Source organism: Homo sapiens, chromosome 6 (genome assembly GCF_000001405.40).
Source record: "Homo sapiens chromosome 6, GRCh38.p14 Primary Assembly".
NCBI classification, from domain to species: domain Eukaryota; kingdom Metazoa; phylum Chordata; class Mammalia; order Primates; family Hominidae; genus Homo; species Homo sapiens.
In genome coordinates, this window is record NC_000006.12 from 38,669,200 (window position 1) to 39,179,509 (window position 510,310).

The window sequence follows — 510,310 nt, forward strand, 5'->3', positions numbered from 1 at the left end:
ATATTTAAAGAGTGGGAGAAAAAAATCATATTTTGGAGATAAATGTACTTCTCTGCTGACACTAGTGACTTTAAAAAGGAGTCTGTACCACAGTGCCTCTCAAAACTTATTGTGCACACAGATCACCTGGGGATTCTTTGAAAATACAGATTCTGATTCAGAGGTCTGAGATGAAGCTTGAAATTCTTAATTTTTCACCAGCAACCAGGTGATGCTGATGCTGCCGGTACAGGGGCCACCCTTGGAGTAGTGAGGCTGTTCAAAATACTGATGACTCTACTGTGCTGGTTTTCAACGTGCACTGGCTATATTTTCTTAAATAAACACAGGGCAGTACTTGTGCCAAATTATGTCATAGGTTTATGGTACAATTTTAGACTACAGTTTTAAAATGCAAAATGAATATTAGCAACAAAGAAAGTTCCTTCAGAATCAGCTAAGAGAAGGCAGTGTAGATAAAAATATAATGCTAACTTCCTTCATGGGCTTTTACTTACCTGTGTCAACTTAACAACAACAACAAAAGAAACAAAAAACTGGGGCCAGGCACCTGGTGGCTCACGCCTATAATCCCAGCACTTTGGGAGGCCAAGGCGGGTGGATCACGAGGTCAGGAGATCGAGACCATCCTGGCTAACAGAGTGAAACCCGTTTCTATTAAAAATAGAAAAATTAGCCAGCCAGGCATGGTGGCGGGCACCTGTAGTTCCAGCTACTTGGGAGGCTGAGACAGGGGAATGGCGTGAACCCAGGAGGCGGAGCTTGCAGTGAGCCGAGGTTGCGCCACTGCACTCCAGCCTGGGCGACAGAGTGAGACTCCATCTCAAAAAAAAAAAAAAAAAAAAAAAAGAACACAACTAAACATTATCCTTAAATGATTAAAGAAATTTTGCATGTCACTAAATGGAACTTGATCGTTTGGAATTATAAGTCATTTTAACCATACAGAGCTTTGAATAACTTAATATATAAAAGTATCTTCTAAGGCCAGGTGCGCTGGCTCACACCTGTAATCCCAGCACTTTGGGAGGCTGAGGTGGGCAGATCACCTGAGGTCAGGAGTTCGAGACCAGCCTGGCCAACATGGGGAAACCCCGTCTCTACTAAAAATACAAAAATTAACTGGGCGTGGTGGTGCACACCTGTAGTCCCTGCTACTTGGGAGGCCCAGGCAGGAGAGTCACTTGAACCCAGGAGTTGGAGGTTGCAGTGAGCAGAGATCACACCACTGCACTCCAGCCTGGCAACAGAGCGAAACTCTGTCTCAAAAAATAAAAAAAAAAAGTACCTTCTAATCTTTAATATGTTACCATCCTGAATAGAAGTTTGGGTAGCAGAGATGTTGTTAAAATACCTCATTTTACTCAAAAGGTAAAAATGTAAATGTTAGCAAATTAAGCAATATCACTTAATTATTCCGTGTTATAAAAGTGACACTTGTTCATTTTAGAGAATTTGGAAAATACAGAAAAATATAATGAAGGAAATAAAATCATTGGTAATCCCAGCAGCCAGCAATAATCAAAATTTGGTATATTTCCTTCTAGTGATTTCTATGTGTACATGTATCTTTTCTAACAAAAGCATAATGTACATAAACTTGCTTTTTCCACTGGATATCTCATAACCATTTCTCTACATCTTTAAGCATTCTTTAAAGACACAATTTAGTGGTGTTAAAGTAGAATAGATAATATTCTATCATTGTGGGTACTATAAAAGTTAATGATTTCCCAAGTTTTGGACATTTGTTTATTTTTTGCTATTATGAAAAGTGATACAAGCAATAAATTTTCAAGGATACAATATTTTCTAGGATACAGAATTCCCAGAATATCACATTATTTCCAGATAAGATGTGAACATTTTAAGTCTTTATAAAATAACTCGTGAAACTTACTGTAAAATTGAAGTGGTTTGGATGAAGTCTATAAAAGTGCCTATTTCATTACAACTAGAGCAATCCTAGGTACTGGCATTAAACAATCTTCTGTAATATTTTCTTATATATATATTTTTAGAGACAGAGTCTCCCTCTGTCACCCAGACGGTAGTGCAGTGGCAATCATAGCTCACTGCAGCCTTGACCTCCTGGGCTCAAGCAATCCTCCCACCTCAGCTCCCAAGTAGCTCAGACCACAGATGCACACCACCACACTCGGCTAATTGTATTATGTTTTCTAGAGATGGGGACCTCCCTATGTTTCCCAGGCTGGTCTTGAACTTTTGAGCTCAAGCAACCCACCCGCCTTGGCCTCCCAAACTGTTGTGATTACAGGCATGAGCCACCGCACTCAGCCTTTGCTAATATTGATAGGACTCAAATCGATGCATTTACAGTAGAAATTCTCTTAACCAATTTCCACTTAACCTGTTATTGGATTAACCGCACTCACCATTTCCTCAATAAAGAACTGATGCCCTGTCAGGCTGAGTAACTATAACCAGTTGGCCACTCTGTGCATTTCTACTTCCTCAGATGAGTTACTTGTCAAGTCGATTGTGTCTACTGCCAATGTGCTCAATCCAATCATCCTTGTAATTTTAAATATATAATTTAATTAAATATTATATAAGGCAATAAAATATGAGTTCATGTAAAAAGAAAATGAGTTTATGTAAAATATGAGTTTTTGTAAAACAAAGTTATATAAAAGAAGAACACTCAAAGGCAAATACCTAAAATAAATTCCTGAATTAGAGGCAGGAAAAAAGCATCTGTAAATAAGGAGGAAAGCATAAAATTAGGAATTCTGTACTCAGATTTCTTTATAAATGCTTTAAATTCACACTCTAAGGAAACTTGAATTGGAAATCTTAGACCAGTGGTTCTCAACAGAGCAGTACTGACCCCTAGGGGTTACTTCGGAGACTTGTGGGACATTTTTGGTTGGGTTTCACTATTGGTATTTAGTGGATGGTGAGCAGGGATGTTAGACATCCTGTAATGACCTGTATAACTTTGGAAAGTCCCACTGAGTATTCATATAGGTAAAAAGCCTACTTTTCCCCTCAAGGAGATGGAGCATAACTCCCCCCAGCCAGTGTGGGCTTTACATAATGAGTTTCTTCCTCATCACTACCACTGCCAGGTGATTAAGGTTAACATAGTAAGATCAGGGACATGTCATGTTGATAGTATGTCCCCTTGATGTGACAAGAGCACTTTGTCTCTGTGGTATTCCTCCAAAAAACAATAATCCCAGTTTTATCATGACAAAAAAAATCAGAAGATCCCAATTGAAAAACGTTTTGCAAAATACCTAGTGAGTACTCCTCAAAGCTGTCAAAGTCATCAAAAACAAGGAAAGTCTGAAAAACTGTCACAGTCTGGAGTAGCCTAAGGATACATGGTGACTAAATGGAATGTGGTTTCCTGAATGTCACCTGTAAGGAAACAGCAGGTAAAAATGAAGGAAATTGGAATAAGTATGGACTTCAGTTAATAATATCAATATAGTTTCATTAATTGTGATAAATGTCCCACACTAATGTAAGATTTTTAAAATAGGGGAAACTAGGTATGTGGTGTATGTGAATTCTGCACTATCTTTGCAACATTTCTGCAAATCTAAAACTATTCTAAATTTTAAAAAAGAATTAAAGCCTGCTTTTTATTATCTGAACTTACAACTTGTATCTTACTTATTTGCATTTATAATTTTAATATTTGCTAGGGAAAAAACTATTCTATAAACAAAAAAGTTACTCTTTTATTCGAAACTTTAGCAAGAATTGATCACCATTTTGGGAAATATTTCCAACATAACATCATGTTTTTGAGTCATCAGTAAAATGCACCTGTTATGAATATGTATTTAAATTTGTAAAATTATAGCTCTTCATGAATCATAAATTCAGTCTTTATTTAAAATATCAAAGAGTGTCAACAATACTCTGATGTTTTCTTCTTCCATATGTAAGGGCAAGCACCTGACTACTCCATTGTCTTCTAGTCTATGTGGGCACTGACATACTAAAATGCACAATTTTATTGCAACCTGATTATATTTCTCCTTCATATTACCATAAAGGTATTGACTGATGTTTCTTCATGTCGTGCCAATAAGTAGGTTATATCATGTGAATGTCATTTCAGGATAGTGGATGTGATAGATATTATGTTACAATGTTATTATAAACAGGGTCAGCTAAGTCTAATATGATTGAGAACCACAATCTCAGACCTAAGCTCTGAGGGCAAGAAATGTTTCATTTCTTACAGTACTCTGCACCTAATATCTAATTCTCAATATCTAATTTGACTCTGGGTGCGGTTTCTGTTTACACCTACCCAGAAGCCCCTATTTGCTCCTCCATTCTGGCAGTCTCAATTCTGATTCACTGTCCACCCTCATGCAGCCAGCTTGGGTAAATACGATCCATCTAAGTCAGAGTGTTCCCACCCCCTTGGCCAGTGATTAGACAGGTAAGTGACCCAGTACTGGTTGAGATATGACGGGAATTTTGCTGAGGAGCTTAGGGAAAGGTTTTTCACTCCTTATCAAAGACACATGAGGAATAAAATGATATTTTCTTTCACTGGACATTTCTATTAGTCCGTTCTCATGCTGCTATAAGGACATGCCCGAGACTGGGTAATTTATAAAGGAATGAGGTTTAATTGACTCACAGTTCTGCAAGGGTGGGAAGGTTTCAGGAAACTTACAATAACGGCGGAAGGGGAAGCAAACACATCATTCTTCACAGGGTGGCAGGAAGGAGAAAGGGGAAGCCCCTTATCAAACCATCAGATCCCGTGAGAACTCACTATCACGAGAATAGCATGGGGGAAACCACACCCATGATTCAATTACCTCCCACTGGGTCCTTCCAATGACATGTGGGGATTATGGGAACTTCAATTCAAGGTGAGATTTGGGTGGGAACACAGCCAAATCCTATCAACATTGTTGGTCTACACATGATACCTAGAATCATGGTAGGCATCTTTGATCATATTATTGGTCCAGTGAGAAAAAATGCTAAAAATGACAGGATGGGAAAGATGGAAATAATCTGGGGTTCTTGTTATCTCTGAACCCTCTACCAACCCATTTTATTATTATTTTTGAGACGAAGTTTCGCTCTTGTTGCCCAGGCTGGAGTACAATGGCGTGATCTCAGCTCACCCCCCAGGTTCAAGTGATTATCCTGCCTCAGCCTCCCAAGCAGCTGGGATTACAAGTGCCCACCACCATGCCTGGCAAATTTTGTATTTTCAGTAGAGACAGGGTTTCATCTTGCTGGTCAGGCTGGTCTCAAACTCCTGACATCAAGTGATCCACCTGCCTCAGCCTCCCAAAGTGCTGGGATAACAGGCGTGAGCCACTGCGCCTGGTCAACCAATCCATTTTACAATCTCTTAAGTGCTGGCTTTTTTTCTTATTGCCAATAGCAAGCATCCTTACTAACACTCTTCATAATCAGTTGGATGGCTGAGGATTATTTATATATACTGTACTATGGACTGAATGTTTGTGTCCTGCGGCTCCCTTCCATACATATGTTTAAGCCTAATTTTCAGTGTGATGGTATTCGGAGGTGGGGCCTTTGGGAGGTAATGTCATGAGGGTAGAACCCTCATGAATGGAATTAGTGCCCTTTTAAGAGATGATTTATCTTGGATGTGTGAGAACACAGTGAGAAGGTGCCTGTCTACAAGTCAGGAAGTGGGTCCTCACCAGACACTGGATCTGCTGGTGCCTTGATCTTGGGACTTCCCAGCCTCCAGAACTGTGAGACATAAATGTTTGTTGTTTAAGCCACCCGGTCTATGGTATTTTTATTAAAATTGCCTCAACTAAGACACACTCTATGCAATCATGGTCAAAATACTGTGTGGGAAAGCCTCAAGTGATTCCCTTTCAGCCATCTGCTCTTCATTCAAACCACCTGTATTATAATCATTCTAGCCTTAGCTATGTAGGGCTCATAGGAGACTGACTTGTTTTACATTGACCATGATCATGGAAAATAAGAAAACTTACTTCTTGTGACCTACTTTGTACTTTCGTACAACTTCTCAGGTAAGTGAATTTGGAAGTGAATTGTTCTTTTCCCTAACAAGGCGTAGTGTTACCATATACAGTTGTCCCTCGGTGTATGTGGAGGATTGGTTCCAGGACTGCCCATGGATACCAAAATCTGTGCATACTTAAGTCCCACAGTTGGCATATGAAAAGTCAGCCCCCTTTGTACTGTATTTTCAACCCACATTTGCTTGAAAAAAATCCCTGTATAAATAAACCAGTGGAGTTCAAACCTATGTTGTTCAAGGGCCAACTGTACATTTAAAAAAAATGCATATAGGAATGAATTTAAAGAATGAGCAAGGGCTATCTTTTGGCAAGTTTTACTCAGCAAGTGGAGAAGGCTTCTTTCCTTGGAAATAAAGCTTAAATTACTGAATTTGTGAATGTATTAGCCCTCCCGTTTGTCAGTTCTAGCACTCAACATGTGAAATTGGTCTTCATAAGTTCCTTACCTTTTGATATTCTTCTGTTTGCACTTTATCTACCACAATCCTTTATTCCGTATTCACTTTCTTCTTCCCACCTTTCCCACACTCCCTTATCCATAGACACTACCTGCTTTACGGGCTGTACAGAATCACAATTGTTCTCTCTTCAGAATGAGCCTACAAGCCTTTTCAAATCCTTTCAGTACTCACTAAGGGGAGTTGTTTTTTTTTTTTTTTAAAGAAAGAACATGATGGACAAAGGTTTACAAATTAAACATAGTCTTATTTGAAGTTTCATTTTATTTCAGTCTATAAGTATTGCTATTTGTTTAAAGCACTCACATAAATCCATTTCACCCAAAAAGGAAACATAAAGTGCTTCTAGCAGTACAAGCACGGTTGGCATGGCCTTTCCAAAGGTCTTCCACTAGAGTCTAGAGAAATCTAAATATAGTCATCCACAAACTGGATGTTTTTATTTTCTGAGCCATTAGAGATTTTCAAAATCACTTTGATTTTTAAAAACTCATCAAATGTGAATCATGGCGGGGAAGACCACTGAGCTGATTTCTGATAACTAAGTTATCACTGAACATAATTTATCATATATGGCTACTGGCATCATGAAGACCTTGGGATAGGGAAGACTCTTTATGAGAAATATAAACATCACTTGTGTAGGAATCACCAGGTGTCCCTAGAGCAGTTTTGTACTAAAGACTTCTAGTGTTTACTCCCTCACCACGGTACTCCAGCCCAAGAGCCAAGAGCACAATGGTCAAACTCACTGAAGGTTTTTACAACAGGAAACCAGTGGAGGTATTGTGAGGTACTACAACTTTGAGGCACAATCTAAATACTAAAAATGATTATGAAATCTTGAGTTGAGCTGATTGATGCCCTCTTAAATCCATTAATAATCCATGAAAGTGATTTCACATGCCTAGCCTGCTTTCTTTCTCACATGACAGCTGGGAGTATTAAATGAGATAAAGTTGCAGCCTAGCCCAGTGTCTGGGTACCATATCATTTCCTTCCTCCTCCCCTTTCCCAAATAAATAAGGTTAGTCCTTGAACTTTAAATGTACTTTATAATAAGAAGAAATCACTTTTTCTATCAGTATCCTTGTCAGCATGATTTGAATTGCTCTCAAGAGTACCTACTCTTTTGTAAAATAAACACTTTGTACTTTACTGAAAGAACACTAGTGTTCTTTCCTTTCCGTTGTGAAAAAAGTTGTTTCTGAGGAATTGAAACCCCAGAAGATAACTACAACAAAAACATGTTAATTTTTTTTTAAAAATGATGATTCAAAGGCAGATTTGAAGGGAAGTAATATTTAGGTGGCAGAAGAAGGCAAATGCAGCCTCTGAAGGGAACTGTTCTAATTATTACCTAAAAAATAAAGTTACACAACTATATTCAAGGACATGAGATAAAGCACTGCTTGAAAACCAGAATGACTGAACAGTTAGGTGAAAAGGAACAGCTGAAATAGGAAGGGGAAATGGACTGAAGAATAATTTGAATCGGGACAGTGATCCATCAGTCCTAGATGCTTCTGGTATGTAAATATCTTGAATCACATTGTTTCCTTTCTTCTGAAATCTCAAAGGAGAATTCTCACAGCACTACATTAAGGTTGCCATTTTGTTAGGATTCAAAATTTCAATCCAGTAGCCATCAGGATCTTGAATAAATGCCAGGCCTTTCATTTTACCTGTAAAATGAAAATTTTCATTATTGAAAAGACTAAAAAAGAAAACACCATAAAAATGTTTTTCTTTCTTTGAGACAAGGTCTTGCTCTGAATGTCAGGCTGGAGTGCATGGGATGATCATGGCCCAAGGCAGGCTTGACCTCCTGAGCTCAGCCTGCCAAGTAGCTGGGGCGACAGGCACGCACCACCTTGCCTGGCTAATTTTTTGATTTTGTAGAGGCGGGATCTCAATGTACTGCCCAGGCTGCTATCAAACTCCTGGCCTCAAGCAATCCTCCTGCCTTGCCTCCCAAAGTGGTGGGATTACAAGCACAAACCACTGCACCTGGCCTTAAAAACTTTTATTAATTAAAGATTTACTTTGCATTTTAATGAAGTACATTATTTTGTTTACAGTTTTAAATTTTAAAAATTCTTATTGTCAGAAAAGTATGAAAAGTCATACTTTTCATAATGACTAAAATGTTATCTTGCACACATTGCAAATACCAGCCCTCCTGAAATAAACTGTGGGACTGGCTGCATCTTTTAGGTATCAGGCATTTGCCTCACCTTCATGATACCACACTACCAGTTCAGTAGTTACAGAAATTGTCTTATTTTAAAGAAGAAAAAGAAAATAGGGAGGTGCTGAAGGGAGCTGGTAGCATGGCTTACCCCCACAACCAAAAGACCCAGATGCTTGGGTCATACAAACCCTTTTAAATACTATCCTAGGCAACCCAAGCTCTGCGAGAGTCTTTCTCCCAGGAATTCAAAACTGAGATTGAGAGTCTAGTATGTCAGAGCTGTTTGCTTAAATGGAAAAATATGACCTCAGAAATTTATTTGGGGACCATTATGTTGAATTGGTTTGACTCTTATCTCTGCCTCCTTTCTCCAAGATCAATCCTAGAGGAACATAGATGGAAAATGCAGGAAAAAGAAAGAAAGAGAGAAAGAGAAAGAGAAAGAGAAAGAGAGAAAGAGAGAAGGAAGGAAGGAGGGAGGGAGAGAGAGGAAGGAAGGAAGGAAGGAAAAGAAAAGGAAAAGAAAAGAAAAGAAAAGAAAAGGAAAGAAAGAAAGAAACCCGGCTGGTGACAGCTGGGGAGAATGGGTGAGGATGGGGCCGGGTGACTGTTTTAACTTGGGCTGTGTGGGAGGTGGTAGTTCTGGCCTGGACCAGAAGGCAGTGCATAATGGCTGCGAGAGAACAGAGTTTTGCTCTTGCTCCTCCCTCACTGCTGTGTGCATCGGCACCTGCCCTCTCGCTTGTTCAGATGTCCTTACCAGTAAACAAGGGCAGTGCAGGAGCCTTGTGCTTGTGAGAAACTGAGAAAAACTGGTAGGGCCGAATGATCTCCCCAGCCCTCTCTCCACGCCCAGGGCTAGGGAATAACACTATCGGAAGTGTCTCCTACTAATACTCTTCCCTGAGGGATGAAGTGGGAAGATCCAACCTGAAGAGGTGTTTTGTGGAAGGTGAAATAAATTTAAGTCTCATTTCTAGGTGCCTAGGAATCTCTGGCCTAGGCTTATCCAGCCCATTGTCCTGAGATCATGTGGGTTGTTAAGGACAGGGATCTGGCCATTCTCCTATTCACACTGCTTGATGTGTTAGAATAGCGAACAGTTGCAGGGGAAAAAAGCTCAGAGGCAAAAAATAATAATTTGAGAAACATAACCATAAAACACCCCCAAAGCAATGGACTGTAGATTCAAACAGAAGAAATATTAGAATAATGGACCAAGAGCTATTTTTGTTTTTTTTCTGGAGACAGGGTCTTGCTCTGTCGTTTATACTGAAATGAAGTACAGTGGATCATAGCTCACTGCAGCCTCCAACTCCTGGGCCCAAGCAATCCTCCCACCTCAGCCTCCCGAGTAGCTAGGCATACAGACTACAGGCATGTGCCACCATGCCCAGATAATTTAAAAAAAAACCTTTTTGTAGAAACAAGGTCTTCCTATGTCACCCAGGCTGGAATGCAATGGCACAATCATAGCTCACTGCAGCCTTGAACTGCTGGCCTCAAGTGATCCTCCCGAACCTCCCAATCCTCTGCCTCGGCCTCCCAAAGTGCTGCAATTACAGGCATGAGCCACCATGCCCAGACCCAAGGACTATTTAGACATGTAAAAGTAATGACCGGCCGGGTGTGGTGGTTCACATCTGTAATCCCAATACTTTGGGAGGCTGAGGCAGAAGGATCACTTGAGGCCAGGAGTTTGAGACCAGCCTGAGATACATAGTAAGACCCTGTCTCTACAAAAAATAAAAAATTAGCCATACATGGTGGCATTTGCCTGTAGTCCCAGCTACTCAGGAGGCTGAGGTGGATTATTGTTTGATCCCAGGAGTTTGAGGTTGCAGTGAGCTATGATCACACCACTGCACTCTAGCCTGGGCAACAGAGCAAGACTCTGTCTCAAAAAAAAAAAAAAGTAATAAACAATATGAAATATTACCAATATGAAAAAAAGAACAAGAACATATTAAGCAAACTAAGCGAAAATTAGAGATCAAAATTATAACAGGTGTTTAAGAACAAAATAGATGAATTAAATATCAGAACAGATACATTTGGGAGAAAATTAGCTAATTGGTATTCCAGTTTGAGGAAATCTCCCAGAATGCAGGCAGTGACAAAGAAATAATATAAAAAGCTTCTAGAATAAAACAGAAGAATATACAAAGGAACATGAATTGACAGATTTTTCAACAGCAACATCATATGCAAAAAGAAAATAGAAGAGTATTTTCAAGACTGAAGGAAATTAAACCTAGGCTTTTCCATAAAACTGTCCTTCAGACATAAAGGCATCATCCTCAGTTACACAGAATCTCAAAAGTTTTGCCTTAAAAACCCTTTAAAGGGCTGGGTGCGGTGGCTCATAGCTGTAATCCCAGCACTTTGGGAGGCTGAGGCAGGCGGATCACCTGAGGTTGGGATTTTGAGACCAGCCTGACCAACATGGAGAAACCCCGTCTCTACTAAAAATACAAAATTAGCCAGGCACGGTGGTGCATGCCTGTAATCCCAGCTACTCGGGAGGCTGAGGCAAGAGAATCACTTGAACCCAGGAGGCAGAGGTTGCGGTGAGCCAAGACCGTGCCATTGCACTCCAACCTGGGCAACAAGAGCGAAACTCCGTCTCAAAAAACAAAAACAAAACCCCTTTAAAGACCATTTTGGTTGAGGTATTTAAATAAAAGAACAGAAAAATCCAAAAGATGCTAAAAAGGCTGGGCATAGTGGCTCACGCCTGTAATCCCAGTGCTTTGGGAGGCCAAGGTGAAAGAATCGCTTGAGCTCAGGAGTTTGAGACAAACCTGGGCAACATAGCAGGAACTCATCTCTACAAAAAAATAAAACAATTAGCTGGGTGTGGTGGCATGTGCCTGTGGTCCTAGCTACTTAGGAGGAGGCTGAGGCAGAGGATTGTTTGAGCCCAGGAGTTTCAAGGCTATAGTGAGCTATGACAGTGCCATTGCAGCACCCCAGCCTGGATGAGAGTGAGATCCTGTCTCAAAGGAGACACTACAAGAGATATATGAAGAAAAAGTGATCAAACACCGTGATATATTTATTATTATCTTTAAAAAATAAAATCAATACTATCCCACTCTAGGTAATAGTGACACAATGAGGACAGAGTGAAGCAAATTCCTTTCTTATTGGGGAGAAGATTTGGATATTAAATATATATATATTTTTGTGACGGAGTCTCACTCTGTCGCCCAGGCTGGAGTGCAGTGGTGCGATCTTGGCTCACTGCAACCTCCACCTCCCAGGTTCAAGCAATTCTCCTGCCTCAGCCTCCTGAGTAGGCGGACTATAGGCGCCCACCACCATGCCTGGCTAATTTTTTCTATTTTTGGTAGAGACAGGGTTTCACCATGTTAGCCCAGATGGTCTGGATCTCCTGACCTCGTGATCCGCCCGCCTTGGCCTCCCAAAGTGTTGGGATGACAGGTGTGAGCCACCACGCCCAGCACTGGATATTAAGTATTTTAATTTTTTTAAAAAAGGATTGAAATTAAACAGTGAAATATTTCAAATGTTTAGATTGAGACTCTGAAATATTTAATATTTCAATTTTAATTTGAAATAGTTCAGAAAGAGATCTAAGTAAAATAATAACAATACATGTAAACCCAGCAAAATCCATACGTAGGCTATTTCAAAAAACCTACCTAAAACTTAAGGACATACAAAGGTTATAAAAGATGAAAAAGAAATACCATGTGATTATAAACTAAAGAGAGCTGGTGTCATTATATGAGCATCAGATAAAATGGACTTTAAGGAACTTATTTTTGGGCGGAAAGATATACACTGAAATAGTGAAAGCTGGTGGCCAATGAAAGAAAGTGGTGGGGTCGGGCAGTGGGAGAGGAAGCGTAGGGTTTTGATGGCTGTCCAGGTCCTGTGTCTAGTGCCTTGGAAAGCCACCCTAGTTGCTGTCTTTCAGTTCCCTAAAATACCCAGATATTCTTCCAATCATTTCTCTTTTTTAAAACTCTGGTTGAAGTGGAGACTTCTGTTACTTGTAGCCAAAAGGGTTTTACTACAACAGTGGCCTCTGTAGGTGGTTAGTAAATATCAACTAAAGACAGGCCTGAACACAGTAAGTAGTAGACTCACCATCATCAGGTTTCTTCACAAATTTGACTCCCAGTTCTTCAAACCTTTTACAAGCACTGTATACATCAGGAACAGCAATTCCAATATGACCTTACGTGATACCCCCCGAAAAAAGCAGAGAGAAGGAAGAAATAATTATAACAGGGTGTCCAAGTACCACAAGTAGATTCCAAAACTTGTTTATTTCAAAACATAAGGCACTTGGGAACAGACTTAGGTAGGTTCAAAATCTATAATACATTAAAGAACAAATATAGATCTAATGGGCTGGGTATAAGTAGTTAATTAGTTGCCTTGAATTATAAATTATTTAAAATTAATCAATATCAGCTCATATACAGTCTAATCAGTTAAGAATAATCGACACCAAAAAACAGTAATCATTTACTAATACTTAATAGGTTTGTGGTTGGCATTGACTATAGCAGCCAGCTGAAGCCTGCAATACTGTCATCTTGATTGAGAGACTGGAGATCAAGGCAGAAGTGTATGTGCTAGCAGAAACTGGGATTAGTATTAACTACAGCTTTTTTAAAAAAAAAAGTCTACTGGAAATTAATTCTGAGACTTAAAAGTAAATCATGGTGAGATGGTAAGTGTAATTTTAGATCGAGACTCTGAAATTAAACAACTCCTAAATAAGATTATTTGTGGAAAATAAAAATAATCATATCTCTAATAAATTGATCATACTTAATTAGGACATTAATGTTTTAGGTTTATTAAAATCATAATTATATACATAATACAAAATCACACAAATCTACATATATCACATAAAAACAGGCAAACTTACCGAATCCTCGAGGGTCTGAATTGCCATTGTGGTAACTCTGGGTCTCATCATCTTCAGTGCCCCAATTGCTACAAAAGGAAGGAAAACATAGCTACAATGTCCTAGGGAATAGATATTCTGAAAAGCAAGTAACATCTTTGAAATCTTACCACGTTTATATGCTACTTTACATAATTGGCCTAACCCCTGCTACAAAAATATTAAGTTTTCAACTATAGAAAGGACAAATGGCCAAAGTATGATTTTAACGAGACTAAAGAGACAGTAAATACAGGTACTGGACAAGAACAATAATAAGAATAATAATAATGCTCATTTATTGTGCTAAGTACTTTATATTTCATTTAAACCCTTAAAACAGCTCCATGGGCTAGGTGTGAACATCTCCATTCTATTGATGAAACTGCCACTTACTTGTTTAGAGTCACAGACTCATATCTAAGCCTGCCTGATTCCAAAGCTTTATTTTGAATCAAGGGACACACGAAATCACACACTCTGAAATCAATCTCTTTTAAAGTATGCAGATAAACAATGTAAAGAAATTGCCTACATTTTTAAGTGCTCAAGTTATAAAAATACCAAATTTGAATGTTAATTATTACAAAATGGTTTGAAGAATTTTTAAAGGAACACATGATATCACATTTCTGGATCCAAAATGTAGCAAAATAATAAAAGAACAAAATTTTGGATGCTGAAAGACTAATTATAGTACCTAAAAATTAGTTAGAGACAAACAGGCAAATATCTTACAATTTCAGGGTCTTATATTCTCTTATCTAAAAGACAAATGGAGGCCGGGCGTGGTGGGTCACGCCTGTAATCCCAGCACTTTGGGCGGCCGAGGCAGACAGATCACGAGGTCAGGAGATCGAGACCATCCTGGCTAACATGGTGAAACCCCGTCTCTACAAAAAATACAAAAAATTAGCTGGGCGTAGTGGCGGGCGCCTGTAGTCCCAGCTACTTGGGAGGCTGAGGCAGGAGAATGGAGTGAATCCGGGAGGCAGAGCTTGCAGTGAGCCGAGATCGCGCCACTGCACTCCAGCCTGGGCAACAGAGCAAGACTCTGTCTCAAAAAATAAATAAATAAATAAATAAAAATAAAAGACAAATGGGCCAGGCGTGGTGGCTCATGCTTATAATCCCAGCAGTCTGGGAGGCCGAGGCGGGCGGATCACTTGAGGCCAGGAGTTTGAGACCAGCCTGGGCAACATAGTGAGACCTTGCCTCTATGCCTCTACCAAAAACAAACAAACAAAAACTAGCTGGGTGTGGTGGCACACATGTGTAGTCCAAGGTGCTCAGGAGGCTGAGGCAGGAAGACTACCTAGAAGTTAGAGGCTTCAGAGAGCCTGTCTCTAAAAAAAACACATCTCATTTGCCCAAGAACAATACAAAGATCAAAAGATGCATGAAAAACACTTCAATATATTATTAAAAATGTGAAGTCATAGGCAGATCTGGTTTGAATTATACTGGTCAGTAAACAAAACAAAAAAGATTTTTAAAAACTACCTTAAAAAATCTATAATATATATAAATATAGAAACTCATACTCACTGTGTCAGCTCAAGTGTAGCTTTTCTGGAGAGCGCCCAGGCTATTTTTTCATCTTTTTCTTTAGGGATGTCATTTTTATCCTCATAAGCCAAGAAGTAGAGTGAAAACTTCATAATGGGAAAATCACATTTTTGGATTAGCCTGCAATGAAAAAACAACAAGCCTGAATCATTAACAACAGGAAAGGCTAATTCATACTATAATCAACATAACTTAATATTCAAGTTTTACTAAAAAGAAGAGCTATATGTAGTAAGCCTATTTTAATGGAATAAGCAGGAGGAAAAATCAGTGAAAAAATATCATGAAAAATGCATCTGTAAATATTTGAAATACAAAAATGAAAACTTCTGTAATTCATCAATTCTGTAAATATAGTAACATTTAGCTGAAATTATGGTACTTGTTAATAAATAGAAACGGCTATCTCCAAAAGAGAACTGTGTTTATTTGTACTGAAAAATATAAAGAACCTTGTTGCTATTTCATATATATACACACATACAAACACATATATAAATATGTCATTCAGTTAAATAAACACATTTATTGAGTTCTTACTATGCCAAAACATCTAGGAAAGGAAATTAAGGATAGGTGGTAAGAAAGAAGGAGGAAGGACAGACTAGTATCACAGAAGACGTGAATGTCAACAGTAAGGTGGCTAACAGTATCAGATACTGTAGAAAGGTCAAACAGTATTAAGACTAAGAAAAGGTCATGAGATATGGAAAGGTCCCATGAGAGCAATGTCAGCAGAGTGGGGAAGCATCAGCTGGATTACACTGTACTGGGGAGAGAGAATGGCAGGTGAGCAGGTAAAACAGTAGCAAGCATGGCAGTGACAATGGGGAGGTAGGCGAAGGAGCAGAGGGCAAGAAATATTCTGGAACAAAGAAGACTTACGCTTCTCTGAGGGGAAAGAGACAGTAGAAGAGACTGATGGGAGAGAGAGTGAATGAATTATGAATCCTGAGGTTTTAAGAAAGATAACTGAAGTCCTGAACCTTAAATGACTTTAAATGGTATAGGATTATTTGGCAAGGAGTAAGGTGGCATGAGAATGCATATATGATTTTCTTTAGATTATTCAAAGATGACTTTGTTCATAATCAATAAGAGCAAATGGCTGTTATTGCCATATAGCAAATGGAAAGTTTCTAGAGTTCTGCTTCCAATCTTTTATTTCATTATCACTGCTATATAATAGACCTTGGCCCACTTAGATCCTTGCATTGACTTATCACAAATAAGATTTACTCTAACATGTTTATAATAAAGTATCAAACACCTCAAATACTCCAATCATGAAAAACAATCTCTGCACCTACTAAAGCAGACTACACAACCCTCATGGACCAATCAGTTGGGACTGAAGGAAATGAAACTGTTGCAACTTGCTTTTCTCAGCTGTTCAAATCTTCCAGCTTACTGTCAACTTGTACCCTATTTGGGGGCTCTGCACAGGAAGTCTACATTAGAGCCCATCAGACAATGGATACAGGTTCCAGCCCTGCCATATGCCAACTGTGGGATTTGGAGCTAGTAACTTCATCTCATTAAGCTTTGGTTTCTCCGTCTGTGAAATGGGGATAAAAGCTACCTCCTAAGACTGGTGTGAAGACTGAACAAAATAACATTTGAAGTGCCTGGCAAAAGTGTTCAATAAATCTGTTTTCATTTTGTCCTTTAAATATGTCATAAATATATTCATAATACCTTTTTCTAGAAAAAAATCACAAGAAACTGGACAGCAGTTATCTCTGGGGAGAAGAACTTGGGGAGGGAAGCTATTACTTTTCATTTTGTATTTTTCTGAACTGGTCAAATTTTCTAAATATAGACATATATTACTTAAATTTTTCTCTCAATGTGAATGGAAGTTATCTAGGCACTAAATTTAAAGATTATTTTATTATTCATGTATCTATATGCTCAAAAGCAAAATGCTCACATAACTTAGGGAAACAAATCAACAATATGACAAAATTATTTCTCAATATACCTCAGTAAAGCTGGAGAAAAAAAGAAAAATAAACATGCTTTAGAAAAATAAGTATGCTTTAGGATTGCAAGATCAGTGGATATGACCTGTTGAGCAAAAGAAAACACAGCCTAGAAAAATAGAACAGATGGTCAGTTTTAAGTAAACCCATTGGTTTTCTGAGTAGTAAGTTCTTATTATCTATAACTTTTCTGAAGTAAACAAGAGGCTAAAAGTGGCCAGAACATCAAAAGGGGTCTGAACACATTAAGGATTTAGCTGGGAGCGCTCAGAGAAGGCAGACTGGAGAAAATGCAACTATTTGTGTCTTGTTTTGCCCTTTCAGGCTGGCTGGGATAGAGAAGAAAAAGAACTTACGAGAGAAGCCCTGTCCAGCCAGGCCTAATCACAGACTCCTGGCCAAAAGAACTTCTGTTACTTCTGAAACAAACTTTAAGATGGGTCTGAAAACACTCTCTAGATTTGCAAAGCTATATATTTAAACATTAAGGTGCCAATAAGTACTTGACTTACGTCATTCCAAGAACTCTAGTATAAAAATCCAGTGACTTCTTAGGATCCTTCACTCGTAGCATGGTCTGCTGCAATAGAAAATCCTATGGAAAAATATTTATATTAAACATCTTTCACTTTTACCATTTATTACCAACATTAATTGTGCTTTCTGTAACAAGATACAAACACAATTGTTAACCTACCACCTACAACTTGCAAGGGCTCTCTGCTCAGTGGTATCTTCTGGTTGCAGGCCCCTGTGTGATGCAAGTCCAAAGTGTCAGAAAGTTTCCACTGCAGGAATGACCTTCAACCAATGGTCGATAAAAAACCTGGCATCCCTGTCCCTTGGTGGGACAATTCAGAGGCAGGTACCACAAAGTCCCTCAAAGAATCCCCAGCAGGATTGAACCTCAGTTGCCCACAGTGGTAATCCACTCGTATACACCTATGATCACCCTCTCTCCCTAACTCTGCAGAGCTCTCTGTGACCACTTCTCAAAAACTTAAAACCACACCATTCTCTCTAGTCTGCTTTGGGGCTACCCAAACTAAGACACTGATTTTACACATAAAGAGGTTGATCACTACAATATTTGTTGAATGAAGGCATAAATGCCCTTCTAGAACCATTTACTGGTGACCACGCAAATTAGCAAAGAGTTACTCACAAGATCCTAGACTCCTAAATAACTAAAAGGGTAAAAAGTTACTGTTGCTAACACCTTTGGGAAATTCAACTTACTTATCAGGAAACAGAAGGCTTGACTGAGAAAAGGGTAGAAGGTATGTAAATTCATGGAGTTAAGATTATTAATAGCATTAATAATTCTACTTAGGACTTAACTAGGTGTAATAACTCTATATGGTATTACTGTCGATATTCATACCCCATGTTGTAGATGAGAAGCTGACACTGAGTAATTAACTGTTTAAGGCCTCTAAGTTTTGGTCTCCCTTTACCATTGGTATGTACCTTCCAGACCATAAGTCTGTGAACCTCACTGGTGCTTCCTAACAGATTTTTTTTTTTTTTCTGTTAAACCCATGGCTTGACAAAACAGGCCTGAAAATTCTGACCACTTACTTTGGAGCCACATGCCATCTTTCTCCTATATAACTCACATCATATAAAATACAAATATAGTTCATTCAGCCTCATTAGGAAATTATATTTTTCTCTTTTGCTAAATTTTAAGTAAATGAAACATACTCTTTTAGGCATTAAAATTCTCATTTAAAACAAAACTAGCCTAAAAACTACTTTATCTTATTAAAACTGATCTTAATAAATATAATAATTAAATTCTTTATTCGCAGCTTATAATCACATGCCAGGCAGGTTACATGTTTCTAGAACATTTGGGTTGCTTTTCTCAGTCAGATGCTACAGTCCTAAAGGTCTCGATTTTATCAAGCAGCTGAGAAAGAGAAAAGTAGCTCTGCACATCCAAGTGCTGGCCTGGTACTCACAGCTGGGCCTTGGTTTTCTCCTGTTGAACATATATAAAGTCACTCTGTGGCTGCCATGATGTGATACCAAAATAAAAAAAAAAAATTTAAAGCAGCAAGACCATGTCCACTTCATATTCCGGTCTAAGTATACATTAAAACAAGGCACTATGAACACTACCAAAATAACAAACATCCTTCTTTCCCAGCTAATATGAGTGGTAGCTGCTTCTCTATTGATTACAATGTTTGCTTGAGGAAGCCACCTGCAGGACAAAGTCTTATGTATGATCTGTCAGGCCCGACCACACACAATCACACAGACTTTAGCTGGCAGGCCTCATGGGGGAGATCTGTCCTCCCAGCACTGGTTCTCAGTCTCAGGAGGGAGCACTGCAGTCCCTGGAGGGAGGTGCAAGCAAGGACTAAATTCTAAAGATGTCCTTCCTTATTCTCTCAAACACTAACCTAGGTGCTGCTGTGAGAGACTCTGAGAGGAAATTAAGGTCACTCATCAGTGGACTTTAAAATGGGATTAGCCTGGATTACTGAGGTGGATTCAATGTAATCACACAAGACCTTAAAAGCAGGAGAGAGAGAGAGCGAGCGTGCGCGCGCAAAGAAAGTAGAAGAGGAGTGTGGCATAAAGGGAAGTGGGACAGATTCCAAGTGTGAGAAGGGGCCAACCTGCAGGTGCTGGCTCTGAGACATGGGGCACATGTGCCAGGAGTTAAAGGCAGCTGCCCTCTGCTCCCACCCCACCATACCCATCCACGCCTGACAGCCAGCAAGGAAGCTGGGACCCCTGTCCGACAGTGGAAAGAAACTGAATTCAGGGAACAATCTAAATGGATTTAGATGCAGATTCTTCCCCAGAGCCTCTGAGTAAGGAACACAGTCCTGTCAATACAGTGGGACAGACCCAAGTCGGACCTCTAGCCTATGGAATTATGAGATAATATATTTCCAACCAAGCTGCACCCAACATTATTTGTTGCTCAGTTTTTTTAAAAAAGGATAAAATCTAAAAACTATCTTTTAAAATCTGCTTTGTAGTGACCCTGTTTATGTTTTGTTTCTTCAACATCTTTCTAGTACCAACATTAGTATTGGTACTTTACCAACGACTTTATCATTACTTCTGTTCACACTATACAGGCTATACTCAAATCCATATATCTTAGGCACAGCATGTATTTTTTGTTGTAGATGCCATGCCAAGTACTTGCCAAAGTTAGACAACCTTAACTATTCTATCCCATAGTCTATCATATCCTTATCTTACAATCTTTCTGGAAAACAACTGGAATATCAAGAGTCCTCAAGAATTCATATTCTTGGCCAGGTGCAGTGGCTCACGCCTGTAATCCCAGCACTTTGGGGGGCTGAGACGGGCGGATCACGAGGTCAGGAGCTCGAGAAACAGACTGATCAACATGGTGAAACCCCGTCTCTACTAAAAATACAAAAAATCAGCCAGTAGTGGTGGTGCACGAATTAATATTCTTTTCTTTTTTTTTGAGATAGAGTCTCCCTCTGTTTCCAGGCTAGAGTGCAGCAGTGAGATCTTGGCTCACTGCAACCCGCCTCCCGGGTTCAAGCGATTCTCCTGCCTCAGCCTCCCGAGTAGCTGGGACTACAGGCGCCCGCCACCCAGCCCGGCTAATTTTTGTATTTTTAGTAGAGACAGAGTTTCACCATGTTGGCCAGGATGGTCTCGATCTCTTGACCTCGTGATCCGCCTGCCTTGGCCTAAGAATTCATATTCTTTGACCAAGATGTTCTCTTTCTAAAATTCTAAGGAAATAATTACTCTGACAAAGATTTATGTACAAAGGCATCCATCACAACACTTACACAATAACTATGTGCCAGATGCTGTTCTAAGAGATTCAAAGAAACTAATACATGTAATCTTCACAACAAGCCCATGAGATACATATTATTATCATCCCCATTTTACTGCTGAGAAAGTAAGTGGCAGAGAAAAAATTCTGGCCCAAGCAATCTGATTCCAAAGTCCTTGCTTTTAAACCACTAACTGCCTCTAACAAAGGAATAGTTAGATAGTATGACACAGGCATAAAAGAATATTATGAAAAACATTTAAAATGCTGCGTCGAGGTATATTAAATGGCATGGAGATATATACAGATGGTATACTAAGTCTAATGGCATGGGAATATATAAAATGGTATATTAGCTTTTAAAAACATTATATATATATACACACACACATGCATATGAAAACAAATACCACTTAATATGCTATTGAGATTAATTATATCTTAAAATTAATGTTACAGACTTTAACTTTATTATTAAGAGAACTATGTACTGTATCTGCCTAAACACATACACATAAAGAATATTAAAATTCACTTTAAAAAGTCTATACGTGGCAAAAAAAGTAAGATATATTCAACGTTAGTGAATTTATTGATAAAATAGAGGCTTATAAATCCTTTGCTACAAATTGTTAAATGGATATAAAAACAAGAAGGGCTTATTTTTAAGAAAATGATCAAGTTATTCTATGCTCAGATAACAGTTTTATTTTTATCACCAAAATAGTCTGTTAACTCCATGTGCCTCTTGTGAACACTTGCATGATCTTGAGAAAAAGTTCCTGTTTTAAAAAGTTAAGTTCCTAAAAATTATTGCTTTATTGGTATGGTTCTAAAATATCGTTTAAAATACATGTATCTCCTGTTTTAAAAAGTAAGACTTATGCTATGCTCATGTCTTGTCTCACCTGATAGTCCTTAATTTTGTCTTTCCCTTATCATGCTTTAAATTTAGAACAATAAAAATAAGGTGTCTTTTATGCCTAAACTATCTTTGGTTTTACAGGGATGGCTACTGGGTGACAAAGATTTGCTCCTGTGCCTTATCAAAAGGTGGACAATAGAAATAATAAGGTTTTTTTCGGGGGGAGGGGAAGTGTCATTCTCCAAATTTAATTAAGAAAACTACTGTAAGAAAACTTTTTTTTTTTTTAAGATGGAGTCTCGCTCTGTCACCCAGGCTGGAGTGCAGTGGCGCAATCTTGGCTCACTGCAAGCTCCGCCTCCCGAGCTTCAAGCGATTCTCCTGCCTCAGCCTCCTGAGTAGCTGGGACTACAGGCACCAGCCACCACGCCCAGCTAATTTTTATATTTTTAGTAGAGAAAGGGTTTCACCACATTGGCCAGGCTGATCTCAAACTCCTGAACTTGTGGTCCACCCGCCTTGACCTCCCAAAGTGCTGGGATTACAGGTGTGAGCCACCGCAACCGCCAAGAAAACTTTAAAGGTACAATCAAGGATGTTTCTAGTGCATGTCCTACCTGCCTACAATACAATCCTTACAAAACTGTAAAAGTGAGGCAAGGATGTGAACCAAAGGATTAAGGCCCCTTTAAGCACCAGTAAATGGATTTTTTTTTTTTTGGTATAAGGGATGAGAATTGAGTAGAGCTTCATTTTTAACCTAAGGATGTCCAATTGCTTCAGCACCATTTGTTGAGGCTATCCTCCCTCTGGTGAACTGCTTTTTCATCTTTGTCAAAAAGCTGTTGGGCATACTAGTGTGGGTATATTTTGGGGTTCTCTATTTTGTTTCAATGTTCTATCTCTCTGCCAATACCACAGAGTAGTGATTACTGTAGCTATGTAAGTCTTAAAATCAGGTAGAAAAATTCTTCCCACTTTATTCTTTTCCAAAATGGTTTGTTATTCTAGTTTTTTTGCCTTTCAATCTAGAATAACCCTGTCTCTGTCTAAAAAAGTTTGATAAGGAGTGTGTTAAACATGTATATTGATTTGGGGAGAATTGATATCCTTACTGTGCTGAGTCTTCCAATCATGAACACAATAAATCTCTCCATTTATTTAGATCTATGACTTTTTGCATCGCCATTGCTGTTTTCAGCATATGTGTCCTGTAAATGTTTATTAGATTTATATCTAAGTATTTCATTTTATTGGGCAATTGTAAATGGTAATGTATTTTTTAATTTTTGGTGCCTGTGTGTTCTTTGCTAGTATATAGAAACGCGATTGATTTCTGTATGTTTATTTTGTACCCTGCAACCTTGCTGAACTCATTTATGAATTCTGGGAGTTTTCTGTAAATTACTTATTATTCCCTATGTAGACAATCATGTCATCTTCAAATAAGGACAGTTTGATTTCTTCCTTTCCAACCTATATGTCTCTTATTTCCTTTTCTTGCTTTACTGCACTGTCTAGAACTTTCAGCACTTTGTCAAATAAGAGTGGTAACAGCAGACATCCTTGTCTTATTACCAAAATTAGGGAGAAAGCATCACCACTGAGTGTAATATTAGCTCTAACTTTTCAAGAGAAGCTCTTTATCAAGTTAAAGAAATGCCCCCATTCCTATTTTTTTCTGAACTTAAAAAAAATAATGAATGAGTGTTGAATTTTGTCAAATGCCTTTTCTGTACCAACTGATATGATCATGTGATTCTTCTTTACCCTCTTAATATGGTGGATTATACTGACTGATTTTTGTATACTGAACCAGGCTTGCATCCTAGATATAAACCTCACTTGGTTAAGGTGTATAATTCTTTCTATATATACTGTTGAATTCTGTTTACTAACATTTTGTCAAGGGTTTTTACATTTATATTCATTGGAGATATTGGTCTGTAGTTTTCTTGTACTGTCTTCATTTGTTTTTGGTATCAGGGTAATATTAGCTTTATCAAATGAATTGGGAAGTGTTCTCCCGTCTTCAGTTTTCTGGAAGGGGTTGTGTATAATTGATGTTAATTCTTCTTTTACATTTGGCAGAATTCTCCAGTGAAATCACCTGGGTCTGGACAAATCTTCTTTGGAAGTTTGTTAATCATAAATTCAATTGCCTTAAGTTATAGGACTCATCATATTAGTTCATATTGGATGAGGAATTGGTCCAATTCAAGTTGTCAAATTTATGTATACAAAGTTGTTTTTAGTATTCCCTTATCTTTCTTATGTCAGAAAGGTCTGTAGTGTATCCCCTATTTCATTCCTGATATTGGTAGTTTGTGCTTCTTTGTTTTCATTGTCAGTCTTGCTACAGGTTTGTCTATTCTACTGGTCTTTTCAAAGAACCAGCTCTGTTTTACTGATTTTCTGTTCTTAATTTCATTAATTTCTGCTTCTCTAATTCCTTCCTTCTGCTTCCTTTGGGTTTACTTTGCTTTTCATTTTCTAGTTTCTTAGGAGGAAGCTTACGTTATTAATTTGAGACTTTTCCTCTTTTATAATGTATGCAGTCAGTGCTATACATTTCCCCCTTTGCACTGTTTAGCTATGATCCCTTTTTCATTTTCATTCAGCTCTCTCTCTCTCTCTCTCTCTCTCTCTATATATATATATATATATATTTGTTTTGTTTTGTTTTGTTTTGAGACAGAGTCTAGCTCTGTCACCCAGGCTGGAGTGCAGTGGAGCGATCTCGGCTCACTGCAAGCTCCGCCTCCCGGGTTCACGCCATTCTCCTGCTTCAGCCTCCCGAGTAGCTGGGACTACAGGTGCCCGCCACCACGCCTGGCTAATTTTTTGTGTTTTTAGTAGAGACGGGGTTTCACCATGTTAGCCAGGATGGTCTCGATCTCCTGACCTCGTGATCCGCCTGCCTCAGCCTCCCAAAGTGCTGGGATTACAGGCGTGAGCCACTGCACCCGGCCTCAGCTCAAAATATTTTTAAAAAGTTCCCAAGACTTCCTTTGTAATCCATGGATTATTTATTTAGAAGTGTGCTGTTTATTTTCCCAGTGCTTGAAGATGTTCTTATTATGTTTCTGCTACTGATTTCTAGTTTAATTCCACTGTTGCTGAAGAATACATCATTCCATTCTTTTAAATTTGCTGAAGTTGGCTTTAGGACCCAGGGCATGGTCTACTTTGGTATATTTTCTACAGACACTTGGAAAAAAAAAGGGGAATTCTGTTGTTGTTCGGTAGAACATTCTATAAATACTAATTAGATCTTATTTGTTGATGGTATTGCTGAGTTCTTCTGTTTCCTTGTTAATTTTCTGTCTAGTTCTATCAATTGTTGAAAGAGGAGCGTTGGCTGGGCTTGGTGGCTCATGCTTGTAATCCCAGCACTTTGGGAGGCCGAGGTGGCTGGATTGCTTGAGCCCCAGAGTTCAAGACCAGCCTAGGCAAGATAGTGAGACCCCATTTCTACAAAAAATAGAAAAATTAGCTGGGTGTGGTAGTGTACACATGTAGCCCCAGCTCCTTGGGAGGCTGAGGTAGGAGGAGCCCTTGAACCCGGGAAGCAGAGATTGTAGTGAGCTGAGACGGCACCACTGCACTCCAGCCTGGGTGACAGGAGTGACACCCTATCTCAAAAAAAAAAAGAGCAGTGTTGAGGTCTCCAACTATAATTTTAGATTTTTCTATTTCTCCTTTCAGTTATATCAGTTTTGCTTCATGTGTTCCCTAGCTCTGCTGTTTAGTAACATATATTTATGATTACTGTGTCATCTTGGTCAATCACAACTCTTTTATCACTGTATAATGTACTTCTTATGTCTGGTAATTTTCTTTGCCCCAAAGTCTACTTTATCTGATATCAAGATAGCCACTCCTGCTTTCTTTTGATGAATATCTGCATGAATTATCTTTTCTACCCTTTTACTTTTACCTTGTCTCTATCATATTGGAAGTGAGTTTCATGTAGACAGCATACAGCTGGGGCATGTTTTTTAATCCATTCTATCAATCATTGTCTCTTAATGTATTTGTATCTAATGTAAGTACTGAAATGTTAGGGCTTAAGTTGGCCATTTTATTCATGTTTGTTTTCTGTTTGTTCTTCCTTTTTTAATGTTTTCTGTCTTCTTTTTGCCTTTCTCTGGGTCACTGGAACTTTTTAAAATTCAATTTTCATTTATCTGTAGTGTTTTTGCATGTATCTCTTTGTATAGCTTTTTAAATGGTGGCTCTAGGTGTTACTATATATGTATATACATATGGCATATATATACATATACGCATACACATATATACAGACATACATGTATATATGTATATACATATACCCATGTATATGTATACACACACACACATAACTTATCAGTCATTTGGTGACATCATTTTATTAGTTTGAACAAGGTACAGAAACCTCACCTCTCTTTACATTCCTGTACCTTCTCCCGCTTATAATTATCTTAAATATTTCCACTGCTGGGTTGGGGTGGAATTTTAGGTTCCTCATGTGTCTCCATTGATATGGCAAGAGGGGAAAGCCTGGCAGGATGAAAGTCCTGGCTCCCTACCCAGCCTTCCCCCACATCACCTTGGCAGGGGAAGGCTGGGCAGCTCATTACATCTGGTTGGGTGAAAATCTAGGCTCCCCACTCAGCTTTTGCTGGCATGGGTGGGACTGAGGCCACAGTTTTCTCTATGGAGTTTAGTTGGAGTAGAGCAGTTATTGTCTAAAAGTTTTCTTTCTTGCCAGGAAATGCTGCCCATTTCCAGGTCCTGTGGCTAGAGAGCAGGCTTTCATTAGGCTTTTTTTTGGTCTGTGTCCATCAGCATTTCCAGGTTACTAGCTTCTTCAGCTTCAAGTCTGGGCAATATGAGGCAAAAAGAAAACTTAGGAAACTCATTGCCTTGTTGTTCCTAGGGTCTCAAGGTCCCTAGCCAGTCTACCTTCTTCTCACCACCTTTCAGAGTCTTCCAATGTTTGTCTTATATATCATGTCCAGAGTTTTTAGTTGTACTTAGCAGGAGGAATAAGGAAAAGTATGTCTACTTCATCTTGTCAGAAGCAGAGTCTCTAAATGAATTTTATACAACTGCCTCCCACAATGGGATATGAGTGTATTTGGTTACAATATGTCTATTTTCAGGATGAATCAAAACTGGTCAAAAAGCTACAACAATGATAAAAACGTTGTTTGACTTTGTGTTTTCTCCCTACAAAATCTCAAATTTGCTTCTAGTGATGAAGATACTTATTTCTCTAGAAGTATTACTAGAGAGCTTTGTAAGAGGTTACATCTTAAAGTTAAAATCTCCATTGCCTCTTATCTTAGTCCATTTAGGCTGCTGTAACAAAAATTCCATAAACTGGGTGGCTTATAAACAACAGACATTTATTTCTCACAGGTTTGGAGGCTAGGAAGTCCAAGATCAAGGCACTTGGAGATTTAGTGTCTGTCCTCATAGATGGTACCTTTGCACTGTGACCTCACATGGCAGAAGGGCTTGATCATTCTTTACAGTCTCTTTTATAGGATGCTAATCCTAATCATGAAGACTTTGTCCTCATGACCTACCTAATCACTTTCTGAAAGGCCCCACCTCCTAATACCTGCCTCAGGGATTAGGATTTCAACACATGAATTTTGAGGGGACACAAACATTCAGACCATAGCACCTTTATTACCCTCAGTCTGCAGAAAGGAGAAGTTCCACACTTGCATTAGCCATATTTTCAGAAATTAAAAAATTTCTCTGGTTTAAAAAATGTTGTCTTTCGACCTTAATAAGACTGAGACCAATTCCCTTTAGAGACTATCTACTTTGTCTCTCAAATAACTTTCAAAAGTGTTATATTGCCCCCAACAGAAAGCCTTCTTCTTTTTTTTTTTTTTTTGAGATGGAGTCTCACTCTGTTGCCCAGGCTGGAGTGCAATGGCACGATCTCGGCTCACTGCAACCTCTGCCTCCCAGGCTATTCTCCTGCCTCAGCCCCCTGAGTAGCTGGGATTACAGGCACGCGCCACCATGTCTGGCTAATTTTTTTGTATTTTTAGTAGACACAGGGTTTCACCATGTTGGTTAGGCTGGTCTCGAACTCCTGACCTCATGATCCACCCACCTTGGTCTCCCAAAGTGCTGGGATTACAGACGTGAGCCACCGGGCCTGGCCCAGAAAGTCTTCTTAAGGCTCAACTAAACATCCAGACTTATAAGACAACCATAGCCATAGGCCATACATGGTGCCAGTTTACTCAAAACGGTATCTGTTAGGAAAACACAGATTGCCAACAAAGAAGTATCAGGTGTTCCTCTTCAGTGGGAGTCCTTACAGGAGTCGACACAGATCAGGTACAGGGAGAAGATTCACACTGGATATGAATGAGAATCACCCTAGGGCAGAAGGCCCCATGTACCACAGGAGCCAGTATCTCTAGTAGCAACTCCATAGGCAGAACTTCTAGAATTTCCACAAGGGACAGTTATAAGAGTCACTACAATCAGGGAAGTCCAAAGCTATGGCTTCCTTTCAAGTATTTACAATTCTCCCTCTCCAGATGCAATTTACCAATTGGGTTATTTTTACCATAAGCAACAAACACAATTTTTCATTGTTTTCTGGGAAACTAGGGAGTTAACGAAAAGTCAAATTTTCATAAAAGGGGAAAGGGTTTGTTAACTCTTTATTACTAGGTGTCACATCTCCCACAAAACAAAAGTGAACAAAGTGGTTTTCACCAGACTTTTAAAAATGAGCTTTTCAACTGCCTTCAGTGTATCTTGAGGAAAGCAAGAAGTCCTCACTACTTCCTGCCTAGACAATTATCTCTTTGCTTTTCATAGGCTTATCTACATGCAATTTGGAGTGATCTTTCCATAAAGAAAACCCTGTCATGTCATTTTTGGCTTAAAAATCAATACTTCAGTGGTTCCTCAACACATTTGAGAGACAGTCCCAAAAGCAACCACATATGTAGCTGCATACTTCTCTAACACCAACGGTTATCACCACTCCCCTAAACCGGTCATCTCAAACATTTTCTATTTCATACCCTTATCACTTAAATAGCAACCATTACAGGGTGAGAAAAACAAATGAATATAATGGGAATTCTCATCTTTTCTTTGAGTACCCTAATGATTGTTTTGGTCACCCTTCCCTCAAGTCCCACTGCTTATAACTTCATTCACTGTGTTACCCGTAGGTCCCTGCCTCAGTTCTCTGATGTCATTATGCCTTTATATATATTATGATTCTCTATGCCTTGAATAGTCAGCCATTTATCTGGCCATTGTCCTTCTTCCTTCCTCCTTTCCATTCCCTATTCTCCTTTCTACTGCATTCAATTCCACCAATCTACCTGATTGGAGAGGGACCCCATCATATATATATATATTCATATATTTATAGATATATTTATATATTAATATATATTAATTTTTTATATTTTTATATATTCATATATTTATATATGGAACGATGTGAAAATGGACATTGGCAGTGGTGGTAGAAATAATGGCAACACTGAGGACATTGTCTACTGTATTAGTGGAGACAGATACAGATAGTAAAAAAGAAAAGATCTCCAGATCACTACTTGGAAGGAGAACCTGACCTTTTTTTTTTTTTTTTTTTTGAGACGGAGTCTCTCTCTGTTGCCAGGAGAATCTGACCTTTTAAAGAAAGTTAGCCCAGAGAGATTGCCCAAAATGTGACATAGCCATACATTCTCTGGACTTCCTTTATAATGAAGATGCAAATGATCAAAAAACAAGTCGACTTTGTGCCATTGCTGCTGTCTTCTTTACAAACGAGACCCTCATATCACTTATCTCACCTTCTGGAAGAGCTTTTTAAGTGGCCTAATCACCTCCAGACTTGGATCCCTCCAATCTACTTTATAGAATACTTCAAAACCCTGACTCATTCCCCACTATGTATATAAAATCTAACTTCCTTAGATGTGACACTCAAAGCTGTCTCCACAATCTGGCCCCAACCTACCATGTTAGCCTCTTCCACCACTGCTTAGATAACCTGAACTGCAACCAATAACATTTAACTAACTCTCCAGTACCTGCCCTGCATTGCAATTCTACCATCCTAAAACTGTTGTGGGAAGTCAGGGACCCCGAATGGAGGGACCAGCTGGAGCTGTGGCAGAGGAACATAAATTGTGAAGATTTCATTTTAATATGGACATTTATCAGTTCCCAAATAATACTTTTATAATTTCTTATGCCTGTCTTTAATCTCTTAATCCTGTTATCTTCGTAAGCTGAGGATGTACATCACCTCAGGACCACTGAGATAATTGTGTTAACTGTACAAATTGATTGTAAAACTGTGTTTGAACAATATGAAATCGGCGCACCTTGAAAAACAACAGAAAAACAGCGATTTTAGGGAACAAGGGAAGACAACCATAAGGTCTGACTGCCTGAGGGGTCGGACAAAAAGAGCCATATTTTTCTTCTTGCAGAGAGCCTATAAACGGACGTGCAAGTAGGAGAGATATTGCTAAATTATTTTCCTAGCAAGGAATATTAATATTAATACCCTGGGAAAGGAACGCATTCCTGGGGGGAGGTCTATAAACGCCCGCTCTGGGAATGTCTGTCTTATGAGGTTGAGATAAGGACTGAGATACGCCCTCGTCTCCTGCAGTACCCTCAGGCTTACTAGGGTGGGGAAAAAACTTCACCCTAGTAAATTTGTGGTCAGACCGCTTCTCTGCTCTCGAACCCTGTTTTCTGTTGTTTAAGATGTTTATCAAGACAATACGTGCACTGCTGAACATAGACCCTTATCAGTAGTTCTGCTTTTGCCCTTTGCCTTGTGATCTTTGTTGGACCCTTATCAGTAGTTCTGCTTTTGCCCTTTGCCTTGTGATCTTTGTTAGACCCTTATTAGTAGTTCTGCTTTTTGCCCTTTGAAGCATGTGATCTTTGTACCTACTCCCTGTTCTTACACCCCCTCCCCTTTTGAAACCCTTAATAAAAACTTGCTGGTCTAAGACTCAGGTGGGCATCACAGTCCTACTGATATGTGATGTCACCCCCCGGCAGCCCAGCTGTAAAATTCCTCTCTTTGTACTCTTTATTTCTCAGCTGGCCAATACTTATGGAAAATAGAAAGAACCTACGTTGAAATATTGGGGTGGGTTCCCCCCGTATCAAAACACATTTTTGCTAAGATGTTTCCTTCATCAGAATGCCTTCCCATGTACTCTGCTGGAATCCTACCCAATCTATCAAGGCATAGGCCCATCACCACCATCTTTTTGATGTGTGCCCTGATCCCCACAGCTGAAATACAACCTTGAATTGTATCACTCTTCATAGTTTAGAGAACATAATACATGTCATTTTATCCTCATAGCAGCTCTCTGAGATATCTTTATGCTCCTTCTACAAACTGAGCCCAAGTGCCCTGGCAAGGTCACTGCAGCCAACAACAGAAGTGGGGATTCAAATGCAGGTCTTCAGGCTCCAAATACCCTGTGCATACCCCATTCCACTAATGCTACCTTTAAAAACCTCTACCTCCCAGGGTGCTCTCAGGGTGATTTATATTTCAATAGCACACTAACCCCAGGTCCATTGTATATTAGAGTTGATATAAGTTGGTGAAGGGAGGGAACCTCATCTTGTTTATCCCAGTATCCCCAAAGTACTTACCATCTTCTTTACATATAGCATAAATGTATCAAGTGATCAAACTGAATTTAATTCATTGAGGGTTTTTTTTTTTTTTTGGACAAAGTCTCACTCTGTCACCCAAGCTGGAATGCAGTGGCATGATCTCGGCTCCCTGCAACCTCCACCTCATGGGTTCAAGTGATTTTCCTGCCTCAGCCTCCCAAGTAGCTGGGATTACAGGTGCCCGCCACCATGCCCAGCTAATTTTTGTATTTTTAGTAGAGCAGAGTTTTGCCATGTTGGCCAGGCTGGTCTCGAACTGCTAACCTCAGGTGATCTGCCCACCTCGCTCTCCCAAAGTGCTGGGATTACAGGCATGAGCCACTGCACCCAGCCTTCATTGAGGTTTTTTATTTTCCTTTATGGCAAATTCCAAAATTACTGCTGGAGTCAGCACCCCAGAAGCAGAACAGGGTGGAGGTTGGAAGTGTGGGGTCCTCCCTGGGCAAATCACTCAACACCTCTATGTGCCTGAGTGTCCTTATTTGTAAAATGAAGATCATAATTATGCCTTCTTCATAGGGTTGTTGTTAGGATTAAATTAAACAATGTACTTAAAATACCAAGCCAGGGCCTGGCACACTCAATATATACCAGCTATTATTATGTATTCCATTTTATGTCTCCCATGGCCAAAAATTACTGATCTCAAAATTAATTACTCCGAATCATCAAGAGAAATTTAGATACTGTGGAATGTAAATTAAGCTGCAAGGACATTTACTTAGTATATTTTATAAAGATATCCCTGGAATCCTTTTTATTTGAAAACCCCATTACATAAAACCCCTAGTTATCTGGGAAAATACTTTACACTGAGTGACTCAATTTACATTATATGAAAAAACCAGGTATTAATATTAAGGGATATACAAGTGAGATGGGCATGACGGAATTTTTTTACCTTCCCCCTTAATTTTGCAATGACTAACATTTTTCCTAAGCCAAGTACCAGGTGCTAGTCAAAAGTTTTAGCAATGAGATGTGTCTGACTCTTTGCCCTGAAGGTAAAGAACAAGCAGGGACCAGAGTCATGGACCACTTATCTACCCCTTTTAAAGGTCTGCACGAAGCACATATTCAATCTTCAAGGAATTTACAAATGATGTAGTCAAATAAATAAATACAAAGGTGTTTACAGACACTGATGACTTCACTGGAATAAACAGCGGTTACTGTGCCTGAATTTTTTTTTTTTTTTTTTTTTAGACAGAGTCTCACTCTGTCGCCCAGGCTGGAGTGCAGTGGCACGATCTCAGCTCACTGCAAGCTCCGCCTCCCGGGTTCATGCCATTCTCCTGCCTCAGCCTCCCGAGTAGCTGGGACTACAGGCACCCGCCACCACGCCCAGCTCATTTTTTTGTATTTTTAGTAGAGACGGGGTTTCACCGTGTTAGGATGGTCTCTACCTCTTGACCTCGTGATCCGCCCGCCTTGGCCTCCCAAAGTGCTGGGATTACAGGCGTGAGCCACCGCGCCCGCCAACTGTGTCTGATCTTAACAAGGCAACCGAAACACCACACCTGAGTGAGTTACACTGATTCTTACCCAGTAAAGACATGTTCGGTAAGTGAAAGCCTTTGTATGCAACAGGTCATTTCTCTTACTGGGTCATTACTGTAAAACGAGAGGGTAAGAGAAGGAATTTCTAAGATTCCTTTCAGATCCAAACTCTATGATTCTGTAATCTCTCCTGGGCCCCACGAAGATGAGGAAGGCAAGAAGGGCTGTTGTGACCCACAGCAAAGGCCAAGCAAGCAAAAGTGAAATTCTGGGCGCGGTTAAACTTAGAGCGATCAAATTAGTTTGCAGGAGTTAAGACTGCAGTCAGGGTGGTAAGGAAAAACGAGGCTGGGCAGGACTGGTACAGGACAGGCATCTTTGAACCTATTTCTGGGAGTTCTGAAACTACTGTTCTCGTGGGCCTTGGCGACTGATTTGGGAAAGCTGACCCTGGGTTGGCCTGGCTTCCAGCCACCGTCGCAACATAAACAAGCCAATTCAAAACAGGGTCGCAGTCTTTGAAACTAGCTGAGGCAACAGATCCCCTCCACACTTCGCGGGCCCCACGATCGCCCCATCAAACACCATTATCCCTCTTCCCATCACACTCCCGTCCGCCCGAGGCCGGCGGACCTGCAGCGGCGGCGGGATGGGGTTGGATAGAATGCGGCCCGGTCCCGGCCCAGCGGAGCTGGGGGAGCCGTTCCCTTCGGTCCTGTGCCCACCTTGGTACTGGGGTCCGCGTCGGAGCAGCAACTGAGGGCGGCCTCGTCCGTGAGGCCGCCGGACGGGGGCTGCGGTTCTGCCATGGCTGCGCTGCAGTATCACAGACGACGGGACCCAAGGAACGGAGGAGTCACCCACACTACGCCTCGGCCCTGTGCCGCCTTAACTAGGAATGGCGCGATGGCGCCGCGGGCGGGAGACCGCTGACTTCCAGCCAATCGCTGCGCGGAGAGCAAGTTGACTCTCTGCTGATTGGGTCCCAGTGAGTCAGCGCCTCCACCCACAGGACTATGCCTCAGACTACAACTCCCAAGGAGCCTTGCGCATAAAGGAGGCAAACTCATACAAAAAAAAAAAAAAAAATGCAGGCTGGGCAGAGTGGTTTCTCTGTTACTTAATGAGCTAATTTTGTTTGTTTAACTAAAGTTTGGTAACCATTCATACCTCAGGGCTGCAATTTGGTAGAAAATTGGAATCTGATGGAAACTGAAAACTGTAAGTTGTTCTTTTAAAATTGTAAGGATTCAGAGGTTTCTCAGTTTACGCAGCGCAGAGTAATTAAAACAATTGTTGAGTCGAAAACCTATGTTCAAGTCTTGGTTCCGCTATATATTAGCGCTAGAAACTTGCAATAATTACTGACCCTCTCTGAGCTTCCTAACAGGATTTGTTGAGAATTAAATAAGTTTTCTTTTCCTTTTTCTTTTTTCTTTTCTTTCTTTCTTTCTTTTTTTTTTTTTTTTAATTTTTTTAACAGTGTCTCGCTCTGTCGCCCAGGCTGGAGTGCAGTGGTGTGCTCTCAGCTTACTGCAGTCACTGCTGCCTCGACTTCCGGGGCTCTAGCTGTCCTCTGGCCTCAGCCTCCCGATTAGCTGAGACTACAGGCTGCAAAACCAAGACCAGTTAATTTTTGTATTTTTTTGAGATGGGGGTTTCACCATGTTGCCCAGGCTGGTCTCAACTCCTGGGCTGAAGTGACCCTCCCGCCTCAGCCTCCCAAAGTGCTGGGATTACAGGTGTAGCCACTGTGCCCAGCCTAAATGAGATTTAAGTCATGGTTTGCCTACTTAGGTTCCAAATGTCCATAACTTGCAGTACTTTTTACATTAATATATATTTTGTGTTCACTGGAAGGCTTAGTCATCACTGTGTCTTCAATGATTGGCTCATAATAGTAGATGCTCATTAAATACTTCCTGTTGTTAAAAGAATAAATGGGAATGACTGGTGCTCACCTAACCAAAATGAGGTTGGGCAGGGATGTATATGGCACTAGCCACCTGGCCACCACCAAGATGTCCCCGTCTCTCATCTCAGCTTTTTTCTGCATCGCAGCTTCAGTTTGTCAGACACCAGCTCCATAAGACTAGAAATTTGGCAGCTGTTCTCTCACTAGGAGTGGGAGTAAACTCTCCCTCTGGATTTTATCCAGCCAGCCTGGATTTTATCAAATTGGAAAATCCAAGAAGGAGCTGTGATTGGCCTGGCCTAGGACCTGTGCTTACTCCTGTGATTGAAGCACTGCGATTGGCAACCTGGATTAGGACCACCTGATTGGAGTTTGGGGAGGATCTGTTAGTTCCCTAAAAGAAGAGCGATGATGTTCTTATGAGAAGGGAGGATTGCCAGGCAAACTGAACCATGGATGTCCACTGCAAAATGATAGGCAGGATAAGGATTTCAGCAGAAATGTTGTGCATACCTCATACTAACTTACTGAGGATATTTCATCAAAACACAGTCTATTAGAACTGCAGGACTTCTATATGGAACTAGACCTTAAACCTTTTAAACTCGGGAATTGGAGCAATACACAAACTCTCCATATACTGTGTGTTACCACTGAATTATTGAAAAGACCCCCAAATTGTCTTCTTTTGCATTAATTTTCTTTTTTAGATGGAGTCTTCCTCTGTCGCCCAGGCTGGAATGCAGTGGTGTGATCTTGGCTCACTGCAACCTCCACCTCCTGGGTTCAAGCGATTCTCCTGCCTGAGCCTCCCAAGTAGCTGGGATTACAGGCACCTGCCACCATGCTGGCTAATTTTTGTATTTTTAGTAGAGACACGGTTTCACCATGTTGGCCAGGCTGGTCTCAAACTCCTGACCTCAGGTGATCCGCCCACCTCGGCCTCCCAAAGTGCTGGGATTACAGGCATGAGCCACTGTTCCCAGCCCTTTTGCACTAATCTTTCTGGTGAGCTTCTCAGACTATGTGAGATATAAAGCATGTAAATGAATAGGAAGACTCAATATCATAAAATATCAATTCATTTACTAATTAATCTGTTCATGTAATGAAATTCCAATAAAAATCCCAACAGAGTCCTTTCTTTCTTTCTTTCTTTCTTTCTTTCTTTCTTTCTTTCTTTCTTTCTTTCTTTCTTTCTTCTTTCTTTATTTGTTTCTTTCTTTATTTCTTTCTTTCTTTCTTCTTTCTTTCTTTTCTTTCTTCTTTCTTTCTTTCAAGATAGGGTCTCACTCTGTTGCCCAGTGTGGAGTGCAGTGGTGCTGTCTCAGCTCACTGCAGCCTCAACCTCTCAGGCTCCAGCAATCCACCCACCCACCCACCTCAGCCTCACAAATAGCTAAGACTATAGGCATGCACCACCAAAACCAGATAATTTATTTTATTTTAGTTTTTGTAGAGACAGCATCTCACTATGTTGCCCAGGCTGGTCTTGAACTCCTGAGCTCAAGTGATCCTCGCACTTTGGCCTCCCCAAAGTGTGATTACAGGTATGAACCACTGTGCCTGGCCCAGGGGTTTTCAATTAAAATGAACAAGCAGATTCTACATTCTATTTTTAGGGCCCCAAATAGGAAAGATATACTGAATAATAATTAAGTAGGGGAACATTCTCTACCGGATAACAAGACTTTGTACAAGCTACAGTAATTAAGACAGGATGAAAAAAAAAAAAAAGACAGTATGGTAGGGAGGCTGGCATAGATCAACAAATGGAAACTGTAGTAGACCACTCTAAGATAACCCCAATGATCCCCACCTCCGGGTCTTCACAGTCTTGTCTGCTTCCCTAACCTTGAGTATGGGCTGGATTTGGTGGCTCACTTCTGATACAAAGAGCATGATAGACATGATAAAGTGTCACTTCATGTCATTTCTGAGATTAGAGAATGAAATGTTGTGATTCTTATCTTGGGAGCTCTGTCACTTTCTTTGATCTCTCACTTGGAGGGTAAGCAAGTTGTCACGTTGTGAGCAACTCTAAGGAGAGATGCATGTGGCAAGGAACCAATGTCTCTGGTCAACAGCCAGTGAAGGCCAGACACCTGCCATCAGCTACACAGTAAAATTGCAAGTGGGTCCTTTTTCAGTAGAGCTTCAAAATGACTGCTGCTTTGGCCAACCTCTTAGTCACTGTCTTGTGAGAGACCCTGATCCAGAACTACCTAGCTGGACCATTCCCAGATTCTTAAACCACAGAAACTGTGAGATAATAAATGTTTATTGTTTTCAGCTGCTAAGTTTTGGAATAAGTTGTTGTGCATTAATAGGCAACCAATATACACACATACCATGTTTGTGTCTCTGTGTGTGTGTATATATATATAAATTTGGTATGTGTTATCTTACTGCTAGTGGGGAAAAGATTATTTTTTCAATGAATGGGGTAAGGACAATTGATTATGTATGTGATAAAAAAAGATCTCTATTTCATACCATAAAGGAAAACGTAAGTCCAAGAGGATTATAGACATAAATGTGAAAAGGCAAAACTTAAAACCTTGAAGAATAAAATATTAGAAAATGCCTTTGTGAATTCATGGTAGAAATTTCTTAATGAAGGCTGGGCGCGGTGGCTCACTAGCACTTTGGAAGGCTGAGACAGGTGGATTGCCTGAGTTCAGGAGTTTGAGACCAGCCTGGGCAACACAGTGAAACCTCGTCTCTGCTAAAATTCAAAAAATTAGCCAGGCGTGGTGGCGTGTGCTTGTAGTCCCAGCTACTCGGGAGGCTGAGGCAGGAGAATTGTTTGAACCTGGGAGGCAGGGGTTGCAGTGAGCCGAGATCGTGCCACTGCACTCCAGCCTGGGTGACAGAGCAAGACTCCATCTCCAAAAAAAAAGAAAGAAAGAAAGAAAGAAGTTTCTTAATGAGATATAAAAGCACGAAGTATAAAAGAAAGCTAAAACACACCCTAAAAGGTAAAAAGTTAAACCATAGACCAGGAGAAAGTATGGGCAACACACATAGCCAACAAAGGTTCAGTATCCAGAATATGTAAAAACTGTTAGAAATCAATGAGAAAGAGACACATAACTCGATAGAAAAAAATGGCCAAAAAGAAGAATAGGCAATTTACAAAAGAGAGAATAGAAATAGCATATATTCATATGAAAAATTGCTCCAAGTCTGCCCTACGTAGTGAAACCCCACCTCTACTAAAAGTACAAAAATTAGCCAGGTGTGGTGGCACATGCCTGTAATCCCAGCTACTTAGGAGGCTAAGGTAGGAGAATCACTTGAACCTGGGAGGTGGAGGTTGCAGTGAGGTGAGATCACGTTACTTGGGCGACAGAATGAGACCCTGTCTCAAAAAAAGGAAAGAAAGGAAAGGAAGGGAGGAAAGAAAGGAAAGGAAGGGAGGAAAGAAAGGAAAGGAAGGGAGGAAAGAAAGAAAGAGGAAGGAAGGAAGGAGGGAGGGAGGGAAGGAAGGAAGGAAGAAAGAGAGAGAGAAAGAAAGAAAGGAAGAAAGAAAGAAAGAAGGAAAGAAAGAAAGAAAGAAAGAAAGAAAGAAAGAAAGAAAGAAAGAAAGAAAGAGAGAGAGTCCGGGAGTGGGGGCTCACGCCTGTAATCCCAGCAGTTTGGGAGGCTGAGGCAGGAGGATCACGAGGTCGGGAGTTTGAGACCAGCCTGACCAACATGGTGAAACCCCGTCTGTACTAAAAATACAAAAATTAACCAGGTGTGGTGGCATGTGCCTGTAATCCCAACTACTTAGGAGGCTGAGGCAGGAGAATCACTTGAACCCGGGAGGCAGAGGTTGCAGTGAGCTGAGATCACGCCACTGCACTCCAGCCTGGGTGACAGAGTGAGACTCTGTCTCAAAAAAAGTAAAAGAAAAAAAAATTGCTCCAATTTTCTGGTAAATAGGTAAATGCAATTTAATATAGAAATGAGTTTTCTTTTATGCTCTTGAGATTGACAGAAATTAAAAAATTAAAAACCTGTCAATATCAAGTGTTGGTGTGGATGTAGAACAGCTGAAATGCATAAACACTTGCTGGTGGACACACTTTGGAAAGTAATTTGGCAGTATCTAATGAAGTTGAAGAGAGTACATCCTGGGATCCACTGCTAAGTATATATCCTAGAGGGTTATTGTGTCTGCACTCCATGAGACATATATAACAGACATGGTTTGAATGGCAAAAAAAATAAAAGAAGAAAAAAGGATAAAGCCTTAATGTCCAACCGTAGGAAAATAGATAGATTGTGTTATTTTCATTGAGTGGACTACTATACATAAGTAAAAATGAATGAACCAGAGCTACTATTCCAACAGGGATAAATCTCATAATAGAAATGAAAAAAATTACAAGTTGCAGAAGAATACACATAGCACAATACCATTTTTGCAAAGCTTAAAAATATGCAGAATGACATAACGTATTGCCTAGGACTAAATACACATCTAGTAATGGTACAGGAAGTGCCTGGGAATAAACAAATTCAGGAACATGATTTCCTCTAAGGGGCAGCAGAGGAAGACATAGGGGAGGGATATACTGTGGATTTCACTGTGTTGACAATGTTTTATAACTTAAGCTGGATGTTGGGCAAATGGAGAGTTGTATTATTCTTTATGACTCTCTGTATATTTTAAATATTTCACCGCACATTTTTTTTAAAACTAAAAAGTAACAAGCACCACATAGAGAAACAAAAGGGAAGACAGTGATAGTGGGGAAGGAATAGTTTAGAAATAGTCCCTGTTTGAGAAGACACAAATTCCAAAGAGTTTAGAAGTGCTTTGTCAAACTAAAAAACAGAAAGAGGTTCTCTAAAAGAAAAAGGTATTTATTTGAACGTAGGGCATCGCAATGGGAATTTGCGTGCCATAGTAAACTATGTGCATATTCAGGGAGATAAAGGAAAACAAAAGTTTTTAAATGAAAAATGAGGAAGATTACATAATTGTTTTGAGACTATTATCCTTGACTACAATGATCAACAGTAAGGGTGATGATGTCCGTCTAAGGATGGACAGAGTTCCTGGGCGGATGTCCTTGCAGAAGTATTTCTTTGCATAAAGTTTTGATGGCCTTTGTACAAGGTTGTAGTTTCACAGAATCTTCTGTGATAGTTTTGTCGTCAGTCATACAAGCCTGAGACCCTTCTTTTCAGAGCCCTCCTCAACTCTGTGTTTCAGGATTTTTATAAAACACTTCACACTGACATGAAAACTTTCACATTCTCCTTTTTGGTAGAAGGGGTGTATTAATTTTCCCAGGGACGATGTAACACATTACCACAAACTCAGTGACTTAAAACAACAGAAACTTATTCTTTCACAATTCTGGAGGCAAGAAGTGTGAAATCAAGGTGTTAGCTGGGTCATTCCCCCTTACAGGCTCTACGGAAAATCCTTCCTTGCCTCTTCTAGCTTTTGGTGGCTCCTGGAGTTCCTTGGTTTGTGGAAATGTGTCTCTAATCTCTGCCTTCAACTTCACGTGGCCTTCCTCCCTGTCTTCATGTCTATAATCTCTCTCCACTTTCTTTGATAAGGACTCTAGTCATAGATTTAGGACCCACCCTAAATCAGGATGATTTCTGTTGGTAGAAGAGCTGAGGCAGGACTGGCTTGTCTGTCATAATATAAAAGAGTCTTGGAAGATGTCCGGGTTCGAGGCTCTAAAACCCTTCGTGGCCTTTGGGACACCAAGCTCTGTGCCAAAGGGTGGAAAGCTGCCCTGCCACACCACAAATCTAAGCCCAGGGCATAAAACCCCTTGTGGCTTGGATGGAATCTGGGGCTTAGGGCATAAAACCCCTCGTAGCCTCTGGAATGTGCACAGACTTGTTGGTTGCTCTCCCAGGCTCGTAAACATGTTCTCCATTATCTCAAGCAGCAGAGTATATTCTATATGTGTCAAAGAAAATGCTAAACCATCACAGCTATGCTTCATGCACCGCTACCTTTCTACCCCCACGTCCTCACGCCCTCACCTGTTTACCCCCATGTCCTCACGCCCTCACCTGTTTACCCCCACATCCACATGTCCTCACCACCTGCTTCTTTGTTTGATCACCAATAAATAGTGTAGGATCCCAGAGCTCAGGGCTTTTTCAGCCTCCATACCAGCATTGGCCCCCGGACCCACCTTATGCACTCTTAACTTGTCTTTTCTCATTCCTTTGTATGGGCAAAGCCCAGGACCCCGGACTGGGGAGAAATGGAGGGACAGTTTTAGGAAGTGTTTGTGTAAGCAATTTTAGAATGAAGTCAGAAGAAAAAAAAAGAACTACATATAACTTTCTAAATTGCTGTGTTGTTTTTCTAGTAGAATGCTTGCCTTTGTATAATGATGATTGCTTGATTGTTAAACAGTAATCAGGTTATTAAAGCAATAATGAAGGACTGAGCCAGTCACCATGAGGTTTGGCTGCCAGTGAGAGTTAACAGCGTTTGATGTGCTTTCCCCTGCAGAGAGCCTATAGACGGACATGCAGGATGGGAGGTGACACATCACCCATATTCCTTTCTCAGGAAGGCATAAGTATTAAGGCCCTGGGAGAGGAATGCATCCCTTATGGAGAGCCTATAAATGGATGCATGAGGGATGTCTGTTTGGAAGTGAAAGCTTCAGTGGTTGAGATAAGGGCGTAAAGCTCTTCTTCTCCCACCACTCTCCTAGGCCTGCCCAGGGGCCCCTCCCCCAGGGAGAATTGTGGTCAGACTGGTCGTCTGGTTTCATGTCCCGTTCTTACTTGCCTACTGCGCAACCATCTTAAACATAGTTTATAGTTAAAGCCTGATCCTATTAAATTGCTGATGCATGCAACTAGCAGTTGGAACTCACAGTTCCGTATATCCGTACATCTTTACTGTGGACCTCACCCTATAATCATGTGATCCTCTCACCCCATGATCAGACCACCCTCTGCTCACTGCCCTTGCTCCCCCTCCCACATGTAAACTGATAATAAATGCTGGCTATTCCAGTGCTTGGATGACATTGCAGCTCCACATTGCGGTGATCCCCCTGGACCCAGCTTTCACAAACTCATCTCTGTTTGACCCACCTGGGATAAGAAAGAGAATCCATGTTGCTGGCGGGGCTGGTTCCCACTAGACCTTTGACTCCGCTGGACTTTGTAGCCCCCACGGCCTGGTGTTGGGTCTGATCACCCCAACAATTTCACCTTGAGATTTTTTACTTCATTACATCTTCAAAGATTTTTTTTTTCCAAATAAGGTCACATTCACAGGTCATGGTAATTAGGACTTAGACATATTGCCGAGTGCGGTGGCTCATGCCTGTAATCCCAGCACTTTGGGAGGCCAAGGTCGGCAGATCACCTGAGGTCAGTAGTTCAAGACCAGCCTGACCAACATGGTGAAACCCTGTCTCTACAAAAATACAAAAATTAGCCAGGCGTGATGTTGTGCACCTGTAGTCCCAGCTACTCAGGAGGCTGAGGCAGAAGAATCACTTGAACCAGGGAAACAGAGGTTGCAGTGAGCTGAGGTGGTGCTATTGCACTCCAGCCTGAGCAACAGAGTGAGACCTCCGTCTCAAAAAAAAAAAAAAAAAGACTTGGACATATTTTGTGGGGGGTACACAATTCAACCCATTACAAGGGACGTATACATGGCTTTTCTTTTTCATTGGTAATAATTTAAGATTAGGAAATCTGAGAATATGTTTAAAATACTTTTATGATTACATTTATTTTCCTTAATGAACATCATCTTATTAGTTGTGTAAACCAAAAATAAAATTGTAACCCCCTGCACCCTGCCGCCCCAACCATCTGAATGGACCCTTCCCCTCAGCCAAGGGTATGAAAAGGGTTATTGTGTCTGCACTCCATGAGACATGTATAAGAGACATGGTTTGAATAGCAAAAAAAAAAAAAGGAAGAAAAAATTGATAAAGGCTAAATGTCCAACCATAGGAAAATAGATAGGTTGAAAACTAGTGCAGGCCATGATGGAAGGAGGGGTTGGACATGCCTCATTATACCCTCATCCCTCTTGGAATTACTGGTAAGACACTCTTTAAGTCTGATAAGAAACATTTACAATCTATTTTCTCTGAAGCCTGCTACCTGGACCCTTCAACTGCATGATAAAACCTTGATCTCCACAACCCCTTATTGTAATCCACACATTTCTTTCTATTGATAATAACTCTTTCAACCAATTGCTAATCAGAAGATTTTTAAATCTACCTGTGGCCTGGAAGGCCCACCCCCATGTATTATGTCTCCCTAAAATGTATAAAAGCAAGGTGTAACCTGGCCACCTTGGGCACATGTCATCAGAACCTCCTGAGGCTATGTCATGGGTCCATCCTTAACGTTAGCAAAATATTTGCAAAATAAACTTTCTGAATTGATTGCAACCTGTCTCAGATACTTTTGGGTTCACAGTTGCTTAGGTTCTTATTGTCAGGTTTTTCAGGTTTCTGCACTGGCAGAGATTTTTGTTTGCAAGTAGAATGGACCACACTAAACAAGATATAAATGTGCCATTACAGCCACAAACTGATAATCCTTCAAGAAAAGCTCAAAGGAATGAGCTGTGGATAGTTATTTAATATTATATATGTTTTACTTGAATAACTGGTTACTTAAATTGTTATTTGATAATATGACCATGTGGTACTTTAGGATAATTATAACATAGCAAATATTGCTAATCTGTGCACCTTAATTGCATATTCCCTACAACACCTAGACATTTCCAATTGGTTGTTTTGACATTTTTATTTCGGTCAATAGTATCATCTTCCTCTCAATTGATGAGGCTTGAAACCAAACTCGTCATAGAGTTAGACATTTTTCGAACTGGAAGGGAACTTAGAGATTATCTCAACTCCCCCATTTCTTTTTACAAATAAGGACATCCAGTAATAGAGCAGTTTCACAATCTGAGGCTTAGTCGACTAAACGGTTATTTGTTGAGTAGCACAGTAACAGGACTCAGTTTCCCTGATTACCGGTTCAGTATTTTTCTTCACTACACACACTAATACTAAACTACTACAAATAACAGCTAGCATTGATTTAGCCATTACCATGTACTACTGTGCTAAGTGTTTTTATATGTGTTCCCTCATTGTATTTTCGGGGACACTTAATACTCAGGATCGTGGGCACTTAATGTCTTATATAAGTGCTGCATGGGGTTTACCTTCTGTTAAGCCTCAAGAGAACTCTGTGGAAGGTACAGTTTTCCTGTATCTCAGGCATTCTCAGGGTTGCTATCATTTGGCAGTATTCCATGAAGCTAGTTTTCTGCCAGAGTTAATGAAACTATTGCATGGATCACGGTGCTACAAACCTAATACAGCAACACATGTCTTTAGAACCAAAGCTCTGTCCATATTTAGTATTATTTCTTAGGAATATATTTTCAAAAGAGGCATTTGTAGGTTAAGGCATATGAATGAATATATTTAAGGCTCTTTATTAAGGAATATGGTATTCTGGTTTGTTTCTTACTACATGAGAATAGAGAGACAGCATAGGGACAGGAAAAGAAGGCAAGTATAAAACCTGCCCCAGCTCCATCAGTGCCAAAAGTAAACAATGAGATTCGATGGACAAGAGGTAGAGCACTTGTCCTCAACACTACCTCAACAAATGGCAGGAGTATCATATGGGAGGCCGGTTCCCCCAACCCCAAGTCCCAATGGGCAACCCCGTGGACCCAGATGCAGGCAGTGGACTGGGAGGCAGGTAAAGAATCTAGGGCTAAGTGCTCAGTATCTTTTGTATCGAGCAGTAAACAAGCTAGTCCCTCTCCCCAGGAAGTGAGCAATTGTGCCTTTTCGTGCCGTGGTTGCTGTGGCCTGCTGAGTTGCCTAAAGATTGGTTAAGGAAGTGGCTCAGAGTTAGAGGGTAGGTAGGTCTTGCATTTCGGCACAGTCAGCAAGGATATTCAGGAACTCCCTTGCTCCCATAAGCTTATATTGTATAATCACTGAGTAATGTCTATTAATATGGATGGACCATGGTTTATTTAATTTGTGATTTTTTATATTCATTCTTGTTTTTTTTTTCAGTTGACAGACCTTTCAGTCCTCATTCCACATTGATCTGCTCTACATTCAAAGACTGACTTTCACACCTGTAAGACAAAATAGTTTATGTAAGAAGCTATATTTGCTCATTCTGCTTGCCAGCAGAATGTCAGAGAATTCTTTGGCAGCTACATTTCACAAATCCCCTAACTCAGTGACTAAGTGCAGCCCCTGGAAGAATGCCCCTGAAGATGATAACATCTCTTGCATGAATCTTTTCTTGCAAAAGTTCCAGGATCCTAACTCATGCCTCTTCCTGTACATAATAAGATAATAGCTGATAGGATTAATGATTATGCCTCTACAATCTATAACCAGATGTACCCTTGAACCCCACCCTTGATGAGATTTTGCTCTAATGTAACTGCTGAGCTCATTTGATGTAACTGCTGAGCACATCTGATGCCACTTCCCATCACATGCCACCACCTGTACCTAAGCTTTGGAGCAGTCTCACAGAAAGTCTCTGAAAGACTCTCCGGATTGCAATCCTTAGTAAGACATCTGAATAAAACTAATATTAATTATTTAAATGACTGATTTTTTTTTCTTTGGTTAACACACCCAACTAAAAACGGACCGCTCACATCATGTCAGGCAGTCACAGCAAAAGCAGAACCGTACTAGAGAGGGGAGGGGGTGGACTTGGGAGAGAAGTCAGTTTTCCCCCAGAATCTTTCTCTCTCATCAGTCACAGGTTTCTGAACACACTGACTCACCAGGAAACACTTTTTAGGTTCTCAAGGAAAACACTAAGTAACTTCAGAAACTGTAAAGGTCATAGAAAACATTATTTTATATATTTCCGTATTACCACGTATACGCGGGAATCCTCCCAAGCCCCTGGCACCGCACTCCAAATGTCCATCTCCAGGAACCCGCCCTTCAGTGCCTGGGGTCCCCTAAACAATGTTTCAGTCCTCGGGCTCGGTGGGTGCATCCTTTATTGGGGAGCGCGGGGGCTGCCCGTGCCCCTCCAGTCGCTCCCCGTAGGGAGCTGCGCACTGCGGAGCCCTCGCCCCCGAGCGAGCCTGTCTCGGACTCCCAACCGTCAGCCTCGTTCCGGGCCGCGGAGGCCGGAGCAGCTCCCCCGGGGCAGCGCAACCGCTGGGGCCGGCCTCAGTGGGCTGAGTGGTCGGGGCATCGGGGCCCAGAGAGCGGCTGGTGAGTACTTGGTCGGAGCGCGCTGTGAGCGCCCGGCCCCTGTCCGGGAGGCCCTGATGCAGCCGGGTTCCCCGCCCACTTTCCTTCTTTTTAGGGGACTGGAATCCACGCTACAGTTCAGTCCTCCACCTCTGTTAGTTGAACCCAGGGAACCCCTGCTTCAAAACCCCAGCTGAGTCACTACCCTTTGTCAGTCTCTACACTGGACATCTAAGTGACTTCACACCCACTCCCCGTTTTGAGACTAGAAAACCAAATACCGCACGTTCTCACCTATGAGTAGGAGCTAAGCTATTGCTACGCAAAGGCATCCAGAGGGGTATAGTGGACTTCGGAGACTCAGAAGGGGAAGGGTGGGAGGGGGGTGAGGGATGAAACAACTACATATCGCTTGCAATGTATGCTACCTGGATGACCCTGAAGTCTCAGACTTCACCACTATCCAATGCATCCATGTAAAAAAACCACCTGTACCCGAAAAGCTATTAAAATAAATAAATAAATAAATAAATATATATATATATATATATATATATATATATATATTTTTTTTTTTTTTTTGAGACGGAGTCTCACTCTGCCGCCCAGGCTGGAGTGCAGTGGTGCGATCTCGGCTCACTGCAATTTCTGCCTCCCTGGTTCAAGCCATTCTCCTGCCTCAGCCTCCCGAGTAGCTGGGGCTACAGGCACCCGCCATCACGCCCGGCTAATTTTTTTTGGTATTTTCAGTGGAGACGGGGTTTCACAGTGTTAGCCAAGATGGTCTCGATCTCCTGACCTTGTGATCCGCCCACCTCGGCCTCCCAAAGTGCTGGGATTACAGGCATGAGCCACCACGCCCGGCCATATACCTATATATTTTTAAAAATTCAAAAATAAAACAAAAAAAATGCCTCTCCCTCCGGCTTATTTCCCGTTCCTCTACCCTTCTCATTCCCCTCTAGCCCAAAAGTCTCATCACTGAATTTACCACTTTTCCCAAGATAGTTGTGCCTCTTTTTGCTTCTCTGCTTTTGTACGCCACTGTTCCCACCTTCTGCCTATAATGTTTCTCTCTCCCATCCTCTCCTGACAACTCTTCTTTAGACCCGACTCGGGTGGTACCTTCTCCGTCAAGTTTTCTTTCTTTCTTTTTTTGTTTTTCAGAAGTTTTGCTGCCTGCTAAGCTCTCTTAGCCCTTCGTTAATTCACCTGTCATTGACATTGACCATCTTGTGTTGTATTCAATAGTCTGTCACACCAATTTGATTGTGCATTTTGCTTTGGAGAAGTCCTTAGTCTTTTATGTAGCCACAGTGGCCAGACATGCAGAAGACGTTCAATATTGCTGAATGAACTAATGCATTTGGGATAGGGTTACAGAAATGGGTGCAAGAGAAAAGGGTGTGGTTGAATTGGCTGTACCCAGCACACAGGTATGCAACTTGCTCACTTACTGTAGTATTCCTAGGAGGGGAGGAGTTCAACACCTGGAAATGCTCCTGAAAATAACCAGGATGCATTTCTTGTTGACTTTGCAGAAGTTCACTGAATCCTTAAAATTTAACTTAAGAAGGGATGGTGGGAATTGAAAATGATTGCATCCAGCCTGGGCAGCATAGTGAGATCCCATCTCTACAGAAAAACCAAAACCCAAACCAAAAAAGAACAGCCAAGTGTGATTGTGTACGCCTTTAGTCCTAGCTACTTGGGAGGCTGAGGTAGGAGGATCGCTTGAGCCCAGGAGGTGAGGACTGCAATGAGCTGTGCTCACATGACTGTACTCCAGCCTGCACAACAGAGCAAGTTGTCTGTGAAGGAGAGAAGGACCCAGAGAAAGTGAACAAGTGTTGATGCCACATTCACTCTGTGTGCTTTGCATCAGCAGAATGTGAATGCTTGGGGGTAGATTCGTAGGGAATTTCAGGTCTTATTTATTTATTTTTTAAGATAGGTTCTCACTCTGTCACCCAGACTGGAGTGCAGTGGCGCCATCTTGGCTCACTGCAGCCTTGACCTCCTGGGCTCAAGCTATCTTCCCTCCTCAGCCCTCGAAGTAGCTGGGACTACAGGTGCACGCCACCACGCCCGGCTAATTTTTTGCATTTGTTGTCAAGACTGGGTTTCTCCATGTTGCCCAGGCTAGTCTCAAACTCCTGAGCTTGAGCTCAGGAGTTTGTATGTTACAGTATATGATATGCACAGATGTAATACAACTAAAATGTACACATGATTTTTTTTTTTTTTTTAGAAAAGAACCATACAGAAAGTTAGGAAATTGGAAAGTAAAAATTCTTCTTCTACTTCCCTTCTTCAATTTCTTTCACTCAGAGTGATTCTTATTAATAATTTATTGTGTATTCTCCCTAGAAAGCTTATAATGTACTTTATCAAATCTAAACTATTACTGATTACAATTTTTTTGCAATTCTGTACATGCAAATTAGGTATTTTATGTAACTGCATAAAGAAAAAAATGCTGAGAAACAAAAAAATGCTGCATATTAAACCTTCTTAAAGTATGCATCTTAGAATTGATGAAATACCGTATATACACATATACACACTTTAAAAATTTTATGCGAGTGGTGTTATTATGCAATGTGTCTTGCTTTTTATGTAACGATGTGTCTTGGAGAGTTTTACATATCTGCATATATAGCTCTACCTCATTCTTTGTATCGCTAATGATGCATTAAAATTTTATTGAACAAGGGTAGTACAGAACAATTAGTGGGCCCTTCATTAAGGGACATCTTGGTTGTTTCCAAGGTGTGGGTATGTGTCTGTGTGTTTTCTTGCTTGTTTTTGCTATTACAAACATGTTGTAGTGAACCACCAACCTTGTGTGTATGTGTGTCTGTATATATATTGTATATCTATCTATATATAGTTGGTAAGATTTTTTCATTTTTGCTACAGTTTTTAGGAATTCCTCTATATAAAGTAGTTGCATACATCTTCTAACCTAAAATTAAATAATTGCATCACTCTTATAAGTTGATAAGTTGATCTTTTAGTATTTAGAGTTTGTTACCTGCCAAGCAATATTTGACACTCAAAAACCATGTAGAAAATGCATCTCAAATTACAGTATTTCATTAGAGGGAAAGTTATATGATTTCCTTAAGGAAAATCTCTCCAAAATGGCAGTGGTCATGTATTTATATATTTATTTTGGGAATCTTAGCTATATGATCTATTTTAACAAAATTTAAACTATAACAAATTATTTATAATTTATTTTTTTCTGAGTCACAATAGGGATTAATCCCTGATTATCAATTTTCAGTGTTCACAGACACTTGTATTCGCAGAAACAGAGTCTGTATGTCAGTGTTCACAGTCACAAAAGTCTGCTTGTATAAAAACCACATTTATTATTTATCTTAACAGATTCTGAATCCTTGCTGTTTGTGGTCTTTTGGAAGAATGAATATGATATGATGTCGTTCTAAACTTTTTTTCCCAACCAAATTTTCCCTGCTTTGACCTGTTCATAGCTTTTTATAGTTTACCTCTTTACTTCTCTGTTTAAATTTCTTCCCTCTGCTTCTTGTTGACTCCTACTTATCCTTTAAGGCCAACTAATGTTCAAATCCTCCATGAAATCCTCTTTGTCTATTTTGTCCACGTTTCTCTCTTCCTTCTTTAAATTCCTTTTTCAGCAGAACATCACAATTTAACATTCTTGATTGATTCATATAGGTTACTTTATCTCCTAAATGAGACTGAATTCTTCAGGAATTCTTGTCTGGGCTGGATTTCAGGCAAGACATCTAGGGGGTGCTACATTAGCTGTGGTTGCTGAGCACTTGTGGCTTGAAGTAGTCTTTTTTTCTGACTTTTATTTTGGATTCAGAGGATACATGTGAAGATTTCTTACAAAGGTTTATTGCATGATGCTGAGGTTTGGAGTATGATTAAACCTGTCACCCAGATAGTGAGCATAGTACCCAATAGGTAGTTTTCCAACCCTAACCCCCATCCTTCCCTTCCCCTTCTTGTACCCCCAGTGTCTCTTGTTTCCATCTTTATGTCCATGTATCCCCAGTGTTTAGTCCCTACTTATAAGTGTGAACATGAGGTATTTGGTTTTCTGTTTCTGTGTTAGTTCACTTAGGATAATGGCCTCTAGCTGCATACATGTTGCTTCAGAGGACATGTGTTTTTTTTATGGCTGCATAGTATTCCATGGTATATATTTCTTCATCCAATCCACTGTGAAGTTGTATTCTTAAGACAAGAGGCAGGGCTTCTCCAGAGACCTGGAGGGGGTGTAGCTAATGCAGCTGATCATTACAGCTCATTCCCTCTAGCATCAGAGGAATGCCTGGGCTGCTGTTTCACAGATAGACGCCTATTCTGCCCAGCATTAGAGTTGCCACCAAAGATTTTTACTGCGAATGGGCTAACCATTAAGCTGCAGCCCTAAAACCCTACCAAGCTCAAAAATGCACCCTGACATTGTGTTTCAAAATGGTGGCACAGAAGCAAGCTGGCTGTTTCTTCTCCCTTACCACCAGAAAATGGAAACAAATACACAATGTTAAGATTATCACCAACAATATCCCAAAACTCAGATATAAGGATGAGATCATTTCCAGTACCACAGAGAAGTGAAAAAACCTCTAAGCAGATGGTAAGAGAATTGGACTTTCATAGCATGACACTCCTTACCTCAGTCTGCCTGGCACCAGGCAAATGGAAAATTTCTCCCAGTCTTACGGTTTCTCTAATGGGAAAAGTGAGATTGAAGTGGACAACCAACTTTCCTACCATCCTGGGTTTCATGGCAGGAGACCTGTTCTTGCCTCAAACCACAGGAAGTATCAGCAGTGCTAAAGGGAGAAATATCCCTGAGGACAGCCAGAGATGAAGGAGGGAGATAGGACTACCATCCCCATTCCTGGAAACTCTGCTCTGTAACTTGGCCAAAGAAGACACCAAATCAGAGTTGCTGTTTGGCAGTACCATGCTGTGGGAAGCTCATCCCACAGTTCCCTTAAGCATGAACCCCTAGCCAGCATTCCCACACTGCTGGGATAATCCTTTTAGGACTTCCCCCATTTTGGATGGGCAGCAATCTGATTGTTTACTAGAACCGAGGCAAACCCAGGCTTAAGCCGACATCTAGTGCTGGAAATGAGTCAGTGACCTAGTGAAAAACAAAAGAAAATCTACAGGTAAATTGTAAAGACTCTCTAAGCAGACATATCCAATAAAAACCAAAACCAGCCAGACAGAGAAGACTGGAGTAAATAATTAATCCTTCAACACAAAGACATACACATACATTCACAGGAAAAAATAGCAAACAGAGGATCATGACCTCTTCAAAAGGACAAAGCAAGAAACCAGTGACTAACCCTAATAAGAAGGCAATATGTGAACCCTCTCACCAAGAATTCAAAATAGCACTGAGGAAGCTCAGTGATCTCCAAGATAACACACAAAAAAAATTCAGAAATTTATCAGAGAAGGTTAACAAAGAGATTGAGATTAAAAAACCCAGAAATTTTGGAATTAAGAAAGAGATTTGCTGAGCTAAAAAACTTATTAGAGGTTCTCAACAGCAGATCAAGCAAAGAAAGAATCACTGAACTCAGACAGGTTGTTTGAAAATGTGCAGAGGAGACAAAAGGAAAAAGAATGAAGATGAACAAACTTATAGAAAATTACCTCAAACGACCAGATTTAAGAATTATTGAGTTTGTGACCAGTCTGAGCAACAGAGTGAAACCCTGTCTCTAAAAATAAAAAATAAAAAAATTAGGCATGTATCGTGGTGCATTCCTGTTGTCCCAGCAACTCAGAAGGCTGAGGTGGGAAGATCACTTGAGCCCAGGAGCTTGAGTACTGGTACTGTTTGGCAGTACCATGAGACCAGTCTCAGCAACATAATGAGACCTTGTCTCTATGAAAAATAAAAATAATAAACAAACAAACAAACAAATAAATAAATTAGCCAGGCTGGTGGCATGCACCTGTAGTCTTAGCTACTTGGGAGGCTGAGGTGGGAGGGTCACAAGCCTGGGAGGTCAAAGCTGCAGTGAGCTATGATCACGCCACTGCACCCTAGCCCAGGTGGCAGCGTGAGGCCCTGTCACAAAAGAGAAAGAGAGAGAGAGAGAGGAGAGAGAAAGAGAGAAGGGGGTGGGGAGAGGGAAGGCTAAAAAAACCCTGCTGATAATTTGGGAACAATGGTTCATGTTGACACATTCTAGGGGACAGTGGGTGGGTAAACTGGTTAACTAGCAGCTAAAAGATAGGTCAGTTTGTCCTTGAGTAGGCCAACTAAGTGTATCAAACAAACAATTATAGCTGTTTATGAGTTCTCTGGAAAACTTGGAGAGAGCAGTTGTGGGGCATAGGTGACAGGCTGGCTCTGTGTAGTATCTACTGTTGACCCATCATAAGAAGCTCCATCTTGCTTAGGCCAGGTCTGCATCTGTGTCCTCAGAATTTCTCACTAGAAACCTCTTTTTCTGTCTTCTTACGTGTTTGGGAATGTATCCTTTTGTTCTCCAAGTATTTACTATTATTCTGGTTTCTGGATTTTAACCACATCCTGAAAACATATTTATTTGGTTGGAGGCATCATTATTGTCCTACAATATGGTTTTTGTCTGTAACTGACATCTCCTTTTCCACTGGCGTCCCCTAATTTCCATGGTTATGTGCTCATAACTTCTACACTTCTTCATTATTAGAGCTTTTCTGTTTAGGCAGGCTAGATTTATGCTCTCTATAGTACCATTGCCTCAATAAATAGTCACAATCACTTTTCAGTGTGAACTTTCTGTTTGGACTTGGGGTTATTTATTTTGGCTGCTAAGAGGATGTTTTATGCTTTTATGGTAGATGAGATGGCAGACAGTAGAATGTCTGATTAATGAACTGTATTGCATTACATAGTTCCTTGAAGCAAGGAACCTTTAGAGTTCACGAAGTTCTTTGCTTGGTCTCTTGCACAGTGAGTACCTCGGCAGTGATCTACAGTCTGTCCTCTAATTCAGTGGCTCTCATCTTTTTTTTTTAGCCCTAAGGCACCTCCTCAGGTGCCCTCCAATGAATTGCTGGGGTTACTATGGCAGGGATGGGATGTGTGTGGAGGGACAGTCCCCTAGAGCCATAACATAATCAGGAGGAGCACTTAAAGTCTGAAAAAGCTCCCAGGTGGGTGGGGGTGTGTGTGTGTGTGTGTGTGCTGTCCTCACTAAAAATATCACCTCTCCAGCCCCATAAACTAAGCTTCCTTAGATAATATGGCAAGGGAGAACTTAATGATTTTGCTACTTGTCTAGCTAAAAGGGGAGTAATAAAAACGTACAACACTCAATTTACTGTAGTTTTAAACGAACCTATGTTATAATTCTAGGTTTCGAAGTATAAAGCATTCCGCACGACGGGGGATGGAGAAGGATGCTGAAGATGGCGCCCCTTCTGAGGGAGCAGAGGCTCCTCCCTCTACGGAAGAGGCTGCCCCTCCCCGTTCAGAAGAGGAAGAGGCCCCGCGCCCTCCGACAGTGGAGGCCCCGGCAGAAGATGGTTTCTCTCCTTCCGCAGAAGATGCTGTTTCTTCTGTGGTGGATTATCGGGATCTCATTCCTTCTGAAGAAGGGATAGTTCTTCCAGATGATCATGAAGCGGATCTGAATAGAGTTCGACAGAGGCTTGCACCGCGACCGGTTCAGTCAGTGATTTCGGAAGTGCTGTCCTTGCCGTCTTCCCGGAGGTCCTCCAGATACCGCCGGAGTATGAGTGGCCTTCCCAATCTACAGGAAACATTAAAAGAGAGACAGGTTTGCTTCTAATACGATTTTTCATGTGTGCCACTTTTCCTTATCAAATACGAAATACTTTTACTTTACAAAGTATGAAACAGTTTGATATTTTTTCTTCAGAATTGCAATTTTTGAACTTGGTTTTCATTCCTTAGGCAAGATTTAGAGAGGCAAGGGAAAGCCGAAGACTGAAAATTGACCCTTCATACAAATATATATTTGAAATTCTAGCAGAAAATCTTGGCCTGGACATAGTAACTGTTGAAGAATTAATTTTGGATTGCCCATCTGTAAGTTTAAGTCTTATCATTATATTTTAATTGCCCTTTGAGTAAGTGATTAACTTAAGAAAATAGAGTTGTCATAAACAGCAACAACAACAACAAAAATCATTCAGAAAGACAAAGTTGGGGCAGGGCACAGTGGCTCATGCCTGTAATCCCAGCACTTTGGGAGGCTGAGGTTTGGGGATTGCTTGAGGCCAGGAGTTTGAGACTAGCTTGGGCAACATAGCAAAACTCCTGTCTCTGCAAAAAATACAAAAATTAGCTGGGCATGGTGGTCCGTACCTGTGGTCCCAGCTACTCAGGAGGCTGAGGTGGGAGGATCTCTTGAGCCTGGGAGGTGGAGGATGCAGTGAGTACTCCAGCCTGGCTGACAGAGTGAGATGCTGTCTAAAAAACAAAAAAGAAAGAAAAAAGAAAAAGACAAAAGTTGGAATTTTACTGACTAGAGGAGAAGGTTTAGTTTATATAATTATAGCCAGTTGAATGGTATTTCTTTTTAAATTTAATTAATTAATTAATTAATTAATTAATTAATTTTTTGAGACAGAGTCTTGCTCTGTCACCAGGCTGGAGTGGAGTGGCACCATCTCGGCTCACTAACCTTGCCTTCCGGATTCTCCTGCCTCAGGCTCCCGAGTAGCTGGGATTTCAGGCACGCACCACCACGCCCAGCTAAATTTTTTTTTGTATTTTTAGTAGAGATGGGGTTTCACCATGTTGGCCAGGATGGTCTTGATCTCTTGACCTCGTGATCTGCCCACCTTGGCCTCCCAAAGTGCTGGGATTACAGGCGTGAGCCACCGCACCTGGCCCAGTTGAATGGTATTTCTAATCAGGTTTACTGTTGTGGAGGAAGAAGAGAAAAGTTAGCAACTAGAATTTTGGCTAAACTTCTAATTCAGAATGATGTCAGAAGTTAGAGGCATAGTTGAGTGGTGACGGTAGGTAATATTTTACAAGTACAGGTTATATGAACTACATATGCAAATCACTTGTAGAGAAAAGCTGCATAAATAAGTCAGGAAACAGTGACTATTGTATGAGTATACGGTAGTAGAAATAGTGATGTGATTGCAGGTCAGGTTACTATATGTCTCAGTGTGCCAGGGACAGTTCTGGATTATACCTATTTTCCTGGCATGATTAACAGTACCTCCTGACACTACTAACAGTTTTGGATGATAAATTGATGCGGTCACCCTAATTATAGTAATGTATGATACACTTGTGTCATAGCTTCCCTCGCGATAGCTCTGGTTCTAAGATAATTTTCAATAAAACTACCACTAGGTTCTTGGGCTTTTTCTGAACCCTAGGAGTGGACTGGGCTGGTATGCCAGAAAGACCAGTGAGCAGGTGCAGACTGCTGGTGAGCTGATTGTCTCACTGAATGCACTGGTGAGAGAGTTGGGGTGAGGTGGGGTTGTGGTGAGGTTGTCACCATGGGGGCCATATCCCCTGCTTTTATAGGGGTCATCAAACATGGGCAAAACTCTTTAGCTTGCTCTAGGAGCCAGGGTTCTATGGAACCGTGCCTAAAAGAGCTACTCCCGGCCGGGCGCAGTAGCTCACACCTGTAATCCAAGCACTTTGGGAAGCTGAGGCGGGCAGATCGCCTGAGATCAGAAGTTCAAGACCAGCCTAACCAAAATGGTGAAACCCTGTCTCTACTAAAAATACAAAAATTAGCTGGGTGTGGTGGCATGTGCCTGTAGTCCCAGCTACTCAGGAGGCTAAGGCAGGAGGATCGCTTGAACCTGGGAGGCAGAGGTTGCAGTGAGCCGAGACTGTACCACTGCACTCCATCCTGGGCGATAGAGTGAGACTCCAACTCATATAATAATAATAATAATAATAATAATAATAATAAAGAGCTACTCCCTTGCTTGATACAGTGCATTGCTAAATTCTGCAAAATTGTCTGCGCTTCATGTCGTCCAGTATCCTTATAAGAATGTGGTCCTGGCAGTTCTCTGACAGTATGAATGGGATTGCTCATTTTCTTGGTCCTGTTGTGTAGCTGTAACAGTGAGATGGGGATGTGATTGATGCAAAGACTTCAATAGCTCTAAGCTATTATAATGACAAAGTATAGAGAATGCATGGAGATGTGTACGTAAAACAAGAGGTGTCACAGCAAGCAACCGGAAGTAGGTTGTGGTTTCCCAGGTCACCAAAGTTCCCCGCTGGAATTTACTGCTGTGGTCAAGGCTGGCTTCATGGATATATTGGCTGTGTAGTTACAGAGGCCCCTGTGCTTAGAATGTCACTATGCTTGGTTTGATGATCTTTTGTCACCATTTTGAAGTTCTTGATAATTTTTTGGTAAATGTCTCCCATTTTCATTTTGCACTATGTTCATCAAATTCTGTAGCTGGTCCTGACTGTGGACAATGCCAACCAAATAGTAAGAGGATTTTCTTTGCCATTCACAAGTTGGGTTTGTTTGTTTAATGGTTTCCTTTCCCCAGTGACTATTCTAGTTTCTGTGGTGACTTTGGCTACATGTCTTTCTAGCCTCTCTAAGCAATTGGTGCAAAACAACCTTATACACATCCCTGAGATGGTGACAATGAGAGGAAGGGAAGGCCAATTTCTAAAAAGTCATTTCTTAGTAGGCCCAGGCTTTAGGCCTGTCCCGAGGATCAGTCCTGCATTTGGCTAGGGAGGAAGCCAGATGAGTGATCAATTTTGTTTCACCTGAAAATTGCTGGGCCACAGATTTGGATAACACCACAACTGGAATCCCTAGACCTTCTGCAAAGAGTATAGGCATAGGCATTGCGGCCTGATCACTGCCTTCATGAAAGGGTAACTGCTAGAACTAAGATGTGGGGGGGAGATGGGCATCTGCAGAACTGGTAGTCCAACTTTAAGTATTTGCCATCTGTATTTCTGGGTTGGTATTCTCTGTTTGGAGGAATTCTTACTGGCTAGCATGCTAGTCAGGAAGTAGAAGTGCTATGTGCCTACAAACCCTTCTATTTGCTATTCCTGGGGTATGTCTCAGACTTTGGGTCCATGTGGTTAGATTCTACCTTTAAGGCCATTATGGTCCAGGACTGACACTGCTTAGGCTGCAAGGAATGGGAAATGTAGGCATTAAGGAAGAATCAAGCTGCAAAAGGTATTTCCTTAAGAGTTGCTTGTGAGTGAGCAAAGCCATGGTGGAGGGAAAATCGTGTACCCAGTAGGGAAACCAGTGTCAAAACCTGAAAGATTAGAATGTTTATTTGGTTGAGGGGAAAAGGCAAGGATATATGATAGGTTGGATCAAGGTTGGTGACCAGGTGAGTAAAGAGATGGAACAAGGAACAAGGGGTGGCATGATTTGGTGTGGTGCGGTTTAGGAAATTGGGGGTATATGGAAAAGTATTCTTTAGTTTTTTTTTTTTTTTTTTTTTTTTGAGACAGAGTCTTCCTCTGTTACCCAGCCTGGAGTGCAGTGGCACGATCTCAGCTCACTGTAATCTCCACCTCCCAGGCTCAAGCGATTCTCCTGCTTCAGCCTCCTGAGCTGCTGGGACTACGGGTGCGTGCCACCACACCCGGCTAATTTTTGTATTTTTAGTAGAGACGGGGTTTCACCATCTTGGCCAGGCTGGTCTCGAACTCCTGACCTCAAGTGATCCACCAGCCTTGACCTCCCAAAGGGCTGGGATTACAGGTGTGGGCCACCGTGCTGGGCCTGGAAAAGTATTCTTTTAATGTGAAGCCTGGCATGCAATCCAGGATGAAAGCAGCTCAGTAAAGGCACCACAAAAAAGTGGACAACAGAGGGTATGATGGTTACTTTGTTTGCCTCTGGATCCATTCTCCCTTTGTCTCTGCCCTGCTCTGTGGCATAGAAAGCTGAACTCTATGGAATCTATCACCTGGGCTCCCTTGTTCTCTGGTTTACACTTGGTTCAGCCACTGGGAGGCACAGCAGGAAATGGGAGGGCAGAAGGGGAGAGAAGCTCCCCACTTGGCCCTGTTCCTGACTGTGGTTCTCTGCTCCCATAGTTATAGCTCCCTGAGCAGCCTGCATCTCCAGTTCTCAACCTGGCCCTAGTCATTCTATTTCCTCTAGCTCTCAACTCTTCAGTCCTTGGGGGATCACGGTTCTCCGTTGTTGCTAGTCCCATTGTTGCTGCTAGTGCTGCAGCTTCTCTTAATCCTCCTCTGGCCTCTAGAAATAGTCTTTTATTGTATAAATAAAATAGCCTTTTTATTTATAAAGTTTTTTCAAACACCCCTTTGGGTGTGACTCCTTTTCTTGCTAGGACCTTGACCAATGCAGATGTTTCTGCAACATTGGCACTTTTACCCCTTCCCACTTTCCTGCCCCCTTCATTCAGCACTGCTCAAGATAGTCTCTTTTCTGGCTTACTGGCAATGTTTTCCAGTGACTGGGTGGCAGGGTTGTGGTACATGGAAGGAGCACAAATTTGGACACCCAAAGCTGAGGTCCAATCCCAGGTTCTGTGCTGTGCGTGTGTGTTTTGGGTCCTTAAGTTAATTTTTTTTTCTTTTGAGACAGACTGTCGCTCTGTTGCCCAGTCTAGAGTGCAGTGGTATGATTACAGCTCACTGCAGCCTCAACCTCCCAGACTCGGGCCATCCTCCGACTTTAGCCTCCCAAGTAGCTGGGACCATTGGCACATACCTCTATGCCCAGCTAATTTTTTTGGTATTTTTATAGAGAGGAGATTTCGCCATGTTTCTCAGGCTGGTCTTGAACTCTTGGGCTCAAGCAGTCTGCCCACCTGGGCCTCTCAAAGTGCTGGGATTACAGAGGTGAGCCACCGAGCCTGGCCTACTTAAAGTCTTTTTACCTTAATTTTCTCTTCTGCAAGAAGGGTATAATAATGCCACTTTACCTAGTTGATACTCAGATTAACTGTTGGTAAAATGTTATGTAATATAAGTGAATTTTTAATGCACAGTCATGATTTTGGCCCATGATCTCACATTTACTTTGCTAGTCTCATGAGTACAATGTATCTAAAATGCAAGGATTCATTGCATTTGATATTTTGATGTCTTTTTATCCTAGTCATGTGCACTGCTTTTGAGAATTTGTATGATTTCAAAGCTAAAGGGTCAGCAAGAAAGTACTGATGGAGCTGTGCAAGAACTATGTGGACAGCTTTTGTCCCTTTTAGGTGGCAATTATGTGAGACCCAAGTATATACGGGAGGTGGAAGAGTAGAGAACAAAGGGCTAGAGTTACGCACATCTTGGTGGCTCTGTTTTATCTCCCAGGGTGGTGGTTCTCAAATGTGGTCCCAGGACCAGTTGCATCAGCATCACCTGGAACTTGATAGGAATGCAAATCATTTTGTGTTTTTAAAAAGCCCTCTATGTGATTCTCTGATGCACACTAACATTTGAGAACACTGTCCTAGGAGGAGTGGCTTTGCTACACTTGGGATACTTCCGCTAGGCAGTCAGTAAATTAAGAGATACTCATGGCCAGGTGTGGTGGCTAATACCTATAATCCCGGCATTTTGGGAGGCCAAGGCAGGAGCATCACTTGAGGTCAGTTCAAGACCAGCCTGGCCAACATGGCGAAACCCCATCTTTACTAAAAATACAAAAATTAGCTGGGCGTGGTGGCAGAAGCCTGTAATCTCAGCTACTCGGGAGACTGATGCCGGAGAATCTCTTGAACCTGGGAGGTAGAGGTTGCAGTGAGCCGAGATCGCGCTACTGCACTCCAGCCTGGGTGACAGAGCGAAACTCCGTCTCAAAACAAACAAACAAACAAACAAACAAACAAACAAACAAACTCTCACTACCCAAGAGAAAGCCTTCTGTATGGGAATAAGTGGGATTAGGTGAATGGGTATATGACTTTGTATTTCCCATAGGATATTTCAGGGCTTTCGTTTATGTTATCTATTTAGTTTTCTATTTACTAAGATATTACACTGACTCCTAAGTAATTGAATAAAAACTTCATGCTCATAAATATGGAAGAATCTCAGTATGATAATGTGTTTTTACTTCAGTTTGGTACAATACAGGTCAAATTACAATAGCTAAAAACATAATTGCTCAAATAATTGGTCAACAACACAGTTAATCAATAGGCAAGTTTTCTGTTCCCCAAGTGAGCTTTTAAGAATAGTTTATCTTAATAATACTTCTTTTTTAAAAATATTTACCTCAAGTTGGACTCACCTATTTAACCCCTATATGATTCTGTGGGGCAGGGTCAGGTAAGTGGCTGCCCAAAACTATATATGTAGGTCATTAATGTAGGTTCAGAAATATAATTCAACCATTACTATATTGCACAGTAATTTTGGAGTTAAATTAGTTTGGGTTCTAATCTTGCCTTTATGTACCTTTGAATAAACTCTTTGAGCTTCATCTTCTTCATCTGCAAAATACTAAGAATTTTTCCTTAGTCGTTTGATTATCATTTTCTCTTTTATTTAACAGCTGGAAGCATTTACTAATTTTTTTGCGAAAGATGGTTGTAAGACACTGAAATTTTTGTACCAAGAAGGAGATGTACCTGGTATTGGTAAGAATTTTCTGAGGGCAGTGTGCCAGTAATTAGTTCATGCACGTTAAAGTGCAGCATATTTTTTCTCTTATACATAGATAATCCTTTATTTATAAAGAAAATGTTACCAGAAGTTTATGTATAAGAAATATAGTGTCTCAAGAACAATACATTCTCAGCCCAAATACATATTTCAGGCCTTGCTATAATGTCTTCAGGAGAAAACATCCTTGTAGAAATCACTGGCCTCTGCTGGGAATACACATTTTCATTAGAATTTAATTGCATTTTCCCCGAAACAGGTGGAGCCATTTTGTCCAGATGATTAGAAGTGGTGGTGAAACCACTCCAGAGCCCTGCAGCTACCCCCTGTGGTCCTATCTCAGCATCTTGTGCCTGCTGCAGCTGTCACTTGGAATAGCTGGTTTTCCCTACTGTGCATATTATGCCTGAACTAATTAACATGCTACCAGCTTGTTAAAACTTTGTTTTAATAACTAGATATGTGGGTTTCCCTTTTGGTCTGAGACTACTCATCATCAGAGTCCTGTGGATTTACCTTCAACACATCCCTCCCGTTGCTTCTTTCTCACTTGGTTCCTCTGCTGCCTTAGGCTAGGCCTTCCCTGGTGTTCCAGATTGAAAACCAGTATCTCTGTAATCAGATTCTCCCTCTGAAATTCGTACTGTGTATTCCTGCCAAGTATATCTTTTATTGTTCTGCTGTTTATTGGATTGGGTCCACATCTCATTTATTCAAGGCCTGCTGTCATCTGGACACGCAGTACTTGTCTAGTCTGATCTCCTACTCTTCCAGATGTGAATTTGCTGCTCCTTTTAAGCCCCTCTTCATTGTTTTCTGCATACTAGAGTTATTTCTTTTCCCTTTCTCTCCTCACCTGGCTTTTTCAGATTGCCTTTCTTCTCTCCACTCAGCATCCCCTACCCGGCTCCTTCAGAACACCTCCAGCAGAGCCCTTCCCAGGGTGTTCCAACCCATAGCCATCACTGTTCTCCAGATCCCTATCTCATTTACAGTATCCATGTAAATATAGTACTTGATTGTGTTCTTCTACCTTCCTCTAATTGTTTAATATATGTCTTGTTTCTTCGATAAAATATGTAAACTCGCAAATAGTGACTAGGTTGGCTTTGTGGATTTTCTGTCTCTCACAGTTCCTATTGTAGGAGGATTATTGTGTGGTCTATATTTTTATAACTTGTTAAAAATTAAAACAATAGCTGAAAATTATAGAAAGATAAAATATCTATAATTAGAAGCAAAATACAGTTCCACTCAGTTGGAGAAAGCACTGTTAACTCCTTAATGAATATTTCTCTATAACTGGTTTATATACATATTTTACAAAAATGGGATCCAATTCTACATATTATTCTATAGTGGCTGTTTAATTTTGATAATATTGTCTTCTTTATGCCAATAAATACATTTATCCAATCAAAATGTTAACATCTGCATTTTATTTCATTAGGCTGATATAACTGTAATTTTCCAAACTGATCTCTCAGTAGAATTTAGGTTGTTTACAACTTTTTGCTCCCTGAAACAATGCCTGAGTGAATATTACTGAATACAAATCTATGTGGATTAGGAATAAATTTTAGGAGAAATTCTCAGAAGGGAAATTGCCAGAGCAAAGGGTACACATATTTTTAATCATTATTTTTGCTACTTACAAAAGTACATTTATCAGTTTGGTAAATATTCATCTACATTTCTTTGTTGTTGCTGTTGTTTTTGTTGAAGCAGAGTCTCACTCTGTCACCCAGGCTGGAGTGCAATGGTGCCATCTTGGCTCACTGCAGCCTCCGCCTCCCGGGTTCAAGTGATTTTCCTGCTTCAGCCTCCTGAGTAGCTGGGATTACAGGTGCACACCACTGCGCCCAGCTAATGTTTTGTATTTTTAGTAGAGACAGGGTTTCACCATGTTGGCCAGGCTGGTCTTGAACTCCTGGCCTCAGGTGATCCACCTGCCTCGGCCTTCCAAAGTGCTGAGATTATAGGTGTGAGCCACCACACCCAGCCTACATTTCTTTCTTATGTGCATGTGTTAACATGTAAATGCTTATTATCAGTTAAAAATGTGGTTATATAATACATTTTATTCTTGACTTGGTGTTTGCATTTGACAGGGTAGCCTAGACATTTTTCTGTGTCATTACGTAAAGATTTACCTCATTCAAAAAATTCGTTATAGTATAACATTCCATTATACAGCTGCATTGTGATTTTTAGAAATCATTCCCTATTGATGGTCACATCTCTCCTCTTCATCAGGAAAACTTAAGCTTGTCTTATGTCTTATCAGACAGAACTGTGTCACATGGCTATCCTGGGGGCCAGGGAGGCTGAGAGAGCAGTTTTCTTTCTAGGGATGAACACAATGGGACAAAGTCAGGTTTTCTTAGCAAAGAAAAAGGGGAGGGTAGTAAATCCCTGTGGAGCCTCTATGAATGGGCATTTGGGCTCTTATATTGCTACGTACCATGTATCAGGGTTCTTTGGCTGCAAGCAACAGAAATAGGTCTGGCTTATATGAGTGGAAAGCAGTGTTTCGGGAGGCGGAAGGTGGATAACAAAATTTAGAACTAGTTGAACAATCAGGTCTCGGGAAGGACAAGAATAGAGCATTTCCACAGATTTCAGGGCAGTTTCTTTAGGATTCATCAGTAGACTTCCATCTCTCAAATCCCTTTTTTTCTTTATGTGTATTCATTCAAGGTTTATATTCTTGTAGAGTCTAATTAGTCTAGTTCTTACATGCCCACCTTTACAGAGCCCTGGCACTCGTATCCTCCAGAATCACAGGGCAGGAGGAATCTCCCAACCCCCGTGAAAAAGAAAGGCTGGGCAGACAAAACATTTCTGTGGCTTTGTGATGTGGATTTTCTATTTCTTTCCTTTTTTATTTTTTTTTGAGATGGGTCTCACTAGGTTGCCCAGGCTGGAGTGCAGTGGCATGATCATGGCTTATTGCACTCTTGATCTCCCAGGCTCAAGTGATTCTCCTGCCTCAACCTCCTGAGTAGTTAGGACTACAGGCACATGCCACCACATCTGGCTAATTTTTAAAAATTATTTTGTATTGACAAGGTCTTACTGTGTTGCCCAGGTTGGTCTCAAACTTCTGGGTTCAAGCAATCCTCCTGCCTTAGCCTCCCAAAGTGCTGGGATTATAGGTGTGAGATGCTGCACCTGGCCAATTTTCTATTTCTTTTATTACATTTTAAATTGGCTATTGCTGCAAATAGAAGGCTGTTGATTTTTGCAAATTAATATTGTGACCAACTATCTAACATAATTCTCATATTTTTAATAGTTTTTCTAATTAAAAAAGATTGATAATTAAATGTTTAATTTTCATGGAAATTAGTTCAAGGAGGGATTTAATAGAAGGTGGATACAATGAGTGTATTTGGTACAGGAACTGGACCTTCTTGGGGGAGTCAGTGAAGGCTTCCTGAGATGGTGGCATTTCAGCTGAGATCTGAAAGATGAGTAGGAATTTGTAGGTAAAAGGTTGGGGATGGGATAGGAGAACAGGTTGTATAAGGCCCTGAGGCCAGGCCAAAAGGAACAGAAGTACAGAGTTCAGGGAAAGGTACCCAGAGGAGGCTGCAATTTAAGATACAATTATTAGCTGGGCACGGTGGCTCACGCCTGTAATCCCAGCACTTTGAGAGGCTGAGCCGGGCAGATCACTTGAGGTCAGGAATTTGAGACTAGCCTGGCCAACATGGTAAAACCCTGTCTCTACTAAAACTACAAGAATTAGCCAGGCATGATGGCGCGTGCTTGTAATCCCAGCTACTTGGGAGGCTGAGGCACGAGAATCGCTTGAACCCGGGAGGTGGAGGTTGCAGTGAACTGAGATTGTGCCACAGCACTGCAGCCTGGGAGACAGAGCTAAAAAAAAAGACTCCATCTAAAAAGAAAAAGAAAAAAAAAAGATGCGATTATTGGCCAGGCATAGTGGCTCCATCTAAAAAAAAAAAAAATGATGCAATTATTGGCCAGGCATGGTGGCTCACACCTGTAATCCCAGCACTTTGGGAGGCTGAGGTGGGCAGATCACCTGAGGTCAGGAGTTTGAGACCAGCCTGGCCAACAGTGAAACCCCGTCTCTAAGAAAAAATAAATACAAAAATTAGCTGGATGTGGTGGCACACGCATGTAGTCCCAGCTACTTGGGAGGCTGAGGCAGGAGAATGGCTTGAAGGGAGGTGGAGGTTGCAGTGAGCTGAGATTGCACTACTGCACTCCAGCCTGGGCAACAGAGCAAGACTCTGTCTCAAAAAAAAAAAAAAAGATGTAATTATTGGCATCTTCTAGTAGACCCCCCCCCAAAAAAATTATTCTATGACCGTATTGAAAACTTCTTACAATAAAGTAAAACAGGAAACAATAGTGTAAGAGCCACAGTAACTTATCTCATTTGATTAGTTGTGTGATTATACGCTAAGTTCTTGACTTTTGTTTTCAGAATGTGGTCGAACTATTGCTGGAGCAACTAAAGGGGCAAAAATGATGAAATTGTATATAGACAATGCAGCCCCGGATAAACTAAAAGGACTGTGCATATTTTTTGTTCGTTGCCGTAATGATGTTGCTATAAATGTTAAAACTATTCAAGAGGTATGTTTAAAAATTTCCCCAAATACATAGTTAAACATTGAATATATTTTTGTAGTCACACTTATGCTTTACTTTGCTTTCCCTTTTTAAATATAGGACTGAATTGAGTTCCAAGAAAATAAATGTATTCATATATTAAAAAAAACTGAGAAATTGACTGTAATAGAGCTTAGTTATATTGATATTTTAGATACTGCTTTCAATTTCATGAAAATTTCATTTCTTGATGGTGTGCAAATAACACATTTAATTTTGTTGATGCAAAGTATTAGTTACTTTATTTAACTTCCTCTTCACTCAATATTTTAACTCTTTTATAGTTTTAAAAGAAGAAGGGAGAGTTGTCCTAGAGCCTGGACATTGCTAAGCTAGTTCTGGGAAGGCAGGATGATGGAATGGGAAAAGCAAGAATTTTAGCCAGAGAGACCGAAATTTGCCTCTTAGCTTCACCACTGACTAATCACTTAAATGTGTCCTCTGGAAAGTTGCTCATCCTTTCTGCGACTTAGATCTCTACGTTCTTAAATTGGGAATAATAATACACACCTGGCAAGATTGTAGTGACACTAAATGATAATATAAATAAATTCTTATTATATTGCCTGACATACAGTAGGCTCTCGACAAATATTAGTTCTCTTTGTTATTCTTAGAGAGTCTTAATACCTTTTACAATGGGAAAGGGAACTGAAGTCTAATCTTGTTCCTTTTCTGTTATGATAAAAGATTGCTTGAAGAGAGCTTGTTTAGCTTGGTTTAAGATTTTAGGTTGGCAGTTATTTTTCCCTGACCCCTTGTAAATATTTCATGGTATTTCTTGTGGATGATGAGAGCACTCCTGTTAGTGTAATTCATAGGTAATCTGTCTTTTTTTCTTTCTGTTTGCTTTTGCTTGTTGTCTTCAAAGTCCTGTAGTTTCACCACAATGCCTCTATGTATGGATGTTTCCTCAATCTGCCTTCCATTTCATTAATTCTTTCTTCAACTTATCCATGATTTCATCCATTCATTTTTATAATTTAGCTTTTGTTTTAGTTCAGTTATGTGTGCATATAAAGAGAGAAAAAGTCCTTTTATGAAATAGTATAAGTCTTTCATAACCGAAAAACTGACTTCTATGCTATTCTCCAGAAGCAACTATTAAACCCTTTTAATGGATTCTTTTATTTACCTGTATATCTCTAAATAATATGCTCAGACTGCTCCTTTTGTCAGTTTAGACATTATCTGTGGCCAGTCGCAGTGGCTTACCCTGTACTCCCGGCACTTTGGGAAGCAGAGGCAGGCAGATCGCCTGAGCTCAGGAGTTCGAGACCACCCTGGGCAACAGAGTGAAACCCTGTCTCTACTAAAATACAAAAAATCAGCTGGGTGTGGTTGTGCACTCCTGGGGTCCCAGCTACTTGGGAGGCTGAGAGAAGAGAATTGCTTGAGTCCCCAAGGCAGAGGTTGCAGTGAGCTGAGATCACGCCACTGCACTTCAGCTTGGGCTACAGAGTGAGAGAAAAAAAAAAAGACATTTTCTGTGGACTTTTCTCTCTGGAAGGTGATAATTTCGCTCTTTTTCTGCCTTCTGACCCTTGTTTCTCCATCCCTCTATTCTTCCAACGTAGTTATATTCTAGTTAACTTAGCTAAATATTTGTTTACATCATTAGAACTAAGTAAATGTAATCACAGATGAGCCATGTGGTGTAACAGTGGTTCTTAAAGTCAAACCTATTTTCATCAGAATACTAAGATGCTAGTTGCCCTTTTCACCAATGTTGACATTTGACTGATGGCGCAGAAGCAATGGTGGGAAAAACTACTGATACCTTAACACGAATCAAGACGACACCAAACTGTATGAGTAGTAATTTTATACTTCATTGCCACACACTCACAGTTAAAAAACCAGAAATCATTTTTTTTTGTGACCCTAGACAAGTTTTTTAATCTTAATTTTCTGGCTTGGGATTTCTAAGTCACTTAAGATGTATCAATTGAAAGGTCACGCATGGGTGGTGGGCTTTTGATTTCTGGGCTTTTGGTTTCTTACGGCTGGTAATTTATTCCACCAAACTTCTAGGCAAGGGCTTTTCACCAGAAAAAAAAAAAATCATGGACAGGGCAACTTTCAACGGAGGATTTTCTTTACGCAGGTTTGGTTCCACGTCCCTCACCTTGAATAGGCTCCAGGCTATTGTTCCTTTCCTATGCAGAAATTAAAGCATCAAATGAAACATCACTTTGATGAGCAAATATGGGAATAATTAAATTGGGGGCAGAATATAAGTTTGTTGACTTTAGAACTCTAAGGTTCATAACCACTTAAGATTCCCTAATAGTTTATAAAATGTATTAGTTGTCTATGTTTATTGCAATATAAAACAGGTTATGATTTTTCAGTTCTTTAGTGGGATTAGCATGTAAAATAACATTTAAACTCCACCCTTTCAGGAAGCGCTCTTTACTGTTCTGGATGCGTCGAAAGGACTCTTAAATGGAATTAGGGATATGTTGGCAAATATATTTCTACCAGCTGTTCTTGCAACAAACAACTGGGGTGCTTTAAACCAGTCCAAGCAGGGAGAATCTGAAAAACATATTTTCACTGAAACCATCAACAGATATCTTTCATTTTTAGATGGTAAGTATAAAATTTAATGTTTAGCAAATTGCAAAAAAGAAGCAAATTAACTAAGATATTTCATAAACAGAGAAAAAGTTTCTATCTTAAAAGATGTTAATCCAAGTAATTATGAGACTTAGAGGCAAGAAATGAAATCATTAGAACTCATTTTTGAGGATCTTTGGTGGAGTAAGATATATTTTCTTTTTAATTTTACGTTATAGCAGGAGGAATCTCTTTCTATAATATTAATGAAAATTTTCACCATATTAAAATATATACTTTATTATGAACTCTTAAAAATCTATACTTTTATTTTTTCATATTGTTAAAATGTACAATTTTATCAGTAAATTATGAAGTCATAATCTAATGATTAATTAGAATTATATTTCTGTAAAGTATTAGATCTTTAACATTTCAGTAATTAGAGCTTAAAAGTACACATTGACTTTTAACACATTGACATTAAATACTTCTTACTATTAAATATTATTTAATATTTTTATTAATATATTTAAAATATTTAATATATAAATTAGTATTAAATGTCTTTTTTTTCCTTTTTAGGTGCTAGAATAAGTATTGAGGGAACAGTGAAGTTAAAGACAATAGACAATGTTAATTTTTCCAAACTGCACACCTTTGAAGAAGTAACTGCTGCAGCCAGCAACTCAGAAACTGTTCATCAGCTGGAGGAAGTGCTGATGGTATGGTACAAACAGATCGAACAGGTGAATTGACTCAAACAATTGCATCTGGACTAGTAGTTTTCATGTGCATCCTAGCCATTGTATTTTGTCTCTAACAGCAAAGGGAAGAGGTGTCTCCTTTGACTTTCTTCCAGAATCTAGTTTGAAACTCAGCCAATTTTTGGGTCTAGAGCAAAATCATTCTTCTTTGTGGACCATTTGAAATCAATTTTAAGATATTTCTCACTTCAAGGAAGAAACCATAACAATATGGGTTGAGAATGAAAGAATGAAGAATCAGGAATAGCCAACATTTATCCCCAATAATGTTTAAATTGTTGATACTCTCCATAAAAGAGAGAGGGAGAGGACACAGTGAAGAGCCAGAGTGCTAGACACTAAATAAGTACCTCTTGTTCGATCAGTGGAGTTGTCTGTGCTGTCAAAGAAGTTCAGACTAGGCTGTTTCACATCAGCATCACAGTGGCAAGCCTGCAGCTCTATGGTCAAATTTTTTCTGGCAGTAAGGAAAGTAGTGATAGGAATACAACATATGTCAAAATTATGAGAGGCTCCAACTTACACTATAAACACTGTGAAAGAAAATCGGATATTACATAATTGCCCTAAACAGAAAGAGGATTCTAGGAACCGCCCCCCAGATCTCTAGTTCATCAGCACAGGACAGCAGAACTAAACAAGAAAATCTTCAGTTATGTGAGGATCAAGGGGAAAAAATCTTGACCAGGCAGGAGGTACAGAAAAGCGTTTCCAGTTTTACCTTTCTAGAACTATGTTAGGAGGAGGGCTGTGCAGTTAGAGTGGCAAAAATTGGAGGACTCCCCTAGGGTCTAGAGTGCTGGCCACAGCATTTGCTTCCAGGTGTCACTAGATTATTGAAATGGGTAATTGCCCACTGGATAACTCTTGCAGCCACCGTGCCCAGCCAAGACTTCCTATTTTTTTTTGAAAAATCTTTGGTTACACTTGGAATTGTCAGATTTTTAATTGTTGCCAATATGTTGAGTGTGAAATGATATCTTGGTTTACTTGGTATTACCCTAAATACTATTGAGGTTGAGCATATTTAATGGCTATTTTGGTTTCCTCTGTGTAGAATTGCTTGTTTATATCATTTACCTGTATCATTTACCCATATCATTGCCTGTTCATATCATTTGCCTATATCATCCCTTTATTTTTTTGGATGGCTTGATGTTATCATACTACATTTTTGGAGGTTAAATAATATTTTCCTGATATTAATCCTATGTTGGTCCCCATTGTGTCATGTTTCATTTGGTATAGTGCCTTTAGTCATGTGGAAATTTAAGTTTTTAATGTAGATAAATATATTAATTACAAATGTTAATCCAGCCTCAACCTAGCTATCCCCAGTGACTATAAATATAAACTCTGTGCTTTTTGTATTTTACTTATTAAATGCTTTCCTACTCCAGTGTTACAAAGGCATTCTCTTAAATTCTTTATTTATTTTAAATAGTGAATATAACACAAAAATGAATATGATGAAAGGAACAAACTGTAAAATGAACACCTGTGTAACCTTTGCACAAGTTAAGAAATAGAACATGGCTAGGCATGGTGGCTCATGCTTGTAATCCCAGCACTTTGGGAGCCCAAGGCAAGAGGATCGCTTGAGCCCAGGAGTTCAGGACCAGCCTGGGGAACGCAGTGAGACCCAGCCTCAAAATAAATAAATAAAGAAAAGAAAAAACATAGACCATTACCAGCGCCTTAAAATGTCCTTGCGTTTCTCTTCCCAGTTTTAAACAGCTTTTCTTCCCCCTAGTGGTAACTATTATCTTGATAATTATGCTTTTCAATTCCATGTTTTTCTTTCTAGTTTTACCCTGTCTCCTACATTTTCTTTTAGAAATGTTACCATTTTATTTTTAACATTTAGGTGTTTAATCCATCTGGAATTGTGCGTGTGTGTATGATGGGAGGCAGAAATCTAATTTTGTGTTTTTCATGTACCTGTAGTTAGCCAATTGTCTCGATTTAAGATTCTCTGTTAAATTGTTTAATAGTCCATTTTTTTCTAACATATTTGTAATATAACCTCTGTCATATATAAAGTTGTTAGACCCTTTTGTTTGTCTCACTGGTGTATTTATTTATTTTTTATACTATGCTGTACTGCTTTAATTCTGTAGCGTTTTACTAAACCAACATTTGGCATGCCAAGTCTTTTCTCTGTTTTTCCTCAAAATTACATTGACTGTTGCAGGCTAATTGTTTTTCAAAATTAATTTTAAGACTAATTTTTAAAGTATCATGAAAAACCCTATTGAGATTTTGATTAGAATTTCATTGAATGTGTACATGAATTTAGAGAAAACTGCCATCTTTGTATAATTGAATTTTCCATCCATGAACATGATATACCTCCCCATTTAGGTAGGTCTTCTGTGTGTGTAAAATAAGTTTTAAAATTCTCTCCAAAAAGGTTTTGCATATCTTTCATTAGATTAATTTCTAGTTATCTTATCACTGTTTTTCTTTGCTGTTGTAAATTGTATCTTTTTGGAAATTAAATTTTCAGATTGCAAGATAGCTTGTAAAGAAGTGATACTAATTTTTATGTATAGATCTAGCAACTTTACTGAATTGCTCACGTTTATTAATTGTAAAAAGTTTGTCTTTAGTCTTTTTGTTTTTTTTTCTTTTCTTTTTTTGAGACAGGGTCTCATTCTGTCACCCAAGCTGGAGTGCAGTGGCATGATCATAGCTCACTGCAGCCTCCAGCTTCTGGGCTTAAGTGATCCTCCCCGCTCAGCCTCCTGAGTAGCTGGGACTACAGGCATGCACCACCACATCCGACTAATTTAAAAAATTTCTGTGGAGAAGGGGTCTTGCCTTGTTGCCCAGGCTGATCTTGAACTCCTGGGCTCAAGCAGTCCTCCACTTCAGCCTTCCAAAGTGCTGAAATTACAGGTGGGATCCACTGCTCCCAACCTTAGATATGCTAGTTTAAAAATGTAGCAAACTATATCATCTGTGATTATGCCATTTTTGGTTTTTTATTTCCAATTCTTAATGCCTTCTGTTTCTTTAGTTACCTTGTTCTGGGATATCTATTACCAGGTGGAATAGAAGTGGGTGGTGATTGTGGCAAACTTATCATGTCCTTGGTTTTAAAGTGATATTTTCTAAAATGTCACCTTTGGCCAGGTATGGTTACTCATGCCTGTAATCCCAACACTTTGGGAAACTGAGGCAGGAGGATCGCTTCAGCCCAGGAGTTTGAGACCAGCTGGGCAACATAGTGACATGCTATCTCTACAAAAAATTAAGAATTAGCTGTCTGTGGTAGCACTTGCCCGTAGTCCTAGCTACTCAGTAGGATGAGGCGGGAGGATTGCTTCAGCCCAGGAGGTTAAGGCTGCAGTGCACTGTGATTGTGCCACTGCACTCTAGCGTAGGCAGCAGAGCGAGACCCTGCCTCAAAACAACAAACATACAAACAAAAAAACCCCAAAACCAAAAAACTACCTCCCCCCCGACCAAAAAAAAAAACCCAAAATAAATAAGAGAAACTGTCACCTTTAAATATTATGTTTGCTGGAGAATTTTAGTAGATAGTATCTATCATATTGAAGACATTCTCCTCTAGTCTTCATTTACTGAGAGTTTTTAAACATTATTTGGTATTGAACATTATTTATACTTTCAGCTGCCTTCAAAAAGATGCAATCAGATTTTAACAAAGAAGAATGTAACATTTCTATATTTTATAAATTTTTTTGACTGCAGGTACTTATTGAGAGTGAGCAGATGAGAAAAGAAGCTGGTGATTCAGGTCCACTCACTGAATTGGAACACTGGAAACGCATGTCAGCCAAGTTCAACTATATCATTGAGCAGATTAAAGGGCCAAGTTGTAAGGCTGTCATAAATGTGCTAAATGTTGCACACTCCAAACTGCTAAAGGTAAAAGGCTTTTTATTTAAAGTTTGGTATACTTCAGAACAAGCAACTAGAAAATTATCCTATTGAACTACTTCTTAGTATAATATACTGGAATCGTGTTTAGAAGTGTTAGCCTTTGAGTAAGGCTTTTACATATATCACAGTTATTTCCAGAAGAGGAAATGAAGATTTATTTCTCAGGATTTCGCAGACCAATTTTGACCATACTACTATGGGGTGATTTTTAGGAAAGTGATCATCTTTTATTTTTAAATTGTTTTTGAAATTGTAAATCAATGAAGAAATCAATATAGGCTCACTGAGGTAAACAACTGCATATAGAGTCAAAAGTAAAGTACATCTCATCCCCATGATTCTACCTCCTTTCCTAGAGGTCATCTTTATTTACAGTTTGGCTTGATTCTAGATTCTTTTCTTTTCTTTCTTTTTGAAACAGGGTCTCGTTCTGTCACTCGGGTGGGGTGCAATGGTGTGTTCACAGCTCACTGCAGCCTCCACCTCCCAGGCTCAAGCGATTATCTTGCCTCAGCCTCCTGAGTAGCTGGGACTAACAGGCATGCCCCACCACCACGCCCGGCTAATTTTTGTATTTGTTGTAGAGATGGGGTTTCACCAAGTTGCTCTGGGTGGTCTCAAACTCCTGAGCTCAAGTGATCCGCCCACCTCAGCCTCCCAAAGTGCTGGGATTACAGGCGTGAGCAACCGCACCTGGCTTCTTTTTCTTTCTTTCTTTAAATGTATTTCTTTCTTTGCACAGAAAAATAAACTAATACTTTTTTGGTAATAGATTTAAGCAGTACGAATAAAACAAGTCTCTCTTAATCACATACCCTTAGCCCCACCACCCACAACTCTGTGTCCTGAATAGTAAGCACAGAAAGACAACTGCACTTTTCTATTTTATTTTTTCCTCAACATCTTCTGTGGTATGTATGTGTGAGTTTACTATGCACAAATGACATAGTTTAGTTTTGTGTTTCTAACTTTTAAATTAAATAAATGTCATAGCATAATATTTTTCAACTTCCCTTCCCCACCCCTGATAGTATATCTTGGAGAGTTATGCCTGTTAGATCGAGCTTGAGCGGTATGGTTTTCCAAAAAAATGTTGTTGTTGTGCTTTTTTTTTTTTTTTTTTTTTTTTTTTAAAGACAGAATCTTACTCTGTCACCCAGGCTGGAGTGCAAAGGCATGATCACGGCTCACTGCAGCCTCAACCTTCCAGGCTTAAGCCATCCTCCCACCTCAGCCTCCTGAGTAGCTGGGACTACTGTCATATGCCACCATGCCCGACTAATTAAATAATTTTTTAAAAATGTTGTCCAGGCTAGTCTTAAACTCCTGGGCTCAAGCGATTCTTCCACCTCAGCCTCCCAAAGTGCTGGGATTACAGGTGTAAGTCACTGTGCCTTGCCCAAAATGTTAATGTAGCATATTAGGTTTTATCTGATCATTTCCCTGTTTGTGGACCAATTTTCCCCTTTCTTTTTTTGCAAGTCTGAGTTATAATTCACATACTATTTATTTTATCCATTTAAAGTGAACAATTCAGATATTTTTAGTGTATTCATAGTTGCACAAATATCACCACGATCCAATTTTGGAACATTTTCATCACCTCAAAGAGAAACTCTATATCCTTCAGCTCTCACCTTCCCATTTCCAACATTCCCCCTTCCCCCCAGCCCTCTGTCTAGATTTGCCTATTCTGGACATTTTATATAAATGGAATCATAGATTCTTTGCCTTTCGTTACTGGTTTCTTTCACTTAGCATAATGTTTTCAAGTTTCGTCCATGTTGTAGCCTGTATCAGTATGTCATTCCTTTTTATGGCTGAATCATATTCTGTTGTATGAATATACCACATTTTGTTGATCAGTTTATGGACATTTGGGTTGTCCCTGTTTTTTTGGCAATTATGCATAACGCTGCTATGAACATTCATGTACTGTACAACTTTTTGTGTTGATATATATTGTCATTTGTCTTGGTTATTATACCTGGGGTGGAATTTCTGGGTCACATGTTAACTCTATGCTTAACTTTTTAAGGAAAATGGTTCCTTTTCTATGTGTTTATAAATATTGCTGCAGTTGAAGCTTTTATATGTCCATATGCAAATATTTCCTTAGGTTGGACACTCCACAACTTTTCAGTACTAATTATCAGTTAAGTTATTATTATTATTATTTTTTTGCCAGGCATGGTGGCCTACATCTGTAGTGTGAGCTACTTGGGAGGCTGAGGCAAGAGGATTGCTTGAACTCAAGAATTTTGAGCTGTAGTGCACTATGTTGATTGGCTGTCCACATTATGTTTGGCATCAATATAGTAGTGATGTCCCAGGAGTGGGGTGATGAGGGTGCCTAAGGAGAGGTGAACTGATCAGGGTCAGAAACAGAGCAGATCAAAACTCTTGTGCTGATCAATAGTGGGATCATGCCTATGCATAGCCACTGCACTCCAGGCTGGGCAATGTAGCGAGACCCTATCTCATTAAAAAAACTAAAAAAAAATTTTTGGGGGGCCAACCTGACATATGGAGAATGGCTTGTTTTATTTTGTTCTTTCCTTGTTAGTAGTGAAGTTGTTCAGTTTTTGCTGCTTACTGGCTATTCATATTTCTTTTGTGAATTTTCTTTTTGTATCTTTCCCTTATTTAGAAAAATTCAGACATTGTTTTGTACTGATTTATAGGAGTTCTTTATTTTTTATTTTTTTTGAGACAGGCTTCTCTTCGTCACTTAGGCTGGAGTGCAGTGGCACTATCATGATTCACTGCACGCTCGACCTCCCGGGCTCAAGTGATCCTCCTGCCTCAGCCTCCTGAGTAGCTGAGACTACAGGCATGTGCCAATGTGCCTAACTAATTTTTAAACAATTTTTTTTATAGAGATAGGATCTTACTGTGTTGCCCAGGCTGGTCTCAAACTCCTGGGCTCAAGGAATCCTCCTGCCTCACACTCCCAAAGTGTTGGGATTACAGACGTGAGCCACTGTGCCTGGCCACTTGGAGTCCTTTATATAATATGGATATTAATCACTCGTTATATTTGTTGGATGAAGTAATTCACTATGACTCCTGGGCATCTCTGCACATTTTCACTATATATGAAAAGAATGCAAGGCCCATACTGCTCTTTATCTGAACATCTCTCAGAGTTGTGTTTGCAGTGAGCAACCTTGAGGGGTCAGTTCACGTGTCCCCCAGACAAAGAGCAGAATTACTTACCGCTTACTGTAAAAAGGATAAATTCCCCTAAACTCAGTATTCCTCACCTGTAACACAACCTACTGCAGGTGCAAGCATCAGTGTGTGGATATTTAGGGTCATGGGGGAACAAATGCAACTTAATGCTCATGCCATTTGCTGTGATGTAATAAAATCCTTGTCTCTGAACCCAAATCTCATGTTTTCTCCCTTCATCCATAAAACAATAAAAGGCTAATGCATTAACTTCTAAGCAGGGTAAAATCCCAGACCCCCATATGCACTTTGACAATTACAATGCAAACTTTTTCCTAGTCTGTGGCTTGTATTTTTTAAAACTTCAACACTTGAAATCATTTTAGACTTATGGAAGAGTCAACCAGGATAGTACAGAGAGTTCCTGCCTGCTCTTCATCTAGCTTCCCCTAATGTTAACATCTTAAAACTATTGTACAATGATCAAAATGAAGGGGTAACATTAGTACGATACTATTAATGATGCTACACACAATTTATACTTCTCCAGGTTTTCCACTTATGTATTTTTATCTGTTCTGGGATCCAATCCAGGATCCTATTTACATTTGACTGTCATGTCTCTTTAGCCTCCTCCAATGGAACAGTTCCTTAGTCTGTAGTTATACTTCATGAGCTTGATACTTTTGAATAGTAATGGTCAGTTATTTAGGAGAATGTCTCTCAATTTGGGTTTGTCTGATGGTTTCTCGTGAATACATTGAGGTTATGCATCTTTGGTAAGAATGCCAGAGTTGATGTGCTCTTCCCAGTACGACTTACCAGGCGGTCCATTATATTGATGTGCCTTATTACTGTTTTAAAATTGATCATTTAGTTAGGGTGGAATTTGCCAGGTCTCTGTACTGTACACGTATCGTATTTTGTGGAAAATAACCTTAAACTACATGAATAGCTTTCATAGGTGGGTCTTGACTGCGGCCGTCATTACTGTGTTATGCCAATGGTGGTTTTCTAGTTCCCTCATTCCTTCCACGTTTATTAATCAGAATTCTTATGTAAGAAAATGTTGTCTCTTCTCTCACTGTAGTTATGTATTTGATCGTTTATTTTCATTAATATAGCCTCATGGGTATTTATTTCATGCTTTTGGTTATAATCGAATACTATCATTATTTAGTTTGTTGCTCAAATTGTTTCCTCTTTGGCCATCGGGAAATCTTTCAGGTTGGCTTGTGTGTTTCCTTCTGATTCCCTTACTCTGTTTGGACCACTTCTTTACTCTCTAACACTAGATAAATGCTTAAGGCTCATTTTGTATTTGTTCTGCCCTAGTCCTGGGATCAGCACTTCTCCAAGGATCCTGGGTTTATTTTATTGGAGAGTAGTATTTAGGAACCAAAATCTGGTTGCCAGATGTGCTTATTTGTTGCTTGTATTTTAATTTTTTTTTAAAATGGAATCATTTATAATGAATTTTTTTATATTTAGATGAATTAATTTTTTCAGCCTTTTATTGCTTTTGTCTTTCATGTATTGTTTAAAAATACCTTCTTAAGAAGAATAAATTGGTTGGGCGTGGTGGCTCACGCCTGTAATCCCAGCACTTTGGGAGGCCGAGGTGGGTGGATCACCTGAGGTCAGGAGTTCGAGACCAGCCTGGCCGGTATGGCAAAATCCCGTCTCTACTAAAAATACAAAAATTAGCCAGGAGTGGTGGTGCATGCCTGTAATCCCAGCTATTCGGGAGGCTGAGGAAGGAGAATCACTTGAACCCGGGAGGTAGAGGTTGCAGTGAGCTGAGATTGTGCCACTGCACTCCAGCCTGTGTGTTGGGAGTGAGACTCCATCTCAAAAAAGAAAAAAAAAGAAGAATAAATTAAGGTTAACCTAAATTTAAAATAGAATTGCCCTTTTCTTCTATTTCTAGGGTTTTATTTCTTTATACTTTATTCTTCAGTTAACTTGGAATTTATTTGTGTGAATCATGTAAGATTTAATAATAATGATAATAATAGCAGCTAACATTTATTGTGTGCTTACTATGTGCCAAGCGTTGTGTTCAGTATCTTACCTATAACATTTCATTTAATCCTCACATCAGCTGGATCAGGTGGATCTTATTATTATCTTCCCCATTTTGTATATAGAACAGTGAGAGATTAAGTTTCTTGTTCAAGGTCACAGAGTTAGTTGGAGGGGAAGCAGGATATAAGGTCATGCACTTACCTCTTGAGCTAGCATTCTTTTTCCCAAATGGCTGGCTAATTTTCTGGGCACTGTTTGTCATTTTCTTTTTTTCTTTTTCTTTTTTTTTTTTTTTTTTTTGAGGCAAAATCTCACTCTGTTGCTCAAGCTGGAGTGCAGAGGTGCGATCTTGGCTCACTGCAACCTCCACCTCCCAGGTTCAAGCAATTCTCCTGCCTCAGCCTCCTGAGTAGCTGGGACTACAGGCACATGCCACCATACCCAGCTAATTTTTGTATGTTTAGTAGAGACAAGGTTTCACTATGTTGGCCAAGCTGGTCTTGAACTCCTGACCTCGTGATCTGCCCGCCTTGGCTGCCCAAAGTGCTGGGATTACTGGCGTGAGCCACCGCGCTCAGCCACTGTTTGTCATTTTCTTGTAATCATCATAACTTTTGTACATCTACTCTTTGTTCTTCTTTTCCAGATTTGTCTTAACAATTCCTATGTTTTCATCCTTTGGTACACATTTTGAAATAAGTTTATACAGTTTTTTTCTCCAAAATACCAAATTTTGAGACTTAGTTTTATATATTTTTGAAATGTATGTAAATGGAGTCATATCATATATTCTGCAATCAACTTTTACTCAACATTATTTGTGAGAATTCATCATGTTAATGTGTGCATTATTATTCATTTGCTACCTTTGTTTTTATTGCTGTATCATATTCTGTTGCATGAATGCACCACAATTTATTTATCTATTATCCCAGAATCGACATTTGGATTGTTTCTAGTTTGGGGTTATTGCAAGCAATGATTCAAAGGACATTCTTATTCATGTCTCCTGGTGCACATGTGTGAGAATTTCTCTAAGGCATATTCCTAGGAGAAAATTTATGAATTTGTGGATCAAAGGCATATACAATTTAAGCTCTTGGAGAGAGGTCTCTAATGATCTGCCATAGTGACCTTCAGACATTTTGTATTAAAAATATTAATCTCTAGTCTTTAGAAAGGATACAAAGCAAATGTGGTAGCAAATCTATGAATGACATTGAGGAGGGAGGGAAAGAAATATATTGGATGACAATGTAAAGATCCAAGAAGGTCTTCAGTGGTAAGAGTGGGGGTGCCATACTGATATCCCAACCTCTTTGTTGGATGGGTTTGTTGACAAACTGTTTGGCTCCCATTGTTTTTCAAAATGGTTTTGTTCAGAGCATATTATTTCTGTTTTTGCTGAGTAGACCTCTCCATTTCATGCTCTCTTCATCTCTGACCAATTCTCAAGCAGGCACTTGATTTTATCATCCCTAGTATGTAAGAGTGGTCAGTTAATAATAAGATAACAGCTCACGCCTGTAATCCCAGCACTTTGCGAGGCTGAGGCAGGAGAATGGCGTGAACCCAGGAGGTGGAGCTTGCAGTGAGCTGAGATCGTGCCACTGCACTCCAGCCTGGGTGACAGAGCAAGACTCCGTCTCAAAATAATAATAATAATAATAATAATAATAATAATAATATAACATTTATTGAGAATAGGTTAAAAATCCTGAAAGAATTTGAAGGAGAGAAATTGATCAACTTTGGATAAAGACTTAACAGTTTTAGTTGAATCCATTGATAGAATGATATTACTGATGCAAGTCAACTTGATCCTAGGCTGCTTTATGAGAGGTATAGTTTCCAGGAAAAAGGAAGGTGATGTTTTGGCTTTTCTCAGCATTGACCAGATCACACTGAAGGCTTCCTTTCATTCCTGAGGCATATGTATTTAGAGTGATGTTGTGTGTGTCCCAAGTAGAAAGGCCAAGAGGTTGAAGCTATTAAGACCATGTCCTTGGAACCAACCCAAAAGCTCATCAATGATAGACTGGATAAAGAAAATGTGGCACATATACACCATGGAGTACTATATGGCTATAAAAGGGAGTGAGATCATGTCCTTTACAGGGACACGGATGAAGCTGGAAGCCATCATCCTCAGCAAACTAACATAGGAACAGAAAACCGAACACCACATGTACTCACTCATAAGTGGGAGTTGAACAATGAGAACACATGGACACAGGGAGGGGAACATCACACACTGGAGCCTGTCAGGGGGTCAGCGGGGAAAGGGGAGGGAGAGCATCAGGACAAATAGCTAATGCATGCAGGGCTTAAAACCTAGATGAGGGGTTGATAGGGGCAGCAAACCACCATGGCACATATATACTATGTAACAAACCTACGCATTCTTCACTTATATCCTGGAACTTAAAGTAAAAAAAAAAAAAAAAAGACAATGTCTAATTAAATGACTAAAGGCACACAGATTGCTCATCTTTGAATAAAAGACTTAGTGATGATATGGTAAATGTCTTCAAACATTTGAAGGGTTGCTGTGTGTTCACTAGGCTCCATTATGCAAAACTATACAGATGAGCAGAGATTACAGGAAGAACTTTCTCATAATCAGTTATTTAAGCAGGTACTATTTGATGACCACTTACAAGAAACTGTTGATTTCAGATTGACTTCACTTTGCTAGTAAGGTTTTGTTTTGAATAATGTTCTTTTTTATTTTTTATTTTTTTTGAGACAAAGTCTCACTCTGTTGTCCAGGCTGGAGTGCAGTGGCGCGATCTCTGGCTCACTGCAAGCTCCGCCTCCCGGGTTCATGCCATTCTCCTGCCTCAGCCTCCTGAGTAGCTGGGCCTACAGGCGCCCGCCGCCACGCCCAGCTAATTTTTTGTACTTTTAGTAGAGACGGGGTTTCACCGTGTTAGCTAGGATGGTCTCGATCTCCTGACCTTGTGATCCGCCCACCTTGGCTTCCCAAAGTGCTGGGATTACAGGCGTAAGCCACCACGCCCTGCCATAATGTTCTGTTTTAATAACTTGACCCATTCTTGAAGACCCAGAGTAATATAATGTCACAAATAATTAACCTGAAAAAGTCATTCCTGTTAGAAGCAGGTCCAGTTCAAGCCTACAGACAGGATTTTAATTACAAACAGAATGAGTCTTCAGTTTTAGTAATTCATTTAAGGTGCTTGTTGTAACTTTGTCTCAAGTATTATAAGAAAAACATATATTAATCACACTTAAATATCTACCATTTTAGTATATGTATGATTAGGGAAGACTGAATTTCCCGAGTAAACTTTAGCACACTGATATATTTGGATGTTTCATAGAATTCTTATACCTTTTTTTCTTAGAATTGGCGTGATTTGGATGCAAGAATCACTGATACAGCAAATGAATCCAAAGATAATGTCAGATATTTGTATACTTTGGAAAAAGTGTGTCAACCTCTCTATAACCATGACCTAGTAAGTATGCTTTTAAAGTACAATTTTAAACTGAGGGCAGTGGCTCGCATCTGTGATTCTAGCTACTCAGAAGGCTGAGGTGGAAGGATCGCTTGAGCCCAGGAGTGCAAGGCTGCAGTGAGCTATGGTTGTGCCACTGCATTCCAGCTTGAGTGACAGAGCAAGAAGACCCCATCTATATAAAAAAAAATAGTACAATTTAAGAAACTGACTTGTATAATTAATGCATTAAAAATCTTTAATATGTGTATATTGGGGAAAAACATCCTGCCAAAAGTTATTTAAAATATACATTTTCCTCTTATGTGTTTATGAAGAATGATAAACTATATTTAATATTTTAACCCATATTTAAATATATAGTGAATCATTAATATAGTATGTGCAAGACAAATATTAATATATTACTTATACTTTGCTGCATAACAAATAACCTCAGAACTGAGTGGCTTAAAAACAATGAGCATTCATCATGTCAGAGTTTCTGTGGCTCAGGAATCCAAGCAAGGCATAGCTAAGAGCTTCTGCTTCAAAGTCTCTCATGAGGTTGCCCACAGGCTAAGTGGGGGAGGCTGACTGGGGAGAGTCTTCTTCTCAGTTCACTCATGTGGTTATTGGAAGGCCCCAGTCCCTTGCCACGTGGGCCTCTCCACCTGGCAACTTGCTTCCCTTGGAGTGAGTGTTCCAAGAGTGAGCAAGAGAATGAGAGAACACCCAAGTTGGAATCTACCTTCTTTTAATAACCTAATCTCTGAAGTGACAGCCCATCATTTCTGTTGTATTCTATTGGCTAGAAGCAAGTGAATCTGGTTCACTCTGGGTGGGTAGGGGAGTATACAAGGGTGTGAGTACTATGTGGGTGAGCATCACTGGGGCCATCTTTGGGGCTGCCTATCAAGGTAGATATTTCCCCATTTACAGATTAGGAAACCAAAACTCATCATGGTGAGGTGACTTTGCCAGCATCACTCAGCTAATCAGGGATGCAGGACAGAACCCATCTTCTAATTTCTAGCCTACTCTTCTCATAATATTTCCATAGAGATCCTTTAAAGAACATGTTAGCACTACCATTTGCTTTTATTTTTTAGAAGTTTATATTAACTTCAAATTTATAATCTGGTATTTCATAATATTTCATATAAAATATGAAAATTAAAAAAATCTCTATCCTTTATTTAATAGAAGGAGAAGTCAAGGAAGCTAGTAGTTATTGAGAACTTAGAGCAGGATTTCCCCATTTTTCCTGGATATTACTTCTTTTGTAAATCATTTGTAGGCAGGAGGGCTGCCCAGACAGCTGCATTTTTAAAGATGTTCCCAGGCTTGAGAATCCTTGAACTTTTGTTATAGGCATTGTGCTACATGCTTTAAATATGTTTTCATTCTCTATGCACAATGACCCTCATTTCAAAGATTAGGAAACCGAGTTTGAACATTTCTATGATGATCCGTGATGGGACCAAATTGGAATCTAGCTATCTGTAGCATTATGGGTTGTATTATTTTTCCACTTTACTATGTTGCTTCTTCAAGGTATTCTCTAAGTTGAAATGCTTCCTCTTTCCTTCCTCCCCCCACCCCACCACCCCGGGATGGAGTCTCTCTCTGTCACCCAGGCTGGAGTGCAGTGGTGCTATCTCTGCTCACTGCAACCTCCGCCTCCCGGGTTCAAGCAATTCTCCTGATTCAGCCTCCTGAGTAGCTGGGATTACAGGTGCATGCCACCATGCCCGGCTAATTTTTGTATTTTTAGTAGAGACAAGGTTTCGCCACATTGGCCAGGCTGCTCTCAAACTCCCGACCTCAAGTGATCTGCCCGCCTCCACCTCCCAAAGTGCTGGGATTACAGGCGTGAGCCATCGGGCCCAACACTTTCAAATTAATTTAATTTGTGTCTGATATCTGTGTCAGTATTCTTCACTCTAATTTTTTAAGAAGTAGTCAAATCTTCCATATAGGTGGCAGCACTGGCCACATGGTTTTGTTGACCAACCTTCTTGGGTCAATGTAGGTTTCATCCCAGAGGCAGGGAGAAGGAAAGAGGTTATGGCCTATATCACTTAGACTTGGAGAAGAAGGAGGTGTAAAGGCAGTTTATAATCTTTCCAAGAGAGTGTTAGTAGTCAAGAAGTTTAATATGAAAGGGGAGGGAAAAATGTCAGTTGAGAGTCTTGGACAAGTGCATTTCTTACTGCCATGAGGAATCCATTATCCATCAGGGAGCACCATGAGAGGGGACAGGAAGACTTTAGAAGCAGAGTCTTTTAATTGAGTCCATAAAGAGATTGTCGATTTTATTTAAAACTTATTAGTATTATTTGCAAAGAGATGACTTTTTGAAAAATTACAGCTTTATTTTAGATTCGGGGGTACATGTGCAGGTTTGTTACATGGGTATATGACATGATGCTGAGGTTTGGGGTATGGATGCTGTCACCCAGGTAGTGAGTACAGTACACAATAGGAAGTTTTTCAGCTCACACCTCTCTCCCTTCCTCCCCACCAAGAATTATGACTTTCTTAAACTTCATTCTTCTCATTTTTACCCCTGCTACTAGTAGCTGGACTTGTGTTGTGAACCTTTGTAAAATTTGTTTAATATAAGAACATTTATACTATTTCTTAGGTATTTCTGTGCACGTGACCCCAAGTAAAGAAAATCAAATTGTATATGGTGTTGGAGAAGTAAGGCCTTTGCTTGGCTTACTTGGCAGCTCAATGACTTAATTCCCCAACTTTACAATGTGAGCAATTAAAATTTCTGTCCAAGAAAAATTAAAATTATTACATGTCACAAGCATTTCAGATTGCTCACAAGATTTGAAGATGCAAATATGAAATACACATAATACCTAAAGCCTACTCCAGGGCTACCGCAAGTAGCTCTTGATGTGAAAAAATAATAGATGAAGTGAATATGGCACAACGTTCACGTTTGTCAAATCTAATGATGGGAGTAGGTGGTCATTATATTTTTCTCTGTACTTTTCTATATATTTAAAGCTTTTTATTATAAAAAGTAAACTTGAAAGAAAGAATACTCTTCATTGCTATCAAGACTCCAAATTTTAAGGTATACTGATTTCAACTTCTTGATTCAAAAGACTTGTTTTAATTCATATAATTTAAAAATCATTTAGTTCTGATGTTTTTTTCATCCTAGTAATTTTAAAAAGCTTTGTTCAATTACTCTAACCATGGATGTGCCTTATTATTGTTATTTTGTTGTTGTTGAGCTTTTTATATTCTCTGATGTAGGAAGGTTTCAAGCATCACCTTTTGAAATGACAGAAGTACTAATAGCATTGAGTCATATAATTGCTTCCCACTCATACACCCACTATATCTGTACTTTCAACAATTCCTTTTTCCCCCTCATTTTCTTTATTCTGATTAAAAGTAACCAGCAATTGCTGTTTAGTTTATAACTGTCATTTGGGTAGGAAAAGTGCAGGGGATTCATGCTTCCATTTCTGGTTCATAAGTTTTATGTATGTTTCATTTTTTTAATCACCCTGGTATTGTGCTTTAGGCATATCTTACTATTATATGTTTGACATATGAGATATCTGAGCACTGTATATAGATGGACAAGAACAGTGCACTCAAGGAGCTACTATTGTAAATAATGATGTTTAAAGTTCAGATGAAGGACGTTTTCCTGAAGGACCCATTTGATGCCATCCCTGAGCCCTCTTTATTGGAGTTTAGTGGTACTTTGTAGACATGACTTAGGAAGGGTGGAAGGGACTCTTTCTAGGCATATTTTTATTAGGATCTTTTTGATCTACAGATACCATATATAATATGAATTCTGGCCTAGAAGGTTAACTATAAAGTAATGGTGTTAATTTCCATAAGCCACATAAAACTGATTTAATTATTCCATAGTTATACCCCACACCTAGGACATACCGTACAGTAATCGGTAGTTGTTTTTCTTGGCTGTATTTCTTCCATCACCATTAAAAACACATTTTATATATTTTATCTTGTCTTATCAATTAAAAGGAAAGTTCCTTGAAGGGAGGGATGCCATTGGCTTTGTCTGTTCTCCTGTAGTGATTTGCATCACGGTTAGAAGCAGGGTCTCAAAATCTCCACTATGTAACTTACAGCTGTTGGATCTTAGGCAAGGGACTTAACTTCTCTACCTCTCTGTTTTCTCATTTGCAAAATGGGAATAATGATAATACTTTATTTTATAGATTCTAAGACTTTTTTTCACATTTTAATATCCCTGAACTCAGGACATACTTTAGTCAGTTAGGTTTTGTGAATCATTGTGGATGTGACTTGATACTACCTTAAATTATTAGTTCTCTCCTTGAGGGTGTTTTTTTTGTTTTGTTTTGTTTTTGATTTTGGTGCCATTCGTATGAATTCAGACTGCAGTTGAGTACCTGTGCATACATTCTCAAAGAAGTTTGATTTCTTTCCTCCTCCTGGTAGCATGTACATTTTGTTTCTCTCTTTTTCTCCATGGTTGGTTTATTTCATGTTTACCTTAACAGGGAGGACCCACTGGTGGCCTAGTATTATGTAGGAGTTAGATTCCTCATCTTGGGTGTCTTTTTTCTTTCTTAATAGCACAGAAAATAATGGTGCAATCTTACAATCCGTGATGTTTTATATCTGATGTAATCAAACCTACCTTCAAGGGTTGTTGTCAGCATATCTTAGAATAATATGCTAACGCTCTTAGCCTAGTGCCTGGAATATAGTAAGCAGTCAGTTTATGTTCAGGATTGTTTTATATCCTTGTTGTACTTGTTCTGCTTTGCTCTACCTTTTTCTACTTGTTTTACTTGTTTGTGTTTATCTCTTCTGCTCTGTTGTGAGCTACTCATGAATAGGTTTGGATTTCTTCCAATATCTTCAGAGCCTAATGGCACTTGGTAGGATTGCTAAAACACGAACTGAGTTGCATAAAAGAAAATGAATGCTAGTCTGATTTCTATTTTAGCTGGGCTTATGACCTTAAGAAAGTCACTTTACCCCTCAAGGTATCAGTTTCTTCACCTTTAAAAAGAGCAGAATGAACTATTAACCTTAAAATGGCTCTCACCTCTAAAATTTAATTTTAGATAAACTTTTAAGTTCAGATTTACAGAAAAGTTGCAATGATAGCACAGAATTCTCTTTACCCAGTTTCTCCTGTTAACATCCTGTATTACCTTAGTTTGTTTGTCAAAACTAATGTCCTGTTATCTGTTCCAGGGTCTAGTCTAGAATACTGCATTGGATTTAGTAAAATTTGACTTTAAGCTAAAAATGCTATACTATTTTGTGTACCTTTAGAGTTTTGAGTATTATAGAATATTGGTTATTAAAACTATATGCATATGATGGAATTCACTTAATTTGTTTCAATGTTAGGTTTCCATGGCACATGGAATACAAAATTTGATTAATGCCATCAGAATGATTCACGGTGTGTCAAGGTATTATAATACCTCAGAGAGAATGACCTCATTGTTTATCAAGGTAAGTTTCTGTGGGAGGAAATTACATGTCATCCTGTGAAAAAGTTAGCAAATCTTTCCTTCTGAGCCCTAGGAAGGGAATTTGGAAGCCTAAGTGCCTCTCAGAGTTTTAATACTTCCAGTGGACAAGAAGAGAAAGGCGTTGACTGGACTCAGTTGTACTTAATTGAAGGGAGTAATTGGTACTTTTCTGTTTATCAGATGTAAGCCCCAATACTTAAAGAAAATGTGCCTGGTGGTTTTTTAATTTATTCATTTCAAATAGTTTTGATTCTACCCAAGAGATAGGAGTGTGTCTACTATTAACAGTGCTTCTTTAGCTACTCCCATGAACACTATAGTTTGTGTAAAATTTTCCTGTGTAGCGCCGCATGGTTAATTATTTAAAATAATTTTTTAAAAATGATTAAACAATATATATTTAAATTTGCTAGCCAATGTCATTCTTTTTTTTATTATACATTAAGTTTTAGGGTACATGTGCATAATGTGCAGGTTAGTTACATATGTATACATGTGCCATGTTGGTGTGCTGCACCCATTAACTCGTCATTTAACATTAGGGATATCTCCTAATGCTATCCCTCCCCCCTCCCTCCACCCCATGACAGGCCCCAGTGTGTGATGTTCCCCTTCCTGTGTCCGTGTGTTCTCATTGTTCAATTCCCACCTCTAAGTGAGAACATGCGGTGTTTGTTTTTTTGTCCTTGCGATAGTTTGCTGAGAATGATGGTTTCCAGCTTCATCCATGTCCCTACAAAGGACATGAATTCATCGTTTTTTATGGCTGCATAGTATTCCATGGTGTGTATGTGCCACATTTTCTTAATCCCGTCTATCATTGTTGGACATTTGGCTTGGTTCCAAGTCTTTGCTATTGTGAATAGTGCCGCAATAAACATACGTGTGCATGTGTCTTTATAGCAGCATGATTTATAATCCTTTGGGTATATACCCAGTAATGGGATTGCTGGGTCAGATGGTATTTCTAGTTCTAGATCCCTGAGGAATCGCCACACTGACTTCCACAATGGTTGAACTAGTTTACAGTCCCACCAACAGTGTAAAAGTGTTCCTATTTCTCCACATCCTCTCCAGCACCTGTTGTTTCCTGACTTTTTAATGATCGCCATTCTAACTGGTGTGAGATGGTATCTCATTGTGGTTTTGATTTGCATTTCTCTGATGGCCAGTGATGATGAGCATTTTTTCATGTATCTTTTGGCTGCATAAATGTCTTCTTTTGAGAAGTGTCTGTTCATATCCTTTGCCCACTTTTTGATGGGGTTGTTTGTTTTTTTCTTGTAAATTTGTTTGAGTTCATTGTAGATTCTGGATATTAGCCCTTTGTCAGATGAGTAGATTGCAAAAATTTTCTCCCATTCTGTAGGTTGCCTGTTCACTCTGATGGTAGTTTCTTTTGCTGTGCAGAAGCTCTTTAGTTCAATTAGATCCCATTTGTCAATTTTGGCTTCTGTTGCCATTGCTTTTGGTGTTTTAGACATGAAGTCCTTGCCCATACCTATGCTCTGAATGGTATTGCCTAGGTTTTCTTCTAGGGTTTTTATGGTTTTAGGTCTAACATTTAAGTCTTTAATCCATCTTGAATTAATTTTTGTATAAGGTGTAAGGAAGGGATCCATTTTCAGCTTTCTACATATGGCTAGCCAGTTTTCCCAGTGCCATTTATTAAATAGGGAATCGTTTCCCCATTTCTTGTTTTTGTCAGGTTTGTCAAAGATCAGATAGTTGTAGATATGCGGCATTATTTCTGAGGGCTCTGTTCTGTTCCATTGGTCTATATCTCTGTTTTGGTGCCAGTACATGCTGTTTTGGTTACTGTAGCCTTGTAGTATAGTTTGAAGTCAGGTAGCGTGATGCCTCTAGCTTTGTTCTTTTGGCTTAGGATTGACTTGGCAATTTTTTGCCAGGGCTCTTTTTTGGTGCCATATGAACTTTAAAGTAGTTTTTTCCAATTCTATGAAGAAAGTCATAGGTAGCTTGATGGGGATGGCACTGAATCTATAAATTACCTTGGGCAGTATGGCCATTTTCACGATATTGATTCTTCCTACCCATGAGCATGGAATGTTCTTCCATTTGTTTATATCTTCTTTTATTTCCTTGAGCAGTGGTTTGTAGTTCTCCTCGAAGAGGTCCTTCACATCCCTTGTAAGTTGGATTCCTAGGTATTTTATTCTCTTTGAAGCAATTGTGAATGGGAGTTCACTCATGATTTGGCTCTCTGTTTGTCTGTTATTGGTGTATAAGAATGCTTGTGATTTTTGCACATTGATTTTGTATCCTGAGACTTTGCTGAAGTTGCTTATCAGCTTAAGGAGATTTTGGGCTGAGACGATGGGGTTTTCTAGATATACAATCATGTCATCTGCAAACAGGGACAATTTGACTTCCTCTTTTCCTAATTGAATGCCCTTTATTTCCTTCTCCTGCCCGATTGCCCTGGCCAGAACTTCCAACACTATGTTGAATAGGAGTGGTGAGAGAGGGCATCCCTGTCTTGTGCCAGTTTTCAAAGGGAATGCTTCCAGTTTTTGTCTATTCAGTATGATATTGGCTGTGGGTTTGTCATAAATAGCTCTTATTATTTTGAGATACATCCCATCAATACCTAATTTATTGAGAGTTTTTATCATGAAGGGTTGTTGAATTTTGTCAAAGGCCTTATCTGCATCTGTTGAGATAATCATGTGGTTTTTGTCTTTGGTTCTGTTTATATGCTGGATTATGTTTATTGATTTGTGTACGTTGAACCAGCCTTGCATCCCAGGGATGAAGCCCACTTGATCATGGTGGATAAGCTTTTTGATGTGCTGCTGGATTCGGTTTGCCAGTATTTTATTGAGGATTTTTGCATCCATGTTCATCAGGGATATTGGTCTTTTTTAAAATAATTTGAGAAATTACTCAAGCAACACATGAGACCAGGCATGGTGGTTCAGGCTGTAATCCCAGCGCTTTGGGAGGCTGAGGTGGGAGGATCGCTGGAGCTCACGAGTTTGAGACCAACCTGGGCAACATAGAGAGACCTTGGCTCTACAAAAAAAAATTTTTTTAAGTTAGCTGGGCATGGTGGTGTGTGCCTGTAGTCCTAGCTATTCCAGAGGCTGAGGCAGGAGGATCCCTTGAGCCTGGGAGTTCAAGAATGCAGTAAGCTGTGATAACACCATGGCACTCCAGCCTAGGCAAGAGAGAAAGACCCTGTCTCAAAAAACAAACAAACAAACAAACAAACAAACAAACCACCACCAACGAAAAAACCCACATGAATAGAATTTATTTGTAAATTATTCAAGCATAACGAAATATATAAAGTCATAGTCACATTTTAAGTTTTTTTAAAAAGCAAAGTATAGGCTTAATCACTATGTCCTAAATACGACAAGACTCTCAGAATCCTTCCTCTTTACCTGTCTCTCTCATTCTTGCCATATATGTCCCACATTGAGATCATTTTTAGTTCTGACAATGATTCTTTGCTTGGCTTCTGAATCTTCTGGTAGGCCCACCTTTGCACTTTCTAGTGAAATCTAGTTTGAGCAAAGAACCCTGCTAAGTCAGTTTAGCAAGAACCCCCCATTCTTGATATCTGATGACTCTAGATATCTGATCAGGTTTTCATTCCCCCCAACCCCCCAGGTGTTGTCTGATCACTTTGGCCTGTCTTCAGCAAGAATCCTGTTAGGTCAGTTTAACCAAAATCCCCCTTACCTCTGATGTTTCCTCTTAATAATTTTCCACCCACTGACTCCCATCCTGCCCCTTGGCTATACATTCCTGCTTGCCCATGCTGTGTTCAGAGTTGAGCCCAATCTCTCTTTCCTGCTACAAGATCCCATTGCAGTGGTCCCTATACCTATCACAATGGTCCTGAATAAAGTCTCTTGCTTTGCAAGTATCACTGAATAATTTTTTAACAGTTCCATATTATTCTTAACATTTTTTTCAACATTGTGAATCAACAAGTATTCAGACTAAAATCCAAGTATTGCTAATTTATTTATCACCACTGTTTTGTGATTCCCACATCTTTTTCCTTCTTGGATTCATTATTTCTTTTGCTGAAAAAATTCTTTCAGAGAGGTTTCAGGGTGGTGAACTTCCTGGATTTCTACATGTCTGAAAATCACTTTCATTTTGTCTGATCACTCAAATGCTAGTGTGACTTGGATTTTAAATTCGACATCATTGTCTCCTGGGAAGTTGAAGATATTGCTCAATCATTGTCTAGTATTCAGTATTGTTGAGGAGAAGCTTGGTGCTAATATGATTCTTGTTTCCTTTGTAGGTAACTAGTTTTATTCTCCCAGGAAGCTTTTAGGATTTTTTTTCTTTATCTTTGAATTTCTAAAATCTCAAACTTTTTTTTTTTACATTTATCTTGTTCTACACTTGCTGAGTTGTCTCAATCCAAAGACTTTCCTTTCTCTTTATTCCTGAGAAACAGTCCTCTTTTGCCTGGGATTATTTCTAGCTCACTGATATGGTTTGGATATTTGTCCCCTCCAAATCTCATGTTGAAATGTGATCCTCAGTGTTGGAGATGGGGCCTGGCAGGAAGTGTCTGGGCCATGGGGGTGGATCCCTCATGAATGGTTTGGTGCCCTCCTTGTGGTAATGACTTCATGCAACAGCTGATTGTTTAAAAGATCCTGGCATCTCTCTCTTGCTTGCTCTCATATGAGGCCAGTTCCCACTTTGCTTTCTACCATGATTGTAAGCTTCCTGGGGTCGTCATCAGAAGCAGATGCCGGTGCTATGCTTCGTGTACAGCCTACAGAGCTGTGAGCCAAATAAACCTCTTTTCTCTATAAATTACCCATTCTCAGGTATTCCTTGATAGCAATGTAAATGGACTAACACACCTACCCATTCAATTTATTCTCTCCCCTTGCATCTAACTTCCATTTCTCTTAATTTTTTTCTTCCATCTTTGCCCTTTTCTGGCTCACTCATTTGCTCTTCATTTTTTTTTTGGATTGTATTTTATTTATTTATTATTATTATTTTAAATTTTATTATTATTATACTTTCAGTTTTAGGGTACATGTGCACAATGTGCAGGTTTGTTACATATGTATACATGTGCCATGTTGGTGTGCTGCACCCATTAACTCGTCATTTAGCATTAGGTATATCTCCTAATGCTATCCCTCCCCCCTCCCCCCACCCCACAACAGTCCCCAGAGTGTGATGTTCCCCTTCCTGTGTCCATGTGTTCTCATTGTTCAGTTCCCACCTATGAGTGTTGCTCTTCATTTTTGTACCAATTGATGGTCAGTTCATCAATAGAATTTGTTTTAAAATTCTGACAATGAAAATTCCAATTTCAAGTTCTCTAGTTTTTTTTTAATGTTATTATTATTATTTTTTATTTTTAGAGACAGGGTCTCATTCTGTTTCCCAGGCTGGCTTTGAACTTCTGGGCTCAAGTTACCCTCCCACCTTGGCCTCCCAAAGTACTGGGATTACAGGCATGAGCCACTGCACTTGGCCCATAGGTTTATTCTTTATCATATTTTTATGCTTGTGGTTTGAAATTTATATATAAATGTTATTTCTCTTTTTACATATAATTATTTTGTACCTATATTTATTTCAGGTAACAAATCAAATGGTAACAGCATGTAAAGCATATATTACTGATGGAGGATTAAACCATGTATGGGATCAGGAAACGCCAGTTGTACTAAAGAAAATTCAGGTTTGTAGAAGTACTTTTATTTTCATAAACTAAATCTTTTCCCATCCTGCCCAATTTTACTTTGTTTATTCACAAAATATGTTAACTGAAAAAACTTCCTACAGAGTAGTGTTGAGAATATAAAAAGAATACAATTCTTATTATCTATTTCCCTTTATATTTAGTGCTTCTCTGAGGGTAAAATTTAATTCTCATCTCCTCCATGGCTGCCTGTGTTAGACTCCTGTGTGCCATTTCATACGCTCTGGCCCCTACATCTCATTCCAGCCTGTTACAATTAAAATTTTTGCCTTTTTTTGCATTGGTTAGGATTACCATGTATCCTTAAATAGACATGGTAGTAGTTGCCATCCTAATTTTGATCCTGGTTTAGAAGACAATGTTTCTAACGTTTCCCCCATTTAGTTGGATGCTTTTGTAAGATTTAAATATATCTTTGATCAGATTAGTTTAGTACCAAGAGATATTTTTTAAAGTTATGAATGGGATTTGGAAAATTTTCTTCTGCATATATTTATTGAGATGCTTATAGAATTTTGCTCCTCAGTCTGTTAATGTGATAGATGACATTTTTAGACTTTCTAAAATTAAACTGTCCTAACGTTTCTGGGTAAACTCAACTTGGTCGTGGTGTAATTATCTTTTTAAAAAACACTCAAATTCAGTTTGCTACAGTTTTGTTTAGGATTTTTGGAAGCTGTATTGGTGAGAGAGAGAACCTGTAATTTTCCTTTCTTATGCTGACCTTGTCTGTGTTTTGGCATCAATGTCTCAGAATAAATGGAGGGTGGGGGGAAGTATTTTCTATTTTCTGAAAAAGTTTGTATAAAATTAAAGTGACCTGTTCATTGAAAGTTTGAAAGAAATGGCCACAGCAGGAAGGCTCCATCTGGAAGTGGTTATTGGTCATCTCTGTGTGCAGGTTCCCTGGTCTTCGTAGTGCCAAGGTGTGTGGCTTGAACAGGGAGGTCAAGTTTGAAAAGTGGCCCAGTGCCCTCCACCCAGGATGGGAACCATTATTCCCACAGGCCTGGTGCTGACCTGCCATCCTGGCCAGGGCACTGCTATCACCCTTGCTCTGACCTCTGAACTGGAGGATAAGAAGAGGAAGAATTGCAGTTAGTGTTTCTCATGCTGAAAACAGTTGATCCCAAGGACTGGAAGAATCAGGATCATTATGCAGTTCTTGGACTTAGCCATGTAAGATACAAAGCTACACAGAGACAGATCAAAGCAGCTCATAAAGTAGTGGTTTTAAAACATCATGGAAAGCAGCCAGTGAACCAATAAAAGAAAGGGATAATGACTACTTCACTTGCATCACTGAAATTATAAAATGTATGACCCAGTGAAAAGAGGAGCATTTAACAGTGTAGATCATACATTTGGAAACTCAGTTCCTTCTAAAAGTGAAGCAAGGGATAGTTTCTTTGAAGTGTTTTTCCCACTATTCGAAAATAATTCCAGATGGTCCAAAAAAAGTTTCTAAACCTGGTGTTATGAATTCATCATTTTATTCCTTCTGGTATAGTTTTTATGCTTGGACAGAGTTTTCTTATTTAAATACAGAAGAAAAAAAAGCAGAATATTGTGACAAGAGAGGGATTGAAAAGAAGAACAGAGCAACAAGAGCTCAAAGAAAGAAAGAAGAAATGAATTGAAAACATTAGTTGATAATACACATAGCTGTGATACAAGGATAAAAAAATTCAAAGAACAGAAAGCCAAGGCCAGGCATAGTGGCTCATGTCTGTGATTCTTGCACTTTGGGAGACCAAGACGGGTGGATCCCTTGAGCCCAGGAGTTCGAGACCAGCCTGGGCAACATGATGAAACCCTGTCTCTACAAAAAACTTAGCCAGGTGTGTTGGTGCGCACCTGTAGTCCCAGCAACTTGGGAGGCTGAGGTAGGATAATTGCTTGAGCCTGGGAGGCTGAGGCTGAGTGAGGTGAGCCGTGATCACACCACTGCACTCCAGCTTGGGTGAGAGCAAGACTCTGTTTCAACATTAAAAAAAGAAGAGAAAGCCGAGAAAGAAGCAAGATGGAAGAAGCGAGAGGCTAAAGAAAAACAAAGACAAGCTGAATTAGAAGCTGCTTGAATAGCTAAGGAGAAAGAAGAGGAAGTTAAATAAGGAGCATTGTTGGCAAAGAAGGGAAAAGATATCCAGAAAAGAGTTGTTAAAAGGAAAAGACAAACCTTCAAAATTCAAGGAAGACCTGAAATCACTTTTTCTGACAATAAGTGGAGCAGCTTAAAAAGGTGGAAGAAGTGGAAAAACTTTGTGATAGGCTTCAACTAGCAAGTTTATAGCACTTCAGTGAAATACCTCATCTACAAAAACACTAGGAATGGCTGCTCTCCTAAAAACGGAAGAAATAAATGAGCCAATTAGAACAGAGAAAGAGGAAGGGGAGGCTTGTGTGTGACAAGCATCTAAGAATGCAGAGAAATCAACTGTCGAAGGTGGAAATGGCAGTAAAAATTGGTCAGAGGAGCATTGGTCTGCAGTTACTAATTAAAGCCATAGGCCCCTTTTCTGCATGAACAAATTCAATATGGGAAGTTATTACCAATTATATGAACACACATTCTTTTTTTGGAGTCAAGAGAACTTTTTGGCAAAGAAAATTGAGCCTCTAAAAACTTGACCCTCACAAAAAAAAGATGACAAAAAAGGCTTTGGATAACCTTTAAAAGAACATGGAATAGTCTCTCAAGTACATGAAGTAGGCCTCCTTCAGATGTACCTGAAGATGAGGAAAAATAGAGGGAGCAGTGCCTGGCAGGACAAAAGAGGACCTCAGGAAACAATATAAGGAAGTTGTTGAGGTGGTAAAGGCAATGAAATGCCCAGGAGCAACTGCTGAATGCAAATGGAGCCGAGAAATGACTTATGGACAGTCTTTGTTGTGTATGCATTTAAAAACTAAAACTGATAATTGGAGATGCTAAGCACCTTTTCAAATGCCTGCTGGCTATTTGTATGTTTTTTTTTTGAGAAATGTCTTTTGAGGTCCTTTGTCCATTTTTTAAATGTTTTTTTTTGAGACGGAGTCTCGCTCTGTTGCCCAGGCTGGAGTGCAGTGGCACAGTCTTGGCTCACTGCAACCTCTGCCTCCCAGGTTCAAGCAATTCTCCGGTTTCAGCCTCCTGAGTAGCTGGGATTACAGATGCCTGCCACCATGCCCAGGTAATTTTTGTATTTTCAGTAGAGACAAGGGTTTCACCATGTTGGCCAGGCTGGTCTTGAACTCCTGACCTCAAGTGATCCTCCTGCCTCAGCCTCCCAAAGTGTTGGGATCACAGGCGTAAGCCACTGCGCCTGGCCTCATTTGCTCATTTTAAAATCAGGTTATTTATTTTCTTCCTATTGAGTTGTTTGAGTTCCTTATATATTTTGGGAATAAACCTCTATTAGATATATGGTTTGCAAATACTGTCTTCCAGTCTAGAGGTTGTCTCTTCACTCTGTTTTCTTTTCTGTGCAAAAGCTTTATAGTTTGATACAATCTCATTTGTTTTTTTTGTTTTTGTTGCCTGTACTTTTGGGGTCACGTCCAAAAAATCATTGCCAAGTAGCTTTTCCCCGACATTTTCCTCTAGTAATTTTACAGTTTCAGGTCTTATCTTTACATGTTTAATCCACTTTAGGTTGACTTTTGTATGTCATATGAAACGATGGTTCAATTTTATTGTTTTGCATGTGGATATCCAGTTTTCCTAAGACCATTTATTGAAGAGACTGCCCTTTCCTCATTGTGTGTTCTTGGCACCTTTGTCAAAGATCAGTTGACCATAATGCATGGATTTATTTCTGGGTTCTCCATTCTGTTTCATTGGTCTATGTGTCTGTTTCTATGCCAGTACTATGCTGTTTTGATTACTATAGCTTGGTAGTATATAAAAATATACTACAGTATAAAATCAGGCAGTGTGATGCCTCCAGCTTTGCAAATTAAAAACCACAATGAAATATCAGCTCACACTTGTTAGAATGCCTACTACAGAAAAAGACAAATGATAGCAAGTGTTGGTGAGGATGTGCATGCTCTTGGTAGGAATGTAAATTAGTGTAGCCATTATGAAACATAGTATAGAGGTTCCCCCCAATATTAAAAATAGAACTACCATATGATCCAGCAATCTCATTTCTGGGTAAATATTTAAAGGAAATGATATAACTGTCTCAAAGAGATATCTGCATTCTTATATTCATTGCAACATTATTCACAATAGCCAAGATGTGGAAACAACCTAAGTGCCTGTTGACAGATGAATGGATAAAGAAAATGGGGTATATAGGGTATGTATGTATATATGTATGTGTTTGTATGTGTGTGTGTGTGTGTTTGTGTATGGATACATATATATAATGGAATATTATTCAGTCTTTACAAAGAAGGAAATATTGTCATTTTTGACAACATGGCTGAACTTTATTTCATTATGCTAAGTGAAATAAGCCAGGCACAAAGACAAATACTGCCTTTTTTCACCTCTATGTGGAATCTAAAAAAGTCAAACTCTTAGAAGTGGAGAGTAGAATGGTGGTTACCAGGGGCTGGAGAGGGATGGCACAATGACGAGATATTGGTGAAAGAGTACAAATTTTCAGTTATGCAGGATGAATAAATTCTGGAGATGTAATGTACTGTATGATGACTATAGTACACAATACTGTTTTGTTTTTGTTTTTTGAGACAAGGTCTGGCTCTGTTGCTCAGGCTGGAGTGCATTGGTGCCATCTCAGCTCAATGCAACCTCCGCCTCCTGGGCTCAAGCCATCCTCCCACCTCAGCCTCCCTAGTCACTGGGACTACAGGCATGCACCATGTATTGTATACTTGACATTTGCTAAGAAAGTAGGTCACACCCCCAACCCCAAAAAGTAATTCACACCCCCCACCCCAAAAAATAACTATGTGAAGTGAGGATGTGCTAATTAGCTTGATTTTGGAACATTTCACAATGTATACATCTTTCAAAACATCATGTTGTATACCTTAAATATATATAATTTTTATTTGTCAATTATACCTCAATAAAACTGGAAAAAAATAAAACTGGAAATACTGAACAAAAAGCAAGTCTGATAGAAATCATCTGTTAAGCATCTAGGATCGACATTTTCTTTGTGAAAAGATTTTTAATTTCCTGCTTCTCTTTTTGTATAATTAAAAATTTTTAATTATGATAAAAATAGCATAAAATTTACTATTTTAACCATACAGTTCAGTGGCATTAACTACATTCACAGTGTTTTGCAACCATCACTGCTATCCATTTCAGAACTTTTTCATCATTCTAAACTGAAACTCTGTAGCCATTAAATAATTCCCCAAACTCAGGCCAGACGCGGTGGCTCACGCCTGTAATCCCAGCACTTTGGGAGGCTGAGGCGGGCAGATCACCTGAGGTTAGGAGTTCAAGACCAGCCTGGCCAACATGGTGAAACACCGTCTCTACTAAAAATACAAAAATTAGCTGGGTGTGGTGGCAGGCTCCTGTAGTCCCAGCTACTCAGGAGGCTGAGGCAGGAGAATCACTTGAACCTGGGAGGCGTAGATTGCAGTGAGCCGAGATGGCACCATTGCACTCCAGCCTGGGCAACAAGAACAAAACTCCATCTCAGGAAAAAAAAAAAAATTCCCCAAACTCTCTGCCCTAGCCCCTAGTAACTTGTATTTACTGTCTCTCTTTATGAATTTGCCTATTCTAGGTACCTCAAATAAGTGGAATTAAACAATATTTGTTCTTTTGTGTCTGGTTTATTTCACTTTGTGCAATATTTTCATCTACGTTCTAGCATGTATCAGAATTTGATTCCCTTTATAGCTGAGTAATATATTCCATTGTATGTATAGTCCATATATTTTTATCCATTCCTCTGCTGATGCACATTTGGTTTGTTACTACCTTTTGGCTATTGTGAATAATGCGGCTATGAACATTTGGTGTGTAAGTATCTGTTTGAGTCCCTGCTTTCAATTCTGCTGGGTGTATTCCTAGAAGGGAAATTGTTGGGTCTTATGGTAATTCTATGTTTAACTTTTTGAGTTCCTGCCAAACAATTTTCCACAGTGGCTGCACCATTTTACATTTCCACCAGCAATGCAGGAGGGTTCCAATTTCTTCATCTCCTTGCCAACACTTTTTATTTTCTATTATTTTGATAAGAGCCATTCTAATGTGTATGGAGTGAAGTGACATCTCATTGTTGTTTTGATTTGCTTTCCCTAGTGGCTAGTGATGGCTGAGCATCTTTTCATATGCTTATTGGCCCTTTGTATATCTTTGGAGAAATATTTACTCAGGCCCTTTCTCCATTTTTGAATTGGGTTGTTTGGGTTTTTTGTTGTTGTTGTTGTTGAGTTGTAGGATTTCTTTATATATTCTGGATATTAATTCCTTATCATATATATGCTTTGCAAATACACTATTGCTTATTTGTCTATTTATTTATTTTGCTTGTTCGTTTTGAGACAAAGCCTCACTCTGTCACCCAGGCTGGAGTGCAGTAGCCTGATCAAGTTCACTGCCTCCTTGACCTCCTGGGCTCAAGGGCTCCTCCTACCTCTGCCTCCTAAGTAGCTGGGACCATGGGTGCATGCCATCATGCTTGGGTAATTTTTTTATTTTTGTAGAGACAAGGTTTTGCTATGTTGCCCAGGTGGTCTCAAACTCCTGAGCTTAAGCCATCATCTGCCTTGGCCTCCCAAAGTGCTGGGATTACAGGCATGAGCCACCACACCCGGCCTGTTTATTAAAAAAAAAACTATTTGACTATACTTTCTGTTTCTTCTTGAGTCAGTTTTAGTAAGTTGATATTCTTGGGGAATTTCCCCAATTTGTCTAAAATTTGTAATTTATTGACTTATTGTTGATAATATTATCTTACTAAACTTTGTCTTACTATATAAGATGTCTCCTTATTTACTAATATTATTTATCTTCTTTCTGTTTTCCTAATCATTCTTGCTCCCCTCATACCCAGATTCAAAACAACTTATCATCTTCCTAGGAGTTTCTCATTTCTGTTGTTTTTATTGCTACTTGCAGGATTCCATGTTTTCCTCTAGAGCTTCTCTTGTTATTTTTGGGAATAGGAGTCAGAAATTACTCCCCCCAAATTTGCCAATTGGCAGGAACCATAACTCTTTACATAGAATTTAGCAATGTAGTCTCATTATTCTTTTAAGGTCCTAAAGATTACTAGCCATTTACTGACTGAATTAGAAATGGGAACTTGGTTTTCTGAATTCTAGTTCAATGTTTCTATTACATCTGAAATGTTTTCAGGAAACTTTCAGTGTATACTTTTTAGGAATAATTTTTGGATGAGTTGGAGGAAACAATGAGAATTGTTACTCAGAATCTTATCTGAGAACTGTTATTCAGAGCCAACTCATTTAAAAAAATTTTTTTATTATACTTTAAGTTCTGGGATACATGTGCAGAATGTGCAGGTTTGTTACATAGGTATACACGTGCCATGGTGGTTTGCTGCACCTGCCAACCCGTCATCTACATTAGGTATTTCTTCTAATGCTATCCCTCCCCTAGCCTCCCAAGCCAGCTCATTTTTGTTGAATGAGTGAAAAATAATCAGAGACCTCAAAGAGAGCAATGATAATTGTTTTGGAGATTGTGATAGAGGAAAGAATGAGGCCAATTATTCTCAGATCTGAATATTTATAGGAATCACTATAGGAGAGCTAGTTAAAAATATAGATTTCTAAGTCCCACTTGCAGAAATTCTGATTTAGTGGCTGCAGTGGGCAGAATAACGGCCCCCAAAGATGTCTGTGTGCTTATCCTCAGAACCTATCCATAGGTTATGTTACATATGGCAAGGGGTGATTAAGGTTGCAGATGGAATTAAAGTGCTGATCAGCTGATATGGGGATTACCCAAGTGGGCCCAATGTTTAAGGGTTCTTATGTGGGCAAGAGGAGGCAGAAGAGTCAGAATCTGAGAAATGGTGTTATGATAAAGATTTGACTGGGTATTGATGGTTTCAAAAAAGTTTAACATTAACAAAAAAGATTTGGTGTTTAGGAAATGTTAGCTTGACATAATAGTTAATTCCTACTCTACCCAGCAATCTTATTCTCTTTTTTATTTCTATTATGTTCACAAACCAGACCAGTATATCTGTAGTCAAATATTAGGATTTCAGCAATGTACTCATCAAAGACTTTATGACCCTCTTTTGGAAAAATGATTGTCAGATGATAGCTTCGTATGACAGAAACTTCATATTTTATATACCTGCGCATAAAGAATGCTGATTCTAAGATGGATGCGAACTGAATAGAGATGTCTTGATAGATAATTTCTGGACCTCTTGGGAGTTCTAATTGTCATGAAAATGTAAAAACAAATAGTATATGGTATGCTTTGATGTAGGATAAGAGTTAAAGGAAAACAATGAGGATGAATAAAAGTGAGGTTGAAATGAGGATGAAAATATGGTATAAATAAAAAAAAACTATACAGATTTTCACAGTTTGATCAGTTCTGTGTGAGGGTAGAGTTTTTGAATTTTCGATTCCTGAACAAATGTCTCACTTTCTTTTCCCTATTTCTTTTACTTTTCTCATAGGACTGCATTTTTCTATTCAAGGAATATCAGGCATCTTTTCATAAAACAAGGAAACTGATTTCAGAATCCTCAGGGGAAAAATCTTTTGAGGTTTCAGAAATGTATATATTTGGAAAATTTGAAGCTTTTTGCAAAAGACTGGAGAAGGTAAGCATTATGCAGTCATCGTACCCCACTCCACACCACACCTTTTTGGTGATTTTGTACTTTATGTAGTGCCATTGAGAATTATTGTTCCTGATCTCTTGTCCACTATTGTTATGACTTGTCTAATATTACTTATAGGTCACTGCATTTTATTATAACTTATTTTTTCATTCCTGGTTACTGCCTTCTGCCAGTAACACAAACGCTATGGTCAACTTTCACATCTCTCAAGACCTCAGTTTACCTCTACCTATGAAACTTCAACTTAAAAGGCTCTGCTTTTAACTGTTATATTAGGCTGAGAAAAAGTATGAGATGAAATACCTGCAATGCCTGATAGAAGTCAGTAGTTGTGGAATCTCCGGATGTATAAGCATGTCCTCTTTCTGAGCCAGTGTATATGGTGTATACAAAAACATTGTGCGGGTGATATCTTTTCTGGACAGACATAGGTTTGATTAATTTATTAGGACTGGTTGGGAAGGAGTGACATTTTTTTGGGGGATATAGGCCAGCCCATATCAGAGACTTCTTGGAGTCATCCTTTGAAAAGTCTGTAAAGATCTCATTTAGGTATTCTTCCCCCAACTTCGCTAATTCCCTGGATCCTGCTAGTATTTAGAATCTTGTTCATCATTTGTTGGAAAGTAATGCGGAACATTACATAGGTTGAAGACCTAGACATGTTTGGAAGCCTATTTTTATTAGTAACTTCCTGATCAAGCCAGGACAGGAAAGTATGAGTAATGAACAGAACCAAGTTGCTGAGTGGGATCCTTCATACATACTTCTTTGAAGCTGTTTTTTAAATTTGTTTCTTTAACAGCTTTATTGAGACATAATTAATATACTATTTACCCACTTACAACTGTACAAGTCAATGTTTTCTAGTGTATTAACAGGGTTGTGCAATCATTACCACAATCTAATTTTAGAACATTTTCACTCCCACTAAAAGAAACCTTATGTCCATTATCAGTCACACCCCATTCTCTCCTCTCCCCAGTTTTAAGCAACCACTAATCTACTTTCTGTCTCTATAGATGTACCTCTTCTGGACACTTTATATAAATGAAATCATACAATATGTGGTCTTTTGTGGCTACTTTCACTTAGCATAATGTTTTCAAAGCTCATCTATATTATACCATTTTTCAGAACTTCATTCCATTCATCATTGAAGAATATTCCATTGTACGGATAATATCAGTTTATTTTTCTACTCATCAGTTGATGAACATTGGGATTATTTCCTCTTTTTGGCTATTATGAATAATGTTGCTATGAACATTTGTGTACAAGAGTTTGTGTGGGCATATGTTGTCATTTCTCTTGGGTATATGTGCAGAAGTAGAATTGCTAGGTCATATGGCAAATCCATGTTTAACTTTTTGTTGATAACCCCAACTATTTGCCAAAGTAGCTGCATCATTTTGCATTCTAACAGCAAAGTATGAGGTTTATGATTTCTTTTTTTTTTTTTTTTTGAGACGGAGTTTTGCTCTTTCGCCCAGGCCAGAGTGCAGTGGCGTGATCTCGGCTCACTGCAAGCTCCACCTCCCGGGTTCACGACATTCTCCTGCCTCAGCCTCCCGAGTAGCTGGGACTACAGGTGCCCGCCACTACGCCCGGCTAATTTTTTGTATTTTTAGTAGAGACAGGGTTTCACCGTGTTAACCAGGATGGTCTCGATCCTCTGACCTTGTGATCCACCCACCTCGACCTCCCAAAGTGCTGGGATTACAGGCATGAGCCACCACGCCCAGCTGAGGTTTATGATTTCTTCATATCCTTGCCAACATTTGTTATTATCTGTCCTTTTGAATTTAGCCATTCTACTGGGTATGAAGTGGTATCTCATTGAAGTTTTGATTTGCATTTCCCTGAGGGCTAATGATGTGGAGCATATTTTGATGTACTTTTGCCCATTTGTATATCTTCTTTTAAAAAACATCTATTCAGATTCTTTGCATATATTTAACTGAGTTATTTGTCTTTTTATTGTTGAGTTGTAGGAGTTCTTTATATATGCTGGGTATAACTTCCTTATCAGATATATGATTTACACGTATTTTCTCTTATTTTTGGGTTATCTTTTCACTTTCTTGATGGTGTCCTTTGAAGTACGATAGTTTTTAATTTTAATGAAGTTCAATTTATCATGTTTTTCTTTTGTTTTCTTTGTGTTTTTAATGTCATATCTAAGGAAGTGTTGTGTGGGGCTGTTTTATGCACAATAGATTTTTTTAAACATTTTTATTTATTAAATTAAAAAAATTGAGATGGGGTCCTGTTTGTGTTACTCAGGCTGGAGTGCAGTGGCATGATCATAGCTCACTTCAGCCTTGAACTCCTCAGCCTTCTGAGTAGCTGGGACTACAAGCATATACCACCATGCCTAGCTAATTAAACTTTTTTTTTTTTTTTTTTTTTTTTTTTGTAGAGATGGGGTCTTGCTATGTTGATGAGCTGGTCTTGAACTCCTGGCCTCAAGCAGTCCTCCTTCCTCAGCCTCCCAAAGTGCTGGAATTATAGGCATGAGCCACTGTGCTCAGCCAATAGGGATTTTTTTGGGGGCAAATGTTCAGTTAGGCTACTAGCACAAGTCAAATTAATAAATAGGTCTCATTGGTCAGGACAAAGATGCTTAATGTTCTGACTCCACTAGAGCAAAAACCTGGAGGTGGGTCTCAGTTACCCCTACCCCTATTTTCCTGGAGCCAGAACCCTTGCCCACCTGGGTGTCGCTTTGAAATTTGTAGTTTCAGGACTAAACCTTATTAGTGGTAAAGATCTTTGGGGGTGGGTCTAATGCTGAGTAGAATGGTCATCCATCTGTGAAATAGCAGCCCAGGAATTCCTCTGATGCTAGAGGAAGTGGTCTGTAATGACCAGCTGCATCAGCTGCACCCACTCTGGTCTCTGGAGAAGCCCTGCCTCTAGTTTGAAGAATACAACTTCAAGCCACAAGTGCTCAGCAACCAGAGCTAAGGTAGCACCCCCTAGAGGCCTTACCTGAAATGCATCCTGATTGCTAGGTTATCCCAGCTCCTCTGTGCTAAGAACGACAGACCGGCATCTTTCCCATTGGATAATTGGTGGATATTGGTGTCCAGACTCTCAAAGGTGGGGCTGGCGAACTTAACCCTGAAGTATGTCCAGGATTTTACATAATCCACAAGAGGTGGTTACTGAGCTGCCCAGGTGGGCTTCCTCTGATGAGTGGGGTACGGAAGGGGCAACTGTTTGACTACCCTTGTGAACTCTTGCATAGATGAAGAGGAGAGCCACAAGTGTGCACTAAGAGCCTATTAGGGAAGGCCGAGATTCGAAGTTGGAATGACCAAGTGGCAAAGTCGAAGGGCAGACAAGACTGATGTTGGGGTTGGAGAGCTGAGATTTCAGAGTTAGACAGATATGTTGGGGCCCTTCGAGGAGTAAGTGAAGAAGGCTCTAGTGTGTCAGTGTTAGGATGCCTGAAACACATCTTTTTATGGCAGGTATAGACTTGATGGTGCACTGAATCCTAAATAGCAAGAACGAAATGTGTGCAACAGTCTTTGCTTCTTCCTCTTCCTGCCATGTAAATTTTGGTGAATATTGGTGTTTCCCAGAGCTCTATCTTCAGTTTTGTTTTCTTCTCACCCTGAACATTTGTGGGAGAGAAGAGAAAAGGTGGAGAGCTGGTATTGCTGGGGGAGATTTGAGGATCTGGAGCTAGTAGGTGAGGTAGGGTCTCCACTCATGGTGATGCTGAGATGAGGGAATCACAGCAAGTCGAGAACTGGAAAGGGTGCAAGGTTGGTGAGCCGGAGGAGAGACTCTGCATTGGTGGTGAGTACTGAGAGATTGAACATTGATAGAGAGATGTTGAAAAAGCCAGGGCCAGGACAAACTAGCAGGAGCATGGTCTTGGTTGATTCCCACAGCTGGCTTTATGTTGCTCTGTGTGGTATGGGGACAGAGGGTACACTGGCTAAGTTTGAAGGGCAAGCATGGGACTGACCACCATGTCTGCCTCAGATGACCCCTCATCCAACCAATCAACAAAATAGAGGACATGTTAGTGACAGGAATTTTGTCCTAGTCTCTGGCTGTTGGAGCCAGGTGGTAGAGTAATGAGGTAAGGGGTAAAGGAAACAGTCTTAGCAGGTTAGAATAACAGAGCAAGCCAGTAGTAGTTTGCTTTTGCTCTTTAAAGTAGGTGAGTGGAGTATATGTGTTAGGAGGAGACCCAGATAGTTCCTGTGTTTATATAGAGCATGCGCAGCATGCTGTAAATCCCAGTGGCCTGTATTTCCTCCATGTTTGGAGTGGCTTCTAGGATGATAATGGTTTTTGGAAGTGTATGGAAATAGTGGAGTAAGAGCAACAGTTGCTTTGAAAATAGTCCTTCTGGGTGGCCATACACAGGGATTCATATGAATTCTGCTGGCTATGTAGGAGGATCAGTGGTGGTGTCTTCATGGTGTGTGTGGTATTTGGAAGATTCTCTGAAAATAGGTTTATTCCCTTTCTGGCCATTGGACCAGCCCTGGAGAGCATTGAGCATTGTTCTCTAAAGCAGAAGTCAAAATGGGGAAGCGTAAGGAAGGAGTAGCCTGTGGACATGAATTTTTTGTTTGTTTGTTTTGGTGAAGTAGGTGGTGTCAGGTTGAGACAAAGACAGCCATTTCTGAAATGAAGTCCACTGTGAGGGTTTCCCAGGTCTCATCAGGGGTCAGGAATGATTGCTGCCATTATTCAAGCTTCTTGGACCAGTCTTTTACCAGAACACAGGCGGATATGTGCTAATGTTAATTGTCAGAACTATAGTGAGGGCCAAACAGCATGGTGGAGCTTTTGAGTCCAGTAATCCAGTGAAATGATTTTCAGAAAATCCTCAAGAGACCACAGGATGAAGCTATTTAGTCAAGCTCCCCGCCACCCTTGAAAGACAAGCTGATTGAACTCTGAAAAAGGTTGTGAACTCTCTCTGGATATGATAGAACATCTTCTGTCTTAGTCTAAGAGTAAGAATGACGGGTGACAGAGATTTGTCTTCTGTTTTATCTCCTCTGGTTGGTTTTAGCGAAATTATTCTAGGCCCTGTTTAATGGTTTGTGTTTTATATCAATGATTCATTAAGAGCTTATTTTAGGGAAGTTGCCTGCTATCTCATTTAAAAAAGCAAAATAACATTTCTCTTTTTAAGATTACAGAAATGATAACTGTTGTGCAAACATATTCAACCTTGAGTAATTCTACCATAGAAGGAATAGATATTATGGCAATAAAATTCAGAAATATATACCAAGGGGTTAAGAAAAAGCAATATGACATTCTGGATCCAAGAAGGACAGAATTTGACACAGATTTCTTAGATTTCATGACAAAAATCAATGGTTTAGAGGTAAGTAATTATACCTACTTTTACTTAGTAAAGCTGAAAAGTAGTCAGTAGTACTATCTGGTACTTTTTGTAAATATTCACATGTAGTAAGTGTTTCTATATTTATGATTTAAGTTCCTCTTTCACATTGACCAAACATATTTGCAGTGTGAGTAACTTTTAAACTACTCCACTAAAGGATTTTTTTTTGAATGAATAGTGAGCATATCCAATAAAAGACATCAGAGAGTAACTAGAAGCCCAAAGGGCTTTTATAGCTAGGATTCTTTTTTTTTTTTTTTTGTGAGATGGAGTCTCACTCCATTGCCCGGGCTAGAGTGCAGTGGAGCGATCTTGGTTCACTGCAACCTCCACCTCCCGAGTTCAAGTGATTCTCCTGCCCCAGCCTCCCAAGTAACTGGGATTACAGGTGTGTGCCACCACGCCTGGTTAATTTTTGTATTTTTAGTAGAGACAGGGTTTCGCCATGTTGGCCAGGCTGGTCTTGAACTCCTGACTTCAGGTGATTCACCCACCTCGGCCTCCCAAAGTGCTGAGATTACAGGCATGAGCCACTGCACCCAGCCTCATTTTTAATATACATTAAAATTTGTATTTGCTTCTTGTGCCTAGGAGCACAAGAGAGCATTTGTAAACATTATTCTTTATCAAGTGTGATGAGATTTGAGAACAGATTAGGAAGATGGATCACTCTTCCTGTGGCCTTATGCTTTATGCCTGCATTCTCTCTGCAGCTATAGAGGGCAGCTCTGAAGAGGCATTCATATCCTGTGTGTCATAGATTAAGAGACACCAGATGGATGAAGGGTAGTCAGAAAGTATGTCAGATGAGACTGTAAGATGTTTTTCTCTCACCTTTTGGGCTATATGACCTCAGTTACTCTCTACTGTTAACTGAAACTACTGTTAACCTACGTTTAGCCCAAGGGAATGGTTTCCTCTTGCTGCAGAATTTCCTGGAGACACAAGCAGGGAGAAGAATATACTTTGTACACTTTTTAAGTCTGATATCCTTGCCATGAAAGTGAGAAAAATCAGATGTTTTTCTCAAGTATTTAAAAAATTCTTTAAAAACTACATTACACGTAACCTGGGCAATATAAATACATAAGAAAGATCCTAAAATTCTACCATTCTAACGATAACACTTTTTGTGTTTTGGCATAGATTTCCTTTCAGTTTTTGAAACTTAGACTCTTTGATATGAAGATATATTATATTTTAATTATTACTTTTAGTGTTTGGCTGGTTAGGTAGGGTGGAGTTTACTTCCAAAATGCTTCGAAAGTTAAATCTTTATGGCAATGGGAATTTTTGAAAAACTTGTTATCTCTTAAATTATTTTTATGATTTATTAAGAAAGATTATATGTTATAAAGGCTTTATTGTGGACTTAGATTCAAATTTTAGCTTTCAGTAAATTACAGCAATATTAACCTTTTAATAGTTAAATAATTTACTTGAGGCATCAGTGTTTTAATTTTAATTTTTCTTCGTTTTCCAATGTTTGATTTATGGGTGTGGTATATATTAATAGACCATACCAATATGATCTATACATACAAATAATTTGCAAAGAATGGTTCAGTTCCATCTTTTGGGTACCGGGAGTTTGGAGTTCACTGTTAGGGATGGTGGGAATATTTATTTATTTTTATTTTTATAGAGACGGGTTCTTGCTATGTTGCCCAAGCTGGTCTTGAACTGCTGTCCTCAAGCTATCCTCCCATCTCCCCCCACAAAAGGCTGAGATTACAGGCATGAGCCACCACTCTGGGCCAATGGTGGGACTCTTGAAAGAACATTTTCTACTTCTTGTACGTCCTTAGCAGTGGCAAAGAGGTTTCTGAGAGCAGCAATGTCAGAAAATGACATCTGCTGGCCCTGGTGTCTATAGCGTCACTACACTACTCTACCTGAAGTTCTATATATCCCAAAGAAAAATGCTTGTAAGGGACCTTCACTCCTTTTGTAAATTCTCTAGATCAGAAATATCCAATTGGTAATGACCTGCAAAGGCAAACCACATGTCACTTTAATTTTTCTAGTAGCCATTGAATAAAAGTAAAAAGAAGCAGGTGAAATTAATTTTAATAAAGACTCTATTCAACCCAATATGTTAAATATTTTAATGTCATTAATATGAAATCTTTAATGAGATATATTGCATTCTCTTTTTTGTACTAAGTCTTTGAAATCTGGCATGTATTTTACATTTATAGACATCTTGCTTCTAAGTAGTGACATTTCAAGTGCTCAGTAGCCACATGTGGCCAAAGTCCATCATACTGGACGATGCAGTTCTTGATGCTTAGATGGTAGATGTGTTTGAGGCTTGAGGCTATCTTAATTCTGTAGGAAAAGCATTAACTGTTGTTAAACAAAACCAATCTCTTTAACACCAAAAATCATTTAAATATTAATATTTTATTTTAGGTACAAATACAGGCATTTATGAACAGTAGTTTTGGGAAAATCTTATCTTCTCAGCAGGCTCTTCAGCTACTTCAAAGGTATTCATAACACTTTAAGCAGAGTAGTTTCTGGGGGGAATAACTTTAAATCTAAAAATACAATTTCAAATTAGGATGTTGTTGGAAATCTGTCCTACATAAACCTTAAAACTTACAAACATAAACTTTTCAATTACCACTAAATAGACTGGTAAAGATTTGAAATAAAGAATGATATGTTCTAATTGCATTGTTTTGGTAGCAGAAAGTCTTTCAACAAGAAAATGAAATTATTTCTCATGTTTCCCCTCCCTGCCCCCAGCCATGTCATATGTTTGGGGTTAATTTTATAGGTATTGTTGGAAAGGGAACAAATAATGTTTACTTCTACATACTGAAAGAATTTCTGAAAGTGAGATTATCTAAGAATAATAGATTCCAAAACTTTCCATTTTCCCTCCTGAGGGCTCCTGCACCTTAAAAGAAATTGTGTATACTTAAGGTGTATAACATGATATTTTTAAATATGTAGTGAAATGGTTGCTACAACCAAGCCAGATAACACATTCATCATCTCACCGAGTTATCTGTCCCCCACATTTTTTTGTGGTATGAACAGCTGAAATCTTCTCTCCTTTAGCTTCCTTTCCCTCTATCCTAACAGCACTACTCTCTCAAAGGGCGAGGAATCCCAGATTAGAGGGCTGAGCGGGACTAGAAGCCTTTCCCTTTCAGCACAGGGAGGGCTCAAGACCTGTGTCAGGGACGCTTGTGGAACTCTTCCCTGAGAGCCAGCGGATCTAGTGTTGGGTCTGGCTTTGCATGGTTCCACGGCTGTAATGATGGAGACCTGGTGAGACCATTGTAAAAAAAGTCAAAACAGAAATAACATAATTTTGACATGTGACAGTACTGCACAGATGGCAGGTACCATTTTCTTGGCGACTTCTGTCTCTGTCTCTCTATTTCTCTCTGTCTCTCTCTTTCTGTCTCTCTCTCTCTCTTTTTACCTGTAGTATGCTGATGTCAATTCATTTTATTACCAGAATGTTGTAGTTTTTAGTATTTCCTGTGTGTCATTCAGTCTCTGAATGGAAGTGACATTTAGCTGACAAAGTTGTTTTTGTGATTATGGTTAAATGGTTATATGGAATTATATGGAATTAACACTGGCAGAGGGAGAGTCAATGTGTTCTCTTCCATCTTTGCTAAGCCATCTCCTCACTCATCTTGTAATCTGTTTGTCATTTTCTCAGGGTGTCTTACTTGAATCCCCAGACTTGTCTAGGTCTCTCTTAGTTATAGGCATTTCTGACCCATTTGTAATTTAAATAATTATTTTTGTTACTCTTGGCAGATGTCTGTCTTTTCCATAAGATAATTGTGGGTTCCAAGAGAACCAGGACTGTACCTCCTATCTCGTTCATTGCTTTGTCCTAGGACAACGAATGAGGGCTGGTATGAATATTTGTCAAATGAATGAATGGATGGTTAGTATGACAGCAAGTCTTAAGTATATTTCTCATTTACTTTTTAACCATTCAGCTTTGATTACTTTTAGGTTTCAGAAGCTGAACATTCCCTGTCTGGGATTAGAAATAAACCACACAATAGAGCGTATTCTTCAGTACTATGTGGCTGAACTTGATGCTACTAAGAAGGCAAGTGTCATGTTTATAAATAAAATGGTACATTAGCACAAAAAGAAAAAAAATCTGAAAATATTTGCCATCATTGTCTCATGCCAAGCTTTTCAGAGTGATTCTTTCTCTGCTAAGGAGCATTGACGCTCCCTTCTGTGTGGGAAGGTGCTTGACAGTGTATATTGCTGGACAGCCAGATTTACTCCTCTTTGCTGTGATCTTACCAGTTATCCCACCATTATTTATTGAGTAGGAAGTCCTTTTCTCATTGTTTGTTTTTGTCATTGCTGAGTATGTACCCAAAGGAATACAAATCATTCTGTCATAAAGACACATGCACGCATATGTTCATTGCAGCACTATTCACAATAGCAGAGATATGGAATCAACCCAAATGCCCATCAATGGTAGACTGGGTAAAGAAAAGGTGGTAGATACACCATGGAATGTTATGCATCCAAAAAAAAAATGAATGAGATCATGTCCTTTGCAGGAACATGGACGAAGCTAGAGGCTATTATCCTAAGCCAACTAGTGCAGGAACAGAAAACCGAATACCACATGTTCTCACTTATAAGTGGGAGCTAAACATTGAGTACACATGGACACAAAGAAGGGAACAGTAGACACTGGGGCCTACTGGAGGGTGGGAGAAGGGAGAGGATCAGGAAAAGCAACTAATGGACACTAAGCTTAACACCTGGGTGATGAAAAAATCTGTACAACTAATCCTCATGACACGAGTTTACCTATATAACAAACAAACAAACAAACATGTAACCCTGAACTTAAAATAAAAGTTAAAAAAAAACTATCATATTGCCCCCGTTTTCTGGTGTGTGTATAGCAAAGCCCGTTTAAGTTAGTATTTTTGCCTATAGAAATATGGGCTCTAGATACTATTATGACAGATATTAATATGTAGCTATGTGCTCCGTTTGAATACCTCCTTGAAATTTGGGATAAGGGCAGAAAAAAAATACATGTAATAGGAAATAAAGGTGAAGAGAAAATTAAGTGTCGTATATGGTCAACATCATTGTTTCAAAATCTCAGGTTACCTTGGATGTGCATTTACATATTTATTGACTACCTACTGTATATAAAACATGAATAATGATAAAACAATACAAATATAGCTGTATATATTTTTTGCCTTCTCCCTTGTATTGAATTCAAACATTAACATCAGATTTTTAATTACAGCTTTATCATTCTCAGAAAGATGACCCCCCTCTTGCTCGCAACATGCCCCCTATAGCAGGAAAAATACTCTGGGTGAGGCAGCTCTATCGCCGGATAAGTGAGCCCATCAATTATTTCTTTGTAAGCCAAGAATTAAATTTTAATATGTGGATTTTGGTGGTTTTAATATAACAAATATATCATATCCTATAATATTTGTGTGCATTAAAGTAGCCAACAACGAGCCAATTCTTTTACCAGGCAAGGAAAATTTAGTTTATAAATATACTTGAGAGAGACAAAGTCAATTCCTTCAGGTTTAGTAGATAAGCCAGTCTAATTACAGTTATCTCAAAGTCAGTGAATCTTATAATTTTATGTCTTTTAATAACACAGGACACTTTGTAAAGCCTTTTAAAAAGTAAAAATAAAAAATTTGAAAACAATAAAGTACAGGCCTAGCACAGAAGCTTACTTCTGTGTATGGGCAGATAGGTCACTGATACATACTCAGTGAAGGTGAAGATAAAGCCAAAGAGTGTATTCCTGTATGAAGAACTGCCACTGAGAGCGGAATATAATACAGTTGATTCATTCTCTATGTCCTTCAGATTATTAGATTTCTGAAAAACAGGACAGTCTTGGGCCCTGTTGGCATTCTGAAATTGCCAGTTTGTCTTTTCTTTGTCCTTATTATTTTCTTAAATTTTATTTAAGAGACAGAGTCACAAGGTGGAGTTGGTTTGCTTGATCTCGTGCCCTTTGCTGAAATATAGAACAATATAACTACAAAACAGTAGTTTTGCAAGTAATTGTATTATTTCAGCATTATTAAATATGAAGATTCTGTTGTTTCTCTTTTGCTGCCATCATTTGTGTCATTGTTCTGAATATCAAAAAAAAATTAAAACCCTGAGTCCCTACTCGGGGGACTCAGTTGCTGATTGACTTTGTGGTGAGAGGGCAGAGATTGCCCTGTTTGACATGTGAATCGAAACCTAAATCTTTTGATTTTTAAATAAAGAAATTTTATTTATTTTTTAAATATTTATTTATTTATTTATTTATTATGGAGTTTTGCTCTCTCGCCCAGGCTGGAGTGCAGTGGCGCAGTCTCGGCTCACTGCAACCTCCGCATCCTGGGTTCAAGCAATTCTCCTGCCTCAGCCTCTGGAGTAGCTGGGATTACAGGCACCCACTACCATGCCTGGCTAATTTTTTTGTATTTTTAGAGAGACAGCGTTTCACTATGTTGGCGAGGCAGGTCTCCAACTCCTGACTTCAGGTAATCCACCTGCCTTGGCCTCCCAAAGTGCTGGGATTACAGGCGTGAGCTACGGCACCCGGCCAAGAAATTTTATTTTTATCGTTTGATACATGGTTACCTTTTTTTGCGTGCTGGAATTTAGGAATTTGCCCTGTTATTCATGGTTCAAGGAACATCAGTCAATTATATCTTGTCCAGAACAGTGGGATGGGATCAGAAAAGGAGGTAGAGACACTGAATGCCTGGGGCAGGCTGTGGGGCTGGAGGCCTCTCTCTTTCTAAACCCTTTGTTTCCTTTTCCAGTCTTCCCTCTATATACTGATAACGTTTCCCTACTTCTGCTTCTTGCTGATATGGCCTTCCCCATCTCTGTTTTACTGTGAGGCAGAATCTAAACTGGTAGCATAATTATTTGATATCATTTTACATATAAGTACTTTCATTATTTGGATATAAAAACATTCAGCAGTCTTTTAAAGTAAATCTTTTCCCTTAAAAAAACAGAAAAACTCAGACATTTTATCAAGTCCGGACGGTAAAGCTGTCATCCGTCAGTATAACAAGATCTCCTATGTGCTGGTGGAATTCGAGGTGGTCTATCACACAGCCTGGATCAGAGAGATTTCACAGTTGCATTACGGTGTGTATAACACTGCCATGAGCCTACAAAGTAGGGATTAGGTGATTTTGAATGAGTTCATAGTTCTGGAGAACTTTTTCCATCCCTTCCACATAATCTTAGGATAGTTACAATTTAGATTTAGGGATGCTACAGTGGTTTATTTGTTTACAGTTGTTAATAATATTCTGATTTTATAAGTGAAAATGATCATGACCTTGAAGATGACATACTTAACTTAGGACTTTCTACCAAAAACCAGTATTTGAAAGTAAAAATATCTTTAGGGATATTTCTCCAGACTTTATGAAAGTGTTCATATTCAGTTGTATCATGATATAGATTCAAATCTCAGTCCCATTCTGGAGAGAAAAAATTGCATCCTGCCTTCTTTCCTCTCTCCCTGCTTCCCTTCCTTCCTGTGTCTCTCCTTTACTTTCTCCCTTTTTTATTACTGAATTTAATTTCAGGTTTGAGCTCCAGTAAATGAAGCGTTTTAGTGCACTGTGTCTGCGTGCCTCTGAGGGGAGGGCTTATGTGTTGCCAAGGCTTTGGGCGGAGTTAAATGTGAGACGGGATGGTTCTTAGCCATTATCCAGCCCTCCTGGATGTTGTTTTTGTGTGGGCTCAATGGTTGGTCAGTTCAGATTCCTGCTTTGTCTCATCTTAACCTTAAACTCTTAGTTATAATCTCAACCCTAAACTCTTATACGTGACCTTGGTGGACCCCTTACTGGGTCCCTTGGTAGAAAGGTTTCTCCCTCCCAAACCAGCGTCTCCACCTCAGCAGAGCACAGCATTGCAGGCGCAGGAAGCACAAGTTCTGCAGGTGGGTTGCTGGAACGGTGGTGAGAGGAGTCACTCCTACTTCTGCCTCTTGGTTCCAGAACTCATGTATTTTAGCTGTGTGGGGACACAGCACTTATTTACAGGCCATTGATTCACAGCATACCTGCATCCTAGAGGACAGTGCCCCAACCCCCGCAGGGTGTCGTCCCTAACAGGAACCGTAGGTAAGCCTTTAATAAGCCACTTTTATCAGGCCAGCTGTTTCTGGGTGCTGTGCTATATGGTAGGACCCTGTGGACTCTAAAGAAAGCCTGTTTATGGAGCAGAACTCTCAAAGGAGCTTCGAGAGGAGCTTAAAACTCAGACTATGGAAAAAGGCAAAAGAGAATTTTTAACAACTGAAGCATATACTGGTTTTGTTTTGGTTCTACAATGCCGCGCACTTAATTTTCTTTTTCTCCTGGTGGTTTTTCTACCCCCAATACCCTTTCTCTTATCTGCACATATTCAAAAACAAGCTCTACAGTCACCTGTTTCATACAGCCTTTCCTTATTCTTCCTGGCAGAAAATAATAATTCCTCCAGAGCCCACCATATACTTTATCTGTAGCTCTTTCTCAGGACACTTACTGCTTTATAGATCTACCTTGTGTCCCCTACACCTTCCAAGGTTACCCTCTATGTCTGTTTCATCTGATATCCTTTAAAAAATGGTCATAGCTAACATTTATACAGTGCTCACCATGTGCCAGGCTTTGTCTCAGCACATTACATGTATTATGCAAATTACTTTAATCCTAACAGCAAACCTACAAGGAACTATTATTAGCCTTGTTTTACAGATGAGAAAACTGAGACACTGACACATTAAGTGGCTTGCCCAAGATCACACAGCTCATTCAAATTCAGATAGTCTGGCTTCCAAATCCGTTCTCTTAACCATTTAAAATACTGTACTGTTTCTAACAGTGTCAAGAATGATGCCAGGCATGCTTGGGGGCTCTTAAAATATTTTAAAAATGTCCAATAAGTAGACATTAGACAATCTTGATGAGTAATAATTTTATCAAGTTTTCAGAAGAGTTTGTTCCCCTTGAGAACATCAGTTGGCCTCTATTGGGTGCACTATACTCATTGCAGTGGATTGATGTCCAGGAGAAGTGATCACATACAAACAATATGAAGTAGAATTCTTTCATACTTTCAATATGAAGTAGAATTCTTTCGTGTTTTTTCACAAGTAAAACAAACAGTCAGTAGAATTCTTTAACTTCTTTCATTTCATTTCAGAAATGAATTGCTCTGGAAGGCTTCCTTTGTCCTAGTGATGTGACTGTACTTGGCCACATAGGAGCTTCTAGTAATAATTGGATATGTAGCATCAGCCTCCTTTAGTTGGTTGCTCAGTAAAGTTTCTCTGATGGTGGTTCACATACGATGAAATGCTTGTCTTGTCCTGGAGCAGACTTCCTGACTGTCATTATTGGTCTGTTTTAGTTGTCTTGACCTTTTTGTCTTTTCAAGCAAGCTCAGTACAGTTTTAAGGAAGACAGATTTAAATGTTCAAAAGTTCTTTTGGAATTTCCTTGGTAGGATAAGTGATTTATTTATTTATTTATTTTTATTTTACTTTAAGTTCTGGGATTTCTGCACCTGTCCACCTGTCATCTAGATTTTAAGCCCCGCATGCATTAGGTACTTTGTCCTAATACTTTCCCTCCCCTTGCTCCCCACCCCCCGACAGGCCCTGGTGTGTGCCGTTCCCCTCCCTGTGTCCATGTGTTCTCATTGTTCAACTCCCACTTATGAGTGAGAACATGCAGTGCTTGGTTTTCTGTTAGGATAAGTGATTTCTAATCCATCTTAAAAAGATTCTAAGCGAGTTGGATAAAATTTTAAGTTGAAATTGTCATTTAGCTTGAAAACCTGCATCATTAAGGGCCATATCAAGACTAATTTTATCTGATGAGTAAAAGTCAACTAACTTCAAAGAGATATACAAACTATTTTATTTTACTAGAAGTTTGATGTGGCCACATTCAACAAAACAATGTGAGGTTTGGAAGATTTGGTAATTGTGATAAAATTCTCATGTTAGTAGTGTTTGTTAATACAAGATGTAATTCAAACTAGCACATGCTTGTCTATAATAAGTGTTTTATTATTATGCCTGTAGAAGTTCTTCATGTTAAGCTAACAAATAATCTAAGGCTACCCAGTAAGAACTGCTTGGGCTTATGTATTTCAATTCATAATAAAATAGATATCTGAAAATGCTTGTTTATATGAATGATGTTTATGTGAGATGTAGTGTAAAACATCTTCCCTCCTTTCCAGGATTTCACAACTCAATGGTATTTAATAAATATTTCTTACTGATTTTGAGCCTATTTATCAGAAATACAGGATGGAGATTTAATTTAAATAAGCCTCTTTAAAGAAGACAGTTTGGGGTCTGAGTGGGAAAGAGTTTGAAATGAGGTGGGGCATCTTTTGTGATTCTAACCATCTTCTGGTTCTTTCTCAGGGGTGAAGTCATAATCCATAAGATAAACTGACATAGACCTATTCAACCCACTCAGAAAAATATTGCAATTCATAGCACAAAGCACCATTCTTGGTCAATGTTTCTCTCCCTGGATCTGATTTTGTGGCTTTGCAGACACTCTTCATTCATTTATCTTAGTTTTGAGTATTCACTATGTGCCAGACGCTGTGCCTTAGCACCTGGGGCATCCAAAACATTTCCTTTGCCCTCAAGAAGTTAGTAATCCAGGGGGCAAGACAGAAATATAAACACAGCTGGAAGCAGAAAGGAAATTCAGAATGAGTAATGTCAATCATTATTTATTTGTAGCTTTACAAGCCACGCTTTTTGTGCGACATCCAGAAACAGGGAAGTTGCTGGTTAATTTCGATCCCAAAATTTTGGAAGTTGTTCGGGAAACTAAGTGTATGATAAAAATGAAGTTGGATGTACCAGAACAGGCAAAGAGATTGCTAAAATTGGAAAGTAAATTGAAAGCAGACAAACTGTATTTGCAGGTAAGATAGATTATGTTTTCTAATTATTTTTGAAGGAGTTTTTTGGTAAAAAAAATATGTATATATATATATATATCCCTGCAGTTATGCTTCATGGCATTGAGGGAAAATTTGTTAATATGTTGATTCTTGATAGAATTAAAATACTGACTTGCAAACCAAAGAAAAGATTGGAAATGGAAAGCAAAAAGTGAGAAGATTATCAGAAATCAGATTTAGGTTTCTGGATAATGACTGACGAAATAGCAAGTTTCAAAAACTATTCTTAATATAATTTTATAGATCTTGTGCATTAAATTTTATAATATACTTATCCTAGAATATTTATAAGATATAAATTAATAAAGTGGGGTGACTATACAATACAAGTAGAGGTGATTCTCAACATTGTGGGGCAAAAAGGAGCATTATTTCAATTAAAGTTCACTAGTGCGGCAAAGTAAAATCTAACAAAATGAAAATGGTAGGCAAAAACTGACATTAACATGTACTGCCGGGTGCAGTGGCTCATGCCTGTAATCCCAGCACTTTGGGAGGCCGAGGTGGGTGGATAACTTGAGGTCAGGAGTTCAAGACCAGTCTGGCTAACATGACGAAACTGGGTGTGGTGGTGCACGCTTGTAATCCCAGCTACTTAGGAGGCTGAGGCAGGAGAATTGCCTAAACCCGGGAGGTGGAGGTTGCAGTGAGCCGAGATTGCTCCACTGCACTCCAGCCTGGGTGACAGAGTAAGACTCCATCTCAAAAAAAAAAAAAAAAAAAAAAAGTGCCATCAAAGGTTGATGATTGATTCAATCTTTGATTCAAAGGTCGAATCAAAGTATATTCAGATCCTAACACATTGTTTCTAAAATGTTTGACAAGAGTTAAGTAACATGAGAAATTCTTTAGAAAGCCAGTTAAAACAGCAAGCTGCATTAACTCCTCTTCTTTGCTTTTCTTGGCAGGCTGTGGACATGTATTTTGGAATGCAGGAAAATATATAAATGCAAGGACATTTTTTTTCCAGTACAATTAGTAATAGCAAAAGACTGGAGTCTAACTCCAACAATACAGAACTGATTAAATATGAGTTATAAGATAACTATACAGACATTAATGGAACAGCTGATTATTCAATGAGAAAATGAACTCTATTCCTGTGGTACAACATTTATAATTTTATAATCAATAATATAATAAATAAATTTCAGACTTTTCCTGTTTTTTTTTTTGTTGTTGTTGGAGTCTTGCTCTGTTGCCAGGCTGGAGTGCAGAGGCATGATCTCAGCTCACTGCAACCTCCGCCTCCTGGGTTCAAGCGATTCTCCTGCTTCAGCCTCCCGAATAGCTGGGACTACAGGTGTGTGCCACCATGCCCAGCTAATTTTTGTATTTTTAGTAGAGACGGGGTTTCACCATGTTGGCCAGGATGGTCTCGATCTCTTGACCTTGTGACCCACCCACCTCAGCAACCCAAAGTGCTGGGATTACAGGCCTGAGCCACTGCGCCCGGCCTATTGTTTGTCATTTTTATGATAGCCCTCCTGGTGAGTGTGAGGTGGTATCTCCTTTTGATTTTGTTTCATTTCCCTAATGGCTGGTGATTTTTGAGCATCTTTTCATATGCTTACTAACCTTTTGCATACTTTCGTTCAGCAGCATCTATTCAGATCCTTTGCTCATTTTTAAATTGAGTATTTGTCTATTTTTTTAGTTATAAAGTTCATTTTAGGTTTTAAATACTATCCCTTATCAGATATATGATTTGCAAATTTTTTCTCCCATTCTTTGGGTTGTATTTTCATTTTCTTGATGGTGTTCTTTGAAGCACAAACATTTTAAATTTTGCTGAAGTCCAATTTATCTACTTTGTCTTTTGTGTTTTTGGTGTCATAGCTAAGAAACCTTTTTTGAATCCAAAGTCATGAAGATTTGTGGCGTGTTGTCTTCCAACAGTTTAATAGTTTAGCTCTTACCAAAATAGTATTTAATTGTCTTTTTTTTGAAAAAAACTGGAGTAACGTTGGTATTGTGGAAACTGGATTTGGCATCAAAAGCCATGCATGAGCTTTTTTACTGGCTAGCTGTGACTTTGGAGGATTAGGTTTAAATGTACTGTTATAAATCGAAGCTAATATAGTTTGCATTACATCTTGCAAGATTTTAGCTAGTATTGAACAATATCAAGAAAGTCAAAGTTCTTTAGCCAGTGTCAAGTAGAAATAAAACTTCAACTACAAGTAATGTATAAAGGGGAAAGAGGAATCAAGAGCTTTGAAACTATTAGGTAAAAATTGAAACAGTTTGAAACAGTTTAAGATTATTAATTTGGAGATAAAGTAACTCGAATCTGCATTTCCCACACCACAGTGTAGTAAATTACAAAATAGTAAAAAATTGATCATCATGGATCATCTCTAAAACAACATCTAAGAGATAACATAAAAGCTTATTCTGTTTGTGTGGAAAAGCTAAATTTATTTTGACTCGAGAAAGCAAGTGTGGCATCAGTGATAAGATGAGGATGTTTTAATGTGTCAGAAGATAAGGAACAAAAGAGGAAATGTGTAATGACAGATATCACAAAAAGATAATAATTCAAACTACTTAATATACATCTAGAAAGACAAGTGATAAATATGAAAAATGAAGATGTAGAAATTGCTACTGACTTGTTTAAAGGAGATGCTCAGGTAATTTACAGGTACAGAGAAAGTGTGGTAAATCAGCATAAGTTTAAATGGGCAGCTGTCATGATGACAGGACTACGAGGAAACTGGGATTATGAAACCTTCCTGGAATGAATCAAAATGTGACTGCTACTTTAAAATGAATTAAAATAAAACATGCCATTTCAACTTCCTACAGGGTCTTCTGCAATATTATGATGAGTTATGTCAGGAAGTGCCTTCTGTGTTTGTCAATCTGATGACCCCAAAAATGAAAAAGGTTGGTATTGCTGAAGGTTTGTATTGATTTTCCTGTTATTTAAAATTAGATTTCGGTTCTATAAACTATGGATTTTGGAACATCTATTCTTCTTTAGACCCTCCATCTTTCTAGTTCAATTTTATAGCTCTGTTTTTTTTTTTTCTGCAGAATTTCTTGTCTAAGTTTCGTTGCCTTTGAAAAAACAACTAAATCTAAATCATGAGCATTTTTTCTGAAAATTCATGATTGTTTCCTGGACAGCCAAAGATGGTTAAAAATAAAAAGTCATCTTTATTAGGTGTAATAGAGGGAAAATACATGTAAGAAAATATAACATATAATATTTGTAGGTGATAAATCCTCTTCTATAAGTGCAGATGCTCCTGTTGATAATAGAAGCAGTTGTGTTTTTACCGTTTCTAGGTGGAATCTGTGTTGAGGCAAGGACTCACAGTGTTAACATGGTCGTCTTTAACACTGGAAAGCTTCTTTCAAGAAGTCGAATTAGTTTTGGATATGTTCAATCAACTTTTAAAGAAGGTATGATCTATACATTTAAAAAGCTATCAACATATATACTCAGGATATAAGTAATAGTTTGATTATTATGAAAGCTCTTTAAAGGGTATGACTTTTAACTAAAAGGACATCCGTTAGGTTTAAAATATCATGTTTTGGGCTGGGCACAGTGGCTCACACCTGTAATCCCAGCACTTTGGGAGGCCAAGGCGGATGGATCACGAGGTCAGGAGTTTGAGACCAGCCTGGCCAACATGGTGAAACCCCGTCTCTACTAAAAATACAAAAATTAGCTGGACATGGTGGCGGGCACCTGTAATCCCAGCTACTCGGGAGTCTGAGGCAAGAGAATCGTTTGAACCAGGGAAGCGGAGGTTGCAGTGAGCCGAGATCATGCCATTGCACTCCAACCTGGGCGACAGGGCAAGACTCCGTCTAAAAAAAAAAAAAACAAAACAAAAAACTTTATATTTCTTTTACTGGATTGGGGTCTTCATTTAAGTTTGCTTTATTCTTATCCCTGAATTACCTTGCATTTAATATGTTGAAATGATGGTTCAACTTCACACTGTAGCTTAGAATATGGGGTAATTATAGACTGTCAAAAGTGGCAGAGGAGAGTGCTTAAATATTAATATTAATGTATTTAATATTAACTAGATGAGATGATCATCAAATTGAAGATTGTCTATTGATTTCTGACATATTGGCTACATAGAACAAGCCTGTCATTTTAGATGTGCTGGTCTGTGTGTCATGGCAGCATGGTGTAGTAAACAAACTCAGAGGCTTTGGAGTTAGATAAACCTGGGTAGGATTCTCTGCCTGTTACTAGCTATGTGTTCCTTCCCAGGTTGCTTTACTTCTCAGAGCCTTGGTGTCTTTAGTTGTAAAACTGGGATATCAGTGCCTCCTGTGCTGGAATCAGGATTAAAGGAGATAACACAAATAAGGTTATGGCACATGTTATTGCTCAAGAAAAATTTAGTTTTATGTCAAGCTTTCTTTGCAGATGTCCTCCTAAAATGTTCACCAAATTATGCTTGGCTCAAGATGCAAGTTTCTAGACTTAGCCTTCTAAATTAATTTATAACTCAAGCCTCTTTTGGATGAAAACCTAGCTCTAAAGGAAAGAAGAGTTTTTTTTTCTTACATTTTTCTTCCTTGTAGATCAGTGACTTGTGTGAAATGCATATTGATACAGTTCTGAAGGAGATAGCCAAAACTGTGTTGATTTCTCTGCCTGAAAGTGGTGCTACCAAAGTAGAAGATATGTTGACCCTCAATGAGGTATGCATTTGTTCATTAAATTAGAATCACAAAAATATTGGCCTATAAACCTAAAATGTGAAATTTCAGTCTAAAAGTAGAAACCTGGGTCAGTAGCATTTAGACTTTTTTTTTTTGTTTTTTGTGAACATTCTCTGCTCCAAGGACTTTCATGCCTTCAATAGCAAGAGCCCTGGCCACAACCTAGACTAACATTTTGTTGATATCCTCAGCCTAATGCTGGCGTTTCCTGGGGCTCTGTAAGTGGTTCACAGCTCTCTTCCACTGTGCATGGCTACCAGGGCCATATCATTTTTCTCATGGCTTTAACTCCAACATACTTTCCCTCTAAGTCACTCAGAAACCTGGGAATCATCTAGACTTCTTTCCTCACCCCTTCATTTCCTATATCCAGCCAGTCCTGAGAGGCTTAGCCAGGACTTTTTTTTTTGAGAGGAAGTTTCACTCTTGTCACCCAGGCTGGAATACAATGGTGTGATCTTGGCTCACTGCAACCTCTGCCTCCCGGGTTCAAGTGATTCTCCTGCTTCAGCCTCCCAAGTAGCTGGGATTACAGGCCTGTACCAGCACACCCGGCTAATTTTTGTGTTTTTAGTAGAGATGGGGTTTTGCCATGTTGGCCAGACTGGTCTCGAACTCCCGACCTCAGGTGATCCACAGCTTTAGCCTCCCAAAGTGCTGGGATTACAGGCCTGAGCCACAACTCCCAGCCTAGGATTTTTTTCTTACTTAGATTTTGCTTGAGTTTCAGCCTGTTCTTTCCCTTTCTAGGTCAGGTCGTTACTGCTCATTTTGACTTTAGCAATTCATTTGGTGATCCAACTGGTCTCGCTGCTTCCATGTTTACCCTGACACATCCATCCACATTGCCATCAAATCTGATTGTGAAATGCCCCAGCTTAAATCCTTCTTGGCAGTGGCACATAGTCCTTGCAGGATAAAATGTAACCTCTTCAGCATTGTTATGTTGAAACTATTTAGATACCTGTTTATCCTCCATTGACTCAAAAGCACAAAGACAGGAACCCTGTCTAAACATTTTCAAGGACCAGCACATAATGCAACCTCTCTTATAAATTCAAGACATACATTTATGTTTTGAACTGAACTCTTTCTTTTTTTGAGACAGGGTCTTGCTCTGTCACTCAGGTTGTTCTGCAGTGGTGTGGTCATGGCTCACTGGAGCCTTGACCTCCTGGGCTCAAGTGATCTTCCCATTTCAGCCTCCCAAGTAGCTGAGATTACAGGTGCATACCACCACAACTTGCTAATTAAAAACATTTTTTTTGTAGAGACAGGGTTTCACCATGTTACCCAGGCTGGTCTTGAACTCCTGAACTCAAGCGATCCACCCACTTTGGCCTCCCAAAGTGCTGGGATTACAGGTGTGAGCCACCATGCCCAGCCTTAAAATTATTTGTTCTCAGTTTTGGGGTCTTGACTATAACTGAGACAACACTAAACAACCCATTACATTAAATTAGTTAATTAATTTAGTTTTTTGAGATGAGGTCTGCCACCCAGCCTGGAGTGCAGTGGCAAGATCATGGCTCACTGCAGACTAGAATTCCTGGGTTTATGTGATTCTCCTACCTCATCCTCCCAAAGTGCTGGGATTATAAGTGTGAGCCACCTTGCCTGTGAGATGACCCGTTTTAACATCCTGTTCTTGGTGTGTTCAAGTTTAAGATGATTATATCTTCTGGATTGGGTGTTCCTCTATCATTATTAAGTTTTTTATCCTTAAGTTATTTTGTTTGATATTGATGTAATTATACCAGCTTTTTTCAGGTTACTATTTTTCAGATGTGTCTTTTTCCATTTTATGACTTTCGTCCTTTTTGGATTCTCCTATTTTAGATTTTGTTCTTGTAAAGAACATTTAACTGTGTTTTATTTTTAATCTATTCTGAAAGTCTGTTTTTAAAAAACTGGTAATTTTGACCTATTTACATTAATTGTAACTATTAATTAATATTTTTGGAAATACTTCTACTCCCTGCCCTCTTTTTAAAATTTATTAACTTATCTATTTCTAGATGTTATTTTATATTCTTTTTCAAATATATGTGATCTTTTTCTCATGTCTTTATTCTATTTTTCTTTAGACATTAAAAAATATTTTATATTTTACAACATAATTTCACTATCTGAAAAAAATGGGGGAGTCTAATTCTGCTCTGTGCTGTTTCTACCAACTCTTGCCCAGAGTGGCTTGTTTCTTCCTGTTTTTTACAGTTTTGGATTGGGAGCTAATGCACACACATCTATTTGTGGGAATGCTGGACAGCCTTGGTTGAGAACCTGTTTCTTTTTATTTATTTCTATGTGATGCCTAGGAGTTTTACCAAGTTGGGACAACTTTATGTTGGTTTCTCAGAGGATAGAATTTCTAAAGCTTCATAGATTGTATAAACTCAAGCCCCAAACCTATGTAAGGGTAAACTAGTTGTAAATTCCCAAGGGAGAATTTGCTCCCCGCCAGCCCAGAGCCTCAACCAAGGTAGCTGACTTTCCTTTCTCGTCCACTCTTTCCCTGAGGGCCTAGCCCTTGATTTACCTGATATTAAGCAAGGGTGGGGATGGGGTAGGTCTCATTTCTAGCCTCTCACCCTTGTGAGGGATCCAAGGCCTTAATTTTTTTTTTTTTTGGTTATGAAAAAACAAAGCCCATAGAAGCTATGGTTTCAGGTTGCTTTTTATTTTAGTTTCTATGCTTTAAAAAAATTGAGATGTAACATATACTCAGAAAAGTGCACAAATTTTAAGTGCACCATTCAATGAACGTTTACATATGATACACCCTTGTAACTGTCTCCATGATCAAGATATGGAACACTTTCTGTATCCCAAGTGATTCCTTTGTGCTTTACTCCAGCCAGTTACACTTCCTTCCCACCCCTAAAAGTAATCACCATTTGACTTCTATCACTGTATATTAGTTTCGCCTGTTTTTGAACTTCATGTAAATGGAATGGTGCAGAATATATTCTCTATTTCTGACTTCTTTTGCTCAGTGTTATATGTATGAGATTCATCTTTGCAGTTGTGACACATTCGTTCTTTCATTTCAACTTCTCATTGCTGTATAGTATTACATAATACGGATTTAGTACAGTTTATTTGTTCATTCTACTCTTGAGGGCATTTAGATTGTTTATAGCTTTTGGTTATATACTAAGAATTCTTGTAAATTTTTTTTTGTGGACTTAAGCACTAATTTGGTGGATATATACCCCAAAGGGAAATTGTTGAGTCATAGATTATGAATATATTTAGCTTTAATAGAAATTGTCTTTTTAGAGTTTGTCTCTGAACTAGGAGCCAGACAAGTTCACGCATTACATTTGATTGAAATATCTCTTTAAGTTTTAAAAATCATTTCCCACTCCCCACTCTTTGTTTTGGCTGACAACTTTTTTATTGTGATAAAATATACTAACATAGCATTTACCATTTTAACCATTTTAAGTGTACAATTTAGTGGCATTAGGTACATTCCCAATGTTGTATAACCATCACAATGATCTATTTCCAAAACTTTTTCATCATCTCAAACTAAAACTCTCTACCAATTATACAGTAATTCTCCAGTGGTAGTGCTAAGACTCAAGAGTGTAAGTTGCTGGGCACGGTGGCTCACGCCCGTAATCCCAGCACTTTGGGAGGCCGAGGCAGGTGGATCACGAGGTCAGGAGATCGAGACCATCCTGGCAAACACGGTGAAACCCCGTCTCTACTAAAAATACAAAAAAATTAGCCAGGTGTGGTGGCGGGTGCCTGTAGTCCCAGCTACTTGGGAGGCTGAGGCAGGAGAATGGCGTGAACCCAGGAGGCGGAGCTTGCAGTGAGCTGAGATCTCACCACTGCACTCCAGCCTGGGCGACAGAGCGAGACTGTGTCTCAGAAAAAAAAAAAAAAGAGTGTAAGTCAAGATGCAGGAGGCAGAATTCTGAAGAGCATGCTTGTCAAGCAGTATGCCCAGTCACTTGCCCTGGAGTGATCTAAGATCTAGTAACAGTTGGGCTGTCTTCTCACAAACCTACCAGCAAGTGGCGTTATAGTGAAGCCAGAGTATGATTTGTAATGACAGGGCAAGTTGGATCACACTCCTGACTGCAATCAGTTTTGGAAACACAATATATGTAACATTAATTTTTTGAGACAAAGTTGGTTTGGGCCAAACTGTGGTTTCAGATCGTATTTGGGAATCAGGGCTATTTGCAGTCAGGGCAGTGTTCCTTGTCTTGGCGCATCCAAGGGTGGTTTAGGACAGATTATGCGAATTATTAAAAAGCTTTCTTCTGTTAGTTTCCAGTTGTTCTTTCTGTCCTGTGATCCTAGGGCTGATAGTACTTTCCTCCTTGGCCAGCTGGGTCCCTTTTAGGATTTACCAATGGGTGTGCTAGAAGGATGCTGGAGGAGAGAGAAGGGACTTGCTCTTTCCTGATTTGCCTCCTGTTCCTGACACTACTGCACCCACAACAACTCTTCACTCTGCCAACAGCACTTAGTCACAGCCCTGGCTTTCCCAGCCCTTCCAGAGCCAGCCCCGTGTGCCTTTCACGGTACCAGCATCATGAGGTCCCTCTCTGAGCTCCTGAGATAGCAGTGCTGGCTGGGCAGCCCCCTCACTTCTCTGCTCCAGGTTCTAATAACTCCATCCTCATCCCAAGTCCTAGGGATGCTAGCTTCTTCCTGCTGTAACTGTTATATCTCTGTGTGCCGTCAGTGTCCCTGTAAGCATTTTGGGTCCTTTTAAGGGAGGAGACCACCCCTCATATTGTCTTATGCCCAATTTCTGCCTCCAAAGAAAGAAGTAAAAACTAAAAGGCAGAAATGAAATCCACAGGCAGACAGCATGCACCACACCCTGGGCCTGGTAGTTAAAGATCGACCCCTGACCTAACTGGTTATGTTATCTATAGATTCCAGACATTGTATGGAAAAGCATTGTGAAAATCCCTGTCCTGTTCTGTTTCGTTCTGATTACCGGTGCATGCAGCCCGCAGTCACGTACCCACTGCTTGTTCAGTCAATCACAATCCTCTCATGGGGACCTGCTTAGAGTTGTAAGCCCTTAAAAGGGACAGCAATTGCTCACTCGGGGAGCTCGGTTTTTGGAGACATGAGCCCGCCGATGCTCCCAGTTGAATAAAGCCCTTTCCCTCCACAACTCGGTGTCTGAGGGGTTCTTGTCTGCGGCTTGTCCTGTACACTTTAACTGTGTTTAACCCATCCTCCATATTAAATTCTCTAATTTTATTTGTTACAATAGCTGGTGTGTCTTCCGTTTTCCTGACTGGAGCCTAACTGATAACTTCTGTCTCGATAGATCTACCAATGGAATAGAAAATCAAGGAAATGTTATGATCCAAGTTAAACACTGTTAAATAATTAATGAGTATTAGCAATTCTGTCAACAAAATCAACTTGGGGCTGGACGCGGTGACTCATGCCTGTAATCCCAGCACTTTGGGAGGCCAAGGCAGGTGGATCACTTGAGCTTAGGAGTTTGACTCCAGCCTAGCCAACATGGCAAAGCCCCATCTCTACTAAAAGTATAAAAATTAGTCGGGGGGCGGTGGTGGTGCATGCCTGTAATCCCAGTGAAAGGAGAGGCCAGCTAGGCTTCTTAAGTCGAGTAAAGGCTCAGAAAGCTGTGAAACTCACTCATTTCCTGCCTCAAGCCTTACTTTAGTCCTAGATAAATAATAGTGAAGATATATGCTTAAAATATTCCTAACACCAGGGTTTGTGCATGTTTTCTTCCCTAAGAAAGCTATAAACAGTGAAAATTTTGCTGTAAGCTTCCCTGTGTCCTCTCTCCCTCTCTCCCTTTCCCCTCCCCTGAAACTAAAAGGAATTTTAATTGCCCGTTTGTTTGTGACCAGCAGACCTTATCTATGCTTCCAATTCCAATTCCTTGTAAAAATACTGTGAGATCCTGTCTCCTTTACTACGCCGCTGCAAAGTCATAAAGTAGATGAAACCTAAGTTGCAATTCAGGTTTTCCTCAAGATCTAAGACATGTTAATTGTCTTTGTTTCTCACTCTAGTAACATCTCCCCGCTGCACATATTTCCCACCTTAAAAAGTTTAAAAAGTGATCAAAGAAGGTAACGCTGGCTACCGGCTGAAGACCCCTTCCACGCTGTGGAAGCTTTGTACTGTCACTCTGCTCAATCAAGCCTACAGCTTTTTTTCTCTTAGTCGGTGTCTCCATCACTCGCAGCTGCCACGCCAATTCTTCGGCTTGGCTAAGGCAAAAACCTTTAGCATTACACCAGCTACTTGGGAGGCTGAAGCAGGAGAATCGCTTGAACCTGGGAGGCGGAGGTTGCAGTGAGCCGAGACCGTGTCCACTCCAGCCTGGGCCACAGAGCGAGACTCCGTCTCAAAAAAAAAAAAAAATCAACTTTGCTCTATAGAGACAAAAGCACATTAGTGGTTGCCAGAGCTGTGGAGATGGGGAAATGGGGTGACTGCTAATGGGTATAGGGATGCTTTCTGAGGTGATGAGAATATTATGGAATTAGATAGTGGTCATGGTTGCACAAGTCTGTGAATATACTAAAAACCAGTAAGTTACACACTTCACAAGGTTAATTTTGTAGAATGTGGATTATATCTTAATTAAAACAAAATTTAAAAATCAATATAACTGTCTCCTAGTCCCTGGCGTACCCCTAAGGCACTTCTTTAGTATTCAGTCTGTTTCTTACTGAGTTTTAAGAATGGTCTTAGTCCTCAAGGAGTAGCGAGTCTTCTCAAGAAGAGATGGAGTCCTTATTAGGACAGGATGCTTTACTTTGTGTGGCCTCAACTGTTCATGACGTGTTATAGAGGTAGTATTTGCAGTGACATTATTTTGCCACTTGTTGAACATAAGAGGAAGGTGGCTGAGCCATTGGGTTGCCAGCTGACACAGGACATCTGTGCAGTGGAATGTGTATGTCTAAGTTTCTTACCCTTGGTATTGATGGCAGTGTGGGTCGTTGTGATTATCTGAAGTGGCCCAATTCAGCAAGGATTAATGAAGTTTGTTTTGCACGTGTTCTTTGATCAGAGTTCAGACACAGGGTTGGAGTTGAGGCACAGGGATTGTGTATGGGACAGTATCAGTGAAGATCCCAGCAGGGTGAGATACCGCAGGAGTCCCAGTGGTGGGAAGTCATCACCACCACTAGGGCTGAAGGGACCAGGGAAGAAAATTGTGCTTTCAGAGCCCAGTAAAAGCTGAAGCCATGTGGCAGGGCTCTACCAGAGATGCAGCCTCCAAGCAAGGAGGGAATGGGAAAGAAATACCCCACCTTCTCTCTCCTATAGCTCTCCTGTCTTCTCTTGGTGCCTCCTCTTGGGTTAAACCCAACTGGAAGTCAGAGAATGAGGGAGTCCCACAACGTAGGGCGTGGCAGAGAAAAGTAGAGAATGGTTGGCAGGACATGGAGTGTCTGGCAATATGGCTTTGATGGAGTGACAGGGATTATTCATAATTAAAATCATGTAAATAATTTCCACAATCAGAGCTCTTGGCACATTGCTGACTGCTGCTGCATCCATTTTTCCTTCCTTTGGGTTCTATGGAGAAAGTTTCCACCTCTCTTCAAAACTGAGGTCCTCCAAATGGGCTGTTGATTCCATGCCTACCTGTCTTCTCGGTGACCTTGTTCCGCCAGTTTTCCTTTCTCCTGTATCCTCAGCGTTGTCCTCTCCACTGGGTCCTTCTCTCCAGCAGTATCATATGCTCTCATGCTTTCCTTGCCGACAGACACTTTCCCACTTCTTCCTTTGCTTCTCATTTACAACCAGACTTCTCCAAATGCTCGCACATGCTATCTTCACTTTCCCATCTCCTATTAATTTTTGTTTCCCCAATTTCTGGCTCAAATTATTTCTGGCACAAATTATTATTTTTTAGCAGCCTTATTGAGATAAAATTCACATACCCTACAATTCACCCATTTAAAGTGTACATCTCAATGCTTTTCAGTATATTTACAGAGTTGCACAACCATCACTGCAATCAATTTAGAACATCTTCATCACCCAAAAGAAACTTCGTCCTCATTAGTCATTCTCCATTTCCTCTCAACCCTCCCAGCCCCAAGGCAACCCCAAATTTCCTTTCTGCTTCTATAGACATGCCTATTCTGGACATTTCATACAAATGGAATCATACAATATATGTTCTTTTGTGACTAGCTTCTTTCTCTTAGTGGAGTGTTTTCAAAATTTATTCATAGTAGCCTATATATCAGAACTTAATTTCTTTTTTTTCTTTTTAAAGAAACAACAATGTCTTGCCCTGTCACCCAGACTGGAATGCAGTAGTGTGAATATGGCTTACTGCAGCCTCTAATTCCAAGGCTCAAGCGATTCCCCTGTCTCACAAAACTTCATTTCTTTTTATTGCTGAATAATATTCCATTGTATGGTTATGCCACATTTTATCTATCCATTCACCAGTTGATGGACATTTGGGTTGTTTCCACTTTTTGGCTACTGTAAAGAATGCTGCTGCGAACATAAGTGTCTATTTTTTTTTTTTGTGGACTTAAGTTTTCATTTCTCTTGGGTATGTATACCTAGGAATGGAATTACTGGCTCCCAACTCCATGTTATACTCTTTGAAGAACTGCCAGGATGCTTTCCAAAGTGACTGTATCATTTTTCATTCCCACCAGCATGTATGAGGGTTCCAATTGCTCTACATCCATGCCAACACTTGCTATTATTTGTCTTTTTGGTGACAGCTGTCCTGGTGAGTGTGAAGTGGTATCTCAGGGTGGTTTTGACAAATGTTTCCCTATTAGCTAGTGATGTTGAGCATCTTTCATGTGCTTATTTTTATGTTTTTGAGACAGGGTCTCACTCTGTCCCTCAGGCTGGAGTGCAGTGGCGCCATCTTGGCTCACTGCAACCTCTGCCTCCTGGGTTCAAGCGATTCTCCTGCCTCAGCCTACCAAGTAGCTGGAATTACAGGTATGTGCCACCATGCCCGGTTAATGTTTGTATTTTTAGTAGAGAGGGGGTTTCGCCATGTTGGCCAGGCTGGGCTCAAACCCCTGACCTCGAATGATCTGCCTCCCCCTCAAGTGCCTCCCAAAGTGCTGGGATTACAGACGTGAGCCACCGTGCCCTGCCTCCTGTGCTTATTAACCTTTTGTATGCTTTCCTTCAGAAGTAGGTATTCAGATCATTTGCTCATTTTAAAATTGGATATTTGTCTTTTTATTTTTGAGTTGTAATAATGTTTTATAGATACTAGTTCCTTATCAGATATATGATTTACAGTTTTTTTTCTCCCAGTCTTTGGGTTTTCTTTTCAATTTCTTTATGGTGTTCTTTGATGCACAAAAGTTTTTAATTTTGATGAAGTCTAATTTATCAATTTTTTTCTTTTGTTGTTCTGCTTTTGGTGTCACATCTAAGATAACTTTGCGTAATCCAAGGTCATGAAGATTTATGCCTATATTTTCCTCTAAGAGTTTTTTTTAGTTTTAGTTCTGAAATTTTACGTCTATAATCCATTTTGAGCTAATCTGTTTGTATGGTGTAAGGAGAAGGTTCCGTTTCATTCTCTTGCAAGTGGATATTCAGTTGTCCCAGTACCAGTTGTTAATCCCATTAACTTTACTATTATATGGTATTGGAAACGTATGGAAAAATTTGTATGACATTCTCCCATTTGTTTTGTGGGTATATTCTTTTCAAAAGATTACTGTATGTTATTTTGTCGAGGTTTCTGGATATATCATGGGGATGCCAAGATAAACATGTGTGTTCATTCTGCCAAGTTAATTAGTGTGTCTGGTTCCTGAGGGGATTTCAAAGCTGGGATGTATAAACACATATGTCCAATCTGCCATGATCAGCTGGAATTGTCTACTTGCTTAACACTTATTTTCCCTGTTAGACTGAAGTGGCTTCCAGCCTCCGTTACCATTCCAGTGTTTAGCACTGCATTGAATAAATTGAAAAGGACAAACTGAATGAATGATGGAGCAAGGTCAGAAGAGTCGGTGGGTGTGGAGAGGATCACAGAATATCCTTGGATAGAAGGAGGGACACCATGTCTCCTGGGACTAAAAAATGATGAGAATGCATTCAGATACAGATTAGACAGTCAAGAAAGGAACACATAACACATGGGGGCAAAACATGGGGAATATGGGACTTCCCAAGGCTTTTCTGGAGAGAAGTTTGCATGGACAGACTTGGGATCCTCTGCAGTTGTGTTCTTGAAGGCCCAAAGTGGCTGCTCCTATGTACATTTTTTTTTTTGAGACAGGGTCTTGCTCTGTTGCCCAGGCTGGAATGCAGTGAACATGGCTCACTGCTGCCTCCTGGGCTCAAGCAATCCTCTTGCCTCAACCTCCTGAGTAGGTGGGACCACAGGCACGCACCACCATGCCTGGCAAAATTCTAAAAAATTTATTGTAGAGATGGGGTCTCGCCATGTTGCCCAGGCTGGTCTCAAATTCCTGGGCTCAAGCAATCCTCCATCCTCAGCCTCCAAAAGGGTTAGGATTACAGGTATGAGCCACTGCACCCGGCCCTGATTTACTTTTACGTTTTTTTTTTAGAGATGAGGTCTTGTGCTGTCACCCAGGCTGGAGTGCAGTGGCGCGATCATGGCTCCTGCAGCCTTGAACTCCTGGGCATGAGCAATCCTCTTGCTTCAGCCTCCTGAGTAGCTGGGATTATAGGCACAAGACACTGCATCCAACTACTTTTCTTTGTCCTAAAATGAGTGTATTTTGTGGGCATGTCAAAAGACTTATTGAACTTTATAAACTAGTTTTCTTTTCTGAATTTGACTAGTTCTCAACTTCTTCCTAAAGCATTTGCTAGTAGAAGAGTTTAGAAAGACAAAGTGCAGGCATTTTGAATCAGACAAAACTGGTTTCAAATAGTTTTTCCAACTACTGTGTGACCTGGGAAAATTTCTTACTCTTTCTGAGCCTCAGTTTTCTCTGCTGTGAAATGGGGACCATAATATTACTCACCCCATTACTCATCCCAAGATCAGTGTTTAACTAAATGAGTTAATATGTGTAAAGCTCTTAAATTGATGCCTGTTATACAACACCATGCTCAATTAAAAACTTTATCTAATTTAACTCTCCAAACCAATACTCTGGATTGTCTTCTTTTGAAACCACATCTCAGTTTCAACTTCTGGCATCATCTTCTCTCCACCCCTTCAGCCTTCTTTCTTTTCACCTATGTGAATATCAAGGTAGATTTCTATGTGTGATTGAGTCAGGGATAGGTCAAAGATGGACTTTTTCATCTTTCTGCTGTTCTTTGGGCCTTAGCAGCTATGCTTTTAGCCATTGACAATTTTGAATCTGAAGCATTATGCCATTTTCAGCTATCTCTAGCTTTTTTTTTCAAGTGAAGTTAATTATAGTTTTATAAATTAAAGTCATAGGACTAATTTTCACAGTGTTACTTTTAAGTATCTGGAAAATAATAGTCATTTCTTTATTTAACAGACATACACAAAAGAATGGGCTGACATTCTAAACCACAAAAGTAAGCATGTGGAAGAAGCTGTCAGAGAACTTATATCAATATTTGAGCAGATTTATGAAGTGAAATACACTGGGAAAGTAGGAAAACAGTCAGGTAACTTTTCTCGTTACTGTGTTTGAATTACAAGATCTACAGATTCGTTCTTATGTAAGCACCTTCTGCTTAGCAGGTACTGAATTCCAGACCCTCCCTTCCCCAGAAGCAAAGAAGGTGTTCAGCATAAATCACATTGTTTGTACCAACAGTTTAAGCCCAGAGAGTTCTTTTTGTTAGTTCGGGAATGGTGGGAACCCCTCTCAAATCCAAGTTCCCAACCCCGGTCCAGCGTTGCAAGTTGGCCTTCCTATGGATAGCAGTCTCAGGCCTGCTATGCTAACTCTATTTTTTTTTTTTTTTCTGGTGCAGCATTCTTATCAAGTCACTTTGACTATTTGATTTATTTTACTTTTTTTTTTTTTGAGAAACATAAACCAGGAAAAGGTAAATTCTATAATTTTCTTGAATCTGGAAAACTTAATCTGGGTGAAACCATGTTTTAAGACTTTTTTTTTTTCTTTTCCTAGATCCTTCTCTGTGTAGAGTAAGCTATGAATTCCTACTTACAACTATCTTTGGGGTTTGGGTACAGATAAATGGTACCCAGTTGAAGAGTGCACTCTCAAGGAAGAAAACATGATATGGAAGCATGTATTCTCCACCATCCATTCCCCCTCCCATGATTAAAGGATGCCCTAAAAGGCTCCTAACTTTTGATTCTGCCCACACCCTCATAACCTTCATTCAGTTGGCTTGACTGGGACTAAGAGAAACTTCCTTACTTCATCACATCTGTTCAGGCAAATTTGTATGACAAGGTGCCTGCATTATTTAAAGTGGATGAAATAATTTTTACCCTATTGAATTTCCTGTTATCTCAATAGGTTCTAATAGTTTCAGTTTTATTAATAAGCCCGAGAGAGAAGCTGTTGAATTTGAATCCCCTTTATCAGGGGCAGGGAATTTTAAGAAAAGATTCCCTAGTAGGGGAGTGTTTTGCTTCCTAGATTATGGTTTAAGAACACGGGACTTTTAGCTTTGCTCAGATTATTGTCCTGTCCTAGATATAACAAATCTTTGGATAAATTGGAAGAGAAAGACATATTTCATTTTAAAGTTTTGTTTTCAAGCTCTAAATAAGAACTGATTAGGTAAAACTTTGTAGTTGGAGGTTTTACTTGTTAGTATTGTAAGGGGATGTGCCTGTCAGTCACGATCCCTGTTTACTACGCACCTGCTCTTCTCCCCAGCTGCTGCTCAGGGAAGTAGTGTGAGGCTGGCTTCGAGCAAGGCTAGCCATTGACTGCACCAGTAGTAGGTCACTGACACAGAGTGTGCCACCCAGACTCTCGAAGGAGACCTGAGAGATGGCACTGCCTTACAGGGATGAAGTTAATTAGCTAATTACCAACATATTTGAAGTAGGGAATCTGTGGGAAGCTGGCTTTTTGGAGTGAGAGAACATTCCAGTCAAGCAGAGATCCCATGAAAGTGACATAGCAAGAAGAGAGAGAGAGAGAGAGAGAGAGAGAGAGAAAGAGAAAACTGTGCCTGGAACAGTGGTTCTTAATGGGACTGGAAGGGATTTTGCCCCCAAGGGAATATTTGGCAAGGTCTGGAGACATTTCAGTTGTCACACAGTGTGTGTGTGTGTTGGGGGTGGCCGGGGGGGAGGGGGTGGGTGTTGCTACTGGCTTCTGGTGGATAAGGGCCAGGGATGCTGTTAAACATCCTACAGGACAGCCCCCAGCAACAAAGAATTGACCCACCCAAGATGTCAGTAGTGCTGAGGATGAGAAAGCCTCAGCCTAGAATGAGTATGCACATCACATCTTTCCTCTTAGAGTTTTTCCACTTAGTTTAATTAGTTTCATCACAAGCGTCAAAAACACAAAAATATTATTTCAGTCAAGTTGGAAAACTCAAAAGATAGACAGATAATTTACAAAGATAATAGGTAAAACTCTCTTAAAACTTTTCTGAATTCTAGATTGTATATTTACAGAGTGTATTTCTTAGTAGAATGACAATTCTATTGAGGTGGATAATTTAAATTGAATTCAAGGATGACTCCTAGAGGAACAAATGCGAAAAGCATTTTTCAAAAAACAGTTTTAAAAGTAAGAGCTTTTTAAAAAGGAACTTCCTAAGAGGATTTGGCCATGTAGAATACAGACAATGCTAAAAAGTCAAATGTTATATTTTTGTTTTGTCTTTTGTCTATAGAACAGCGGAAACACGTTGTTTTTGGAAGTGAAACAGGAGAGGGTGAAAACAATGACTATGAAGCTAATATTGTGAATGAGTTTGATACTCATGATAAAGAAGATGAATTTAAAAAGGTATTTATTGTGGAACAACTTCATGCAATTCACAGAATTATGGTTTATAGGATTATAGATAACCCCATATGGTGCTTTTTCCAGGCAGTTCTGCAACCAATCTAATTTCTAACAAAATACAGAAAGTATAATTTTCAATTTTATACTGTAGGATCAGGCAATCCTTTAAGTTTTCCCCAGTATCACAGCTTTTGATGTGATTCTGTCAATTACAGTTTATGTAGTCACCTCTCCTCATTGTGATTGACCATGTTTTCTCATATAGTAAATGTGACGTCAGGGATTGGAGCAGCTGATCCGTTTGACTCAGAATGGAGAACTTTGTTCTCAGTTGTTGTGTTTAATGGTTATCTGTATTGCAAGTCCAGATTGTGGTTCACTTGGGGCTCAGGGATCTGCATTTTAAACTAGCATTATGGATGACCACTCTGGACTCTCCCCCAGGAGAAGCCCTAGATAGGCAGATTTTCACATTGAGTTGAAATGTGTTGAGAATGAAGGTTCAGAAGGGGGACTGGGGTTTCTTTTTCCTTCTTAGTCCTCACCCTTCTGGTCATGCATGAGCTCTGAATGTCACTGTCACATTTGCACTCATTCCTGCTTTCTCCTCCCCGGGTCAGTTTTCTTTTAATCCTTCATACCCACCTTCTTTTCATTCTTTTTCTATTTTACCCACTTTTACACAATCTGATGCAGTTTTAGAAATAAACAGCACCCATTTATTCCACTTTCACCTTCTTGCTCAAGGATGATATTGCCAGATAATTGGGAAACACTTTTCTGCAGCATCTAGATTTCTGCAGAGTTTAGGCTTCTCAGTACCATGCACCAGGCAGCTGTTAGCAACCAGCAGGTGTCAGCTGGAGCACTCCCCTCTCAGAAGTGCCTGTCTTTCAGTTGCATTACCTTTTGACACTGGCTGAAGTCCTTAGAGCATGACTGAGTACCCTCAGAACCTCTCCAGTTGGGGGATCACTGGAGCTGTGCTAGTGGTCACCTCATAAATAGCCTCTGCCTCGCAAATTCATCTCTCACATTGCTGCCAGAACGGTCTAACATAAAAATCTGATTATGTTCAGGAGGATGAGGCAGGAGAATGGCGTGAACCCGGGAGGCAGAGCTTGCAGTGAGCCGAGATCGCGCCACTGCACTCCAGCCTGGGCGACAGAGCAAGACTCTGTCTCAAAAAAAAAATAATAATAATAATAAAAATCTGATTATGTCACATCTGTGCTTTAGCTTGATAGTTCACTAGCCCTGACTGTACCCCACTGCCACATGGAAAATCTTGATATTCCTCTTTGTTCATGCCTTATTACTCTCTCTTCTGCCTCACCAACCCAGTCTCAGAGGGGCCGGGTTCTAGAGCAGTGAGGAACAGTATGGCCAGAGCCTTGCCCCGATGTATGACTCATTGTGTAAGCAAGACATGGGCCCACATCTCTGCCTACCAGGCTCAAAACCTGTCCTGTGCTCTGATCAATAAACTTGGCTACTTCTCCCAAGGGAAGGAAGGGTGTGGAGAGAGGGTCAAACCGCTGTCCCAGAGGGTGGAATTTTCATCTCATATATTTGAGTATTGCACATTTTAAAATACATTTATCCACCAAGCTGAGCTTCTTGAGGATGGAGACTAGTTATCTTCTTGTGCCCATGCCGTTAATCATTGAGAAATGTACCACATTTAAAGTGCTTCAATTTTGTTAGGTGAAAATTGAGTATTGAGCAAGCCAGGATTACTCTGAACATACTGTTTGTGAATTTTGGTTTTTGAATAAGTCCCTCTGGTTTGCTAGGGTGTTTATGCAAACACATTTTTCATGTATTCTTATTTGTCTAAAAAAAACAGACAAGTAATTTAGGACTGAATTTATTTCTACAATATCATTGAAATTGTATAGTTTATTATTTGTTGCCTTTCACATGCCACATCTAATATTCTGTCATTGTTTTGGGGATGCTCTAGGTTTTTTGGAGGAGAGATACCAAATTTAATCTGATTTCTTATTACAGGAGTGTAAAGAGGTCTTTGCTTTTTTCTCTCATCAATTACTAGACAGTCTTCAAAAAGCTACACGGTTATCTCTGGACACAATGAAAAGAAGAATATTTGTTGCAAGGCAAGTTGAAAATATGCTAATTATGTCTGGTAATCATACTTATAATGTGAATAGCACCTCTTATAAATTTATTAATTAAAAAAACTATAAAATTTAAAATATAGCATTCATTAAAAGACTGTATGAAAGTATTTGTGTAATACTGCAAGAACTGTAGTTAAATGAACACCCATATTCCCAACACCCTGCCTGAGACAAAAAAAGGCTACCAGTCCCCTCATGGGTCCTCTCCCTTCTCACCTAAAAGTAACCACTATCCTGAACTTGGTGTTTATCATTGTCTTGGTTTTCTTCACAGTTTACTATGCTTTTGTATCCCCAATCCACGTATCATTTAATTTTGCCTGTATTTGAACTGTGCTTGGTATAATGTTTTTGAGATTCATCCATGGGGTATAGTTTTTTACACTTCTATGTAGTTGGAGTATACGTAGTCTGTTTATCCATTCTACTGGTGATGGTGATTTGGGTTGCTTCAGTTTTTGCTATCATGAATAAAGCTTCTGTGAGTACCTGCCACCTGTTGCACCTGCTAGGAGTGGGTTTGGTGGGTCCTAAGGTATGTGCATGCCTCATTTTACCAGGCAGCACATAGTGAGAGTACCCATGGCCCCTCATCCCTACAGACAGTATTATTCGGTTAAAAAATTCTTGCCAACATACAGGGTGTGAAATGGCATCTCATCAGGATTTTGGTTTGCATTTTCCTGGTTACTGATGAGATTAAATATACTTTCTTGTGTTTATGGGCCATTTGTTGTTTCTCTTCCTTAAAAGTTGTGTTCCTAGTTCAACCACTGTGGAAGACAGTGTGGCGATTCCTCAAGGATCTAGAACCAGAAATACTATTTGACCCAGCAATCCCATTACTGGGTATATACCCAAATAATTATAAATCATTCTCCAATAAAGACATATGCACACGTATGTTTACTGTGGCAATGTTCACAATAGCAAAGGCTTAGAAGCAACCCAAATGCCCATCAGTGATAGACAGGATAAAGAAAATGTGGCACATATATACCGTGGAATACTATGCAGCCATAAAGAAGAATGAGTTCATGTCCTTTGCAGGGAAATGGATGAAGCTGGAAACCATCATTCTCAGCAAACTAACACAAGAGCAGAAAACCAAACACCGCATGTTCTCACTCATAAATGGGAGTTAAATAATGAGAACACATGGACACAGGGAGGGGAACATCACACACCAGGGCCTGTCAGGGGGTGTGGGGATAGGGGAGGGATAGCATTAGAAGAAATACCTAATGTAGATGACGGGTTGATGGGTGCAGTAAACCACCATAGCATGTGTATACCTATGTAACAAACCTGCATGTTCTGCACATGTACCCCAGAACTTAAAGTACGATTAAAAAAAAAAAGAAAAAAAATTGTGTTCCTTTTTTGGCCTGTTTTTCTATCGAATTGGATTAATTCATAAGTATTCTTAGTATATTACATTATTGATGATAATATAACAAATGTCTTTTGTCAGTTTTGCCTTATCTTTTCATTTTCTTTATTAATTTTCATTTTCCATTGCTGAGTTTTAAAAATATTCAAATTTATCAGTTTTAGTGATTTGTGATCTGTTTAAAGAAACCAACTCTTCCCTACTTCATAATGTCTTCCAAAACTTTTGTAGTTTTGACCTTTATATTTAGGGTTTTAATTTACATGGTATTGATTTTTATGCTTAGTGTGAGGTAGCAAATTAATATATTTTTTTCCATATGGTTAATTAGTTGACCAAGCAAAAGTTGTTGAAAAATCAACTTACTTGTGAGGTCAGGTGGGGGAGTTATTTAAGTTGCATTGTATCTATAGATCAATTTGAAGAGAATTAGCATCCTTACAAATATTGAGTCTTCTATTCAGAATTATGTATTACCTCTTCATTGATATGTCTTCTTTAATATCTCTCTGTGACGTTTTATAAATCTCTGTGTAAAGGTCCTGCACATTTTTGTTAGATTTATTCCTTGGCTATTCATTGCTGATTTTTAATTTAATTGTACTGTTCAATTCTCCCAGTGTGATTGTGGATTTATTAAACTTTCCTTTTGTTTCGGTCAGTTCTTGTTTTATGTATTCTATGGCTGTGTTGTTAGGTGCATACAAGGTCGTAGTAGCTAAACCTGCTTAAGAGCACTTTTCCTTTTATTTTTATTTGGCAAATCCCTTTATCTGTATTAATTCTGATTCCTCACAATTTAGTTTGTCATTACTTTACCAACCTTTTTTGTGTAATTGTTTCAGTCTCTTTACTTAAGCCTTTCTCTGTACTTTTTAGTTTTACCTCTTAAAAATATTTTATACCTGATAATTTTCCTTCAGTCTCATTATTTCTGTCTTAGTGAGTTCAATTTGTTTGCATTTATTGTGATTTTTGATATAGTTGCACTTAATTTATGACATTTTATTTTGTGTTTTCTTCTCAACATTCTTTTTCTTTGATTCATTTCATTATGACTGTTGTCTTTGCGGTGGATAATTTTCACCATTTATTCTCTTTTCTGTACTTCAGTTCTTTAAGTGATTACCCTTAACTTTAGAATGCACATATTTTGCTCCAACTAAAAGAAGTACTGGCCAGGCGCAGTGGCTCACCTCTGTAATCCCAGCACCATGGGAGGCCGAGGCAGGCGAATCACTTGAGGTCAGGAGTTTGAGACCAGCGTGACCAACATGGTGAAACTCTGTCTCTACTAAAAATACAAAAAGTAGGCAGGTGTGGTGGTGCACGCCTGTAGTCCCAGCTGCTAGGGAGGCTGTGGCAGGAGAATCGCTTGAACCTGGGAGGTGGAGGTTGCAGTGAGTCAAGACTGTGCCATTGCATTCCAGCCTGGGCAACAGAGTGAGACTCCATCTCAAAAAAAAAAGAAAAAAGAAAAAGCACTGTCCTTAGTTTTGCAGTTTTCTAGTCTTATTTCTGACTACAAGGGCCTTGGCAGGCTTTACTCACTGAACTGTACATATTTTATTCCTGTTTGATGTTTTAGTTTTACTTTTTTGTAAACACTCAAAAATAATATATTAAAATAATTTATTTACTGGCATAATTTATTAAAATCTCCAGGTTCTCATGTAGTTTTTTGTATCCCATTGGTTCTTTAGTGAGGATCTGTGAGAGGTAGACTCTTTTATCCTTTTTTGTAAGTCTGAAAATGTTTTGCCCTCATACTTTCATAACATTTTGGCTGGATATAAAATTTTTCTTTGTCTTTTAGTACTTGGAAAGTATTTCTTCATTTTTTTCTGAGTTTTGTTGCTGCTGATGAGAAGTCTGCAAGAGTCTAACTGAATATTCTCTTTTAATCCTTAATGTTTCTGCAGTTTTCTTTACCCCGTGTGGATTTGTCTTTATTTAATCCTGCTTTGTTCTCAGAGTGCACTTTCTATTTGAGGGTTTATAGCTTTCCTTAATGCTAGAAAAAACCTCAGCAATTTTCCCTTTAGTTATTGCTTCTAGGATATTCTTTCATTGTCTTCTTCTGGAACTCCTATTAATTGAATGTTGGGTAGAATGACCACATAACTTATTGTTCCAACTATGGAACTTTTGTGAGTGAAGGAGCACTGTCCAGATGAGGTGCCAGGACACAGTGAATCTGGAACTGTCCTGGGCACACTGGACATGTGGTTATTTCATATGTTGGGGCTTCTCATTCTCTTCTCGTTGTCTCCTAATGACTCTGTCATCTATGTTATCTTTTTGCCTTTCTGAACTACATTATGGGCAGTATCTCTGTATCTATTCTAAAGATTTTGTCATCTGTGGCATCTTAAATATTTCAAGAAAAAATACTTTTTCCTTATCCTCCAGATATGGTATTATTTCTGCCTTTTTAGTTTAGCAAATTTTTTATTTTTTTGGAAGAGTCTTCATATATCACTGAACATTTTCCCTTACTTTAGAGCTTGTTATCTGGACATTAATTTTTATCTAGAGTGAGTTTCTGTTTCGTTTTTGGATTTCGTTAGCTCTCTTTCTTACCCTTAGACATATTCACGCATACTTGGGTTTTAATGTGCAGGCTCTCTTTGAGCGAGAGCTTTGTTTTTGTGTTTCTTTTTCCTTCTCTCTCTCCCTATCTATGAGTTTCACTTTTGCCTCTAAATGACACTTGGAACCCTGAGTACAGAACCAGGTCTTATTTCTTCACAGTTACTGGCCCCTGGAGAGATACTGGGGGTATGGCAGGTTTGGCTAGGGAGCACACGGGTAGCCTAACTTAGTTACTTATCAGGGAATTTGTGGATGTGCTTCTTTTGCCCCAGGTCTGCATCTCCTGGAAAAGCCATAGCTGCAGGAAGTAAGTTGACGCATTTTGTCTTGCAGCATCATCTGCAAGACAGATGGGAGAGCATCATCTTAGTTTTTGGCCTTAAGTAGTGAGGCTGGCCGAGGCCCCATCCCTCATTGAGTCCTGTCCATCCTCTATATTCCACCAGAGCCAACCTCCCCACGGTCACTGCCTCTTTCCAGCCCGGAACCCTGGCTAGGCTGTCCTTGAGTTTCTCTCCATTTCTACTTCATGGAGATGCTTACCTTGTATTTGAGCATTCTCATGTCCTTTATCTCCCATCCATGATTGTGATGAGTTTGGCAAAAAGAAGCTTTTTTGAAGTATGAACTCACTATGCTACATTGATTTACAAGTTCTGCGGCAATTTAGCAATTTTTGAGGAGGCATACATGAGGATAGTACTAAAAACCCTTACTTGTCTAAAATGTCTTTCTCTTATGCCCACACACGAACGCTAGCTTGGTCTTCTGGGATCAGAATCCCTTTCTGTCACGCTCTACAGAGGCTGCTCCATTGGCTTCTTTGGTTTCAGTTTTTAGAGGAGAGTTCTGCTGCGAATCCGATTTTCCTTTCCAACTAACAACTTGTATTTGTTTTGATGCTGACAGGATTTCTCTTTTATTCTTGAAATTCACAAATTGTATGTTTAGATGCAGGTGGATTTCCCCCCATTAATCCTGTCAGGCACCTAGAGAATCTCTTGAAGATGAAAAAAAAAAGCCTATTCTTAAGGTTAAAGGAGTGCTTTGCTTTAATTTCCCATATCTACACAGTATTCACGTGCCGTATCTAGGTAGTAAGCATCTCTGAGCGGAGTGACTCTCTGGAAATTACTTAGCCTCTCCCTACCTTGGTTTCCTTATCTACAATATGGAAAGAATAATAATCGTAGGGTCTGCCTCACAGAATTAATGTGAACATGAACTGGTAATCTATGGAAAGTGGCTGGCATACATTAAAACATTCAATAAATGTTACTTATTCTTACCTTTTCTCTAAGTATTTTCTCTCTCTTTGTATTTTGCACCTGAAATTTTGGAGAATACCTTCAGCTGATTCTCTAATTTGCTATATAAGGTACCAAATGATCTAGTGCACTGTTCACTGCCTTTATTATTCAACTGTTCCTTTATACTTTATGAAAACTCTTTCTTATTCTCAAATTACACACTTTGAATCAATGCCCACACTAATTTTATTGCAACATCTTGAATTTCACTGGGACACTATGAATTGAGGGGTTTTGTTTGCTTGCTTTCTTTTTGTTCAGTCCTTTCCAATAATACGTTTATCTGGGAACCATTGGCCCTGAGTGCTAAAAGTTGGGTCTTCACTTTTGAACTGTGGCCTCTATGTTTCTTGTGATCCCCTCCCACCCCCCATCTGCTTGTATTTAGAAATGGAGGTGTAAGTTTTCAGTAATGACGGTATTTCTTGCACTCCCAGAGAAAAAGAGAATGGACAGTTTACATTTATTATAATTTTGCCTGGGATAGGGGTGGAGGTTAAGACAGAGGGAGCTATGCTAGCCAGACTAATTTGCAGCTCTGCATGTGTCCTTCATAACTGGACTCAGGCGTCTGTGCTGCTGTCTGTGCATGAGTGATATTGTTTAACAACGCGGTTTTTGGAAAGCATGGACCAGAAACTTCCTGTTTAATCTTGTGAAAATATAGATAAAGAAGCATATAAAAGTATATGCTGGTGATCTCATCTTGTATCTGTTGCAGGGCTGGGAACAAAGAATGCCTTTAGTAAACATTGTTAAAGGTTATTACTGAGAAAGAACAACATTAAAATAGTAGAAAATGTATATGAGATTACTATTTTACTTCTAAGACTATTGGGTCATTGTATTTTCTTAGTTCTCTGCAATTTAGGGTTCTGTTATAAGTAATATTCTCTTTGTGTAATTTGGCCTTTTAAAAATGATCTTTATTGTTCGGACTGAATTTTGTAGCATAATAAACTAACAATGAAATTTTAGGGTAAGGTTCATCAGCTAAATGTCCATCTCATTGCAGCCTTTATGGGCGAAAGCAGTCAGAAGATATTATTTCCTTTATAAAAAGTGAAGTACATCTTGCAATTCCTAATGTGGTAAGTATTATTAAATACACTGATAATTTGATAAGGTGCTTAAGAAGTATAGTACTAGAACTGAGCTTTCATTTAGGTAACATTTTGGTCCTATGTCTTTTTTCACTTTCCCTCACTATTTAACAAATTGGAAATGTCATTTATATCTGTTATGAAAAAGCTACTTCTGGGATGGGTGCAGTGGCTCACGCCTGTAATCCCAACACTTTGGGAGGCCAAGGCGGGTGGAGCACCTGACGTCAGGAGTTTGAGACCATCCTGGCCAACATGGTGAAACCCCGTCTCCACTAAAAATACAAAAATTAGCCAGTTGTGGTGGTAGGTGCCTGTAGTCCCAGCTACTTGGGAGGCTGAGGCAGGAGAATTGCTTGAACCTGGGAGGTGGAGGTTGCAGTGAGCTGAGATCATGCCACTGCACTCCAGCCTGGGCGACAGAGCAAGACTCTGTCAAAAAAAAAAAAGTTACTTCTGTATTAGCTCATGATGTATTGAAGGACTCGTGAAAGAATTGAGTTAGGCATCTGTTCTGCCAGCAGTTAGCAAGCACCCTACAAATTGCCTTGCTTTTTCTTACTTCAGACATTAAATTATCTAAATAAAATCATCACAGTTGTCCAGATCCCTACCTCAAACACATGACTGTGAGGCAACGCACTAAGGTAAGGATGGCAGAAGAGAAAGACAAAAAGAGCCTGTGCCCTGAGCATCTGAATCACCCGTGTCTTCCCATGGCACTTATCTTTACAACTACCCCAGCTGCTGATGGGCATCTGGAACTCCAAGCCACATGGGATGGCTGAGCTGCATTCTGCGATGGGTCAAAGGATAAGGCCAGGCAGAAACGGTCCGTGACTCACCTAAAACCACCTTTACATGGTCTGACCTCCTGAAGGATACCTTCTTAGCTTATTTGGCACATTTCAAAGAACTGAGGTCAGAATCTTGGTGGTGTAGCTTCTTCAGTTACTTTGTTTCATAGATCTCTAACACATAGTCTGTAATTTCCCACTGCATTCTGCCACCCTCATGGGGAAAAGGATGACAAGTACTAGTTTGACCTTTTTAACAAAATCAAAATGTCATTTCTATCTGTTATTAAAAAGTTACGTCCGCATTAGCTCGTGGTGTAATGAGGCTTGCAGGAATCGATAGCGGGAAAACTTCAGGATAGAGAAAATCTGCATCCTCCCCATCTTCCTCTATCATTCTCCCCCTCAAATCAGCCTTGCACTGGGCCAGCCGAGGCTTGCCCCACTCAGTGGGGAATGGAGGTGGTGAAAATTGAGGGATGGACTGTATGTGCCGGCAGTATTACACATTTGTTTCTTCTTTCCACAGGTGATGATTCCTAGTTTGGATGACATTCAACAAGCCATTAACCGTATGATCCAGTTAACCCTGGAGGTCAGCAGAGGAGTGGCTCACTGGGGGCAACAGCAAATCCGTCCCATCAAGTCTGTCATTCCCAGCCCCACCACTACTGACGTGACCCATCAAAACACAGGAAAACTGCTGAAGAAGGAAGAAAGTAAGAATGTAAAATTAGTCAATGATCTTACTGATCCTTTTTGGATTTGATAGCATATAGATTTTTAAATTATTTTATATGTTTGATACCTTTTGCATTTAAAAAATAGTATGTTTCATCTTAAACATAACGTGCAGGCATTTTTTCCTGGCTTTGGGTGGTGGGTGAAAAGGATTTTTAAATCACTTTTCTACTATGATGATCTTAAGTTAAAAATTAAAATAAACCTTAGCACTAATTTTACTTTCTGCATGATAGTAGGTTGGATAAACTTAAGGTAAACATAAATTCGTCACTTAAGTAGTTATGAATATGATATGATAGTGACCCAAAATGTTATGAACATTTTTTTGACACTTCCTGTATAGAAAGAAACTGGTTTCTTTTTTATTTTATTTTATTTTGTTTTATTTTATTTTATTTTATTTTATTTTAGTTCTAGGGTACATGTGCAGGATGTGTAGGTTTGTTACATAGGTAAACATGTGCCATGGTGGTTTGCTGCACCTATCAACCCATCACATAGGTGTTAAGCAAGCATGCATTAGCTATTTTTCCTGATGCTCTCCCTCCCTTCACCCCCATCCCCCACCAACAGGCTCCAGTATGTGTTGTTCCCCTCCCTATGTCAATGTGTTCACATTGTTCAGCTCCCACTTACAAGTGAGAACATGTAGTGTTTGGTTTTCTGTTCCTGCATTAGTTTGCCAAGGATAATGGCTTCCGGCTCCATCTATGTCCTTGCAAAGGACATGAACTCATTCTTTTTTTATGGCTGCATAATATTCCATGGTGTATATGTACCACATTTTCTTTATGCAGTTTACCATTGATGGGCATTTGGGTTGATTCCATGTCTGCTATTGTGAATAGTGCTGCAATGAACATAGGCGTGCATGTATCCTTATAATAGAATGATTTATATTCCTTCGGGTATATACCCAGTAATGGAATTGCTGGGTCAAATGGTATTTCTGGTTCTAGGTCTTTGAGGAATTGCCACACTGTCTTCTACAATGGTCGAACTAATTTACATTCCCACCAACAGTGTAAAAGCATTCCTATTTCTCCACAGCCTTGCCAGCATCTTTTGTTTCTTGACTTTTTAATAATTGCCATTCTGTCTGGCATGAGATGGTATCTCACTGTGGTTTTGATTTGCATTTCTGTAATGATCACTGATGTTGAGCTTTTTTTTATATATGTTTTTTGGCCACATGAGTGTCTTCTTTTGCAAAGTGTCTATTCATGTCCTTTGTCCATTTTCTGATGGGGTTGAGAAACTGGTCTCTTCAACTGGTCTCTTTAACTTTTTAATGGGGTTGAGAAACTGGTCTCAAAACTATGTCACTTCCACTGTGATGCAGGGAAAGGCAAATTGAAAATAACAAGATACCAGGTAAGGCCCAGTGTGGTGGCTCACGTCTGTAATCCCAACATTTTGGGAGGCCAAGGCAGGTGGATCATCTTAGGTCAGGAGTTTGATATCATCCTGGCCAACATGGCAAAACACTGTCTCTACTGAAAATACAAGAATATTAGCCGGGCATGGCGGCACACACCTGTAATCCTAGCTACTGGGGAGGCTGAGGCAGGAGAATCACTTGAACCAGAGACAGAGGTTGCAGTGAGCTGAGATTGCACCACTGCACTACAGCCAGAGCAACAGAGGGAGACTCCATCTCCAAAAAACAAAAAACAAAAACACCCCCAAGATACCAGGTAAGCTACACAACCAGGTGGCTCAGACCCCTATGGCACCTTTCTATGTTGCACTAACATTGCTTTCTCAGCTTACATCTGTGGTCTCATGGGGTGTTCCCTACAACCAGCTAATAAAGGATGAAAAATCTCAGGACTGGTCTATCTGAATTGGCTTGATGTGTTGGTGTCAGCTGAAAATGGACTTCTGTTTCACTACAGCCCACTCAGGAGTGGCCCTAAAGGAGAGTGAAAAGGGGAATTCCCCCCAGAGGGCAGAGCTTCAAGTAGTATACCTTTTTTATAAGGAGAGTGGTCTGAAGCAAAGATATACATGGACTCTTGGGCAGTGACGAATGGCTGGACTGATCATTCAGGACCTAGAAAGAGCAACTTTGGAAAATCAGAGGCAAGAAGAGCTAGGGAAAAAGCATGTGGATGTATCTATGAATTTACATAAAATACCTGGGAAGATAAATATTAGTTCCTTCAAGGGCTGATCATGATCTTGAAAGACACAATCCAATGCCATAATCTCAAATGTTGAAATCCCAAAAGATCAAAATCCAAAAAATATAATTCTGGAAAAAATAATTATTATTTTAATAAACAGTTCTTTTAAATATATTTATTTACATTTTTAAAGGGGGATTTGATTTTCAGAATTTTAGACATGGATTTTATACTTTCGGGATTTAGATTTTAGGGATTTTGAGCTTTTGGGATTTCTGAGATTATGGTGTTTGGGATTGTGTTTTCTGAGATTATGAATCAAACCCAGTTCTTTCTTCAGAGAGGTTAAATAATTTTTCCAAAGTCACAAACCTAATAAGAGGGCTGGGAATTAATCCATACAAGAAGATCAGTATCTAATTTTTTTATGTTTAGTCCAATGTTTGCCATTATTCTTTATTCTCTCCCTAGTCCATTCTATATATTTTTCTATTATTGTAGCAGGCTAAACATAAAACTATAAATTGTTAGATGCAAAAATCTCCTTGGACTTATCAACAATCTTGCAAATAAGAATTCTATTATCTGCAAAATTATCAACCAAGTACGATGTAAATAGACATTTTCAGACATGCAGTGTCTTTTAAAATGTACCATCAACACATGCTTTTCCATAAAGTTACTGAAGGTTGTAGTCTTCCAAAATAAGAAAGCAAAAGCAAAAGCAAAAAAAAAAAAAAAAGAAGATATGGGATATTGGAAACAGGAATAAAACACAGCAGACAGGTGAAGGGAATTTCAAGGTGAATGTTGAAGGGTGATTGTGCAGTGATAGTTATGTTCTAAGCATAGAGGGCAACCAGTGTGACTTAGGAAACAGGTGAGTTTTGACTGCTCTCAACAAATGCTGGATGCCGTTATATATACTGTCTTTTAACTTGAAGGCAGAATGCCTGGGTAAACCTGGTCTGTATTCTTGTCTGGACTTTCTTATTCTCACCATGTGCTGATGAAGTTGTTGCTCTACACTCATTGCTCTGGGTCAGCTGAGGAAACTTATTCATTCCTCAGAAGCGTTCTGCCTTGACCAACTACTGAGAACTGGAGGCAGGTAATTGTGATATAAGGAAATAGAGATTAGCTCACTATCCTGGCCATTTTCTTGCTGGACATTTATTACTCGGCTCACAAACACAGTGCTGCCAGATGCCCTGATTGTCATGACACATATATTTTCTAGGACTTATTTATGATCCTGCCCCATAGCTTCCCCCACAAAGGGCTTTTGTAAACTTGTAGAAAAGATGAAGCCAGACCAGTCCCAGAGACTCTTTTCTTGTAGGAGCCTTCGTCTCACATGAACAATTAATGTTCTTTCCTTTATGGCTAGTTTTGTGCTTACTGCTCAGCTTTTAAAAGGTGTTTAGGGATAAACATGTTGGTTTATTGTAAAGTTTATCTTCAAAGAAAATTCAGGATAATGGTTGCCTCTGGGGGTAAGGGCAGGGAATGGGATTAGAGAGGTACCTAGAGAGGACTAATCTATTGGTAACATTCTATTCTTAACTTGGTGGTGAGTACATTGGAATTCATTTTTCTTCTTATTTAATATACATTTTACCTATTTCTTGTGTTTTATATATGTTTCTGTAAGTATATTTCACTTACCCACACATAGACTTAAATACAGCCTCCTATCAAACTAGGAATAAGACAGATTTTCCAATAATGTCATCTGTAAAAATATTTAGAAGTATTGCATTATCAATAAAATGAAGAATAAAGAAGGAAGCCCACTATTATCATTTTTATTTGATAGTTTACTAGAGATCTTCATTATGAAATAAGACAAGAAAAAATGAGAAGAATTGGAGAGGAAGACTGAGATTGTCCTTATTTAAAGATTATATATAGAAAATCCAGGAAATCTAGAAATAATTGTTACAACCAATAAGTTCAGTAATGTTTATGTATAAAAGATCAACATACAAAACCCCCAGTATTTTTACATTTACCAGTAATACAATTAATGTATAATAGAAACACAGATTTTTTTTATTAGCCACAAACCATAAGGTATTTAACAAATAAATGTAAAAAAAATTTGCACAGCATTTTTGGAGAAAATATTACTGAATGAGATAATGGAAGACAAGAATAAGTCCACATCATGAAGAAGTCAATTCTTTGATTAATCTATAAATGTAATACAATTCCAAAGAAATCATAATAGATTTTTTTCTGTTGTCAACTTGATTTATAAATTTGATTGTAAAATTATATAGAAGTGAAAAGAGTTAAAAATAGCTGAGAAAAATTGGTGTTGAAGAAAAGCAAGGTAGGGGGTCCTGCCCTGCCAAATAGCAAGGAGTGTTACAAAGCCAGGCTAATGAGGACCGTCTTTTAGTGATCCAAAGATAGATAACATACAGCAGAACAGGACAGAGGGTGCAGAAATACTCATGTTTATGAAAATATATGGTATAGGTGGATTTACAAATCAGTGGAGAAAGAATGTACTATTTAATAAATGTGGCTAAGGATTTGTTTCCATGTGGAAAAAACTTACAGTAGTATCTTGAATTAGATACACATCATACCCGCTATTCTATATCCTATAACACTATTCCATCTATTTTACAACACTTTTAGAATAAAACAGCACAATATATTTAAACCACCAGGGTAGGGAAGGATTCTCAAGACATACAAAGCTCAAACCATAGAAGAAAAGATGTTTAAATTTGACTTCTTTATATCTAAAAACATCTTTAAAGGACTCTTAAATTTAAATGACCATGCTGAAGTCCATAATAAAATGTTAGCAAACTGAATCCAGCAGTGTATAAAAAGTGTTGTATAGTTTGACCAAATGAGGTTTATCCCATAAAAGCAAGGTTGGTTTAACATCCTAAAATACACCATATGAATAGAATAAAGGGAAAAAACTCATGATTATCTCAATAGACATAGAAAAAATATTTGACAAAATCCAATACCCTTTCATGATAAACATGCTCAGCAATCTGGGAATAGAATTGAACTTCTTCAACCTTATAAAAGGCATCATACTTAATGTTGAAAGCCTGAATTTTTTCCCCCTAAGATTAGGAACAAGTCAAGAATACTAGCTCTTACCACATCTACTCGACATTATAGTGGAAATTCTATCAAGTGGATTAAGATAAGTGAACTAAATTGAAGATACACAGATGGGAAGGGAAAAAGTTAAACCATCTTTATTAGCAGATGATATGATTTTGTATGTAAAAATAACCTAAGGAATCAACCCTCACACACACAAAAAAACCCCATTAGAACTAATAAATGAATTCAGTAAGACTGCAGGATACAGGATTAATATACAGATATCAACTATATTTCTAAATATTAGCAATGAACCATCTGAAAATGAAATAAAACAATTTAATGCACAAAAGCAAGGAAGAATAAAATACATTTAACAGAAGTATAAGGTCTGTACACTGAAACTGCAAAACATTGCTGAAAGTTATTCTATGAAGAGATACATCATGCTCATGGGTTGGAAGATCTAATATTATTAAACTGGCAGTTCTTCCCAAATTGATCTACAGATTTTATACAATCTCTATCAAAATCCCAGAAGACTTTTTTTGCGGAAGAAATTGATAAGATGATCCTAAAATTTGAATAGAGAATAGGGGAATTCAAAGGACCTATAATGGCCAAAAAAATTTTGAAAAAGAACAAAACTGGAGAACTTACCACTACTTGGTTTTATTTATTTAGAGATGGGGTCCCACTCTGTTGCCCAGGCTGGAGTGAGGTGGTGCAACCTCAGCTTACTGCAGCCTCTGCCTTCTTGGCTGAAGCAATCCTCCCCTTTCAGCCTCCAAGTAGATGGGACTACCGGCACGTGCCACCATGCTCAGCTAATTTTTGTATTATTGTGGAGATAGGATTTTGCCATGTTGCCCAGGCTGGTCACGAAATCTTGGACTCAAACGATCTCCCCGCCTGGGCTTCCCAAAGTGCTGGGATTCTAGGCATGAACCACTGTGCCCAGCCAGCTGGAGTCAAAATTTATCTTCAAAAGATGTATTTTCAAGTTAGCCCTCATTATTAGAACTGATGCTTAGTCCACATGTCTCCTGTCAGCCTGGCCACAATTCTTGTATTTTGGATTCTTTTATCTCTATTTGAATATGCATATAGTGAATATACATATAGTGATACACAGGCCGATTCCTCCACTGGCCGTCAAACAGCTAAAACTATAGGTGAAATTCTCTTTTAGGTTACTGTGAGGAGGGGCTTATCTCTATTTGAATATGCATATAGTGATTCTTCACCAAGAATCTTTGGGATCTAATTTCTTCAACCAGTTTATTTTAGGGTCATTTTTAGAGTAGGTGGATCTGCCTAGTTTTCAATTTGACACCCTAGAAAAATAAAAGCATTGGTGACTATTGAAGACTGTATCAAACTGAACAGTCTAAGAAAACTACACAAATACTGTATCAGTAAAAATACCAGGTTTAACAAGCAGGAAGCCAAGATGCCAGATGCTGAATATCTACAGCGCTGACCTTTAAACACCCCAGCAGAGGTTGTCTCATTTAATTCTCACAAGTATATCCACGAAGACTAAATACTTGGCCCAGGGTCATTTGGATAATAAATGTAATGTCTCTCCTTGAACCACTGCGCTATTCCTCAGGGTGGAAATTTCAACGCTTTTAACCTTTTCTTAAAGGACTTTAACATTTTGGGGTGTTTTAATCAGTGTCTTTCAGTTATCCTCTCCGAATAACAGTTCTTCTAGATTAAAGAAATCTAGAGCTCAAAATCTGACACCATAGTTTAATGAGAATACATGAAGATAGCAAGAGAATAGCTCTTAATTACTCAAAATAGCTCTTAGTTTCTTGGAGGGAGAATCTTTAAGAAAATACAGTTTGAAAAAGAATCACAAATATTAAAACTGATAATATTTAAAGTTGAATATAGAAGTTATTTATAGTGTAAAAACATCTGTTTTCAGGATCTTTTGAAGAAGCTATTCCTGCGAGGAAGCTGAAGAATTTTTACCCGGGGGTAGCGGAGCACAAGGATATTTCTAAGTTGGTCCTGCTCCTTTCTTCCTCTGTAAATTCCCTAAGAAAGGCAGCTCATGAGGCCCTGCAGGACTTTCAGAAGTACAAGACTCTCTGGACAGAGGACCGCGATGTGAAAGTGAAGGTGTCTTTCTGCTACTTGTGATGTTGTTTGGGTTTTGTTTGTCTCTAATTCTTGAGGGTGGACCAGGAAAATATCAGGGATAATGACAGGAACCCATGAGCAGAGGCCAAGAATCTATAAATACCAAGCACCTGTCACCTTCTAGCTGGTGTAATTCTCACATGGACACACTGAGGCAATTGATATTACTGAGGCTCAGACAGATTTTGTTCAATTTCCTTAAACAATTGAGTACCAATTATGTGCCACCACGGACTAGAGGCTAGGTATTCAAGGGTGCGTCACACTTATGTAGACCCAGCTGTATTTCGGTTAGAGACGCAAGGGAACTTTAGAACTCTGAATAACCATGCCCTGCAGACTGTGAAATTCCTCGCTTCCTGGTGGACACCCTATTTCTTACCCAGCCACTGGCCCCATTGCACACACAAGTGTAAATGTGTATGAGCAAATGCAATTTTCTAATGTAACTATGGTAAGATTTATACTGTTAAAAAATTAAAATATTGACTATTTTCTTACCACAGGAATTTTTGGCTAACAACCCCTCTCTGACTGAAATCAGATCAGAAATTCTACACTATGCTACTTTTGAACAGGAGATTGATGAGTTGAAGCCTATTATTGTTGTAGGAGCACTTGAATTACATACAGGTATTTTAAAAATGTTTATTATGTAAAGTATCTGTACTTTCACATGAAGTGTTACTTTATTTAGCAAGCAGTTATTAAGTTATCTTGGTACAATAGTATTATACCAAGATATAATAATAATAATATACCAAGGTTATAATAATAGTATTATACCAAGATATATTATAATATTATTATACCATTAAAAGTAATGGCAAAAACTGCAATTACTTTTGCACCAACCTAATATAAATGTTAAATAGTTCTGGGCCATTGATATTCTTTATACACACATCCGTAGACACACTACACAGGACGATTCCTCCACTGGCAGTCAAACAGCTAAAAGTATAGGTGAAATTCTCTTTTAGGTTACTGTAAGGAGGGGCTTGTATACATGAGATGGGACTCAAACAGTTTGAAGTCTGCCAAGAAGTTGATCCATTTGGGATTAGAGTATCAAAGGATGAGGAGACAATCATTAATGCTTGAAATAGAAAGATGACTTTATTGCTTGCTGTAGTGACAGAGAGCTGTACTGGTCAGGCACAGTGTACCTGGCAGGGCAGACTGCTAGTCTCATACAGGGTGTCTGGGCAGCATGGAGTTGAAGGACTGTGGACGTAGACAGGTTGACATCATCTGTAGAAGGATGCTTACTCAGGTGAGACTGTTGTAGGCTGATTGGCACTCAGAGGCGGGTTTATTGGAGTAAGTCTTTCTTGACTAGTTGACATTCAGAAGAAAGGGCCTGGCACTGATAGGGTTGTACACATATGAGAACTGATGTTGACTTGGTCTATGGTTTGGGTTTAAAGCTGGTTGTGGTGGCTCATTGTTACCATGGTTACATAACAATCAGTCTTATCCTAAGTTTGTGGAAAGATTTTATTCTCAGACAATATTTGAATGAGGTATTTTACATCCATTATCCACCTTAAGTAGATTTTCAGGTCTGTTATCAAGAAGTTAATGTAACTGTGGCTCTTGAATTTGGCCACTTGGGTTACTTGACCTCTTTAATCTCCATTTCCTCTGCTGATGAAAATGACAGTATCCACCTCACGAAATGCTTTATATGAGACGCTTAGCATAGTACCTGGCGTATGATTGATGTTGAATAAATATTAAATATTATTATTATATCTACCAAGGAAGTACTTGTGATTCTCTGAGGAAGAATCACAAGTACCAAAGAATTACAAGTACTTAAGGGGGACTATTTACCTGGAAATCAGAAACTATGCATCAGTGGCAATAATTACAAGAACTTCTGTAGCGTTTTGGAAACTGTATCTATTATTTTTTAAAAGTTCACATTTGTCTCCTCATAATGGTTAGCACTATGATCCACAATACAAAAAGCAACTGTAGTATACAGACAGAGTGCGCTGGGGAGCTTGTTTTTGGAGAGTGGCATCTAAAAATGGAAGAGGTGATGGTAGTTATAAAGAGAGGGGAGGGTGGGCTGAATCCCTAAGGCCTGAGGGAAAAGGGTCCCCTAGGGGATCTCATGAGATATGATCTCACAGCCTCAATCACCAGACTGGCTGCATGGTTGTTCTTGGGCCACGCTTTCTCCTCAGCTCCACAGGCCTCTTAAGTTTAATGGTTGGAAGGCAAGAGCGGTGCAGCCATGTTTCAAGCTTGGCAGAATTGGGGAGTGTAGGGGTACTGAGAGGTAAAAGGGGAAGGATTGATAAGGCAGAGTTGACTAGTTAGAGCTGTTTTGTTTTCAAGAAATAGAAACACATTTGAGCTATGTTAAGGGAGAAAAGGTTTATCCCAGAATCCAGGGTGCAACTGAGCCTTCAGAATAGACCAGAATCAGGGACAGTATAGGAAGCTGAGGAAGTTCTTTCTCTATGCCTCTCGTTTCTTCTTCCCTCTGTGCATGAGTTTTTCTGCTTCCCAGACTATGTGGCTCCTCCTCAAGCCTCATTTCAAACTCTCAAGAAAAGACTCTGATTGGTCCATAATATAGGTCATGTTGACCTGGGACAACTGGCTAGGTCCAGGGTCCAGGGTCAGGGTAGACGGATACTCTGACCATGTGGATGATGTGGTGAGTAGAAAAGCAAGAAACCTGTGAAGTCATGGCTTGACACACAAAACAATAGATTTCACTCCACCTCATGGGATCTCTCGAGAAAAATGCGAGAATGAATGAGGGCCGCTAATGGGATGGTCAGAAGAAGTGCAAGGGTCACACAGAACAGTGATAGAACTAATTTCAAAAATGCTCCCCCATGGGCTGTGGTGTCAAACTCATGCACATTTCCACGGGGATACATGCTCTGTGGGACAGGAATTAAGTCTTCAAAATCTAGTAACCTTATAGCACATGTAATTCATACTAACCACATTTCAAGTGTTCAAAAGCCACATGTGGTTAGTGACTACTGAATTGGACAGAGCAATTATAGATGCCCTTATAGTTTCAGAATGCCAGTTATATTCTAATTTAATTTCTTCTTGTCTTCATCAGAGCCGATGAAATTGGCCTTATCCATCGAGGCCAAGGCATGGAAGATGTTACTCTGTCGATATCTGAATGAAGAATACAAAAAGAAAATGTCATACATGATAGCATTTATTAATGAATACTTGAAAAAGTTATCTAGACCTATTCGTGATTTAGATGATGTCAGATTTGCAATGGAAGCCTTGTCTTGCATACGTGATAATGAAATTCAAATGGACATGACTTTGGGACCAATTGAAGTAAGAAATGATTGCATTTTTTTTTCTTGGAATGCTTTTTTGTTTTTTAAAGAAATAGAGACACACTAAGAAAGTGATTCTTTAACATATTCATCTATTATGTAGCACAGTCTGCCTATTTCTCGTCTCTGATGTTGATGTCTTTGGGAGAATTTTGGCAATTATCAACAGTGAACAGTATACAAAAGACACTGTTGTAATACAAAGGAATGTTAATATATTAATAATGCTATAGTGGGGTAGGTAGTGTTTAATTTTTGATACTGGCACCAACATTTTGTGGAAAGAAATAATTGTCCCTTGTCATGTCAATCCCAACATGTTAGGCAAGTTCTCCCAAGATCTTTGGCTTGCCTTAGAAACCAATTATAGGTCTCACTCATGAACGGTGGTGTACCACAGGCAGTATGGCAGAAACAGTTCCCTCAGGCTCCATAGTAAACTGTTGGAACTTACATCAATGAAAAATGTTTTTAGGAAACAGTATGAGTTTTCTATTGCTGCTATAACAAATCACCACCAACTTAATGGCTTAAAACAACACAGATCGTTTATTTTACAGTTCTAGACATCAGAAGTCCAAAAATGGATCTAATGGGGCTAACATCAAGATGTCAGCAGGGCCATGTTGCTCCTGGAGGCTCTAGGGGAGAATCCATTCCCTCCTTTTTCTAGCTTCTAGGGGCTGCCCACGTGTCTTGGCTCATGGTTGGTTCCCTTCTAGTGATGCCATCACTTCTACCCCCATTTCTGTCATTGTGTCTTCTCTCACACCTACTTTCCTGCCACACTCTTTCTCTTATGTGGACTTTTGTGATTACATCAGGCCCGCCTGTTAATCCAGGGTAATCTCCCCATGGCAAGCTCCTTAACATAATCATATCTGCAAAGTCCCTTTTACCATATAAGGTAATATGTTCACAGACTTTGGGGATCAGGACTTGGATAGCCTTGGTGAGTTTGTCTATTACTAATATTTAGAATGTTTTAGGACTAATATTATTTAGAATTTCTGATACATGGTGATAAAAATCAAGCTTTTGATTCTTTTTATTATTGGTTTTGTTGTCTATAAACAATGCACTGCCTCATTGCCTACAATATCTGGGGAATTGACACCACTACTGCCTCTTTATGGTACCCAATATTTATGACTGTTTTATGCTTTCTTGAACCCATTGAGAGTTTATACTCTTTGGTAGCTAATGAACTTTTTACTTTTACTGCTTTAAAAAAATCGTGGTATTTGGGGATTTTGGATGCTGACCAGCCAGACTTCAAGATATAATAAATTATTATATCAAATTTTCCCTGACTGCAAAAGCTTAATTCTTTACCAAACTTTTTTTTTTTTTTTTTTTTTTTTTTTTTTTTTTTTTTGGTGAAGACAATTACTGGTCATCCCTTGGAGCCTGGATCATTCAAGTTTCTTTTCTTTGGAGTATCTCCCACATCATTTCATTCTGTTCCTTGTATAGTCAACCCCTGTTTTAATACAGTCTGTATCTTACGTGGTGTTGACATAGGGTCAAGGAGGAAAAAGAGACATATACATCTCCATCAGAATCACCTAGGTGCTTATTAAATGCAGATTTCAGAGCCTGTGATCCAGAGTTAGTATCTGGTAGTCAGAATCTAAAGGTGCTTTTCATACACTTTTAATTTTGGAAACCACTTTTCTAGAACATGCTGTCTTCTTCTAAGACATAGGAATGTGTTTCTAGAAGGCGTCTAAATCATTTGGCAATGGCTTTCCCTTGTGATATTTCTAAACTCCACCTTCATCCTGCAGGAAGCCTATGCTATTTTAAACAGATTTGAAGTTGAAGTAACCAAAGAAGAATCAGAAGCAGTTGATACCTTAAGATATTCTTTCAACAAATTGCAGAGCAAAGCTGTAAGTATGAATTTAACTACATTATTTTTTCTTAAGTCACTATCTCCAGAAAAAAAAGGTATTTTATACCTTTTTAAAGCTTAATATACAGTCATGTGCCACATAACAATGTTTCAGTCAACAACAGACTGCATATACAACGGTGATCTCATAAGATTATAATACTGTATTTTTACTGATCCTTTTCTATATTTAGATACACAAATGCTTACCATTGTCTAGAATTGCCTTCAGCATTCAGTATAGTAACATGCTGTAGAGGTTTGTAGCCTAGCAGCAATAGGCCATACCATATAGCCTAGGTGTACAGTAGGCTATCCCTCTAGGTTTGTGTAAGTACACTCAATGATGTTCACACGACAAAATCACCTAATGACACATTTCTCAGCCTATTACCATCATCAAGCAATGTGAGACTGTAAATTATTTTAATGGCTTTATTGAGATAGAATACACATACCATAAAGTTTACCATTTTAAAGCATACAATTCAGTGTTTTTTAGTATATTCACATTGTTGCTTAACCACCATCATTGTCTAATTTTAAAACATTATCACCCCACAAAGGAAACCCCGTGCCCATTAGCAATCACTCCTGATTCTCTCTCTTGCCCCAGCCCTGGCAACCACTAATCTACTTTCTGTTTCTGTGGATTTTCCTTTTCTGGACATTTAATGTAGACTAAATCATACAATATATGGTCTTTCGTAACTTGATTCTTTCATTTAACATAATTTTTCAAAGTTCATCCATATTGTCCATGTGCGAGGACTTCATTTTCCTAATGCCTAATGAGATAGAGCATGTTTTCATGTGGCCATTTTATTGGTCATTTGTATATCTTATTTGGAGAGATGTGAATTTAAATCCTTTGCTTGATTTTTAAAAATTTTGTTGTCTTTTTACTTTTGAGTTGTAAGAATTCTTTATATATTATGGATACAAGTTTCTTATCAGATATGTGATTTGCAAATGTTTTCTCTTCTGTGGGTTATCTTTTCGCTTTATTGATGGTGTCTTTTGATGCACAAAGTTTTTTACTTTGATGAAGTCTAGTTTATCTTTTTATTGTTGTTGTTGTTGGTGTTTTTGGTATGTTATCTGGGAAACCATTGCCCAATCTAGAGTTACAAAGATTTACTGCCATGTTTTCTTATGAGAGTTTTATAACTTTAGCACTTAAATTTTGATTTCTGATACATTTTGAGTTAATTTGTGCATATGGTATAAGTTAGGGATTCGACTTCATATAAAAGCATGTAGATAATCCAGTTGCATTGACATTGTTTACTGAAAAAACTATCCTTTCACCAACAAATTGTCTTGGTAGCCTTGCTGAAAATCAATTGATCATAGATGTAAGAGTTTATTTCAGACTCTCAATTTCTATTCTTTTTATCTATATGCCTATCCTTATGCCAGCACCACACTGTCTTGATTATAGTAGCTTTGTGCTAAGCTTTAAAAAGAAAATAGTGGCAAAATGCATGTAACATAAAATTTACCTTCTTAACCATTTTAGTAGTGTTAAGTATATTCACATTGCTGTGCAACCAATCTCCAGAACTTGCAAAAAATCTTGCAAAACTGTTACTCTATTTAAACAACAACTCTCCATTTTCCCCTACCATTTCTAGGTTGCCTGTTCACTCTGCTGATTGTGTCTTTATAGTCCTTTCTATTTCTGTTAGGCTGGTAGTGATGTCCCCTTTTTCATTCCTAATTTTAGTAATTTGCATCTTCTCTCCTTTATTCTTACTTAGTTTAGGTAAAGGTAGTCAATTTTGTCAGTCTTTTCAAATAAAAAACTTTGGTTTGTTGATTTTCTCTATTGTTTTTCTATTCTCTCTACCATTTATTTGTGCTCTAGTTTTTATCATTTCTTTTCTTCTTGCTCTGGGTTTAATTTGTTCCTCTTTGTTTAATTTGCAAAGTTGAGGTTACTGATTTGAGATTTTTTTTCTTTTAATGTAGAACTTGATAGCTACAAATTTCTCTAAGCATTTTTGAAGTTGATAAACATTTATACACCAAAATTAGACATTAAAAATGAACTCCAAGGGGCCAGGCATGGTGGCTCATGCCTGTAATCCCAGCACTTTGGGAGGCTGAGGTGGGTGGATCACAAGTTCAGGAGGTCGAGACCATCCTGGCTAACACAGTGAAACCCTGCCTCTACTAAAATTACAAAAAAATCAGCCAGGCATGGTGGCAGGCACCTGTAGTCCCAGCTACTTGGGAGGCTGAGGCAGGAGAAAGACGTGAACCCAGGAGGCGGAGTTTCCAGTGAGCCGAGATCGCGCCACTGCACTCCAGCCTGGGCAACAGAGCAAGACTCTATCTCAAAAAAAAAAAAAAAAAAAAAAAGACCTCCAAGGGATGACCTACATCCTTTAATTATACTGAATTTTATAGAATATTAATTAAATTGGACATTGGCTTTAACATTTCTTATTTATGGAAATATTTGTCACTTATACTGAAGCAAGACATAACAGCAAGGAGACACAAAACTGAAGCTGAGGTCACAGCTTGTGACTATAGCTCCACTACCAGTCAACTGGATGATTTTATGCAAGTTAATAACATTTGTTTCTCAACTTCTTCTTGGGGTCATTTAGGAAGGATAATTTTTTTATGTGTCTATGAGGCTTACTTGAGGTAATGTATATAAAATACTTTTTTGAAAGAAATAAACTCATGTTTATTTAAATTCATATTCAATATTAACTAATAGCTTACTCCTCTTGCTGGTTAGTCAGAGGAGCGAGTCTTAGAAAAGAAATAGGAAATCTCTGTTGAGGTTTAGTGAAACCCAGTTTTCTGCTATTATATCAATGGAAAAGATTCATGGCTGAGCATGGTGGCTCACACTTGTAATCCCTGCACTTTGGGAGGCTGAGATGGGTGGATCACTTGAGCCCAGGAGTTCCAGACCAGCCTGGGCAACATGTCAAAACCTTGTCTCTACAAAAAATACAAAAATTAGCTGGAAATGGCAGCACACACCTGTAGTCCTGGCTATTTGGGAGGCTGAGGTGGGAGGATCACTTGAGCCCCAGAGGTTGAGACTGCAGTGAACTGAGATTGTGCCACTGCACTCCAGTCTCCAGCCTGGTGACAGAGTGAGACACCATCTCAAAAAAAAAAAAAAAAAAAAGAAAAAAGAAAGACTCACTTAGGTTGTTCCTCTATCTCTTTAATGGTTAGTGTTAAACCCACTAACCCATCCTTTAGCAGAAATAGATTGTTCTATACTACAGTCACCATTAAACTTGAGGTAATATATGTTCCAATCTAAAGATAGCTGCTATTGTTGAGAGCAGTTAATAGCAGGGGCCCTGGAACTACACAGCCAGGTTTTGAATCTTGACTTTGCCTGATGCTGGTGGTGGGACTTTGGAGAAGTTACTTAGCCTCTCTGTACCTCAGTTTTCTCAACTGTAAAATGGTAATCATATTAGCATATTACAATTTTCTTCATAGGGTTGTTACAAAGATTAAAAGAGTTAACATATATAAAGAGCATGGCAGATAGCAAGCATTATTTAAGTGCTGGCAATTATTATTGAAGGTTTAAGCAGAGTATTTCAGGACCATTGTGTAGGGTATTTGCTATTTTTTTTTAATACCTAGAGTAATATCACTTTCTTTTAGGAATTTGCTCCAATGACTGCAGGCATGTGACCTTATTAGAGATTGCTAATCCCAAGTCTTGGCCTAGCCCCACAGACAACATGTGACCCAGACCATGCCAATAATAGTATCTGTCTCCCATGTCACAGTGATGGCCTGAACTGGATCAACCAGAAACAGTTACAGAGAAATTGGCTTTGCCTCTTGAGTCAGGCTAGAATGATTTGAGTCTCCTGTAGGTTCATTTGGGTTATTAATATATTTTATTACAAGCAAACAGAGACTTCCTTGTTCATATAGGATATCTGTGAGATACACTTGTTGGAATAGAATTGTAATTTTTGTTTTTAATATGTTACTTTCACTCTCAGGTTGAATATTCTTTTTTATTGTAGGTTTCAGTACAAGAGGACCTAGTTCAAGTGCAGCCAAAGTTTAAAAGCAATCTACTTGAGTCTGTGGAAGTTTTTCGTGAGGACGTGATAAACTTTGCAGAAGCATATGAATTGGTAATTTAAGTATTTTCTTGCTGTATGTTGAAATGTTCTGTGATGTGTTTATATGAAATGAAAGTGATGAACCCTGAGGAATAGGTACGTTGCATGTATGTGGCTATATTTGCGTATTTGCAGCTATCAGAAAAAGGGGATAGCTAATCCTTTAAACCAGGGATGTCCAATCTTTTGGCTTCCTTGGCCATATTGGAAAAAGAAGAATTTTTCTGGGCCACACATAAAATACGCTAACACTAACGATAGCTGATTAGCTTTTAAAAATTGCAGAAAAATCTCATACTGTTTTAAGAAAGTTTATGAATTTGTGTTGGGCTGCATTCAAAGCTGTCCTGGGCTTCATGTGGCCTGTGGGCTGTGGGTTGGGCAAGCTTGCTTTAAGCAAATTTTATAGAGAAAGAAAACAGATTTTACTGTTAAAAGGAGCAACAACTTTGGAGATTGTGGAAGGAACAAAGGGTCTGGTTTTGTCTTTTCTCGGGGGCTGAATTCTCATGGTAGAAAATGTAATATAGTTGTTGGAAGGCCGTGAGAAACTATAAACTTCTAATACCAGGATATTATGCCATTGATTTTGCATTCTCACTAACTCTTAGAGAACCAAAAAGGTCCCTAAGAATAAATAATAGATGTCATACTGGGTCAGTCCCGTATGCTACTCAAACTGGTATTCTGACTGATAATGTTGACCTTGAAGTTAAACTCAAGACTGAATATGTTCCCCTGAAATATTCTTTCTTTTAGTGGTCACAGTGGATCTGTATTCATAAGATGATTTAAGCCCTTGGTGCTACTTATATAATGCTTTTTTTTTTAACATGTGCTAAACATATCTGTTGATTTGCTGCCTCATTCTATTGTTAAAGTAAATCTAAAATGGAGACCAGGTCTGAAGAGTCCCTGAACAGACACAGCCAGTCACTTATATAATGTTTTTTTTTTAACATGTACTAAACATATCTGTTGATTTGCCCCCTCATTCTATTGTTAAAGTAAATTTAAAATGGAGACCAGGTCTGAAGAATCCCTGAACAGACACAGCCAGTCAGGCTTCTTAAGTTACCTTGCCCTTCCACAATTTGCAGACATAAGCAAATCTGAACACACTATTTCTTATAAATGCCTATATTAGAAACAGCTTAACTAATCAGAAGCCGCAAACAAGCCCATAATTATATAACTGGGGACTTTCCAGCAGAATAGACCAAAGAAGACAACTTTATAAATGAAACCAATAAAATGTTTTCTTTGCATTACTTCTGTGCTCACTCTGTAAAAGCCTTCTGCAGTGGAGACCCTGAACCAAGTCTAGTTGGGAGTTTCCCAATTTATGAATTACTGTGTGCTCAGATAAACTTAAAAAAAAAATTATTGGGCCTCAGTTTACTTTTTAAACACTATTATATTGGGAATCTAGTCTATTATTTAGTATATCTATCATATCATGATTGACCATGTTAATATACTTAATAGCCTTCATTTTTCCATTGGGAGTAGCCCCTGTTATTTTAATTTGTTGCTATAAATTCATTTATTCCTTTGCTTATTTTGGGGAGTGTTTTTGAGGATTATTTTGCAACTGTGTTCTGGTTCATAGCCACCAGACACTGCTTTCTGCTTCTTCCAAATATTCAATTTACATGTGTCCCTATTTCCATATTGGGCTGAACAGTTATTAAAAAGAGGATGTTCTCAGAACTCTGTATCAGTTATTCTAATGCACAAACACAGCATCATCATTTGTAATCATAAATGAAATTTGGCAGAGCCCTTGGGGTACACACTCCATATAGAATGTAATTTTGTCACATTTTTTATTAGCTCTGTCAAGGTCCTTTAAAAATGAATGGAAGATAGAGTGATGAAAATGTTCTAAATGATTGTGGTCATGGTTGCACAACCCTGTGAATGTACTAAAAATCATTGACTTGTACACTTTAAATGAATGAATTGTATAGTATGTGAATTCCATCTCAATAAAGCTGTTAGAAATAAATAAAAGCTTCAAGTACAGGACACAATTAAATAATTTAAATTAAAAAAATGCTTGTTTACTTAAATGGAAATAATAGATAAACCCAATAAACTGACAAATACATATGATTAAGAATGAAAATGGAGATTATATTCTTCCTTACAGGAAGGACCTATGGTTCCAAATATACCACCCCAAGAAGCTAGCAACAGGCTACAGATATTTCAGGTGAAACCACATTTTTTTTGTTACATCGACAATGTGTAATTTAAAAAATTATTTTGGGGAAAGATGGAGGTTTTACTTTTTAATAGAAAAGTTTGTATTTCAAGTACATCAGTCCTTAATTGTATTCTAATCTGCTAAATGATGCAATTGACTCCTCTGTCTCCCTCCATGCTCCTCTCCACAGAATAGCTCTCTGTATTTTTAGAGAATAAGACTGATTCTCAACTTAAGAATATAACTTATTTTAGTTCTAAGCATTTCATTTGATATGTAAAGTAATAAGAAATCATAGTATAGTAAAATTTATCAAAATAATATTTTAAATATTGGCAAATGTTTTCCCTCTGTATTCATTATTTTGTCTTCCTTTTGCATCCATCTCTTTAAGTTTCCCTACTTCTTTGTCCTATCTCCTCTGCCTGTACAATACTCATTGGATCAGGCCAACCATTCACCATCTTTTTCTACACTCGGATTGCTGAGCGCGTCTAGAGAAAGTTCACACATCCACATGGATTAATACTTTGCAAATTCATGGATTCCTATGTGAACTTCCTCCTCAGGAGCATCAAGCAATTCTCTTCTTTGCTCCTGCTCTTTTTCCTGTTTCCCACAGTGGCTGAATAGTGTGATTAGTTCTTTTCATGTCCCCTTTCCCACCTGCATTCTTAGTAATCAAAAAAAAAAAAAAAAGATCAGATGCCTACTGTGTGGCTTGCTCAGGAGAAATTTGATGAAGAAGTGGTTCTTACCTCTAAGCTGCTAAAATCTGATAGAGAGATAGCAAGCTAGAGAGAAAACTGCAAGTGCGATGAGAGCTGTGACCTAGGTATGTGAAATTGTGTAATGGAAACAGATGGGCTGTTAGAGCAGATGGAGAAGGCTTCCTGAAAGAGGAAGAATCTAAGCTGCATCTTGAAGGACTAATTAGAGTTAGCCAGGGGAAGACGGAGGGGAAAAAGAAAGTTAGGCAGAATTTGCAGCTCATACAAAGGCCCGGCAGAGAGGAAACTAGTAGGGCAATATGGGGAGATGTAAGGAGTGCAGGGTGGGGTCGTGTACCTTTGGGATGCGGTACTAAAGAGGATAGTGGTGAGGAACGAGGTGACAGAGTGGGCAGCGAGCACCAGTGGAGGGCCCGGTAGGCAATAATAAGGAGTCTGAATTCTATCTTGAGGGTTGGAGGGTTCTAAGCAGGGAGTGATATGATCATACTTGAATTTTTAAAATAGTTGGTTTTTTAAAGATTTTTAGTGGTACTAATGTAGAGACTGGTTTGGAGAGAGGAAGATCAAACTGAGGGCAGTTTTGGTAGTAAAAGCAAGAAATTGTAAAGAGGGAGACCAAGCAAGTGACACCTGTATAATGAAGAAAATTGGATGGATCATGAATTTATTAACGAAGCAGAATTGACGGGCCTGAAACCTGGTTTGAGGGAAAAAGTTAAAGGTTTCCAACTTGGGCATATTGACGAAGGTAGAACTACTTATCGAAGGAGGGCATGTAGTAGGAGGAGTAGCTTTGGGGCTTGTTTGAGCGGATGACCTTGTTTTCAAGTTTGCAGAGAAAATTTAGGGCATGTGATGTAAACCAACTGATTAGTCAGCAACTGGGACATTATGTGCCAAGATTTTACCCAGGGGTGTGGTTGCTAATGTAGCCAGGTATTGTGGCATGTGCCTGTAATCCCAGCTACTCAGGAGGCTGAGGCAGGAGAATTGCTTGAACCTGGGAGGCGAAGGTTGCAGTGAGCCAAGATTGCACCACTGCACTCCAGCCTGGGCAAGAGAGCAAGACTCCATCTCAAAAAAAAAAACAAAACAACAACAACAAAAAAACCCAACAAAACAACAACAACAACAAAAAAACCATCTCAAAAAAAAAAAAAAAGGCAATGTAGGGCACATCTTTTGCCTTTCTGTACCTTCTGTTCTGCCTGTCTCTCGAGGTGTGAGCCAAACAGGCTGTTTGGCATGCACTTCACTGGGATATGTGACTTGAGGTCAGATTTGTAGACACAACCCTTTTCAAAATGAGATGTACTCCAACCCCCTAAAAAAAACAGGTGCCAAAGGCTGGATGTGTGAAGGCAGAGGTGCCTTATATTGGGCCTTGGGTCCTGATGGTGCTCTCTCATGCAAATTTATTTTGGGGAGTTCTTGGGCACCCTGCTGGCCTGTTGACAAAGCTGATACTTTATTCCTGTTCAGCTGATGCTGTGGGTGTTTTTATGTTACTTGCAACCTGAAGGAAAAAAAAGGTGAGTGATTAGCATCCATCAATAGTCTTTACACATTGATGAGTTTTTAAACACCATTATTTTAATGTATTCTAACTTTAGTGTTATTGTTTATCCTTCCTTAGTGTTCACATAGTCCCACTCTTCATAGTGAAGAGTCCTATGGACTCTTCATTCAGTACATTTATTGAATAACCACCATGCCAACCACCAAGGAATACACAAAGTACAAAATATGGCACTTGCCCTCTAGGAACTAAGAGTTCATTCGAGTTCACCTGGTATCTTCATGCCTTCCTGATCTGGGTCCTGTAAAATATACTAACGTATCTGTCAGATCTGTATTTTTGTCTAAGCCTTGTGAGGTCTGATGCTGGATATTCTCCAGGGCTGGGAATTTAGGGTTCTCGGGAATATGCTGTACCACTTACACAGAGTGCTCATATGTCCTCACAGATGGGTTACTTCTGTTGGCATTTGTGCTTTGAACATTGCTAATATTTAGCATCCCAAATATAGGATATTCAAATCCCAATTCAAAAGGAAAAATTAAAAGACATGTGCATTAACTTTGGTGATTTAAGTTGTTAGAATTATTTCAAATGGTGTTAAAATTGGATCTTCTTTTTTATAGACTCTTCATTGCATGTACAGAAAACAGGACTGAATGGATTAGACTAACACTTTGCTCATTTGAGCCCTGTAGGATAGAGATGGCCAGTCTAAATTACTGAAAAATCCTGAATTGTAGAGTTTTAAAAATGCAGCTTTATTACTTTTAGATGTACTTATGGGAACTCGAAATATAGGCCTTCTGGAGAAGAAGAAGAAATAATTTTATATAAAATGAATGCTTTTAGAATGCTTGAAAGCGAACTTTCCTAAGTGTTTAACTTTTTCTCTGATAGCTTGGTATCAGTATAAATTTGCTTCACAAATCCTTATTTTATAGCTATTACTTAATAAACCTCAACCTAGCTTTTATCCCAATGAAAATAAATTCCACTTTAATTCTACTGAATTAATTGTATTTTAGTACAATTTAAAAACCTTTGTTACAGGCCAGTTTCGATGATCTGTGGAGGAAATTTGTTACGTATTCATCTGGTGAACAACTTTTTGGATTGCCTGTGACTGATTATGAGGTTTTACACAAAACCAGGTAAGTTTAGAAAATAAGCAAGTATTACATGCAAATAATTAAATACTATCTATTAGAAGAATCATGTCACCATTAAATCCTTTATCATGCAGAGGACACTACAGCTTGGAGCACAACTGAATATTCTCCTTATTCCAGCTATTCTTTACAAATTGGACACACAGTCTCCTATACAAAAGAAACGTTCTAGGGGAGTAAAAAATATGTTGCTAAAATTTTGAGCATGCATGGTCTATATTTAGCCTATGCTTTACTTTTTCTTTTGACTGTTTTTGCATAGTGTCAGTGATTATGCAGAAGCACAGCAATTTTGAGTAACTTTTGTTTATTTAGAGGAATAACCTTCCTGGCTCCCCTTGCCTTCTTTTTTTTTTGAGACAGAGTCTCGCTCTGTTGCCCAGGCTGGAGTGCAGTGGCGCAATCTCGGCTCACTGCAAGCTCTGCCTCCCGGATTCATGCTATTCTCCTGCCTCAGCCTTCCGAATAGCTGGGACTACAGGCTCCTACCACCATGGCCGGCTAATTTTTTTGTGTTTTTAGTAGAGACGGGGTTTCACCATGTTAGCCAGGATGGTCTCGATCTCCTGACCTCGTGATCCGCCTGCCTCGGCCTCCCAAAGTGCTGGGATTACAGGCGTGAGCCACCACGCCTGGCTCCCCTTGCCTTCTTACTCCATTTGTGGTAAAATGCTCTTCCCCATTGGGTAGACATAGAATTTATTGAGATTGACGTCCAAATAAGCTAATTGATTATAAACCACACATATAAACAAGTGTATTTCAATCAAATTTTAGAATATTCTTAAAGAATTTGAAATATAACTTTCCTTAAAAGCAACATTAATACAGTGATAGTATTAGCTCATTAGAGTCTTGGCTTTAGAAAATAAGTTTATGTTGACTTCCTTCAAAGCCACAACGTGAAAATTTCATGAAAATAGACATGAAATTTTCTGAAGAGAAATGAATGCTTCAGCCATTTAGGGTAGGTGGTTTGTATTCTCTTTCTAAAACAGTCATTCTCCAAACGTAATCCATTAGCCAATTGTGTTAGAATTGCGGATGTCTGGCCCTCATTTCTGATTTACTGAATCAGAACCTCTGGGATTGGGTCCCAGAAAATCTGCATTTTACACACTCTCCAGGTGACTGTGATGCACACTCAGCCTGAGATCCAATGCGTTCACCCTCAGGCTAGCAGGAGAAATCATCATCACCATTTACCATCTGGACCAACAGACCATTTTCATTTTGATATTTTAAATTTTATGAATAATTTTAGAGAATGGTGAGAATGGTGAGAAGCTTTGAAGTTTTTTTTTTGTTTGTTTTGTTTTTTTTTTGAGACAGGATCTCACTCTGTTGCTAGTACTGGAGTGTAGTGGTGGAATCACTCGACTTCCGTAGTTCAAGTGATCCTCCTGCCTCAGCCTCCCAGGTAGTGGGGATTATAGGTGCATACCACTGGGCCCAGGTAATTTTTAAAAAATTTTTTATACATACAGGAGTCTCCTTATGTTGCCCAGGCTGGTCTTGAACTTTGGGGCTCAAGTGATCCTCCCACCTCGGCCTCCCATTGTGTTGAGATTTCAGGTGTGAGCACCCGCACCCAACCGAGAAGCACTTTTTTTTTTTTTGAGACGGAGTTTCACTCTTGTTGCCCAGGCTGGAGTGCAATGACATGATCTCGGCTCACAGCAACCTCCACCTGCTGGGTTCAAGTGATTCGCCTGCCTCGGCCTCCCGAGTAGCTGGGATTATAGGCATGTGCCACCATGCCCGGCTAATTTTATATTTTTAGTAGAGACGGGGTTTCATCATGTTGGTCAGGCTGGTCTCAAACTCCTGACCTCAGATGATCTGCCTGCCTTGGCCTCCCAAAGTGCTGGGATTACAGGTGTGGGCCACCATGTCCGGTGAAGAAGCACTTTTATTAGAAGATTTAATAATAATTTAAGCAGAGTAAACTCAAACTTTTATTCTGTAATATCCTAGTTTGAAGATGTATATATACAAAATGGGGACCAGCACTGAATGAGACTAACTCCTCATCGGCTGTCATGTGTGAACCTGGAGCATATCCATGCTGTAAATATGGATTTCATATTTTAAATCATCTCCAATGGATCTGTGGCTTATCATTAATTCTGACTTTTCTTGCACTTGCATTGTCAAGACTCAAAGCTGTTGAAAACTCGGACAGTCATCATTTTTTTAAGAGAAGACTGTCATCTGTTTTGCTTCATAAATATTGAAGACTTTACTTTTAGATTTGAATGATCAATTCCAAGAAATTTTAAATTTCTAAATCATCTATTTCCTTGAATACACATCTGACTTCAACATTTGTCCACTTATGAAATGTATCAAATACAACTTATGTAAATATAAATAATGAAGGAACACTGTCACTTATCTTTTTCACAAAATGGAATAGTTTAGGTTCTTGTTGCAAAATATTGCATGATAAGGCCCTTATTTCTATTGAAGTCTACGGAAATATATTGTTTACTTATAAATTACTGGATTTTATAAAATTCATCTAGGTTATGATCATCTGAAGACATAGTATGAGATTTCACATATTAATCAATTTCACCATCAAAAGGGAATGCTGCTTTCTCTTTCCTGTTTAATACTTGGGAAACACATTTCTTTGTCAATTTTCTTCTCTTTACCCTTTTAGGTAGAAAATGAAAAATTCTGAATTCTTAACTGTATTAAATGAAAGCAACTGTATTAAACAAGCAAAAATCAAAAGACAACAAAAATGGTGTCTCTGGCATTCTTTTTATATACTTTTTTGAAAGATTTTGCAATACTTTATGTTATACAGTAAGAAGCCTGGAGGATGATGCAGTAGTCATTTTTTTTTCACTGTTGCATTACCCTTTAGGCAATGTCATCATTCTCTTTTCTTATTTTTTTTAGTCATTTTTAGCATAGTTGAGAATAATAATAAGTGGTAATGAAATAATTCTAAGAATGATGAAAAATGAATCAAGAATTGAAAAAATAGGACAACTAAGATCGCAGAATGTGTCTTAGATTTGTAAAATCTACTACGCCTACATGGTAATTACAAGATAGAATGGGCTGGGTGCCGTAGCTCATGCCTATAATCCCAGCACTTAGGGAGGCTGAGGCGGGCCGATCACCTGAGATCAGGAGTTCAAGACCAGCCTAGCTAACATGATGAGACCTCATCTCTACTAAAAATACAAAAATTAGCCGGGCGTGGTGGCATCTGCCTGTAATCTCAGCTACTCGGGAGGCTGAGGCAGGGGAATTGCTTGAACCCAGGAGGCAGAGGTTATGGTGAGCCGAGATCGTGCCACTGCACTCCAGCCTGGGCAACAGAGTGAGATTCTCTCTCAAAAATAAAATAAAATAAAATAAAAAGATAGAACGACTTTTACTTCATTACAAAATTTATTTTTGGTTTTTGAAGTATCTCTGATGAAGAATAAAAGTTGTGAATGTCAATCCTTATAAATAAACTTGAAAACTAAAACTGAATCCAGTAGAACCTTATGGCATACTAAGGGCTGAGGAATTTCTGGGAGAATCCACAAATTCTGTTGAGTGGTCAATTTGGTGTTTTACACATTTAAGAATTTTCCTTTACTTGGACCTTTTATTCTTGTTTTAAACACAGTAACTTCATCTGGGCACATGTGGGATTTTTTTTTTTGGATAGGATCTTGTTCTGTTGCCCAGGCTGGAGTGCAGTGGTGCAATCATAGCTCACTGCATCCTTGAACTCCTGGGCTCAAGCAGTCCTTTCACATCAGCCTCCCAAGTAGCTGGGACTACAGTCACATGCCACCACACCTGGCCACATGAGGGAAAACTTCTGGTAGGAATAGGGTGTTTAAGCTCAATCTTAAAGGCAGATCAGGGCTTAGTCAAGGGAAATGTTCTCATAAAATCCAGCTTGTATTTGAAAGAAAAAAAAGTCAAATGAAACCTTAGCCGCAGCTATGACCTTATCATTAAGTTTTGGTCACATTGTTTGCAATGATTGGTATAGTAAGTTTCTCATTAAAAAGTAGCAAGATTTTTTTTCTTTACAGAATAAACCATTTGCTAATGTCAAGTTATAGTCTGACTTGGAATATTTGGGAGCAGTAAACTTGGCCTTAATGACAGATCTTTAACGAAGTCTTTGTATTGAAAATGGATATAGTTGTATGCATTTGGTATCTATAAGACATTGTACACGCAATGTATGAAATATTTGATTGGATGAACTCTGCCTTTCCAATAATGGACTTTATTAAATATTATACATGATGTGATAACTTAGTTACTTTGTTTCCCAGAAAAGAACTCAACTTGCTGCAGAAGCTGTATGGATTGTATGACACCGTAATGAGCAGTATTAGTGGTTATTATGAAATACTTTGGGGAGATGTAGATATTGAAAAAATTAATGCAGAACTGCTGGAATTTCAAAACAGGTGAGTTTCAATGGAATTTTTTATAATGCCTGTCTTCTTAGGATCCTATAGGTATTTCAGAAGCTAATTTATTCCCTAATATAATAGTGTATATACATAAAACCTTCCTCAAATAAATGTGAAGGTGGCATATTTTTTTTCTCTTTCTTTCTGAAAGATGTCGTAAACTTCCAAAAGGACTTAAAGATTGGCAAGCTTTTTTGGATCTCAAAAAGAGAATTGATGATTTCAGTGAGTCATGTCCTCTACTGGAAATGATGACCAATAAGGCCATGAAACAGAGACACTGGGATAGAATCTCCGAGTTAACTGGAACCCCATTTGATGTGGAATCTGATTCTTTTTGCCTTAGAAATATCATGGAAGCACCACTCCTTAAACATAAGGATGATATTGAGGTACATAAGTGTATACGTTCTTATCAATGATCCATTAAAGAATGTCTGCTTTTTCTTTTCTGGGAGTTGTACAGATATTTTATGAGAGGTTGGACTAATTGCCCTCTATAATGCACCCTCAAAATTTGGAATGATCCTGAACATTCTTGACTTTTATGAAATAATCTTGTAACTCAATGAGATTATATGATTATTTGAAATACATTATTTGAAATACATTTGTTCTGGAACCCTTCAATACATCTTCCTTGTCCCCAGAATGCACTTCCACTTAAAAAAAATTTGTTTATTTATGTATTGTGTTCTTGGTGAATCCCTCTGAACTATTTTCCAAATTTCTAATTTTATGCTTTTTCCTGTTCAGTCTATTAAGTTTTTAGAATTTTCTATTATTACATTTTTCCTTTCCAAGATTTTTAATTCATTCTTTTTTGTGGCCAATCTTTTTTTTTCATTTTTTCATTAAAAATTTTCTGTCCCTTTTGTAGATTCTTAGATCTACAGTCTTAAATCTATATATATTCCCAGATCTGTAGGTTTCAAATCTATAGATTTATAGATGTCTTCGCTTATCTCTTTGAGCATTTTAAACATAATTATTTAAACATTTTTCATTAGGGAAAATTTTAAACACATACAAAAGTAAAGATCTCCTTGCTCTAGCATTTATCAACTCATGGCCAATATTATTTTATCTATACTATCTTTATCTATACTTCAACAACTCCAAATTAAACATAAAGATGTTTTCAGATTCTTCTTTAAGATTAATTTCACCTGGACTGAATTTTTGCTGTGATTGTTTTTTATGTTGGCTATCCTCTGAGCCTTAGATTTTTTTCATGGGTTTTGTAATTTTTATTGGGGTGGCTGGGAGGACTCATTTTGAATGGGCAGGATTTCAAAAATTCTGGCTTATATAATGTGTTAAAATTGTCTCTGTCCGTTTGTGTCTTCGTTTTCCTTGTCTAGTGGCTTTGTGGTTGCCTCCTACACTGTCCATGTCCCCTCAGCCCCAAGTTGAGAGCCAGGTGTTGTAATAGCGGTCTCCTTCCTCTACTGTGCTGTGGTGTGATGATCCAGGAATGTGCTGACCTATTTCAGGTCCTGGTTGTGGGGCTGGTTTTGTGTCACCCCATCCCCCAGGTCCACAGTTCCATTAAATCTAGTTGCCTAGATGGCAGCTAGAGGCAGTGTTTTCAGCCTCCTTCCATGAATGGAGGGCTTTAGACCCCAGCCCAGGTACTCCTTTTCCTATAGATCATTTTTACTCTTCTTCACCCCATGGGAACCAAAGGCCTGGCCCCAGTGTCCAGGCCTCAGGCCTGTGTTTCAGCTCCACCAACTGGTTTGCATAGCTTTTCCACTTTTGGTTCATGGATATGTTTGTCTTTTTTTTAAGTCTGGCTCTGTTTGCTTTTTTACTTACTTTAAAAAAATTATTTTATCCATTATTCTATGTTTTTGGAGTTGAGAAAATGCACCATGTGACCAGAAATCTCCCAAATATATGGTTTGGGTTTTCTGCCTTCCCCTACCTCTTTTTAACAACATGTGTGCACAAAAAGCTTTTCTTTCAAAGCATTTTTGTCCTATTTGTAAATATCACTAAGAAACAAAGAGGTAGAAACACTTTGGTGACCATCTCCTTCTTATAAGTAGGTTTTTATACTTAATAATATAGCCATTCGTAGGCTGTGCTTTATTATACAATTTCAAGTAATTCCAGGCTTCTGTTAATGACTCTTGGTACACAAAACAGAGTCTTGGTACTGTCTACCCCAGATACATCTAGTTGCTCAGCCACACATGCTGTACCATTAGCCAAATTAGATTCCTGCTGTTACTGGACTCACTGCCTCTAAAGGAAGGCTTCCCTTCAGTACAGAATTTCCTCTTCCTCCCAGAGAGTCTCTGCTGGAATCTCACCTCCTCCTCTACGAAGCTGTTCCTCCTCAGCACAGACCTCCCTCCTCAGAAATCACCATGGTTCACATCATTCTTAGGACATTTATTACACAGTAATTTGTGTTAAGATCATTTGTGGAAACATCTCACACCTTTAAATTCTTTTTCATCTCTGTGATTCTAACTATGAACACACATTGAGGCATTGTGGGGAAAATATGTTACTTTTATTTTCTTTCGTGAGTCTTTCTTATTAAGTATTCTCAAAAAAAAAATATAGAAAAACCCATAAGAAAAAAACAACTGATGCTTAAGCAAATGAGATATTCATATTAGGACCAGAACAGGCAGAAATATAGTAATATCTATATGTTACTTGAAAGAGTTCAAAAGACTCTTATGTATATTCTCATTTGAATCTCATAGCTAATCTCTGGGATAAACAGGGCAGCTGTGATTATCCCCATTTTAGCCAAAAGTTCGAATTGAAAACATAATCTGAAAAATGATGATTTAAGTTCCATTGTTTCATGTATGTGGTACAGAAAAATAATTAGTAGTCGGCGATTAGTAAATAATTAGTAAGGCTCTAGTGTCAAGTTGCAACACAATGATCTGAAGCCTTTTCTTGGCTGTAAAATGACTAAATGAACTGGGTGACTTACAGGTCCCTTTCAAGCAAAAAAAAAATTCTATGATTTGATGATGCACTTAATTTGTAGTTGAAAACATCATGACATATACTTTGCTTTTCCTTCAAAGGATATTTGCATATCTGCCATTAAGGAGAAGGATATCGAAGCCAAGCTGACTCAGGTGATTGAGAATTGGACCAACCAAAATCTGAGTTTTGCAGCATTTAAGGGAAAAGGAGAGCTCCTGCTCAAAGGAACCGAATCGGGAGAAATTATCACTTTGATGGAGGATAGTTTAATGGTCTTAGGGTCTTTACTCAGCAACAGGTAATTTTATAATTTGAGAGAGAGATTTAAATGGGATATTTAGGGTTATAAAATTCTAAGTAAAAGCTCAGTTTTAAAGCTCTTTCATTGGATGGATTCTGCACTAAATTTGGTATTATCTTGTCTGTTCCTATACAAACTGCCCGTTTTCCCTAATAATCATGGCCTCCATCTCTTCTTTAATGGTACTCATCTCCCCTTCCCTATTTTTCCTGGTGGGCCCCATCCTAATTATTCCTCCCCAGACTGGCATCTTGTCCTCTGAAGGTCTTGGCTCCCCACTGAGATGACCTCTTCATTTCATCTTTTCTCTCCTTTGTTCCTCTGACATCATTGACCTCTTGGCTAATCCTGTTCAAACATTCACCCAATGGCCCGGGAAAAGCCTGCTGGCCACCCGTGAGAGCAATCTACCACTACAGCAATCTACCCATTAGGGGCTTGGCACTTACTTAGAGACTTTCATTTTTTATGGTGAAAAGAGCCTGAGACCATTATGGCCTGAATGAGGTCACCTGTTCATCATTGAACTACGAACCAGCTTGGAGGTGCCTATGATCTTGAGTGCAGCTTTAGGAAATTCCTGTAGGACTCAGATTAAATATTCTGTCAGGTCTTTGGCACTGGCAACCTCTATTCCTCTGGCCGACTGTGCAGTAGTTCTCAACTATTCTTCACCTGAACACACCTAAGAAATAGCTAATATCCCTTTTCCACGTTGGGATCACTGGTTAGTGAGTTGCATGCTGCATGACCTCTGGCTCCAGGGGCAGTCTTGTATTTGCATAATGACAAAGCTGCCAGTCCAGGGAGTTCTGGGTTGAATATATAAAGGTCAAGGTCCTCGGATGCATCCTCTGTGTTCAGAGAATCCTGGCAAAGATGACCATAGGATATTCAGTACTTCCTAGACTTCATGGGCAACTGCTGCCCTATGGTTCATTGCAAATTTTGCCCATCTGACTTCCTGGATGATGACCTCTTGATGAAGGGCTGTAGATTCACCTGGGCAGTGTCTGCAGCCAAGAAATTCAGGATTTGAAGGCTTTCTTCAATTCATACTTACTTGGACATAACCTGATGAGTAAAATACCTATTTGTGTTATTAGTAAACTCAATGTTTACAAACTTCTAGGCCCTGCCAGAAAGAGTATAAGGATAGCTAAGAAGTCATCAAATTCTGGGAGATTCTCTTCCTAGAGAACTTTGCAGTGCCAAGTAGGTCTGGAAAGCCTGTTCCAGAACTAACCACAGACTGACCTAGTAGTGAGTCATACCTGCTGGATCCCTAGGACTACTTTGATGTGACTTCAGAAGGAAGCTGTATGTCTCCTTCGGTAAGACTTGACTGTAGGTATTGCCTGGATTGTGACACTTCCCTGGTGGATCCCTGATTCCATGGGACTTCATGGGCCATGGTGGGTTTGACCACACAAAGTTGTACAATGCAGGTATCTAGCCAAAGGACAGAAACTAGCTATGCTCGATTTTATTTCAGATCTCCCTTTTCCATCTTTAGAAGTTATACACCATCAAGGATGACTCTTTTTTTTCTGTGCAGAACAATTTTGGCCTATCTAGTTGCTTCATCTCCCTAAATGCCTGCCCATGCCATGTTGGTTTACATGTCCTTATTTGGAAGATGTTTTTGGCATATTGACTGCCTTTCAGCTCTCGACCAGTGGCCAGGGAAACAGCATAAACTGAGTATTGGGAAAAATGCTTCTTACTGCCTGAACAACTGGATTACCTACCTCCTTAGAGCAATTTATGTACAACTCCATTTATAACTTCATGTATAACATAGGCTTTCAGGGAAATTATGAGTTGTATTCAGGCATCAGACCGTACCCAGAAAAAACCCCATTCTACATGTGAATCACTCTGTCCTAGATCAGAAGAAGTTTGAAGATCCTAGTCAACAAGTGCCACTCACCAGCAAATGTCACTGCACCACATTGAAACTGCTTGCCCTTGCTACACACTGCAGTCGGCTTCTTGCTCTAACTGTAGGTAGTTGGGGTTTTTACCCAGTAGCCTCCCATTGCTTCCTCCATGGCATCCATTCTATTTCTTGTCCTCCTTTGTTGTGCTCAGCTTTCTGGACCCCTTGTATTCTCATAAACACTTCAGCAAGCCCTGATGATCAGAAAACAGGAGCCCTGCTATATGGGGGTAGCAACCCTGGGTCTCTAGCTCTGCAGAATCTAGTTGTAGTACCTGGTGTAATTCTCTCTCTGTGGGTGGGAAGAGCACACCTGTAAGTGAACATCAGACTTCAAGCTTGACTCTGGCTGTGCGGTCATCTTCTCCAGGTGAACCTGGTGATACCTAACCCTCTCCTGATCTTTAGGGATCTGATTTGTCCTGTCCCTTTAGAGATAGTCTGTCTCTTGCTGGATGAAACCTTCAAGACCATTCATAAAAGGAAAATCCCTGGATAGTGTTCTCTTTTCCTAGATTCAGTAGTTCCACAGACCAGTAACAGTGTCTCACATGTTACTCTCACAAGCAGACCCCACTTGGATTTGGTTCACAGACTTTTTGGAAAACCATCTTATTCCTTGCTTGGCATTTACTCCCAGAAGCAACCAGCACAGTTCCTTTGCTGGACCTATGCACCATAAAACTAGGCCCATTCTCCTATTCTATGACTGACACATGGGAACAATAAGTAAAATCACTGCAGTTATATGAGTTTTATTCATGAAAAGCAACAGTTTTTATTAGCTGTATGATATCTATTAGGAACTGCCCTTTAAGGACAAAACATTCATTCCCAAAGTAATATTTCTTCTGGAATTTACTTCGGTAAGGCCATACTATTTTCTGAATCTTCTTTGAAATGTGATTTTTTCCGTTCTTACCTTTTAGATACAATGCTCCATTTAAAAAAAATATCCAGAATTGGGTGTATAAATTGTCCACTTCCTCAGATATAATTGAAGAGTGGCTCGTAGTACAGAACCTTTGGGTTTATCTTGAAGCCGTCTTTGTAGGTGGAGATATTGCCAAACAGCTGCCTCAGGTAAATATGGCTTTTGTAATTACTGATAAAATAATTTGGTGTATGTTGTCTATATGTCTCTGTAAAAGTCTTCACAAAGACATATGGTCAAGGCTTGACTATGATGGGGTTTGGCAAACTATGGCCCACTTGCCTGTTTTTGTAAATAAAGTTTTATTGGAACACAACCACATCCATTCTTTTATATATTGTCTGTGGCTGCTGTAGCACCACAACAGCAGAGTTGAGTAGTTATAACTGAGATTATACGGCCCAAAAAGTCTAAAATCTTTACTATCTGGCCCTTCACAGAAAAAGTTTTTTAGGAAGTGCTGACCTCTGATTAGCAGAAAGAAGAAACTTACATAGTTTTAAACAGTGAATAATCTCGAGGTTGTTTGAGGATGTGAGGTACATTCAAATGCAGTACTATTATAGTAGTTCATGTCTTCTAAGAGTTAACCTCATAATATTCCTCTGAGAATAATATTAAAATTAATCTATATTCTGTAAGCACAGATCAACTTTAGTTAATTATTACTAAGTCTACTACTAGCAGATCAGAACATGCTGTGGAGCAAGAAAACAGCCTTGGGAGGCTGTAACAAAACCTTTAAAACAGCTCTATTGGGGCCTTTTAAATAAATGCCAATAACTGTAATAACTGATAGGTTTAGTCGATGAAGGTAACTTTGCTATTAGAAAATTAAGCCTGATCTTCCTAAACTTCTGTATTTACAAGCAAGATCTATATAGGTTAAAAATCAAGGATAAAAGAGGTTTTTTTTTTGCTTTTTTTTTTTTTGAAAATGGCCGATTTCCTTTGTACTAATAGCACATTTTTAAAACATTAAACTGAAATGTATCATTTTTGTTTTTTAATCAGAAGTCTGTATTTTTAAAAGAGGAAAGATTATGCCAATTGCTAGAGGCATTTTTGCAGCTAAGTACAAAGCTTAATATCATTCATAGTAAATAGAAAATTTTCACTTGCGAAAATGTAAATGAAACTTTGTTTTGTGGCTTTACTGTCTTTTTTCTTTTTTTCCCCGCCTTGGGGTACTATTGAGCTGTAATTATTCCAAGGATCCTGAGATCAAATTATTTTCATGCTTCTTCAGTTTGCTCCTCAAACCAAAACACCTGGGGTGCTGAAACACTAGATTGGAACTTTAAGTTGATAGCTCTGCAAATTAATCATGTGGTACTTTGAAAAACATGTTAAATGCAATGAAACAAATAAGCAATAAGCCTCATTGTGATAAAGAAGCATTTTAATATGCAGTTTTATAACTTTGGGTTTGTGTCGCTCAGAATTAATTCAAATGAAAAAAAATTGTCTGTTTAAATTATGCAGCCTGAGACTAATAGAGGCTGGTTTGAAGAACTATAGAAAATTCCAAGGTGAAGACTTTGCTTTTTTTCAATTATCCAAATGCTAATCTTTACTGGCTATGGATGCATTTTCAGGAAGCAAAACGTTTTCAGAATATTGACAAGTCTTGGATAAAAATAATGCAGCGAGCTCATGAGAATCCCAATGTGATTAATTGCTGTGTTGGAGATGAAACCATGGGACAACTTTTACCTCATTTACATGAGCAGTTGGAAGTATGTCAGAAGTCACTCACAGGGTAAGAGTTTAATTTTTAAATCACATATCATTTTGTATGTGACAGTGTTTTATCCCAAACTTACTAGTATTGACTACATTTCTGGTTTGGTAGTGATGGTTAAAGTGGGGCTAGGAACTTAAAATTTCACATAGATTGAACTTTTCTGTGAGGAAGACACCTTTGACTTGGGGGTGGTTAAGGCATTGTATTAGTTTCGTCAGGCTGCTATAACAAATTTCCACAGACAGTTGGCTTAAAGCAACAGAAATTCATTCTCACAGTTGTGGAGACAAGAAGTCTGAAATCAAGGTGTTGGCTCCCTCTGAAGGCTCTAAGAGAGGATCCTCCCTTGCCTCTTTTGGCTTCTGGTGGCTCTAGGAGTTTCTTGGTTCATGCCTTCATAACTCCAATCTCTGTCTCTGTCTTCACTTGGCCTTCTTCTCCTCTTCCTGTGTGTCTCTTATGACGACATTTGTCACTGGATTCAGGGCTCTTCAAGATCCTTAACTTCACTCCCTCTGCAAAAGCCCTTTTTCCAAATAAGGTCATGCTTCAGGATTTCAGGGAATAGGACCTGGACATGTCTTTTTGAGGGCTAAAATTCAAGCCACTGCAGGCGTAGAATAGAAATGTGCACTAAGAGAACAACTCACCAAACTCAAATATCATTTTTATTTTATTTTATTTTTACTGTCACAAGAGGATGGTGTCAGGATAATTTTTTTAAGGCAGTTCATTTTCAATCTCTATTTGAAATAGGGTGATAATACATCCTGGTTTGTCCAAGTTTATGCGTCTGTCCTGGCTTAATGGTTAGTTGTCCTCCCTTTCACTCTCAAAATGTGTTGGTTTGGAGATACGGTTTGTGCTCCCCCTGGGTTTAAGCCATGAGCTTTCCAGCAGTCTCAGAAAGGTCATAGGAGGGCATCTGATGAGAAAGGAGAGGACAGCAGATGATGGGGCAGCCTTGCTCTGAATCTCTTGTTTTCCCAAGTGTCATCCATGGTGGAGCATGGACTTTGGTTTTCACCAAACATTGCAGGGGTAGGTGATAAGTGACTTTAGGTGTTTGCTATTATCTTAGCAAAGATGTTAGTGATTATGTCTTGACTAAAAAAATAATAATTTAGGGGAAAAAAAACCACTTGGTAACATACTGTCGACTTTATTTGAAGGTATTTGGAGAAGAAACGATTACTGTTTCCAAGATTCTTCTTTGTATCTGATCCAGTTCTCCTGGAAATTCTTGGACAAGCCAGTGATTCCCACACCATACAGGTATAATCTAAGAATCTGTGATCTAACTTGCTTTTCCCACGACATACACAATGAAGAATAAAAGTGAAGTTAAAATCTTAAAAATGCAGGCAGGAAAGAAGAGTATTACAAATTACATTGATCATAAAATTTCATATTTTCTGTGTATTTGGAGCCTGTCATCCTGATGCAGTCCAGCAGTGTTAAGTGACTATGCACTGACTATGCCATTCCTAGCTGTGTGATCTTGGCAGGCTTCCTAATTTCCCCATCCCTCAATTCCATATCTGTAAAATCAGGATATTAATGGTTCTCACCTCACAGGACTGTCATGAGGATTATATGAGATCATGCATAGCAGAGTCTCTAGCACACAGTATGTGTTTATTAAATCGAATTTATCATTATGAGTATTTTATTCTAAATATTCTTAGACCAAATAGGGATTATATTTTGGATTTGTCCTTTTTTCCTTCCTCAATACTTCTCAAATGCTTTTAGCCATTTCCTAGAGCAATACTTTGGAAGAGGAAAAGAAAAACCGTAGCAAACTGAGAGTGGGAGGCACAGAAGGTCCCATCCCAGGGCCAATTCTGGTCTGGGGATCTGGGAAACGGCTAATGTAGTTTCCTTGTTGGTTTCCAGGGACTTGTAACAATGAGAAAAGAGAATAGAAAGGCTCTGTGAAAGGTGGAGGTAGAGCTAGGAGAGATGGCAGGACTGAGCTGTATCTGTCGGGGGAGGAGGGGGGAGGCGGTGTGGTCCAGTCCCCATCTGGTGGAAGGTGACAGTCCTTAGTCTAATCTGCATAGCATGGGAGGGGCCATTTGCAGGACTTGGAGAAAACATTCCTCTGGCCTTGATTTTAAAAAGTAGACCTCCAAGCCAGTTAAGGGTCAAAGCAGAGTCTCTCTCTATTTTTTGAGACAATAAAGTAAATACTTAACCTTTTAAAAAGATACAAAATATTAAGGCTTTTAAAAACATCTCAGCGGCTTTTGTGTCCAGCCTCATGTGTGACGTTTTCCTCTGTCTTACAGCCGCATCTCCCTGCAGTATCTGACAACATCAATGAGGTGACATTTCATGCAAAAGACTATGATCGCATCATGGCCGTCATATCAAGAGAAGGAGAAAAAATTGTTGTAATTTACCTTGCTTTAAATTTTTTTATTAGAATTTCTTTAAAAACTTAGGTTGAGGAGAATACAGTTCTCTTACAGAAAAAAACAGGAGGAGAGGGAGTTCTCATTCTACAGCCCTGGGCTTTGTTAAAAACTAGTTTAGATAAATCCTTTAACTTCTCTGAGACTCATTTTGTAATTTATGAAGTGAAAGTTTTGGACTAGGTGATCTGTGTAGTTCCTTCCAGCTATAGTATTAGGTGATTTTACCCATATTTAAAATATTTTGTATAAAATATGAAACTGTTTGCTTGGCATAGGGCACTATGATTTATTAAGTGTGCATGGAACGTCTGTAAAAATGCCAAATTATTATCAATTTATAATATCCTTGTAATTTTGTTTTAGTTGGATAATTCTGTTATGGCCAAAGGTCCTGTGGAGATTTGGCTACTGGATTTGTTAAAAATGCAGATGTCATCATTACATAATATAATTAGATCCGCTTTCTATCAAATCAGTGATTCAGGATTTCAACTCTTACCATTCCTCAGCCACTTTCCAGCACAGGTGAGAATACACAATGCTTAAGTAATGGTGAAAAGAAATGGAAATAAAGGGGAAGGATGCTTAGCAGGTGGTTGACCTGATGGTGTGAGGCAATTGTAGCTTTGAATTAGGTTAGAGTGGCCTACTCACACTCATTTTAGCCTCAGCTCCCAACCACCTGCTTGTCAACCTACACCATTCTAGACCAACCCATCCCATGTCCCAGAGGAGGATATGCCACTATTTTCCCATCATGAAGGATACATACATTGAGTCTAATAGATACATATGTAAGCGTGTGTGTGTGTGTGTATTTGTATACAGAAACTCCTCGACTTATGATGGGATTATCTCCCAACAAACTCATCATAGTTGAAAATATCATTAACCAAAAATGCATTTAATGCATCTAACCTACCAATCATAAGCTTGGTCTAGTATGTCTTAAAGATGCTCAGAACACTTACATTAGCCTACAGTTAGGCAAAATCTTCTAACACCAAGCCTATTTTATAATAAAGTGTTGATTGTCTCATATAATTTATTGACTACTACACTGAAAGTGAAAAACAGAATGGTTGTGTGGGTACTCAAAGTACAGTTTCTACTAAATGCATATTGCTTTTGCACTGTCGTAAAGTAAAAAAAATTTTTAAGTTGTACCATTGAAAGTTGGGGACCATCTGTGTGTAAGTGCACGTGTGTGTGTGTGTATATATATATGTATATATATACACCAATTCATAGATATGATGTGGATATAGATATGGATATATGTAAAGGGAATGAGCATACCTTTTCTTGAAATGAAATCCATCTTGTCTTTAATTTTCCCTTCAAGCAATTAAAAATGGACATAAATTGTTGAGAGGCTTTTTCATGCAACTAATGTTTAGAAAGTGAAGACCTCAAAGAGGCCAAGATTGGAGCAGGTACCAATGGTTTCATTACACTTTCATTCAAGAGAAATGAAAAGTGATGATTTGTGATCTGGCCAGAGAGAGCATGGGATAAAAGGCAAGAGATATCCAAGGAAAACGTAGGCAATTTTTGCCCAAATGGTATTTCTTCTCCAACTACTCCTCCCAACCTGAGCTCCAAATCCTGAATTAGTGCACACAAAATGAAGACAGCTGAAATGATGTATCATTTATTCAAACCACAGAAGGACAGAGATATAATCAACCTTTATTGGAGAGAATAATATTGTGATTTTTATATTATATAATACCCTGGGAAACTTTAGTATTCTTATTAGCATTATTACCTTTGTGATAAAGCTTATAAAATACTTTGTTAAATTGAGAAAAGAGTTCCTGAAACTAAATCCACGTATTTTCTTTCTCCAGACCCTGTATATCCTGAAGGAGAGGCTTGGCCTAAATTAGGCTGAGGATTTAGCATTAAGTAGAGAGTTGAGAGCAAGTTCCAAACAGTGGTGAAGTTGAACAGGATGTAGTAGGAAAGATGACTAGTTTTCAGGATTTTCTCTAGTGTATGTGTGTATATATATATGAACATATATACACATATGTATAAAATACTTTGTATTTAATATATATACATATATACATAAATACAAAGTATTTTTACAATGTATATAATACATATTTTACAAAGTATTTTATACAATGTATATAATACTATATATATAATACAAAGTATTATATACATATATACATATGTGTATATATGAATATATTCACATAAGTATATATGAATATATTCATGTATGTGTATATATACATGTATACACATATATTAAATTTTTTAAGGCATTTTTTCAAATGACTGAAATCTCTAACTATCAAGTTAATTTAACATTTTTATCTGAAATTGTTTAAAATTCCACTTCTGCTTTCTTTTAAAACATGTTTTAATTGTTTGAATGCCATGGATCCTTGCTGCAAAATTTTGGAAAATGCAAAAAATATAAAAGTGGAATACATAGGTGATGGGTTGATAGGTGCAGCAAACCACCATGGCACACGTTTACCTATGTAAGAAACCTGCACGTTCTGCACGTGTATTCCGAAACTTAAATAAAATAAAAATAAAATAAAAGTGGAAATAAGAATTTCCCATATTTCTACCACCTGGAAATTATGACTATTAATATTTTAGTGTATTCCCTTCCAATACGTTATTTATGTATTTATTGCTGTTTTCTCCTTTGTTCTTTTTTTAAATTGACATATAACAATTGTACATATTTATGGGGTGCATAGTGATGTTTTGATGTGTATAATATGTCTTGTGATCAGATGAGAGTAATTAGCATATCCATCATCTCAAACATCATTTCTTTGTGTTGGGAACATTCAATATCCTCCTTCTCGCTATTTGAAACTATAGGTTATTCTTAACTATAGTTATCCTACAGTGGTATAGAACAAGGGTCCCCAACCACCCCCACCCGGCCCGGCCACAAACCGGTACCGGTTCATGGGCTATTAGAAACTGGGTCGCACAGCAGGAGGTAAGCGGCGGGCAAGTGAGCATGACTGCCTGTGCTCCACCTCCTGTCAGATCAACGGCGGCATGAGATTCTCAGAGGAGGGCGAACCCTATTGTGAACTGAACTGTGCATTTGAGGGATCAAGGTTGTGCGCTGCTTATGTGAATCTAAAGCATCCTGTGACCCCCGTCCATGGAAAAATTGTCTTCCATGAAACCAGTCCCTGGTGCCAAAAAGGCTGGGGACCACTGGTATAGATCACTAACACTTAGTCCTCCTACCTGGCTATAATTTTGTGTCCTTTAGCAAATCCATCCCTATCCTCTTCTCCTTACCCTTCCCAGCCTCTAGTATCCTCCATTCTGCTTTCACTTCTCTGAGGTCAGCTTTATTTTAGTTTCCATGTATGTGTGAGAACATGTGGTGCCTTCTCATATTGTTTAATGTGCTTATTATAGGCATCGAGTAATATTGATGAGAATGAGCATTCTTGTTTTGCTGTTTTGTTTTTTAATGAGACATCCTCTGGTTTTCACCACTAAGTCGCATGCCTTTTTAGACTGAGTATAAAAACATAATTTTAAGCTGTTCTTGGTGACTCAAGATAATGATTGTAAAGACTTGCCTTTGGATAGACATAATTATGCAGTGGCTTTTGGGGTCTGCTGGTCTATTTGTCTTTAAGTCAGGCAGCCTTACACTGCTATGCTTTTGTAGTTTTTCTCTTTGTCTTTCCCCCCTTGGACCATCATCTGCTGCTGACCAGAATCTGCTTGCTCTTGGGGGGCTTTCTGACACTGCTTGTTTTCTCCAGATCCCATTGCTCACTTCAGCCAGGTGCTTTCATTTATCTTTAGCTGCAGCCCTCAGGATTGGCCACTGCTCTAGCAGGAAAAGTATCAAAGTCCCTGATAAGGCAGGGACAGAAAGAGGGTTTTATTCTTTCTTTTCTCACTGTTGAGCCCATGCCAAGCAGTATCCACATACTGCCTGCCCCGCTTTCAGTCCTCTTTTTTGGTCCAAATGATGTTGGATCTGTCATTCGACTCTGGATGAATGAGAGCTCCTGAAGGGACAACCCTTTCAGTGAAGGGGTGAGGGTGGGGCATGCTCAGACCACTTTTATTACCTTTTCTGGGGCAGAAATTGTAGGTTAAGGTGACATCCTCTCACAGTTTCTTTATGACTTCATCAGGATACAAAGAATACAAGCTTCTCCCCTTCTCATTTTCTGTCTCCCTCTCTCTTCTATAGATAAGTATAGAGACAGAAAAGTAGACGTAGATAAAAACGTGGATATCAGAGAGAGGGAGCAATCAAGAAAGGAGATAGGCAGTGTATTGTTTTTAGAAGAGCAGAGAGACCTTTGGGAAGCCCTGTTCAAGAACAAGCAGATAATAAAGAGTTCCTTTGCTTTTCTTGAGAAAGAAAAATCGTTGCATGGAAGTATCCAATAGTCTCAGGCCCTCTGTAGAAAAATTTCCTAACCATCTTCTATAACACACATATAGTTCAACAAATGGTAGCCAGTATTTTAATCATCATTAATCTATCTACTTTGAAATAATTAAATATTAACGGTTAAAACTTTAACTGTTTCCCTCCTTTGGGAGTGAAGAAATGCAAGTCAATCTCATTTTTAGTTTAAAATGTGAATAAGTGACCACCAAATTTTATTGCAGATGTGCTTTAAATATTTGGCAAATTTTAATATTTTTCTGCTGGATCTGTAGGTTGGACTTCTGGGAATTCAGATGTTGTGGACACACGATTCAGAAGAGGCTTTACGTAATGCAAAAGATGACAGGAAAATCATGCAAGTGACCAATCAGAAATTTTTGGATATTCTAAATACTCTCATTAGTCAGACAACACATGATCTAAGCAAGTTTGATAGAGTGAAGTTCGAGACTCTAATTACCATCCATGTGCATCAGAGAGATATTTTTGATGACTTGGTAAGGTATCTTTTTTTTTAATTTAGTGTACTAACTAATAATGAACAGCTAAGAATTGTATATGTTGCCTAACTTACATGAACTTTCCATTTACTTGGTCCTTTTTCATAACTGTCCATCAATATCGTGTCCACAGTATTGTATTTCTGTATTGGATGGCTTAAACAACCATATTATATATTCATTTGGCACTCTGAAAGTTTGGAACCAACTGATGTGATATGAGCCAGCTAATTGTTCCATTAAACCAAATAACCAGGAACATGATATAATTTAGGTCATAAGCTATGCTGGGTCGATTGGAAAAGGAGCACAGATGGAACGGAATCAGGCTTCAGAGCACTCTCACGGCTGTTCGTCCAGTTGATGGTGATCATGGGCTTGATTTAGGCAAAGTTCTGTAGGGTGGGACTAAGAAGGATAAGTGTTTGAATTCCTTTAGAAATGGGACTCTAACCAGTGGCCTTGACCAAGGCCAACTTCTCCTAAAGCAAGGATTTTTCTATTACAGGTGGTTTTGAAATGCCACTATTTGATAATCTTTACCTCCCATTTAACTCCTATTGCTTTAGTCTACTTGATTTGATACATTTTAAAGGTATCTCTTTCCTTCATCAGAGACACATAATTCATGCAGGTTGGGTCCTGTTTTAGAGAATGTGATCACAGACTGCCTGTTTTGAAGTTTTACCAAAAGTTCTGATCAGATAGTTTGTATTTATTGAAGATTATTTGAAGGACATCCAGTCAGTCCGTCCATCCCCCTGCAACCCAGATCCTTGCTTCTCAAAGTATTACATGCTGACCAGTGCTTTGGTATCACCTGGAAGTTGGTGAAAAGAGCAGAATCTCCAGCCTCCCTCCTCCCATCCAAGACCTACTGAATCAGAATCTGCATTTTATCAAGATTCTTAGGAGATTCATATGCATATTGAAGTTTGAGGAAAAACTGCTCTAGGATTTATCTCTGGATTAAGCTACTATCAGAAAGCTGCACACTTATATTGTTTTGGCCTTCCACGGACTAGCTTTTACTAATTGCAGTTACTATTATACTTTGACTTTAATTGATGTCCACCTCAAGAAGCACTAGTATGGAGTTCATTATTGTATCTGCTGTCAGCATACGTTTGAGGATGTTGTCTATACGTCTCTCACTGGCTCCTAAAACTGAAGTCCTGTGAAAGAAATTTCTTTTAAAATTAAGTGCTGAGCAAACTTTACTTTACATCCAGAGGGATTAAAAAAAATAAACCTGTACATAAGGAAAACTATGAAACCATTTTCTTTTATCTTAATCACCATTGAACTGTTTGCATCCCAACTAAATGAGATGTCATGGCCAACATATATGCATTTTATTTTTCCATGTACAATTATTAGAACAACCTGATATACAGCAAGAACTCAATAAATATATTAACTATTCTTCTTTTCTTCTCCACCTCCTCCTTACCATCTTAACAGATGGTTGAAAGTAGCTGGCTGAGAGCATCCCCATGGCCTTGAGTCCTGTGTTACAGAGCATTCCCTGTGGGTGGGGCCAGACTGTGTTACCTGAAAGTAACTCAAGATGATGAATACAAACTGTGCTTTAGGTGGGAAGCCAGTCCTTAACTAGAGGAGGAAGCAAGATCATAACCAAACAACAAACAACAATAGCAAAAAGCAGGACTGTAAATAGCAAGGAATATGGAGGCCTGGTCAGATGGAGATCTGAACATTGTATAGTAGCCACGAGTCCATTTTTTAGTGTCAGTTGAATGACCTGGAAGTGGGCCTACTGGATTTAAGAGCAGTGAAGGGGACCACTTGCCACTTCCTGTGTTGATTCCTCTGAATGGGCAGGACTGGTGTTTCACCAGTTTCACTGGAAAGTCACGAAGCTCCTCAGAATGTGGTTATGATGGAATGGAATTCCTAAGTTTGCTTACCTGGTTTCTGTCTCTTTGAACAGACCAGGTACTAGAGCTTGCATCCATGGCTATGAGAGCCCAGTACCTCTTGCCTCACTTGTATATGCTGATGACTAGGCAGATTGAGTGGCTTGGCTATAGTGCTGGTGCAGGGAGACATGGGCATATATAACCATGTGTTTCCCTGCTTAATCCCTTTAGTGGCTTCCGACTGCTATGAAGACAATTCCTAAACCCCTTCCCATGGCCCTGTGAACCCTCAACTCTCATGCTTTCTCTAGATCCCGGGATGCCCCTAGCTGTACTGACCTTTTTTCAATTCCTTGAAGATGCCAATCAGATCTTCTAGACATTTGCCTATAGCACTTACTCTTCCCACACCCTCATGATCCCTTTTGTTCCCCGCTCCTGGTGGCCCTGGCTAATTCCTACTATTTATCTGGGTTTTAGTTGAGATGTTTTCTTCCTCTGAGTGCCCCTCTCAGATATCCTGGAGTAGTTAGGTCCTCCTGCTCCATATATTCATGAGCCCTGAATTTCGGTGGTGGTGCCCTTTGTACTTTATTGCAATGATTTGTTTCACTGTTTGCCTTTTGCCCTTTTCTGTAAGCTCTGGAAGCCTGGAACCATCTCTGTCTTTGTTTGCCTAGCACAGTGTCAAGCATAGGAAGAAACTCAATAAATATTTGTTAATAAGAATCAGTTCATCAAAGAGTGAATTTTAAAAACTGCCCACATGCTTATGTTTTATGCTATTGCAATTCAGTATATAATTTTTTTGTATTTTATGTTTTTAAGGTAAAAATGCATATCAAATCACCTACTGACTTTGAATGGCTAAAACAGAGTAGATTTTATTTTAAGGAAGATTTGGATCAAACTGTGGTGTCTATTACAGATGTTGATTTTATTTACCAAAATGAATTTCTGGGATGTACTGATCGTCTTGTTATCACTCCATTAACAGATAGGTAGGAAACCCAGTTTTCGTTTTTTATTTTGTAATTTTAAAATGTGCATAACATTATTTATAGTTGAATTTGAAATATTAACAAAAGCAGATTTCTGTCATGCTGGGTAGATGCTAGCTCATTAAAGTCAGCCTAACAATGAAATAACCACTTAAATATACATGTGCATTGAATTTTTATGAAGTAGAAAAAGATAAAAGAATAAAAGCAAGCTTGAATGTTGACTGTGAGTGATTTAATGGTGAATTTTAGATTGCAAGATGGAAAAATATTCCTAGAATCCCAAAAGAAGTTAAAATTGCAAAGAAGGAAGGTCCCTTGGAGATCATTTAATTTAGTCTTTTTTTCAGATGTGGAAATTGGCACCTAACGTACATTTTCATGGCCAATATGAATAATTAGTCAATGGCAGATCCCGTCACAATTCTTTCCATTATATGACACTAGGCAATTACTAGGTCTTTTTTATCCCATGACACCCAGTTAAGTATGCTGTGCATAGAAAACATTCAATAAATGTTGTTAGAATTGACTTAAATTGCGTTCTTTAATATTAAGTGCTGCTGTTACTTTAAGTAGGGCTGCCTCCAGGTGAAATTATATCAAATCACATCTTCAGCCTCCTTTTGATTTATTGAACCTATCCCTTTTATATGCCCAGTGCCATAGCAACATAAATTTGTCAGTGTTTTCTCTTCTATTGGTGTTTACATATTAAGCATCGTGTCTCATGAAGCTTTACTAAGATCTTTACTAAGTTTTACTTAGATCCAAAACAAATACAACAGAAGCTGGATCATGGATACAAAGAGATTTATTATATTAGTATTCTTTGCACTTTTCTAAATGAGCGAATTATTTCATAGTGAAACTATTTATTTACAGTGGTGTGCTGGAGCTGACTTGCATCAGCCTGTGGTGCTTACCTGGTTTCTTTTTTTGTTTTGAGACAGAGTCTTGCTCTGTCGCCCAGGCTGGAGTGCAGTGGCGCGATCTTGGCTCACTGCAACCTCCACCTCTACCTCACAAGTAGCTGGGACTACAGGCGCATGCCACCACGCCTGGCTAATTTTTGTGTTTTTTAAATAGAGACAGGGTTTCACCGTATTGGCCAGGCTGGTCTTGAACTCCTGACCTCATGATCCGCCCACCTCAGCTTCCCAAAGTGTTGGGATTACAGGCGTGAGCCACCATGCCCAGCCTTACCTGGTTTCTGTCTATGTGCATTTTGCCCCGACTTTGTGATATCACATTGGTAGCTTGCCATTGACCACAGTGGAAGAATTTATACAATAGATATTGGCAAACATGAAAACCAGGTTTTTTTTTTTTTTTTCTGGAGAGCCAGTTGTTAAACATTTGCCAGCACAATACTGCTCATTTGGTTCTCCTGACTGTAATGGGAGGAAGGCCTGAGGGTTTTAAGTCAGGGTTGAGGAGTTTTGAAATTAGTCTCAAGAAATCTTTGGGCTCACTGTAGTACTTTTAATGAATATCAAGTACCCTAACCTTGTTTGTTCACTTCTTTTATGTGGGCTACTCAGACTCTAAAATAAATAGGCCCATTCCAATCACATTGGATTTTTGCTTGCGCCATCCTGTAACGTGTCATCCCATACTCACAATGCTTTATTGGATGAACATTTGCAGATGCTATATCACGTTAGCTCAGGCCTTGGGCATGAACATGGGAGGTGCTCCCGCAGGACCTGCTGGCACTGGCAAAACAGAAACCACAAAAGACATGGGAAGGTGTTTGGGAAAATATGTGGTCGTGTTCAATTGCTCAGATCAAATGGATTTCAGAGGCCTAGGAAGGATTTTCAAAGGCAAGTGTCAAATAATGTAGATTATTTTAGGTGAATTTATTTTTATTGCCTTTTAATGTTATTTTCTGATATAAATCCAAAGTGACGTGATCTCATATAATCTACATTAGTATGGGTTGATCCGTATGATATTGCCATTTTTCTAGGTCAAAAATGGCTGGATATCAACAGTTTCATATGGTTCAATACTATTGCTAGTGTTATAGTCTATGCATGGAATGTGTGTTAGATTACGAAAATGGAATCAATCTATAATTGCCTGAAATAATAGTAGAGAGGATCAAAATAGCAAACAGGGGACACATGTGGCTTCCCTCCCACAGAAATGAAAGAATTTTAGAAAGCATAGCAACACTGGAAAATAAGAAGGGGGTGGCCATCAGCAGATGGAAAATTTTGAGAAAATCCTGAAAGGTACGTAGAACATGTTTTCAGATGGACAGAGAAAAAAATATTTGAAGACACATCAACCTCAGAGCTCAGTACTTGGCGATCTTCTCTTTTCTATCTACATGCATTCTCTTGGTGATCTTATGTAGGTCCAAACTTTAAATGCCATCTGTATGATGACTCCAGAATTATATCTCTAGCTCGGACTTCTTGAAACTCTAGATTCATTACGTACAACTGTTGATTTAGCATGTCCACTTAAATGTCTAGCAGGTGCAGATTCACTATGTTTAAAACCAAACTCCCGGCCGGGCACGGCTCACGCTTGTAATCCCAGCACTTTGGGAGGCCGAGGCAGGCGGATCATGAGGTCGGGAGTTCAACCATCCTGGCCAACATGGTGAAACCCCATCTCTACTAAAAATACAAAAATTAGCTGGGCATGGTGGTGCGTGCCTGTAGTCCCAGCTACTCAGGAGGCTGAGCTAGAATTGCTTGAACCCGGGAGGCGGAGGTTGCAGTGAGCCGAGATCTTGCCACTGCACTCCAGCCTGGGCTACAGAGCAAGACTCTACCAAAAAAAACAAAACAAAACAACAAAAACAAAAACAAAAAACCCCAAAACTCCTGATCTCTAGGTGCTCAGACACAACAACAACAACAACAACAACAACAAACAAAACAACCATCCCCAAACAACTTCGACCTATCCTTTACTCCGCTCTTTCTCTTATACTCAGATCCAATCTGTCAGCAAACACTGTTGGTTCTACTTTCAAAATACCCCCAAAATTTGTACTTTCATCTTAGCAGTGTACTGTTTCCATTGTTTTGATGAAAATATACAAATAATTAAACCTCTCTTTATCACTGGAATTAAATATGTATTTATCAACAGCCAGATATGAAACTTTACATAATCCCGTTTCAATGTATAATGGTTTGGGAGCACTGGAGAAATGATTGTTATCAAGAAGGTATATTATAGAGTAAAACTTTACAAATTAACTGTTTTTCATGCCAGGTCTTGCACAGTCGGGTTCCTGGGGCTGTTTTGATGAGTTTAACAGAATTGAATTGCCTGTATTATCAGTGGCAGCACAACAAATTTATATTGTTTTGACAGCAAGAAAAGAAAGAAAGAAACAGTTCATTTTTTCTGATGGTGATTGTGTTGATTTAAATCCAGAATTTGGAATCTTCTTAACGATGGTGAGAAAAAAGGCTTTAAATGCAATTTAATTAGTTTAATTGTTACAGACATAAATAAAACAAAGCATGTGTTAATGGGTAGATGACCAACTATCCAGGAGTTATAAGCTGTTCTCTCTTACCATATGATTTTTTTTATGTCATTATAACCCAGACAGAAGATAAAATAGTAATTTTTTTCAATTAAAAAAAATTCAGATCCAGACCTACAGAGGTAATATGCTAAGGATAATAATAGATACTGTTTATTGACCACATAGTATAATATGTGTAAGGTGCAGGCTAAATGTTCTATGTGCTATATCAGATGGCATAACTCATGTGGTTCTGCAGTAACAAACAATCCCTAAATCTTAATTGCTTAAAGCCACAAGGTTTATCTCTCTGTCATGCCACATGTCCACTGTGGGTTGACTAGGGTAGAAGTAGGAGGCCAGGGCTGCTTTGTATGTCTTTACTCTAGTACTCGGCCTGACGAGGTACCTACTATCTCAATCATTGCTCTTTGCTGTAGCAAAGGAAAAAGAGAACATGAAGAATTGTGCTCTGACTCTTAGAGTTTCTTTCCAGAAGTGACACAAGTCCTAAGACATTGGCTAAAGCAAGTTTCACGACCTAACTTCAGGGGGTGGTGGGGTGGGGGAAAACGTGCCATCCTATCGTGTAACTAGAAACAGGAAGGACCTGAAATATTCTCTCACATGTACACTGTATCTTATAGCTATGATAGCCCTCTGAAGTGGATATTATATAGCTGACTTACCTGAGGCTCAGCGAGACTTAAAAACTTCCTAGGTCACCCAGCCAGTAAGAGAAAGAAGAAGTTGTTGTCTCTCTAACATAAAAATCTGACTGCTTAACCTCCACACTTGGTTTTTCTTTGACACCGAATAAAAGGAAATAAAAATAAAATTTCTGCAATAATTTAACAAGGTCCTATACGAAAGAATTGTAACAAATTCAGTTACCATGTGATTAAGGGTGAGCTTTGAGATTCAGTGTTGTAAAGATAGGAAACCAAAGGCATGAATAAACGGGAGTTTTTATGCTTTTATGTATCACCAGTTTTAAAGCTTTTATGTGTTTTCCATAAAGTTAAATCTCGAAGTTGCAAGATAACACAAAGCACTCTGAGTTTTTAAATGTCCCCATGGATAAAGATGATAAATTATAGGAAGCAAAATCAGAAATGTTTCTGATACACTTTATTGTAAGCAAACATCCAGTAAAGCAGTTAGGGGGAAATAAGAATAATCTGAAGTATTGATTATAAGTCAGGAAGTGGGATGAAGAAATGTACTCAGTGTAAAACTGTGGTCTAGAATTTTACAAAAAGCTTAACATGCTCCCTGGATTAAGAATAATATTGGAAATAGCAATTAGATATTGCATTAAGCTGTGAGTAACTGAAACCTAAAAAAAATTGTAGTTTAACATGTAAGGATTCTCTTAAGATCCTTTTATGGTTCTACTCCATCATGAATTCCATCTTCAAGGTCACCTTATGAACCAAGATGCTACAGAAAGCATCTCTATTGTGTTGCAGCCAATTGACTGAGTCAACTCTCTTCAAAAAAACATCAAGGATATTTAGTACAGTGTGCCCCTTTGCATCTCGCAGTGTAGAATATAATCACAGCAGCTGCAAGGCAGGCTGGGAAATGTAGTTTTTAATCTAGGTGTTGCTGTACCCAGCTTGCAGGTGGGCTCCTGTGGCTCAGGAAGGTTAAGAGGAGTATTGAGAGGCAGCCTCAATTTCTGTATTTCCAGCCCCTAGCAAGGTACCTGGCCTATTGACAGTGCCCAGTAAATGGTCAGGGACTGAAGGTTTTTAACAAACTTGCCTAAAATAACTCATTCCTGTTGGCCTTACTTGTCTTTGAATCTCCAACCTTCCTTTGAGACTTGGGTCTGACCTCTGTTCAACCTGTTGCTTCTTAGGAGGACTTCATTTCCTGTCTGTCTCTACTTTTGTCCATTTCAGTGTTTTTCCCATCATTCCCTTCTTTATTTCCCCTCACTGCCATCTTTATTTCTCCTCACTTCCATGGGTTTTTGTTAGCCAAAGAGCTCTGTAACTGTGGCTGCAAAGAATAATTGAAGAGATGGAATAAAAAAAATGCCCAAGGAAGCTCATCAGTATAAAATCCTTAGTTTTTTTCTTCTTTCAATAACATACTTTAGACCATAATTATCAGGTATCTATTCAGTTTTCTCTTGTATTATTTCACGTTCTTTTCTATTTTTAAGCCAGCAGACACAATTTTCTATTTTTTAAGTCAGTAGACAATTTTGCCACACAAAATTGTGTGTGACTTTATTAATATCATGAAAATGGAAATATATAAAAGGGCATATAAATATTAATATACATGGTCTAATACATATTGTTTTGAGAAAACAAGAGTATTTTATGAATCTAATATTTTCAATACCATCTTAAAATCTGAATTAGGGGTTTGAAATATATTTGTATTCAGAAATGAAAATTGTTTTAGCAATTAAAAATTAAACATATTTTAACTTTTAGAACCCTGGATATGCTGGGCGCCAGGAACTACCAGAAAACCTAAAAATCCAGTTTAGAACTGTTGCTATGATGGTTCCTGATAGACAGGTATGCACTAGGATTTAAAAGCATAATGTGCTTTATGTTCTTTACTTGTTTTTCACTAAAGTTGAAAAAAACTCACTATATTAATTTTCAGATCATTATGAGAGTTAAACTTGCAAGCTGTGGTTTTCTTGAAAATGTTATCTTGGCTCAAAAATTTTACGTTCTTTACAAACTCTGTGAAGAGCAACTTACTAAACAGGTAACTTTATAGATCTGCTTTCCTCCTAGCAATAGTATTTGGTTTTTTTGCTTTGTAATTTTCCCTTGATAAATACTCATCAGTGAGTTAAAATCTCATTGACTCTTTTCTAAAATGCTTTTAGAATTAATTTTACCTATTGGTTGTGTATTTTTAAGACCCTTTTATTTTGAAATAATTGTAGATTCACAGGAAGTTGCAAAGGAATGTACAGGGAGGCATGTACCCTTCACCCTGCCTTGCCTGGTGGTTGACATCTTGTAACTGTAGCGCAATAACAAAACTGGAAATGGACACTGAAGCAGTCCACAGAGTTTAAGGTTTCATCAGTTATACATGCACTGGTGTGTGTATATGTGTGTGTGTGTGTGTGTGTGTGTGTAGTTGTATGGAATATGTAAGATACGGCTCTGTTCCATCACCACAAGGTTCCCTCATGCTACTTTATAGCCACACCCACCTCTCTCCCAAATCCCTAACCCATTAACCTTTTCTCCATGTCTAGAATTTTATTGCAAGAATGTTATGTAAACGGAATCACATAGTATGTAACCTCTTGGTTATGCATTTAAAAATCTATTGTTTGGGCCGGGTGCCGTGGCTCACGTCTGTAATCCCAGCATTCTGGGAGGCCGAGGCGAGTGGATCATGAGGTCGGGAGATCGAGACCATCCTGGCTAACATGGTGAAACCCTGTCTCTACTAAAAATACAAAAAAAAAAAAAAATTAGCCAGGCGTGGTGGCACGCGCCTATAATCCCAGCTACTGGGGAGGCTGAGGCAGGAGAATTGCTTGAACCCGGGAGGTGGTGGTTGCAGTGAGCCGAGGTCCCGCCACTGCACTTCAGCCTGGATGACAGAGTGAGACTCCATCTCAAAAAAAAAAAAAAAAAAAACAAAAAAGAAACTATTGTTTGTTGCTCAGACTGTATCAGACTATATTATTCTCAAAAGATATTTAAGGTGTGAATACTTACTTGATCTTGCAGCTTGGATTTTCCCATGGAATGATCATATTTCAGTCAAAGGAAAGGCAGGAAGTTGAGCTAATAAACCTTTGTGGCTTAGTCACCCCAAAACTATCCCATATAAGTATCAGAATCGACCTATATGCATAGAGTGAGCCGTGAGTCTATGTTTAGTTTTTCAATTAAACCATCTTTTTGCCCTCTTCTCCCATCTCAGGTTCATTATGACTTTGGATTGAGAAATATTCTGTCTGTATTGAGGACTCTTGGATCTCAAAAAAGAGCCAGACCAGAAGATAGTGAATTAAGCATTGTCATGAGAGGACTAAGAGATATGAACCTTTCCAAACTGGTATCTTCTCTGAATTCTCTTCTTTTCCACAATTTTAATATTGTTTCTTTCTATTTGGTGGACAAGTAGAGGTAGGCTGATGTTGAGCTGTGAGCACCCATAATTACAGGGATAATAAGTGTGCAAAGCTACCACTGTGCTTCCAGAAGAAAGCAAAAGACCCCATGACCTGTGTGACCAACATGGACTATAAGTGCCTCCTTTTATCAGCTGTGTGCAGTGAAACAGGTCATCAGTGGGCTTCAGCTCCAAGACTCAACCTAGTTGTCTACCATTATTCACAAAGTGACACAAATTCTCAGCATAAGAATCTGGATTCACAGGGAACCATGAGAACTTTTTGCTTTCTCTGTATGTGACTAGCTTATCTCAGATATATCTCTCCCAAAACATAAACATCATTTCTATTTTCCAAAAACACATTGAAAATTTGCTGTGGAGAGCATGCTGCTTTCATGCTTGTCATGGTTACAGCCTGATTTTTTTTTTTTTCTTTGAAACAGACTCTCAGTCACCCAGGCTGGAGTGCAGTGGTGCAATCTTGGCTCACTGCAACCTCCTCATTCCAGGCTCAAGCTATTTCCCTGCCCCAGCCTCCTGAGTAGCTGGGACTACTGGCACACACCACCATGCCTGGCTAATTTTTGTACTGTTTTGTAGAGATAGGGTTTTGCCATGTCACCCAGGCTGGTCTCAAACTCCTGGACTCAAGTGATCCACCCCACCTCAGCCTCCCAAAGTGCTGGGATTACAGGCATAAGCCACCAAGCCCAGCCCAGCCCAGCCAGGTTGTTTTGAATAGCTGATGGACAGGTTCATGTGACATATAAGGATTTCTACATGCCACATATTGTGCCCATGCCATGGGTGTACAAAGTTGAAGAAGAAGTGGTTCAGGAAGCTACATTCTAGTTACAAAAACTAACATCTGTGGAGTTCATTAGTGTTACAAAGTCTTTTCAGGTGTATCGTCTTATTTGAGCCTCACAGCAACTCTGTGGGGTCTGGATGGCTAGCTTGTTTATTGTCACTTCACTTATTGGGGAATGGAGACTAGAGGTTGCAGGATTCCCCCATAATCACCATCAGCTGAGAAGAGGGGACAAAAATTTATAAGATTTTCTGGTGCCAAATCCACTGCTCCTGCCAGTATACCTCACTGCCTGTATGACCAACATGGACTGTAATGGAGGCTTAGACTCCCTAAGTCACCCAGGCTGGAGTGCAGTCTAAGCCTCCCTTAGATAATGGTATTTTGGAAATTCCTAGACAAGTACTCAAGAAAGCATCAGCAAAGCCCTAGAGAATAAAGAGAAATCATAAGGGGTCAGATGTTGGGAACAGGGCAATCTATGCATTAAAGACATTGCAAGCAAGGATTGGAGTCAGTGTACTCAAACCTACTGCTTATAAGAAAGGCTCAGAACACTGCCCTGATGGACTTTTGCAGCCATTGTTGGATGAAGTCATGCAGGGTTATGGCTATTTCCCCAATTTAAATAAAATATCCGTTCTTTAATTTCATGGGGTTGGGACTACAAATTATCATTTTTAAGGTTAATGCAAATGCCACTGTGAGAAGCAAAGATTCATGTGATAAAGTAATGAGGTCGTACTTTGGAGCAGTAGACTGGGGCAGGATTGTAGAACACATTGAATGCTAACGAACTTTGGGTACAATATAGATTCAGTGGTGATTGTATTAGTCTGTTCTCACACTGTTAATAAAGACAATTTATAAAGGAAAGAGGTTTGATGAACTCACAGTTCCACATGGCTGGGGAGGCCTCACAATCATGCTGGGAGGTGAATGAGGAGCAAAGTCACGTCTTTACATGGCGGCAGGCAAGAGAGCATGTGCAAGGGAACTCCCGTTTACAAAACCATCAGATCTTGTGAGACTTATTCACTATCATAAGAACAGCAGGGAAAGACTTGCCCCCATGATACAATTACCTCTCACTGGGTCCCTCCCACGACACGTGGGAGTTATGGGAGCTACGATTCCAGATGAGATTTGGGTAGGGACACAGCCAAACCATATCAGTGATATTCTGGAGAAAGTACTAGAGAATACAAGCCTGATTAGGAGAGTAATAAATGGTTCTCTGGGGATGAAGTGATAAGTACTATGCACATCCCAGCTAGCTGATAAATGTTTGTTGACTGAATGAGTAAATTTATTTTAAACTATGCCACCTTAGGTTGATGAAGATGAACCCCTGTTCCTCAGCTTAATCAATGACCTGTTCCCAGGACTGCAACTGGATAGTAATACTTATGCAGAACTGCAAAACGCAGTAGCCCATCAGGTTCAGATAGAGGGTTTGATTAACCATCCACCCTGGAACCTGAAACTCGTGCAGGTAAAGACATTTTAATCTATTATTAGTATAATGATAAGTATGTGTTAAACATTCCTGTCTGAATAGAAAAACTCATAGTTAGTCTTACTTGATGTAAATGTTAAATGAAAACATCATATATACATCATTGCAAAAAGAATACTTGGAAGGATGTGGTGGTCCTAGGAAGATAGTATGGATTTACCCTGCCTCACAGTAATCAAGCAGTAATTTACTGCAGTTTTTACTTATACCTGGTGACAATGTTGGGCGGAAATAGTAGGTTATAAAAACTCTAGGGGAACGGAACAACGCAGATGTCTTCTTGTGCCAATCTGATAGTACTGGCTGCAGCTGGGTGCCTCAGTGGAGTGCAGAGCCTGAGGAATCTGGGAGTGCTATTTTGCTCCTGCTTTGTGTGTGGACATGTTATATCCTTCACCTACACTAAAACCTGAATCTTTTGACTGCATATGTTGGTGTCTTTCTGTTCATCACATTTCATCCTTGTGACAACCATCTAACCACTTGATTGGATTACCAGTAGAATCAAGAACTTGTAGCAGAGACACAGGATTAAATCTCTATGAGCTTGATGCTTTGGGAATATTTTCCAGAGCTTTTGGAAAATTAAGGAGCTGAAATTGTGGACATTGTTGAAAACTGCATTTGAAATATTAATATAACGATTCTTATTTTAACTTACTGTTCTTGCCAGATTATAAGATGTGCAAGTATCTGAGATACATCCAAATCTTACAAAGAAATATGTGCATGGGGGAAAAGTCTTTTTCATCATTCATGTACTGGAAACCATTTTAAGAGTTTAAAAAATTTCTGGGAAAACATGATTTTATATATGATATGCATACAGTATACTGAGTTTTAAAATTCTTGCCATCTCAATGGGTGGCGACTAGAATTTTGGGTTCTTTGTTGATGTCAATAACATTGCTCTTGAACATGTCAGGAACAGTGCCTCTGTTGCTTTTAAACTATAGTTTACAATGGTAATACATTTCTGTCCAAAATGTTAGGAGAATAACTCACTCTCCCTCTGATCAGCTGTCAGACCTTTGACTTCTTAATTTTTTTAATGAGAAAACTGCAGACGGGATGTTATAGCAGCGGCTGTCCATGATCCTAGCATGTCTCCTCGAATCTCTTGTACCATTTCCACGTGCCCCTGCCCAGCTTCTGTGTGTTTTCGCTTCTAATAGCAAAAGGAGGCCTGGAGCCATTTTGTTGGCAGGCACAAAGAGTAGGTGCTGCACGGGAGTTTATTTCCCATCCACCCCCAAACAAACGTCTCTAAGAGTTGATGGAGTAGGAAAGTCAAGCTTGCCTGGTTCCAGGTGGAGCAATCTTTGAGGTGTAAGTTACACTCCAGTCTCCCGAGGGATCAGGCTCAAGTCTGTCCTCTACAGGGCTTTGTCCTCAATCACACCTTGCTTGGCTTCTTCCCATTCCTGTCCTGCTTTCCTCTTCTCTTACTGGTTTCTCCTGGGAGCACTACCTGAATAAATCACTTGCACAGGAATCCTCATTCATGATGTACTTCTGGGGAATTAGAAGGCCCCTTTGAAACGGATCTTCACTGTGATGCTCTGCGTTGCTGCTTTCCACCACTAAGGGGCGATATCATCACATTGGATGCCGAGAAAGTTTGCGCATGGAACAACTGCTGGTTATAGACCAACAAGCCAAAATCACAGGGAATCATCACGCAAGAAGCAAAAACTAGATGCTGAGTTAATTATTTCCAAAATGTAATTCAAGCTCCACATTGTTATTACTTTAGCACATATCGTTTTATAACGTGGTGCTCATTTGCTATGCACATCTAGTAAAACAACATTTTTTACAACTTAAAAATAGTGAACTAGTTACGTTAATGAAGAGCTTATTAAAGCCTTTAATCTTCAAGTAGCTACTATGAATGTCAGCAAGAGACTCATAAATTACATATTTTAATTTACTGGTTAATTGTGTAGTTATATGAGACGTCTTTGGTACGGCATGGCTTGATGACTCTTGGGCCCAGTGGTTCTGGAAAGACAACCGTTATCACGATTCTAATGAAGGCGCAAACAGAATGCGGAAGGCCTCATAGAGAAATGCGAATGAATCCAAAAGCCATTACTGCACCTCAGATGTTTGGCAGACTGGACACTGCTACCAATGACTGGACAGATGGGATTTTTTCTACTCTGTGGAGAAAAACATTAAAAGCTAAAAAAGGTATACACAAACCTCCTTTGTGATCATTTTTTCCCTGCTAGCGTATTAACACAGTATTTTTTTGATTTTTCCATTTTAATTACTTGCAAGTGAAAAGTGATTTTCTGTTTTAATTATTTTCAGGTGAAAACATTTTCCTCATTTTAGATGGTCCTGTGGATGCCATCTGGATTGAGAACTTAAATTCCGTTTTGGATGACAATAAAACTCTGACGTTAGCTAATGGAGATCGCATTCCCATGGCCCCTAGTTGTAAGCTTCTGTTTGAAGTCCACAATATCGAGAACGCCTCTCCTGCCACGGTTTCTAGGATGGGCATGGTCTATATCAGCAGCTCTGCTCTCAGCTGGAGGCCAATCTTACAGGTGGGGCAGAGAGATGGGAAGAAGAACCCTCAGAGTCTCTCCACGTTTCACTTTCTCAATAAACACAGATTCTGTTTCTTTGTTGCAGGCATGGTTGAAGAAACGCACTGCACAGGAAGCTGCTGTATTCCTGACACTGTATGAGAAAGTCTTTGAAGATACATACACATATATGAAGCTAAATCTCAATCCCAAAATGCAGCTCTTGGAGTGCAACTATATTGTGCAAGTAAGATTTTTTTTTGTACATTTACTACTTCGATTTTGATTTTTTTTTCACTCAGTTGCAGTTTACAGCCATCTGAAATAGAAAGTTCAGACAGTCCATAAAAATCATTTGATGATGTGGCTGTAAAAGCTCTGATAATTTTGATTTCTATTAAAGATCTTCTTAATGATCTTACTGTTTTCTCTATTATTTTCACTTCCCAGAGGGATGTTGTCAGAGGAAGGGGAATGAACTATCTTTCCCATTGTCAGGTTTAGTGACCTGTCCCATAAAGTGTGTATAATAATGACAGTCAATAAAATATAGTAATTAATTAAATTTTAAAATAAATAAAAAATAACACATACACCTACACACACACACACACACACACACACACACACACACACACACCCCTGCACTCCAGCTGGGGCGACAGAGTGAGACCCTGTCTCAAAATAAATAAATAAGTAAATAAAAATAAATAAAGTTGGTAGCTTCGTGGGAAAGAACAGAAAGGGGCCTGTTGCAATCAAGAAAACTTGGGAGGCAATTTTGGCTTTGGAAATTTAGCATATAACAGGTAAGGAAAATCTTTAAATAAAAATTATCTGACAAGTAGTTGTAGCATTGTTTTTTCCCTTTCTTCCTTCCTTTCCTCTTTCTTTCCCTTTTTCTTTTCTTTTCTTTCTTTCTTTCTTTCTTTCTTTCTTTTTCTTTCTTTCTTTCTTTCTTTCTTTCTCTTTCTCCTTCCTTCCTTCCTCCTTCTCTCTTTCTTTCTTTCTCTTTCTCCTTCCTTCCTTCCTCCTTCTCTCTTTCTTTCTTTCTCTCTCTCTTTCTTTCTCTCTTTCTTTCTTTCTCTCTCGCTCTCTCTTTCTCCCCTCCCTCCCCTTCCCTTCCCTTCCCTTCCCTCCCCTTCCCTCCCCTCCCCTCCCCTCCCCTCCCCTCCCCTCCCCTTCCCTTCCCTTCCCTCCCTCTCTCTCTCTTCTTTTCTTTTCCTTTCTTTTCTTTCCTTTTCTTTCTTTTCTTTCAACAAGGTCTTGCCTGTTGCCCAGGCTGGAGTGTAGTGGTGCAATCAATCATAACTCACTGCAACCTTGAAGTCCTGGGCTCGAGCTGTCCTCCTGCCTTAGCCTTTGAAGTTGTTGGGGCTACAGGCACACACCACCATGCCCAGCTAATTTTTAGATTTTTTATAGAGACAGGGTCTCTGTATGTTGCCCAGGCTGGTCTAGGCTCCTGGACTCAAGCAGTCCTCCTGCCTCAGCCTCCTAAAGTGCTAGGATTGCAGGCATGAGCCACCATGCCCAGCCAGCATTCTTTATTTCCTACTCGGTTTTCCTTATTAGTCTTTGAGTTAAAACAGAATTAATCATAGATCTTCAAGGGCTCTCCTAATTCTGATCTATAGGTGATCTCTCCTTACACATTCTAGAGCTTCAATTCTCAGTTAAGAGAGTCAGTCATTTGTGGGTAGGTTAGAAACAATATATAAGGCCGAAATCAGTGAATTATTTAGTAATTACTTTAAAATGGATCATAGAAGACAATATTTTATTTTGAAGTAATTTTGTTTTGAAAGACCGAGGATGTCCTACTGTACTTGTCTTTCTGATGCTATAGGGCATTGGCACACTTTTTCTTAAAGGGCCAGGTAGTATTAATAAATATTTTAGGCTTTGCACAACTCTCTGTCTCAACCACTCAGCTTTGCTGTTGTAGCACAAAAGCAGCTAGAGACAATGCATAGGTGAATGAGTGTGACTGTGTGTGTGTTCCAGTAAAACTTTATTTACCAAACAGGTGGCCAGCCTCTAGGGCCACAGTTTGCTAAGTCCTGCAAAATTTTACAAAGAAATAGAATCTTTGATCTGGAAAATTTAGATAACTTAACTTTAGAACCAGTAGCTACCTTAGCTGCTTACATCGAGTCTAGGCCTTTTGCTTTCCCAGTAGGAAATTGAGACTCAGAGAGGTCAGTGGGATGAGCTGAGGGTTGAAACCACAGGAGCAGATTTTCAGTTCAGCATCCTTTCTGCTAGACCATGCTGCCTGTCTAAAACAGGATAGCCTTTCTTCTACGTGCTGTTGGCTGTAGGACGGTGATCAAGCAATAGCTTGAGATATATCTATTTTTCTTCTCTCTTCCTTCCTCCTTTTAATTTTACTATTATTTACAATTTTTTATTTTCAAAATTTTAATTTAAAAATTTATTTTATTTGAAACATTTTCAGTCTCTCAATCTTCTGGAAGGGTTAATTCCCTCCAAAGAAGAAGGCGGTGTTTCCTGTGTCGAACATCTTCATAAATTATTTGTGTTTGGCCTAATGTGGAGTTTAGGAGCCCTTCTGGAATTAGAAAGCAGAGAAAAGCTTGAAGCCTTCTTACGGCAGCATGAAAGCAAGTTGGACTTACCAGAAATACCTAAAGGCTCAAATCAAACCATGTATGAGTTTTATGTTACTGATTATGGTAAGCCCACTGAACTATACCTTAAATGAAATGACTTTTTTCAAATGAGAAAATATAAGCTTTCATAAACTCTTCTATGAGAGAATATTAAAACAATTATGAAAACATAATTGTTAATACCATTTTGAAAAGAGCATGTATTTGAAAGAGAGTGGAATTTTGCATATGAATTGTGCCCGAAACTGATATTGAGACTCTTGACTTCTCCTTTTGGAGTGGGCTCAGTAAAATCTGGCATAAATAAGTTAGTAATACCTTGTACAACATCTACTTTCTAATGCTGGAATAGGAAAGGTAGCAGCGTGGAGAACACAGATTCTTCATGATGCAAAGCATGCTAATACACATAACGGATCAGCCCCACAATTCCCCTGTTGGGAATGCCAGAATGAGTAGAGAATGAACGTAGCAGATTCCTCAAGGTCCAGCGCTGTCACCTTAGCCCCCCAGCCTTCCATGTATGGCCGGGCCCAGCTCACTGCTCCTTAAAAGAAATGCCTTTGAACTTGGTGCTTTCATCCAGAGCCCAGGCCCTGATTCTTCAAAGTTCCAAAGAGGAAAAATATGCTTCCTAAAAACTCTAATTACCTCTGGTTCTTCCTAAAAACTCAAAAACAGCAATAGTCTTTTGTTTGTTTGTTTTAATGAATAAACTGAAGGACAACTGGAGCAGGAGAGTAGACAGCAATAGCCAAATTTTGAAAGCAAGAAAGCAGTAAGGTAAGCGGCAGTCGATTTAGCACACTGGCAGTGGGAAGAGCTGAGAAGTAATTGAGAAGCGCACGTCACAGGACATTCAAAGGGCTCAGGAAGTGGAAACTGGGGCAAAAGTTGAGCTAAAAACCACAGGGCTGGTTATAAGTCTGTTTGAGAAAAAGACCTCCTGGGCCGCTTTCCAAAGCCCTGCTGCCAGACAATCGGCCTTCCCCACACTGGCAAGACTAAAGAGTTACTGTTTGAATCGTGTAAAATAGAGGGTTTCCTAGACTTGGGGACACCAGGCACATTTAAGAGTGGGAGAATCATACCAAAACTGGGGATTAAGTGGAAATTTGTGTTTGAAAGGGACTGAGATAAATAAATTTTTTCAGTGGGCCATCTTTAACCAGAAAGGCCAATAATTGTATTACATGTGTTAGATGCTGCTAAAGGTTTGAGATGGCAAAAGGGCACTCTAACTCAAAATGCAAACTAACAAAGGAATCTTTAAATCTAGATATGCACTCCCTTAGAATCCAGAGCCAAGCTCCTCCACAGCGCTGCTTTCTGAGCAGCCGGAGTTCTATGATGTTTAAAGGTTCAGATTGCCTCCCTCTGAGTGCCTTGTCCTTATTCAGAGGCCGGGCCCCAAGTTACTCAGAGAGTGAAATTCATCAGCAGCAATTTTCCAACCATGGCAGAGCCTTGGTTAGGGGATTGAGATGGCATCTAATAAGGAAGCCAATAAAATAATTACCTTCCTCTGTGCCATCAAAAATATGTATTGCCACATTTCTTAAAGAGCAGTCCAGTGATGTTTGTGACATTTTCTTCCAAGTAGCTAGGACTGGTTCTGTAAGTTTAGACAATGATGTTTTCTTATTTTTAATGGAGATGTTAACAAAAGGTTGACAACAATCTAGACTCATATTCCTTCTTCAAGGTGGTCCTGAAGTGGTCTGTTGACTAAAATATTGAGGGGTTGCAGGCATTCAGTCTTGCCATCCTAAGTAACTACTTTTGACGAAATTTATTTGCCCGAGCCTTTGTGGCCACGAAATGAACTAAGATATTATGCACTTAGTGGTTATTTAGGGCCCTAACATGTCCACTCAGCTGACTTCTAGCCAGCCCTTTCTTAACTCATTCTTCATCCATCCTTTTAATTTTTTTATGGACATTAACATCTTTGGAGAAGACTTCATTCATAGATTTAAAATGAAGTAAGGAGACTTATGCTTCCAGCGAAGATGGAGTAATGGGGACTGGGTTTAACCTCTTATATTAAAAATATAGAAAACTGGACAAAATGTGTAAGACGGTTTTTTTTCAGAGATTGGACAATAGGCACTACTGGACTGAAATCACCGAGGGAAGTGAAACAAGGTGATTGCATTAGTTTATTGCATGGATGCAGTTTCTAGAAGCAGCTCAGGGAGGGGAAGATCAAATAGAATTGGCTGTCTCACCAAATGAGAAGGCAGAGGTTGATTTGGGAGAGGCCAAGGTGGCTGGAATTTGCAGGGCAGAGCACCAGAGAGGAGAAATCTGCACAAGGAGGAAGTGTCAGAGAACAACAGAAACAGAAAGACAAATCCACAGTTATACTAAAGGTGTCAATATTTTGAATAATTGATAGAACAAATAGACAAAATTAGTAAATATATGGAAGACTTTAACAACACTATCAATACCCTGAATTCAAAATTATAGAATGCTTCAGCCCAAAACAGCAGAATATACATTTTTTTCCAGTGCACGGAAAACACTTACCAAGATATTCTGGGTCATATAACAATTCTCGATAGGGAGACTTTACAGCACTTTATGTCTTTACTAGAAAAGAAGAAAGGTCTCAAAACAATGATTTCAACTTCTTCCTTAATAAGTTAGGAAAAGAAAAGCAAATTAAACCCAAAGTAAGCAGAAGAAAGAACCATGATCAAAGCAGAAATCAATGAAACAAAAAATAGAACAGCAACAGAAAAAAATCAATGAAACAAAAAGATGGATCTGAAAAGATCAATAAAAAGAATAAATCTCTTATTAGAGACATCAGAACAAAAGAGAAGACATACATTACCATAGTCAAGGATGAAAGAGAGAACATCACTACAGTCCTCACAAACATTAGAAACATGACGTGAGTATATTAGAAACAACTTTGCAAGAACACATTTGACAATGAAGATGAAATGGACAAATTTCTTGAAAGATATAAACTACCAGCCATCATCAAGAAGAACTAGATATTGCACAGCATGCTGAATATAGTTAATAACTGTGTTGTACATTTCAAAATTGCTAAGAGAGTAAATTTCAAATATTTTCAACACAAAAAAATGATAAGCATTTGAGGTGATAGATATGTTAATTCGCTTGTAATAATTCCACATGATACGTTAATTCGCTTGTAATAATTCCATATTGTATCCATAAACCATAACATTTTGTTCCCCATAAATATATACAATTGTAAATTGTCAATTTACAATAAAATTTAAAAAGAAGAAATAGATATCCTAAATAGCCCTATATCTACTAAAGAAATTGAATTTGTAGTTAAAAACCTTCCCACAAAGAAAAACACCAGGCCAAGATGATTTTATTGGTGAATTCGACTAAATATTTAAGGAAGAAATAATACCAACTGTACACAAACTCTTCCAAAAGATATAAAATGTACAATAGGAAGAAACACTTCCCAGCCCATTTCATAAGGACAGTGTTATGCTCATGCCAAAACCAGAGAAAGACATTCCAAGAAAAAAACAAAAACAAAAAAAACTATAGACCAATATTCCTCAGGAACATTGACGAAAATTTCTTAATAAAATTATAACAAATCCAATAGTATACAAAAGTCCAACTGTGGCTTTTATTCTAGAAATGGAAGATCAACATTCAAAAACTGATCAATATAATCTGCCATATAAGACTAAAAACTAAGCAAGCCATAAACAGTCATCTAAATGAATGAAGAAAAGCATTTGGCAAAATTTGACACTCTTTTGTGATGAAATAGGAACTTTATCATCTGACAACATCTACAAAATACCTACAGCTAACGTTATACGGAATGGTAAACAACTAAATACTTCCTTCCCAATATCAAGAACACAACAAGGACGTCTTTCTCACCTCTATTCAATTTCATTTCTATTCAACATTGTACTAGAGGTTCTAGCCAGTGCAGTGGGGGGCAAATCAAATGTCTATAGATTAGAAAAGAACAAGTAAAATTCTCTTTATTTGCAGATGACATGACCATCTGTGGAATCTTCAAAAAGTTATTAGAACTACTAAAGGATTTTAGCAAGGTCACAGGACAAAAGGGCCATACATTTGATAAGTTATATTTCTATATGCTCACAACAAACAGTTGAAAATTGAATTTTAAGAATACCAGTTAAAATAGAACGCAAGGCTGGGTGCAGGGGCTCACACCTTCACACCTGTAATCCCAGCCCTTTGGGAGGCCGAGTGGGGCAGCTCACCTGAGGTCAGGAGTTCAAGACCAGCCTGGCCAACATGGTGAAACCCCGTATCTACTAAAAAAAAACAAAAAAATTAGCCAGGTGTTGTGGTATATGCCCGTAAGCACAGCTACTCAGGAGGCTGAGGCATGAGAATAGCTTGAATCTGGGAGGCGGAGGTTGCAGTGAGCTGAGATTGTGCCACTGCACTCCGGCCTGGGAGACAGAGTGAGACTCTGTCTTAAAAACACACAAACAAAAATAGAATCCAAAAAAAGAATACTTAGGAATAAATTTAATAAAATACGTGTAAGATCTGTATACTAAAACTGTAAAACTGCGCTGAGAGAAGCTATAGAAGGCCCAAATAAGGGGACAGATCTTATTTAAACATTATTTAAAGATTATTTTGCTATTTGAAATAGCAAAATCTAGCCAGTGCGATGGGGGGAAAAATCTCTTTTGCTGTTTAAAAGTCACTATTAAGAAAATGAAAAACCCAGCCACAGACTGTAAAGAACTATTTGAAACATATATATCTGATAAAAAAAATTTATCCAGAATATGTAAAGAACTCCTATAATCCAATAACTATCAATAGGCAACCAATCTAAATTTTAAAATGGGGAGGAAATTTCAGTTGATACTTTGCTAAATAAGATAAGTGAAAGGTGAAAAAAGCATGTGAAAGATATTTAACATCATTGGTCGTCAGGGAAATGCAAATTAAAACTCCAATGGGGTCTGGGTGCAGTGGCTCATGCCTGTAATCCCAACACTTTGGGAGGCCAAGGCGAGTAGATCACTTGAAGTCAGCACTTCGAGACCAGCCTGGCCAACATGGTGAAACCCCGTCTCTACTAAAAATACAAAAATCAGCTGTGCGTGGTGGCGGGTGCCTGTAATCCCAGCTACTCAGGAGGCTGAGGCAGGAAAATTGCTTGAACCCGGAGATGGAGGCTGCAGTGAGCTGAGATCGCACCACTACACTCCAGTCTGGGCCACAGAGGCAGACCTTGCTTCAAAAAAAACAAAAACAAAACCCCGCACAATGGATATCATCACATAGCCACTGGAATGTCTACAGTTAAAAAGGTTAATAATGCCAAATATTGGTGCCGTAATAGAGCACCTAGAGCCCTCATATGCTACAGAATGGCACAGCCACTTTGGAAAATAGTTTGGCAGTGTTTTAGAAGTTAAACATACTCATTTTTGCTTACTTTCTCAAGAAAACATGAAATTGGGGTTATTACTCCAATGATGAGTATTTGTTCATCATTGTTTCACCAATATCAATGTATGCTTTCTTTCCATGCATTCTGTGTACACAGTAACTTTTGGGTATAATTCTGAATCATTGTATAATCTTTTTGAAGACATTTAAAATAGAGGCTAAACGTATCAATGAAAGTAATTCAATTTGAATGGCAATGATAGGAATAACGCCAATACAAGTTTGCCTAGCAACAGCAATGGTACAGTACCACAGGTTGTAAGGAACATCCAGAGATGCTAAAATGTAAATAAATTTTTGAAATCAATGTTTTTTTTTTTTTTTTTTGAGACGGAGTTTCGCTCTTTGTTGCCCACGCTGGAGTGCAATGGCGCGATCTTGGCTCACCACAACCTCCGCCTCCCGGGTTCAAGTGATTCTCCTGCCTCAGCCTCCCGAGTAGCTGGGATTACAGGCATGCACCACCAGGCCTGGCTAATTTTGTATTTTTAGTAGAGACAGGGTTTCTCCACGTTGGTCAGGCTGGTCGCGAACTTCCAACCTCAGCTGATCCACCCACCTCAGCCTCCCAAAGTGCTGGGTTTACAGACGTCAGCCACTGTGCCCGGACTTGAAATCAATTTCTTATGGCAAATACTCTATATCTAGTAAACGGTTGACTCTTTTTTTGGTCTTTTCCGTCTTTTCAGTTGATGTGGCTTTTCTGCTAGGCATCCATTACATTACTGGTTTTACCACCGGCTGATTTTAATTCCATTTCAGGCAAGGTTTCTCCAGATGGGTGAGTTAGCAATTTAAAAGCCAATTTACAAAAAATAACAGATGCTGGAGAGGTTGTGGAGAAAAGGAAATGCTTCTACACTGCTAGTGGGAATGTAAATTAGTGCAGCCATTACGGAAAGCAGTTTGGTGATTTCTCAAAGAACTTAAACTTAGACCTACCATCTGACCCACCAATCTCATTATTGGGTATTATACTCAAAGGAACGTATATCATTCTACCATAAAGACACATGCATGCATATGTTCATTGCAGCACTATTCACAATAGCAAAGACATGGAATCAACTTACATGCCCATCAGTGTTAGACTGGATAAAGAAAATTTGGTACACATATACCATGGAATACTATGCAGCCATAAAAAATATGAGATTATGTCCTTTGAAGAAACATGGATGGAGCTGGAAGCCATTATCCTAAGCAGACTAACTCAGGAATAGAAAATCAAATACTGCGTATTTTCAATTATAAGTGGGAGCTAAATATTGAGTACACAGGGATGCAAAGAAAGGAACAACAGACACTGGGGCCTACTTGAGGGTTGGGGGTGGGAGAAGGGTGAGGATCAAAACACTACTTATTGGGTACTATGCTTATCACCTGGTGATGAAATAATCTGTACGACAAACCCCTGTATATCTAACAGACCTGCACATGTATCCCTGAACCTGAAAGTTTTTTTAAAAGCTGACTTTATAAAAAAAGGCAAAACAAATTATCAAATGCTGTAGACATAAGATAAGCAGATATATTAACATGTTTTAGGAAAACATTTTGAATGTTTATACGATTCTATTGATTGTTTATTGCACTTAACATTTTTGTATTATGAGATAACTTTCACAGAATATGGTTCTATTAAGATGAAATTTTACTTATTATATAGGTGATTGGGAGCACTGGAATAAGAAACTTCAGCCTTATTATTATCCAACTGACAGTATTCCGGAATATTCATCAATTTTGGTTCCAAATGTTGACAATATTAGAACAAATTTTTTGATAGACACCATTGCAAAACAACATAAAGTAAGTTTAATAGATAGTTCCTTAAATGATCACAAACCATCCATGGCCACGGGAATATGCACCCATATTTTCTTCCAGCACTTTTATAGTACACATTTTACATTTAAATCTGTAATACAACTGGGACTTATTTTGATGGTAGATGCAATTCTAAAAAGTTATTAAAAATTAGTTGTATTAATTTATAGAAGACTAGCCCATAGAATCATAAGATATTTGAAACTAAATAAGTTGTAACACATTTCAACACTATTATCCTATGATTGCAGGCTGTTTTGCTCACAGGAGAGCAGGGAACTGCAAAAACTGTCATGGTTAAGGCCTATTTGAAAAAATATGATCCTGAAGTACAGCTATCCAAAAGTCTAAACTTTTCATCTGCCACAGAACCAATGATGTTTCAGGTGAAATCCATCATTTGCTGTAATATTATAAACATAATACATTTTAAATTAGTGGTTACAATAAAATGTGTACGCATATAAAATGTGAAAATATTATATATTCAAAAGAAATCATGCTGCACTTGGCATTCAGCTGTTTAGCTTTCCTAAGGCTAAGGTTGAAGGCAAATCCAAATAGCATACTTTGACCTAATATTGAGACTGCAGCTGAACTTTGGAGCATATCTACTGTAATGTAAATGAAGGATAAAACTCCAATGCCTTATTTTTAAAAATTTAACAACATATATTTTAATAATTATATGTATACTTATTAAATGCGTAAGTAAATTATATTCTACTCTGACAAGAATGCTCATTATTTTTAGAAGTATGGATTAAAATCTAATGCATAAGACAAAACGTTTCCTTCTCTCTAGAGAACAATTGAAAGCTACGTGGATAAGCGAATTGGAAGCACATATGGGCCACCAGGAGGGAGAAAAATGACTGTATTTATTGATGATATTAATATGCCTGTGATTAATGAGTGGGGAGATCAGGTATGGCTGAAATATCTCATATAGATGATCCTGAATTTGTATTTTTATGTATATATATTATATATATGTAAATGTTAATAACTTTGTTAAAAACTTTATGTTTTTAAGTCTACTGCCAATCCTCAGTCTTTTTCTGACTTCTCTGTTATAGCTGAGTTTCTCCTTTCTTAAATCCCTATGTGTTTTTTTGTTTTTGTTTTTTTATTAAACTTTAAGTTTTAGGGTACATGTGCACAACATGCAGGTTTGTTACATATGTATACATGTGCCATGTTGGTGTGCTGCACCCATTAACTCGTCATTTAACATTTTGAGACGGAGTCTTGCTCTCTCACCCAAGCTCGAGTGCAGTGGCATGATCTCAGCTCACTGCAAGCTCCACCTCCCGGGCTCAAGCAATTCTCCCTTCCTCAGCCACCTGAGTAGCTGGGATAACATGTGCCCGCCACCACGCCTGGCTAATTTTTGTATTTTTAGTAGAGACACGGTTTCACCATGTTGGCCAGGCTGGTCTTGAACTCCTGACCTCAGATGATCCGCCCACCTCGGCCTCCCAAAGTGCTGGGATTACAGGCATGAGCCATCACACCTGTCTCCTACGTGGTTTTCTACAGCAAATGCCTCCTCTCTCTTTGGCTACTTGACTTCAGTGTCCTTTCTTAGCTCCTCTCTTCTGCCTTTCTGCAGGGTTACATCCTTGCTCTAACCTCTTATTGTGCATAATTTCTGAGGAGTACGTGATGTTCAAAAAAACAAAAACAAAAAATGAAAAACCAAACAACTATTTATTTATTTATTTAACTGTGCCACACACCGTGGTTCTAGTTGTGGTCATCTATCCACCCAGGTCATTCCCCATTAGAAGACTTCACCGGTGTTGCCAGAAGTCCGCATGCTCCTGGTGGGATCCCCAACACTTTCCTCCCACCGACCTACACTGCTTCATTGACACCATCTACTTTGGCTCTACCAGGACAAGTCCCATTTTGCTCTTTATCCCTATTCGCCTCAGACACCACTAGAAGCTCAGTACTCATCCTGTGGCGAAAAACCAAACAGTTCTGTATGGCCTGCGTCTGCTCCAAGGCAGATAGACCTCAGCAGTTCCTGGAAGGAGAGGAGGGTGAAGGCATGTTTAGATCAGGTTCATGCTTATCTTCCATAAGCTGAAGCGCTCCTGAATTCCGAACTCACGTATCCAACTAGGGATGTCTGGTTGGATCGCAAACTTAACACCTCCAACACCTGCTCCTCCAACAGTCTTCTCTCTCTCAGCAAATAGCACCTCCACAGTCACTCTGTCAGAAAATCAAGTTGGCTCTATCTTCACACTGTATCTGAAATTTGACCACTACTCATCACCTCCACTGCTACCACCTGGCGCCACCCACCACCAGCTCTCTTCTTGATCATTACAAATGCCTCCTCACTGCCTCCTGTCTCCCTTACCCTTCTCAGCTTGTTCTCACATCATCAACAAATGAAAACAAGAGTTAGATCACGACACACTCTTCTGGTCAACATCCTCCAAAGAGACTTGTAGAATATAAATACCAAAATCCTTACCATGATCCAAGACTCTACACATTTTGACCGCCTCTCCCTCTTCCCGTGACTCTTTGCTTCCACCACATTTACTGATCTTTGTATACGCTGGATATGGTGTTCACTCAGTACCTCTGCATTTGCAGTTTCCTCTGCCTAGAGTGCTCTTCCCCTAGGTATCGAACTGGCTTACTTTCTCACCTTCTTCAGGTCTTGGCTTATATATCATGTCAGGTGAAGCCTCCCCTGCTCTCCTTGAGTCACACCCTTGAGCCCCTCCTATATTCTACAAAAGTCTTAGAGTATACCATTTTATTTACATATCAACATGCATCTGTACATCTTGTCTCTCACCACTAGAATGTGTGCTTCATGAGGACAGAAAATTTTGTCTATGCTACAAGAGAGGCTGGCACACAGTAGTCATTCATGAAATGTTGGTTAATTGAAAGACGGTTATATTTGAGGTGCTTGTGTGATATGCACTAAGAGATGCTCAATAGAGACTTGAATATACAGGTGTAGAGCTTAGAAGAGAATTTGAAGCTAGAGTTATAGATATGAGATTCTTTAGAATATAGGGTTGAGATAGCATTTCCTGGAACAATGAGAAGAGGAAAGAGCCCAGGATGGAACCCTGGAGAACAGTTACATGTGAGGGATGAGTGGACAATGAGTGGCTTAGGAAGTGATCCCAGAGCCCTGAGATGGACCTGGAAAAAAAACAAGCCTCTGAAACCAAGAGAGGTAACATTTCCAAGGAGGGGGGTTGGCAGTGTTGGAGGATGCAGAGAAGATAAGATGAGAACATAAAACCAACAACCAAAACAGTTAGTAATATAATATTGAAAACTCAGGACAGAAACCATCCTACATTCTGATCTAAAGGTTTTTAAGTGTTGAATATTGAGTATGAAAGATGTCTACAGTAAAACTTGTTGTAACTTGGAGTATTAATGTAATTTAACCAAATATCTTATAACTCACATATCTAAATTTATTTGGAAATTAGTTTGATCAATGTGGTGAAAGGCACCTTGGACTTGGACCATGCATGTGTTATGATCTAGAGTTCATGGGTGACATCATTTAAGTCAAATTACCTTGAAGGTGATCATCGACATTCACAAACACTTCATTGATAAGAGTTTAATGTTTTCTTCTAATCTCATTTGTACTATTTTATTGAAGTTATGGAGGAATATGATAGTGATATGTTACAAAAATATTGCTGTGTGAAATTTCAGATAACTAATGAGATTGTGCGACAGATGATGGAAATGGAAGGAATGTACAGCTTGGACAAGCCTGGAGACTTCACTACTATTGTTGATGTGCAGCTCATAGCAGCAATGATCCACCCTGGAGGTGGTCGAAATGATATTCCACAACGTTTAAAAAGACAATTTACTGTGTTTAATTGTACATTGCCTTCAAATGCTTCAATAGACAAAATTTTTGGTATGAATATTCTTAGCGTTTATTTTATTGCATTACATAATGGACATAAACCACACAAAATTTCATTTAAGAGACAAAAAGGCTCTGTCTAAAGTGGGGTTAGGTATGTGAAATGGAGAGCTAAACACTAGGAAAGAGGGACTAAATACTAAGGTGACCTATGCTTATAGCCTATTCTCAGACTCAGAGATATTTAAAAATAGGCTTGTTGAAAGTTAACATTAGACGTAAAGGAACCTTGGTGTTTTGGTTTTCAGGACATGGTTAATCAGAGAAATTTGGGCCAATAAATGATAGCACAAAGATCACAGATTAACGATATATTATACAAAGTCAAATGTAGCACTTCAATATGTTAATGAAAATGAGATTCTTGACATCAAATGTAACATCGAATCACATAAATTATGCCATCAAAACTTATGTGTAGGTCAGCCCATGCCTATAATCTTAGCACTTTGGAAGACCAAGGTGAGAGAATTGCTGGAGGCCAGGAGATCAAGAGCAGCCTGGGCTCATAGAGAGACCCCATTTCTACAAAAAATTTAAAACATTAGCTGGGCATGGTGGCACACGTCTGTAGTCCTAGCTGCGTGGAAGGCTGAGGCCAGAGGATTGCTTGAGCCTAGGAGGTCAAGGCTGCAGTGAGCTATGATCACATTGCTGCATTCGAGCCTGGGTAACAGAGTAAGAACCTGTCTAAAAAACCAAAAAACAAACCCCCAATCCACCCCAAAACCTCTTACATACACGAGAAACAGACCCTTGCATATAAGAACATTAATTATTTGATATAGCAAGTACTGTAGTCAGAAGGGAAAGGGCAGACTTTTTTTTTTTTTTTTTTTTGAGATGGAGTGTCACTCTTGTCACCCAGGCTGGAGTGCAGTGGCGCGATCTCAGCTCACTGCAACCGCTGACTCCTGGGTTCAAGCGATTCTCCTGCCTCAGCCTCCCAATTAGCTGGGATTACAGGCGCCTGCCACCACACCCGGCTAATTTTTTTGTATTTTTAGTAGAGACGGGGTTTCACCACATTGACAGGGTTGGTCTCGAACTCCTGACCTCAGGTGATCTGCCTGCCTCGGGCTCCCAAAGTGCTGGGATTACAGGCATGAGCCACCGTGCCCATCCGGGAAAGGGCAGACTTTTAATAAGTAGTTCTGGGATACTTAGTAATTCTTATAGGAAAATAATTAAATTTGGACAGCTACCTCATGCCAATGACATGATCAACTACAGATGAGATAAGGACCTAAATATGGAAGGCAAGGCTGTAAAACATTTGGAAGAAAATGTAGAGAAATAGTTGAGTGACCTCTGAGTAGGAAAGGATTTCATAAATGAGACTCAGAAAGCACAAAAATAAAGAAAAAAAATACCAATTTGACTAGATTGAAATGTAAAATTTCTCTTCATTAAAAAATAACATTAAGAGAGTGAAAAGCCTCAAAGTGGAAGAAAAAATTTTAACACATATAATAACAACAAAAATGTCATATTCTGAATATTTAGAGAAATCCTATAAATCAGTCAGTCAAGAAAAGGAAACAACCTGATATAAAAATGGGCAAACAACTAAGGCACTTTAAAAAGAGGAAGCTAAATAGCCAATAAACAAAGTAAAGATGGTAAACATCATCAGTATTCTGGAAAATACAAATGAGAAACACCAAGCGATACCATTTCATACCCACTAGATTTGCAAAAATAAAAAATTCTGACAAAAATCAAGCATTAGTGAGAATGTGAAGCAACTGAGACTCTCATTGCCTGCTGGCCGTAGTGTCAGTTGCTACAAACCCTTTGGATAACAATTTTGCATCCCTGCTGGTAAAGTAGGGCGTGTGCCCATCCCTAGCAGTACCACTTCTAGGTTTATGCCAAATTGTCATTTTTTTCCTTTATGGTTTGGGTTTTCTGAGTCTCAAGAAGTCCTTTTCTATCCGGACATCATACAAGTATTCTTTTATGTTTTCTTCCAGACATTGTATAGTTTTGCCTTCCATATCTGGGGCCTCAATCCATCTGTAGTTGATTTTGCACATGCATGCCAGCAGACTTATACAAAAATGCTCATAGTGCAGCGTACACAATGGCAAAAACGTGAAATAATCCAGATATTTATCACTAGTAAAACTGGATAAATACATCCTGTCACAGGCACACAGTGGCCTGCTGTGCAGCAGTGAAAATGAATGAATATAGCTACATGCTTTCACCATGGATGAAGCCCAGAAATACAATGCTGAATTGAAAGAAGCAAATCACAGGAAAAATATAATTCCATTAAACTGAATTTCAAAAATTTTTTTTTTTTACCAGTTCAGAAGTTCAAAAACCTAAGTGGTGAAGCTATAAAGAAAAGCAAGTTACTGATTATATTAAAGAGAGGTGGCGACCTCTGGAGAAGGGAGGAATTGTGAACAAGGATGAACGTACAAGGGCTTCTAATGTGCTGGGCAAGGTTGTAGTTTTCAATCTGGTGGTCTGTACATGAGCGTTTGTTATTTGTTAAGCTATTTGACATACTCTTCAGTATGACTGACACATTTAAACAAATACGGAAAACAAACCAACCAGAAACTGAGCCTCAGAGAAGTGAGATAACTGCCCAATCAAGGCCTTTTAGCTAGTGCTTGGCAGATGGGTGTTGCTAATCCCTATCTCATGCTTCTTATAACATGGTTGTCCCACAGGAAGGTGGAAATCTAGAATATAGGATTTCAGGAAGCAAACGGACTTTACAGGCACTTAGCACAACCAACCATGATTTGGAGGAAAATTTCATGTTTCCCCAGGGCAATTCTTCAATTAGTGTGAACAAACTCCAGTTTCTTTAGTCTCCACTCTTCATCAACCTGTTCTGCATCTCTGAGCAGATATTCATATTCCTCTGAGAATACCATGCTCAGAACTGAACACACTCTGCAGTGTGTAGTCTCACTGGAGTGAAGCAGAGTAAATCTTTCTTCGGTCTAAATCAAAGACATTCTGAGACTTTGAGAACAGTCTCTAAACCTACACCCCAGTCTTTCTGAGAGTCATAATGATGGTCAGACCATCACTTTGCTGGGTGTTCCCTAGGAATGTTGCATGTCTAGCCCAGGCCAGAGTGGTGACTGACTGTAGGCTGGAAAAAGTGGTCCTGATTCCAGTTCTGCCAATACCAGTCCATGTGACCTTGAACAATCGGCTTCACCTGTCTGGGCCTGGTCTCCTTCTCTGTAAGATGAGGGAGTACTCTCTAAGCTCACATATGCTTCAGGGTGAATGCTGATGTACAGACTCTAGGGCCAGGTTGCTTGGGTTCACATCTCAGATTTGTCTGCATGCAAGCTGTGTAACTTTGAGCAAGTTACTAAGCTCATGTTAAAATGGGACTAGTAATAATAATACCTACCTTGTATTTTTTTCTTGTAGGGTGCTGGGTGGGGGATTAAATGAGTCAATACATATAAAACACTTATCACTGCGTACTAAGCTTGGCTGGATCCACTACTGACTCCCAGTCTTAGCTGATCCCTTGAGAGAAATTCTGAACAACACCCAGCTTAGTCAGCCTTGTAATGATTTGTTTACTGGGATAAACATATACTTGGAAATCTTTTGGTAAGCTTATACCTTCAATCTTGCTTATCTTTCAGGAATTATTGGATGTGGATACTTTGATCCTTGTAGAAGTTTCAAGCCTCAAATATGTGAGATGATTGTGAATTTAGTCTCAGTGGGTAGAGTGCTGTGGCAATGGACTAAGGTACAGAATGGTTTGTCAATAATTTTTAAAAAGGCAACTATTATTCAGCCCTAGATCACACCTCGTGGCTCATTAAGTTATCATAATATCATATATAGTGGTGTTTTTTGGAAAAGACAAATTACGTGCTCAAATAGATTTACAACACCTTTTCCTTCCAGGGAGCAAATGATCTGACTAAATGATGCTTTCCGTATGTATGAGATGTTACTGTAAACCAGACATGACATCCAAGACAAAGTAGAATTTTGCTGAAATGAGAACACTGCATTTCCACTTGTTACTCTGATTTGTAAATCTTTATTTGTATTATCTGTCTCCTTCTACCAAACTATGTCAGACACTCAGATGCTTATTGACTGACTTAATACATGGATTTCCAGATATTCTCAGCCAACTAGGACTTGAAGTCTAACTTGTGTATTTCTCTGAGCAGGAGCGTGAGTTAGTAAATGGATGGAAATGTTCTTAACAAAAATTGGCTAGATTTGCATACACAAGTCAGTGTCCTAAGTAAAGCTCAGCAAACCTGCAGCTGTCCCCAGATGACTTAGGGCAGTACTCATGAAAAGGCAATTAAGTGTAGGTATGAGATAAAAATGAGGTTGATATATTTGACAAAAAGCCATGAAGGAGATAAGGATTAGTTGTCGTAATTCACTACACATCCATTAGGCCAATTATACACATGTGGGCACGCACTTGTCTCCTGGGAAACCTGAGTGTGCCAGCCTTTCAGATTCCTGGGTAGACTGGGGGATTTCTAGATACACAATTATTGGAAGAGGAATTTGGGGGTTTCTTATGAGATGCTCTTCCATGTGGCCACCTTCAGTGATGAGTGTGGGGCCCTGTTCCTTGCCAACACAGGGCCTTTGCACATGCCATTGCACCTCTTTTAAAGAAACTCAGAAATGAGTTGCAAGGACTGAGCGTCTGAGATAGTTTTCCGTGGTAAGATACATGTGGTTTCCAATAGGATTATTGCTCAATTTACTGTGCTTATATACATAGTTCTCTGAAAAGCTTTGCCCTTGCAGCTGTCTTCCATCAGTTTCTTTTGGTATTTGGATGTTTCCTGGCTCCATTTCCTCAGTGTCTTTTCTTTACCTCTTTAATCCATTCTGCACAAGCTTTCATTCCCACTGTTCATGTCAAGGCCACCAAAGACCTTGATCTTGCCACATCTCAAGGTTAATTTTCCTCTCCCTCTTACTTGACTTTTTAGCAGCATTTGACCTAAATGATCCTTTAGCAGCATTTGACCTAAATGATCCCTCTAAATATTTTCTTCACTTGGCTTCAGAGGGTCCCCATAGTCTTGATTTTCTTCCTAGTGCACTGGCTACCTCATTAAAGTCCCCCTTCTTCTTTCCCTCCTCTAAACACTGAAATGCACCTGGTCTCGATGCCAGGCCCTCTTCTCTATCTACATTCTTTCCCTAGGTGGCCTCATCAAGCTTCAAGGCTCTAAACATCATCCCTGTGCTGATGACTTCAAAATGGATATCTCCATCCCAGGCCTCTCTACCTGGCTCCAGGCCGATTGCTAACTACTTAATAGACATCAGTGTTTGATGTCTGATACTCATCTCAAAGTTACCATGTCCAAACAGAACTCCTAAATGTCTTTAAATACAATCCTCTCTCAGACTTCTGCATCTTAGTAGCAGCACCAGTTATCCTGCTTCTTAGGTTAAAATTACTGGGCACCATCCTTGATTTATGTCTTCCTCATGGCCTACATCGAGTCCATCAGTGAATCTCAGTGACCTCCCCTTCAAAATCTACCCCAAAGCTGAACCTTCCTCACCATCCCCCCGTGACCACCCTGATAAGTGGTCCGATCACCTGTCCCCTGGACCATGCAGTAACTTCCTAACCAATCTCCTTGCTTTCTTCTTGCTCTCTTGGAGTCTGTTCTTTTCACAGTCCTAGATGATATTTTTTAAAAAGTAAAGCAGAAATCTTTACTCCTTCTTAAAACCACCAGTAGACTCCCAGTTCCACTTACAATGTCAGCAGACTCCGCTTACTTCCCTTGCCTGCCACCAACCTGCTCCAGCCGATGGCCCTGCTCACCATTCCTTGAGTACCCCAGGTTTATTGCGTTGCTGGGCCACCATACGTTGGCTCATTCTCATCACTCTTACCTTCAGAGCGACTGTTCCAATCATCCTCTAAAGTGACTGCACTTGTCCCTATCCTAGTCATTATCTGTCTCCTGGCCCTGGTTTTTTTTAAACCATGGCTTCTATCATTATTTGCATATTTACATATATATTTGTTCCCTGTTCATTCTCAGGCTCTCCCCACTGGAATAAAAGCCCGCTTGATGGCAGCAGAGTTAGCTGTCCTCTGTTTACCACTGTGTCTTCTTAAGAACCAAGGAGGTGCTCAGTCATTGAAAAATGAATGAATCTTCCTCCTCTGCCCACCTCTACATAAGCAGCCTTCTTTGTATCTTTTCTTCAAATCTCCCATCTTCACAAAGCACTCTTTTGATCCATTCATGCCTTGTCTATCAGCCCACCTTTGTATTACTTTATATAGCTTTAAGGCAGAAGCAGTTCAGAAAAGAAAGAAGGTGATGAAAAGTAGAGGGAAATATTAGAAGAGAAGGAAAGAAGCAGGTTAACAAATAATGAGAAGAAGAAGGAAAGAAAGGAATTTTTTTTTACAGAATTCTCTTTAATGACTGCCTCAGTTACCAATGGCTGCCGTCATGGCTGGAGTGTTATACTATAAAAAAAGCAATATTCACATAACCTTACCGCTTTGAGTATTTTTACATACTTGTAATATAACTATATGTTTTACATTTTAGTGGGTAGGATGAACATTTTAGTTTGCAATGGAACTGAGCAAAGAGGGAAGTTGATAGGTGATTGATAAAATACACTTCTTTTATTTTCATCTCCCCATGCTACTTGCTGTTTTAAATAGCACTGTGAATTAGCCTGTAAAAATTACAAACTCAATAGGGTAATTTTTCAGTATAGAAAGGGCTTAATTTATGAACAGATGCTAAAGAAAGCATCTGCTTTGCTGAAATAGGCGTATGGGGTGTTTGTATCACCAGAATTATCATTATTTTCACTTTCAAAAATGATGCTAATGATATCAATTATGATCTTTATACATGACCATCAATGCTTTCCATATCTAGAGTACCTCGAGGTTATCTCTTAACGGGTATCTCTCTGGGTAAGAATGTGGTATTGTTACAGCTTTGCCTTTTTATATCCTAGAAGTTGGTAGAAATAGTAAATTAGCATATAATACAGTCTTTGTGCTCAAACAGAAAAAACATCTATTACTATACGTATAGCTGCATGTCAGACTTGCCTGTCCACTTATTATGGATATACAGATACATGAAAGACTGTTGACTGAGTTTGGATCCACACAGTAAAATCCAGGTTATGATATGCAGATATATTTATGGAAATCCTAACACATTAAGGACCCTAATCAAAGCAATTTATAGAAGATAGCCATTATTAACTTTAAAGGTGAACATTCGTTGTTCTTACCTGCATGACAACCAACTCACGTTCAGTTTTTGTTATGACATATTTCCACATATACTACCAATAATTAGGGATGATTATTCCCACAGTTCATATAGTCCTTAAGAATTCAGGGGAGGTGACTTGTTCAAAGCCAACTGATGGTAGTAGAACAAGGTGTTGGAATCTGCATCCAGTGCCTTGGTCTTGAATCCATCCTATCCAAGAGATTATGGTCTTTTAAATCCTAAGTTGGTTTATTTATGATTTTTTTCTGTCCGTGTTGTCACAAAATGTGAACTTAATCTTGATTTATTTACTCAGCAGATTTTATCTAAAATAGGATTTGTGAGACAGTTGTAAAAGTAATTCTACTTTTAGTTGTATCTGAAAACTAACTGAGAGTATTACATTTTTTCATCTCTAGGTGAAGATGCTGCCAACTCCTTCTAAATTTCATTACATCTTCAATCTTCGAGATCTTTCCAGAATTTGGCAAGGAATGTTGACCATAAAAGCTGAGGAGTGCGCTTCAATCCCTACTCTCCTGTCCCTTTTCAAACACGAGTGCAGCAGAGTAATTGCAGACAGGTGCGTGTTGCGGCACTAGAGTTTAAATGTATGACCTGAGAAGTTTATACTACTTGGTTAATTTTTTTTATTTTTATTTTTGAGATGGAGTTTTGCTCTTGTTGCCCAGGCTGGAGTGCAATGGTGCGATCTCAGCTGACCACAACCTCTGCCTCCCGGGTTCAAGTGATTCTCCAACTTCAGCCTCCCCCGTAGCTGGGATCACAGGCATGCACCACCATGGCCGGCTATTTTGTTGTTGTTGTTGTATTTTTAGTAGAGATGGGGTTTCTCCATGTTGATCAGGCTGGTCTTGAACTCCTGACCTCAGGAGATCCTCCTGTCTCAGTCTCCCAAAGTGCTGGGATTACAGGCATGAGCCACCCTGCCCAGCCGGTTACTTCTTGCATTACCTACTAGGATAAGTAGAGTAAGGAGCATTGTCATCATTTGCTGTGGGGCTTGTGAAGCATTGATGGCATCTCTCACCTGCCCACTGTCTTAAAAAAATGCTCTGCCGATTTATTCCAGTATGACTTCAACAATACATCTTTATAAATCACCAGATCATCAGAGGTGATAACATTCGGAGGCACATTTTCATTGTATATATTTTCTACAAATTTTGTGAGCTCTTTGTAGGTTTTCTGTGGGGAAATCTGGTTTCATCCCTTTAAAGTTAAACAATCCCATTAAAGTTAAATTCAGTCATCTTTTGGAGCCTCCATTCCCTCATCTATAAATCATAGATGATAATGCCAGTTTCACAAAGTTGTAAAGTGTCTACCATGTCTCACACAAGGGTGATACTTGTCAAATGTTACTCCCCTTTGTCCTCTCTTCCCTCTGTTATATTGTCAATCTGAAAAGGTCCTTTGTGTACTGAATCCACCAACCCAGAAAGAGGACGCTCGTCCACTACCGACCATCACTTCTGCTCTCCTATCGCAAGTTTTAGGGACCTTTGATCTCACCTAAGTGATTCATCTGTGTTTTCTATAAGTAGTGCTGTTAATGTTATAACTTTCTTGGATGGGGTTATGCCCTTCTTATCAAAAGGCAGAACATATTGTTTCCCTGTCCTGAATTGAGAAGGTCCAGGGTGGGGCTGAGAAGAGGCGAAGGGACATGTTCAGTTAGAAAAGATGCTTTCATATTTAACATTCTTACTACTACATTTTCCTTTCAGATTTATAACTCCTGAAGATGAGCAGTGGTTTAATGCACATCTTACTCGTGCAGTTGAAGAAAATATTGGCTCTGATGCAGCGTCGTGTATTCTTCCTGAACCATACTTTGTGGATTTTCTTCGTGAGATGCCAGAACCAACTGGTGATGAACCTGAAGACTCTGTGTTTGAAGTACCCAAAATATATGAATTGGTATTTATTTTCATCTCTTAAAAGAGGTTTTCAGATTGCTCACCTGACTAGATCTTTCTCTCTGCACCAGAGTCCTACCATGGAGTTGCTATAATTCCAGCACTTTGGGAGGCTGAGGTGGGAGGATTGCTTGAGCCTGGGAGTTTGAGACCAGCCTGAGCAACATAATGAGACCCTGTCTCTATAAAAAATAAGAAAAATTAGTCGGGTGTGGTGGCATGCTGCTGTACTCCCAATTACTCAGCAGGTGGAGGTGGGAGGATTACTTGAGCCCAGGAGTTTGAGACTGCAGTGAGCTGTGATTGTGTCACTGCACTCTAGCCTGGGTGACAGAATGAGACCCTGTCTCAAAAAAACAAACAAACAAACAAACAAACAAACAAAAAAACAAAAAAGAGAGAGAGAGAGTTCAGTAAGATGACCAAGCATTATATAAATGTGAAATAACTATCCTCTATACCTATACCAAGGGTTGGCAAATTATAGTTTCTGGGCCAGATCCAGCCAGCCCACTGCCTGTTTTTATTAGACTTACTAGCTAAGAAGGATATTTATTTGTTTATTTATTTATTTATTTTGAGATGGAGTCTCTCTCTGTCACCCCAGGCTGGAGCACAGTGGCACGATCTCGGCTCACTGCAACCTCCGCCTCCCAGTTCAAGCAATTCTCCTGCCTCAGCCTCCCGAGTAGCTGGGATTACAGGTGCCCCCCACCATGCCTGGCTAATTTTTTGTATTTTTAGTAGAGACGAGGTTTCACCGTGTTGGTCCTGTGATTACAGGTGCTCGCTACCATGCCTGGCTAATTTTTTGTATTTTTAGTAGAGATGAGGTTTTATCATGTTGGTCAGGCTGGTTTTGAACTTCTGACCTCAAGTGATCCACCCATCTCGGCCTCCCAAATTCTGGAGTGACAGGCGTGAGCCACCATGCCCGGCTGATTTTTCATTTTTAAATAGTTACCAAAAAATAAAAATAAGCAAAAGAATAATATTGTGTGACATGTAAAAATAATATAGAATTCAAATTTCATTGTTCATAAATAAGGTTTTATTGAAACACCCATTGGTTTAAATATTGGCCATAGCTGCTTTTGCACTACAATGGCAGGGGTGAGTAGAGACTGAATGGGCCTTAAAGCCTGAAATATTTACTATCTTGCCCTTTACAGAAAAAATTTACCAACACTTGCCAACAATCACAAGACAGAAAATATAACATAAAAGTATTTCATTTAACAGCAACAACAATATTAACATGTAGGAATTAACATGATAAAACTTTACTTAAACAGCAACATGTCATTCTTTCTAAATTAATATATAGGTTTAATGAAATTTGAAACAAGATTTCAAAGGGACTTTTAAAAACAGGGTTATATAACAAAGTAATTCTAAAGTTATATAGAGCCGGGCGAGGTGGTTTATGCCTGTAATACCCGCGACTTGGGGGAGTTGAGGTAGGAGGAGCCATAGAGCCAAGGAAGTCGAGGCTGCAGTGAGCTATGATTGGACCACTGCACTCCAGTCCGGGTGACAGAGTACCTTGACTCTAAAAAATAAAAATAAAAATAAAGTGTATGCAGATCAAAGAATTAGATGGGGAGGAACAATTTGCAAAACAAAGAAAGTGGGTGTGGATTTATTTCAGAACAACAAAGACTTGTGGATTTAACTCCATAAATAATGTAAAACCTTTTTATATTTTTGAAAGCTGCAAACAATATTAAAAAGTAAGTAAAAACCAAGAAAAATATTTCCTATATTAATGTGTTAATTACTATGGATAGGAGTTGGTAGGGAAAGGTCAGAAATGATTTTGCACTAGAAACCAACTAATACAGTTAAGTTTCAGGCCTTAGAAAATGGAAATAACTAAAAGTAGACTAATACGTGAGAAACCTCTGGAAATCCATAACGTTTAAAAAAAGATATGTATATTTTAAAATTACTTTTGAGTGTCTTTACAATTGCTACTTTAATACATACTTGGATCTTAAATATTATTTTTTTATCTTTCTCTCCACCCATAGATGCCATCCTTTGACTTTCTGGCTGAAAAACTCCAGTTTTACCAGAGACAGTTCAATGAAATCATTAGAGGAACATCTCTTGATCTGGTGTTTTTTAAAGATGCAATGACTCATCTTATTAAGGTCCTAACTATTGCCTATTTACTGATATAAATAGATGATTTAAAAGCTTCGTATATTTCATAGATAAATTTTTTGAGAGAATAACTATATACTATCAGGTACCGTATAGAAGACTGTACATAGGTTGGGTCAATTCACTGTCCCAGAAAATAAAGGCTTAATAGGAAACCCTTTATTTGAATCCATCTACATGGCAGCAAATGTCTTTCAAGGGCAAATAGATGGTTTTCTGTTCAGAGCTTTTGGCACACTGAGTCAACAAGAAAGTATGGAGAACCTTTAGAAAGTATGGAGAACCCTGTGAAAAAATATACTTCCCTCAAATTATATTTTGATATTATGGGAATTCTGTTGCCCATGGAGGAAAAGATGTTGCTTTTAAAAGTGTCAATGTTATGATTGACTTACAGGTGATGGGACAGGGGTAAGGTTGATATATAGGACTGGTGAGAGAATAGAAGCCAGTTAGAGGTAACACGAAAAAGGGGTGTTTTCACACTAATCTATTCAACAAGTAATTATTGACCATTCACCGTGGCTAGATCTTGAGGTTCTGAGATCCTATTCTGAGTGCAAAGCCATAAGTGATTAATATATTTTAAAATATACTGATAGAATTTACACATACCAGGGTGTCATTATTGATCCACCATCTGCAAAACTTGTATTTTTTTAAAAATTATTTTTAGTGGTGATAGTGAATTTACTGATCCATCTAGACTTTCTCCCTAATTGGTGACAATAATATAAAAGACAGCTTTTTAGCAATGTCTTCAATTGGCCTGCATGAGATTTGACCCACAATTTGAGTCTTATCTTCACTGAGGAAATCAACCATAGAAAAGCAACACAACATGAAAGGCTGTCTCTCCAAGTTGGCTTCTAGAAACATCCTCCTACCCCACTGTAAATAGAATTATGGTACTTAAAAAAATTTGTTGGCAGAGATATGATAGAGTTAGTGTTCATTGTTGAGTTAGGTGTCTACATGATTCAGTGTGTCAGGCTGATGAATAATAAAAAAACAATTGTAAACATTTCTTATATCTTCTGCAGATTGGGAAGAGCAGCTCCACTATCCATTGGGTCTAAAAATAATAAAATTCTACATGCGTGCACACGCATGAACACACACACAGAATAGTTTTAAAATAGAAGGGAGTAAATCCAGTTTGTTCTGTTCTTCATGATGTAAACATAGATGGTCAAGGAAAGATTCGAGCTGAACAAATCAGTATTAAACTTTAATTTTAAAAATTCTGTCATAGACCATTAACGAGGAAAAAGTCTAATATCATCTAGAAACATATGATCAAAACTTGGGCTCATTTAGTGCAAGAAAATGTAAACATTGCATTCTTTTTTCAAATAAGCACGTTTTAAATCTCAAAACAGATTTCACGAATAATTCGAACGTCGTGTGGAAATGCATTGCTGGTGGGTGTTGGTGGTTCCGGAAAACAAAGTCTTTCAAGATTGGCCTCTTTTATTGCTGGCTATCAAATATTCCAGATAACATTAACCAGGTAGGATGAAATAAAACACAATATGTTTTTCTATAGTTAATTTCTCTATAGTTAAATGTTTAGAAAAAAAGGAAGCACAACAGTTTCCTGTATTTCTTTTTAAGGTAAACTTTAAGTATTATATATATAAGGATATTTACGCAAGTGTCACAAAGTAAATACATCTATGTAGCCAGTCTACAGATGAAGAAATAAAACACTTCTTGTATCCCAGAAGTGCCTCCATGTTACGTTGCAGTCATTACCCTCCCAAGGGTAACCATATTCAAAGGGTAAGCCCATTGATTAGTTTTGCCCAGTTTTGAATTTTGTATCAATTGAACTATACAGGATTTGCTCTTTGCATCCTATTTCTATTACTGCATTGTTTGTGAGATTCATCCATGATGCTACATGTAGCAAGAATTGTTCATTCTTTTTGCTGCATGATCTTCAACTTAATCAGATACTACCACAGTCTATTTATCCATTGTACTCTTGATAAACATTTGGTTTGGGGCAAATAGAGCTACTGTAAATATTCTTGTACATGTCTGAGTACACATCTAGAGTTAAAATTGCTGGATGTAGGTTATCTGTATATTTAGCTTTAGTTGATCTGCTTAGTAGTTTTCCATGTGGTTGTACCAATTTACACTTCCACCAACATGTCATGAGAGTTGCTCCGCATCCTTGCTCCCACTTGGCATTGTGTGTCTTTTTCATTTTAGCAAATCTTTTTTTTTTTTTGAAATGTAGTCTTGCTCTGTCGCCCAGGCTGGAGTGCAATGGCATGATCTCTGCTCACTGCAAACTCCACCTCCCAGGTTCAAGCGATTCTCTTGCCTCAGCTCACGAGTAGCTGGGATCACAGGAGTGTGCCACCATGCCCAGCCAATTTTTGTATTTTTAGTAGAGACGGGGTTTCACCATGTTGGCCAGGCTTCTCTTGAACTCCTGACCTCAAGTGATCAACCCGCGTCGGCCTCCCAAAATTATAGGCGTGAGCCACCGCGCCTGGCCGATTTTAGCAATTCTGTGTGTGGAGTGGTAGCTCACTGTGTTTCAGTTTGCGTTTCCCAGATGGCTAATGATGTTGAGCACCTTTTTATCTCTCATTGGCCATTTGGATAGGCTCTTTTGTGAATTATAAAAGCCCTTTCTCCATTTTTTTTTCAATTTGTTTGCGATTCTTTCTTATTGATTGTTAGGAATTCTATATGTGTTTTGGATATAAAGGGTGTATATTGCAAATACCTTTGCTCAGTTATTGATTTGCCTTTTCATTCTCTTAGCGGATCTTAATTTTAATGAAACATTCATTTTTTTCTATTTAGTCCTTTTTTGTATTATATTTTAAAATCTTTGTTTACCCTAAGGGCACATAGATATTTTCCTATGATTTTCTTCACATTTACACATAAAATTTACTACTTTCTCATTTAGTACTATAACTGACCTAGAATTCATTTTCTTATAATGTCTGACATAGGAGTTGTGATTATTATTTTCAATATTGATATCCAGTTGATCCAGCTCCATTTATTAAAAAAGTCATCTTTTCCCTGCCACATCACAGTGCCATTTTTTGTCTTAAGTCATCTGATCATATATGTGACTATATAGTCTCCTCCACTGGTTTCCTTATCTATCTTTGTATCATTACCTACTATATTAATTGCTGTAGCTTCTTTAGTATATATATTTAAATTTAACATATGTATATTTGGTAGTGTCAGATCTCTAACTTTGTTGTTCTTCAAAACGTCTTGTCCATTTGGCCTTTTATTTCCGTATAAAATTTAGATCACTTTGCCAATTTATAAACAAACACACAAATCATTCTGCTGCCAAACAAAAGAAAAATAAAAATTGAACAAAATACAATTTATAGAAGTATTTTAAAAACATAAAATATCAAATAAGTAGGTATTAATTTAATTTTACTTCAAAAAATTAAATTAGTTGTCAGCATTTAAAAATCGGGAGGTTTCATGTTTTAGAAAAGCGTATTTCTGACTTTTTGAAATAATTGGAAGATCTGGCAACCTAGGGCCTACACTCCCAGGTGGCAGAGCTCAGTAGCAGCTGCCTCCTTGGATGGGACATGCAATCCTCCAATCCACAGGCCCCAACAGCACTGCTTCACTCACTGGCATTATCTGTCTGATTCCTGTAGGCATCTAAATTTGGGATCCTGAGATAGGTGGTGTTGCACTGATTGTAGTTAGGAATGACGGAGGCTTAAATTAAGGCAAATTTATTCACTATATTTTCTTAATTTCTGTATTCTTGATACCCTGGCATCTGAGACTCTGCTGACTGGGGAGAGACTGACCCTTCTAGGTTAGCCAATTCTTAGAGATTCAAACAGCTCCTCCAGGAGAGTACCTTTCATATGCAAACCAACCAATCCAGAGTCCTTACTCCCAACCACCACCTCTATCTGGTGGGTGTGTGGTGGCATCTCATGGTGGATTAGAATATTCCTCTGCCCTAATCACCCCAGGGCCACATACCAGTCAACAAGGGACCACTCCTATGCCCCAGAGGCTGCTGAAATTATTCAAACTAGCAAATCCTAATTCTGCTTACCTGCCTTGCCTTTCTCATGGAAACCACAATAAAGACTCTTGCCCGTGTTTTCCCATCACTCCTTTTGCCTCCTGATTGACTCTGGTGTTTCCCCATGTCACCCTACCTAGCATGTCAAGCCCCCTTCTGTTTCTGGGGATCCTTGAGTATAAACATCTTGCTTCATGACAGTCGTTCCTGTGTCATTGTGTCTTACCACACTTGATTACAACAAATTCTGGATACATTTTATAACAGCAGATGAAGTGGGAATAGAGAGGAAGACTCAGCAGGGACAGTTTAAAGTATGCAGGATTGATAGGACTTAGTAACTGACCCAATATTCAGGAAGAGGAGGAAAGAACAGGAAGGCTAGGATGACACTCTAATTTCTCTAGTGGTACAGTTGTGTGCCCCATAAGGACATTTTGGTCAACAACAGACAACATATATGATGGTGGTCACATGAGATTATAATGGAGCTGCCCTATACACGAGTAGCATTTTAAAAATCTTTTATACTGTATTTTTACTGTACCTTTTCTATGGTTAGGTAGATACACAAATATGGACCATTGCATTAGAATTGCCTATGGTATTCATTCAGTGCAGTAACATGTTGTTCAGGTTTGTAGCTTAGGAGCAATAGGCCATTCCATATAGCCTAGGTATGTGTAGGCATACTCTACGCTGTTCTGTATTAGTCAGTTTTTGCATTGCTATGAATACCTGAGGCTGTGTAATTTATTTAAAAACAGGTTTGTTTTGGCTCAAGGTTCTGCAGGCTGTACAGGAAGTGTGATGCTGGCACCTGCTTCTGGTGAGGGTCTCAGGAAGCTTTCAATCATGGCAGGAGGCAAAGGGGCAGCAGGTGGTCATATTGTGAGAGCTGGAGTGAGAGAGTGAGGGTGCAGGTCCCAGACTCCTTTAAACAACCAGATCTTATATGAACTCAGAGTTAGAACTCACTCATTACCAAGGGGATAGTGCTAAGCCATTCATGAGGGATCTGCCTCCATGACCCAGACACCTCCCACCAAGCCCCGCCTCCAACATTGGTGGTTACATTTCAACACGAGATTTGGAGGGGACAAACATCCAAACTATATTATGCTCCCACAGTTACAATGTTTTCTTTTTCTTTCTTTCTTCCTTTTTTTTTTTTTTTTTTGAGAAGGAGTCTCACTCTGTCACACAGGCTGGAGTGCAGTGGTGCAATCTCTGCTCACTGCAACCTCCACCTCCCGGGTTCAAGCAGTTATCTGCCTCAGCCTCCCGAGTAGCTGGGATTACAGGCGAGCACCACCACGCCTGGCTCATTTTTGTATTTTTAGTAGAGGCAGGGTTTCACCATGCTGGCCAGGCTGGTCTTGAACTCCTGACCTTGTGATCCACCTGCCTCAGCCTCCCAAAGTGCTGGGATTACAAGCATGAGCCACCGCGCCCAGCCACAGTGACAATATTTTCTAAGGATGCATTTATCAAAATGTAACCCCATTGTTAAGCAATGCATGACTGTACTTACCACACTGCATTAAAAAAAAGTGCTTGTTCACATACATTTCTATCTCCTTCACTAAGCTGTAAGCTCCCTGAGAATGGGCCACTGTAATCTTTGTCTTTTTTACTTTTATTATTAAATGCTTACTTTTAACCAATTCTGTAAAAGGATGTGTTGAATAAATAAAAAAATGACCAGCTTTGAAGGGTAAAGTGAGAATTTAGTTCAGTACATTTGAGTCTGAGGTGTCTGCAGAACACAGTGTCCATAGATAATAAGACTCATGGATGTGGAGTTCAGGAGAGGGGTTCTGGTTCTGGAGATAGCAATATAGAAGTCTCAGTAGAGAGGAACCTTTTGTGGTCATGGGGAGTACGAATAGGGTGCGTCATGGAAAGAAAAGATGGCTGTGGAAAGAATTCTGGGGTCTCCCAACATAGAGAAAGGGGGCTTGCGATGGAGAGTGAGAAGAAGAGGCAAGACAGAGAGGAGGAAATCCAGAGTGGTTTCCAGAAACTAAGCAGGTAGATAATTAATCTGAAAATGCTGGCCGGGCGCCCTGGCTCACGCCTGTAATCCCAGCACTTTGGGAGGCCGAGGTGGGCGGATCACCTGAGGTGAGGAGTTCGAGACTGGCTGGCCAACATGGTGAAACCCCATCTGTACTAAAAATACAAAAAAATTAGCTGGGCATAGTGACAGGCGCCTGTAATCCCAGCTACTCAAGAGGCTGAGGCAGGAGAATCGCTTGTACCCTGATGGTGGAGGTTGCAGTGAGCCGAGATCATGCCATTGCACTCCAGCCTGGGCAAGAAGAGTGAAACTCCGTCTCAAAAAAAAAAAAAAAAAAAAGAAAGAATCTGAAAATGTTAAGACATGAAAAGTGGCAACTGATATGCATGACGACACTTTCAGTGAAGTGGATGGGTGCACAAGCCACATTGCATTAGGAAGAGAAGAAGCACAGAGAATACTTTTGGAAAACTTGAAAGAAAGAAACAAGAGAGGTCAGGATCTGGACAAGGGGTGTGTTGTGACTGTCTCTATGTATTGCAAAAGCAATACATCACAGTCAGTCTAATTCTTTAAAAAATCAGCCAAATTGACCTCTTTGGCTGATTAGTTCAGAGACTGGCCAGTCAGTGAGAGGATTACTCTGACAGCATCAGGCCACTAGATCTTTCTGGTTCCAGGGCTCATAGTCTTTCTGTGAGACCCCATGGCCTACTGCCCATTACTTGCATTGTAACACCTCCTTCCAGTGAGGATTACCTTTTAGTCCTTGTCATTAGCTTACCCATGAGGATTTACATACAACATTTCAGATAATGTCTGCTTTATTTTTACACATCTCATCACCTCTGGTAGCACATACATTTAACCGGAAACAGAGTGAACCAAAAAACAAAGACCAAGATCTTTTCATTCCATAATTTGTAGCCATCTAACATTTCTATTATTTATACCTTATTGCACAATGCATCTTTTTCTGTGGGTTTTCTTTGTATCTAGCCACTTAATGAGCTGTGCAAATTGCCACTATATACAATTTATGACTAATTTTATTCATAACGTATTTTGAATTTTTCACCAAATCAAACTCATCCAAATTTCAGATGAGTTTTAGATATTATATATATATTTACTCGGACAAAATCTGTTGCTGAGGACTGTCAGATTGCAGGGACTAAAAGTTCATTTCTCTATTCCCACTTATGCTTTGTGGATCACTTTTGGTAAGTTCCCTGTTTCTCAGTTCTCAGCTTAAACGAAATATTTGTTTTGAATGGTAACATATCACTCTTTAGCTCTAATCTCTGTGTTTTCTAGCAGGCACCATTACTTAGTATCTATTGGAGCAGGTACAGATTATGCTCTAATAATCACAGGCTATTATTATGTTTTGGGATAAATTATGACTATGGTTTTTTTTGTTGTTGTTGTTTGTTTGTTTATTTGTTTTAAGAAGGAGTCTCACTCTGTCGCCCAGGCTGGAGTGCAGTGGCATGATCTCGGCTCACTGCAACCTCTGCCTCCCGGGTTCAAGCGATTCTCCTGCCTCAGCCTCCCAAGTAGCTGGGATTATAGGCACACACCACACACTTGGCTTTTTTTTTTGTATTTTTTTAGTAGAGATGGGGTTTCACCATGTTGGTCAGGATGGTCTCGATCTCCTGACCTCGTGATCCACCCGCCTTGGCCTCCCAAAGTGCTGGGATTACAGGTGTGAGCCACCGCGCCCAGCCGACTATATATTTTTTAATCTAAAACTTTCTATCATTTTTCTTCTTAGGTCTTACAATGTGACTAATCTAACAGATGATTTAAAAGCTTTGTACAAAGTTGCTGGTGCTGATGGAAAAGGCATCACTTTCATCTTTACTGACAGTGAAATAAAAGATGAGGCATTTCTAGAATACCTTAACAACTTGCTATCTTCAGGGGAGGTAAGTCTCAAAAGTAGAGAAAAAGCCCATATTGTAAAAATATAAATTATATTGGAATAGAAAAAGCAGCAACCTTTCAAAAATGAGGCTATTTAGTACATTTTTTATTTTAGACATGGTTAATGTACGAGATTTAGCAGATTTTCTGAAGTTCCTGTGAAATGAATGCTGCCCATCTCCAGATGCTTTGTTTAATTTTGAACATGGTTCCTTACTTGTCTCTTCAGTCTTCACTTTGGTCTTATAATTTATTTTAGGAGAAGCAAAGTATCTGTCCATCTATCTGCATACTAGTGAGGAGTATAGAATGGTTGAAAGAGTTCTGTTAGTTGTAAATGGATGTCTGTACTGCCACTTCTGAAACCGCTTGTATCAGCACTTCCGTGAGCACTCACATCTTTAGTACTTCATCAGAAAGACTCACCAGACTCAGCATATACAGGTCGAGCTTCTCAAATCCAAAACTCTGGAATCCAAAATGCTCCAAAATCTGAAACTTTTTGAGCACGGACATGATGCTCAAAGGACATGCTCATTATTGGAGCATTTTAGATTTCAGATTTTTTGATTTGGGGGTGCTCAACCAGTAAGTGAAATGCAAACATTCCAAAATCTGAAAAAAATCTGAAATCTGAAACATTGTGGTCCCAAGCATTTTGAATAAGGGATGTTCAACTTATAGTTATACTCATGGCTGAGATTTATTGTGGCAACACAGTAAGGATACAGAGCCAGATCAGTAGAGAAAAAGACTCATCTTGTGGAGTCATCGATGTTCCAGGAACATGGAATTGATGTTCCAGCTTCCTATGCTTTTGCCAAGGGGCCATGCAGAACGTCCTCTCCATCCAGTATGAAGGGCAGTAACATATGCACTGTTTCCATTCAGGGAAGCCCACTTGAGATTCAGAGTCCAGTGGTTTTTTTTTAGGTTTGGTCACTTCCTGCCTAGCTACAACTACCAAAGTTCCAGATTCCTAGAAGGAAAGCAGATAGATGTTTGCCATGTATCACAAGGTTTGTGTAAACAGTCTAGTTGGCACTGCAAAACAACCTTATCAATTACTAATGGAGGAGACATTCCAAAAGCCAAGTTCCCTGATAACAGACAAGGGTCAGCTCTGCAAGCATACCCTTTTCAAGATTAGGCCTGCTGTGTTAACTCTTCCCTACACCATGGTATACAGATGCTTAATGGTGCAAAAATTAGTTAAGTATTTTGGAGCCAGAGTTGATTAGACTGACTCTGAGTCAAAGTACAGAGGGCACCCCTGGACATTTTAAAGAGATGATTGAGTGGTGGTGGAGATAGCTTTTTGGTGATAGCTATTGGAGCACAGGAGAACACAATTAGTTCTTGATTGAGCTGCTCAATAAAAAGTTGCAGTCTTGATCATCTCTGGCAAATCAGGGATTTGACTGTGGAGATGCTGAAAGAAAATATGAAACAAGATGACATGCAAATTAAAAAAGGGACTGGACTTTGGCAGTGAATTGACTGTGGAGAACTCTTAAAACACAGAACACTTCCTTGTCCATTCCTTAAAGATCTCCAACTTGTTTGCACGAGATGAGATGGATGAAATCACCCAAGGTCTGATTTCAGTGATGAAGAGGGAGCTACCTCGCCATCCTCCTACCTTTGATAATTTGTATGAATACTTCATTTCAAGATCAAGGAAGAACTTACATGTTGTTCTCTGCTTTTCTCCAGTAAGTTTTTATTTTTATTTATATCTACGTAGAAAGAGTTCCTTATTTAAAGGTGCTTAGTTTGCCTTCTCTGATTAGAAAATGATCTTAGAAATTAATATTTTTACATTGAATTAAAATTAACACTTTTGTACCACACAATCTCCATTGACCAAATTCTCATTTCCAGTGTAATTTAAAATATTCATATTATTAAAAAATACTGCATAACCTGCAATTTTCATTAATTACCTAGAGACATGGGTTGTTTGAATTGTAAGGGACTTGGTGATGTAACCTCGTCCAGCTCCACCTCCCATGTAGACATATTAGCTTTACTATAATGTCTCTGATGTAGGTTTGAAAATCTCTATCTCATTGTGCTTCCCAATATAGTAGCCATTAGGCATATATGGCTACTTAAGTTTTGATTAATTAGCCTCATTTCTACTTACTATTTGGTTTATTTTTGGTACAGGGTCTTGCTCTGTTGCCTAGGCTGAAGTGCAGTGGCATGATCATGGCTCACTGCAGCATCAACCTCCCAGGCTCAAGCCATCCTCTCACCTTAGACTCCCAAGTAGCTGAGACTACAAGCATGTGCCACCATGCCCAGTTAATTTTTGTATTTTTTGTAGAGACAAGGTTTTGCCATGTTGTCCAGGCTGGTCTGGAACTCCTGAACTCAAGCGATTCACCTGCCTGGGCCTCGCAAAGTGCTGGGATTACAGGCATGAGCTACCGTGCCTGGCTTAGCTCCATTCCTGGTGCTTAGTAGTCATGTGTGGCTAATAGCTACCACACTGGAAAGCATATATATAAAGCATTTTTATTATCACTTAAAGTTCTATTGACAGCTCTGCTCTAGGGAGTCTCACTAATTTATAAGGCAGCCTGCTTCATTCTTGGATAGTCTAATTGCCAAAAAGCTCTTATTTATAATCAATAGAATTTTGTCTCTGTACTTTTCTGATTCTAACTCTGCCCTATACAAGGAACTCAATCCCTCTTCCGTGTAAAGTTTTTCAGATATTTGGAGAAGGTTTTTGCAAGGCTGTCTAAGTTGATTCCTTTTTAGACCAAACAACTGTTCCTGCAGCTGTTCTCACTTGTCCCAGTGTCCAGGCCTTTTGCTGTCCTGGCCCTCTCTCTAAAAGAGTACTAGTTTATCAGTTTCCTCTTAAAAGAAAGTTCCTAGAATTGAACGCAATAATGTAGATGTAGTCCCAGGACAGGGAAGAGTGTGGAGTATATTTCCTCCCTTCATCACAACATTAAATTTATATATGACTGCAGCCCAAGAAGATTCATTTTCAAATCTGTGATGTCACACTCTTGGGTCAGATTGCGTAAATCTCTCTCTGGCTGACTTATAACCCCTCTGTGTTTCTAATGTTTGTTGACTTTGCTATCAATAGGTTGGTGAGAAGTTCCGTGCCCGTTCTTTGAAATTTCCTGGCTTGATATCAGGTTGCACTATGGACTGGTTCAGCCGCTGGCCAAGGGAGGCTCTGATTGCTGTGGCCTCCTACTTCCTTTCAGACTATAATATTGTCTGCTCTAGTGAAATTAAAAGACAAGTTGTAGAAACAATGGGCCTGTTTCATGACATGGTTTCAGAGAGCTGTGAAAGTTATTTCCAAAGGTAAGTGATATTACATAAGCACCATCGCTATGGAACCACAGCATGTATTCCCAAGAGGAATGCATTGTAACATCCAGCAGAAGACTCTTTCTATTCATTGAGCACGAGCTGTATTTTTAGATCTTTCTTGCTTTGATTTTCTAGTGACTATGTATGAAGAGATGGCAAGTAAACAAGATTTAAAAACGAACTAGTGTCCACACTTAAATACCTTTTTATCCTCCAAGCCTCAGAGTAACAGATGCTTAATGAATTACTTTATTTCATCTGCTTAATTTTGTTTTGAAAATGACTTAACTAATTCATCACCAACTGTTTAAAATTAGTTTCTTATTCAAATGTATTATTTATTTTGATTAAAGTACACTGCTTCTAATGTTTCTTTATTGCCTTATGTTAAAGGAGTATTTAGAATTTGTATTTGCATTACTTAGTCTTACCAATGTTTCTATGCCAGACAACTATGAAACAAAATATCAATTGACTATGGGAAAACCACTCACTAAAAGCAGCAATGGCATGTTCATTATGTGAAAGCTGGTGTCAACCATGCAAAAACACAGCTTTTTTCCCCAAAGCATGACAGTCACTGTGTAAGATTGACAAATGGGCCAACGTGGATCCCCAGAAAAGCTATGCCTGTTTTTCTGCATAGAGAGTTTGCGTAACACTTTCATTGATTTTCAGTGAGGTTCCTACTTCACAAAAGTTTATTTATTCCATACCTTTTCCTTTACTTAAAACCATTCCCAGACCACCCTTTTAGATAAGATCTCCCAAATTCTCTTGGTGAATCAGTGTATACTAATTCTTACTGTTAAGAAGATTTTCTTTCTATTTGAACGCCTGCTAATGTCATCCATGGAGATAAATTTTTACCTTTGTGCAGCTACAAAAATCTGTTTCTTTACTTTGAAAATTTGGGTATATTTTTCAAAATTTTTTATATGTTCTTAGGTTGTTGAAGTTTATTCTGAATGTAATATTTTTACAACACTTTAATGATAGTCACATATATGCCCAAGATCTTAAAAAAAACTCAAAAGCATTAAAAATCTTCAAAACTACAAAAGTTTAAATTAATATAAAAGGTTAAATAATTTTATAGTACGTGAAGAACTCTTTTTTCACTTGAGCTTCTTCTGTATAAAATTATGCCTTTTGTAATAAAGCCACAATAAAGTGGACATTTGAATCGAGTGTGGTTGCCTTGATTTCAAGGCCAATCCAGTGAACTTGGGAGACATTGGTTTTTGCTTCTGTAAACCCACCCAGCTGGTATCCAGCAGTGAAGAGGTTGTAACAAATATCACTTGAATGAAAATGGATCACAGCACAAATTCATTTCAACCACTTATCCCTAATATTTGTCCAGAACCTTAAAGTTTTGCACTGTTGACACCAGCTTTCACATAGATTCATATATGCGATTTTATTTGATCTTCACAAAATTCTGGGAGGGGTAGAGCAGATATTCTTTTCTCTATTTTCCAGATGAGGAAACAGAGTTGGAGTTAAGGGTGAAGTCAAAGACCCCTCAGGGTTGAAACATCAGACAGATTTAGTCCTTTTTCCACCTCACCTCTGAGAAACCTTGCTCAAGTCCTGTCTTCCTGCTAGTGAATCACTCTACATGATCACACTGATTTCACCTTGGGAAAGGTGTCGTTTTATGGGAGTACGCACAATGATTGAAATGGTCCTTTTAATGTTCTGCTTTCAGATACCGCCGAAGAGCACATGTGACTCCCAAATCTTACCTCTCATTTATAAATGGTTATAAAAACATTTATGCTGAAAAGGTGAAGTTCATTAATGAACAGGCTGAACGTATGAATATTGGTAAGAGGAATGGAATGGAATGGGATGGAATAGAAATAGGGTTTATTTGATAGGGATCTCAATATTTTGTTTGGTGGACATTTTGTCTGAAAATGAAATACTCACTTTGTTAGTAGTAGATAATTTTAAAGGATGGCCTTGAGGGTATTTTGACCTGTCGAGAAACTCTGAACAGAAGAAAATCTAAACAGAAGTGGCCTATTTTCTCTGCAGAACCATTTCTCCTGGCTCTTTCAACTCTGGGTCCCCTGTGCTGAGTCACTGAGCCATTGCTGGCAGATGGGGACAAGCCAGCTTTTGGGAATGGACAACAATTTCAGTTTTTGGTTTCATTTTGATTTGCCTTGATTTGTATAAACTTTGCCATGTTAATTTTCCCTACATTTCTAATAAAGAAAAAGGCAAAATAGAAGCAAAAACAAATAAAAACAAAAAGAGATTGTGTACCTAAGCAAGAGTTTTCCAAGTGTCTGCTATATGTAGTATAACTAGCAAAAGTAAACATTGGAAGAGATTATATGTCCAGAAAGCATGTGGCCCAAACAATCTAAAACACCTTAGTTCTTATTTTTCAAGTTCTAAATAAAACTTGAGGGGCTGAGTATGGTGGCTGATGCCTGTAATTCCACACTTTGAGAGGCCAACGCAAGCGGATCACTTGAGCCCAGGAGTTCAAGAGCAGCCTGGGCAACATGGTGAAACCCTGTCTCTACAAAAATATAAAAATTAGTCAGGCATTGTGGTGGTGCATGCCTGTAGACCAAGCTACTTGGGAGGCTGAGGTGGGAGGATCACTTGAGCCCTGGAGGTCAAGGCTGCAGTGAACTGAGATTGCACCACTACACTCCAGCCTAGGTGACAGAGTGGGACCCTGTCTCAAGAAAAAATCAAAACAAAAACCACTTGGTCACATAGCATAACAGCGCCAAGGTCTGTGAAGTCATAGTTATGAGAGAAGACTGTGAAAGAAGGCTTCTTCTGCGGTTTTCTCATGATTCAGCTTCTTGCAGCTTTCCTATATGATGCTTTAGATCAGTAGTGTGCTGAAGCCAACTCATAGTGGCTTTTGAGAACACAATGTTAAATTTTTAGGAATTTTGTGATCTCCTTGTTAAACAGAACTTTTATTAAAAATTAACTCATGTATACTTACAATTAAACAAATTGGATTTAAAATAAAGGCAATAAATGCTCAAACTCATCCCTTCTTAGTTTTACTCTTTTTTTTTTTCTTTTTCTTTGAGACAGAGTTTTGCTCTGTTGCCCAGGTTGGAGTGCAATGGCGTGATCTCTGTTCACTGCAACCTCTGCCTCCCAGGTTCAAGGAATTCTCCTGCCTCAGCCTCCCAAGTAACTGGGATTACAGGCATGCGCCACCATGCCCAGCTTGTTTTGTATTTTTAGTAGAGACAGGGTTTTGCCATGTTGGCCAGGCTGGTTTCGAACTGACCTCAGGTGATCCACCCGCCTTGGCCTCCCAAAGTTCTGGGATTACAGGGGTGAGCCACCGTACCCGGCCTACTCTATTTTCTTATATCAATGTTCTTGAGGTTATTTACTTCTGTCTGTATGGTAGGAATATTACATAACAGTGTGGTACTGAGAATCTTTTGGTAGCCTGAAATCAGCCATGGTGGGAGTGTTTACACTACAGAAATTGGACAATATACAGATGAGGGCTTCCCCTTTTCCCAGTGACCCAGATTTAAATATTTACCAACATCCCACTACCTAGAACCCGTTGGAATGTGAGCAATTCAGTTAACCAGTTCTTTTTCTCTACGGTGCTAAAAGTTGCAAAGTCCATTACATAAGTTTTCACAGTTATTTTCATTTTTATAACAAAGAGAACCACAAAAATGTTAATATATTTTCTATTTCATTTGCCACCTCAGCTGCAATATGATTCAAAGGCAAAAAATGATAGCTACAAACTGTTTACAAAGCCACAGAGAGCATAAATTTGTCAAATAAGTTTCTTGGCCAAACTAATCTTATTCAATAGGACATTGTGACTTTCCCTTAAATGTAGCTACGTGATATTCTTCGGTCAGAGCTATTTTCTTTGCCTTCCTGTTGAAACTCAGAAATATGGTCAATATTGTTGCTTTTAAGACATGTATATTTTTAAAGCTTTTGTCTACAATTTTGTGTTTGTTATATTACATGTACAGTGCCTAATAAATAGTAAACATTGAATAAATATTTGATGAAGGCATATACCTGTACTCAGTAAAGGTATATATGTGTGTATTTGTAAAGGTCTTGATAAACTAATGGAGGCAAGTGAATCTGTTGCTAAACTCTCTCAGGATCTTGCAGTCAAGGAGAAGGAGTTGGCAGTGGCTTCCATAAAAGCAGACGAAGTGAGTTTGCATTTATTTTATCACTGATGAGGAATATTTTTCCATATTAAAATGCATTGTTTTAAAATGGTACTAAAGAACAAGCAGGGTATAAACCCATGGACAATTCCTGATAAGATAGTGTTCACAAAGACCATTAGACATTTTTGTTTAACTTATACCAGCGTATACCTGAACTATTAATTTTGCTACTTGGCCTAAGACTATTATTTCTTCTCTCACTCTGTCTGTCTCTCTTGTTCTTTTTCATCTGTTTATGAAATTTCTGCTTGACTATGAGTTATATTTGGTCTTCTGTTTAAGGTCCCTGTATGTTCCAGGTTTCTGGGATGGCCCAAATCGAGGAAGAGTTGGTAGAGTTTTTTTTTTTAAAAGAAAGAAAGAGGAAAAATCCATACTCCTCTCAAGGAGATAGGTATATATGTGTGCTGCTTTTTCTCTTTTTTTTTTTTTTTTTTTTTTTTTTGAGACAGAGTCTTGCTCTGTTGCCCAGGCTGGAGTGCAGTGGCGTGATCTCGGCTCACTGCAACCTCCACCTCCTGGGTTCAAGCGATTCTCCTGCCTAATTTTTGTATTTTTAGTAGAGACGGGGTTTCACCATGTTGGCCAGGATGGTCTCAATCTCTTGACTTTGTGATCCGCCTGCCTCGGCCTCCCAAAGTGCTGGGATTACAGGCATGAGCCATGGTGCCCGGCCTATGTGCTGCTTTTTTATCTATTATACAGCCTTCTAGTCTCAGACTTTCAGCTTCCAGTCACCAAGAGTCAGTTAAGAATAGATACTTCAGTCTTGATCCTTAGCCAGTTGCTGAAATGAGTGAACTAACATAGGGGAGGCACTTAAGCATAGTCCTGGCATATATGGTAAGCACTCAATAAACATTAGCTTCTTTTATTGTTATTATACAAGGCTTAAAATGGTTTTTTGCCCTTATTCTATGATACTTACTTGAATTGTTTTAATTTTCTAGAAATTTGTAGAGTGAAAATACTATTTCTTCTGAAAGCTTTAAATATTTATTTATATATATATTCTAAGCCTAAGAAAAGCTTAGAAAATGGAAGACTGCGAGGAACTGCTCAAAGGAATTTACTTTAATATACCTTAAAATATAGACAACTTAGGAAATAAGTTTGTTCTTATTCGTGTTTTATATTATGTTGAATAAATATTTGCTCACTATTCAGATCTATAAATTTTGCTTGAAAGGTTTCTATTGGCTTTCATGTGTTTCCTCAACTTAACAGGTATTAGCAGAAGTCACAGTAAGCGCTCAGGCTTCAGCCAAAATTAAAAATGAAGTACAGGAGGTAAAGGACAAAGCCCAAAAAATTGTGGATGAAATTGATAGTGAAAAAGTGAAAGCTGAAAGCAAGCTTGAGGCAGCTAAACCTGCACTGGAAGAAGCAGAAGCAGCCCTGAATGTGAGCAGTGCATTGTTACCCCTTCCAACACAAGTCCTAGAAGGCTTCATGTTTCATTACATGAAATTAACTCATCAGAAAACTGAATTGAATTCTTAATGTGATTGATAATCTCTGAGTCTGGAAACAAATGTGTCAATTAATTCAGTTTTCTAAGTTCTAATTTTTTTAAAGTCTTCCCCTCTTATATTATTTTCATCCCACAAATTGGTCTTCCATGAGAACTGAGAAATAATGCTAGTGGTTAGTGGCCTAAACTGTGAGAAATTCAGATTACGCAGAGAGCCTGCTCAGTTTCTCCAGCATCCCTTCCAGATTATGTCATGCTCCCTTTTAAAATCTTCCTGTGGTTCCCACTGCTCTTAGGATAAAGTCCTGAGCTAGACATCCACAGCTGTGAGGCAAAAGGGGCACAGCTTTGGAGGCAGGCAGACCTGCATTCAACCTCTATATATAATACACACACACACACACATACACACACACACACATACATACACATATATGTGCATGTATATATATGTGGATATATACACACATATATACACACGTGTATATACTTACACACTGCTAATACACACACATATAAGTATGTATGTACATATAGATGATCTGGAGTAAATTTGCTTAACTTTCTTGGGTTTCTATGGGGATTATAATTTCTCATTGATCCTTAAAGAATCAATGTGAGCATTAAAATTAATTAATACAAAATGCTAGGCACATAGAAAGCACTCAATAAATATTAGTGCTTCTGTTCCTGCTGATGACCTGGCTCCTGTCTGTCTCTTCAACTTTATCTCTTGTCATTTTGTCCCTACACACAATGCGATCCAGTCATACAGAAAAATGTATAGGATTCTGGAAGAATGGTCAGGATCTGTTACCTTTAAACGTGCCTCCACCTCTGCTGGGAATGCTTTTCCTAACTTTCATTGCCTAATTAGAGTCATTCTTTAAATCTGGGCCCAGACCTCACTCCTCCCAGGAAGTTTTCAGTTCTTCTTCGAGGCCTTCCTTTGTTTTCCTATCACTCACATGCTTCTGTCATGGCAGAAATCCTTATGTAGGGTAATTGTATTTGCTTTGCCATTTTCAGAGGTTATGAGGACAAGACTATTTTGGTTTGCTTTGTTTTATATGGGAGAATGCCTGCAATTGTTAAATGAATGAATAAATCTATGATAATCATTTAATAAAATTTTCACAATGACCAGGACACATTCTGCACCCCCACTTCCTTTATGGGTCTTACTGTAACGTACAAAAGGAAGAGATCACCGAACCGAAGGAGTCTTAGAACATGTTATTGATCATATGGTCTCCCAGTCCTTGCCTTGATGGTCAGGCAATGTCTTAATCCAAACCCAGCCAATGGATAGAAATTTTCAAAAATGTTTTTATGAGCCATATATTACAGTAATTTTCTTGTCTCCTTCTAATTCCTCTCCCTGCCATAGACAGGGAAGCCCTCACAATGAAGGCTAAAGGTGAGGTTTCTGATATTCAGGGCTTTGTATCCTCTCTTAATATCCACACCTAATATAGACCCTGTGCTTTGAAGATGCAAGTTATCTAAATGTTACATATCAGTGGGACTTATTAACAGAGGTCTATGATGGCAATGCCTGTTAGTGATATTTTAAACCAATTCGTTGGGAGCAACAGGGAAAAGAAGAATACATACAAATAAACACAAATACCAAAATAACAATGAAAGAGCCACTAAGCAAAAATCTTGGAAATGGAGAGAAAATATGTTTTAAAGTTTTCTATCTTAATTATTGAAAAGTATTAGATTTCCATATAACTATTAATACCACTCAACAAACAAAATATTGATCCTTAATCCCAAATATAGACTATCAAGCCAAATGATATTGCCACAGTCAGGAAACTTGCAAAACCACCACATCTTATTATGAGAATCATGGACTGTGTTCTGTTACTATTTCAAAAGAAAATTGACCCTGTTACTATGGATCCAGAAAAATCTTGCTGTAAGCCATCATGGGGAGAGTCATTAAAGGTAAGTAAAATCTATCATTGTCAATCCTATGAGCTGCATCAGGCGTCCTCAGCCCAGGACACTCAATATAGACCAGACAAACTGGCAGACAATAATTGATCATTGCGTATTGAAAAGTTTATCTTAAACTCCATCACCTAAAATGTAAAGAGGGATAGATTTTAAAGCCAAATACCTTCTTTTTATGACATCTGTCCAGAACCGGTGGCTAGTATTGGCACAGCCTTGGTGTCAACCCAGCCCAGTTTTCAAAAAGGGGCTTGTGTGGTTGGTGGCATTCAGATGCACTTACCAGAAAGAAAACTTACATAGCTTTTCTTCTTTACTCTTTCCACATGGAATCCAGAAGACAATTTGTGATTTACAGATTTAGGTTGGCTACTGCCAATAGTCTCAATTTGTGTATTTAGAGCAAATCATCTATTACTTCTTTGAGAAAATTCAATTTAGAAGTACATATTAACTCAGGAAGAAAGTATTTTCTTCCAGAACTTACAGGTTATAATACTATTTTTCAGTTGATGAGTGCAACAGGATTCCTGTGGAGCCTTCAGCAGTTCCCTAAGGACACTATAAATGAAGAGACTGTTGAGTTACTACAGCCATATTTTAATATGGATGATTATACTTTTGAAAGTGCCAAAAAAGTCTGTGGGAATGTGGCTGGTCTCCTGTCTTGGACACTTGCTATGGCAATATTTTATGGCATCAATAGAGAAGTGTTGCCTCTGAAGGTAAAAGTTTCCTTCCTTCTCCCAGTAAATCAATATTTCATAAAATCAGTCATCAGTATTACTGCTATTAAAAGACAATGCGTAGTTTAGACCAATAAAGGTAGATGTCCCTGTTACCAAATTTGTCTTTTTTCTCTATGTCCTCTCAAAGTTTCTCCTTCTTTTTATATCTGTTACATGTTTCTTGACAATGCAGGCAAGTGACTGAAACCAACATGTTAACTTACACAGGAAATGAATTTCTTGGGAATAATAATCAAGCTGTCATAAGAAGAAAAACTTGCCATTTCTTTGAAGTTTGGAGATTAGGTTTGGAGGTTGAATTTGATTACTGTATTTCAAACAAAACTTATAAAATTAGGTTTGACACCTAGAAAGGTTTTAAATTTCAAAGACAGAAGGAGAACCTTAAATGCAATCTAAGAAGCAATCAGACAAAACCTAAAAGGTTGTTTACAAAAGACAAATCAAGATGTTGCAGATTTCCCACAACCCTAAATACTAGAAGATAATGAAAAAACATATGCAGAGTTTTGAGGAGGAAAATGCTGGGGTCCAAGCACTCCATAATGGCCAAAGCTGGTCTTCATGGATGAGGGAACAGAATGAGATTCTTAGGAGGGCAAGGATTCATGAAATGTATCACTCAGATACACACTGCCTCCAGGGCCCCATCCCAATCTCCCACCCCAACAAAGCTAAAAGTATTATAAGTGGTTGCTCTGTGGAATGGATAATGAGGAGTCGGTGGGCAGGGGGTTACTGTTTTTCATAAGCCTTAGAGAAGTGGCTGCCTCCTTTAAAACCTGTGCATGAGGAACTTTGAGAAAAATAGAAAGTCAATTTAAAATAAAAAGTTTTAACAAAGAGAAATGATAGGAAAAATACAAAAAACACACCCCAACAAAAAGATACTAAGGGAGAAATCTTACAATAAATGTAGAATTCAAGAAAAAAAAGAAAACACACACACACATCAGAAAAGAACTATTCTTTGTTGATAAAAATTATGATCCATAGTGAAGACAATTAAAATAATGTGTTATGCAATAAATAAAATAGCATAAAATTGTATAAACCAAATCCATTAGTATTTTCAGTGGAAATTAACAAACATAATACTGTAATTTGAGATTGTGATACATGCTATGAAATTAACAAAAATAATATTGTAATTTGAGATTGTGGCTACCCCTGGTAGGCATAGGGCCAGCTTCTTGGGTGTGCACACAGGGCCTTGTGTTAATGCTCTGCTGTTGCCCTCTTCAGATTCTTAATATTTTTTTTTAACAAGGGGCCCCACATTTTTCATTTTGCACTGGGCCCTGTAAATTAGAGAGGCAGTCCCGAGTAGGCATAAATTAGTAATTATATAGAAATTTTACATGATACTATTTTTCAGGTTGAATAACTACATTGAACTTTCTTCAGTATAAACAAAGAACATGAAATTATTTCTAGAGTACAAGAAACATTTATAAGAATTAATTATATTCAATGGTAAAAGAGGACCTTGATTAAATTCCCGAAAGCAAAAAATCCTGGGGTCTCATTCTCTGAGTATAAGCAATAATACTGGAAACTTTACATTAAAATGAACTCAGTCATTCCTAATTAGGAAATGATGAAAATAAGCGAGTTACCAAAGCTTCTGTGATATGGCCAAAATGGTACATTCTTAGCCCTTACATACATCAAAGAAACTAAACATTCCACTGAAGAGTTAAAGTATATACTCACTCATAAGCATACATACACATGAAATTTAAGGAAATCGGAATAGAGCCAATAAAAATAACATTAAAAATTAGAGAAAAGCAGCAGAATTAATGAGCAAATCTAAGAACCTATGCTTTGCAAAAACAAAACTGTAAGAAATATTCCTGGAAAATCTAATCAAGAAGAAAATGAAAACAAATGAAAATAGAAAGATAAATCCTCATAATTCTAGATGTGAAGATTTAAATAATTATAAAGTAATTGTTTTTTAAGAGACAGGGTTTCATTCTGGCCCCCAGGCTGGAGTGCAGTGGTGCAATCATAGCTTACTGCAGCCTTGAATTCCTGGGCTTAAGCAGTTCTCCTACCTCAGCCTCCCAAACTGCTCCCAGGATTATAGGTGTGAGCCACTGTGCCAGGCTGCAAATATTACCTAGTTATATGTTAATATATTAGAAAATCTAAATGAAATAAAAGTTTTATGGGAAAAGGAGCTAAATTCAAATAAACATTGAGAATGAAAATAAGAAAGGGATCAAAGAACTTCTACCCCAGAAGGCTTTGGGCCTAGATTATTTTACTGATTATTTTAAATTTACAGGAAGCAGATCATTACCACATTGTAGGACTTAGAAAAATATGAAAAACTACTGTTACAGTAATTTCACTTGCAGAATCTTTGAAATTGGATTGTTACCAAAGTAACAATCCTAAATGTGTACATATCCAATAGTATTTATCACAACATTATTTGTAATAACTAAAAATGGGTGGGTGGACAAATGTATATGAGTAGGAAAAAGGTTAATTATGATACATCCAACACGTAGAATATCATGCAGTCACATAACTAACGTTCATGATGGACTTGGGACCTTCATAAAATGAAATGAAATGAAAAAAAATCAAAATGCCAATTACCTACTTCCTAACACAATACTCACAGGTTATGTCTGAGAAATTTCGGGGTAACTTTTGTCCTCCTTTCTATACATTGCTGCATTTTCCATGTTTTCTTATTGAACATTAATAATTAAAAAAATTTTTTTGAGACAGGGTCTCACTCTGTCGCCCAGGCTGGAGTACAGTGTTGCGATCACAGCTCACTGCAGCCTCGACCTCCGGGGCCCAAGTGATCCTCCTGCTTCAGCCTCCAGAGTAGCTTGGACTACAGGTGCATGCCACCATACCTAGCTAATTTTTCTATTTTTCTGTAGAAACAAGATCTCACTATTTTGCCCAGGCTGGTCTTGAACTGGGCTCAAGTGATCCTCAGCCTCTCAAAGTTCTGGGATTACAGGCATGAGCCACCACACCTGGCCAGTAATTAAAAATTTAAAAGTAATGAAATACCCTCCAAGACGCTTTGCTTTCCCAGCTGAAGACACGGAAACAGATGTGCTCGAAAGTCCCGTCTAGTGCAGAAATTATGTGATTTGTGTTATCTACCAGTTACAATCATGACTGTTTCATGCAGCTAATACACTAACCACGTCTTCTTCTTTTCAGGCCAACCTGGCCAAGCAGGAAGGCCGGTTAGCAGTTGCTAATGCTGAGTTAGGGAAGGCACAAGCCCTGCTGGATGAGAAGCAAGCTGAGCTGGATAAAGTACAGGCAAAATTTGATGCAGCAATGAATGAGAAAATGGTGAGATTAAACATAAAAAATCCCCAAAATGGTGTACTGAAACTTTACACAAGAGCATGCTATATTTGGAAATCAGGCAAATGGTTGTGATGAAAAAATATTGGCCAGCATGCCTATCTGCTTTGGATCTTTGGTGCTCAAAATTATTTTTTGTGTTTTCACTGATCAAACTTTACCGTCACTGATTTGAGGGTTAGAAAACTGGGTTTGAGATGCAGCTCAGACACTTGTTAATTGTGTGGTTTGGGGCTTTCACGCGCGTCCATGTGAAGAGACCACCAAACAGGCTTTGTGTGAGCAACAAGGCTGTTTATTTCACCTGGGTGCAGGCGAGCTGAGTCCGAAAAGAGTCAGCGAAGGGAGACAGGGGTGGGGCCGTTTTATAGGATTTAGGTAGGTAAAGGAAAATTACAGTCAAAGGGAGTTGTTCTCTGGCGGGCAGGGGTGGGGGTCACAAGGTGCTCAGTGGGGGAGCTTTTGAGCTAGGATGAGCCAGGAAAAGGAATTTCACAAGGTAATGTCATCAGTTAAGGCAGGAACAGGCCATTTTCACTTCTTTTGTGGTGGAATGTCATCAGTTAAGGCAGGAACCGGCCATCTGGATGTGTACATGCAGGTCACAGGGGATATGATGGCTTAGCTTTGGCTCAGAGACCTGACAGGGGCAATCTACCTAGCTCTGTTTGTAAAATGGGGATCCTAATATAACCTCTTGGGATAGGTTGTAAGCAGTGGTGGTCTGGTAAATGTTAACAATCTAGTGTGCAGTGTGGGGAGAGGAAAGTCCGGATTTGTAATATTTGCTGATTTCTGTGGTGTAAATACTCCCATCACTGGCAATTTTAAACTCCAATGTAACGTCACTGAGCACAGATTTGGGAAAAGGTGCATGGCAGTACCCCATCGCATACTATTTCCACCATCCAGATACAACGGTCTTAACCTCAAAACCATAGATAATATTAACATTTAAATAATTAGGAAGTAAGCTTTTGTTATTTATTACTTTTGCTTTTAATATAATTTTTTAATTGTAAGCTTACATAGTTTAATTTTTAATAAAGGCTGTGTTTAGCACCAGCTCACAAATACTCTAAAAATTTAACAATTGGCTCTTAAGAGTTGATACAAGCCGGCTGCTACATGCTATTGTTGTCTGGGATTTTTCCAGGAGAAAATACTTTGTAAATGACAAAGAACTCGGGATTATTACTGCATCCAAGACATCAAAATGGCAAATCTTATTGATTTGATTCTGTTTTGAAAATATTCAATAGAAATACTATTGTAATTTGTCTGATTAAAAGATAAATTATGTGATTTGGATTCTGTCTTACAAAATTGCTTTCCTTGAAATTTTATAAGGTAAAATCACTATATTATGAATGATCAAAATTTAATATGTGAAGTTTCAATGCACACTGTATTTTTAGGTTATATTATTTTGCAAAGTAAGAAATTCCCCCATGTATTTTTATGTGTGAATATAATGGATGTTTGTGTTAAGCACTTAGAAAAGTTTTTTGAGACATTCTCCCATTATGGCTGCAGGATTTGCTTAATGACGCTGATACGTGCCGGAAAAAGATGCAGGCCGCCTCCACTCTCATCGATGGGCTGAGTGGAGAAAAAATCCGGTGGACCCAGCAAAGTAAAGAATTCAAAGCTCAGATTAATAGGTGGGAATCTGGGTCTTCTTCATAATCACTCTTTCTTTGTGACATTAGAGAACATAAAGTCCATTTCCATGTGTTCATCTCTGAATCCCATCATCTATGACAGTGCTTGCAACTTAAATCATGCACTCTCAGGTGAAATACTATAGAGGGTGAAGAAGATTTTGTGAAATATTTTACATCTCAGCTGTGGTTCAGCACTGTGGGTTTTCAGTATGAGAGTGCTTTTGATATTGTTTGGATTTGCCAGAGCCGTCTCCACTCCAGTTCTCTATGCTTCACCTCAATGATTTTGAAAGTGTGGATCAATGGTTTGTTGTGGATCAATGGTTTGTTGTAAATGCAAGGCTGTCTTCTGCTGGTGTCTGTTGGTGTCCTTAGAAAACTTAAAAGAGAGGGGAATGAGAGAGGAGCAAGAAAATGGCAAAAAAATAAAAATAAAAATAAAAAAATAAAAAAATAAAAAGGGAGGGGAAAGAAAAAATGGTTTAACACAAGACTGAAATCTGAATAAGAGCAAGGGACAGGATGGGGGAAGATACTTTCCTCACAGTATCAAGGCTCACGACCTGTAGGCTTCAGGAGGAAGCCTTCTTTCTTGCTTCCTGACCACCCCACATGTGGCCACTCCTACCCACTTTTGGGTTTGGGGCTCCACTTTGCACGGTCTTTTTCCATGCCTGGCTACCAAGCATTAAGCAGGGGCAAAGAAGGATTTCACCCAGTAACAGAGCAAAACTGTGACCTCTCAAACAACTTAATGTCAGGTGACTCACTTTGGGGAGGGGGCTGTGTGTTTTCTTCACAGACTTGTAGGTGATATTCTGCTGTGCACGGGATTCCTTTCCTACCTTGGTCCTTTCAATCAGATATTTAGGAACTATTTGCTTAAAGATCAATGGGAAATGGAGTTGAGAGCACGGAAAATTCCTTTCACAGAAAACCTGAATCTTATTTCAATGTTGGTGGATCCTCCAACTGTAAGTTTTACTTTCCCAATGTTATTTGAATTTCAGTCTCATTTTATTTCTTACTTACTGAGAAACCCGGCTGGGTGTGGTGGCTCACATCTGTAATCCCAGCACTTTGGGAGGCTGAGGAGGGCAGATCATGAGGTCAGGAGTTCAAGACCAGCCTAACCAACATGGTGAAATCCCCATCTCTACTAAAAATACAAAAGTTAGCCGGGCATGATGGTGCATGCCTGTAATCCTAGCTACTCAGGAGGCTGAGGCAGGAGAATCGCTTCAACCAGGGAGGCAATGGTTCCGAGATCACGCCACTCCACTCCAGACTGGGCAACAAGAGAGAAACTCCATCCCCCCCCCAAAAAAAAGAAACCCAGGTTCATTGAATTTTTTCTTTAACTGGGAAGATTGTTTTGAAAGTGCTTAAGAGTTTTTTTAAAAATAATTTTCTTTATGGTATAAATGTTTCTTTGCGTTTTAAGTAATCTTGCTTCCAAATTAAGACCAATTGCATTGCTATGAACTGAAAGATCATTTGAGAGATATCAGCTTGCTAATACTGGGCCCTTCTTATAACTCTTCATTATTTACACCACTCCTGTGAAGTCATACTCTCTTTCAAACATTTTAGGCAAATGTAGGCATGATCTGTGCTGGTATTAACCTTATTTTCATTATTTGCTATCTTTTTTAGTGTCTAAAAACGTAACAGAATAGCATGTTCTGGTGACCCTAAGTAATAGCAAGTCCTTTCATACTAACCTTCCTTGCTGGGAATTCGATGCCACTGTCAATTTCCGGTATATCTTGCAGAGCTTCTGTTGTAATAAATGCTTTCCAGGCAATTTGTATTCATGAGTTGCTTTTCTGGTTTGCAAATCTGCTCTCCAGTTGCTGTTTCCTTAGGGGATGCCAAGCTATTAATTTCATATTATCTGTATTTAAAAGTTAAAAACTAATCTTTTCCAATTCGAACATTGTTGAATTCACCCTTACAGGGAATAGATTATGTCTTGGAGATGCACTGGGCACTGGTGAAGCAAAGTGGGCCAGAATATTCTTTATTAATTATGGCCTTTGGGGGTCCTGGGATAATTTAACAAAGGTGGAGGCTGGTTGGCTCATTGGATCTCTGATTATTTTATTTTATTTTATTTTATTTTATTTTATTTTATTTTATTTTATTTTATTTTATTTTTTTTAGAGACAAAGTCTTGCTCTGTAGCCCAGACGGAAGTGCAGTGCTGTGATCATGGCTCACAGCAGCCTCAAATTCCTGGGCTCAAGTGACCCTCCCAGACTCCCAAAATGCTGGGATTATAGGCATGAACCACTGCGCCTGGCCCGGTGATTTTATTGATCACATGGTGGGAGGCTGGCAATCCCCTCTAAATTTGGAGAAGGAAATATTCACAAAAGTGTCATTGATGAGCTCCGGCCAATATAATAACTCATCTAATTTATCTCCAGCTATGCAATCACCCATACACCATGTGGGCAGAACCAAAGGGCCGGAAGGGGAAGCTATCAGGGGCTAATTGCCTGGGACTTACCTTGTTCTCTGACATTTCATTATATTCACTATCTCCATTAACCCCAAATCAGGTTTAATATGCAATCAACTTGCTATGATTCCCCTAAGTATGAAAATACAATGCAAAAGGATAAACCTTGTCTTGGGTAATTAAAGAAGGGATTCATTAGATAATAAATTTGTTTTTTTTTAATGTGAATGTTATTTGGTTCACATTTACAAGTTTGCTTTTTTTCGAAGTACAAGTTGCATAGTCTCAAAGGAAAATAATGTCCACATTTTAAATTATTTTACTTTACAGTACTTTTAATTACTAATGAGGGCATTCCTGTTCTCCTTTGAATGGTGATATCCATTTCCTGTTGTTCAGATTGGTGAGTGGGGGCTACAGGGATTACCAGGAGATGATCTCTCAATTCAGAATGGCATTATTGTGACAAAGGCCACCAGATACCCACTCCTCATAGACCCACAAACTCAAGGCAAAACTTGGATTAAATCAAAGGAAAAAGAAAATGATTTACAGGTATGTAGCATTTGGTGCAGGGGAAAGTAATCTTGAAATCATGAAACTCTTTCAAAATTTTGATTGAATCTGCAGTCATAAAGTTGTCATCTCCATGACAAATGTTTGCTAATTCACACTCTTGAGTTTTGTAACAGCAATTTGGGGCAACAGCTCTGATTCTTTTCTCTCTTTTGTACTCTCTTTGGATCCTCCCTCCCCCTCTCTTTGTACATTTCCCTGACTCCATTGCTTTTGCTAATGTCGAATGTGGCTTTTGTTCCGGGCCTTGGGTTTGGGCCTATAGGAAAGTGGCAAATAGAACATTGTGATCCCTCAGTTCAAGACCATTCATGCCAACCTTGCTCAGGCTCTTGGTACTACGTAGCTTACTGAGTCCAGCTTTGGTGCTTGCATCTAATAAGGTGTTAATTTTAAGGTGAGAGTAGACAAGGGCAGGATTCCAACATTCCTGACTCCCTTAGGGATTCTGTTACTATTGATATTTTAATTCAACTACCAATGTGGGATATTCAGTGTTTCCTAGACACTGTTCCCAGTGCTCTAAACCCCCGTCCCCATGTTTTTGCTTATACTGTTTCTACTAACCAAAATGTCTTTCTCTACCTCCACTTATATCCTAGATAAAAATCTCAGATATTCTTCAAAGTCCACATCCACCACTACCTCCATCAAGACTTTTCTGTGTCCCCAGCTCAATATAACCTGTCCTGAATCCTCACAATGTCTTGTTTGCACTCATGTTGTGGACTTAGAATCTGACTTAAATTATTGTTCTTTGCACATTTATCTTTTATTTCTATTGTACCATGAACTCCTTTTTGGCCAAGTTTTATTCATCTTTACATGTTCTGCACTGCTCTTTTTGAGTAGGAATTCTGATATTTATTGAATTTAAGTGAATTAATCAAAGTGTGTCATCATTATAGAAAAAAAGAACCAGGAAAATAATGTGGTCATCTTGATGAATATGAAAAGAAGCACTTGGTAAAATTCAATGCTCATTCATGATCAAATTTCCAGCAAACTGGGAGAGATCTTCCTTAATTAGATAGTTTCTTTTTACAAAAAGCCATAACAAACATCCTATTTAGTGGTGAAATGTTGAAAGATTTCCTCCTGAGATCAGTGCTTCTCATCCAAGTGGATATAGCCCAGTGCTGGGAAGCACACCTAAATACCCCACCTCATCAATACTCCAGAACACGATACATCAGTCTATGTTTACTAAGAAAACCCAGGGAAATCCTAGAATGGACCAGGCAATGTAAATAGAAGAGAAGAGTTAAAAGAAATAGTGTCCATTTCCACGAAGCTTCTTAGGAGCCACATTTTCAGGGGTGCACAAATGTGGTATACCAGAACACTTCTGTTCTTAGTTTCTGCAGCCAGGTCAACTATAACTTGTCCCTGGCCCCATTCCCCTTGGCTCCCCTGGCTTTCAATCTCCCTGCTCATCTTATTCTTGGAACCTTGCCTGGACATCCTTAGCTCAATGCATGCTCCTGTATCACTTGGACATGAATGCTGCTATTTTTTCTGATCTTAGCTTTATCTCTCCATTTCTGGATTAAATTTACTGATAGTCTTCACTGAAGTCCTTTCTGATGCAACCCAGTCCCAGGAACCTTCTTGTGGAAGGAATAGAAATATGCCCGAAACTCTTCCTTATTTTAAAAACCATCCACTGCTGGGATGGAAATAGACTGAATTGTATTCTCCTTACTCAGACAACATTATTTTCTTATGTGGATAAGCACATGTACAAACACATGCAAATGAAAAACAAAGCATAGTTTTTATGCCCAGGGCTGTGGTCAACCTTGGCAGCTTTGCCAAGGCTACCTTCAATGCCATCTCCAGGACCTACAGCTCTGACTTGTGGAAAGAGGATGTATTTACCAAGTCTCCCTATCAGGAATTCACTGGTCACCTTGTAAAGACCCAATACCAGTCTTTGCGCAGGTGAACCAGGCTCTGGGGGTGGCTACCAAATAGTGTTTCACAAGAAAAATCCAGTGAAATAAACCTGAAATTGGGATTCCAAAATACTATTTCAAGTTTCTAAAAGACATTGAAGATGACTGAAGATAATTATCTCCTTACTTGGGAAAGATATCACAAAAATAGAATTTACCCCTTGAGAAATAAAGCAAGATATAAGCAAATTTAGTCTTACTGGTGCTTTTCTTCACCTTGTTTATTAAGTTCATTAAAGTTCTTTGTTTAGATTCTTTTTCCTTATTAACTTACAGGAAGGTCTTTACAGCACATTATTTGTATAAAGAAAGCTATTCATCCAGGGAAACAACTTCCTTCATGTGCAGAATTTTTTTTTAGTTATTTCCTTTTTAATCAAAACAGGACAAAAGTAGGCTGATTTAATTGTTATATTTCATATCTTCTTTTTATCATAGTAATTGAGAGATACATATTTAATTCCATTCTCCTAATCGCCTGTTGTCCCAGTGGATTCTTCCTTGCATCTTATGGTCTGCACCCACAATAGCCTAAGGCATTAGTTGAATTCAGAAGATAGGATACAAAAAGTTGAGAAATGAGCCTTTGGGAATCTTCACAGTTAGGCAGGGGGAGGGATCCTAGGTGAAGTAAGGGTTCAAATCCAATTGGCTCATGCAGAGATGAACCACTACAGTGTGTCTATTTTAACTAATAACAAACGCATTAATCTAAACACGAAGACCCAACCAGGAATTCAGAATTGCAGTTTTAAAAAAATGTAAGCATATATAAAGTGAATGTCTAGTCTTTTAGGTTGACTTTACGGAAAGTGTTAAATTCTTCCCAGTGCCAATAGGAGACAGAATACATGGATAGACCCTCAGTGCGACTCAATATATCATTTCTGACATTCTTATGTTTACTTTTTATCACTTACTCATCTTGTAGGGGTCCTGAGAAAATAAATGAATATCCAGATATGCAAGTTGCTTTGCTTTCTCTGAGCGATTATAGCTATGTAAGTTTGAAAGGATTAATCCTTGACTATTCTCTTCCATCTGTCAGGAGCAGAACTCTGACATTGCATCTGAGCAATGCCCCTTAACCCTCCTCTTTTGATCATAGAGACCCCATTACACATCTAGACCCCATTCAACAAAATCATGACTCACCAAGTTTTAGAAATTAATTTTTGTATGTTACTTTAATTTTTTTAAGTAAGTCTTCTTCTATTGCCCTTAAAATTCTTGATTACCTGTCCAACAAATCTCTCGGTTTCCCTTAGCAATGGGCACATTCTTTGTAACACAGATAGACCAATGAGTTCTTTCTGTTTAGGTGACATCTCTGAACCATAAATATTTTCGCACACACTTGGAGGACAGCCTTTCCTTGGGCCGACCCCTTCTCATTGAGGACATTCATGAAGAGCTGGATCCAGCCTTGGATAATGTATTAGAAAAGAATTTTATTAAATCTGGCACCACTTTCAAGGTGAGCTTTGTAAAAAAAAAAAAAAAGAAAGAAAGAAAGAAAAGAAAAAGAAAAAAAGAAAAAAATTAAGAAAGAGAAAGAAAGAAAAGAACAATGGTGACATCTACTTATCTTATTGAGCATAGCAGCAAATGCAATTTCCTTTAGGCAGTAGTATTTGGTACGTCGGAAATAAACTATTTCCAGACTGATACTTCAGTGTTTCCTTTTATTTTTTATAGCGTATAAAAGTTTCTGAGGTGGGGGCAATATTTTGATAAGAGTAGTCGTTTAGCTAAAACTAAGTAACATTAAGGAAACACATTGTCTGGTCTTAATATGTTAGTGCAACACACAGTATATATATGTTTAAGCAACTCTAGATATTGGTTTTGCAAGCCTTATATATATACATTTTTACAAAATAACCCGGATTTCTTCCCTGGAGAAAATGACATTTTAATAAAGTCATTGATTTGGTAAAGTCATTGATTTAATAAAGTCATTTTAATAAACACATTGATTTGGTCATTTATCTCTTTATTTTCAGTCTAAACTCATTGACTTTGTTGGAAGCTATGGAATATTGTTCTCAATTGTTGGTGATGAATTATTTTCAATTTGTATAAGTGTTTCATGTTTAATTTGTGTCATTCTCTACCTTTAGGCTTCTTAAGTTTTATAACAGCATTTCTGATTGGGTGTTTATTACTTTGGACAACTTAATTTCATGAGTATCAGTGAATAAGTAAAAATGAATATTTTCTCATTAAATAAAGACAGATTTATTCAGAAAAATTTTCTTCATAATGTGAAAATCTTTTATATGCCGCATTTTAAAAAATTCATTCAGCAAAGGTTTATGGAGCATCCAATATATACTTAAGCCTTTATGAGTTTATAGGGAGAAAAATAAATAAAACGCAGTTAGTGTTCTGAAGGTTAGCATCATTCTATAAGATTAGAGGGTAGAATTTCTCTTTTTCATAAAAAGAAGCTAAGAACAAAATTTTGGTGACTGGCTTGGATATTATGGACTCATCCACAATTTTGAACTGCATTTAAAAAGGTTTAATCCACAGGTAAAGATCGTATATATTTAAACTGTACAATGTGATGATTTGGTATACATATACGTTGTATAATGATTACCACAATCAAATTAATTAACACATCCATCACCACACATGCTGTACCTTAGATACCTGAAACTTGTTCATCTTATCACTGAAAGTTTGTACCCTTTGACCAACATCTCCCCATTTCTCCCATCCCCTATCTTGCTGGCAACCACTGTTCTATTCTCTGCTTCTATGAGTTTGACTTTTTTAGATTTCACATGTGAGATCATACAGTGTTTATCTGTGTCTGGCTTATCTTATATGACATATTTAATATGCCAAAGGAGGTTATAGAATCTCTATTCCCGAAGGTCTTTTAAAAGATCCTAGATTTTTATCTGCAATGTGAAGGCATAATGCCTTAGAATGTGATGGTGGCCTTAGTGATGTTTTCGGTCACGGGCAGAATTAAGATTAACCAGAGATTTAAGTCATTTAAAAATTCTATGATTGCCACCTGATTTTTAGATAGCAAAAACCAATTGTTTTTTCAACATGCTGCAAATAGTAGTGTTGAAGATAAATGTTACCTTTTTGAAAAAAGTTGGCGTTTTTCCTTTGAAAATTACATTAACTTTTTCTGTTGTCAAATATGCTTCAGATATACCTATGAAATTCAAAAAACAAAATTTCCTATAAACACATCAAATTTCCACAGTAGGAAACAATTTTCTTAACTGGAGAAAAAATAGCGGCTCCTGTACTACAAACAATTGATGGGAGTGATAAGTACTTGCTAAAATGTTAAAGTCAAATCTTAGATATGTCTAAGTTTTCCTTTATTCACCGTTTGTTTTGGATAACTTTTTCATTTGATTTGCTTGGTATCATTGCTAAAAACATCACCAGGCAGGACTACAATTCTAAATTATTCTAAATTGAATAGGCTTTATTATTTAAGATCAGTGATTAAAATTTTGTAACTTTCCTTCCCAATTTATTGAAGCGTCACAGCACTGACAGGTAAATTCTTTTCTAAATTGAACCCAAGTTCCTTTCCCTGCCCTTTAAGCTGTTTTTAATTTTATATGTGAATTTATGTAGGTGAAAGTCGGTGATAAGGAATGTGATATCATGGATACATTTAAACTTTACATTACTACGAAGTTACCAAATCCTGCCTTTACCCCAGAGATTAATGCTAAAACGTCAGTCATTGATTTCACTGTTACAATGAAAGGACTTGAGAATCAGTTACTAAGGAGAGTCATTCTAACAGAGAAACAGGTAATCTCTCTCTCAAGGTAAAGAATTTCTGCTTATAATACATGCTTAAAATGTATTGAGAAATTGCTAAGTATGTGAAAAAGAAAAAAAAATTTAAAAACCATATTTATCCTTGTTAACATAAGTATTTCTTTTGCAGCCTTAATTCCTGTCAAGAAATCATGTAACTCATCTTCTCATCCAGCCTGAAACACACACACACACACACACACACACACACACACCCGTCTCTTTCTACTTCTGTCTTTAAACTTCTAGGTGTACTGACTCTCTTATGTATAGTCCTTGTCTTGGGGACACCTGAAAACATCAATAAAACAATGATTGAGAGAAAAAGAAATTCCTCTGAATGGCTCTTCTTTCCACTGTAGTAGTTTCAACTACTACAGTCCAATAATCTAATGATATAGGGAGCCATACCTTTATTTTTAATTAAATTTTCCTGCACTAAAGCAGGGAAATTATGTCTAACTGAGGGTTCTAATAAAACAAAGAACAACTTAGGACTGGAAGATTTTAAGAGACTGATACAAGATTAAACTAATTTTTAAGTTGAAGCTCAGAAAACATTGTTTTATGCATAAAATATAATTGCATAAAATATTTTATGTATCTGCATTATAAAGTACATTTGCATAAAATATGATAAAGTAATTAATTTTAGAATTAAAGATTCAAGACAAAGGCAAGGTTAGAAATAATAAGAGCAGCAAGGCATGAAGTGGATGGGTGAGAAAAAGAATGACAAGGGAGGAAAACAGACAGAGGAGGGAAAAGAGGAGATGTGAATCCAGGGTCCCAAACACAGGAGAGACATCCAAGAAGGGAGAGGGAAATGACACAGACACCAAAGAAGTAGACTCAGTGAAAGGCAACATCCTACCTGGCTCATAGACAGTTACCACAGGCACAGGCCCTTGAAAGGTGGCTGGTCTGGTGGAGTGAAAAGGGCACAGTCTCAGCTTTGACTCTCTTAGTTGTTTGATCTTGGTTTCCAACAAACCTGGGGCTTATGCAGTCCAGGAAGGGATCCCGTTCCTCTTCCACAGCCAGGCGGAGATGGCCCTGGCCCGGCAATTCACTGTTTCCATCGCCTCTCAGGATCACATGCTGTTAACTGTTGACAGTTAGTCCCTTGTGGTCTAATTGGTGCTGTGGGTTTATTTTGAGATGATTCCTCGCTGGTCTAGATCCCCCATGCAGGCTGCACTAACCTCCAGAAGTCAAGCAACTCCACTGTCTAAAGGTCCCCAGGGCTCCCCACACCCACTCTTCTTATTCCCTAGCTTCCTCTTCAAGAGATGTGCTAAGATGCTCATAGCAACCTTGCTGGAGAAAAAAATGCACATTTAATATGCAGGAGGGTATTCTAAACATTATATTTAACCCTCCTAACAATCCTACTATTATACCCATATTTTTACAGATGAGCAAATGGAGACCAAAGAAAATAAGGGTCTCGGTCTGTAACAGCACATGGACTTTGCAGCCTGCCAAGCCTCCTAGATAAGGTTTACAGGTCCTGCTATGAAGTTTAGCAAGAGTCCACTGTGCTATGATATCTGTTTTTCCATATCCAGAAAAGGAAGCTAATATGATTTCATTTTGTCCATGTATTCCTATACTGCCACCCAGGGGTGACCATTTTAATGAAAATGACTAACTGGTTATTTCCCTGCAAATACAGCAATGCTCTTTATCGCCCCATCAACTCCTGCCACCCTGTAAGTACAATGGCAATAACACTAGTCTTGGAGTTGGAGGACAAGGGTATTAGGCTGTTTTAACACACAGCTAGTTACTGGCAGAGACCGGCCTAATACCCTTGTTATTCAGAGTTCATATTTCTGGGTCCTTGGCTTTTCCAAATGTAAAATAAAGAAATTGGACTAAATTCAGCACATTTCAGTTTGACAAATATTTATTGGGTTGAGTTTCTTCTTTACAAAGCCACAAGATAAGTACTGTCAATAATACAAAAATGAATAGGAAAGCTTATGTATCTGTTTTCTAGATGCATAAACCGTAGTTGGAGGGAAATAATCTACTGATAGATTGTGATACAAACTATATTAGAGGCCAGGCGTGGTGGCTCACCCCTGTATTCCTAGCACTTTGGAAGGTTGAGGCAGGTGGATTACCTGAGGTCAAGAGTTTGAGACCAGCCTGGCCAACACGGTGAAACCCCGTCTCTACTAAAAATACAAAAATTAGCCAGGCGTGGTGGTGCACGCCTGTAGTCCCAGCTACTCGGGAGTCTGAGGCAGGAGAATTGCTTGAACCTGGGCGGCAGAGGTTGCAGTGAGCCGAGATCACACCACTGTATCCTAGCCTGGGTGTCAGAGGGAGACTCCATCTCAAAAAAACAAAACAAAACAAAACAAAAAACACGCACAGAAAAAAATCACAAAAAAACAAAAAACAAAACAAACTACATTAGATGTACAGATGAAGGCTGTGCCATGGCTTTTGATTGACTGGTTCAGGAAGACTTTTTGAAAATGATGAAATTTCTGAAGCAATTTTCCCAGAAACCTTCCCAAATAAGTTTTAAAACACCTTCTTTTAACGTAATTCTAAGTGCAGCATGTGATTCTGTATAAAATCAGAAGAAAAATGTTGTAAGGAATATTATTGAGATTATTGAGATTTCAATGTAGACTCTGTGTTTAGTGAGAGTATCAGTGATACTGACACATCAGTATCAGTGTTAAATTTCCTGAATTTGAATATTGGGCTACACTTATGTAAAAGAATGACCTGGTTCTTCAGAGATTTGCTAAAGTGTTTAGGGGTAAAAGGACATGACATCCACGAGTGATTCAGCAGTAATAATAATGATAACAACAATAACAATAATGACAACATTATGTATTCTATAGAGATATAGTGATAAAGCAAAATGTGATTTGGTGAATCTAAGTGAAGGCTATATGAAAGTTCCTTGTATTAGGCTTGCAACTTTTTGAATGCTTGAAATTTTTTCAAAATATAATTTTAAAAATATATCATTTTATGTAAGAAGAAAAAAACTCCTGTAAACATTCAAGTTTGCCCTCTGTAGAAGGAGATACAAATAAAATGGAAAATGGGTTTGTATTGGCAATCGGCTGTGCCAAACCAGGTACCTGGTGCTCCCATAGGAACCAGGCCAAGAGCTCACATTTAATCTGGGTAGCCCCTTGGTTTCTTGGTATTATTGCCTTTTTGTTTCTACTTGTTCTGACTGCAAATAAAGATAGCATTTCTTACAGAAGCAGTGTGGGAACAGGGCCAAGAGAATGGGACATGCTATTTATAAACTTAAAGCTGGCAAGAGAGCTTGGGGTAATTGGGCAAAATTATTTAGCAGAATTGTCTGGTGCCTGCCAGTATAAGTGCTGTGGAACCTTAATGACAGTAGGCATAATTTTAAAAAAATTTCCACAGAAACAAAAATATGGATAGATAGATTTGGCTAATGATAGTAATTTCTTCTGCCATTCAAAAGGTACTTTGCTTTAAACTTTTAAAATTGTTAATAAACACTAGTGAGTTGGGTTTACTGTAATAACTGGTAATTATAGTTCCAATGTTATTTTTTGTTTTTTAATGACAGGAGTTAGAGGCTGAGAGGGTTAAACTTTTGGAGGATGTTACTTTTAATAAGCGGAAGATGAAAGAACTTGAAGATAACCTCCTCTATAAATTAAGTGCTACAAAAGGTATTGTGTTATTAAGAAGTAATGAAATAACGGATTCTGAATAAGGATTTCATTTACACTCTTTTCAATGCCCTCATGACTATAGATGTTAGGAAATACTCATGTTATCAATGCAAAAACAAGCAAGGCAATTTCCATCTAGACATTAAAGAGGGACGGCAGAGAATCTGATTTTTGAATTAGCAAATAGAGACTGAGCATCTGAGAATAACACAATTTTCTTGATATAATTGCTTTCTCCTGAGAAAAATTAGGGCTCCTGATAGAGCTAGATAACTCATTATAGGTTAATTTGCTTGCCCCAAAGAAACTAATGTGCTCAATCTATTTTTTTTTTTTTTTTGAGACAGAGTCTTGCTCTGTCTCCCAAGCCAGACGTGGTGGCTCATGCTTCTAATCCCAGCACTTTGGGAGACCAAGGCGGGTGGATCACCTGAGGTCAGGAGTTTGAGAACAGCCTGGCCAACATGGTGAAACTCAATCTATTTTTTTTCAAATTGACTCTTTCATTTGGCATTGAAATGCAGTTATTGCAACGGGTTATGACACATGTAATCCATGTCAGAAGAGCTTGGGTACCAAAGGCCCAGCTTACCCTCTACTTGGCTTGACCTCCCACTTTAGATGGGAAAGACAGGTTCTCCTCTGGGCAGCCAAATCATCATGCCACACCTCAATTTGAGGATGTACTCTCTCTGCAATATATAAAAAGAAAATTTTATCCAAAGAAAATAAAATCAACAAACATATTGTTCTGTAGCAGACAAATCACAGAAACCTGAATTCTACTACCTTATTAGAAGTGAATGAATACTTCACAACTGCACCTTAATCCCGGGATGTTATTTAAACAAGTCTGACCTTCCAGAAGTACTGTACCTTTATGGTGAGCTTAGTGAAAAGTCCTTTTATCTGCCTACTCGCACTGCTCCCGCTAGTGAAGTTGTCTGTTTCTTGGTCCAGTGACTCCTCCCAGCCATTTGGGATACCCCTGGGCATTAAAAATATAGCAAGCAGAGCTGAGGGCTGCTCCCCTAGTCTAGCCAAGAGTGTGCTGGATCAAGACCTCTCTCCTTGAGGTTAATCCCAATTTGGACTTCCACAGTAGACAGCATACCCGTTGGAGTAACACAGCCCTTCCTGCAGCACTTGTCTGCCATCCCGAACTCTAGGGTAGGCCAGAGTGCTGCTGTTCGCAGATATGGGAACTGTTCGCAGATATGGGGACTGTTAGCTCAGTACATCCAAGGTGTCTTTCCTTAGATTTTAATTAAAAACCAAATTCATTGTCATAAACATGCACTATTTCCATTAAAAACAATAATAAAAAAAAAGGATGAGTTCATGTCCTTTGCAGGGACATGGATGAAACTGGAAACCATCATTCTCAGCAAAGTAATATCAGAATAGAAAACCAAACACCGCATGTTCTCACTCATAAGTGGGAGTTGAACAATAAGAACACATGGACACAGGGAGGGGAACATCACACACTGGGGCCTGTCGGTGGGTAGGGGTCTGGGGGGAGGGATAGCGTTAGGAGAAATACCTAATGTAAATGACAAGTTGATGGGTGCAGCAAACAAACATGGCCCATGTATACCTATGTAACAAACCTGCACGTTCTGCATGTGTACCCCAGAACTTAAAGTATAATAAAAAAAAAAATAATGAAAGGCAAAACTAAAAATAAAATTCAAGTTTCTCTTCCTGGTGAGACATTTTCACTATACCCAATTTGCTCTTGTTAGAGACAGAGGGATTAGAGTTTTCTATAGCAACGACTGTTCTACTAAAGCAGTGTGAGGAGTGTACCATTCAACTATCAGCATGACAGTCAGCCCATGTGTGAAGTGTTCAGGTTAGCTACACCCTGAGACAAGCAGCGTGGACAAGCTGTGACACTTTGAGGAGAGCCACCAAGATGACAGTGGGTGTGAAGCCTATCACATGGGGAACAGCAAAGAGCACTGGAGACATGATCATTGTCTTGAGACATGTGAAGACCCAATCAAATGGGTCTTTTGCTTTTTGCAGATGTTTAGGCAGAGCAGGGGATAGTCTGTCAGCAGGAATGTTCAGAAGGCTTCAGGTATTGGGTGGTAGTTGGACTAGAAGCTTTTTGGTGTCTTAAGATTCTACTGTACCAGTAGTCTTCCTGACTTTGGAGACATCAAGTTGAAAGCTAACAGCGTTTTTTTTTTTTCAGAAGAGATGTATCTTGCTTTGCAAGTTTCCCGTCTTGTGTACTACGGTTTTCCTGTTTTGAATTTCAGGCTCATTGGTAGATGACGAATCTCTCATTGGTGTACTTCGAACTACCAAGCAGACAGCAGCTGAGGTAAGTGAAAAGTTGCATGTGGCTGCAGAAACTGAGATCAAGATCAACGCGGCTCAGGAGGAGTTCCGGCCCGCAGCCACCCGCGGAAGCATCCTCTACTTCCTCATCACAGAGATGAGCATGGTCAACATCATGTATCAGACGTCATTGGCCCAGTTCTTGAAGTTATTTGACCAGTCCATGGCCAGGTGAGTCCTCACTACCTTCATCCAAAAGTGGTGACTTAAAAGTTTGCTTGTATTTCTACTCTTTTAGAAATTGCTTTTTCACTATTCACAATAGCAAAGACATGGAATCAACCTAAATGCCCATCAACAGTAGAGTGGATAAAGAAAAGGTGGTACATATACAACGGGGAATACTATGCAGCCATAAAAAAGAATGAACTCATGTCCTTTGCAGAAACATGGATGAAGCTGGAGGCCATTATCCTTAGCAAACTAACACAGGAACGGAAAACCAAATACCGCATAGTCTCATTTATAAGTAGGAACTAAATGATGATACCACATGGACACATAGAGGAGAACAACAGACACTGTGACCTGTCAGAGAGTGGAGGGTGGGAGGAGGGAGAGGATCAAGAAAAATAACTAATGGGTACTAGGCTTAATACCTGGGTGATGAATTAATCTGTGCAACAAACCACCATGACATAGGTTTACCGACGTACAAACCTTCATGTGTACCCCTGAACTTGAAAGTTTTTTAAAAAAAGAAATTGCCCTTTGCTTCTTTGATTCTTAAAATGTGTTTCAGATCTGAAAAGTCACCACTACCTCAAAAGAGAATTACAAATATTATCGAGTACCTGACATATGAAGTTTTTACATACTCTGTCAGAGGCCTATACGAAAACCACAAATTCCTGTTTGTACTCCTCATGACCTTAAAGATTGACCTTCAGAGAGGGACAGTTAAGCACAGAGAGTTTCAAGCTCTCATTAAAGGTAAAGTGTGTGGGATACAGATGTGGTGTGTGGAGGATGTTGCTTTTGATATGCTCTTTGATATACCATAAACCCATTTCTGTGATACAGTAGGGAAATGATGTTCTAACGAAAGTTTAATTAAGTTTTATTTTTAATACCTTTTTTCTGTTTTTCATTCGTTTTGCCCTAGTTACTTAAGATTCAGGCCTGTGCCAACTCACCTGAATATTGGTATTATTGTAGTTATTGATATAACTACATTCAGTTTATTCACTGCTGCCCATGCCAGGAAAAGTGATACTGGTGATGGCTTTCTTTAGCAGGACAGCCATTCCCTCAGCAAGGGAGTATAATGATTTTTCAGACTGCAAGAAAAGGCTCACTTATGTTTCATATTTGAAGTTAATCCTATTCATTGCATATCTCCATGTTAAAGGTATAATTAAGGAGACAAAAGAATGGAATTTTCATTTCAGTTTAGTTACACGAGTATTTACTGAGCACATGTTATGTAAACCCACCACGCTAGCTTTGGGGATGTAAGAATAAACCAGATATTGCTTGAAAAGAAATAATAACCTCAGAATGGGGATAAAGATAATTTAAAAATAACTCCAAAGTAAGGCAGAATCACCTAAGTGCTATAAGAGAGCTAAGAAACAAGTGTTGAGTCTAAAAGGAGGGAAAGATTACATGTGGTTGGTGAAATCAAAAAGTTTCTTAGAAAATATACCTTTGTGGGTTAAGCCATGAATTGGGGAACTATTTGGTACGTGGCAAAATGTTTCAATCTTTTTCTTGTGTTTTTGGCTCTTTATGTATGATTTAACCAATTATTTTCTGGCTCCCCACACCCCATAAAGAAAGTGGCATTTGAGGTGGACCCTGAAGAGGTAGAAATGAGGAAAACATTCCATGCTGAAATGGAACAGCATGAGAAAGGGAACGAGTGGAGAACATCTAAGTTGTAAGAATCAGTCTGGTTTTGTTGAAATGAAAGGTGGATATGGAGGCATACTGAGAAATAGAGCTGGACATGTAAACTGGTGACATACTGTGGAGAGCCTGGGTTCCTGTAGGAAGGATTTTCTTGATCTGGGAAGAAACAGGGAGTTGTGTAAGGTGGTGACGTGATTGATCATTATGGTCATTTAGGGAGGTGAACTTGGCACACGTGTAAGGATCAAAGAAAAGAGGTTCAAGGGAGTCTCTTTCAATCTTCCCAACTGCAGGAATACATTCCTAACCTAGCGTAAAGGCAATGGGAATATACAGGGAGATAAGGGTGTAGAGATTAAGGAAGTAAAATGGCAAAACCGATGCATACAAGAGCCAAGAGAGCATGCAGAAATGAGTCTATGATTTCTGGCCTATGCAGAGATTTCTGGTCTGGTGGTTGGAAGAGGAGTTGGTTTGAGGAGGGTTGGAGTGGGGGATTGCTGGATGTGATTTTAGGACCTGTTTAGTCAGAATCAGAATAGGCCAGGTTTTGCTGCCATAAAAACAATCTCAAAATTTCAGTGACTTAACACAACCAAGGTGTACTTCTCATTCATGTTACCTCTCCAACGTGCTGTTATAGTCACTCAGAAATCCACATTGCTTCCATAACTACTATGGCAGAGGGGCAAGGATGTGGCAGACTGTGCACTGGCTCTTAAAAGTTACCCCACAAGTGACACATGTCACTTACGCTCCTATTTCCTTAGCCAAAGCCAGACACACAGCCACATCTCACTTCAAAAAGAGCAGGGAAATGCAGTTCCCCGTGTGTTTGAAAGGCGGGGAAACAGTTTGTGACCAGCTCTTATGACTACAGACGTGAAATTTGAGCTATCCAGAAAACAATTAGAAAAGATAACCTAGGCCGGGCGCGGTGGCTAATGCCTGTAATCCCAGCACTTTGGGAGGCTGAGGCAGGCGGATCACAAGGTCAGGAGATCGAGACCATCCTGGTCACCGGTTTAGGTGAAACCCTGTCTCTACTAAAAATACAAAAATTAGCTGGGCGTGGTGGCACGTGTCTGTAGTCCCAGCTACTCGGGAAGCTGAAGCAGGAGAATCACTTGAACCAGGGAGTCGGAGGTTGCAGTGAGCAGAGATCATGCCACTGCACTCCAGCCTGGTGACAGAGTGAGACTCTGTCTCAGAAAAAAAAAAAAGGAATCTAGACAGTCCAAGAGAAGAGTCAGGCAGTTACAAAGATGGGGTACAGAAATAACAGCCAAAGCCATGGGAATGAAAGCTAATCTAGGGAAAAAATGTGGAGTATTTCTAACCCACAAGGTGATAGGACCTGCTATACTTTTGTCCTCTGCAGCCTATTTATAATAAACGGGCAGTCACCGATAACTTCTTACTCTTTCTCTACTTCATTTAATTCCTTCCTCAGATTCAGGTTAGATTACCACTGTGGAAACTTCGCAAACTATTTTGCATCATCTCTGAAATCTCTTCTTTGTGCCTTTTTCATGAACACAGGTTTTATTTCTGGTAGTTCCAAGGAAGTTGAAATGTATCATGTGGTTCATATTTTTTTCACAGGTCTAATGCACTTATGGAAGTTGGTTTTTTAAGGCAGTGTGGTGTGGTACAATGAACACTATCTAGGGTGGGGAGGAGGCACTGCAGAGAGTGTCAAGATGTATGAGGTTTTGGTCTTGGGGATGCTTAAGTAAAGTAAGTGAATTTACCCAATCTGGAAACCTATTTTACCTCATTTCAAAAATCTTTAAGCCCTCACTTGGACTTGGGCTGCAGCCCTGGTATTGTATGATGCTGAGCAGGGGGGTAGGGGGCATTGAAGCGTGCTGAAATCCAGGCAGCAGTGGCAGCAAAATGACCCCCACAATCTGGGGAAGCCTCATATCTATGCACCATGGTCTGAATGTTTGTGTCCCCTCAAACTTCATCTGTTGAAATCTTACCCCACCCCCTCCAAGGTGATGGTATTAGCATGTGAGGCCTTTGGAAGGTGATTAGGTCATGAGGGTAGAGCTCTCGTGAATGGGGTTAGTGCCTTTATGAAAGAGGCCTGAGGGAGCTCACTCCCCCTCCCACCATGTCAGGACACCATGAAAGGAGCCATCTATGCACCAGGAAATGGGCCCTCACCAGACGTTGAATTCATCAGGGTCTTGATCTTGGACTCCCCAGCCTCCAGAGCTGTGAGAAATAAAAATTTCTGTTGTTTCTAAGCCACCCAGCGTATGGTATTTGGTGATAGTGGCTGAATGGACAAAGATACCGTGCAATACGAGTGGAGGAGAAGTATACTTTTGAATCTTTCCTTACTGGTGAGCTGGCTTTGCTTCCTCAATGCCATCTGCTAATATGACCCCTGAGAAGGAGGCACATATGACATAGAAAGGAAGAAGTGGGAAACCTGGTGCCTGGGTCCACAGTGGATGGTGGGAAGGAAAAAGGAGGTCAGAGGTAGAAAGAGGAGGTCAGGTGCAAAGATCCTCATCTCTTCCTTGCCTCCTGAGGGAGCTGAGAAGGGGAGAGTGCCGGAGAAACTCCCAGATAGGAGATGCCCCTGCATTCTGCCCAGTGTCACACCCACCATGGAAGCAGGGGAATGGCTGGATGGGTGAGCCTGAGGTTTGGCTGGCACACAGCAGAGACTAGAGGTCAAACCAAAAAGCTGTCAAGAAAGAGAACTTTGTACCTGCAGACAAAGGACCAATGCCAGGAGCTGGGGCAGTGGATTGCAGTCCAGGGCCCCAACAGATAGCATTTGTCGTAGCTCATAGGATACAGTACAGGGACCTAGCCTGCACCTGAGGTGTGGGAAGCCTGGAGGGCAGCCTGCATACCTGAGGCATGCTCGATACTAAGACATAGTCCCACCCCGTCTCACCTCTCCCACCTACCAACCAGGCAGACCAGAGCTACTACCTGAAAGAGACTGGGTTATTTGAAAGAGGGTGGGTAAACCAGAGGAGACTGAGAAACACGGCAACACAGTGGGGAGGGAATTCATCAGGGAGGATTAGATTTGTTACAGAAAAATAAAGAAGGCTGAACACATGGGTTGTGGTGTGAGCACATTTGTGACCCCATTTCATGAAATTGGAGTCAGGGAGAACTATACTGTATAGGGCCAGGAGAGTCAGTGAGAGGAGTTTGGATTTAATTTAGTTGGCAATAGGGAGCCATCGAATGTTTTATGAGCAGGGATGTGGCATGAACAGAACAGTGCTTTAAGAAGATTAATTTGGGATTTTATGATAGGTTGATTGACAGCAGTACAATTGGCTTAGCAATAAAGGAGTTTTTCTTTTTAAACAAAACATAACATTTGTTTTAGTTTTGAACTGGCTTACATTTTGACTGAATTATCTTTAAAAGATGGTATGACTTTGTTTTTAATGTTTCTTTACAAAGTTAACAAATATGATCCTTAGATCACAGATACTTTTAAAAAATCATTTTGAACTCAATACTTAAGGGGGAGAGTGGAAGAGTTATTTATCCTAGCAGAAATGTTTGATTTCCCAAGAGTGACAGGTTTTTTTTGTTTGTTTCAATTACTACTTGCTTTCTGCAATATTTGCAAGGTGCCTTTGACTTTCTTCTTCAACCAAAAATGTCAGAACACTTTGAAAAATGAAATGGATACCAGGCGCAATCCTGCATTATAGAGCAATGGACTTATCTTTCTTCCCTGTCTGGTTATTTTAGAAAGATATTATCTTTCTTTTGTCATAGACTCTGTACAAAAAGACACCTTAGGGGGTCTTTTCTTGCCTTCCAAACTGGACTGAACCTGGGCCTTCCAAGCGGGGAAAGAAAAAGAGAGAGAGAAAGAATGTCAGAACAAGAGCTAATGATTACATAGCTCTTATTATTATTCTATACTGTTCTAGGTACATTAATGTATTTAACCTTCACAGCAGCCAATCTGGTAGATTCTATCAGACATCCACTTGGCAGATGAGGAAACTGAGAGGGATTCATGTTTTTTTGTTCAAGTTTATGCAGCTAACAAGCGGCAGAGCCAGGATATTTTGGGGGAATAGGAAGGGCTGTCATTGTTCTGGGTTAGTTTAGGAAACACAAAGGTAGCTTAGATTTCTTCTCCTGGTGTCTCTAAAGCTCAGGATTACATGAAAACATTTCTTTGGAAACAACCAAGAAGAAAAGGGGTGAGTTTGTCTCTGTGCCAGGCCTGCAGGTGGCTCTCTCTAGTGGCTGCTTCTCGCACCAGTGACTCCTACATTAGCAATACTGTTGCTCCAGTGAGACCTGCTCTGTCTCCAGGTTGCAGAGGGGCCGACAGTAAGAAGAAGGTTTACACATTGTTCTAAAGGTGTTGTTGCACTCAGAGCCACAGATTCCCAAGTCCCCTGTGGTGAAGCAAATGGGTTTACATGAAAAAAGTACTTTCGTTCATACAGCTACTCAGGACGATGCTAGATGGGGAGAGCAAAGACCTGTAGTTCCCCCAAGCCCCTTTTTGGTCCATGAGTTGATTTGTGAACTGGAAGGAATGATGAGTTCTTAAGGAAGATGATAAGATTTAAAAGTTAAAGAATCACTGCTTTGCATGCATCTGAATTAAACAACAGTGGAGCTGGAATTATTATGATACATTACTAAAGACATGCAATAGAGGAATTTTTAAATTGTAAATATCATCATGTATTTCATTGGAAAATGCTGGGTATGCCCATTTGGCCTGAGATATGCTTCAGAATATGATCAATGCTGTAACTCATTCTCCACTGGACTCAAGCTCTGTAAAAGCAAGGGCCTGGTTGGGTTTTCTGTGCTATATCCCCCAGTGTCTGGAACATGTCAAACACCTGGAGGGCGCTCAATAAATATTTGTTCAATCAATGAATGGATAAATGATTTAAATATTACTCATCCACTAAAAAACCCATAGATCTATTATATCATTTCCTCCTTCACTTCCTTCTTTATTCCCCCCCTCTTTTTATCCCTGGCCTATGTTTCTCCCACCCTCCTTCCTTAACCCTAACCCCAACCTTAACCCTAACCCTAACCCTAACCCTAACCCTAACCCTAACCTTAACCCCAACCCTAACCCATCCATGTCTTTATCTATCTGTTTGACCTGGTAACAAGTAGTTTTTAATGGCAAGCTTCTGGAGGAGTAATGACTAAGAAGTGATATTTAAAATCCACACATGGAAAGATCAACATATTCATTGATATCAAAATTATAAGTTTTAGGTTGTTAAAAAATAAAAAGCAAACAAATATAATCACTTGAGAAAAATTCTTTGCAGGGAAAAATGACAGAGTTGTTATTTATACCTTATAAGATGGTATAAATCAGTAAATAAAACACTAAGACTTGAAGGAAATGTACCAAAAAACCCTCACATTTTCTGTAATATTATTATTTTCCAATTTTCCTATATTTTCAGTAATGTGGCTATTTTGCTTTTATTATTTGAAAAGTACATTTCTAGAAGTGAAGTACAGGCTTACCCAATTCACCCTGTCTGACGCTCTTCCCCAGGGGGAGCAGCTCTGGACCTGAAAGCCTGTCCTCCCAAACCCTATCGCTGGATCCTTGACATGACTTGGCTGAATCTTGTGGAGCTGAGTAAACTTCCACAATTTGCAGAAATTATGAACCAGGTAATACAATAAAGGGCTGGTTGAAAGTGCAGATCTGCAAACCCAAACATACCTGGGCCGCTTAAACTGGGGCTTCCTGGCAGCAATTCCTTCACCCAAAAAAGTCAACCCAATAGTTTGGATTTGAGGCTCTGTGGCTGTCTGGGAGAGATCTTGGACAGATGGACCTCAGGGTTAACCTCTTCATAGTTGCAGGCAACTATGTTTTCCTCCTGTGTGGTGGGCATGGGTCATTTTTGTATGCCTGTTAGAGTTGCTGCTGGAATCAGAACCAGTAGATGGACCCTTTTATTGTAGACGACTCATGCTTTTACACTTTAACTTCTGCCTATGATTAAGTGATTTGTACAGATTTGAATGTGAGTCAAATTAAGAGGTTGAGGTCCCTCTAAAAAATTAATTATTTTAGTGGTGAAATATAATGGTGAAAATGGAGAAATAGGTACCGATTTGCTTGTTGTTTTTTTCTTATTTGAAAATGTACATTGATTACTGTGGATTAATTGTTGAGTCAATTGTTACTGGAAAACAATCATGAGACTCAGAATAAAGATAGCTGTTTCTTACTGGGTTCTGTTGGCTGCAACTGCCTGTCACTAATGGAGCCTGCAGTTTCCCAGTGTCAGATGCCAATAATCATCTCTTTTCTATGGCTGCTAGTGACTGACAGATGGGGCCATAGGTAGACTGCAGGTTGTCAGAGCCTCATGCTGTAATCACCAATCCCCTGCCCAACATACTGTGTTAGCTGCCTCTGTTTGTTTAGTGGCATTTCTGAAACATTGTGTAGACTCTACCTATTCAGCCTGGTTGGGTCTGAGTCAATTGGATAAACTCTCTGGGTTCCATCTGTGGATAGACAGTGAGCTTTGTTTTGTAGTACAACCACAGATGAGTCCTCCAAGCCCAAACAAATGCTTGGAAAAAGAAAGTGATCTTGGGCTGGGCCCGATGGTTCACGCCTGTAATCCCAGCACTTTAGGAGGCTGAGCCAGGTGGATCACGAGGTCAGGAGTTTGAGACCAGCCTGACCAACATAGTGAAACCCCGACTCTACTAAAAATACAAAATATTAGCTGGGTGTGGTGGCGGGTGCCTGTAATCCCAGCTACTCGGGAGGCTGAGGCAGGAGAATCGCTTAAAACTGGGAAGCGGGGGTTGCAGTGAGCCGAAATTGCACCGTTGCACTCCAGCCTGGGTGACAGTGTGAGACTCTGTCTTGGGGGAAAAAAAAAGAAAAGAAAGTGATCTCGGTCTGATCAGAGATTGGGTAAGGGAGATAGTCAAGAACCACTGGAAAAATCACTTGAAGCCCACGCCCTCTAATGATGGTTTATATTGATACAAGGATATTTATTATTGTTTGCCTCTGCCAACTAGGTTTTAACTACTCATGAGGTAGAATATAGTAGCTATTACTGCTTACTATGGGATAGGTACTTTGCAACAATAACCCTGCCACAGAAGGGCAGAGTTATTGACCCTAATTTATAGATGAGATAACAGAGATTCAAAGAGTTAGTTAAGTACTTGCCCAAGAGCCCATTGCCAATAAGTGGCAAAGCTCATGCTCTTCCCATGCCATCATGAGTTATTTCTCTCCCACTCCTCTTACACCACCGATTGGGCCAGAAGTGGGGTGAGGGGCAGTTCTCAGGAAGGTTGCAAAAGTTCAGCGGAGACCTGCAGTCAGGTGGCCATCAGTCTGGCCTGCCTGTGGGAAGGAAGGGAGGAAGCAGAAGATCAATCTCCCAGCTGAGTGGATGTCAGGAACTGAAATATAATAGAGCAGCTGCCCTGACCTTGGCATCCCAGGCCAAGGGTCAGGAAAAGGAATGAGAAATGGAGATGGACATCCAGAGGCTGGAAGTCATCTTATCACCTATCATGGCTGCAGCTCACTTTGAAGCTCTACTGTGGTCAAGTCAAAATTAGCAGGTGGAAAGTCAGTAGGTGAAGAATAGTCATCCGCTTTCTTCCTGTGCCTCAGCTGCAGATGTGGAGGAGGCCTGTGGGGGACACTGTGGGCAGGGGCAAGGTAGGGCTCGCAACACCCAGGCCCTGGCATGCAGGCATCTTCTTTGAGGGCAGCCAACCAGAGAGAGCTGCTGCAATCTTCAGGAGATAGATGGCAGTTGTGAAACATTTCAGAAATCCTCTTCTTTTTTTTTTTTCTTGAGATGGAGTCTCACTCTGTTGCCCAGGCTGGAGTGCAATGGCGCAATCTCAGCTCACTGCAACCTCCAGCTCCTGGGTTGAAACAATTCTTCTGTCTCAGTCTCCTGAGTAGCTAGGATTACAGATACACGCTGCCACGCCCAGCTAATTTTTTGTATTTTAGTAGGGACGGAGTTCCACCGTGTTGCCCAAGCTGGTCGCGAACTCCTGAGCTCAGGCACTCTGCCCGCCTCTGCCTCCCAAAGTGCTGGGATTACAGGCATGAGCCACCATGCCAGGCCAGAAATCCCCTTCATCTTTTAGTGCCCCAGGGACAAAGTGGGAGCAACTGAGTTGCAGAATAACTGTTCTGTTATTAATTTATACTCTATCTGTATCCTGTATGATGAATTGTTCACACCACAGATATGAGACTTTGGACAGTTATTTAACCTCTCTATGCCTCAATAAAAAGTAGGGGTCATAGAGGAAAAAGTGTAATCCTCAGGTCTGGCATAGGGCATCTGCTATGTGAGCCTTTGCTATTTGCTATTACTGCTTACTGTGGCTTTTTTATTTTAATTTTAATTTTTTTATTTTTTTGTTTTTGAGGGGGAGTTTCGCTCTTGTTGCCCAGAGCTGGAGTGCAATGGCACAATCTTGGCTCACAGCAACATCTGCCTCCTCGGTTCAAGTGATTCTCCTGCCTCAGCCTCCCGAGTAGCTGGGATTACAGGCATGTGCCACCACGCCCGGCTAATTTTTTTATTTTTAGTAGAGACAGGGTTTCTCCATGTTGGTCAGGCTGGTCTCGAACTCCCGACCTCAGGTGATCTGCCCGCCTCGGCCTCCCAAAGTGCTTACAGGCATGAGCCACTGTGTACTGTGGCTTTTTTAAAAGCACACTTACAAACACCGTCTAAATAACCCAGCCTGATTGTTGCTGAAGAGCAGGGATAGGCTCAATAATCTATAGTTTTCGTACTTAGTCTTGATGGAACTTGGGCGTCAGTGAGCACCTTTTAATGCCTCTGAAAACCTGAAGTCCTTTTCATGCTTCTGAACAATATTTAAGACCAGCTGTTGGAGAGACTCCTTTCGTTATTAGGCTTTAGGTCTCAAGGTGGGGGATCACTAGGAAAATAAAAGTTTTGATTTTGTCATCTATCATTATTTTTAAGTAGAGATCAACATTTAGAGGTTGGGTTATCAGAATGGTCTGTCAGTGGTTCTCAACTGAGGGTAATCTACCCACCCCCAGGGGCATTTGGCTGTGTCTGGAGACATTTTTGATTGTTAGGACCCGGGTGGAGGGTGCTACTGGCATCTAGTGGATAGGGACGCTGCTAAACATCCTACAATGCCCAGGACAGCACCCCCCACAAAAAAAATTCAGATCCAAATGACAGTAATACCAAGCTTGAGAAACCTTGATTTGTGTTTCTTCTGGCCCAATCATTTGGTGCAGTTGACACACGATCCTAATTGTAGCGAATAATGTAGAAAAATAATGGAAGAACTGGAAGGGAATAGTAATATCCAAGTTATTCAAGTCATTGATCCTGAAGAAAGGTTTAAACTGTGCTGTTATGCTTGAAAAATTATCTGCCTGTAAAGAATGACCCTCTCAGGTGATTCAGAATCCTTTGTAATATATTCCACTTACATATAGTTCTGTGGCTTGCTAATTGGCTTGCTTCTTTTAGATATCTCGTAATGAGAAGGGGTGGAAAAGCTGGTTTGATAAAGATGCTCCAGAGGAGGAAATTATCCCTGATGGATATAATGATTCACTAGATACCTGCCATAAACTTTTACTTATCAGGTGAGAACAGGCATTATCAGACCTAGAAGCATCACTCATAATATTGCTAAATTACAGATTTTATCTCAGTGAGTTTACTTCACTATATCACTGTCATTGAAAGTAACGGCAAAAACCGCAATTACTTTTGTGCCAACCTAATATTATAAGAAATGTATGTACTTCCAAATTATGGTTTTGGATAGCAGTTCTTCAGTTCCTTGACAAGCAAAATAAAATGGTGATGGTGACAGGGAATGATGTATTTTGACAACGTATTAATGATAGTGCTTTTAGCAAAAAGCGTGAAAAATATGCTTTTAATATTCACTTTGTTCATGATTTACCATTGAGTGTAAATCAGTTATTGTTGAATTTATTTCTTTAAAAAAACAGACCTCACAAAGTTACAAGACAATTAGCTTATAAGCTAAAGTTAAATTGCATTCGAGAAAAAAACCCAATAATATTGCACTGAATTTGAAATATATAAATGCTACTTTTGGCTATAAAATGGAAACAAAAGTTTGAAATTGATGTTAAAGAAGAAAATCGCCCTCTCTTTTCACTGTTTACATTTTCTCAGTATCCAGTAACTCAGAGACCTTCCACATTGAAAAAAATCAGTGTGTGTGTCTGCGTGTGTGTGTGTGTGTGTGTGTGTGTGTGTGTTTGTATGGTGGATGGGTAAGGCAGAGGAGTAAAGCAGGGGAGATGAGACCCCCACATGAAAAATGAGAGGTAGAGTTATTTTGAAGCAATTTTTTCTTTTCTAATGTTATACACCTAAGTTTCCACTTCTTAGAAAAAGCTGTTTCTTAGATATTGTCAACCTTCAAGAGTGACCAGAACAACGCTAATGTTGACCTCATAGTCCGCAGAGTATGAAAAGGCTTTTTTTTTTTTTTGAGACAGAGTCTCACTCTGTCACCCAGGCTGGAGTGCAGTGGCATGATCTTGGCTCACTGTAAGCTCCGCCTCCCGGGTTCACTCCAGTCTCCTGCCTCAGCCTCCTGAGTAGCTGGGACTACAGGCGCCTGCCACCACGCCCGGCTAATTTTTTGTATTTTTAGTAGAGATGGGGTTTCACTGTGTTAGTCAGGATGGTCTCGATCTCCTAACCTCGTGATCTGCCAGCCTTGGCCTTCCAAAGTGCTGGGATTACAAGCATGAGCCACCGTGCCTGGCCAGGGCTACTTAGTTTTATTGGAACAAATGTGTCTTATTTTTTAATCCGTCACTTAAAAATTAGATCTATGTCAAATAGTGCAATCTAGTAGCACCAAAAAAAAAAAAGTCTGTGGGGCTTGTCTGTGCTTTACCATATCAATATTAAATGACACTTATCCAATGTGTCTGTGTGTGTAGAACTTGCTATGGTGTGCACTACACAAATGGTATGCCACAAATGCTTGCTGACCCACTTACTTTGGGCATCTTTGGCATATTGGTTCCTCCTCTGAAAAGGCTGTGGAGCTTCAGAGTGTGTGGCAGGTCAGCCCCTACCATGTGTTGGAGCTGGTAGAGGACACTGTGTTGTTATGGGCTCTGCCCTACTTCTTGCCAATGCCTGGCTGGTACCAAAACCACACGATTAAGTTTGTGCTCATCTGTGATAGGAAACCTTGCCATTCCTCTTACTTAGATGTGGAAAAGTAGGAATTAACTTGTTGCCCTTTTGCTAATTAAATGTATGTTTTTACTTACTCAGATAGGATAAAAATTGAACACGTTTAGTTTATTTCGCCTAACTTGTATTCATTTTTAGGTCTTGGTGCCCAGACCGTACTGTTTTTCAAGCAAGAAAGTATATTGCAGATTCTTTGGAGGAGAAGTACACAGAACCAGTTATCTTAAATCTGGAGAAAACTTGGGAAGAAAGTGATACCCGGACACCTCTGATATGCTTCCTGTCCATGGGATCTGACCCCACCAATCAAATTGATGCATTGGCCAAGAAACTGAAACTGGGTAAGACTAGCAATCTACAAAATGTAGCAACACTTCCATATTTTTTTGCCCCAAATTTTGCCTTTCGTAATTTTATAACTGATTCTTAGAAATAGATGTAAAACTGAATTCGAAAAATATTAAACTTATTCCTCTTTCATCCTTTCATACCTCCTAAAGTGAGGGTATGATATAGGTATCTTTGTTTAGAGAAGAACATGCTCATCTAGCATATAGTGTTTTTTTTTTGATTGGTTGTGTTTTAAGTTCTAAGGAGATAGCTGTATTGCATGGATAGCTGACTAACAAGAATGAACACACAATAGCCAAAGTTTATGTTATTGCCATGTCTATATAAAATTACAGCAAAGTTTATTTTGTCACAAATTAAAAAACTATAACCATTATTGTAATGCATAGTAGTTAGGGATTAATTATTTCATTGCTTTCACTTAATAACCATTCAGTACAGGCAGTGTGCTAGATCTGGGGAGCACAGAGATGAATACAACACAGCTGGGAAAGACAGACACGTAAACATGTAATTGAAGGCAATGTGACAACTGCAGTAAATGTTTCATAGAAGTGGCTGATCACAGGATTCAGAGCTACTCGGATTGCCTGGGGTATAGGGGAAAACATCACATTGATGATATTTGAGTAGGAAATTAAAAAATAGATAAAATTTACCAGGTGGGGTGGTGGGAGATAGAAAGTTACTCCAGGGAGAGGAGATGGGAAAGAAGTTATAAACACAGAAGTGTTTATAAGTGTGACTGAGTCAGTAGGATTAAAGGACAGGGATGCAGAGCACATCTTGACAGGACTGAGCCATCCTGTAAGAAGGACTTTCTTGACAGGACTGAGCCATCCTGTAAGAAGGACTGTTTATCCCTTGCTTCATTCATACTCTGAAAATCGGAATGCTGTTGACATTGGCATTTGCAATCTTCTAGGGTCAGGTATCTGTAACTATACCTTGTAGGGTTAATCCAATCATGTCTTTTGAGTATTACAGTGATTGATTATGAATCACTAAATCTATCCTGTGAAGTAAAATTACATTAAATTTATTACATAGTCGACATAAGCATGATATAAAATCAATTCAGTCATGTCCACGTACTAGCCACATGTCCCTCTGCATAAAACCAAGCTACGGTAGCATGGTCCATGTTCATGTTCTCTTTTCTCATCTTGACTTCACTCTATTTGTTGTCACCACACTGTTCTATATTCTCAGTGGATCAGTGTTCAAATGGCCACGGTCTTCTGTCTGAACACTGATACCAATGCAAAGAGCTCCCAGGTTCTATTGGCAACTGCTCATGGTTAAGTCTCATTCGCTATCTTCAAAGTAGGCAGTTTTGCTCTAGTATTTACTGCAGCACACCAGCCGTCTGAGTTTATCTCAGAGTGATGCCTCTCGAGTAGCCTTATAGTTTGCAAATCTCTCTCAAATCTGTTGCTCTATGAGTGTTTATCCAGCTGCCTCTAAGCCTCACTTCTCTCTGCACACAGGTATATTTTTTCTCTCTTAACACTTACCATTCTTCTCCACATGGCAGAACATGTGGCTTCTAGTGGCTCATGGGCTTCACTGCTTACGTGCTCAGAATGTTCAGCACCCTCAGGGAAACTCCTCTTATTGTCATGGTTCCAAGTTCCAATATCCAGGGAAGTAACTCATTGTCTTTGCTTTGGTCATGCACTCCTTTCTGGGCCAATCAATGAACTGTCGCTCTGGAGATAGGTTCCTAGTAGAAACCTTATGTACAGAGCTGGAATGGGGGACATTTCTTAGAAGATACAACGCCTAGAAGAAGGAGTATTCAACTAGAGTTACCATTTCAAATGTTGTAATTTGAGAACATAATTAAAAAATTCAAGGTCTCCTTTGGGAGAAATTATAACTGACATTAAATGAATGCAGAAGGGCAGACTTGTGTTATATCCTTTAGTGTTATCATACTGCTTTGCTTGGCAATTTGGTGGTTTCCGTTTCTTGGTCCTACCTTACTTTTTCCAACAACAATCCAGGCTTCTATTGATTACTTTATTAGGGTACTGGAACAACATAGATTTGGCTTTAACACTGAAGGATCAAATGAATTTTATAAACAATTCTACTGCCAAATCATTTGAGCAGTATTAGGAAGTCTCAGGCTGCTTGCTGCTTTGGGTTGAAAGTCCCAAAGATAGCTGTTAAAATGGAACTATTACACATACCGAACAACATGTTAATGTAGTCTCAGCTATTAATATTTTATTTGAAAATCTGGATAATAAATAATCATAGAATGCTTCAGGTGAATGTGACTGGAAATCTTGAAATCCAATTACTTTTTTTTTTTTTTTTAACAGTTGGGGGAAACTATGGTCTGGAGATAAGGCCCCAGACCTAGTCCGTGGCAGATCTGGTTCAGAACTTATCTCAGGAACCCCACTTCAGTGATCTCATTGGTCTTTCTTTTTCATTCCTTCTCATTGTTTTCATTGAATGAATTAACCAGCTACCCGAAAATAACATACGGATGGGACAGAATCAATAAGTTTTTGTAGAAAAAGAGGAGAAGGGAAACTTTGGTTATAGATATTGTCTTGTACTGGTCAAGATCTGTAGTGAGAAATTTGGAGCAGATAAACTCTGCACAGAGTACTGGGTACATGGGCAAAGTGGAGAAAGCAGATGGGTTTAGCACGAGAGCCTTTCTAGGAGCCTGACTACTGGAGGAGGGAGGTCTCAGAGGAAGGATGGGCTTAAAAAGAACACCTAAAAACAAACGAAAGAGAACAAATACATAAAACCCCACAACCACACAAAAGTAGTAGTGGGAAAACTGATATAACAATATGTACAGATGAAACATTTTAACATTTTAAATAATAAGAGAATGGCTCATAATTATAGTAATAAATTACAGGCCGGGCGCGGTGGCTCACGCCTGTAATCCCAGCACTTTGGGAGGCCGAGACGGGCGGATCACGAGGTCAGGAGATCGAGACCATCCTGGCTAACACGGTGAAACCCCGTCTCTACTAAAAATACAAAAATTAGCCGGGCATGGTGGCGCGCGCCTGTAGTCCCAGCTACACGGGAGGCTGAGGCAGGAGAATGGCGTGAACCCGGGAGGCGGAGCTTGCAGTGAGTCGAGATCGCGCCACTGCACTCCAGCCTGGGCGACAGAGCGAAACTCCGTCTCAAAAAAAAAAAAAAAAAAAAAAAAAATAAATTACAGCATCTCATTAAAATTGGCAAATTTATAGAAACATATGAATTTAGAAAATTTCCTCAGAAAAGGTAGAAAACCCTGAATAAACCAATAATCAAGGGGAGAAAAAGTAGAAGTTTTAAAATTATTACATCAGCAAAGGCTCTAGGCTTGGATAATTTTCTGATAAGTCCTTTAAAACTTTCAAGGACTCTCATATGCTATATTCTGTTCCAAAAGATGGAAAAAGAGAATACATTTTCCTTTTTCTTTTGAGACAGGCTCCCACTCTGTCACCCAGGCTGGAGTGCAGTGGTGCAATCATGGCTCACTAAAGCCTTGACCTCCCAGGCTCAAGTGATCCTCCTACCTCAGCCTTCCAAGTAGCTGGGACTACAGGCACACACCACTAATCCTAGCCACATTTTGTTTTCTGTTTTTTTGTAGAGATGAGGTCTCATTATGTTTCCCAGGCTGGTCTTGAACTCCTGAGCTCAAGTGATCCTCCCTCCTTGGCCTCCTAAAGTGTTGGGATTACAGGCATGAACCACTTCATCTGGCCCATTTTCCTCTTTATTTGCATTATTCTGAAACAGTAAACCGACCCAGATAGTAACTGCATAAAAGAAAGAAAACTGGCTGGGCATGGTGGCTCATGCCTGTAATCCCAGCACTTTGGGAGGCCGAGGTGGGTGGATCATCTGAGGTCAGGAGTTTGAGGTCAGCCTGACCAACATGGCAAAACCCCATGTCTACTAAAAATACAAAAATTAGCTGGGTGTGGTGGCGGGCACTTGTAATCCCAGTTACTCGGGAGGCTGAGACATGAGAATAGCTTGAACCTGGGAGGTGGAGGTTGCAGTGAGCCGAGATTGTGCCATTGCACTCCAGCCTGGGTGACAGAGTGAGACTCCATCTCAAAAATAAATAAATAAATAAATGTAAGGATCTTAACTAAATCACAAGCAAGATGAATTTATAGTGATGTCAGCAAGATGTCTCATATCCCTCCACATATCCCTCCCTCATATCCCACCACCACATCAGGAATTCTGTATCCATCTACAGACAAAGTCTCTCTGCAGGAACCTCGGGATATAGGTAGAAGGTTGTGAAACCCTATTAAAATCCAAGACCTAGGAGGGTTGTTTTGAGAGCACAAACTGACACCCAAATGGCAGATCTGCCAATTGTGCTTCCAGGTTCAAGCCTAGAAATGGCCCTGCTCCCCAAGGAGTTTGGCTATAGCCCTTTTTGGCCTTGAGCCTGCAACTAAAACCAACTGCCAAGGGTTGTAGGTGGAATCAGGCACACTAGTGTCTCAGTGCAGAGGCTCGTCTGCCTGCCAACATCGATCTTGGCAGTGAACTTGAAAGTTGCCCTGTGGCTTGTCTCCAACCACCCTCAGCTGAGGTCCCAACTCAGAGCTAACTGTGCAAGAGCCCAGAAGGAGGCTTGCTCATATCTAGCAGACTGGGAGTCTGAGCCTCCATGAAGGGCTCATCAACCTCTGTACCCCAGCAGATACCAAGGGTGCCCACTGTCAGCTCTGGTCCCTCCTGCTGCAGTCAGGGAACTATCCTACCTGTGCAGGGATCTACTGGGAGATACATGCCCTTCTGAGCCAATGAGATGAGCTCTTCAGCCATCATCCTCCAGCAGATCCCAAAAGGGCCCAGTCTCAGCTCCAGTTCCTCCTGCTGTAGTCAGGAAACTAATTTGTGCAGAGACCTGCTGGGAGACACACTCCCATCTGAACCAATGAGGTGGGCTTGCCAGCTCTGCCCCACGTCAAGTCCTGAAGGGCTCCGGTCTCAGCCTTGGCTCCTCCTGCTGCATTTGGAAACTATCCCATCTGTGCAGAGACTTGCTGGAAGACAAACCCATCTGGGCCACTGGGACAGGCTTCTGGGCTTGTGTCCCTGACCAACTGTCTCACACAGTTCAGGCACATTGTCCCTAAAAAACAAAACAAAACAAAACAACAACAACAAAAAACTTGTTATAAATATCAGATTTTTTGGTAAGCCTCATGGTAACCACAAAGCAAAAACCTATATTAGATACACTAAAACTAAAAAGTAAGGAATCAAAACATACTACTAGAGAAAATCACTTAACCCCGACCAAGGGAAGACTGCAAGAGAGGAAGAATGGAAGAAGAAAGGATCTACAAATCAACTAGAAAACAAGTAACAAAATGGCAGTAGTTAGTCCTTACCTACCAACAATTACCTTGAATGTAAATGGATTAAAATCTACGATTAAGAGACACAGAGTGGCTTAATGGATTTTTTAAAAAAGACCCAGCTATATGCTGCCTACAAGAGACTCATTTTACCTGGAAGGATACACACAGACTGAAAATGAAGGATGGAAAAGATATTCTATGCAAATGGGCACCATAAAAAGAACAGGAGTAACTATGCTTATATCAGATAAAATAGACTATAAACCAAATACTGTAAAAGAAGGCCATTATACAGTGATTAAGGGTAAATACAACAAGAGTGCATGTGTGCATACACACAATGCACCCAACATCAGAGCACCTAAGTGTATAAAGATATATAAAAATTAATATATATATTAATTATAATAAAAGATATAATTAATAAAAATGTAAATATTAATAGACCTAAAAGGATAGACTGCAATACAATAATAGTAGGGGGCTTCAACATCCCATTTTCAGCAATGGACAAATCACCCAGATAGAAAATCAATAAAGAAACATTAGAGTTAAACCATACTCTAAATCAAATGGACCTAACAGACATTTACAGAACATTCCATCCAATAGTTGTAAAATATACATGTTTTTAAACAGCACATGGAACATTCTTGAGGATAGATCATATATGAAGCCACAAAACAAGTCTTAACAAATTAAAAAAAACTGGAAACCTACCAAGTATCTTTCTTGACCACAATGGAATGAAACTAGAAATCAGTAACAGTAGGAACTTTGGAAACTGTACAAATACAAGGAAAGTAAACAATATGTTCCTGAATAACCAATGAGTCAAAGAAGAAATTTAAAAGGAGATTTAACAATTTCTTGAGGCAAGTGAAAATGGAAATACAACACACCATAATCTATGGAATACAACAAAAGCACCTCTAAGAAGTTTAGAGCAATAAATGCCTACACCAAAAAAAAAAAAAAAAAAAAACAAGATCACAAATAACCTAATGTTGCATCTCAAGGAACTAGAAAGACAAGAACAAATTCAACTCAAAATTTGAAGGAAAGAAATAATAAAGATCAGAGTAGAAATAAATACAATAGTGTTTTGTTTTGTTTTTTTTTATGAAGTCTTGTTGTCTCCCAGGCTGGAATGCAGTGGTGAGATCTCGGCTCACTGCAAGCTCCGCCTCCTGGGTTCACGCCATTCTCCTGCCTCAGCCTCCCGAGTAGCTGGGACTGCAGGTGCCAGCCACCACGCCTGACTAATTTTTTTTTTGTATTTTTAGTAGAGACGGGGTTTCACCATGTTAGCCAGGATGATATAGATCTCCTGACCTTGTGATCCACCCACCTCAGCCTCCCAAAGTGCTGGGATTACAGGCGTGAGCCACCGCGCCCGGCCGATAGAAATTTTTAAAAGTACAAATGATCAACAAAATGAAGTGATATATTTTTGAAATGATAAAATCAGTACACCTTTGGCCAGACTAAGAAAAAAAGAGATATGACTGGAAAAAAAAAAAAACAGAGATGAAAAAGGAGACATCATAACTGATAACACAGAAATACAAAAGATCATTAAAGATTGTTATGAAAAATTACATGCCAACAAATTGGAAAACTTAGAATAAATGGATAAATTTCTGGACAAATATAACCTACCAAGACTGAATTATGAAGAATTAGAAAACCTGAATAGCCAATAATGAGTAATGAGATTGAATCAGTGATTAAGTCTCCCATCAAAAAAAAAAAAAAAAAAAAAAAGCCCAGGAACTGATGGCTTCATTATGGAATTCTATCAAACATTTAAGGAAGAAATAATACCTATTCTTCTCAAATTATTCCAAACAATTGAAGTGGCTAGGAATTTTTTCAGACTCATTCTATGAGACTAGCATTACTCTAATATCAAAACACAAGGACACAACAAAGAAAGAAAACTACATACAGGCTGATATCCCTGATGAACATAGATGTAAAATCCTCAACAAAATACTAGCAAACCAAATCAAACAGTGCTCCGAAAGATCATTCACATTGATTAAATGGAATGCAGGGATGTTTCAAGGTACATAAATCAGTAAGTGTGATATATGACAGTAATAGAATGAAGGACAAAAACCATATGATCATCTCAATAGACACAGAGAAAGAACTGGATAAGATTCAACATTCCTTTGTGATAAAAACCCTAAACTAATTAGGTATGAAGGAATGTACCTCAACACAATAAAGGTCATGTATGACAAACCCATAGCTAACATCATACTAAACTGGGAAAAGTTGAAAGCTTTTCCTCTAAAATTAGGAACACAACAATGATGCCTACTTTCACCACTTCTGTTCAACATAGTACAGGAAGGTCTAGCTAGAGCAGTTAGGCAAGAGAAAGAAATAAAAAGCATCCAAGTTTGAAAAGAGGAAGTCAAATTGTCCCTATTTGTAGATGACATGTATACAGAAAACCCTACAGATGCCACCAAAGAATTGTTAGGACTGAAAAACAAGTTCAGTAAAGTTGTAGGATACAAAGTCAATCTACACGAATTAGGGTTTCTATATGCCGACATTGAACTATCTGAAAAAGAAATTTAAAAAGCAATCCCATTTAAAATAGCTACAAAAAATAAAATACCTAGGAGTAAATTTAATTAAGGAGGTGAAAAATCTCTACAATGAAAATTATTAAACATTGATGGAAGAAGTTGAAAAGGACACAGATAAATGGAAAGACATCTTGTGTTAATGACTTGAAAGAATTAATATTGTTAAAATGTCCATAGCTACCCAAAGCAATCTGCAGATTCACATGCAATCTTTATCAAAATACCAATGTCATTGTTTATGGATAGAAAAAAATTCTAAAATGTATATGAAACCACACAAAATCCCAAATAGCTAAAGCAGTCTTGAGCATTAAAAAAAAAAGTTTAAGGCACCAAACTACCTGACTTCAAAATGTACTACAAAGCAATAGTAACCAAAACAGGATGGTAGTGGCATAAAACCAGACACTAGGCCAATGGAGCAGAATAGAGAAACCAGAGATAAACCCATGCATTTACAACCAACTTATCTTCAACAAAGTTGCCTAGAACATGTAATGAGGAAAGATCAATCTTTTCAATAAATGGTGTTGGGAAAACTGGGTAATTATATGCAGAATAATGAAACTAGACCCTATCTCTCACCATACACAAAAATCAAATCAAAGTGGATTAAAGACTGAAATGTAAGACCTGAAATTGTGAAACTACTATGAGAAAACACTGAAGGAAATGCTCCAGAACATTAGTCTGGGCAAATATTTTTTTGTGTAAGACCTCAAAAACAGGCAACCAAAGCAAAAATAGACAATTGGGATTACCTCAAGCTACAAAGCTTTTGCATGGCAAAGGAAACAATCAACATAGTAAAGACATAACCTACAGGACAGGAGAAAATATTTGCAAACTATGCATCTGACAAGGTGTTAATATGCAGAATATATAAGTAACACAAACAACTCAATAGCAAAAAAAAAAAAAATAATAATCTGATTATTAAAGTGGACAAGAGATCCAAACAGACATTTCTCAAAATAAGACATATAAATTGCAAAAAGATATATGAAAAAGGCTGAACATAATTGGTCATCAGAGAAATACAAATCAAAACTACAATGAGATATCATCTCACCCCAATTTACATGCCTTGTATGAAAAAAACCAGTAACACATGCTGGCAATGATGTGGAGAAAGAAGAACCTTCATACAGTATTGGTAGAAATGTAAATTAGTACTTTGGAGAATAGTATGCAGGTTCCCCAAAAAACTAAAAATAGAACTGCTCTATGATTCAGCAGTGCTGCTACTAAATACATATCCAAAAGAGGTGCAATCATTAAGAAAACTTTGAAAGGATTTTTTTCATTTTAAATATAAAATTTAAAAAAACGAAGTGAAATCAGTATATTGTAGAGGTATCTATCTGTACTCCCGTGTTTACTGCAGCACTATTCATAAAAGCCAAGATATAGAATCACCCTAAGTACCCATCACCAAATGAATGGATTAAAACATGCGGTACATATACACAATGGAATACTATTCAGCCATAAAAAAAGAATGGCATTATGTCATTTGTGACAACATGGATGAATACGGTGGGCATTATCCTAAATGAAATAAGCTAGGCATAGAATGACAAATACCACATGATCTCACTCTTGAGAATCTAACAAATTTGATCTCTTAGAATTAGAGTAGAATAGTGGCTACCAGAAACTGAGGGAGGGTAGAGGGGAGGAAGAATGATTTCTAGTGTTCTAGTGCACAGTAAAGTGAATAGTTAACCATAATTTATTTTTTAAAAAAATATATAGTCCAAAATATCTAGAAGAGAGAATATTGAATGCTCTGAACACAGGGAAATGAAAATTATGTTGTGACGGATATCTAAATTACCTGATTTGATCATTACACAATGTATACATGTATTGAAACATCACACTGTACCCATAAATATTTACAATCATTATGTGTCAATGAAAAACAAAATATGACTTTGAAAAGGAAGAATTCAATAGAACATCAAGAAATAACTTGCAAATAATAACGTGCCTTCACCAAGTTGGAACACATGGGCAAATATAAGAAAGATGCAGGATTAAGAAATCTCATCACAACAATAAGAGAAAAACTTCTCCTTAAGCTATCATACTGTTATCTTGATGGGTGCTATAAAAGCCATTTTATAAAAATTCAACACTTATATTTGACTTTTGAAAAGTAGGAACAGAAGGATATTTTATTTATATGATAATGATTATGAACCCCAAACATCGTGATACTTATTGGCGAACAACTAGAGACATATCCATTAAAGTCAGATACAGATGTCTGCTATTGCCACTGTTATTTAGCATTGTGTTGTAGAAGATATGGCTAATGTATTGAAAGAATCATAAATAAAAGATGTAACTACCGGAAAGGAGGGACAAAATCAACATTATTCTTAGACAATATAATTGTCTAACAAAAAATACAAATGAATCAACGGAAAAACTATTAGACTTAATAGTCTAATAGTTCAGTGAGGTGACTGTTTACAAGATAAATATATAAAAAATGATGCTTTCTTGTAAAATAAGATGTAAAACTCCTCTTCATTATAGCAATAAAAATAAAACTGAGAAATAATTTTTAAAATACTCATTTAAAGAAAACTATAAAACCTTCTTAGAGACATAAAAGTAGTTAGAATAAATGGAGAGGTAAGCCACATTCCCAGTATAGAGATTCAATGTTGTAAAGATGTCAATATTTCCTAAATTAATCTATAAATTGAAGCCAAGTCTAATTGAAACTCAAGCATCATTGTTTTTCTAGTTGGATAGTAGAGGGATATTAGAGCTTCTAGAATTGCAAATGGACAAGAATAGCTAAGAAAGCTTGAAATGGAAAAAAATAAGAATAATGGGGAACCAGCACCACCAGATTTTTAAAACATTATCAAATGCCAATAATTTTATCATTTACATTACAAACATTGATAAATATGGAGCAAAATGAAAGGGCCAAAATTAGACTCTTGTATGTACAATAGCTTAATATGTGATAAGATTTGCATTTCCAATCAGTGGAGGAAAAGTGGGTTAGACAGTAAACAATGTTGAGATAGCAGGTTAACTTTAGTAAACATAAAAGTTTTACCTCACATTAAACTCTAAATGTTAGGTCGATTAAGGCATTAAGTGCTTTAAAATAAACTATAAAACAAGAAAAAGAATATATTCAATTAGTTATATATTGTTGAGTGGCCAAGATTTTCTTAATCATAATACCTGAGTCTAAAACCAGAGGGACAAGATAGATAATATGACTGGAAGAATTTTAAAACATCTGTATGTTATAAAAAGGAATAAAATAATGGCATTTGCAGCAACCTGGGTGGAATTGGAGACCATTATTCTAAGTGAAGTAAATCAGGAATGGAAAACCAAACATATGTTCTCACTCATAAGTGGGAACTAAGCTATGAGGACACAAAGGCCTAAGAATGATACAATGGACTTTGGGGACTGGGGAGAAAAGGTTTGAGGGTGTGAGGGATAAAATACTACTTATTGGGTAGAGGGTACACTGCTTGGGTGATGGGTACACCAAAATCTCAGAAATCACCACTAAAAATCTTATTCATGCAACCAAACACAACCTGTTCCCCCCAAAACCTGTTGAAATAAAAAAAATCTGTATGTCAAAAGCACCATAAATAAAATAAAAGCACAAACAAAGAAACAAGGATAGGTGTGTAGGCTGGGGACTATAGCATTCCACTTCAGTGGGAGACACTGGGAGTCCTTTTTCTTTTTTTTTTTTTTTTTTTTTTTTTTTGTAAAGGACATATCATATTTATTCATACACATGCTGGAATTATTGGTGCAGACATTTAAATACATTTTCTTTGAGAAAGTCCTTTTTTTTTTTTTTTTTTTTTGATGGAGTTTCCCTCTTGTTGCCCAGGCTGGAGTGCAATGGTGCAATCTCAGCTCACAACAACCTCTGCCTCCTGGGTTCAAGCAATTCTCCTGCCTCAGCCTCCCAAGTAGCTGGGATTACAGGCATGCACCACCACGCCCAGCTAATTTTTTTTATTTTTAGTAGAGACGGGGTTTCTCCGTGTTGGTCAGGCTGGTCTTGAACTCCTGAACTCAGGTGATCTGCCCGCCTTGGCCTGCCACAGTGCTGGGATTACAGTCGTGAGCCACCACAGCTGGCCTGGGAAAGTCCATTCTTTTTTTTTTTTTTTTTTTTTAAATTTATTTTTTTATTGATAATTCTTGGGTGTTTCTCACAGAGGGGGATTTGGCAGGGTCATGGGACAATAGTGGAGGGAAGGTCAGCAGATAAACAAGTGAACAAAGGTCTCTGGTTTTCCTAGGCAGAGGACCCTGCGGCCTTCCGCAGTGTTTGTGTCCCTGATTACTTGAGATTAGGGATTGGTGATGACTCTTAACGAGCATGCTGCCTTCAAGCATCTGTTTAACAAAGCACATCTTGCACCGCCCTTAATCCATTTAACCCTGAGTGGACACAGCACATGTTTCAGAGAGCACAGGGTTGGGGGTAAGGTCACAGATCAACAGGATCCCAAGGCAGAGGAATTTTTCTTAGTGCAGAACAAAATGAAAAGTCTCCCATGTCTACTTCTTTCTACACAGACACGGCAACCATCCGATTTCTCAATCTTTTCCCCACCTTTCCCGCCTTTCTATTCCACAAAGCCGCCATTGTCATCCTGGCCCGTTCTCAATGAGCTGTTGGGCACACCTCCCAGACGGGGTGGTGGCCGGGCAGAGGGGCTCCTCACTTCCCAGTAGGGGCGGCCGGGCAGAGGCGCCCCTCACCTCCCGGACGGGGCGGCTGGCCGGGCAGGGGGGCTGACCCCCCCCACCTCCCTCCCGGGGGGGCTGACCCCCCCACCTCCCTCCCGGACGGGGCGGCTGGCCGGGCAGAGGGGCTCCTCACTTCCCAGTAGGGGCGGCCGGGCAGAGGCGCCCCTCACTGGGAGTCCTTTTTCATATGTTGTGAATTTTAAAAAAATGTTTGAATGCTGTATCCAAACTATTCTCCATGTATGAATTCCTCCTAAGAACATATTGAGAGACATACATCCAGATTTATATACAAGGGTGTTTAATCTAGTGCTATTTATAATACTGAAAAATCAAAAATGTCTTAAATATATAAAAAGGTATTGATTGAATGAACAAGAATGCATATGACATGATGGAACACCGTGCTGCCATTAAAAACTGTTTTCTGATAATATTTGATGACAGTAAAATATTCACAACATACTGTTGAAACGTAGAGATATAAAATAATGTATAGTCCGGGCATGGTGGCTCACACCTGTAATCCCAGCACTTTAGGAGGCTGAGGCAGAAGGATCATTTGAGGTCAGGAGTTTGAGATCAGTCTGGCCAAACATAGCAAAACCCTGTCTCTATTAAAAATACAAAAAATTAGTCGGGCGTGGTGGCACATGCCTGTAATCCTAGCTACTCAGGAAGCTGAGGCATGAGAATCTCTTGAACCCTGGAGGTGGAGGTTGCAGTGAGTCGAGATTGTGCCACTGCACTCCAGCCTGGGCGACAAAGCAAGATTCTGTCTCAAAAAATAAAATAAAATAAAATAAAATAAAATAAAATAAAATAAAATAAAATAATGTATAATACATATATGCATATATACATTTTAATATAGATAGGTCTACAAACCCTTGGAGTCAGATATGTTTCAGAAATCAGAATGTTCTGGTTTTTAGAAGGTGATATTCCATATATTATATAATACACTGCAGCTAAGATATAAATATTCAGGAAGATAGGGATAAATAAAGACTATAAATAGCCTCACATCTGTTTAGGTCAGCTTTTGCCTCCAAAATGATTTACGATTTTCAGAGCTTTCTGAATTTTGAAATGAAGGTAAGGGATTGTGGATTATGCATATTAAAAGGATTAGAATAAAGATCTCTAGGGAGGAATATTGGTGATTTTTATTTCCTTCTTTATATGCTCCTGTATTTTTCAAACCTTTTAATGTGAACATATATTATTTAATTAGAAGTAAATCCAAAAAAATAAGAAAAAGTGGAAGAGACACAAGCCTAATTTTGGAAAGGAATATAAAGGCAGTCAAAATTTTACTAAAGTCTTTCAAATACAAACAATTAAAACAAAACCTAAACCACCAAAGTGTAATTATACTGTATCACCTGCAGCAACACTTCCTCCAATGTTTCCTGCATACACGCTTCTCTTGAGAGTCCCCCTTATGATATCTTGGCAGTCTTTGCCCCCCACCTGTAAAAACTCAGCCTATGCTGTTTCTTGTCTCATTGGCCCCTTTCCTTCCTTGCGTGGGAATGTTTCTCACTTTTTCAATGCCAATCAATCTTTTTCTTCCCCAGGCCACTCAGAAAAGATATAAAATATTTATCACCTTATATTAAATGAAGAAAGATTACAAATTAATAACAACCTTCCACATTAAGAAACTTAGAAAAGAAGAGCAAACTAAACTCAAAGCAGTCAAAAGAAAGGAAATAATAAATATGCGAGCAAAAAAAGCCAGATAATAGAAAAACAACAAAGAATCAAGAAGTCAAAGGTATCTTTTTTGAAAGATCAATAAAACTGACAAATATTTAGCTAAACTAACCAAGAATAAAGAAGAGAAAGTGAAGATTACTAAAATCAGCAATGAAAGAGGGGCGTAACTACTTACCCAAATTTAAAAACTCCTAAGGGAATACTGTGAACAATTATGCCAACAAATTAGATAACCTAGATGAAATGGAAAAAATATTAGAAATAACTATTGAAACTGACTCAAGAAGATGTAGAAAATCTGAATAGAGCCATAAGAAGTATGGAGATTTATTCATTAATCAAAAAATTCACACAAAAGGAATCTTAGTCCCAGATGGCTTCATTGGTGAATTCTAGCAAAATTTTAAAGAATAGCACTAGTTTTTCTCAGCTTTTCTAAAAAATAAAAGAGGAGGGAACACTTTTCAACCCATTCTGAGACCAGTATTACCATGATACCAAATGCAGACAAAGACATCACACATAGAAAAAACTACAGACCATTATCCCTTAGGCACATAGAAACAAAATTCTCAACAAAGTATTATCAAACCAAATGCAGCACCATATAAAAACATTATACACTATGACCAAGTGAATTAATCCCAGGAGTATGAGATTGGTTAAACATATGAATATCAATCAATGTAATATACCATATTAATAGAATAATAGACAACAACCACATGATCATCTCAACAGATGCTGTCTTAGTCTGTTTGAGCTGCTGCAACAAACTACCATAGACTGGGTAGCTTATAAGCATAGAAATTTATTTCTGATAGTTCTGGAGGCTGAGAGTCCAAGATCAAGACCTTGGCCGATTCAGTAGCTGATAAAGGCCGGTTTCCTATTTCATAGATGACTTCTCATTGTGTCTTCACATGGTGGAAGGAGGGCATCTTTTATAAGGTCACTAATCCCACTCTTAATACCTTGTCACTTCCTAGTACCATCACTTTGGGGTTTAGGTTTCAACATATGAATTTTAGGGGTACATAAACATTTAGTCCATTGCAGATGCAGAAAAGCATTGAAAACATTGATAAATATGGACTAGCAAACTAGGAATAGGAGGAAATTTTCTCAACCTGATAAAAGGCACCTACAAAAAACTCACGGTTAATGTCACACTTAATGGTAAAAGACTGAATGCCTTCTCCCAAAGATCAGGAGAAAGACAAGGATGTCTACTCTTACGACTTTTATTCAGCATTGTATTGGTGGTTCTAGATAGGGCAATCAGACCAGGCAAAGAAAAAAAAAAACCATCTACATTGGAAAGGAAGAAGTAAAACTGCCTCTATGATTGTGACATGAATTTGTGCATAAAAAATTATAAGTTGTTTACCAAAAAACAATTAGAGCTAATAGATGAGTTCAGCAAGATTGTAGGATACAAGATCAATATTTAAAAGCTATTGTATTTCTATGCACTAGCAAGAACAATTCAAAAATGAAATCATAAACACATTACAATTCCTTTACAATATTATTAAAAATAAAATACTTAGGAATAAATTCAATAAAAGAAGTGGAAGATTTGTACATTGAAAACTAAAAAACATCATTAAAAAATTAAATACCTAAATAAATGGAAAGACATCCAGTGTTCATGGATCAGGAGACTTTGGTAAAATGCCAGTACTCATCTAATAGATCAAGAGATTTAACTCAATCCCTATAAAAATCCCAACAGCCTTTTTTAAAAATAGAAATTGACAAGACGATCCTAAAATTTGTATGGAAATTCATGGGACCCAAGATAACTAAAACAATCTTGAAAAGAAAGAACAAAGCTATAGGACTTATGCTTCCCAAAATCAAGACTTACTACAAAGCTACAGTAATTAAAACAGTGTGATATGGGCATAAAGATATATATCATTGCAAAGAATATATATCTCAATGCAGAATTGAGAGTCCAGAAATAAACCCAGCCCTCACATATTATGGTGAGTTGGTTCTCAACAAGGGTTCTAAGACCATGCAATGTTGGAAAAGACAATCTTCTTAACAAATGGTGCTGGAAGAACTGATATGCATTTGCAAAGGAATGAAGTGTGGTTTTTACATCACAACATACACAAAAATTAACTCAAAATCAATCAGAGACTTAACTGTAAACACTAAAACCATAACATACTTAGTAAAAAAAATAAGAGTAAATCTTTGAGGCCGTGGATTAGGCAATGGTTTTCTAGATATGAAACCAAAAACATAAGCAATAAAAGGAAATATTGATAAATTGGACTTCATCAAAATGTAAAACTTTGTGCTTCAGAGGGCACCATCAGAGGACAACCTATAAAATAGGAGAAAATATTTGCAAATCATACATCTGTTAAGGGTCTAGTATCCAGAATATATAAAGACCTCTTACAACTCAACAATAGTCAAATTACCCAATTTAAAAATGGGCAAAGGATTTGAATGGATATTTCTACAAGGAAGATGTACAAATGGCCAATAAACACATGAAAAGATACTCAGCTTTGTTAGTTATTAGGGAAATGCAAATTAAAATCACAATGAGATATTTCTTCATTCCCACTAAGATAGCTATAATCAAAGACAGGGACAACAGCAAGTATTGGTAAGGATGTGGAAAAATTAGAACATTCATACATTGCCAACGGAAATGTAAAATGGTGCAGCTGCTTTGGAAAACAGTCTAGCAGTTTCTCAGAAAGTTAAAGATAGGGTTACCACATGACTCAGCAAACTTGCCTCTAAGTATATACCCCCAAAAAACTGAAAATATACATCCACCCAAAAACTTGTATGTGAATGCTCATAGCAGCATTACTCATACTAGCTAAAAAGTGAAAACAACCCAAATGTCTGGGGCTGATGAACAGATAAAGAAATGTGGTATATCCATGCTGTGAACTCTTAGTCAGCCATAAAAAGGAATGAAGTAATACATGCTACAATATGGATGAACCTTGAAAGCATGCTAACTGAAGGAAGACAGACACAAAAGACCATATATTGCATAATTCCATTTAATGAAATGTCTGGAATAGAGACAAAGTAGATTGGTGATTGCTGGGGTGGGAAGGGGGAATGGGAAGTGACTGCTAATGGGTATGGGGTTTCTTTTGGGGTTGATGAAAATGTTCTGGAATTAGATGATTTGATAGTAGTGATAGTTATGCAACTCTAAAAACATATTTTAAAATATTAAAGTATACACTTTATAATGAAGTATATATTTCATAATTTATATGGAAATTATACCTCAATTATAAAGGTTCAGAAATATATATTTATTGAGCATCTACTGAGTGCCAGGCACTATCTAGGTGCTGGGTTGGCCACCATGTCTAAGTCCCTAGCTGATATTCTAGACTGGGGATAAAACAGACAGTTATTGATAAACAAGGTAGTACATAATATCCTAAGAAGAAAAGTATAAAATATGCTAAGAAGCAGGGGAAGGGACAGAGTGATGGGAGAGGTGTGCCGTTTTAGATAGAACAAGGTCCGTCAGGAAAGTCTTGCTGACAGGGTGAGAAAAACCTGAGATGTGAAGGGAGTGAGTCTGGAACTCTGAAGGAGGGAACACCAATGAGGCTGGGGTGGGCCTGGGGAGGAGGCTGTTATGGATGGAGGAAAGTGAATGGATAGGGGGGTGGTGAGATAAGAAAAGGTGTGTGTGGGGGGGAGTGGGGGGTGGTGTGTGGCAGCAGTAGCAGGGACTGATTGTGTAGGGCCTTATAGTCTGTAAATAAGAACTTTGGTTTGGATTTTGGATTTTGCCTTGGATGCAATGGGAAGCCATTGGATGGTTCTGAGCAGAGGATGAACATAATCTGATTTAGGGCTTGAGAGACCCCTCTGGCTGCTGTAGGAAGAATAGCTAGTAGAGGACAAGGGTGGAAGTGAGGTTGTCACCAGTTAGGAGGCCATTCCAAGAATCTAGGCAAGAGGTGGCGGTCACTTACACCAGGAAATAAAAGCAGAGTTGGGAAATGGCCAGATTCTGGATATGAAGGGATGCCTCTAAATCGCCTCTTGACCCAATACCTGGATCAAGCAACAACTGTCCCAGGGCCACCTGAACGAAAACTAGACCTTCCTTGTAGAAGGTGTGTTTCAGAGGAGTTGGAAGAAGACAGAGAGGCTGTGGCTCACACTCATGTGTTAATACTTTTTGAGCCTATCACTTTCCCTCATTGATCTATTGAACATTTGTGTGTTCTTCCGAAATAAGTGGGGCTCGATATCTATCCACGATCCAGAGGCTCCTCCCATTCAAGTCACGCCTCTCCTTTCTTCTGCTTTTATAGGCTGGGTGGGATTCTTTTCAGGTGCCAGATTCCCCTTAGGAGCTGGAAAGATTCATGTGGGCTTTGGTGGGAAAATCCACCTTTGCTTGTTAATACTTGGCCCATTTCAATTCCTGATTCTCCAAGCAGTGAGTGCTCTTCCATCCTCCTTCAGGCTCTCATTGCAAAGTGTCTCCCTGTGACCCTGAGCCCACGAATAATCCCTAATCTTGCACCCTGCAGACCCTCTCAGAATATCTGGCCATTAACCACAGGATGCCATTTAAATGGTGTGTCCTGACAGTGTCTCTGGTTTCTGACATACTTCCCTCCCCACCCCATGAAGTCTCCAGCTTCTTATAGTCTCTACCAGCAGTTACCATAAACACACACTGGTTCACAATGTCTCCATTGATTGCTTTTCCTTGTACAGGGATTATGCCTCTAGAACTCAAGAAAATTTGGGTCCACAAGGGCTTGCTTAAGAGTTAATTTCCAATTGCAGTTGTGCAAACATGATTCTCAGACTTCTTCATTTTAGCTAATTCATGTGGGAGGTCACAAGCATGGTTCTCTGCCTGGGACATCTGGTCCTAAATGGTGTATTATCTCTGGAATTATGACATTTCTCATCGTGGAGTGTTTTCATGTTTAGTTCCAAGGTGGTGATTTAATCTGAGGAGCAGCTGAGAACTAGGTCTTAGACAGTTGCCCCTGAATGTACCCGTCACAGGGCTGAACTGTCTCAAATTTCATCTCAGAAAAATGATCAAACATACAAAGAAAACCAAAACAAGCAGACAGAAAACACTGTGAGCCTGATATCTAAAAGGAATAAACAGAAAATTAAATCTTTACAGAAGCGTCTGCTAAAACGCCGAAAAGGATTCTAACCAAAACTTACAGCAAAACTAAAAAATCCTTTTTCCCTACAAATACCTGTGATAGCATTGTAGTTGCCTCTCCCACCATTGATCTTGTTCCTCATTGTCTCCAAAGAATCTCAAACTCTCTAAAAGCCCACCATACGTGCCTTTTTCTCTCCCTTCCTGACCCCCAACCCACGCTTTTCCGGGTGGTGCCTCCAGGTCTCTGCTCCATGCATTTCTCTGATCCACACAACCAAAGGCCAGGCCTGTTTGAACAGCAAAGATTTTTTTTTTTTTTTAGAAACAATAGAAGGAGGCTATAATCATTCAGAAATTAATTTTTCATTCTAATCCTGCTGTAAGAGTTGTGTTTCATCATAGTGAACTTTCTCCTATGTTACAGAATGTAGAACTATCTCAATGGGGCAAGGACAAGAAGTACATGCTCGAAAGCTGATTCAGATGTCAATGCAGCAGGTATGTGACAAGAGACTGCTCCTGCTGCAACATTATTGCTAGAAACCCCACAATCATGGATGTTACCACATTCTTCTCGTGATGCTCAATCCTGGTTTTTCCATTTTTGTTTATCATTACCTGTGAATTTTAAACCTCAGTCTAGTTTCCTCCTGATATTCGCATGGAAAGCTTATTCCATTTTCTATAGTATATGCTCCATTTTACCTTCACCAATTTTTTGTTCGTTTTATGATTTGGGAGACACACCTTCTGATTTCTAAGAATGCATCTCTAGCAGTCTTGGAATTTCATGATCAATATGAATAGGTAGTACTTAAGGAGTGACAGATTGAGACAGTTAAATTTCCATTTTCAGTTAAAGGCAGACTTTCATTTTTCATTAACGGATCATTTCAGGCAAAGAAGGAATATTTAAGGATGCTATGTTTAAATACTGATAATGGTTTTCACTAATAATTGCAAGCTGAATGGAGTGTTGAGAGAGATTTCCCATCACACCTAATAAATACACAGGACATTAATTTTCTAGAAATGCTCTGTAGATAGCCATTTCAGCTGTAATAAGAAATTATACCATTTATAAAAATAAAATAAGATATTGGTTTATTTTTAAGCTTTTGATCTCAGAATGTCTGTACAAACTTTGGTGCAGCTTTTCCCTGGGAATTAATGACTAGAGAGGGTTAATGGGCTAAAACTCTGTTGGGTCATCAACTTTTCCAGCTAGTCATTAATTCTCAAATGCCCTAAGCCTCAATCTTTATCACTTAATTAAATTCAATAATTTATTTAATTTATACATGTATATCTCAAAGCAATTATACATAATTATTTTTACTCGGATCAAATGTTTCACTCTATTGAGTGATTTGACAGTTTAACTTTGGGCCTTAAATAATTTCTTTAGTTTCTGTGGGTGCAAAACTTTAATTTAAATACGGTGTTCATGTTAACTGTCTTTGGAATACTAGCCTTTATAACTTCCATGGTCTGTTTGTCAAAGTGGGGTAAGTATTGATTATATGGCATAATCAGAAAAGAAAACCAGACATGAGCAGGTGCAGCCATGTTGCCGCCTTGAGGGACACCATGTTTAGCATAAAGCTGGCATTGTGGAACACAGAGTGGGGAACCAGAAAGTAAGTGGGTCCATGATGACACAAACTAATCCTGAATGCTGTTTTCCTCTGAAACCCCAGTTGTATAGACGGCACATCCCCTTTACTAGTTAAGCCGGTGTGAGTTGTATTTTCGCTTACAGTTGAGACATGGTATATATGCCTTGCCATATATTTATCATGCTCACTATTTTGTAGTTTTATGTAGTTCAAGATAGCTGATTCCTGTATAAAGGTATTAAAATGTCTAGTAAAGAAACTATGTTCTCACAGGGCAGTGATGGTTTTGTGACATATTGTTTAAGGTAGTTTGTTTAATCAAGTATTTATTTAGAAAGTGCTTAATAAGTTATGTGGTTTCAGGAAAGTGTGGAGAGTGATGATAAAGAATAAAGCTTAGCATTATGGTAGTAAATGTCACCAAACGTATTGTCTCCAGCTTTCATGAGATCATGTGTATCTTTCTTTGTAACTATGAATAACTGTGAACCAGTCTTCTGGGTTTTGGGGGTGAGTCAGTTCTGATTTACCTTAGGCAGGACAACTTGTTACTGATTCCAAAATACCCGTTCCCACCATTAGATGGTGCACACACTGTACTTACACAAGTCTGCCTTCAAGTTTTAATTTCTGTTCCTTTCTGAACCAGGGGTGGCAGAATACAATCATTTTGAACCCACTTGATTCTAAGTAATTAGCTTGTACCAATTACTTGTACCATAGCAGGAGAAATGATTGTATTGACATATAATTTTTAAAAATGTGTTCAAAACAGAGTATTCACATGGTTTTTAAAAAAAGTGCACATTTTGTTTTATTAAAATCATAGCAAAAAGGTTACAAGAAATAAATATGAACTTATTTTTGGATACAGGGTGGTTGGGTATTACTACAAAATTGCCACCTTGGCCTGGAATTCATGGAAGAATTACTAGAGACGCTAATTACCACTGAAGCCAGTGATGATTCTTTCCGAGTATGGATAACTACGGAGCCCCATGATCGATTTCCAATTACATTGCTTCAGGTTTGTTACTAAACGTCTTTTCATCGAGAGTCATAGTAATAAAGATGACATCATTGACATTGTTGAAAGATGGGAACACAACAGGGCTTTTTGGTCCTGTAGGGTCTGGACTGCAAGATCTTATACTATAATACTATAATCATCAAAATCTTGACATCAAGGTTAGACTGTAGTAAATATTTCCATAGAAGAGCTCTAAGACTTAGTACTAATTTATTGAGTTTCAGCTCTGATCAATGTACTTAGTTTATACAATGCTGAACTTTGCCCCCACTTTATGTACCATAAGCATATTGTTTTCTGATATACAGGTTGAGCATCCTAAATCTGAAAATCGAAACCCGAAATGCTCCAAAATCTGAAACATTCTCAATGCCAATAGAATGCTCAAAGGCAATGCTCATATAACAATTTAATGCTAATATTCCAAAATCTGAAATTCAAAACACTTCCAGTCCCAAGCATTTCAGATAAAGGATATTCAGCCTAATATTGTAATTTCTATTTTATTCTTTATAGTAATTTATAGAAACAAAAGCACTGTTTTCTTTTCATGACAGACCTCTCTCAAATTCACTAATGAGCCACCCCAAGGTGTACGCGCAGGTTTGAAAAGAACATTTGCTGGAATTAATCAAGACCTTCTGGACATCAGTAATTTACCCATGTGGAAGCCGATGCTTTACACAGTAGCATTTTTACACTCCACTGTGCAGGTAACTGCAGAAAGCAGTTTTCACATTTAGGAGATGGCCAGTGGTGTGCTGAGGCCCCATTGGAGAGGCTTCCAGGAGGGTGCTATCCGTTGCCGCTCTGTCTCCTTACTCTCTTTTCCTTCATAGCACTTTCCCCACCTGGTATAGTGTATATTTGTTTATGTATTTTGTGTGTGCCCCCTGCCCCAACCCCCAACCCTGACTATTGGAATGTAAGATTCTCCAGGGTGAAGACTGTCTTTTCGTAACTGCTGACTCTCCTACTGTCACAACAGCACGCAGGGGATTGTCAGAGCTCAATAAATATTTGTAGAATGAGCTAATGGATTATAAAGATAGGAGCTTGGTTTTGAAAGTGCCTGTGCTGGCCAAGAATTTTATGTGCACCATCTCCTGTAATACTAACAACCACATTTCAAGATAGGATTATCACCATCCCAAAGATGTTAAGTACTCTTCAAATGTGGTTGCTAGGATTGGCTGAACTAGGATTGGCTGGCTCTGATTTATGTATTGTTTTGACTCTATTTATTACCTGATAGTAAAAGTGGTGGTGATGTTGGAGGAGGAGGAGGAACAGCAGCTCCCTGTCTTTCTCAAGTCATTTGCTGTTTGCTTTTACAGTCTTAGTACTGACGCAGTAATTTAATAATTTTATGATTACCAAGCAACTTGTCTGTTACGATTTTTTAAATTATTGTTAGTGTTTTGTTCTGCATCTGAATTTTATATTTTGTTCTGTAATTCAAAAGCTATACATTTTCAATGCACTGGATCCATTCCTTGATTTCACAGAGAATTGAAGAGATTCCTTTAAGCCCTACCTGGAGTTCTTTCTTTCCTGGGGTTGGGGTGAAGGACAAAATAAATCAGTTGGTCTATCCCAGGAGTCAGGCTTTTAGCTGTGTACAGTGATGGGCAGAACTTCACATTACCTCTCCCTGCCCTGTCCAAAGATGGAGGGGAACTTAATGCTCATCCCAGAAAATACTGTGTGTATTTACCCCTAATTCATTATCCCTACCACTTTACTAGGTTCCTGGCTGCCCAGGAGAGGGATGTGGTGTTTGTCTGCCTCCCAACACTGAGAAAGTTAAAATCAGATTAAATGCTTTGCTGGTGGTTATCTTTACTAAGTTCCATTGTGGCCTTTGGATTGTCAATTACAGCTTTCAAGTCACAGAAGCCTATTTCATACATTCTTATCTGGGAATTGTTCGCTTTGCTAGACCTTATCACATCCTAATACAAATATTGCTTTAACTCTGCTATTTCATTCCCAATTCACAAATAATATTTTATGATTGTGTTCCCAGTAGTGATGATTCAACTCTTCCACTGTGCTTATCATGGAGAGCTGGTTGGGGGTATTTGCCATATGGTTAATGTGGCAACCTGTGTTTTTAGTGGCCATTATCCAAGTGCTAAAGGGAAGAAGAGCAACAGGACCATGGTCCAGCCATGGGGCTAAAGTGCCCTTGCACTTAACACCACATGTGTTTGGGTTAAAACGGAGGAAAAATATTTTCACTGCTAGGGCGGTGAAGTTACCAGTGGAGTGTCCAGGAATAAAAGGCTGAATATCTCTTAAAATCAAATAATAGAGGGCTAGAAATAACACTTCACTAAGAGTCAGGAGGCCTGGACTTTCGTGCTTGCTGTGAAATCAGTTAGCTGAAAGCAGTTAGTTGATCAAGTTATGTCTCTCTCAGGGCTTCTGTTTCCCCATCTGTGCAGTTAGAGGCAGAAGTAGGTGATCTTTCAAGGTTTTTTTCAATTTCTAAAATTCCATCGCCCAATTCTGTGACAATACAGTGAGTGTAGGTAATTCTTTTTCATCAATTTCAGAAGTGTTTACTGTGATATTTCCAAAATCTCCTGGGAATTTTAGACATATGTTTCAGAAATATCACAGAAGTGTTTGCTGTGATTTTGTGTAAATATTTTTTTTACTTGGTTAGGATAGGGACAGCTTGATAGAAAAATCCAAAATTCTTCAGAGACTTGTTGTCTTGGGCCAGAAGCATCAACATCACTTGGGAGCTTGTTGGAGGTGCATGTCAGATCTCGCCTCAGACTCTCCTAAATCAGTCTGCATTGTACCAAGATACCTACATGATTTGTATGCACCTGAATGTCTGAGACTCAACTGCTATAGGAAGGAATGTTGTGGATTAGATTGTTTGTGACTTACGTTTCTTTTCTCTCTCTAGTGTTGAGTATAAGAGCCAAACATCTGATTTGTTAATTGATTAATTGAGTCCTCCAAATTAAAACAGGTATCCGTTGCTTTAAACAAACATGTTATATGTACTTTTGTTCTTGCAGAGACAGACTGAAAAAAGAATTAGGCACAGGATCTGAAGCTCCAGAGGGGTTCATGCTGGAGTTCATCCCACATTACAATGCAGAACCCAGGAGTAAAATAGCCAACTCCCTGCCTGCTCTCCAGTAAAAAATGTAAATTCTCCCTTGGAATCCTGGTTTGGGTGGCATTATGCCATCAGCTTACCCCAGTTCATAGGCATGATATGTGGATTCTACTTCAGTTGCAGGGAACAAAATGAGCACCTCTCCTTTTCTGGGAGAAGGGGAAGTAAATTTGGCTGGTCAAGGATAACTTGGGCAGAAGAGTGGTGGAGGGCGTGGTTTGCTTTATTCTTGAGGTGGGAGCAGGCTTTCCCAGGAGGAGGGTGCCCTGGGTGCTGCCATGGGAACATGCATAGATGCACGAGGCAACGCCGCACTAAGCTCTGCTCCCTGCCACTCCCCTTCTCCTCCAGCAACTTACTATCCACACAGAGCAGTAGCAGCTACCCTGAGAGGGGAAGTTACTGCTGAAGCCCCCACCCCTGCTGCAGTCCAGTGATGTCTCTGCTTTTGCCAGTGGCCCTTCTGCCTTCCTTATGGGAGCCTTTTATTCCCAGGACCCTGGTGTGTGCCTGGGCTCGGTTTGGCTGCCACTCCCTGAGAATGTTTCAGCATCCTCTTGAAGATTACTTAGGAGGGAAGCTTCTCTCTGGCCTCGGTATTCTGTCTCTGTGCTTTCCTGGGTGGTGTAGCATCCAGTGTAGCATCGTTCTGGGCTTGAGAGCAAGCCCACATTCACCCTTTGGGATTTTAATTTTAAGCACATTTTCCTCCAAAGTCTTAGTCTTTTGAAACTCAATCATTACATTTTTAGCCACTTCCTAACACCTCCTGCAGAAGATCAGAATAATGTTCTATGGGTTATTTTTTTCCTATTGATTGTCAATGTGCCACTCTTTGAGGTGTGTATTGGACCGAGTAAATGTCTTAAGTGGTCTTCTCAGCCAATTATCTACAATTGTCTTCTCAGCCAATGCCTGGGCCCCAGAACAGGACACTTAAGTCAAAATCCCCAGGAGGCCAAAAGGAAGGAGCTCAGTCTTTTTAAAAACTTCCAAGTGATCCTGATATGTGGCAAGAATTGAAAATAATGGCCAAATGGCCACAACCCTTAAGGGAAGAGTCTTGAACCACTTTTACATCCATTTCATAGTCTGGAGTTTTTCTCCCCATCACCTTGGTTTGTCCACATTGAACTGCGTATTTCTTTATGACTTTTCAAACAGCTTATATATAACTCTGTGAGGTGAGGTGCTCTTTTCTTTTTCATTTTTCTTTTTTAGCTAAAGTTATTGATTAGGATCTCTAAGGGCCTATAGTGGCAGTTGCAAACTTGGAAATTCTATCGTGGCCCTTAAAAATTACTTAGATAGTAAATAAAAGGGGCCCTATCAATAGGGCCCAGGGAATCTCACTATTAACAGTTCTTCATTCGGAAAAGTGTTTGCTTCCCCTACATTTCGTTTTCTTTCTCAAGTTTGAGCCTTGATAAACATTCCTTTCAAATTTAATAGTGCATATAAAGTTCTTGCTTTGGGGAGAGATGGTTATAAAATTCCTCATTTAAATGTCTTTGAATGATTATGGTAATATGATACTGGTTTATCTTTTACACTCTGCCCCATAGTGTTTCCCAGAGGTTCTGGCTGCTTCTGTCAACTATTTTTACCTAGTAAAGTTTCCCTTACATTGTCTAGTGTGGCTTGTATTTTTCTTTGTATATTAGCTCCAGTTATTGGAGTTAGACAGTTAACTCCAGTTGTCTGGTTTTGAAGCTGTGAAATGATTCTGCAGCTCTGTGGGAACTGCTGAGGTAGAACCTAACGTAAAATTGGAAATGGCTCTGACATCATTAAAATGATTGAACAACTTTTCATCAGTGTTCTAAGGAGTTTTTCATGATTCCACATTTTCCATATTTCTCTAGTAGTTCAGAGTTTTGTATATTCTGTGAAATGAAAAGAAGAAACTGTATTAATCAAATTAAGTAGGGAGTGGACTGGTTTTCCTAAAATCATCAGTCACCATCTTAATGATGGACAGTCCTCTCCCTTCTGTCGAATGAAGTTTTAACATTCAAATTTGTCTGCATTCCATGTCTTGAAGCACGTGACCACTGAGTTGCTGCTACTCACCAGAACTAGCCCGCTACTGCAGTAGAACCTTCTGTCTGCAGCCTTTTTCTCCACAAGTCACAGGATTTGTGTTCCTAGTTTTGCTCATGGCCTTTGCCAAGCCTGGAAGTCTCTTCTCTCCTCCTTGTAAAGACCAGCTTCAGTTTTATTCTTCCCAGAAGCCTCTGATTGAACGTCTCCTTCAGGCTTATCATTGTGAAATTTTGACAGTTAATTATATTCACTATCCCATTATTCTTTTTCTTGTCTCCAAGTCTTATTTTTGCAACAGATTAAAACTTCTTGAAAATGCATCCTTTTTGATATTTTTTATTGTATTGCATAGGACTCATCCCATGGTTTCAAAAATGTTAATTAAACTGAAGAAATTCAATATTCCAAATAAGTCCAGCAAAACCCCTTGCTTTGATCTTCCAAATGAGTTCTTAGGTTCTAGTTGTTTGAGTCTATCCTGATAGTATTCCAAGGTAATTTAAAAAAATAGCAAGAAGATGAAATGACTTCATTTGTGAAAGAAAAGGCACCCACTAAGATTTTGGGCTTTTTTTCCCAAGATGAGCTAATCAGTTTATGACTTTAGTGAACCAACTTAAAAAGTAAATGCTTTAGATGAAAATTGGTAGTAAGAAATATAAACATGAAGCAAATCTCAGCATTAGGGCAATTTTCAAAACTCACATTTTAAAGAACAACTAAATTGCAGTTGCTCAGTGCATATAAATAGGAGTGTTTCCATAGAGTCAATTTGAGCAGCTTTAGTAATTGGAGTTATTTTTCATTTGGCCACCCATCTAATTGAACATTAAAATTTAAAAATTAAATCAAACACATAGGTAAAACTAATGGTATAAATTCTGATCCTCTTTTTCAAAAATGGGAAAACATTCACATTTCACTAATAAGTCATTAGCATTCTTCTCTTCAAAGTCCTCAAGATGGAAGAAATTCCAAGAACTAAAACGGTTAGCTGTATGAATTTTCATGTTAATATCCCATAACCCTCTCCACCCACCCTTGCTCCTGGTATAATCTGGAAGAGGCTCACCTCAATGTTTCTGAGTCCACTTCAGAAATTCCAAACACTGGGTGAGCCTCAGCATTGACCTCTTACAGAGAAAGGGTTCCTTTTGCCCTGGTAATAATCGACCAGTGTTTATTAGGCAACCATGATTCTTTCCCCCAAGGTGCAAAAGGGGAGACAAAAATAGAAGACGTGTTTTTCACTGTCAAGACTCAAAATCTGGTTACAGGACCACATATATCAATATGAAACATCTTAAAAAACCCACAAAACAAAAACCAAGGCAACATGAATGCTGGGACTAGGAAGCAGGAAGCTGTCAAGAGAAGCAATGTTAGGGACCAAGGCTCCCACCCTTGCACCTAGGACCACACAGTCTCTCCTCCCTTCCAGGCTATGGCCTCTGCTCCTCCTCACCTCTTCTAAGTACAGGGTGGAAGATGGTTCTTCACAGCTCCTGAGTTTACAAGTTTTCTTAGTCTAAGCCCCAGATAACAATTACAAACCCTAAGTCCAAATTCCTGGGAGAAGGGGTCTGGTCAGTTCTTTTTGGGTTGGCTGTCTACCTTGGATCAAATTAGCTAAGGGATAGGTGTGGGTGTCACATAGCGCAAATCTCTAATGCCTGACAACCTTAACTAAAGAAGTTTAGGTCTAGAGGTAACAGTAGTACTTTACGTTTTTAAGAGCTACTCCTATTATTATTATTATTATTGTTGCTCTTAGTCTGATCTCCCAGGGTCAGAACATCTAGACCCAAATTAATCTTAATGGTTTACTAAATACTTTAAAAGCATACCCTGAAACTCAGTAATTCAAACCTTTGAATTTTCTGAATTCCTTCTCTGACTTGTTCATGAACTTGTCCCAACAAAAATTTATTTAGATTTTTTTTTAAATGGTGGAATTATTCAGGATCGGAATCATGGAACAGCTGCAGCAAGAAGGATTGGAATGGCTTGTGAAAACGGCAGTGTGTGTGTGTGTGTGTGTGTGTGTGTGTGTGTTGAGTTGGGGAAGGCAGAAAAGAAAAAGAAAAGTTAGTATATACTTAGAGGTAAAAGAGTAGAATTAAACATTCCCATAGATGTATAGGGATTCTACTCTCCACATGAGTCCTCACCTTAGGCACTAGAATTAGGGTCTAGGAACTAATCTAATAAATCCCTGGCCCTTCCTTAGAGACTGATTATGTGTTGCGATAGGAAAAGCTGATGCCATAGAAACATCTGGACTCATCTATGTGGGTTGTTGGATCATCAATTCTTGGAGCTATCAGGTCTAATACTTGCCATACCTTTAAAATGCTCTCTGGAATATCAAAACAATTGAATCATTTGCTCTGAGTCCAGTTTGATTATTTATTGGTGATTTGACAATTGTAAACAGTTAGCCACTATTGCACAGGAGTCTCTTAGGCCCTCTTTGATTAAGTAGAGGGAAACAAATGAGGGTCATGTGAAAGTTTCAAGACAGACACGTCATGTATACAACAGAAATTTTTAGTTTTCAAAATCTGAAATGGCAAGATTGCAAAGGGAAGCCATCACAGAATCTAAGTGCTCTTGAGAGAGGTTTAGATAATCCAACTGAAAAAATTCAAACCCTTGCATTTGACATTTCAAACTTTCAAGAGTCCATTGTAGAATAACAGTTCATTCAACAGGTATTTGTTGAGCATCTACTGCATTTTTTGAGTTGTCAGTGGAGACCTAGACTTTTTTTAAAACCCAAGAACTCCAACTTGGCAAATCTTTGGAGATTTCTTTATATAAACCCCTTAGCTATAGAGCCATGAAGTAATATTTCTAATATGGCTATATGCCACATAACGTTTCAGTCAACATGGATTGCATATACGGTGGTGGTCCTGTAAGAGTATAATGTATTTTTACTGTACCTTTTCTGTGTTTAGATGTGTCTAGATACACAAATACCTACCATTGTGTTACAGTTGCCTGCAGTATTCAGTCCCGTAACATGCTGCACAGGTTTGTAGCCTGGGAGCAATAGACTACATCATGTAGCCTAGGTGCGTATAGGCTGTACCATCTAGGTTTGTGTAAGTGCCCTCTAAGATGTTTGCGTGAGGAAATTGCTTAATGATGCATTTCTCAGAAGGTAACCCCATCATTAAGCGACATGAATGTATATCCAAAATTGTATATACTATTCTTTTAAACTAATGTCAATTTATTTTGATAATATAGCCTTAATTTTACTGTATTTTGATAGCAATAAAAATGGAATCAGGTACATGCAATACTTACTTTTCTTTGGTGTTTTTAAGGAGCGACGAAAATTTGGCCCCTTAGGATGGAATATTCCCTACGAATTCAATTCTGCTGACTTTTCAGCCAGTGTTCAGTTTATTCAGAATCACCTTGATGAATGCGATATTAAGAAAGTGAGTGAAATTATGCCTTTTTTCCTGTTTTTATTGCTCTTCTTAAATCAGGGTTCTACAGTCATTTGAAGTCTATGATAAGGTGTGAATTTGCTGAGCCCCATGGAGCCCCCTTTGAAGGGACTTGTTGCTGTAATCAGGCACTTGCTGGGGCAGCCTGTCCCTGCCCCCAACACTCACATACCTCTGAAGCTAACTAACTCAGTGTGTTGCAAAATACCGCAGCCTTCCTCATGTTACACTCAGGGACCACAGTGCACTTCAAGAGAAGGTGTGCTTTAGGTCAAGCTTCTCCTCACTGGTCCTACTCCTGCCTCCTCAGAAGTGAAGATGGTATCTGCCTGCCCATGCGAAAGTTCTTTCTCACCTTAAGTCACTTCTTAACTGCTCAGCTTATGCATATGAATAACAATACTTTCTAGTAATGGTCATTCATCATCATATGACACTTTGCAGTTTTCAAAGTTCTCATGTGTGCAGGATCTCACTTTTATCTTCACAACCCTGTGAGATCAATAAAAAAGGCATTATTATTTATTTATTTATTACCCATTTTACTGATGAGGTAACAGACAGGAGAGACTAAGAGACTTCCTCAAGGTCACAGAGCTGAGAACGTAAAATCTGTTGTCCTTTCACACATATAAAGGGTTGGAAATTTGTTTTTTCTATAATCTTTGGCAAGTTAATGAGCCTTAAAGCCTGTTTCCTCATCTATAAAATGAACATTGTTTCTGTGAGGAACGAATGAGTTAGTATTTGTGAAAGCACAGTACACAGTACCTAATAAGAGCTCATTCAATATGACTCTCTGCAGTCTGGCCCCCTCTTCTTCCACAGAGTAGGGCTTCAAGGTAATTAGAGATTCTGAAGCTTCCGTAATGGGGTGGTAAGCCATGATGAGTGTTTACTCTAGTACCAAACCGTCATTTTTCCTTGAAATGACAAAGGGATATGAAATTAAAAGTAAGGCAGTCTGATGAAAAGTTATATTCTATGTGTTCATATTCTGTGGTCATTTATCATTTTGGTACATACAAATAATAGTTACCTTAAAATAGTTGCTTTGAAAGGCAACCAAGCTGAAAAATAAAATTTTAACCAAGAAAAAGTAAACAAAAAGCAAATATCCTTATTTCTCGTAACTCAAATGTATCAAGGGTTTAAAGAAACTGCTAAACTGCAATATATTGCTAGTATAAAATTGCTATAGAAATTAATAAATATTTTGATGTAGTTTTAGCACATAGAATGAGATGCAGAGGATGGCAGAGGATTGCATTGAGGAAAAATCTTGTGGATAAATAATTTTCTTGTTGTTCTCGTAATGATTCCAGAAAATACATTACTAAGAAAGCGTATTAAAGCAATGATTACTTGATTTTTCTCCTTTTTTCACTAAACACCACTTTCCTCCTCTGTAACAGCTTGGCATTACTACAATGAGTATTATAGGTAATTATATCCCCAGAGTGAAAATTAGTCTTTTTCCCTATTTTAAATAATATACGTGCAATATACTTACCAGTGTTTAGTATTGTAGATTTTTTCTTGGTGAACAAACTGTAGTGGTTCCAGCCATGTAATAGTGAAAGAGTTATTAATATAAGACGATGAATAATTTTAAATGTGAGTCTAGTGAGTGCTTCCTTTTCCAGACCTTTCCTCTAGGGAAAGACCCGAAATGTTTATAATGATGTGTTTGGGTTGACAATTAATAATCCTTTTTTACTTTTAATAAAGGGTGTATCATGGAATACGGTTCGGTACATGATCGGAGAAGTACAATATGGAGGCAGAGTGACAGATGACTTTGACAAACGTCTACTTAATTGCTTTGCCAGAGTAAGTCAATTTAGAAAAATAAAGTTTGGAGACACATTTCACTGTATTTTCCAATTTTTTTGTTTGTAATAGGTCTGCCAAACTCAAGCATACAGCAGAGCTGCTGCAAAGAATTAGCCAAGAAACAAATGCATGTGTGCGCTTACACACACGCACACACATGCACACACACACACACACACACACACAACAACCAGCAATTGGGCCAGGCATGGTGGCTCACGCCTGTAATCCCAGCACTTTGGGAGACTGAGGCGGGCGGATCACGAGGTCAGGAGTTCTAGACCAGCCTGGCCAATATGGTGAAACCCCGTATCTACTAAAAATACAAAAAGTAGCCGGGCGTGGTGGTGAGTTCCTGTAGTCCCAGCTACTTAGGAGGCTGAGGCAGAAGAATCACTTGAACCTGGGAGGCGGAGGTTGCAGTGAACCGGGATCGCACCACTGCACTCCAGCCTGGTGACAGAGTGAGACTCTGTCTCAAAAAAACAAAAACAAAAACAAAAACCAACCAACAATCTACTTGTGGTGCAGAGCAGAGCAGTGGTCAGTTCTCATTGCTCTATAACTCCTTTCCCATGTAGATGAAACTGCTTGTGCCCAGGGCCTCTCCCCCACTGCCCCTCCTCCATCTTCCGCATTCCTGTGCACCTCACTTGTGAGGAAAACACTGGCCATCATTTCTCTGCCTCTTTCTCTGAGTGAAAGTCTTATGGTGATTTCAAGCCCCAAAATAAGTGATTGGGGGATTAATCATAATTTGAGTTTTCTCATCTCTTCTATTAGGATAGACAATTGGAAATTGAGGAAGTGTTCACTTTTTCTCTGTGCCAAATAAAATCCACATATAACATGCTGATAAATATTTTCTAGAGAAAATTGTTTATTAGCAATTGTGGCTTTCACATCAAGGATGAATGTAATAAATAACACCTACCAGACTCAAACTCTTCTTAAAATGTTTTACATTTTAGGGAAGTAATATATAACACCTAAGTGAGAAAAAACCAGATGTCTTTTATGGTTATTAAATTCTTTATATTGGAACCTATACCGGTAATTCTCTACTTAAATGATTCTTTTTTCTTGACAAAATTAAAGCCTCAACAACAAAGCACAAGCTTTGGGAGTATTTTGATAAGCTGGGGGTTGACTAGAAAACGGATTTTTAACCTTTACTTGTTTTAGCAAGTTTTTCTTGAAGCTACATATGGAGAACTGTGAAAAATAATAAGTGTTGGTGAGAATGTGCGGAGGGAGGAGCCCTGCTGCTGGGAGGTCAAATGGACACAGACCTCCTGGAAAGCAGTCCAGTAATACTTACTGAAATTAGGTATCTCAGGTAGACATATCTCAGAACATTTCTAGAAAGAGTCCACAAATGGACATGTACAAAAATATTCATGGCAACATTGTGTGTGGAGCTGAAGGCAAGCATCATAGATGGTTTTCCTGGAAGCAGAGGTGGAGATTTGCATTCAAGTGCCTCCTCCCCAGCCTTCCTGCAAGACATGACCTTGGCTGAAGCAGCTGCCTCCTGCTAGGGCAGTTCCTGGGGAGGGACAATGCTGTGAGTCCACAGTAGCCAACACTCCAGACAGCGGTGGGGAGTGAGTACCTGCTCCTGAAAGAGGATCGAGTGGCACATCATAGCATCCACTACAAAAACCTAAGACTCCTAAGAGAATAGATAAGATGTGGTGGGTGAGCACCATGGCATACTATTGCTCACCCTTGTGGGGTGCAACCTGTTAGTCATAGTCATATCAAGTGTGTGATACGACTACCTTCTGAACCAGAATCCTGCTCCTGAGTATATGTCCCAGAGAAATTCTCAGAATGTACCAAATAGATTATTCATAGCATTGTTGGTGGTAGTGGGAAGTTGAAGGCAACTTAGGAATCCATCATGGGGAAATAGTTAAGTTACCTGTTGTAGAGGCCTATGGTGGCATATAATGCAGCACTTAGAAGCAATGATCTATACGACATCATGCATAGGTCTTACAAACAGTGTTGAGTGCAGAGCTTTAAAAAAAAGTAAAGTGAGATCTATAAAGGAATATATGCATAGTTCACAAGGATAAATACATGTTCTAGGACATATATCAAGTACACTTAAATAGATGCCCTCAGAGGGAAAAGGAGACAGTGAATGGATATCAGGGCAGAATGGGGAAAAATTAAAATAAAAGGGGCCTAGATTCATAAAAATAATAAACTCGGGAGTGTGAGAAACTGACCTCTGTATTTGAGATTCAAAGGAGAAAAAAAAAGATGTCTTAATAAGTATACTTTGTTAGAATAATTGTAAAAGTATCTAAAATTGGAGTTTTAGCAGCAGAGACTAAGATGTGGTTAGCTTCAGAATATAATTCACCAAGAGTAACAGCAGAATGCTGATGGGATCAAGTGCGTGGGTGAAAGAAGAGGGGAGTCAAGGTCATCCCTAGTTTTGACTTAAGCCACTGGACACAGAATGGGGCTATTTACAGACAAGAGGAAGGGCTGCAGCAGGGAAGAGTTTTATTGGCTGGGGCTGGAAATTAAGAGTTTGGTTTTGATCATATAACATTTGAGATGTCTATTAGACATCCAAATCAAGTTGTCTCAGACTGTAACTGCCATGAGGGCAGGGACTTTGTCTTATTACATCAGTGCCAAACTCTGAGCACCAGAAACAGAGCCCAACACATCTAAGTGCTCAGTAAATATTTGTTGAATAGAAGAACGAATGCATGAATGCAGGTGAACAAGGCACCTGGATGTACAGATCCGGAGGTCATGGTGGAGCTCAGGCATGGAGATAAGGATCTGGAATTCTTCAGCATGTAGACAGTGGCAACGGAAAGCTGCTGTGTTGGTCCAGAGCCTCCAGGGAGATGTCTGAGCCGGGAGCACACGGAGGGGGAGGAAGAAGTGTCGCTGTCTCAGCCTGCTCCACCTTCAAGAGCTCAAGCAGGGGGATTCCCCTCTCTGACCCCTCTCCTGCCTTTCTTCCTCTTCTACTTCTTCCCTGTACCCTGACATTTGGCATTTTGGGCCACAGAGGACTAGTGAGCTGACTTCAACCCTCTCCTAGAAACCCAAGATTCTCTGTCCTCTGGGCCTGGGATGTGCAGACTTCCTGATCTAAAAGCACAGGGTTCCATATCCAGGCCCCAGTTCATTGGCTGTTCCCAAGTAACAGCAGCTCCCTCCTCACCTGAGTTATTTTACTCCCTTCTATCATCTGATTCTGGTTTCTCTGGACTCCATTCTCAGCAATTAGTGCCTTAAGTCAAAAGTTCATCTTACTATTTTCCCATTCATTTGCCCCTGAGTGGCTTCTGTGGGCTCATTCCCTCCCCCTCTCTCAGGACTTCCCTAAGAGTGGCACAACCTTCAGTGGCTTCAATTCTCTGACTGTTGGCCACCCCACTTCCTTATCCTACTGAATCTTCTCTTTGCCCTACATCCTCTCCAACCTCCTGTCTTGTTGCTTTCCCTCATTCATTTCTCTGTCTAGCTTGGACCTGTTTCAGATGGTCATCAATAACCAGAGGTGAGTTTGGGTCTCTGGCCCTAAGGGCATGAGCTTACCACATGAACCTGGCAGCAGCAACCCTCTTGAGAAAGGCTGCACAAAAGCCTCACAGCCCCCACACCCTGCCTTCACCTGTTTGATCTCATCCTCAGCCCCAGGCTTGCCTTCTGACCAGCCACCTGCCTGCACTACCTCCACTTTACCCTAACCATGTCATCCAGAGTTGCCCATGGGAGAAGCAGCTCCACTGTAAACTCACGCCTGCACATGGCATCCTCTGTCCCTCTGACTTTCAATCTCGGGCTTGTCTTTGAACCTTGTTTTCTCTGTTCTCAGCATCTTACAGAGTCTCTCTGCTAAAAGCGATTGCAGAACTGTATTGGATGTTCATGGGGTATGACCGCTCACAAAGTAGCTCCATGTAGATTTCATATTTCATATTTTGACTTTGCCCCCAAATAGCCTCCAAATTTGGTGAAACTCAGCTATTTGTATGTGTATAAAGTGCTGGGAAAATAGTAAGAAACTTCATTTTGGTCTTATACATACATGTCATCTGACAACACAGAATTCAGTGTGGTTATTTGTTATCTGTGTGCTGAGGACCCAGGGCCTTTGCCCCCTTAGGGTGTCTTCCTGCAATTTAAGTCATCCACGTCGTGAAAAATCTAATATTTCTAAGTAATGACCATGCTCATAACACTATTCTCTTTAATAACTTTCAACTACTCTCCATTTCTTGAATTAATCACCAGTCCTCACCCTGACATCAATAGTCATCCATGATATGACCTCACCTCACTTTTCCTGTCCTATCTCTTATGACTACATTGTGTCCACCCTATATTCCATTATTCCCTTAACCTGCTTCTCATTTTTGCATCAGTTCTATAACTTTGCTTATGTGGCCTCCCCATTCCAAGTTCTCCGGTCAAACTCCTCTCCTTCAAGGCTTAGCTCCAAAAATCACCTCCTTGAGAAGACCTCAGCTGACATCCACCTGGATGTTTTTTGTTCCTGCTTTAAACCTCTTTAGTACTTTGCTTATTTTTATTTCCTTCTGACTCTTGCCTTAGTGCACTTTGTATTGTGGTTATTAAGTAATTGGCTCATCCCTCCGCTGGGTCACAAGCTCCTTGAAAGAAAGGACTGTGTGTCTCTTATCTTTGCATTCTGTTCTGGTTCTAAACTCAGCCTGCTCATGCATAGGAGTTGAATAGGATAAAACAGAGAGAATCAGTACACAGGGTATTTCAGAGCAATCACTGGATCTAAAAAGAGCTGGAGGAAGGAGATGGAGGGAAGGTACTAGAGAACGTGTGACCAACCAGAGGAAGGCACCGTCCCTCTTTCCTGTCAAGTGCTCCGAGTAATTCAGACGTCGTGCCTGCATTTCCACTCTTCCTGTCTTCCCATTATTTCCTTCCCCACTGGGAAAATTGCTGTGAGACGTAAGTCATTGCCTCAAATCTGGCTCATAGGCATTTAGCATCATTTTTTTTTCCTTTCTGAGAATAAGTCTATTCACACCAACTATATATTTGTTCTCTCACTGTTTTGTTAAAGATAATTCATATGGAATAAGAAAGGGATGTCTTAAGGCAAACAGCAAGGCAGCTGAATACATTTACTTCATGTGGACAGGGACATAATTAGCAAAGGAAGCTCTTCAACTCAAGGTGGGAGGGGAGAGTTTGCATGGAGCTCTCCTGGCCGTGTGCTGGGGCTCATTGCTGTGTGAGTGAAACTGCGCACAAGCACATCCTTCTGGTATGAGCCCCATGTCGGGGAGAAGTGGGGTGATGAAAATGCCCAGATATTCTCTTGTGTGTGGGAGTATGGCCTCACAGACTTTGCAGTATGTTCCTATTCCTAAAATGGAATTGAGGGTTGTCAAATGACTCAATCAGAGAATGGGCATGTAGAGTTGCTCTCTTCCTTACTCTTGGTGAATATCTTCTTTGGTGTTAAATGGAGGCCAGGTCAAATTGTGTTCTGGACTCTCTCTTTTCTCCATATATGTGGTAATTATTCTATCAGTAGTATTGTTAAAGCATTCTCAAAATCAATATTAAAAACTCTGTTAAAATGGAAATAAGGTGGCCCCTCTCCTTTCTTGTAGCAGTTTTCATTTAGATGCTCATCAATTTTATTTCTTTTGTTTTCTCTCACATACAGGTCTGGTTCAGTGAGAAGATGTTTGAACCGTCATTCTGCTTTTATACTGGATATAAAATCCCCTTATGCAAAACCTTAGACCAGTATTTTGAATACATCCAGTCACTGCCATCCCTAGATAACCCTGAAGTCTTTGGGCTTCACCCTAATGCTGATATCACGTAAGTCCCTGGCATTTTTTAATTTGAAGGGGTCATTTGTAACTCAGTCTGGCAAAGATGGTGCATTTCATTTTCTCTCCTAATCTCTCTCCTTTCCCCCTTTTTTTATTTTACTGTGAAAAATAGTGTCGCTTCCTGTCTCCCAATTACAACTTTGTCATATCTTGGCCTGCTCTCCTCTCACTAAATCCTGATGCTCCAGTGTTTATGACAACGTTAAGCTCTAATTTATGCATTGATTATTTCTTCTCTGTCATGTCATAAAACGAGTTGGTGTTAGTGGTAGCAGTGCTCTCCGCCGGCAGAAGAGTGGTCTGCCAGCTCCTCATCTCTTTCTTCAAAAATTCATTAAGAATATAATGCTCATAAATAGAATCTAAAAAGCCAGGTGAGAACAGATGGGAGGGTGAAGAATCGTATTTCTGCCTGGTCCTCTCTTTCATGGCCCCTCTCCCTCACTTGCTCATCTGCATCCTTTTGTCATGCACTGCCTGTGGTGGGTGCAGTGCGGTGAGCACTTGAGTACCCGACACAGATGCACAGCCCCGGGAGGAAAGAGTGGAGGGGCTCAGCTTTGCGTGAGGTCCCTGCTCCACTCATCACCTAGAGAAGAAATGCTCCCCAGTTCCAAGCCCCTTGGCATGAGGTGTCACCCCTTCTCTCTTTAGGATCCCTACCAAACCCAAGCACCTGAACTGGAATCCTTTGGAATGGACCGCATGTCCTCTGCAGCCCCCTGATGAAAAGTCACAAGGTTTACATTCAGGAAAATGGTTTCAGGAAGTGGAAGAAACCAAGACTCCTCTGGCAGATTCTAAGTTGAGAATGCCCTAAGAGTGGGGCATTCCTCTCTCCTAGTCCCTGGCCTACTGTTGTAATTTTAATAATTCTCTGGGTTTGGACATGGACATTTCCCTGGCCTTGCCAGATGTCCCAGGAGTCCCAGTTTGCTGCCAATTTCCTTGTCTTCCCGCCTCTGACCACCCTCCTAGCTCCCTGCATGAGGATGCACTTTTGGCCTCTTTACACCCACCTTGATTCCACCTTCTTCATATCCTCTCATCTCGCCCAGGCTGCTTTTCATCTTCAAAGATGCGGACATGATTGAAAATACCTACAAATGCCAATGCTTCATTCCACCCCCATGATGGAACCACGAAGGTTCGTTAGTGGCAGCTCTTGCTGTTATCTAAGGAGGCTTTCATAAGTTATCTGGGGATGGGAAAGAAGTGAAGAAATAAAAAGGATTCCTCAGGGATTGGATTGACAATCAACTCTTAACGTTTTATGAAAGAGGAGCATAGGAAAGTAGTTTTGCTTTAGCTGAGACTTTAAAAATGTGAGTCAGACCACATCAACCCCTGCTCAGAATCCTCCCAAGGTTCCCGTGACACTCTGAGACAAGGTCAAAGACCGACAGTGACCTACATACAGATGACCTACAAAGTCAAATAGTGCCACTGCCCTCTACCTCCCCACCCTGGCTCTTTCAGTCCTCTCCCACCTTCGTGCCCACTCAGCTCCTGTTACTCAGGCCAGACAGCTTCCTGTTACTCAGACAGGCCAGACAGCACCTGCCACAGGATACTTGCACTCCCTGGAACCTCCCTCCTCCTAGATATCACAGTGGCTCACTTTTACCTCTTCTAGTCTTTGCTTAGATGTAGCCTTTTCAATGATGCCTTCCCTGGCTGTGCTATTTAAAGATTGCAACCCACTCCCCAAACCCTGCCCAAGACCTTGTCCTCCTGACCTGCTCTTCTCTATAGTTTGTATCACCCACTGACATACTCTACACTTTTTTTTTTTTGCCACGGAATTTCGCTCTTGTTGCCCAGGCTGGAGTGCAATGGCACGATCTTGGCTCACCACAATCTCCGCCTCTCAGGTTCAAGCGATTCTCCTGCCTCAGCCTCCCGAGTAGCTGAGATTACAGGCATGCACCACCACGCCTGGCTAATTTTTGTATTTTTTAGTAGAGACAGGGTTTCTCCATATTGGTCAGGCTGGTCTCAAACTCCCTAGCCTCAGGTGATCCGCCCACCTCGGCCTCCCAAAGTGTTGGGATTACAGGTGTGAGCCACCGCACCCAGCCTCATACTTTACACTTTAATTACTGATTTGTTATTGTCCAACAACCACCACTAAACCATAAGTTCCACTACACCTGAAACTTTTGTGTGTGTTTTCACTGCTGCATCCCTTGTGCTATAGCAGTGCCTGGGGCTCAGGAAGTATTTGTTGACTGATCAGTGCTGCTAAATTCTTCTAGAGTGTGAAGGATGTGATCAATGAGGAGATTCCATAGAAAGATCCCACAAGTTCACGTGAGTGGACAGAGAAAGAACTGATAAGTCTTAATGCACTTGCAAATTTGTGACTGAAAATGTTCTCATATGAGGGCTCTGAACTTTAATTCCATCCTTGACAAGAGACTGGGGAGTCACGAGAGCTGGTTCCTGGATAATCCACAGGATCCCAACAAGATGAAACCATTTCACCCTCACCCAGGGTGATGGTGCACCTAGGCCTTGTTCACTGCAGGCTGTTTCACTCACCAGCTCTCAAGAAAGATGAAACAGGGCTAGAAAAGGTCCAGAGAAGTACAACGCAAATGTAAAAGCAATTGGAGACAAAGACAAAGACAAACCATTTTTTCCTTGACTTTTTATTTGGAATGATTACAAACTCTCAGAAAAGTTGCACATACAGTAAACATTCATACGCTCCATCGAGATCCAACAATTGTTCATGTTTTGATCCATTTGCTTTTTCTCCTTCTATATTTATATCTCTGTATGCTTATGTATCTACAGCTATATCTATGTATAATCACATATATTTCTCTGTGTGTGTGTTTGTGTGCCCTCTCAGTGGATAGAGCTAGGAAGCATGTACTTTTAAAAACATCATGAGTTAATACAAATAACTCCAATTCCAGTTGTATACCTCAGGGTTGTTCTTTGTCTTCCCCCATTCCATATTGATATCTCCTTTCTCCCACCGTAAAAACTCTGGTTCCCAGCAACTTCAATATGTGTATTCATTTACTTGCAATTACTATGCCAATACCACTACCAGCAACAAACCTATTAAGTAGAGGTCAAGATTTCTTTGCAGTTCTTTTTGTCCTTAGGATATATTCCACTAGGTATAAAGAGTACTGTGTTCAAAGGTCACTTGGATTAATGATTTTTTTTTCTGTGTGGTTATGCTATCAACTGATATATAGTTATGTTTATTTGTTTCTGTTTGTATTACATTTAAGGGTTTTTTTCCCCCACATATGCTATTGTTTTGAATATGTAAAATATGAACATGGTTCAAAAGTTACAACTTTAAGTTGTTCTTAGAGAAGTCTCAGACCCTTTCAACCCATTTCCCTCTTCTTTTATGGGTAAACAAACACAGTTTCTGGTTTATCTTCTCTGTGTTTCTTTTTGCATGTACATACATATATACATATTGTTATTACCCTTTCTTATACAAAGTTGCCAAACTATATCTATTGTGTTGTGTCTTGCTTTTTTCTCTTAACAATGTATCCTGTAAATCACTTCATATCAGGTCATTATTATCTTCCTCATATTTTTTTTTACAGCTGCATGCTGCTCCATTGTTTATATGGATCATAGTTGTTCAACCATTTGCCTATGTATGGGCATTTAGGTTGCTTCCAATATTTTCCTATCTCAAATAATTCTTCCATTAATAACTTTATGCTTGTGGACTCTCATATTATTAGAGATGTATTTTCAGGGTAAATTGTTATGGGTGGGATTGCTAGATCAAGATTTAGCGAATATTGTCAAATTCCCTTACATAGGGTTATACTGTTTTGTACTTTTACTTGCAGTCTGTGAGTGCCCATTTTTTCAGAATCTCATCAACAGAGCGCTGGTGAGGCATTTGAACCTTCACCAATATGACAGTGAGAAATGTTATCTCAGCATAGTTTTAGTTCACTTCTCTTATTTTGAGTGAAATTGAGAAAATTTTCATATACTTAAGGGCTATTTATATATAGTCTGTCCATTCCTTTCCAATGGAGTTTTTATTCTTTTTATTTAATTTTAGGACTTATTTATATGTTAGGGATAACAACCCTTTGTTTGTGATGTGGATTGCAAATATTTTTCTCAGCTTATTTAGCGTTGCTTGTGATTTTCCCCCATTGATCAGGTAGAAGTGTTATTGTCGTTTCGTTTTATTTTTATGCAGTCAAATTTATGACTACATAAATTCTGTTCTTGCTGTTGTTACATCTGGATTTTTAGTAATAGTAAGAAAGCTTCTTCCCTCATCAGGGTATAAAGGAATCATCTACATTTTTTTTTTTTTTAGTGCTTGTATGGTTTCACGTTTTTACATTTAGTTCTTTTATCCATTAGGAATTTACCTATTAGGTATAAGTATGGATGAAATTCTTTTTCAGAATAGCAATCCAGTTATCCTATCACCAGTGACTTTTTTTTTCTTTTTTTTTTTTTTTTGAGCCGGAGTCATGCTCTGTTGCCCAGGCTGGAGTGCTGTGGCATGATCTCGGCTCACTGCAACCACCTCCTGGGTTCAAGTGATTCTCCTGCCTCAGCCTCCTGAGTAGATGGGATTACAGGTACATGCCACCATGCCTGGCAAATTTTTGTATTTTAGTAGGGAAGGGGTTTCACCATGTTGACCAGGCTGGTCTTGAGCTCTTGACCACACGTGATCCGCCAGCCTTGGCCTCCTGCTTCCTTTAACATAGAATTTCCTTCCATAGGTACTCGGGTCCATTTCTGGGCTTTCTATTCTGTTTTCCTTTCTATTTTGTAGCAGTCTGTTTTAAGTTTAGCTAGTCTCCAGTATGTTTTATTATCTGATAGTTATAGTCTCCCCTCATTGCTCTTTTTTTTTTTTTCTGAGCTTGTCCTAGCTATTGTTGCATGTGTGTTTCTCTATTGTTGTCAGAAATTGGTGTTGAATTTTGTTGAATACCTTTCAACATTTATGGAAAGAATCACATGATTTTCCCCTAAACACCTAAAAAGTTAGTGAATTATATTAATGGATTTCCTAACTCAAATTTTCTACAGATAATCTGAAATTAATACCACTGGGTTCGGAGGTATTATTCTCCTAAGGTAGTGATATACTCTATTAATGGTTCATTGGGGAATTTTGCATTGATATTCATAAATAAGAATGGCCTGGAGTTTTTTGTGGCATCTTTATCAGGTTTAATTACTAATCAATGTTATATTTGCTTTGTAAAAATGTGGAAGTTTTTCTAAGCTCTGGAACAATTTATGTAGTATTGGATGCTTTAAAGTTTGGTAGAATTCTCCTGTGAAACCATCTGGGCTCAGTGCTAGTTCTTTGATATCTTTCGTATTTCTCTGTCACCACTGCAGTCAATATTTTGTCAGTTGTGTTCTCCTAGGAAATTATTTGTTTCATCTAGGTTTTCGTATTTATTTTCACAAAGACATGCAAACTAGTCTTTAATCTGGTCTAATAAGCTGGACTCAGTACAATGTGGTAAAGAATGAAATCACTTCTTCCTTACCCTATACTGAGTCCAACCCATTCAATAAAATTGTTACAGAAGTGTGGACATAACACTAGCTCTGTAGACCTTGGTCTGAAATCTGATGACAACTTGAAGCCACTCTCGTGCCTCTCCTAAAGGAATGTACTAGCCTTCTTAATATAATCTATCGAGGCAGCTCTGTTCAACCACTTCACTATGGTGTTGCCAACACATCCCAGAGAAACCACTGAGAAACAGTGGTTATACTGTTATATGGTGGTTATACTTACTTAATACTAAGAAGGAACTTAGTATTGACACAGATGAACACTTCACCAGAGCCAGAGGCTCCTCTTCACAGGGTTCTCCTGCTGTCCGGCTTAGCAGGTTCTCAGTCCTCAGTGGCAAAATCACACTGTGACAGAGTAACAAAATTTGTTGCAAAATGCAAAAGGCTGCAAAGCATGACTTTAATAGCATCACCCTTCAGTGTATGGTCCAGGTAGCAGTGTGATCTAGTATCTCTCATGCTTTAAAGAGCCTTCCCTTCCCTTCACATGCCTATAAATCTATGGCCTATGTTCTACTCACATTTTAACCTCTTTTATAGTCATGTCCACCTTCCCTCCTGAGTAGAGCTCATCTATGCCAATGGCCTTTAAAACATCAATATGCCACATATATGTTGTCTAGACCTTTCCTCTGTGCTCCACAGTCATTTATACAATTTCTATGTGACATCCACTGGCATGTCTTTCAGACAGCTTGACCTTTAAAAGCCCCAAACTGAATCTCCTCCATCTACTTCTCCTCCATCTAAATGGCTTCCTACAGCAGTTAGAATAAAAGACAAGCTCTCTGCCATGTGACAAGGCTCATCTAGAGCACCCATGATGACTAATCGACACCTCGGGTACCCTGTGGGTAAGTCCAGGTGTGTGAGGATGCAGGCCTAGAATAGGGATGATCATGGGGTGGAGTGAAGCTGCAGGACAGGTCTCAAGGGGGGACTGATAGGACTTAGCGAATGCAGAGCAATGGCTGAGAACCTTCTTCTGTAGCTGTTAATCTGTTTCTTGCTGCAAACTGGTGTGTTAGAGAGGACACGGTGAGCCTTCTGTGTTTTGTCAAGTCTCTCTTCACAGCTTTGTCCAGAAGCCCACATGGTGTTGCTGGCATGCATGCTGTAGGATGCCGTAAGCGAGCTTCTCCCAAAATAGTGTCAGGATCTTGCAACCTTTCACCACACTAGTGAGGTCAGGTAGAAGGCCCTGGACCCCTGCCTAAAATGGGGGAGTATATCCACTAGAGCAACTGGCAGGCCTGTAAGACCTTCGTCCTCCTCTGTTCTCTCTTCATCCTTAACTTCCCATATGGTCTGCCTTGGGGTCTCTCTCACCCACCCCTGATCCCCTTTCCCCAGCATGTCTTAGCCCATTTCTGGTTCCTGCTCAGGTGGTTGGCTCTGTTCTGCAGCTCTGTGTTTGGTAATTTTTTTGGTCTCTGAGTACCTAGGTTTGATTCTTCTTTCCTCTGGCTCTGAAATATCTGGTGGATGGAATCCTGGCAAGTGAGCTTGCCTTCTTCAAGGACTTCTCTACGCCCCTTGCTGTTCCCCCACCGGCCACCAGGAAGCAGTAAGCAATAACAGATGAAGCATCCCAGCTGAAACCCACCTCTGGTCCTCACCCAGCTCCAGCAAGATGTAACTCTCCAAGTTCTGAGTGAAATGAAAGAAGGGGTCAAAGATGCCCTGACATTGCTTGTCTGGGAGCTGGGGTAGTGGAGGAGTTGGGAACAGGAGTATGTTGGAGGAGAAGTTACAGAGTTCTGTTGGGGGCATGTTGAGCTGGGAAAGAACATGGGATATAAATGAATGGGGTGAGAAATATGGACTGGAGCCCAGGTGAAAGATTTGAATGCATGTGTGCAGAGATAACAGCTTCAGCCATGAGAGAAGACTCTCTAAGATATGCTGGCTAAGTCTGTGTGAATGTCCCCAGCCAGAGGAATCATTAATTTATCTGACCATCCATGGTGTTCAACAGCATTCTTGCTTCTTTTTGTTTGTTTGTTGTTTTTTGTTTTGTTTTGAGATAGTCTTACCCTGTTGCCCAAGCTGGAGTGCAGTGGTGCGATCTCAGCTCACTGCAACCTCCGCCTCCCAGGCTCAAGCGGTTCTCATGTCTCAGCCTCCCGAATAGCTGGAACTACAGGCATGTGCCACCAGGCCCGGCTAATATTTGTATTTTTAGTAGAGACAGGGTTTCACCATGTTGGCCAGGCTGGTCTCGAACTCCTGACCTCAAGTGATCCACCCACCTTGGCTTTCCAAAATGCTGGGATTATAGGCATGAGCCACGGTGCCCAGCCATCACTTGATGATAGGCTATAATTGGGCCATGATGGAGAACTCGATGCCCCCTGTTTATTGGAATCTTCACTCTGAAGTTAGCATCCATAAATTTGAGAGAAGAGGGAGATTTGGGCAGGGCGAATCACAAGTCTCTCTCCTCAGTCCTTGCATAAGAATGCAGAATCTCTGAAGTGGAGGGGGAAATCAAGGTGAATAAATGCTTTAAAATAAGTAAAATCTCTCTCAAGAGTTTAGATAGCATAGTGATAAGAACCATGAAAATACACAGTTTATTCACATTTTATTATGTAGATTTATAAGGTACCAAAGACTCTGCAAATTCAACTCTTTCAATGTCAAAAATGGTTGCTTATTTTCACTCTTTTTCTCATCAGTGGTTATGCATGTTTCTTTACTTTCTGAAATTTATCAAATGCCTTATTACAACCTTTATATTCATTTCAATGCAATACAAATTGAAATGTATTCCCTTGAGTATTTGAGGACACTTTTGAGATTTAGATTTTTTGAAAAATTTATGCTCATTGATATTTCATGTGCAAAGACGTATGTAAATCTAGACTGATTTGGATATTATGGTGCACTAATATCTCATTAGGTAGTTGTTTATTTCATAGACAGCTCTGTTTTTCAGTTGTTTTGCATTTCTATTATCCATGACCCTGACTTCCCAGAACCACCAAGCTACAAGGGCAATCTGAGCTTCTTCCCATATTTACTCTAAAGAGAAATTTTCTTCAAGAAATAACTTAGAACCAACCCTCAAGGAATATTATAGCTCTTGTTCTTCATCTCAGAGCATTTATGAGGACTGTTCTCCTGAAAGCCCTTGGGCTTTTGTGGCATATAGAGAGATTTGCAATTCTCTGTTATAGCTAGCTAACTAGGCTTCTGCCTTTCATATCTTTGCAAACATAAAATCACATTGTGGAAAAAGAAATGTGAGTTGTTCAGCCCTGGAATACCAGGGAATGACATTCTGTGCATAGTAAAATGTGTGTTGGGGAGAGCTTGGCTAGCTCTTATTCACAGTGGATCAGCTTTTCAAGGCTTCTTCCCAACATCTATGTTTTGAGGCCCGTGTTCAGATCATCTCATAAAAAATTAAATCACTCATCATGAAAGTGATTTATTAGGTGGGATCTAGCAGCAGCAGCATCTCCATCAGCCTCTCCTTGGAGCACCAGTGAACTTGGCCAGAGTCAGCAGAGAGCAAAATGGTCATCTCTGCAATGGTGTGCACTGTTGGGACCTAGCCCCTGGTGCTGAGCACACTTCCACGGAGGGCTCAAGCTGAAGGTGACTGAGAGAGCACCTGAGAATTTGGATATGGGGGCTGTTTTTTTTTTTTTGTAGCTAGAACAGGTAGGAATCATGAACTCTGCTTTTCTTAGCATGAATGGAAATTTACTGTGGTTTTCTTGTCTTTAATCATTAAAGATCTGCATTGATAAAATAATAAGAAGAATAGTTTTACTTCACTCTCAAATTATATCTTTCTGATTCTCCTGTGTTTTGAGGACTATTTATATATGGCACAAAAGGCATTTGCAACCCATTCCTGAATTTTGAAGTAGGGCATGATCACAGTTTTTAAAAGTCATATAAAGTATAAGAAAAATACAAGTAACTCTGAGAGGGGGAATCCTGTGAAAATATCCTATGAAAACAAATGAACTTATCAATTGTCAAAGACTCAAGAAGAGATAGATAGAAAGATAGATATTTCTAATATCTATAGATGTATTTATTATTATATTGTATTGTCATATTATATAATAGATATATAATAATTAGAAATGAATGTTCCTAATTCATTATTAGAAATGAATACAAAAGTTGTAATAAGGCATTTATACACACACACACACAAACACACACACACACATTCATTGAAAGGTGCCAGGAAATAAAAAAACAATAATAACAATATACTATGTTTTTACCATAAGAAGGAATAAGTAAATTTTCATGTCCTTTAAATATTGAAGAATTGCTGTCCTTTGTATTTGAGGTTTAATAAAATGCAAGCCAATTGGCCTCAATTCAACAAACAAACATTTGTTGAGAACTTACTGTCTGGCTAACCTGGGGATACAAAGATGAGTAAGATGCAGTCCGTGCTCTTGGAGCGCATCATCTGTTGGGGAAGATGATGAATGGCAAATGCTGATGAGGTACAATATGGTAAACTCTAAAATCAGGGTATGTATACATTGCTATGATAACACAGGTGGAGGAGCAATCAATTCCAATTTAGGGATCAAAGAAAGCTAGTGAGACAGGCTCCATTTAAGTTGTGCCTTAAAGCAGGGGTCCACTACCCCTGGGCCACAAGCCAATACCAGTCCGTGGCCTGTTAAAACTGGGCCACACAGCAGGAGGTGAGCAGCAGGTGAGGGAGCACTACCGCCTGAGCTCTGCTTCCCGTCAGATCAGTGGCGGCATTAGATTCTCATAGGAGCGAGAACCCTACCGTGAACTGCGCATGCCAGGGACCTAGGTTACACACTCCTTATGAGAATTTAATGCCTGATGATCTGTCACTGTCTTCCATCACCCCCAGATGGGACCGTCTAGTTTCAGGAAAACAAGCTCAGGGCTCCCACAGATTTTACATGATGGTGAGTTGTATAATTACTTCATTATATATTACAATGTAATAATAGTGGAAATAAAGTGCCCAATAAAAGTAATGTGTTTGAATCATCCCGAAACTTTTCCGCCGCCTCCCCTCCAGTCTATGGAAAAATGTCTTCCACAAAACCAGTCCCTGGTGCCAAAAAGGTTGGGAACCGCTGTCTTAAAGGATGTGCAGGAGTTTCTCAGATTGGAGATGAGGTGGGAAGGAAGTGACTGCAGGACTGGGGTCAAGGACAGAGTACAAAGAAGAGGAACATAATGAGCGGTAAGGACCAAGAACTTAGACTGGGATGCACACACCAAGGAACAATCCAAGGAAGGGAATGCAAACATGAATGTGTGTGGGGAGTTCTGGGAACCAGGTCCAGTATGCCTAAAGCATGAGGGAGGGGGGTGCTTAAAGAGCGGAGTGGCCGATGCAGAGTGTGGCTTTTGAAGGTTTTGCCAAAAGAGTTTGGGGCAATATTTTAAATTGGAATACGGTTATTTAATCATTTATTTAAATCTACTTAACCTACTCTACCTTCTACATGGCCATTTCTGCTTGCATGAGTTGATGGGAATTAGCATTTTGCATACAGAGATTTAAGCCTTTTCCTGCCATCACATAATTCAGGCTGAAGTTGGAATGAAGATAAACAAGCATGTCATCATGTACAGAATGACAAGTACAACAATAAAAGCAAGCACTGAGAGCTATGCGCACACATAGGGAGAAAGTCTAGGGAAGGCTGTCTAGAGGTGAAGACATCTAAGCTGAGCTTAATATTAATAGCTAGTTAGGAATGAGCTATAATCGATGAAAAAATGAGGGCAGAGCATTCCAGGCTGTGGAGGTAACTTGGGAACAGTCAAAGAAATATGAGGGGAGTCATGGAATGCTTGATGAGCTTCAGGTAACTCACAGCACAGGGTAGAGTGTGGGAAGAAGAAAGAAGGAAGCAAGAGCAGAAGCTGGAGATAGAAAAAGGCTTAGTGATGAAAAAGGTTTGTATGCCATGTGAAAGACTTCAGATTTTATCCTGAAGGTTATGGGGAGTCTTCGAATACATTTAATAATCACTTTTCAAATGTCAAAACTTACCTTGGAACAGTGGTTGGAGGCAGGAGGATGTGTTAGGAGGTGATGGCAGTGCCGCACACAGAGGATGATCAGGAAGTTAGGGGGCAGAACTGAAGGCAGTGGGGATGACGGTGGGTCACGGGGAGGGGATGCTGGAAATGATTTGGAACTAGAGCTTGGAAACTAAGAAGGTCTGGGGAGCCACAGCAAGGAGGAAGCCATCTCTGAGGGTTCTCAGTTGGGCAACTGGGCAGACATTGATGTCACTAAAGTAGATGGGGCAAGGAGCAGTCCAGGAGAGGGATAAGGGAGAACTAAAATAATAAGGTTTTGGATTTGTTTGGTACAGGAAACAAAGAGCTCTGGGGCTCCAGGGAAATGTGGATGCACAGAGTTCATGATAAAGTCAGAGGTTCAATGTTACCCAGGCTTACCTGGTGTTTCGTGGCTCTCTGTAAGATGTCAGCCATGGTGACACCCCTCTGTCTTCCCTAACATAGCAGTTCATCCACATATTCTATCTGTAGTGTACCTAATGCTAGAGAGAGCTCATGGAGTAATATGAATCACATACAAATTTAAATTTCTGAAAATGTATATAGTAACATGTGGATCCTTGACTTTTGTTGACTTCATTTTGTTGTCTCATCAGCTATTTTCATTGAACTTTCTTCTCAGACTTATTTGTATTTTTCTTATACGGTACTTTATATGACTTTTTAAAACTGGGGTTGTGCCATATTTCAAAATGTCGGAATGGGTCTCAAATGCCTTTTGTGTCATTTTACTAGAATATTGTGTTCTCTGTTCATGTATTCAACTGCATGCATGTTTCAACTTTTAAGATAAGTGTCTTTTGGGATATTCCAAATCCCCAACATCTGAATAGAGGTTGCTCACAGAAATAGTAAAAGAATTTTAAGTTATATCTAAAATATACTATACAGTCAATTTTTGTTCATTAAAAATCAGGTTTTACTTCATTGATCCTTACTGGGAAAGTCATGTATTTAAAGGTAATATGAAGCTAATATTCCAACTCTGGATGGAGTTACAAACACTTGCTAGATCTGATACTAGGACCCTCGTATCACTGTATCTGACTGAAAGTTCTGTATGTGAAGCATGACACCTTATGCATTTATCATGGCATGACTTTTGGAAAGGATGCAGATAGTTCGGGTATGCATGTTTGGGTCCAGATGTGGCATTCTAGCTGCTAATCAAATAAAAATGCTGAAGACAGAGCATCTCCTCCATTCTTCAGCTTTATTCCTAAATGAATCCAAAGGCTGCTATATAGGATTTCCTCTACTCCCCACCACACGCAGCTTTTTCATAAGCAAAGAAGCCTGGTTAACTTTCCCAGCAGCCTCTTAGGATTCTGCCAATTCGTGTGGCAAATTTCACAAAAGGCTGTGGAACTGACACCAGGGAAGGAGGAGAGAAAAGGATGCAATTCTCTCTTTCCATACACTGCAGAGAAAAGGCAGAAGGGGGCGCTTTCTGGTGGGGCATAAAGAGTAAGGGTTTGTAAGATGCATCTCAGTGAACCTGAAATATTTGTCCCTGATTTATCTCTGTTAACTTCTTGACAACTGTGATGGGCTTTGCCTTATGGGGATTTATTTTTCTCTGTTTTTCAAACTGAAAATGATTTTTAATATTCTTTATTCTAAAAGTCCTACATTCTTATTGAGAAGCATAAACAATAGAGAAAAATAAACAGCAAAAAGAAACTAATAATTACATAAAAAGCTCATCATACAAAAATCCTACTGCAAAAATACCCTTCTAGTTTTTTTCTGTGTCTATAAGCACAATATTAACAACAAAATTAGATCATACCATAACTGGGTTTGATGCCATGTTATTTTATTCTATAATCCCCCAATGACACCTCGCATGATCAATGAATATACAGCTACATCAGCATTTTTATTGGCTATATAGATTTTTATAAAGCTTTACTAGGATTTATTATTACAAATACTGTTATAAAGTCATATAGATTCATCTTTGTACACTTGTCTGATTATTGCTTCTAAAACAGCCTTATTAAACATTGAATAAATACAAAAGAATATATATACTGTATATAAAATGTAAAGGACAAATATACAATGTTGCTTTTTTACGCCACTCTTTCTATGTTTTGCTTCTTTTCTTCTTCTTCCTTTTTGGCTTTTGCTAAATAAGACTTTTCCCATTTCATTTTTTTTCTCTTCTCTAGTTTGGAAATTATGTACTCTGTTTCTGTTCTTTTACCAGTTACCCTAGAAATTTTAACGTCAGTTCTTATTTTGGTCTAAAATTAATATATTTATGCTAGGCATGGTGGTGTGTACCTGTAGTCCCAGCTCCTTGGGAAGCTGAAGTAGGAGAATTGCTTGAGCCCAAGAGTGTTAAGTCCAGCCTGGGCAACAGAGCGAGAACCTGTCTCTTTAAAATAAATAAATAATAAATAAAATGAACATATTTACTTTCCTTTCTCTTAGATAACTTTAGCTACAGTCACTCTCCTCCTGACATTTCAGTATTTTAATTTTATCTTTTATAATCCCACAATTAGACATACAATGATTGTTTTATACTATAATGCTTATTTAGACTTACCTATGCATTGGCCCATTCTTTTCTATACTTCAAACCTTCCAACAGAATAACCTCCCTCCTTTCTAAAGTATACTCCACCATGAGGGGGACATTCTTTTATGGATGATAAACTCTTCTATTTTTGTATGAAAATGCCTTATTTTGCCTTCCTTTTTTGAAAAACAGCTTTTATGAGATGTAATCTGCATATCTTAAATTATCTCATTTCAAGTGGACAATAAATGATTTCTAGTAAGTTTACCACTACAATATAACGTTATAAGATTTCCATCACTCTAAAAAGAAATGTTGGGCCCATTTGTGCCAGGCTGTCATCCCCAGCCTCAGGCAATTGCTAATCTACTTTCTGTTTCTGTAAATTTACCTTTTCTGGACATTTTGCATAAGCAGAATTATACATTATGTGATCTTTTATGTCTGGATTCTTTCACTTAACATAATGTTTTTGAAGTTCATCCATGTTGTAGCGTATATTAATACTTCCTTGGTTTTTATTGCCAAATAGTATTCCAGTGCCACATTTTGTTTATGCATTTACCAGCTGATGAATAGTTGGGCATGTTCTACTTTGGGGCTGTTAAGAACACTGCTATGAACATTCATGTGCAAGTCTTTGTGTGGACATGTCTTTTCATTTCTCTTGTGTAGATAACTAGGAATGTTATGTAGTTATTGGGTCATTGGGTCATAATCTATTCTTAACATCTTAAGAAACTGCCAAACTGCTTTCCAAAGTGACTGCATCAGGCCGGGAGCAGCAGCTCATGCCTGTAATCCCAGCACTTTGGGAGGCCAAGGTGGGTGAATTGCCTGAGCTCAGGAGTTCAAGACCAGCCTTGCCAAAATGGTGAAACCCCCTCTCTACTAAAGTACAAAAAAATTAGCTGGGTGTGGTAGTGCACGCCTATGGTCTCTGCTACTCAGGAGGCTGAGGCACAAGAATTGCTTGAACCCAGGAGATGGAGGTTGCAGCGAGCACCACTGTACTCCAGCCTGGGCGACAGAGTAAGACTCTGTCTCAAAAACAAAACAAAACAAAACAAAGTGACTGCACCATTTTACAATCCCCTCTAGCAATTACGAAGGTTCAGGTTTCTCCACATCCTTGCCAATATTTGTTATTATGTGTCTTGTGATCATAACCATTCTTTGTAAATGTGAAGTGGTAGTATTACATTGTCGTTTTAATTTGCTTTTCCTAATAAATAATGAAACTGAACATATTTTCATGTGCTTATTGACCCATCTGTATTTCTTCTTTGATGAAACGTTTATTCAAATATTTTTTCTTGCCTTCATTCTTGAAAGAGAGTTTTGTTTGGCACACAATTATAGGTATATAGTTATTTTATCCTAGCAATTAGAAGACACTTTTCCATTTTCTTCTGGATTTCATTGCTGCTGTTGAGGAATTGACTGCCAGTGTAATTGTTATTTCTTTCTAGATAATCTGCTCTTTCTCTCTGGCTCCTTTTAAGATGTTCATTTTGTTTTTGGTTTTCTACGGTTTTACTGTGATGTATCTACATGTAGAGTCCAAGGGCGGGAGGGATTTGGCTTGCCATTACTGGCTTTGCAAATATAGAAAGTGGGCCACAAGCCAAGAAGTGCAGGTGGCCTCTAGTAGCTGAGAAGGACCTTCAGCTGACAGCCAGCAAGAAATTGGGTACCTCAGTCCTGCAATCTCGAGGAAGTTAATTCTGCCAACAACCCAAATAAGCAAGGAAATGGATCCTCTCCTACATCCTATGGAAAGGAACCCAGCCTTGCTGATGTGTTGATTTTAGCCCAGTGAGACCTGTGTCATATTTAGCACCTACAGAACTGTAAAATAATAAATATGTCTTGTTTTAAGCTGCTGACTTTGTGGCAATTTGTTATAGCAGCAATAAATAGTATAGGTTTTAAGTTTTAGTTATGTTTTATTTCTAGAACTTCTTTTTAACTCTTTTTCAAATATGCTATTCATGTTTATAGTTTCCTCTTTAATACTTGTATTTTCAGTCTCCTTTTAAAACTCTTCAATATTGCAAATACAGTATTTTGTAGTGTGCATCTGAAAAGTCACTTAAGATCTCCACAGGTCTGATTCTGATTTCTGTTGTTTCTACTGGCTCTTTCTCACAGTTCCTTGTTTCCTTACAACTTTTTAAACTTTTGACTTTGAGCTTATGTCTATTGGAAATTGACTGTTGGATTATTTGAGACCTGAGTCAAAGGTATATTGTTCCAGGAAAGAGTTGTGTTTGCTTCCATCAGGTGCCACCTAGGACTTCCTAGGACCACCTTAAAATAAATTCTTGGCTTGAGCTTTTCCAAATTGCACAGGTAATATGAGTAAATGTTAACTAATGTTACAAACATGGTGAATTCAGAATTTTCAGGAAAGATTTTTCCCCCACTTAGTGCTAAGCTAGGTAGAACAAGTTACCTATCATCTTCTTCTGACAGGTGGAGGTTACTTTCTAGTTTACCCTTATACTGAGGTTGTAGCTGTGTGGGGTCCCAGATTTATGTAGGAATTTCCTATTATGCTTTCCACCTCAGGTATGAGGGCTTCTCTCCTGTCTCATTGCACTATCCAAACAGAAACTCAAAAACACCAGTTAGTTGATGCCCCCAGGGTAAAATCTGGCTTTATCTCTCTGGATTCCAGCATTCACTTTATTTCCAGCATTCATTTTATTTGACCCTGAGGATTTTTTATTGTATTGCCAGTTCAGTGATGTTTTTAAAAGGATGTTTTTCATATCTTCTCCAGAAGTTTTAGTTGTTTCAGAAGGGTGGTTCACAGTAACATTTGCACCATACCGTCAGAAATGTAAATGTCAAATGTCTCTTTCTTTTTAAGGATTAATTCTTAGGTGTAGAATTGCTATATTAAAAGGTATGCAAGTATAATATTTAGATGTATATATTTCCATATTACAATGGCTTGTTTTCTGTTCAAGAAAATAAAACAGAAAAACAAGCCACTAATCTCAAGCATTTGCTGAATCCCTTTTAGATTTGCCTCTCACATCTACAAAAGGAAATATGAATGTGGTTAACATCTGGACAAGAGACAAAATTAGCAAACAAAACAATAATCCTCCAAAATAAAATTATGTGAAGTGTATAGATGGTAAATTAGGAGTTCAGAAAAGGCTGAAAAATTTAAATCTGACCATGTCACACCTGGCTAGGGAAATCTTCAGTGGCTGCCCATTGCCTTTAGGGTGGTGTTCAGAATCCTACAAGTTCCCATATAACCCTGCATGGTCTGGCTCCTGCCTCTTCTCTGTCCTTGTCGCTCCTCCTAGCTCACTAGCTCCAAGCTCACTGGCCTTATCTGTGTTCCTCAAATGCACTGAAACCCTTTTCACCCCAACCCTTACTTCTTATCTGAATGTCCTTTTCTGCCTCCCACCACCCCACCCCACTGCGTGGCTGACCTGTTCATCCTTCTGGTCTCAGCTTACATGTGACTTTTTAACTTTTACTAATCTTCTAGTGTAAATTACCTCTGGCACACAAACACATACACACACACAGGCACATACAGCGCCCCACCCCCCACCCACCCACACACACACACACATTTCTACTCAAATGTCCAGGTAACTGGTCAACCCAGCATCTCAGGGACAGAGACTAAATTCATGCATCTCAGAGTGTCTGGTCGACCTGAAAGAAAGCTAGAGAGTGGGAATGAGAGAATCAAACCTCTCTGAAAGCATCCTGTTCTTTCCCTCCACAGCACTTGTTAGAATGGGATTATCTAATATCTATCTCCTCCACTAGAGAACAGAACTATGTCCTATTCCCTGCCATATTCTAGAACTTAGCTCAGTGCCTGGTACATGGTAAATCTTTATTGAATAAATGGATTTAAAGATGCATGGCTGCATTTGAACAGGTGGAGCCGATGGGCGTCAATAGATTTCCCTGGAAATCATAAAACTAGTGGAAAAATGAGAAAACCAAGCAGAAAAGACGAAAATATTTTAATAGGTTATAACTCAGTGAGGAAATATGAATGTTCCTCTTTGAGCCAACAAGCTGTCCTATAATGATAGACTCTTATGACCAGTCTATAGCAGGGGAGAGTGAAAGGAGGTGTGCCCGCTGTTCAGCATGAGGTGGTCAGGTTAGCTACAACCAAGATGGTGAAGAAGCGATTTGGATTTCCAAGGGTGTTTTTGGGTCTCTTTCCTTGAAGATGGAGAGTGTTTCATTTCAGTGATGTTCTTGATGTCCTATTAGGAGGCAGTAGAATGGATCTCTAGTTTCTTTCATTCCTCTAGGTTGATGGTAGTTAACTTTTCTTCTTTTTTTTTTTTTTGTAGCTTGCTTTGATTTAAGTGATTCTATCAGTTCATTTTAACACTTGACACTTATCTCTTACATGTTTCCCTGTAACATTCTGAACAGCTCACTCTTTTTACTAGGTATCAGAGTAACACTGCTTCTGCTGTTCTTGAAACAATTACCAACATTCAACCCAAAGAGAGTGGAGGTGGTGTGGGAGAGACCCGGGAGGCTATTGTTTATAGATTATCTGAAGATATGCTGAGTAAACTCCCTCCTGATTACATTCCTCATGAGGTAAGTCTTGCTGGTTTCCCACTGGCATACAGGGCTATTTGTATATTTAAACAGTAAGTTTGATTACCTTGAAAAGCAAGAAATCTACCTGTTGGTGACTATGTGGCAGATTACCTGTGTGAAAAATTTTGACTATATTACTAAACTCTGCATCTCTCATTGTTCACATAGTTCTCTCTTCAAAACTTAAAAATATCAGAAGAAAACATTTTCCATGATGCTTTTCTGTTGCATTCTTTTAAAAATTCCTTCACAAGTTAATTCCTCCTCAATCAAAGTTTCCACGGTGACCCATTTATATATCAATTTCTATGATACCTTAAGCTGTGCTAAAAAAAAAAAAAACTCAAAAATCTTTAAGGCCAAAAAGCAATGGTGTTGGTCATTTGGTATTCTATAAGACGTTCCAAGTGTTTTAACTGTAGGTAGATGATCCACCCATCTATTCCATTGATTTTTAATCACTTCTGAAACTCATTGAATAGGGTAGAACAATTAGTGGAGATATTATGAATATAAGCACCCTGTTACCAATCTGAAGTCTTCTAAGAACCACACTTATTCATTGATTAGAATGGGGTGGCATGGGACAGTAGCTGTGTTTTTGAGCACTCATTACAAGCCAGACACTGTCCGAAGTGCTTCATACACATTATGACACTCAGTGCTCAGGACAGCACCAGCAGAAATCAAGCTAAGTGGCAGAGCAAGAATTTGAATACAAAGTGATCTGACTCTAGAACCTGCAGTCTTAACTAGTTTTAGCATGCAATGAGTGTCCCAACAATAAAAAATGTTTTATTGCCTCTTAAAATAATTATTGTTTCCATTGTGTAGATAGGTACCAAGACCTTTGGTTAAGATATTGAAATCAATAGCTTCATGTAGAGATAGTTATAGTAAGGGGAGAAAATATTTTTAAATGGATAAATATTGTAAGTATACACTTTCAATAGTTTTATTGGTGTGATCTTCAAAAAACAAGGCAGCATACTTGCCTTCAAAGATTTTTAATACTGGCATGTGAAAGTGAGATAAAACTTACTCTAAAAGATTACACCACAGGACTGCTATTGCCAGGGGAAAGGTTCAAGACCTTGTGATAATTCGAGCTGTCCAGTCTTAGCTGGGGCCACTTCACCAACAAGACCTTTGTTCTGGTGATTATTCCAGCAGAAACAGCATCAGGGGTGTAACTAAATGGATTCCTATATGGGAAAGAGTTTGTACTAAGAGACATCTAAAACTTGTCCCTGTTCCAAGATCACTTACTTTTTAGTGTCTTATTTTATAGAAGAGATCTTTCTTGAACAGGTGGCTGTAAAGTGAATTTTGTAAATCAAAATATAATTATACCATTGAGTTCTGTAGTAAAAATGAAGCTACATTATTGTAGAGAATACTACCTGGTCCCAGAAACATAATGAAAATGCTATATAAGGCTACAGCAAGTCTTAAATTTTATTAATAAAAAGACAATTTTAGGCTGGAACAATAATTATACTCAAAATCAGGACTAGAATTACATTTTCTAGGGTTTAAGGTTTTTCTAAGCATGTCTCTATCTCAAGTAAAGTTTCCCTTTTAAAACCCTAAGCAGGACAAGGTGATTTGTTTGAAACTGTTAATATACTAGAGATACCTGGGCTATTGATTTGATACTGTAGTCAATACCTGAGCTTTATTTTCCACTCATGGGGTTGCAAAAGTATTTCTATAATTTCCCTTTTCCTTAAGAGTGAATTTCCACTCTTGAGATGGATTGATTTAAAGGGAATTATATATAGATATAATTTATATATATATATATACACACACACGCACGTGTACGCACACACACACACACACACGTATGTATGTATGTATGTATGTATGTATGTATGTATGTATGTATAGCATATACATATGCTGTTCAGCCACTGGAGGTTGAAGGACTTGGGATGGAGATGAGAATGAGGCACTGGAGGCTGCAAAAATGTAGGCTCTAGAACCAAGAATTCTGAAGAGTAGCTGAAGGTTGCTACGTCGGACTGCGTTAGGGACCTCCACTGGCATGCTTGACTGATTTTAATATAGTTTGCTCCACCCGCATAGGTAGTCCTATTCAGGCTGCCTATTTTATATCTGTGCTCAGTGTTATATCTCCTTCCCTTTTTGTGCTTTCCGTCTTCCTCTTTCACTCACTAGAAACAACCCAATTGCAGTAAACAGAGGTGTCCCTTGCTGAAAGGAAACTTCTGCACCATACTAGAGGCCTGTCCTATAAAAGGAGGAGAATGGTTCAGATGACTCTGAAGCCCACCCATCTCTAACATTCCAGGCTTTATGAGGGGGCAGTGGGCATCTCTGGCAGAGAATCCTGCAGTTCCTGGCCTCCTGTGATCCTTTGGATTGATACCTCACTTTGAGTTCTCTCCCACTCCATGTGTCCCTTCCTTGTTCCTTTGATTCTGGCATCTCTTTGATTGTGGCCAGCAGAAAGTTCAAATCCCTTTATGAGTTCCTGCCAGTATTTGTAGTCAATCTTTTGTTGGGCATATGTCACCAAATTGAAATGTGTATATTGCATTGGCTTGTTTTCCAATAATTGTCATATTTTATTGTTCCCACAACCAGAGGCTTTTGTATTGATCTCTTCAAAATAGTCAATAAGTGATACATCAAAAGGAACAAATGACAGATATTTAACTGGCTGTCCCACAAAATCAAATATTTTCATTGATTGGATTAGGAAAGGCTCTCTTTAGCTGTCATAGCTAAGGCAACAATGATCTTTGGAAACTATAGCTAATCATATTTGTTGGTAACTGCTCTGTAAAGATTTTTGCTGTATTAACTTTCTATGACATTTCTAATAACTCTGCAAACATAATGAAGAAAAAAATTCCACTGTACCCCTATGAAGGTTAGATTGCAAAAAGAATATCTAACTGACACCCAGTACTTAATCATGTGAAAGGAGAAAAAGGTACAATTTTATTTCAGCTCTTTAAGGTACATTTCCAATTATTAGCTAAGTACAATCAGTAAGAAATAAAAATCATTTTAGTTGAACAGTAGTTTTGGAAACGCAGGAAATGGAAAGTTTAATGGCAAGTTTGGTTCTGCAAGACATATTTTAGAATTCATTTGGGCTGGTAGAGATACATCTAGAGGAAGAAAAAGAATTGAGAAAGAAGAGGTTATTGGAAGAGAAATGTCAGATGAGAAAATCTCCTTTATTGCATTGTTTACTTTGTTTTAGGTGAAATCTCGTTTGATAAAGATGGGCCATCTTAATTCAATGAACATATTTCTTAGACAAGAAATTGACAGAATGCAAAGAGTCATTTCAATACTCCGCAGTAGCCTGAGTGATCTAAAATTGGCCATTGAAGGAACAATCATTATGAGTGAGGTGAGCTGTTATTACATCAGTAGGCATTTCCTTCTTTGTTGATGTTTCTTATTCATGTGTTTTAACTTTTTCTTCTCCAGAATCTGAGAGATGCTCTGGACAACATGTATGATGCTCGTATACCTCAGCTCTGGAAAAGAGTGTCTTGGGATTCGTCCACACTGGGCTTCTGGTTCACTGAACTTTTGGAAAGAAATGCTCAGTTTTCTACGTGGATATTTGAAGGGAGGCCTAATGTGTTTTGGATGACTGGTTTCTTTAATCCCCAAGGTATGTGCTCATAGGAGATTTGGCAAGCTTGGAATTTGTGTATTGTTGGATAGTAGCATCGTGTGATAAATATATACCATATAAAACAATATGGAGGCGTAGCTTGCTGGGTGCTGCACATAGCCATTCAAAGGCGAAAGAACACAAATAATTCTTCTGTATTTGTTTTACAAATTCAATCTGAAGCTCTTCCTATCAATTCTTTACAATGTGGTAGCAAAATCCTTCCTTTTTCTTTTCACCAACTTCAGCAAACCATCAGTCTGGGGTTAGGACACATGAAAGAGTAAAAAGAAGTTTCTCTCTAACTTATAGTTTTTAAATGTTTGTGAAATATCAAAAATGAAGCACCAAAAGATGCAAAAATTGTTTCCAGGGTTTAGAAAATTATATTGGTTTCAAAAATGACTGTGACAAAAGTATTCAGAGAACTTCAGGGGGGTCTTCCCCCACTCAGTTTTCTAGTTTTCTTTTTCTTTTTTCCTGAAAGAGTGCTTTATAATTCTGCTTCATTTATTCCTTCCTTCTAGAAATGTTTACTGAGAAAGTTAATGGCTTGATGTCATAGAGTTTGTAAGGTTCAGAAACATGACACATTTTGTCTTACTAAAATATGGATAGTTTTACTTCAAGTAATTCTTGGTGAAAATGAAGAAATGTTGAATTCCTTATGGTTCAGCAGCTTATGGCTCCATTTGTAATAAAATTTTAGAAACATTCACACTTACAGATTTAGGATGAATTATTGTTTCTTGTAGCAATATAGGTGCATCTCATAAAATAATGTTGAGTAAGGGAAACCAAACAGAAAACATTACATGCGGTATGGTTCCATTTATACAAAGAAGAAGAACAGGCACAATGGCTCTATAGTGTTCAAAGTCAGGATAATGACTGTAGAAGGAGGGCAGTGATTAGAAAAAGGCACAAAGGGCCAGGAGCGATGGCTCACGCTTGTAATCCCAGCACTTTGGGAGGTCAAGGTGGGCAAGTTGCTTGAGCCCAAGAGTTTAAGACCAGTGGGGCAACATGGTAAAACCCTGTCTCTACAAAAAATATAAAAATTAGCTGGGTGTGGTGGCATGTGCCTGTAGTCCCAGCTACTTGGGAGGCTGAGGTGGGAGGATCACCTGAGCCTGGAAGATCAAGATTGCAGTGAGCCATAATTGCACCACTGCACTTCAACCTAGGCAACAGAGTGAGACCCTATCTAAAAAAGAGAGAGAGAGAGAGAAAGAGAGAGAGAGAGAGAGAAGGCACAAGGGACTTCTGGGGCCCAGGAATGTTTCACTTCTAGATCTGGATACTGGTTATGTGGCTGAATTCCCTTGGTGAAAATTCCTTGATATTGCTGTATACTGATGATTTGTGCAGGGTTTTTTTTGTGTAAAGCATACTTTGATCAATATTATACATGAAAAATATGTATTTAATTGTCCTTTGTATACATACATTCATTCACTGTATGCATTTTCCAATACCTTAAAAATGTTTAAATTTGAAACACTAACCATGGTGATTTCTATGAACATATCAAATTATACATAGTATTTTATAAAGTCCGTAGCCTTTAGAGTTGTAAAGGGCAGCCCCCAGATTTCACTTATCTATTTTTCTCCCAGAATTTCCATTGAGTTAGGGGAGGAACATTTTTTATTATGGGTCTCAGATTTTGTGTGTCTACTTATGAGTCTCTTTCCTCCGTATGAGCCTCAATTTGAGTAAGTCGTCACCAGGTAATTTCTGGCTGGGGAGCATGAAGTAATAGCATTTAACTTAATAAGGATTGTTTGACCACCTCCCATTTGCCAGCCCCTCTGCTAGGTACTTTCAATGAAGAGAGATTTGAGACTTGGTTCCTGCCCTAAAGGAGCCTATAATCTGGTTGGTAAGACAGACACATCAGCAACCTTAATGTAATGTGATAAGTGCCCCACTGTGTGAGAACTAAGTGCCATGGTAGCCCAGAGGACAGAGAGATTAATTCTGCCAAGAGCTTCACACAGGAAGCAGTGAGTAGGGTTTGCAGAAGCAGGGATGCCAAAAAAAGAGCGGGTGCTTTCCAGGTAGAGGCCTGAGCAAAAACAAGTCTTGTTCAGGGGAACAGGGAGACCAGTGTGGCCAGGGCTCAGGAGCAAGGCTGGGGGTAGTGGGGAATGAGGCTGGAGTATGAAAAATCTTCCGGGGCCTCAGGGGTTGGGGCTGTATATCAGAAGGTAATCCCAAGAGAAGGCAAGTGAGGGACTGGAATATGGAGGCCCAGTGCAATGAGACTCTTGCCAGGTCCAAGGAAGAGGGCCTGGGACCTTAACCAGGTGCCAAGGAGGGAACAGATTTGATGGAGTGATTAAATGGGGGTCTCTGAGAGAGCAAGGAGGGACAATGTAGGCTGGAGGCAAGGTACAAGACAGGGAACATTGGGAGAGGGACAGGTAGGGCAGAGAGACAGGGAGCACTGGAGAGGTATGTTGGCAGACTTGGAGTTGGGAGAGGCGTAAGGACCAATGATTTTCAAAAGTGTGAGGTTATTGAATGTATCTTTGATATTTAGAAACCAAGGGAGTGGAGTTGGTTCATCCCTGGCTTTCCATAGTCACGAATGCACATAATTTTTTTCAGTGATTTTTTTCATTCAAAATATAACTTTAAAAAGCAAAGTGTTAATATGAACTGATCTTTAATTGTTAATATTTGTTAAGAAATGTTACAAAGCCAAACAATACTTAAAGAAATACAAATGTAGATTCACATGATATGGTTTGGCTCTGCGTCCCCACCCAAAACTCATCTCAAATAGTAATCCCAGTGACTGGATCATGGAGGTGGTTTTCCCCATGCTGCTTTCGTGATAGTGAGTGAGTTCTCACGAGATCTGATGGTTTAATAAGTGTTTGGCAGTTCCTCCTTCACTCTCTCTCTCCTGCCTCCATGTAAGACGTGCCTGCTTCCCCTTCTGCCATGATTGTAAGTTTCTTGAGGCATCCCCAGCCATGCAGAACTGAGTCCATTTAAACCTCATTCCTTCATAAATTACCCAGTTTCGGGTATGTCTTTATAGCAGTGTGAAAATGGACTAATACATCACATTTCAGTTAATGCCTTACTTTCCTTCATTTGTTAATAATACTTATCTTTTCCCTTTTCTTCAGTTCTGCTTTCAAGTTAGACTTTGATTCTTTCTCTCAGGTCTCTCCATGTCTTGGAAAGCCCTAACTTATTCAAACATCCTACCCTTTACACACAAGCACACACACACCCTTATCCATGACTGCTTTCTGTTAGTCGCACAGAAGACTGGAAGTCAACTCTTCCTGCACACTAATCACTTCTCTGCTCTCTTTTCATTCTCTTGACATGAGGGACAAATTACTTTCTGTTCCACCTCACTTGGCCAAATCTGGCAAATAAAGATTACAGCTACTCCATACATGTTCCCAGGGAGTGTGCAAACAGATAGAGTCCTTTCCCACTGGAAGCCTCGCTGGACACTATTTGACATCAACAGTTGATCTCCCAACATGAATGTATCTCCTGGGTTTTATGTCCTCTAATTCAGTCCTCTTCAATGAAGTAATTTCTTTCTTTGGTTCAAAACATTTAAGTAAATGGCTTTAAATAAAAAACCCTACATAGGCAGGGCGTGGTGGCTCACGCGTGTAATCCCAGCACTTTGGGAGGCCGAGGCGGGCGGATCACGAGGTCAGGAGATCGAGACCATCCTGGCTAACACGGTGAAACCCCGTCTCTACTAAAAATACAAAAAATTAGCTGGGCTTGGTGGTGGGTGCCTGTAGTCCCAGCTACTCGGGAGGCTGAGGCAGGAGAATGGCGTGAACCTAGGAGGCGGAGCTTGCAGTGGGCCGAGATCGCGCCACTGCATTCCAGCCTGGGCAACAGAGCGAGACTCTGTCTCAAAAAAAAAAAAAAAGAAAAAAGCCCTACATATTTAAGTAAAACACAGTGCAGTTTGTATAAAGGCTGTAGTTTCATCACAAATATATATGCAGTAATCAAAATCACCTGGACCATAAGGAAGACTATAGAACACCTGCAAAGGCTTTATTCACGTGTGATTGCTAATGTTTATAATTGTATAATGCAATGTGGCATCTGATGCTGTTTAGTGTGTTTCCCTCATTGACCCTCTGGTGACTGCTCCACAGGCCTAAGTGACTTTGAGGTCCGTGCTACCTCAAGGACAAGTGACATGCCTTGCTTGCCCCTGGTCAGCACCTGAGCTTCTGCTGTTTGTAGCACTGCTGTTTGCCTTATGGGTGGCCTGATATTTTGTCTGTCATATTTGAAGAGGCTGAGTCAGCCACCGTGGAGCTCATCTGGCATTTTCAGCACCCCTCACAATCATTTCTGTAGCAATTGATGAGCTCAACCATGTGGCAATTAGACTGGATGATTAAAATAGTCAAGCTCTCTATATCTGTGACCCTGTGATAGTTTTTTCAATGTGCAGCTTTTTTCTGTGTGTGGATTTGTCTCCCAGCAGATTACTCAGGCCAGGGGAACCTTTGTGCTCCACTGGGTTTTCCCAGCAGTTGTTGGTGCACATCTTCCCACATTATTTAAGATTGTTTTTCTCGGGTGTCGCAAAGGATGGCCCTGGTCTGTTTTTCCCGAAGGTGCGCCTTTTCAGTGCATCGTGTAACATGATTTAGATTCTGGTGCATGAGCTTGCAAGTGTGTGTACATGTCTGTGCTGTGTGTGGGGATGTGTTTAAACCCAAAGAATATAGTCGTAATGAGCCTGACTTCAGGCCAGGGTATTGACTGCCTTTCAGAACATCTTAATTGATAGCCATGCTTTGCCATTTGATGTTAGCTATGACTCACAGGGGCTGCTAATGAAATGGAGGCAGAGGCTGAGTGTGTTCCCCAGGTCTCACACCTCTATAGTAGATTGAACCATGCAGTCCCGTTATTTTCCGAACGTTTAGCTCAATCTGGAGCTTGATGCCATTTAGATGCCAAATTGTGCCCACTTTTTTCTGTTATTTTTTTCTCAGTGTCTTGACAAGCCATGCCAGTCAGTTGTGTCAGATATCAGTGACAACTTCTTCCGTAATGCAAATCAAGATTTTTCAGTTAGAGGCAATCCTGCTGGATCAAAGAGATGGATCATTTTTGTTCTGTTATCTTGCATTCTGTAAAAATAATCTACAACTTTTTGCCTGTGTGTGTGTTTTCAGGGAAACATCATCAACTAGCTACAATCTCTGAATGCTTGTCTTGAAGAGTTATAAAAGTCTGCCGTTTGTGGAGGTGGGAAAGTGTGCCAAGGACTAATGGACCTTTAAGATTGGAAGGGACTTGGGGATAGCTTCTAATCTAATAGCAATTCTAAGCATGCCCCAGTGCCACTGTTTGATGAATGAGAGCTACCCTTAAACATCTTGGGAAATCTAGGTGAGTGGACCTCAAGTCCTAAACTTCAACGTGAGTGATAGCACTAACCTGCCCTGTCCCCAAATCACAGAACTATAGAAATGCCTCTGAGTGAATAACAACCCATCCTCCTTGACTTTCTGTGTGAGCAGCTTTTACGCACTGGCCTTAGACACAACCACATCTCTTGTAATTCCAGTTTCTGCATGTGTTTACCTTCCTTAGCAACCACCTAGTCCTTTGTAATCTGGCTGGGCTCCATCACTGTGCTGAAGCTGCTCTCTCCACGGCCCTCATATCTAACGACCTCCCTGATGACATCATTGCCCTTGACTAGAGCTAGAATGCTGACTTTGAAAACTCTCATGCCTTGGTTTCCATCCATGCCCCTCCTCTGATCTCTTCCTACCTCAGAGCTCACTTTGTGTGCTCTTCTCGGCAACTTCTGTCCTTGGCCTCGGCCCCCTCGTTGATGACCTCAGCCTATGAGTGGCTCATCTAATGTCCCACTGTAGCATGCTCATTCCTCACTTCCACCTGCCAAGTAGGAATTTCATCCTCCTGCAAAGGTCACCAGAGCCATGATCTGCCCATCTTCCTCCTGAGTCATCTGTGCCAGGATTCTGCTGAATATGCTTGTGCACCATCCTCCAGGTCACCTGGACTCTTGTGAATGGGCTCCTCATGTCAAACAGTGTGGAAGAGGGAAACCAGGACAGCATGGTGTCATGGAAGGCAAGGAGAAGGAGAGTAGTAAGTAAGTAGTGGCAGGTGCTCCAAGAGGGCAAGTAAGATGGGCCAAAAATGGCCAGATGGATTTTTCAACAAGAAGACTGTTGGCAGAAGTCTCAGTGGAATAGGTGGGGAGGTACAGGAGTCTGATTTGGGGGTGTGTGAGTGAAACGAGGAAATGGAGACTAGGTGAGTATGCATAACATGGATAATTCTCTCAAGACATTTGGCTGGGAAGAGGAGAATCAAGTTGGAGGAGTAGGTATAAGAATAAAAAGTTTTCTTTCTTTCTCTTTTAGTGATAGGAGAGGCTTAAACCTGTTCAAATACTGGTGGGAAGGAGAGAGAAAGATAGAAAAGGGGTTGTGGGAGGAATGAAGGAGGGAGAGAGAGCTCAACAATCCCAGGGAGGAGGTAAAAGAGGCAGGAGGAGGTGGACACAGCACTCACAGATGGAGAAATGTGCTCCAGGCAGGCGGCACCTCGCACACTGTAACAAGAGTAATAAGGAAGGAAAGGGCATAGATGCTTATGGTGATGGAGCATAGGTAGGCTTGCTGGCAAGAAGTTAAGGGCATTCCCATTTGATGCTTTCTACTCTCTGTCTGAAGCAGGAGGTGAGGTCCTCTTGAAAGCAAGAAGATGTTGGTGGAGAGATTTTTAAAAGAGTGGTGGAAGTTTGAGAAAGAGGGCAGATGAGGGGGACAGGGAAGGACTGATAAGTGGCCTTGAGAATTCTGTTGAGGCTCTTCATGGTGAACTGTGGTGATGGTGGCTGTGTGATGGTTTCTAGTTTCATTCAGCAGCCTCGTATAGACGTGAGAGAGGGGGGCATTTGGATTCATCTGGGATTGCGGTTTTGCCAGGCAAGAGATGAAAAGGATGGATCTGAACTAAACAGGGAAGTAAATGAAGAAAAGGGATGGAGTTGAGAAGAAGGTCATAAAAAATGATGAGGCCAAAGGTCTGAGAGGTCAGATGCTGAATGGGGTACTGGAGAGACCCAGGTGTTGTCAGAGTGCTTAATGGGTCGCAGCAGATGGGTATATGGCAAGGACAATGAGAGGAGGGACATGTGGCCAGAGGCTGTGGTTGTCAATGCAGCAGAAATTCCCTTAAAGGGTGGAGGAACAGCTGGGAAGGACAAGGTCTTTAGGGTTGAGCCGGGGCAACCTGGCGGAAGGTGGAAAGAACATTCTGTGAAAAGGTGGAAAATATGAGAGTTTGTCAACAGAGGGAACATTGGAAAGGTTTGCGAGAGAGGGGAGAAGTGGGAGGTTGGTTAAAGGGAAAGGAAGCATAAACTAGCTCAAGGAAAAGATAGTTCAGGGCAGAAATTACATTTTTAAATGGGTTTAGCTGATCCCAGCCTTGCTAAGACAGGTAGTCCCAACTCTCCTGTTTATACCGAAGTTTTACTGGAGCCAATTATGTCCTGGATTAGTCATTTCAGAGAAGGTGTGTGTCTCAAGGGGCCCTGGAAAGAGTCAGCTTGTACTAGTGACAGTCTTCTTAATATTGTGCCTGTACTCTTCCCACTTGTCAAACTTGTTCTTAAAACAACTGTGCATCAGTGACTGTCAATGACTTGTCTGCAGAGCTTTTTACGGGGCAGTGGTTCTCACACCTGCCTCCACAGTAAAATCACCCAGGGAGCTTTTAACACATACTACTGCCTGGGGCCCCAGAACAAGTATATCAGAATCTCTAGGGATGAGCCCTCTAGAATCCATACAATCAATTTTCTTTTCTTTTCTTTTTTATTTTACTTTAAGTTCCGGGATACATGTGCAGAACGTGCAGGTTTGTTACATAAGTATACATGTGTCATGGTGGTTTGCTGCACCTATCATCTAGGTTTTAAGCCCCGCATGCATCAGCTATTTGTCTTAATGCTCTCCTTCCCCTTCCCCCACCAATAGGCCTCAGTGTGTGTGTTCCCTTCCCTGTGTCCATGTGTTCTCATTGTTCAACTCTTACTTGTGAGTGAGAACACGCGGTGTTTGGTTTTCTATTCCTGTGTTAGTTTGCCGAGGATGATGGCTTCCAGCTTCATTCATGTCCCTGCAAAGGACATGATCTCATTCCTTTCTATGGCTGCATGGTATTCCATGGTGTATATGTACCACATTTACTTTATCCAGTCTATCATTGATGGACATTTGGGTTGGTTCCATGTCTTTGCTATTATAAGTAGTGCTGCAATAAACATATGTGTGCATGTGTCTTTATAGCAGAATGATTTGTATTTTTTTGGGTATATACCTAGTAATGGGATTGCTGGGTCAAATGGTATTTCTGGTTCTAGATCCTTGAGGAATTGCCACACTGTCTTTCACAATGGCTGCGGAGAAATAGGAATGCTGTCACACTGTTGGTGGCAATAAATTTTCTGAAAAGCTTCCTTGGTCATTCTAATGAGTGAAGAACCTTGACCTTGGACCTTTGCTACCCAGTATGTGGTCCACCAGCCAGCAGCGTCTGTATCACCTGGGAGCTTGATTGAAATGCAGAATTTCAGGCCCCACTCTTGATCTACCTACTGAATCAGAACATGCACTTTTAGTACATCCCCCTCCTCAGGTGATTCCCATGAACATTAAAGTCTGAGAATCCCTGCCTTAAAACAAATCTGGTGCCTGGGTTCCACCTCCAGAGATTCTGATTGTATTTATCTGAGCTGTGACTTGGGAATTGGGAGTTTTAGAAGATTCCTGGGTGTCTCTAATTTTCAGCAGTTTAATGTCCCTGCCTTACAGCAAAGAACCGGGGAAGGTGCTTGGTGCATTTTTATTCAACGGGGTTGACCAACCCTATCTTTGTTTAATGATTTCTGACCTTTGGTTTAATTTACCAATGAACTACATTTGCTTCTCATTTGGGGGAAAAACTGCCTGTCTTAAACTCGTGGCAGGAACATCATTTCTCCTCATCTTCAAAGATGCTGCTGGGAAGCTTAGTAACTGATTAGACAGGAAATACTGCACAGCCTAAGGCCTATTGCATAAGGACCAGTTCATTTATTAAAGAAAAGAAAATGTTGCTTATTTTTAGTGTAAATCATTACAAAATGCCAACCAACTCCTTATAAATTTGAGAAGAGCAATCTTCCTGATTAGTTATTTCTTTCACCTTTTCTAAGACCTTGTATGAAATGATATTTAAAGCACTCTTCAGCTTTCTTTAAGCCAGCTGATTGCACAAGTCAAACAACAGCCGTGAGTGTGTTGAACTGTTGGATTACTACTATTATAGGAATGGACACATAACAAGTGTTACTTTAGACCTGAGTTTCCAAAGTATAATCCTAGCTTAAAAGGGAATTTTTTAAAAGAAAGAAAACAGGAAACTGTATTGTATTGGGAGGAGGCTGGAGGGGAGATGAAAAAAATCATTTGGATTTTGTGTGTGTGGGTAAGTGGGGGGTAGCTGTCTATAACTTTCATTAAGTGTTTTTTTTTCTTCTCTTTATAAAGTAAGCTGCAGGCTTTGGGTTGGCAAACCCCAGGGGGATGCAGAAATCTGAGGCTGCTACCTTTTTATCTGCCTTCACGGTACTGTCCTCTTCCCCCAGCTCCTCCCTGACCCTATGGACCAGGCCTCAGACTTTCCAGCTAACTGCTTCCTGTGAGCCACTACTCTGATATCAGCCTATAACCAAAGGAGCTGGGGGGTCCAGGCTTGGTGACCAACCCTTCTCAGCCCACTCAATCAGGGTGCTTCCCACCTGCAGGCAGGAGGCAACACCCTGTCTGCTACCATCCTCCCCTTCCAGAGCCCACCTGCCTGCCCAGCCCTGCCCTGCCCTGCCCAGTCGAGCCATACCTTGCTTTGTCCCACCTGGGGGTGCCCTGCTCAGGGATGGGCTGGCAGGGCTGCACTCAGCTTCTCTGGTAAGCAGAGATTCAAGAAACCTCTGGGGTCTTGTTTTCTGGTCGTGTGATCCCAGGGGTGCACATGTTCCCCTTGGGTGTCTGAACAGAAGGGCCTGGGAGGGAGGGCCACACCCCTGCAGTCTTGCTGTGCTGGTGTAGTGGGCAGCTGCCTACCCCCATCCCACCCTGCACTGTGGGCTCCAGAATCGGCAGATTAAGCATTTTATAAATTGTATTTTAGATACATATTTCAAACTTGTGAGTTTTTTAAAAAGAACAAGCTTGACAAGTGTTTTAAGAAGTCATTATGCTTTATGGGTTTGAGGGGGAAGAATTTTTTTTAAAGCATCTGATTTAGACCACATGTAACTCAGATGTTTAAATAATCAAATCACCTGTTTTCATGTGGGTGGTTTACTCTCATGAAGAATAGAAGGTTACTATTGTTGAAGATTTTCCCCAACTTTTTGTTTCTCCCTTTGGAGTTAAACATATGAACATAGGAATCATTTTTGCACCACTGATGATTGAAATTTGGTTTAGGAATTATTAAAACTAAATTGTGCCAGCCAGGGGTGCAGTGGCTCACGACTGTAATCCCAGCACTTTGGGAGGCCGAGGCAGGCGGATCACGAGGTCAGGAGATCGAGACCATCCTGGCTAACACAGTGAAACCCCGTCTCTACTAAAAAATACAAAAAATTAGCTGGGCATGGTGGCAGGTGCCTGTAGTCCCAGCTACTTGGGAGGCTGAGGCAGGAGAGTGGTGTGAACCCGGGAGGTGGAGCTTGCAGTGAGCGGAGATCACGCCATTGCACTCCAGCCTGGGCGACAGAGCGAGACACCGTCTAAAAAACAATCAAAACAAAACAAACAAACAAAAAACTAAATTGTGCCAAAACAAAAGTACTGCTTTCAAGCTCTTATAGAGAAAAATATATCAATAGTCTTTAAAAATTATACAGGCTTCAAAAAATCAGCTTTTCATTCCATTAGACTTGCTATCAGTCTACAAGAAAGATGGCCATTCATTTTTTAAATTCAATAATGAACAGTTCATTGGATTTGCTACCCTTTGAGTGCTGCAAGGATCATGCTGTCTTTAGGAAGCAGAGACAAAATGATCAAGACTTGAAAGGACATGTATCTTCTCTACGTTCTCTGAACATGGGAATGGCCCATTAACGTTTCCTATCTCCACTCTCAGACTGCAAATATATTTAACATTTTCCTTTCTTAATAGTACAAGGTAATGTAAGTGTGTTCTAGAGTTCACCTCCTGGCATTGCTAAGCATTAGGAGACTTATGGCTGAAGTCAGCTGCCCAACATCATTCCCATTAGGGAGTGCCTCTCCCCATTAGGGAGAAGATAAGACATGATGTCTCCTTATTTTCACTAGAGTTTTTCAGAGCTCTGATGATGGCTTAAGTCTTTGTAGCAGATGTGCTAAATAAGCGAGAATCCAGCTCTATCCTCCTCTGGCACCTATGACATTGTCTTGGTCATTGTCTAGCCACAAGGAATGAGGTCAAATTTGCAGTTTAGCTGGAACTTTAAATGTTATAGGAAAATTTAATTATTCAACTTGTACAAATGGATGGTTAAGACCAGGATTCATGCCTTGTACATTATGACCTTGTAGATTCATAGATCAGTAATGAATCTTAAAACATCATAAAATAGGGTTGATTTAATTCCAAGTCCACAAAACCCTACTAGGATATACAGTGTCTAATACATGGATGCACGCTGAATGTTGAATGGTGAAAATGACATTTTCATGGAGTGCCTTAGAATGGAGAATTGGGTTTTATTATTTTTGTCATATATACCATTGACTGGAAAACACACCACATGTTTTACTGCTAAAGTATGGGAGCCTGGATGTTTAAAATGGAAGTTGCCTGGCACAGTGGCTCGCATCTGTAAACCCAGCTACTCCAGAGGCTGAGGTGGGAAGATCACTTGAGCCCAAGAGTTTGAGACCAGCCTGAGTAACATAGCAAGACCCTGTCTCTAAAATAATAAAAAAGGAAGTCAACATACTCACATGCTGATCAAATCCCCTGAAGTGACTCCACACAGAGCACAGGCATTGACCAGCCATTGCTACCAGGCAAACTTCCACTACATTTCCTGCCTCCTATACTTAACATTTTGTATCATAAAACCAGTCTCTCCTACTAGGCACTCGGTTTCATGAAACTATAGCTTTATAAGAATCTTCTATAAAAGTCCTTCACTCAGCTGCTTTGGTTGATTGGTCAACTCTTCTTTTGGGTTAATGCAAAGGCCCTTCTTTACCACACCTAATCCTATTTTAGTGGGCACTCCGAGTAAATGTGTCAAGATGCAAATAAAGCCAAACCATTTGAATTTTTATTTAAATTTTCAGTGGCTTCTCTCCATCCACAGACTTAAGTCCAAACTCTGACCTTGAAAAATCACTGCTGTATCTTCGTTCTACCCTTATCTGCTGTCACTGACTCCACACTCTCTCAGCCATCCATGTGTGTGTGTGTGCTGTTCCTTTACCTGGAATTGCCCCATCTGGCAAACTCCTATGTAGCTCTCAAGAGTCATCTTCCACTTCATCTTCTCAATTACGCTTTCCCTGAGTTGTCTTCCCGAGTAGTTAACTTTGTTCACGCCTTTTTTCATAATGACAACGTTGTGTCAATGTCCAGCCTCCCCCACACTCCCTCTGGACTGAGCTCCTTGAATGTGGGGCCCATGGATGGCCTCTTCATCTTTGTGGTCATCCCACATAGTGCAGGGCTTGGTACATGGTGGCCACTTCAGCAAGGTTTGACAGAGCAATGAAAGCATGACCATATGAGTGCCTCTCCAAGTGTCTCATTTAATAATGGGGAGAACTTGACTCAGTAAAGCCAGGCTAGGACCTATTCTTTCTTTCCAACTCCAAGGGATCTCGACTCAGTGCTTATAATTATGCCTTGCAACTCTCCCCTCCCCCAACTCCCATTCAAACCTGATAAAATGTTCACTTTTGTGTTGTTTTGTGCATACATTGGTATGTGCTGGTTTGGTTCTCAGAGCTCACTAATCTAGGAGTAGCGGGAACACACACATTATAAAATTTTACTCATTGGAGAGCTTTATGATTTTTAATATTTACATGGAGGCCAAAATAAAATATGTAGATCATAAATATGTTTTCTTAAGGTTTTGAAGTCCAGTTTGAAGTTTAGGATATTTTTTTCTAACATTGATTGTTACTCTCCAAGAAAGGCTTATCTTATTGAATTGAATGCATGGTTTGCAAATATTAACTTCAAAGAAAAGCCACAGTGTACGTAACTGCATATTGTCTTAAAATCACTGTATTATGCACATTAAAATATGTAGCTTTCCTTTCCAGGGTGATTGCTTTGTTTGGTCAAATTGAAAGTCAGGTTTTCTATTTTGGCATTATGCCTTATTTCCCTAGACTAAATGAAATTGTTCCATTATAGCAAATAGAAGCTTGATAATGGTTTGATTCAAGGCTAATTGGAATGCTATTCTCAGAATATTTCACCATTCCGATCTTATTCCTCAATATTATATTTTCAAATAGAGACTGTGAGCTAGAATTGGGTTACAAGCCTTTAAGACTTGAGCAGCTGAAATCTCAGGAGAGTTTCAAACCAAGGCCCAGTTTGAAGTATAAACAGTACTGCTTTCCTGCTGTCAGCAGGCGAGAAAGATTTAGCTCATTGCAGGTCCCCACAGAAACGAAACACTGAGACAAATGTCTCCCCTGGGGTTTGGCCTCAACTCCTTTTGAGATGGATGTGTAGTTTGGAGATTGATAAGCAAGTAACACTTAACATTGCTTCCTTCTTGTTTTTAAAGCAGATTGCAACAAGGCTTCAACATCTCTTCTTTTTTTCTTTAAGGCTTCCTCACAGCAATGAGGCAAGAAGTGACCCGTGCCCACAAAGGCTGGGCACTGGACACTGTGACCATCCACAATGAAGTTCTGAGACAGACCAAGGAGGAGATCACGTCACCCCCTGGGGTAGGCGTTGCTGGGCAATAGCAGGGACCATTCTGGAGCCAGAGCTGAAATTTCAAGTTCTGCTTAAAACTGAGCTATGAGTGCCTTGGTTAGGTCCATTTGCTTTGCAGTGAGGGTTCCCTCCATCATAGCCAGAAGACATCAGTGCCAAAGCCTCCCCCATCTGCCAGAGTGGAAGATTAATGACAAGGTCTAATGAGCTCTTAGAACTCCGTAGACTACATTTCTACAAAATTACAAGTTACACTTGTGTTTGCTAAAAAGGCTTTTTGGCCAAGTGCGGTGGCTCATGCCTATAATCCTAGCACTTTGGGAGGCTGAGGCAGGAGGATTGCTTGAGCCCAGGAGTTCAAGACCAGCCTAGGCAACACTGGGAGACCCTGTCTCCACCATAAACAAACAAACAAACAAACAAAAACTAGCCAGTCGTGATGGCACACATCTGTAGTCCCAGCTATTTGGGAGGATGAGGTGGGAGGATTGCTTGAGCCCCGGAGGTTGAGGCTGCAATAAGCAGTGATCACACCACCAGACTCCAGCCTGGGTGACAGAGTGAGACCCTGTCTTAATAAATAAATAAATAAATAAGGCTTTTCTACACATCTCCAGCTACTGCTGTGGGCTACTCACAGATTCTACTGTAGGCAGCAGAGCAGTGCTGAGGGCAGCAGAGATGAAGGGGACTAGCAGGTTGGAGCCAGGGGCCAGTTCCAGGGGTGTCCCCTTTGAGTGGAAAGGAACATGGCTGGGGGGAAGAGCCCCCACTTCCTGGACACTGATCTGCTCAATGAATGTGGGAAAATTCTTTAACTTTTTTGAGTCTTCACATCTTCATCTGCAAAATGAGCATGATAATTCAACCTTATTAAAGGAGTTGTGGCCAGGCACGGTGGCTCACGCCTGTAATCCCAGCACTTTGGGAGGCCAAGGCGGGAGGATCACTTGAGGTCAGGAGTGTGAGACCAGCCTGGCCAATATGGTGAAACCCGTCTCTACTAAAAATACAAAACTTAGCCTGGGGTGGTGGCAGGCTGTAATGTCCCAGCTACTTGGGAGGCTGAGGTGGGAAGATTGCTTGAATACAGGAGGCGGAGGTTGCGGTGAACTGAGATCCCGCCACTGCACTCCAGCCTGGGTGACAGAGCGAGACTCTGTCTCAAATAAATAAATAAATAAAATTTTAAAAAAGGTAGTTGTGAAGATTTAAATGTGATCATTTAGGTGTGGTGCTGGACCCCATGTAGACTCTCAGTAAATCAGTCTCCCTTTCCCTTTCTCTGATTTTCATTCCCTCATTTGTCAAGTAAGGGGGCTGGACCAGATGATTTCCAAGTTCTAGCCAAGTTCCCTGCCACCTTATAACGAGGGCCACGTTTCCTTCAGTTTCCAGTATTATCTTCCACATTCCTGTCTGAGGCCTCACCAGAAGCACCTTAACCTCCAGGTTCCCACCAACAATCTCTTTTAGGCAGTTTCAAAATTCCTCCAGCCTCTCCCCATTATGCAATTCCAGAATACCTTCCACATCTGTAGGCATTTGTTACCACAGCATCCTGCTTCCTGGAATCAAAATCTGTGTTCCTTTCCAAAGGCTGTCATAACAAAGTATCATTACCTTGGGTGGCTAAAAACAACAGAGATCTATTCTCTCATTGCTTAGGAGGCCAGAAGTCAAATCAGGGTAGGGTTGGTTTCTACTGGAGGCCCCAAGGGAAAATCTTGTTCTAAGCTTCTCTCTTCGCCTCTGGTGGTTACTGACAATCTTTGGCTTTCCTTCATCATTACAATCTCTGCCTCCATTCTCACATTCATCTGTATAAGTATATATATCTCTGTGTCCTCTCCTCTTCTTATAAAGTTACCAGTCACATTGGATTTAGGACCTACCTTAATTCAGTATGTCCTTATCTAAACAATGTGTGCAAAGTCCCTATTTCCAAATAATTACATTCTAAGGTTCTGGGTGGACATGAAGTTTTGGGTGACACTATTCTATCTACCACACCTTCTCACTGACTTTTTAAAGTTCTGAGGCTGAAAGCACCCTGGAGAGGGATACAATTTACCATATGATGGCTTTTAAGTGGTCCCATTATTCATGTAGTTGATTGTCACCCACTGAGTTAATGATGGTAACCATATGTCCTGATTTTCTGGGACTGCCCATGGTTTTACTGTCAAATCATGTGCCTCCGTTTTTGGTTCAAAAAACACAGTCCTCACACGGTGAGCCCCCACAGGGGGATTCCAGAAACACTTTGCAATGAATCTTACTGTCTTTCGTTCTAATCAGCATTTACTTCCCTGATCCGATCCTCACTGGAGATGGAAAAACGGTCACCATCCTCTACATTTACCTATTTGGTGAGCTGGCATGATTGTTGGAGCCTCCCCTGTGATTCTCCTTCAGCCTTTCTTTTTTTAGTGAATATACTGCCTACAGGATCCAGTTTAAACTCTTCAGCTTAGCACCCAGATCCTTCCACAGTCAACCCCTGACTTCTTTTACAACCATCGAGCCCTCTGATAAAGGAAATACTGGGGCTTTTCCGGCTCGCCCTGCCTTTCTTTGTAGTGTTACTTCTGCCTGTGATGCCTACGCTCTCTCCTCTGTCTTTCCAAACACAGCCCCCTGCTGCAAGCCCATCAAGGCCCATCAAGGCCATCCCCTCTACAGAGGCTCCTGAGCACTCCAGCCACAGGGACCTTGCCTCAGAATTCACCGCCCTCACCCCCAGAACAGTTCACCGGGCACCACCAGTAACAAGTGTGTGCTGCTATTCAATTCTTATCTTTAAAAAATTTTTCTGCACCTATGCATCTTATCTCCCTGATTTAATGATGAGGAACCCCAGGGTAGGGCCTATTGTATGAGAGAGACACTGGGGAGGGTGGCCAGATGCTGCCCTGGCCATGATTCCCCTGGCTCTACCATGCCTGGCCTCTGGGGGCGCTCTGACTCTCCCGCTAGCTGGGCCTGGCTGTGGAAACCTCACTTCATCCTGTGACTGAGATGAAGTTGAGACACAGGTTGGTTGGCCGGGGGCAGGCTGAGATCCCACCTGACAGCAGCTCTAGATCCTGTTCCATGCTCCCACCTTCCACCAACTCAAACCAGACCTCTCAGAGACTTTCACCTCCCTATAGAGGTGATCTGGTGCTACCGGCTAAGCCTGTTGCTCAGGGAGGCCACCCCACACTTAAATAACTAATAACAAACACGAACATCTCTACAGCACTCATAGCCTCAACACAGGCTGCAGGAGAAAACTGGGCTCAGTATTTCACGAATGCAATGTACCCGGTGGTGCTTTCTCCCTTTGGTAGTGTTTTAAGACTGGTGTGTGTTTTATTTCCAAACTGACAGCCTTTATGACTAATTTTGCAGCACCTAGTTTAAAAAATAAATCCTATTACCTTATGCTTGACTCTTCCAGGAAGGTGTGTATATTTATGGGCTCTACATGGATGGAGCAGCCTGGGACAGACGGAATGGGAAGCTCATGGAATCCACCCCCAAGGTACTCTTCACGCAGTTACCCGTGCTCCACATCTTTGCCATTAACTCCACGGCACCCAAGGACCCCAAGCTGTATGTGTGTCCTATTTACAAGAAACCCAGGCGAACTGATTTGACCTTCATCACTGTGGTATATTTACGAACAGTGTTGTCCCCGGATCACTGGATCCTGAGAGGAGTGGCCCTTTTGTGTGACATCAAGTAAGTTCATTTCCATCTGCTCAGGGCACCAGAACCCACATAGACAGCCTGTGCTATTGAGGGACTCAGTGATGTGTGTGTCTTTTCTCCCCAGTAATTCCTTAATTACTCTTTCTACATTAAAAAGTTGATGTTCTAAAATTGCTAGTGCGTGTGTGTTTTCCTCACATATCAATATTCAAAAAGATAACTCTAAATGAATGTTTTTTATTCTGGGAAATCATATTTCACTATAATTACTTTTTAAAGATAAAACCCTGTTTGGATGTTAGAACACTTTGGAAGCTCTGAATTTTAAAAATTTGAAAGTGTTGATATGTGACATCCTAAAAAGAGCCTAGTAGTTGTAAACTTTTCCCTCAAGTAGGTACCAATTTCCCTTGAATAAAATCTAGCCATGTCTATGTCTGTGCTAACGTGTTATCTTTTGTTCTTTTGAGTTTGGTGTTCTGAACTCTGTGCTTCTGAAATGGAAACTGAAGAGACCCAGCCAGTACTCCTCAGTAGTACAGCTGTTCAGTATGAAGTGTTTAAGACAGAAAATCCTCTGGGATGGCCGTTCCTGTGATTTATTTTAATTTTATTTTATGTTGTTTTATTTTAATTTTTACTGCTTTTGAGGCCCAGAGAACTTAGACTCTCCAGCTTTCCCTCCCAACTCCAATTCTGCAGGAGATAATGAAACACATTTCTAGGCAGCAAATGGAGAAGGGAAAAACAAACCCTATCAAATGAAATTAGGTTACATGCTGAATGTCTTAAAAAGCAAAGTCTTTAAAAAGTGAAGCTATTTCTTATTCTGTAGCTAGTCTAAAACTCAGTTTGAACCTTGATTTCCTGCTAAAGGAAACTGTCAATTTAACAAAACAGATGGGGTCCTATACTGAATGCTCATGCGGCTTCAGGACAGTGAAGAAGTGTCTCTACCAGTCTTCTCATCTAGAATCCTTGTGCCTGCCCACAGCTAAATGCATGAGCTTCATTCCTTCATCTATTCTGAAGGAGGGAATGTTTCAAGTTGCCTTGTTTCCCTCTCATCCTTCTGCCACCTTGATCAGAGATGCTGATGACAAACAAAACCAGGCAACCAAGCAATAGCCCAGGTAAGGTTTACAGAAAAGACCCCAGAGAAAACTCTGCCACAGTCTAGTGTACTTTCAAACAGTAGAAAACACATTATGAAATGCAAATTGTAGCAGTGGCCTCTGGTATTTTCCTGATATTGATTCAATGTCAAAACCATAGAACTTTAAAAAAATAAAGGCAGTTTTAAAAATAAAGTAGCCAACCCCTGGCTCAAGTGTTTTAGCACTTTCCTTGGCCGATACATACACTAAAGTAAGGATGGCATTCTTGAGAAAGAATATCCTCCTGAACTGAGGCTAGAATTTGGAAGCACCTGTCAGTCTGGGTGGACACAGAGAAAGTTAAACACCATGACATTATAGCAAACCAAGCTGCATGTTCCAAAATCAAACACACATGTTTTATTGATAGCCCTGTCCAGCTGCTAAAACAATTGAAGGCAAATGGAAAGTCGAAACCCCTGGATATCACGATAGGTTTTCCAAGAATAATAATTATGTTCAGTTTCCTCTAATGACTTGAATGTCTCGTGGAAAACTGGGAATAGAGGTGAAGAAGGTGTAAATCTGGCAAAGATCATTGATCAGACCAGTTAAAGTCACACATGTGCCATTTCCTGGGCACTCTCTGCTGTTGCTGGTTACTTTGGACTATGTCAACACAGAAGAGAGAGAGAGATGGGCATTAAGGTCCGGCAAGGATGGGCACCAGGCACCTGGGCAGGGCCTCAAAATGGTCTTCTTTCTGGTCAGTGCTTCTCAGCTGTCCCTAGTTCTGCCAGGGTCCAGTTCTGCTTTCTTTCTCTAGGCCCAGTAAATGGTTTCCTTGGACATTTTAATTGACATTAATTGAACTTCCATAAGCACATAACCATTTTCTCTGCAAAATTGTTGCTCTTTCACTAATTACATAATTTGCCCCACTTGAGTGAGGGAGACCTGGTGTGCACAAAGGAGCAAAGGATAGAGGACGAAATGATTAAGCCAATGAAGCTGAGAGAGAAGGAAAGTAATTGTTCTTCTTCCTTGGAATCAATCCACATCTTCTTATTTTGCTCTTGGCAAAATGAGCAATGAGATTTATACCTTCCTTGATTCAAAATGTTCCTTTAGTTTGGACTTTGCATAAAAATAAGACCAAAAGAAACGTGCAGAGAGATACATCATCCTAAAGGGATTGGTCTTGTGGGTGATGTTGCATGAATGAGCCACCATCTCTGCCACCAGAGACCTCAGATGAATAGGGGACTCACCGTAACTGGAGGCGCAAGGTGACTCAGGGCCATGGGTGAAGTTCAAAGGAATGGTGAAGGAAACTCAGGATTGAGGATGAACTTGAAGATAAGGTAGCATTTCAATTGGGTCTTGAACTTTTCATAGATATTACCAACACAGTAGATGGGTATGTTCAAAGGAAAGGAGCAGCATGAGAGAGAGAACAGTCTAAAGGTGGGAAACCTCATGGAACATCCAGAGACAGAAGATGGAGCCTTCAAAGAGTTTCCATTGCCTGGAATGTACTCTCCAAATACCAAAGCCTTCTAGGAGCTGGCCTCAAACAAAATTTCTGCTTTATCACCCATCCCATCTCTCAACTTGCTCAATTGCTTCTGCTACTCTGACTGTCTGATATTCTCTGAAAAAATCACACACATTTTTACCATCCTTTGATTACCTTATCAAAGAAAACCCTCTTGTGTGGAACAACTGGAAGTTTCATACATGGCTGTGGAGGTACTGTCAAAAGGTACAACCATTTTGGAAAACAATGGTTGGGCAGTTTCTTAAGAGTAAAACATACAGTTACCATATGACCCAGACATTTCGCTCTTAGGTATTACCCTAGAGAAATGAAAGTGTATGTCCATACAAAGACATACATTCCAGTGCTCATAGAAGCTTTATTGGAAGAGCCAACAATTGGAAATAATCCAAATGCCCATCAACAGGTAAATGACTGAAAAAAATATGGTATATAACTGCAATTGAATACTGCTCTTCAAGAAAAAGGAACAAACTATCGAGGATACACACTAAAGCTGGATGAATCTCAATTATGCTGAGTGAAAGAAGTCAGACCAAAAAAGGACTACACAATGTATGATTTTGTTTATGTAAAATTCTAAAAAATGCAAATTAACCAACAGTGACAGAAAAGAGATCAGAGCTTGACTGGGAAGGAAGGGAGCAGGAGAAAGAGGTTACAAAGGGGCAGGAGGAAATGTTGGAAGGTGGGTGACAGATATGTTCATTCTCTTGATAGTGGTCATAGTTTCATGGGTGTCAAAACTTATCAACTTGTACACTTTAAATGTATGCAGTTTATTGTACTTCCATTATACATCAATAAAGCTGTAAAGAAAAGCTCTTCCCATAGCATCTGATCCTTTCTTCACCTTCCTTGAGGATTTCCACAACCCCTCACTCCTCCCCCAGGCAAGATTCATTGTGCTTTCTGCATTTTGGTTGCAACTGTGTTTAGTAATCTGGGTTGCAATCCTAGAATTTTAATGCAAGGATTCAATGACATGCGTCTATCTCCCCACTCTGTAGCAAACTTTTGGAAAGCAGAATCTGGCTTTTGAGCACCCTAGGAAGTGTTGACTGAATGACAGAATGAATGGACAGCAAGTAGCCCAATTTGACTGGTAAATGTAGGCAAATGATGGCGAAGGAGGGAATACCAGGTGCAAGCCATGTTGGAAGGGTCTAGAGTGCCATAAAGGACAGTAGGGAGTCACTGGTGGTTCTGGACTGCTAAAGGAATGGAAGTGAGTAGGTCAGCTAGAAGGCTTCTAGATCAAAATCAAGAAAATGAGTGTTGGAACTACAGAGATGACAATTAGAATGGAAGCAAAGTAAGGCATTTGAAAGACGGTATGGAGGTAAAATTTGGGGACTCGGAAACTGAGCTGAGATGAAGGATAGAAAGGGTCTAAAGATAAGGCAGTTTATAGACTGGGGAGTCTAGCTGGATGTTTCCTGTATCATTAAAATTTGGGGAAAAGAGGTATTTTGCTAGCCCTGTGCTTATAAATAGCTGCCAGGGTCTCTGAAGAGAGACTTAAAGATCTGTGTGCTCACCGTTGCTCCCAACGAGGTCCGTGAATTAGTAATAATCTAGTGTACCTGTATGCCAGGCATTGGTCCAAGCACTTGATGGAAATTAATTTATGTAATCCTTGCACCAACCCCATGAAATGGATACTGATATTATTATCTCCATTTCACAGATTAGGGAACTGAGGCACAGAGAAGCTAAGCAACTTTCCCAAGTTCTCACAGCTACTAAGTGACAGAGCTGGGATGAACATAGGCTTAGGGCTTCTGATGTACTTTGTAAGACAATACTGGGTTTTTAAAAAGCCACAGTCCAAAGGCATGAACCATTAGAATTCATAATTGTGTATAGAAAATAGTATTATCTATGTTTCTCTGACTTGTTAATTTGAACAGCTTTCATTATCTAAATGGACAGAAAAATGTGCATAAAAGAGAGATTATAAGGCGAATATCAGCATTCGTGTGATATGCAAATAAATGTATATTTAAAATTCATGGATTTTGAAGATAATTAGTTGGTTCATTTTAATGTGCTTTTTCTGGGCTTTCTTGAAGATTCTATTCCAGTAGGTGCATTGCATGGTAACCAGAAGGAGCATGGCTGGAGAATTTTGCTCTAAACTCCAAGTGAGAAGACATGGAGTTTAGTCCTGAGACACAGGGCCCGTGCAGGGCTGTTACCTTGTCCACATGAAAAAGAAGAAAAGATAACTAAAATGTTATTTTCAAGAACACAATTCAGCAAGGGATAAATGGGAGCAAAAGTGTAAAAAATAATTCACTATCCTAAATGAAGAAAAAAAAGTTAAGGAACTATGGAGATTGTTTCCACTTAAAATGCCAAAAAAAAAAAAAAAAAAATCGTAGTTAAAGTAACCAGTGACTTAATCCAGGGTATCTAATAGAATCTCCAACGTTGTCTTTTTTTAAGGTTTTAGACAAATAATCCTACTTTAGATATAAAAAGATGCCACATGACAACACTCTAGGTATAGTTGGGATATATAGCATACATCCAGAAATATGCACTAATATTGAATGAATGAAGACACCAAAGGTTTTCCAGGGCTGTGACAAACACTTTGGCTTGTGTGCCTTTTCTGTATTTGATAAAAAATTATCTACTCTTTAAAAACACTAAAAGCCTTGTCCCCTACCTCCTCCCTCCCTGTCTTAGGTGAGGTTCTCTGGAAAAATCCTCTGAGATGGAGATCTACGTGCAGGAGGTTTCCTGGAAACGGCTTTTAGGAGCATCACTCACCGGGGAGTGAAGGAGGCAGGACAGGGCAGAGGGAGAGGTTGGGCTGCGATGCAATCACAGTGAAGGCCTCGGGCACCCCTGGAGCTATGAAGCAGGGATGTGCCGCATGGGGTGAGGGGGCACGGGGGCTGAGACCGCCAGGCAGCTGTGAGCCAGCACTTCTGGCAGCTGGGGAGGACAGCCTGGGACCTGAAGGCGTCTGTGTCCTGCCTTTCTTCCTCTACACTCTTCTCATCTTCTTTCCCCACCTCCTTTAATTTAAAAACAAATCATGAACATACTTTTCCTTGCTTCCTCTTTATGCTTTCCTCAGAGGATCTTAACAACTTAAATCAAGAGTGTTTTTGACACCTGCATACAGACTCCATATCCCTGAAATGTAGAGAGCTTTTCAGAATGTCCGAAATGGTGGGCAAGACACCAGAGGGACATGTGGTTTCTGTCCTCTCTGAGAGGTGGGGAAAGAGGGAGTCCCTGGCTGAGGGAGTCCCTAGACTGAGCACAGTAACTGGATAGGTTTTGAAGAGACCTCCAAGCACAAAGACAACTGAAACCTGAAAGTCTCCTTTTACTTTGCTGTTTTTCTCAGAGTCATGAATTTCCTCGCAACTTCTGAGGGATAGAGTTGTATTTTGCCTTCAGAAAATTACTTTTGTGTCTTGAGCAGGTGGAAAAAAGCTAGTCAACTCTGTCGTTTCTATCTTCCAGCATCTGGCTTTGACTGCAGATAAGAACCGAGGTTTTGAACACTCAAGTCTTGATTTACATCCAACCTTCTAAGATGAACATAAATACTTTGGAGTAATGCTTAAGAAATGAAGCTGTTCTGTCTACCCTGAATCAATACCAATTCCTTACGGAAGCTGCTGGCTTATAGAAGATTACCCTAACCCATTCCATTCTCCCCAGAAACAAACTGGAGAGGAGGAGCTCACAGTTGCTTCCAGCCCTCCGGGGCTTGCAAGATCACCCTTCTTGGGAATGTGGGATGTGACAGGGTGACAGTGTTACCGTTGTTTCTTTATAAGCTGCTTTGACGGAACAGGTGTCGTCAGGGAGTGTGGAAATTCCTCTTCACACATGTGCTGTGCCGGCAGCTCCCTGTTTCTCCTGACAGAGCCACCTCTCCTCTCATTCTCACCCAGGACATGACCGGTTCATTAAAGCACCTCCTCTCTATTTCCAGGCAAAATCCCCACCTGACCTGGTGCAGGGATTTGATGCTTTAGCCTCTAATTCCCCCGCATCTTCACAGCTTCTTCAAGATGGGGGGCTATGAATGCGAGGGCTCTGTCCCTATCTCCAAGATGACAAATCCGTGGGCGTTTCTGGCACTGGAAACTCAGCCTCCTCAGACATGTGAGTGGGGATGTCAACCTGTGTCTGGGGGATAAGGACACCCATCTGTCATTTGTGGTTTCTGTGTGGTCCTTCCTGATTATGCAAACCCTTTCCTTTCCATTGTTCCTCTTCTATTGTCCCCCTAAAGGACATCCGGTGTCCCTTCATGATAAGAAACTGAATGAGACAAATAGAAAATGCTCTTCCCCCTCCTCCTCCCTCTCCCCCTCTCTCTTTGCCTCTCTCTGTTTCTATGTGTGTCTCCTGTGTGAGTGTGTGTGTCTGCCCCTCTCTCTCTCCCCAACCCTGCTCCCTCCAGAGCTGATAACTAGCTCTTTGGCTTTTAGCTAGACTACGTCAGAAGCTTTGTCTATTATGTGTCATCCCCTCTCTTGGGGAAAGCAGTCACTTTTAGTTTTTTTCCATGTTTATGGAATTTTTTAGAGTAGACTTGCCCTTTCTGCCTGGTCTGCTTTCTCTGGAAGCCCACACCAGTCCTTGGCCACCAGCAGCCCACTATGGAGTTCCCTGGTGGGCCCTGGATCGTGCATTCCCCTCAGGGCCCTCCTCTGCCCATGGAACATTTGGCTGTGGGACAGCTGGCCCAGAGGTTGAGCAGGTGACTTCTCATCAGGCCCTGTCCCGCCCCTCATGCCCACCCATCCACTCTGCCCTAGGGCTCCTGGGAGGGCTGGCACTGATGCCTGCAGGAGGGAGGAGGGAGGTTGTGCTCACGCTTCATTTGCTCACATCACTCACTCTGGGAGCCACGCCAGGCGAGAGCAGGGGGGCCCCACCAGCCCCAGAGGGCACCTCTCTCAGGGCCAATCTATGATGTTTCTCCATTCTCTTCCTCCTGTCCTGGAGGAGGGACGTGCTCGCTGGGGGAAGCAGAGGGCACATGTGGGAAAGGGCCAGGGGGCTGCCATGCCTTTTTCTCATGACATCCTTCTAACAGCCTTGGAAAGGCAAGATGGCACCAGCTTTGCATACCATAGCACATGTCCCCCTAAATGACGTGTGTGAGCATTGCCCTTCTTCTCGAGGAATAGTCTGGGTTTTTCTAACACTCAGAGTTGCCTTTGCTTCCAACATCTTTTTGGGAAACTCTGACTTGACTGACACATAATGGGCAGGCATCTGCCACACCCAGCCATGTGGAGCTCAGACCACTCCTCACTCCATTCTCATCAGGGCACTATTCTGTGGTGTATATATCTCTGGTCAATTTATGTATTAATTTGCCACTTGGTGCATAATATGCAGCACTGAGATAAAAACAAATAAGCCATTCCTATGAGGAATTGATTTCCCTTCCACATCTGTTCATGAAGATATAAATCTAAAGTTTTGGTACTTTAAAAGCCTCCAAATGCAAATATAATCTAAAACTACTAGGCTTTGAAATTGGGCTTCTATGTCAAAAAATGTTTATAGACCCGATCCCTGGAGTCTGACTGCTCATCTTCTGCCTCCACGCCCTGAAGGCATTGATCACCTCTTGAGGTCCTTTCCGATTCATTGCAACAAGACAGAATGGTGCTGTGTGCCTCTTGTGTACTGTCAGCTCTGTACGCACCCTTAGGAGAGCTGCAAGAACCACCAAGGCATGGACCCTGCCCCCAGACAGGCAAGACAGCAGAGAACATAAACTACACATGAACAGCCATCATGTAAGGCAGAAAGTGGTCATTGCCCTAAAGATGAAGTGACATGGGAACGCAGAGGATAGAGACTTGACTTTCTTTTGAAGGATCAAGTCTTTGGAGAAAGTAGAATTCAGGTGGAGCCATGAAGGATGGATGGGATTTGACCAAAGGAAATAAGGGAGCAGAGCATTCTAGGAGAGACAGCAGGAGCTGAGGCCAGAGGTGCGCAAAGGTGGGCAGAGCTTAAACCAGGAGAAAGAGTTCGGTGTGGCTGCAGCACAGGACACACATCACCATGGAGGTGAATGAATGTTGTGGGCATCACCCTGATTTCCTTATATCTAGATGGCATTTTGCAATTTCCTATGTTCTTTTATGTGCACTATCACATTTGATTTTCACAACAATCGTATAAGTAGGCACTAGCAGGGATTATCATACAGTTGAGAAAACTAAGACTCGGCAAGTTAAGGTGCTCTGCCTTAGGGGACGAAGGAGAATAGCAGAAGACCAGGATGAGAACTCAGATTTTCCAACACCCTGACCAGGACCTTTCCCCTAAACCATGCAGTGGCAGGGAGGCTGCGAGAGAGCCTACCCCACAGTTATTCCCATACTGTGTGTTTGTGGGTTTTTTTGTTGGCTTGCTTTCAGGTTTATTCATTGATTGTTCCTGTGTAAAGGCACCATGTGGTGGCCATTCCTGGATGCTATGGTGTGGGTCCTTGTATTCACAATAGGGAGACTTGGGGAACAGTCTCTTTCCAGAAGTTAGCTCTGTAAGTCTTGGATGTGGCATCAAAGGCACAAAGCCGGCAGCATTGTGTCACCATGCAGAGCACTGTGTGGGGTTTGCTGACCTTGTCCCCTGGTAGTCACCCTACACCAGGATGATGGAGAGGATGTTGGTCCTGCAGACAGCAATGAGTAACTCCTTGGGCCACTCAACACCCAGACTGACGTTATCATTGCAGTCCCTTATGGTGACAATCACTTTGAACCTGATCCGCCGGCCAGCCTTGGGCTGCTTTTGCACAAACATGAGCTTCAGAACCTTGTCCTTGAGGGGCACCCCCAGGAGGAAGTCAGTGACCTCAAACTCCTTGATGGACAGAGAGAAGAGATAGACCTTCAGGGATTTGATCTTCATGTCCTTGACCTGGCAAGGTGACTTGGTGATGGAGCACCACTCCTTGTCTTAGATTTGTGTCCACAAGATCTGGAGTCTCAGTCTTGATGCTGACCATAGCCAAGAACCCAGCCACAGCTGAGCTGCCAGAGCCTCCCCATTCCAGGGCCCTAAGGTTCTCTGGCATCATCAGAAAACTGTTTGTGCATTTTTGTATCACAAAACTGCCATGCTTGGAATTAATTCTGTGAGCCCACTTCCCTTAGGAACCCCCCCTGAGAGTGCCTGAAAGATGGGGGATTAGACATCTGAGCTATTAGGTACTGGGTAGGCTCATCAGCTTTGTTTGCTATCCCGTTTGGCAAATGAGCCAGAAACCAGAGCATCACTGAGTGCATTGGAGGTGAGAGCTTTCAGAACGGAGAAGGAAGTGACTCGAGGTGGCTTTGCAATTGGGTCCTTGAAAAATGGCACCTGCTGGGCAAAGCCGCACATTCACTTGAGGCCAGGTCTAGAGGTCAGACCAGAACAACAGAGGGAAATTCCGAGCTTCCCTCAACCATAGGCCGGTTTTAAATTCTGACGCGTTGCCACATCACAAGTCAGATGGGACTGAGGGAAATGACCTGAGACGAGAATGAAATCTTCTGGGCTGTCAGCCTGTGGAGGGGTAGGAGACACCTGCAGGCTCAGTCCTAGATGGCTGCACCTCCAGCTAGATCCCAGGTGTGACTCGTAAGGTCCAAGGTGGCTGGAGATGACCACTGAGCCCATACCCAGAGAACAAAGGCATGGTGGTGCTGACTGTTAAGAGGAGTTGGCCCAGAAACATTCAGATTTTCCATTTTCTGTTTGTTTTCTTTTATTTAGGAGAGGGGAATGAGTGAGTTATCAAATTCCCTTTATGTGGAACCAGGGGAGCTAATTTTGTCTAACCTGAGTGTGGTAAGTGAAAGGGAGACCCAGAAGGCTCAGAGACAAGGGTCAGCCTGTTGCCTTGGGATCCTGCCTGCCCTAGAACTCCTCCTTCCTTACCTGGGGGGGACTCTGAGGCAGCTTTACTCAGTGCTGGTGCTAATCCTTGTCCCTGAAAGCCAGCAGCAGCTTCCCCACTCCTGGCTCCAGGGCCATTCTTTTCAGAGAAAATTCGGGTGCTTGGCTGGCCTCTTCTCCTCCCCATGAAGGTCTGAGGGGCAATGAGGGGAACAGTTGGGACAGTTTCTGGGAAGCAGGCTCCTTGGGCCAGTCAACATGTTAGTCTGAGGAAACCTCTTATTTCAGACAAGGGTTAAAGTTGGTTTCATTTCTCATTTTGGTCTCAGTAGGTTTCTCAGTCATGCCGGAGGTGCTGAAAGGTGACAGTGAGAAGGCCTCGTGTGACACTTCTTTTTCATTTGATTTCCAAATGTGTGAAATTTGGTACTTTTCCTCTTTACCCACAAGAGCTTTAATTCTGTGAAGGGGCAGTGTGGGCTCTGTCATAACACCTCTTCCCCAGCTCCCCACCTTTCCTCCAGAGAAAAAGGCAGACAAGTGGGGAAAGCTGGGGCTAGATGGACAAAAACAAATGAATCTACTCTCCTGGCCCAGAAGCCACGGCCGCACAGATCCAGAATCGTTTTTCTGACCCTGTGATCCATTGAGTAAGGTGAAGGGAGTAGGAAAGGAGGAGATGGGCCCAGAGTGAGGAACCTCATTTACTTAATTGCCCTTACATAGAGGAAACCTTCAGCAGCCCCTCTGCCTGGACTAACTGGCCCTGCCCCCAGATAAGCTCAGGGACATATGCCACTGGGCTTGTCTGGGTGGGCTGACTGCAATGACAAACAGCCCCAAATCTTGATGGCCTAACATACTACAATCTAACATGGGTTGGCAGGAGGCTCTGCTCCACACAGTCATTCATGGACCCAGGCCCCTTCTGTCTTGAGGTTCCATCATCCCTTGGGGCTTTGGCATTCTCCACTGACCATGTGTGTCCAACATGGTAGATGGAGGAAGAGAGGGTGTGAAAGGTCTTATGGGCCCATCCTGGAGGTGGCCTGTGTTACTTTTCTCCACATTACCTTGGCCACCCTAAACATCAAGGGAACCTGGGAATGTAGTCTTGATGTCTTATAGGTTGAGTTGTCACTCACCAGCAAAAGATATCTTGAAATCCTAATTTCCAGTACCTCAGAATGTGACCTTATTTGGAAATATGGTCTTTACAGAATAATCGAGTTAAAATGAGATCGTTAGGTGGGCTCTAATCTGACTGACATTTTTATACAAAAGAGAAATGTGGGTGCAGAGGGAAGACCATGTGAAGACAGGCAGAAGGCCACCCACAAGTCCAGGGATGTCTGAGGCTACCAGAAGCTGGGACAGAGGCAGGCAGAGTCTCCCTCATGGTTCTCAGATGGAACCAACTTTGCCAACACTTTGATTCCAGACTTCTGGCCTCCAGAACGATGAGACAACAAATTTCTGTTGCTTAAGCCACCCAGTTTGTGGAACTTTGTTATGGCTGCCCCAGGAAACTAAAATACACTATATGCTCAGATTTGAGGAGCATCCAGCCAGCTGTGCTGTGCAATCTCCTTGTCTGAAAGAAAGAGAATAGGTGGCTCTTAGCGCAATAGCTACCATCTTCGCTGATAGGTACTTTCTGGTTCTATGATTCTTGCCAAGCCTCTCCACCCATGACTCCCTCCCTCCCCTGGGTTTTCTCTCACCTTCTCCCCACTTCTGACACTAATCCCTCCTGGGAGAGAGCAAGGGAGCCCAGTCATTTCTGGCTAGAGTCCCCATGTGGAGAAGAGAGAGGAACTTTGCCGTTCTCATCTCATTTTTTTTCTCTTCTTTGGTCCAGAGTTGTACAAACCCTTCCGGCACCTTCCTAAATGACCTTGAGCAAAACCCCTGACTCTTGTGAGACTTAGTTTCCCTCCCAGTAAAGTGGGTGTGATCCCACTGAGTTCTTTCTCAACAGAAAAACCAGTTATAAAAATGATGCTATAACACTTCAGAAAAACAGCGTGCTGCATCCGCCCACGAGAGCAGTAATCACTGTAGCTCAAGAGGTTGTAAATTCTCCACAGCTGACTGTTGGGAGCTGGACAGGACCCAGCACCTGGTAACCTTGGCTGGCTTGGTAAATGGGGGGCAGTGATGGTCTACCACAGAGGAAGGGACCCTTTGCCCTGGCAGACCTCCTCCCCATCTAGACTTGGGGGATCTGACTGTAGCCACCTGAGCCAGGAAGTGATGTTCTGCACCAGAGCCCCTGGGCATTAGCAGCTGTACTTGCTGCCTGGATGAGACCTGGCACAGCTGGTGCACCCGCAGCAGGGAAGATAGAGGGCTGTGGGGAATAACAGTGGTGTTAACATTGCCATTTACTAGGACTTATTTGTGCCAGGTTCTGGGCAAGTGCTGCTTCTGATAGTCAGACTATCCTGCAAGGTGATAAATGTGGGATGGGGAGTTAGTGTGTGGGTCTGTGGGGGTTTGCATCCAGGCTCTCCTGGGCTGTCTCAATACCTAAGTGCACTGGGGATCAGCATCCTCATTTGTAAAATTGGGGTAAAAAATGGGCCGGGCGCGGTGGCTCACACCTGTAATTCCAGGTGTGGGAGGCCAAGGCAGGCAGATCATGAGGTCAGGAGTTCGAGACCAGCTCAGCCAACATGATGAAACCCCATCTCTACTAAAAATACAAAAATTAGTTGGGCGTGGTGACGGGAGCCTGTAATCCCAGCTACTTGGGAGGCTGAGGCAGGAGAATCACTTGAACCTGGGAGGCGGAGGTTGCAGTGAGCCAAGATCATGCCATTGTACTTTAGCCTGGGTGACAAGAGCAAGACTCCATCTAAAAAAAAAAAAAATCCCACTCTACAACTCAGGGTTGCTCCCAGGGCAGGGTCTGAGAAGAGAAGCAGGAGGTGGAGGGGTAGAGCCCTTACCTAAAGAGGCATCCTCTCGTGATACCCCCCTTTGCCCCCAGGACTTGCTGGCAGCCAGGTTCTCCTGGCAGAAAGTGGATTCCTGGCCCACTGCTGAGGTCTCTGCCTTCTCTCAGCAGCAGATCTTCAGACTGTCTGGCAAGGGCCAGCCTGAGGGCGATGGTGAGCATTAGATGAAATAACACATATACAGCTCCTAAAACAGTGCCTGGCTCAAGGCAAATGCTCGGTAAATATTGGTTCTTATTACTGGACCCATTTTATACCAAGGTTTAGTGCTATTAAGGATACAGAGTAAGTGACTGAGATGGATTTGACTGTCAGACTCTAAAAATCTGTGTTTAGGTATGTGTATGCATGTGTGTTTATATCAGGTTGAAAAAAATGCTGGCTCTTTCCTTATTTCATCACTCAGAAGATGAATGTGGTCTTGAACTTTGGGAAGTAAATGAGTTTCTTAGGGACATGGAGCTTGGAAAGAAACCTGAACTATGCGTGCAAGAGATACCTGTCCTGGCCGGGCTCAGTGACTCATGCCTGTAATCCCAGTACTTTGGGAGGCTGAGGTGGGTGGATCACTTGAGGCGAGGAGTTTGAGATCAGCCTGGCCAACATGGTGAAACCCTGTCTCTACTAAAAATACAAACATTAGCTGGGCATGGTGGCATAAGCTTGTAATCCTAGCTGCTTGGGAAGCTGAGGCACGAGAATCACTTGAACCCGGGAGGCGGACGTTGCAAGGAGCTGAAATTGCGCCACTGCACTCCAGACTGGGTGACAGACCGAGACTCTGTCTCAAAAAAAAAATTAAAAAAAAGAAGAGACACCTGTCTTTTCTAGCAATTCCCTTTCCTTCCCTCTCCTCCTCTCCACTCTACAACCTCCCTCTCTTTTCCTGCCTCTCTCTCCCTCCTGCCTCCTCTCAAGTGAAAGATCTGTCCTGGGCCGGGCGCGGTGGCTCACGCCTGTAATCCCAGCACTTTGGGAGGCTGAGGCGGGAGGATCACAAGGTCAGGAGTTCGAGACCAGCCAGGCCAACATGGCAAAATCCCATCTCTACTAAAAATACAAAAATTAGCTGGGCGTGGTGGCAGGTGCCTGTAATCCCAGCTACTGGGGAGGCTGAGGCAGGAGAATCACTTGAACCCAGGAGGCGAGGTTGCAGTGTCGCCACTGCACTCCAGCCCTGGTGACAATATGAGACTCTGTCTCAAAAAAAAAAAAAAAAAATCTGTCCTGTCCACTGACCTGGTCTTCCTGCTAGGGACAAGGTTTTCCTGTTGAAGACAAAAGAGGGCCGGGTGGCCTGCTCTCAGGTCTGCCTCCTTGGCGAATGGGCCTTACAGCACCTTTTCCTCAGGAGCACACATCAGTTGCTCCCATTCCTATTTCTGAAGACAATCTCAATACCACATTTTCTTAGTGGAAGCTGAGGGCACCCCACGCTAGGGTCACTGGAGAAGCCTTGGGCCTAAGGGTAAGGAGCAGGACCCGGAGCTCTGGGCTGTAGAGCGAGGTGCTCCCGGACAGGCTGGCTGAGCTGCAGCCTGCATCCTCTGTGCTGCCACAAATTCAGCTGCCTATTGGGGGTGTCGGCACCAGCTCTCAGGGCAGGTGGACCTGGGATGAATGCCCTGTTTGCTTTTATGGGCAACTCACTTTTCATACCTGAGCCTCGGTCTCCTCATCCATAAAATTGGCACAATAACACTTGTGCATAATACTGGATGAGATCAGGGTACACCAAGCATTCAGCAGCTCCTGGCCCAATAAGTAGTAGCTATTGTCTTTGTTTTCAAGGGTTTTTGCTTGTTTGTTTGTTTGAGATGGAGTCTTGCTCTGTCACCCAGGCTGGAGAGCAGTGGCATGATCTCTGCTCCCTGCAACCTCCGTCTCCTGGGTTCAAGCGATTCTCCTGTCTCAGCCTCCCGAGTAGCTGGGATTACAGGTGTTAACAGTTTACCAAACAGTATGCCATCCATTCAAATCTCTGCTCTTAGGGAGCTCATCCTTTCCTCTGCTCTAAGGAGCCTGAGTGAGAGGCCCTGGTAACAGCAAGGGGAAAGAAGGAAACTGTATTCCCGAGTCCATACTCTGTCCTAGCATCACAGCAAACTCAGAGGTTTTTGGACCCCCAGATGTTAAGAGGAGGGACAGGCCCTGAGCTTCCTAAATACCCTCATATGCCCACTGTCTTCAGCTGGGCTCTCCCAGAAGCAGATCCTGAGATAAGGATTTAAGGACAAATTATTTATTTATTTTTCATTTATTTTATTTTTTGAGACGGAGTTTCACTCTTGTTGCCCAGGCTGGAGTGCAATGGCATGATCTTGGCTCACTGCAACCTCCACCTCCCAGGTTCAAGCGATTCTCCTGCCTCAGCCTCCCGAGTAGCTGGGATTACAGGCATGGACCACCACGCCCGGCTAATTTTGTATTTTTAGTAGAGATGGGGTTTCTCCATGTTGGTCAGGCTGGTCTCGAACTCCCAACTTCAGGTGATCCGCCCACCTTGGCCTCCCAAAGTGCTGAGATTACAGACGGTGAGCCACCATGCCCAGCCAAATTGTTTATGTGAGGTGTGACCCCGGAAGCACTGGTACCCTACTGTGGGAAAGTGGGACAAGTGAGGAAATGAAGCCAACACAGGGTGCATTACTGAGCAGGTAACTGCTGTGGGAAGCTGGGCTCCATCGCACAGGGGACCTCTGGGAGACTGTGGTACACACCTCTGGATGGGGTATTTATCCATCCACTCCTGTCCATCCATGGTTGACAGCTGCTCTTAGGGGTACCTACCCTGCACTGGCTGAATGCAAAAATGTTCTCCAAGTCAGAGAAAGCCCCCTGGCAGAGAAAACATGGCCTTATAAGTACTGGGGGCATTTGCTTACCATAATAGTGCTTACACAATTATAAATGACTCCAATAATTATTTAATGTTTCCCTCCTGTATTAGAATATAATCTCTCTGAAGATAGGGACAGCATCACCAATTGTATCCCCAGGACCTAGAATGGTGTCTGGCACATGGTAGGTTTTCGATAGATACTTGCTGAATCAATGTAATCTGGAGGCTGACAAATTCATGATAAAGACCCCAGTTCTGTCTGAATAGCTTCTCTATCTCTTCCTTTCTCCTCTCTCCACCCTAAACTTGATATAGCAGTGCCTAAAACTCACTTCCAGTATCTTTTTTAAAATTTGCCTTCTTCTAGAGTATAAAAGCCCAGTATTTAACCTTGCCCATGGTTGCCTGGAATAGAGGGTGCTTTTCCCACCCTCCTTTGCAGCTAGCAGTGCCTATGTGACTAAGTTCTGAGCAAGAGGTGTGGAATTGATGGCTGCCACTTTCAAGATGTGTCTTTATGGGTGGAGGTGCACCCATCTCCTTCCCATTCCTCCTTCCTGCTGGTTGGAATTTGGATATCGTGGCTGGAGCAGCCACCTTGGATCATGAGGTGGAAATCTTGGACCAAAGGATGGTGGAAGCTAGAAGACCCAGGCACCCTGATGATCAGGGAGCAGCCACTCCAACCTTGGGCTGAACCTCTGGCCTTGCTTTACATGAGAGAGCCCTTGGTTATGCCATTGTTGTTTGGGGTGGGATTTTCTGTCACTCCCAGGTGAACAACCTAATCCTAAGTGATACCTAGAAGGTCCCTGCTAGACTGACCTCTTGGGAGGGGAGGGAATAAACGAGTCTCAGGTGGTGGAACCAGAGCTTGCTGGAGAGGAGAGTCTCTCCTGGTGAATGGAAGCCAGGGGCCCCTCCCACTGGCTGTCTCCTTCCCTGGGCTCAGGCAGGTCCAGCCTTCCTCAGGACTTTGAGAAGTTCAGTTCTCTCCCCAGGAGTAGCTACTTTCACAAACTTCCTGTCCCTTTAGTCGACATGCCCCACGGCAGGTCCGAGGCTGGGCTCTGCCACAACTCATCTTTCCTAAGAGTGGCATCAAGGTTCTTTGGTGGGGGATCCTCTTTTCCCATCCCCACTTCTCAAGAGCATTAGGGAAGATACAGTCAGTGCCCTCTTAGCATTCTCTTTCCACTTGTTGGGTGTAAGAAGGGAACCTGAGGGCCCTGCAGTGTTTAGGGGTGGGAGTGGAAACAGACAGGAAAGATCCAGAGTCCCCAAGAAGCGAAGCAGGGAGAGAGATAAAGAAGGCAGGAACAACCATGGACACACATTATCACACATACACAGGTTACAAGAGCAGGAGGCTGGAGCTGCAAGAGGTGGCAGGGAAGCTTCCAGAAAGGCAGACCCCAGCCTCATCCCTCCCTGCCCTGCAATGCTGAAGTTTCCAGGTAGAGGGGAACCTCTAGACCCTTGCGACTGTCAGAGTTCTGTGGATCCATTTGTCAGTCTCCCCACCCCCAACCTTGACTATCCTGGGCCTGCCTTCAGGACAGAACATGGGAATGAGAAGAGGACCTGGGAAGGGGTAATCCTGGGAAAAAAAAGTTCTTATTAGTCACCCCTGGCTCTGAGGATACTTTCCAGGAGTGGCCTGCCAAGCCGTGTGACCTTGGACAAGTCCCGTCCATTCCTCAGGCCTCAGTTTCCTTTGAGGGACCCTGAATGGGCGGGGGTTGCTGTAGCTTTCCTCAGCTGGGAGACCCGGGAGGAGGTCCGGGGTGCCAGGGTGGGAGGAGGGCCTGGCTTGTCGCTGAAAGCCGGCCAGGCGCACTGTCGGCGCTCAGAGCTGGTGGCCGCCTCCTGCGCTTCCTGATTCCCAGCCGCGCTCGCTCGGAGAGCAGTGCCCGCTATCTCCTGGCCCGGGACCGGCAGAGGGGTGCGGCGGGGCGGGCCCAGGGGTCTCTGGCGGCCGGAAGAACCGGGACCCTGCCAGGCCCCTCCCGCGGGCAGGGCGGCCCCTCGCCGGCTCCTCCCCCACCGCCCGCCACCAGCCCGGGATCAGTCTCCGCACGCGGTTCCGCAGGTGGCAGCGATGGCCCAGTCCTGAACTCCCCGCCATGGCCGGCGCCCCCGGCCCGCTGCGCCTTGCGCTGCTGCTGCTCGGGATGGTGGGCAGGGCCGGCCCCCGCCCCCAGGTGAGATCCAGGGACCCCGACGACACCGGGGGAGGCGGGTGGCTCTGCGGGCTGCAGGCGCAGTGTCCTGGTGGAGGGCCCCGGGACTTGAACGAAACTCCGAGACCGCTGGCGGGGGCATCCGAAAGCCTCGGGGGGAGTAGGGACTGGAGACTTGGTGCCCCTGGGCTGGAAGGCCCAGGTGAGGGCTTGGACTACAGAGGATTCCCCCCAACCCCAGCGAGGCGCCCTCTTCCTCGCCACCCGGGTCCCTCTGCCCGGGCACCCGCTGCCCCGCGGCCGCCCTGCGCTGACTTCTGCTCCGCTTCTCCTTTGTCCCCAGCACTTTCCCAACTCCTTCTAAACCGTGTCAGCGGCCCTGGCACAGCCCGGCATCCTCCCGGACTCCCTCTGCCCCACAGTCTGACCCAGACCCCTCTCCCGCAGTGCCTCCCCAGACAATCCACCTGCTCAAAGACCCTGAGAAGACCCTGGGAGGAGCTGAGAGGGCCAGGGTGCGGAGACCCGGCTCCTCTCCCTTTCTCATCAGCCCCCAGCACAGCCTTTGATTCATGGCTCCTGGGGCCCTGCGGTGGCAGCTTGTCCTTCCCAGTGACCTCCCAGATGGAACCTACCCCCCGTCCCCTACCAGCCTCTGTAGCAAACAGGCAGAAGGCTCAGTGCCCCCCTGGAAGCAGCCAGGCGCCCCCACTCACCCACTCTGCTGACCTCCCATTCTCATCCTGCACTGACAGCAGGCCCCAAGAGAAGGCATACTGGGACACGCAAGAACACCTGGGCTCCTTGGTGCCACCAGAGAGCAGGCCACAGGTGGACCACCGCAGCCCCTCTCTCTTGCCCTTGTTGCTTTTCCTGCCCTGGGATCCTGGGCTAGGGACAGTGGTCAGCTGCTTTTGAAGAGGGGAGCTGTCCAAAGATGCTGGGACTTGCTTGAGCAGAGAGGAGACATAGACTTGGGTGGCCTGTCCTGGGTCAGGAAACAGGTTCTTCCTATCACCTCCCACTGCTACCCCCAGACCTAAAGAACTGAGATCTGTGGGGAGTGGACCTGAACGAACCTTGAAGTTTGTCCCAGAACCATTGCCTTGGTGAGGGCAGACTCCACCTCGGCGGAAACCCCAGATGTGGACAGACATACCTCTCAGCTAAGATGCCAGCACATTTTTCAGCCCCCAGATTATTTTCCAGACGCATCCTCTCCCTGCCCCTGTTCCCCAGCCCAGCTGCTGTCCTGAGCCCCAGGAGACAACCTCCCCCTTCCAAGACACCTTCCTCACAGCGCCCCCAGCCAGGCCTTGGTTTTCCTGGTGCGGCTGGGATCTTTCAGGGGCCAGGGCTGCAGACCCAAGATGTGGTTCTTGCCCATCGTTCCCTCCTCTTACGGACTGGGTTGGGATAGGGGTGGAGGCTCTGCTTCCTGGTTCCATCCTCCTCCAGGCCAGGTTTACAGGTCTGGTTTGAATGAAGGGAAGAAAGCAAAGGGAAGAGGAAAGTTTCTGTGAGCTGTCTTCCCAGAGGCCTTATTCCCAGAAGTGTCAGGCTCCTGAACCCACACTTTCCTCTGATCCGATTTTACTCCTTAGCCCCAGGCCTAAGGCAAAAGCTGGGCATCCTGGGGGCATAACAGGATTGGGGTGGTAGAGAAGGATAGGAGGGGACAGGTCCTAGCAGGGAGGGGAGCTTTGAGGGGGTGCTCTTGTCATGGGAAACTGAGCTGCCACAGAGATCTGAGTCACAGGAGGTGTTAAGGATAGATTGCAACAATTATGACACAACATCATGCGTGCTTATAAGACTAAAAAATAGTGTATTTTGCATTTTGTTTTCTGTCTATGAAGTCAAAAGGGTTAGAGTTACTCCCCTCATGTTGCTGATGGGGGAATGAAAGCTCAGAAAAAGAGGGTCCCCTGTATAAAGTAGCCCAGCAGTTCAGGAGCAGGGAAGAGAAAGGGGTGAAGGGCTGGGCTCTTGACCTAACACCTCCTACTCAGACGGGACTGAAGGGAGACCTCTGAGAGTGAGCTGCTCACTGTCAGGTCTCGTGAGGCTGGAAACAGCATCCCTGCAGGTAGGGGGATGGCTGAGTTGACTTCTGAAGAAGGTGCCCTAGGCTACTCTTTCATTGCTGCTGGGAAGGCTCATTCCCCTACCCTGGTCCTTACCTCTCCAATACCCTGGTGAGGGAGCGGGCCTACTGAGGAGACAGGCAAGCCTTTGACACTCAAAGTTAAAATCAGACACAACTGGATTCAAATATAGGGTCTGCTATTAGCTGGTGATCTGGAGTTGGACACTTGGTTATCCCCAATACATGTCCTTATCTGTAAATAAGGATCATAAGCTCTATCACATAGGGTTATGGAGGGGATTGAGACACTGGCCCCTGAAATGGCAACTTTAGTCACTTTAGTCAAATGGCAGAACTGACCCATTTGTCCTTGGGGATCCAGAAGTGTTTTCCAGGGCTGCAGGATAGTATGAGAGAGGGGCTGTTGGAGACCCTGGGTCTCTGTACTCTAGTGAATGGCAGGTGGAGTCCAGGGCTGAGCCTTGATCAGTGCGGACATTGTTCTAAGCTGGGTTTCCTCCTGGACAGGACCCAGGCTGGGGGCTGGGGCAGGAGCAACCAAGAAACCACATCCTGCCCTCGAATGCCTTGCACCAAGGCAAAACAGGCTTCCTCAGCTGCAGCCTGCCCCTAGGAAAATTCCTATGTGTGTGTGGTGGTGGTGGTGGTTGGAGGAGGGGACAGAGATACAGACAGGTAGTCTGAGACAGACCAGGGGGAGAAGGGAGTAGGCTATATGAACCCCCAGTTCCCAGGTATGTGTGAGTGACCCTGTGTGTAACAGTCTGTGTGGGAATGAGTCCCTGTGTGTGCAACATCTCAGCATGCAACTGTACATCTGACAGTGTCTATGTTTTTGTGACCCTGCATATGATACTGTGTCTGTGGGAGGGTCTGTGTGTGTGTGTGGGGGGGGGGGCATCTTGGTGTGTGAATGGGTGTCAACTAGTGTGTGTCTATATGTGCAGGAGAGATAGTGTGCATGTGAGAGTGTCTGTGTGTTCCTCTGTGTGTGTGTGTTGGGGACAGTGTCTCAGCATGCGACTGTGTACCTGGCAGTCTGTGAGTGATTGTGTGTGGTGGGAGAGAGTCTGTGTCAGTGTCTCAGTATTGGGAATGTGCTTGGGGGCGTGTGTGATGATGCGTGTGACCGTGTGTCCACGTGGGGGTTTTTGTGACTGTAAGAACATGTGTGTAGTATTCCTTTTCCTGTCCTTTCGTTCAGATATCTAAAGCCCTTAGGGAAAAAAAATGGATTGTAAGCTCTGAGCTTTTGAAAAAAAAGAAAGAAAGAAAGAAAAACAAGGGGCGGTCAAAGAGACAGGGGTCTGTTGATGGAAGGGGTGATTTGACTTCTGGGAGGTGACACAGAGGAAGGAGGTTGGGGTCCTGGGAGGAGATGCCAGGGAACCTGAAGGGCTGGACTTAGTTGGGGGACTCCAGAAATTTGAGTTGGAATCCCTCCTTCCTCCTTCTGAGAGGCCTTCCTGCATGTCTCCCACCTCTGTGCCACCTCCTTCCCGTCACCAAAATGGTCCCCAGAGAAAGAAAGAATCTGATACACTTATTCGCACTGAGAAATAGGAGTGCCTTTCAGATTGGCAGCCAGTGTTTGGAGAGGGAGCCCCTTCCTGGGGTGTTGGAAAGCCCACCACCCCGGGGGCTTCCACTCCACCTGCTTCCTTCTCTGCTGTCCTTCCTTCCAACGCTGCCTGCTTGTACAGGGCTTGAGAAGTCACAAAGATTTTCACCTGCTTTATCTTGTTGGATCTGTGCAGTTTGAGAAGAATGATATGCCCATTTTATGGACGGCAGAACTGGCAACTGATGAGGAAACTGAGGTCCTAAAAGATAAATCGTGTCCCACAGTCCTGCATTAACAGAGCTGGGATTTAGACCAAGAACTTATAAATCGCTGTCCAGTGCTCCTTCCTGTAGACCACACCACTCCCTCCTGGTGTCCTCTTTCCTGTCTCCTGCTTCCTCCAAAAACTCCTGAATCTGAGGGATGCCCCTTCCTTCTTGTAACCTCCAACCCAGGTGTCGTCTCCACGTGCCTTCATCCACCTCAGAGAGATCCCATGAAGCCTGTCAAGTCTTGATTCTAGAAACTGCCATCCTGCCCTTCCCATGGCCCTTTAGACCCCCTCTGACCGCTGCTTTGCTCTCCTGGTCAGCTCTGCTGCCTTGTGAGGGACAGGGACATCTGGATTGCATCCTTCCCGCTACCCAGAACCCACAGCCCCACCTTGTCAGGCTTGCAGCAGGGACTTATGTTGTGGGAGGATGAAATGGAGGAGTGGGGGACACTGGTGGGCAGGGCCTTGCCCCTCCTCACAGGGCATGGGGTCCAAAGCTTCCTCCCTGCTTCACTTTGCCATTGGCTGTGGTTACTGCTGGAAGATCTCACAAATTAAGCAGAATGATTGGTCATTGGACATGAACATATATTCATTTCCTCTTTCTGGGAATATGTTGATCCTAGAAGTGAGGAAGGGGTGGGGCCCCAGTCCCCAGGAAGCCTGGTCACTCCCTCCCACTCTGCCCTTTCCACTAAACAGTAGAAATCATGGGGATTGCTGCCATTGACTGAGCCTTCTCCATGTGCCCACCATCCTAAGCATTAACTCAGTCCCCACAGCCATCCCATGGGGGAGGGGCTGCTGTTCCCTTTTGCACAAGTGTAAGCTGAGCCTAAAACATACAACTCTTGCACTCGGTTGCAAACCTAATATCTGGGTGACCCAGGTCCAGGCCCAGATCTGAGCCCAAGGCCAGGGTTGTTCAGCCTCCACTATGTTACCTGGGCACCCAGGCCCTATGGCACTGGGTGGCCCTAGCCTCATTTACTCAGTCTTTCCCCAGACCAGAACCTCCCATCTGTCCCAGGGCCCACCACCACTCTCTCCCTGCCCCAAAAAATCCTCCTGATAACAGTCCACAGCTCTCCTCTGCTCTCCGGAGCACTGATGTCCCCACCTTTGTACCTTTTCCCTGCTGTGCCCTCCTGCTGAAGTGCCCGCCCTCCTCCTTGCTAGCCCAGTCTGCCTCCAACCCCCTTCACCCCAGCCCCACCTCACAGTCCCCAATCCCTCAGGCCTCTTGAGTCTGCACTGAACCCTGCCCCAACCACTCCCTGAACACTTTCACCCACTGCCTTCCCTGTTATGTCACTTGTCCTGTAAAGCATTGACCCCCGAGTAGCCTGAAGACTCTCTCAGGCAGGGCTCCTGCAGTCACCTTTATACTCCCTGCATTCCCCTCCACCCACGACCACCCAGAACCTGGCACAGTTATGGTTTCTGTAAATACGAGGCGTGGGAGAGGCCAGAAGTCTGGGTAGTTTGCACTGTGTGTGCCTGCAGGGGTGGGATGAAGGCTCGAAGGTATTTAGAAGCCCTGATCTGGTGTAGGGAGGGGACAAGATACTCTTACTGTCAGGAATCCCTCACCTAAGGGGGAGCCACAGCCCCATCCTCAGGAAGCTCCAGTCTGAGGGGAGACACAGCCCCGTCCTCAGGGAGCCCCAGTCTGAATATAGTTTTATGTCCACAGCTCTGCTCAGAGTAGGTGACAGCGCTGCCCTGGGGTGCAGGAGGCCAGATTGGCCTTCATGGCGCTGTCGTTAACCCCTCCCCCCGCCTCTGGGAAGAACTGGCTTCCATACCTCTCTGCCTGCCCCAGACACACCTTCTGCCCCAGTTCCCAGCAGTGACCTTGTGTGTGGTCTGCTTTCATTCTAGAAACAGAAACCAAGGGGGATTTCTCCGTCTCTCTGCCCTCCACCCCCAGCAGCTGCTGCATTTAGGGGCAGCATGGAAGAGCCCTTTACCCGGAGAAGAGGGAAGAAGTGAGAAGGGAAACGGGGCGGTGGGGGTTGATCCACCAGGACTTGCTCTGATGAAAACTGTGCCACCTCCTCAGCTGTGGCTAATATCATGGACAACACCTTTGCAGCTGTTATGTTTGATTTCTTGTTCTTTTTTTCCCCAAGCAAATACAGTTGACCTTTGCCCTCAGAAGAGCTCTGTCCTTCAGGGTAGCCCCTGCCGCCTTGGCACACTTATGCCAAGGATGCTGCTGGGGCTTAAAGTGAGCTGGGCCCTTCCATGGGGCCTCCGAGGCAGCAAGGGGTGAGCAAGGCAACCCAAGTCTCTCAGGGAGGTGTGTGATAAGCCAGCTAGAACCCGAGACTGGATCCAGCATGTGCCCAGCACGCTACAAGGCAAGGGGGCAAGCTTCTAAAAAGAAGCTATTTTAATTTCAGCACACGTGGACATTTTTGTGATTTCAAAAAGCAAAATGTTGTTTTAAATTATGTATGGGTCCTACATTTTATACATGGGGCTCTTGGGTCATTTCAGCATCTGCAGCCTCTGAAGGACGAATATTTATAATTTTTAAGGCTGTTCAGGAAAAAACTAAAAAGAACGACAACCCCAAGACATAGCTGAAGGAAGTGCACAAAAACACTCAGAAGGAATGGTGGATTCTCAGTGGGATGGGTCTGTTTGGGTCTGTGTGCTGAAAAGCCATTTCGGTGACCTCACTGGAAGTGGAGGCTCAGCTCTCCCTACTCACAGGTGAGAGGGATCCCTCCCATTGCACGTGTGACTTCAGTGTTCTGGAACCTCCCTGACCCCTTCACCTCATGTCCTCAGGACTCTTCCTTTGGGTGGATAGAAGCTGGGTTGAATATTAGATTTGGTTGCTGTGTCAGAGGGGAGCACGGGGAGGGGGTGGGGGGTGCTGTGTTGAGTGCATCTGTAAGTGAGTGCGTTTTGGAGGAGGAATGCTAATGGCAGACATCCCAGCTCTTTGTAGCCCTGAACGCCACTACTCTCCCCGGCCCCCGCACACCTTGCGATATTCTACCATGGTCACTGATCTGAAGGACTCCAGATTCTAGCCTTAACTCTGCTTCCTGGGGGGGCTGTGCACCCTTGATTCAGTTCCTCTCCCACTCTGGCCTGTGTGTCTTCTTCTAGAATGGTTGAAAGTGCAAGAAGCCCTCAGGCAGGCTGACTAGGCGCCAGAAGGAGCTTAGAGTCCTGGGCCCTCAGAAAGTCTCTCTCCTAAGTGAGATCAGAGATCACAAATGAGACACACACGCTCCTTTCCTCCTTCACCCACCCACCTCCCCAAAAGCATCAATTTAGCAGACATTTGCTGGGTGCTCGTGACACATCAAGCTATGCACCCTGGGAGGAATGAAGATGTCAAACCATCCACCTGGGGCCCCTGGGTGGCAGTGACTTATTCTCACTCTCTTTCAGAGGTGGCTGATGCCTGGCAGAATTTGGGGCTTTGAGGTTTCATGGAGATTGAGAAACCAAGTGTGTTAGGGGGTGAGGGGGCAGGAGAGGGGCTGGCTGAACCCACAGGCCTCCCATATATGCCCTCCCCCCAGGGTGCCACTGTGTCCCTCTGGGAGACGGTGCAGAAATGGCGAGAATACCGACGCCAGTGCCAGCGCTCCCTGACTGAGGATCCACCTCCTGCCACAGGTGAGTCCATGTAGGCTCCCCACCTTTAGTGCTCCCCACCCAACCAACTTCTGGAGGACTTTGATGAACTCAATGTCCATGGCTGGGAGCCATTTGCCTCTATAGGATGCCACCCCTGCCCTCTGCCTTCATCTCATTGTCCAAGCTACTCCTTCACCTGGATACCTTCCTTTCTGCCGACCAAAATCTTCCTTTTCTTCAAAGTCCGCGGAAGCACTGCCTCCTCCAGAAAATCTTCCCCAGGACTTCTGCCATCATTTGGCCCTTACTCGTTTGCTGTAGTCTGCTTTGGGGTTGCTGTCTTATTTCTGTCTTAGCTGTCTTATCTGTGTGTCCTTCCCTGCACCGCCGGCCAGCCCCCCAGCTAGAGCCTCTCAGAGCAGGCACCCGGCCTTTCCATTTTTGTCCTCAGCACCTCCCAGCCTGTGCATGGACTGAGGGCTCCACAAACATATTTATAGGAATAAATGTTTCAGGGAGTTCACAAGGTGGTTTAAAGAGCACGGGATTGGAGCCCGCTGGGCCTAGGTTGAAATCCTGACTGTAATTATAACACGTGACCTAAAGAAGGTTATCTTAAGTGAGATCAGAAGGAAGGTAAGCTAACATTTCCCTCTAATCTGTGAAGTGCAATTTAAGAATAGGCCCATAGGGATTTTTCATTGAGCACGTACTATGTTCCATTATCTATGTAGCATATAGTCTTGATCCCACAAAACCCTATGGGGCTGGAAATACTCCTGTTTTACAGATCAGGAAACAGACATTAAGTTACTTGCTCAAGGTCCTGCCACTGATAAGTGGCAAGTGCCCCTGCTTGGCTCTTGCTGGGTGGGGAAAGTGCTTGGCATACAGTAAGCATTCAGCAGAGGTTAGTGGCATGCAGCCTCCGAGGAGGGGAGGGGTCTTGGGGAAGGGAGGGAAAGGGCCATGGCCAGTCACAAGCAGGGACTCAGAGACTGTTCTTTCTGCTCCCAGACTTGTTCTGCAACCGGACCTTCGATGAATACGCCTGCTGGCCAGATGGGGAGCCAGGCTCGTTCGTGAATGTCAGCTGCCCCTGGTACCTGCCCTGGGCCAGCAGTGGTGAGCCCCCTCCCCGACCTGGTACCTGCCCTGGGCCAGCAGTGGTGAACCCCCTCCCCGACCTGGTATCTGCCCTGGGCCAGCAGTGGTGAGCCCCCTCCCCGACCTGATACCTGCCCTGGGCCAGCAGTGGTGAGCCCCCTCCCTGACCTGGTACCTGCCCTGGGCCAGCAGTGGTGAGCCCCCTCCCTAACCTGGTACCTGCCGTGGGTCAGCAGTGGTGAGCCCCCTCCCTAACCTGGTACCTGCCGTGGGTCAGCAGTGGTGAGCCCCCTCCCTGACCTGGTACCTGCCCTGGGTCAGCAGTGGTGAGCTCCCTCCCCCACCGTCCCCTGTATCGAGGAGGCTGAGGTCAAGGCGCTGCTTCCTTTCCTCTGAGACACAGCCCTCCCCACCCAGAATGTCTTTAGGCCTCCTAGTGAGTGGTCCGCCTGCCTTTCCTGGGGTGAGGGGAGCAGTCAGTAGTGATAAGTTTCATGATGGCCTGAGGTACCACCTGGGTCTGGGCGTGAGGCCAGTGCTGGCCAGTGTGTGGGGAAGGGAAAGTAAGTGTCTGAAGAGAAATGCGACCCCTTCCAATTCAGTAGTCAGGAAAAGAGCTGGGTGGGGACAGACTCTTGCGGGGAGGGAAGCTACCCAGGGTGTCTGCTGTGTGTATACATGTATGTATGATATGTGTATGCAGGTGGCCCATACCTGGCAGTGACATTTAGCTACTTCCTCACTCTTTAGAGGTTCACTGGGAGAAGTGATCAGGGCATTGGTGGGGTGACGAACCCCACCAGACTCAGCCCTCCTCAGCTCACTCCTGCCTGCAAGGGGGACCTTGTACTGGGGAAGATGTGACTGGGTAGGTGGGAAGGTCATTTCATTGGGGGTACAGAGATTTGCAGAGGCTGCAAGAGGATCCCTGACTGGAGGGTTAGTTAATGTGCCCCGCTATCTATCCCAGCCTCCCTTGCTGAGCCCAGTTTCACCCAGGCACCGTGGAGGATAACAGGAGACAAGCACCCTCATGGCAAGGAGCTCCCAGTCTCCATAAGGGGAGAAAAGATATTTCCCTATCATCATCATCATCATCATCATCATCACCATCACCATCATCATCGTCATCATAGCCAGCATTTATTGAGTACCTACTGTGTGCCAAGTCCTGCCCTAAAAGCAGGGCTTTATAACTACCCTGTGGTTATACCTGCTGTACAGATGAGGAAACTGAAGCACAAAAAGTTTAAGTCACTTGTTCCAAATGATGTGGTCAATGGCAGAGCCAGGATTTGAATCCAATTCGTGCTCCTATCATCACACCTTGAAGGGGCTGGAGCCCAAGCAGCAACTGGCCCAGAAACAAGTGCGGGCATGAGGTTATGCTCTGGGGAAGCCAGGTGTCTTCCTGGAGGAGGTGGCCTGGTGGGGCCCAATGTAAGCTTCACCTTGGCACGTGGGACTGAAGTCAGATGAGGCCCAGGCTGGTCTCCTAAAAGTACTGTCTCCTTGTCCACACTCACAGTACACTCACCTCTCCCCAAGGAGCAGGGAGAGCCTGGGCCTAGAAGGAGGCAGGAGCCTGGGCCCATCAGTGGCCTGCCTTCTCCAATACTGCCTGTTGGAAGCACTTTCCGTGCTACACTCTTTTCATCCTCACAACCCTCTGAGGCAAGTACTCTGATTACCCTCCCATTTTCAGATGGGGAAACTAAGGCACAGAGGTGCTCAGTGACTTTTGCAAGCTCACACAGCCATTAGTGGGCGACCCAGAAGCTTGGTTTAGAGTCAGTGTGGCTAATTGCTACACCAAAGTCTTCCTTGGGGGTGTGTGTGTGTGCCCTTGCATGTGGCTCTGGCCTGGAGACAGGTGAGTGATCTGGATGCCCTCTGCTGTCTGGGCACACCTCTAGGGACAGGGGTGAGCTGTCTGCCCTCTCCTATGAACTCTGCAATCTGGTGGTTCTGCTGACTAGCCGTGTAAGCAGGAGCAAGTTGCCAGACCTCTCTGTGCCTTGGTTGACTCATCTGGGAGATGGTATAGAGCCAAGTGACATGGGTGTCGGGAGGACCACAGGGCCTTGAGAAATGGTAGCTGTTAATTTTTCCCACCTCCCTACATACCTCCCTGACTTCCTGCAATACACACACTTTCTCTGCCTCCCATAGATTTGAGACTGGCAGCTTGGCCAGCGTCTGCTGGGCCTCTAGACCCCAGGGAGCCAGGCGTAGGACAGGGCCCATCACTCAGCACTAAGCCACCCCCAGCTCTGCCTGCCGCTTGCAGCTCCATCCATCACCTTTAATTTTATTTGAGCAGGAAATAGGTCCTGGTGGTGCCCGTTTATGAGCAAACATGGTTTTATTGCTTTCTCCATGAAGATAACGGCCACTGCACAGGCCCCCTGCCAGCCTTTCCCCAACCCCGTCCCCCTGCCACTCACCAGGCTAATTTACTCCCTTTTTTGACACTTGGAATCACCGACTCTGCTGCCCTCTCCTCACTCCCTGAGTTACGGATGCTCAGAGACAACTACCACAGGCTCAAGCTGCGTAATTGCTGCCTCTGGCCTGTCCTGGAGCTTTCCTTGGCAAAGGTTGGCAGCGGAGGCTTCCCTGACCCCCACCCAGGTGTGTGGGAGCAGTTCTGAAGAAGGGGACAGTTCTGGAGCTTTCTTGGGCTGATCAAGCGAGTAGCCTGTGGAGAAACGTCACAGTGTGCCCTGGTGTCAAGGAGAAGGAAGGGAGTTATCTCAGGCAGGGTCCTGGCAGAAAACATGCTCAGTTGGCAATTTGGAGAGAATTTAATGTTGGGGAGGGGTCATTTTCAGAGGCTGGCAAGGTAAAGGGACCAATGAGGCATATAAAGCACCAGGGACTACAACAATGGAAAGCTTGAGCACCCCTAGACCTGAGAAGGAAGGGACAAGAATGGGGCTGGGGGGTCCCCATGACAGCTGGGCTACAATGGAGAAGCCACCCAGCAGGGCTGTGGCCACAGAGGGGACAAAGTCACAGGCAGACTTCAAATCAAGGCAGGGAGGGAGCAGGGGAGAACACCCAGCCTCTCTCTCCCTCTGCCCTTCCATCTTCTGCCAATGCCTCCCACTGGCCCAACCCAACAGAGGCCAGGGAAGCCGAGGGGTGCTGTCCCATGGCTCAGGCTTCTAGAGTTCAGAATGGAGCAGAGGAGTGGTGATCTGAGAAACAGCAAAAGTCAAAACAATCACCAGACCCCTGAGCTGGGTTGTGTTAGGAGCTAGGGATGCCACTGAGACCTTAGAGGTGTGTGAGTGTGTGCATTGGGGAGAAGGGGTAACCCCCCTCCATGGAGCTGAAGGTCGGCTCAGCAGCCCAGGCAGTGGTACTGAGGGAGGCCAGAGCCACCCCTTCTGCCAGGAGTGTGGCGGCATTAGGAAGGCTTCCAGGGACAGGTGACACTGGGGCCAGACGTGAAAGAACAGGCAGATGCAGAAGGGAAAAGGAAGCTCCTCCAAGGAATGAGGGTTCCAGGCAGCACCCTGGACATGGGGCCAGGCCACGGGCCTCGGAACTACGCAGTGTCCTGGAGAAGCCAGCCAAGCCCTTGAATTCTGACCCCTCTAATTGAGAACTTGGGTCTCAGGATTGTGCAGAGAGAGCAGGAGCAGATGAGTCAAAGACAGAAGATATTCAAAGGAAATGGCTGGTACAAACGAGACTGGGAGGAGAAGGCTGAAGTGGCTTCAGAGAGCCTGTTGGCCGCCCGAGGGCCCTTCAGCAGCCTCGTTTACCCACAAACAGCTGATCTGCTTGTTACAAATCATTCCAGCCTCATTAGCTACACCTCCTCCTGATCCCTACCTGTTTGTTAGCTTAGTTCTAATTATATGAGAGTCATAAAATGCTTTAAAAATAACCTATAACTCACAGTTCTTGGAAACTCTGGCGGGTGCCTCCCCTGAGTAATGTGGAGCCTGGGGGTTTTTACGACAGCCTGGGGTTGCCAAGGGGAAACTGAGGCCCAAGCTTGTCCCCAGAGGAGTTCTGGCTGAAGTGGTGTCACAAGCTCCATCTCCAGCCTCAGTGAAGGAGTGCCCCTTCAAGAAACCGGCATGGGGGAGGATGTTTCAAAGGTCTACTATGTACCGGGCACTTCACATGCTTTATCTTCTGGGAAGTCATTATGCTTCCCATTTTACAGATAAGGAAACTGAGGCCTGAGGATGTGAAGGGACATGCTCAACATCCCACAGCTGGTTGAAGGCAGAACCAGGATTTGAACTTGAGTCTGTGTTGTTCAGAACCTGAGCTCCTTCTCCTAAGCCCTGATGCTCTACAGTACCCTTCACCCTGGCCTTGAGCTGATGCCTTCATTTCGAGCCTGGCCTTTGACCCTCACCTCACTCCCTTGGGGAGGCCCTGTGCCTGGCCTCTCTGAGTCTCAGCTTCTGCATCTGTAAAATGGGGGCCCAGTAGTCCTTGCTGGCCACCTCGTTGCCAGGGTGCAGGAGCTAATGGATTCATGAGCAGCTCTCCACAGCCCTGAGTGCCAGCATCCACGTGGAAGGGCGGCTGTTAGCTTGATTACAGGCGCCGCAGCAGCTTCCGGGAGGGGAAGTGTTTAATTGGGGGTTTTATTTCCAGCAGCAGGGTCTGGCTTAATGAAATATCCCTGGGCCTCCTGGCATGTGGCTGCCCTGCTGCCTCCCTGTGTTGACAAGCCTTGAGCCAAATCCCTGGCTGTGATTTACCAGCTCCTCCCAAGTCAGATAAAGCTGGGTTGATAAGTAGGGCTATGCCCTGACCCACCCCACCTCCAGCCAAGGTGGGCATCTGGGGATCATGGGCCCAGCCAGGAACCAGCCTGGCTTTTAATATTTGATGTTAATGAAGGGTAATTGACAGATGCACTTGCACAGGCTCACTGAGCGAGGGACACAGTGATCCTTTGACTCTGTGCTAGTAATGCACACATCTGTGCACACACCACCTCCCCACCCTCCCAACTGGCTCTGAACAGAGGGAGCAGGAATGGTGCAGCGGCCGGGGGTCCACACTGGCAAGGGGGCCTGCTGGGAGGAGACTGAATGTTGAGAAATCTGAGCCCAGAGGAAGGGCAGAGGAGAATGGCACATGCCACATTCTTTCCTATTAACAGCAAGTTTGGCTGCTAACTTGGGACCTCCGGAGGCAAAGAGCTGGCGGATTTTAGTCTTGACTCTGCTACTTTCTAGTTGATGATCTTAGGCAAGTTGTTTGGCTTCTCAGAGGCTCAGTTTCTTCATATGTACAATGGGACTAACTGTTCCTACCTTGAAAGGTGGTTCTAATGTCCAAAGGTGTCAGGTGTACAGTAGGTGTTCAAAAACTGATTCTGTGAAGGCACAGCCTATGGAAAGAGCAAGTAAGGAGCATGTTGTGAAGGAATCTGCAACAAGGCAGTGCCTACTGTATGCCAGGCCCTGTGCCAGCTGTGGGAAGTGCATCTTACTAGCATCACACGGTTGCAGGCTGAGTCCTGGGTATGCGGGTCTTTAGATGGTTTGTGTGCCTGTGGTTCCATGGCTGTGTCTTCTTTTCTCTGGTCCCTCAACCTTCTTCCTTTCTCCCCATTTCCTCCCATCAAAGCAGGCTGCTAGTGCAGGCTCTGACACCATCTCATTCCGCATGGAGTCAGCTCAGGTCCCCATCACTGCTTTTGGGGGTATCTACAGGAAAACACTGATTTTGCCTCACGTCAGAAGACTTGGCCCCAGTGAAGAATCTCAGGCATCCATGCAGCAGATAAGAGAGGCATTTGTGGGCTTGAGAGGGGCCCTTCGCGTTGCTAAAATCAGACCACGTGCCTCCCCTTCTCTGCCGTTGGGGGTACACCTGATTTTGTTCATAAATGCGTTCGAAGGGTATTGGAACACCATCGTTCCCACTGCTGTCAGTTTCACCATTAGATTTTCAGGTTTTTGTTTTTCTCCCAGGTGAAGTATCTTTTAAAATGCAGGTTCTTCCAGAAGGAGTCATGCTGCAAGCTGACTTGCCCCACTGTGTTACCAGATAATTTCTGTGTCTTGAAGGGGGACCTGGTTCAGGGTTTGTTTGGGAAAGGAGCTGGGAAGGAGGAGAAGAAAGAGCAGGGAGGCTGTCCTGGTGTCTGGGATCAGGGTTAGGGGAGGGCAAGGTCCATTGGCAGGCCTTGCTGACAGTGCTGGAAGAGGCTGTCACCAGACTCTGCAGTAAAGTTGTCCCTGCCACATTTTTTGCTAGGGTGAAAAATAGAACTCCCAGACTAGATGGTTGCCCCTGTCCTGCACCCCTGAGGGTCAGGCCCTGGGGCTGCCACAGTCCCCATCGTGTACACACACACACACACACACAGACACATAACACACACACACACACACACACACACACACACACACCCCACATTAATGAAGCCTCTTCTCAGGAGACTCAGTTCTTTTTTTTTTTTTTTTTTTGAGGCAGAGTCTCACTCTGTCGCCTAGGCTGGAGTAGTTAGTGGCTTGATCTTAACTCACTACAACCTCCTCCTCCCAAGTTCAAGTGATTTTCGTGCCTCAGCTTCCTGAGTAGCTGGGACTACAGGCGCACGCCACCATGCCTGGCTAATTTTTTGTATTTTTAGTAGAGATGGGGTTTCACCATGTTGCCCAGGCTGGTCTCGAACTCTTGAGCTCAGGCAATCCACCTGCCTCGGCCTCCCAGAGTGCTAGGATTACAGGCATGAGCCACCACACCCAGCCGAGACCCAGTTCTGACTGCTGTCTCTCCACATGAACACTGAGCAGCCACTGCCCCCAGTGGGCCTCTGGTGCCTTCTCCATTCTCTGGCCTTCACTCCCTCCTTCCTCCCACAGCTGGGAAAACTGGTCTTTAAAATCTTCTAGTCTTTTAGAATGTTGAACTCTTTTAAAGTTTGTCCTGGCTGCAGCTTCTCTCCTTGGTCCCCCTGTTCTTCCTACAGGTCAATATCCCCCCACCCTCTCATTGTGCCCTTTTGTCCCAAGTTCATTGGCCCTGGTGTCAAACTTAAGTTCCCCTACAGAGAGGCCAGGAATGAACCATTTCCTCCTGGACACAAGTAAGCAGTGGCCTCTATCAGCCTCACATCAAACCTGAGGCCACAGGCCAGCCATCTCCCTGGTAGGTGGACATGGGGCATGGTGGGGGACAGCCTCTGCTGGGATGTGAATGGGCACAGGCAATGCCCCGCCTTGCCTCTGCAGGGCCTGTGTTTGATCTCTGTTAGTTTCCATCTATGCTCTTCCTTTCTCAGGTCTTTTTTGTTTTTTCTGTGTGAGTCTTGATTCTCTGAAGACAGGGACGGTGCCACCATCCTCAGACAGGGGAGCTCCCTGAGGACGGGGGCTGGATCCCTTTCCTCTCTCCAAGGGCTATCTCCATTTCCAACCTATAATTAGAGTCTATGTGAAGGTAGGAGCTGGGTATTCCCTTTTTCTATGGGGGATCTCCAAAGGCCAAGGCTGCATACGACCAAGAGGCCGTGTACTCCTTTTAGACCAGGGGGTCCTTGCAGGTAGGTCTGTGTCTCCTCCATCAGATTAGAACTTCTTATGGGCAGGGCTGTGTCTCTCTCTCTCTCAGATCAGTGCTCTGTCTTCCTTCCCTTCTCTTGGGAACTCAGTGCCAACCTTGTTCCCAGGGTCTGCTCTCCCCAAGGAGTGTGGGAGGGAGGTGGGCACTGAGTCCTAAAAATCAGAAATAGCGAGTGACTGCGGGGCAGGCACGGCTGCTGCTGGTCGGTGCCAGACCTTGTCAGTAGTGTGATTTGAGGCTGGAGGCAGGGACATGGAACTGAGCTAAACTCCTGTCATCTCAAAGGCATGAATTCATTAAACTGTGTCCTAGGGTTGCCGAGAGGCAGGGCTGAGGGTGGAGCTGAGGAGCCCCTGCCTTGGTGGCCCCCTGTCTTGTCCCTGGACCAACAGCGTATATGTCAGGGGAGGAAGGTCCAGGTGTGTGTGTGTGTGTTTGTGTGTAAAGAAGGGAAAAGGATGTCACTAACTCAGAGTAGTCCATTCTGGGGGAGCAGGGATAGCCCTCAGAATGGGGAGGAAGGGGAGCATCTAGCACTGGGCAGGCTGCCCTATTCTGGGCTGAGGCTCAGGGCCAGGTCTCCCCACCCCAGTGCCGCAGGGCCACGTGTACCGGTTCTGCACAGCTGAAGGCCTCTGGCTGCAGAAGGACAACTCCAGCCTGCCCTGGAGGGACTTGTCGGAGTGCGAGGAGTCCAAGCGAGGGGAAAGAGTGAGTTGAGGCGGGGTTCTGAGCCAGGGAGCGGGGAGCCATGTCTTGGAGCACTTCACTGGAGCAAAGACCCTTGGCTTTGATGGGGGCATCTGTGGTCATTTCATCCATCTCCTTGCCTCTGGGGGCTTTGCACACCATGCTTTCTGGACAAAGGTGGTGTGTATTCACCTCTCTGGCCTTGGAACAGGGCCCAAGATATCCAAGAACCATCGCCGTAGGTTACGGTTATTCTCTTTCTTGGTCTTGGTATCCCCGGTGAGTCCTGACTTGGGGCCCCAGCTCTGTCTCTGTGCCATGGGAAGGAAGATTGTGGGAAGAGGGCCATGGGCTGCCCATGTACACGTATGTCCCCCGTGTGCCACAGAGCTCCCCGGAGGAGCAGCTCCTGTTCCTCTACATCATCTACACGGTGGGCTACGCACTCTCCTTCTCTGCTCTGGTTATCGCCTCTGCGATCCTCCTCGGCTTCAGGTAAGGTGGCCCGGACCCTGGGAGGGGGCTGCTTCATCCTAACTCCCCCAGATAGAGGAATGAAGCAGCCCAACACCAAATCAAAGCAACAGTGCAGCACATTCGTCCTTCTCTCAAGAGCTCTCTACAGAGCCCTGACCGTAGAATATGAGGTTGAAAACACAGGATGTGATACTGTGTTCTTGGTCTAGTCTCCACGGTGTAAAAGTGTGCGTATGTACTGCAAAAAAGAACAAAAATACCACGCAAGCACCACCAACCTCAAAACCTTAACCGTCGGTGATGGGATTACGGAAAATCCCAGGAGATCTTCTCCAATGAACATGTGTAACTTTAATAATCAAGAATTCAGTATGATTTTAGAAAAGATCTTGGGGATTAGAGATCTTCCTCCCTTTGGAGCTTTTCAGCCCCAGTGGAAAAGTTCCTCCTTAGATCTAACCTAGATGAGACGTTCCTTCCAAACTAGGAGCTGGGAACAGAGTACCAGGTTCTTCCCACTCCTCTGCACTTGGAGAAGGGGGGCCAGGGGGACTGGGTTCAAAGAGGGAAGGGATTCTGAGAGAATGAGACCTCAGGACACCAGGCAGCAAGAGCAGGAGAGGTGGCATTCCCTCTCCTACCTTCAAAGCACCTGGCACAGTCCTGGGCACACGGTGCTCAATAAATGCATTCACTCAATGAATATTCTCCTCTTTTATTATGAATTATTCCAGTGATTCAAAAATGCAATGACTGATACTATGATCACTCATGCACACACCATCCAGCCTAAGAAATAACATGTCCCATAGTTACACTTCTCTGGGTAACCCTCTCTGATCCCATCCCTCTCCCTGCCCTACACCCATCAGAGGTAAGCCCTGAATGTGCCTCTTTTAATTCCGACACATTTCCTTGTACTTTTACCACATTTGTGAGTAGCTATAGAAATATATAGCAAGGTTCTGTGTATTTTTAATAGTGTATTGAACATATTTGTCTTAGTCTTTTCCTGCTGCTATAGCAAAATACCTTAGACTGGGTAATTTCTAAATAACAGAAATATATTCCTCACAATTCTGAAGGCTGTGAAGTCCAAGATCAAGGCACCAGCAGATTCCATGTCTAGTAAGTTCTTGTCCTCTCTTTCCAAGATGGCACCTTCTCACTGTGTCCTCACATGGCAGAGGGGCAAATGGGTGAAAAGCTCTCACAAACACCCTCAGGTCTCTTATAAGGTACTAATCCCATTCGTGAGGGCAGAGCCTTCATCAACCTTATCACCTAAAGGCTTCACCTTTTCATACTATTGCCTTGGGGACTAAGTTTCAACATGAATTTTGGAGTGACACAACATTCAAACCATAGCATTCTGCCCCTGGCCCCCCCAAATTCCTGTCCTCCTCACATACAAAATACATTCATTTAATCCCAATGGCTCCAAAGTCTTAATTCATCCCAGCATTAACTTTAAAGTCTAAGTCCAAAGTCTCATCTAAATATTATTTAAATCAGGTATGTGTGAGACTCAAGGGATGATTCCTCCTGAAGGAAATTTCTCTCTAGCTGTGAACTTATGAAATCACTGAAGTTATGTGCTTCCAAAATGAAATGTTGTGGCAGGCATTCTCATTTCATAGGACAGACATTCCCATTTCAAAAGGGAGCAATAGGTCTGCATGTGGTGGCTCATGCCTATAATCCTAGCTAATTGAGAGGCGAAAGTGGGAAGCCTGCTTGAGGCCAGAGATTGGAGACCAGCCTGACCGATGTAAGAGACCATTAAATAAATACAATTGTTTATTTTTTTATCTGGAAAAAAATAAAGAATTAAAATTCAAATAAAAAAAGAGAGAAATAGGAAGGAAGAAAGGGGTAACTGGTCCCAAGTAAATCCAGACTTAATGGGACAAACAACATTAAATCTTAAAGCTTGAGAATAATCTTCTTTGACTCAGTGTCCTGCCTTCCTGATATGGAGGTGGGAGTTGGGTCCCCAAGTCTCCCCGAAGCCCCACTCGCACAGCTTTGCTGGGTTCAGCTCATGTGGCAGCTCTCACAGGCTGGAGTTGTGTGCTGGTGGCTCTACCAGTCTGGGGTCTTGGAGGAGAATCTTGCCCCCCATGACTCTGCTAGTCATTGCCCTAGTCAGGACTCTCTGTAGCGGCCCCACACCTGTGCCTTAACTACTATAGATTTATTAGAAACCTCCACTCTGCCTGGGCCCTGAGGCTCTCCAGGATATCCTTTGAAATCTAGGTCTTCCTGGATTTCAAAGAAGTAACTATGTTCCCTACAGCTCGTGCACTCTGTGTGTCTGTAGAGTTAGCACCACGTGAACACTGCCGAGGTTTACTGCTACGTCCTCCAGAGGGACGGCCTGAGTTATACCTGGGCCCACTTGAGCCGCAGCTAGGGTAGCCAAGGAGCACTGCACCCAAGTGTAGGGAGCAGAGACAGGAGGTGGCCCTGGGCAGTGACTTCCAATGCCTCACAGTGTCCTGGGCTCCTCCCCCAGAACTGTTCTGCTCTCAAGACCCTGACATCTGGACCTGAAAGATCTCTGAAGTGCATTCAGGGTCATTCTTCCATTTTCTACCCATACTAATTTTATTAAATGTTCACTTGGCCACACCCTTGGTATTGTCTCCTGAACATGCTTTTGCATTCTTTACAATATGGTCAGACTGAAAATTTTCCAAATCTTTAAGTTCTCCTTCTCTTTTGATTATAAATTTCATCTTTCATTTCTCTCTTCTCATATTTTGCTATAAGCAGTCAAGGGCAGCCATGCTGTACCCTCAATACTTTGCTTAGAGATTTCTTCCACCAAATATTCTATTTCATTGCTCATAAGTCTTTGCTCCCATGAAACACTTGGACATAGACACAATTCAGCCAAGTTATTTGCCACTTTGTAACAAAAAGATGGCATTTCCTCTGGTCTCCAATGCCATGCTCCTCATTTCTATCTCAGACCTCATCAGAATGGCCTTTACTGTTCATATTTCTACCATTATTATGTTCACAACCACTTAGATAATCTCTGTGAAGATTGAAATTTTTGGCCGGGCGCAGTGGCTCACGCCTGTAATCCCAGCACTTTGGGAGGCCGAGGCAGGTGGATCATGCGGTCAGGAGATCGAGACCATCCTGGCTAGCATGGTGAAACCCCGTCTCTACTAAAAATACAAAAAATTAGCTGGGTGCGGTGGCGGGCGCCTGTAGTCCCAGCTACTCGGGAGGCTGAGGCAGGAGAATGGCGTGAACCTGGGAGGCGGAGTGAGCAGAGCAGTGAGCAGAGATCGTGCCACTGCACTCCAGCCTGGGCGACAGAGTGAGACTCTGTCTCAAAAAAAAAAAAAAAGACTGAAATTTTCTACATAGCTCTCATCTTCTTCTGAGCTCTCACCAGAATCACCTTGTATGGCCCATTTGTGGAAATATAGACTTTTTTCTATCCCACCACCCAGTTCCCAAGCTACTGCTACATTTTTAGGTATTTGTTACATGACTCCCCACTCTCGGTACCAATTTCTATCTTAGTCTGTGCCTGCTGTTATAACAAAATACCTTAGACTGGGTAATTTTTGAAAAATAGAAATTTATTTCTCATAATTTAGAGGGTGGGAAGCCCAAGATCAAGGCACCAGTGGGTTTGATGTCTAGTAAGGGCTTGCTCTCTGCTTCTGAGATGGTGTCTTCTCACTGTGTCCTCACATGATGGGGAAGGAGTGAACACTATGCCCTCACATCACAGAAGGCAAAAGGGCAAAAAGGGCTCACAAACTCACTTAGGCCTCTTTTATAAGGACGCTAATCCCATTCTTGAGAGCAGAGCCCTCATGATCTAATCATCTTCTGGAGGCTTCACCTCTTAATACTATCATTGCATTAAGGATTAAGTTTTATCATGAATTTTGGAGGAACACAACATTCAAATCATAGAAATATTTTTCTGTAATTTTTTGGTCCAACATTATGTTTGTGTGAGATTCATTCACATTGACACGAGCAGTCCTGTTTTGTGGATTTTTAACCACCATTCCATATTCCGTTGTATAATACAGCACAGTTTATCTGTCAACCTTTTAATGGACATTTGAGTTGTTCTCTTTTTTTCTTTCTGAATTACAAATGTTGGGTGCAATGTACATTCTTACTTGTGCATTTCTCTGGGGCATATAACTAGGAGTAGAATTGCCAGGTCTGACTACCACCTGCTTTCGCAATTTTACTATGTTAAGTTGTTCTTCACAGTGGTCACACCAGTTTACCCTCTCATCAGTAATAAAAGAGAGCTTCCTTTGTCTAGCCTTCTCACCAATATTTAGTGTCTTCAGACTTAATTGTTGCTAACCTGAAGTATGTGAAATTGCCTTATGATTTTAATTTGCATATTCCAGATTCCCAAAGAGATCAAGCATTTTTTTTCATGATTTTTTCTGTGAGTTGCTTTTTCATATCCTTTGCTTACTTTTTCATTGGCTTATTTGGGTTTTTCTTTTCTATTTTACATATTCATTATATATTCTGGATACTTATCCAGGATTTACCCTCTCTTTAGTCTGTGGCTTATTTTTTCACTCATTTTATGGTTTTTTATGCACAGAAGTTCTTCATTTTAATGGAATAAAGTTTATCAATTTAGTATTGATAAATAAAATTTATCAATAAAGATTAAGCAGTTGATAACAGTTAATTTTATTGATTGCTTTAAAATTATTCATTTTTTCCAAAGAACAAATTCTGGACAGTCTTATTAAGAAATCTTTCCTTGGCTGGGTGCGGTGGCTCACGCCAGTAATCCCAGCACTTTGGGAGGCTGAGGTGGGTGGATCACAAGGTCAGGAGATCGAGACCATCCTGGCTAACACAGTGGAACCCCATCTCTACTAAAAATACAAAAAATTAGGTGAGCATGGTGGCACCCGCCTGTAATCCCAGCTACTCAGGAGGCTGAGGCGGGAGAATCACTTGAACCCAGGAGGTGGAGGCTGCAGTGAGCCGAGATCACGTCACTGCACTCCAGCTTGGGCGACAGAGCAAGATTCCATCTCAAAAAAAAAAAAAAAAAAAAAAGAAAGAAAGAAAGAAAAAGAAATCTTTCCTTACCCTAGTGTCATAAAGATGGCCGTCTATATTTTCTGTAAGTTTCAGAGTTTTGCTCTTCCTTGTGGTTCTTTGATCTGCTTGGAATTCATATTGCGTATGATATAAATAAAGGATTTCATTTTTTTTTCTGTATGTGGAATTAGCTGCCTGAGTACCATTTATTGATAGCCTTTCCTTCCCCCTTGGTTTGCAATGACTGCCATTCCATGCAGCAAGGCTCCACGTATGTATGGGTTGGTTTCAGTCACCTACAGTTTTTTTCTGTTTATCTTTCCCTGTCCGGATACCATGGTGCCTTAGCTACTGTAGATTTACTAGAAATCATATAGCAAAATCTCCTCCTCTGTGATTCTTTAGGAGTGTCTGGAATATTCTTAGCCCTGGCTCTTCTTTATAAGTTTTTAAAGTTCTACTTTAAAAATAAGGTAGAATTTTTATGAATACGGAGAGACTTGACTCCTTTAAGGTAGCGAGTCTTTCTATCTGTGAATGTGATGTATCTATCTCCCACTAGTTTAAGTCTTCGCTAATGATTTTAAGCAAGATTTATAAAATTCTCCATCGAGATCTTACCTATCTTCTGTTAGACTCATTTCAAGCTAGTTAATTAAAAATATTGCAAAAGAATTATTTCTAAACATTTACTTTTAAATTTTTTTAACGCAGGCATATACAAACATACTTATCAGCAACCTTGCTAAACTGTCTTATTAGTTCTAATAATTTGTCCATAGATTTCTTGAATTTTCTATGAAGATAATCTACCATCTACAAATAATAACTATTTTGTTTACTTCTGATTCTTGTACATTTTTCCCTTGCCTTATTATAGTGGGCAGGATCTGTAGTTACAATGTTGACTAGAAGCAGTGATAACAGACATCCTTATTTTGTTCCTGATTTCAAAGGAAATGCTCCCACAGTTTCTCAGTTAAGATTGATATTTGCCCCTGGTTAGGTAAATAGCCTTCATTAGGTTAAGAAATGCCCCTGTACTTTCAATTTGCTACACATTTTCACATGAAAGGATATTAAAACTCTATCCAATAGTTTCTGAATTCCTACCAAGTGCCTAGTCCTGCTCTGCCTCTGTGAGGCATTTAGGATGTGGGCCCTGTCAACAAGAAGCAGTGTTCCCACTGGGGAAACTGATCCTCATGCATAAATCTCTTTGGTTATGCAAGACTTTGTGTCAAAGAAGATGCTGCAGAGAGAAGGATAGAATGTGGATGGGAGGAGGGGGCAGTGACTACATAGCGGAAGCCTTCATGGAGAGGCAGGATTTGAGTTGGACAGAAGGATTTTCACGATGATGAGGAAGAAGGGTATTCATAGAAGAAGACACACGCACAGTCCCAGGGCTGGAAACATGCCTAATGTGTGTGTTAGCTTGAGAGCCTGGGGTTGTAGAGCAGAACTGTTGGCTGCCTTGCCAGGGAAAGGCCCTGCTTTCTCCCTCAGACACCTGCACTGCACCAGGAACTACATCCACCTGAACCTGTTTGCATCCTTCATCCTGCGAGCATTGTCCGTCTTCATCAAGGACGCAGCCCTGAAGTGGATGTATAGCACAGCCGCCCAGCAGCACCAGTGGGATGGGCTCCTCTCCTACCAGGTGTGTGGTGCATCCAGGACCGCCTCAGGAGGGATGGGCGGTTGGAGGAGGCCTGCCTCTGCCACCCTAGACAGGCCTGGGACAGGAGAAGACAAGAGCCGAACAGTCCTGGCCCTTCGGGAGCCCCCAGTCTGATGGGAGAGGCAGTTCGCCTTGGGACCCTCCAGTCTGCTGAGAGAGGCAGTCTACCTTAGGGAGCTCCCAATCTAAGGGAGGAGACACTGCCCTAGGGAATTCTCAGTCTGACACAAAAGAGTAGTCTTTGGAGACACACTTGAGTTTGAATGTCAGCTCTGTCACTTACTATCTGTACACTTTTAGGCAAGTCACTTACTTCTCTGAGGCTGAGAAATAGGTGAGAAGTCACTTACTTCTCACCTGCAGGGGGATACATTACTTTCTTCCAATCAGGATAGTGAGGATTCAATGAGCTAAAGCAGATAAAGTCCTTAGCACTAGCCCTAGCCAGAGATGTGAGCTCTCTCCTCCTGCATTAACCATGGCAGGATAGTGGCTGGAGCAGGACGGGGAGTGGTATCAAGAGAGGCAGAGGGCAGAGCTGTTGTCCCCATGACACCCTTCCTCTACCCCCAGGACTCTCTGAGCTGCCGCCTGGTGTTTCTGCTCATGCAGTACTGTGTGGCGGCCAATTACTACTGGCTCTTGGTGGAGGGCGTGTACCTGTACACACTGCTGGCCTTCTCGGTCTTATCTGAGCAATGGATCTTCAGGCTCTACGTGAGCATAGGCTGGGGTAAGAACCGCCATCACCCACCCTGGACCTGTGGCACGGGGGTGGGAGACCTTGACCCCTCTTCTAACATGGTACTTGGAACGCACTGCTGAGCAAGGGGCAAGGCCCACTGGGTAACCCTCTTCCTGGGCACAGGACCTTCTGCCCCGGTGCTGTTAAGATGCCGTAGGGGGTTATGGTCCTCCCCTCCTCTGCATAACTCTCCTCCCTTAATGGAAGCCTCCACCGCATGTGGCCAAACACCACCCTCTACCACTATCATGCACACCACTGGAGGTCATGGCACTGTTCTCTTAAGACCACATGGGGACATAAGTTCACACCCAGTCCCGGGCAGCCCGAGGGCCTGAGGGAAATGGTGAGTCCTGGGCCTCAAGGTGGGGAGGGGATCAAGAGGGTAGGGGGCTGGCTGGGGGGAGCCTGCTGGTGCTCTGTCACATGACGATGAAGAGGAGGGCTCAGAGGAGAGCCAAGTACAGTGGGGCAGGGGGGCCAGAGGCCAGCCAAGGAAAGGGTGGACGGCGGATGTGCCTGGAGCCCAGCTGGAAATGTTCTAGCCAAAAAAGTTTGCCAAGAACCATTGTGTCTTTTTTTTTGCTGGAACATTTCTGGTTGTGCTTCTGCCTCTCACCACGTGGGATTGTAATGAGGGGCAGCATTGGGGTTGGGAAGGGGGCTGGGATCCCCTTCACCCCTGGGAAAACATGCAACAGGCCTTTCTGGAGGGACCCACGGTACCCAGAGAATAGGCCCTGCCCTCTGTCCTCCCTAATCTGCCATTGAATCCATGAGTTTTCCTGTTCCACACCATCCCCCGCCCTGCTTGCCACTCCTTCATTCACTCCTCCTTCCTTCATGCGCCCACCTCACGCTGCTCTGACCACGGCTGCCCCTGCCACGGACCTCCGGGGACTTTCCAGCTCAGTCACATCCAGACTCCTCTTCCCTGACAATGGTCCTGTCCCTGAGCCTTTGCAAGGCTGTTCTCCATGCAGGAATGTTCAGGGAGCATCCTTCCCACACCAGGGTGTCCGCTGCCTCTTCAGGAAGCTGCCTCAGGCCACCAGTCCTCGTGGTTCTGTGCTCTCTGCCCTCTCAAGCTCTCCATCCCCTGTCCTTGCACTTCATTTATTTTTACTGGTGTTCCTCAGCCATTTTTCTCTATACAGCTCCCCCCACCCCCCAGGAGAAGAGTAGCCTGAGAGATTTTAATGTGACCAGTGTCTTGAGGACACCAAGGCCCAGAGCTGGCAGGGCCTTACAGGCAGAGCAGGCCCTGGAACCCAGGCCTCCTGACTCCCAGGCTCTGGGCCTGCGGCCATCATGCCCTGTTCTCTTGCCTGGGCTGCATCCCTTCAGTCCCCTGCAGCACCCCTGAGCAGGCTCAGGCCTCTGCACAGGTGGGCAGGTAGGCCTGGCTCCTGCTCACAGATCCCTGCTCCTCACCTGCCTCCTCCACTCCCAGAACCCAGTCCCTTCCTTGGCCTTTTCTCCCCGAGGCTTCTTCCTCCTGCTAGAGCAGGAGGAGGGAGGCCATCGAGGGCAGCTCAGGGAAGGCTGTCTTCAGGGTGGGGGACGGTGTCTGTCCATTCTAGGAAATAGCATCAGCGCTGTTAGTGCCTGTCACCATGGCGACCCGAGGGCAGGAACAATCAAGGGACGTGTGTGATGTGTGCAGAGGAGCGGGGGTGGCTGGAGTTTGGTGGGGACACACTGCCCTAGAGGTCTCTGAGTGGGAGATGGGGGAGGGAGTGCCAAGTCCTTTTCCTACCACCTCACACCCTAGCTCAGGGCTCGGGGTCTGTGGGAGCACAAGGGCAAGACCCGGAGGACACCCTGCTCTAATCAGAACACCTTTTTCTTGAGGATTGGGGTGGGGGAGACGGAGAGAGATTCACAGGTTGCTAGGAGCTCAGACGTGATGCCAGGAGGCCTTGCCCAAGCTGGGATACTTGGGAAACAACTTTCAGCTTCATGTGCAAGTGGAAGAATTAAAATTAGGACTCTGACACAGTTGGAGAGGTCCCCCAAAGGGCATGGCAGCTTCTGCTGCAGTCCCCAGGCAGTTGGGGGCCTGTAGAAACCCACATGGAGGCTGTGCAAGAGGGAGGCAAATGATGGTTGAGGGAATCATTACTTCCTGGAGCCAGTTGTGTGTGTCTTAATTTGAGCTTTTTTCTCCAACCTGTCTTGCTCGTTTTCTAAATGGGAGAAAGATGAAGCCAGCAGGGAGTGCGTAATGTTTGCATGCAGCAGGGCTTTCGTGACTGTGTTTTTTGAAAAGGCCTTGTTAAGGAAATGCTGACGATGAGTGAAACTTGCCAGGTCTGGCTGATAACATGGGTGAGTGCCCTGATCCTGGAAGGAGGTCTCAGAGAGAAGGGACAGCAGGGGGCGAGGGATACCCAGAAGGAAGCTTCTGCATGTGTACGTGGTTCAGGAAATCGGCATGCTCTTGCCCAGACAATGTTCCTTCCCTTATTGGTGTGTTGACTCACCCATCATTCGTTCCATTCTCACTGGGCATCTTCTATGTGGCAGGGCCTGTACCATGTGCTGGGGCCTTTGGAGACCATCCCATTCCTTGTCCAGTCTCATAAAGGCCTGTTACTAAAGCACCGTAGATGCTGAGAGGTCCGATTTGTGTAGAAATCAATGGGCCAGGAGAGAGAGAGCTGATGAAGAATGCTGGTCCGCTGGGGGCTCCTTTGCCTCCTCCATCTCTCCCTGCATCATCAGGCACAGTAGATCTGGGCACACAACCTGCTTAGTAGCTGCTGTTGAGTGGACACTGATGTGCTAAAGACATAGACAATGGTGACAGGAAAGGCTATGAAGTGGTTCTGTCCTGGAAATGTGCTCCAGGCAGAGATTCCCAAAGTCATACGTGCACACTCATGGTCCACCCACCACACCCTCACACACACATGTCTACATACCTTAATATGCACATGCTTACCTATCTCAGACACATCTCCAACACTGAGGGAGGGGCCAACGGAGACGAGCATGGAGACAGCCAGTGCAGAAGGCCATTGAGGGCGGTGGGAGTGGGTATGGGATTGCAGCCCTGAATTCGAGCCCCACCTGTGCCCTTCTGAGTCCCTGATCCATCTCCTCATATGTCATGTGAGGAAGGAAAATCCAATTTTAAATCAACCAACACAGACCCTGAGCTCTCAGGGTGATCTGGGCATTGAGGCTCTGAAGGTGAGTGAGGCCCAGGCTCTACCCTCAAGGAACTGGGAACCAGTTGTATTAATTCTCTATTGCTGCAGAACGATTAACCCTGAAACTTAGCTACTTAAAACAACGAACCATTGTTATCTCACAGTTCCTGTGGCCTGCAATCTCGGTTCAACTTAGCTGGGTACCTTGTGGCTCAGGATCTCACAGAGAAAACTCTTTAGGCAAGAGCATGTGGATTTCCTGAATCACATACACATATAGAAACTTCCTTCTTGGGCATCCCCCACCCCCTGCTGTCCCTTCTCTCTGAGACCTCCTTCTAGGATCAGGGCACTCTCAGAGAAGCAGCCAGCTGTCACCAGGGTTGCTGTCATCTCAAGGCTTAACTGGGGATGGAGAATCTACTTCCAAGCTCATTCAAGAGGCAGTTGGCAGGAAGCCGCAGTTGCTGGCCAAAGGCTGGAGGCCTCCATTTCTTGCTGCAGAGACCTCCATCTAGGCCTTCTGAGTTCTCTCAGCACATGGCAACTGGTTTCCCCCAGAGCAAGTGATCAGAGAAAGAGAAAGAGAATGCAAAACAAGCCACAGTGTCTTTTATAACAATCAGAAGTGACATGCCATCACTTCTGCCAGAGGTTCCTGGGTCACATGAAACAATGCTGATACAACGTGGACTAACTACCCAAGGGTATGAGCACAGGAGGTGGGGATCCCTAGGGGCCATCTTAGAGGCTGTCTACTACACAAGTCAAGTCTCAGCCGAGTGGAAAGTAGTATTGTTGTAGCTGTTGTTATTGTAGGCCACTGCGGACAGTTAGTTGGTCAGCTGGCATCAAGGACTGGGCTCCTGTCTCCATTCCAGGATTCTGCCGAGCCCTCTTGAAGGTGCACAGTGGTAGGGAAGAGATGACTGAAAGGACATCCAGTGCCTTTAGGAGTTGACTGGCAACGTGGGCTGAAGCAAGAGAGAAAATGGGCATCAGAGGGTTCGCCTGCTCCTTGCCTCATCCGTCATGCTGTCCCCACCGCATGGCCCAGTCCCGCTGCTGTTTGTGTGTCTGTGGCCTGGTAACTTAGCCGGGACTCTGAGGGCAAGTCCTGACAGTGTGCCTGGCACACAGGAGGTGGGGGACTGATGACTGATGAGGACCTCTCTGTAAGGAAGAGTCTGGGGGTCCGCATGGGGCTCCTGCTGCCTCTGTTCTCCCAGGTGCCCAGAAAAAAACTAGAAAACATAGTTGGAGGCCAGGCAAGGAGAGGGGCTGGAAGTGTGAGGGGCTTGGGGCAGGGAGAGGCCTCGGCATGTAGACTGTGGCTCTGGCCTGCCAGCCCCTCTCCCCTTCTGTCTTTCCCTCTCTCTTAGGTGTTCCCCTGCTGTTTGTTGTCCCCTGGGGCATTGTCAAGTACCTCTATGAGGACGAGGGGTGAGTGTCCTGCTCCAAGGGGGCGGGTGTGCCCAGGTCCCCATCCTCAAGGTCCATGGGATTCCTTGGTACCTGGGGCACCCATCTGTTGAGAGGATAAAGGGGGGTACCAGGAGCTTAGAAGGTGAATTTAGTTCTCTAATCTCCCCTCCCTGCCCCTGCCCCTGCCCCTGCCCCTGTCCCAGGATTGTTTGATGACTAACGGAACTGGGTCTGTGGGGTACATGGTGCCCTCCTGCAGGTTTTTCTGTAATATCTGCAAGTGAAATGTTTGTGTCATTTTGTATATGATGCTGGGTACACACATGACTGTGTTGGTAGGTCCTTGAAAGCTTGTTTGGGGGCTGTGTGCATCTCTGTGTATGACTGTGTATTTGGACTATGCGTGTGTGTTGTGTGGCTGTGCACTGGCAGGGCTCTGTGGGTCCATGGGACTGGTTTTTGGGTGGCTCCTGGGAGCTGTGTGTGTGGCACTCAACATGGCCATGTGCATTGGCGGCCTCTGTGCCTGCACCTGAGCTGGGGGTCCTGTGAGTCCTGCTGGATGCATGTGTGCATCTCTCTCCCTCCCCAGCTGCTGGACCAGGAACTCCAACATGAACTACTGGCTCATTATCCGGCTGCCCATTCTCTTTGCCATTGGGGTGAGTGATGGTGTCAGGGATGGGAGTGGCAGCTATGATAGGGCTGGGCTGGTGCCCCCTGCCAATCCCCGGCCCCACCCCGCAGGTGAACTTCCTCATCTTTGTTCGGGTCATCTGCATCGTGGTATCCAAACTGAAGGCCAATCTCATGTGCAAGACAGACATCAAATGCAGGTGATGTAACTGAGCTGGCTTTACTGAGGACCCTCAGCAAGTGCCCCTTTCCTTCTAGCAGAGAGAGAGAGAGAGATCCTGGGATGCTTAGCTTAGAGCCCTACACTACCCTCTCCTTCCACCCAGGCCTGGCCTTGGACCCCAAACCCTTGCTTTTGCCCTGTCTCTGGGCAGCCCCTGGACTTGTTGGGGTCTTGACCTCTATTCTTTCCCTCCAGGCAGCCTGTCCCAGGGTATTTGGGGTGGGAGAACATCCATGACCCAGATATCAGGACTTGGTAGGAAGTGGGGAGGGTAGAGAAAGGGAAGAAGAGTCCATGGGAGAGGTCCAGAATGACTCGAGATCTCTGCCCTGCCCCTCAGACTTGCCAAGTCCACGCTGACACTCATCCCCCTGCTGGGGACTCATGAGGTCATCTTTGCCTTTGTGATGGACGAGCACGCCCGGGGGACCCTGCGCTTCATCAAGCTGTTTACAGAGCTCTCCTTCACCTCCTTCCAGGTGACTTCATGCTTGGGGACACTTGCTTGTAAAGTCCTAGAGTGGGGGTGGGACAGACACCAGCCTGCATCATGCAGATGGAAAAGGTGGGAAGACTGGGACCTGGAGGGGTGATCCCTGCCCAAAGTCACCTAGTTGGAGCAGAGCCAGAACTAGTATCCCCAGGTGTCCCAATACCTGGGCCAGTCTTCTCTGTAAGCACATGGGACAAGAAGCCTTCCTGGATGTAGCTCTGGGTACCAGCCTGGCATTGCAGCTGCCATCTACTTGGTGGCGAGCACCCTGCCAGGTGCTTTACATGCATTGTGCATTTACTCCTCACAGAACCCAGGAGATGTGCAGGGTTAGCCTCACTTTACAGAGGAGACTCAGAGGTGTTAAAACCAGAGTTACGGTGTCACAGTTTCAAAGAAAAGAACTGATCCTCTCCACTAGCATTAGATGATGCTAAGGGGGTGTAAAAATACAAAAAAACTGGTCCCTGCCTGCCCCTCAAGAGTGTCATGAGATGCCTGCACACATGTGGGCTCATGTGTGTGTATTTACATACATGTGCAGACATACAGAACACAATTCTGGAGCCCTGGGTCTCCTTCATGAACAGATGGGGCTGGAGTGGGGAATATTCTCCATGATCAGAGTCATTGTACTTCACTGGATCAGGCCTCCTCAAGGAGAGGTTGGATGTAGGATCTCTACAGCTTCTGGGCAGCTTCTGAGCAGGGTCTCCTGGACCCCATGGCACATGCCTGGGAGACCCATGGGGAGAGGCTAGCTGGGGCCTGTAGCCAGGCCTAGTCGCAGAGGTGCAACCCTGGTGTTCCTTCAGAAAGGAAATGAGAGGGAAGCCACTGCCCCATTCCTGGATCTGCCTGGGCCGCTGGATTTGGGGAGGGGGTTGTTGAGGATGGAGTCCCAAAGTGCTTCCGACCAGGGCCAGTCTGCAGGGCACCTCCCTCCTGCTTCCTCCCTCTTGATGTGACTCTTGTTTCCAGGGGCTGATGGTGGCCATATTATACTGCTTTGTCAACAATGAGGTAAGCTCTGAGGAGGGACGGTGGGGACCCTGGTGGGTGGGTACCATCAGCCCGTCTGGAGTAGTACAATGGGGACTCCCATCAATCTTGCCAGCTGAAACCCCCTACTCACCTCACTGAGGCACTAGGGTTGAGAAGCCATCTTGTCCACAGATTTGGTTTTCTGTGCATGGTCTCTCTCACACATGAACACACACACACAAGTACATGTACAGGTATACCCTAATGGCATGTGACCCTAAGGAAGACCCAGACTCATGTTAAGGGGATCCTGAATGACCCTCTTTGCTTGGTGGTAGTGACTGTCACTTACAAAGTGATTCAACACACACATACCCAAGCCACATGCTTGGGGCTTTAATAATCACTATCTCATTTAATTATGACCCCCACATCCCTCAAAAAAAAACCCTGCTAAAATTCTTATTTCATATTCCCATTTTTTATATATACATGAAAACACTGAAGATCAGAAAGAGTCAGGAACCTGCCCTAGGTTTGGAAATAGTGGCACACATCGCTTCTTAGCCTTTTGGCTAAGGTGAAGTGTGGAAATAGTGGCATGGCAGAGCCAGGATTCAAATTAATTCTGCATTAAAGCAGAAAGTACCCCATTCTTCATACACACAGGCAAGAGCCCTGGCTCACTGTGGGGAAGGGGGTGGCTTTCTGGTGCTAGGATGGGAGAAGGGGGTTCTCGCTGGCCCCACACACTCTCCTGAAAATGTCTGCAGGACAGCAGGCCTCCCTCCCATCCCTGAGATGGTCAGCTCCTGGGAGGAGGGCATGGCTGTGTTCATGGGCACCTGGAAAAGGCCCCTTCCACCAAGGTACTCAGCTTTGGAATCCCAGAGCTCAGGGATGTTGGAGTCAGCACATTAATAGGCTTGTCTTTTTCTATGGGTGTGGGGGATGCAGAAAGGACAGTGGGTGGGGACCTGGGTGTTTCAAGGAGCTATGAGATGGCTCAAAGAAGCAATGTGATGTAGCAGAAAAGATGCAAGGATGCAGGCTTTGGCATCTTATTTGGTCTGATCTGGGCCCCATCACTTAATGAGCTGTGTGACTTTGCCTAAGTTACCTGCCCACTCTGAAACTTAGTTTGCTCATTTACAAAGTGGGGATAATCCTGTGAGGATTAAGAAAGTCTGAAAAAGGTGCGAAAGGGGAACAGAGAACAAGTCCTTCCTTCAAGGTGGGATGCTGAAGGCCCATCCTAGCTCCTCACAGGTGCTGCTTGGCATGGAGAAACACACACCATTATCTCCAGATGCTCAGTAAGCAATCACTATTAGATCAGTATTCAGTGATTCCCAGAGACAGGGGCCTAAGGAATTTCAGAGGATGCCGTGCAGAGAAAATGAGGCTGGGTGAAAGGGAAGGGAGGGGAATGTTCCCTTGTCCCTGAGGCCTCCCCCTGCTTCTGCTGAACTGGCTACCTGTGGGAAGTGTGGCCCTCAGATCTCTAAATGGGAGGGAAACCAAGGTCTCTTAAGGGTTTACTGCATATAAGGTGCTCAGAGTGTCTCATTACATCCAATGCTGTGCAGCAGATGGTATCCCCAATTCACAGCTAAGAACGTTAAGCCTCAGCAAAATGAAATGAGTAGCCTAATTCAATAGACAGAAGATGGTAGAGCTAGTGGGCTGTGGCGGGGGCAAGATCCCACTTAATGCCTCAGGGAAGCAGGTGCTGGGGAGGTGAAGGCAGCGCCAGGCAAAGAGTGGCCCATAAATGGGATTCTGGCTGCTCCTGGGACAGGTCTTAGAGGACCCAGCGGCTCCGTTTGGAGGGTAGGGCAGGGAACAGGCTCGTGACCCACAGGAGGCAGTCCTGGTCCTCCTCCACTGCCATATCCTCAAAATGAGTTTCTTTAAAACTGATGCAAACGAGGAAGTGCAAAAACCTAAGCTCTGTGGGTGGCCTCCCCTCCAGGAATGCTCTCAGCCAGCTGGGTGATGCGCTACCCAGCCCTGAGCTCTGCTGCTTTCCATTCCAGCCCAGTGGTGATGGGGGCAAGACAGGGTGGCATGTATCCTGTGTGGGGATGAGGAGCAGAGGCCTGTAGGGAGAGACTGAGGCTCCCTGCTGCCACCTTGTCATCTTGACCCCCCCACGTCCCCGTTTCTCACTTCTCTATCCTCTGACACTGTCACTGCAGCCCTACTAGCAGACACGTGTGCTTGGCTTCCCCCCCGCCATTGTGAACAGTCTCCCCTGACCCCTGGCTCAGCTGCCTCTCCAGATTCCATCCTTCCAAGCCTAGTCATCTCATCACCTCCCTCCTCATGCACCACCTATGGCTGGCCCACCTTTGTAAGGGGATAGTACTTCTTTGCCCTTGGAAAAAAACTTGATCCTGAATCACCAGGGTTGCACCTCTCTGACCAGGCCTGGCTACAGACCCCAGCTAGCATCTCCCCGTGGATCTTCCAGGCTAGTGCCACGGGGTCCAGGAGACCCTGCTCAGAGAACGGGAGAACCTGTCTCCCTTCAGAGCACCAGCCAGTTCCTTTAAACCCACCCTGAGACTCCTCATGCCCTGGCTGCTCCAGGCACAAGGACAGATACATCATTGTCACTGGGCCACAAAAGACACATGTGGCTCTGGGGCTAAGGCCTCTGTCCACAAGAGCTGTTCTGCAGACCCAGGGTTGCCATGGCAATGCCAGGTACTTGTGACCTGAGGAGAAAAGATGGCTTGAATATTGGTTCTGTGTGGCTGCCAAGGCCTGCACCAGCTGCTGGTGGGCGTGAGTGGGGACAGGGAGGGGGAGGCCTGAAGGTGGTTTTGCTGTAGCTTGTGCCTGAGAGCCACAGTGAGGTGACTCAGAGCCCTGAGTGCTTGTCCCAGCCCTGCCACTGCCGAGCTGTGTGACCTGGGGCAAGTCATTTTGCCTCCCTTGCCTCTGTCTCCCCAGCCGTAAATGAAGGTGAATGAGCTTCCCAATTCACCCCGAATCCTGAGGCTGGCATGGTGCCTGCTGGAGAGGGAGGTCAGGAGGGGTGTGCTGCACTGCAGAGGTCGAGGGCAGGGATGAGGATAAAAATCCGATGGTGGAGGAGGAAGTGTGGTGGCCTAAGTCCCAGCCCAGGTGCTCAGAATCTGTGGTGTTGTCTTTGTGGGTTCATTTTCATAGCTGAGGAACAGAAGGAACCTGATGTGAGATGCTCATGCATTTATGTGTTCATTCATTTGGTTCATTTAAAACACATGTACTGAGCACCTGCTGTATGCTGGGCACTGTGCTAGGTTCAGGGATGCTGAGATGAAGAAGATGTGGTCCCAGCCCTCGAGGTGCTCCCAGGTGAGAGGTAGGAGATGGACCAGGGACAAGCAGGACTGCAAGAGCCACGCAGGCAGGAGGCCAGGGGTTAGGAGCCGGGCATTGGAATCAGGCCAGATCTAGGTTCAAATCCTGGCTGAGCGACCTGAGGAAATAAACACTCTGCACCTCAGTTTCCTCATCTTTAAATGTGGAGCTACTTTGCAGGGTTGATGTGAAAGTCAGCTAAGATAATTAATGGAAAATTCTGTGCATACAGTAAGTGCCCAATAAATATGGTGATTTTCAAGGACAATCGTGATTACAGGGGTCACAGCAGAGGTTCAGGAAAAGTGCTGAAGGAGATGGGGGCAGAAGGAGACACTGTGTGTCAGCACCCTGAGAAGTCCCATAGGTGTCCCTGAAACCTCTCTTTGGTCTCTGGTTTCCCGGAGGTGTGCCTCAGTTTACCATCTTTCCCCCCCTCTCCAGCGGAAGGGCTATGAAACAAGCCTGGCCTCCTGGCAGCTGCACAAGTGGGGGCCACCACTGGACTCAGGGCCCCCATCCCAGCTGTCAGCATGCGCTCCCTTCACAAAGACTCAGCCGGGCAGGGAGCTGGCATACAACAGGGTGGCTGTAGGTGGTGTCTGCTCAGCCTCCTTCCCTCCCCCACTCAAGCTTGGGTTCATGACGCTGCATGGGACACTGGCGTCATCCTGGCAGGCAGCCTCTGGGCCATCTCAACTCTACTCAGTGCAGAAAATGTTCTTTTAAGGGATGGCATGCAGCCATACCAGGCGTCTTGCTGGGCATAGCTGGATGGACGACAAAGGAGGAGAGGAGGGTTGTTTGCACAGGGGCTGGTGGGGAGATTGGCCCCTTATCCACAGCCGCTGGCATCTGGCTGTCTTGGTGACTTGGCCTAAAGGGAAGGGCCCAGACCCCAGACACTCTGGTGTGGGAAGGGTGGGGACTTCAAAGAAGCTCTGGAAAGCAAATGTATGGGAACATCACCCAGAAGAGCAGTCCAGACCCCCCAGGACTAGCTTGGCAGGTTCCAGCTAGGCCTCTCCAGGGACCAGAATCACTGGCCACCACCGGGAGCCACAGCATTGCCACAAACCCTCAAGGGATGGGGGCTCCACAGTGTTACTTGGATTTGTCTCTTTCTGCCCCAACAATCTGGCCCCCAAGCATCAGCCCTCCTGAGAGGCTTTTCCTGATGGGGAGGCCAGAGCCCAGCACAACAGGGATCCTGGCTGACTGAGCTCCCCTGGGCTGCACCCCCATGGTCACTGCAGTGTCTCTCTAGATGGCATCAGTTGAGAAGCCCTCACTGGCTGCCCCTTCCTCCCTGCTGTTTCCCGTCTCAGCCACATTCCTTCCTTCCCTCCCTCCTCCCCTGTGAGGTGCTGGGGCCTGGAGAGAAGCCCTCAGGGAGTTTAGAAGGGTCTGCTGTAGACACCAGGAAGGCTGGGGGTTGCCGTCCCCCTTCTCAAGCATCCAAGCTGAAACTGGACTGTGCGCTGTAAAGACAGAGTCTCTCTTCTCTCTCCCATCTCCTGTCTCCCTGTGTTTCACCCTCCCTCTCATTCTCTTCCGTTAAATAATACTGTGATGGATTGTAAAAGGTACTTAGCTGAATCACAGAGTTTAGAGATGGAAAAGACCAATTAGGTCATCAAGCTGATCTCTCTCCTGAGGAGCTGCAGAAAATAGGAGACAACAATAAACAATTTTATTGGGATATTAATTTAGGAGCCCGAAGGCCTTGACTTGTGTCTCTTAATATAATGCAGTGGATTTCTTCCCTTCCCCACTAATGTAATAGTGGGGCCATTTTGTTAGCCATTGGTTTGCATGATGGCTTTCGTTTCCCTCCTTTTCCCATGGAAGGTCCAGCTGGAATTTCGGAAGAGCTGGGAGCGCTGGCGGCTTGAGCACTTGCACATCCAGAGGGACAGCAGCATGAAGCCCCTCAAGTGTCCCACCAGCAGCCTGAGCAGTGGAGCCACGGCGGGCAGCAGCATGTACACAGCCACTTGCCAGGCCTCCTGCAGCTGAGACTCCAGCGCCTGCCCTCCCTGGGGTCCTTGCTGCAGGCCGGGTGGCCAATCCAGGTGGGAGAGACACTCCCAGGGACAAGGGAAGGAAGGGACACACACACACACACACACACACACACACACACACACATACATCCTGCTTTCCCTCCCCAAACCCATCAGACAGGTAAATGGGCAGTGCCTCCTGGGACCATGGACACATTTTCTCCTAGGAGAAGCAGCCTCCTAATTTGATCACAGTGGCGAGAGGAGAGGAAAAACGATCGCTGTGAAAATGAGGAGGATTGCTTCTTGTGAAACCACAGGCCCTTGGGGTTCCCCCAGACAGAGCCGCAAATCAACCCCAGACTCAAACTCAAGGTCAACGGCTTATTAGTGAAACTGGGGCTTGCAAGAGGAGGTGGTTCTGAAAGTGGCTCTTCTAACCTCAGCCAAACACAGAGCGGGAGTGACGGGAGCCTCCTCTGCTTGCATCACTTGGGGTCACCACCCTCCCCTGTCTTCTCTCAAAGGGAAGCTGTTTGTGTGTCTGGGTTGCTTATTTCCCTCATCTTGCCCCCTCATCTCACTGCCCAGTTTCTTTTTGAGGGGCTTTGTTTGGGCCACTGCCAGCAGCTGTTTCTGGAAATGGCTGTAGGTGGTGTTGAGAAAGAATGAGCATTGAGACGGTGCTCGCTTCTCCTCCAGGTATTTGAGTTGTTTTGGTGCCTGCCTCTGCCATGCCCAGAGAATCAGGGCAGGCTTGCCACCGGGGAACCCAGCCCTGGGGTATGAGCTGCCAAGTCTATTTTAAAGACGCTCAAGAATCCTCTGGGGTTCATCTAGGGACACGTTAGGAATGTCCAGACTGTGGGTGTAGATTACCTGCCACTTCCAGGAGCCCAGAGGGCCAAGAGAGACATTGCCTCCACCTCTCCTTGGAAATACTTTATCTGTGACCACACGCTGTCTCTTGAGAATTTGGATACACTCTCTAGCTTTAGGGGACCATGAAGAGACTCTCTTAGGGAAACCAATAGTCCCCATCAGCACCATGGAGGCAGGCTCCCCCTGCCTTTGAAATTCCCCCACTTGGGAGCTTGTATATACTTCACTCACTTTTCTTTATTGCTGTGAATAGTCTGTGTGCACAATGGGCAATTCTGACTTCTCCCATCTAGTGGAAATGAGCGAAATCATGGTTGTAGTGATGTTGTTTGGGAGAGTGCAGTAGTAATTGATTTGACCCACTCACACTTGGAGCTAATTAAGGTTTGCCCTGCCTGCAGCCTCCCCCACAAATAATGAACAGCAGAAAGACTGGACGGGGAAACCTATCAATCCTGCCCCCAGCCATGGTGAGGAAGCCCCAAGCCATGGTGACACACAGCAGCACTGCAGATAGCCAGACACATGGCTATCCTAGAGAGGCTGGCAAGGAGTTCGTGGCTGCAAAAGAAGTTTCTGGAGCAAGAGAGAGCTCGCTCTTGGGAGTCAGGACCTCCGGGGAGAGCAGAGGGTTCCGACGGATTCCTTTATGAGTCAGTCTCTCTCTCCCTTTTAAATGGTGGGAACCCTCCCCAAAACCTTTCCCCAGACACATTCTCCTGTGCCCCTCAGAGAGGCATGTGATGTGCAAGGAAAATAATAGGATATAAAACACATCAAGTAGAAAATTTCTTATACTTCAGCTTCAGTGAAGTGTTGTCTATGTTAATAGGCAAGTTGAACCTCGGGCTAAAGAAAGGAATTGTGTGGATGGCTGCCTTGACTGAGACAATATGGGCAGGGGGGCGTTCCTGCTTCCCCAGAACAAGGGCAGGCTTCCCAAAGGCACCCCTTATTTGCTGTCTCTTCGTAAGCGTGGGCACCAGTGGGTTGATGTGGGAAACAGTGCTGGTGCAAGTGTTTAAGTTTTGGATAAACTGAGGATTTTGAGAATCATTATTACATTACATAGCAACAAAGAAACAGATTGATATAATCTGTGTGAAATAAATTGCTGAGGAGAGGGATTGTAGGGAAGAAGTTGCTTAGTTAGGCACCTGGGAAGCTCAAATCATTTAGTTTAAACTGTAAGTAGAGTTGTCTTCCCAACGAGAACTGGTGATTCCTGATTTCAGAAGGCTCATCAGACCCCTACACCCAAGTCTTTTAACACGGAGGAAGTTTTTCCTTCATGAATACATACAAGATACCGAACTGAAGAAATCTTTTCTTTGCTCCAACCCCCGCTCCCCCGGCCCCCCGAAGCTATTAATAGTCATTCAAATGGCACTGCACTCTTTCCAAGCTTTCCTAAGCTAAATATGGCTCCAACAGGTCTGGGAACTATTGAATGCAATGTACTCTGAAATTCCAGCAGCTGTTTACATGCCTGATGCCTAATGCCATACGCCTGGAACTTGCTGAGAACTCTCGGCTGCCTCTGTCCTGGGGTACTATTGCTGACCAGCAGGGTGTAGGCGCTGCTTTTGTTTGAGCTTTGTAGCCACAAGGTCTGATGTCTGTTGTGAACAGCAGCTGACTTCAGCACTCTGGCCAGCTTCCTCAAACTTGTTAGTGGCTTGCATTTTGTCAATTTTTCTTTGCCATTTCAGTCTTTCAAGCAGCTGAATCGCAGAACTGAAACAAAACACTTATATTGCAAAGTTCCTTCCCTTTAAAATGAGCTTCTGGATTGCAGAGATGATTTTTTATGGTCTTAGCGTGCCTCATGCTGTAGACCACATCGTTGGAGCTCTGGGAGAGCTCTGAGCAGAGAAAGACCTTGGTGATCCCCCCTGGCCCGATCTATAGGATTGAGGAATGAGGCTTGTAGAGGTGGCTTGCCCAAGGTCACAACACTAGAGGGTGGTTGAGCTGGGCCAGGACCCAGACAAGCCCTTTTCTCTCAGTCTAGTGAGGCCTCTGGGAAGGATAGGTGAAAACTATAAATAGCTGTTCAAGATACTCTGAGTAAAAGTCAGTGGTGTTATCTGGAATTTCTACTGAAGAGGAAATACAGCAGCAAAGGTAGACTCATCAGATGGTGAAAGTGTCATCTCCTTTGTAATTTATACTGGTGAGAGGAGGGGAAGGATGTGCTTTCCTATTTTTACACTGGTACTTCATTCATCCTTGTCTTAAACTTAAGAAATGAAATGCATCAGGGCACACATATACATAGAAACAGCACATAAGCCATTTTGGATGGCAATTCCAGCACTCTTTTAATGGATTGGCTTAATTTTTTTTTCTGATGCCTCTCTATGTGTTTGAAAAGTTGTATTGATAGTCACACAGAGTGTACTAAAATAACCTAAAAGGTCTTGAACCTCCCCTTTACCTCTTTAGAACCTCTGAATTTGGAGACAGCTAGCAAACGGCAACTGTAGCCTAGCAAAGATGGCACAGCACCACAAAGGGCAAATGGAGTCAACTCCCTTCCATGCTCTGAAGGTCTTGGCCACTCTCATCAGGGTTGGCTGTGTACTATCCAGCAGCTCACAGTCAGGAGACCTCCCCTCCTCAGTCCCTCCCATTTCTTTCTTCCGCAAGGAAAGAACATTGCATGTGGGCGTGTGTGTGTGTATGTGTGTGCATGTGTGTGTGCATGTTTCTTCTGTGCATAGCAGCATAAAGTTAGGAGATGATGACTCCAGAATCATCACACCCGCTGTGCAGGTCATAGGACCGCACACCCGAGGCTGGGAGTCTAAGTGGTAGATGCTTCCTCTCCATGCGCAGACAGGGCTCCCATTATTTGCTAATGCCTGCGACGTGCTCAGGGAAGGCAAAATCTATTCCAAAGGTTTATTTTCCCTCTGTTGAATTGATTCTAATCTACAGTGCTTACCCTGCTTTTGGCTCCTACGAGGCAAACTATAAAAATTCTCAAATAAAATACAGAGGCTTACTCTGCAAAGACACCTGTGTGAATGACGTGCTAAACATTCAGCAGAAACCAAATTAGGATCAACTCTTAACATTTTTTCCCTCTTTTGTGGCTGGAATGAGTTCCCCTGGGAAAGAAAATCGCCCAAGTGAGAAACTTATGCCAACCACATTCCCATGCCCCTACAGTTACCTGCTGGCCCAGATCAGCTCTCTGGGTCTGCAGAGGGCCGAGACAGGAAGCATTATTAAGCAGTATAATTTCAAACACTTTACTTAGTGCCACAGTGTGTCTGCAGTATCTATAAGTACTTCCGCTCTGTCAAGGAATACAGACTGGCAGGAAGCAGATAAGCATAATTGTTTTCCAATAACTCCCCAAGTCTCTTGGAATATATATGTATCTGAATCTCTCAGAGGAGAGAGTTTTCTCTCTTCTTTGGCCATTTTAGCCTATTTTCCAGGACCTTGTCTAGCAGTGGCTCCATTTTTCCCCGATGCATCCAACTTCCCTCCCTGCACTCCTCCTCCCCGACAGCTGCCTCAGGAATAGGTGACCCTGCTGGCCATACTGTGAATGCTGTTCTTTCAGCTGTGACCAATTTGGGGGTGCAGCTGAGAGTGAGGTGCTGTCAGGGCTGAAAAGGACGCACCTCATTCTACATTTGGATGTGATGAGGAGCAGGGCAGCCACCAGCTTGGATCCTAACTTACATTGGGTGGTGCAACCTTTCTGACGGGGCCTGCCAAACTATCAGTAATTAGCCAGCCTAGACAATGTAGCATGACTAATTATTGCTGTGTCAAAGCAATTCAGGACAAGAAAAACATATCTAAATGAGAATGTTTAGATGTGGTGAGAAAAGAGCTCTCACCACAATTTGAAACATATAAAAAGTTGAGTTCTTTGCAGGGGAGCCAACGGGGGCATTGAGGGAAGGGCAAAATTCACCCCAGACAGCCAGTGCTTGATCTTGCCAAACAGTTTACACTTTACCTCCAAACCTGCAGTTCTAAGCTACTCCACTAAAATAATCATCCCATCCTCAAAGCAGACCAACTCCAGCATCCCATCGGTTCTGGAGGGATTTGATGCAAACCTTTAAATGCACCAACAGAGAGGTAAGCCAAGCTCTCAGGAGGGACAAAGATAGATTTCTATCTTCAGTGCTCTTGGGGGATGTTTGCTCCTCATGAGTGTTTAAACAAGATCATTTCCAGGTGATTTCTTAACATATAAATTCCTGCAAAATAGGACCAGCTTCTATAGGTAGCGAATGTGTAGGTCATATAATTCCTTGTACAGATGTGAATGGATGCAGACTCTTTCCTAATTTGCCTTGTAAGCCAAATAAAAGTCTGTCTCTACTGTCTCTCTTGCTCTTCCTTTGCGAAAGGAGGCTTTCTGCAATGTCAATCCAGGTGACTCACAGTGCAGTGGGAAAACACAAAAGATGCCGTTTCCAGCCAAGGAAAAAAACCTTGCTCATTACTCACACCGTGATTTTCATCTTCAAAGCACTCACCAAGTACTAATTTATCCATCGCAGCCTTTATGCAGGGACTGCAATGTCATTTAATTAGAGAAGTTGGGTGGTCGAGTGGCTTAAACAATAACTGATGGCCAAATGGATGTGTATTTTAATTCCGCTCATTCATTCGATCTCTCCTGTCTAAATGAACTCAGTCCATTAAATCCATTAAAAAAAAAGTCATAAAAGCATAAGCTTTGTTTGCAAAGCAGCCACAGAATTTGAATGGAACTGCTGTTTAGAAATTCATCTTCAGAAAAAATGAACTTTTCTCCAATTTAAATAATCACTCACTCTCCAGATTTGCAACTCACTCTTATAGAAGGGCAGAGGAATTGCAGATTCTCCTAATTCCCCCATCATTTCAGCTACACCTATTTGAAGGTCGGTGTACTTACCTGAAAGTATCTTTAAACATCCGCTTTTTAGACAAGCTGTGGTAATTGTCCCTTTCAAACATAAGAATAATTCTTACCCTGAGAGCAAGTTATACCTACAGCCAACTCCTGATAGCAGCAGGTGGAACATCTGCATTTGTTTCTCTGCACCAATCTTGCTTTTGAGTTAATTCCCTCCCCTATGGATATTCTTACCTTTCTGTGCCCTTCCCCTTCCACTTAACAGGACCAAAATAGAGGTTTTTATCCCCTCCCTACCTTCCAGGAAAACATCCACCCAAACCAATTAATGACCACCACATTTCTAGGTAGCTATTACAAATAATAGAAATCAGGTAGAAGTGCACCTTCTTTCTCTGAGGTTGCACTGTGGCTTAATAAGGGCTTGACCTCAGCCTAAAGAAAGGGGGTTGGGGAGCTGCCCTGCTGTTCCGAGGCCTAGCCACTGGGGAGACAAATGAGAATTCTTGGCTTCCAGACTCATTCATCCTCACATGCAATATAAAGCCATATTCTAGTGACTGCTGCCCCCAGATGGGGAAGACTGTGTTCCACATAGAGTTTGTGAAGGATCTCACTCACATGCCATGCATATCAGCATTTTCAAGGTTTGAGAACTCCTGTCCCCTTCCCTTATTATCCTCTCAAAACCCTGTGCCATGAACATATGGCAGTTCAGTCTCTTTCAATCTCTGTCTCTGTCTCTTCCTCTGTCCTTCCTTTTTCCCTCCTTCCCTACCCACCCTCCCAACACATACACACAAAGAGAAAGACTGGAAACAGTGAGGTTTTCCCCATCAGAAGTAGAGAAATAGTTGGTGGGGCAGAGAGGGAGGGCTGGGAACTAGCAGCACAAGCTGGACTACATGACAAATGCAGCCAGATGGTTGGAGAAGATGGGAACAGAGATCCAATATTGTGTGACTACAAGGAAGGAGTCGAACTGAGTGTCCCCAAGGTGGGAAGGGTAGGTGAGGAAGAGAAGATGAAGAGGCCAGAACATAAGTAGATAAAGAAAAAAGAAAAATAGCAGACTGTTTAACTGTGAAAAAGGGCTGTAGTGAAAGAGGGGAGGAAATTGCAGAGGAGGAAAAAAGAATGAGAATTACAAGTGGCATGCGACAAGGAACTAGGTTAGGAACCCTATCTCCAGTCAGTGTTATTAACTCCATCTTCCATAAATCTGAGCTCTTTCCCTGTAGCGTTCTCTAATCCTAAGCGGTGATAGAATATTTTCTTTTGTACAAAAGCTCATTTTAACTAACACAATGATTTTGGAAAGAGAAAAAGACCCGCGGCCCAGAGTGAATCCAACAAGACTTTTATTTTTTTCACACTGACACTGGGCACCAATGTGAGAATGAATTACTATGGCTCCCCCTCATGTAGGACAAATAGACCTTAGAATTTATTTGTGGTACAACCTCCAACTACAAACAAAATCAATAGCTGAGAATTACAAACACTGGGGAGTCCCATGCTGAGGGATGGATTGCCTTAGAGCTAATGCAGGCTGGTAACACCCAGAGGCGATTAGCAGGCTTTTTTTTTTTTTTAACTTTCCAAATCTTTAGGGTGAAAGAGCAAGGACTTGAGGCAGTAAATGATATTTACACAAAACTTTTTTAATGCCGATGACCTAAGGTTGCATTAGAAACACACTTGGCAACTACACAAACTAAATAGTGACAACAAAAAGGCCATGGTTACTTTACCCTTTAGCTCCAGTCTTTGACAATCTGTAACCATTATGTACATTTCTGGCTGAAAAAAAAGCAGTGTTTTACCATATTTTTGCCCTCCAGAACCCTTCTGAACCTTCAAAATTCCTAGGAAATTGAATTTACAGCTTTAATAAAACCCTCTGCTACCCATCGATTAGATGCTACTTGACAATAAAACCACCCTCAAGCTCTTTCATCTTTCAAATCCTGGTGTTAAAAGTAGAGACTAGAGAAGCCAAACCAGAGACACACACCAAAGCAAAGACATTTCCCCCTAGTTAAGTTAAATCAATGTCCTTCCAATGGCATCCTTTGGAAAGGTACAGTTAAAAATACAGATGAAGTCTGGGCGCAGTGGCTCATTCCTGTAATCCCAGCACTTTGGGAGGCCGAGGCAGGTGGATCATGAGGTCAAGAGATCGAGACCATCCTGGCCAACATAGTGAAAACCAATCTCTGCTAAAAATACAAAAATTAGCTGGGTGTGGTGGCGTGCACCTGTAGTCCCAGCTACTTGGGAGGCTGAGGCAGGAGAATCACTTGAACCCGGAGGCAGAGGTTGCAGTGAGCTGAGATTGCGCCACTGCACTCCAGCCTGGAGACACAGTGAGACTCCGTCTCAAAAAAAAAAAAAAAAAAATACAGATGAAAAGATTTCTCATGTACACTCATTATATGAAAGAACCATGTTACATTAAGAATTATACTGTGTTGAAATATTCTCAGCTGTCAAGAAAAACATCTATAACATCCCAGCTACATAAAGCATTTACAAAAACACCTTCTAGAAATTGGTAAAGATTGTGAAGCCTGCCAAACAAGGCATGGTGGTGCCACAAGTCCAGAAAGAATGCCACCCGTGGGGTCTCAGAATCAGCTGTAACGGCAGTGCTCTCACTCACTCTCCTAGCCTTGAACAACATCTGCTTCTCAAATACAGACCTTCCTTCTGGCAGGAAGGGGCCCTTACCTCTCAGGCTCCATGACTGAGTTAGTCTTGCTGTCACTTGTTACATGAGAAATGCAATAGCTCTTGAGACATTCTGTATCCATGGTGCATATCTCCTGGGAGCATGCCAAGCCACCCAAATCCCAGTAATACCCCCAAGTTAGAGTCATCTCCATAATGAAGTGTGGGGCTCATGCACCCTCTGCATTGGCCACCCACATGAAGAACAGCTTTCTTCAGCCGCACTAAAAATGATGCATAGATGTAGATTTCCAAAGGCTATAGCAGCAAGATCACAGAAACCTTACATGAACTTCAGAATCTGACTTCTCTCTCTTCCTTGGGGCTGGATCCTCCAAAGCGATCAGATTCTAACATGAATTTCCAAAATGATCATGTTTCTTCAGGAAATGTCTCTTACAGGGCCCCTACTCACCCTGCATTGCCCAGCCTTTTATTAGGCCATGAGGATTCTGGGAAAAATGCAAATTGTCTAGGAAATGCTCCTCTTTGCAGAAATAGTTTTTTGAAAATTATATATGGGACAGAACCTGATAATAATCTATGAGAAGAGCCAGAATAGCCAAAGACATTTTTTTTTATTGATGAGGATCTAGAACAAGGCGATTGTTTCATACCAATCTGGTGCCATTTCACAATATGTTTGGCACTGCCAAACTTAGTCTAAATCTCAGAGGAAAAGTCATTAGAAGAAAAATGATTAAAACAAGCTCTGCAAAACAAAGCTATTTCTGTCCCTAGAGATGGTCCACTGTAAATGAACTGCCATGTATATAAAGAATACTCTGCCTGTCAGCACATATGCTTTTCTCTAAGAGTTATTAAAATAAGATCAATATTATTAGTGAAGCAATCAATGAAATATTTACCGAGAGAGAAAGGCAGTAAAGGACATGGAGATATGGGGGTAGGGTGCTATTTTAGGCTGGATGGTCAGGGAAGGCCTCTCTGATGAAGTGACATCTGAGAGACCCCAGTGGAGTAAGGGAGCAAGACCTAGGATCATCTAGGGGAGTGAGTTCCCAGAAAAGGCAACAGTGAAAACCCTAAAGCAGAAAGAAGCATATTTAGTTTGTTAGATCAGTAAACTATGGTTCACCACCTGATTTTATCAATAAAGTTTTATTGGCTCATTCATTTACTTATATATTGTCTATGGATGCTTTTGCTCTACAATGGCAAAGTTGAGTAATTGCAACAGAGACAGTTTGGTCAACAAAGCCTATTTACCAACTGGCCCTTTACAGAAAGTCTGCCAAACCAAGGAGGTGAATGTAACCTGGAAAGAGAGGCAGGGGCCAGATCACTTTGGGCCTGGTAGGATAAAACCACCTAAACAACCACCTACCTACTGAACAACATCCCCAAGAGATTAAGAGTGCAGATATTATTTACAAATTGAGGTCCAAAGGTTTCTTTTCACTGCCTCATTCTAAGGTACCCGTCTGACCTCTGCTTTATTTCTGGTCTCAGCCTTTTTTTCCATGTGACAGGGATGTACACATCTGAGAGGGTTCCAGGGACATATCCACAATAAGCCCAAACAAATGAGATTTAAGAAAATTGTAAAATGAATGTTCACAAATAATAATTATATGCTACAAGTTATTATGATACAAATGTGATATTTTAAACTGTATCATAAGACACAGTGAAACTACTGCTATAGACTATGTTTTCCAGCATTTTGTTTATTCAAGTAGAATTCCCTAGAAATGAAATGTATTCAAAGACCTTGCTATGCAAAGTGTGGTCCAAAGACCAGTGGCATCAGCATCACCTACGAGGTGGTTAGAAATGCAGAATCTCAGGCCTTGACCCAGACCTATTTAATCAGAATCCACATTTTCACGAGATCACCAGGGGATTTGGTGATTAAAGTGTGAGATCCGGTTTTAATAGGGATTGGCTTCTAATTACTCTTTTCTAAGAGATGGAAATATAGAATTTTAAATTTCAAAGAGGTTAGCCTGGTTTGTACTATTCATGCTAGTGACAACTGAATACAACTGAAATGTTTAATAATAGGGGATTGGCTAAATAAAGGCTGGCACATTTATCCATACAGAAATATTATGCAGCTGTCAAAATCAATACTATAGGACAATAACATGAGAATATATTCAGAGTTAATCACTAAGTGAAAAAAATCAATTGTAGATAGGACTAAGACTAAAACAAATGTAGAGATAGGACTAAAGAACAGAATATAAATGTTATAAACCTTAACAATAGGGTATAACTAATAAAATGAGGGAAGGAAGAGAGGAGGCATAAAAGGTAGTGGTGGTATGTTGATTTCATTATCTATCAGGTCAAAATATATCATTTAAGGCTGATAACTCAAGTAGTAGGTTGTAATTATATTTAAAGATACAAAGTCAATCAATTAGTCAATAAATCAGTAGAGCTGGGGGTTGGAAGATGGAGAAAAGTAGGAAGAAGGTGGAAATATAAATTTATTACACTTATTTTTTACAGATGTTAATAAACATTGCCTAAAAATATCAATTTTTAAGTAATCAATATAAAGTTAAAAATATAAACTTGAAACAGAAATGTAAACTTTCTAGATTATTGAAAGAAACACACATACACAGAAACAAAACAAGCAAACACAAAAAACCCAGAGACCATATGGTAAAAGAAGCTACCTAAACAGAATAATATAAAATGTGATGAGATAAGCAAGACTTTCATAAACATAAATAAGTTAAACTCACCTATTAAAAGAAAATATTCTCACAATAGATTATAAAAGAAAGCCCAACTAGTCTTTATATACGAGCAGCATACCTAATAAAAATAATTCAAGCTGAAAACAAAACTATGGGCAGAGGCACATGAGGCAAATGCAAACAAAAAGTAAGCAGGGCTTCCAGCCTTAATATCAGATAAGAATAAATTCAGGGCAAAATGCAATAAAGAAAACAAAGAGGGCTTTGCATAATGATAAAGGGAGCAATCTATAATGAAGACCTTAAAAATATGCTTTTTATACATTTCAAAATCTAAAGTGCTAAAAAATACTACAATCTCATGAAAATCACTGATAAAAACCATAAATAAAACTATTAACAAACAGAATCTATCAGCACATCAAAAAATAGTACATCACAATCAAGGGTGGTTTATTCCAGGAATAAAAGGATGGTTCAATATATAAATCTGTAATATTAATTGATTATATTAATTGATCAAAAAGAAAAACCATAAGATTAATTTCCACTACATTGAAAGGAGATTTTGTGAAATTCTACATCCATTCTTAATTTAAGAAAAACTTTTAAATAACGTAAGTACAGATGAGTAATTTCTTTTTTGTTTGTTTTTTTTTTTTGAGACAGAGTCTTGTTCTGTCGCTCAGGCTGGAGTGTAGTGGCACGATCTCGGCTCACTGCAACCTCCACCTCCCAGGTTCAAGTGATTCCCATGCCTCAGCCTCCCAATAGCTGGGATTACAGGCACCCACCACCACACCTGGCTAATTTTTGTATTTTTAGTAGAGATGGGGTTTCTCCATGTTCGCCAGGCTGGTCTCAAACTACTGGCCTTCAGTGATCTGCCTGCCTTGGCCTCCCAAAGTGCTGAGATTACAGGCGTGAGCCACTGCATCTGGCCCAGATGAGTAATTTCTTAAGATATCTGTTTGTCTGTCTATCTATTCACTACCCCAAAGCCAGGATCATGCTTAGTGGGAAATACTGGCACATGCTCATTAAAGTCAAGAGCAAAACAAAGATATCATTGATTACTATTCTGATTTAATATTTTTCTGGGTGCTTTAGCCAACGTAATGGACAAACAGAAAAAAATAAGAGGCATAAAAATTGGGAAAAGAGGCCGGGCACAGTGGCTCATACCTGTAATCTCAGCACTTTGGGATGCCAAGAGGGGAGGATCACTTGAGGCCACGAGTTCAAGACTAGCCTGGCCAACAAGGCAAAGCCCCGTCTTTACTAAAAATACAAAAAATTAGCCAGGCATAGCGGCGCACACTTGTAGTCCCAGCTACTCGGGAGGCTGAGGTGAGAGAGTTGCTTGAACCCAGGAGGCAGAGGTTGCAGTGAGCCAAGATTGCTCCACTGCACTCCAGCCTGGGTGACAAGATTAAGACCCTGTCTCAAAAAACAAAACAAACAAAACAAAACAAAACAAAACCCCACAGGTAAAATAAGAACTAAATTTTACATTATTTGAAAAGGAAATAATTACCTATGTGGCAAATCCAGGCAAATCAACTGAAAAATCATTATAATTAGTAAGAGAATTTGGTAAAGGACTGGTACAAAATTAATATACCAAAATCAATAGTTTTCATACACACATACACAACAACAAGTTGGAGGAAATAATAGAAGAAAAGATCTACTGAACTTAATAGCAAAAGATAAAATAACCAGGAATAACAGGGAATAGTAAGATCAATATAAAGCAAACTTGAAAATGCAACTGAGGGACAGTAAAAGAGGCTTAAACAAATGGTAGCATACCGTATTCTTGAACAGTAAAACAATAACTTATAGGTGCTTCTTCTCCTTAAGTTATCTGTAAATTTAATGTGAAACTAATGAAAATATCAAGAGAAATTTTGGGGACCTGGTCAAGTTAATTCTAAAGAACTCAGGGAGAAAATAAACATGTTAAGTGTAAGTTTTAAAAAAGAAAGCAAAAATAAGAGTAATAAAGAGGTGTCTAGCCCATTCAGATTTTAAAACACACTAAAGAGCTACAATAATAAAAAGTGAAAAAGCTGTCAGATCAAAAGAACAGACCAGAAAGCCCAAAATAGATACAAATACACAAGAAATGTGGTATATGATACAGAAGGGTTTTAAATTAGCAGGAAAGAGATGGGTTATTTAATAAATAAACCTGAGGGAACTAGATACCTGAACAAATAGATGCCTGAATAAATAAAGCTGGATCCCTATCTGTAACCCCACTCCAAACTAAATACTATAGATAAAAAACTTAAATATAGAAAATGAAAGCAATGGGTAAACATGGAAATTTTTTTGCCGTATGACAAAAACCCAGGTCATAAAATACATAAATTTGACAACAAAAAATTTCCACACAGAAACAAAAACGGCAACAAGTTTGAACAAATTGAGCAAAAATATTTGAAATGCATAATTCAAAGAGCCAATTTTCTTCATTTATGAAGAGTTCCTAAATGAAATTTTAAAATTCCCAAGAACTCAACAGAAATCACGCAAAAGCTAAAAGAGTTCACAGATAAATACAAATGGCTCACAAATTTATAGAAAGATGTTCTCCCATAATAAGAAATTTAAATTAAAACTATGAGGTGTCATTTCACTTCTCAGATATTGGCAAAGTACAGAAAGTTGGGAAAACACCCTGTGTTGGTGAGGATATGAGGAAATTGGCATTTTCATACATTGCTGGTAGGAATGTAAATAAGAATCACTTCTACGCAGGGCAACATCTATCAACATTTTCAGTCAAATATCCTTTTGCCAGCAAATCTAATTCTAAGACATTATCCCAGAGAAGTATTCCCATATGTCGAAATGACATATGTGCAAGGATATTTGTTGTACATTGTTTGCAACAACAAAAGATTAGAAACTACCTAAATATACATTAATGGAGACTTGTTGAGTTATAATCTATCCATACAATGGTACACTCTGTAGCTGTGAAAAAGCAGGAAGCAGCTCTATTTGTGCTGATGTAATTATTAAGAAATATTGTTTGCTCAAAAAGCAAGAGGCACTCAATATTCCTTTCTGGAATTGCCTCTCATCAATTCCTTTTATTTGTTCCTAAACATCCAAGTCTTCAGAATGCATCCAAGCTTGTTATTCTCCTTCATGATTATCACCTTTCTCCCAGGTGGTTTTCTCTGACCAAAATGCTACTTTTTGCCCCCACCTTCTTTTTTGGGGGAGTACCTAGTCCTCCTTTAAACTCAGCACAGTGTCATTGCCTCCAGGAAGCCTTTCCTGACCTGTGATTTAAGATCCTCTTTTGATGCTGTGGTCCTCGTTCAGACGACATACTCAGTGTGGCTTACCACACTGCACTGTAACTGTCTGGTTATTGGCTACCTCCCCCATTTGCTGTGAGCTCCTTGAGAAAAGGAACCTTGTCTGCCTTATGTCTGTATGAGCTACGCCCAGCACCAGGACTGGCAAAGTTTAGATGCTCTGTAAATGGATAGATGGATGGATGAATGAATGACATAGATAATCTACTCCCCACCATAGCGTGGATGATCTTTTAGAAATGAAAATTGGGGGCCGGCTGCAGTGGCTTATGCCTGTAATCCCAACACTTTGAGAAGCCGAGGTGGGCAGATCACCTGAAGCCAGGAGTTTGAGACCAGGCAGGCCAGCATATAGTGAAACCCCATCTCTACTAAAAATACGAAAATTAGCTGGGTGTTGTGGCACATGCCTGTAGTCCCAGCTACTTGGGAAGCTGAGGCAGGAGAATTGCTTGAACCTGGGAGGCAGATCATGCTACTGCACTCCAGCCTGGGTGACAGAGTGAGACTCTGTCTCTCAAAAAAAAAAAAAAAAAAAAAAAAGTAAATTGGATCATATCACTCCCTTACATAAAAACTTCAAATGCACATAAATAAAACTCAAACTCCTAAGAAAGAAAAAGAAAGCAAGGGAAAGAATAGCGTGTTTAGAATGGTGTCATTTGCAGGCTTGAGAAAGAACAAACATGGCAGGGTGGAGGGAGATGTTCTCACTATACACCCCATGTACCTCTTGGCTTCTAAAATATATGCATAGAAGTACAACAATATTTTATTCCTTCCTGTATTTCCAAAATGTTCTAAAATGAGCATGTACTTCTTGTTGTAATCATTTAGAGAAAACCTCAAAAATAAAGGACTTAATTTCCACGTAGTCTTTGGAGTTAGCTCCTCATTGTTTTAAAGCTATGTTTCTTCGTCTCTCGCTTTGGTGTTCCAAATGAACAGTTTGAAAAATAGCAAGCCTCATTGCTCCCTTTAAAAATGCACACCAATTTTCTTTGCTTGGATCTAATAATCACTAAATTTTCTTCCTATTTTAACATTTATTGTTTACGTCAGCGGCTCTTAATCTTTATTGTGCCAGAGATCACACCTGGGAGGCTGTTAAAATGCAGATTCTCAGGATTCTACCCTCAGACATTCTGAGTCAGTGGGGGCCCTGGAATCTGCATTTTAACATTACTACAGGAGATTCCTATGCAGGTGCGTGGTCTATAGACCATACTTTTCAAAACGTTCATCCATGACTTGTTAAGGAAAGAGTATTTTTCACATAGAAGTGAAAATCCTATATAGTATAGAATTTAGGACTGCAAGTGATCTCTCCCTTGAACACACACACACACACCTTACACCTTTATAAACATTCACATTATGTCCTGTACTTTATAATACAGTTTGTGTGCACTCATCTTGTCTTCTCTCTCAGATTTTTGAGAATGGGATCCAAGTCTTTATGTAGCCTAGTGCTCCAAAGTTGTGAAATAAAATTATGTGTGATAGAAACCAAAGCATATGGTTCAAAAGTTACTTTCTTTGGCTTAGGGAGTTGGTTTTCTCTGCCAACTATGTAAATTCTTAGTCATTCCACCTCCCCTTCCCGCAAAGCTTAGCTATGTGCAAGCAACTGTAACACTGCCTGCTAAGTCTAGAGAGGGGCTGCTGTTTTATTTTTAAATACATATATAAATCACTTCTGGTAGCTTTCTATGCCTTTCCCAGGACCTCTGATGGGCCCTTTCCTCTGTGAGTTTTAAACTGAAAAAAACATCTGAAAAAGCAGCACAAGCGGTTGAGATAAACATCCCAGAGGGTTTTCCACATTACGTAAATTTTCAAGTGTGATGTGAAGGGACCCGTGAGGTATAGTGGCAGCTCTACGCCACCGCCTGGCGGCAACATGCTTCATGACATCCCAACCCCACCCCTGCATCCCCGGGCTCTTAGGGACGCTCATCCTATGCAGGAGCTCATATGTGTGTGTCCCCAGCAGCGCCAAATCCAGGGCATCTACAAATATTTGCTGGTATGAGTGGCAGGAACTAAAAACACACAGCTCGAATTTTGATGTCTTCTGCCCAACTGAGGGTCACTGGTTCTTTCAATTCTGTAACTTTCTAAGATTTTGCAGCACAGAGCTTTTTGATTGACGCACAGATCAGTCAAAAGGCAAATGTGAAAGACAGCCTATACTCAAAGCATAACTCTAATAGCACAAAATACACATGCCTAAGTCATCACTGGCAAAGCTCCAAAGCTTTTGAGAAAGATCATTATACCCATCCACAGGGCCACTCACCCCCACCCAAACCTGAAACACTTAGAATAGGTCAGGGCTAGCATGAAAGTGATTGAGTCCCAGAGGTATAGCTCAATGACTTGGCCTAAAGAGCAGAGAGAAAAGAGAACTGAGTAAAGGTTTACCAGTGTGAAGGATGCTCACATAGGCCTCCAGGGACTCCACATCCACTGAGATTAGGAGACAAAATAACCCCAGATGGCGGGGATGGGGGTGGCAAAAGTTCTTTCAGTAAACATAAAGAACTTCCTAGGAAGTACCTGGAATCTTCTTTAGGGGTTCACTAGAAACAAATTATCTTTAGTTGGGAATAAATGATGGCCCTGCCCAAGGTTGGGGGTGGGGAACACACTTGATGGTATTTTGGGGTCCCTTCCAACTTTAGATGTAGAGTCTTGTTGAACAGTCCCTATCAATAGGCAAGATGGGATAATGTGAATAAAAGCAAAAACCAAGTTACTTGTTAGACTTGGACACAAACGACTTCACTCGTGTATAAAGCTATCACAGTGACTGCATCTACCTCTGGGATTTCAAGTTCCCTGATGACAGAAGAATCCTTTAATGGAAGCTGCATGCTGGGTTAATGGTCAGGCTGTGAGTGGAAATTCTGAGATCAATAGGCCTAAATTCGGAAAATCAAGGCTGCACCTAAAACCTAATGGTCTGATCAGAGCACCAAATACTTATTGTTCTTTCTTCTTCTCCCTGCCAGGCCATTAATTGATTCACACACTATTTTTCCTAGAAGTTAATGCCATCATTACATGCACCTTTGGTAAGAGGTTAGAAGTGACAAATTGTTCACAGAAAATCTCATGCAAGATGGGTTTGAGGCAATCTAGACTCCACCTCAAAAACAGCTGCATTTCAAAAATCACTACTGAGGTCCACCCATAGGTCAAGTCTCATGCGTGCTTAAGTCTTTACCCCACTGGGATTACTAATTGGATCAAACCTAATTCAGAGTTACAGGCATTTTGTTTTAGGGGAAAGTCTGAATTATATGTTTTTAAAATACAAATTAGTTCTTTCCTACAGCAATGCTTACTGCCCTGAGCACTGCAGTAAAACTTAAGATTAGGGAATTACTCCCTTGTATGGGGCTTTTATGAAACAGAAAAGCCCAAGGAAAGTATCAAGAAAATTAAGAAAGCCTTAAGAAAATAAATCAGTCAACAAAATTGTATCTTAAATACAATCAAAACTTCATGTTTAATAGGGATTCATCTGTTTCCCATACTTTTTACATGTTCAGTTCAGACAGAACTCATGGAAGAAAAGACTTTTCTGTGAGATAGAACAGACCATCTGCTTGACCGGATGGCTCTGAGGGACAGCCAAACTCCCAATGGCCAAAGGGCTGTGAGGAAGGGCAACACATATCAGAAGAATTTTCAGCAAGGGCTGAAACACAGTAAGGTTAGCCACAAAATGGAATGAGAGAAGCCCTAACCCAATGGGAGTTTGCCTAATTTTAATGAACCCAAACTCTAACATTGTACTGGAAAAGCAGCATTAAAATCCAGCCTGATTATCACAATTTACAGAATTTCTCACCAGAGGCCCACAGGTGAAAAAGCTGCTTACTCTAAAGCCCTTAGAACCGTATTGTGAACTGCGCATGCGAGGGATCTAGGTTGCGTGCTCCTTATGAGACTCTAATGCCTGATGATCTGAGGTGGAAGTTTCATCCTCCACCACCACCCCGTCCATGGAAAAACTGTGTTCCACAAAACTGGTCCCTGGTGCCAAAAAGGTTAGGGACTGCTGCTTTAGAATATAAGAAACAACTCAAGCAGCCAACGGGTCTGGAGTTAACACTTCCAGCCCTCCCCTTTGTACACACTCAACACTTCTTGCTGAACTGGCCGTTAATAACCACTTGTGAAATCCCTCCCCACACCTGCACTTAGGCGTTTGTCTCTTCCTACCTTCCTTTACTGAGTAGTGGCAAAATAATAGGAGAGTGGAAGATGGTGATGGGCAATGAAGAGGGACCTATTTCTGAAGAGGAGATGTTTTAAAGATATTTTATTTTTCAATACCAGTAATGACTGAAAATTAAAGAATTAAAGCAGGAAGCAAAACAAAAACAAACAAGAAACCCAAAACTTGCAACCTAAACTCTCCGGGAAAAAAAAAATTGCTATAAATGTTAAAAGACTTAAAGAGAACATTGACAATGCAGCCCTGATGTACCTAATCATACTTCAAACTGCTGGATGTTTTAAGCTGAGAATCTCCCCAGTGCCTTTCTAGTGCTCTAAAATCATCTCCCAAACAGATGAGAAATGAAACAAACAGGTCTCCCTTCTTGAGTACATAATTTTTATAAATTGCGTCGGACCCACAGTGAATGTATTTTAGAGAGTTTCACCAAAACTATCAAAGATCAAATGGCAGCAAAAGATCAGGGAAAGAAGGTAGAAAAACTATGCAGTCACAGAGCTAACCCGCAAGCTGCCCTTAGTCCTATACACCTGAAATCAAATCCATAGCCAATGGTGAGGAAGACCACATCAGAGGTTAGCTGCATGACAGCACAGCTGGGTCCTATCTCCCTGCCAGGGGTCTCAACTGTAACTCGCGCTCCAACTGCTCTGCAGTCAGGGTGCCCTGGATGGCTTCACAGCCTGGATTGAACACAGAGTAGGCGCTCTTCTCTCCCTCTTTCTTCTCTTCAGGGCCTCGTGTCCCGACGTACATCCAATAGAACAAGGACAGGACAAAATATGCCAGGCCAAATTCCAGTTCCACAAACAGTCCCAGCAGGACCAACCAGAGAAGAACCTTCAAGAAGGTGATATTGGTCAGGAAAGACTGGTCCCAGCACGACGGCAGAGGAATGGCTGTGTTCCATGGTGTCTCTGATGTGCTGCCCTGGGGCTGAGCCGCTTCCTAGGATACACAAACAAACAAAAGAAAGAATAAAGGGTAATGGAGCTGAGATGATCAAAACTAATCTGAAAAGGCAGTTTTCATTGCTCTGAGAAGGCTGCTGGCTCATTGATTTCTATTCTTTCATGCAACTCTCTAAAACAATCATCTCCAAAGAACCTATGTGCTCTACTCCAACTGAATCAAAACTGATCAGCACTTAGTGAGATGTGACCTAATAAAAGCCCTACGTATTCAGACAGATTCTTATTCGTGGGAGTCATTTCTTCAGATTAGTCTGCTGCTAAGAAGAGCTAATTTGTGCCCCATACAGAAACTCCTGAATAACTGATAATGCAACAGTCATGACAAATGCTTCAAATACAGAGTCAATATACCTTTGTTGATTGGATTAGATGACCTAAAATATTACAAGTGACATGATTCTAAAATAGAGACAGGAAACAAAAATCCTTTTTACGTTTAAAAAAAAAAATCAGCCAGGTGCACACCTGTAATCCCAGCACTTTGGGAGGCTGAGGCAGACAGATCACTTGAGCTCAGGAGTTTGAGACCAGCCTGGCCAACATGGTGGAACCTCATCTCTACTAAAAATACGAAAATTAGCCAGCATGGTGGCACACGACTGTAATCCCAGCTACTCAGGAGGCCAAGGCATGAGAATCGCTCAAACCTGGGAGGCGGAGGCTGCAGTGAGCTGAGATTGCACCACCACACTCTAGCTTGGGCAACAGACCAAGACACTGTCTCAAAAACAAACAAAAACCACTGTTACAGCCATTACTGGGCCCCCTTACCTTCCCATCCCGTGATTAACCTACACAGGTCATTGTCACTCACCCAAGGCCCAGCCAATGTCTCCTAACTAGACTCCCTGCCTCCTATCTCTTCCCTCCCCAAGCCATCCTATGTACAACTGCTAAATGAATTTTCTTAAAGACCTATTACCCTCCTGTTCACAAACCTTCAAAAACTTTCACTGTCTACAGGATAAAATCCAAACTCCTTGGGCTGGAACCCAAGACCCTCAATTTGTTCAACAGATTGAAATGCCAGTAGACAGGCCCCTGTGCCAGATGCTAATGGCAGACACAGGTATTTAGACAGCTCTGTGTCCAGTCCACTGTTTTCGGAACTCTTTTGAACATGACCTACAATAAGGAATACATTTTAGACTGTAATCCAGAATACATATATGCAACAAAGTTTCACAAGTCAACACTTACCCTCCCTGAGACATTCTCTTGTATTTCCTATTCTACTTTAAAAACATTTTTAATAGGGAACAAGATCTTCTATATTAATTTCACCATCCACTAATGGGTCACAGTGGTCTAGGAAATTCCATGACAACACGATCCACAATCTTTTGTTCCATAAATGACCCTTCTTCTCCAGCTTAACTGGTCTTATTACCCAAAGATATTCTCAGTCCTCATCTCAAGCCTAGAATTCCGTCCACTTCCTCTTTCTTCCTTAACTCTTTGCCTTCCTTCCAGGCAAGCACCGTTCATGAACTGTCAGCCCTGACCTCCCTGGGCATCAGGGAGGGTGCCCCCTCTGCCTCCCCCAGAACTAGCTCTCCCGTTCATTAAGCACCAAACTATTCAGCACTACAGTGTCTCTCTTTTACTATAGGTCATGTCATGTATGATGCCAGATTGTTTAAGTACCAGGAAGCCACGTGTCTCCAGATCCAAACATGGCATCCCATACTTAGGTTCTCAATTCATAGCAGAACTTTCAGTTCATCTCTTCAGTTACATCCCCTATTCTTCTTCACGTGCATATTTAAAAGGGGATCACAAATACTGGTCATCTGATTTATGATGTTTCAGAAGTTCTATTTTGTCAGAACCTTCTTTTTTAGCATCAACATTGTAATTATTATCTTTTCAGTTAGATTAGAAAGTCTGATTGGAGAGGCCCTTATATTATCAGCCACATCCCTGACCCCTGATACTCATTAAAGAAAGAAATGTCTGTTTCAGATTTGACATGCATGCACAGTATGCGTTCTGGCCCAAGAAGAATGCATCTGGGCAGTGTTCTGGGCAAAGGGGAGAGTAGCATGAGATGACGGGGCTAAGGAGGGAGGGCATGAGGGTGGGAGCCAGATAAAGTAGGGCCAGGCAGGTTGCAGTGAAGATTCTGGAAATGGGAAACAGCTGAAGGTCTAAGCAGGGAACTAACCAAAAGCATGAAATCCCTGGTGCTAAAAAGGTTGGGGAGGAGGCCTAGCAAGAGAGAGCCAGACATTGACCAGGGTGGTGACAGCAGTCAGATGGAAATAGTGGACTGATGGACACAAAATACATTCTGAATATACATGCTGAGATTCACAATAAACTAAATTTATCATTTAGGGAGTATAAAAAGAAGAATGTTCCTATGTCACCATTTACTGAGAGCCTTCCAATGTATGAACTCTGGTAATCCAGGAAGCAGGCATTATTATTCCCAACTTACTGATAAGAAAACACTGAGAGGTTAAGTAATTTCCCTAAAGCCATAAAACTAGTGATAGGCAGAGATGAGGTCAGTCTCGGATCCTAGGATGGTCTCCTCCAAAATATATTTTATTTAATTAGGGGCCTTTATGGGGGGTGGCAGGAGAAAGGTTAGGGAGCTAGAGGTAGATGGGTGTGGGGGTGGGGGGGTAAACAAACTGACGAAGGGAACAAACAAGAGGAGAGATACGGACATTCTTCTGCCTCATTTGGAACTTGTCGGAGTACCAGTTCCCTTCTGCTGTAAAACCTGGGTGAAGAAGTGTTTGTGACTGTTACATCACACACAGGCATGGCCCAAGGAAGGCACTGCCATTCCTCAAATATCAAGCTGCTTCTTACCTTAGGGCCTCTGCACTTGTGGTTCCCTCTGAGAGGAATGCTCCCTTCCCCTCATATCACTTGGTTGACCCCTCCTACTACAAACGGCAAAAATGTCACCGTATGTGCCCTTGGCTTAGTCCCCGTTTTTGCCAGGGTGGTTCCTTCTTGTTAAATGTCTCCTCCTTAGTGAGTTCTCCCTGCTCAGCTGATTTAAAATAGTACTCTGCTCCCCTCACCCCTAATTCACTATCACAGTCTACTGGTTTTATCTTTTTTCTTTCATAGCATTTATCTGGTTTTGTTTATTGTCCTCCTTTCCCTGCTGCCCCAAGCTCAAATGCAAGTTGTACAAGAGTAGGACTTGTGTGTCTTAATTACACTGTCTCCCAGGATTTAGAACAAAAGCTGGAACACAGCGGGCACATGACAAGATTTTTGTTGAATGAATGAATGATAGTGAGGGAAAGGAAGAAATTCAAGATGACTACTAGATTTTGCGGGGGTGAGGCACAGCTGTGCTTAGCCAGGCGACTCCAAAGGAGAGCCTTTGAGCAGAAGGCCAGCCTGAGCCAAGGCCTGGAGGTCAGGAGTGGTGGATGGGTATGGGAAATGGGTTCTGGGGCAGGGTGGTGTGCTGGGGGCTTGCCTGGGATATGGCTGGAGAGGGAAGCAGGAGGTTTCTGTAGGAATTTTTAAAAGTTACCAGCATTTTTGTCCTAATGTGGAAGAAGCTCGTCACAGAATTATTTCAGGAAACTGCTTTTCTCCAAGCAAAATCTGGTAGTGGGAAGGAGGATGTAGATACTTCCTCATCAATGACTGCTGAAAAGATGCAGCGGCATTGTCAGTCACAGCGAGGCCCGGGTCGGGGCAGAGGCATCATTGCAGTCAGAGCTTGGCCCAAATGGAGGCCGCAGTGGCTTTGTTGCTCCAAATGACATGGTTTAGTTATTTTGATGGCCAAAGAGTATTCTTTGTGCATATACATTACAGTTTCTTGATCCCTTCATCTGTAGATGGACAGGAGATAAAGTTTTTGGAATCTCCATGCCTGAGATTAAAAGGTGTGGGACTTCCTCTACCAGGCTCATTTCCTTGGACCTAATATCCTCTGGGTTTCTTGGGTTTCTCCACATGGCTGTGGATGACAGGATTTCCCAAAGCTTTATGGCTGAAGCATATTCCATAGTGTATCTGTATGGTGGTTTCTTTATCCCTTCAGCTGTGGGTGGACAGGACAGGTCATTTACCATGATGTCCTCTAGGTTCAACAGTGTGGCTGCAAATGATGTAATTTCATTACATTTTTCTGGATGAAGAGTATTCCATTTGTGTATATATACTACAGTTTCTTTATCCCTTCATCTGCGGATGAACAGGTTTCTCCACATGGCTGCAAATGACAGGATTTCATCCACTTCTGTCGTGGAAGGGTATTCCATTCTGGATATATATTTCAGTTTTGTCATCCCTTCATCAAGGGATGAACAGGTTCAACTGTGTGGCTCCAGGTGATATGATTTCAGTATATGTGCACAGCTGAAGGGTATTCCATTGTGAATGAATACTACAGTTTCTGTATCCCTTCATCTGTGGATGAACAGGTCTCTCTCCACGTTGCTGGAAGTGGGGTGATGTCCTAAAGTTTGATGGCTGAAGAGTATTCCATTGTGCAAATATCCTGGAGTTTCTGTATTCCTTCATCTGTGGATGAACACGACTGCTTTACATTTGGCCTGTGCCAATGGCCATGTGGAAGTGGTCACTCTCCAGGTGAACTGAAAGTGCCAGACTGACATTGGTGACAAATGAAACAGGATGCCTTTGATGAAGGCTGTACATTGCCAAGAAGAGATTTGTGTCATCATTCTGCTAGAATGTGGCACCAACCCAGATCTTATGGATGTCTATAGCAACAATGCACTACACTATGCTGTGTATAATGAGAATACACTACTGGCAGAAAAACTGCCCTCACACCATGTGAATACTGAAGTGCTGAACAAGGATACTGAAGTGCTGAACAAGGATGCAAACACACCACTTTTACTTGCTATAGTTTGCAAAACACAGCAAAAGGTGGAATTTTAGTGAAGAAACAAGCAAATGTACATGCTGTTGATAGGTTGAAAAGAACAGCTCTCATGCCTGTTGTACATTATGGCTTGTCAGGTATAGTTAGCATTCTTCTTCAACAAAATATTGTCTTTACTCAAGAGTATGTATGAACAGACTGCAGATTATGCTATTTCTGGTGGTCTGACAAGCACTCACAACAAATTTTGCAACATTAAAAAAAAAAGATACTTGAAAATGGTCTTCAAAATGACAACCCAGAAGAAGCATCCAAGAAGAATGCAAGTTTGAAAACAGGAGGAGCAAGTGCAAAAGATTCTGGGAGTTCTGAAGCATCTGCATTCAGTATTTAAAAAAAAACTGTGTGTTGACTCATGGCCTAAACCAGATGATGAAGACTTGACTTTTACTACCAAGCAGTGTATCCCTGAGAGTGTTTCAAAGTCTTTACTTGGACCTTCATATAAAAAAGGAAAAAATATATAGTAAATGGAAAGGGAGAAGGGCCTCCTGAAAAACATCCTTCCCTAAAGCCTACCATGGAAATGAAAGATTCTGTTGTGAAGAAAGCAATAGAAAGGAAGAACGAACAAACATCCAAAGCAGAACAAGAAGTACAAGTGACATCAGAGGAAGAACAGGAAAAGCTTGAAAGTGAAAATAAACAGCCACAGGTTGAAGAAGCTAGAAAGAAGCACGAAAGTTAAAAAAAAAAAGTATCAAAAAAACGTATATGATAGTACATCTGCTGACGATGATGATAAATTAATTCAACAAAGAAAGAGTGGAAAAACTTACCATCAGCGATTTCCTAGGAAGGAGAACAAAGAGTATGCTAGGCCTGCAAAGAAAATGTCAAATGAAAAGAAAAAGGTCAAAAAGCAAACTCATTTAGAGATGAACCTGATGACTTAACTCGGCCCTCTGAAACAGCTTCAGAGGATCATGAGAAACCTTACCCTCATTGTAAGAAGTTTATGATGCTCATTAAGCAATATGGAATGGATTGTAATGATTCTCGTATCCTAATGGAAGTCCAGAATGCATTTCTTTCATGTGAAAAGTCACTGGACCTTAAAAAAAATTATCTGTGAACAACTTACACTAGACAATAAGAAATATGAAAACTGAGTTTAGTGTACTGAAGGAGCTATCCAAAACACAAGAAACGAAGTCACAGTTCAATATCAAAAAGTAGAATGGAAACAGGAACTCTACAGTTTGCAGCTTAGAAGAAGATGAGAAGAAATGCTAATATGTTATATGAAAAAATTAGGGAAGAGTTAGAAAGGAAAGTGGAGCAACATAGGAAAGAAGTTGAAGTAAAAGAACAGCTTAAACTGACTATCGGATCACTAGAAATAGAATTGAAGGCTTGAAGAAATACTTTAAGAAAAAAAAAGATCTGATGCATGAAAATTGCTTGTTGAAGAGAGATATTGCCTTTATTGTGTATGTAAGTATACACAATAAAAAATAGGAACCTCGAAAGGGAAAAAGGACATTGAAATTGTTAAAGAAATGAATGATGACCTTCAAGAGACTATAAAACTGAATGGAAAAACATTAACAAAAACAGTATCCCAGTATGGTCAACAGCTTAACGACCTCAAAACTGAGAATACAATGCTCAAGTCTAAACTGGAGAAGGAAAATCAAAACAAGGAAAGACTGGAAGCTGAAGTTGAGTCATTCCATGCTAGACTGGCTGCTGCTATAAGTGAGTGTGATCAAAGTGTGAAAACAAAAAGAGACCTAGAACTTGCTTTACAGAGAGCACAAGACGTTTCTTTACAAGAAAGAAAATGAGTTCTGATATTTCTGAACTAAAAGATAATAATGAGTTTTTAACTGAGCAACTTTCCGAAGCTCGAATTCAATACCCTAAAAAGTAAACTCCATGACACAAGAAATTCTCTCAGAGAAAAGGTTTTGGTTTTATAAAGTGTACAAAAGGACCTAAGCCAAGTAAATCCTTTGGAAAGTGGGACTACGTAGAGGAGAGAATATCTCAACTACAACATGAAAATCTGTTGCTTCAACAACTAGATGGTGCTCATAAGAAAGGGGATAATGAACAAAAGGTAATTAATATCCAAGGATGCTGTCTTGAGAGTGAAAAGGAAGGTCTTCTGCTAGAAGGGAAAAATAAGGAATTAATCAATGAATGCAATCATTTAAAAGACTGTTTCAGTATGAAAAAGAGAAAGCAGAAGGAGAAGTAAGTATCAAAAAAGATAAATATTTTCAAACTTCCAGAAGGAAAATTTAAAATATTTGGCTACGGCTACATGTTGAACCTAGTTGAATATAAAAATTAATAGACAAAAAATGTGTTTACCATACTGTATAATTCCATTTACATGAAACATCCGGAAAAGACAAATGTATAGATAGAAAGCAGACTGACATTTGTGCGGGGCTGGGGTTGGAAATGGGTAGTAACTGCTAATGTGCAAGAGGGGTCTTCTTGGAGTGATAGAGACGTTCTAAAGTTGCAGTGATGGTTGCATGACTCAATAAATTTACTAAAAATCTTTGAACTGTATGTTAAAAGAGATAAATTCTGTAGTATGTAAACCTTATTTCAATAAAGCTGTTTCAATTAAAAAAACAAAAATTAAAAATAATTTAAAAAAATAGAATGCTAAAGAAATCTCTGACAGGCCACAGTGTGCCATCAAAATTGTCTGACATGAATTGTAAATTAGACTTTTTCTTTTCTAAACTAGAGGCAGAATCTGAAGAAAAAAAATTAAATGAGAATTTTCACACCAGAGCAAACCCAGAAATGATAAGTCAATGAAAATGAGCTTAAGGCAGAGTCCCTTATGGAAAAACAGAGCAATTAACAAGAAACTGGAGGTCCAGCATTTCCTCTCATCCTTTTGTCTGGCAATCAGCGTTTGGGTTCTCAATAATGGAAGTTTTTCTCTGAATTCAGTTTCTCTGGGTCCACCTCAATGATCTCATTCCTTTGGAAATGAGACATACAGTCAAAAGTTCATTGCATGGGTTAGACATTGTTTTTTAACTGCAGAGAGAAAAAGAATAAGGGAAATGGTTTCTAAAATCTTAAGCAAGTGTTGTACTTAGAAAGTTCTAGTCAACAATAAAATTATCCAAAGACAATTAACACAAACTGCACACAAGGAAATGGATTGTCTGAACTCTGCTGCGCTCTTTTCACCTTTCTGCAAGTCAGCTGGAATCCTGTATATCACTGAGAATATCAAATCAAAATTGAGTAATAGGTTCAGTAATTTTTAAAAATTCCCTCAAATCAAATGTTGTGCAATAATAGATGAACTTACAGGAAATAATTTTAAGGTGAGCAAGGTACACTTTTCTTCCAGTATATTTTCATTTTAAAAGGAATTTTTTAGTTCTTATTGCACTTATGAGGAACAAAGCACTGGGCACAAATTGTTACAAAGCACTCATCCCTTGATATGTTTTGTCTTGTATTTCCACATAGACATTTCAACCTCACTGCAAGCCACCTTACCATTTTACTGAGTTAAAACTAAATGAAAACACAAAAGGATGCAAATTAAATTCATCTGCAAAACAAGAGATTACCAAAACAATTAAATGTGAAAAGGTTATCATACTAAATCACTTTTTTTTGTTTGTGTCTTGAACATTCACTATGGAACTGGAATAAGCTTCTGCCACTACCGGCAGTTACAGCTACCACACTTTGGTAAATTCTGTATTCAAACGCATTTCTAAGTCACAGGCTATCTGGGCTACTAGCTGCATGTGCCCCAGGTGCGAATCAAATGAAGTTTTAATTACTGCTACTTGTGATCGGTATCCAATTAGACCTTTTACCCTCCTCCATTAGCAGAGGGCTGTGGCTCAACTTGGTTGTGGAGAGGTTTCCCAATGCCACAGGGCGTCACGATAACTCAATTCGGAGTGAATAATTTAAGAGCAGAGGTGCTTTCTCCCAGGACCCTCGACTCTCGCTGGAATCAGGACCTGCGTGGGTCGCGGGCTGGAAAGAAAATGTCAAAACTGGTAACAGTGCTGACACGTGTGGCCGGAGATGAGCGGTCCGGCCCTCGATCAGGATGGGGGGCCAGTAGCCCCGCCTCCGGCAGCTAGGGCCACACCCCCGGCAGCTAGGGCCGCGCCCTCGACTGTGGCTCCGAGGCCAGGTCCTAGGGCCGAAGTTTCCATCGTCTCACCTGAACTAGGCCGGGCTGGGCCCGGGCACTCGCGGGCCTAGGTTTCCATACCAGGAACCGCTTTAGCCAGCCTGGGGCTGCCTTTAGAGTCGCTGCTGCTTCCGCCTTCTCTCCTGGGGTTTGTGCGCCCTGACTGGCAGCAGGGGGTTGGGCCGCCAGACCCGCCCGTTTCCGCGCCGCCCGAAACTCAGCTAACCGCTGTTCCATGGCGCGCGCCTCGCGTCCGTTGGCCGATAAGGGAGCGCGCGCCCGCAGGCCGCACAGCAGTTGCCTCCGCTCGGCCCGCGCCGGCCGCCGTGCGCCTGCGTGGCAGAAGCCCCTGCTGAGCATGCGCACTGGTGTGACCCGCGTCTCCTCCGTTTGTGAAGTCTGGCGGGTCGCGTGTATACTCAGCCGTTCTCTCTTCACAGGCACGTGGACACAGTGTCACCTCCTCAAGCCAAGTCTAAAGCACAGGGCTGCCCCATTGCCCTCTCCCAAAGGCCGCTCTGCCTTGCTGCATCTCACTTAAGGGCTCGAGGCCCCACTGATCCAGCGTCCTGTATTCGGGATCTCTGTTGCTGGGCCCCAATGAACAGCGCCACAGTGAGAAGATGGTTCCAGGGGTTAGGAGAGGCCCGTGATCTCTACGACATTCCAGCGTCAGAGGAATAACAGGCTACATCTTACCCTTTTTCTCTTATCAAGGAAAGGGTATGCCAATCTTAGTACCTGGAGGGTGACTTTCTCACTGCTCACAAAGCAGGCTGTGCAGCTCCATCATTGGTCTTGCCACGTTGGGAAATTATCTCGTTTTGTGTCTAGATACGTCAGAACCTTAAAAAAACCAACAACAAAAACTTTTATTGGGGTGCAACATAAAATACACATCTTAAGAATATGACTCAGTAGATTTGCTCTTATGTATGCACCTGTGTAACTACCACCCAGATGGAGAGAAAGAACATTTCTGTACTCTGGGAGTTTCCTTGTGCCCTCTCCCAATCAGTACCCTCCCAAAAGGACACAGTTCAGGTTAGGGGCTGTTTTATACGTTCTTAAAGCTGTAAGCATCTAGCTAAGTGTCACTTACATAATTAAGACTCAAATATTTGTTGGATCTGGCTGAGGGTGACTCGAGAAATTAGACAAATTAGAACAGAGTCATCCATTCATTTAACAGACGTTTACCTAGGGCCTGCTCTGTCTAAAGTCACAGGCACTGGGGATGCTGGGATGAAAGGAAAAAACAAACAAAAACCTGTTTTCTTAGAGCTTACACTCCAAATGGAAATACAGACAATAAACAAATGTGTATCTACATATTTCATGTCATATCAGGTACTGATAAGTGCTGTGAAGAAAAGTGAAGCAAAGTAGGCAATGGTGGAGGTATTAGAGAAGACCTCCCTGAAGGTTTGTCATTTGGGCATAGACTTAAATGAGTGAGGTATGTAGATATCTGAACAGGAGTGTTTCAGTCAGAGGAACAAGTGCAAAGGTCCCGAGGCCTCAAATAGCACGCTTGACTTGTTCACAGAACATCAGGGAGGCTGTTATGACTGGATTGGAAGGAGGGAGAGGGAGGCAGGGAGGGAGGGAGGGAAGGAGGGAAGGAGGGAGAGAGGGGGAGAGAGGGAGGGAGGGAGGGAGGAAAGAGTGACAGAAAATAAAGATGCCAGGGGCAAGATCGTGCATGTAAGGCCCTGTAGGCCATGGTGAAGACTAAGTGTGGTGGGAAGCAGTTAGTGGATTTTGAGCAGGAGATGATATGATATGACATATTTTTAAAGGATTACACTGGCTGATGGAGGTGGGACCCTGGAAGATTGCAAGAATAGAAGAAGGGAAACTAGTTAGGAATAAATATGGTAGAATGAGAAACTGTAGTAGTTTGAGCTAGAGTGGTAGTGATGGAGGTCACGAGAATTGGTCAGATTCTGAATGTATTTTGAAGACCTGAGCCAACATGGTGTGAGACGGATTGGATGTGGAATGTGAGGAAAAAAGGTATCAAGGATGACAGGGCCAGCCATCGTGGCTCACGCCTATAATCCCAGCACTTTGGGAGGCCAAGGCAGGGGGATCGCTTGAACCTAGGAGTTCAAGACCAGCCTGGGGAACATAGCAAGACCTCATCGCTATTAAAAAAAAAAAAAAAAAAAAAGGATGACAGGTTTCTTCCATTACTACCCCACTCCTCCTGCCCCCCCATATACATACACACATGCCCTGAGCAACCAGGCAAATGATGCTGGGGCCCTCTATTGAAATGAGGGCACACTGGGAGGAGAGAATTACAGAATAAACACTGGAAGTTTTGTTTTGGACATACAAAGAACTTGGGATGCCTATTGGATATCCAAAAAATAGGCAGTTAGATAGTGAAAATGATTTGAGGGGAAAGTCAGGACCGGAGGCACACACTGGGAGTCATCAGCATGTGTATATTTAAAGCTGTAAGACTAGATAAGATCAAACAGTGAGTGTGGATAAGAAGAGATTTGAGGGCTGAGCCCTGAGTGGATTAGAGATGGTTTGTAAGAGAAAAGAATGGGATTATTACACCACAATGTCCTCTCTTTGAGAAACCACAAGAGGAAATTTCTTGCCCATTTTGGTGTCAGGAGTATGTCTGCTTCTCTTGAGAGATGGGATTCTTTAACCGATTTTGTCTCCCACTTGATAATGACTCTAAGACCTTAGGCCCGCATCTTGCAGGTGTATAGAATTAAGGCATACAATTTGTGGGCGGTTGCAGTCAGGGTCCCTGACAGGAAACGTGGCACCTTCCAAAGGGTGAAGTAAGAAGGGCTTAGTGAAGGAGTAAGTTACAAAGGTGTGGCAGGATGAAGGAAGCCAGCAAGGGATGGTTCACAGGAAGTGCTACCTGTCTCTAGGCCCAAAGCATCAGGAGGACAGAGCAGTTATCAGAACCCAGTGAGCCCTGTAGCTATAGGAGAAGCAAGGAGACACAGGAGCCCTTCAGGGAGCATAGAACAGGTAGAGAAGGGTGGAAAGAGGATCAGAAGAGGCAAACAGAACATCCAGGCCAGAGCTAATGTGGTTCCTGCTCTGTCTTGCTTTGGAAACCTTATTTTCTTTTTGCTTTGTTTTATTTATTATGAATTTACTTTTACTTGGTGCTTTGTAAGCCTCTTTAAATCCTTTTTGGAAGAGGTTAAAAGAATAGAAAAAAGAAAAGATGAAAGAGACCATCATGAAGAACAACTCCTGCCAAGCCAACTTTATTTCCTCTTTGGACGGGATTATGAGACTAGTAAATAAGAAGGGTCCCCAAAATGTGCTTAATGTGTGAATTTCATTAATTTTTATTATGAAATATTTTGTAAATGCCACATTTTACATATATATAATGTATATGCCATATACATAACATATATAATGTGTATGTGTCATACATATAAGTTATAAATAAAATACCCACATGATATGGTTTGGATCTGTGTCCCTGCCCAAATTTCATGTCAAATTGTAATCCCCAGTGTGGAGGTGCGGCCTGGTGAGATTGGATCATGAGTTTTTTTCTAATGGTTTAGCACCATCCTCCTAGTGCTGTCTTGTGATAGAGTTCTCACTAGATCTGGTTGTGTAAAAGTGTGTGGCATGGCTGGGTGCAGTGTCTCACGCCTGTAATCCCAGCACTTTGGGAGGCCAAGGCAGGTGGATCACTTGAGACAAGGGGTTTGAGACCAGCCTGGCCAACATGGTGAAACCTTGTCTCTACTAAAAACATAAAAATTAGCTGGGCATGGTGGCACACGCCTGTAATCCTAGCTACTCGGGAGACTGAGGCATGAGAATTGGGTGAACCCAGGAGGTGGAGGTTGCCGTGAGGTGAGATCGTGCCACTACACTCCAGCCCGGGCAACAGAGCGAGACCCTGTCTTGGAAAAAAAAAAAATTGTGGCACTTTCCTGCCCCTTCTCTCTTCCTCCTGCTCCAGCCATGTAAGACCTGCATGCTTTCCCTTCACCTTCTGCCATGATTATAAGTTTCCTGAGGCCTCCCCAGCTATGCTTCCTATATAGCCTGCAGAACTGTGAACCAATTAAACCTCTTTATAAATTACCCAGTCTCAGGTGTTTCTTCATAGCAATGCAAGAATGCACTAATACAGGCCTTGTTATAGAATTGAGTCATTGGCCCGATTCTATATTCCTATCTGTATCCACGCCGTAAAAGGCAGAGTAGACTTCCCCATTCCTTGACTGTAAACTCAGCCATGCAGATTGCTTTGGCCAAATGGGATGATGGCAGAAACTACGTGAGCAGGAACTTGAAGTGTGTTTGTCCTGTTAAATAAATTCTCTTAATATTCCACATTTCCATGAGATGAACTTGCAACAGCTAGCCAGCTAATCCAAGAATAATGAAAGACATCTAGGTTGTGGTCACCTGGCTGACCCAGAGACTTGCAGTTTAAAGCTGAGCTGCCCAACTGAGCACAGCCTCAAATAGCTAACCCCCAGCTTACCCTAAAATGTATGAAAACAAATGCTTATTTTACATAACTGAAATTTTGCAGTTGCATGTTACACAGCAAATGCTAACCAATACATACATACCCAATACCCAAGAAGAACATTTTAAGTTCCCTGTGTCCCTGTATGCTCATTCTTGATTCCCCACTCCTTTAATCTATTAGTGTGGTGGGGTATAGTAATCGATTTTCTGTTGTTAAATCATCCTCCATTCATGGAATAAATAAAACTCAAATCACTTTATAAAACATAAAACTCAAAGCTAAATTCAGTTTGAGAATTTTCTAGAAATTTTACATCTTTTGTTCATTAGTGAGATTTTCCTATAATTTTCTTTTCATGTGCTGTCCTCAATTTTAGATAGATTTTGCTAGCCTTATGAAATAAGCTGAAGTGTGCCTCCATCTTCCACACCCCCCACCCAAATTTTCTAGAACAGTTTGAACAAAATAGGAATTAACTGTTTCTTTAATATTTTGGTCGGACTTAGTAGTAAAACCATCTGGACCTGGTGTTTCCTTGTATCAGGTAAATAAATGTAATCTACAATTAACTGGATTCATAGCTGGTCAATTCACCCTTACCCAAAAAGGGTCAAGAAATGGATCAACATTGCTCTGTCCTGTTTGATATTTTTAGGAGTGTCTTGGGTGAAAATATGAGAGAGAATTTATCGTTTATTCAGGTGACAAAAATTTGGTAGAGAAGATCTGCAGTTATGCCTTTAGGGTAAAAAATAAACCAAAATGAATTTGATTCAATTTATTACGATTAAAGCATTGTGGGGATGCTCAGAGGGAACTGTGCTTCCTTCTAGATTTGCATTTATGTTTTTATATTATTGTTTTTGTTTCTTAATCATTGGCTTGGGAGCAATTTGTTTCAATAGGACTTGGAGCCTTTCCCTGACCACAGACTGGGTAGGAGGAGGGTTATATGGGGAATGTTTCAGCTGCTACTATGAATCCCATTTTCAAAGTGAGAGAGGATATAGTTTTTTTTTTTTTGAGACAGTCTCACTCTGTCACCCAGGTTGGAGTACAGCGGCACGATCTCAGCTCACTGCAACCTCCGCTTCTCGGGTTCAAGCGATTCTCGTGTCTCAGCCTCCCAAGTAGCTGGGACTACAGGCACGAGCCGCCACACCTGGCTAATTTTTTATATTTTTTGTAGAGATGGGGTTTTGCCATGTTGGCCAGGCTGGTCTTGAACTCCTCACCTCAGGTGATCTGCCTTCCTCAGCCTCCCAAAGTGCTGGGATTACAGGCATGAGCCACTGCACCCAGCCCAAGGATGTATTCTTGATACCCCCATGTATTCATGCTCTCTTTGGTCCTATCCTTGCAGGTACCACATACCAAGTTCTGAGCACTATGCTTTATATGACAAACCATATAAAGCAGAGGGGGGTAGCCTGGATAATGATGTGTCTAGAGCAGGATTTCTCAGCCTTGGCACTTTTGATGTTTTGGGCCAGAAAATCGTTGTGGGGGTTGTCCTGTGTCTCGTAGGATTCTTAGCAGCATCCTGGCCACCACCCACTAGTTGCCGGTAGCTTCTCCCTTAGATGTAACAACCAAAAATGTCTCTAGATAATGCCAAATGCCTCCTAAGAGGCAAGTTTGCCCCTGGTTGAGAACCACTGGTCTAAAGACCACATTGTAGTAAGAATGGTAAAGGCAGTGAGTGATTTGGGCCAGAGAGGGAGATTCACGGTGAAAACATACCAGTTTGTTTTAGAAACTCTGTTAGAAGTGCTGTTGTGGCCCTCTGGGCGACTATCTTCCAGTCTTCCAACAGGCTAGACAGGAAATTCGCCAGGCTGCTAATCTTCTCTTGCCTACTCCAGATTCCCAGCCATATGAAGACACCCTAGCTGGACGATCAGTTCTTGTTAAGAATCTGACCCCTCAAACTCTACAACCTCGATGGACCAGACCCTCCTTAGTCATCCATAGTACCCCAATTGCAGTCTGCCTGCAGGACCCTCCCCATTGGGTTCACTGTTCCAGAATAAAACTGTGTCCATTGGACAGCCAACCTGATTTCTCCTCTTCCTCCTGGAAGTCACAGGTACTCTCCCCTACTTCCCTTAAACTCACTCGAATTTCTGAAGAACGTAATAACCCTCATGAGCCTAATACATCCCTTCATTCTATTAAGTCTATTCATCCTTACCCTCCTTTTTGCAACAGGGCTTTACGCAGTCACCCCCACTACTTGGACTGCGCCCCAAAAACTTGTCATCCCTACTATCTTCTGTCTAGTCATACTCCTATTCACCATTCTCAACTGCTTATAAATGCCCTGCTCTTGTTTACACTGCCAGTTTACACTGTTTCTCCAAGCCATCACAGCTGATATCTCCTGGTGCTATCCCCAAACTGCCACTCTTAACTCCCTCTTAGAGTGGATAGATGATCTTTGCTGGCAGGGCACCCTCCAATACTTTCACCCTGATAAAGTCCTATTCCTTAGTTTTATACTCTTATTCTCGTTCCCATTCTTATGCTACCCTCTACCTCTCCCCAGCTATCTCCACCATACTATCAATCTCAGTCACTCTTTCCTAGCCGTTTCTAGTCCTTTTTTAACAAACAATTGCTGGCTTTGCATTTCTCTTTCCTCCAGGATCGCCAAGGCCTCGACTTACTCACTGCTAAAAAAGGAGACTCTGTATATTTTTAAATGAAGAGTGTTGTTTTTACCTAAATCAATCTGGCCTGGTATATGACAACATAAAAAACTCAAGGATAGAGCCCAAAAACTAGCCAACCAAGCAAATAATTATGCTGAACCCCCTTGGGCACTCTCTAATTGGATGTCCTGGGTCCTCCCAATTCTTAGTCCTTTAATACCTGTTTTTCTCCTTCTCTTATTCGGACCTTGTGTCTTCCGCTTAGTTTCTCAATTCATACAAAACCGCATACAGGCCATCACCAATAATTCTATATAACAAATGCTCCTTCTAACAACCCCACAATATCACCCCTTACCCCAAAATCTTGCTTCAGTTTAATCTCTCCCACTCTAGGTTCCCATGCCGCCCCTAATCCCGCTTGAAGCAGCCCTGAGAAACATCGCCCATTATCCCCCCAAAATTTTCACCACCTCAACACTTCACCACCATTTTGTTTTGTTTTTCTTATTAATGTAAGAAGACAGGAATGTCAGGCCTCTGAGCCCAAGCTAAGCCATCATATCCCCTATGACCTGCACGTATACATCCAGATGGCCCGAAGCAACTGAAGATCCACAAAAGAAGTGAAAATAGCCTTAACTGATAACATTCCACCATTGTGATTTGTTCCTGCCCCACCCTGATAGACATATTCTCCCCCGCCCTTAAGGTACTTTGTAATATTCTCCCCTCCCCTCCCCCCACTCTTAAGAAGGTACTTTGTACACCTATCCCAAACCTGCAAGAACTAAATGATAATCCCACCACCCTTTGCTGACTCCTTTTTCGGACTCAGCCCGCCTGCATCCAGGTGAAATAAACAGCCTTGTTGCGCACGCACACACACATACACAAAAGTGCTGTTGTGGTGAAGGAGAATCATTCTGTGGGACTCCAAGGGGTAGAACTTAGTTGGAAATTACAAGATGACAACTGTGGAATCTTAAAAAAAAAAAAAAAAAATTGGCATCTCAGTTATTTCAGCAATAGAATGTGCTGCCTTGCAGAGGCAATAAGTTCCCTGACACTAGCAGTATTCAAGCAGGGACTGACTGTCTACTTGTCAGGGTACTGTAGAGGGAAATTGGAGAGCTTCATATTTCAATCCAAGTAGACTAAACTAGGAGGAAAGAATGGAAGACTTTGGGGCATTTGAGTCTAGAAGTCTTAGTTGTAGCTATGATGAGTAGCATAAGGTACCGGTATGGCTACCCATATCCCCTTAATCTCACTGTTGCTGTACATGATGATGGCTTTTTTCCCCCACTTTTTTTTTTCTTTTTAGGGACAGGGTCTTGCTCTGTTGCCCAGACCAGAGTGCCCTGGCGATTATAATTCACTGCAGTCTTGAACTCCTGGGCTCAAGCAATCCTCTGTCTGAACCTCTCAAGTAGCTGGGACTACAGGTGTGCATCACCATGCCTGGCTATTTTTTTTTTTTCTTGTAGAGACTAGTTTTTGCTATGTTGTCCGGGCTGGTCTGGAACTGTTAGCCTCAAGCTATCTTCCCACCTTGGCTCCCAGAGTGCTGGGATTACAGCCACTATGTAAGCCATTGCACCCAGCCCTGATGGCTTCTACAAGCACCTGGGGGCTTTCTCTGGCTGCAGGAGTGTGTTCAACTAGTACATGAGGCAAATTAGTAGTGGTGGGAGACTATTCCTCTCCAACCCTGAAAAAGTCTTCAACCAATTTTAGATGGGAGTTGGTGGATAAATACCCTAGCTCCCTCACTCCTTATGGGGGATGATTCTGATGTGTGTTCCCCAGAGTCTCCCAAGAGTCTTCGGTAGGAATGAGCCTCAGTTGCCCACAGCTCATTAACACACCCTATATCACCTTTCTTCCCTTTCCTGTCTCACTTCCCTGCTGCCCTATCAGTGCTCCCTAGAATCACTTTCCCAGTAAACTTCTTACATTTGAATCTTTAGCTCAGGATTTTCTACCAAGAGAATCTAAGAGCTATGCAAGACCTAAGCCTATGGACTTGCCTGAGAAAAGGGAAGTAAACTAGAGGGATGGTTGGTATTTCACATTTACAAAACCCCTACCTTGATGTTTGAAGCAAGCAAAACAGGACTTTAGACTGTCACCAAAGAAGATATTTGGAAATGGTAATAAAGAAGTTAAGAGAGAGGATGGGAAGCAGAGGGCTATAGTGCTTCAACTGAAGCAGCCTGCTTTGCACTGCTGCTGCTGGACTGCTGCTGGCAAGGTTTTTTAGCTCTCACTTTATCTTGAACTCTGCAGAGGTCAGAGTCCTAGAATAACTGATTCAGTCATTCTATGAGTCTGTCCTCCAAGGAATTTAGAGACCATTTAGTCAGCAAATATTGATGGAACACCTGTTATATGCCAGGCCCTGGACCAGGCTTTGAGGATGCAGACATGAATAAAATACAGTCCTACTGTTAGGAATTCAAGGTATAGTTAGAGAGACAGACTCACTGATAGACAGTTATAACACAGAGGTCTGGGGAACAGAGGAGGGGCACTAACTCAAGCTGGGAGTTCTTCAGATTCAAATATGGGGAAACTGAGGCCCAGAGAGGGAAAGCTGATGAGATGATATAATTCATGGGCATTGCTATAGACATTAAATATTTCTGGTGATAGTTTGATGCTTTATAATTATCTTTTGCATGAAAGGTAATGGTTCATGACCCTTCTGCCCCCACTTACTCTTGGCTTTGTGGTTACAACTGCTTTTCCTGACACTTATTGCTGGCTTGAACTTTGCCTTTTTGTAACCCCCCCGTGACTGGGATCTTGTGTTCTGAAAGAGCTCAACAGTCTCTACTATTTGTCCCCATCAGTCTGCCCAATCCTATTACCTGAAGCTTCTCCATTTTCCTCCTCTACATCTCAACTCCCTGTAAATTCCAAGATCTTAGGTTTTGACAATTTCCTAACCACCTGACTTGCCTTATGTCCAAGTTCCATTGTGCTTAGCTCTGATACTCAGAGAAATGCCTCCTGTGGCCTGCAGAACAGATGACCTAAAGCTCACAGGCTTGCAACAAAAATGATCTATATGTAAATCCCATCCCAAAACTCTCCCCCAAACTAACTGAAAGTAGTTGGAGAAGAATCTCTTTGCAGGTTGACAATGCACCTGAAGAAAACCATAGGAATTGTGTGTTTTATAAGAGCCTGCTTCCTCATGATTTTGTATGGGAATAAAGTCAGAAGGAAGGCAAGCTTTTGTCCTATAAAGTCCTTGGAAGAAATGGGCCATTTCACTAAAATACATGTACATACATCCAGAGAAGTATATTTCCTGACTCGAAAAATATCGCCTGCTTAGCCACCTCCTTGGAAGCTCCTGCTTCAGCCTTACATTTCTCTTCAACCATTGACCTTCTAGAGTCTTGACTAAACACCAGGGTTTAGGGCCCAAATATATATATATACACACACATATATATATATTTTAACCTTGAGAACCAGTTGAGTCATTCACTATTAACAACAAATTGGGCTCCTAATAATATCTGGCCTTTGTGGAGTGATTAATGTGTGCCAGACACTGTGCTGACCACTTGAAAATTATTATGTACTTTAATTTTCTCAACAACTCTTCAGGAAGGCATGTGAGCAGATTCCATAGTTTGATGTCACACAGCAAGCAACTAGCAGGACCAGGTTTTGAACCCAGGGAGTCTGACTCCAGAGCAGAGCCCAGGAACCCACTATCCTGTCTATTCTATGTGCAGATCAGTTTCAAGGTTCTGGGAAGACAAACAGGTATAAGTTGTGGTCCTCGAGTTCCAGAAAAACTTATGAAATCATGGAGAAGATGAAACAAGAATGCAAAATGAGAAATAATGCCAGAAACTATTGCTAAGTGTCTTATCAGTGGGACAGACAGAGCAGGAACTTACCAGGTAGAGGAAGAGATCAGTGAGGCAGGGGAGGTCTAAACGACTCCACGGAGAAGCATGGTATTTGGCCTTGAAAGATTGAAAGGACTTAGGTAAGCTGAGAGGAAGAAGTCAACCAAGATAAGAGGACTTTGCACACATGGGTTCAAGTCCCAGCTCTGACGTTATCTACACAATCATAGGAAAGTCACTCATTCTCCTTATTGTTCTATTTCCTTTTTGTAAAGAGAGAATCTCAGGGAAGTGGTATGGAGTAAGAGAGAAAGTACAAATTTGGAACCTGGCTTCAGAGAGGTGGGGAGGGAGGAGTTAATGATTTGGTGAGGGGGGTTTACAAAGTTCTAGTTCTTGACCTAAATAGTGGTTCCATGAGTAAAAATCAACATCCAGGCTAGGCGCGGTGGCTGACGCCTGTAATCCCAGCACTTTGGGAGGCTAAGGTGGGCAGATAACCTGAGGTCAGGAGTTCAAGACAGCCTGGCAAACATGGTGAAACCCCATCTCCACTAAAAATACAAAAATTAGCCAGGTGTGGTGGTGCGTGCCTGTAATCCCAGCTACTCGGGAGGCTGAGGCAGGAGAATCGCTTGAACCTGGGAGACAGAGGTGGCAGTGAGCTGAGATCATGCCACTGCACTCCAGCCTGGGTGACAGAGTAAGACTCTGTCTCAAAAACAAACAAACAAACAAACAAACAAGCAAACAAACAAACAAAAAAACAGGCCAGGCACGGCGGCTCATGCCTGTAATCCCAGCACTTTGGGAGGCCAAGGCAGGCAGATCACCTGAGGTCAGGAGTTCGAGACCAGCCTGGCCAACATGGCAAAACCCCGTCTCTACTAAAAATACAAAAATTAGCTGGTTGTGGTGGGGGGTGCACCTGTAATCCCAGCTACTCAGGAGGCTGAGGCAGGAGAATTGCTTGAACCTGGGAGGCGGAGGTTGCAGTGAGCTGAGATCATACCACTGCACTCCAGCCTGGGCAACAAGAGTGAGACTCCATCTCAAAACAAAAACAAAACAACAACAACAACAACAACCACCACCAAAAACCAACATCCATAAGTGATAACCCATCAAACAGTAAAAGTAAGTACTTAAGTAGCTTCTAATTTTTATTTGTCTGTTTCTTTATTTATAAATGGGGATGATACCTCACAAGAAGACTGATAGAATGAGGTGACCTGATGGGGAGTACCTAGCAGTACACAGGAAGCTTAAAAGGTATGAAACCGGCATAGTCCAAGCTCAGTAGATGACCAAAGTCCTGGGAAGACACAGCGGGAGGAAAAGAAGATCCTCCTATCCCAAAGGAATTGGAATGCATATTGAGAATTGGTGCCTTAATAGGCTTTTAAATTAGGGAAGACACTATTCATCTGAGCTAGTTGAAATTGTTTCCATATTAAAAAAAAAACAACTGATGGGATGGCTTCCTCGCCTGCTTTCTCCCCTGTCTCCCATCACTCTTTTGGGATTATTTGAACCAAAATAAACCTCTTTTTCCAATTATCTTAATAGGGCTTGGGTTAAATATACGCAGTCATTGATATAACTTTGAAGGGGTATTGAGAAGCCTGTCAGCCAGGCTCCCACAGTCTCCACAGTCTATAGGAGACACAGGGATTTCTGTCTACCTCAGAAGAAATCCAGCTGGTCAGGACAATGGACTAAGCCCCTCTGTGAATCTGAGTTCTTCATTAGGAAGCAAATAGTAGGGGGAACTAGATAGCACTTATCTTTGGCTTCAGGCTCCTTCCTCACCCAGAGCTGCTAAAGACATGGAAGGCTCTGTGGTGAGGGATTCCATGGTGGAGGGCCCCATGGTGGAGGATTCCATGGTTGGGGGTTCTATGGTAGACATTTCCATGGTGGAGTGTTCTGTAGTGAGGGGTTACATGTGGTGGGGGGAGTCTCTGATTGGAACCTTCATCATGCCACTACACCTTTCCTTTTCCCACACAAACCCCACTCCCAAGCCCCAGCCTCATTACTTCCCACTGACCACTAATACCCCACCCTTTAGCAATGCTAAACTACAGTTTCTCAAACATCCCAACTTGTTTCCCTTCCTCACATGCCAAGTGCCACTCATCTCACATACTTGGCTTCTACATTTCCTTCTTCAGGAAGCTCCTCAGGCCTTGTTCCTGGGCCTGGCTTTGGTTCTTTCAGATATAATCTCCCAACACGAAGTGCATCCTCTATTGCAACCCTTATCAGCTGTATTACAATGGTCGGTTTACTAGTTGATAGGATATTGTTTCATGTTTCTGAATAGAGACCAAAAATAATAATGAACAAAATAGAAATGTGTGTCTTCCCAGCAGGCATCACATGAGAGTGTTATGGGGCCATGACTCAGGCCCATTCACTCTTGTTGCTCTGCCTCCCTAGGGGGTTGACAACATGGTGCAATTTGGCTCCAAGCTACACCAGAATTCCAACCTGTCCTAATTCCAAAGCCAGCCATCCACAAGCTATGCTGCCTGTGTTAGTGAAGTGTAGCTCATTGCAGATTAGGGAGGAAGATGCGAAGAAAATTAGGAAAGTTCAAGGGATATTGGGAGACACTTGAGTGCCCAGTGGGGGTTGGTAGGAGATGCAATCATAAAGGTCGGTTCACTGTGCAGGACTCGAATGTCATAAATACATTTGATAATGACAGTGCCCTTGTCTTAATCCATTTGTTTTGTTTTAAAGGAACACTTGAGGCTGTTTAATTTATAAAGAAAAGAGGTTTATTTGGCACATGATTCTGTTGGCTGGAAGACTATGCACCTGGTGAAAGCCTCAGCTGCTTCCACTCATGGTGGAAGGTGAAGGGGATTCAACATGTGCAGAGACCACACAGTGAGAGAGGAAGCAAGAGAGAGGAAGGGAGGTGCCAGGCTCTTTTTAACAACCAATCTTGTGGGAACTAATATAGTGAGAGCTCACTCACTGCCCCCACTTCAGGGAGGGAATTAATGTATTTGTGAGGGAGCCAGCCCCATGACCCAACACCTCCCACTAGGCCTCACTTCCCAACACTGTAACACTGGGGATGAAATTTCAACATGAGATTTGGAGGGGTCAAATGTCCAAACAATAGCAGGTCTTGATGGTCAGACAGTGTCATCTCTCAGGCATGCACTCCAAAATCACTGCCTCTGAAGTGAGAATCAGCTCCAAGTGCCTCTGAAGACTTTTCCTAAATCTTTCTTACATCATATTGGAGAGATGTGGGTCAGATCTCTGCAAAGGGAAGTGAGTAAAGAAGCTGATTCTCAACAAATCACTTCTACAGCTGGAGTCCATGGGCCTGAGCCATCTACCTTCTGAGCTGTTTCTAAACTTGACTGATCATCAGAATCATCTTAGCACTTTAATAACAAAGAAATGAGATCCTGAGCCTATCTGTGTCCCCTTTAATATCCAGGGTTGGGCTCAGGAACCTGTATATTTTTGTAAAATTCTTCCAGTGACTCTGATGAGGAGCTGGGTGTGGGCACCTTTGCACCTAGGAGACCCATCACCACCCTGTGTTTACTGTAACTGAAGATTCACCAACCGAACTCCTTTTTTCTTTCATGGTGGAAGCATTTTTCTCTCTTTGGACCCATGGCAGGTTGATTCTTCTTAGACATTCTCTCTGAATTCTAAGTTTATTGCAAAGTCCAAAAAGTTTTGGGCCTCCTCCAAGCCTCCTCAGTGACAAATCCATTCTCTAGAATATTAAATACAGAGCTGAGTGATTCTAAACTTTGGCTAACCACAAACTCCAACCTCTATACATCTTGTAAAGAGGTTCAGAAAAATCATTAGACATCAAAACTTCAAATGCACCCCTGATAGAGACTTCTTCTTAGGTTTGACCATCCATCTCCCATGATTCCCAAACCACTAAGTCCCTGGGCCAAGATTTCTGTCATTAGGAAATCACCCAGGCAGGAACTGAGCCCTGGTAATAGTAGATTTATCTAGTGGCTTCATGAGTCATGTGCTTTATATACATCATTCCATGAAAACCACCTTGACAAGTTGGGGATATTAGCATTATGAGTCCCAATTATAGATGAAGAATCTGAAGCTCAGAGGAGTAGAAATGGGTTTCAAACCTATATCTGCACACATGCACACACATGGAAGAGAGGAAAAGGACAAGAAATCGAGGTGGAGGCTGGACACAGTGGCTTATGCCTGTAATCCTAGCATTTTGGGAGGCCGAGCGGGGGGAGGCTCACCTGAGGTCAGGAGTTCAAGACCAGCCTGGCCAACATGGAGAAACCCAGTCTCTACTAAAAATACAAAAATTAGCCACACGTGGTGTGGGCACCTGTAGTCCCAGCTACTTGGAAGGCTGAAGCAGGAGAATCTCTTGAACACGGGAGGTGGAGGTTGCACTGAACCAAGATCGTGCCACTGCACTCCATCCAGCCTGGGTGACAGGGCAAGACTCCATCTCAAAAAACAAACAAACCAAAAAAAAGAAAGACAGAGAGCATTTCCTTGTTGAGGTCTGCTTCCTATTTTCCTGATTCTCTGTGAAAGGTCCTTTCCAGAGAAAGTTCCCCCACACCTTTCACATTCTCATGCCAATAGCAGCCAATACAGAAACAGCCTTTGATGCTCCAAGGAAAACTTTAGCAAACAAAGTTGAGCTCCTTCTGCAAAAACTAGCTTCTCCTTTGCATCATTTCAGAGCCTCCATGGACCCACAAATATTATTTTCAGCTAATCACGTATGCGCCAGACAGTTATGATATACAATAAATGATTAACACATTCAGCTGATTCGAAGACAATTCACCAAATTTATTGGAAGGCACTTTTATTCAAGACACCACACAGATTCCCTTTCCCTACATTTTTTTGTTCCTTTGCTGATTCACTCTGTATTGTGGCTGAATCATTTAGCTTTTCTGTTGTTGTTGTTCCATTCCTTTGGCTTTTATAACTCAACAGAGCTGAATGGGAGAAGGCTGGGCACATGATTACTGCTGGGAAAATGGCAGTTTGACTCATGAGAGGTATGGTGAGCACACTTTGGGATCAGAAGAATTCTAAATCTGAGGCACTTGAAGAGAAAATAGCCATCACATTTGGTCTGTCTTCCTGTGGAGATTGAGTTCATCCCCCACACCCCACTCTACCCAGTGCTATTATTTGCTGATAGGAGGAGCGTTATACTGACTATGATTGGTCTGTAGCAATTAGCTCAAATTCTCCTCTGGCAGGCTGGACCCTCCAGAGCATTAATTGGTTTTAATGCAGAGTGGTTTAAAATAACTCACTCTTCCACAGGCTAATTCCTTGTTTCTCGGAGCAGATTGAATTGTTCGGAAATGAACCATTCTTCTCACTCGGCCCTTGGTTTGTAGCATCTTTCTAGAAAAGAGAGGCTAATGTGGGAATGGGGTCAGGGAGAGACTGGCTGTTGCCTGTTCTGTGACTCCAAAATGTTTTCTCTAGTCTGGACAGTATTATCCTTGTCTTTCGAAACTGATTGATGAATGCAGAATAATGTGCATTAAGAAAATCATTATATTCCCACACCACTCAGAGTACTGAATGGCTAAAAAATAATGTCAGCCAAGTGTTGTCATGTGCGTCTGTGTGAAGAGACCACCAAACAGGCTTTGTGTGAGCAACAAAGCTGCTTATTTCACCTGGGTGCAGGCAGGCTGAGTCCGAAAAAGGAGTCAGTGAAGGGAGATAGGGGTGGGGCTGTTTTATAGGATTTGGGTGGGTAGTGGAAAATTACAGTCAAAGGGGGTTTTTCTCTTATGGGCAGGGGCAGGGGTCACAAGGTGCTCAGTGGGGGAGGTTCTGAGCCAGGAGAAGGAATTTCACAAGGTTAATTGCTCAGTTGAGGTGGGGCAGGAACAAATCACAATGGTGGAATGTCATCAGTTAAGGCAGGAACCAGCCATTTTCACTTCTTTTGTGATTCTTCACTTGCTTCAGGCCATCTGGATGTATACGTGCAGGTCACAGGGGATACGGTGGCTTAGCTTGGGCTCAGAGGCCTGACATTCCTGCCTTCTTATATTAATAAGAAAAATAACATAAAATAGTATTGAAGTGTTGGGGCAGTGAAAATTATGGGGGGTGGTATGGAGAGATAATGGGCAATGTTTCTCAGGGCTGCTTCAAGTGGGATTGGGGTGGCATGGGAACCTAGAGTGGGAGAGTTTAAGCTGAAGGAAGATTTTGTGGTAAGGTTGTTAGAAGGAGCATTTGTCATATAGAATGATTGGTGATGGCCTGGATGTGGTTTTGTATGAATTGAAAAACTAAACGGAAGACACAAGGTCCAAATAAGAGAAGGAGAAAAACAGGTATTAATGGACTAAGAATTGGGAGGACCCAGGACATCCAATTAGAGAGTGCCCAAGGGGGTTCAGCATAATTACTTGCTTGGTTGGCAAGTTTTCGGGCTCTATTCTTGACAGAGACCTTTTTTTTAAGTTGGAGGCTGAGCTTAGTGAGGTATGATTTTAAAAGACCATTAGTCCGTTTTACCTTTCCTGAAGATTGAGGATGGTAAGGGGTATGAAGATTCCACTGAACACCAAGAGCCTGAGAAACTGCTTGGGTGATTTAACTAATAAAGGCCAGTCTGTTATGTATAGAGGTGGGAAGGCCAAATCGAGGAATTATGTCTGACAGAAGGGAAGAAATGACTGTGGTGGCCTTCTCAGACCCTGTGAGACCCATCCAGTGAAAGTGTCTACCTAGACCAAGAGGTATTTTAGTTTCCTGACTCAGGGCATGTGAGTAAAGTCAATTTGCCAGTCCTGGGCAGGGGCAAATCCCCGAGCTTGATGTATAGGGAAGGGAGGGGGCCTGAACAATCCCCGAGGAGTAGTAAAATAGCAGATGGAACACTGAGAAGTGATTTCCTTGAGAATAGATTTCCATGATGGAAAGGAAATGAGAGGTTCTAAGAGTTAGGCTAGCGGCTTGTAACCTACATGGAAGAGGTTATGAAATGACAACAGAATAGAATGGGCCTGTGAGGCTGGAAGGAGATATTTTCCTTGGTCTAAGAACCATTTGCCTTGTTTGGGGAGAGATTGATAGGTGGAAGTTTCAGTGGGAGAGTAGGTGGGAGTGACTGATGAGGAGGAGAAAAACTGGCCATGAGGGACAGAAGTTGGAACACTAGCTGCTTCTTTAGCTACCTTATCAGCATAAGCGTTGCCCTGAGCGATGGGATCTGATGCCTTTTGATGGCCCTCACAGTGAATAACTCCAGCTTTCTTTGGAAGCAAAGCAGCCTTGAGACGAGTTTTTATTAAAGAGGCATTAATGATGGAAGACCATTGCATAGTGAGGAAACCTGTTTCAGCCCATATAACAGCAAGGTGGTGCAGGATATGGAAGACATATTTAGAGTCAGTATAAATATTGACTGTAGTCCCTTTGCAAGAGTGAGGGCCTGAGTTAAGGCAATGAGTTCAGCTTGCTGAGAGGTAGTAGAGGGGGCAGAGCAGAAGCCTCAATGATAGATGTGGAAGATACTACTATAGCATAGCCTGCCTTAGCTGGTGAGTGGCGATTAGGCCTGGTGGAACTGCCATCAGTAAACCAAGTCAGGGTGAGGAACAGGAAAGAAGGAAATATGGGGAAATGGAGTGAATGCCAGGTGTATCAGAGAGATACAGTCATGGGGGTCATGTGTGGTATCAGGAATAATGTGGAAGGCCGGATTGAAGTCTGGGCCAGAAACAATGGTAATTGTGGGAGACTCAACAAAGAGTGAGTATAGCCAAAGGAGCTGGAGGGCAGAAAGTATATGCGTCAGGTGTGAGGAAGAAAATAGATTTTGGAAGTTATGGGAACGTAGAGAGTGAGTTGAGCATAGTTTGTGATTTTGAGGGCCTCTAAAAGTATTAAAGCTGCAGCATCTGCCACACGCAGACATGAGGGCTAGGCTAAAAAAGTAAGGTCAAGTTGTTTGGACAGAAAGGCTATAGGGTACGGTCCCGGCTCTTGGGTAAGAATTCTAACCACACAGCCCTTCTCTTCGGCTGTGTGTAATGGAAAAGGTTGGGATGAGTTAGGGAGAGCTAGTGTGGGAGCAGCCTTTAGGGCTGTTTTTAAGGAACGGAAAGAGGATTGGGGAAAGGATTTAGGATCTATGGGGTCAGCTAGGTTTATCTAGAGAAGAATAATGGGTTGTGGAGGGAGGTATTGAGGATAGGAGAGTATCCTATGGGCCACCCCATAGGCATATGTCTTGCCCCATAGGCAAGACAATTTGGTTGATAAAGCGCAGATCCTGAACTAACCTGTAAGACTTGTCTGGTTTTTGGACAGGTAAAATGGGGGAATTGTAAGGAGAGATTATAGGCTTTAAAAGGCCATGCTGTAACCGGCGAGTGATAACAGGCTTTAATCCTTTTAAAGCATGCTGTAGGATGGGATATTGGCATTGAGCGAGGGAAGGGTGATTAGGTTTTAATGGGATGGTAAGGGGTGCATCATCTGTCACCAAGGAGGGAGTAGAGGTGTCCTATACTTGTCAATTAAGGTGGGGAGATACAAGGAGAGGATGTGAAGGAGGCTTTGAACTGGGGGAAAAGGTGGCAATGAGATGTGGCTGTAGCTTAGGAATAGTCAGGGAAGCAGATAATTTAGTTAAAATGTCTCCACCTAATAAGGGAGCTGGGCAGGTGGGGATAACTAAAAAAGAGTGCATGAAAGAATGCTGTCCAAATTGGCACCAGAGTTGGGGAGTTTTAAGAGGTTTAGAAGCCTGGCCGTCAATACCCACAACAGTTATAGAGGCAAGGGAAACACACACTTGAAAAGAAGATAATGTGGAGTGGATAGCCTCCGTATTGATTAAGAAGGGGATGAACTTACCCTCCACTGTAAGAGTTACCCAAAGTGTCTGTGATGGTCCTGTAGGCTCCTGAGGCAATCCGGCAGTGTCAGTCTTCAGCCACTAAGCCGAGATCAGATAAAGAAAAAGGAGCTTTAATCTTGGCTATGCCTTCAGCTCCAGCCACCTCTTTAAGAGGAAATTGTTGGGCAGGTGGGGGAGGGCTAGTTGAAGAAAGAAATTATAAGCTGGATGGGGTGTGAGGAGGGGGTGATAAAAGGATTACAGGGTCAGGGAGTGGAGGCTGAGGAAGAATTGGGACCTGGCTTGGCCTGGCGAGGAGCAGCCTGGGGAGGAGGGGAGAGGTCAGATGAGTCTGTAGGAAAGGAGGATTCAAAGGACTCAGAGCTTGGGGTGGAGACTGAAAGAACAGACAGGAGAGAAAGAAGAAAGATTTGGGACGAGTCTCACTGAGAGCAGAGACTACGGAGGGACCGATGTGTAAAAGAATGCCTGGACGTCAGGCACCTCAGACCCTTTGCCCATTTTTCGACAAAAATTATCTAGATCTTGTAGGAAAGACAAATTGAAAGTGCCATTCTCTGGCCACTTGGAACTACTGTCGAGTTTGTATTGGGGCCAAGCGGTATTGCAGAAGAAAATAAGGCATTTAAGTTTTAGGTCAGGTGTGGGTTGAAGAGGTTTTAAGTTCTTGAGAACACAGGCTAAGGGAGAAGAAGAGGGAATGGAGGGCCGAAGTTTGCCCATAGTGAAGGAGGTAAGTTTAAAGAGAAAGCTAGAGACAATGGAGAAGGGGGTGGTAAGCAGCCCTGGGCTGCAATGTGGGTGAGCAGCCAAAGCAGGCATCCCTGCAACTGACTTGCCACCAAGGGAATGTGGGTGAATGACCAAGGCAGGCATCCCCGCGGTGATCAGACACCAATGGAGTGTGGGTGAATAATCAGGCAGGTGTCCCTGCAGTGATTAAACACCAAGGGAAGAATGTCTTCCCAAGTCTGTAACTGGCACTGGAGTTTTGGGTCCACGGATAAAATGAGTCTCCTTTGTCTCTACTAGAAAGGAAAATAAGTGGAATTGGAAGGACAGGGAGATTGAAGGATAGCAAGAGAGGGAGATTGAAGGGTAGCGAGAGGCTGGAGAAGAGAGTGAAAAGACCACTTACCTGATTTGAAATTGGCGAGATGTTCCTCGGGCTGGTTGATCTGAGGACCCAAGGTCATAGGTGGATCTCCTCATGGAGTGAGGGCGATGACAGGGGACCGATCTCCTGAAGCAGTCCTCCTGTCCCGGGTCTTCGGCACCAAATGTTATGCGCGTCCGTGTGGAGAGACCACCAAACAGGCTTTGTGTGAGCAACAAAGCTGCTTATTTCACCTGGGTGCAGGTGGGCTGAGTCCGAAAAGAGAGTCAGCGAAGGGAGATGGGGTGGGGCCGTTTTATAGGATTTGGGTGGGTAGTGGAAAATTACAGTCAAAGGGGGTTTTTCTCTTACGGGCAGGGGCGGGGGTCACAAGGTGCTCAGTGGGGGTCACAAGGTGCTCAGTGGCTCTGAGCCAGGAGAAGGAATTTCACAAGGTTAATGGCTCAGTTAAGGTGGGGCAGGAACAAATCACAATGGTGGAATGTCATCACGTAAGGCAAGGAACCAGCCTTTTCACATCTTTTGTGATTCTTCACTTGCTTCAGGCCGTCTGGACGTCTAGGTGCAGGTCACAGGGGATACGATGGGTTAGCTTGGGCTCAGAGGCCTGACAAGTGTAACTATGTGGAAAGGGTGCCATGTATAAGTACTTGCGCTGGCTCCACAACCACCTAAATCAGTTTTACTCATCTGTAAAATGAACCAGTTAGACTTACTGCTTTCTAAAGACTTAAGCTGACTGAAGAAGAGTTTGTTTAAATCCATTTTATTGTTCTAAAACAGTGTTTCCCATCCTCAGCATGAATAACATTTTGGGCCAGATAATTCCTTGTTTGGGGACTGTAAAGTATATTGTCAGATATTTACAAGGGCCCATGGTCTCTACCTATTATATTCCAGGAGCATTTACCCGCTGACTTGTAACGGCAAAGACTATTTTCAGATATCAACAAATTTTTCTCAGGGAGCAAAACTGCCACTGGTTGAGAGCCACCTTCAATAGCTTCTCATTGCCTACAAAAATGCACTCATTTGCTGATTTTTAAATATTATTTATTGAGTACTTACTGGGACAAAATATAGCTAAGACTCAGTCCCTGCTTCAAGGAATTCATATTCTAAGGAGGAGGACAGACGTAATTATAATCTAATATGGCACATATAATGAGTAAGAGAGATGCAGAGGAAAAAGGGAGAAAATCATTGAGGGTGAAGATAGAGGGAGCTCAGAAATCTTTTTGGAGAAACTAGTGACGAAATGGAACATTGAAAGATCAGCAGAAATTAGCCAGGGATTCCCAGCTGAGGGGCTAGCATGAGAAAAAGCAGAGTGGTGAGAAAAACTACCCACAGCCACAGTGCTCTTTGAACCGGGGACTGGTAAGGATGAATCCCTTCAGGGACAAAGAGACCACCTCCACCCCCCAAAACTTAGCCGTGTATTATCTCTTTTAACATCCCATTCTGGGAAAGCAGTTCAGAACCCTAAAGGGTTCCCAGCCAGTGTTACTGCTGAGTCCATAATGGAGCAATACTGTCATGGAGCTCTCCAGGGTGCTGAACTATGTCCATCTGAATCCCTTTTACTCAGTAGCTTTCTACCTGGGCACCTGCCTAGGACCCTGCTCTTCCTACTTATGCTTGCTGCTCTTGGTTGATGTCATATAGTAGAAAGAGCATAGGTTTACCAATCTAAATGAACCTAACTAGGGGAGAATCAAATAAATGATCAATTATTTTTATAAATTATAAATTGTGGTGGATTCCTATGAAAGAATATTACACAATGTTTTGGTGGCCTTATAGTTGTTTTTTAAAAGTTTATTTGAAAATTTATATATTTCCTGTGATACCTATACTAAGTATACATTTCTTGGAAAAAATACTATTTAAAATAATAATAAAGAGCTTTGGAATCAAATAGACTGGGATGAGAATTCTTATTCTGCCACTTAATAGTTGTCTGACCTTGGGTCAGTTAATTTAATCTCTCTGGCCATTGTTTACTCAACTGCAAAATGACTAGAAAAGAGACAGACCTTCAATAATTCCCCAATGCCTACCATGCAGTCCACAGTGGATATTGACCAGCTCAAGTACATGCATCTACTTCTATGTTGCTAAGTAAGGGAGACACTCAGCAAATTCTTGTTTGTTATTACTTACCTCACCATTTGGATGTCCAATTTTCTACTACAGCAAAGGCAATTCTGATGTATAATGAGGTGGAAACAAGCCTTTTAGGCACAGACTGACAGTGCCCTTCCCACCTCCCATTCTTGGGCCCTTCATTAGAAACAGTGCTCTGGAAAAGAACTGACTCTGAATTATAATGCCCATGCCATTTCCACACTTGGCTCCCAGTAAATTAGCATCTAGACCCTTACCCTCATGGCAAGATACTGTAAGACCATTCCTTGGGTAACTAACCATCTGGAGAATAAATACCTAAAGATATTGGGTGTTCTCCAAACAAACAGCGCAGCCAGATAACCCTACTTTGAAGCTAAGTTGACAGGCCTCGCCCACTTGCTGAGAATTTCCTATTAGTTTTTTTTTTTTTTAGCTGTCTATTCGTTATCATGAGCATACAGTCAAGTTTTACATATAAGGAAAAGCTCTAATATGGAAGAAAAAACAATTTGGCAGAAACAAAAACTATGCAGGAAAATTTTATTTCCCAAATAAATTTTATAATCAATATTCATTGAGAAGTAAAAGAAATTCCATGAAACAAGAACAGTATGCTATAAAAAAGGAATACTTAAGGAGATTACAAAGCTCTTAAAAATTAAAAAAAGATAAGGAAAATGAAAAACCCTGAGAAGGAAGAAATATTGAAGAAATATCACCTCATTTCCATCTCCCTCCTCATAAAGAGCAAAAATATACAGAAAGAAACTAAAAGGAAACAGATGAAACTGAATAGAAGACCAGTCACGAAGTTTCAATACTGCAATAATAGAAATTCTAAAAAGAGAGAACAGAGAAAATGGGGAAGGGAAGACCCACTCATGACCTTGTCTACCTATTCCTCCAGGAGAGGCTCTTGTAAACCCTTGGGGAAGATGAAACCAGATTACCCAGACACTCTGTTCAGCTTATCTCTCTCCTGGGCACCTTTATAAAATAGGCAACACTACCCTTTAATTCTCAGCTAGATTTGTGCTTCTACTTAATATACATTGTTATGAGATATATACCTAGGTGGTAAAACTATAACGAAAATCAGGATGGGGCCAAGTGTGGTGGTTAATGCCTTTAAGCTGAGGTGGGAGGATTACTTGAGCAGCCCAGGAGTTTGAGACCAGCCTGGGCAATATACTTTATAGAGACCTGATCTCTATAAAATTTTTTTTTAAAGTTATCTGGGTGTAGCGCTGTGCAACTGTAGTCCCAGCTACTTGGGAGCCTGAGGTGAGAGGATCGATTGAGCCTGGGAGGTTGAGGCTACAGTGAGCTGCGGTCATGCCACTGCCCTCTGGGCTGGGCAACGGAGTGAGACCTTGTGTCAACAACAAGAAAAAATAATCAAGATAAACATGAGCACAAAAATCAAGACAGTGTTTACCTCTGGGGAGGAAGCTGGAGGTTTTATTTAGAAAGGGGCATTTGGAGGACTTCTAAGGTTAGTGTTCTAAGGTTAGTGTTCACTTTCTTAACTTTTGTAGTAAATACATAGGTATTAAATGTACTATATTTTAAACTCTACATATATCTCAAATACTCTTTTATACATACGATACACTTCACAATAAAAACTTCCATACCAAGAAGACACCAAAACAAACCTACCTTGTGAAGTAATAAGATTATATGTTCCCATGTACTGTGTAGTCTTTGAACAGAGGGAAATAGGAAAGGGGGTGCAAGAGCTCTCCCTCTTCTAGAGGCCTAATCAGGGGTGGCAGTAATCACAATAAAATACCCGACCAGCAGCACAATGCTGATTTTCAGACCTGTTTAATAGATACATTTTACAGTGGTTAGAATCCTATTGTAATAGCCTGGAGTCCATGAAAAACAGCTCTGCTGAGACCGGCAGTTAAAAACCATCCCCTAAGCTGTTAGTGAGAGGGTAGGTGGCTGTGTATTCTTTCTTTGCCCACTCTGATCCATTCTCTGCCCTTTCCACCTTGCTCTCTGCCCCAGGGGCTGACTTCTATGCACATCACCCACGGTCCTCTGTTCCTTGACTATCTGGGTTTTGCCAGTGGGAGGCACTGGCAGGAAATCAGAGGGGAGAAGGAAAGAGAAGTGAAGGGTATTTCCTCCCCTCTGCCTCATCATCCCTTGTTGTTTCTCTTAACCCCATACAGCCCGCCAAAAATAGTCCCTTATTACATTATTTTCAGTTAAATCCTTTTCATTATGTCTTTCGTATCTTGCCAGGACCCTGGCTGCTACATTATTTTAGTAGTTATATGTCCCTGCCCAGTGATCCTTTTTTATGTTAATGTGGATTTTGAGGTCCAAACTAGTCTTTAGAATTCCAAATAAGTACCTCTACTGGGGTGGCATTGCAGGCAGTATTCCAGAGACGTTCCCATGTGTGCTCTCAAATCAGACTGTGCAGTTGTGTTGTCTCCACAAGCAGCCTTGTCCAAGGGAAGATATGCATCTAAAAGCATCTCCCTCCAATGGGTGTCTGCAGCGCTAGCTTTTTCTGGAAAGGGTACACATTGGTTTAATACTTGATGAATTATACTGCTAGCTAAGGATGGAAAGGTCTGGGAGGATTTGCCTCTGGCTTGTGGAATTTGAATTCTGTCCCTGTCTCCACCCAGGCACTGGCAGGGATGCACAGTTCTCACCAGCATCCTTGCTGGTTTCTTTAAGAGATGACCTTTTCGTTTCCTATCATGGAATGAGTCGTCACTCATTCCACTCTTAGCATCTCTCATCATCTTCCTGTGGCCCTTCCCTTCTGAAGATCAAAGCTCATCTCAGGAGAAACTCCAGAGGGAAAAATAGCCAACAGAACCTCAGGCCCAGGCAGGAAAAGCAAGTAAACAAGTGATTGACGCACTTTGTACACAGGCTCTGAGGGAGGGGGGTGAGTGTGAGGAGGGGAAGTTGAGGAAGCTGTCCAGGATGGGGGCGGAGTCCCGGAGGGCTTGGGTAACAGCTCATTGTTCCTCAGGGCTCCTAGGGAATAAGGTAGGGCTCCAGCAAAACAAATGTGCCAGGAGGACAGGCTATTTGTGTTGATAAACACAAAAAGAGGGAAGTGACTAGATGGAGGGAGGGTGCGTTTGAATGGAATGTGCCTGATTCTGGGAATCTGTACACTTGGCTCCTAGGGGACATGGGAGGAAGAGGGAGAAGGCACTGGGACAAAAGGAGACAGCATTGAGTACCGTTAAACATGCAGGACTGAGAGGTGGGCAGAGCTGGGTTCAAATCCTGGGCCCTCGCTTTCCTAGCTATGTAACTTGGACCTATTGTTTGATTTCTCCGGGCCTCGGTTTCATTATGTGTGAAATGGGAATGGTTCTTTCTCACCCTTAGGTTTCCTTGAAGACTTAGTAAGACAATGTACTTTAGGTGTCTGACACATGGAAATTTCCCCCCAAAAAAGTTTATTGTTGTTAGAAAGATGTTGTATCAGCGAGGGAGGAAGCGGTGTGCTGTGGGGAGGCAGCACTGCATTGTCAAGTTCCTGGGTTGAGTGAAGGCTCTGCCCCTAGCCATTGTGGGCGCCTGAGCAGGTACTCATCTCATCTCAGCTCATCTCCGGAGCTGAGGGTGCCTCCCGGGAATGACGGTGCTGAACAAGCGGATCTCCAGGGTTCATTCTAGTGCCTAAAGCCTGGGTTCTAAAGAACTATAACCAAAGCATGACTAGGAAATTCTCTGATTTAAAACAAAAATAATGCAGACACAGCCAAGTGAGGTTTGTGCCCATTAGAGAAGTCTCTTTGGAAATTTTACTCTTATGATAGTGGTGCTGCCGTTTCTCCAAACATATTCAGAATGGTTTAGAATTATCTGCAGAGCCAGTTCTGGGACCACATAAGACAATCATCTCATCGCTTTAGAGGAAACAAATGTCTTCTTTCTTTTTGTTTATTTTTATTTTTTATTTTTATCCAAAAAAAGGCTCTCATTCCCTTAAGGCAAGTTAGATTCCAGTTTCAGTTTTGTGAACTACTGGAGGATTGTAACTTCATCTCTTTTATCCTTAATTTCTACCTATAGAAATTGGGAATAATAATATCCACCTCAGAGCGTGGACACAGATAAGACAAGGACGCAGAAAGCAGTACCAAGCAAGATGCTGGGCTCAGGGTAGGTGGTAAAACACATGCATATGGGCCAGGCGTGGTTGCTTACGCCTGTAATCCCAGCACTGTGGGAGGCCGAGGCAGGCAGATCACGAGGTCAAGAGATGGAGACCATCCTGGCCAAAATGGTGAAACCCCGTCTCTACTAAAAATACAAAAATTAACTGGGCATGGTGGCGCACATGTAGTCCCAGCTACTCACGAGGCTGAGGCAGGAGAATTGCATGAACCCAGGAGGTAGAGGTTACAGCGAGCTGAGATCACGCCACTGCACTCCAGCCTGGTGACGGAATGAGATTCTGTCTCAAAAAAAAAAAAAAAAAAAAAAAAAGGCGTATGTGCATACGCGCAGACAGACAGACAGACAGACAGACCTTTATCCTTTCATTCCTTCCACATCCCAATTACCTATTTTACCACTTTATCTGCAGAATAAATTCACAGCCCACTAAACTATCAGGCTCCAAATAATTTTCATTCATTTTGAAAAATCAAATATACTTTCAGAGGAAAAGATTTGCCACCATGAAGGATATTCAAAGGGATGTGCCCAGACTCTAAAGATATCTATTTACACCATTTATATGTGTGTGTGTGTTTGTGTACAGTTGGTATTTAGTAAAATCCTTAGCCCCTCTGAATCCCGCAGACAGATCCACAGCCGGTGCTGTGATGCTGAGCCAAGATTCAGGATGATGGACAGGGGCAGGGAAAGATTGAGGACCAGGATTCACTTTGGAGCCAGCCAGACCTGGCCCCCAGGCTCAGGGAAACCCACTTTGGCTGGGTGACCTCCATCAGTCACATCATCCTTTGAAGTCTCAGTTTATTCATCAGGAAAATGAGGACAATAACATAAGTCTCATAAAGTTTGAGGATCGTTAAGTGTTAACTTCATAAACAAGCAAAGAAGAGGCACCAGTGGCTGGGAACGTTAATTCTAATTAAGGCATAAGGCATCAACATGCTTGCATGATATCTCGTGTAGCAGGAAAAGATGGAGTCAGAGGAAAAGGCAGATATGCAGGCTTAACTCTGTCCCAGCACACCTTCTAGAAAGAAAACAGCTGTCTCCTGTAATGTCCAGCTCCCCTGCCCTTCCTAGGTGGAAGGGTGGTGTTTTGTTCTCTCCCGAGGAAACCATTTCTCAGTCTCTCACCTGGTGTAGTCCATTGGGCCCTGAAGCTACCAGGCCAGTTTCAGTCAGTGTTTATGAAATGCCTTTGCCGGAGGCTACCTGATTGGCTTATCAGCCCTGGCCCTGGTAGCATTTCCGTACAATGAGCAGTGACATTTACAGCTTCAAGAAGTGCAAGGGAAACATTTTTCTTGCAGACTCCTCTTTCTCTCTCTAATGAAGCGGTCATTATAATCTTTCAGAGATGGTGCTCAAAAATGTACCCTAGCTTCCCACAGGAGAAACACTGTAAATGTCAGACACCCGATCACACTGTCTGTCTGGAGTGCATAAAACCAGCTGCTTGAACGCTGGAAAACAAAAGTCATGTTTCTTCCTGTTCTGCAGCCAAGCCTGGCTTCCGCGCATGTGACCTGTGCGGTCGCGCGGAGTCCTTCACTCAGAAGCCTCTGTTCTTGGTTTAATAATCTGCATCTAAAACTGGCACTGTACCATATAAAAATGAATCATAAACTTTAGGCTAAGAATTTACGCTTCTTTGTTTTTCTTTACATAGTTACTTAATGTATTAGTCTGTTTTCCCACTGCTGATAAAGACATATCCAAGACGGGGTAGTTTATAAAGAAAAAGAGGATGAATGGACTCCCAGTTCCACGTGGCTAGGCCTCACAATCATGGTGGAAGTCAAAAGGCACGTTTTACATGGCAGCAGGCGAGAGAAGAGAATGAGAGAGCCAAGTGAAAGGGGAAACCTCTTATGAAACCATCAGATCTCGTGAGACGCATTCATTACCACAAGAAGAGTATGGGGGAACCTCCTCCATGATTCAGTTACCTCCCACCCACCCTGCCAACAACATGTGGGAATTATGGGGGCTACAATTCAAGATGAGATTTGGGTGGAGAGACAGTCAAACCATATCACTTAGTCTTTACTTAAAATGGGGTCTCACTAAGTTACCCAGACTGCTCTTGAATGCCTGGGCTCAAGCAGTCCTTCTTCCTCAGCCTCCCGAGTATCTGGGACTACAGGTGTGGACCACCATGCCTGGCTCCCTCTTTGTACTTTAAATAGCAAATAAAAAGCACCACAAGTTGAGGGATTGCAGAAGAAAGGAGAAAGCTCTTTGTTTTTGTATATGTAACAGCACTTTTGTTCTGCTTTTTGAATGAGGAGCGCTGCATTTTCATTTTGCACTGGGCCCCACAAATTATGTAGCCAGCCCTGTCTGAAGCAGTGTAGAAATAACAGCTGTCTTTATCAGAAGGATAGGAAATAAAAATAAACACAAATTATGAGCACTCTGGCATAACTCACCTAATGATAACCCCTCTCATTGAGACCTCCCTTCTCAGTGTGTGGGCTACTCACTGTCCATGTTTATTCTTAACTGCACTGAAAACTACCCACTGCTGGACACATGTTTCTCTCCATTTCAGTTGCTTGATATTTGATATTCTGAGATTGAATGTAGAATACTGTTTCAGGAAATTACAATTTCATAAACCCTGTGTGAAAAGAAAAGACTCTTCTTTGTCCCTGGACATCTCTCAAAGGCCCTGTCTCTCCATCAGTCTCTCTGCCTCCTGGCTCCTTCTCTTCCACCACTGCCAGTTTTCTCACCCACTTCACATTTCCTGGAGATGTTGGACTGGAGTCACTAGTGGCCCAGAATTCAGACAGGCAACCATGCTCTCCTCTACAATGATAGTGCAGGACAGTAGACAGAAGCAAACATATCTCAGTCACATACTCACCCCCACTTAGGTCAAGCCACACTGATGAACCACAGTTTGGCCTGAGTTCAGCTAAGTGGGATTTCCCAAAATGTGCTTTGAGGGATACTAAGCCCTGAAGATGCCCTATGAGAAATGTGTTCAGCGCTCAAAGGTATTCAAGAAGAACTGCATAATTGCTCCTCTTTTTGAAGACTCACAAAGCACGGTAGCATCATTAAAGGCTCTGAGAAGTTCTGCAGCAGAAAACAAGCACACAAAACATCCAACCTGTTTCACTTTGATTAACCCAGAATTTCCAAAACTTGTTATTTTCCAAACTGGTTTTTATCTGCTTCTTTGGTGTAACACCTTTGAACATGCCCAGAATCAACAGCGTGTTCCAAGCCAGGCTCTGCACTCACACTCTCTAGATTCACCTCATGGATCCCGGGGGATCCATGCTTGTGCCAGGATCCCGGAGGAAGTCTCTTAATCTCTCCAAACCTCAGTTTTGTCGTTAGTAAAATGGTATTAATAATCCTAGTTTATAGGGTTGTTGTGAGGATTAAATAAGATCACATGTGAAACATCCGCAGCAGGCACTTGATGAGGTTGTTATTAAAACGCTAAGGATGTGTTTCCCTCCCTGCCTGCAGCAGTCATATCCTGTCCGTCTTCATGTTTCCTGGTCCATCTGTCTCTGTTTTCTTAACCTTCAACTTTGGGCTCAACTTTGGGTTCATTATGAAGTCAGCACCCACCAGCCCAATAACCTTGTGTCTGTGGTTCTCATCTACCAGTGCTGGGGGCAGTTTTATAAATCACTTTTTCTTATCCCCATCCTGAAACTGGACTACAGTGGGGAGTGGATCAGAGGAGGTCAAGAAGCTACTTTTTGCTAGCCTATGATGAAAAGTTTATGGTTTGTGTCCTAATTTGAGAAACGTGGGGTTTTTAAAATGAGACATTCCTTTAAAGGCACCCAAGTGTTTACAGCTATAAATATCGCAATGCAATAAAATCTGGCTGGGCCCTCTGGCTGGTGAGAGACAGACACCCAGCCCCGAGCTCAACAACATCCAGAGGCAGGACATCATATTCATGGAAGATTCTGGTTAGTGGGACTCTGTTCTATGATAAGATTTTAAATCAATGCAAGAGCACCAATGCAGTTAATGCAATGTTCTGTGCCAGGCTGGCTATTGCTGATTCTTTCTCTGCTTCTTAGGTCATCACGACAGCTCTAATCACAGGGCCTTGTCTCTCTCTGATGGGCCTGATAAGGAGGATCCAGGGAACCTTCCTGAACCTACTGGGTAAATGCAGAGAGGAGAGCATCATGAAGCCACTTTTTAGTGAGGTCTTTTGTAGAAGTAGGAGTCAGGGCACAAAGCAGAAACCACTCTGTCAAGCCCCAGTCAGACTTAATCCAAGCAATCAGATGTCAGGGGCCACCCCGAGGCTAATGGTTCAAGATCACATTTCCACAGCTGCAGGTCAGAGGTCAGGAACTGCTGTTGCTGCCCCTGCTGCTGTCACCATGGTTGTTGTGAGCCCATGAAGCTGGTGACCAACAACTGGAACTTGGTGTCTGGCTACTGCAACCACATCTGCCCCTTCTTGTTAACTTCTTCCTTCTAAAATTGCCTGAATGTATCTCAGCCTAAATCTCTCTAGCTCCAAGGGAGTCTAAAAAAGTAATTTAGAACCTTCCAGCCCTTGTAAGACAGGGGATGGGGGTACATGGAAGGGCATGGGCTGGATTCCAGAAGACTGTCTTAGGCATCTCTTCTAGACAAAACAAGAGTAGCTTGAATTTATTGCCTTCAATTTGCCAGATGCTGTGTTAGATGGTTTACATATTTATCCAATTTGATTTTCACCGCAGCCCTCTGAGGAAGGTATAATAATAACCCACTCTTACAGATGAGAAAACTGAGGTTCAGTGACACTGAATAAATGACTCAAAGCCTGTGATGGTGAATTTTGTGTGTCAACTAGGTGATAGTGGCCAGTCATTTGGTCAGACACCAGTCTAGATGTTGCTATGAAGGTATTTTTTAGATATGATTAACATTTAAATCAATAGATTTTGAGTAAAGCTGATTACTCTCCATAGTGAGTGGGCCTAATCCAATCACATGAAAACTTTTGAAGACATCCCCTGAGTGAAAAGGAATTCAATCTCCAGACCGCCTTCGAACTCAAGATTGCAGCATAAACTGCTGGGACCTGTTGGCCTATCCAGCAGATTTTTGTTTTTGTTTTTGTTTAGAGATGGGGTCTTGCCATGTTGCCCAGGCTGGTCTCGAACTCTTGGGCTCAGGCAATTCTCCTGCCTCAGCCTCTCAAAGTGCTGGGATTACGAGTGTGAACCACTGGCCTCGCCCAGCAGGTTTTGAACTTACCAGCCCCCAAAATTATGTGGGCCAATTCCTTAAAAGAGTGCACTCTCTCCCTCTCTCTCTCTGTCTCATATATATGTATATCTCCTGTTGGTTCTGTTTCTCTGGAGAGTCCTAATATGAAGTCCAACAAGAAGTAGTAAATGGTATAGGTGAATTTCAAATTCAGGCTTGTCCAACTCAAAAGCCCATACTCCTAGAAGAGAGACTTCAGACAGTCTCATCTTCCTAGACTTTCAACAGCTCTTTCAGTGCTTGGGGAGCTCCACACTCAGTGCAGGAAAGGTGGACCATGTATTTGGGGACATCCCAGGTGAAAAGAAAGCAATGGTCCACCTAACTATTGTAAACCCAGGTTACGAGGGGATTGCTGAATTTGTTCAAAAGTCATTCTTCAAACATTAATTGAGCACCTCTGAGGGGTCAGAGACTGTGTCAGGCTTAATACAGATGTAAAAAATACATTCAGAGCAACAATAGCAATTGTATTGCTCCTGACTTCCAGTTTGCAGATGATGGCCTCAAGTTAATATTTTCTTGGAAATCACCTAAAAGCAACAAAGATGTTTCCTGGAAACTCAGGAAACCTAAAAGCAACAAGCAGAACAAGAAACAGAAATTCAAATTCTATCTTTATAAAACTGTAAGAAAGCTGAAGCCCTAAATAGGAGGAAGAATGTCAAAAGATGTAGAAACAGAGGAAGAGCCAGGGAGGGAAGAGAAGAGAGAGTGCAGAGGTTGCAGATCTCAGGGAGCTGGCAAAGCGCACCTATCCCAGGTGTTATGGCACACCTGAAGTTCTTTTGTTGTTGTTTGTTTGTTTGTTTGTTTTTTGAGATGGAGTCTTACTGTGTTGCCCAGGCTGGAGTGCAGTGGCATGATCTCGACTCACTGCAACCTCTGCCTCCCAGGTTGAAGCAATTCTCCTGCCTCAGCCTCTGACTAGCTGGGGTCACAGCCATGCGCCATCACTCCCAGCTAATTTTTGTATTTTTAGTAGAGACGGGGTTTTGCCATGTTGGCCAAGCTGATCTCAAACTCCTGACCTCACGTGATCTGCCTGCCTCAGCCTCCCAAAATGCTGCGATTACAGGTGTGAGCCACCACGCCTGCCTACACCTGAAGTTTTAAAACACAAATCTTTTGTTTATAAGAGTGAGAATTGGGTGCTCAGACAGGAATTGGAGGTTCCCTGCATCCAGTTTGGTCCTGGGGAAGAAAGAAGGGGTGGCATGAAGAATGACACAGGCAAGCCAGGTCTGCAGGAAATAATCAGTGTAGGAGGGGGAGCAAAGAAGCTTTCTTTAGTACCAGGCCATTGGCTGTCTGTATGAATGATGTGAAGAGAAGTAAAGACTCCTACTGACATCCCTGGGTTATAAGGAAAGTTCCTGCTGGCTTGGAACCTGACTTCCTGCATGAACACCTGCAAGTATTTAATCAAGGAAAAACACTCTTCATTTAAAGTTTATTCATCAAAAGTCTATAAAGGTGATTTCTGCTTCTAAACAAGATGGACTAACAGGGACTGGATTTACCCTCTGCCTGAAAAAACAAAATTAACTAAAAAAGCAAATAAAATAATTAGAAGCAATGATGTTTAAAATATTGGATATCATACAGTGACATTCAGTGATCTCTGAGAGATGGGAAATAAACAACATGAGCCCTACAATTGCTCCAGGTTACTGCTCAGAGAGAGTTTTTAAGTCATGGCCCAGAGAGGGGAAAACCTGGATATAGCATGGTGGTCTCTTAGTTCAGCTGGAAGACCTGAAAGGCTAAGAGGGTTAGAGTTTTCAGAAAATAATAACAGAGAGAAGAGAGCTTCTCTGTCTCTGTCTGTCTCTCTGTCTGTCTCTCCCTGTCTCTGTCTCTCTGTTTCTCTCTCTCTCTCTCACACACACACACACACACACACACACACACAGAGAGAGAGAGAGAGAGAGAGAGAGTGAGAGACAGAGAGAGAGTGCTCCCTCCAGAGATCTATAGAGGGCTGGCTTGAGTCTTCTGCTATGTACTGATCAGTGAATGCACGTGAGGCAATTACCTGAGGCCAGGTGGAACAAGAACTATCTGAAGGATTAGAGGAAAAGTTCTCACCTAAGATCAGGTACAAGGCAAGGAGGTCTGCTCTCACCACTTCTACTGATACATGCAACAACATGGATGAATCTCATAAAAAATTATACTGGGTAAAAAAGCCAGACCAAACAGACAGTATGTATTGTATGGTGCCATTTGTAGAAAATTTTAGAAAAATGCCAACTAAAGTGAAAGAAAACAAACCAGTGATGTATGGGAATGGAAAAAAGGGTAGGAAGGGATACAGGGAGACATTATAAAGGGTACATGGAAACTTTTTGGGGTGATGAATATGCTCACAATTTGATTGGGGCAATGGTTTCATGGGTACATGCATATGTTGAAACTGATCTATCAAACTGTACACGTAAACATGTGCAGTTTTTGTATGTAATTACACCTCAATGAAAAATACACAAGAAACAATGAAGAGCAGGACAAGAAAAGCCAATGAAACACAATAAACCAATAAGTGGTGGCTCTGAAGAAAAAAACAGAAATCATGTAACAGAACAAATATTTAAGGATACAATTTATCAAAATGTTTCAGAAACCAAGGAGAACATTAATCTAGCTATTGAAAAGGAACAACAGATTCCAGAAGAAATGAACAAAAGTCCTCATCACTGAGACATATCCTAGCAAAATTACTGTACTTCAGAGATAAAGAGTCTTTGGGTCAGCCAGGCAAAAAGGCTAAGAGAAGTGATTTGTTAACTTTAGGCTTCTCCAAATTAGCATGCAACCCCAGAAGACAGTGGAACTAATCCTAAAAGCTCCCCAAAGAAAGCAAGTGTGATCTAAAATTTTTACACCTGGCTTTTTATTTTTTAAAAATGTAAAATCAAACATTTTTGTGTATGCAAGAAATTAGGAAAGATTGTTCTTATAAACCCTTCCTGGAGAAACTATTAGAGGACCAACTTCAACACTAATGATGCTCAAAACAGAAGATAATAACGAATTACACAAGGAACATTGCCCAGTAAAGAAATTGACTGTCCATTGTCAGAATGGAAATGCCTGAAGAGGATTTAAATGTTTTGAAAGAGTCTGGTAACTTAATGGTACAGGAGCTAGGAAACACCAGTGTTTCAGAATACAGCCAAGAAATAAATGCAGAAAAGCAACCACGTCTGACAGCAGTGGAGATTAAGAATTTCTAAATTGATATACCACGATACTGCTGTCCAGTCTGCCTGAGAAGGTAAGGTCGGGCTAGATTTTTATAAGATGCCCTGGGAATATGGAATGTTTACCCTTCTTGGGAGTGGGACACTTGCCATTTTCTTCAGGGGAAGACTTTTTCTATAATGAGTGGAAATGTCAAGTGATTGAACAATGGATTGCACAGAAATTTAAAATGATCTTGGCAGAATTAAAATAAATCATTTAAAAGTTATCAGATTAATTTTGGGGACAAATAAGAACATTTTAATAGGGCTTGTATTTTAGATTTTGGAATTATTGTTAATTTTCTGAGGTATGAGCATGGTATTATGGTTGTGTAGGAAAGCATCCTTATATTTATAGAAGATTTATGTTGAAATATATAGGGGTGGAGTTCCACAAAATGTACGCTTTGCTTCCAAATTTGTCAGCAAAAAAGTGTATGTCATACCTAAGGAAAAATAAAATACAGTGAAATGGAAATAATGAGTGAATATTGGTGAGGAGTATATGGGGTATTCATTATACTAATCTTTCAACTTTTTCTGTAGGTGTGAGTTTCCAAAATAAAAAGTTATTCAATTCAGAACAGAATATCAAAGCAGCAAAGATATCTTTTAGAGAAATCAAGACCTAAAATAAACATCTTCCTGAGGAAGTATCTGGGCTTAAAGATACAATCAGTTGACTCGAAGAAACAATTCAAACGCACAGAAAGATGTGCTTACAGTTTGGGGAACAGAATATCAAGAAGACTGGAAAGCTGAAACTCTATGGAAAGGTTACACATCCTTTTTCTGTTTTTCTTTTGAGATGGAGTTTCGCTCTGTCACCCAGGCTGGAGTGCAATGGCATGATCTGGGCTCACTGCTCTCTGCCTCCCAGGTTCAAGCAATTCTCCTGCTTCAGCCTCCTGAGTAGCTGGGATTACAGGCACCTGCCACCAAGCCTGGCTGATTTTTGTATTTTTAGTAGAGATGGGGTTTCACCATGTTGGTCAGGCTGGTCTCAAATTCCTGACCTCATGATCCGCCCACCTCAGACTCCCAAAGTGTTGAGATAACAGGTGTGAGCCACCGTGTCCGGCCAGGTTACACATTTTTACAGGTAATTTTATTTTAAAACTTCCAGACAGGGGAGCTCCCTAATAAAGATTATCTAAGCAAAGTGAAGAGACAATGTCTTGACACTACTAAGTTCAAGAAGAAAAAATTCCAGACTTAAGTCGGCATGGAACAATTATTATTTGGGAAGGACAAGGTTGTAATGAATGAAATACTGAGCTCAGGAAATGAATTACATTGTATTTGAAATCTCAGAAAGTCCTAGAAGCAGCTCTATTGCACAAAGAGGATGAAACTCCCATTTTGAATAATTACACTGAGCTGCTGAAACACCTGATGATCAGGGTGAGAAGACAAAAAGTCAGAAAAGACAGACAGTAGCTACCGCTTCAACAAAATTAAGATCAGTTGGAAACAGTGGAGTCCATTTCCAATTCCGACTGTGTGATGACGTGTCAGCTAGGCAAAAGCAGGAAGCACAGAGAAGTTGGACATGGACCTTGGACACAGCATTTCATCAAAGCTCACCTGAAAAATGGATGCACAGCCTTGTAGCTGAAGCACAAGTTCTAAATGCCCTGGACAGGCAGAGAGGCATGGCTCCGCAGGAGAATGGATAGGAAGAGGGAGAGCAAGAGCTCTCAGCAGCAGAGGAAGTGAAAGCTCATCAGCAAGTAATTTAAGAACTGGAGGATGAATTACAGGGTGGGTGGGGGATGAGATCTAATAAGACCTAGATTGCTCTTAATGGTCGGAAAGTCCGTGACAGCAGGCATACCGCTGGTGCTGCAGAAAGAGCTTTAGTTGGAAAGAAGAGGCAAACTGCCAGACCCGGACAGAAATTAATACAAGGAAAACCAAGACACCAATGCTTCAAACACCAGTGGCTATAACTCCAGGAAGACACGATTACCAAATCCTATTATAGAGAGCTCTCCTGTGCCAAAGCTGATCTTTTGGCCCACCTGCCAGAACTGGAGGTGTCCTCTCCCCAGGGTCTGCTACATGAGTTGCTGGGTCCAGTACAAAATAAAAATGTGTGTCTCTTGATCGAAAAGCAAAGCCTGGGCAACATGGAAAAACCCAGCCACTACCTAAAATACAAAAAAAAAAAAAAAAAAATTAGCTGGGCATGGTGGCACACACTTGTAGTCCCAGCTACCTAGGGGACTGAGGCAGGAGGATCACTTGAACCTGGGAGGTCAAGGCTGCAGTGAGCCAAGATTGTTCCACTGCAGTCCAGCCTGGGAGACAAAGTGAGACTGTGTCTCAAAAAAAAAAAAAAGAGCAGGAAAAAATGCCCCTGAAGGTACTAAAATATATAGCTCTTTCCTTTCTTCTGAGGTTTGGTGCTTTCTGTCAACTTGGCATGGTATTTTTTACTTGCCACTTAAGGTAAATCTCAGTAAAGAAAAATTAAAAATTGTAATTATACCGTTCATCTTTACATTATCTAATGGCAGTTTTACTTATGTATTTAGAGACAGAGTCTTGCTGTTCCCCAGGCTGGAATGCAGAGGTGCAATCATAGCTCACTGCAGCCTCAAATTCCTGGGCTCAAGCAATCCTCCTGCTTTAGTCCCCTGAGTAGCTGGGACTATAGGTGCATGCCACCATGCCTGACTTATTTTTTTTTTTTTTTATTTTTTTTTTTTGTAGAGACGTGGTCTCGCTATGTTTCCCGGGCTGATTTTGAACTCCTGGCCTCAAGTGATCATCCTGCCTTGGCCTCCCAAGGGGATTACAGACCTGAACCACCATACCCAGCCCACCAATGGCAATTTTAAATGCAAATATAACAGCATTTCTCTCATATGCAGAATCACTGAAATGATACAATTCTCATTTTTTTAGCTTATATATGTATATATTATTTTGTTCTTATCAGAAAAATGGAAATGTTGCACAGAACTAACTAAACTCTTTTTATTTCACTTCCAATATACCTACGTTCCACCAGCATGCTCTCTCTTCAGATGACTGAGGAGTGAGGAAGGACTGAGGGTAAAAGGAACCATGTGCTGTCCTGTCTTTCCCTCTCCTTCTGTGTCATAATTGTCAGTGTCTATGGCTGGCAAATACAGGGAGGTGGCATGAGTGAACAGGATGTGAATGAGGATGTGACAGAGTTCCTTGGTCCTTCATGTTTCTTAGAACACCGTTGCCTTCTTTCTGCATTTAAAGCAAGTTCTGGTTCAAAGGGAAAGTGTGGTCTCAGCTTACTCACTCAATACACATAACACACTTACGTTGCTCTTGCTTTGTGCCTTGTCTCACTTAACTCCCACGCATAGAAGGCCCACCAGAATTCTGTGCTCAGAAAACCAAAACACAAATTCAAAGAGAAAAGTATGAAGAGTTTCAAGAAGGCAACAGCAGAGCATTAGACCAAGCATGAGGCCTGAGCACAGGGCCATGTGCCACTGCACACACCGCATACCCAGAAGGCCAGCCCTGGCTCCATCCCACAAGTCATCATGGGCTATCTGGGCGAATCCTTTTCTCTCTAAGAGTGGGATCTAGAAGGGAATTTGCAACTGTCAGTCAGCCTCTACCTGGCTCTGGAAGCCTCTCACATTCCACGATGGATGACATAATTGATATTGTCCAAGGAGTACCAGCATGATCTCACCAAAGAGAGGATGCCATTGTCCTGGGTGAATGTACCACCTCCTAACCTAACCTTAGGCACCTCCATACTTTTTCCTCCCAGAGTCCTCCTGGGCCTGTTCTTCCTGACCAAGAGAAGATTCCCTAGACTTTCATCAGGAATAAGGGTCCTTCAAGTATTTCATGGACATCCACTTTCTAGATCCATAGTTTCTTGGCCTAAAATGATGTATTCCTTCTGGTTCCCACTGACTCCTCCCAACCCCATGGCCATCCAAGGAGAGGCCTTCACATTTCAGTGTCTGCACTGCCTCCTACATGCATTTGTTCTCAATGTCGTATACAGGACATTTCAGGGGCTTCTCTCGGACTTTTACCCTGAGTCCCTGAATAGAATTTTTAAAACTTTTCATATGCTTCAAAATGAAATATGCCTTTACCTTGAATATTAGACTTGTGCTTACTATTTTTAAATGTTCTTTTTTTTTTTTTTTTTTTTTTTTTTTGCTGACCAAGCAAGTCGACTCTGAATTTTGTAGAAGGGAAAACATTTGTATTTATTAACATGAAGATCACCTCTGAAGCTTTATCCTGCTACATACCTGTTCTAGTTTTAGTTCCTGTAGTTTGGGTCATTGATACGTCTTTATTTTTTTATTTTATTTTTATTTTTTGAGACAGGGTCTCATTTCTTGCCCAGACTGGAGTGAAGTGGTGCAAACATGGCTCACTGCAGCCTCGACCTCCTGGGCTCAAGTGATCCTCCTGCCTCAGCAACCCCCAAGGAGCTGGGACTACAGGTGGATGCCACCACACCTGGCTAATTTTTGTATTTTTTGTAGAGACGGGGTTTTACCACTTTGACCAGGCTGGTCTCAAACTCCTGACCTCAAGTGATCCGCCCACCTTGGCCTCCCAAAGTGTTGGGATTACGGGTGTAAGCCACCATTCCTGGTCTTGATACATGTTTTTACGTGTTAGGAAAAATATAATATGTTTGAATAATTTTTCTTTCCTAAATTCAAACACACACACATACACACAAATTGTTCCCATTCTCACAGTAGAAAATGACTTCATTGATGAATACAAATAGCAATCCCAAAACGTTTGTCAACAGCTCCCTGTGTACTTATTCCCGGAATGGTACCGACAGCTAGAAAGCACAGCTACCCTACTCAGAGAATTGAAGAAAGCCAAACCACGGCAACAACCAAGCCTTGTACATCTTGCAAGGGGTAGCTGGGGCCTCAGCTCCTCTAAGGAGCCCCAGATCCTGGCCCACCCCACACACTGAAACCATCCTTCTCTGTACTTCCTTGACCCTTTCATTTTCCCATTCTGTTACCCTCTGCCTACCGCGAACTTTTTTTTTTTTTTTTCCAGAGAATAACCTTTATTTAGAGTATTTGGCCCCTGAATTTTTCAAAGTATGTCCAGATACTCTGGCATCAGAACCCCACCAGAGTTGGGGTGGGGAGAGTTTTAAAGTGCAGACGCCAGCCTCCTCTACAGACATTTTAAAGCAGACTCTCTGGGACTCCCAGACATCTGCAGCTTTAACAAGTTCCCTAGAGAACTCTAATGCCCACTAAAGATTAAAAACCACTGACCTGGTCCCATTACCCATTTTACATTGGAGGAAATTGAGGCTCTGAGGTCACACAAGTCAGAAGCAGAGCAGTAGGGACTAAAGCCTGGGTCTTTTCACTCTTAGCCCATCCTGAGTCCCTAAACCAGCATCTCTAGTTTCTCTGCAGTTTCTTAATCTACATCTTTATCCTTGGCCACCTTGTAAACTCCTAAGCAACAAGGACCATATGAATTAAATTGAGTACCAGGCACAGCGTTGGGTGTGAAGTCACAAATTGTTATTTCAGCAAGTAGATTAACAAATGAAAAAAAAAATAAATGAACGATGATGCCTACAATGAGGCTTTACAACTTTCCAGTTCATTTTTTGTTTGTTTTATTTTTTTTACACAGGATCTCACTTTGTTGCTCAAGCTGGAGTGCAGTGGTGAGATCACGGCTCACTGCAGCCTCAACCTTCCAGGTTCAAGCAATTCTCCTGCCTCAACCTCCTGAGTAGCTGGGATTACAGGCACGTGCCACCATGCCTGTCTAATTTTTTATTTTTATTTTTGTAGAGATGGGGTCTCACTATGTTGCCCAGGCTGGTCTTGAACTTCTGGGCTCAAATGATCCTCCCCTCTTGGCCTCCCAAAGTGCTAGGATTACAGGTATGAGCCACTGTGCCCAGCCTCTGGTTCATTTTAAGTTCACTTTGACATGTCTTAATTGCTAGCCATTGCACGTCCTCTTTGGCAGAGGGCTGGGTTTAAAAGATAAAATAAATGAAGCTGAAAAAAGCAAGGTGTTCCCATGGAGCTAAAAACCCCTGGCCTAACTGTTCAAGCACCCAGCACAGGGTCCCCAGAATGACTCCCCAGCAGAGCTATCACCCTCTTCCAGCGTCAGCACTCCACCCACACTGTACTGTTTTAATACCTTGACTATGGCTTTATTCCCTCTCCATGTGGCCAAGGTCAATATTTATAATTGTTTGCTGCCTCCCATTTGAGCTGCTGGTGCTTTGCTTACATAAACATCCACCACCCCTCAGTTGGGTCAGGGGCTGGGAAGGAGAAGTTCATTAGTCTTTATGGCCATAATAATATTTCATGTCTAGGCAGTGGGGGGATCTGCCCATGCCTCCCTGAGATGCACGGCTGGCTGCAGGCGCTGACTATTGATTGCATCTATAATAATAGGATGGCTGCTCTCTGAAGTGGGACATGTAAATACCTTGACTCTTGGGTGGGAGGGAAAAGGTCTTTGTTGAAGGCAGAAATGTGTCATGAGTGTAGTTTTGCTGGAAATGGTCTCACCAGGTGGCATCTCTTTCCCACAATACCTTCACCCTGCCACTCACCCTGATGCCTCATCTTCTCGAAACAGAGAGATGGGTGGAATCACGTCAGTTAACTTTGATGAATAATAGTATTTGAGCATCTGAAGTGAATGGGCCCCTACAGATCTTTGAGTCCAACACCCTCATTACACAGATTAGGAAACTGAGGTTCAGAGAAGCTCCTGCAAATTCAGGACGTCACTTAAAAATGCTAGACTCCTAAATGGATATCCAGGATATTAACATTCCTTCATTCTAGTAGATAACGACTATGTACTAGGGGTAGAACTGCTTCTAGCCCATAAGGTGCCTTTTTGCAAGTAGGAAAAGGCACCACTTCCTCTCCATGGACGTGGGCCTGCATCAGGGTGCATAAGTGGCAAGCAGAGTGGCAGCTGGATCTCAGCCCCCTGCTGTCCCTTGTACGGTAACAACCTGCACAGTTGTCACTGGAGGCTCTGGCTAGGGAAGGACAAAATTTGTCCCTGAAGACAGGCCTGAGCCTTATTTACCTCTCTAAATTCCATCTCATCTAGAGCTATGCCTGGCCCACTGCAGGTGGAAGATAAATGCTTACATAAGGAAAGAAAAGAAAAAGGGGAGAAAGAACAATATCCAATTTCCTTGGGAACTTCATCAGTGAAACTTTGTGAAGGAACAAAACAAGCAAAACCCAAACAGCCAATTGCTAGGTCTGGTGCAGGAAAATAAAGCAAAATGAAATAGAGTCCAATTAGTTTGCTTAAACAATATTGAACTCCAGAGGAAAACGGAAAGATAGCCCTGCTGACATTACTGAGAGCTGCGGAGAGGGACCAGGCAATTATATTAGGGAAAACAGATAAGTTTGTGGGTTGCCAAATAAAGAAGCAATCACAGAGATAAAAGCAGGCACTTTCCCCAAACGGAAAGCATAACTAAATCATTCATCAGCTTCCCATGCAGAGCTCAGGCACCTGATCTGGAGACAAATAAGGAGGGGTTTTTTTTTTTTTTTTTTAAATGGTGTTATCTTGAATAGGCTGATTCCTTTGCCTAGAGCTAATCTGGATTAATCTGTCTTCCCAGGAGGCTATACAATTCTTCCTTTTCTCCATAAACCTTTGGAAGGACAGATGGTCACTTATCTGCAAATGAAGTTTGAATTCCCTCCCCCATGACAGGGGTAGGGAGGAGTCTTGGGGAGATGAGGGTGTCAAGAGCAGGGAAGCAGAGGAAAGGAAGAGAGATAAAATCTTGTATCATGTGCTGGGCGCGGTGGCTCACGGCTATAATCCCAGCACTTTGGGAGGCCAAGGCAGGTGGATCACGAGGTCAGGAGATCGAGACCATCCTGGCTAACACAGTGAAATCCCGCCTCTACTAAAAATACAAAAAATTAGCAGGGCGTGGTGGCGGGCGCCTGTAGACCCAGCTACTCGGGAGGCTGAGGCAGGAGAACGGCGTGAACCCGGGAGGCGGAGCTTGCAGTGAGCCGAGATCGCGCCACTGCACTCCAGCCTAGGCAACAGTGACTCCGAAAAAAAAAATTCTCGTATCATGTTTAGAAGTTCAAAAATATCTTCAACATTTTTCTGTCTTGTTTATTTAAACAACAAGTCCCTGTCCTTTTAGAGTCAGCTTTGGCATGTGTCACCCTGGAACAGGGATTTTGTCATCTTTTTGTAGTCACAGACCCCTTCGAGAATCTGGGCAAATGATGTAGATACCCTCCTCAAATAAAAAAAAAAAGACATATGCATATGTTCATACACTTTCACAATTTCAAAGGGTTCATGCGCCCCCTGAAGCCCATCTGTGGATCCCAAGTTAAAAACACCTGTTCTGGATCCCAGAATGAAACCTATTTTGGAGAGGGTCCTAGAGGCTTCAGTGATAACACCAAATGATCATTTTGCATTTTAAATAGGTTTGAAGACCTCAATGCATTAAGAAGAGAATCTCGAAAATGACATAACTTAGAAGCATTAGTGGGGGCCCTGCTAGCTGAGATCTCGGAGAGAAGGAGGAACTGGCAGGGAAGTGCTAGCAAAATCTTTGTAAGGGACAGATACTTTAATACTCAAGAAGTTACATCTTAGGCTGGGCGCGGTGGCTCACGCCTGTCATCCCAGCACTTTGGGAAGCCGAGGCGGGCGGATCACCTGAGGTCGGGAGTTCGAGACCAGCCTGACCAACATGGAGAAACCCCATCTCTACTAAAAATACAAAATTAGCTGGGCGTGGTGGCGCATGCCTGTAATCCCAGCACTTTGGGAGGCCGAGGTGGGCAGATCACCTGAGGTCGGGAGTTTGAGACCAGACTGACCAACATAGAGAAACCCCATCTCTACTAAAAATACAAAATTAGCCGGGCGTGGTGGCACATGCCTGTAATCCCAGCTACTCGGGAGACTGAGGCAGGAGAATCGCTTGAAACCGGGAGGCGGAGGTTGTGGTGAGCCAAGATCGCGCCACTGCATTCCAGCCTGGGCAACAAGAGCAAAACTCCATTTAAAAAAAAAAAAAAGTTAGGTTTCCATGAAAGTTTAGCCTGTAATTCATGAATACTACCACAAGGTGGGAGTGCTGCAGTCATACGTCTCTTCTAGGCAAGCTTCTGTGTGCATACTTGTGGGTTCCAAAACTAAACCAATAATTTTCCACTCCACTTTTTTTGATAACTCAAGAACAAACACAGAGAGCCAAATACTCACCTATGAAGTGCACATTGCTGATGTGGGCATTGGGGATAGAAAGATAAAGAAGACACATTCCATTCTTTTTTCTTCCTCAAGTAATAATTTGCCATCATGAGGCTCGATTTTCATTCCTCAAACTCTTTCAACCATTTTCTCTTTCAGAGTCAGGTAATGAGTACCTATATACCTTTCCTTTCACTTTTGTAAAATCTGTGTGAGATATACCTGGCATTTTTCCTCCCGGATCTCTTGAACTCTGAGATGATGTAGTCTCTTTTCTCTGATTAATCAAAACAAAGAATTATTTATTAAACTAGCTCACTACGATACAGATGAAGAAATATTACTAGTCACCAAGGAGTTCACTAAGCTGTCTTCATAAGCTAATGGTAGAGTTCCTAGATGTGCCATCTCTCTGTCATCCCACCACCAAACATATATACACAGCCACTCTTTAGGCTATTGAGAGGTAGGTCTGCTTCCACGAGGCAATTTGGCTGAGGCCTTGAAGGAAATTTCTCTGATTCTCTCTCAACGTACTTGCCTTCCCTTCTCTGAATTGCCAAGCCCTTATGGTCAGGCATTTAGCATACATTACCTAGTATTTCAGCTACTTGTCTCCCCAGGACAGGGGTGTGTTTCCTTCTGTTGGGGCATCTTTAGCAAAATGCTCAATAAGCAGCAGTGGTCAAATGCACCAATCAGCAGGATGTAAGCAGTCAGAGAAGAGTAGGGGGTGGGCACACTGGGCAGAAGGAATCACAAGCACAAAAACACCTAGGCAGAAAACTCCAGGCCCTCACAGGAGACGATGGTTCCTCCCATTGTGACCAGGGAGGTGTCACGAAGATGGAGGAAGACAGAGGGCTGGAAGGGTAGGGAGAAGACAGACTAAAGGGACTTTGAGTGCCAACTTGAAGCACCTGGATTTGGCTCAGCAGGCAAAGGGGAGCCAGCGAAGGTTCCAGGTAAAGAAGATCTCAGCAAGATGCAGAAAAGGCAGTGTGAGTGAGCAAGGAGCAGTGGGAACACACTACACCGATTCAGGGGTGAGATCATAGCAGGTGCAACTGTGCAGTGCCCTTGACAATGACAAGAAGTGGACTTGAATGAGACAGCGAATGGAAGAATAAATTAACAGGACCTGGTAGCTGCATACGGGGTGGCCAAAGAGAGTGACCTGGGGCCTGTGTGGAATGAAATGAAAAGGCTTTGCGGCCAAGACTCACATTCAAAAGAGTATCACATGCAAACTTTTGTCTCCAATTTGAACATACAATTACAAAGACACACACAAACAAGATTCTCTGTAAATACAGACAAATTGATTCCAAAAGTTATATGAAAAGAACACAAAAAAACCCCAACTTGAATAGCCAACATTTTTTAAAAAAGGAAATAAAAATGGCAAGACTTACATGACCTGATTTTAAGACATGCTATAAACTATGGTAATCAAGACAATGTGGTATTGGGAAAGGGTAGACATATAGGTCAATGGAGCAGAGTCCAGAAACAGACTCATATAAATATGATCGATTTTTTTTCCAAAAGTGCAAAGACAATTCAGTGGTATATTTTCAACAAATGGTAGGCTGGGCATGGTGGCTCATGCCTGTAATCCTAGTACTTTGGGAGGCCAAGGCGGGAGGATCGATTGAGCCCAGGAGTTTGAAACCAGTCTGAGCAACATAGCAAGACCCTGTCTTAAAAAACAAACAAACAAACAAAGATGCTGGGACCAGTAGACAGACATATACTTTAAAAATGAACGTATAACTCCCAACTTATATAAAAATTAACCTAAGATGGATCATAGTCCTAAATATAAAATGTGAAATCATAAAACTCTCATAAGAAAACATCAGGAAAAATCTCTGTGACCTTGAGTTTGCCAAAGAGTTCTCAGATATAACACCAATATCATCCACAAAAGAAAACAAGATAAACTTAACTTCATGAAAATTAACAACTTTACTCTGCTAAGGACACTGTTAAGACAGTGAAAATTCAAGCCACAGAATGGGAGAGAAAATATTTGCCAATCATTTGTCTGACAAAGAATTCGTATCCAGAATATATAAAGAACTGTCAAAACTCAATGAGAAACACACAACCTGATTTTTAAAAATAGACAAAAAGGGCTGGGCGCAGTGGCTCACACCTGTAATCCCAACACTTTGGGAGGCCAAGGCAGGCGGATCATGAGGTCAGGAGATCGGGACCATCCTGGCTAACATGGTGAAACCTCGTCTCTACTAAAAATACAAAAAATTAGCCAGGCATAGTGGCAGGTGCCTGTAGTCCCAGCTACTCGGGAGGCTGAGGCAGGAGAATGGTGTGAACCTGGGAGGTGGAGCGTGCAGTGAGCTGAGATCGCGCCACTGTACTCCAGCCTGGGCCACGTAGTGAGACTCCGTCTCAAAAAAAAAAAAAAAAAAAATAGACAAAAAGTTTGAAGCAACATTTCACCAAAGAAGTTATTCAGATGACAACACACACATAAAGACATGCTCATCATTTAGTCATTAGGGAAATACAAAATTAAAATAACCATGATGTATCCTTACAGACCTAGTAGAATGGCTATGGCTAAACATTTTTTGAATACCTGACAATACCAAGTGCTATCAAGGATGTAGGAGCAACTTTCCTATGTTGTTGGTGGGAATAATAAATAGTACAGCAATTCTGGAAATGGTGTGTCGGTTTCTTATAGTTATGTATACACTTACCACACAACCTCACATTCCCACTCCTGGGTATTTATTCTAGAGAACTGAAATTTGTTCATACAAAAATCCGTCCACAAATGTTTATAGCAGCACAATTCATAATCACCCAAATTGGGAATAACCCAAATATTCTTCAATTGGTGAACAAATAAACTGTGATACATCCATACCATGGATAAACAAACCATACAATAAAAAAAAATAATAAAATCAGCCAGGCATGGTGGCTTATGCTTGTAATCCCGGCACTTTGGGAGGCTGAGGCAGGCAGATTACTTGAGGTCAGGAGTGAGAGACCAACTTGGCCAACATGGTGAAACCCCGTCTCTACTAAAAATACAAAAATTAGCCAGGTGTGGTGGCACACGCCTGTAATCCCAGCTATTCGAGAGGCTGAGTCAGGAGAATTGCTTGAACCCAGGAGGCTAAGGTTGCAGTGAGCTGAGATCATGCCACTGCACTGCAGCCTGGGAGATAGAGCAAGATTCTGTCTCAAAATAATAATAATAATAATAATAATAATAAAATAATAAATAATAGAAGTAGCAATAAAAAAGGACAAACTGCAGATGCATGTAACAACTTGGATGGATCTCAAAGGCATTATGCTGAGTCTCAAAAGATTACATACTGTGTGATTCCATTCATATGGCCTTCTGAAAAAGGTGGTAGGGACATGCACTAGGCTAAGTAATGCCCCAAAATGTATTACTGGAGTCTGTGAATGTTAACACATCTGGCAAAAAAGAATTTTGCAGGTGTGATTAAGTATCTGGAGATGGGTCTCTTAATCACAAGTGTCCTTATAAGACGGAGGCAGGAGATTTGACACAGAAGAATTGGTGATAGGAAGAGGGAACTGAGAGAGAGACTTGGAGATGCTAGCCATGGAGATTAGGCTAGTGTGCCCACAAGTCAAGGAATGCTGGCAGCCACCAGAAGCTGGAAGGGGCAAGGAATGGATTCTCCCCTAGAAATTTCAGTGTTGGAAATGTGGCCCTACCGACACCTTGATTGTGGCCCCATGATGTTGAAGTTGTACTTTGGGACTCCAGAACTTTGAGAGAATAAATCTCAGTTTTCGAAGCCACTAAATTTGTGGTAATTTGTTACCTCAGCCACAGGAAATGAATACAGGACAGAAAACAGATCAGTGGTTTCCAGGGCTTGGCACTCCCCAGGGTGCTGCCATGGTTCTGTAGCCTATTTGTAGTGGTGGTTACAAGAATCTAGGCATATGTCAAAATTCATAAAAATTAAACACCAAAAAACTGAATACTACTGTATTTAAAATTTTTAAAAATCAATCAATCAATCATTCAGGCCAAGTGCGGTGGCTCATGCCGGTAATCCCAGCACTTTGGGAGGCCGAGGTGGGCAGATCACTTGCGGTGAGAAGTTCGAGACCAGCCTGACCAATATAGTAAAACCCGTCTTTACTAAAAATACAAAAATTATCTAGGTGTAGTGGCAGGCGCCTGTAGTCTCAGCTACTCAAGAGGCTGAGGCAGGAGAATTGCTTGAACCCAGGAGGCAGAGGTTGCCATGAGCCGAGATCACACCACTGCACTCCAGCCTGGGTGACAGAGCATGACTCCATCTCAAAGAAAAAAAAATCAATCAATCAATAAAAACTTAAAATTAAAAAATCTATATACTGGGGTCTCAAAAGAAGAAGTGGTCCCAGCCTCCTCCAAGCTCTGAGAGGCCCTGGAAGAATGCTGAGGGGAAGCCAGGTCTCCAGCCCGTGTGACTCCAGGGCCATTACAGGAAGTGGAGAAAGGGATTGGTGTGAGGTGTGTGTGTGTGGAGGGGAGGAATCATCAAGCTGTCCTAGACACAGTGAACTTGAGGAGACCTAAGGCTTTCCAGGTGGTGATGTGGAAGGCAGTTGGAAACCATGTCTCTGGGAGAGGCAGAACAGTGTGTAGGAGACACGCGAGTGCACTGATTATGAGCATAGATTTTCACATAACGCAACGTATATGAGCTATGTGGCTTTGGCAAGTTACTTAGCCTCTCTGAACCTCAGTTTCATCTTCTTTAAAATGGGACAATCCTCAAGCAAGGATTCCATGAGGGAACGGCAGTAAACACTTAACCTTGTGCCTGCCACGTGATAGAGCAGGAAACATGAGCTGGGACAATTATTGTCAGGACAGTGATTGACCTCGAAGTGACTTAGAATTGGATTTGGGATCATTGCAGAGATTCAAGATGGATGCCACAGGAGTGGTGAGGGCCTGCAGAAGAGACTGAAGACTAGAGGGTGGAGGCAGAGCTGGAGATGAGGGGCTGCTCTGGAGGCAGGAGCACAGCCAGGTAGCTGAAAGAGGATGCAATGGTGTGTATTCGTTTGCTAGGGCAAACTAATATGTTTGCTGCCATAACACAGTACCACAAACTAGGTAGTTGAGAACAACAGAAATCTATCTCACAGTTCTGGAGGTCAGAAGTCTGAGATCAAGGTCCGTGGAGTTGGTTCTTTCCGGGGGCTCTGAGGGAGAAATCTGTCCTGTGCCTCTTCCAGTAGCTTCTAGGTGGTTCTGGGGTGCTGCTATAACAAATACTTAAAAATGCAGAGGTAGATTTGGAATTGGATAATGGGTGGAGGCTGAAAGCATTGGAAGGCGCATGACAGAAAAAGCCTAGATTACCCTCAAAGAGATTGTTGCTAGAAATATGAATATCTCTCTCTCTCTTTTTTTTTTAACCTTTGTGGAAACAGTCTCACTCTTGCCCAGGCTGGAGTGCAGTGGTGCGATCCGGCTCACTGCCACCTTCACTTCCTGGGTTCAAATGATTCTGGTGCCTCAGCCTCCCAAGTAGCTGGATTACAGGCACCCACTACCATGCCTGGCTAATTTTTCTTTTTCTTTTTCTTTTTTTTTTTTAGTAGAGATGAAGTTTCGCCATGTTGGCCAGGCTGGTCTCAAACTCCTGGCCTTGAGTGATCAGCCCATCTTGGCCTCCCAAAGTGCTGAGATTACAGATGTGAGCCATGGTGCCTGGCAGCAATATGAATGTTAAAGGTGCTTCCAGTGAGGTCTCAGACAGAAATGAAGAGCACGTTGAAAACTAGAGGAAAGGCGATCCTTGTTATATTACCTCAGAGCTGGGGGAGAATAAACCTGGTGGTCTCTGTGCATCAATTGTCCAGCAGACCTGAGGGCTCTAATGTCTGGCTATAGTATTGCACCATGGGGCCAGCATGAGGCTCAACAGAGGAGGACAGGAGGGACATGGTCCCAGCTCCTGGTGGGGAATTGCTGGGATCTGGGGAGCTTTGCAGACAAGATGAATTTCTTAAAGGCAAAGGGTGATGAATCCTGAGGGCCTGTCTCTGGGGTCCCTCAACTGCAAATTCCTTCTTCCCACTCTCCTCTTCACCTTTGTCTCCCACAAACTCCCCAGCGCTGCTTTCTCCTGGCAGAAGCCTTCCAGCCTCACCCCTCTCTGCCCAGGGCTTTTTGCAAAAGGTGTCTCACAAGCCCTCGCAACAGCTCCTGAGGCCTGTGGGATGGGAACTGTGAGTCTCATTTTATAAACAAGAACATGGAGGCTCAGAGAGGTTATCAGACTTATCCAAGTCACACAGCATGTTGAGGACAGCAGTATTCACGCCCTGGTCTCTATACTCCCAGGCCGGAGCTGGACACACCGCACCACGTGGCTTTGGTTTCTGATGGTTCTTGCTTTGGGAGCCTTGGCCTGAAGGAGAAAGGGAAGCCAGAGGCAGATTCCCTGAGTTATCTGGTTCTGATCCCAGCCAGAGAGCATCTGGCTTTGGGGGAGGTCTTCGTCCTCCAGGCACTTAGAGCATCCCCACTGCAGGGACAGGACGCTTCGGCTTTGCTGGCGGCATGACCACAAGGGGGCAGTGGCGCTGCATGTGACGATCTACGGGCGGGAGGGACTCGAGGTCTCCAGAGACGGGCAGGTGGCTCTGCTTCCCTGCGACACCCTCAGAGCCCCCAGCTGCCAGCATCCTGCCCAGACACCTCTCCTCCAATGAGCGCTCATCAGCCTTCAGAATACATAACTTTGACTCTCAATGGTCTCTTCTGGGTTTCCCTTAGCTGGGGCGGGGCTTGCTGCTGGAGAAGCCTCCATCTCCCACCACAAACTCCCACATTCAGCCCCGACTCGAAATTACTGGAGTCCCCTTCACTCCATGCTTCCTCCTCCTTCTCTCCCCTTCCTCGGGAGCTTAGAATTTGAAGAGGACAGCTCCTCCAGGTGTTCTCAAAGTGGGTTCCACAGAGCCTGTGAGATCCCTAAGGGAACCCCCTAGGAACGTGTGGGGAGCAAGGTGGGCTGGACAGGGACTTGGAACTGTTGGAAGAAGAGTCCAAAAGTCCATGCCCACACAACCGGCTGAGACTCTGTCACCCGTCCCACAGTCATTAACCAAGCACCTGCTATGGGCTGGGCATCTAGACACTCGGGAGACAACAGAGAGCAAAACAAAGATCCCAGCCTTTGAGAGACTTAAATGCCATGGGGAGTTCTGTTTGTTCTGCATCAAAGCAAAAATGATAAGAGAGATAATTTACAAACCCAGCACACATCACCTAATTGTATGGCTGCTGGGCCCAGGCAGCACCCTCCTTGTGATCTTTCTTTTCTTCTTATTCCTGGTCCTTCTCTTCCATCTTTCCTGGCTCCTGGACACCTCCTTCAAGGCAAGAGCTCATGACAGGCAAGAAGGGACCCACACAGGGCAAGGGATGAGTGGGGAGAGAGCTTGCCACATGGGGAAGGGCAGGAAGAGGGGATGCCAGAGGCCCCGCGGTAAAGCCCCTCGGCCCATCACTCAGCCCATGAATCTGGTGTGCTGGAGCCTGAGGAGTCAAGAAGAAGGACTGCTTGGCAGGGACGGCCTTAGTCCAGAGACCTCACACTCCAACCCTCTCTGCCCCACAGCAGCGGGAAGGGAAGAGTGAGGGAATGGGATGGAGGGGCAGCACTCAGTGGGCAGAGTCTGGGCAGACCTTGGGGAGTCCCAGAGTCATGTCTGTTAAGAAGATCCAAGCCAGACCTCCCTGAACTCCAGCCCAGAAACAGACTGCTGTTCCCTGAGTGTTTCTACAGAAGCTGCCGAAACTCAGGGAAAGTGAACTCATCCCACACGTGTGGGAGACACATATGCAGAGTACAAAACAGTCCTCAGGGGACCAGCTTCTCAGGGAGCCCCAGTCTGATGGAGACACAGCCCCGTCCTCAGGGAGCCCCAGTCTGAGGGGAGACACAGCTGCATCCTCAGGGAGCACCAGTCTGAGGGAGACACAGCCTCGTTCTCAGGGAGCCCCAGTCTGAGGGGAGACAGAGCCCCGAGCTCAGGGAGCCCCAGTCTGAGGGGAGACACAGCCCAGTCCTCAGGTAGCCCCAGTCTGAGGGGAGAAGCAGCCGCAGTCTGGAGTGGAGAGAGACTCCACCTCTAGCGTCTTGGATGGGCTATTCCTGTCCCTCCCTGCCGCTGTCTTTCTGCCTCTCTATTCCTTTTTCTCTCTCATGTAAGTGCATTCACACAAACACATCTACACACACACAACCATATGCAGACATTCAGAAAGAAGTCTTAAAAGCACTCAAGACTACATCTCAATATCTGCGAAGAGCATAGCTCAAACTCCAAGCACAAGACCAAACCCACCTCTCTGACTGTGTCGTGAGTCAGGAAAGTCCTTGAGGTTGAGCTGCCAAGAGTGAGGTCCAAGCCTCACTGGAACTCACGGGCTTTGAATCCTGTTGCACCCTCTGAGGGTTTGAGAGTGAGAGCCCTCACCTGCTGACCTATCCTCATCTGCATGGTAACTTTCTAGCTCTGATACTGGGTCAGACTGCAGAGGAAGCAGATCCTGAGGACTAGGAGCACTTAAAGTGACTGAGAACATCGAGGGATGGGGTGATGTGGGATAGTGAGGCTGACCACCCAGCTGTCCAAGCTCCCTATGGGAGGCCAGGCCAAGAAGTAAAGAATACCCCCGCCCTCGTACCTCCCTCACACACATGCTTGTCTTAACTCCCAGAGCCCTGGGCGCCAACAGGAGTTAGCACCCTCCAAGGTTCTGTCCCATGGTTCTTGTTTGGGCCTCTGTGCAGGGGGGGGTCAAGGGCCTGGGCAGGAGGGACCCTAAATGGGTTCTGGTCCAATAATATTTGGAAACTACCCTTTTTGTCACTTGCATGACCCTAGTCACTTTCTGTTGCAAGAAAAGGGACACCCCAATTCATTCATAAACATCATGGAAAGCAGAAGAATTAACACTGTTCAAATGAGAGGTGGAAGAAAGGAAGAATTCATGAGTGATCTAGGGACGTAGAGAAGCTCCGAAATCAACTTTTCTAGCACTCTTTAAACTCAAGACTGATTCCCTTCCTTGCAGTCTGGTCCAGAGGCAGAGGGATGAAACACTGACATCTCTAACTCCTAAGGCTCAAAGTGGCAAGATCACCTATCCCTCAGGGACAGTCACGCTGCCAGTGATGTGGAGCTCACTCTCTCTAAGCTCCCCTGGCTTTGCTAGACGGCCCTGTGTGGTGGGATTTGGAATGTGAGGCTGCTGGGACCCCTGTCCTCCACCTGGTCACAGGTGACTCTAGCAAAGAAGAAGGTGGCGTGCTGAGCCATGCGTTCCATTTTACAATGAGCCCCAGAGTCTTCCTGGCTGAGACTGGGAGCTCCTTCTTGAAAGACGGATTTCACAGATGAGATTTTGCTCTGAAGTGGCCCCATTGTGCTTCCAGACGGCACAAGGGAGGTGGGGGTAGTGCGGTGAGGAGGCTTGGCTCTGGGCTGTGCTGTGATGAAGGTACATTCGCCAAGGGCGCTGCCTGGTCCCATCAACAGGGTGGGGGTGGGAGGCGGGTGTCCGGGCCTGGCATGATGCCTCTTGCCTTGGCATTTCCCACGCCTGGATTATGGTTCAGCCAGACTTCCTGTGCAGGTCTGGCCAGTCCTGAGCCCTGGGGGGCAGCGGAAGCTGTGTATGCCCTAGGGCTATGCTGCCTGTCTGGTGGACAAACAAGATGTTTATTCAGTGAAGGCAAAAGGAGAAGCCCAGGGATGAAGCTGCTGGTGCCCTAGCCCTTCCTTCCTGCCTTCCCCCTCCCAATGCCACACACACCCCAATCCAAAGCTCAGAGCACTAGAGTCAGAGCCCCAGGAAGACACACAGGCACACCCAGATGTCAACACTGAGGACCCCATGGGCAGACAGACACACAGCACACACATACACCCACCGTACAACAAGGGAAACTCTGTGGACAAGTCTATGTTCTCTTTTCTGATATAACCTTCCTACACACATAGCCTTTGTGTTTTAAAGTCAATTAACCCTGGAAAAACACAAAGTTAAAGGGGTGGCGCCGGTCCAAGAGTGTCACAGCAGCCACCAGTGCCAAGACGGAGAATTGGCCTTGAGAGGGTAGGAGGTGGTGGCTGGCAGCAAGGGCAGGGCATCCAGGGTACAGTTGCCAGGTTTGTGGTGTGGCGCCTCTGGGGTGGACAGATTGGGCCTTGATCTTGGATGCTGTCCTGGGAGGCTAATAGGATGAAAGACCTACCTCCCCAGACTAAAGAGCCAGGCTCTGGGGCAAAGAAGAAGGTGGCGTGCTGAGCCATGCGTTCCATTTTACAGGGAGACCCAGAGCCTTCCTGGCTGAGACTGGGAGCTCCTTCTGGAAAGACAGATTTCACAGATGAGAGGCAGAACAGAGCAGAGCAGGGAAGTGGACAGATGGACTCCTAGAGGGAATCTGGGGCCCTCTAGGGCTATGCTACCCACAAGTGTGGTTCATGCACCAGCAGCATCTTAGAAATGCAGAATCTTGGGTCAACCCAGACCTACTGAATCAGAGACTGGTTATTCATATACATATGAAAGTTTCTGAGGCACCTCTCTAGGAGCTTCCTGGACCCTGGATGAGAGTTTTCCCCTGGGTAAGTCATGGATTACAACATCACTCCTGGTAGACTGTACTCTTGGGTTTGGAAGACACCTTAGGAGGTCAGCCCAGCTATTTCCCAAGCTCCAGGTGGGGTTACAGCCCTGGCCTTTCAGGTGGATTCATTCATTCATTTCACACGTTTGCTGTGGCACCATTCCAGGCATTAGGGATCAAACAATAAGTAAAAGCCAGACCTGGTCTCTGCCCTTTTGGAGCTCTCAGTCTAGTGGGACTGACAGGTAAGATTTTCCTGAAGAAGTGTCGCTTGAGTTGCATTTTGAAAAGGTCAACTTGGTGAAAAGAGGAGAGAAGCATATTTTAGGCAGTGGAACAGCTCATGTAAAGGCCCTGAGGCGAAACAGTGTATGGCTGGTTTTTAGAACTGAAAGGTCAGTGTGGCCAGGGAGCAGAGAGTGGGGAAGACCCTTGCATCTGATGAGATGAGTGCCTCCAGTAAGGTCTCTGTGCCTGCCATACCCTTTGATTAGTAGGTTACGGAGAACCTTAGGATATTAGAAAGTGAAGGAACCTTGGCCTTCATTCAGGCCAATGCTTTGAACCTGGCTTCAAGCCTCAGCTCCATTATAAATTAACTGTAAATGTGACCTTGGGTCATTGTTTTCTCATCCGAAAAATATCCAGTCAGGGGTGCAAGAAGTGACACCTACTTCGTCTAGACTAGGAGGGTGTCACAGAAGGCTTCATCAAGGAGCTATTTTTATTAGGACACATAATAGGCTGCTATAAAAAGAGACTGCAAATACAGAGACTTAAACAAGAAACACTTTGATTTCTCTCTCATGTAAACGTCTGAGTAGATGGTCCACAATATGGCAACTCAATGGTGGGGGAAGCCATGTGCCTTCTGCCTTATTGCATGGCCACCTTCAGCATATAGCTTCTGTTTCATATGGTCTAAAGTGATTGTTCCAGCTCCTGCCATCACATTTGCACTCCTCTTCCTTTTAAAGGCACTATCCAGAGGTTGCACACGCCATGTCTGCTCATATCTCGTTGGGACATAAGTCAGTCATGTGACCACATGTAGCTGCAAGGGAGTCTGAGAAATGTAATCTTTAGCTAGGGAGCCAGCTACAAATTCAATTACTGTGTAAGAATAGGAGAATGAATATTAAGAGGCAACAAGTAGTCTCTGCCACAGGGGATGACCCAGGGTTTGAAGGTGAAGTTGGGAGCCAGGGCTCTCCAAGCTTCTTCTCTGCCTTGAGCTGCCCTAGCCTGCTTCACTGAATTCAACAGGGCCAGGCTCCATCTTGCTCCATAATCCACCCCTATTCCTGCCAACTTCAGGAAGTCAACTCAGCCTGCAGAGGCTTTGGTAGTGTAGGGTTGCAGTCATGGAGGGTAGGCAGGCCCCATCATACCACACGCTGGGTTCTGGGAGGGTTCCCAGCAGGCTGGTAAGTCAGGCTCGAGATTAGGCAGGTTTCCATGCCTCACACTTGTCAGAGGCTACTGCTGCCACCCTTGCCTTCATGGAAGAGACCAGTCTGGAGTGGGTGGTGGGCTGGCTGTGTTTTCATGACCTGTTCCTGAGCCAGCACCAGGGCTGGTCCCCATAGTCAGGTAACCAGCTGGCAGCAGCAGTTGGGATGGCTCAGGAGCTCTTTCCCACCAGGTTATCTGACTCTGAGAAGGCCAAAACAGCCAACACCAGCAGATTCCAGGGGCTTGGGCCCTGCGGGCTGTCTGGGCAGCTCATCCCAGCCTTTGCTGGCAATGGCTGCCTTTTGGGGCCCCTGCTCTCCATGCTTGTTTTATCTGAGAAGGGTTAGGGATGGGGTGAAGCAGGGGCTATGGTAGAGCAGGGTTTCCCAACTTCAGCATTATTGACATATGGGGCTGGAAAACCCTTTGTTTGCAGGGGGCCGACCTGGGCATTGTAGGACGTTGAGCAGCATCCCTGGGCTCGACCCATGAGATGCCAGTGGCACCCCTACTCCCTCCCACAAGTTGCCAAACGTCTCCTGGGAGTGTGGGTGAATCAATCCTGACTGAAAACCACTGGTGTTGTTGGAAAAGGTCCTGATGTACCAAAGGAAGAAGTCAGGCATGGATGGATGGAGGGAGAGGGAGAGAGAGCAAGAAAGAGAGAGAATGGGGGAAAGGAAAGGGGAGAAACAGGTGGGGGGAGAAAAAAGGGGGAAGGATAGGTACTGAAAGTGAAAAAATAACATTCAAAAGGAAAATAAAAGGAGAAAATAAAAGAAAGAGGCAAGTTTAGAAAGGCCAGGCCCTAGAAGGCAGGGGCTGGAGGTAAGGGTTGGGGGATGTCAAGCAAGTCATCAGACCCCAGGGGTTGTTCTGAGGTCTGGAGATGTGATGGGGCAATGTAGGAGCTGGCCTGGGGCAAAGGGGCCATCTCAGAACTCTAGAGTTGTCAAAATTGAGAACCTGGATTCCCATCCCCTAGCAGCCAGGCCACATAGCAGAGCTTTTAAGGGTCATTCCTTAGCCGGGATCAGCAGGCAGGCCAGACTCCTCAAGCTTCTCCCAGGTCTCTGGATCTCTTAATGGGGTTAGAATTTGGATGTGGGATCTCTTCAATGTTTCTTTTTCACCTACAGAGAATTTTCACCAGTGACTGGGCCATTGCATAGAGGCTGACCGCTTTTGGTCTCTGCTATCTCCTAAAACCCCACTCAGATGTTACTGAGAAGGCATAACCCACAAGGACAAGAAAAGTGAAGTTGTGGGGTAGTCAGCAAAATTCTGGAAACTGAAAAGGGGAAGGACAGTTACTCACCCCCGGGAAGCAGCTGCACCGTAGCTGCCTGGCCTGGAGGTGGGAGGATGGTCAGGATGGCAATGAAAAGCAGGCTGCTTTGAGCTTCGAGCTTAGGGAGCCTCCAATGGCTCAGCGCTTGGAAACACTGGATACCTCAGAAGCGGGTGCCAGGGTGGAGGGCTGAGAGGGACTGGCTGGAAGTGAGTGAAGAAGCAGTGAGAGCCCCAGATCCCCTCCTACTTCTTGCAAAGCCTTCTCCACTATAGCAGAAGATGGGCTGGCTTATAGAGAGGTTAACACAGGTGAGGCTAGAAATTAAGTGCAAGTCTGCACACCAAAAGTAGTTTCCCCAAGCCCTTCCCCACTCAGCATCAGAACATTGGAACTGGTTTATATCTCTGAGCAAATTTGAGGGACTCAGCAAATTACTGGGAAATTGACCCAAGAGAAAGGACCTACAGATGCTGACATTTAGAGGTTTCTCAGTGAAAAAGTGGGCTGGCTACCAAGTTTACTGGGCACCAGCCCTGTTCACATACAGTCAACCCTCGAACAAGACGGGTTGAACTGTGCAGGTCCACTTATACACGGATCTTCTTCTACCTCTGAGACAGCAAGACCAGCCCCATGTCTTCCTCCTCCTCATCCTACTCATTGTGAAGATGACCAGGATGAACACATTTATGATGATCCGCTTCCACTTAATAAATAGTAAACAGGCTGGGCATGGTGGCTCACGTCTGTAATCCTAGCACTTTGGGAGGCCGAGGTGGGTGGATCATGAGGTTAGGAGTTCCAGACCAGCTTGGCCAAGATGGTGAAACCCCGTCTCTACTAAAAATACAAAAATTAGCCGGGTGTGGTGGCTTGTGCCTGTAATCCCAGCTACGCGGGAGGCTGAGGCAAGGAATTGTTTGAACCTGGGAGGCGGAGGTTGCAGTGAGCTGAGATTGCGCCACTGCACTCAGAGTGAGACTCAGTCTCAAAAAATAAAATAAATAAATAAATAGTAAACATATTTTCCCTTCCTCATGATTTTCTTAGCAGCATTCTCTTTTCTCTAGCTTACTTTATTATTAGAATACAGCATATGTCACATATAACACAAAAAATATATGTTAATTGATTGTTTATGTTATCGGTAAGGTTTCCTGTCAACAGTAGCCTATTAGTAGCTAAGTTCTGGGGAAGACAAAAGTTGTACATGAATTTTCAACTAACATGAGTGTTCTTGTACACTCCTTATCCTGCACAGGTGTGAATGTGACTGTAGGATAAACTTGTAGAAAGGGATCACACCCTCTTCCCACACTGTCTAACATGCGCATTCAACCCTAGCCCCCATGTTGTTCAAAGGTCAACTGTAATCAGAGCTTCAGCATTAAATACGAATGGACAACAAAATATCACTAGGTACTGCAAGAGATATGTGAAAAAGAGAAACCAAAATAAACAAGAAAAAATTGTTTTAAATACTCAAGAGATGGTACATAAAATGGAATATTTGGGAGGCCAAGGTGGGTGGATCACGAGGTCAGGAGATTGAGACCATCCTGGCTAACATGGCGAAACCCTATCTCTACTAAAAATACAAAAAATTAGCCGAGCGTGGTGGCATGCACCGGTAGTCCCAGCTACCTGGGAGGCTGAGGCAGGAGAATCACTTGAACCTGGGAGGCGGAGGTTGCAGTGAGCCGAGATCACACCACTGCACTCCAGCCTGGGCAACACAGCGAGACATCATCTCAAAGAAAAAAGAAAAAGAAAACAGAATACATATATGCAAATATATCTTTTGTCTCTTTGATATAGTATTCTCAGAAAAATACCAAAACCTTTGAATAAAGAATAAGATGCTATGAGAAAAAGTAATGTTCACAAAACAAGAAACACTCTTGAAAATTAAAATTATGGGCTGGGTGCAGTGGCTCACGCGTGTAATCCCAACACTTTGGGAGGCCGAGGCAGGCAGATCACCTGAGGTCAGGAGTTCAAGACCAGCCTGACCAACATGGTGAAACCCCATCTCTACTAAAAATACAAAAATTAGCTGGGTGTGGTGGCGCACGCCTGTAATCCCAGCTATTCGGGAGGCTGTGGCAGGAGAATTGCTTGAACCCAAGAGGAGGAGGTTGTAGTGAGCCGAGATTGCGCCACTGCACTCCAGCCTGGGCAACAGAGACTCTGTCTCAAAAAAAACAAAAACAAAACTTGCCTAGATCTTTAAAAAGTCAGTGCTGGGCCAGGCATGGTGGCTCATGCCTGTAATCCCAACACTTTGGGAGGCCTAGGCGGGTGGATCACCTGAGGTCAACATGGCGAAACCCCATCTCTACTAAAAATACAAAAAATTAGCCAGGCGTGGTGGTGGGCGCCTGTAATCCTAGTTACTCCAAGGACTGAGGCTGGAGAATCGCTTGAACCCGGGAGGTGGAGGTTGCAGTGAGCTGAGATTGTGCCATTGCACTCCAGCCTGGGCGACAAGAGTGAAATTCCATCTCAAAAAAAAAAAAAAAAAAGGCAATGCTATGGGGCAACAAAAAGATAGGAAGACTACAATAGATTTTAGAAAGACTAAGGAGACCTAACAACCAAATGGAATGAGATAAGATCCCAGTTCACACAGACCAGTTACAAAAGATAATTTGGGCACAATTTAGAAAATTTAAATATGGATTTTAAAGATATTAGATATTAATTTTCTTAGGTGTGATAATAGTGGTACGATGATGTAGCAGAATGTCCTTAATCTTAGGATCTGCAGGCTAAAGTATTTAACAATCAAGAATAATGTGTTCTAGGGTGCACTAAAATCTCAGAATTCACCACTGTATAGTTCATCCATGTAACCAAAAACCATTTGAACCCTAAAAGCTATTGAAATTAAAAAAAACTAATAAAAAAATGTAGTCTACAAATTTCTTTGAAATAGTTCTGCCAAAGTATACATGCAGTATATAGATATACAATTAATTGTTCCTTCTTGTTTCACACTAATACAGTAGCTACTAGTCACTAGTCACTTGTGGCTACTATTGACATCATCTGAACTGAGATATACTGTGATTACAAAATACACACTAGGTTTTAAAGGCTTAGTACAGAAAAGGAATGTAAAATATCTCATTAATAATTTTATATTCATTTCATGTAGAAATAATATTTTGAAATAAATAATATATATTTTAAAGTTAATTTCCTCTGCTTATTCTTACTTTGTTAATGTGGCTACTAGAGAGTTTAAAATTATTTACGTGGCTCACATTGTATTTCTATTGAACAGCACTAACCTAGGTAGAGGGGAAAAGTATACTATTTTATTGAAGTATTGTTTATATTAAGTTCATTTAAGTATAATATTTTTTCAACTTTTCTGTATATTTGCAATTCTTTTAATAAAAAGTTAAGAAGAAAAAAGAAACAAAGTCAAAATAAAGTAGAATTTTTAAAAATCAGTTAGAGGGTTGAGAAATAAAGATTAGAAAATCCTCTCGAAAGTAGGATAAGAAGACAAAATGTAAAGATTAGAAAACCAGGAGACCAATCCAAGTGGTCCCACTCAAAAAGATAGAACTTAATAGGCCCAGAAAGGAGCAAAGGGCACGAGCTTCTGGATTGAAGGGGAGCTCTAAGGACCCACATGGTGAATGGAAAAATATACCAACCAATGCACTGGAAATAAAGAGATTCTAAAGAATTTACAGAGAGAGAGAGAGACAAAAAAACAAAAACAAAAACAAAAAAACCCCAGCCATATCTGAAGGCCCAAGGATTAGCATGTCACTGAACTTCTCCACAGCCATAAAGGAAGCTGGAGGACAAAGGAAAAACTCAAAATTTTGAAGAAAAAAATTTCAAGCCTAGATTTAGATACCCAGCCAAACTATCAATCAAGCTTGAGGGTAGAATAAAGTTTTTTTTAGGCATACAAGGTCTCAAAAATTTTACCTTCCTTTCACCATTTCTCAGGAAATGATTGAAGGAAGCATTTCACTAAACAAGGAAGTAAACAAGAAAAGACAGATGGCATTGGATTCAAAAAACAAGGGCTCCAATGTAGGATGAAGGCAAACGGAATTCCCAATTAATGGGGAAGCAATGCTTCAGGGTAGTAGGTATGCAGCACGCCTAGAGAGCAACCATCCAGCCAGGAGCAGAAAGATGGTCAACCCTGGAAGATACGTTGGCAAGAACAAACAAATGGGACTAATAGGTAACCTGTTTGAAAGGAGCTTTATAGCGATAGCAGGGAGTTTGGGAGTTATTTGTGCTAGGAACATACAAAACCAAGCAAAGAAAGAAAAAACACGGAAAGCAAAATGTCATGTAAGAAAGAAAGTGCAACTTAAGTACCTTATGTAATATTTATGCATTCATAATAATGTAAACACCAAATTGAGATTTAAGCATAAATTGAGATCTTGCTATATTGGGAGGATAGGCAAAGGATGTGTGTTGGAGTGGAGAGGGGCTAATCCTCATCTTTTGTTGTAGAAAGAGAATCCATACTAACTAAGTGGGACAAGAAAAATAATCATGCGATAAGAAAAAACAGTCAGATGATATTTAGAAAAATAAAAAGAAATAACTTGAAAGTCCAAAAGAGGTCGCCTCTGGGGACTGGGGTTGGGGAAGGGTGAGGCAGGCAACTGCTGTTTTCCATTGTAATCCAGGTAGTATTATTCGACTTTCTGAAGGTATTTTTATATATCATTTTGCTAAAAATAAAAGTTGAGTTAAAAGATAAAAAGAAAACCTAGGTCATTCACAGCAAGGCAAGTGACTGACCAGAATTAGGGGTCATTTCAGATGTCACAGCCTGTCAGCTGCCTACGTCAGCTCCTCCGGACATGGCTGGAGGGAGCCTTTTTGGAGAAACATTATCCTGCCTTGCATTGTCCCCATGACTCATAGGTTCCCATTGTTTCCGTACCCCCACCGCTCTCCCACCACAGGGATGTGTGTGCGCTGAGGTGGGGAGGGGGCAGAAGGAACTTTCTTGTACTCTTTGTTTACTGCACTGCTCCACTCCCATCCCCAGGAATACAGGCTTCCTTGCCAGGGACCAAGTGTCAGGCATGGGGCACCGGGTGCCAAGAAGGAGAAAAAACAATCTTAAAATACCGCTCTCACCACTCATTGTGGAAATTCGGAATCACATGGTTGGGCTGGGCCTTTGAGATCAACTTGTCAACATTTCCATAGGTAGACACCTACGCTTTGCCTGAGCAGTTTCAATGACTGGGAATTCAATACCTCAGTGGGATGTTGTTGGATATTGGGGGCAAAGTGAGGAGCACAGCAGGGTCTTTTGCACCTACAGGCTTTTTCATGTTGCCTGTGCCTAGATGGGTCAAGGCTCTTTGAGTGCCAAGGAACCTACTAGTTATAAAAGGTGAAGGTCAATGTTAAGATACAAATCTCAGGAGAACCAAGGCTGGCCTGGCTCCTGTCTCTTCCTCTCTTGCCACGTGCTAAGGTTTGATTGATGGTCTCCACTCCAAAGTTCATGTTGAAACTTAATCCTCAGCGCAACACTATTAAGAGGTATGGACTTTGGGAGGTGATTAAGTGGGGCAGTATGTACATTATCGTCATTCCTTCCCTCCTGGGAATGGGTGACTCCTTGAAGTTCAGGGAGAACTATGACTGGACAGCTGTCACTTTCCAAGTCAGATCTGGACAATTTAGTTCCCTCTCTCTCCTGCTCCCTTAGGGAAACTTCAGGCAGCCACATATCTGGGATTTACCAGGGATTCGGCTTAATAGGAATAACCTCTTACATTCCTGTAGTGCTTTCCAATCCTTTGTCTCTGTCAATCTTCCCAAAATCTAGTGAAGGAGAAATATGTATTCCTGGTTTGTAGGTGAAAATCTGGCTGCTCATTGACTTGCTGAGGTCACAGGGCTATTGAGTAGGGGGATCTCATGCCAGATTTCAGACCCTCAAGCCGCATCCCTGCTGTAGGGCAGTCCTCCAGCCTCCAGGCTCCCACACTGGCGGTAAGTATCAAAAGAGTTAGAGAATCCAGCTTGGTCCATTTCTAAGGAAGAACCACTCTGAGATTCCTCCTTAACTGGTAGT

At 41.3% G+C, this 510,310-nt stretch overlaps 4 protein-coding genes, 3 long non-coding RNA genes, 2 other non-coding genes and 4 pseudogenes across 21 annotated transcripts, besides 19 other annotated features; 6 read left to right on the forward strand and 7 right to left on the reverse strand.

Annotated features, from left to right (window-relative positions):
• On the reverse strand, positions 6,726–33,946 carry GLO1 (glyoxalase I). The gene is made up of 6 exons (NM_006708.3): positions 33,772–33,946; positions 17,693–17,775; positions 15,175–15,315; positions 13,609–13,676; positions 12,813–12,902; positions 6,726–8,184 (listed from the first exon to the last, which is right to left on the reverse strand). The coding sequence occupies exons 1-6, from the start codon at positions 33,853–33,855 to the stop codon at positions 8,096–8,098; spliced, it is 555 nt and encodes a 184-aa protein (NP_006699.2). The 5' UTR covers positions 33,856–33,946; the 3' UTR covers positions 6,726–8,095.
• Positions 12,029–12,241: a silencer, noted in NCBI's record as "fragment chr6:38649004-38649216 (GRCh37/hg19 assembly coordinates)". NCBI's record gives its function as "represses an EF-1alpha promoter that drives an FKBP-Casp9 reporter gene in an ReSE screen in K562 erythroleukemia cells {active_cell/tissue: K562}" and the evidence as "EXISTENCE:reporter gene assay evidence [ECO:0000049][PMID:32094911]".
• Positions 19,542–19,591: an enhancer, noted in NCBI's record as "active region_24483". NCBI's record gives its function as "activates an Ori minimal core promoter by ATAC-STARR-seq in GM12878 lymphoblastoid cells {active_cell/tissue: GM12878}" and the evidence as "EXISTENCE:reporter gene assay evidence [ECO:0000049][PMID:35858748]".
• Positions 19,642–19,721: an enhancer, noted in NCBI's record as "active region_24484". NCBI's record gives its function as "activates an Ori minimal core promoter by ATAC-STARR-seq in GM12878 lymphoblastoid cells {active_cell/tissue: GM12878}" and the evidence as "EXISTENCE:reporter gene assay evidence [ECO:0000049][PMID:35858748]".
• Positions 33,088–33,680: an enhancer, noted in NCBI's record as "NANOG-H3K27ac-H3K4me1 hESC enhancer chr6:38670063-38670655 (GRCh37/hg19 assembly coordinates)". NCBI's record gives its function as "activates a minimal SCP1, AML or CMV promoter by ChIP-STARR-seq in primed H9 embryonic stem cells {active_cell/tissue: H9 hESC(primed)}" and the evidence as "EXISTENCE:reporter gene assay evidence [ECO:0000049][PMID:30033119]".
• Positions 33,713–33,762: an enhancer, noted in NCBI's record as "active region_24485". NCBI's record gives its function as "activates an Ori minimal core promoter by ATAC-STARR-seq in GM12878 lymphoblastoid cells {active_cell/tissue: GM12878}" and the evidence as "EXISTENCE:reporter gene assay evidence [ECO:0000049][PMID:35858748]".
• Positions 33,783–33,882: an enhancer, noted in NCBI's record as "active region_24486". NCBI's record gives its function as "activates an Ori minimal core promoter by ATAC-STARR-seq in GM12878 lymphoblastoid cells {active_cell/tissue: GM12878}" and the evidence as "EXISTENCE:reporter gene assay evidence [ECO:0000049][PMID:35858748]".
• Positions 34,063–34,222: an enhancer, noted in NCBI's record as "active region_24487". NCBI's record gives its function as "activates an Ori minimal core promoter by ATAC-STARR-seq in GM12878 lymphoblastoid cells {active_cell/tissue: GM12878}" and the evidence as "EXISTENCE:reporter gene assay evidence [ECO:0000049][PMID:35858748]".
• On the reverse strand, positions 44,971–46,016 carry DNAH8-DT (DNAH8 divergent transcript). Its single transcript, NR_186581.1, has 2 exons — positions 45,867–46,016; positions 44,971–45,099 (listed from the first exon to the last, which is right to left on the reverse strand). It is a non-coding gene; the product is annotated as a DNAH8 divergent transcript (long non-coding RNA).
• Positions 46,099–46,148: a silencer, noted in NCBI's record as "silent region_17162". NCBI's record gives its function as "represses an Ori minimal core promoter by ATAC-STARR-seq in GM12878 lymphoblastoid cells {active_cell/tissue: GM12878}" and the evidence as "EXISTENCE:reporter gene assay evidence [ECO:0000049][PMID:35858748]".
• DNAH8 (dynein axonemal heavy chain 8) lies at positions 46,112–361,593 on the forward strand. Of its 10 annotated transcripts, XR_926078.3 has the most exons (94): positions 46,112–46,216; positions 53,577–54,000; positions 54,138–54,272; positions 60,703–60,787; positions 65,275–65,426; positions 67,868–68,057; positions 68,610–68,773; positions 72,512–72,688; positions 81,277–81,390; positions 86,773–86,880; positions 92,503–92,604; positions 101,214–101,360; positions 106,555–106,752; positions 109,189–109,265; positions 110,767–110,866; positions 112,055–112,174; positions 113,805–113,940; positions 117,566–117,753; positions 120,604–120,684; positions 121,090–121,206; positions 122,356–122,475; positions 133,980–134,112; positions 136,282–136,397; positions 138,411–138,517; positions 144,855–144,930; positions 146,269–146,458; positions 153,639–153,835; positions 154,363–154,489; positions 156,957–157,192; positions 158,985–159,089; positions 163,123–163,236; positions 165,380–165,442; positions 168,743–168,843; positions 173,169–173,306; positions 173,464–173,704; positions 176,375–176,574; positions 179,449–179,602; positions 181,052–181,215; positions 182,373–182,475; positions 183,495–183,599; positions 183,987–184,148; positions 188,319–188,543; positions 191,258–191,430; positions 193,081–193,259; positions 194,674–194,861; positions 197,392–197,478; positions 197,570–197,677; positions 198,863–198,997; positions 201,202–201,363; positions 203,337–203,583; positions 203,707–203,948; positions 204,037–204,177; positions 206,392–206,629; positions 213,711–213,853; positions 214,123–214,257; positions 214,677–214,799; positions 217,592–217,805; positions 221,453–221,562; positions 225,502–225,665; positions 226,834–227,026; positions 229,059–229,181; positions 230,577–230,707; positions 237,055–237,208; positions 238,757–238,921; positions 240,319–240,545; positions 242,269–242,387; positions 244,650–244,753; positions 246,002–246,178; positions 248,040–248,207; positions 248,726–248,941; positions 252,170–252,307; positions 253,859–253,986; positions 254,792–254,963; positions 256,856–257,011; positions 260,312–260,467; positions 262,612–262,794; positions 266,393–266,498; positions 268,775–269,027; positions 269,599–269,789; positions 276,268–276,389; positions 280,253–280,371; positions 282,119–282,321; positions 302,393–302,466; positions 304,462–304,614; positions 305,175–305,330; positions 313,147–313,263; positions 315,007–315,108; positions 320,813–320,973; positions 339,615–339,771; positions 343,016–343,168; positions 343,249–343,438; positions 348,640–348,856; positions 349,490–349,592; positions 357,347–357,426. XR_926078.3 is itself a non-coding variant. In NM_001206927.2 (93 exons), exons 2-93 carry the CDS (start codon positions 53,611–53,613, stop codon positions 361,191–361,193), a joined length of 14,124 nt encoding a protein of 4,707 aa, NP_001193856.1. In that variant the 5' UTR covers positions 46,112–46,216; positions 53,577–53,610; the 3' UTR covers positions 361,194–361,593. The 10 variants fall into 10 exon arrangements, 9 of the variants coding, with proteins under 9 accessions (NP_001193856.1, XP_011512621.1, XP_011512620.1 ...); NM_001206927.2 differs by lacking the exons at positions 348,640–348,856; positions 349,490–349,592 and adding an exon at positions 360,906–361,593 and having other exon boundaries at positions 357,347–357,468; XM_011514319.3 differs by lacking the exons at positions 197,570–197,677; positions 348,640–348,856; positions 349,490–349,592 and adding an exon at positions 360,906–361,593 and having other exon boundaries at positions 357,347–357,468.
• Positions 51,154–51,448: a silencer, noted in NCBI's record as "tiled region #13272; HepG2 Repressive non-DNase unmatched - State 13:Ctcf". NCBI's record gives its function as "represses a minimal TATA promoter and a strong SV40 promoter by Sharpr-MPRA in HepG2 cells {active_cell/tissue: HepG2}" and the evidence as "EXISTENCE:reporter gene assay evidence [ECO:0000049][PMID:27701403]".
• Positions 53,351–54,550: an enhancer, noted in NCBI's record as "BRD4-independent group 4 enhancer chr6:38690326-38691525 (GRCh37/hg19 assembly coordinates)". NCBI's record gives its function as "activates an origin of replication core promoter dependent on BRD2, P300/CBP, MED14 and CDK7 cofactors, and independent of BRD4, by STARR-seq in HCT116 cells {active_cell/tissue: HCT116}" and the evidence as "EXISTENCE:reporter gene assay evidence [ECO:0000049][PMID:35650434]".
• On the forward strand, positions 74,887–75,187 carry RN7SL465P (RNA, 7SL, cytoplasmic 465, pseudogene; annotated as a pseudogene).
• Positions 86,415–87,614: an enhancer, noted in NCBI's record as "P300/CBP strongly-dependent group 1 enhancer chr6:38723390-38724589 (GRCh37/hg19 assembly coordinates)". NCBI's record gives its function as "activates an origin of replication core promoter dependent on BRD2, BRD4, P300/CBP, MED14 and CDK7 cofactors, with strong dependence on P300/CBP, by STARR-seq in HCT116 cells {active_cell/tissue: HCT116}" and the evidence as "EXISTENCE:reporter gene assay evidence [ECO:0000049][PMID:35650434]".
• On the forward strand, positions 93,558–94,333 carry DNAJC2P1 (DNAJC2 pseudogene 1; annotated as a pseudogene).
• Positions 153,108–153,202, reverse strand: LOC124900223 (small nucleolar RNA SNORA8). Its single transcript, XR_007059949.1, has one exon. It is a non-coding gene; the product is annotated as a small nucleolar RNA SNORA8 (small nucleolar RNA).
• Positions 237,296–283,908, reverse strand: DNAH8-AS1 (DNAH8 antisense RNA 1). The gene is made up of 5 exons (NR_038401.1): positions 283,849–283,908; positions 267,094–267,193; positions 255,714–255,852; positions 253,886–254,368; positions 237,296–238,638 (listed from the first exon to the last, which is right to left on the reverse strand). It is a non-coding gene; the product is annotated as a DNAH8 antisense RNA 1 (long non-coding RNA).
• Positions 370,325–370,786, reverse strand: LOC100128655 (ribosomal protein S2 pseudogene; annotated as a pseudogene).
• Positions 379,582–422,104, forward strand: GLP1R (glucagon like peptide 1 receptor). Of its 3 annotated transcripts, none has more exons than NR_136563.2 (14): positions 379,582–379,719; positions 387,198–387,294; positions 388,273–388,380; positions 396,512–396,630; positions 396,998–397,104; positions 403,663–403,816; positions 404,411–404,570; positions 409,123–409,183; positions 409,758–409,827; positions 409,913–410,001; positions 410,365–410,503; positions 411,499–411,540; positions 416,707–416,930; positions 417,089–422,104. NR_136563.2 is itself a non-coding variant. In NM_002062.5 (13 exons), the coding sequence occupies exons 1-13, from the start codon at positions 379,642–379,644 to the stop codon at positions 416,872–416,874; spliced, it is 1,392 nt and encodes a 463-aa protein (NP_002053.3). In that variant the 5' UTR covers positions 379,582–379,641; the 3' UTR covers positions 416,875–422,104. The 3 variants fall into 3 exon arrangements, 1 of the variants encoding a protein (NP_002053.3); NR_136562.2 differs by having other exon boundaries at positions 418,145–422,104; NM_002062.5 differs by having other exon boundaries at positions 416,707–422,104.
• Positions 380,266–380,766: an enhancer, noted in NCBI's record as "H3K4me1 hESC enhancer chr6:39017241-39017741 (GRCh37/hg19 assembly coordinates)". NCBI's record gives its function as "activates a minimal SCP1, AML or CMV promoter by ChIP-STARR-seq in naive H9 embryonic stem cells {active_cell/tissue: H9 hESC(naive)}" and the evidence as "EXISTENCE:reporter gene assay evidence [ECO:0000049][PMID:30033119]".
• Positions 384,902–385,403: an enhancer, noted in NCBI's record as "H3K4me1 hESC enhancer chr6:39021877-39022378 (GRCh37/hg19 assembly coordinates)". NCBI's record gives its function as "activates a minimal SCP1, AML or CMV promoter by ChIP-STARR-seq in naive and primed H9 embryonic stem cells {active_cell/tissue: H9 hESC(naive and primed)}" and the evidence as "EXISTENCE:reporter gene assay evidence [ECO:0000049][PMID:30033119]".
• Positions 385,404–385,903: an enhancer, noted in NCBI's record as "H3K4me1 hESC enhancer chr6:39022379-39022878 (GRCh37/hg19 assembly coordinates)". NCBI's record gives its function as "activates a minimal SCP1, AML or CMV promoter by ChIP-STARR-seq in naive and primed H9 embryonic stem cells {active_cell/tissue: H9 hESC(naive and primed)}" and the evidence as "EXISTENCE:reporter gene assay evidence [ECO:0000049][PMID:30033119]".
• Positions 404,528–405,385: an enhancer, noted in NCBI's record as "H3K4me1 hESC enhancer chr6:39041503-39042360 (GRCh37/hg19 assembly coordinates)". NCBI's record gives its function as "activates a minimal SCP1, AML or CMV promoter by ChIP-STARR-seq in primed H9 embryonic stem cells {active_cell/tissue: H9 hESC(primed)}" and the evidence as "EXISTENCE:reporter gene assay evidence [ECO:0000049][PMID:30033119]".
• Positions 405,115–405,182, forward strand: MIR9983 (microRNA 9983). The gene has a single exon (NR_162114.1). It is a non-coding gene; the product is annotated as a microRNA 9983 (primary transcript).
• Positions 408,331–409,757, reverse strand: LOC105375046 (uncharacterized). The gene is made up of 3 exons (XR_926773.3): positions 409,698–409,757; positions 409,167–409,268; positions 408,331–408,714 (listed from the first exon to the last, which is right to left on the reverse strand). It is a non-coding gene; the product is annotated as an uncharacterized LOC105375046 (long non-coding RNA).
• Positions 418,628–419,934: an enhancer, noted in NCBI's record as "VISTA enhancer hs2612". NCBI's record gives its function as "enhancer in: other[12/13]" and the evidence as "EXISTENCE:transgenic organism evidence [ECO:0001131][PMID:17130149]".
• Positions 422,105–434,863: 12,759 nt separating the features above from the next.
• Positions 434,864–445,987, reverse strand: SAYSD1 (SAYSVFN motif domain containing 1). 2 transcript variants are annotated; one of them, NM_001304793.2, is made up of 3 exons: positions 445,684–445,987; positions 440,115–444,521; positions 434,864–436,577 (listed from the first exon to the last, which is right to left on the reverse strand). In NM_001304793.2, exons 2-3 carry the CDS (start codon positions 440,118–440,120, stop codon positions 436,233–436,235), a joined length of 351 nt encoding a protein of 116 aa, NP_001291722.1. In that variant the 5' UTR covers positions 440,121–444,521; positions 445,684–445,987; the 3' UTR covers positions 434,864–436,232. The 2 variants fall into 2 exon arrangements, with proteins under 2 accessions (NP_001291722.1, NP_060792.1); NM_018322.3 differs by lacking the exon at positions 440,115–444,521.
• On the forward strand, positions 441,125–443,720 carry ANKRD18EP (ankyrin repeat domain 18E, pseudogene; annotated as a pseudogene).
• Positions 445,581–445,870: an enhancer, noted in NCBI's record as "active region_24488". NCBI's record gives its function as "activates an Ori minimal core promoter by ATAC-STARR-seq in GM12878 lymphoblastoid cells {active_cell/tissue: GM12878}" and the evidence as "EXISTENCE:reporter gene assay evidence [ECO:0000049][PMID:35858748]".
• Positions 462,293–462,891: an enhancer, noted in NCBI's record as "NANOG hESC enhancer chr6:39099268-39099866 (GRCh37/hg19 assembly coordinates)". NCBI's record gives its function as "activates a minimal SCP1, AML or CMV promoter by ChIP-STARR-seq in naive H9 embryonic stem cells {active_cell/tissue: H9 hESC(naive)}" and the evidence as "EXISTENCE:reporter gene assay evidence [ECO:0000049][PMID:30033119]".
• Positions 468,151–468,351: a silencer, noted in NCBI's record as "peak5798 fragment used in MPRA reporter construct". NCBI's record gives its function as "represses an SCP1 promoter by STARR-seq MPRAs in K562 erythroleukemia cells {active_cell/tissue: K562}" and the evidence as "EXISTENCE:reporter gene assay evidence [ECO:0000049][PMID:32103011]".

What these genes read in the sequence shown, in the direction of transcription:
- SAYSD1 (NM_018322.3), bottom strand. Translation starts at nt 445,890, where the DNA reads ATGGAACAGCGGTTAGCTGAGTTTCGGGCGGCGCGGAAACGGGCGGGT. An exon ending in CCCAGCCCGGCCTAGTTCAG is followed by an intron (nt 436,578 to 445,683) that starts GTGAGACGATGG and finishes TGTGTATCCTAG; the next exon opens with GAAGCGGCTCAGCCCCAGGG.
- DNAH8 (NM_001206927.2), top strand. Translation starts at nt 53,611, where the DNA reads ATGGAGAAGGATGCTGAAGATGGCGCCCCTTCTGAGGGAGCAGAGGCT. An exon ending in GCTGGAGGCCAATCTTACAG is followed by an intron (nt 203,949 to 204,036) that starts GTGGGGCAGAGA and finishes TCTTTGTTGCAG; the next exon opens with GCATGGTTGAAGAAACGCAC. An exon ending in CAGCAATGAATGAGAAAATG is followed by an intron (nt 252,308 to 253,858) that starts GTGAGATTAAAC and finishes TTATGGCTGCAG; the next exon opens with GATTTGCTTAATGACGCTGA.
- GLO1 (NM_006708.3), bottom strand. Translation starts at nt 33,855, where the DNA reads ATGGCAGAACCGCAGCCCCCGTCCGGCGGCCTCACGGACGAGGCCGCC. An exon ending in GCTACACTTGAGCTGACACA is followed by an intron (nt 13,677 to 15,174) that starts GTGAGTATGAGT and finishes TTCCTTTTGTAG; the next exon opens with CAATTGGGGCACTGAAGATG. An exon ending in TGTGAAGAAACCTGATGATG is followed by an intron (nt 8,185 to 12,812) that starts GTGAGTCTACTA and finishes TTCATTTTACAG; the next exon opens with GTAAAATGAAAGGCCTGGCA.
- GLP1R (NM_002062.5), top strand. Translation starts at nt 379,642, where the DNA reads ATGGCCGGCGCCCCCGGCCCGCTGCGCCTTGCGCTGCTGCTGCTCGGG. An exon ending in CTACGTGAGCATAGGCTGGG is followed by an intron (nt 404,571 to 409,122) that starts GTAAGAACCGCC and finishes CCTCTCTCTTAG; the next exon opens with GTGTTCCCCTGCTGTTTGTT. An exon ending in TCTCCTTCACCTCCTTCCAG is followed by an intron (nt 410,504 to 411,498) that starts GTGACTTCATGC and finishes TCTTGTTTCCAG; the next exon opens with GGGCTGATGGTGGCCATATT.